Source organism: Podarcis gaigeae (genome assembly GCF_964106915.1).
Source record: "Podarcis gaigeae genome assembly, chromosome: 1".
Taxonomy (NCBI): Eukaryota; Metazoa; Chordata; class Lepidosauria; order Squamata; family Lacertidae; genus Podarcis; species Podarcis gaigeae.
In genome coordinates this window covers 73111964-73646630 of record NC_139678.1, presented here as the reverse complement: position 1 = coordinate 73646630, position 534667 = coordinate 73111964, and the positions used below count along the sequence as shown (strand labels likewise).

At 42.8% G+C, this 534667-nt stretch overlaps 8 protein-coding genes and 3 long non-coding RNA genes across 29 annotated transcripts; 4 read left to right on the top strand and 7 right to left on the bottom strand.

The window, feature by feature from the left end:
• Positions 1-4517: 4517 nt before the first annotated feature.
• CARS1 (cysteinyl-tRNA synthetase 1) lies at positions 4518-37070 on the bottom strand. 2 transcript variants are annotated; one of them, XM_083720034.1, is made up of 23 exons: positions 36871-37017; positions 30260-30505; positions 26274-26365; positions 26037-26125; positions 25113-25209; positions 24552-24650; positions 23001-23150; positions 22098-22238; positions 21008-21096; positions 20224-20345; positions 20010-20122; positions 18441-18569; positions 16320-16449; positions 16003-16106; positions 15181-15278; positions 13177-13366; positions 12565-12633; positions 11836-11917; positions 8832-8912; positions 8287-8354; positions 7242-7301; positions 5838-5921; positions 4518-4957 (listed from the first exon to the last, which is right to left on the bottom strand). In XM_083720034.1, the coding sequence occupies exons 1-23, from the start codon at positions 36887-36889 to the stop codon at positions 4823-4825; spliced, it is 2487 nt and encodes an 828-aa protein (XP_083576160.1). In that variant the 5' UTR covers positions 36890-37017; the 3' UTR covers positions 4518-4822. The 2 variants fall into 2 exon arrangements, with proteins under 2 accessions (XP_083576160.1, XP_083576161.1); XM_083720035.1 differs by lacking the exon at positions 30260-30505 and having other exon boundaries at positions 36871-37070.
• Positions 37071-37698: 628 nt separating this feature from the next.
• On the bottom strand, positions 37699-56280 carry LOC310836977 (tumor necrosis factor receptor superfamily member 6-like). 2 transcript variants are annotated; one of them, XM_083723050.1, is made up of 11 exons: positions 56174-56280; positions 50407-50491; positions 48580-48711; positions 47517-47625; positions 46720-46790; positions 43975-44112; positions 42580-42602; positions 41391-41441; positions 40937-41086; positions 39312-39381; positions 37699-38768 (listed from the first exon to the last, which is right to left on the bottom strand). In XM_083723050.1, exons 1-11 carry the CDS (start codon positions 56225-56227, stop codon positions 38470-38472), a joined length of 1182 nt encoding a protein of 393 aa, XP_083579176.1. In that variant the 5' UTR covers positions 56228-56280; the 3' UTR covers positions 37699-38469. The 2 variants fall into 2 exon arrangements, with proteins under 2 accessions (XP_083579176.1, XP_083579177.1); XM_083723051.1 differs by lacking the exon at positions 41391-41441.
• A 2604-nt stretch (positions 56281-58884) lies between these two features.
• PSMG1 (proteasome assembly chaperone 1) lies at positions 58885-74345 on the bottom strand. The gene is made up of 7 exons (XM_083723516.1): positions 74019-74345; positions 72188-72285; positions 71324-71475; positions 70404-70466; positions 63589-63787; positions 62031-62167; positions 58885-60070 (listed from the first exon to the last, which is right to left on the bottom strand). The coding sequence occupies exons 1-7, from the start codon at positions 74159-74161 to the stop codon at positions 59999-60001; spliced, it is 864 nt and encodes a 287-aa protein (XP_083579642.1). The 5' UTR covers positions 74162-74345; the 3' UTR covers positions 58885-59998.
• Positions 74346-81258: 6913 nt separating this feature from the next.
• On the bottom strand, positions 81259-210373 carry OSBPL5 (oxysterol binding protein like 5). 2 transcript variants are annotated; one of them, XM_083718226.1, is made up of 22 exons: positions 209745-210373; positions 134402-134558; positions 129284-129357; positions 122267-122347; positions 120644-120745; positions 118214-118417; positions 113318-113402; positions 106301-106472; positions 101744-101960; positions 99061-99245; positions 97602-97683; positions 94895-94993; positions 94656-94752; positions 94015-94113; positions 92105-92202; positions 91103-91192; positions 88659-88795; positions 88146-88331; positions 87030-87168; positions 85576-85693; positions 84167-84269; positions 81259-82897 (listed from the first exon to the last, which is right to left on the bottom strand). In XM_083718226.1, exons 2-22 carry the CDS (start codon positions 134535-134537, stop codon positions 82762-82764), a joined length of 2640 nt encoding a protein of 879 aa, XP_083574352.1. In that variant the 5' UTR covers positions 134538-134558; positions 209745-210373; the 3' UTR covers positions 81259-82761. The 2 variants fall into 2 exon arrangements, with proteins under 2 accessions (XP_083574352.1, XP_083574351.1); XM_083718225.1 differs by having other exon boundaries at positions 209858-210373.
• Positions 195333-206906, bottom strand: LOC310837429. The gene is made up of 2 exons (XR_014560536.1): positions 199777-206906; positions 195333-199648 (listed from the first exon to the last, which is right to left on the bottom strand). It is a non-coding gene; the product is annotated as an uncharacterized lncRNA (long non-coding RNA).
• A 41720-nt stretch (positions 210374-252093) lies between the features above and the next one.
• On the bottom strand, positions 252094-334037 carry LOC310837366 (receptor-type tyrosine-protein phosphatase eta-like). The gene is made up of 24 exons (XM_083723877.1): positions 333761-334037; positions 287198-287216; positions 286311-286532; positions 281448-281714; positions 280164-280424; positions 278857-279123; positions 276782-277048; positions 275867-276133; positions 274576-274842; positions 274114-274377; positions 272458-272721; positions 271180-271308; positions 270375-270576; positions 270122-270237; positions 267063-267153; positions 265789-265830; positions 264130-264217; positions 263425-263515; positions 263066-263139; positions 262836-262970; positions 260976-261095; positions 259319-259479; positions 257911-258046; positions 252094-257418 (listed from the first exon to the last, which is right to left on the bottom strand). Exons 1-24 carry the CDS (start codon positions 333878-333880, stop codon positions 257260-257262), a joined length of 4029 nt encoding a protein of 1342 aa, XP_083580003.1. The 5' UTR covers positions 333881-334037; the 3' UTR covers positions 252094-257259.
• Positions 306467-523530, bottom strand: TMEM86A (transmembrane protein 86A). 4 transcript variants are annotated; one of them, XM_083723672.1, is made up of 6 exons: positions 523379-523530; positions 497104-497368; positions 493829-494739; positions 490160-493457; positions 486939-490049; positions 306467-306483 (listed from the first exon to the last, which is right to left on the bottom strand). In XM_083723672.1, the coding sequence occupies exons 1-3, from the start codon at positions 523397-523399 to the stop codon at positions 494312-494314; spliced, it is 714 nt and encodes a 237-aa protein (XP_083579798.1). In that variant the 5' UTR covers positions 523400-523530; the 3' UTR covers positions 306467-306483; positions 486939-490049; positions 490160-493457; positions 493829-494311. The 4 variants fall into 4 exon arrangements, with proteins under 4 accessions (XP_083579798.1, XP_083579797.1, XP_083579799.1 ...); XM_083723671.1 differs by lacking the exon at positions 306467-306483 and having other exon boundaries at positions 485179-490049; XM_083723673.1 differs by lacking the exon at positions 306467-306483 and having other exon boundaries at positions 485179-489965; positions 490531-490707; positions 493943-494739.
• On the top strand, positions 356404-363082 carry LOC310837403. Its single transcript, XR_014560528.1, has 2 exons — positions 356404-362065; positions 362446-363082. It is a non-coding gene; the product is annotated as an uncharacterized lncRNA (long non-coding RNA).
• On the top strand, positions 377162-440697 carry PTPN5 (protein tyrosine phosphatase non-receptor type 5). 13 transcript variants are annotated; one of them, XM_083720965.1, is made up of 15 exons: positions 377895-377986; positions 395798-395871; positions 398325-398449; positions 410491-410663; positions 411040-411159; positions 413571-413654; positions 418547-418785; positions 419913-420102; positions 421210-421294; positions 423847-423926; positions 424840-424977; positions 430299-430409; positions 433909-434069; positions 437621-437734; positions 440059-440697. In XM_083720965.1, exons 4-15 carry the CDS (start codon positions 410511-410513, stop codon positions 440153-440155), a joined length of 1572 nt encoding a protein of 523 aa, XP_083577091.1. In that variant the 5' UTR covers positions 377895-377986; positions 395798-395871; positions 398325-398449; positions 410491-410510; the 3' UTR covers positions 440156-440697. The 13 variants fall into 13 exon arrangements, 12 of the variants coding, with proteins under 12 accessions (XP_083577097.1, XP_083577095.1, XP_083577091.1 ...); XR_014559848.1 differs by lacking the exon at positions 377895-377986 and adding an exon at positions 378098-378233 and having other exon boundaries at positions 437626-437734; positions 440059-440078; XM_083720960.1 differs by lacking the exon at positions 377895-377986 and adding an exon at positions 378098-378233.
• On the top strand, positions 445442-479678 carry IGSF22 (immunoglobulin superfamily member 22). The gene is made up of 23 exons (XM_083718106.1): positions 445442-445760; positions 448655-448788; positions 451337-451477; positions 451721-451857; positions 452907-453006; positions 454712-454751; positions 455841-456018; positions 458347-458460; positions 459692-459854; positions 460046-460318; positions 461544-461828; positions 463865-463989; positions 465207-465348; positions 465896-466192; positions 466901-467203; positions 467848-468021; positions 469220-469348; positions 471073-471369; positions 471760-471848; positions 474497-474689; positions 475012-475311; positions 477043-477369; positions 479393-479678. The coding sequence occupies exons 2-23, from the start codon at positions 448689-448691 to the stop codon at positions 479458-479460; spliced, it is 3975 nt and encodes a 1324-aa protein (XP_083574232.1). The 5' UTR covers positions 445442-445760; positions 448655-448688; the 3' UTR covers positions 479461-479678.
• Positions 523531-523946: 416 nt separating the features above from the next.
• LOC310837385 lies at positions 523947-531007 on the top strand. The gene is made up of 2 exons (XR_014560515.1): positions 523947-524027; positions 530093-531007. It is a non-coding gene; the product is annotated as an uncharacterized lncRNA (long non-coding RNA).
• Positions 531008-534667: the final 3660 nt, after the last annotated feature.

The following is a 534667-nucleotide window of genomic DNA, read 5'->3' as shown; positions in this document are numbered from 1 at the left end:
CTCACTTACTTGCTGGGAGCCAGAATGGAAGTATCAAGGAGCAAGCTGTGTGGCAGCTGCTGCTCCGCCTTGCTCATTCACTAAGATGGGTGAGTGACAGCAGCAATGAGGAGGAAGGACAGTGTTTGCTACTCACCCCCCTTGTCACGGTCTCCCTCCAGAACACTCCTGCTGTTCCACCTTGTTGCCCTTGACACTGTTCTCTCAGATTTCCTCTCCCACTCTGAGTGAGCAGCAACAGCAAAGAATGAACAGCAGCAGGGATTATCCTCTTCCTGGGATGTGGACCTTGGTGGATACCTGCTGATGCCAATCCCTGCCCTGCTCCCCACCCCTCCAGTGCTGATTCCATGTCCTTGAAAGCAAAAAGCCAAATCCCTAAAATATGCAGAGGAGTGCCCTTGTCAAGTTGTTTTGACCAAGTAATTCAAGTGCTGAAGTGGGGTGTGGGGTGGGGCTGTTTATTTCTTTAGATATTAATCATTGCTGCAAAGACAAAAATCAGAGCATGCCAATCTGCCTACCTTCTCAACGGAGTCATTTCTGTAGAAGCAAGTTTCCAGCACACACACTAACAGCACTCACAATTAGCCTGTGCACTTTCATTGCTAAACCTGAATAGTCAGGTAGTCTTTGACATTTTACACACCACCAATTAGGGGAAAATTTGAGAATACCGCCTCAAGATAGTTCTGAAATCGTTTTAAACTTTGAAACAGAAGCCATGTTTGGTGCCAGATACCCTTCATTCAATAAGATCACTTTTTTCTCCTCCGGTCCAGTCACAAAAAGTTAGAGCCCCTGCAGCATCGGATCAAAGTCCTGTCTGGTCCAGTCAGTGGTATCAAGCCAGGACTTTCAGGCAGAAGTTCAGGGTTCCAATCAGAATGAATATGAAGGCCTTCAAACACAGCAGGGCTGGCTTATCACATTTTGAAGTAAACGAAGAAATAAAACATTATTGTCTAAGAGTAACATACACAAGTAAGACCTTTGGAACTTCCCAATGTTTGGTAGAGCAGTCTGTAGTATATCTGATGCTATAGGACAGGTGTAGGGGACCTTTGGCTTTCCATATGTTGCTGAACTACAACTCCCAACAGCTCCAGCAAGCATATGGCCAATAGCCAGGGCTGATGGGGGTTGTAGTTCAGCAACATCTCGACTCCAAAAGGCTCCCCCATACACAGTGCTATTTTTTCTAGAAAAATAGGTTCTGTGCCCACATCTGCTGTAGGATGATTATGGAAGCAGGATCCCATTGCTGTTTTTGAGATTTATGTGGGGGGGGGGGGGTACTGAGAGAGTTTTAATGTATCTGATAGTATTATTTATTATTGATGTGTTTTGTTTTATGCTCTGAGCCCCTCTTGTGATTTTTAATGGAGGGTAATATTGTTAACAATACTAGATTTTAAATGCACAATTGCTGATCCTGTTTGGTGTTTTGTAGCACTGCCAGAATCATAATTCCCTAATGATATGTGCTACTCCAATACTGTGCATCTTTCCACAGAAGTGCCACCCACTGAAATGCACCCTCTTCCAAAATATTCCATTTCCAAGGGTATAAAATTTTAATTGTATTATGTTGCTGAACAGTTTTCTTTTGGGGGCAGCTTCAAGAGAACAAACAGTGCAGCAAACAAGCAAATGAGACCTATGCCAGGGTAAAGCTTTTCAGTAATTTGTGGTTTGAAGTTTAGTCCCTAAACCTTGGCAGGGTGTGTACAGACATAACACTTATCTCTCAGCCAAACTTATTTCACCCAACTGTTGTGAAGCTAAATGGCTACTCTGAATTCCTTGAAGAAAGGTTTGGATAGAACTAATGAGAAACATCCCTGCTTCCAAGGAAGTGAACAAGATGGTGTCATTGGTTGCTGGATTCTAAAAAATGGGCTGTACATCTTTCTCTTCTTTATCAAATAGCCTTGACTACAAAAGCTATTTTACCTCATCATCCGTTTGCATGCCCAGTTCTCCCTTAGGGAGAGCTCTAGTTTCCTTAGGCAGGATGGGAGTAGATATCAGGGTGCTATCTGACTTAGTTGATGAGGCACCCCTCCTTTAGGGGCCCTGCACAAAAAGATTCACATTCTTAAAAAATATTTGTTGCATTCCTTTTTGACAGGAACCTGCTTGCCTATGCTATCAAAGTCATTCAGGAGGAGAAGGTAGACAAAATTCACAGATATGTGGAGCATTGGAATGTAACAGATCCATGGATTTATTTGTAGGTTTTGTCATGCACTTTCCTTCAAAGAGGTCTCAAGCAGCCGTCACGAGGAGAAACAATATTGTAGAATGGTGTGCTATCAAGTATCTGATAAGAACAAAGAATTCCACTGAAGTATTTAAACAGGAATCACACTGTTAGGCAGTACAAATGAAGTCAAAATATGCTTGCCTATGAGGCAGCCCCGTTTCTACACAGATTTTATTTCATGAGCAGATGATACACAGAATGGAGCCTCTCTAGTTGATATCTTAATGGGTGCGTGTATGACAGGATGAGTGGCGGGGTTTTTTACCTTTCTTCCATAAGAAACACAGTGTTTTCTCTTTGGATAATTCAGCATCCCTGCCACAACATCCCTGAGAATTTGTGGGCATGTTCTAGATACTGACATGGGGCTCTGACCAAGTTTCAGCATTGCTGTGTGTGAACTGAGTGTACACCCTACAATACACATCCTGCTGGTTGCACATTGCAGGCAAAGACCAATTGCAGGGAGCAAACTCTCAACATATCATAATGGATCTTTCTCATTAAGGAATCCATGAGGTTTCTGAAAATAGTTTGAAAACCAGTGCCCTGAGATGTGCAGTGTAGGGCTTTAGGCTTTGCGATCCCCAGTGACATTCTGTGCCAGTTGTTATCAAGAGCAGCCACAGTTACAACCAATCTCTTGACGCAACAAGCAATTTATGCTAGGAGTTCCTGATCCAACAAATGCCAAGCAAGTCGAAGCCTGCACACCTGCACGTGAATGATGAACTCAGCTTGATGCATATCAGACTATAGAAGCCATTTAGTCAAAGGTTGCTTGATGATTTCATGCAACCTATACAGTATAGCTCCTTGGGTTTCAGCCAATTTAAACAATGGCCAAGATTTAGTAGTACAGTACACGAGAGAGAAAGCTTGTAGAACCTCTCATGACATGATCCAGTTTATACTGGAAGGAGTATTCTAGCATCATATCCTTAAATCAGGCATGTCCAACTCCCAAGAGACTGCGATCTACTCCCACTGTATAAAATCTGGCAGTGATCTACCCATTGAGTTGACCAAAGTTGTTGAGCTTTTTGGGGGGGCATCGTTCAGGATCACATGATCGACCAGGGATGCCCCACGATTGACCAGTTGAACATGCCTGCCTTAAATGATGGCATCTGCTGATTGTATAAACCAACCATGAGTATGCAACTCTTGTACAGCCTTGTACTCTCTCTATTAAAAAAGCTGGAAATACCTGAGGTGGACAAGTATAAAAAAAGGTCTCGTTCACAGCTTAAGATAACTGCCAGTGTCTTCATGTTAACCAGGGAGCCAAGGCAGTGCTTTTTGTTCCTGGCCAAGAATCATCAAGCACTGCTGTGCAAAGATGATCGGGACATTGCAGTACCCTGTTTTCCCGGGTTGCCATTTATCTGGCATTGCAGATTTTCTTGCCAATTTTATTTCAAAACCAACAGCCAAAATATAACATTTATTAAGTCTGTTTTAAATGTCCAGGCACTTTAATTTCAGGGCTTCTCCTTAGAGTACAGGCAGCCTCAGTGGTGGTCTCTGAATGTTGTTGAACTCCCACTTGCCCCCACAATCATGGCCAATGGTCAGGGATAATAGGAGCTATAGTCCAACAACATTTGGAAAGCATCACCTTAGCTACAGCACTGCCTTAGGGGATCCCACTCCTCCGTATGTTTTTAAGGGTAGAGGCAGTGACCAATAGTCGCTGTCCACACTAACTGATACTGTACTCCATTTACACATTGCTTAAGAAGCTCAGTCCAACAGAATGCTCCTGCTGGAGAAAAATACTGGTGCCCTTTTCCACTTCCTCAAGGTTATCCTTTTAAGCTCCTCAAAAGGAGCAACAAAACTAAGGGGGGAAAGACATGGCATTTCCATAGAGGAAATGAATTGAAGCAGGTGTGTTCTTAGGCTTACAGTTCAGAAAGTAAATGTCAGAAACAGCACTCGGTTACCGAAGTTAAGCACATGTAAAAACTGCTTCTGTTGAACAAAGCTAAGTGCATGTACTATCCATATTACAAACAGAATTCTCCCCATAGTTTTAACAGATGAATTGAGACATTGTGAGTTTGGCTTGAATGGCTTCTCACAAAAGATACAAGTCCAGCTAAAATTAAGGGGTTGAATCCAGAGTTCCATGGAGCCAAAGTCCAACCTGATGATGCTACAGATGGTAGAGATGGAAAGGACACTGTCTCTGATCCCCCCTCCCCCTACGCACCTCTATTTCCCCCCAAAAAATCTTCTTAGGGACAGTTAGCAAATTGTTTATTGACTTGTATCACATAAAAATATTACAGAACCTTATTTAACTAACAAAACTTTTATTGACGTTTTAAACAAGGTGATATTAACCATGCAATCCTATGCATGTTTACTCAGAAGTAAGTCTCATTGTGTTCAATGGGACTTAATCCCGTGTGTGTATAGGATTGCAGCATTACTTTTTGTTCAGCACAACGTGGAAAGTTAAAGCCCAGTGAAAACGCATTTCCCCTCACAAAGGTTATCCAGCTGTATATTTTATTGAAGATGCAGATTGTCCAAGTTTTGTTCTTAGTTTGCAACTCCATTCTGAACCATTTGAAGATATTCTTTGTACAGTTTTTCTTGTGCTTCATAGAGTTTCTTTAGTTTCTTCGTTTGACCTTTGCTGAGTTCTTTGCCTTCTGTGTCATGAGTTGGAAACCCCTGGAAAACATTAATTCATTATCTTAGGACCATGTTATCTCAACGTTTTTGTTTCTTTCTGCTGCGGTAATGCAATAGCATTATCCCTTTTCACCAGTAATTAGGCATTATAAACAAGAAAAATAAAAACCTGGGTTCTTTGCCTATTTATTCAAGCCCAATAAACCACATATGTAACTCCAAAAGTTTCTGGGAAAAAGCAGTAACACATCAAGTTAGGAAATGATTTGGAAGAGTTTAAGGCTGAACCTCCTTATTAAGTATCAGGTAGTAGTCCTTCTGGATGTCAACATGTCTGTCTCCTCTAGGGGCAGGAGGTAGGGTTGTTAGGACTCACCTGCCTTATCACTATTTCCCTTTGCATGCACAGAAAACCATAATAGACATGCATCCTCATTGAAGAGGGGTGAAAAAGGTGTCAAAGTTACACATATGAAAAGGATCTAGAATTTGTGGCTGTAACAAAAGACTCACATGCTTTAATACGATGCAGAGTTATTTGGGAGCAAGTCCCATTGAATTCAGTAGAGTTTACTTCTGCATAAACGTGCATAGGTTGTACAGCTGGTGTAGTGTGGTGGTTGAGCTCTAATTATGAACTCTCAGCCACTGTCTCCCTTCCCCTCCTCCCCAATATACAATATAGGGGATAATAATACTGCCTTGCCTTACAGAGTGTTCTAAGGATTGCAGTTAGATAATGAACGTAAAGCACTTGGATCACTTAAAAGTGCTACACAAATGTTAATAAAATAATGCTTGTCTGTCTGTCTGTCTGTCTGTCTGTCTGTCTGTCTATATTGTCCAGGATTGAACTAGCAGCTTTCCCCAGGATCCCTAAATACAATATTCAAGGAAGAAAAATCCCAGTAATGCTTACATTTTCATCAAATTTGGAATACTTGTCATGCTCCGATTTAAACATTTCTCCTGGTGGGATTTTCATTTTTGCCAATTTTACTGCCTGCAATACATTTAAAAAGTGTTACAACTCTGGAATACATGAATATCACAGCCAGTATTAACCTGCCTACATCAAAACAATTCCTGAAAACAAATTTAAGCTGATACTCTGATGCTTATCCTTCCTAAGACACAACCCGCCCCCGCAAAAGGGTGTCAGAAAAGCATATAAGTCTTTGGATTTAAAACTGGTTTGGGTCCTGAATACAAAAGTATCTTCAAAATCTGCTGAAACCTGTGGTTTTATTTAATTTCCCCATTTTCTCATACCATGTGTCGCAAGATGTGAGAACAACTTGCAAAACAAATGTCCAGTCAAGTTTTAAGAGACACTTGCTATTTTAGCTTTCTATTGGTAAGACATTCCCCTTTTAAAGCGATGCTGCTCTGTGCACTTGTGGTGTTGATGACAGAGCTTTTAAATATATTGAATTGGATCCGGATCCAAGCAGGTGTGCTTACAAGACACTCCCATTGGTGGAAAGGGGTAGGGAGGAGCAATTCTAGTTGATCCCTCCTCCTGCTTGCAGCTCCCTATGCCCCTTGAAAAGCTGAGTTGGAGGGATCCTCCATAACACTACAGAAGGTCACAGAAGAGCCATTCTAAATGCAACCCAGCAATATGTTGACTATAGAAGACAGAGGCCTAGCAAAACACGAACAATTTGCAGATTATCAAAGCATACGCCAGGAGTAAAAATAGGCTTTGTACACATGGAAGGGGTGGAGAGATTGGTGTGGTGGTAGTAGAGAATATACAGCATGTTTGGGCTACCAGGCTGTGACTGAAGCGGATTCAGTTTTGCCTGTAGATAGAGCCACCCCACACAACTGAGAAGCCATTTCCTTGTGTTTGGCAGCAAAAACCAATGTTCTCTCCTGAAAGATTCCAACATAAAATGTCTGGAATAAATGACTATAAGCAGAGAGTTGGCTGGGCAGGTCTCTCCACATCTCACTCTCTGCAAATGTTATACTGTTGGTTCTGGAAAGAGGGTGTCTTTGGCATCTGTTGGATGCTGGAGCAGTTGAGTTCAGCAGGAAGTCCTCGAGTGTCATTCATGCTGTAGGTCTACCAAAGTACTCAATGGTTTGAGAACGGCTGCTGGGGCAAAAGGTGGTTCAGGGGTTTATATATGTTGAGGGGCTGTGTGGATTAAGGTCTCTCTACCAATTTGGCTCTGCTTTGCAGCTCACATAACAGAGGAGTAGGTGACATAAACAGAAGATAAAGCCTGAAACATGCCTTTTCTCACCTGACATCAGTGCCATTAAAACCAGCCTTTAAAATGTATATTTAAAAAGTATTTGGTTACTTTACCTCCTGTTCCTGTTTCTTTCTAGCTGCCTCTTCTTTCTTCCTTTTTTTCTCTTCTTCAATCTATGGAAAAAGAATTTAAAAAGCAACATTAGGATTTTAAAAATACAGACGTTAACCACTGAGCATTTTATTAGCAAATCTTCCACAGCTATGTTTTATACAATAGGATCCTAATCAAGTTGTTAGCTCTACAAAGTTCTGTCCAGAAAAAACAGTCTTTGACTTTTGAGGGAATTAAAATCACCAGCTCTGCATGTTCCTTGTACATATGCACAAGGCTCACCATAATGCAATAAAAATTGTATGTGTGCTAATGTAGTAATCTCAAGATTTATGTTGGAAGGCACTTGTTGGGTGGGGAGAATGGTGTCATTATTTTTATAGGAGTGCATCACCACTGAGGGCTACATCTATAAATGGGAAGTAACTTTTATTTTACTTGCTTATAAATGACAGGATTTTTGTTCATTTTTCTCTCTGACGATGGCACTTGTCAGCTACAATGAGTGAAGATACCAAGATAATCCTAGAGTTCTCTTATTCAGAAACTCTGATATGCAAAAGCCAGGAAAAATTGCAGAGCTTTTTAAAAGGAAAGAAAGGAGCTTGGAACACTGGCCATGTTAAAGTCCTTTGGTCAGGTGATTGTGTCTTAATTACAGGAGTTTACCCAGTTTATAAATGCCAGGATTGCCACAGATTACAGGAGGGTCGGGGGTCGAGGCGACTGGCAAAGCGCCAGTAGGGCAGTGGAGCCAATATAGCTCTACAATCACTGCACCCACACCACCCGCCCACCACCTTGCCCCTCCCCCTAACCAGCTGTATCCCTATTGGGAAGCCAAATGAGCGGTGCTGCCTCGCCCCATCAACTGCTACAGGAGGTCTTTGCATGGTTGGTGGGGTCTAGAAAGTCCAAGATCCCCAGCAGAAGCTGTGCTTGTGGAAGGAGACTGATGCAGGCTATATTCCTCTGAGCGTCCCAAATGACGTTAGACAAAAATTAGGAACATCTAGACAGAAAATAGTTCAAATAATGTATAACCTTTTTCTTCTCTTCTCTTTCTTTTAGTAAGGTGTCTCTGTCCACTAGCTTGACCACAGTTGGGAGTCCTACAATAAAAGCATTACAAGGAATAAATGATCATGTATATTACTACTTTTAAGTATTTATCCCAATGATACACACCGGGGATGGAAACATGTGGCCCTCTAGATGCTGCTGAAGTCCTCTGCAGCTATTTAAAATATACATCACACTGTTGAACACAAAAGGCAGAACTCACTTAACCTTAATTGATGGACAACTCTTGGAAAGTTTGAGAAACTATAATTTCTTGCTGCTATCATTTGATGTTGTGTCTATTTCACATCCTAATCACCACCATATTTACTTGGAAGAAAATCCTACTGAAATGCCACTTCTACGTAAATGTGTTTAGCACTGCATCTTTTAAGAGTCCAGGGTGCTTGACAAACCTCATTCATTTTGTTACTGCGCCTCATTACTGTTAGTTGGAAACAGACACCAGGATGTAATAACTTGTCAAAAGCAAGACTGGAGCTCAGTTTGATTTCCAACTTAATTACCTTCATGATCTTCAAACCGAACTCCATGCTCGGGAAGGACATCATCTCGAAGAGAATCACATAGTTGCAGAACTTCAAACACTACAATTACAAAGAATAAAATGAAACCGTTAATATCAACGTCTGCAAAAGTTCTTATCTTTTATTCAGGTGGATGTTTTATGAGAAGGGAACACCACCTTTTATTATGTCATGGAGCAATGGGTTTGCTCTCCCCCTTTTGGATGAATGACATTTCCAATTCCACTATGCTATGGGGTGGGGGAGAACTCCACAGTTGCTATTCTCCTTCTTCAGTCCTAAACACATGTGCTAGAAGGTAGGTCCTTGGAACACAGTGGGATTTAATTGCTAGCAGAAATACATATGATTTTCTCCCCACCCTCAACTCTGTAGTCCTTGTCTCTGCTTTCCTCCCCTTCCTTCCGTTTCACTGAACCTCCATCTTGGAAAGCAGAAGTCAAAAGTCTCCTGGAGTGACGTAGGATTATATTATAAGTACTACAGCATAAGCTATCAACTCATGAAAAAAGGTTGAGGTGAACTGGGGCATTAGCCAGTTCTTCCCCACTCTACATAACAGGTAGAGATATCCATTTTGTTAGAACTATTAGCCTCTTATAGTGATTTAAAGTCTGCTTGCCTGCCTCCAAGCCTGCATATCTTAATAATAATAGGTCTTTTAGAAGTGTGCAGGATGTTTTTAATTGATTATGTTTTACTCTCTGTTTTAATGTATCTGTGTGAGGGGTTTTTCTGTCTGCCTGGTTTTAAGTTGTTTGGGTTGCCCTGGACAAGATAAATTGACTAACAAATTTAATAAATATCAAAATAATATCTTCATCCCCAGTAGCTCAATAAAAACTAGACAGTTTTAAAAAAATCCTCTTTAAATACACGCTGAAAAGTATTGTCATGAACAGGTGAAGAAAAAGCTATAAGTGCTCTGGAAGGAAGGTATTCTCTGCAGTTGCTCTGCATTGATGTCTCCCTGAGTTATAAATATTCACCAGCCTAAAACTATGAATAATTAAACTTTAGCGGCAAAGAGGAGAAAATTCCTTCTTGGCAGAGGAGAATGAGAGATGTGTGTATAAAAAACCCCCATTATGCGGAGGGTGAGAATATTATCCAAGGTATTATATTTTCTGAAGAATTAATATTCAGGCATCAGGAATTACTTCAGGACTAATGTGCGCCAACAGTGTGTTTTCAGAGGGACATCAAAGACAGAAGGTTTTAGTGATAATCCATAGAAGAGCATGTGCCAAATCCTGATGAAAGGCATGCTCAACTACAATCTGCTTCACTACAGCAGTCTCCTTCCTCCAATTGCACAGCCACATACTTCTGAACCACAAGGGCTTTTTCACCCTCAAATGCTGCTGGTGGTGCAATGCAGAGGAGAGAGATATATCAAAACAAGTGCCACCCCGTCTGCATGCACACTGTTCCTGCATGTACATAAATGCATTTGATTACTTATAACCAACACTACTATGAAGAAGATTATTAGATTTCTATAGTTGCACCAGTATGGAGGTCACCACTTTTGCTCCAGTGAGCCAACACAATTGTTTGGCGACTGAACTCATGATTTGAAGTTCCTTATTTTCAAAGGAAGGAACTGAAAAGAAAACTCGACTGACATTCCTTGGCAAGGCTTCATTAGAGGGAAAAATTCTTTTCAATGTACAGCTATCAAATTATTTGAGGGGGGTAGTTTTCTTTCATTCACTGTGCGTTATCACTAGAACATCAAAAAAGCAAATCAGCTCCCTGCTAAGAATGACCAGTGTTGCTCTCAGGGTTTCTGGTGTCTACTCTTCTTGTACCAGGGATAAAGGAAATTTTATTTGCTTGGCATTTTAATATCCCACAATTAAGATCCTCCACTTCATGATCAATGTTTGAGTGAGTACTTTGCTGAAACTCCAATTCTCTCTCTCTCTCTCTAGCTTTCCACATATAAATGATGAGGCTCTGCAATGTCTGAAAATAAGAGGTTAAGAGGGCGCATTGCCTCAGCTCAGAGCTTTATAGGAAGTTGTAATGAACGCTGTTTAGGGCCCTTTGCCTTTTGATGAGGTTCACCTGCCCCTCAGTCTTATCCATGCATTGCTGCAGGAAGTGATGGACTCACACACCCCAAGTTTAAGTGCTAGCTCCTAAGGCACTATCAAATATAACCACGGAATACACAGGTTTTCTTTTCCAGCTTCAAAAATATGCCTCCAGAGGAATATAACTGAGGGAAAACAACCCCTGACATACCACAGTAAGATTACTACTATGCAGTCAGGAGAAATTCTATGTATTTTTCAAACGCAAAGCACATACATTATGGGGATTTTTCTGTCAAAACACACAAGTTTTAATTGGTATATCCTATGGAACAATGTTAAGCGGCATTCTGAAAACTCACAATACAAATAAGGGCCATCATTTACTTTCATCTGTTAATAACAGGGCAAACACATATATGTAAACACATTTGCATACACAGACATTCACACCAGGGTTGGTCCAATAAACGTTGCTATCTGAGGTGAAAACAACAAATGGCATATCCTCCACCCTGACCCAAAGTCAAGGTACAGAGGAAAGCTGTCTTTTCTTTTCTTTTTTTGGCACCTAAGGCAGAAAATCCAACAAACGCCTGCTCCATCCCGGCAGTAAAATACGGTAATAATAAATAAATGATTTGCTGCCCTTTCATGACTTGCATAATCAGCTGCCTCAATCTGGTTAATGGCAGAGCTGGCCCAGACTCATACGCAAGTAAAACGCAAGGCAAATGCAGGAAGACACCTCCCTAGTTTTTGGCTTTAAGAGTTTTGAAGAGTACATGCGTCTGTGTGCCCACACCCATATCGAGCAAGCAGATGAACAAGTGTGAGGAAGAAAACAAAGCACTACGGTACAAATAAAAATGACATTTTGTAAGACAATTGCACATTTGTGGAGATTTTTATTTGTAAAAAAAGCACTGAATTAACATTACCTTTCTTTTCTCGGGCAATTTGCCGCACACCTTCTCTGAACTCGGACAAAACCTGTAGGTATGGCATCACCGTAGATTCAAGCTGCAGAATGAAACATTTTGTCCATTAGTTGAGAGTCAACCCATTTCTTTCTGGTTTCCTCTGAAAATACTGCTAGGAAGCATAGGAACATTGGGAGCAATTCAGTATAGAGCTAAGCAGATTGCTCCATCAGCACAACCATTTCTGCTTGCCTGATGGAGCTATCTGCCCTCCACCCCCCTGTGTGCTGTTCTGGGGGTTCTCCTGACCACCCCCAAGAATCAATTTGGCTGGGGTGCCCTTCTGCTGGCAGGGCTCGTTGGTTGAATGGCGCCTATAAGACACTATCTTCTACCACGTCAGATCACTGGCCAATCCCAGCTCAGTACTGACTACTCTGACCGGCAGCGGCTGTCTAGGGTTTCTGGCAGTAGTCCCTCCCAGTCCTATATCTAGATATGACCTTCGCAAGCAAAGCTTTGGCGCGACAACTGAACTCTGGCCCTTCCTTGTTATGCTCTCACATACAAATATAATTCTTCTCTCTTACCTAAATGCAATTGGAGTAATTCTGTGTTTCAGTTTTACTGCAGAATTTTATATTCGTACGAGCAGAAAAAGTGGCTTTGCTTCAGCATGTAATCCAATCTTTCTGAAAGCCATGAGCAGAGTTGAGATTGCCACCGTAAAATTTCCCTACAACTTACATTTAAGTTTGGGGCACTTCCTCCAACTGGGAATCCGATAGCCTCATCGCTTTCTATAGCACCGAACACCTATGCGAGTGAAACACAAAACAAACTGAAAAAACACGCAGCAGATACTTTAACACTGACAGAAAATCCAGCCCCAAAAGCTGTGAACCAAACTTTGCTGGGCAAATGAGTTTCCTGGACACTATCTGCACTGGGTTGGAGCTGCAATTAAGACATTATTTCCAAGAGTAAACATTGCTCATAGCATGGCCTCCTGGAAGTACAGGGGACTGCAATATTTCTACGATCTTTGCATAGCAGTGCTTGATGACCATTTATCTATGTCCAGGAAACAGCAAAACTTTGCAAACAATTCAAGTACTACCACCGTTTTATACTGATAGCTAATCCTTCTTTCAAAAGTGCTACATTTTTGTCACAATTATTTCCTTGTGGTAGGGGAATCCCTCCAGAAGTTGCTGGGCTGCAACCACAAACATCTCCAGGCTTGGCTCATGGTCAGGAATGACTGGAGTCTTATCTAAACAGTGAAAAGGCTGTCACATTCCCACACAGTTACAACACACATGCAGCAGTTTCAAAGGTTTTGTGAAAATCCCATACCTTGAACATCTGTGTAAGATAGAGACTTATATTTTCCAGCAGCATTCTATTTGGCATTTGCCTCGCAGTTTTCTTTGCAGCAATGTAGGAATTACTCTGACTGACCAGCGATCGCACTTCTTCCAAAACTGTGCGTGTATCAATGTTGTCACACAAGGCTTCATGGACTGCTAGCTTCTTGTCATAAAAACTAGCCAAGAGGGCAGGGAAACAAAGTAGGACCAACATGTCATTTGTGTCATCCTTAATGGTTTTCAGCCAAAGATTCCAGTATTCCATAGATAAAAGAAAGCCAAAAGCATTTCAGAACTTTACTTGCTAGGGTAAAACCTGAACGGGCAGATAGTGGGAGAGAAAAGCCCTACCACATACTTGGTGGCAACATTCAGATGTCATGATAAACAATGGTTTACCATGATGAAAACAAGCCAACCCTACCTCCAGACTTGTACACTCCTCCTGCCATATCTAAACTCAGGTTCAAGTGGCACAAGTCAGGAAATTGCATATTTACATGAAAGACTCTTTTAGCAGCAGTTAGAAATTGAGCAAGAAATACAAGAATTAGTCAGTATCTGGCTAGACTCCCACATACACCATTTCTCTCTTGCATTTCAGAGTACATACTGAAAAAAGACACAGATCTTGAAACCAGCTTTGGAAGGAGAGAAAAGAATCAAACAACTTGCCAGGCAAATGAAGGATAAGAAATATGAAGAACGTTATGGACTGAAGCATGGAAAATTACAGAGAGAGAGAGAGAGAGTTATCAGAGAAGAAAAACACAAGAAAAGCAAATCCATGAAGAGAATATGATATAATGGTGCTAAAAAACAGAAAACATTTACATTACAGAAACAGCATTTTATTTTAACAATCCTGTCAATCAAATCTGTAAATGTAGCACTCTTCTGACTCCTCTGATGAATTGCAATAAGTACTATGATATTTATTAGTGGCATTCAGAAATCATGACAGGTACAAGCCTGGGGCTTGTGTACCTCCTCCCGCTGGTGTGGCAAACAGAAGTTCAGAAGCTTTTGCTTCTGTTTCTGATTAACTGCAGTGTGTCATGTTGTCAAAACCAGACAAACTGTGGTCAACTATGGATTGCGTCAAACAAACCAACTTTACATCATGAGTTAAGAAAGCTGGATTGTTTCAATCAATCATAATTAGTTGAACCACAGTTTAAGGTTTGGATGCAGGGCTAAGGTGTGGTTAATCAAAACCAGATGCAGAAGAAAGTCTGCATAAAGTCTGAAGTTCCCTGTGGGTTGTTTTCACAATTAACCATAGTTTACCTTGACATCCTAATACAGCCATTTAAAGCATCAGGATTAACAAAACAGTTAGGTGTTTGAATAGAAAACCTAAGTATCTAGCTGCAATCCACAAGCCAGTTAAGTCAAGTCTAATGAGACTGAGTACATTCTGAGAAGTTTGGTTTTCAGGTATTATTTTAAAACAACCATTTCTAATCCCTGAGGTGATGAAAACAAAAATAAGAAATGTGTGGTCAGTGCATAATAAATTGCAGAAGCCAAGAAAGGGTAGAGGAAATTCCCAGTGTCAGGGGTCTGCCTTTAATAGCCCCCAGTGCTCTATTTACTCATGCATGACAGAATAAAGTATGTAAAACAAATACACTGATATAAAGTTGTTTCATGTTCCTAATTTATGCAGGTTTCAGAATTTAGCTTTTGGGATGCAGTGTGTGTGTGTGTATAGTAAAAATAAGTAAGGAAACACATCTATGTGAAGAACTAAGAAAAATAGTCAGAAAGCACGTGAAAGGATCTAGGATCTGCACCACAAGCAGTCTGATTGCTAGGTGAATTAACAAGTAACTGAGATCCAGGGGAAAGTGTTGTAGAAAGCAAGATTATCAGGACCTTGCTTGCACCAAAAGGAAATGCCAGTTTGAAAAATGGGATCCATTACCATGAATATACAAATGTCTATTCATGAAGAAAGAAGGGGGAAAACAGGTTTCTCACTCACCTTTTATTCAGCTCTATTTCCTGGTTTTCCCATTTTTCAAACTGGCCTGTCACATCAGCGGGGGCCCGAAGGATGTCCTTCACATTTAAAAAGAACTCCTAAAAGGGGGAGGGAAAGAGCCCACAATCTGAAGTTTTCCTGTTGCAAAGTATATTGTCCAGTTAGCTATTTCAATACTCATATCAGACTCACTTTCAGCCAAGAACAAGATATACCCTGCATCTGCCAAGAAAAGCAACTTTTCTATTACCTGCTGTCAAGCTGATTTTTGTCTATGCTGTGACTTAGCATAATGTGATATGACACATTAACAAAAAAGCCAATGGTGTTTGCAATTAACGAAATTCAAGACCCTTCATCAGGTCTCAGGCAAAAACAGGATAATGATGGCCCACATCCTACTCCCCCCCCCCCCATGCCACTGCCCATTACAGTCTGAAGGATACCTTTCCAAGAGAGATCTTTTATTTAACTTCCTACTACTACTAAGTTTCCTGTTGGTTACTATTATTTTACCACAATATATATGCAAATATAGGATGTATCAAGCACATAGAACAGATTAGGTTGACCAAGTTGTTTTGAGCAGATTTGGGGATGAGAGAATTGGTGAATGGATACAGGAGCTTTTAAAAATGGTTTGCAAAACCTGGATTTGGAGTGCAGATCTGGTAAGAGAATAATAAAACGACAGGCCAACCTGCTAAACCTGAGCACATATATTATACATATATAGTCAGCAGAAGAAAACACCTGGTACATCACATTATTACAACTCAAAATTTGTACAGCAGAAAACATGAAGAGGGGAAGTAAACTTACATTCATGAATTTCTCATACTGAATAGCGGACTCCATGGTGTTGTTGGAATAGTCTAGCGTATCCTTCCAGGAATGCATAAGAAAAGCCAGCCGTAATTGCCGAGCTGTTGAGAGTTTTAAAAAGAAAATGGAAAAGTGTAGGAGGATGTGGGACTACAGTAGAAACCATGGTGCCAAAGACAATAGAAAAGAAATTTTCATAAATGGAAAAAAAAAATCAGTCAGATTAATCATTAACTGGTCTCAAAAATGATTTTAAAAAATAAAATAATGGAAAGTGTTCGTTCCTTAAATATATGTATATATTTATATCTTACCTGTGTGCTTTTTAAGTGCATCTTTTATTGTAATAAAGTTTTTCAAAGATTTGGACATTTTACAACCAGCAATTGTCAGATGCCCGGTGTGGAGGAAATAGCGAACCCAGTGATCGTTTTCAAAGTATGCCTAAAAACACATGGGGGAGGATCATATAATACAGATATCTATTAGATTACATCTGTTTGGGGAGAGAGAGAAAAAAAAATGCTTCAATCTCCCATTTACACAGCCCCACTCCAACACACTTCTCTCTTCAGTTTGAAACATGATACAATTGTAGGGTGAATTATCTACCATTACACATATTATTGATTGCATTATGGACTCCTAACATCAGTATTTTCCAAATTCTGGATACCTTGGCCCCCTTTTTTTGTGTCTGGATAAAAACTGAAGGCAAAGTGGAGGCACATTTCACTTGGCAGTCAAAAATCTATAAATATTCTTTCTCAAACAGCAGAGGCTTGGAAGTATTTAAGAGGCTACGGAGTGAATTTCCCCCTTGAACCTATGAGACAGATAGGCACTAAATGTATGTGTTTTGCAGTAGTTGTGCTTCCATATTTATAATTATTATTTTCCTCAAGCAGCTCTCAGAGAAATAGGCTGGGACCTTCCCTGTGACTGCAAAATAGCCCAGTTAATAGGCCTCTCATTGCCCCCCTTTCCCAGAGTCAAAACTGTGCTGGAGCGTGGAGAAGGGGCCAATGCATCACCACTGTGTCTGGTGGACACAGAGCGACGGATGCATCAAACAGACGGGCTTCATTTCTCATGAAGCTCGCCTCAGAGCAGGCAAGTGCTCCTGACTCTAGTAATCGCTGCTTCAAACTGCAACAACACTTTTTCTTAACCTTGGGGGTTAAAAGAAGGCAGCCTGTACCAAGCAACTGCAACTTCAGCCGAGCCACAAGGTTGCACCACTGGAGTGAGGAAACTAGTTTCAACACCACCGCCCCAATCTGAAGATCACATAAAGGTATGTAAGTTCCTAAGTACACACAAAGCACTCCTTTCCCTGCCCCTGATACCACAACAAAAGACCTTCCCATTCTCTTCAGAGAAGGTCGCAGCAAATCTATGTGGATGAAGAAAGGAGATGCAGTTTGGAAGCGATAAGCACTTCAGACAACAGGATAAACCTCATAAAGAGAAAGCTCATTTAGGTAAGTAGGCAGTTGGGGAAGGTGCCGTTCTGTCACTACTGAGGGAGGAAGCCTCTAGAATCCAAAACCTTTGACAGAGCAACACCTTCAGATCCTGTATTATGTTTCCGCCATTGTGACCCAGAGACAAAGCCCCTGGGTCTCTTTTCCTAGTGACAGTTGCCTTACAAATGGGGCTCTCTTTGTGGCAGTTGCTACTCACTGCTACTGCTTCCCAAGTTAAGACACCATAATGTCAATTATAATTCTGTTTTTTGAAACTAAAAGGAATGATGGAAGCTGTTATCCCAAACATATGGAGGGCACCATGCTGCCTATTCCTGCGATATACCAGGATTTGCACTTGCCTCCTAGCCCAGAATTAGAAACCTACTCCCAAGTTTGGTTTCAACTGCAAACACAAACCATCGTTTCTAAGTCTTGTTGCAATGGCAAACTATTCTTTGACTGACTGGGAAGGGAATCACTGCTTGAGATGAATGTATAAAAGATCTGGACCTGACAAGCTAGGGAAAGAAGTAGTTTGTGCATGACCCCTAGGCTCAGACCCAATGATTATAACCTACTTGGCTGCTACACCCAACCCATAGTGCAGGAAGCTTCGCTATGGTTTTCCATTATGTCTGAACTGCAAAATAAAACAGCAGGAACACCTGAATTTAAAAAGCACTACTGTCTGATATTTACAAGTAGAACTTAAGATAATTTTAAAGTATAGTATCACTTAAAGCCAAGTGTAGCAACAGTAGCATTGTTTTTATTTTCAGTCTGCTTATGTGAACATCTGATAATATTTTCTCCTTTGACAGACAACAGAGCCTACTTACTGAATTATTACTTCTGTGCTGTCTGAACTATTAGTTGGGAAACATCCAACTCACAGCCAAGTGAACCTGAGAGCTCTCTAGCAGGTATCAGAGCATGGTAAGAATTAGAACATAGGTCACTTGCCTCAGATTGTGCCAACTCATTGTCATGATGAGGGAACCGAAGATCAAAGCCTCCTCCATGTATGTCCATAGAATCTCCTAGAATGGACCCGGCCATTGCAGAACATTCAATATGCCATCCCGGACGGCCCTGTTTTGAAATAAAGTAGGTTATTAATGATGTTCAGGAAAGTTCTCCCCAGTTAATGAGCCCACTGATGTTCATTAACTGGATTTAATAGTAGATATTTTAATGCGGAACTTTTATCTTGCAGCTTGAACTTAGTTCTGCATGCTCTGCTGTTGGAGCACTTCAGTTAAGGCAATCTTTGCACTGAATCAATAATCTGGCTTTACAAGGTCAGAGTGCACAAGAAATAGTCAATCAAAAGCTACACCCTAAAAACAACTGACAGAATATCAGTGCATGGCAAAATTCAAGACAAATCATCTTAAAATCACCACTGAGGGAAATTAAATAGTTTTAAAAGAAATTTTTCAGTATTACTTTGTAGGCAACACATCACATTCTCACCTATGTTTTCCTTTCACAATTTTTATCCCCCAGGAGAGGTTCCTAAACTGACTAAATTTAACTGAAAGTAGAGTCTCTTGATAAAACCATGAGATTTAGTTTTTAGGGTGTGTGCATGCAAGTGTGTATGTATTAGCCCCAATTGTGGTATCCCATCAGATATACAGTCATGGGTGGGAATGCACCCTCTTTAAATTCTGTGGTTTTACATATGAAGATATAATAAACAATCACCTGTTCCTTAGCAGGTCTTAAAATTAGGTAAATTCAACTTCAGATAAACAACAACACATGTATATTACCTAGCACTGGGTAAAACATCAGCTGGAATATGTTTGGTTTTGGGCACCATATTTCAACAAAAAATAAGTCAGTAGAAGGACAGCACAGCTATGAAAAAGGGGCAAGGGCAATAAGCCATGGGTTCAGGCTCTAACAAAGCAGGATAGAGGGTAGTTGTCAGGGGGAGGGGGAGCTTTCACTACAAAAATTATTGGATTACAGGAGTAAAATAATACAATATGTTGAAAAGCACATTTCAGTGGAAATTTCTACAAGGGAATAATAGATACCCCTGCCAACTATTATTTAAATTTTACAATCCTAATCAATGACTTGATTAGATGCAGAACATTATTAAGAATCAAGAGGCCCCAGGCCATAATGCTTTGGCAGGACATTTAAGTTATATGTCCTTTATGATGTCAGCCTGCATCTTAAGATATGACCTGTATCCCCATGATTTAAAAAAAGTAACGGCAGGAGATGTTTTAAGCCTGGGCTACATGTTATGGAATATACTTACTTTTAGTTTCCACATAAAATTGTGCATAGGGAGCACAGTAATAGTGGATTGGATGCAAAGATCCTGCTGCATAATCCCCCCATCCTGGTCTACAGCCAAACCTTATCCCATAAAAACTGGTTCCAGACAACTGGGGACATAGGGCACTAAAGACAAATGGGGGGGGGGGGGAAACACCCCTTCCTTCCATGGGAGCACAAGCATTTTCCAACCATGCAGCTGGATTGTTTGATCCAAGTCACAGTCCTTACTTTTCCCCAAGGAGAGTCCCATGAAGGCTCGCCTGGTTTGGAGGATTTCCACAAAGCAAAGTCGTTTGGAGAATGCTTCTCACTTAAACGATCCACTGAGATACTCAGGTCACCTGTGGAGAACAAGAGGACGAACATTTGTAACCTTCAGAAAGGAATCTTGAAATTGTATTTGTGTATGCACTGGAAAGCCCCTGACTGACAGTAATATTACCTTCACCCTCTTGAAGTGCTTTTTGATCACCTACAGCTTCAGGAACCAACTTGGCATAGGAGTGTTTCTCAGATGCATCAAATTTCATGGTATCAAAATAGACAGAGCCATTGGACACATAACTAGAAGACAAAAAGCAAAATTGTACCAAGGGTTCTAGAGTTTCAGATACTTTCCTACTATTGGGTGGAATGCAACTTGTCCTCCTTTCACTGTTGCTCCAGCATGAGGTATGTGGTGATCAAGGAGAACTGGGTGCGATTTTTGCTAAAGCCTCTCAATGAAGCCCTCGTCGTCCCTGAAAATCTGTTTTGAAATGCTCCCCAACCCTCTAGAACAGATTTTCATGAGGAGGTGGGGCCTGCAAAGGAGGGTGAAATTGGCACACACACAAAAAAGTGCCCCACCTTATCCATTAGTGGATGCATTTCACCAGTTGGCTAGGAACTACTGTATTTAAAGGTGAATTTATTTCGCTGCTTTCCATGATGGGTAAGTTCAATGGGATTTACTCCAAGTTTGCTGGATGGAAGACTACTAATGATTTTGGAAGCTCTGGCAACACAAAACATGTAGAAACAGCATCTTTGAGACTGCCAATAAATAAAATGGCTTTCCATTAGGCCACCCATCATATGGCCTTGTTGTGCCTTAAGGTCTGATGGCAAAGGTTTAATTAGAACAGAATTTGGGCTGCTTACATGTGAAGCACACATAGAGCTGCATGCGATGATTTTCTCTTGATTTACATAACACGTAAAATGTGAGACAAATCTATACGCACCCATATCCATTATCTACAATCCTTTGGACAAAGTCCACAATTTCTGGTACATATTCACTAACACGTGTTAAGACATCTGGAGGTAATACCTAGAAGCAAGCAAACAAAATAATATATATTCTCCGTTTCACAACCCTTCTTGTACCAGACTCTCTCAACAGCTTTGCTTTGCAATTAGTTCTATATTTGAATACAGAAAACTAGGCAAGTGGCAAAATTAACAGGGACTTGTTGAAGAGAGTATTGCTGTATGCTCTTGAGATTTATCTTATGCCCAGTAAGATTATGCCCAGGGCTTTAAGTGTAGTGGCACCTTCCCTTTGGGTTGCACTTCCAATGAACATTACAATATAGGCGTTCAGGAGCCTGCTTAAACTCATGGGCAGATTTCAACTGAGTCCTACCAGTGGAAGCCATGAGCAATAATGTCTGCTTACACAATGGGGCTTTCCCTCATTCTCCTGCCCTTGTGCGCCCCCTTTATGGTACAGTGTACTTATGCCCATATTTTGAAATATAACTCACTCGGAAACCTTTCTAGGTAACAAGCAACTAATAAGTCCTATTACTATTATAAGCAAATTAAATAAACAGGCACACATATTGATGGGCAGAAACTGAACACAGCCCAGCATGTCTAGGCATCTGCTCTAATTAACCATGCTGAAAGCATATCTGCAGTTTCCAAGAGCTCAAGATGAAACATAATACATAATCTATAAGGTTAGAAAGGCATGATCATTGCTCTAACTGCTAATGAAAGGAACATCAGTCTTGATTTGTGTCTTGGCATGATTCCAGCTTCCTAGGTATGAAGAACAATTTTATGTACCTTGAAACACAGTGCTAGGGAGAGCCCTAACCAGACGGCCAGCAAAAAGTGTTAGTGTGTCATCTTGATAAATCAATATATATCAAAATGTGTCCATGGAGCAGTACTGTGAAGCCATTAATTATAAACAAGCTTTATAAGTTTGCTTTCTAGGCCTTCCAAGAGAGAGAAACTATAATAAATAAATAATAAATAAGTTCCACCAACACTAGGTTTCCATGTGCTTTTACATTTTGCTGAATCAATGTGCATACTTACATTGAGAGCTGCCATATCTTTATGATATTCCTCTTCCCAGAATTTAGGGAGCTTTGAAAATATAGAATTGTCAGTCACCTGACTGCCCAACCTAGTGTCCAGCCACTCAGAGAGTATATCTTTTGCTTCTTGCAATAACACCTAGAAATAAATTATAGATCTATATATAAAACACATAATTATCAGCAATGCACACTTTTTCAAGATAAAGCCTAGAGTGTTCTTTATTGTGATTAAATAATGTTAATTTATTTGGGCCAGGGTCCAAAGCTTGAGTTCATGTTGCCAGTTTTTCCACCTGGAGACAACCTATCATACTTCTTGGAAAGCCACTCCCAAAGATTCCAGACCTTAGAGGATACTTTGTAGGAAAACAAAGCAGCATTTACACACACACACTCTCTCTAGCACTGGGGTGGAAGTGCTACCTTTTACTCTTAAGATAATAGGTGGAGTGTTTTCTCTCGAATCTTAGTGCTGTGGTGTTTAGCAGAAATATACTGGGAAATGAATTTCCCCTGTCTGTTCTTGAATGATCCACTCAAAAGCAGGAATATGGCTCTTTAAAGCCACTCCTACCCCAGCACAAGACTGGGAAGCACTGGAAATGCTAAGACAGAGTGTGTGTTTGTACACATGCACAAGTATGATGCATGTGTGTGTGTGTGTATGTGTGAACGAGTGCATATATACATGCCTCTGCTGCCATGTGACCCTCAGAGATGCGCCTAACCATCAATAAGATACTTGGGCAAAAAAAGTTAAGTCACTCCAATGTAACTAAATAATTATGTAACCTCACAGATATAAATGGTTTCAATGAAGCAAAGTCCCACCCTAAAATAGTAAATCAAGGATACTGTTTCATTTGCTTAAGGGCACAACAGCCCGTTCAGTACAGACCTCAGCATGTTTGCTGACTTGACCTTCAGAGTGTTTATTTTTCAGTGCACTTTCTAGAGGTTCCAAAGCAGCCTTCACTGCGCTCTGAATCCTTTCCAGCATCTGTTTCTTATCAGGGTCATTGGTCTCTTGTAGCTTAGCTGCAAAAGGCTGATTTAATAAACATGAATGAAATATACATAAAACCACACTGAAGGCAACAAATAAGCACCACTTAATAAAATCACAGCCATCTTATAAAATATTCCTTGGGAATTTTCTTGTGTTTAATTTTCAGCAAAATCTCCAGAGTAAAGCAGTAACAAATGTCTGCATGGTAGAGTTTCAAAATTAAAATGGAATGTAGACATGCTATAGTGAGGAGGGTCATTACCAGGCATTTTCATGGGTAGCAACCCTATTAAAGATGAGGACAGTCCCCTTCCAAACTTAAAGACAACAAATCCCACAGCAGGAAAAACCTAGTGTTCTGGTCCCCAATATTACACAATTTTTTTTAAATAAGCACATCTTTATTTAAACATAACATTCTGCTTTCATAATACATTTTTTCAGATGAATTTGGAATCTTATAGGCAATTATAAAAAGTCACAGGAGGATATGAAAGAATGGAAAGATTTGCTCAAATTTCATAGATATAGGACAGCACTCTCAATGGCCAGGTTAAACACTTTGCCATCAGCAGTTATGGAAGACAAGTTTACTGGGTTGCCTTGTCACCTGAGTGTTTGCCCTTGTGACAGCAGCTCAGTTGAAACATTAGCCCACATTCTCCTATGTTGCATTTGTTATAGCAATATAAAAATTACATACTGGGGAGATAAAAATGGGACTCTACGGATGGGAAAATATGAACCAGATCTTATACCTGGTAAGTTTCCATTTTATCTACGCACTACATTCTCTACACTTGGGGAACACAGATGAATTTTATAATCTTCATTTTAATAGCAGAAATATGGGCAAGTTGCTTGCTGCAGCCCACTATGATGAAAGGGAGGATGAGTTCTGAGTCAAAATTGTGTCTCTTTGATTATTACTTTGTTACACTATTTTTAAAGACACCATTTGTGTGCATGCATCTTGTGCTCCCCCCTTCCAATTTTCTCTTTTTTGTTATGGTTGTATTGATGACCCTCCACTGTATTTGATGCTTATGGTTTGCAGATCAAATAAAGTAAATGTGTTTGATTGCCTGTAGGAGGAAAAGTAGCAGCAAAAAGTATTCTCAGGAAAGGTGATAAGGCTAGGACACTAAAGCCTGGTGTCTCGTTCCTAGCAGAAGCAACACTGCTTCCAAGTGTGGACAGGTCTTTGGAGTCTTGCAGGACTCTTGAGGATTATAGCCTTGCTAGGAACAGAGAGTGGTGGCTTCATAGAAAGAGCTTGCGTGTGGCCAATGATGGAACAGAGTCTGAAGAGAGGGACAAAAAGAAGAAAAAAGAAGGAACAAGAGCTGGCTGATTCCTCCTCTGATCCAAGGTGTTGGAAGACAACTAAGCAGTCTCCTGCCTACATGAAGTATGGAAGAGAACAGTCAAGGAGCTGACCTCAGAGGCAATCTGGACATCTTCAAGTAGCTGTGCTGCTGATGGCTGCTTCTCTGTGTATTTTTCAAAGAGATAGTTTTGCCTTGCTCTTTTTATGATCTGTAACACAAAAGTTAAAAGATGTTTAAGAAGCACACACAGTGTATACAATTTGAAGATTAAAATTAGAACTGGTGTTCATCTTACAAAACATCCCCAAAGTTCCAAAAAAAAGGGGGGGAGGCAAGAACTGACACAAAGCCTCAGCCCATTCATCCATATTTGCCCAATTATCTTGCCTCTGTCTTTTTCTCCTCTCCTCACTGTCTCTCCAACCATCTTCTTCTGAAAATTAGATGGTAAGCTTCTTGGGGTGGGGAATCTGTCTTTTTGCTATGTTACTCTATAAAGGCATTTTGCACATTGATGGCGCTGTATGAATTAAGAAGTAATAACCTCAAAGAGAAAGTCTTTGACTTATTGGTGGGATAGACAATTAAATTAGAATAAAAACTAAGTTAAATAATCTCATCTGTTAGTCTCATTCCTGCAGCTAATCAAATGACAGTACTTTAGAATTACCTTGTCATCTATATCTGTGATATTCATACAGTAGAAGACATCGTATTTGAAATAGTCTTTCAAAACTCTTCTCAGGATATCAAATGAGATGTATGATCTACAATAATTCAAAAGACAAATTGATTTTGCAACCTCAGGAGCATTTACATGCACCCACTATATTCATGAAGATTCACATTATATTTTTGCTTTTGAAAAGTAATGAACTGCTTTCCTAAAATAAATTACACACTGCATACAAAATTAATACGTGGTGAAGAAAGGCGACACATAGCAGTCCTGGCTTCCAGCTTGCAGTGTCCTGCTACCCACAATTCATTTAGATATTTGAACAAATCATTTAAAGCTTTCCTTTAAAAACCCAAATCATTTGGCATTCATTTTTATGTTATTTCAAAGCAATGGGCATCTGCATTTGTATCATAAAGTGATATATGAAGTTCTTGTGAGAAACTAGAAAGGACCAAACTAGATGTGATGAAGAAAATTGTGATCAGGATCTCTGAAATTGTGGGGCCTGGAGTGGGGGAGAATTTGATCAGGACTTCTGCACTGAGGTTGGCGATGAGGAGGTTAAAACATACGTCCATGTCTTTGCTCTCTGCCATAAGTCAAACAGTAGCTTTAGGGCAATTTCAGTTGGGGGAAAAGCACAGGATGAAAGGTTTAGACACTTCCTCCTCCAGAACCATGGTCCTGATCATCACCATAGACAGCTATTCACTTTAAACAAACAAGAGACATCCTTGTTATGGATGTCCAACAGCATTAATTGGTGCCAATATGTCAAAAAGAAGATTAGTCATAAACTTTGGATTTTTTAGAGATTTTATAAAGATGGCAGTATTATTTTGATGTAACAAATTCATTTACAGCTTTGCTCTTAAACTGCCCAAGGGACTTGCTACTCAGACATGGCCATACCTTGCATGCCCCATGTGGGAGGCATCATACACTGTCGGACCACAGCAATACCATTTCACCCTGTTGCCATCTTGGGGCTGAAACACATCCTTAGGAGGAAAAGGAGACATAGTAGTTAGAAGCACCCAAATTTGTACAGGCAGTCTTACAGGAAAAGCAGTTCAGAAACCATGAGCAATGCTACTAACTCCACTATGCAAAAGACACCACATGGAAAAGCCAAATTCAAAAATGTACCTTATTGCGAGTAAGACTGTTGTATAGGCAGAGTTTGGGTAATGTTGTTCCTTGGGGTGGAGACCAGGGAGGCTGAGTACGCTTGTTTTTACCTAGAAAGGATTTTAAAAATTCAGTATTAATTTTCCAAGAAAAACAAATCTAGAAAGGGTATTATGAGCTTCTTTGCTATAAAAGTCTATGTCATTAGCTCAGAAGGAACACTTGAATAATAGCCAATTTGAAAAACAACACCACGTTTTTGATGCAGAGTACATCATGACATTGTTGATGCCACTTTTCTTTCTTTCATAAAGTGACAGCAACTCTCAGGGCTCTGATTTAGTGCACTTACTCCCACAGGAACTCCTGTATCAGCAAAATGTAAAAACATCCTCCTCACCTCCCAAAAATCACATGCACATGCTGTTCTTCCAACTTTTAGGGAGTCTAAAAAAGAGTGATAAGCTCCTGAGAAGAAATTGAATTGCTTTAGGACAGAGCAAAAAAACTTATTGAATATAGTCACCAAGCTATGAAGTTGACATAAAACTCCCAGATATCTAAAAAAAAGTGGGCAGGATTCAGCTAATGAGACCCCTCAGTGGAAGCCTGTGCAAGGACGTCCACTTAAATGGGTCTCATTCCACAACACACCATGAAATTGGGTCAGCTGTAGCACGCAGCAAATGGGGTGGGAATAATTCCATTTGGCAATCTGAAATGCTTGCAAGACCTTGAATTCCTCCCTGAATAGCACGAACAATGCATATATATCCCAACCACCTCTGCTGCATGATTTTATATTTGTGATCCTATGCATGTTTTCTCAGGAATATGTCCCAGTTAGAATCCACAGAATTGTAGCCTTAATTAAGTTCTTTCCTAGAGTGTTCCAAAATCAACACTTTGACTATGTGAATGTCTCTTTGCATTGCATCTGCAAAAAGTATATGTGCTATACTTAAAACAGGAAAACTTCAACAAGGCAGTTTCATGAAGAAAACAGATGATTCAGAATGCATTAATAAGTTTGATGTAAGGACACAGAATAATACCTTAATCAGCATGGGGGGGGGGGTGAATGGCACATGTATGTATGGCATGCAAGTAGTAAATAATTTCCCCACTTGGTTTCATTTTATCTGAAATTCCCTCTGCCCTGCCTCAATCACGTATGAAGTGGGTAATAGGGGAGTCCCATTTCAAAAAGAAAAGGGGTGTGCAAGTGAAAAGAGCTGAACCCTCTCCCTCCTATAGCTTATGTCAGGAATGGGCAGATGGTAGTAATTTACTGGCAGAACACTGGGCAATTTGCAATAGGATGACAATAATTTTTGATTCCCAGTTATTTCCATTTGGCAACCAGAAAAACATGTCTTTCTCGCTTAAATAAGTCTTCACTATGACATAAGCAGTGGAAATAATTGATTTAAGGTTGAGTTTAAAGAACATACACAAAGCAATTTAATTCTGTCCTTTTGGTTGCTTTTTAAACAAACACACACACATAATTAATTATGGCCACCAAGGAGGTTAATTTCTAAAAGATTAAACCAGCACACAGATTCAAAACTTGCTCCAGAAGACTCCAGATAAGAAGGCTGAAAGAAGAATGCATAAACCACAATATGATAACCTTAACCACAAAAGAAAAACATACAACAATCTACCCAAACTATTCATTCAGGCAAATCAAATATTCAAATATTCCTGCCAGAAACAACAGCTATCATTCTAATCACTTCCACTGTGTTCACCATTATGTGACACACCTTGAAAATGAAACCAAATAAAACCAATAGTAGTTCTTATCTTCTGCTTAAAGGTTTAAAGCATTTATTTTATCTTGGTTTGTTGCATTTTTATTTTTAGTTTCAAGTACAATTCTTATCTGCACTTCTAAACACCACACCAATCTCTTCTGTTTTCAGACTCTACCTACGGAGCTTCAAATGCTAATAAAATGCACTACCACCTCAACAAAGGTCAGTGAGGTTTTCATAGTTCTCCCAGTTCACCCTCTGGTGTCCCTGGAGAAAAATGCCAACATTCCACTAAACAAATTAAAAGGCACAGTCTTGACAATGACCATCCGAGTATATTCTGAGGGAAACAATGTGTTTGAAATACACCTGGATGAGTCTTCCATAGCACAGAGCTCAACTGAACACCTGAGGGAATATAAGAAAGATATAATTGACAGGGTTTTCTGGGAGGTATGAAAGCAGCCACTAACAATACTCATTATAGGTACTTGCATATATTCGTGTTTGTCATTGCAGAGAAAACTCACACATAATGTAACAAAGTCTCTTTTCCTTTCCTGTTCTCTGACACTATCAGAGCACTGCAAGGATTCAACCAATGGCTTCAAGTTACAAGAAACAAGATTCTGACTAAACACCAGGAAGAGCTTTCTGGCAGTTAAGAGCTGTTCCGACAGTGGAATGGGCTCTCTCCTTCATTTGAGATTTTTAAGCAGAGGTTGGATGGTCATCTATCATGGATGCTTTAGTTGAGGTTCCTGCATAGCAGGGTGTTGGACTAGATAACTCTTGGAGTCCCTTCCAACTCTAAAATTCAATGATAAGAATGGTGAAAACTGTGGCCTGCCAGGATGTTGTTGGACTATAACTCTCATCAACCCTGGCCACCATGGCCAATAGTGAGGGATAACGGGAGTTGATGTTCAATAATAAGGTCGCAGGTTTCTGATCTAGGGTCCTTGGAAGGCAATCTGTAGCCAAATGAGGCACACACCAGCACTAAAAACAAGACTGCAGATGCCATTTTGAACATGGGTTTGCAATAAGGAGAAAATCTTAACTTTAGCCTCTGACAATTCATGTCCATAGATGAACTTAAGTGACTGCCCCTATTTGTGTCAAATAAGCAGTCTTACCAGTTGCATTTGATGTACACTTTGGTAAAAGCTGCCTGTTCAGTCAAAGCTGATTAACAAAATCCATCTTTTAGTATGGCAGCACCTAGACCAGGGGTCTGCAACCTTTAAGACAAAAAGAGCCACTTGGACCAAAGAAAAAAACAACTGGGAGCCGCAAAACCATTGCGACATTTAAAACAGTGGGGAGTGTCGGGGCACACAATGCGCCTCCTCCCCTCACTAGTATCCACCCCGGAGCCGCGGCAAAGGTGTAAAAGAGCCACATGCGGCTCCGGAGCCGCGGGTTGCTGACCCCTGACCTAGACCAGGGGTCAGCAACCTTTTTCAACCGTGGGCCAATCCACCATTCCTCAGACCATGTGGTGGGCCGGACTATATTTTGAAAAAATTAATAAATGAATTCCTATGCCTCACAAATAACCCAGAGATGCATTTTAAATAAAAGCACACATTCTACTCATGTAAAAACACCAGGCAGGCCCCACAAATAACCCAGAGGTGCATCTTAAATAAAAGGACACATTCTACTCATGTAGAAAACACACAGGTTCCCGGACCATCTGCGGGCCGGACTGAGAAGGCGACTGGGCCGCATCTGGCCCCTGGGCCTTAGGTTGCCTACCCATGACCTAGACTTTGGAACTTCCTGCCTATTGACATCAGGCAGGTAGGTACCTTGGGCTGTACTCTTTTCAGCATCTACCAAAAGCATATTTGTTCTGGCAAGACTGAGACTGGGAGGGTGCAGTGTGAGCCATGAAATTCACAAGGTAACTTTGGGATGGTCACACCTTCTTAGTCTAACCTATGTCACAAGGCTGTTGTAAGGATTAAACAGAGGGGAGGAGAGAACCTTGTATACCACCCTGAACTCATTGGCAGAAAAAAGGATATAAATGTAATAAATAATATTTTAAATAAGAAAGAAACAGAACCTGATTATTTGCTGTAATGACCCAGAAGTCTATGGCTATCAAATGTAGGAGCTTTTAAAAAATAAATAAAATCACAGAATAATCTTGGATAGGAAGTTTTTTTCCATATATATATATTAAGACAGCCATTAGCTCGCTGCCCACTAGCCCCTGCCATTACTCACTTGTTTGGAGTTTACAGGAGTCATGCTTTCCTCTGCTGCCATCATAAATTGCTTCTATGTGCCTGTACCAACGAACCACATGGAAATGCTGGTCCACAGGCGGGCCCGAAAGCTGCCTGAAAGCTTCCACATCTGCATGTGAAAATGTGAACCCCTGGATATAGCTACGAGTGCTGAGGTACTCATTCAGAGCCTTCAACCTGGCTTCCTCTTCACTAATGCTCAGAATACAATTGTAGTCAGAAGCTGTAAAGACAGAGGCAGATGACAAGCAGTCAGATCCCATGCTTTAAAAGCACCCAGTAATAAAGCATCCCTCACAGCCCAGATGGGGAGGGTAGCTAGGCACATTAAGGGGTTAATGGTGCAGTAGCAGCCAGGCCATAGTGCACCAAATACTCAAGTAGCCCAAATAGGGGAAATAAGACTAGTAAAAAAAAAAAGCATTCTATGCAGAGAAAGAAAAAGCAGTAAACATGATAAAGGAAGGAGGATTTTAGTCTTGTAAACAGATGCTAACAGAGTACCCTGTGGGTTCTACATTGCCTGCAGGCAACCAAGCAGGGAAATATATATGGATCACAAGTATGCATGGGCTGGTGGGCTCAAAACTTTGTATACAGCAAGGCTAGAATATCTGTTGTAAAAAGTAATATAGGTTGGTTCATAAAGGCTTGTTTCAATATACACTATAAAGCCATGTTTTCTCAATTGTCAGATTACAGGAAATCCTAATTTAACTCTCAAATATACAGATATCACTACTCCAGAGTTGGAACAGGAGAACTGAGCATTGTAGGCAAAGAAAAATCCAGGCTGAGGCTCAGAAGAGGCTGCATCACCATCTGGCTGAAGATCCCACTCAGGAACTAATTTTCATACTGTTGAGCAACTTAAGGGAGAACTGCTCCACCTTTTGGTGAAATATACAATTGGAAAGTACATGCAGTTGTTGGGAATTGTAATGCACTTATGCCATTAATGTCTTTAACCACTTGCTTTGTTACCACTGGTAATCAGGCATTCCACATAAAGAAAAGCATGGAATTCCTGCCAGCCAAGTGACTGGGCTGTCCAAGCAGGGACAGAAGGTGTACATTGACAGCCCAAATAGCTTCCATACTTGTTGCAGAAGAAGCCACTTTCACAATATGAAAACTGATTGGGTGCGGAAACCAGAAAGCTTTGCCTTCCCAATCAGCTTTGGTACTGGCCACGTAAGAAGTGAAGCCACATTCTTTCTTGCTTTTATGGAACCCAACTGGGTTGGCAAAGCAGGGACAGAGCACTTTGTTTCACCAGCTTAAGAGCAAACTGGGCTAACAAAGCGGAATATTCTAGTCCTCCCCTTCTTTGACAGTGTGGTCAAACACCTCCTGCATTGACTCCAGCAGTGCCTGCTGTTTTCATTTGCCCACACTGCCCCCCTGGGGAGATAAAGATGGGGGTTGCGGCTAAAGCCCAGATCAGGAGGTGCATCCCTGCAACAAAGCACACCAATACATGTTAAAATGGGGAAAGGCGAACCAGAATCCTCTTCCTATCGAGGAGGGAAGAAAAACAGAGCAGCCAGTGGGGCAGGGGAGGAGGAGAAAGTGGGGAGTTAAATGCTTCTGGGCTGCTAACTTCTTTATTAGCCAGTTTTTTCACTCATAGGTGGCTCCTCTGATGAGTAAAAAGCAGGTAGGTAAATTTTTTGGCTGTGTAGTTAACTAACACCCCAGGAGTTGACTTACAAGGCTGACTTACAAGAAGGTGTTCCCATGTTAAAATCTGATTGTATATCAGATTACATTCCACTCCTGCCACTTAATAAACAATAGAGATGAAGGAAGCAGCTACGCAAACCCTTAGGAATTCAATTTCACCATTATTTCTGGCTAGGTGGAAAGAAAAGAGCAGTGTTTCTTGCTACAATTTCTATTGTCAGCCTGGGCCCCAAGGCAAACTTCTAGGCACAGAATGAAGCCCAGTGCTTTTAATACACTGGCTCAGCTGTTTATACTTTAAAACAAACTATGTGGCTAGTGAAAGCAACCAGGATATATGTCCTGGTAAAACAATGTAGGCAATATTGGACAATCACAAATTATTTCTCATGTTAATGTGTGCCAACCAACTGAGCTGGTGGTGAGGGGATAAGAAACTGAAGAGAGAACTTAAAAGGTTAACAAAAAGTCAATGCCTGTGGTACAGTAGCAAGACAGACGATGCAGAAAATAATGCAAGTTTTACTGCAACTTCAACACACATATTTGACTAACATTACAGACCCAGTAATGAAAACATCCTTTGTCAAATAAATACACCCAGTATGTACAATTAAAATGTATCATATCTTAACAGTGTGTTTCAGACACTCCAAATGAACAGTAAGCCAAGCAGCAATTCCAGAAACAGGCCCTGGAAGTAACAAAAATTCAGGATAATGATGAAGTCCGAGTCCCACAAAATCATGTACAAGAGGACATAAGATTGATACAACCTTTGCTTGCTATATGTTTGCTTGTCCTCTAGGTTAGCTTTCCCTGATTTGGTGCCTGTAAGATGTTTTGGGCTACAACTCACAATGTCCCAGACCAATCATTTGCTGTGATAGCTTGAGTTGATGGGATGTGCAGTCCAAAACACATCCAACTGGACATTAGGGTTCCAGGATAAGATGCAAAATCACCAGAATTAGAATTTCAGCCTCACAGAAAAGGAAGCAGCTAATGTCCCAATGAAATAACACAGACCATATCAAATGGAGGTTTGGGTGGGGCAAACACCGGCATCTAATTAACATTATACCCATTATAATCTCTCTGTGGCATAGAGTCATTGTTTTATATCTTCACTCTGAAGCTTGGATTGCTATTAGACAGAGAGGCAGGCCACAAGGAGGGATATAGGTGACCCACAGGCGATAGGTCAGCTAATGTTAGCTTCTTAAATCACCCCCAAACCATTCCTGTTTAATCATACACTCAGCAAACAGTTTAAATAACTTTAAATTGTATGCTTAAGGCTTGTAAACATTATACACACAGATACATATTTGAGGTCAGCCATATGAGCTATTAATTTATTCTGGCTATTCTGGCTAAGTATTAATTTATTCTGGCTAGCTATTTAGTTACTGTCATTACTTGCATTCTTCCTCAAACATACATTTGGAAACAAAGCAATGATGACAAACAGAAACAGACTTTCTTTCCATTCACTGTGATCCTGATCCGGGTCACAAAAAGCTACTGTTTGTTTCGGGGTGGGGGTGCATGGAGGAAGTGGCCGGAAAAAGCATGCTTAAAATAATGTGTAGCTTGACCCTTGGACTCCTGGGCTGCAGTCTCATTTGCCCCTGCTCAAAAGTCAAACTGTGCATCTCTGAACAACAATATACAAATTTCCTCTTTGGATATTTTCCACACAACTGAATAATCCAAGCATGCCTCAACTTCATGTTAGCATCTGCACAATGATTTGGCAAGCTCTTTTATGCTGTCAGTAGCAGAATAGCATTGGGTGGGATTCAACTAAGTGTTTCTCAAACTTGGCTCCCTAGCTGTTGTTGGCCTACAATTCCCACCATCCCTGACCACTGGTCTTGCTAGTTACGGACGATAGGAGTTTAGTCCTACAACAGCTGGGTTCCCAAGTTTGAGAAATGCTCAACTAAGTTGTTGCATGTGCGGAACAAGGCCCTCTTGTGCAACAGGACTTCCCCTGCTCCTCCTGTGCCCCCCACAATTTGCTCTGGGATTTGAGGGAACATGCTCTGAGGTTTGAGGGGGAGCTCAGTGGAAAGGAAAGTGCATACCCCACTTAGCACCATGTTGAATTCAGTGTTAGAAATGCCAGGCGCAATTTGTGTGGGTCCAATTGTGACTACGTGGATATTTCTGGGCACCAGGTTGTCAACCACAGTTTAAAAACCTCTGCCTCAGTCCATCATTAATATTATTTTCCTTTCTACTGTGTGTTTTTCTCCTTCTTGCACTGGGACAAGTGAATTGTTTTAAGAGCAAGCTACAGTCAAGCAATGTAACATAGAATCACAGAACTGTAGGACTGCAGAGGACCCCGAAGGTAATCTAGTCCAGCCTCCTGGTGAATAGACATTTCGTTGTGGTGACGGTAACCTAGATTTATGGTGCCATTTGGCACCTAGCTTATATATTTGAGTTTCTAATACTGGTTGGGGCTGATGGGAGTTGTAATCCAAAACATATGGCGGGTACCAGCTGGAGAAGGCTGTTGTAAGCCATCTTGAGATCCTTGGAGGAAGTGGGAAGGTATAAATATGCGCATAATAAATATGTAGTTAAAAACAGTAACTCCCTCATGACAACTGCCTGAAATATAAGTGATCTAGGATACAAAGCTTGCAGGTTTTTACATACATGCTCTGGAATGCAAACTGATGACCCTTTTCTTTTTAAATTAATGGTTCTGCACATTTACCTCAAAGACTTAATTATGTGTTTAAATGGAAATGCTAAGTACACTGCATGCTACTCAATTGAGTCATAAGAGTATACTCTATCGTAGCATGTGGAGTCTGGCAGGGCATAGATATGGCATGGTATCTAGATTTCAGGGCCTAGACAGAACCAATGTCAGAGACTAGTCTGAAAGCAATTCCTATTTTTAAAATATGATCAATTGTTTTCTTTAAACAAATGTCTAACCAACCCTAGTTTAAAGGGAAGCAAACAGGGATGATTCCATCAAGGTAAGCAAAGCAGTCTTCATTAGATAAAGAGGGTCGAGACAGACTGAATTCCTATACACATACCTAGAAATAAGTCCCATTAGGACATATGTCTGAGTAGCCTTACAAGGGATTGCACTGTCAATTAGAAAATTATAATGACCTTATTTTTGGAAACTGATATGTATCCAAAGGCCTGAGGGCTAATAAGCTTTTATATAACACTATTAGTGGAGTTGCTTGATGTTTTCATGGTATTTGGCTTACCTTCACATGAACTAAACAAAGTACTAGTATTACCAAAATAGAAATAGTACTGAAGACTTTTCCTGGCACCCTATGTGGAAGCAAACATTTGTATTCAGAAACAGCCCAGGTTAATAACAGGGCATCTGGTGACCTAAGCAAGACCAGATGACCACATGATAACACCAGGAATGCTTTGGAATAATCAATAGTGTGTGCTCTGTTCAAGCCATGGTCCTCAATGCAGTCAAATACTAATAGCTGCCAAAACACGATCACTTAGGGCTAATTCACAATACCCTTTTGGTAAAGCTTTAATGTGGATGGAGACTATCCATGCAACAGCTGGCATGCATGAAGCAGTCGTGTGATGGAGTCAGCTCAATCCACATTGCCATGGTGTCCCTCAGTCTGCTTTCAGCAGCATTGCATCTGAGTAGCATGCACTACAGCAGCTGCACAATCAAATGGGCAAGATCCAAGACAAATTCACAACATGTCAAACGGATCATCTACACTAGCCCTAAATATTATTTACCTTACACCTTCTCATGCAAAGAAAAGGGTATGGTAAATGTTCTCCTTATGTTCTCACAGCATTTCCTAACTAATTGACACAGTGTTTTGCAATCACTACATTAATCAACATACAAAGCCATGTTTGGAGTACCATGTACAGTTTCGGTCATCCCATCTCTAAAAAAGGAGCACAGCACTAGAAAATGTACTTCCAAGAAATCTAAATTAAAATATCAGAGTGCAGGAACATCATTCCCTTTAATGAAAATCTGGCGCGGGGAGGCAGGGAGATGAATAAGGAAGGCATGACAGAGTTCAGAAAGATATGAAGCAAATGAATAGAGTAGAACTCAGGGTAACAGCCAATGAAAACGACTGGCAGTAGATTCAGAACTGACAAAAGGAAATACTGTAAACCACCCTGCAATCCTTGGATGAAGAGCAGTACATAAATTTAATAAATAATAATAATGTTTCTCATGACACCTGTCACTCTGTGTTTGCAATTCACTGCCCCAGCATTCAGTGATGCTCGTTGGCTTGGGCAGAACTGTCCCTCAGACCTTTTAATGTCAGGCACAGCAGCTACACGGAACCTCTTGGTGCAGGAGCAGTACTCATCCGAATCCCACCCACCGCGCACCCAGCGCTCCCCAGTGACTCTCTGGCGGGCCCCTTGAGGGACCAGGACGCTGGGTCTGCCGTTGGAACCAGAGGGGCTCCTACAAATGCCCCCGGGACGTAGGTTGCGAAGACGACCAACTCCATTGCACGAAAGGGAAACCTCACCTGGCTGAAAGTCGCCTGCTTAGGGAAGCCGGTGGCTCCCGGGAATCGAAACTGGCTCGTCGGTGAGTCACATCGGAGAGGATTCCACGACAACCAAAAGCGGCGTGGGCCGCTCATTGGCAATCGCAGGAGACCCAGCGGGGCAGCGCCACGACAGCCCTGGGCAGGTGGTCACTGGACCCCATAAGGGAAAGCCCCGCAGGTGCCCCATATGGCGCCTCAGCAGATACCGCACAGCTAAAACCACCCCCCCACTGTGGTGCCACACCCCCTCCCCTCTGCTCCAGGGGACGCGGCCCTCGCCCCGGCGCGCCTCCTTGTTCCCAGCCCTCGCTCAGCACCCAAGAAACGCAAAGCTCACCGGCTGCCGACGCCGCCATCCCGCTCCTTCCGCTCGCGCTCGCCTGACGCCGACGCCGCTCTGCCAACACAGGCTGATGCAACCCACGGCGCGTCCGGAAGCGCAGCTCCGCCTCCAGGCGCCGCTTCCGGTGCGCGCGGGTGCTGCGTGACCAGGCAACGCAGAGACGCCTCTCCGGCCCAGATGTGGATCATGTGACCGCCGCCCTTGATTGATTTATTGTCGCGCATGCGCTCTAGTTGTTCCTTGTTTACCGCTGGACAGACCTCACCTGGATCAGGCCGGTGGCCCACCTAGGCTAGTTTCCTAGCAGCACGGCTTCCTCTCAACTGTGGAGGCGGAGCGTAGGCATCGTGGCCAGTAGCCACCGATAGCCCTCTCCTCCATCATGTCCTCAATCCTCTTTTAATTCCCCCCCCGTGGAAAAGTGGTCTCCTTCTAAAAACTTGACAGCAGCTGAGTCGTTTAAGGGGGGAACTATTTGGGGGGGACAAATATAGGAGTGCTTTTTTAAATATACTTCGTCCAATGTCTTTCATTTCATTTCTCATGCCTTTTATGCTGCTCGATGTTTTTTAGGTGCCGGTATTCCCATAATATAAATTTAACTGGATCCACTCCATGGTGAGGTTAAACATTCTAAATCTGTTCAAACCCCCACCCCTGCAAGCCGATTTTCTAGCATCCCATCTTCAGAACTAAGGATGAAGCACTGTTAAGGCTCTTTGGACATTTTAAGTGCTATGTAAATTGGAGCCATTTTGTTTCATTCCCTTTCATCTCACTTTTTTCCTTGTAAATTTCCCCACATATGACATAAGCAATGAATTTTAATAGTAGAAAGTGTTTTATTGACAAGTGTTTAAATATAAAAGATTTGCAAAAGGTATATTTTTTAAATACAAAAAATAAAATCTCACATTTCTAAGATTTCACTGTAAATATAAAGTCCCCCCCCCCTGCCCCCACTCTTCACTGGAGTAACACCTCTACATGATTTTATAACCCTGCAGTTCTGGCTTCAAGCAAATTATGTCTCGTTTCAGCCTGCTGAACGTTAATAAAAACGCTTTGCAATTTATGTAAAACCTTTGGTATTACACTGAAGTTTGGTCACAACAGGAAGCACATTTTATAAAGAACATTTTTTCCCTGATAATGCAAGTGTTAAAGATCCAATATACTCCAGTCCTTTCTGTTGAGTATCTTACAGTAACAATTTCATTGGATATTTGGAAATGGTGTAAAACTGCATCATTTTGAACTGTGTACATTCATTTTCTACCTTCTTTGAACCTGAATGACAAACTGTTTGCAGCTGCTCAGATTTCATTGCAAAAATGTTCAAGTACAGCAATTCACAGGAGCTCAGGTTACAATCTCACATTTTGATGTTACAAAATACATAGATGTAGCTTTGCATCATGCACTGTTGTCCTCTAGACAAATGTACTAGTCTCCATGCTTACCATATTAGCAGCGTGTTCTGCTTATACATCCTCAGCAAAGTTACACGCAGTAAAATAAGGTCAGCAGACCCATACAGTTTGTAGTTTGCAGATTCTGCTCTTGTTCAGTTTTATTTAAAAAACCAAAATATTAGTCTTTAGTCTCCAGTGTTATTATACCTTTGCTTTTTAATTCATTTGTTAGATTGTCATAAATATGTGTAAGCTTCATAGCCCATATGCCATTTAATAATTTAAGCAAAGCATCTTTAATGCCATATCTGTTTTGTAAAGTTTTTAGCATCTGATAACGTTGTTCACCGGTTTGTGAAGGGTGATCATGCTCTATTTCAGCAATGTCATTGTCTTCTAAGCCACTCTTTCTCATAAGAGTCTTCCAGTCATACAGTGGTACCTGCTTCCTTGAGTCGAAATAGATTTCATTCAGCACTACAATACAAGATAATGTTTAGTTTAGAAGGTGTACTTTTAGTACACTCGCATGCTAGTGAACTGCAGTTCAAAAAAACTTTATAGATTTTTCTTTCAATGTGATACTACCTCTTTTCTTCTGCAACATCTAGTTTAAAAGACATAAATACCAGCTATATAGTGCTCAACATACTGCTATTTCAGTTCATGCAAGACAGAATTTGTCTCTGCAAAACATGGGTCAATGACCACTGGCCTCTTGTTCTTCATGCTTGCCTTCCATAGCTTTCTCATATTGGAACTTCTTGAATTCAGCACATTTGGTGTAATAAAACATTTTAATCGGAACAATCAAAGTTGAAAAGAATCAACTTATTCACATACATAAAATTTTAAGTATTTCCTAAAGTTTAAGAACATAGCCAATAAAAAATTGGGACAGACATGAATACTGGATTACCATCATTTTACATCAGGTTAAAATCAGGAAAAATACTTTCTCAATACTTCTGCTGGTTTACAGATCGTGGGGTGGGGAAAACAACACTTGGAAAGACTTACCTTTAACAGAATCAGAATTTTCAGCCGACGCCACCACAACTACTACAGGTTGTTGCCTTGACCCCTGCAACTGGGGGGGGGGGGGGAATAACCGCCATAAATCTCAGTAGTAATTCAGAGATAAAGAATTCATATGATTTGCTTTAGGGTAGTTGGCATGTTATATTTATAAACAGTTCTACAAAAATTCATTAGCAGCAGCAATTTAGCTTTGTGGAATAGCTTTTTGAAGAAACCCACACATCACTGACAAACTTTAAGCAACCTTTCCTATTGCATGCTACAAAAGTGATGATTGTCACAGAATTTATTGAAGCATTTCTTCAAAGTATTATAATTAAGCAAAGGGCCATATTTTAAAATACGATGTTCAAGGGGTTTATTTTACAACAATACAGGCAGCGGCCATTTTAGATATGCCCAATATGTGTGCGATTGTGCACATGGACATTCTGCTGAACCCAGAAGTGACCCAAAAATGTCACCAAAAGGGGAATAATGGGATGCTTGCAGGCTTTTTCAATGGTTTTTCAAATATACGTGGTTTCACTTATATGTGTGAACATAACACCCACATAAATTGTACTCAAAAAGGCAACTCTGTCTTGCTATTTCTTATCTTTTAGTGCTTAAACTTTTCCTAACATTCTTTAACTCTCCATTCAACGGTATTTGTGAGCCAATGAATCACCACAAATATCCAACCAGGATATAAATATTAAATTTCTACAAAGAATGATTCTCATTGAACAACACTAATTAACTCAAAGTACCCCATCTTGGTCCATCCCAAGATGGAGTACTGTAGTACCCACATGGAAAGTAAGGTGAGTCTAGAGCATAGCTGTCAACTTACAGATTTGAAAATAAGGGACCAGCAGCCTCGAAAATAAGGGATCAGCAGCCAAAATAAGGGATTTTCCTAGCACAGGTATGTTCAACCTCTGAGCCCCTCCAAGCCAAAGGCAGAAAGCCCAGCCAGCAGCCAAACAAAGCCTCAAGGAAAACCACCGTCACCTCTCCGCTGGGAAACGCTGAGCAAAGGTGAGTCTCCAGGCAATGCAGCTGATTTGATCAGCACAAGGCATGCAAGCTCCACCCCCCAGTCGTTCTTAGACTTCTTATTGGGTGTGCAACGCAGCCAAGCAACACAGTTGGAGCCTCCCTCCTCCCTGGCCGGCAAGGAGGGAGGGAGAGGAGCTGCTTCCTTTGAAACCCGGGAAATTTAAGGGACATCATCAATAAGGGACAGCAGTGGGACATGGCGCTGGGATAAGGGACTGTCCTGCCAAATAAGGGACGCTTGACAGCTATGGTCTAGAGATACATTTCAGATACTTTTATCAATATTTGCTTTTTTTCCATCTACCTTAAGTATGTTCTTTGCTTGAGCTCCCAACTGCTGTTTTTGGATTGCTGGTACCCAAGAAATAGCCAGCTAACCTAATCAGTTTCTTGCACACCACCATAAAGCAGAGGTGGGGAAACCTCTGGCCCTTCACATGTTGTTGAGCTCCCAACTCTGATAAGATTTAGCTAGCAAGGCCAGTGGTCAGAGATGCTCCCACCCCATAGTCATCAGGTATAGAGAAAATTCCAGTTGAACAGCTTCTACACTTTCTTACATTGGGCTGCAGGCTTGCAGTGGTGGATTCAGTGCTTCCCAGGAGAGGTTCTTCATTTGTGCTGCCCGCTGCCAGGTCGCTTCTGTCAGTATTCCCAGGCAACTTGTTTTCTGACAGAGGACCTGGCTTTTCCATCTGATTTATAAGCAGCTGCAAATAAAAGGAAAAAGCCCTTTTGGTACTAGATGGTTGTCAGCTTTAGGAATGCTTGTTTGTGTCAAAAGCACAATCCTGGACATGTTTACTCAGCAGTACACACTCAGCTGGGGACATTTATTTCCATGCACCTGTTTACAGCAGGGCTAGGTACCTCCAACTGTCATCAGCCCCAGCCATGATGGCTAATGGTAAGGGGTGATTGGAGTTGTAGTAGAGCAACACCAGGAAGCCACAGCTTAGCCACCCCTGGGGTATAGGATCACAGCCTAAGCATAAGAACATCAGAATGTTTTACCGATTCAGATGAAGTTCCATTTGGTCCAGGATTCTTTTTCTTACAGCGTTCCTGGAAGCAGAGACCCAGTTAAAAGCAAGATCCGGTGTGCTTTGTTTTTGTTTTTAAAAAACCCTTCCCTATAAAGGGTTGCATGCACTCAGTGTAACAAACTGGATTGCTGATGCATGCGTGGGCAATATTGGCATGCCAGCATGGCATATTGCTGAGACACAAATCCATAGACTGCTAAAGTACACATGGGCATCAATGATCCACTTTATATACAACCAATAGTTATCTCTCATTATTATTATTATTATTTGGTAACATAGGTTTTATTCATTTTCATATTTAATTTTTTTAACATGGTTATACCGAGATATATCTGTTTACGTTCTACCACATGACATGCAACAAATACATAAATGTAAAACAATAAACATTTCTGAATATACTAACAAAGTTGTGTCAAAATTATTATGTATATTAACAAGTATTGCTTAGATTGATGAATATAAGTAAAAGGTATTTTGTTTCCATAACAATTAGAATTTATATAAAGATGGTGGTTGGGGAATTAAAATGTGTACTTCACGCACGCCAGACTGTGCTGTAAACTATGGCACTGTTCTACCATATGCCTCATTTTTTTGTGCAGCCAATAAAGTCACACCAAACTGCATAAAAACTGACATGTTTCTTTTGACCTCTTGTTAATTTAATTTTTTCTGTCAGTTTTTCCAATAATGCTGCTTGCTAAATTGCATTATACCATTGGCCCACAGTTAATAAACTGAGCCACTATCACTTGTGTACTAGATATCTGCACTATATCATGACACGTTTTCATGACTGCAACAGCACACAGCACTGAGCACATGGAACCCAGTATAGCAAAGGATTTCAAAAAGTAGTTCCTTTATTTCCATGATTAGCTAACACTCTTTCTTGAATGAGACTTCATATCCCCCCTGCCAGGTGTTTAAAAATATGTCATCAAGCTGCAAATTTAACAGGGTTATAACTCATCAATGAGATTATGAGATGCAAGAGACAGACTAACGGAAAGGAACTGACCACAATGTCCTGCTTGACACATCCCACAATGACAACTTCCGGCCCTGTCCAACCAAAATATGGGGAAGGCAGGGAGCTAAGTATACCAGACATGTTTCTATAATAAGGAGTGACATTTATGGACACTTACCCACCAAGGTTGGGCAGAAGTTTCTTGACAGGAATGGTGAGAGAGAGAGAAATGTTTATATATCAGTGTATTGGGTCATAATACAGCAACTTTGAAAGTATTTCAAGACATAACTAAGATTGTTGGAATCAAAATGGAGATGACATGACTGTCATGTTCTCTTCATTCTTAGTTTTATGATTAACACAGTGGATTGAACAGGAGAACCCCCAGAGCAGGGTGAGGGTGGGGACACTGTTCCATTGGGCAAGCAGAAGCACCTGCACCAACGGGATGCCCTCCTTAACACTACATTGCACTCTCTGACGTCAGCCGCTGATTAGGGAGGCAGGTGGCGCTGTGGTTTAAACCACCGTGCCGCTTGGACTTGCGGTGGTTCATATCCCCGCAATGGGCTGAGCTCCCGTTCCTCGATCCCAGCTCCTGCCAACCTAGCAGTTCAAAAGCACACAGTGCAAGCAGATAAATAGGTACTGCTCCGACAGGAAGGTAAATGGCATTTCCATGAGCTGCTCTGGCTTGGCCAGAAGTGGCTTAGTCATGCTGGCCACATGACCCGGAAAAACTGTCTGCGGAGTGGACAAATGCCAGCTCCCTTGGCCTGTAAAGCGAGATGAGCGCCGCAACCCCAGTGTCGTTCACGACTGGACTTAACTGTCAGGGGTCCCTTTACCTAACTTTCAAATAAAATGTTGTTAGTAAGTAAAGTAAAGGGACCCCTGACCATTAGGTCCAGTCGTGACCGACTCTGGGGTTGCGGCGCTCATCTCGCTTTATTGGCCGAGGGAGTCGGCGTACAGCTTCCAGGTCATGTGGCCAGCATGACAAAGCCACTTCTGGCGAACACACGAAAACGCCGTTTACCTTCCCGCTGGAGCGGCACCTATTTATCTACTTGCACCTTGACGTGCTTTCGAACTGCTAGGTTGGCAGGAGCAGGGACCGAGCAACGGGAGCTCACCCCATTGCGGGCATTTGAACCGCCGACCTTCTGATCAGCAAGCCCTAGGCTCTGTGGTTTAAACCACAGCGCCACCCGTGTCCCTAATGTTCTTAGTACTGAAGACTTATTTTAATTTCCAGTTTATGGTTAAATTATAGTTTGCAGGTGGAAAATTCTTTTCCTTCAATTACCCACAGCAGTTTTGTCTATTTGTCCTAAGGTGGCTACCCCACCCCAGTTCTGTGTCACCTATGATAAGGCTATTTGTCCATCTTGTCCAGTATTAACTATTTAACAAAAGCAGAGGTCTTGTACATGACCTACTGCCTGACCCTGGAGAGATCAGGGATTGGTTCTGGGACCTTCTGCAAGCTACACATGTCCTCGGCCACTGAGTGCTGCTCCTTCCCACTGGCTCCTTCCCAAATCCCAGCTGTTTTCTAGGAAATTACCTTCATCGCTTTGACAGAAACCATTTCTTGTAGACTTCCGGCAAAATAATGCAATAGCACCAACGGCAATGATAGCAACAACAACAACAACAACAACAAATGCAATGGCTATATAATTTGAAGTGGCATTCTTGGTTTCTGAAAGGAAAGGAAAAAATAAGCACATTAGAAACAGGTCCCAATCACCAGAACCTTTCACTTGGGCTGAAATATTGGTGAAAGATACACCCAGCTTGCTCTGGGGAACATAATTAACTCATGCTTTACAAAAACTTACCGGGTGCCTCTGATAGTAAACGTAGGAAGGGGGCCACGAAGGAAGACACAGGCCACTATCTCCCAAGAACGCAGCAATGTGGGGTGAAAAATGTTCAGTTTCAGAAGCTCATTAATAACAATGATTGGGTGCCACTTAAAAAAAATACTAGGCAAGAAGAAGCTTGGCAGTTCCGAAATATTCAGCGTTAACTCTCCAAAAACAAATTAAATGTGCAAAATCAGAATACTTGTTAGGGCACCTGAAAATGTGCTGATTTCCTAATTACTGATTTTCTGGAAAACCTACACTACGGCAAGTTTATTTCCTATCCTGAGTTTTTGCTTCAGGCCAGAGCAAGATAGAACAAGAGTACATCCACAGGTCTGCTCAGAGGCAAAACAGGTTATTGCAAAAACCTCTTATTGTAAAACCAGTGGTAATAATAAATAATAATAATAATAATAATAATAATAATTTATACCCCACCCTCTCTGACCAAGACCGAGCTCAGGGCGGCTAACACCAAATATATAATACATTAAAAACACAAAATCAAACGATTGGTCAAAATACAGTTCAAAATCACATTTAAAATCAGAATAAAATTAAGTGGGAACCCACGAATCACAGCCGTAGGGGTGAGGAATATGAAATGTTCACCATGCCCAGCCACCTGTGCTGGTCCCATATGGGCCAATAGAAAGAGCCAAGGGGGCCACTTACATACAGGATCCAATAGAAAAAAGGGGGTCAGACTGGGCTCAGACCAAAGGCCTGGCGGAACAACTCCATCTTGCAGGAAATATGTCAAGTCCCGCAGGGCCCTAGTCTCTTGCGACAGAGCGTTCCACCAGGCTGGGGCCAGGGCTGAAAAGGCTCTGGCCCTGGTCAAGGCCAGTCTAACCTCCTTGAGTAGCCCAACAACTCCAATCAGCTGCAGCCGGCACGACTGAGGTGATGGGAGCTGTATTGCAGAAAAATCTGGAAAGCCACAGATCCTCTACCCCCATGCCATAGGCAACCCCCAAATAGCAGGGACTTGGTCAAATGTAACAATAAATTATGATTTCACATTATGTCCAAATGAGGTCTATGCCTTGTAGCCTCAATCTTGCTGTTAAGTGCACACAGATGTCACCAATTTCAAGTTGTGTTAATTGTACAGAAAGGTAACCAGTTGCAGATTCAGGCTGTCATGTAGCTATTTGCACCCTGGTATATTACACTGTTTCTGCTAATGTGAGTATTTTATTGGAAAAAGAAGAGGTGGATCCTTGAAGTCTTGAGAGAATAGAGGATTTGATTCCTGAACCATCTACAGTGGGGCCTCGCAAGACAAAATTAATTTGTTCCGCAAGTTTTTTCTTCTTGCGAGTTTTTCGTCTTGCGAAGCACGGTTTCCCATAGGAATGCATTGAAAATCAATCAATGCGTTCCTATGGAGACCGTCCGGGGACAGAGGGGAAGCGCCGCGCGCCTTCCCCTCTGTCCCCGGACCTGTTTTAAAGCAAGGGGCAGCGGGGAGAAGATTGCTTCTCCCCGTTGCCTGTCCTCGGACCTGTTTAAAGCAAGGGGCGGCGGGGAGAAGATTGCTTCTCCCCGTTGCCTGCCCCGCAATCTCCGGGGACAAAGGGGAAGGCGCGCACGCCTTCCCCTCTGTCCCCAGACCTGTTTTAAAGCAAGGGAAGGGGCAGCGGGGAGAATCGCTTCTCCCTGTTGCCGCCCCTTGGTTCAAAAGGGGTCCGGGGAGAGAGGGCAAGGCGTGCGCCCCTTCCCCCTTGTCCCCGGAGATTGCGGGGCTGGCAATGGGGAGAAACGATCTTCTCCCCGCCGCCCCTTGCTTCAAAAGAGGTCCGGGGACAGCGGGGAAGATGCGCTGCGCTTCCTCGCTATCCCCGGAGCTTGCGGGGCAAGCTTCGTTTTGTGAAGCAAGCCCATAGGGAAATGCGTCTTGCGAAGCAGCTAAGAAAACAAAAAACTCCTTCGTCTAGCGAGTTTTTCATCTTCCGAGGCGTTCGTCTTGCGGGGTACCACTGTACCATAGGAGATAGCAGGCAAAGCTGCCAAAAGTGTAACACGAGTTTTCCAGTTCCGCTCTAAACAGGCTTTAAAATGGTAACACTATGGGCAGGGCCAGTTAGTTCTTATCTTTTTACCATACTTAAATATTTTTAGGTGCTTTATAAATAAAAAGTGGAACCTGCAACAAAATGTTGTAGTGTTGACTATTCCTGTTCACTATTCCAGTCAGATAGCTATGCTATCTTCAAGAGTACTCAATTCCACTAGGGCAGGCATAGGTAAACTCGGCCCTCCAGATATTTTTGGGACTACAACTCCCATGATCCCTAGCTAACAGGACCAGTGGTCAGGGATGATGGGAACTGTAGTCCCAAAACATCTGGAGGGCAGAGTTTGCTTGAGGCGGCCCACTACAAAAAGCAAGAGAGGCGGTCATTCTGGAAAACAAAGTGTTCATACTGTACCTGTAAGAGAGCCACACTTCATATCTGTAGTGGCATTGCAGTTTTCCACAGGAATCTGCCCTTCAGGACACCTAGATGTTAGGTTTAAAAACAAGATGACAGACTTTCTAATCAGCTAGGGCATCTGTGCCTTCTAAAGACGTGCAGCTTAAACTTGTCTCTTCAGATAGATGTGCAAACTTCATAGAAAATGAATTTGCTATTAAAAGTTATGAGAATTTCTCACATTACGGATGACCAATAACAAATATTTTATTTTTAAAAGTTAATCTTCATAAATTTTAAAATTAGCATTCTTATTTTAAATACAAAATTGTTAAAATTTAAACGGACCATAAGCACCTAAAGAATTCAGCTATTATCTTTCAAATTCCATTAGATATTCCATCAACTCTGCTGGATCACCCCCCCACCCCCAACTTTCACCTAGTAGAAACTATTCCATCAGACTACCTGTATTGTTTCTAACTCACCTGGTCATTATGAAAACTGTAACTCTTAAGAACCTGCATTTAAGTTTGCTTTTTCCTCCACCCAATGCAGCCCTCAACTTGCCCAGCACAAAGGGGCTTTGGACTTTTCTGCCAATCATTATATTAACCAATCAGTATGCCTCATTTCTTAGGAAATACAAGTACCAAAAAGAGACCCGATTTAAAAACAAATTATTTAAAATTTGCCTTTCTTCTTGGGTTTTTTTTTATTATAAGAGATCACTTTTATTTAAAGTCAATCTGCGCCAACAGTACCCAAGCCTCTCTCTAAAGACAGCCACACTAACCCATTAATGTACGTACTTTGTCGTGCACGGGGCACATTCCTCACAACTTGGGGGGCAGAAATACCCGGCTTTACACCGACATTCAGTGTTACTCTTCACAGTGCAGCTCCTCACCATTTCAAAACCTAAAAAAAAGGATAGAAATAAATCTGCAATGCTTCCTAAAATTGTCAATGGTCATCCTCTCTTTTCATAGAAGCATTAAAGTGTAGGAAGGGCCACATGTTCAAAACATTTAGAGAACCAATAGATTAACCTTGCCAACAAAGGTCCGTCTAGTTGAAGCTATGGTTTTCCCAGTAGTGATGTATGGAAGTGAGAGCTGGACCATAAAGAAGGCTGATCGCCGAAGAATTGATACTTTTGAATTATGGTGCTGGAGGAGACTCTTGAGAGTCCCATAGACTGCAAGAAGATCAAGCCTCTCCATTCTTAAGGAAATCAGCCCTGAGTGCTCACTGGAAGGACAGATCCTGAAGCTGAGGCTCCAATACTTTGGCCACCTCATGAGAAGAGAAGACTCCCTGGAAAAGTCCCTGATGTTGGGAAAGATGGAGGGCACAAGGAGAAGGGGACGACAGAGGATGAGATGGTTGAATAGTGTTCTCAAAGCTACAAACATGAGTCTGACCAAACTGCGGGAGGCAGCGGAAGACAGGAGTGCCTGGCGTGCTCTGGTCCATGGGGTGACAAAGAGTTGGACATGACTAAACGACTAAACAACAACAAAGGATACAAAGCAACTCAAAGATCCCTAAGTGAACACTGCCTTGGAAAGAACTAGCATTCAAGGTGGTCCCACTTCTAGGTCATGAAGTGGGTGGGAAATCAGGGACAGGGAACCTCTTGCCCTCCAGATGTTACTTAACTCCATCAGCCCCAGCCAGCATGGCCAATAGCCAGAGATGATGAGAGATGTAGTTCAGCACCATTCTGGAGGACCATAGTTTAAATAGATTGTGGTGGATCCCTTCAGCAGACTATTAAAGCAAAACAAAATACAACTGACTGGGAGAAGACAGCTGACCTTTTAAAACCCTAGCGTCAGAAAGCAACCAGTTCACAAAACCATACTGTACCAGATTTGCAAACATCACAAGGCAAGCATTTCTGAAGTCCATTTGCATGAGCAGTGTAGTCTATTCCTTCCTGGCAGGGTGCACAGATTCCAGAAGTATGTGGCGTAATGCAGCTTTCAGCAACATAGGTACCTATTATATGGGGACATCAAAAAAATTCAAGGTTAAAAGCATGTTAATTAAGGTATTTGCAGAATGCATACCTCTGACTTTATCTGCAATGTGAACCTTTTTGCTTAAATTAAGGTTACAAAGGTGTCAATCTATAAAGAATGTAAGCAGCCCAATCTTATGTGTGTTTACACAGGTCAGCGTGTACAAGTTGGCTGCACATTTACTGGAAAGTGAATTCCACAGAACTGCATGGGACTAATCCCCAGAGCTATTGTCTGGAGTGAGAGAGATTGGGGCAGAAGTATCAGTCTGCTGCAGAAGAGCTCTGATGGTGGAGCCATACCTGCCAGAGGCCCCTACTATGCCCCCTCAAAAAACACAGGAAGAGATTGAACACCTGTAGCAGCAGGTCCCTAAATGGGGTGCTCCACTGGTGGGGCACAGGCGCCTTTTTCCAATATTTAAACCAGAAATTTATTTTAAATGCAGAACATTTCAAAAGGGTGTTACATTTAGGCTTTAATAATTAAAGATAGCTCCTTATCATTCTTTCAGATCTAACACAAGCATATTTTTGGAGAAGTGTACCATAGTGGGTAGATTAGATAACTGAGACTGGGAAGGCTCATGCCTGAATCTCAATTCCACCCCTAGCAACCTTGGGGTAGCCATCATCTCTCAGCCTAACCCTACCTCAAGCGATATGTGTGAGCAGAAAAAGGGAGAGGAGGAGAGTCTCCGTTTTGGAGGAAGGCTTTGGACAAATGAAATTGATTAAAGGCAGAATTCAACTACCCCGTCACGCTGGCAAAAGCCAATGGGGCTATCGATACCCCTCCTCCCCCAAATCTACTTCGGAGGGTTGGGAGATCCCTCAGAACAGCATGCCTGGGGAGGAGAGGGGAGACTGTTCTACAAGCCCAAGTATTTCTGCTTGCCCAACAGTACGATCTCCTTAGCACTGGGTTGGAAGAGTTCCAGAGGGTCATCTAGTCCAACCCCTTGCCATGCATGAATCTTTTGCCCAACATGGGGCTCGAGCTCACAAGCCTGAGATTAAGAGTCTTGTGCTCTACTGACTTGAGCTATGGTACCAGAAAGCTTACACTGGTTTAAATGGTTCCTAACCTTTCTGAAATTTATTCACTTTTGCAACAGAAAATCATTTTCTTGACAAGCTCCCAGGTCAGAGGCATTTTACAGAGAAAGTGTATTATTTTTTTCCATAAAGGATGCAAATTCCCAAAGGCAGGAGCAGGGGAGAAAAGAAGAGGAGGAAGATATACTATAAATAACTGCTTCCACCTCCCCCACAATCTATTTCACCTTTAAAGTGAATCTGCACTACTGCTAGCAAACCAGCATACATGTTTCAATAAACACATAAATGTGTGCTTTGGTCCTAATATTTGCCTATTTGACAGAATAGCTGAGATAGTCTTTGATGAAATATATAGGAAAGAGTACCATATAAATGCTAAACATGATGAACAAATCCTTTTCAATAAGCTTTGGGGCACGCATAGGCAAACTCAGCCCTCCAGACGTTTTGAGACTACAATTCCCATCATCCTTGATCACTGGACCTGTTAGCTAGGGATGATGGGAGCTGTAGTCCCCAAACATCTGGAGGGCCGAGTTTGCCTATGCCTCTCCAACAAAGAGAGACTCCGTTATTTTGCTAAATATTTAAGCCACTGAATGACCACTTACCTGCAGGGCATAGTTTGCAACAATGTCCCCCAGAATCAAGATATTTTCCATGATCACATTGACGTATCAACCGTGGAGATTTAACCTAAAGAGATTCAGAGAGACAGGCTTCATAGGAATGGACTTCCCAGGTGCATCATCCCATCTTAATATGAGATTTATTGGCTATTTAAAAACTCACTTTCCAGGACTTCAGCATATTCACAGGGAGAACACCTAAACATTCCTTTGCTAAGCTTTCAAGTAGAGCTCAATTCAAAATTTTGCTTTTTAAACACTCATATCAAACTTTTATTCTCCTCATAGCAACCAGAAAAAGAGGTGTGAAACAATCTTTCCCACATAAAAAATGCACCAAGCAAAACTCCTTTTGACATTTTGGGTAAAAGAGTTTCCTGCAATAAGAAATACCCTCTGACATGAGGAAAGGCAAGCAGTAAAGCTTTAAGGCAAGGATGGGGAGGCAGTGGCCTTCTGGTCAGCATGGCCAATGGGATGATGGGAGTTGTAGTCTAGGAGCAACAGCTGCGTTCCCCATCCCAGATATGAGACATACATTATTTTAAAGGGTTTACCCTTGTCCTGCATGCAAATTGTGGGCTTCCTGCTTTTAGAACTGAAGAAGGAATTGGACAGTAGCATGGACAGAGGGAAAGTTCATGATGTGCTGAAAAGTTAATGCCAACTCACTCATTTCCATGAGAAGAAAGGCGGCCTAACTCCAGCTCCTTATTGCAATTTATACAATCCGGATCAGTGTGCTACAACTGGAGCGGAAGTGCAAGTTAGGAAGTTCTGCTGAATGGAAAATGCAAGCAAGCCAAGAAACACACGAAGTTGTTTTGACATGAATAAGTGGATTACATTCAAGCACACCTCTGAGGACTAGAATGTTATATTATAAAATAAAATCCGGGGTGTTAAAATGGGACAGTTCTGGAGCAGCACTTTCACCAAAAATCTTGGCTGTATTAGCAAGCACAAAATTTTAAATTTCTAAGCAGCTTCACCAATGCCAGTGGGATTTTCACAATGTGGTTGTTCAATCTATTAGTCAACAGGAGTTTTCTGAGTGATCCATGAACTTCTCAAACCCTAATAATAATAAATTTTATTTATACCCCGCCCTCCCCAGCCAAGGCCGGGCTCAGGGTGGCTAACAAGCAATAATAAGAACAAGTTGAATGAATACAACTTAAAAAACAAGATTAAAACATTAAAATGCAGCCTCATCACAGGAGGAGAAAGGAAAAACAGGCTGGCTTCAGGCTATTGGAAACAGGGAGAATTCAGAGTGCAATTTCACAACTTGGAACTCTACTTTTAAGCTGCACATATAAATATAGTGGTCAGCTCTGACATTGAAAGATGATTAGTGGTAAAAAGGTGTGGTTCTCAAACTGATCAGAGACAAGATAAAAATGTGAACAAGCCTACATGTTCAACAATTAATTCTGAGTCTAAATGCATGACAAAGAAAGAGATCAGAACCACCCTTGTTAGCGCAAAACATAAACTTCTGCAATGGGAAACGGTGAACCTGTTGTGCAATGGGAATAGGCCCTACCACTAGGTGTGGTAGAGATAAGGCCAAAGTCAACTTTGGGATGGACTACATAGCTCAGTGGTAGATCACTTGCCTTGTACAAAAATGGCCTCACAACCAATTCCAAATGGTGGCTGGTATCCCTGGGACTAGTAGGACACCAGGCAAGGAACCCAACAGTAGGTGGAGTCAGAGCCAATGAAAGGAGCTACTGCAGCCAATGACAGGCAGAATTGACAGGTTCTAGTTTTGTCCCCCAGCCTCCTCCCTGCTGAACTGTACAAGGGTGAGGAGGCTGAGGAGGAGGAAGTTAACAGCCAGTGTCACTTCCTAGACTGGCTGTAAGTAAAAAGGTAGGCAGGCAGGGGCCAGCTGAGAGCGGTGTCCTGTTGAAAGGGATCAGATGCAGGGTTCTGCAAGAGATCCCAGAGAGTCACTGCCAGTAAATCACCCTGGGCTAAGTGGACTAATGGTCTGAAATTGCACGTGGCAACTTCCACTATTCCTATCCCGCTGATTTAAACAGAATGAATTTCCAAGTTGTGCCTTGAACACTAGGCTGTAAACCAAAAGTAGGGAGATAGCTGGAGAGATTTCAATAACAAAAAACTAGAAAGCAGAAGAGACTCTTTTCTTCATTGCACTCAGTTTGAGAACCAGGGTGAAAAAGCAATACAGTGGTACCTCGGGTTAAGTACTTAATTCGTTCTGGAGGTTCGTTCTTAACCTGAAACTGTTCTTAACCTAAAGCACCACTTTAGCTAATGGGGCCTCCTGCTGCCGGAGCCCGATTTCTGATCTCATCCTGAAGCAAAGTTCTTAACCCGAGGTAATATTTCTGGGTTAGCAGAGTTTGTAACCTGAAGCGTATGTAACCTGAAGCGTATGTAACTCGAGGTACCACTGTACACAGAGTGAATTAAAGCACAATGATCTCAAGGTGATTTAGTAGTGAAAGCAAAAACTAATTAGGATGTGCACATTAGTTTTTCTCTGTGGCATCTACTGACTACCAAAAGAATGCACTTTGTGAAAATGCTGTTATGTGGCTTGTTACCTAGATGCAAAGTCTGTTATTTTCCCCTTGGGTTGGCAGAGGCTGATGGAGAAATTGCATTTCAGACATTCAGTATTTATTTTTAATGCTAACATTTTATCAAATTGCTAATGTTACTGAGACATTTAACAATCAAGAACATTCCACCTTACATTCCAACTGAAAAAAATCGCATTTACTTGAAAATTGTCTGTGTTTAGAATCACAGAGACTTAGTTGGAAATTATTTCAATCTAAATCTGTAAGATACATTTCCAAGCTGCTGTGGTAATATCAGCTGCACTTATACTGCCACAGTCCAAGGAAAATTTACAATAAAATTAAATTATTCAGTGAATTTACAGTGCAATATTAATCATGCCTATTTGGAAGCAAACCCCATCATGTTCAAATGGGGGAACTGTGTATGTATGGGATTGCAGCCTTTGGAATATAGCACCTTGCCTATGGTACCTACGTGTGCTCTCATTTAGGAACCTTACAAGGCCAGATCTGCTAAGCAGCACTTGTTGAACTTAATAACTTAATTTTACAGTGTACTGGTCCTGACTGCTATAGAGGGGATGCATAAAAATTCACTGCAAAATAAATAAATATTATGTCAGGGAGAAGTCTTTGCTAGTTTTCCTAGGGGAAAACAATCAAAATTACAACCACCCCTGTCCACCTGCAGTTCGAAATTAGCACACGAATATCCAGTGGCCTGGTCACTTTTCTTTATGCTTTTGTTTAAATCTGTCCATCAAAACAAGCTATACAGTAGCTGCAAATTGCAAAGCAATAGCAGCAAATCAGCCAGCAACAAAGACATGCTATATATGCTGTAAACAAGGTACAAAAACTAATAAAATCCACAACCACTCATAAACATATATGTTTACATAGAGAGAGCAAAACAAAAAAAAAACAAAAAAGTAACGTAAAATGTGCATACAACAGTCACATTTGTTATGGTTTGAATGCTTGGTACCCTGATACATAATTTTTAAATTAAATAATTGAGATTACAAAGTAGAAAATTTAAAGTAGAAAAAGTAGAAAATTTCTTGCTTCCAGGGTATTCTGTGGAGTAGGTAGTACCATAAGCAGGTATTTTAAAATTTGTTTTAAAGACCTATACCCCTATCTTTTAAAGAAGGTAAGCTCTAAGATGGCTTGTATAATAAAACATTACTAAATAGAACTTTTAAAGCCACATTTGCCCTGTTACACTTAACCATGTGGTTGGATATATAGAGCGATGAGGAAAATGATACTTTTAAAGGGAACCGAAAAGTTTTATCCATTCAAAACTTGAATACATTCAATACTGCAATCCTAAACTGCTTCGTTCCAGAGCAAGTCCCACACATGCTCAATAGCACTTACTCCTAGAGAGGAATAGAACTGCAGGCCTAACAGCAGTAGCCTATGGACACTCATTCAAAAGTAAACCCTCTTGTGCCCTTGGAGGGGTTACTCCTCTGGAAGTACAGATGTGCAGCTTGCATTTTGCTGGCCAATAGCAGGTCTAGTACAACTGATTTCCCAACTACTCTACCAGTCTTGGACATCTGAAGAGCTACTAAAGCTGGATCTAAACACATCAAAGAAGCGTTTCAGTTAAGCACGTTGTACAGTGGTGCCTCGCAAGACGAAATTAATTCGTTCCGCGAGTTGCTTCGTCTTGTGATTTTTTCGTCTTGCGGAGCGCGGATTCCCTGGGTATTAACGGCTTTAAGAAAAAGGAAGCAAACCCGCAAGACGTTTTCGTCTTGCGAAGCAAGCCCATAGGGAAAATCGTCTTGAAAAGCAACTCAAGAAACGAAAAACCCTTTCGTCTTGCGCGTTTTTCGTCTAGCGAGGCATTCGTCTTGCGAGGTACCACTGTAAATGTAAACAGGGAATTCCGGTAGGGGAAAATGGGAGGGCACAGCGCCGTCTGCATATACCATGCATATAAATCCCTCTTTCTTTACCAATCTAGCTTCTCCAAACATAGGTCTCTGCCCCGTTGTTTTCCCATTTCAATCTTCCTAAAAGCATTTCTGTCTCAAGCAATCATCCTGTTTAAATCAACTATTTAAACTGATTCCCCCACCTTTCAGGCCATAAAGGTGGAAAAAGTGTTTGCATATCAGGAGCTAGGCTAGTAAAAATATTTCGGGCCGATCATCTTTATTAAACTATTTGCAGTAGAACATAGGAATAGACGTAATGAAAATCTGATATTGGAGAGGAAAGGGGGGGAGCCGCCAAGTGTGTCTGAATGTGTCGAAGAACGCGAAAAGCAAAGTCTTCTCGAATCCCGGAAGCCCTCTGCCTGACGTCACAGGGTATTAACATGCCGTTACCCTCAATGAATGACGTCACCATTAATGGTTATTGCAACATCAAGAATTGACTTCAGGCGGAGAAGGGAATCGCTTTGCCTTGCGGATTTGAAGGCGGGTCGCAAGAGGACCCCCTGGGGAACGCCTACGCCCATCCCACTTTCGTTTCCTCGGACTTCCCATCGTTTCTGGGAAGTGCAAAGCCTCGTTTGAGAAACGGCGGAGCCGATCTCCCTCTCGAAGCGCCTCCAACTTCCAAGAACCCCCCCCCCCCTAAAAAAAAAAAGCCAACCGCCGCCTTTGTTAACTTTCCGCTCTTCGGAAAGTTCGCTTGTCCGATTGCCTGTGCGGGCAGGAGCCATTTTGAGCAGAATCGGGGAGAAAGCCGAAGCGAGCCAAAACTTGGGAACCGGCCGGCTTCCTTATCGGCCGCGAACACAAGCGGCGCGCGGCGCAAGGTCCGCGGCGGCAGGTCACGAGGAAGGCGCTTCCCCGCGAGAACCCAGAAGACCCGGGTGCCGCGGGAAGGGGGACCCCGCTCCCCACCAGTCCCAGCCAGCGGCGCCGGGGGGAGCTGCTGCTGCTGGGAGCCCCAACAAGGAGGACTCGCTCCGGAGATCCCGGCGCCTCCCAGCCCGGGGCCGCTTCGCCGCGCGGAGCAACTTTCCTGCGGGGAGTGAAAGGCGGCGCAGTAAAAACAATGGCTCGCGGGCAAGGCAGGCGCGCGCCGCTCGGCCCTTGGGGCCCTCCTGCTGCCGCTGCCCGGCGCCCAACTCGCGAGGAGAGCGGCGCTGCCTTCTGCTCTCCTCTGCTGCCCCGGGGTTCCCGCTCTCGCTGCCCGTCCTCACTCACCACCTGAAGCGCCAAGGCCGTCAACAGCACCGCCGCCCTCAACGCCACCGCCATAGCTCCAAATGGGGCGAAAAAGCACTGCACCTTCGCGCTGAGGAAGCGGGCCCCCGCCCGCTCTCAATTGGGGAGGAGCAACTTCGGCCCTGCCCCTTGAGAACTGATATTGGGCGGTTCCTTCTCTCTCCAACCCCGCCCGCCCGCGCGGAAGAAAGTTATTGGGAAGTTGCAAGAAAGAGAATCGGTGCCATGTTCGGGGTCCCCCCCCCCCCAGGAGAGGGAATGTGTAGCCTTAGCCCTATCTGGTAAAAAAGAAATAAATAAAAGGAATCGGGGATCGTTTATCCGTGAGAGATGGCGTGAGATTTCTGGCCGCAGCCCTCATACCTGAGTTCTCAATGGCCCGCGCTCTTTTTCTTTATGCTGTCCTTTTCATTTAACATGATTAGCAGACCGCTTGGTTGTGAGAAACTCTATGAGCAGCTTACGGAAATAACAGAATAAAGCATTGCAATTTGGGATTCATAAACAGTTGAAACAGGAGATGGGAGAAGGCTCTTCTTTACACACATCCCACCCAGAACGTGAAGAGCAAGAGGCGAACCTGGCAGGCTAGCTATGGGGCGGGGAGGGGGAGCATGAACAAGGGGGCTGTCCATTCCTTTGCCAGTGTTGATGCCTGTAATGTGTAGGGTAGCTGCAGGGACGGGGAGGTGGGAGCAGCCTGCGAAGTGATGGTGCCCCTCCTCTTCCAGGGGAATATTTTACCCAGGGCTTCCTCAAACCTAACAGCACCCAGGTTGGGCAGGTGGAGAGAGGGAGGAAGCAGGGCTCGTGATACTGTCAGGGTGTGGTCCTGATTGAATCAGGCAACAGGATTGACTCAGGAGTTCTATAGCCCAGGGCACGTTGGAAGTAAGACACCCTCTTCCCCGTACCAATGGAGGGAGGTGGCCAGACGAAATGTGAGAACAACATTAAAGTGCTCTGGCAGTACCCAGTGGGCCATTTGTGCGAACTGCTCTCCAGTTCCTGCCCACCACTCCATGCACAAATATCAACACATGATGGTCCCCCACCTAACCCCCAGACTATTTCAAGAGAGATGGGGCAAGCAGTCCAGATTTTGTCTATTGTGGTTCAGCTCACTTAGTTGTAAATTTCTAAGCCAAATTAGCAGTAGTGGCACGGGGGGGGGGGGGGATCGGGTATGGGGGAGAGTGGAGGACAGAAGACACAGAGTATATTTCTAGGTGGGTGACTTGTGTTCCAATTGTTAAGATCTCCGAAAGGAAAATGTGAGTTTTGTTTGCTTGCTTAGAGCCCCCAGAGTAGCTTAAAGGTAAGGGGACCCCTGACCATTAGGTCCAGTCGCAGACGACTCTAGGGTTGTGGCGCTCATCTCGCTTTACTGGCTGAGGGAGCCGGTGTACAGCTTCCGGGTCATGTGGCCAGCATGACTAAGCCGCTTCTGGCGAACCAAAACAGCGCACGGAAACGCCATTTACCTTCCCACTGGAGCGGTACCCATTTATCTATTTGCACTTTGACGTGCCTTTGAACTGCTAGGTTGGCAGAAGCAGGGACCGAGCAACAGGAGCTCACCCCATCGCAGGGATTCGAACTGCAGACCTTCTGATAGGCAAGTCCTAGGCTCTGTTTAACCCACAGTGCCACCTGCGTCCCCCAGAGTAGCTTACGTACAATCAAAACAAGCCAGTCCCTACCCACAGGCTTACAATCTAAAAAAACCCTGTTTTGATTTTTACACCATACCTATATTTATTGACCTTTGTATTCTAGGTTGTAAATTGCCTCATGGTCTTGTGGTGAGCAGTATATTAACTTAATAAATAAGATTAAGAATAGAATAGCAGCATGACCGGGCTTTTCCATCTCTCCTCCCCCTGCACATGCCCCCGCCCCAACTGATGTATGTGTGTGTGTGTTGAGAGAAACCCCAGACCAGTGTGCAGGGAGGAGAGGGGAGGTGGTTCCATAAATGAGCACCAATGGAACAATGGTCTTAGAACAACATTGAATTCCATCCATAATTACTAACGTAGAACATTCATTGGCCCCCTTCCATAAGGTTCAAGACAAGGTACAGAAAAATCTTCCCAGTCTAACAGGTTCATGGCAGGCTCACCATCTTTATTTGAAAAGCAAGTCACATCTTTTTGGGATTCTGCCCACTGCAGACCTTGGAGAGGCCTCCTCTGAAGAGGCAGGATGGGACCCTAGGGAGAACCCCAGCAGTCCTGGCAGTCTCAAGGTGGTCCTAAAGCCCCTCAACATGGTTGTCTCACTTGGATCCCTTCATAGCCCATCTGACCACACCCAAGCCACACCCAGATTCTCCACCTTTGCTTCCTGAGCCTCAGGGCGGAGAGAGGCAGTAAACCCAGGGGGAATCCCTGAGTGAGCAAGACCAACCTGTTTGATTGTCCAGAATGTTTTATCCTTAGCAGCTTCCTTGAAAGGAAGGAGATGATGCAACAGTAAGTGACCAAGAACAAGAGTAAAGAGAGACTGGCAGTGAGAACACTGCTTTCTCAGTCTTCTCTGCAGCCTTGTTGAGTCGACAGCTCCCTAACTCAGCTCCAGATCCCACACTTCGTGCTGCTTATGGACACCTATGTTCTCTTTGCAGCTACCATCTAAGGCAGGAAAGTGCAGAATTTCAAAAGGGCAAAACAAGCTTCATAGGACAATTTCTTAGTATAAGAAGGTTTTATTATTTGAAAGCAATGTAACTGAAAAACGTAACTAGCTATTAAGTAACAAGGTAAAGTTCTGTACAGTTAGAGAAGCCTGCAGACAGAGGTTTAATGGGCTATTTCAAGCAACATTAGCTATTCCACACTTTGCAATTCCTGTCCCTGAGCTGGTGTCCTATCTATAGTGTTGACATAGGTACTTCTTTACAAAGGAAAAGCTTCAATCGGAAGGAGTTCTCTATTTTGGATGGCCATCTGATCGAAGTCTAGTTTATAAAGATATATAACACAAAAAAGGAAGAATAGGGGCCTTGAAGTTGTCCGTCTATAGTTTACATCTAGAAGACAGACCGAACAAATGCACAGGTCAATCTTCCTTGCTATTGCGGGACGGATCCTTTTTCTCTATTGAAATGGTAGCAACTGTTTCTGAATCTACACATGTAAATTAGCTTATGCAAATCTGTGTCTTCTTATGTGGTGATAAACACTGCCAAAAAAGAGGAAATGTAAGCGGCCACTCTACCTACCTGTCCATTCTCACCATTTTACTTCTCTTCCTCCCCCACAAAGAAATTCCTCTGGGCCACTTTCTCTTAAAAGTCCCACCCTCTTCTCCTAAGCCTTCCTTAGCCTCCTGCCTTCTCAGTCATCAGGCGCTTGCTTCCTATGTCCTTGCATCTTATTATACTATTTTGCCTGCCTTGCCTATCTCTAGTACCTAAGCACTTCAAATAACAGCATCCACAGGCTTTGCTGCCTGCCCTGCTTCTGTGGTAGGAGGCCAACTCAGTCAATTACAGACAGAGGCTTTGCCACATCCACTACAATTATTTTGCTGCATTAAAGTATAGATTTGATTACTGGTGGAAGAATGTAAGGAGTTGCCTTATGGCAAAAATAAAAAGTGGCTTGAGTTTGTGAAAAATAAAAATGTCATCTTTTAATTCATTTTAGCTGGTAACACCCCACAACAGTCAGCATATGGTACAAAAGATAACACGTTCCACTTCTAAAGGAACAACTACAAGTCCCAAATGCTTCCAGGCAAAGTAGCTGCAGTTGACAAAATACTGGAGTTTGAAAGTATCCAAGATAATTCTCCATTTTAAGTGTAGATGTTATCAATTTCATTTGTTGTCACCACTTTTCTCAATATTTCTGTGCTTCTTGAAATGTCCTGGGTAAAAGAAAATAGGAAAAGAATCCAGTAAAAATAAGAATGCATTAATAACTGCCTATCGTATTTCCTTATTCTTGGCCACCCAACTTTTCAAAACGAACACACACAACCCTCTGTATACTACATATGAAATGTAGCATCCATATTCTGTTCCAGGACAACCATATCCAGTTCTTGCTATGGACTGCAACCTGCGAACCAGCTGGTCCTGCTTCACATTTTTGTAACTAATTAATTGATCAAAGCCAGGTAAGAATGAACAAAAATATTCAACGGAGCACACAGTGGATCATTAAAGAATGTAAGAAAAAGTTCTGCAGGATCAGACCAAAGACCTACCTAATCCAGTATTCTGTGCTCACAGTGGCCAACCAGATGCCTGTAGAAATCTTACAAGCACTACATAAGCTCAATAGCACTCTCCCTTCTTATATCTCCTTTAACCAGCAGGAGTTTAAGTGTGCTTAATTGTGCACTGGATTGTAGCAGTATTCCTCCAGTTAATTTTCCTTCCACTTTAGCGTTGTGGGAGGAACCCTTGTTCTGCTGTGTGTTCATCAGCACAAGCTCAGGGTGTGGACCGCTTGGTACCATATGGACGTCTTTCATTTCAGATTGACGGTTGCTAGCATCATCCACTTATTGAGCCTAGTTTGAGGAACCAATAACTCAATATCAACTCAACTAAGCAAAGGAAGCACAGGGCAGAATCATTAACTTTTGTGTTGTTTTTTTTAAAAGCTGCAGTTTCTGCAAGAGCTTCAGGATTCAAAAAACCCAGCAATGTTTTGAGTTAAAGTTTACATTTAAGACTGGATTATAATAGATTTTCTCTACAGCTTGAGGACAACTCTAGAAGTCATCCTGTGGGTACAAAGGATGAGAAAAAGCAACACAAAACAGCACAGTCTACCTGTGACCTTAATTTCATTTCTTGCTCACACTGAATGGTGAGTGTACTGACTGTTTTATGTTGCAAGGCATTTTGTGCAAGCCAAGCTGAGTGCCATTGTTAGAGCTTTGTTCCAAGGGCATTTCTACACAAGAGACACTAACTGGTTAACAGTCATTCCCTCTGTCCTGGGGAAGCCTGAAAACCGTAGTTCTGCAAGTGGGATAGAAAACTCAAACAGAGAATTTGTAGTCTGTTTACCAAACTACAGTTCCCAGGATTCTTCAGAAGCAACAGCAGTTGAAACTGGTGTAAAATTAGACATTTGTTGGCAGGGGTGTTTAACTCTAAATTATTATGTTATGTGGCCTACGGAAGAAAGTCCAGTGACAAGCTTTTATCCTTTGAATTATGAAGTGCATGGATAATGATGTAGGTAGTTTTGAAACATGACCTAAATATGAATTTCGAACATAAACCCTTGATTGTTGCCTAGGTTCAATCATGAGAGGAGAAAAACCAATTAAAGTAAAAAAAATAATCTCAATGTAAACCAATTTATATCCCAACCAGGTGTGAATCAAAGCCAAAGACAGCATCTCACAAAGTCAAACAAGCAGCTAAGCAAATGTTTTAAGCACTCAACAAGGGAAACCCCTGACACACAGTAATCCCTAATCTGCATTCACAGCTCCTTTTCTAACGCCCAGAGGCAGAAAATTTCAGTACCATGGAAGTGACTCAAAAGCAATACAATGTTGCTGGGAGGCTTCAGGGCTTCAGTACCCACAAATACAACAAAGTGGCCCTTCTGGGAATTGAATTCCAAGTGTCCTTATGCCTCTGAATACTAGTTTCTGGAGAGTGCTGATGAAGTTTGGTCCTGCTTGCTGGCTTCCTGTAGGCATCTGATTGGCTACTGTGAGAACAGCTGGATTAGATGGGCTTTTGGTCTGATCCAGCTAGCCTCCTCTTAGGTCCCTTCACAGCAGCTGTTATAGTGACCAGTCTGCAGACAAGCAAGCTGAAATAAGGCCACATACAGGCTTAATAATTGAACCTTACCTTCACCAAACCCTTCAGAATTCTGGAAGATAGCAAGGGTTCAAAAGCTTCAATTGTTACCAAATCCAGTTTGATGATATCAGTGTAACACTGATAAAGCACTGCAGGGATCTGCCACACTTGACAGTAACTGAGAACTAGGCACAATTCAGGAGACATGAGGAGGAAGGGAGAGGGAGAGGGAGAGGGAGAGGGAGAGGGAGAGGGAGAGGGAGAGGGAGAGAGAGAGAGAGAGAGAGAGAGAGAGAGAGAGAGAGACTAGTAACCTGCTTTTGCAGTGGTAATAAATCAGCAACATGCTCAGTTGATCAAAATGAATCATACATTAAAAAACAACAACACCTTACTGTTTTCTGCTAGCATATTGTAAGAAATCCACAACAAAAAACACATGTTAACAACTTTTTTTTTCTTTCTGGAAGCATGTCATGAGAAAAAGAAAGGCCAACCAACACTCTAGATCAGAGTTCCATAGCCTTAACGCAATGTTCAAGGCACTGTCACAGAACCAGTGTTGTAAGGGACCACAGAGGTTATCAAGCCCAGCTTTCTGCTCCGTGCAGGATTTGCAATGCACAGTGCAATTGCAGCATCCCTGTAGTCTATTAAGCAAATCATTTGTTCTGGCATACTTGCCTGGGTAGATGATGTAAAGCTGTTGCTTTGCCAATAAATGCATTTTATGAAGCCAGGCTGGTGCTGCTACTGCCACTTGCTGTAGCAGCAGAATACCTTACGATATTGAGGAGAACAATTCTATTGGTGCCCATCATCAGTCTGAATGGAATTCCAGCCAACTTCTTGTTACATCCTCCGCACTTCCCCCAACAGTGAAAAATTACAAGGGCAACACTAGCTGTAGTAAGCTCCATTTGGAGGAGAAAATTCCAAATATTTCTGGCATTTTTGTAATATTTGTTCATTTTCTTTTTTAAAAAACCATAAAAAGTGGAGGCAAACAGCACACATTCCTGCCAGGCAGCAGATTAATTGCTCCACATTAGTGCCTTCAACCTTCCAGCAAAAGTGCAATTCACTCTGACCTGTTGCTCTCCCCCACCGCAAATAAATTGCTTTTGTTGATTCACAGCACACCCCTCTCCTCTGCTAGGGCTTGTGCTTGCACATCCATGGGTCACCTTCCATTTCTGGCTTTCCCATGCAAAAGACTGAAGGGAAATTATCCAGCTCTTTCCTAACTATTAGCTCCCACTGAGAGAACATCCACCAGTCATTCAAGACCAGATAAAAAGCAGCCTCAACATTATACTTATTTATTCCAGGACTATATACAAACCACCTTTAATCAATGGTTTGATAAAAACAACCAGTGCACCATTATAAAGTGCACCATTAATAGTATGAAAGGCTATATATATATATATGAAAATGGTAAAAATGTTTTTTAAATGCCTGGAAGCATCAAAAGGGGTTTTTGCTTGGTGCCTAAAAGACAGCAAAGTTGGTGCCAGGTGAATCCCTCCTTGAGCAGGACACTTCATAGCTGAGGTACCGTTATAGACATTTATTCAACTTAAAGTTTTACATTGTTAAATACCTGCAGCAGGGAGGTCCCGTGCAATATTTGGCTGTTCTAGTAGTGAACAACAGACTTTATCTTTGAACGTGCTTGTCTTTAATGCTCTCAGAAAAGGAGAAGGAAGTGTTAGAGTTGATTCTGTTGTTTTATATTCCGTAACAGAGCACGTTGAAAGAACAAGCACTTGCAAATCCGTCTTCTGCATGCACCCAAAAACCTAGGATGAAAATGTAAATCCCGATTTAAGTGTGACAAATTCCAGATGAATAGCGGGGCTGGAGCCAATTCACACATACCAGCAATGTTACAGGAGCCTCCAGCACTATTGTGGTTCTTCCCCATGATGTCAACCCTTAAGGCAAATGTGGGAAGCAGCAACGGCAACATGACTCTCATATCACTGCTGGTCAATCAACCTTTGGGCCACAGTCTTTTACTCCCTCCTCCCGAGTAAGCCTCATTGAAATCAAGGGGGCTTATTTCTGAGTAGATTTGTAAAGGTTTGTTCTACTAGTGTCAGTAGCAGCATGAGTGCTGTAGCACCTGAGAGACACAATGAATGTGCAGAAGCTTTCTCTGCAATTTAATTGACTTTGTCGGTACATTCAGTCCCTGTAATTCACACATCCATAGGCCTTTAGCCCATAACTGAATCCTAGATTGGAGAAATGCCACAGCACCATGATCTACACTATCTTGTACAGTCTAAGGGGCAATGCCAGTTTGGAGATGTCCTATGCAACATCATATATTCTTTTTTGAGGAACAGATGCCAATGCACCAAAGTCAAAGTGCCAAAAGGCCTCTGAGCAAGTGTGCTGAAAAGGAGGTTATCAGCATTTTTAGGCAATATCCTCCTCCGTTCAGAAGACGGCGCAGAGGATTTCTGTTTGCAACAGGCTGGATTCAACACAGTTGCAGGTAACAAATCAAGCCAGTGTGGTGTAGCTAGGACTTGGGAGACCAGGATTCAAATTCCCACTCAGCCACAAAGTTCACTGAGTGGCCTTGGGCCTGTCATTATCACAAGGTTGTTGAGGGGTTAAAATGAGGAAGGAAAGAACTATATATGTCACTGTGAGAGCCTTGAAGAAAGGGTGCAATATCACTAACAACAACAACAACAACGATTGGCAAAGCTGAATAACAATTCCAACCAATTTTCCTTTTAGGATGCTGCCTGGTAAACAATTATTCTTACTGTTTGGCCCTTGATACATTATGTCAATGTTTTACCCAGTAAAACAGACATACAATGACCAGTGAACAAATCAGCAGTACATTTATTTACAGTGCAATCCTATATAAGTTTACTCTGAAGTACGTCCTATGGAATTCAGTGAGACTTATTCCTAGATAAGTATGTATAAGACTGCAGCCCAGAATCTCAGAACCATTACTTCTCTTATCCACAGTACGGACTCACAAAACAAGGGGACTCTTTCACCCTTGCACTTTGTATCAGGGTTTGAAACTCCCATTGTTCTAGGTGCATTTTGCGACAGAGAATTTCATTAGTGCACGTGGTTTCTGAGTTCTGGGCGCAGTACTGCGCCTAAGATTTCAGATTAAAACTGTAGAGTGGAAGGAAAGGAGGACCTTTTTCTGCCTCTCCATTTCCAGCTACTCTCTGAAGACTGCAGAAGAGACCTCCTAAGAATATTAGGGGGACGGACAGGGGAAGGACTAGACCATGTGAGAAATGAACATAATATTTTTTATATATATATATATTTTTATTAAGGATTTTCTTGTTTTACAGAAGTGTAGTGCCTCGTATTTTTTTCTTCTTCTTCTTCCATGTAACGTTTTTACAAATCCGTTTCATTTGTTGAGGCATTAGGGGGAGAAGAAAACAGAAAGAAAAAAGAAAGGGGGGGTGGGGAGAGGGAGGATGGATGGGGGTGGGGTCAGGTGGCGGTGTTTCTATTATGTTTAATGTATGTAGAGTTTGGTGTCAGCGTTGCTTGTGTTGTTCACTTGTGTTCCTTTGGTGGTGAGAGAGGTTGGGGTTGGCTTAGGGTGTGATTGTTTGCTTGTGATTGGCTGTGGTGATCTTTGTTTTCGTGTGTGAGTGAGGTGGGTGGGTGTTTTGGATCAGGTTAGCCATATTGATTTGTATGCTGTTGGTGGATTATTGTCATTGTCCTGTTGGGCTGTGTATGTGATAAAGGGGAGCTATACCGGGGTGAAGGCGTCTTCTTCTGTTTGTCCCCGTGTCAGTTTCAGTTTATGAGTTAATTTTTCTAGTAGGGCTGTTTCCCATACTATTTGGTACCATTGGTCCATGCTTACTCCTGACAGGTCTCTCCAGTGTCTGGTTATGATGTTTCTGGTTGCTGAGAGCAGGTGAGTTATAAGTTCTTTGTGGTGTAAATGGGCATTGTTGTCTTGGAAGATGTTTAGTAGGGCCAATTCTGGGGTGATGTCTATTACTTGCTTAGTTATTTTACATATTTCTTGTATGGCTGTTGTCCAGAATAGTTGAATTTTGGGACACTCCCACCACATGTGGAGGTATGTGCCTGAGGAGGTGACCCTCTCCAGCATTTTGGTGAGGTTCCTGGGTGTATTAGCGCTAGTTTCCTTGGTGTTAGGTACCACCTGTAGGTGAGTTTCAGTGTGAGTTCTTTTCTTTTTGTTGATATGGATTTAAAGGGGGGTTTAGACCACATTCTGGTCCATTGAGTGGGGTTAATCTCATAGCCTATGTCATTCTCCCATTGTTTTTTGATTGTGTCTAGGGGATTTGCGGGATTTTGGAGTAGTATTTTGTATATTGCGGATACCGTCCCTTTACCATTTCCCTTTGTTGTTAGGAGGAGGTTTTCGAAGGTTGTCAGGGGCCTAGTTGCTGCTGATTTTACTGTTGGGTTGTTTAAGAAGGCATGTAGTTGGTGTTGTGTTAACCAGGTCATTTGGGTGTCTTCTAGTTTGTCTTGTATTTCTTGTGTTGACAAGGGTTTGTTATTTTTATAAAAGTCTATTAGGCGATATAAGCCTTTGGTTCGCCAGGTTTTTGTCTGGAGGTTTTGTGCTGCATGGTAGAATAATGGGTGGTACGCCAGGGGGATTAGTGGGGTTGGGGTTGGGGATAGCTTGCCTATTTGTGTTTTCCATGCTTTGAGCATGGTCTGTGTGTACCTGTTAAGTGTTGTGGGAATTTTCTTTAGTTTGTTTGGGAGGAGTGGGTATGTTGTGGTGCAGGTGTTTTCAATTGTGTCCCTCTCTAGGTGTACCCATTGTTTTGTCTCATCTTCTAGTATATATGGGATTATATGGCGTATTTGGTTGGCATTGTAATATGCTTCTATGTTGGGGATTCCCCATCCTCCTTCTGAGGTGGGGAGGTGCAGGTATTTGGGGCTTATTCTTGGTTTTTTATATGAGAAGATGAAAGAGTGTAGTTTTCTCTGCCAACTGCGAAGTTGGGTTGAGGGGATCCAGATTGGGAGGGTTTGGAATAGGTAGGTTAGTTTTGGGAGTGTGATCATTTTGATCATGGCTATTTTGTCTGAGAGAGTGAAATTTGTGTTATTCCATCTCTTTAGGTCTTTGTTAATTTGTCACCACAGGGGCTTGTAGTTGTGGAGGTACAGTTTATTGAGGTTTCTGGTTATTTGTACCCCTAGGTATCTGAACTTGGTGTGGCAAAGTTTTATTTTGGTGACCTTTGTGAGTTCTTTTTGGGTGTGAGGAGGGGTGTTGAAGCACATAGCTTCTGACTTTGTAAAATTTACCTGTAGGCCCGACACCATTGCAAATGTGTTGAGTTCTCTGATTAGGGAGGTTGCTGTGCTTATGGGGTCTGGTGTTGTGACCATTAGGTCATCTGCAAAGAGCCCTAATTTATAGGTTCTGCCTTTTATTTCCACTCCCTTGATGTCTGTGGCTGCTCGGATGCGGATTGCTAAGGGTTCCAGAGCCAGGATAAATAAGAAGGGAGACAGTGGGCATCCTTGTTTCGTGCCTCTTTGGATAGCTATAGTATTAGAATCCATATTGTTAGTTCTGCATTTTGCTGAGGCTTGGGAGTATATTTGTTTGAGGATTTGTAGGAAGTTGGGGCCAAATTTCATGTTAGTTAGTACTGCTAATATGTATTTCCACTCCAAGCAATCAAAGGCTTTGAGGATGTCTAGGGACATAATTGTCAATGGGAGTTTGGTTGCCTTGCTGTGTTCGATCAGGTTCAGTAGTTTCCTGATGGGGTCTGTTATATTGCGGCCAGGGACAAAACCAGTCTGGTCTGGGGCTATTAACTTGTGTAGGAAGATTTTTAGGCGGTTGGCCAAGATTGATGTGAATATCTTGTAGTCTTGGTTTATTAATGAGATTGGGCGGTATGATTCTACTTTGAGGCTGTCTTTTAGTGGTTTTGGGATGGAGACTATTTTGGAGTGGGTCCAGGTTTTGGGGATGGGGGCCCCTTTTATGATGTCGTTGAATAGGCGGGTCATGTAGGGCATCAAGGGTTCTTTGAATTTCCTATAGAATTCTCCTGTGAAGCCATCTGGGCCTGGGGCTTTGTGTGGTTTCAGGTTTTTGAGGACCGCATCTATTTCCTCTGGGGTGATAGGGCTGTCCATGAATTCCTGTTCCTCATCAGTTAGGGTAGGCATGGTCAGTCCTGCTAGAAATGTTCTGATTTCCTTCTCTGGTGGGTTATGGGAGGTGTATAGGTTGGAGTAGAATTCTGCAAATTCTGAGGTTATTTCTTCGGGGGAGAATGTTATGTTGCTGTCTTTTTTGGTGATGCAGTGTATTCTTGTTTTGAGTGCTTTTTTCCTACATCTATTTGCTAGTAATCTGGAGTTTTTCCCTCCATATTCGTAGAAACGTTGTTTAGAGTATAGAATGTTGATCATTGTTTTGTTAATTTCTTGGGAGTCTAGTTCTCTCCTTTTTTGTTCTATAAGTTTGAGGAGTTTTTTAGATCCTGTTTGTTTGTAGCGTGATGAGAGGGCTGTGATGTCTTGTTCTATTTTGCTAATTTTTGAGGAGGTTTGTTTTTTAAGGAATGTTTTCTCTTTTATGCAAGCTCCTCTGGTGACCGCTTTCATTGCGTCCCATAGGAGGGGGGTTGTTATATTATTTACATCGTTTTCCTTGAAGTAGTTTTGGAGGGTTTTTGTGAGGCTCTCTCTAATTTGTTTGTTTGTAGTTAGGATGGGACTGAAGGACCATGATGGGGTGGTTTGTGTTCCTTCTCCTATTTTAACGATGACTTCTACTGGGGCGTGATCTGTGATTTTAATGTTACCTATGTTTGATGATTCCACTGAGGGGATCAGACCCTGTGTGAGTAGAATGCTGTCCAGTCTGGACACTGTATCATGGCGTCCTGATTGGAATGTATGGCTGATGTCTCCCGGGTTTTGCTCACCCCAAATGTCGTAGAGACCCCTGTTTTTTAGCATTTTTAGTAACTTGTAAGAGTTCCTAGTTGTTGGGGGTTTCCTTCGGAGGAAGGTTGCCCATGGGGTTGTGGGGTGGATATCTTTCAGGGATAAACCTTTCATATTTAGATTGAGGTCCCCTCCTAGGATTGCTTCCCCTTCAGAGAAGGAGAGGAATTTGTTTAGTGTCTTCTGGAAGAATTCTAATTGTTTCGTGTTTGGGGCATATATGGAGCCGATTGTCAGTTTGATTTTGCCATCTAGTGTCCCTTTAGCGAAAATGAATCTGCCTTTTTTGTCCTTGAGGACTGTTGTGGCAGTGAAGTTCAGGTCTCTACTGAGTATTATGGCTACACCACGAGCTTTCCCTGAGCCTTGTGCGACCCACTGTTGACTGAAGCGGGGGTCGCTCAGGAGTTTGCTGCCTTTGGGTGGGTTGTGTATTTCTTGTAGGAAGGTGATGTGTGGTTTCATGGTGTTTATGTATGAGGTGATGCATTTTCTTTTGATGGGGTTTCCCAGCCCCCTCACATTTAATGTAATTGCTTTTAGGTTAGCCATCTTGCTTATCTATTATGTGGGGCGATTCCCTGCCAACCCGTTCGGGTTGTCTTGTGTCTCTCTCTTCGTGTTGTTTAAAGAACCAGTGGGGTTGCGCTGACCTAGGGTGTGGTGGGTGGGGGGCTAGTGGGAGTAGAGTGAGATTTGGGTTAAAGAGTAGGGGGTAAGTTGTAGGGAGTTTCCTATATGTAGTCATATAGGTGTTTGTTTGGGGTATTTTGGGCCATCTGGCATTTAGCCGGTTGGTCCTAGGTCTCAGCTGGTGTGGAAGGCCATGTTCAAGGACAGGCCATCCCCCCTGTTGTCTGCGATAGGGGGTGATCAGTGAGACAGTGTGAAGTGACTTTGTAACGTCGCTGTCAGGTATAAGGTTCGTAAGCAATGTTGCCAATGTTATAAGCAACATTGTTGGTGTGTTGGGGTAGGGATGTGGGTGCTGGTACGCTCTGGTGCCACCATATTGCTGGTTGGGTATCAGATTTTAGCCTGATTGTGGGTTGTGTTATTAAGGTTGGAGTTGTTTTTCCTTAGTATGGAGTATGAGGATGTTGAAGGTGTGGGTGATGGGGAATGTGGTTGAGGTCGTCTGGACTGGTGTTGGGGTGGGGGTTTCTGTTGGGGTGCGGGGCTGGGGGGGATGTTGATGGTGTTAACTAAATCTATGTTTTGGGGGGGGAGAGAGGGGGAAAGGGGGATGAACATAATATTTTAACTGCAGTTCGTTCATTTTCAGCTTTGTATTCTTGTTATAAAAAAGTGCACCTAGACATTGCGTTGTTGTGCCCATAACCTAGGATTACAGTGCCACTTAGCTCCTAGCTTTCATATCTCAGTTTCTAATTTCTTTGTGTCCCCATTTCTTCCACTTCTTACCTTTTCAAGCCACTGAAACTGTTGGTCCTCTGCCACATAACAACTGCACTGGCACAATAAAACCTGAAATGACAGAACAGTCATACATGTTTCATGAATTTTAAACAGAACTATATAGCATGAAAAGTAATTATGATAACTGAAAGTTATTATCTCACAGGCACTTTCCAGGGGGCTCCACTGAAGACAGTGGAACTTGGGGAATAAACATGCATAGGATTGTGCTACACATCACACTTGATCTTGGCTAATCCTGCAATGGACACACTCACAAACAACAATTGTTACTGTAAGTCTCTTTCTTCAGTGACCAATAAGACAAAAGGAAGAGGCTGTAACTGAATGGTGGTGGAGCACATGGTTTGCATGCAAATCTAGGCTGAGTCAGTTTAAAGGAGTTGCTTATGTTTGTAACAAGGAATACCATATTACAATCTCTCATTACTCACACAACACTAAAGGCCACATCTAAAGTTATGCATACTATGTAGCTAATATGAAAGCACGTGACTGTTCAAAAGCACTTGCATGAAAGCAGACTGCCGGTGTTCTAATTCTTAAACACAAGGATAGGCAAGAAGATTCAATGCAAATACTAGTGCAGGGTTGGACAGGCTAACTTTGCCGTCTCTAGCACCAAACCACATCAGTTAAATACCAAGATATCATCAGGTAACAAACTCAAGTCTGATTCCATAAGCTCTGGGAGGTATCCAATGAATGCATTATGTCAGTGCAAGGATTTCCACTTATGCAATGGGACTCCCTAAATCTGCTCTGGAGGGTTGGGAGAATCCCTGAAACAGATTTAGAGGGCATGTGGGAGCAGAGAAGGTGGAAAGTACAGCTGCCGAAGACAAAATCCCTGAACTGACAGGGTGCTTAATGCTATGTTGGGGACAACTCTCTATCTTACTTACTGTGGGATCTGAAATCAACCGATAGAACAAACAGAAGGAATCTGTTGGAAGGACTTTGGTCGTATTTGATGTTCTGCACCACTCATTCCACAATTTGACAGATCCAACGACTTCCCAGCCTCCAGAATTCAAAACAAAGGAAGACAAGAATGCTGCAAGCAGAAATGAGATTTATTTCCTATAGCACTGTTATGTTCTGCACATTGTTCGTAACCACCATTGCAATATGGAAGTGGAGTGATGCTACTCAGTTTATGTAGGCAGCTTCCCTGTAGATTATTTAGTGCATATACACAGAAATATAAAGAAAGTAAGATAAACAACAATTTTTGGTTTCCATAGAATTCAACTGGAGGGGAGGGGGTTAAGGTAAACATGTGTACTAAACTCAGTTACAAAATAACTAACAAATTATAAGGTTCAGGTAGGTGTTAGTCTGACACAGTCAAAATAAAAAAATAAGAACTTGACTAGTAGCACCTTATAGACCAATTAAGTTTGTTCTGGTATAAGCTTTCATGTGCGTGCACACTTCTTCAGATACAGTGTATCTGAAGAAGTGTGCATGCACACAAAAAATTATAAGGTTGCACACTATTTTGTACACATCAAAAGTGATAACTTATCTAATCCCCCTTTAAACCCATCCTGTGGGACTACATCCTGTGGGAGCAAATTCAATAGTGTAAGTATGTGCTGAGGGAAGTTCTTAATTTTGTCTATCCTGAATCATCCTATATTCAACTACATGGAAGTTCTACTATTACAAAAGATAATAGCAGATGCATAATCTTATACATCTCTATCATGCCCTGCTTACAGGTAGTTAAACACTGAAATGAAGAACACATACAGATTGCCTACCTACTGCATTATGCCCTACAGCCAATATGAACTTTGAGCAAGGAAACTGCTTGTTGTTAGATGCAGTAGATGTTGAATTCCAGAGGATGTGAACTTCCCTGAGTACAGAAACAAAATGAAAACAGAACAAGGTTAAACATACCCTGAGCGAGAAGATGGATAAGAAACGGCACCATTCCAGTGAAGTGTTACTTGTACAATCGAGACAGGTTAAATATAGATGTATCCGCTGGGTGTTCTCAGTACTATCACTGATCAAGGGGCATAGGCTGCCATCCTAACCATGTCTATTCAGAAGTCCCACAGAATTCAGTGGGTTTCAAGTCTTAGGTAACTGGGGTTAGGAGCTTAGTTCTCCACTCACCCCTAGAGAGCAATTAGTAGGCCAATAGCCTATAAAAGGATTCCCAACCCATTTGTGCAAGGAAATCAAAAAGAGAGAAGATTAAAAACATTACAGGAAGTTCTGTGGTTTTTTGGGGGTGGTGGGGGTTGCTACACAATGCAGCCAAAGAGGATAGAAAGCAAGAAGTGCCTCTATAAATATTTCTCCACATACTGTCCTATTCTACTGAAACTAACCCATTCCCCAGACTCTCTTTACTCCTGCCAGGTGAAAAGTAAAATGAAGGAGCATCTTTATGGGAGCCTCTTTGTAAGGAGTAACCAAGCACAAATCTCCCCCCAAAACCCAAGCCAGGAACTGTCATTTCTCCCACACTTCTGCTGGACATCACTGTCTTTAGAGTAAGGTTACCAGTCATCCCCGTTTCCTGGGGACAGTCACCAGGTTTACAAATCAGTCCCCTGACAAAATCCATCTATTTAGTAGGAAGTTGAAAAGTGTCCCTGGATTCATTGAAAAAAATCTGGTAACCAGAGGGCAGGTGGGGGGGAACCTTTTTGTCAATCCAGATGTTGCTCAACTACAACTCCCTGGCTGTGTCTGATGAGAGCTACAGTGCAACCACATCTGGAGGGCCAAAGGTTACCCACATTTGTCACAGAGCAACGGGCCCCCAAAACTAAAGGTTGGCACAAGAAGATTTGCATTACAGTGGTACCTCTGGTTACGTACTTAATTCGTTCCAGGGGTCTGTTCTTAACCCGAAATTGTTCTTAATCTGAGGTAGCACTTTAGCTAATGGGGCCTCCTGCTGCTGCCGTGCCACTGTTGCGTGACTTATGTTCTCATCTTGAAGCAAAATTCTTAACCCGAGGTACTACTTCTGGGTTAGCGGAGTCTGTAACCTGAAGCGTATGTAACCTGAAGCGTCTGTAACCCGAGGTACCACAGTACTCCCCCAAAAGGGAAGGCGATGGCAACAGGTGTTCACACCTATTGCACTGGGAACCACACAACACGTTCAGAAGATATATGGCAGAGTCCCCACCCCCTGTAGAAGCTATACACATCTGGGTCTGGCCAGTGCCTAGATGGCAGTCGATTCCCGGTGCGCTACTAGTCTAGAACTAAAGGAGGGATATAAACAAATGCACATATCAAGTAAAATTAACTCTAACGTCACTGACACCCATTTTAGGCTAGGTTACCACACGACCCCTTCAGCTGAGGTTTGGTTCCCGCCTCCGGCTGAAGCGTCGCGCCCACCTGCCTAAGGGAAAGCTGCAATGACTTCGCTGCGGCGGGAAGGCACTCTTCACATGCCCAGAAGTGCCCCCGTTGTTACGTCACGGGTTGCAAGGGACCAGAATGTTTTGGGTTTTCTTTTTGCGTGTGTGTGTGTATCCCCCCCCCCCGCAGGGGCTGAGAGTCTTCCCCATTCCTCCTCGCGCCTGGTTTCCAAGCGCCTCCTCTGCCTCCCGCCACCTTTTCTTCTCCAGCTGCTGGCGAATCTCGCGATCCTCCGGCGTCTCCTCGCGCTCCAGGGCGGCTGCCTCGTCGTCGTCGTCGTCGTCGTCGCCAGCGCGGGACGGAGGCGCCACCACCTCGCCGAAGAACGTGGCCATCATCTCCCCCCGGGCAGCTCAAGTAAGAGCGGCCGCCTCGCTCAGCCCGCCTGCCTGCCGAGACACGCGCCGGGAGCCCTTCCGGGTCACAGCGACCGGCAAGGAAGGAAGGGCGGGCGGCCCGGGCCGTGTGCTCGCTCGGCTCGCCTCAGTGGAGGAGCGCGCTTCTTTGGGGCGGAGGCACGTCGGGTTCGGCAGGGTCCCGCGAAGCCTGCGAGCTAAGCCCCGCCTTACCCGGCAGCAGCAGCAGTGTAGGGTTTTTTAAAAAATTAGGTTTTACAGTTTTCTATTCAACATAAACATCATAAGCAATAAAGAAAAAATAAATGATTCCAAATCTCCACCTCCCCCACCCCGTGACTGCCCTCAACCTTCCCTTCTGTTTCTTTAAATATTTGCTGCTACTGCTTACTTTGTTTTAAGGTAAAGGTAAAGGGACCCCTGACCATTAGGTCCAGTGTGACTGACTCTGGGGTTGTGGCGCTCATCTTGCTTTATATGGCCGAGGGAGCCAGTGTACAGCTTCCGGGTCATGTGGCCAGCATGACTAAGCCGCTTGTGGTGAACCAGAGCAGCACACAGAAACACCGTTTACCTACCCGCTGGAGTGGTACCTATTTATCTACTTGCTAGGTGGGCAGGAGCAGGGACCGAGCAACAGAGCTCACCCCGTCGCGGGGATTTGAACCACTGACCTTCTGATTGGCAAGTCCTAGGCTCTGTGGTTTAACTCACAGCGCCACCCGCGTCCCTTTTAAAATCTTTTAACTAAATGCTCTTATATTCTTATCATCTTTATACTATATTTTTTCAAATTACATCCTACGCTTGGTTATTTTCCGAATTATTGCTCCTTAACCTTTACACTTGTTTTCTTAGTTGTGTTTACTCAAACCCTGCCAGTGAATCCATTTCTTTACAACATTTCTGTAGATACAGCATAAACGGTTCCTAATCTGTTTTGAAGTCTCTATTGTCTTTATCTCTTAGTCCTCCCTTGTGTATTCCATAGTTTTAGCTTGCCAGTCTTCTTTCGTTGGTATCTTGTCATCTTTCCATTTTCGGCTAGTAAAATCCTAGCTGGACTCAGGTGGCGCTGTGGGTTAAACCACAGAGCCAACTTGCCGATCAGAAGGTCAGTGGTTTGAATCCCTGTGACGGGGTGAGCTCCCGTTGCTCAGTCCCTGCTCCTGCCCACCTAGCAGTTCAAAAGCATGTCAAAGTGCAAGTAGATAAATAGGTACCGCTCTGGTGGGAAGGTCAATGGCATTTCGTTGCGCTGCTCTGGTTCACCAGAAGCGGCTTAGTCATGCTGGCCACATGACCCAGAAGCTGTATGCTGGCTCCCTCAGCCAATAAAGCGAGATGAGCGCCGCAACCCCAGAGTCGTGCATGACTGGACCTAATGATCAGGGGTCCCTTTACCTTTACCTTTTGAAAATCCTAGCTGCCATTATAGCATACATAAATATAAGTTCTTCTGTTCTTTTGGCAATTCTTGTCCTGTAATGCCTAACAAAAAGGTTTTTGGTTTTTTTAACAAAAGTTATTTTAAACATCTTTTTCATTTCATTATAAATCATTTCCCAGTAATTTTTAATTACTTTGCAGTTCCACCACATATGATAAAATGTACCCTCTTTCTTTTTCCATTTCCAGCACTTATTAGAACTTGTTCTATACATTTTAGCAAGTTTAACAGGGGTCATGTACCATCTATACATCATGTTCTTTCGAAGTTACACAGTCAGTAAATTTTAAGTTCACCTTCCATAATTTTCCCCAGTCTTCCGTTTGTGTATTATGTATATTTAGACATTTCATGAGCATAAACATGTGGCTCGGTTGCAGGATGAAACGCCTCTGCGCAGTTTGCAGGGAAAGGTAAAAGAATAAAATCTCCGCAGCCAAAGTGTAACACTCACGGAAAGTTAGAACCACTGGCAGAATAGGCGAAAACAGATTAAAACGCAGCTGCCCTCCCCGAACCAATAAAAATATATAGCAAACGGAGGTCCTGCCCCCCAAACAAAAATCCTGGCTATGCCCATGGTGCCCAGGAAAACAAAACTGTCCTTGTCCGGTGCTGAAATGATGACAAAGTTGGCACCAGGTTAGCCTTCCAGGGACAGCATCCAAGAGGGGAGGGGTGCTACTGCTCTGAGGTTTGTTGGAAAAGACTGTCCTTGGATATAGGGATCCTAAGCCATAGAATAATAGAATTTGTTTTGAATTCCACTGTCATTCCAATCATAGTACAGTACCTGGTTTTAGATTATATCTTTTGTATTTTTGCGTCTATAAGATGCCCCCTATTTTGGGGGACTCAGATTTAAGAAAATGGGGGGAGATGGCCCAGAGTATAAGATGCCCCCTAATTTTTGACATTATTTTTTTGGGGGAAACCTAGTCTAATACATGGGAAAATATGGTATATTTATCTCCTTAATAAATACACCCAACCTTTCCAACAGAATAGCGCTCAAGGCAGCAAATACATATATTCATCATTTAAAAGTGGCACCCCAGTAAGACAACACAGCAGTTGGCAGTGTGAATCCAAGCAATCGCTTTAGGCCTTGACTCTTTGGATTAAAGAACTAGCTCAGTATCATCCTCTTACTCACCCCCCGCCTTTCCTACCCCATGGAAAACTGTGTGGGAGCTCGTCTTGAATCTGCACAGCCATGCTTGTGCAACAGCTACACATGAACTGAAGACCCAAGAGAGCAATCCTGCAACACACAAGCATCACCATGACGCAAAGCACTGTGTTTTGGGAATCAGGATGCCAGTTTGTCATGCATGTGTAAGATTTGTAGAACTACACCCAAATAATAAGAGTATGGCCTGATTGCACATGAAGGCATCACCTTGTAAGTCTGGATCCAGTCACTTGCTTGGCAGATAAAAAAAAGGAAAGAGCAAAATACTATTCATAGAATAATTGTGGAAGATAATAAGATTGAAGATCCGAAAGGGATAAGAAAAGGATTTGTGGACTTTTACAGACAACTATACAAGAGAAAAGAAAAAGTCAATATAAAAAAAATAGAGGAATACTTAATAGAAAAAGGGGTGCAGAAAATTCCGACAAAAGAAAGAGGAAAATTAAATGAGAAGATAGAAATAGAGGAGATTAGAAATGCAATAAAAGAATTAAAAAGTGGGAAGACACCGGGACCCGATGGACTAAGTGCAAGATATTATAAAGAATTGAAGGACATCCTATTTGTCCCATTAAAAGAAGTTATGAACAACATTCTATTAAACAGATAAATACCAGAAACTTGGAAAGAAGCATACATCACTTTGATACCCAAGCAAGACTCTGATCTAAATCAGGTTAAAAATTTTAGGCCAATCTCGCTTTTGAACAATGATTATAAATTATTTGCAAACATACTAGCAAACAGGTTAAAAAAAGTATTGAAGGAATTAATACATAAAGATCAGGCGGGTTTCCTGCCAGGTAGACAAATGAAAGACAATATTAGAAATATAATTAATATTTTGGAATACCTGAATGCTAAGAATGATAAACAAGTGATGTTAATATTTGTGGATGCAGAGAAGGCCTTTGATAATATTTATTGGGAATTTATGTTAAAGAATTTTGAAATGATGGAGGTGGGACAATCATTTTTAAATGGTATTAAGGCTATATATATGGATCAAAGAGCTAAATTAATAGTTAATAATCTGACAACAAAAAATATAAAGATAACTAAGGGAACAAGACAAGGATGTCCTCTATCACCTCTGTTATTTATCACGGTCCTGGAAGTGTTTTTAAGGGCAATTAGAAGTAATGATTAGATAAAAGGGGTAACGGTGGGTAGAAAATAATTTAAGTTTAAAGCCTTTGCGGATGACTTAGTATTAACTTTGGAAGACCCCATGAATACGGTAACAGAAGTGTTGAAAGAAATGGACCAGTTTGGTCAGTTCGCAGGATTCATTCTGAATAAGAAAAAAACTAAAGCAATTACTAAAAATATAGATTCGGAGAATGTAAACAGATTACAGCAGCAAACTGAAATAGAAGTGGTAAAGAAAGTTAAATATTTAGGAGTTTGGTTAACCCCCAGGAGTATTGACTTGTTTCAGAATAATTATATTCCAACATGGAATAAGATCAAAAGGGACTTAGAGGTGTGGGGAAGAATGAAATTGTCATTTTGGGGAATAATTGCAACAATACCGAAGATGTTATTCTTGTTTCAAACAGTTCCAGTAATCAAAGGGGCAGCGATTTTTAAAAATTGGCAACGAGAAATTTCAAGGTATATCTGGCAGGGTAAGAAGCCGAGGATAAAATTTAAGATATTAACGGACGCAAAAGAAAGAGGAGGCTTCGCCCTGCCAGACTTGAAATTGTATTACGAAGCATCTTGCCTCTGTTGGTTGAAGGAATGGATGAAATTAGAAGACACGGATGTGTTAGATCTTGAAGGTTTTGATAATAGATTTGGGTGGCACGCGTATTTGTGGTATGACAAGAGACGAGTACATAAAGGCTTTGAAAATCACATTATAAGAAGGTCTTTGATGGAAGTGTGGGAAAGATATAAAAACTTGTTGGAACAAAAAACTCCATATTGGTTGTCGCAGTTGGAGGTGATAAGTGTGAAGAAAGTCAATATGATGGGGTTGGGTGACATATGAGAAGTTAATGTGTAAAAGTGTAGGAAAATGGAAAATGAGACCATTTGAAGAAGTTAAGCACTATGTGAATGACTGGCTGCATTATTTTCAAATTAATGAGATGTTTAGAAAAGATTTAAATCAGAGGGATTTTGCTGACAGAAATATTGAATAATGATTATAAGAATTTAGCAAAAATGTATATTACTGGAATGGTGTACGAAGGATGAGGAGGTAAAATCAGTTATGATCGACTGGGCCAAAGATATAGGGCATAATATACAAATGGAGGATTGGAAAAGACTTTGGAAAGAAGGTTTAAGATTCACTGCATGCACAGTTATAAAAGAAAATGTTATGAAAATGATGTACCGATGGTATGTAACACCTGTGAAGTTAGCAAAAATGTATAAGATAAGTAACAAATGTTGGAAATGTAAAGAAAAAGAAGGTACCTTTTTCATATGTGGTGGGAATGTAAGAAGGTAAAATGCTTTTGGGAAATGATTTATAATGAATTGAAGAAAATGTTGAAATATACATTTGTTAAGAAACCAGAAGCATTTTTACTAGGCATTACAGTTAATGAGATAAATAAGAAAGAAAAGAAGTTATTTTTATATGCGGTGACAGCAGCAAGAATATTGATGGCCCGGAAATGGAAACAGGAGGAATTACCTACGATAGAAGAATGGAGAACTAAAATGATGGATTATGCAGAACTGGACAGAATGACAGGAAGGATCCGGAATCGACGAGATCAAAGATTTACAGAAGATTGGGAAAAGTTTATCCAATATATGCAAAAACTGAGTGATAATAAAATTACGTTTGTAAGCTTTAAGGATGCTCTGTGAGGGGAAACGGTTAAAAGGGCAGAAATGTGTAAAAAGTAACAATAGGAAGGAATGGCAGACAAATTGAGGGAAGTCAAAAAAGAGAAGTAAGATGTAATTAAGATATATGGAATGTATAAATTTGCTTTTGTATTTGAAAACTAATAAAAATATAATATAAAAAAACAAATCTGTAAACTACCACTAGATGTCCTAGCAGGGATTCAAAGTACTCCAGTGAAACAACGGAAAGAATTACTGTGTTCTGATACTTGCCACAACAACTGGAGTGCAGTCATTTTAGACAATTTCTAGGAGCTCACATTTGCTCACATATTCTTTGACCCTTGCATTTTTATTTTGAGTTGATATACTTCAAAAACTTTCCAAAGGCTTATTTTTATTTTTAAGAAAACAAGTTGAGGTCATCATGAAGAAGTAGGTCAAGGAAATGTTTCATCCCGAGTGTCGTGTATTACTGCCCTATCCTCCCATAGGTTCAAGGCATGCTGCTGTTCTTAAAGCCAATTGTTCAATGATGCCCTGTAGTTCTAAGTTAAGATCTAGTAGATGTTCTGATCTATAGTTCTGTTACATTTCAGTCTTTCAGCAACTTTCAGCTATCCTAACAGTCGTTTGTGAACACGCTGCTTCCCCAGATTTCTGAATTGCTATGGATCAATAATAATTGCTCAGCTCCTCACTCAACTGGAGATTAAGGCAACATGTTCTCCATAATCATAAGGAACCTTGAGTGCCATCTAGTCCAACTCCCTGCAATGTAATCATCTGTAGCCCAAAGTGGGGCTCAAACCCAAGACCCTCATTTTAAGAGTCTCATGCTCTACTAACAGAGATATAATGAGAGTTACGACACAGTAAAACAGCTGGGGAACCTGTGGCCCTCCAGATGTCGCTGAACTACAACTCCCATCATCCCTGACCACTGGCCATGCTGGCTGGGATTCATGGAAGTTTTGTGTCTAACAGCATCATCAGATTCCATACACTTGCAGTAGGTTTTCAGAAAATATATTCACAAGGGACATGACTCACATAGTCATCCAGCTATTCCCACTGATTCCCCAACACTATGAAGACGTATTGGGGAGTCCAATTGAATTTAATTGGACTTTTAAACAGACATGGTTAGTATTGTGCCTCAGTATGCCAATAGTGTGTAAGAATAGCAGTACTTCATTGGAAGGCCAGATAATGACCAAACTTCCTGATACATGCCTCACTAAGCTAGAAAAGAAAAGAAAAATGCATTATCTGACACCTCCTTAGTTAAACCGTCTCTCTGCCAGAAACATTAACATGAAACAACCAGATTGTCACTCAAAGCCAATTGCTTTTCAAATGTATATGGAACAGAGAAACAGCCACTTACAAAAATTGCTGGTAAATTTCCCAAATAAAAATAAGCTGTAATTACAACTTAAATTTTAGTGCATAATGTGACGCCACCATCTCTTAACGGAGATCATATGCATTATATCCTACAGTATACACCTACTTGTTGTGAAAACTCCCACCTTAATACACAAGTGATGTGAGCAGCAGAACATGTACAGAAGTCCCCAGAACAATAATGATCCAGCCACAAAGAGGTGATAAGTGAAAGTTGTGTAATTTATTTCAATGTATCAAGCACAAACAAGTTTTCCCCTAACGGGGAACATCACAAGGAATGTAGTTAAAAATCTGGAAACATTTACATTGAAAGTTAGCCCAGACTGGCACCACCACTAAATATTTTAAGGCTGTATATATATATTTATATATATAATATCTTTATATATATATAGCAGTACTTACCACTTGGAACTATTTCAGGCCAGAAAAAAAGGCTTAGTACTGGCTGCAAGTCTACATAAAATATTGCAAATCTTTTAAAAATGGTGTAAAAATAGGAAGACTATCAACAGATTTGGAGGATGCAGTGGCAAACCCTTACTATTCCTGACCTTTAACCTTTAAATGTACCTAAGAGCAAACAATATCCGCAGGGTGCCTTCTCACAATCACAGGATCAGTCCTATACAGGAAAGGAGGTCTCTCTATGATACTCAGAAACAGTTGTCCCTTGATGTAAAGCACAAGGAAGATGAGCCAACTGTTGCAAGTGATCACTTCAGAAAACTGCAGGAGCAATCGCTTGCACCTGCTCACATAACTACCCTGTATTCATCAACGGACAAAATGTCTCCCGCATCACAAAATAAGCCCAGTGAACCCCAGAACTGTAGTGAATTTGTGACATATGAAATTACCTATATACAGAAGTGCTTCTACACCCATCTTCTTCCACCCATCATGGAATAATGGTACATTTCGGAGGCATTCCTTTATACAATGCTTGTGTGTGTATGTGTGTATGTTTTAATCAATGTAAAAACATACATATATATATATATATTAAATCAAATCATAAACAGGCATGTCTGACTCTCTGGGGCCTCATTGGTTGTGGCCTCATATTTCTTAGAAGGGCAGGATTTAAGAAATTGTGTATATTTACAATCTTGGTGGGATGGAGTGGGATGTGCTGTTTGTAGGGATTTGGCATGTGAGAGCACTGATTAGAAGACCCAAGGAGAAGCTGTGCTATCGATAACCCAAGTTGGTTCAATTTTCACATGGGTGCCTAACATTCCCTTCCATAGGGGAAATTTATCAAAAGGCATCTTGATGGATGGCAAAGCGCCCTTCCCCCACCCACAGAAGAGCTATAAAACAAGACACTAGGAATCGTTTTATAAAACCAAGTAGATGTGTAGAAGTGTTAAAGGGGGCACCAAATACTGGTTGGTAAATCTTAGTTGTCTCAGAAAATGACAGAACATAGAAAACAAAATTGCACAATTAAAGCTACATTTGGCTTTAGCATTAAGGCCCATACAGGTAAAGAGGTCCTTGTAGATGTACATGTAAAAAGGCAATGACATTAATCTGAAGAACAAAACTCTGCAGGCTCCCTGGTTAACCTTGTTCTCGCTTCCTCTTGCCCCGACTGCGTAGGTATTAAAGTGCTTGGTGCCTCAGTGGGCTCCTTGCAATTAAGTCTCCCCATTCCTGCAGCTGGTCACTTGTTATTGCTGCCAAATGCAGTGCTTTCTATTTGAACACATAATTAATGAAGAGCTGACATGTTAGAAAGATGCACAGAAGAAACCAACAGCGAGAGTCCAGGAAGAGGTTTTCCGATGAGGCCCTCCTGTAGAGCGACTTTTTGTTCAGAGCAGTGAGGTTTCTGAAAGAAAGAACAACAGCCGCCAATCCATCGTTACTCAAAACCAGACACAGCATTTGCGCTCACAGATCAGACAGTGCCAAAACTCAGGATCAAGTTAAAATTCAGTGCCTGACATGCCTGGTAAATATTCTGGCCCCACATATTTCTTCTTGATAAACCTATGAAGGGAAACAGAGGATTTGCCTTAGGCTTCAAAAACCTTAGGCTTCAAAAAGCAAGAAAGTACTGCAGGCCTGAAATTTAGGGCTAGCATAAACATCTTGCCTAATTTAGAAAGAGAAATCATGGGAAGTTTTATTGTTGATTTAGATGTCAAATATTAATTGTCTATTTGAGGTATTAAAGAGCACTGGCATCTATTTACTGTACTGACCAAAGTTTGTTGACTTAACCTTGTCAGCTTGACGTGTACTCATACATATTCCATGGTTGTGTCTTTAACTCTCCTAACCTAGGTACGAAGTGGGGAGTGTTCTGACAAAACTCCCTTGACAAAATTGTATGTAAAGAAAACACTGCAGCTGTTCTTTCCTACTGGCAGCCGACTGTTAGGAAATGCTGCAGCTACAGGTCTCCTTACGCTTGCACCAGAAAACTGATTGCAATGAAATACAACAAGGTTTATTTACTCATTTCCTTTTTTTAAAAAAAAAAATTGTGATTACGCTGGAGCGGGGAGAGCTTTGCAAGAACTGAACTGCTAAATCATGCTTGAGCTTCACGCAGGAGTGGAAACCCTTTGGAAGTCAAGAGATGAAGAAATGCCTTCTGTCAGTGGGCAGTTGCAATTTAAGCCAAGATTTGAATTTGCAAAGTTCTTTTATGCAACATCGTTGGCACCGTTCCCTTTTATCTTTTTAAAAGCAGACAGAAGAGACTTAAGATTAGTTTTCAGCTTACTCTCCCCCCCCCCCAACCTCAGAAGAGAAGGATCAGTCCTGAGCATCTGCCTCACCAAAAGATAGAAATAAGACACTTTTAAAAATGTGGATACATGCAATGTCTTCAGGTTTGTGATAGAAAACAGCAGGATTTGAAGGAAGCCAATCCTTGTCTAGTTTATTGGCTGTACCTTCCACATGGGTCAAAGGTCATTATTGTCATGCTTGTGTTCATGCTTGGTAGTATTCACATTTGACCCAGGCACCTGGCCCAAGGTAACCTTCCTCCTCTCTATCCCAAATTCTGTGTAATAACAAGACCTTAACACTGTGGTGGTTATTTGAAGATCAATGTATTTTTTAAAAAAGAAAAGAAATTCCATACCTGTGTATCTCCTGTTGGGCTCTCTGGAGGGATAAGACAGCAGTGTGAATTTCTTTCAAAGGGTCGGTTTCTTTCCCACACTGAGCACCCGGACTTTCAAAGCCTGTGGTGAAAAGATGACAGCTGGATTTCACATGTGTTTGAAAAATGGGGGCATTTCCTCCCCCACACATGTTCTGAAGTTTTCTTTCCTCCTCCCTGGGAGAATCATACCTAACATACATGGGGGAAAGGTAATTTGGAAGCTGTAGTTCATCAGTTTGACTTGCTTCTGGATTCATTAAGCTAATATGCTTAATATGCTAATATTGCAGATTTTACAGATCTGTAAAAAAAAAAAATCCTCTTACACATTCATGGTAGAATCCAGTGATTTCCGCTCAGGCAACAGGATTTTCCTTCACCCTGCTCCCACACTGCACCCCTTAAATCTGCTCTAGAGGGTTAGCAAGTGAAAGAGAAGTTCTGTTGCACAAATGGAAGCCATTCCACTTATATAATGGCTTTGTTGGACCCAACCATGTGCCTTTCCCATGAAGGCAATGCCTGTATCTGCAAAAACCTAGCAAAACTAGTACGTGAATCAGCTCTGAAAAAGAGATTCAGGAAGAATGCACATTTTGAATATTGCTGGGTAGAAATTGGTTTTTACATGTGCAATTGTTTTTAATTGCTTGTATATATGGAATTGTTTTTACACATGGAACAGTTTTAATTGTTTATTTATTTGGTGTAAAATCACTTTAACATATTTAATGGAAGGGAATTCATAAATGGAATAAAACAAAATGGAAGTCCTGTGTGAATGAAGAGAACTAAAATGAACCCAAACTTTGGCAACACAAAGCGCAAGCAGAAAGTAAGGGATGCTAAAAAAAAGTTTTAGGACCATATTGCTAAAAGCATGAAGACCAACAACAAGAAGTTCTTTAAATATATTAGTAGCAGGAAACCATCTAAGGAATTGGTGGATCCTTGTATTAGAAGGGAGTCCAAGGCATGAAAAAGGAGGATAAGGAGATTGTGGAGAATTGTGAATCAATTATTTCTATCTGACTTCACTGCGGAAGACATATGGCAGATCACAGTGCCTGAACTAACTGTTGCAAGAAGGGAGTTTGAGGAAGATAGTGGTGATGAGACATGAAGTTCTAGGCCTGGTAGAAAAACTAAAAACTGGTAAATTGTCGGGTCCAGATGGCACCCACCTGAGAGTTCTCAAATAACTCAAATGTTAAATTGCTGATCTTCTAATAAAAATATGTAACTTGTCCCTAAGATCAGTCTCTATATCTGAGCATTTTCCATCACTCTGCAAAAGGATTATGTTATCAAGGGATGACAATAGGACTTAACACTGGATATGCATGGAGTGAGCGCACAGTATCAGAAGCCTGCAAGATACTTACTGTCATCATCTGAAAGTTCTTGTACAGACTCTGGTGTTGAACAGCTACTTTCAGTGTTCTGACTGTTGCTGGACGGTTGATCGCTGGCTTTACGCCGTCTACAATCATTTGCAGACCTCTGAATGAAGAGGAGTACAAACAAAAAATCCCATTATTCTTATTCCTGTTCTGACTATCATTATTTATGAGATATACCAATTTATCTGCCTAGCAAACAAAGACTTCTGAAGTGAAAGGATGCAATTTATAGAATCCATCATCTCAAGGGTTTAATCTTAGGCTGAAATCCTCAGCCCTCTTATCCCTAAGTAATCATACTGGTTTCTGTGGAATAAAAGGAGGGTGGTCTGAAATAAATTTTCTCAGGTTCAAGGCTCCTAAAGCTCCCCTCCCCATAACACTACAGTTCAGGGGGTGAGGGTTTTAAAACCCAAACTAGAGCATTGCAAATGGTAGCTACAACAAAATGTTACAATATAACCTCATCTTCTAATAAGGGTAATCCTCTTCAAAGCACCAGGCAGCCAGTTGTGCCTCCCCCATAATACTCCATTCCCAACCTTCCCCTCTTTCCCAACAGACAATAAACATTTCATGGCTACTGAGCATGTTCACTCCACAATGAGTTCTTAATTTTTTTTAGCCACTTAAAATTTTTTGTGTGTGTTTCTTGGTGTATTGGGTGTCGATACTGCGGTCTTGTTTCTACATTTGTTGTTTCTTTTTGTTGGCAATCACCACCTGCATTTGCTATTAAAAGGAACTGGGAATAAAAGTGAAAGGGCATTGCTTCCCTCATTGTTTTTTCCCCCTCTCCACAAGTCCTTGAAACTTATAATCATAAGCTTCAATCTACAACCTAAGATATTCATATGGGTCAGAGCAGAAAGCACAGTCCTCATCTTTTTCTGCCTCACAAGGTAGAGGTGTGTGTCTATCATTTCCAGTTTCACCCCATCACACAGATAAAGAACTGAGGGCTATAATTTGCCTAAGGCCAGTCAAGTAGTTTATTTGGAATTTGAATCCAGGTCTCTAAAGCCCAGTCCCCTATTCAGTGACCTGCTGGATGGCTAAGGCATCTCGCATCCCATTTATACATTGAGTTCAACGCCCACCAGCTCTCATGATCATTCTAAACACACCAGTGAAATTGCAAAGTGTTTCTTTTTTAATTTGTGCCAAAAATTCCACTAGGACAAGCCACACAAAATGTCTGCTGATCAAAATCCAGCAAATCAGATAGTGGTTTAAGCAAATCACTGGACCCGTGTATTTCTAAGTGGGATCGTGTTGTCCCAAATCTGGCTCAGGGTGTGCTCAGGGTAAAGTGACAGTGGGATAGCAAGATGTTATTCAGTTCACCAGGATTCTGCAGATACAGTGCAGAAGGAGAGGACATCTGCCCAAGCATCACTGATAATGTGGACGTTCTTGGGGAGATGGCCAGTTACCTTGTGCTGTGCAACTTGGTTGTTGTTGCACATGTTTTTGTGAGTTGACATTCGATTGGATAAGTGCCTCTGCATGGTTTGAAGTATGCCATCCTTCTCGTACTGGGCAATGTCATTCAAAGGGTCCCAGGGCCGCAAACTTTGAAAATGAAGAAGAAATTTATAAGAAAGAAAAGCCACTGTTTACTATACTAGTAGCAATATACACCAAATGTACAAGAACACTTTCAACATTGCGTAGAGCAGATATGAATATGCACATTCAATTTCTTCCTATTTTGCCCCACCAAAATCCTTCAGCTGTAACACAGAAGGACTGTGTGGCCAAAAACAACAACAAAAGTAGTCATTGTAAACCTGATGGGGCGGAGCAGCCTGTGACCAACCAACATTGTAAAGTCTTTATTTTTACCTTCCCAACAACCCTGGAAGGCAGGCCACATGGCCATATTTTCCATACGGCTAAAAGACAATTGCTTTAGTGACTGCATGGAAAAAAATAGAAATTGGTGCTCAGTTTCTCAGAGTCACTGGAACATGCTGGAGCTTCTATGAGGCCTGGGGCATGAGTCTTGTTAGAATAAAGTTATAAACTCAAACAAAAAAAACACCAGCCAGTCCTTAGCAGAGGCCCTCAGCCAACTTAGCCCTCCAAGGCCTGGGACAAATGAACCCAACTGCCTTCCCCCCTCTGCACAGCCCTGGGTGCAGATATAAGATTTATCATACCACAGAATCATAGAATTCTAGAGTTTGAAGAGTCCTATAGTCCAACCCCTTGCAATGTAGGAGTTGCAGCTAAAGCATCCCTGGCAGATGGCCACCCAACCTCCGCTTAACCTCCAATGAAGGAGAGTTCACCAGCTTCCAAGGGAGTCTGTTCCACTGTCAAACAGCTCTTACCATCAGTAAATTCTTCCTAACATTTAGCCAGAATCTCCTTTCTTGTAAATTGAATCCACTGGTTTGGGTCCTACCCTCTAGAGCAGCAGAAAACAAGCTTGCTCCACCAGTTTTAAGAGTGTGGCACAGATGTGCTCTAAGTCCACCTGTTACAATGTGTGCACCTGGACACAGACCCCTTTTAGCCACCACACTCCACTCAAGAGCACTCACTCTTCATATTTGTAGTGCCATTCGTTCGTGGCAGGATCATGCCAGAAGAGCAGAGGCTTCCACTCTGTCCCATTGTCCTTCCGCTCCCGCGCTGCATTCCGCTGCTCCTCTTCCAACACAAACTTTTCTTGTGTTGCCTTGTTCTGGTCTCCTTTGCTGATTGCACTGGTTACGTGCTGCCAGAGCCTGAGAAAGAAACAAGGAATCAAGTATAAATGTCTGTAGTAAGTATAAATGTCTGTAGTAAGTATAAATGTCTGTAGTAAGGCCAGGGCAGTCATGGAGTTCAGGGGCTCCAGGCATGTTTTTAACATTGCAGAGGTGGGTACTCATAGCAGTCCATTGTTAAAATTAAATAAGATCCCAGCTGTGCTGTGGGGGGAGGGGATACACTGTGTGTGTGTGTGTGTGTGTGAGAGAGAGAGAGAGAGAGAGAGAGAGAGAGAGAGAGAGAGAGAGAGAGAGAGTGCATGTTGCCTATATTTCTCTCTTGGAGCAATCTGCCTGCATTACCTCTCAGATTCAAACTCTGTTTGCTCTTCAAATAGCACAATGTGACGCTTCAGTCTCTGCTTTCGGACCTCACTGGTTGGATTCCAGAAAATATCTGTGCTGCCATTTTTCAGGTCATTTATATAAACCTCTCCATCCTGAAAAAAGAAGAAGAATTTAGTGCTGGCATAAAGCAGAGGTGTTCAACACAGGCTTAGCAAGATCTAAGTGAAAGGAACGGAAGCCATCAATACTCTTCTGATACACCATTCTATCCTTCATCCTTTCCTTCTCCTCACTTTGCTATCTTCTCCATGCAGGAACGCTAGATTGTAACCTCTTTGGGGCAATAATCTAGCTTTTGTGCTTGTTCTGCAAAGACTCATACACCTCAGGAATCATGCAATCAGTTTGTTTTGTTTACAGGTAATTCACATCTTACATAAGGCATAGTGTCTGGGGTTTACACAAAAACACTTAAAGCTAGGACATCTGGAACCAGGTCCCCTGCAAGGTGGAGGGCTGCTTGTCTGGCTTTGGGAAGGAGGTGGGAGGGCTCCAGCAGGGTCCTAGAGTCCTCCCTCCTGCGTCCCAAAGCCTAGTAAGCATTTGCCAGAGCCCTTGCCCGAAATTGCAGCTTTGCACAGGTGGGGAAATAAATAAATGGAAAGTGGGTTTCTTCTGCTCTCCATTTATTTATTTATTCACATCCTCCGCATGCAAAGCTGTGATCACGTACCGGTAAGTGGAATAAGCGTGAGATGTGAGTTACCTCTACTAATGGCATTTCTATCATTTATATAGCAAATGGTACAATTAATAAAATCATAGCAGGCTTCCCTGTAAAGCTAGGACTGGGGGCACCCAGGTTTTTTCACCCTGGGACTTGTCTAGATTCTCCGTGGCCTGTGAGCTGCTTCTTCTTTTTCTTCCTCTGCTTGTGCCTTGAGTTGTTTAAAACTGAGCCCTCACCTCTTCATTACCTGACCTCCCCCCTGTCCTTGTCATGGGAGAAAACCTCAGCAGAACCAGCCGCAAACCACCCAGAGAAGCAGGAAACACACCAGTGCAGAAAGGGCAGGCTGCAGTTGTTAGCATGACATTCCTGGTCCCCTGTCTGTTAATGATCCAAACGCCACCAGCATTTCATCTTTGTCCTCTGTTAGTTTATTCTGAAAATTAACCACTAATTCAACTCCGCTGCTTTGAGGCTGAATATGTGATGGGCTTTGGTTTCTGCAACTGCCCCCAGAGGATGAACCAGAAAGATATTTTACACAGCTTGGTACAGGGAATTTATTTATGACATGTCTAGCAAGATATACAGTATGACATGTTTCGAAGCTAATGATTCCTGATGCTAGTCTGCTATCAAAGCCAGGTCCTGGATGTGAATCTTTTCAAAGTTATACCCCAAGTCATGGAGATTTGCTTCAAATGTTATTCTCCAACATCATCCGTAGTTAAATATCACCACAGCAATTAAAAAGATAAAGGTAAGGGTGTCTGAGCAAACTGGTGTGTCTTCAGTTGTCAGTTGAAGCCCCTCATGGTTGTTGTTGTTGTTTAGTCGTTTAGTCGTGTCTGACTCTTTGTGACCCCATGGACCAGAGCACGCCAGGCACTCCTGTCTTCCACTGCCTCCCACTGTTTGGTCAGACTCATGTTTGTAGCTTCGAGGACACTGTCCAACCATCTTGTCCTCTGTCGTCCCCTTCTCCTTGTGCCCTCCATCTTTCCCAACATCAGGGTCTTTTCCAGGGAGTCTTCTCTTCTCATGAGGTGGCCAAAGTACTGGAGCCTCAGCTTCACGATCTGTCCTTCCAGTGAGCCCCCTCATGGTTAGTCCCATCTGATCCCAATGGGGAGAACATTATTACTGGCATCACAAAAGAGAAGGCTCTCCTACAGATACACAGGACTTCTGTAGGTCACAGAACTGCCAGCAAGGCTTCATTGGCAGGCCGCAGCAACCTGGGTAGCTAACAGAGTGCCCTCTGGAGGCTGTTTGGACTACAGCTCCCATAATCCCTAACCTCTGTCCTTGCTGGCATCTAGAAAGCAACACATTGCCTCCCCCAATTAAGAGGAAATGTGGGCAGCTGTCTTCTGAATCCACCCTTACAGCCAAGTGTCCAGTGTCGCTCCAGATGCCTTCCACTTTCGTAGAAAGTTTTATTTACTAGCCTCGCCGGCTTTGACTCATGCTCTGTTTGCTAGATTGAAATCAAGGTAAGGTATCAGAATTGGAGCCTTTCGAGGCAACCTGTACAGCAAGATTTATGTCTGAGCAAATAAAACTGACTGTTGCATCTGTTTCACCCGAGAGCTGCTTGCTTCAAAATCAAGCTCTGTTTCAAAGTAGTTTAGAAATGCAACCCTATTCCCAGCTGGCCCTCGTCCTCTCCTGCACTCCGCACAGACATTTTTAAAAACTGTCAGCAAAGAAGATTACGATTTCTTACCCAGTGTCCATCGAGACTCGCCAGCACTTCTTCTCCTGATTTAATCTTCCCCGAGATTTGATTAATGCTTGTGCTGCCACCAAAGAATGGCTTTGGGAAGAGAGAGGAAGAAAAATACAATTCAGCCCACGGGGTGGGGGGGGGGGGGAAAGCTGGAGGCCAGCCAAGAACACAGAGATCTGCCAGGATACAAGGCTCAAGCTGAACTTGTCTGGATTTCTGGAACTGTCCGTGAAAGAGCAGTTCATAAAATTATTGTTATGTGCTCAGATGTGGGTCAAATGGGCACGTATGTCACCTGTCTGCATGGTGGAAGTGCTCAACTAGCCTCATGGCCAAGCCATCAGATAACATTATTTAGTGCACAGTCAGAAAAGTTCAGTTTACACACTATTCTTGCATGCACCAATGTGGGGCAACTGCAACTTAGAGATGGATACTTGACAATGTCAACAACAATTGAACTATTGAGCCTTAAAGAAACTTGGAGCACTATTAGGATGCTGTTGCCCCTTAGGACTGTCTCAGATTTTATTCACAGCTTCCCCATCTCCCCTTTATACGTTCTGCATGATCTTTTATTTCTTTAGCCAATTGTTTTTACAACAATTTTCTGCTTCCCACACTCCTTATAAGATATGTCCAAGATGAACTTCTGTTGCTGCTTATGTTCTCGATTAGTTAACATTCCCCAGTATTTACCAACACTATAATAAATCGGCTGCCCCTTTACATCCCTGCATACAGCAAAAAAAATCAAGTGAACCTTAATATATATTTATGTCCAATAACAGCAAGTGTGGTTATTACTCCATCCTCACTTTAAATATTAACTTAGTTATTAATAAGTGCATGATCATTGTACAGAATCTGGGATGACTTGCAAGCCTAGCCCTGTCACTTGAAATTGCAGAATGGGGAAGGAAACCTGCAAAAGCGGGGAGGGAAATGTGGAACTGGCGGGCTGGAGTCAAGTTCAAAATGCAAGACAAAGATGGTCACCTTTAATTTGAATTCCAGTTCTGCCCGATGATTGCTTTTCTCACAGTCAATGGTAACTTTCCCCCCAAGCTCCATTGTCATGGTACCATACAGAATCCCTAGAAACAGAGAAGAAACAAAACTGTTAACAGGATATCAGGGGCACAGAGACCATATAAGTTGCTGAAACCTGTCGTTCACATTGACTGAGGTCTGTATAAAATAATCCTCTTTTTTCCTTTTCTTATTTACAAAAAATGGTTATATAACATTAACCTGAAACAGCCTCACCTTGTTGTGTTAATCAGCACACTCCATAAAAAACAGAAAAAGTGTGAAATCTGAGGTGCAGAGAACAACATGGAATACCACCCATAACAATCACAGCTGACTACTGGATAGGTGGGTGGATACAGGTCAGCTGAACTGCCCTGCCCAACCCTGGCTCTGACCAGGGATCTCCTTGCACCCAAACCAGGGTCCCATTTTAGCCCCTGTTGCCTCCATACCATTGGACAACATTGATGAGGGAGGAGCACAGCATGGCTCTCATTTGAGTTGGACGAAGAGGCAAGGGATCTCCATGATAATTATTTTTTTCAGATTTATTTTGCATCTCAAGCAAGTGGAAGTAAGAGCTTGGATCCTGAGCCCCTGCGACATATTCATTTAATACGATTCTTGAGTGGAAGTCAAGGACTTTAAGGTGGAATCCACCAACACTAATAAGAAGAGCCCTCCTGAATCAGGCTGAAAGCCCTTCTGGTTCAGAAGCCCGTTCTCACAGGGGCCAACTAGATGCCTGTGGGAAACCCACAAGCAGGATCTGAGCACCACAGCACTCTCCCCTCCCTGGACTCTACATTTGGTCTCCTGCTACTCTCAGACTGACTCTGGCACCAACTGGGGAGCAGGAGGGGGAATAATGGTGATGTTCAGCAACTTGGATGGATTTAAAAACATAACTAGGCAAATTCATGGAGGATGCTATCAAAAGCTACTAGCCATGAGAGCTGTGTTCTACCTCCACTGCTAGAGGCAGTCTGCTTGTGAATACCAGTTTCTGGAAGCAGTAGGAGGGAAGAGTGCTGATGCTTGTGGCTATACAACTGGGTGGCAGCAGCAACAACACCTGACTCAGCAGGAGCAAGGAGGGCGCAAGTAAATCTCCCCCCCCCCAAAAAAAAAATCTGCGTAAACAAGCATTGGATTGGGCTCTGCAGCTTAAGTTAAACTTTGCAAGCCTTGGCTTCATCTGAAATGAATTGAAGATTAGCATTTGCAAGCAGAGCAAGTCTGAAGTTCACACAATGCCAGAGAAAAATAGCTCTGCTGGTTTTCCTTCGGTGTAAAAATGCATCAGAATGGGCTGTGCAGCTTAAGATAAACGGTGCTTATCTTCATCTGATCACTGTAACCAGATCTTTGCGTAGCAGATTTATGACCTGCCATTAAAATCCCTCATCTGTATTCACTTTCATCACCTATGAGATGCAGCAGGTGATTACAGCTAGCTCAGTCTCTGTTTCCAGTTGGTGGGCTCCTCTTGAGTTGCTGAGGACTTCTTCTTCCTCTCTCCCTGTGTCCCCACCACTCCAACGTGCTCCAGAGTGTCCTCCCTTCAAACCCTCTGGAGCAGATTCTGATGATGCACAGAGGGCTGCAGGAGGAAGGAGAGGGAAGTTCCACAGTGCAAAAAGAAGTCTGTTGTGCAAGTGGTATGGCAGCCTTGGATACATCCTGTTCATCTTTCTTTAAAAAAGTTGATCCATGATCTTGCAGTGCCCGACCTGATGTTAAGGTGTTATGGTTATAAATCCCTATGTTTGGTGATATATGTCTCTTTTTTAAAAGGGGAGAAAAATAACCCCGCCTGGAAAGGGAAGGAGGCCCACAATTCCCCCTACTCCAGAGCCCCAGCAATATCCCACCTTTGCAGTGTGCGTATGGCATAGTAATGATGTACTCCTCCCCGCTGCTTAGAAAGGTAAGTTTTGCTTGTCCATCCAGCAATGCCGAAAGTGAATTACCTGCAGGTAAAAGAGTGCAGATGTATATGTCATGACTGCTCCTCTTACAAATACACAGCAGGACAAAGAGAAGCCAATATGATTCAGTGGACCATCTCTTAAGAACTTCCTTGATCGTAAGTATTTACAGAAAACAGAAATGCTTGCACTGGCAAAACCTTCTCCTTAGTGCAATATTGAATACCACCTTCTAGTTCACATAACTAAAAACCCCAGACCCAGACTATCTGCAGTTAGGAAAGTGATGGGGAAATGTTTTGAAAAGTGTGGGGTGAACAAATGCTTAAGGGAAAGACGTGTAAATAGCCCACAAGCAAATCAGGATGAATGCTCATTGTTTATAACCATCCTGTAAAGAAATTACAATTAATGCTCAATATAGACAAGACATACTTCAACCTCTGTGTAAACTTTGTGCAAGCAAAGCAGGATGAATGCTGAATAAACTGGTTGTCTAGAGGAGTCCAAAGTTGGTATGAGAAAAGTGACTGTGGGGTAAACTCTTTCCTACTATAAATAGCTGTTTGACTCTGATGTCTTACCATAAAACTTAGATTTGGCTAGAATGCTGCCATTTATACAGAAACCATCCTTCCTGTTACTGACATGAAAGGCTGATACAGGAGGATGATGAGAAACCTGTAATGGAAGGGAAGACAAAATTACATCTGTATTGTAATTACAATACACACAATATGTACATATTGGCTTCAGTTTAGATGGTGCTACATAGACCAAAATGTTCAGTTTTAATCTGCTGCATGTAATTGCTCAGATTTACCTGTTCGGCTATGTAAAATGTGTGACTGTTTGTCTGTGGATGAAACCAACAGCAACGAAAGGTCTCTCCCAAAATGGGATTGTATGGCTTTTTTATTCCCTGGAAGAGAGGCATTAAACAGAATACATTATTAGAGAACACTGTCCCAATCTGTGGGTTAGAATTTAATGTTCATATACATATACATATTTGTTTTCAAACATAAACAATACAACAACAATAGTTTTTATATTAGTTGAAATGAACTCCCTCTAAGATCAGTGGGATATGACTTCATCATGACAAACTTTTCATGCTGATATCAGTGAGACCCAAGTTCAACTAACTTCGTCTGGATCCAATCCTGTGTAATAGGTTTCTGAGTGAACAGTTGATGCAGATGGAGATATGAATCCACATCACAACATCTACTCAAGCTCCACTTGAACTGGCTGCTTTTTCTTGCAAATCTCCACCTAGGGCTAGTGCACATTTGGGCTTTTTCACTGCACTGTGCCAAAGAGGAAGAATTATAGGCAGGAGGATAGAAAGCTTTCGAGGCTGCATGCCAAACCGTTGCCATTTCTGCCCAAATAATCAATAGAGTAATTCCTGCATTGTATAGACTAGATGGGGGACGCAGGTGGCACTGTGGGTTAAAGCCTCAGCGCCTAGGACTTGCCGATCAAAAGGTCGGCGGTTTGAATCCCTGCGGCGGAGTGCGCTCCCGCTACTCGGTCCCAGCACCTGCCAACCTAGCAGTTCGAAAGCACCTCCGGGTGCAAGTAGATAAATAGGGACCGCTTACCAGCGGGAAGGTAAACGGCGTTTCCGTGTGCGGCTCTGGCTCGCCAGAGCAGCGATGTCATGCTGGCCACGTGACCCGGAAGTGTCTCCGGACAGCGCTGGCCCTTGGCCTCTTAAGTGAGATGGGCGCACAACCCCAGAGTCTGTCAAGACTGGCCCGTACGGGCAGGGGTACCTTTACCTTTTACTATAGACTAGATGACTCTTTTGAGTCCCTTCCAACTCCACAATTCTATGATTCTATGAAATAGTTGAGTACCCACTCCCTGTGTCGATATTGGGAAATGTTTGCAATAATTAAGTCTTGTGCTATCAACTCCCTGCATTTCCAGGGAAATTTCCTTCCCTTGGGGAAACACTTCATGCTGCTAAAGTACCTTGCTTTGCTCAATTAAGATAACATGTCACTTGGCAGGCAAGTCCTCTATCTTCTTTTGTTTCCCCTGCAATTACACTGAGGGCGGCTCAAATATATTTCATTACTGGTAAATTATACCATCGCTGGACAATGACCAAGTCTGAGAACTATGTGCCAATTTTTGAGACTTCAGTGAAGTCAAATTAAGCTCAGCTCTTAATCAGTTTTGAAATTTTCTTAATTCCTATTTTGTCTTTTGTTTTGGATTTTTTTAAAAAAGAAAAAAAGAAGAAAAAAAAGAAAAGGAGAAAGTCATAATTTCTAAAGCTCATCTAATTACAAAACCAACCACAACCATGGAACTATCAGCTGGGCTACCAAACTGTTTAGAGATGGAAACATTCAGCTGGCGACAAGAAAAGCAGGGATATTTCCCAAAAGAAAAACACTAGAAACAAAATGAAGTGTCTTAGAATGAGAACTGAGGAGCAATAGCTGCTGGATTTGAAATTGGTTCTCAAACTTCATGGACAATTGCTATTTACTTCCAGGAGAAATTACTAAGAAATAAAGAATTGAGAACTGGAATTCCTATTTGAGCAACACAGAAAAAGTAGTTTTAAGTTGAGACAAAATCTGCAGATGGAACAGGAAGCAGAAATACCTTATGCTTCCTGCCTCCCCCCCCTCACCAACCTCACAAAGCACCATTATGCAATACAGTACCTCAAGAACCACCTCTCTCCATATGAACCTACCGGACCCTGAGATCATCTTCTGAAGCCTCCTCCACAAGAGGTCTGGAGAGTAGCAACACAAGAACAGGCCTTTTCTACAGTGGCTCCCCATTTGTGGAATGCTCCCCATTTGTGGAATGCTCCCCAGGGAGGTTTGTCTGGCACCTCCTTCATACACCTTTAGGCACCAGATGAAAATGTTCTTCTTCAACCAGGCCTTGGGCTGATTAACATCTTATACCCCTTTTAAATGTGTTTGTGGGAAGGAGTGGGGTATCGGTTTGTGTGTGTGTGTTTTTTGTTCTTGTTTTTATCATGTATTTTGTGCTTTCAGTTGAATTTTTATGTTGTGAACCGCCAAGATCTGTGGATGAAGGGTGGTATACAAATTTAATTAACTAATTAATAAAATGTCCCGATGCTCAAAGCCTGAGCCTGTGAGTTCTCTTAAGTAAGCTGGGAGGGTTTTTGGTGGGAGAAGCTTACTTTTTCTTTTTCATTTTTTTAAAATCTGCTCTATCTCCAGAAGGATTGTAAGAGTAATCCCCTATATTTAAAGAGTGATATCCAACAATAGTTATACTCAGGGTAACTTAAGTTCATTCAATATTTGTACCCTGACTATTACTAATGTTGGATATCACCCAATAACTATTTAACCAACATTAGTCATTCTGTTTATCCTTGACCACAAAATATTCTGGAAAAATTGTGGGCTTGCAATGCTAGCTTTTAGCTGGGAGAATTATGTATCTAGTTTATCCTGAACCCAATATAAATAGGGGTTCTATAGCACACTTGGAGTATGAGTTAAGCATAATCTTACCTTTGGCTTCTTATAAAAGCCCGATAGGTACCATCTCAATACTTGCTTGATTCGACAATATGGGTCTTCTTCAAGAGCAGCTCTATAGGAGAAGAGTAATTAGCTGATCTGTTTGCCCTAGGTGGTTTTACAGACACATGAAATCACATCAGATACAAATAGAACCAACAGCAGCACAATGTGGAAACCCTTCACTATCCCTTTCAAGCCTCCCTTGCTAACTTAACTTGTACTTATACTACCAAAGCTTAAATTGAATGGAACTGTCCGAATACTTCATCTAAGAGTCTTTACCTGATCTTAATCTTACCCTGGCTGGGTAGCTTAGCTCATGGCTACTGTATAATTTTACATTGTTATGGGTATTTAGTTATTGCATTTATATGCCAACCTTTTCCCCAAGGCACCCAAAGAGGTTTAAATTTTTGAAATACTAGAACAAATCAATGACATAAAATGTAAAATAAAATGTAAGAGTGGTGCTTTACATGAGCTACTCCATTAAAAATGCAGGGCTATGGAGAAATCTACAGTCATAAAAGGCACTTGAGAGAACCAGACAGCCTATAGCACCACAGTCCTAACACTGTAGCTACTTATGGAGAAAATTAAGTGTCAGATCTCCTCCATTCATCTGAATAAAAATTGTGGAGACAGTGAGACTTACACAAAGGTCAGTGATATTTAATTGTAGATTCCATAGCAAGTGTTCTGAAATGTTTTACCCATCTGACTCTTAAAATCAACACCAAAAGCTAGCTGGAAATCTGAAAAGAGCATTTAAGTTTATCCCACCCCTTGCAAACCAGCTCATGAAGACTGCACATTAAAATATCCTAATTTTAGATCCTGCCTCACTTTATAGGAGGGGGAAAAGGTTTCCTACTGCACAAGATCCTATGTATGTTTACTGAAAAGTAAGATCCACTGTATTTAGTGGAAAGTATTCCCAGAAAAGTGCACAGAGGAGAGCAGTCCTAGTCTGCCAAACCTAAAGGCCTGCATAATATAACCCCTAATTATACCTTCAAAAGCATCTAGGTTTTGTTTTTTACTGTACATGTTATTGCTGCTTAAAAAATGCTCCAGGATTCATCTTCCCTATATGCTTGCTCTCCTTGTTCCACAAACCTTAACCTATCAAATAGGTTGGGTATGCAGTTATTGCCAATTACACACTGGCAAGGCTGAGTGCAGCAGAAAGCATATCAGTACACCTCTCATTTTTCTTCTTCTTTGCTTTCCTCACAGCTCCCATAAACTGTTGATGTCTAAAGGTCACCGAAATGGATTCCTGTCCTGATTTACGGCACCAGCCGATTAACTCCAAGAGCCTCACGTATTATCAGGGAGCCCTTTCAAGCACACAAACATCCCAGCTGCAGCCGGACTAATACTCCTGGCACATGGGTGCACATCTGCGCACTGCATCATCAAAAAGCCGGCAGGCGCTGCTTACTGGGAAAGTAGGTCGGCGTGGTAGTAATAATCGGAAAGCTTGTTGAGAAAGGAGCGCGGCTCCAAGATGAAGGTGGGCAGAACGACGCGGGACAAGTCCATGCCAGGCCTCAGCTGCTTCAGGATGATCCACATCAAGCTCTTGTTTTCATCGGACACAGTTTCTGTTTGAGAGCATTCGCCCGTCTAAAGAGAAGAGGGTGGGGAAAAACCCTTCAGCTTGCTGGTGCTCCATTTTGTTGTTTCAATATTTGTAATCTCCACTTTCATAAAGTATATATCAAGGCAGCTTACAGCATATAAAATATAATTTAAAAAATTATCTATAAATGTCCATAAAACAATTAAAAACATCAGTAGATACTGGTTGGTTAGAAAGAGAAATTCATATTGTGAAGGCATGTTTAAACAGTAGATCAAGTCAGGAAGTTCCTATTTGTGCCATGTGTCTACTTCCTGTTTGGTTGCACTCTGTGATCTTGTTCACAAATGAAACACTAAGCCAGACCATAGCTCAGGATGAATGAGCAAACATGCTGGCTGCCAGAGAGGACATGCTCCTCCTCCTCTGCTCCTTCTGTTGCTACGCTGAGCTAAGCAGGTTTGGCTTAGCATGTCATCTCAACCAGGGCTTGTGGTTTATCTCTCCTAGCCAGACTAGGAGCTGTGAAGCATAGGATGAACTTTGGTTACAGCTCATGGTTTGTTTGAAGAGAGCTAAACCACAAGCCTAGGTCTGGAGTACAGGTTAAGCCTGACTCAGCACAGCTGTGGAAGAACAACTGGAGGAGAAGCCAAGAAGCCATGACTTCATCTCTGAGAGCTTGCATGTTCATGCTAAGCCATGGTTTGGCATAGTGCCAAGTGTGAACCAGGTCATCGTTGTGTGCAATTCAACAAGGCTAAGCACATCCAGAGAGAATTAATGCAGATACAAACCCCTTTAACAGGCTGATTTATGCACCTCCTGAAGCAACCTCAGTGTTTTCCTCTCAACAACGTGGGAGAAAGAATGTTTTATTGATGTTGGGGCCCAACATCTAAACTTTTAATGGCAAAGAAAACTGTAAGAAGCTAATCTAGCACTTGGATGTTGCTTTTAAGCTGCTTTTAACTAATACTGTAAGCTGGTAGTGGGAAAGGCACTTGCTAACCACGCTCTGCCTCAACATTCCCCATAATTCTCCCTGTAAAAAAAATGGAATAGTTTGGGGTCTGTGAGAGAAGCAGGCTGTGCAAACGAAGAACCCACCAATCAAGCTTCTGGGGAATTGGATCACTTCACAAGGAGTTGGCTTGTACCATTAACAAGGTGACTTGAGGTGAATCAGGGAATCCCTAAGCTCTGAAGTCATTACATGGCCTTGGATATTCCAAAAACTTAACTGTACAACCTCCCCACCCTGCTTTATTTTCTGAGAAAGAAAACCCAAGGTGACTGAGACTACAGATACAAGGCGAAACTTGTGGCTGCTGCATTTCCCTACCTTGGGCATCATTTATGCTCCAGTATTGACCTGCAGAGCACGGCTCCCTAGAGCAAACCCACAATGGGAACTTAGCACCATGCCACTTGCCGCAGAGTGGAGTTTGATATAAAGAAAGCCTGTGAGCGGAGCAACAAACTTTTTCCCTCTCTATCGATTTCTATTAGTTACAATCTGTCTTGCGCCCCAGACAAACAACATCCCTAAGCTTGATCCACCTTAGATAATGGAAACTGTTAGACGAAAAGCTATTGCAGTGGTGCTATAAGCTATGATGTGTATTGATCTGTCAGTGCTTTCATCAGATGTATTTGCCAACTTTGCAGGGGCATATATCTTGGCCTCACACATATATATCACAAAGGATTGAAAAGCAAGTCCTCCCAACAACAGGAATAAAGAACAAAATTACATTTTTAACTGTTTACAGAGGGATACCCTATGTTACTGTGCCTCCAGACTTTTAGAATTTTGCAGGGGGAGTTCAATTGCATACCAGAACTTTAGGTTTGTGCCTTTGATGTGGTTTCAAGAGCTCTGCTGCCCTAGCACAATAAATATACTTAAAAAAATAAATCAGATTTTTTGTGGCTTGGAAAGTGGCAGGGAAAGGCATTGAAAAGAGTGGGATGAACAAAGGTCTTACAAGGGAGTAAGCATCACTGAATACAATGGCACAATGGCAAACTCTGTAATGATACAATCCAAGTTCTCTTTTTTTCATGTTCCATTTAAGTTCCACGACTGACTCTGGATTTCCCACAACAAAAAAAGTAACAAATTGTATAAGGTTAACAAAGTTTCCTCTAATTGGGCATGAGCATGTGCCCTGAGGTTATTAAATTGGGTGAGAAATAATGTTGTAGTTCTACTAGTAAGCCATTTAATGTAAGTCCATTGGCCTATTACAGCTTACAAGCAGCTCATTTTATTCATGATATGAAGGAAAAACCAACACATTTTACACTTCTCATTGGAATAAGGCAAGTTAAATTGTCCTGGAAAACAGATTATTGGAAGGGCAATTGCTCTCCTGCTGTCTCTGGCAAACGACTTTGTCAGTGCGACTCAGCTCTTCACAACAGAAGAAAAGAAACGGGACGAAGGAAAGAATCTTCTATCATAAGGCGAAAAATGTAGTGGACAGATGGATAACAAACTGTGGGGGGGTAGATAGATAGACGTTAAAATGGTTACCTCTCCAAATTCTTCATAGTTCTGCTCCAAGTAGGTGGTCCCTTTCTTTTCCTGGGACGACTCCCCTTGGAGTTCGGACTGATCGCTCTCACTTTCGTTTGTCTTCCGGCTGTTCTCATGCATCTCGTTCTCCGACTCTTCTATATTGTCCCTTTCAGATTTGTCTGAGAAAGCATCGTTCTCTAGGTGGTGGTTCTCCAGAGCTGATTCATTAAAGCTGAAAGACACAGATGGTTACAATGTCTTAGGATGCATACATGCTAATCTGTCTGTAGCATGAAAATGGTAGTTTTTTCTCAACCCAGAAACGTTCTTGCTCCTCCTTAACAAGCAACTCTCAATCTTGATTGATTCTAGATCCTGCTGTCAGCAAGGGTAGGTATGCTTACTTAACATGCATTTGCAAATCCTTGACTTAAGTCATCCACACCTTTTCCTCCATGCACATGCCCCCAGGTGATTACAATTTTGGTATACACCCACCAGAATGCGGTTAGGCAGGTGTGGCTACACTCCCCATTGCCAGGACCCCCTTCATCTGTTTTCAAATGGAAAACTTGCAGGGTAACACAAAGCCAATCTGCTAGCAGCTTTTATTTTGGGAATGAAATCAGTTTCTCTAAAAGCACTTTCCAGAGGCAAACACTACACAATGGATCTAGATCGTATTGGAACTACATCAAAAAACCAAGTCCTCTGTCTCCACTGATTCTAGAATAAGATGTTGTGTGTACGTAGCCTGAGTTTCAAGGTGCTGGAAGCCTTGTAAGATATGGTTGCTCACCGGATACAAGGATCATAAGCAAGGTAGTGTGGCTCTGCAGTGCCATTTGGAGTCTCTCAAGACAGGTTTCACATAATTGGAAGCCCCAGAGCCCAACAACAGTTCAGAGCAGGAAAGGAATGCAGGAAGCTGGTAGGGCATCCCTCACAGATCCCCACCCAGCCTCTGCTTAAACACCCCAAGGAAAGAAGAATTGGCTGAGGGTACTTTAGATTTTGGTTATTATTAGGACTGTCACCTGATAAAAGAAAATTTAGTCAATTTATCCTACAATTGTGAATTAGTCAATCCAAGGGCGCCGACTCCCCCCCCCCCACATCGCAGGGGCGCATCATGTGATGTGTCACGTTACACATCACATGGCGCGTCCCGCCCCCACCTAGCGCCCAACCCCCCCCCACTGGGCTAGGACACACAGGCATCCTGCCGCTGTGATGCCAGCGCTCGTGCACTGGGTGGAAAATGGGAAGCATGGAGCTGGGCTCCATGCTTGGCCTCCTCCTCCTTGCATGACATCAGTGAGGAGGAGGTGGTGGGGCAGGGCCACAGATTTGGGGGGAGCACAGCCCCCTCCTTGAAAAATGGGGGGGGGGCTGAAGACCCCTCACCACTTGGCATGCAAAAAGACTTTTGCCAGTTCTCACAATTATTTTCAAGGCATTGTTCCACTGTATTCATTGTTAAAGCCAGTCCTACAAATGAAAAACAACCAGAGATTAATTATGATTGAAAATGTGTGTCTGGCATGAAAGACTCTCCAAAAACCATGAGAAGCTTTACTGAGAGGCTTTACAGTTGCATGTTAATCAACAGAGTGATTTCAGGCTTTGCGCCAAGCCACATCTCTACCATCTTTCAATAATATGCCCACTTGCATTAGCAAAATTAGCCTTCCATTCAGTTTTATCTCAGAAGAGGACTGTCATGAATAAGGCTTAGAATCAACCAAATCTGAAATAAAGGCATACAGCAACATATTGCAACTCCACTTTGAAAGTCAAGTGAAGAGACCTCTATGTCAATATCTCATACTTTGGAGCACGGTAGTTCATTTATGTGTTTTGCTCAAGGATCATATATTTGATTTACTGCTTTGAGCTCATGCAACTAAGGTTTTTTTAAAAATGCCTACAGTCCAACTTTTTCATAGATAATTATTATGGTCTCTTTCTATTATGAAAAATGCCCCCTATCCCCAATCTGAAGGGCATGATAGAGAAGGAATATTTATTCCACAAGGCAGGATAGGATAGATCTGGTTTCCCAAATCGCTCATGCTCTTTGGCCCAGTTCATACTGGCAAACAACTGGGGACTGACCATGTTGAAATTCAAACTGCAGGGGGAGCTGGTCCACATGGGAATCATTTGCAAAGCACATGCCACTAAGTTTTGAAAGTTTACAGTAGTAAATCTGTGTGACGTGTGTTATAAGTCTAAATGGAAAACAGCACATACATATGGACAGCCACATGAAATAATTTAAACAAAGTTTGGATCAAGCCCTGGAGTCTAGTTGTTTGCACCAACTGGGACTTCTTGAACAACAGCTACTATGCTCCAAAGGGCAACCTAAGCTGGTCCTTTATCTGGATTTTGGAGACAAAAAGGATCCCCACCACCGGCATATGGGAACTTTAGGGTTGCATATGTAAGGTGGATTAAAGTGCTCTGTCACCTGTGTGCAACTAACCTGCTTTCTTTTTAAAACGCAGACGTTTTGCCATTTGGAAAGTGATGTATTGAATGTATTGAAAGTGAATGTATTGAAAAGTGTTGGATGAACAAATGACTAACGGGAACACATGTAAACACCTTGCAAGCAATTAGGGTGAATGCAGAATGTGTCCTCGTTGTCGGATAATTAATCCACAAGCTGCTTAGAATGACAGTGGAATGGACTCCCTCAGGAGGCTGTGGACTCTCCTTCACTGGGGGATTTTAAGCAGAGGTTGGATGACCATCTGTAATGGATGCTTAGCTGAGATTCCTGCATTGCAGAGGGTTGGACTAGATGACCATCCTAGGGTTGCCATATTTTGAAGAGCAAAAAAGAGGACACATTTGCTGACTTCTAATTTTAACCATGGATTGCTCTGACGCATGAAAAAGAGGACATGTCCTGGAAAAAGAGGACATATGGCAACCCTTCCAACTCTACAATTCTAGGATTCTATGAATGCTTAGCAAAGACTGGATGCAGTCTAACCACCATGTAAGTGTTGTGCAAGCAAAACAGGACAAATGCTCAGTAATAGGTTGTCTGCAGGGGCCCTTGTTTGCAACAGATGGGGCGAAGTACTAGTTTCACTTGATTCTCTAGATGCAGACAATTTTTTCCTGCCTCTCTCAATAAAGAGACACTGCTGTATTTGGAACAGATTGACTGAAAGCAGATAAAACCTTTATCTGTAATCCCTGGAAATATTAATACTGCATGATGGGTTACTAGATTTTAAATGGAGCATCCCTTAGGCTGTGAGAGCAGCACAGACCAGGAAGCAGGCACACCCCAGATTTCAGAACTCTCAATCTCCATGGCATCTGCTGAACAGGCACCCCAGCTTTTGAAATTTTGATCTGACAACTCTGCTTAATGGCCAGACAGACATCAAAGGTAAATAGTCACAGTAGAGGCAGATGCTAAATCCTAAGTGTGTTTGTGTGTGTGTGTGTGTGTGTGTGTGAGAGAGAGAGAGAGAGAGAGAGAGAGAGAGAGCGCTTATGGGAGTAGAATAGCCTGGTTCTATTCCATATACAATTTAGAATTATAAAATGAATGCAATGCATAAAGGGAAAATTCCCATTAGCAATCAGCAGCAGCAAGTCTTTGTAACTGACAGAAAAGACTTAATAGTAGTGCTACTTGGAACAGAGGTGTAAGTTTGGAGCAATCCCTGTATGGGCATTCCAATAACTGAAAGTAATCACAATTACTTTCTCTTGTGTAGTCACCCAGCACAGGAAGACAGCACTAGCTGGGGAGCGAATTCTTCCATGGAGGATGACCAACTTGTTGAAGACACAATGTCTGCTTCTTTAATTTCCAAGCATAATTTATATAAGCTGAAGAAAGCATTACATGTAATTAAATGACTTACTAATAATAACATGTCAGCTTAATTGGCTTAATTCCCCAAGGGGAAGATGTTTAACTGAAGGATTTGATCCCATCATGGAACACTGTGCCAGTGATAAATCTTCTGCTAGCACTACCTGGATATGTGGGAGAGAAATGCTACTCCTTGGAAGTGATCTACACTTAGTTTCTGCAATAAAATCTGTATCCCTTCCTGATGTCTAGGTGACAGATTTTTACTCACAGGCTCACTATTTAGAAAGCAATGGATGTTGTTATGAATGTTTACCTTGAATGTTAGGAACACACAGCTGAACAGAGAATAGTGTGTGTGTGTGTGTGTGTGTGTGATGCCTGAGAACATAAAAAAGAGCCCTGTTGGATCAGACTAGCAGCCTATCTTGCCCAGCATCCTGTTTTCCCAGAAAAATTGCTTTCAGAATATGCCCAAGGAGGGCATTAAGGCAAGAGCCCTCTCTCACTGTTGCTCCTTGGCAAGGCATGTTCAGAGGCAGACACCTTTGCCATCCTGACGTTGTCCTAGTTCAAGTGAAAGGATGCTCTCATTACAAAATGGGTTTTTTACTCACTGCTACCACTTAGAAGGGATTAAAGCAGATGCATGAAACGTACTCTCAACTGCAGGAACCACTACAGAACTTCAGAATATATGCAGTAAGTGTGTACATCCTTACTGAAAAAGTTCCTGATCCGAGATGGTAGCCGTGTGCAGTAGGTTGTACAGGCCAGCATGCGAAGAATCAGCCGAGCAATTCAACTCTCCATCTTTCCCTTGCTTGGATGCACTGAGCCTGAAGAGGCTTGAGCAGCGCAAGGCCAGTTCCAGAGCATCCAACCAACACCGGCCTATAAAAACACAAACACAGAGGTCAAATAGGAAAATGCAGAATGCTCCCTTGACTGCTTCCCATTTTGTGTATCCAGACATTTAATCCATATCGAGAGAGACAACGGATACAGTACACAGCAAAGATTTCAAATGTCCTGAAAGCAATGAGACTTGATGGCTGCAGAATAAGTGTTACCATTTGATACTCAGTTCCTCTCTTCAATATTAATAGCTTTTTACATCCTCCAGGTGATGGCCCAAATATGAAATATTTCAGGATACAATTTGTCCCTAAAAGTTTACCCTCATCGAAAACAACAATAGGCAGATCACGTATAGAGTGCATTTTAAATCTATACATCATTTCCGGTCTTGGTATTTGTGGTTTACATGCCACTCAAATTACTGAGATTCTCACAGTTTTACACTGTAATGGATACTAAATATTAAAATACTCAAGCTGTGCAAAGTAACATGATCCAAGTAGCTGCCAGAGGAGTTGCCACATCAGTTTCATTCAGCAAATCACTGTCCAGTACCTCAAAATACTGACACATTTATTATGGCACTGCTTTTACAAGGACAATAAAATCTGTGTTTCCCCATTTATGGTTTTCTTCCATTTCCACTTAGTTTTCTACCCCCATCTTCCCCACTTAGGAAAGCCTGCTCCTCACTTCATAGTACCCTCTGTGAGAACGTGTGGCAATTTCTGAGCAAAGTCCTCATATACATTTTGCTAAATCAAATGGATTTAAGCGGCCCAGGAACCCTGAAACGTAAGACAAATTGTGAGGCTTCTCACCTATTCTATTCCTTATGTACTCTCAAGAGTGGTACATTTAAAGTGTACCATGTAGCATTTCCCCCCCTAAGCTAGTGTCGAAAAAACCTTTATGAAAAAGCATTGCTAATAGTGACTGATACCCTGGCATTTGCTTTGGGGGAATCTTCCTATGCAGGCAAACAAAGATTAGTGCTTGAGCCTATCCTACTTCCTCACTGGTGCAAGAGCTACAAGGCAAGTACGTGCAATTGGTTTCCAGTTTCACTAGTGATAAAGTGACGTTCATTCTGAAAAGCTCCTTAAACCTGGTGGCATATAATTGGATACATAATGCTTCAGTTGTAGAAATAGTCTCCCAGGAATTATTTCAGGTTGTTTTTTTTTAATAAAAGAAATCTATAAAACCTTCAGCCTGCTCAATCAAGCAAATGCTAGGGTTAAAAATAAAATGTCATCAAGTAAAGAAAATAACACCAAAGGGCATCATTATTAACAGGAAACAAATGGTTCTGCATATAGGACCAAACAGCTCAAAAAGCGTAAGACAGACGGTGGTGAAATACTGATTTTCATATTGTACTGCAAAACTCCCCTATGTCCTCCCTTCGAAAGGCAACTCCAGAATGGAAGAGGGCCTCTCTCGGTTCCAAATGAGTGCCTTCCCTCAATAGCAAGCATAATTTTCTCTCCCAGAAACTTGTACTGTACTCTCAGACTTGCAGCAACCAGTTCCTGTCCATGAGGCTATATTTGGAGGATAACATCTGGGACACCTGCCAATGTGGAGACACTTTCTGGATCTAAACCAGACAGCACAGACAGACTCACCCCATCTCTCTTCCTCTCCCCCAGTAGGTGGCATAGAGTGGGTTGTAACTTTGATTAGGCTTTCCTCACTTTTATAAACTGTCACCCATCAAAATGGCTTCCAAACCTGCTGTTTGTGAGGCATGATTCAACCATATATAGGCAAATATAGTCTGTGTGGTTCAGTGGATTGTCACTCCCGTGCAACTAAACAGCTTACATATAAAGCTTGTCATTTTTGTGGTAAGAAAAGCGATGGGCAATGTACTGGAAAGCAGGGATAATGACAACGCTGGGCATATAATCTTGGTGCAGACAAAATGGAATGAATGCCATATAGTCTCCCTGTAAATTTTGTGCAAACAAATCAGGATACTCAACCGACAGACCATCTGCAAGGACACTTAAACAGGTAAAGAGGTCCACTATAAGCGGAAGCTTTTGGGTCCTTGCCCTTCCAAAGAAGAAAGAATAAACCTGGGGTTTTCAGCCTAAGGAGGGGCTTCTGTTAACTGCTACACTTGGAAGGAGGCAGTGAAGAGAGCAAGGGATGTTTCCAATAGAGTAAGCCCACAACTTACACACATTTAATTTGTGCACATTCAGCTTTATGCACATGATAAGTAAGTAAGTAGTAGAAAGGGGGCAGGGTTCTGGGAAAAATGACTTTGGCAACCCCACCCACCACTGAACCCAATGTGCTTTGACTATATGCAATTTTGGTCTCAAGTGCAATCCCTGGAACATAACCCCCACATAAATTGTGGGTTTATATCAAAGCTAGTAGGCATTAATATATGAGTCAGTATGGGCGAGTGCATTTAGGAGAGTAAAAGGGGGAATGGATGGATAAAGAGACAATATTTAAAGACTGCAGAAGTATGTGAATTTTTATTTGTCCATATCCTATTTTTAAACTTGCCAGGTTTTACAGGTATGCAGTATCAAGACAAGTGGTTCAGCTACTGGACTTAAGGCCCTGCATTTAGACCATGGACTGCGTTGTCTTATGCACCTTCTTGCATTGGCTTTCTGGTTGGAAGTGTTCCTCCAACCATCATATTGTGAAACACTTGCTCTAAAAAACTGACTTCAACAGATAAAGGGTAAATCAATGTAGGGCAATACTCCCTTGTGTCCTACAGGTGGTGCTGTGCTTTTAGAATCAACTACATCTGCTGAACTGAAGGATTAAAACTAAAAACTGGAGGCCGCCAACTACAACACCACCTCCTCCACTGGAACCCACACTGAGCCATATCCTTCAGATTTGCCAGCAAAATAAACCAAAGCAATGATGCTGGAACCCGATGAAAGAAGTCACAGAAGAGTGATTTTGATACCTTTCAAGTTGGATAATCACATAACACTAACGTAATGAAAGAGAGCTGCACAGGAGCAGGCAGCACAAGACTTTATTACGTGTCCTCTTCCCCTCACTACTGCTCTGTCAAGATATCTGAAATATTCACTGAAGAGATCCATGTGAGCAACGTACTGATGGCACCTAGACCCATATCTCTTAATGATGGCTCACAACAGCTTCATAAAGGAAAAGGTAAAGGTACCCCTGCCCGTACAGGCCAGTCGTGTCCGACTCTAGGGTTGTGCGCCCATCTCACTTAAGAGGCCGGGGGCCAGCGCTGTCCGGAGACACTTCCGGGTCACATGGCCAGTGTGATGAAGCAGCTCTGGCGAGCCGGCACCAGCTTCATACAGGTATTTAAAAAGCATTGGGGATAAAACAGTAGTCGCGGGCAGCAATCTTGGACGGCTTTGGTGCGTAGTGGTTGTGGAGCTTCTCTTGGATCGTGTCCCACGGTGTTGCCTGGACTGCTACAGGCGCAACCAATGCTCTGGCCATCTCGAACACCTCAGGCCCACAGAGGCTGAGGAATAGGTCCCGCTTATGCTCCTGTGATACTTGCGTCAGCTCGTTGGCTTGGAGGTAGCAGTCGAACCGAGCAAGGTAGGAGTCCCATGATTCAGAGCCTGGCACAAATGGTGGTAGAGGCACAAGTGAAGCCATGATTCTGATGCCAGTGTAGAGGGCGATGGATGGAACACTGTGCTCTAGCCAGAACAGTCAGCTCTGAATTGGTTCTGTTCAGTGATTTCACTCAGTGATTCAGCTCAGTTCAGAGGGTGGCTGCATCTGGCTGTGCTCAGATGTCCATCTATCCCATCCTCATCGCCAGTGTTAAGTTGTGGGTGAACATATCAGACGACACAGCGATTCTTCAAACAGCTCTTGTTTATTCACAGGCCAGGGCAGAACTCAACTGAAGGGCTCAGTCAGCCTGCTTATATAGAGCTCCAGTACCACGTTGCTGTAACAACTTTCTAAAACTATCCAATCACTGAACGTCACTTTCGATCCTTCATTTGCATAACTATCTACAGTATCCATCCAATCAATGAACGTCACTTTCAATCCTTCATTTGCATAACTATCTGCAGTATCCCCTGCTGGCCCAGGGTGAGAACTTCAGTACATAACACCATACATAACCACCAAGGTTATTTCTGGACAGAAACTCTATAGGAAGGGCAGAAAAGGACATACTGGAGGTGGTGTCACTCTGTACAATAAAGAGCATTGAGTCCAGCAATTCCAAAAGGGACAGATTCCTCCACAGAAGCATCATTGGTTGCAATAACAGGCCCCAGCATTAATTTAGGAGACGTGTTATACCACCCCCCTGATCAAAATCTTCAGGGAGATCTTGAGATGAAGAATGAAATCAAGGAACAATCCGAAAAAAGAGACATTGTAGTAATGAGTGATTTCAACTACCTTCACACAGACTGGCTACATATGCCTTCCAGTCATGAGAAAGAGGCAAAATTGTGTGCCCTGGAACAGCTGATACTGGAACCAACCAGAGAGGTGGCAACCCTGCACTTAATCTTGCGGGGCACCCAGGATATGGGTGCGAGATGTGTTGTTCAGCCAATTGGGAACAGCGCCCGCGTGCTATTAAATTAAATATACAGGTAAACGGCCAGCTGCCAACAAAATCAAACATGGCCACATTTGATTTCAAAAGAGGAAACTTCCCCAAGTTCTTGCCCTGCTTTCCCCTTTGCACATTCAAATGGCTGTCCTGAAGAGGGTGTATATATCTTGATTTTTCTCTATATACTGCATTTTCCCTTGTCCATCTTCATGCTGACAAACAAGCACTCCTGTGAAGCAGAGTGAGCGAGTGGAAAGGTGGGCAGACAGGGGTGGAGGAAAGAAGGCAGGCCAGTGGCGCAAGCAACAGACCAGTGAAGCAGCCAGGTGGGTAGCCCAGGTAGATCTTCCCACACTCTCTGGGGTTGGTGCTGCTGCCATTGGTGTAGAGAGGGGAAATGAAGGGGAGGAAGTATTTCTTCCCTTTGTCCTCCTCTCCCCGCTAGACCAATTCCTTAAGACTGCTGCTTAAGCACTCCACCAGAGAATTTAGATCATACCACCAGCAGATCCAGCACAAGAATTAGAATAAATGGCACCTGCTAGAGGAAAATTTACGTCTGCCCAGGGAGCTGACTAATTACTATGGGCTCTTATTTGGCTAGTGCCTACACTATAACATACATAATGGTTGGTTCAGCCCGTTTGTTTGAGGCATTTCGATAAAACAGTCATTGAAAAGCACAGCTGTAGGCCACACCATATTCACCCAGGGCAACTCAATTCCCACCAAAATGCCAAAGGAACAACAAATAGTAAGTGTTAGTAATCAGTGAATGTTATATGCAAAATATTGGCTGAAGACCAATATGGTTTTAGATTAACAAAGTTTGGCCTCTCACGATTCCCTCCTCAGTGAACCTGGGTTAGCATTTTCTTTATGTGGTATGGCTCTAGAATAAGGCAACCTGAGTTCAAACTCTTGAAAGCAAACTGGAGTTGCCCTCGTATGCACACTCATCTGGGAGTGCAACCCATAGAACAAATGGGACTCACTTCTGATAAAGCATGCACAGTATTGCACTGTTATAATGGGCAATAAGTCACCCACCCACCCTTCTCCTCTGAAGCTGCTATTTGCATTGAGAGGAAATCCTTTGACTGGCCCCAATGGGGGATTTCTTCCCTATGTAAATAAGGGCATCAGAGGAAAAAATTGGGTCAGGACTGCAGCAGGGGAAGGAAAGGGTTAATTTACCCAGATGCTGGGATTCCAGTGGTTATCATCCCCCCCCCTTCAGCTGCTAATTACATGTGAAAACATGCACACTAAATGCAAAGACACATTTGACTTCAAGCCTGGCTTGGCCCTAGCTTTCCTGAGCACTTTGGAGGAAGGACAAGGTACAAACGTGGTAAATGGATAAATCAGAGCATCCCATAACCCCCCCCCCAAAAAAAAGATATATAATTTTAAAATTGAGACTATATAGGATAAACCAACAATACTCAGCACAGTTAGTATTTTACCAGTAATTTCAATCATCATCAAGATGCAGTTTTCAAGGATAGAGGTCTAAATGAGGACCCAAAGGAGCAGGTTGCAGTTTGAGTACATAAGGCTGATTGCATGAAACTCATTGCAAGTAAAGGTTAGAGAAGCCCAAAGGCTATTGTAAACAAGATAGGTCAATCCAGTCCACAGAAGCCAAAAGGAAACTGTTCTTATGCACACCTCTTTTTCCCCAGCTGGGATGACGGTTCTTAGACAAGAACTCTATGCTATCCCTCCCCAGCAACAGAATGACTGTATTACTTTACCCTGCACATTTTGTAACTACGTTAATGAAATGTCAAGTTAAATTGATCTTTAAGAAGATAATCGCTTTTATGGCATGGATTGATAGACAGTCATTGAAACTATTAAACTGCCGCAAAAGCCTGAGGGACCGGTTGGGTTTCATCTCTCTTCCATGAGCTGCCTGCATCTGACCAGAAACTGAAATATGGGCTCCCCCCCCCACAAAAAAACCTAATTATATATTGTAGCTGTCTGGGGGAGGGGAACAAAGTGGGATGTGGAACATCAATACTAAGTGTTCTGCAATTCCTCCCATTGCAAAGGTTTAGCGTGGTAATGACAAAGAAAAACAACAACACCTTAAAGTCTTTTTTACCCTTGAAAATTTTGCACTCATTTCCACTGGATTAAAGGTGGTTTCCCCAGAGAGCGCATGACATGAATTACATGAAGCCCAATGCATGAATCATAAGGGGTCGAGCATATCTGCTTGCCCAGAAAGATCTGTATTGGTTAATTGGAAGAGAATGAATAGCACGTAGACATAGAGAAAAGGTCAAAAACTTACCATCTGATTCGGAAGCTGCCCTGAAGATCAAGTAGCTGCTTGGAAGAGGCTGTGTGATTGAGCCTACATTCTCTCCCTTTGGACCCTAGAGCGATGCATGAAAAGAGGAGAAACGTATTTTATCATTTTCCCATATCATTTCAGTTTATATTCTCTGCTTTTAATTAAATGAAACAAATGAAAAGTATGCAACCACCCTCCATTTCTGGGATAGAGCAAACTCCAAAATGCATTTAAAGGTAAAGGGACCCCTGACCATTAAGTCCAGTCACGTACGACTCTGGGGTTGCGGCTCTCATCTCGATTTACTGGCTAAGGGAGCCGGCGTTTTTCCGCAAACAGCTTCTGGGTCATGTGACCAGCATGACTAAGCCTCTTCTGGCAAACCAGAGCAGTGCATTTAGCTATGTCTAAAATAGATGCCTCGAAGAATAGAGTTCTGAATCCCAGTGGGAAACTCCATGAATATAGAAAGGCTCTCCACTTCTGAAAAATGCCCTTCAATTCATGGAAGGTCTGTGATAAAGGTAACTGGGAAGATTTGGGTGTCTACGAAGGTGGCCTCTGACACATTGCCCAAAGTCACAGATTTGCATAAAGTAACTTATACATACAGATGCAAATTTAGAAGCAATCACTATAACTTAAATAAAAACACAATACATCTCAGCATAGTGGTGACCAGGTGGCTTGTGTGCCTACTCAAACAGCTATTCTGGTGGTAACTGTTGATAGGCACCTTAAAGGTCCCCCTGCTCTCCCTTGCTAGGAGTTTTGGTCTTCACAACAGAGACTCTCCAAACAGAGGAATGCCCTCTGTCAACTAGGACACACCCTTGGTGTGACTCAGGGTAACTCACCTCCTAAGATTGTTTTTTTATTTCTATATATTTGCTTGTTTTTTAATTTTCTGTTTTTAGGTCACTCTCCCCCCAAGTCTTTTCAAGTGACAAAAGGGGAATAACCTAATGTACACCACTCTGAGATCTTTAGAATAAGTATAGGGTGCAAGTGAATGTAAGTGTGTGTGAGAGACAGAGAGAAAGAGGGAGAGGGAGAAGGGGGAAGCCAGATCTCTCAGTAGCTTTGGAAACTGCCCTTCTGTCATGGGGGGAATCTCAATCTTCCACCCTGACAATATCAAAAGACAGGTCAGCATGCAAACAGAGTTGTCTGAATGAAAGTGACTATTTCATAGCTTTGCCGTGACTGGGACGTCTCTCACATAAGCTCCTGGCTCATCAGATGCTACTCAATTGTTCTTTTAGTTGACAGATAATTTAAAACACTTTGGTGTTATAAAGAAGTGACTCTAACCCTTACTCCAACTAAAAACATTAGCACGATTCCTCCCCCACATATCTCTTATATAAAAAAGCCCAAAACCATTCATATCCAGAATGCATCAAGTGTTTCCCCAAAGCCCAGCTTTCAGATTAAAACTAGCAAAAGGGAAAAGGGCACTAGAAGTACTGCCAGTTCATATTAATGTCAGCCGCAGCATTGAGATCTGCTAAGCTGAATGATGAGATTCCCAGCTCTGCTCATTTTGTCTATTATGTCTCCATAGCAATAGCTTCAGTTTCATTCACAAGCCCATCTTGCAAAAGAGAAAAGATGTCTTAGCCTGGCCTCTTCCAGGGAGGGCAAGTAAATAAATGTACTCATTCCCTGACAGATTTTTAGGTATTAAAAACTAGGTCAGAAAATGTGTTGCTTCAGCAGTTCAAATTGTCAGATCATCTCTAGATCAACATGATCAGTGGTAGCCTCTTATTTTATTTCCCACTTTTCTGGTTCTCAGGAGCAAAATCTAAAAAACTGCAATACATATTCTCTTCTTATGCAAAACTGCAATGAATAAATAAATCCTACAGTCCATGTTTGGCCACCTGTGATGCTAACTGTTGATACACATTCCATATGAACCTTTAAAAGCTTCTCAATATTCAACATATCTGGAATTTGAAGTATTCCATTAGGCAGCTTGGCTTCTGTAAGAAAGCTGAAGAAACTCCCTGATTTTCACTGGTCAAGCAATTCTTGCACACTTGACTGAGTTAACTAACTCATTTTCTTCCTGAGTAAACAAGTTTAGGATTAAATGATCAACACCCTTTAAAAGAGCATTTTAAAAGGATGTCCCAAACTGCTCTCACTTTAAAGTGTTCATGTCAGAGCCAAGCTATGACATGTAGCTCAAAAGACCATCCCTGATGAGAAAAATTGAGTCTCAGTACTGAACCTCAAAGCTGGTGAAGTTCTCTCGCGATACAGCCCCATCAAAGGTTTCACATAAGGAGTCATTAGACTGGAAGCTTGCTAATCATACACACTGCATTACCTCCTATGGTCAAGCTAATGCCAAACATATTGCTCTGATTTCCTTTGGACCACATAAGTAAGGCTGAGAGGTGGGTCTTGTCCAGCAGCCCAGGACCTACAAACACACTGCCCAGGCTTGCGCCCCGGGGAGGTCACTTTGGTGCTGCTAACGCAGCAGTTTGACTTCACCCCTGAAGGGGCATTCCATTGTCTCTTGAGACAGACAGACATGTCACAAAAAAGGAAAGTTGTCAGGTCTTCTCTCTGAGGTGACAAATTTTCAGGAAGTATGCAATTTTCAGAGCGGGAACACTTTCAGCTTGCCATGTGAAAACTAGAGGTGGAATAGTGACACATCGGATTTGGTTATGTTATGACAGGGGTCAGCAACCTTTTTCAGCCGTGGGGTGGTCCAGCGTCCCTCAGACCATGTGGTGGGGTGGGCTGGACTATATTTTTTTTGGGGGGGGGGCGAATGAATGAATTCCTATGCCCCACAAATAACCCAGAGATGCATTTTAAATAAAAGGACACATTCTACTCATGTAAAAACACGCTGATTCCCAGACCGTCCGCGGACCGGATTGAGAAGGCGATTGGGCCGGATCCGGCCCCTGGGCCTTAGGTTGCCTACCCCTGTGTTATGACATCACTGATGGTTCACCTGGAAGGAGGCAGGCTTAAGGTACCCAGGTCTAATGCTTTATTAAGGAGGTCAAAAGCAGACCGATTTGTTCATGGGTACAATTTAAAAGGCGATAATGCAAACATCAGAGCAAGACCCTTTGTGACAAAAAAAAAGAGAGAGGTTTCTAACGACTGCCAACATTTTCCCATGAGATAAATATTTGCAAGTGAACAACTTGGTGTTTCAAGTTCATTATTAGGATTAATTACAACACACATTGTGTTTCAATATTTTAAAGGCCCCAATTGAATTGAAGCGACTATCAGCTAATTTGACCAATATTTTTTGCATTGTAGGCAGAATTCACAGATAACCATTACAAAATGCATGTTGGGGGGTTTCCATTGTGGAAGGCATCTTTCTCTGCACCTCCCTCCTTTTTATGTAGTGGTTGTTGTTTTTTTGACATAACAAGCAGGATCAAGAAGAGGGGCAAAGCTCGGTGTTGCAGCATCTGCTTTGCACACAGAAGGCCCCAGGTTAAATCTCTGGCATCTCTAGGTAGGGATGGGAAATCTCCCCCTCTGAAATCCCAGAGAGCTGCTGCCAGTCAGAGTTGACTACACTGAGTTAGACAGAAAATTTGTCCGACTTGCTAAAAGGCAGATTCCTATGTTTCTAACTTGAATACAACCCTTCATGATTTTTGGCTGATCCTATGAAAAGCTATTACCTTGCATGGAATTTTTGTTTTGCCTTCCAAAACACAATCTTTTTACTTCAGAGCACTTTGGCATGTTAGAATGTAATGGAAAGAAAGAAAGAAAGAAAGAAAGAAAGAAAGAAAGAAAGAAAGAAAGGAAGGAAGGAAGGAAGGAAGGAAGGAAGGAAGGAAGGAAGGAACAGAATGTTTCATTTCCAAACAAGAATGGGTCTGTTCTGAGTGGCCAGCTATGAGACATTTACCTGGATGTCTGTGGTTCCATTTTTGACATATATTTCTAATGCCAGCATGAAAAATGATATCAGCTCTCCAAGCATAAATATGGCCCCATTTATAGTCTCTTGCGATGGAGCAATCAGCACTGCATTAATTTAGACTGAAAATGTTCCTCACAGTATCTTAGCTGTCAGTCTGCAGACTTGCTACTTTTAGGAATGGACCAGATTCAAGTGTGGTTAAGCACTGTTCCCTCAAAGCAGATGTTAATAATCTCTGAACGTGTCAGAAGGTGGTGAGGAGCCAGTCTCATTCATCACAGCTGGCGGCAAATGCTATTTATTTATGTCTCAGGGAAAGAGCGTCATTTCTTGACAACGTTGCTTGGATTATTTATAAATAGAAGTTGTAAGATCTTCAGGCAGTAATATCTTCACTGGGCCCAGAGGCCCACAAAAAGTTCAAGGCTCTATTGTACTAGAGGCATATAAATACAATGCTCAATATTGTGTCCCCTTAGAGGTTCCAACCTAGTTAGCCCAGGACAGATGCAGCATGGAAGGAAATATCACTTTGCATGTGGAGAATTGACCCCCTACCTACCTACCTCCTCCCACCTCCTTGAAGGCAACAAGCACAGGTTAAGGACACATTTCAGCCTACCAAAAGCACTCAAAGAAAGTGCAGAGCAGCGGCATAGAGGGCATAGCTTAGAAAGGATCCCGAGGGCCTTAAACAGAAGCCTGGAGAGTTATATTTGTCCTCTGGCCCTGAAGTTTCCCTCATGATCTATCATGAGGAATGCTCCCAAAAAGAGAATTCTGCTGAAATCTCTCTTGATTTTACTGAGGTTTCCCTTCCCCACAATAAATTCCCAGCAACAAATTCTTCAATATTCAGATCCCCGATAGCTGCCAGAGCTACTCCCGAGCCTGCTTGGGGCCTGCTGTTTTCTCCTCAAGGAAGCTCAACATTTGTTGCCAAGTTCAGGCCTTGCACTTACCTTCACAGCCCAAATGGACTGATCCAGCGGGTGAAAAAGTTTGAAACAGAAGCCGTCCTTTTTGGAGGGTCTCTCAATCAGCTCACAGGAATGAAGCAAGATGGTCCCCACCCACTGCCCGACCTTTGGTGTTTTGTAGATCAGCAGGACTCCGGGTTTCAGCACACACCACAACTTGGTCCAGCTTTTCAGAGTCCCACGAATCTGAGGGGGGGAGAGGGAGGAGGAGTTAGGAGGAATTATTCACCTCTCTACTCAAGCCAAGTCACTATCCAGCAAAGCAGTTTTAGATAGCCCCTATCCAGTGAAATATTCTTGTTTAATAGAGTCAGAAACAAAGCAGCCATACTGAAAGGGGGCTCTAGTCTCCCCAGTGGCTTCTCATGCTGTATGACTTCTCATGAAGTAACTTGGGGCTGAAGCAAAACTCCCAGGGGAAGCTGCCTGCAAAGAAAAGCACTGGTTTTCACTAAGCAGCCGTTACTGGTGAAACCAGAGCAGTGCACAGAAACGCCGTTTACCTTCCCGCCGGAGCGGTACCTATTTATCTACTTGCACTTTGACGTGCTTTCAAACTGCTAGGTTGGCAGGAGCAGGGACCAAGCAAAGGGAGCTCACCCTGTTGCGGGGATTCAAACTGCCGACCTTCTGATCAGCAAGCCCTAAGCCCGTTTCCCATAAGCAGCTCATTAAGAGGGTGCAATTTTGCTTTTACCCCAAGACCCCAAGACATTTATGCAGCATTTCCCTGGAGAGACTATAGCCTCTTACATCCAAAAGGGCAATGCATGCTGAAGTCACTTAATTTTTTACATTTCCAGGGTTTCAAGGGGGGGGGGGAATCTTCTCCTCCTACTTCCCACCACCACCACCACTGCAGCCTAGCTAGTGTTTTAGTGGCTCCCTAGAAAGGTTGCAGAAAACCTCAAACAACCAGAGGAGCCCATTTCTCTTTCACGTATCTTATGGATACGTTGTTTGGTTCTGAGATCAAAGTATATTTCCTCCACGTGCTAGCAGGGAGGGGACAAACAGATCAGAAAGGCACATTTAAAGTGTACCATTAACTATGGCTAATGGAAGCCAGTGTCAGTAAGAACTTCAGAAAATGGCTGCCAGTAATAGATCTGATCACCAGAGATCAGAAGGTGACTTCATGACTGCGTTGTTATATAAGGGTTTGGTCCTGCAAGAATGCAGAGTGATGGCGTAATTAGTGGGAAGCTGTAATTTAAAGGAAATGATTAGAAGTTTCAACAAGAAGAACGTGTGGCTTATATCAAAGGTCACCAACCTTTCTGAGCCTATGGGCATATCTGCAAACAGGAGAAACTGTGGTGAGCGTCTCACACACGCATGACAACCTGCCCTATGCTTCTTTTGAGGCTAATTTCAGACTCATTTAGCACCAGAGAAGACCTCTGTGGGAACATATACACATGCCCCATTGGCAATCCCAGCTTTATATAAATACACAAGGCCACCAGTTCAGCCTTTGGCATCTCCAAATAAAGGGAGGTTGGTTAGCAAGGCTGAAGAGATACTTCTGCCTGTAGTGTTTAGACTTGTTGGGCTGGATGGACTGTTGACCTGAGAGCATGAAGAGAGAGCTCTTTCATTTTCCGCTTTAAAATATCTATCATTCCTCAATTTTCTGCCTAAAGAATGCATTTCCATAAATGTCAGAATTAACATTGTAATGATTTTCAGAAAATTAGTCTCCCCCCTTTTGAATTATGGTGCTGGAGGAGACTCTTGAGAGTCCCATGGACTGCAAGAAGATCAAACCTCTCCATACTGAAGGAAATCAACCCTGAGTGCTCACTGGAAGGACAGATTGTGAAGCTGAGGCTCCAGTACTTTGGCCACCTCATGAGAAGAGAAGACTCCCTGGAGAAGACCCTGATGCTGGGAAAGATGGAGGGCACAAGGAGAAGGGGACGGCAGAGGACGAGATGGTTGGATAGTGTTTTCGAGGTTACCAGCATGAGTTTGACCAAACTGCGGGAGGCAGTGGAGGACAGAGGTGCCTGGCGTTCTCTGGTCCATGGGGTCACGAAGAGTCGGACACGACTAAACGACTAAACAACAACAACAAAAGTCTCCCCCCCCATACCACCACCAGAAAAGGGCACTTAACTAATATGGAAGGCATTCTGAATGAAAGGAAGTCCTTGGTGAGCCAACAGTCAGGCTATCTGTCTTCCTAACCATTTCCCTTGCTTCCCTAGTCTAAATTTTATTGCTCATTTTGACATATATAAGTTTTGGATCAAAAAATATAGTATTTGAGTCATCAGGTTTTATTCTCCAAACAGGAATATTTGTAAGCAGCAAGCAACCTTGAGAGAGAAGGCAGCTGATGGATTATGATTGAACAGCCCTAAGAGTAGCTGGATCTTCTTAAAATGATGCTTTATACTAAATTACCTTCAGCCAATCTGCCATAATGACCACACTGGGATCTTTCAAAGCACTGAAGAGTTGCTTGGTCGCCCTTTTCTTTTCCTGCCTGTAATTCTTCTTCTGTACCTGTTACAGAGATGGGGGAAAGAGGGGTGAAAACACTCATGAACACAGTTTTCTTCTTTCTCCTATGCTAGCAAAAAAGAAAGTGGGTGAAAAACTGAGGAGAGAAGATGAGACCATGGCATTCATTTAGAGAAACAACTCGCATTGTAGGGAGTGAAACAGTGGCTGGGACAGCAAGTGCTTTATTATCTGGTAAAATTGCTATTGATTTTGGCCTCTTACTTAATGCGGTTCCACAGCTGCTTGGAACAATCCTTTTTACTCAAGGAGGCAGCGCAACATAGTGCTTACAGAGGGTCAGATGAGGACCTGGGAGACAAAGACTCAAAACCCTACTTGGCCATGGAGCTGAATGAGTAACCATGAGCCAGTTATATTCTGGCAACAGGGCAGAATGTGAATCCTTCACAGCCACTTCCATTGATTTTAATTAAGGAGTCCAGGTATTGGGCATATCAAGCCTTACTGAGGACCATAGGAAAGCAATTCACTTTCACACCCAGCTTCAGAATTCTCCAGGTTTTGTTTATTTTTCTGTAAGTATTAATTTATGGATCACTTTTGCTTACACGTGTCTCATATATGTGTGTATGATTTACACACATATAAAAACCAGATAAAATAGTTTTGAAAGCAGCAGAAGAACAACAACTGAAAACAAGTTTAAAATCAATACAAAATGAATACTGAAAGGCAGAGGATTTTCATTCAGCTGGAAAAGCTCGTCAAAGCAAGCATGATTTCCATTGTTTCTGTGGGTGCTTGTTGTATCTCAACAGGAATGCTGTTCCAGGGAACAAGGGCAGCCACAATGAAAGCCCTGCTCCAAGTGCCTGTAGAGCGGGGCTTCTAATGTTTCTGGGACTTTAAGGAGAAATGCTCCTGCAGAACACAGTGACCTACAAGGGCAGGTTGAGCATATAAGGAAGGGATGGAGGTTATAAGTAAACTGGTTTTGCATTGTTGTTTCACTGGGAACTTGTACCTCCACAGTTGTCGCCAGTTGTAGTGTTAATAAAGCCCATGTGTGACATTGACTGGAGACCACTGACAGCTCAAAGAAAGGATTAAAATTATCCTATTATTGGTAAGATTCTTCTGGAAAATATAGCTGAAGAAAAGAGCTACCTCATGCACGGCAAAGTTGTAATTTGAATTAATTACATTCTATCCCCTTTTAAAATGTGTTTTTTTTGGGGAGCCTATTGGGTTGTTGTTTTTATTATGTATTTTGTGGCTTTATATCTTGATTTTATTCTGTGAACCAACCTGAGAACCCCAGGTATAGGACGGCATATAAATTCAATAAATAAAAAATGTAAAAAAATAAAATAAAAGCAAACTAATCCACAGGGAAGAAAGAGCAGTGTTAAAAAGAAGAAGAAAAGAATTCTGGCCTTGCTGTGATACTCCAGAGACGTGGCCTATGGGCTAAAGAGAAAGAGGTTCAAGTCTCTCGAGCAACAGCTTCCCACACAAATAGAATAAATATTCTTTTCCACACATCTAAACTATACGTACCTTCAAAGTCTCCTTCTTGTTGCTTTTTCCAGTGGGAGATACACACTCTTTATCAGACCCATTGCAAAATTTGTATTCAATCTAGAATGGAAGGAATTGCAAGATTTTAGGCTCCTTAAAATAAAATACAAAAAGGAACCAGTCAGCAATGGTTATCAACATTCATCTAACCACAAACTAAAGAAAAGGCAGTACTGAGTAGTTACCAACATGTACCAGAACTAGGTCCCTGCCTTGAGCCCAGGGGCCAAAATAATCCTGGGCACCTCAGTCTGAAACCCCCATGCCAAGACCACTAGGGACAGAGCCAGATCCCAAAAACTTTGCTCTTTCCCCTTCTATCTGCCTTCGGGATCAGTCAGGATTTCATATAACACGGGCACTGACACAAATCATGAAGAATGCAGATCATGACCTCATGTGTGTGGCTCAGTGGCAGAGTATTTCATTTGCATGCAGAATGTCCCAAGTTCAATCCCAAGGATCTCCAGGTAAGACTGGAAGAGATCCAAGTGCGAAACCCCAGAGACCCATGGCCAGTCAGAGAAGACAATAGGTTGACCAGTGCTCTGAATCAGTATGATGCAGTTTCCTATGTTCCTAAGAAATTAAACCATGGTTTATAAGTATGTTCACAAGTTAGGCAATTTCGGGGGAATCAGATTTGCTCCAATCATGGCTTGTCTCAGTGCAGATGGAACATATAACCACAGCTAATGATGGCAAGTTGGTCCACAGATGGAGGAGAGAGCGCACATGTTCACAGGTTGGCTCAAGCTGTTCCCTAAGGTTAAGGGATCAGTGGTATTACATCCGTACAGAGCCTTATAAAGACACCTGTCACCTAGTTAGGTCACCATCACCCACCATTGACTTCAGTGGCTTCAGATGCAATGGGATGCCACAGTTTCTCACTAGGTGAAAGAACCATGGTGAGTTTGGGCTTGCATAGTCTCATTTTCTGCCCTGCCCTTGCACAGCTGCAAGGAGGCTAGAAGCACTCACTTTCACTTTTCAACAAATCACAGCTCCTTGCTGCATGCAAATGCTGGAGTTTGTTTAAACCAACTGTGATTTCACATCCTGGTTCATTCTATCAAACCACAGTTCCACTGTAACAGGAAGCGGTGGTTTGTTTAAGACTGCAAACAAAGAGCAGGAAGAGAGGAAAAGGGGGGGGGGGTCTGCAAACCCAAAGCTCACACAGGTTCTGTTCACAGAGGGGGAAAGCATGGGCTCCCATTATGTACAAACCAGGCCCTATATGCAAAAGGAGATGAAGGCAAGATAGCCAAATCCATTTACTCTTGGATAAAGGCAGAAAAAACACAACCCAAATAGCTCTACATACACATACAGTATTTATGCTTTGGGAAGTGATGCTTTGGCAATAGTAAATGTCCCTAGAATGTTTGGACTCTTAGCACAGTATTCAACTCAGGGAATACAAGGAACATTTTGTTCCTGAAACTACACCCGCCTGGACTCTCTCTGTTTCGGAGTTTCCTGCCAACTGTGACTGGTCCTGGTTTCTTTGACTGCTGGATATATAGAAAGCAGTTACATGTAACAGGACCGACACATTTCACTGGTGAAGATAGCTATCGTCATCTTCCGAAGGTTAAAAGGCAAACAGTGAGACTACATTGTAGTGTTTATCGTCATTTGCATCTTGTTCCTAGAATGCTGGCAAAATAGGAAATTGGAAGGATATCCAACTATGCTCCTACTCTTGCCTATTATGCCTGCAGGAGTTGGTTTCTGAGCTCCTCAAGACTTGGGTTTTGGGGTGTGTGTATGTGTATTCTGCAACATGTTCTTGACACAAAATTAACACACCAATGGGGGATTTATACTGGATCACCCACACATCATTCCACTTTACTAGTTGTTCTGTGATGCTTCCCCAATCATAACACATTACTGGTGTCTGGAAAGGCTACAGTGCAACAAACGTGGAGACACCCTCCCCCCACAAAAAACCCTGAACATTTGTGGTATGAAAAGCTACGGGATTTCAACAAGAAGTTACAGGGCATGCACTAATTGGAAATGAAGCACTATGATCACCCCAAAACTTGAAAGCAGGAGCACATACGACCACCCTAATAGCATCATGAGCACAAATCATCAGTAAAAAGCACCTCTAGAGCCTCTGAGCAAATGGTATACTAATTTACTATAACATTGGTGGTTTCTATTTTCAGCTTTAAAATTTCCCTGCTTCTCAGATGGCAAAAACTAAAATACACGTGCTTAGGTAGCATAGGGTACAGCGGTCTGCAGTTCCCACTCTCTCTAGGGGCTCATCCACATTTTGCTCATTCTGTGCCTAGAATGCACAAGAGGTTTTCCATTTGCCCTGCTGCTTTCCCTGGGAAAACCTGCTCTCTGCACTGAATCAGAGCAATCTATCAATACAATACATGGAAAACCTAATTGACATTTGCTCCGATTCAGCAGGAGAGAGTGGGTGTCTCCAGGGGGAAGTGGTAGGACTAGACGAAGTCTGGATGAGCCCTAGTATTCAACAGCTTCTGAGTTTTCCTTTTACAAATAAATGAAGCAGCAATCCTATGTCCACTTTCTTCCAAGAAAGCTCACCTATAGAGTGAGCCTTATTGCTGAGCAATTTAGGTCACTTCCTGTACTTTGTTTCGGAGACCCTTAAGGATCTGCAGTTCGCAGGATTAATTGGGGAGGGGCATGAATGTGGTATAAGAGCACTTTAAATGGATAGTGTGGATGAGCTCTTATTTCTAGAGGACGGGAAACAGAAAACTGACTTACTACAGATTTTATAGTGCCTCAGAGGCTGCTTCTCTTCCTCTTAAGCAAACTGACCTTAAGACATTATAAATGTACTAAAAAGGATATGAAAGACCAGCAACAGGTGACCTATGTCACTGATCAACTGCTCGGACTCTGGGTGCTGCAAAAGGGAGAGAAGCTAATTAAATGCATTAGCACGAGGCCAGAGGGATGAACTTGCTTGCAACACCAAAGCACTACTGGTTGCATAAGGAACTGGTGAATTTGTGGCTTATTCCAAAATGGACAGGTGCTCAACTGATACTTGACATTAACCAGCTGGTTTTGCAAAGGGGAGAAACAAACAAACAAAACCCAAACCCACTGCTAGAAAAAGGATAGTACCCCTCAAGTCTGTTACTGTGTTGTAACTGCGACTCTGCAGCGCAGTTCTTCATTTCTCATTCACAGTGGCTGCTGTGGTGAGGAAAAACAAGACTGCACACTTCTTGTCCTTATCTTTGTGGCACACCTTGCTACACATTTTCCCTGTACTTATTTATCATGTGCCTGGCCACGGCAGCCTGAATTCTTCCCTCCCTCAGTCACCCCAAAGCCTCCTGATGTCTTAAGCAATTCCATGTACTCCTCCTGCTGCCTGTTGTGCCTGTGAACTCACCCACAGAACACTTAAATGGGGGACCAGCACCCCTCCAGATGTTCCTAGAACTCTCATCATCCTTGGTGATGCTGGATGAGTGCCCACCGACATCTCCCTCTCTTCCCGCAGACCTCACCTCAACACTCACCTTTACCTGAAAGCAAATGGGTTAACCCAAAGGTTGCAATACCTTGCTGAAATGAAACACAAGCACTGAGCTTGCGGCAAGGGAGAGGCCATATATAGGGCACCCTGCTTTACATGCAGAAGGTCCATAGTGCAATCCTTGGCCGTTCCAGTCTCAAGGATCAGCCAGCAAGTGATGGGAAATATTCTGGACAGATGGTGACTACCGAGTTGGATGGGAAAAGAGCTTGATTTGGCCTAAGGCAGCTTGCTGTGTTCTTATAAATCAAAGGTAGCCAACCTGTTGCTCTCCAGGTAATTGTGGACTACAACTCCCATCAGCCCCTGCCAGCACAGCCAATGGTGAAGGTGACTGGAGTTGTAGTCCACAGCATCTGGAGGACCAGCTGGGTATCCCTGTGGTCAATCACATTCCACATGAAACTTCTCATTTGTTGAGGTTATTAGGGCTGAGGTAGGGCAAGTTAGGTAGGGGCTGAGGTTATTATTATTATACAGTGGTACCTCGGGTTACATACGCTTCAGGTTACAGACGCTTTAGGTTACAGACTCCGCTAACCCAGAAATAGTGCTTCAGGATGAGAACAGAAATTGTGCTCCAGCGACGTGGCAGCAGCAGGAGGCCCCATTAGCTAAAGTGGTGCTTCAGGTTAAGAACAGTTTCAGGTTAAGAACAGACCTCCGGAACGAATTAAGTACTTAACCTGAGGTACCACTGTAATAATTTTCCAAGGCTGCCTACCTAGTGCCTAGTTTAAGAAGTTTAGGCTGTGAAATGCTAAACACTCTTGCCTGGGAATAAGCCTCATTGATCTCAATGGGATTTGCTTCCCATGTGCTGGTTTGCTCTGTTAGGCTCCAGAGACTTTGCCCCATCTTAAAATGATTAAGAAATCTCGTGCTCCTGCAGTTAATGTTTCATTACTCTAACTGCTGCTTGTTTTTAAAGAACATAGTTTATGTTGTTTTTTGCAGACTGAGACTTATTGAAGCATTGCAAGTCACCTTGAAAATACTTGTTTACGAAAGTGATACAATAACTGCATATAATTGCACTTGCTTGCTTTCACACAGAGTGGCCACTTACGTAGGAATATAGTTTGCTGTGACATGTGAAATGGTCAAAGTGAATCGGCTGGAAACAGATAAGCACCTTTGCCGCACAATGGCAGGCTTCCTCTACCCTGTGACTGTTTGGTCACCTGTTTTACCAAACATTTCCTTAAATGCTTTCTGCCACACATGTTCCAAAAGTCACCCTGCATGAGAATTTTGACAAGTGGTACTAAGGCTCCCCCATATTTTCCCATGCGAATTGATAGCTTGTATGTCAATAGTCTCTGTTCGGTGACACTGTGCAATGAAAGAATTCTTTTAAGCACAGCAAGATCAGAATCAATCATCTGGTTCCCTAAACAAAGAACCAGGAAATAGTGGCAAAATGCACAAAGGAATGCACAAAGGAATAGAAAGAACTAAAATATCCACTTAGTAGCAACAGCAACAAACTGTGTACATACAGTTGGAGCAACAACAAGCACTGAATAACAAATAACAAAACCAGCCATAGGGTTCATCCAAACTTACTGGTACCTTTTGCCCTGCTGTTTCTAGGCACAGGCAGTGGTGGAGAGCAGGCGGAGCGGGGCTGATGTGCATCCCAGGGGTATGGCGCGCCGCCCGCAGAGGCATGACACGCGTCCTGGGGGCATGGCGCGCCGCCTCTGGAGGAGTGGTGCCCAGTGCGGGCGGGGGGGGGGGCAGCCGCGATGGCACCCCACCGGGATCACATTGCTGGGAGTGGTGCACTCCCCTCGCACTCCTCTTCCTCCCCCACTGGGGACAGGTTTGTGCTTTAAAGATCGGAGCACTCTTTTTTTTTTTTTTTTGCCCCTCTGGCTTTCCACAGGAAAACTCACTCTTTAACAGAACAAATGGCAATTTGTGTTTTCTGTGGATTGGCATTTGCTCTGATTCAGTGATAAAGAACAGGCTTTCGTGAGGAAAGTATCGGGCCAAAAGAGAAAAAGAAACACTTAAGACACAGAATTTTAGTTTAAAGCATGGACCTGTGCCTAGAGTCGCGGCATAAAATGAAGTCTGGATGAGCCCAAAGTCACCTGCATTGCAGCACTTAAACTTAAATAAAGAAACGGACAAACTTTTCTACATTACAAGCTTGTTGTTTGTACTTGTGCTATAGCTACTGTTAACTGTGGCCGACCTTCAAACTAGAAGAAGATATGACTTAAAGAAGATGACGTGCATGGGCATGCAGAGAGGCGTTCTTGCAACTGTGGAACTCCCCTCCACTTCAAAACTGTAGAGGTTCAGAAGAGTGGAACAAGAAATTTCTCTGTTTGGGCTAGTCAACAGTCAGTTTAAAGAGGTGAGGGCTCATTTTCATTTCCTTGGGTATTTTTGTTTTTGTTGGCTTGGGTCCAAGGCACCGTGGAGTAAGTCCCATAAGCCCCAAGAAGACCTGCTTTGATGCTGCATGGGAAATTAATGTTAAAACTAAGGGGCATTCCAAAAATAATTTTCAATACAGTGTGTTAAAAGAAGGTGGGGGCAGCAAAAGGTCTAATGGAATAGAAGAATGTGGAGTCCTCAGATCGCCTCCTGTCTTTTGCCTCTCCTTTTAAAAACACACACACACACACACACGAGGGGGGGGGGGATTGTGTTGTGTTTGCGGTTTAGGGGATGGTCTGTTTGGGAGCTGGTTTTCTTTTTTGGTGGCTCTGAGCATCAACCATTTTTCTTCTGTGAAACAGGTATTACGGGGTGCCCATGAAGGAGTCTTAAAATTTCAAATGTACCCTCAAACATCTGGATTAGGGACCCCTGAAATTAGAATAAACTCTTTGGGAGAACCTAAGCAGTTTTGTTTTGTGTGCTCTGTTTTACATTTGACTGTTCTCGCTCACTCCAAGGCCTTGCTAAGAAACAGAATACGGTACAATTGAACAGAAATGAACTGCGAGCGGAGCAGCTTCCCAAAGTAGAGATGTATAAATGCTCTCCTACTTGTCAAGCATCCCTCTAGCAAGTGTTAACAAACACCAGCCCTCCACCTGAACGTGGAGCTGGGGTAGGGGATTATCTCTACAGTTGATCTGTGCTTTGGAGGCATTCCAAGCCCCTCCAAAGTTCAGTGTGACATCAGAACCAAGAAATGGCATTAAAAAGGCCAGCCAACATTTACGGACCTCTAATAAAAGTTCAAGAGACGTTTACTCACAGGTTTATAGAAACAGAAAACTAATCACTGGTTATCTGAGAGGCTTTCTTCACAACAAAAATGTTTACATTTTAAAATTTTTTACCTTCACAACAAAAAAGTACTACATATGCACTGAAAATACAAATATCAGATTACAGGAGGGGGGGCATTTTGTCTCCCTGCTCTTCATCTGGACTCCAGTAAAAATAAGCATTCCTATAAGCCCCATTACCTTATTAATAGAGTTTGGTGTCGGAGGAATCTCATCCTTCATCATGGGCAAACTGTTTCCTTCCATATCCTTCCCTGAAACAAAATGACAGAAGTAAAACACTGAGGAGCTCTGTGGCAAACCACGACTGCTGAAACAATGATCCTGAGAAAGGACTTCATTTCTAAAGGAAACAAAAATGGCCACACACGCCCTGCCCCCAAAAGGAGCTGCTGTAGGATTAATTGCAGGAATATGTATAGTATTTTAATATGACCAAGATCCAGCCCAATAGCAGGATATGGAAAAGCTACCCCACAGCGAAGAATGAAATCCAAACTCCACCTACCTGTGAGTAAGCCCCGCTGAATTCAGTAGGGCTTACTTCTGAGTAGGCATAGTTAGGAGACTGTGCTGTAAGCTGCCAATATCTGTTCAAAATAGCAACAAAGGTCAAATGCAATTTCTATACATGATTTGGAACATGATTTTTGGCCAAGGCCTAGTTCACACAAGCCTTTCTGTCCACTGTCTACATTAGCTGACTATGAGAGCAGGCACCAATGAAAAGTGCGACATTTGAGACAACTGGAACAGACAGGGAAGTTCTACCTGTGAAATTAATGTCCATTCACACATGCATTTTATCACTTAATTTGCAGTCAGGGGATGAACAGGTGTGTGTGTGTGTAAAACTGCTCCAATCCTATGAAGACTTACTTCTGCAGCAGGAGTCACATTTTATTTACCCTTCCTTGGCATTCCTCGAAGGACATAATGCTCTCTGTCTCTCTCACTGATCTGCCTAGCTTCATGCCTAGAATAAAAATCAGCTCTGACTTCCAGGCTACCTTTATTAAAGAGGAAAGTCTAATCTGCCTTGTTTCGTTATTTGAAAGTCCTGTTATGAGAAAGACTTTACATTCTCTGCCTTAGGCTGAGATCCTGGGCAAAAACGGTTAAGTTCCACTGAGGTCAATGGAGCTACTGGCAAGCAAATATTAGGATTAGGGCTACCCTTGCACTGCCACACTCATACATGTCTTGATTCTAGGTATTTGTACAATGGTGTTTACATGGGTGAACTATTATTGAATGAATTTCTCATCCTTGCCTTGCATATTCATTTTGCTGAAAGAGAACATATGGCCCAGGCTGCCAATTAATTTTAATGGGAATCACAAGACTGATTCATGGCTCACAGATATGCAGATTTACTCCTTTGACAGTTTAAAATAAGTCACACCGTGCCCTGATTATTGATTCACACCTTAAGAAGAGAAAGTACTGACATCTCACACATATACACAAATTCTCCCCCCAGCTTTGTGAATCAGTTCTCCCACAACACTTGGCAGTTCAACAATATTTTCCCTGTGCCTTTTCATTTTCCCTACAGACACTCTAATGCAAAACACATTTACCTGGGGAGTAAGTCCAAAATTTTTCATATAGGATTTACAGTCAAGGGTGTATGCACTGGACTGCAGCCTAAACATCACTTAGCAGCACATGTCTTAATACCTTTGTGGATCTGCATTTAACCTAAAGGTTATACAATTGCCATGTGCTCTGTATTGATTGCACTGGCTTTGGTTATGCTTCCAGTTTAAATGCTTCTGTAGCTCCCTCAAAACTCACCCTTTGTTATCTCAGAAGAAAAGGAATGCCTGCTTAAACAAATGCAAAAGAAAATGGTTTCCATTTTCCTTAACGCTGCTGTGGCTTAGAAAAACCAACGGCGAATTAAGCCCAAGAATCCACCACAAAATCACACCTGTACCACATGTGCTGATATGCAACACAGAAAAGGGAAAACCCAAGCTACCTTGAACAAGGCAAAACAGAAGCTCTCAATAGTTGCCTTCAGAGCCTCAGTTCATCCCGACTGGAATTTAAAGGGGCAGATACAAAGGGTTTGTGTGAATATGCTAGACAGACTTTCCAGAGAACCGCAGCTCTCAAACCACTTGGTTTTCATATAGAGGAGACATTTTGGGACTTCATTAAAATCACAGATGTGTTCCAGTGTTCTTCTGTGTGATAATACATTACCAGTGCTACGTCAATAGCAGCTACGTCTTTTACTTGCTGTCGGTCACTGAATTTTCTCCTTCCTTTTGCTTCTTGCTTAATGCTTGATCTTTTTATTATGTTTTTAGACATGCTGTTAGCAGTCCAGAGTAGCTGGGGAAACTCAGCCAGATGGGTGGGGTATAAATAAAAAAAACATTACTATTAAATACAGTCATACCTTGGGAGTCAAATGGAATCCGTTCCAAAAGTCTGTTCGACTTCCAAAACGTTTGGAAACCAAAGTGCGGCATCTGATTGGCTGCAGGAAGCTCATGCAGCCAATCGGAAGCTGCAGAACCCGTGTTGGATGTTCAGGTTCCAAAATAACGTTCGAAAACCGGAACACTCACTTCTGGGTTTCAATCGTTCAGGAGCCAATTTGTTTGGGAGTCAATTTATTCGGAAGCCAAGGTGTTTGAGATCCAAAATACAACTGTAATATTATTGTTATTTATTTATTGGGTCAGTTTAATTCTTCGCTGCTAAGCAATAATCTTGGCTGATCACTGGTGAATCATTATTTTCCTTAGATTGTTGGTTTACATTTGCTTTATTTTCACAAAATGAATTGGTTGTCTCCCCGCTCCCAATATTCTATTAGCTATAATACCAAGAACAACTAAGGGAGGGGGATCAGAAAGAGGATACCGAGCCCACGATTATCAATGAATCTAGTATTCAATTTTAAAGTGCAAGCCTAATCATGTCTACTCAGAAGTAAGTCCCACTGAAGCCAATGTGGCTTACTACCAAGTAAGTGGAGTGAGGATTGGAGCCTCACTGCCTTTTACTCCCTCAATATAGACTTATGGCTACAGACTTATTCTGGAAGGAAGGCTGACCCAGTAGGTTAAGTGAGAGAATGGCCAATAAAACTGCTGCAAGAAATGAAGATGGAATGGAATAAAAGAGCATAATTTTCAGCACCACATCTCTGTGCCAGGCAAACCAATGCCTGTTGACTTTCTGTGTATCATATAACTAAGAAGCAAAGAGAACTTATGTCAGAGGAAAAAAGAAAGGCACCTATAGTTGCTTGCTATGGTGTGGATGAGCTTGCATCAAAGAAAGTATTGCCCACACTTTCCAGTGTATTTCTTTGTTGCTTTCCTTACTGCAAAAAGTCCAGTTTGGGGGTGGGGGTGGGGGAGTGAGTTTGTTGGACAAAACTTCCAATCAGTTTTTATTGTGCAACTTGAATTTGCGGGCATGTGACTGAATTCCACCCCAAAATAATGACAGTCTGGAAAGGCCCTGAGTGAGATACGTGATACTGCTCCTTCAATGAAATGTCTTGCCTTCTAAGGATTTCTACGTTTTGCTTTGACACTATCCTGCTGCCGCTTGCTATTTTTGAGACTGCTGTCACTTTATTGTTTATTTTTTAATGCTTTTAAGTTCATACAGTGCAACACTTTGCACGGTCTTCTCTCAGAAAAGAAGTAGATCAATCATCGCTTTAATAGCAAATGCAGCTGGGTTGAGCCCTTTCGGTTTGGAAATGAAACAGGATCACTGAGAAAAGAAGACAACAGCTTCAAAAGGCCCTGAAGGCTCCCTAAGTACATAGCAGTATGTAAGTTTGTAAATTAAAATAAAAGTATTTTTTTTAATGGGCTGCCAATGAAGGGCTTGTGAGTTTCTAAAATGTGTGGAATGTTTAGGCAATCAGTTGGCAGGTGAGGAAACTGAAGTTGTAGAGAGGAGAAAGAAATTGTTCTGCTCATGCCTCTTAACAATATAAAGTATAGTTAATACCCTGGAATGAGAGGTGGGGAGGGGGATATGTGTGGTGATTTTTATTTTTTTTTAAAAAAACCCTTTCACTATTAAATAATGTTTTAGGAAGGAAAGAAAGATGCACCCGTATTCTACAGAACTCTCCTGCACATACTGCTTGCATTCTAATGCTACCTAGCTATAAAATGCTCAGCAGGAGTAGAGGCCAGGATGAAAACTGAGTGATATAGCACAGTGGGGGAAGACTTTGGTTGGGAATAGAAGATAAAAAGTGTCAATTGCCTTCTCCACTACCCCTTCCCCAAGCTAAACAGCATTGTAAGGTTTCTGTTCCGGATTGGCTGAAAGTCTTGGACAACAGGAGGGGTGGATGTGGGTGTAGATGCAGCAAAACTCTGTGTATCTGGCATGCTTTTTAAAAACTGAATTTTACAATGATAACAAAACACGTATCCCAAATATAAAATAGCTAAACACACACACACACACACACACACACACACTATTCTGAGCTAATATGATACAATATTCTGAACTAAACCCAGAAAATATATGAAATCAGTTACAGTGAGCCTATTGTGGACTGTCAATAACATCATTATTAGGGACATGGTACTAAACCTTGATGCTTTTCTTTCCCTTCTCATAGAACTCAAATACCTTGAAAAGGAATAAAATTGTGCCACGCTGCCAGAAGTGAATTATTTCTACCCTAGCTCCACATCACCTTGAGAAATTGCTTGCCAGTTTCTCAACTAATGTTATCTCCCACATCTTTGGGTACCAGGAGTCAATAGCTACTCCTTACGAAGCCACTAACACTCTGGCTGCTGATTCACCAAGAGCTTATCAGATCCCTACTTTCAGATCTCCTGCCCTAGAAATACTGTAAATTCAAAAGAGCAAAGTGCAGAGAGGGTTGCACAGTATATTTTCAAATTATCATTATTATTTATACCCTACCCATCTGGCTAGGCTCATTAAGTTAAAAACCCAATTCCAAAATTCCTGAACTCTGTGGTACCCCACCAAATAGGAAGATAACTTTTGAAGAACCCAACACCCCCTCCAACACATTGGAGAGGATCTAAGGCTGTTATAAGATAGCTGCCATGGAGTAAGATATGGTTTGTGAAAGGGCTTTAATGAAATTGATTTTAAAGGAGTTTTCTCCCAAAGTTAAGTTCCACTGTCCATCATCAAGCCAAAGAGGATCTCTGGGTGGGTCCTCTGAGGGGTGTGTATTCTGGCACCATTTTGTCGGGGGGGGGGGGGGGAGAACTGCATACAGCATGTTATAAATCCCACTGAGCAAACACTGACCTGGGCTGATTGGGTAGATCTCATTATCGGTCCCAAAAAACAGGTTCCGGGTCAGCTTGTGAGGATCTATTTTCTGAGGAGTGGATGAGGCAGGACACAGCGAGAACCTGCGCCGAAGAAAATTCTCTTCCTTCATGGCATGAGCAGTAGGGGTTTTCTGAAAGGAACACCAAAATAACAACAGCGTCAAGTCACAGAATATTTAAACAGTACACTCAGATTAAAAAATTAAAAGGCCCTTGTTTGCTATTTTGAATCTGCCTAATCTTAAACTGTATACTGGTTATCTGCCCCCCCACCACACCCCCCCCCCCCAATTTTACATGTTATTGCTGGAAGCTTGCTAGCTCTGGCAAGTGGGGAAAAAACTTAAAATGTTATTTTTCTAAATTGTGCTGGTGTAATATTTATTCTTCAATATATTCGTACCTTGGTTTTTGAATTTAATCCATTCTGGGAGTTGGTTCGACTCCCGGAACAGTTCAAAAACCAATCGGAAGCTGTGCCGGATGTTCAACTTCCAAAAATCATTTGAAAACTGGAATAATCACTTCTGGCATTCGGCTTCCGAGGTTCCACTGTAATGCATTCTGAAATTACTTTTGGTCAGGCTTTGCTAAATGAAAATATATTATCTGAACAATATCTGATATCCACATCAGGGGGTAGCAAAGGATACCTGGTGTCCACCCCTCTCCCCACCTTTCAGTTAAAAAAAATATCTTGCTGAAATTTTAATGTTTTTGTTCAGTGATTGCAGCTCAGCCTCAGGGCTGATGGTCAGGGCTCTGCAGGCCAGGCTCCCCAAAATGAACACGCAAACAGCACTAGAGGGTGGCCCAGCATCAAGCAGGCCCAGTGTGATATCCTCGGTTCACATAGGAGTTTCAGAACATAGGAAGCTTTAAAGCTAGCAATTCTGACACACCTCTAAAACAGATGGGATTTGCCATCATTCCAGGATCCCCATCACCTGCCATATTCAGTCTTCAAACCAATGCCACAATCAAGAGAGAGTTAGTTGCCCCAGAGAAATTCCACCCACACAAGTAACTCATTGCCTAACCATAGTTATTATCCATAGAACACAGCAGATAATGACATAGCCAACATGTTTATGCTTACAAAAAAGTAGTACCAGGGATGTTTCGGTCACATGTAAGACCTCGGTTAGTGTAGCTAACTAGAGAAACCACAACATAAGCCCAAGCGTAATATGGTAAGGACATAGCACACCTTATGAAAGGAAAAATGTGTTTTTCATCAGAAGGCAGCCCTTTCCTTTTTTAAAAAAGGTGCATTTTATTTTGGGGGGGGGGGTTATTACAAACAAACATTACATAAAGCAACTGAAAGAAATTTGATGCAAACAAAGCAAAACCAACCCAAAGCAGGCCAAGAATTATAACCTCTGCAGGCCGACTTGTAACACTTGACTCTCCCACTCATATCATGCCAAGTGTCAGCTGGGGAATGTGGCATCGCTTTAGCCACAATGTTTGCAACCAGGCTCAAATTCTTAAAAGCCCCTTTTTGGCAGCCGTTGTTCACAAACAACTTATTGGTCCAACTAGCATGCGCCTGAATTAGCAGAGAGAGGCCTGGCAGAGCTATTCTTTCCTCTTCTGTACTGCCAAAAGCAATACCTATTGAAACAGAGCTATTACCACAGTGTTTAGCATCTCATAGTCGGCCAGGATAAGTGCACTTCACATATGCATGAGATAAGCAAACAAGCATGGCATCAGCTCTGCAGCATTAATCTCAATCAGGGCACTATTCTTTGAAAATAGCAAGCTGCCGGTCCTTCGAGGAACTGCTTGAAAAATCTGCAGAGTGGTGGAATGGATGCAACTTCCAGTGGAAACGCCATGGGGCTTCCTAGCGATGGGTGAACTGCTCATCTCACTGCTTCTATAGGGCATGCAGTCAAAGTCACAGCAAATAACTATTTGGGACAACACACAGGTCTTGCATGGTGCTCCTTGCCGTTCAGGTGTTGGCTGCCTCCCACATGCCACTTCCAAACCCTGGAACCAGCACTGGGAAAAGAAAAGCTACACCTCAGAGAAACCCTTTAAAAGCAATAGGCAATAATGACTAATTATTCCAGGCTGCAGAGAGGTTGGAGGACAAGGTCTGCCTGTGCTCTTGTTTCCCAGTCTATTCGGCACCATTTCCAGCTGCATTGATGGCATGTTCTACTCTTATAGATTAAAAAGTAACAAAAAGGGACGATGCTGAACATGAGGTTGGTTTTCCCAAAGAAGAGGGAAGGGGTGATGTTTCAGCATGGATCATGTGTGCTCCAAGAGTAAATTCACACACATGAGGATGGAGCAAGTTACAGAGCTGAGTTGCCTGCTGGGTTGTATTAGAGTGAACAAGAAGAATCAACCACTCTGATCTCAAAGGCACATGCTGCTGCGACAAGGTTAGTATGTGACAAATGAGGGGCACTGTTTGCAGAAAATTATCCATTTGAGGGGAGAGACTACTGATACACAGCTCTGTCTTCTAAGTAATCTGTCTTCATTCAGATGGACAACTTCAGATGTCTAACAGCCACCTCTCTCATATGTTCCACGTTTGTGGAGATCACACACTGAGGTACAAAGTGACTGTCTGCTCTTTAAGACCATCAGTACAGACCTGCCTTTCCCAAATCTTGGGTCCCTAGCTGTTGTTGGACTACAACTCCCATCTTCCCTGACCACTGACCTGCTAGCTGTGGATGATGGGAGTTGTAGTCCAACAACATCTGGGGGCCTAAGTCTGAGGAAGGCTGGTACAGACAGAGACTCCGTGGGTGTTCTTTCCCCAACTCTAACCCGACAACAGTCTCCTCCCCTACTGCAAGGAAGACCACAACCGTGAAAAATGTATGCGCCCAATCTCAAGCTTATTAAGATCACTTAAGAAGGCTTGCATCAGAATCCATCCATTTGTATGGCAAACTTAAACCAGGAGGTTTTTTTTTCTGAGGTGACCCTATCATTATGCAATTCCTTCCCCAAAGAGGCCCATCTGATCTTCCCCATGTAAACCACCGGGAAAGCTTCTGCTTTTTTAAAAATGATGTTTTTAAATGTTCAGAAGTTGCTGGTAGTTTATCATTCTTAGAAACTGCGATCCTCGCGAACTTGAAAAAAACCAACAACAAAGTTTCCACATGCGGAAAGGCAGGACACATCTTAAATTATAAACATAGGGTTTATAATCCGCTAGAACGACTTGCTCTGAGTTGGCAACACAAAGAACTGCTGTATGTACTGTATGTAAGTGGGTTACATTATTTCTGATGGTTGAAGTATTTATCTTTCCCCCTGCTTTAAGTGCTTTATTGTATTTACTGCTGGTGTTATATTGTGTTTAAAAGGGTTAAAGCTACTGCCTTTTAAACATTTGTTGTTAACTGTCTAGGGCTTGTCATAAAAAAACCCAACAGGGTACAAATGGTATAAATGAACAAATAACACTCAACAGAAACAGGCTTGTGTGTTTGTTTTGGTCCAGATGTGCTAATGCAATGAGACAAAGAAATATCAAAATGTATTTTCTCCAGGCAGTTAATGGTACTGAATAAGAGCAGTAAGGCCGATAGCTGACAGAATAAAATGTGTTGATTTATCTGGGGAAGGGTTGTCGCTCCATGGCAAAGCATCTGCTTTGTGTGTAGAAGGTCCCAATCCCTGATACAGTATCTCCCAACTGGAGAACCACTACCAGTCTGTGTAGGCCATAATGAGTTAGATGGACCAATGGTCAGTACAAGGTAGCTTCCTATGTTCGCATTTCCCGGGCAGCTTACAACAAAACAGAGAGAACTGGATGTGCTCAGATGTAAGAAAATGATGGGGAAGACAGCAAAGTTCTTTAAACAAGTGCAATGTTTTTGACAAGGGAAGATGCATTGCTAAGCTACACTTGTTTCCTAAAATATAGATTCCATCTTCCAGACACAAAATACGAGAAACGCACCTTTAAATCACAACCAAAGAACAATGAAATAGAGGGTGTTTAGAAAAGTTTCAGCATCTAGAGGGGGAAAAACCTTTAATAAATCTTTCACGGTGGTGGTCTGGCAAAATAAGCTTTCACAATGTTATACTAACAGAATCACAAAAGACAGAACAATCAAGCAACACACAACTTCTTTGTTTTATCTGCTTGCAAATACAGACCCTTATAGCATCCAAGACAAGAAATGGCAGATAAATCAAACCAGACTTGCGGAACTATTCCAAAAAGCTGGCATTAAATTCAAAATGCTCTAGACGTGGCAGATCTGCTGGAGCGATCACTGGATTTGCAAACTGATGCTGCTGAGCTAAATAGACACTGCATTTTAAAAGGAAAAGAGTGCCCTACCATGATGTAACCCTACTTTGGCATGCCTCACAGGGCTATCTATGCCATCTTCAGGTGTTAACAGTATAAGTGAGAGATGGGAGGGAGGGGCATGCGGGGATGAGCCCCCCAATTCCATCCCATCACCACCATTCCAAAGGGAGACCTTGTGAAGCCGAGAGCCTTCTGTGATCTGCAGCTTCCACACTGAAGCAAATTTTCAGAGGGGAAAGGGGACCTGGGAGCACCTCAATCTATGAATGGACCTTTGCCCATTTATCTGATGTTACAGCTTCTTATTGAGTTCACAGCCAGAATCACTGCTAGTCTGGCAAGCTGCTACTTTTTAATTTTAAAAAAAAAATAATGACAAAAGAATTTACTAGGGTGGTTTACATGGAACCAAATAGAATAAAAATAAAATAAAATGCAAAACAAATATGAGATGAATGCAATCAAAACTAGAATTAAAAAGTGCTGCCACAACTGTTCATGCTATCTATCATCTATCTATCATCTATTTATCTATCATCTATCTATCTATCATCTATATCTATCTATCTATCTATATCTATCTATCTATCTATCTATCATCTATCTATCTATCATCTATCTATCTATCTTTCTATCTATCTAATCTATCTATATTGCAAAACTGTTCTGGGAATTGCATTAGGTTCCTTGATGACATTACTGAAGACATAGTCAATGAGCAGAGTACAGAGCTCAATTCTATAAGGTAAAAGAATAATGGTCAAATGAACACAATGAAGTGGCTTTTATTGAAAACTACTCATGTGCGGCAGTACTCTAGAAGAGAACTGTAAGGATCAACAATACAGGAAAGAAATATGTATCAGGAGTGGGGAACTTGTGGTCCTCCAAATGCTTTTGGACTCCAGCCCCCCTCATCCCTAGCTGGTATGGCCAATACTTAGGGATGACAGAACCTAGAGTCCAAAAACATCTGAAGGGCCACAGGTTCCCCATCCCTGTTATAGAGCATTTACTACCAACACTATCAAAAGAATTGATCCTCCTCAAATGGCGGGACCTGGGTTTGTCTCTTTCCAGCATTTCTCAAGAAATATTGTTTCCTTTTGAGCTAATACATTTCTTTTACCAGTGCTTTGCTTTGAAATTTCTGCAGTTTCACATTAGAAGATTAGATCACGTCTACCTTGAGAGAAAATATTGGGCGGATATTCATAGAAATTAACTTGCCTTTACATTTATTTCTTTCATTTCCTCTGACCTTTTAGCATTTAAACTGATTGCTGCGCAGAAGGCAATTAGTATGACAAAGAACAGTCAATTTGCCGTTGCACAGGGGAACTCTTGTCTTGATAAAGGTAATTTATTAGCCTTTCTCTTGATACGGAATGATATTGTGCTTCAGTTTCTTCTTTGATTAGATCAGGGGGAACCAATGTGGCGTCCCCCACGTGCTGCAAGGCTGTGGACATTAACTCATGAATGTTAATGTGCACATGGGGCACACAGACTTGTTTTCCTCCTCAGGTGTGCTTCTGAGCACCTTTGTCCACACCTGACCATTTTCAATGGAACTCTGCCTCACTGCATTCTGTCCACATGTGGGCAGTGCTTGATACATTGTGCATTGTTGTCGCCTTCCCACAATTAGTACTTCCCCTGAGTTTTGGAAACCTGAGATTCCAAAATCTCATTGTGCACCGCCCCACAATGTGCACATCCACCACTTTGCAATGGCAGTTTCTGATAATGCCCTGTCACAAAGCACTCCCATGCAAAGCCTGGCCTGCACCTGACTCCCCTGTAAACAACAATATTTTTTAAGGAAAGACCATCACAATCTAGCAGTACAGTGGTACCCCTGGTTACGAACTTAATTCGTTCTGGAGGTGCGTTCTTAACCTGAAACTGTTCTTAACCTGAAGTACCACTTTAGCTAATGGGGCCTCCCGCTGCCGCCGCACCACTGCTGCATGATTTCTGTTCTTATCCTGAGGTAAAGTTCTTAACCTGAGGTACTACTTCTGGGTTAGTGGAGTCTGTAACCCAAGGTGTTTGTAACCCAAGGTGTTTGTAACCCAAGGTACCACTGTATTGGGTTAGTGCTTCCATTAAAATCAATAGCTACAGGCCATAAGATGCTTGTGTCACTTATGCATTGATAGCAGTCAAGGACATTGTTGGCTACAAGGTGACATAAATGATACAGAGGTACTGAGGAAATAGACCTGCAAGTACACAAGATTTCATAAACAATTATAATGTTCCATTATAACTCTGGGCGACTTTTTTAAAAAAGTTAATCGCATTTTGACCTTGGCCATGTCATGAACGGGTGTGATCATTGTACTTGGCAATTACTATTAGTTTAAAGTGTCCAGAGCAGCTAATGACACCCAATATTTATCAGCAATCTCTTGGCCTTCTCTTGGGATGGAATAATTTAGTGCCTTTCCAGTGCTGATTAACAATATTAATTAGTTCTGGGGTTGCTAGCAAGCTACATAAACTCCTGGCTTGTTGACCCGCCAAACAATTTTCTGGCAACTAATATGCAGAGTGATTATAAGTGGCCTCTTGAAGAGAGTCCCCTGACAGACAGAAAACAACCTCCTTAACAAGGAGAAGCAGGAATAAACAGTATCTGTTGTTCTAAAGGCAGTCGTTCCTAGGGCATTTAACCGAGAAGAAAAATGTGTCTCAGGCAAGGGACAGTGCAAACAGACCCACACACAAAACAGATCCACACTTCAATTTCTCTTGTGATTTCTTCCATTTGTCCCCTGATTTGTAAGCATGGGTCTAAGAGTGGTTTTTTTTGTCCCACTACTTACCCCAGGAGAACCCTCTGTTTACTGCTGAACATAAATCTGCAGAAAAGACAATTGGCATTTGTTCCAATTCAGCAGTAAACAGCGGGTTTTCTAGGGGACAGCAGCAGAAAAACCTATCAGACCTGTGCCTAGAAATCATGGGGCAAAAGTACAGAGGAGCCCTGAAAGACTGGCCTTGCCCAATGTTTGAAAAACCCTCAATCTTCATATTGTTCTGATATATATACAGCTGCACGTAATGTTCAATAGTGACTGCATTCACATGGCAGTATATTCCATTTTCATTATGTTTCCTTAACTGTTAATTTCCACATAATATCTGAGCTTTCATACCATGTAAAAGCCACTTCTGGAACTATAGTGGAATATAGCACATGTTTAGCACTCATTTCTGTATTATTTGCAAGCGTGTCCCCCCCCCCCCCCCCCGGCAGCAAATAGCACAGAAATGAGCACTAAATGTGCCCTATATTCCACCATAGTTCCAGTAGTGGCTTTTGCGTGGTATGAAAGCTCAAATATAACGTGGACCTTAACAGTTAGGACAAAAATAAGGAAAGAATAATCTGCCATGTGAATGCAGCCACTGTCATTGACTGGTGGGTTTTCGGCTTCAAGTCTTCATAACTCATAAATCCACACACTGGGCCTCACAAGTTCTAGGACCACGCCTAACTTCAAATTAAGTGCTGTCTACTAAGCTTTAGAATGGTTGAGAAGAGACAGGAAGCTCACCAGTCTCATAAGAGTGAAAGTCATTGTAGAAACCAAGCTTCAATTGCTCTTAGCAACAATCCTGGACCTGAAATCTTATAAACGGGGTCACATTCCAGAGAACACACGGCAGGAAAAACAATGTGGTGTAGTGGAAAGTCCTGTGCTCAATTGAGCAATGAAGCTCACTGGGTGAACTTGGCACAGAAGAAGAAGAAGAAGAGTTTGGATTTGATATCCCGCCTTTCACTCTCCTTCAGGAGTCTCAAAGCGGCTAACAATCTCCTTTCCCTTCCTCCCCCACAACAAACACTCTGCGAGGTGAGTGGGGCTGAGAGACATCAAAGAAGTGTGACTGGCCCAAGGTCACCCAGCAGCTGCATGTGGAGGAGCGGAGACTCGAACCCGGTTCCCCAGATTACATGACTACCGCTCTTAACCACTATACCACACTGGCTCTCCAGTGGGTGAACTTGGCCCCTCACAGGGGTGCTGTGAAGTTAAAGTATTTCTTAGGCAGGAATGGTTTGTTCCTGGCCAGGAGTCCTGATGCAGCCCCCCATCAATTTTTTCTGGCCTCCACAAGACTCCATTGATTTTGGAGGAAGTCTTGTGCATCTGGCTCTAGTTGGTGCACCTTGTAGTTAAAAATGAAACAAAAACCTTGAGCAAATCCTGAAGTTTGGTCACACCTACCTAGTTTAGTGTTATATCTGAATGCAGGCACCTTGTTACTGCCACATCAAGCCTAGCCCACCAAATTTTTACCATCTACCTAAAGGAGATAAAACAGCATTGTATTAAAACCAACATCATCTTAATCCTTCTGCCCTTATTTGGGATATAGCTGAATGGCGTTTTGCAGATAACACTTGGTTTAATGCTAGGAGGCAATGTAAGCATGTAACTCAGAGGTCAATTATAGCATGGAGGCCTGGACCTGCTGTTCAGTCTCATCCAAATTTAATTACATAAAACCAGAGGTAGATTTCGGCCAAAACAATAGCTAATTCTTGGGATAATCCGATTTTAAAATAAATAATTAAAGCATGGCAGAGAGTCCTTACAGTAAGAGGAGTTTAATTATATATTTGAAAACAATGATCTAATGAGCCTTTTTTTCAAAGCTTTTTTTTGTGTGTGGGGGGGGAAGGGAATACCTCTTTAAAGGTTTGCCTTTTTTCAATTTAAGGAGTCTGGAGTCTGTCTATAGAAGCAATTTTTGTTGTTGGATAAACGTTCTAGAAACATATGCCACATTAATATTGGTAATTAACTCTTGGGGTTTTCAAAATAAGGTCTCCGTGCCAGTATTTGGCCTACTATATGTGTAAGTTGTCCAATTCACTGAATTCAAACAGAATGGGGGTTTGGGAAAGACTAGGCAGGCAGACAATGCACAGGTATATGACAACCCTGGCTTGTCATACAGAAGTTCTGTCTTTAGCATCTGTAAGAACAAAGGTGGCCCAAAGTCCAGGTGGGATCACCTGTGGCCCTCCAGGTGTTGCTGGACTCCAGCCCCAGGCATCATGGTCAATGGTCAGAAATGATGGAAGTTGTAGTCCATCAACACCTGGAGTTGAAGTCCAGCAACAAATTTCTCACCTCTGCTGTAAACTAAGAGTCAGACGTGGTTGTTGCTGGTTTTTTTTAAAAAAATACAAATGATGCTTAGTTATGTGTTCACATTTCCATCAGCTGCAATTACAATATAAAGACCTCTATTATAATATATATTTTAAATGGCTCCATTGTAATTTTATTCTGCTTTTATGTTCTTAAGCAACGCATCCCCAGCTAAACGTCACACTTTAAGCATCAATCCTTAAAAATGCCCAGAGACTCATTTCTTCCCTTGGGGGGGGACGACGACTAAATGCTTCTTTGAATCCAGCCCCAAACTGGAATTTGGGGTTACAGTTAAGACAGTTTAAAATTATTTCCCTCTCCAAAATAGACAGCAGAAATGTTCACTTCCACTGCATGTGTCTGACTGCACGCTGCTCGCAAGACTGTAATCACTATATGGGATTTCTAATTAGTATCAGCTGAAATCAACAGTAAAAATAGAACTGTGCTGTCTGCACACAGCTGGAATTGAAAATGCAAATGGGAAAGTGTAAAAGCAGTGGAAGTAAGCAAAAAAAAAAAAAAAGAGTGGGCAAAGAATGGTTCTTAAAATGTGGGTAATTGAAAGGAAAAATGCTGGCTAAGGCCATGGAAAAGCGTCTTTTTCTAACTGGAGGAAGTGCAATGAAAGGACTGCAAATTGAAAATGCACCATTTAGCCATGACCTTGCAACGCACGCAGCGTACTTGATCTTGGCCTCTTAGAAAAATGCAGTCAGGCAAATCCAGAAACACTGATACCCATGTTAAATAAATGCACTAATTAAATTAAATAGAGGTGTCACTCATGGGTGGAACCCATTAGGCTCTGTAAACATTGTTTTTGCAAGCCTTTGAATGCACATGTGTTAAAAGCTGGCCTCCTAATGCCAACTTGGTAGCTAATGAAAGCAATAAAGCACCACTTGCAGTGTTTTTGCCTCCATGATGCGTATTGCTAAGGTAGAATACGACTGCACTCTTTAGAGGAGAAGTGAACTACAGTACATGATCCCCAATCTCCTTTGGCACCCTTAGATGGGACCCAAGCTTTTATTAACAGCCAGAGGGCTTGGGTTTTCTTTTGAGCATGTTTACATCTCTCCTCATTGCCATCGACATGTTGAAAAGCAGGAAGGTACTATTTCAAAAGCCACCTGCACCAAACCAAACAAAATCAAACAAATCCAAAACAGAAGTATTGGCAGAGGTGGCACAGATTGCATCAGTGAACTGACCAAACAGAAGAGTGCTAGAATCATCTTTGAAAACTTAGAAACTGTTGCTCTGCCTCTCAGTAGTGCAATTAGCCAAAAGGTTTCAGGATCTGTTTGTAGCAACCGATATATAAAGCAACCCATCTTGTTCCTCCACTTGTTTTGCACAGAGTTTGTTTATTTTTCCATCACATCAGACTTCCATTGAAAGACTATTATGTAATCAGACATAAATATTGAAACTCCTCTCTAGCCTGTGTCAGGAATGCTTTATGACTGCCTGTGCTAAGATGTGCTAAGAGATGGGGTGTCCTGGAATAGACTACATATTGTCTTTCAGTATTTCATTTCAAGATCCTGGTTTTGACCAGTGAATGCCTAAATGGAGTTGTCAAAATGACTAAAGATTTCCTCCTTCCATATGTCTTACTAAGATCTCTAAGTCTGGCTAAGTGAGCCCTGAGTAACACCATCCATACACCACTAGTTCGAGTTCTAAAAACACAGAGCCCTATTCTTGGGTGGGTGGCCTGACAGTGACACCAGCTGTGCAACTCTCTCCCTCAGTGACTCAAGCAGCATTTGAAAGTGCTTTCTATCTCAGGAGGATTTTTTGTTTTGTTTTGTTTTTGGAGAGCCAAAGCTAAGCCAGGTAAAGATAGGTGGGTAATATCTGTATTGCTTTCATCTGCTGTATTGGACCTTAACCTGATAGTGTAATGAGATTTTACATTTGCTTGTTGGACACACGAAGGAAGTTTCTTTGTGTAGTAGTCATTGCCTATCAGGATTGTTGCCTGTTCTGATTAGGGATGTGAAAGCCCGGGGGGGGGGGGGAACCCTGAAAAAAATGGGAGAAAACACAACCCCCATAATACCCTTCTCCCTATTTTTCTTCTTTTTTTCTGGGCCCTCATATCTCTAACTCTGATAATCCTGAAAGACATAAGAGGCCTTTTCCAGTTCTGTTGCTGGAGATCTTTTTCACTGGAGATTCCAGGGTAGACTTCTGCAATCTGGTGTCCTCTAGATGTTTTGAACTATAATTCCCAACAGCCCCAGCAATGCCATAACAGTCCAACACCTCTCAGGGGCACCAGCTTGGGGAAGGCTGTCCTTGGGATCAAAGATGCATATTATGGATGCACTCTCCTGCTGACTTATATGGGTGCTCTATGACACCCACTTTTACTGCTCTCAGTTCAGAAACAGTCAGGCTGCAAACTCAAGATTAATAAATACAACTTTTTGTTTTCAAGACACAGTCAGTTAGGAACAGAAAAATGAGTTCAGGCAGACATCACCACATTCACTTGACAACATCAGTCTGATGAAACCTTAAACACCTGTTGGGACACGAACTGTTTTCATGAGAGCCAATGATTTCAACAGTCATAGAGACTCTTGCCTGAAGGACACTCTTGAAATTCATGTGGGAGGATTTAAGCACATGGCAAGTGACTCTCTCTAGCCACACAGAATATCGGAGGCTATTCTGTAGGCCATACAAGAGGGAGAAACCCTAAGGAGCTTGCCTGCATGATCCAAAGGTATTTAGGTTATTGAGCTGGAGCATAAAGTATGCTGTTATATGCAACTCTTTTGCTACACCGAAGGCACGTTCCTACAAGGCTGCATCTGTTGGCAGCTAAAGTTGCAATCCAAACCCCACTTATTTGGCTGTAAGCCCTACTGAACTCATGGCAAACACCATTGCCAATCAGGGTGATACCTTATGAGGAATCAGGTATCAACTTGTCTTTCTATCAGTTCCAAGTTTCTCTTCCTTGATCAATGCATAATAAGCCACTGCCAGACCTCTATTTTCCTTGAGAAAATAATAACCAAGGATAATTTTCCCCACATGCTTACAGTGACTTTTGTTTATTTTGCTGGGATCTAGAAAAGCCAGAGGACCTAGGGGGGAAAGCAGCTGCCAAAACAGGTAGTTCTTTAAAACCCATGACCTTTCTATGAGAGGTGACCATGACATAACTAACTGCTTGTAGCATCTGACTGCACCCTGCTTCCTTCCAACCCACCTGCCACTAGCTCTGGTGATGTTGAATTGGGAGCAGTGCTCAATGAGATGTCCTACTTCTTCATGTAACACAAAGGTGGATTACTTCTTCAAGTGACCTCACAATGGAGACCTTCACCAAATTCACGGGTGGGATTCTACTATCTTTCTCTCAAGGAAGTCAAAACAACATCTCCTCAATTCATTAAACAAAACTAAAATCCTACCCTATATCCCCAATCAATATACATATAGGAATATATTTGTTGTTAACATCTATGGGAACCACTAGATGAAGGAAGGCTTAGAAGCTTAATGAAATAAACAAACTAGCAAATAGCTCCTTTGTCGTTTGAAAGCTGCTAATGTGATTTCATCTAAACCAACTGGCTGTCTAATGCAAGGGTGGGGCTCACTGTTGGATTCTGGGGACATGAGGGCACACCAAGAAATACAAGCAATCTTAGACAAGTTGGTATATTGCAAGGGTGGGCGCAGTTTAAGTCTGCAGGATCTACTTTTTTTTTTAAAGGAAAGAACCCAGAGATTTACCAAAGTCAAGTGCAAAAAAGACATGCCTAGGATTAAATTTTGTGTGTGAAAAATGTGTGTGGAGGGGAGCTGCAAAGCAGGTAGGAATGGAGCTTACAGTCATTCCACACACAAAAATCCGCTCTTGGTTATCCCAAGTTTTCTTCATTTCAGCTGTATAATTTTAGGCAGTGAGGCATCCCTTTGTCATTGCTATTGATAAACAACTAGGAATCAGAAATCCCCGCAGTCCTGCTGCAGATCACTCAGAGATAGGAACACAGGAAGCTGCTTTATATCGAATCTGACCTTCAGCCTGCCCTATACTGATTGGCAGCAGCTTTCTAGAGTTTCAGGCAGCAAATCTTTCCCAGCCCTACCTGGAGATGCCAGGGATTGAACCTGGAGCCCTCTGCCACTGGGCTACGCCCTTGCCCGACAGATCCCTCTGCCCACCTCTGCTGCAAGGGCTATGTCTTGACCATAAGTCTCCCAGTTATCGAGAAAACTTCGAATGGGCTGGTTGCCAAATTTGTTGGGATCTCTCGTACTACTTTTGTTCCCTCACCGTGGCACAAACCCTTGTCGCTCAGCAAAGACAGCTACTAGGATTGGATTGGAACCACAGGAACCATCAGTAGCTTCAGATCCATAGCTTCAGCTTAATATATTCTAAACAAGCAGGGGAGAAGTAAGGTTGGTTACAACAAGAGAGAAAAGGCCAGAACTGTAGGTGTGTCAGGTGGGGAAGATCAGAAGCAGTGAATGCAGCCAAAGAAACAGGACTAGCCTTAATGCAGACATATTTTTTAAAAACAAGAACAGCAAATATGGTTTCTTTTCCTGACTTATTCACATTTTTCTTGGAGGGCACACAGGAGGTGAGTGTAAACGTTCTGCTTTAAAGCACTCTATCTCTATTAAAATTCAGTTGTTCAGAATCTCTCTCAGTGCAGATTTAGAGGCAATTCATAATAATTCTGTTGCAAAAACATCTCGAAGGCAACAACTACAGTGCTGCCACAACATGAGAGAAAGCCAGAACTCTGTTGGCACGGAAGGCAAGATTTTCTGGTATAGTACAAAAGAACTAATTACTGTAATATTTCTTCCCACAGCCTTGTCTTTCCCCTGCAGACATATTGCCTTTACAGTGTGAGAACTGATCTACCTGTTTTCAAAGCCTCACAGACTCCGCTTAACAAAATGAAGGCTTTTCGTGCTTGACATTTGTGAAAGCCAGTCTATCGTTTGTATAGCTTAGGAAAGATTTGTTGTTCTTTCAGTCAAAGGCAATATGATAAAAATACAGAATGTGTGCAATTACTTACATCATGTGAAAGAATAATGGTCTTTTGTGGGGGGTTTGGTCTTGGTAAAATTTTAGTGGCATCTCTAGTCTCACAACTAAAAGCCATCAATCAAACTCAATCCATTCAAACTGGGATAATATTTTGTTGCTCTCGTAAAGGACGGCCACTAGTTGGATCTCCACTTTTCTACATTGTCAAGTTTGATGGGACTTTCAGGACAGGACCCCCCCCCCCACTCCTTCTAATAACAAACTCAGATAATGAGTGCTGCTACTGAGGTTGAAGCCAAAATGGGTCCGCTAAGAAACAAGAGGAAAGCATCAATATGCTTTGAAGAACTCTGAGGTTTGCAAAAGCAGATTTTTAAAAATTGCTCAAGGGGGGGAAATGCCAACCAATGAGGAGAGAGGATGCTTAGCTGCCATGGAATATAATATGTCAGGTTGGAAAAGAAAAACAGAACACATTTGGGTAGGGGGTAGTGGACTGCCCTACTTAGAGCAAATGGCTGACTAGAAACATGAAGGGGAGCAGTCCTTTTGGGAGGGTGGATACGTGACAACATTTGCAACAGACCCAACTTGTTTATCTCTTATTTGAAAACCCAGAGCACAAAGATTCTAATGCAGAGCAATGGATTCCCCATGCCTACCATTTCAAAGTATAAATAATATAAAGGCAACCTAATCTGCTTTTGGTTGCCTTTGATGTTTAGATATTGAAATACTGGGCCCATTAACTCTTGCTACCCATTACTAGCAGCCTCATACCTGTCATTGCTTGGGAATTCCAAAAAACCCAAGGTCAGCGTAGTTTTGAAATCAGAGCAATTTTGAAAAGTTCAGTCCACCATCTTGATTCAAAATGGCATCCAATTGTATCCAAACATAGTTGGAAACCTGCTCCGTGATCTCAGGACCTGCCATGCCAAAATGTGATGTCCAAATGCATAGTTAACAAACAACTTCTCCCCACCCCCGCAAAAGTGTAGATGTGAATAGTACACATTCAGGAGATAATTGCACCAAAAAGATATGCCACCAACTTTGTCCCTAATGCTAAAAAGTAGCATTATGTTCAAAGTCCACACTCTGATGTTCTGTTTCTAATGAGAGACAGTTGTCATTCTATGAAGTATTTATAAGAACCTATGGAGAGCTAACATTCTATTACAATCTTCTATCATCTTATGTTTTTTACTTACGCCCTGGGAGTGTTTCCACAAATAATTCCCATGTCTAAACAAGACTTTACAAGGGAAATACCTCTGTGAAAGGCACAAGACTTACCAAGAATTCCTGTATTCTTACATAATTCTTTCTCAAAAGTAAAAAAAGAAAGCAAAAGAAAGCAAAGCACTCATCTAAAAAAAATTCTAGGCATTTGGAAGCCTAGGAATTTCAAATCTATTTCCAGGTCTTCATGTATACACAATACTATTTCAACCCTTTCATTTTAGTAGGAGTGGCTTATGTGAGGCACTGCTTTGACAAACCATCTTTAATAAATAAGAAAGGAAACTATCTTTCCTCTGAATTCAGACTTGCGTAATTCCCTCTATAAAACGATTTAATTGTGTTTTTAAAAGCAACCATTTATTTAAGAGTGTTTCCTACCCAAAAGTCAAAGAAATGTATATTATAGGTCTATAAAAACACTTATAAGCGTAAAATGATGGGTTTAAAAAGAAAGAAAAAACTCAGCAAGTCTGGCTGTCAAAAGTCAACCTGTACTGGGGAAGAAAAAAACAGTTCAGTTTTGATAAGATGAGACTGCTGGCTCAGGCCAATGGCTCATCTAGTCCAGCATCCTCTTTTCACAGTGTCACCCAGATGCCAGTGTGGTGCCTGCAAACTGGGCATGGGCACAACAGCCGTCTCCCCACCTGTAATTCCAAGCAACTGGCATTCAGAGGCCTTATAGTGGAGGCAGTGGCTAGCAGCTGCTGATAGCATTGCCCTCTGTGAATTGGCTCCCAGTACGTTTACGAGCACAATTCAAAGTGTTGGTGCTGAGCTTTAAAGCCCCAAACAACCTCGGTCCTGTATACCTGAAGGAGCGTCTCCACCTCCATCGTTCAGCCTGGACACTGAGGTCCAGCTCCGAGGGCCTTCTTGCAGTTCCCTCACTGCGAGAAGCCACGTTACAGGGAACCAGGCAGAGGGCCTTCTCGGTAGTGGCACTCACCCTGTGGAACGCCCTCCCTCCAGATGTCAAAGAGAAAAACAACTACCAGACTTTTAGAAGATATCTGAAGGCAGCCCTGTTTAGGGAAGGTTTTAGCGTTTAACAGACTATTGTATTTTAATATTTTGTTGGAAGCCGCCCAGAGTGGCTGGGGAAACCCAGCCAGATGGGTGGGGTATAAATGTATGTATGTATGTATGAATGAATGAATGAATGAATGAATGAATAAATAAAGATGCCATCCAACTTGGCAGCCATTACTGCCTCCTGTGGGAATGAGTTCCTTCATTTAACTATTATACTGCATGGGGCACACGGTAAGAGACTATTCTGCTGCTGTTTTGCTCAGCTTTAATTCACACCAGCATAACATCTTCTGTCATATCTACCTCAACATTACCCACCCAATAAACCCTTTCTCTGCCCCTTATCCTCTACTTTATCAATCCCAGTTTTTGCATATGATCACCAAAAAAAGTCTCATGGTGCTGTTTCCACAAGTCCACCTGAATCAAAAAGTTATGCCAATGGCATGGAAAGATGCACAGACTCAGAACGTGAGGGCTGGGGTTCCACTGGCGTTGAGGACTCCTTTTATCCTCCAGGGATGCCTAACTGGTGCCCCTGCAGATGTTGCTGATCTATGCCGCCCATCATCCCTGGCCATGATGGCTGGGGCTTGTGGGAGCTGTAGTCAACGCACACGGGCAGAACTGGCTGTGGACCTCTTCCTATGTTCCTTTCATAGAGTGGGGTACTGCTACACTGTGGTTCACTTCTGCATCATTCAGGTAAAAATCAGAATGGTATGCCACATAAGAGAAGGCCTCTTGGAAACATCATCCCAAGTGGAACGGGTCTTCTGGTGCTACCTAAATAATACCAGTAGCAAAACAGGTAACTCTGAGTAAGGTGTCTTGACCAAATTAGTGTATGAGGAGTAGGCAGCTTCTTAGCTGGATCGCACACTTTTGTGTCCTGCAGTCACAAACTTTCCTCCAGGATTTAGCCAGCTGTGGTTTCAGAGAGAAACAATTTTAAAATAGCACTTTCATTTGCAATTATCATGTCACTTTGCCACTTAACAGCAAGAGCTGTGCCGCAGGTCTCCGAGAAAGCCTGTTTAAGCACAATTGCAAGTTCAGCACGGCTCTCTCTAACTGACACACAACACTTCAAGTTAGCTGCTAATGTGTTATTGTCTATTATATAACACTGTCATTTCCCCCCACGATCTATTAATGCACAGAGCTAATTTCCATTTCATTACAGCACTTGCACATCAGATGTGTCCTCTCTTTTCAGCCTCGTGTGCTACAATCTACTGTATTTAACATGGAGGGGAGGGAAGACTGTTGCAACAGGCAAGAAAAGCAAGCTGGCCGTTAAAAATGGACGGGGTTCCATATAATGATTTGGCAAGTTGTGCAGTAAAAGGGCACATAGGGCATTATTAAGGGATTACATCCAACAAGAGACACAGTTTCCTGGAATGAGGAAACAGGAAGCCTAAAGCCATGAAAATGTAGGTATCAGTATGAAGGAAGAAACTTGGTTAAATTTCCATTTTAATGCAAACCTACCCAGCTTAAAACTCACACTTCTCTGATTTTTGTGATGCAATTCTCCAAACAAACAATGTGCTCAACTAATCATATATTAGGAGAAAGTGTGCAAAAATGTATATGTAAGTGGAAACAACATACAAAAACACATTATATCTGGGGAAACTGCTAACTGTCCGTTCACAACTCAGGCTAAGACGTGCAAATTGGGTCAATTTCCACTGGAATTCATAGAAATCAAGCACACCTAACCAGTGTTCCGAAAGATGAATTTGGGGAACTCTGGTTTCTTTAAATTATGGTTAGTAAACAAGCCAGGAACAGACCATGGTTTCAGATGCTGGTGTGTTCTCAAATGGTAGTTTAAACAAACAACAGTTCCCCATGTTGACACACCACAAAACACTATGGTTTGTTTAAAAAATGGGAATGTAAACTTTTTATCTCTTCCTCTGGTGCAAGAAGGAGGAGAAGGAGAAGGAGAAGGAGAAGGAGAAGGAGAAGAAGGGAATGGCCCCAAGCTTTGCACAGCTCATTCACGTAACAGGAAACCATGGTTTGCATTATGTCTGACTGGGCAATAGTGAACTAAGATGCTGACAAATTAAACGTTGACAAATTAAATGCTGACAAATTAAAAACAAAAAATAATTTAGAAGACTAGCACCAGATATTTGTGATAAGAGATGGATGAGTGCTGGTTGAGGGGGGGGACGTCGCTAGAAATCACAAGCTAGGCAGTGCTTTTGGTATTGCACTAATGTTTATGATATTTTACTGAGTTAGAACAAGAAGATGGATCCCTGCCCCAAGGAGATTGCAACCTATTGTACACTTTGAGACAGTACAGGAAGGGGAGGGTAAGAAAAGGCAGGCAAAGGTTAACAAGGGATGAATATGCTTGCGGACTTGGGATTAAGCAGAGTATCAGTAGAGGATGGGGGATTGGGCCAAAGGCTGCATAGGAAGGAGTGGGTTTTATACCATTCTTTCCCACCGTAACACTCTAGCGACAGGCAAGATAAGTGATGTGGGCACTTATATCTTGTGCTGTTGTCCAGAGCCTGCCACAGTCTTTATAAACACAGGAGAAAGCATAGCCAGTGTAGCTTCATATTCTGCTTTCCCAAACAGAGCAGGACAATTCATCCAGGCAAATTTCTGTCATGCTCAGGGTCTCTGATCTAGGAGAAAAGCCTCGGCAAGGAGCTCATCAGGAGAACAGGATCCAAGGCTTCACACACCCCACATACACAAGGGTTTGTCATGACAAAATTTAACTACTGGATTTTTGGCTGGCCAGGAGTCCAATGAGGTTTGGCAGTTCTGCTTCTGTTTCCTTTGCTGTGCTATGGCTCCTTTCCCCCTTTCCCCTCCCCATCTTCCCCAACCAGATGTCCTCCAGGTAATTTGGTCTACAGCTCTCATCCACCCTAGCCAGTGCAGACAAGGACCAGGGATGATGGGACCTGCAGTCCAGAACACCTGGGAGTGCAGAGAGGGGAAAGGATGCCCTATCCAGTTTTGTCCTCGTCCATTAACTCCTAAGAGTTTTCACCTTATGTAGCTCAGCTGGACACTCCTGTCCACAAGGGAAGGCAAAGGCAGGTGGTAGTGAGAAGAAGGGAGGACAGAAAGGAAGGAACTCTGCCCAAGCTTCTATTGCTGCTCATACAGTGGATTGCTGAAGAGCTGGTGAGAATCAGTACTGTGCTCGATGGACCAATGGTGTGAGGCAGCTTCCCATGTTCCAAAACTCTTTGCTTGTAGCTCTTTCTAAGAAGGTAGCCACTAGCACAAAAACCAAATGCCAGCTCTCTAATATAAAAACCCCCTCCAGTTTCAAGCCACAGTGAGTAAATTAAGTTGGCCACTCCTCTGTTTACTCTAAGTCAGTAACATCCACCCACGTATTTCCGTAATGAAACACACACACAGCTACAGAACTAAAGCCAAACACGAAGAAAAAAGAGGTCCCAGTCCCTAAGACATTTATTATCAAAATCACTGATAAAACCATGCAGGCATGCTTTTTGTCAGGATCACAGTCTCTCTCGACACACACACACACACACACACACACACACACACATATCAAATCCTCAAAATATATCAAAGCAAATTTCTTGCCTGTTCCTGCCTTGGTTCTTCTGCCCGCTGCAACCATGTACATGTGTAAAGCCTAAGGTGTGGCTGGTGACAAGACTACTATCACCCTTTCCCTTCCTATTGCAATGTTGTTTCAAAACCCCTCTGCCCAAGGTCACAAGTTATACACAATTGTCCTCCTCCTCCTTAAACATACTATTACAAATCAGATGGGTGTGGGAAGAACAAGGAGAACACCACTTTGCAGAACGTCTGCCTACCAGGGGAACTGAAGGAGGCAGTGGTGTGTCCACTCTTAAAAAAAACTTCATTAGATCCCTTAGACCTATCCAATTACCGCCCAGTTTCAAATCTCCCATACCTGGGTAAGGTAATTGAGAGAGCGGTTGCTGAGCAGCTTGGTAGGTTTCTGGAGGAAAGATCGGCATTAGATCCATTTCAGTCCGGTTTCAGTCCTGGTTTTGGGACGGAGACGGCTCTGGTTGCCTTAACAGACGATCTCCGTAGACAACTGGATCGAGGCGGATCAGGACTGCTGATCCTTTTAGATTTGTCAGCAGCCTTTGACATGGTCGATCATGATCTTCTGGACCACCGCCTCGCAGACGTGGGGATACAGGGCATAGCCCGTAACTGGTTGTGCTCTTTTATATCTGGTCGGGGACAGAGGGTGGCACTAGGGAGGGAAATGTCGTCGCGCCACTCCTTGGTGTGTGGAGTGCCGCAGGGCGCAATTCTCTCCCCGATGCTTTTTAACATCTTTATGCGCCCCCTTGCCCAGATTATCCGGAGCTTTGGGCTGGGCTGTCACCAATATGCTGATGACACTCAGCTCTATCTGCTGATGGATGGCCACACCGACTCGGCCCCAAACACATTGACCAGATGCTTGGAAGCTGTGGCTGGATGGTTTTGTGGGAGCCGATTGAAACTAAATCCTTCGAAGACAGAGGTCCTATGGCTAGGTCGGGATGGCATGGGGATGAGGGACCAACTCCCTTCTCTTGCGGGGGCCCAATTAGTGCCATTGCCTTCCGTTAAGAGTTTGGGTGTAATCCTTGACGCCTCCCTTTCCATGGAGGCGCAGGTTACAGCAACAGCCAAGGCGACATTTTTCCACCTTCGCCGCATCAAGCAGTTGGTCCCTTACCTTTCCCGCCCTGACTTGGCCACAGTGATCCATGCAGGCTTGACTACTGTAATTCGCTCTACGCGGGGCTGCCCTTGAAGCTGTCCCAGAAACTCCAGCGGGTACAGAATGCTGCAGCGAGGCTCCTCACGGGGTCTCTGCCATGGGAGCATATTCACCCAGTGCTTTTCAAGCTGCACTGGCTCCCGGTGGAGTACAGGGTCAGATTTAAGGTGCTGCTTTTGACCTTTAAAGCCCTTCACGGCCTAGGACCCTCGTACCTCCGGGACCGCCTCTCCTGGTATGCCCCACGGAGAGCCTCAAGGTCCATAAATAACAACACCCTAGTGGTCCCGGGCCCTAAGGAAGTTAGATTGGCTTCGACCAGAGCCAGGGCCTTTTCAACTCTGGCTCCGGCCTGGTGGAACGCTCTGCCTCATGAGACCAGGGCCCTGCAGGATCTGATTTCTTTCCGCAGGGCCTGTAAGACAGAGTTGTTCCGCCTGGCCTTTGGCTTGGAGCCAGTTTGATTCCCTCCCTCCCCCCCTCTCTCTTTTTTCCCCTTTTCCTTCTCCTCCTGCGATGAGGCTACATTTTAATATTTTAATGTTCCATTATTTTAATTGTTGTGTTTTATTTTTGTTTTTAAGTTTGTAATCATTCATCTTGTTTTTATTACTGCTTGTAAGCCGCTCTGAGCCCGGCCTTGGCTGGGGAGGGCGGGGTATAAATAAAATATTATTATTATTATTATTATTATTATTATTATTATTATTATTATTATTATTATTATCATCATCATTATTACCATATTATTATTATTATTATTATTATTATTATTATTATTATTATACATCTGTATTCTTAAAGAGGGACGTGAGACAGAAAGAACAACACTCCAGCTGTCAACAAAAGGGTTTCCATTCTTATACTAAAGAGTAACATGTTGGGTGTGATTGTTAGTAATCTCATCATTTTTAACATTCATTACAAATGCCTTTTTTCTGCCACTCTCAATTTTCGTCATAGTTGCCAAAGTGGAAACTATTTCAACTTGCTCTTTAAAGGGGGAAACACAACTCTATGCCTAACGACAGCTTTACTCTCATGTAGCACTAATACTGAGTCTGACTCCAAGCTAATAATAAAAATTTGTTTGGGATTCTGGCTTAATATGCTGCCTCTGTTTGTTTACCAGTTTGGCAGTGGACTGCACATCAGCCTCCTTCACCTTCACATATGAATGGCCCCATTCTTGGTTCTATCACTAGAGCACTGATAGCCAACATGGGATATTTCAGATGTTGTTGGGGTTCCCAATTCTCACCACCCCAACCAGTATGCCTACTGGTTAAGCATGATTGGAGCTGGAGTCCAGCAATGCCTAGAATGCAGCACATTGGCTACCCTTGCAGTAGGGTATGCAGGAGTTTTAAGTAGTGACCTTTCCCAGTATGGACTCTGGCTTGGAACAAATATGCTTGGATCTTGTCAACCAAGTAAACTTCCCTCTGAGCCTGTGAAGAAAAGCAGGCATTCCCACCCACCCAAAATTTGACAGCTTCAAAAAGAAGAAAAGGACAGTGGAATTATCTGGAAGGTACAGGGACTGCAGTTGCGTTCTTTAATTACTGCATCTATTATTAGCACGCAAAGGCAATATATCAGGCATTTTAAGGTAGGGATTATGTAAGAGAATAGAAGACTTTTAAAAGAACATCACTTTTATGTTTTCAGTGACGTCGGTAAGAAATGAGGACCTGCAGTTCTAACAGCGTCAAACTGACAAGAAAGAAAACAGGACATTTCCCTGGGAAATAGATCCACTCTGGGCAAGAGTGGGCAGATTTTATACTGGCAGTTGGCTAAGTTCTCCTCTGGCTCATCATCTTGGCAGACCATGCAGGGGAAAGGAAGTGGTTGTTTCTCTCCTAAGGGAAAGATTCCAAATTTCAACCTTTGGTCCTATGTTGGAGGAACACACACAGTATGAGCCAATGAGGAAGTCTACTTGACTGCAGGGTAAAATGTTATGAGAGCCCATCCAATGCCAACAGTTTCTGGAATTAAATAAGGCATTCCCATACTTTTTTCACATCAGTTTCTCTACAAGAAATCTCCCATCACGTGCTGTACTTCATAATGACATTCAAAGCCATATTTTTACCATCTAACAGTGCAATTCTATGCATCCCTGCTCAGAAGTATGACCCGTTGAAGTTAATGGGCATAGGGTTGCAGTATTAAAACAGCATGTATGAAAAGGATTTGAGTTTTACAGCCTGATTTACTTTCTAGTAAACATGGTGAGGATTATAAAAGAAACCTTTAATGCTAGACATATATTTATTTGAAAGTAAGTTCCATAGAAACCGGTGGGTTCTATTTCTGCATAAACATGGAAAGGGTTAGGCTGTCAAGTGTTCTTTTTCATAGGAAAAAAAGCAATTGAAATGAAACAAGTAGATTATAGAAAAAACATTTAAAATCAATTGAAAATTCTTTAACAGTGAATCTGACTGCAATTATTTTCCTTACTGCATACAATTTTCCTTCTTACATACAAGATACACAAATACACGAACCAGAGTTTTCACACTAAATAGATTTATAGATCAGACTTTGCACATGCTGCTAGAAAGACTGCCATACAGATTAATTTTATTGATGTATTTACTCTATTTCTGCATCTCCCAATCACTGAAGTGACTCCAGTCATGACTTCCACAGTGAGTATACTGGTTGAGTCAGTATATGAAATACATTCCAGAGCTGGAAAAGAGGTGGGTTCAAGGGATGGATGTCTGAGGTTTTGCAAAAAGAAGAAGTCTTGAAACCTTGGTGGTGATGAATGATGAATAAATTGACCTACCTATCTACTGACTGATCTTATAAAGAATGTGTCAGAAAGTTAGTAAACCACATAAGATTACTAAGGGCAAGTAAGCTTCCCCGAAAGACAACTAGTCCACCATTATAACTCTTCTTCTGAAATGCAGAGGTGTAAGAGGGAGGGTTGGGAAGGTTCTAAGGTGCAGACTCATTTTGCAATGGGGAGTGACAAGCCCCAACTGTCCCAGGTGTTATCCTTTGTGATCTGACTGACCTAGAATGCCAACTCAAGGCTTATGTAACATGCCGAATTCCCATCAGATACAGAAGGGTGTGGAAAGAGCTCCCAAAGAATGTATATTTGAAAGCCACTGCTTTAGAACCTGACAGCTATAGTGTGATAAGTAGTGTGCAGGATAGTTATTACAGTATATTCTAAACTTCTCAGCTTATAGGCCTCAAATATTAACTGAGCTAGACATCAATTCCCTTCTCCTGCCTTATTCTTGGCATTTGGGAAAGTGGGGTTGTGCCTTATACAAAATCAGAGCATCAATTTGTCCAGTTTAGTATTGTCCACAGTGACAGGATGCGGCTCTCAGATGGGAATATTCTGCAGCCCTTTTTGGAGATGCCCAGGATTGAACATAGGACTTTCTACACACAAATCATGTGCCCTATCACTGAGCTACGGCCCATCTTCTTTGCAATAGACCTGACCCTTTGAATTCAGAATAACCGGCCTCTGATCCTGAGATAGGATATGCTGAGCTTAAGACATGGCAGGGTCAACATAGGAACCAATACTCCAAGATGCAGTAATGTTCCAAGATTTCCCACACTAGTTTCCCCAAACTAGATCTCCCCACTAGTGTCTCGCTTAGCGAAGGGCCAAACAAGGACCAAGAGACGCATCTAAACTGAGATACCCTGGCTCTGCAGGGGCTATCCATGCTAAGAAAAACAGTACAGTTCAGGAGCAAACAGAAAGGAAACCTTCCCTTACGTTTCAGAGGTTGAGCTCTTTTTGACATATAATATCCAAAAAGGAATTAGAAATTGCTTCTTTGGACTCCAAGGGTGGGGCACTGATTAGATGGAGCTGGCTGCTTCCCGTCAATGATGAACTTTTGAATGTGAGAGGAAAGGCAGACAAAGGAGGCGGACTTTCCACGAAGTGCTTATTAAATCATGTTTTCGGCTCGGCTCAGAAAAGTTATACAGCATACAATATTTACAGTTTATACAGAGCATGTTTCATTCCACAACCTTTCAAAATATCCCAAACTGCAAGCTCCCAAGCACCACCCAGCATTAGTAAGATAATAGCTTGGTGAAAAGATAGAGGTTTTCTTGTTTGCTTAAAGGACTGTGCCCATTTCAAATTCTGACAAGCATGACTCCAAATATGAAAGGTGACTAAAGGAAGCTACAGTGTCTGACTCAACGGGGATTAAACACTGATTTGTGCTAGTCCTAGTTACCAAATTATTTCCTGCAGGAATTCAGTAGTAAGAGAGAGTGTTGCTATTGTTCTGTTGAGTTTCCAGTTAGGGAAGTATTTTGTTTACTGTTTCTTTCCTGTTATTATATTATGGATCTGTCTAAGAACAGGAGAAGAGAAAGCACAGCGGAGAACAGCCACAGTAGATATTCTTCTTTAAAGGAAGCTCCCCCCCCCCCTTTTTGGCAACAACAACTGAGACTTGTGACATCTTAAACACTAACAAATTGACTGTGGCATAAACTTTCACAGACTACTAGAAACCACATCACTACAGGCACCTGACAATTGCCCATCCAAAGTGGCTTACAATAATAAGAACAACAGCAACAAAATGCAAACAGTGCTTCAAACAGCCCAGCCCATCTCAAAAACAAGAGCCAGTAAAGGATAATTAAAAATAGCCACAGTCCATCCAATAAGCATTATTGCCAGAAGGCCAGTTGAAAAAGAAAGTCTTCAAGGGCTTCTAAAAACCACACAATGGAAGTATGCATTCCAAAACTGAGGGAGGCATGGGGTCACCAAATGAAAGGTCCTCTCCTTTTAGTGATAGATTCTAGTGGTGGACAAAAATGCCCCCCCCCCCCCAATCTCTCTATTTGCCCTAGGAAAGAAGCTGGTAGTGGTGCAAATAGCAGCTTCTGGACAAAAAGCAGCTGGGGGAAGCTATTTCCATCCACTCTCCCTACCTCTGTTGCCACATTGCCCATCTGGATTGCACCTCTCACAGCTACTTGTTTTTAAAATAATGACAGCAAAAACACCCAACAGGCAAATGTGAAGACATGTTTAATGCCAATGAACATTGGTGTGATATGCCTCTGACTCCCAGTTGTTGAGGAGCACAGGCAGGGAGAGGGTCATGGCGCCAATATCCTGCTTGTGGGCTACCCCGAAGCATTATTTTATTGTCCATGCAGTTTGACCCTCAGGTTCATGCCATGAAGCCCTGACAGTAAGTTCAGAGCAGAAAAAGGAAATGCTTCTTCACACAACACCAAATTAACTGATGGAATTTACTCTCCTCGGCATCCTAGGCTTGAACACAAGCTGAAATGGCCTTTAAAAAAAAAGAACAAGCAAAGTCAGACACAGTAACTTGTGGGCTCTTCATTCAGTTATGTAGTTTGGGCAGCCTGGGTGGTGACTTGAGGATTTCACAGTAATACACAAACCATTACACACTGTGAGCTGTCACTAGCCATAACACATAATGCTAAGCATCTCAGTGAAGTTTGGCAGCATAATTGTTTGCAGAAGAACCTAAGAATGGACCAGATAACTCTGATCAAATTGTAATGCGGCATAGATGTCTGCTATGTCTCCCTTCCTCCCTATTTCTTATGTAGATTAATATGACCAAGTCTCTCTTTAAAATCACAGCTTCACCAACCAAAAGGTTCACCTGCCTTCAAGCCAAAGGACGCACAATAATGGGAAGCTTACCCATCACAATGGCTGCTTTTTAACAGAATGCTCCTCTCAGAACAAACCAGGACAGACCAAAGAGTAGAAAGGCTGTGAATGTACCATTCCTCACGTCCAGCCTCTTGGAGAAAAAGGCAAAGCAATATTGTCAAGCATCAAGCATCTTATTTATCTTTTTTCTTTTTTCTAATTGGGATTGTGGAAGCCTAGACTGCTTTAGAAATTGCTATATCATGCTGGGGATGATAATCTTATGTAGGTGTATATTGTTTTGCCACCTTTTCAGATAAGTGACTGACAGAAAAATCAGGCCCAATTATAATTCATCCTATTATATTGAAACTCTCTCATGGGCATTCGGGGTTTTTGGCCACAATCCAGAGACTCACCCACACCTTTTTTGTGGATATATCCTGATTTCTTTCAGTTTCCTTTTAGAATATCTCCTCAATGAACCCCTAAACCCTTTCTTAAACCTCCCTGAGTTTCTTTTTAAAAGGGGTTGGGGTGCAAACATTAAAATGGGGCAACCAAGGAGGTGTGCTCAGGTAAATCAGGGGTCAGCAAGGTTTAGTGCAGCATGCAAGTGGGCAGCTCGATTCGGGGGAGGCTCAAATGACCTCTGTGGGCTGCTTCCGGCCCATGGGCCTTAGGTTGCTGACCCCTGAGGTAAATGGAAAATTTCCCATTTTAAAAGCTTCTGCACCAAATTCTTTGGACTATGACCTTTGGGGTTCATGAGAAAGGCATCACTAATTATAAGAATAACTCCAGTAAGCTCTGTCAAAATTGGTGAGTGTACTTTGGGTGTACATTTTCTCAATAGTAGCATTTCAGAGTCACAGTTCTAGTTTCTCCCAACGTCAGAAGTCTGGAATTCTGAAGCCTGGCTCTTGAGCTGTAACACTCTTTTATTTTGCTTGCTGTGTTTCCTTGTCCAAAGGCATTTACTGCAAGGAAGCTTTTCTGGAAGGAAAAGGGGTTTCCACCTCCTCTCCTTCCCTTATCTCTGCCCTTATATGACATCTGCACAGATCTGTTTTCTGCCTTCAAAGCCATTTTTCCTCCGTGGCATTTGGCTGAGACAAAGCATGGTGGAGTAAGATTTCACAGCAATGGGGTCCATTTTTACGTGGACATTCAAGATCAAAATATGCAGCTTAGTTGAGACTGGTGGCAGCTGTCTAACTGGGATCTTTTATTAAAAGCAAGCTTTCTGCAATAGTCCTTCTGAACTTCAAACAAGCCAAAGGTCATGATGACATGCTTCCTTGGGAGCTCAGCTAAAACCATCCTACAAAACTTTCAGCCTGGTCATGTGAATGTTTACTCAGAAGTGTGGGTGGACAGATCAGTCTATTTCCAGTCTTTGTCCATTTTGCATGTGTTCATTCATAAGTGCATTCTGTCCTCTTACCACACCAGTCTGCATTTCATAGAATCATAGAATTGTAGAATTGGAAGGGACCCTGAGGATCATCTAGTCCAACCCCCCTGTAATTTATTAAACTTTCGAATACATTTTCTCCTAAAATGCACATTTTAAATATATTTTGGTATTTTTTAGAAGAGAAGTACACAGTGGGTGGCACTGTGATCTAAATCACTGAGTCTCTTGGACCTGCCAATCAGATGGTCGGCAGTTCGAATCCCCGCAACGGGGTGAGCTCCCGTTGCTCTGTCCCAGCTCCCGCCAACCTAGCAGTTCGAAAGCATACCAGAGCAAGTAAATAAATAGGTACCGCTGCTGCAGGAAGGTAAATGGCTTTTCTGTGCACTCTGGCTTCCGTCACAGTGTCCCATAGCACCACAAGTGGTTCAGTTATGCTGGCCACATGACCTGGAAAAACTGTCTGTGGAAAAACGCCAGCTCCCTCAGCCTGAAAGTGTAGATGAGCACTGCAACACCATAGTCAAATTTGACTGGACTTAACCACCCAGCGGTCCTTCATCTTTTTACCTTTATTAGTTCAGGAGGTCCAAAAAATGCACACCAAACAAAATCCTCACACATTCCTACTTAGAAGAAAACCCCACTGATTTTGGTGAAACGTAATGATAGGGAAGTACATAGACGGTTGCAAACAATGTTTATCATCAAATGTTAAAGGAACCTTGTGATTATCAAGAAATCTATAAATGGCTTGCATATTACTCTTTCAGTTTCCATCATGAAGACAAAGAGGAGCAAATAATGTAGTCATGAATGAGGAATTTCCATGAAAGGTGCTGTCATGTGTCTCCAAAGGACATTGTTAAGCTTTCTGAGCCCAGGATGATTTTATGTATAAAAATATGGATTTTGTTTATGTTATATACTGGAATGCTAGGTTTTAAGCCAGGCTAATGTAAATCCATTCATTCCATTTCCATGTTGTGATATATTTCATATTTATTTATTACATGTGCCCTGTTCTTCCTCTAAGGATGTCAAGCAGTTTATCAAAGACGTTCCAGAAAGCCTGGCGGCTTACAGAGCCAGATCTGTTCAACTTCAGCAGCACACCTGGATCCTGTCTTTGCAAACGATTCTCCAGATCCAAGTAATAAATAGTAATGCTTATATACTGATTTCAACATTGCAGAATGTTTTGACACCCTCTCACTCTCAAAAGAGTAACGTTTTCAGAACCTGAAAATTTCAACTGCGAAATCCTATTCTGAGGCAAAATGGACAGTACTATACTTGTCAAAGAGCTATAGTGGAATAGATAGGTGGCAAGAGTGCATGGTGACATGTGCAGCTCTTAGGTTTCAGATTCTCTTCCACCAGGCTGAAATCCTACACACAGTTTCCTGGGAGCAAGTATCATTGAATTCAGTGGGGTTGGCTTCCAAGTAAAGATGCACAGGGGTGCACTGTAGAATCATAGAATCATAGAGTTGGAAGAGACCACAAGGGCCATCGAGTCCAACCCCCTGCCAAACAGGAAACACCATCAGAGTACTCCTGACATATGGCTGTCAAGCCTCTGCTTAAAGACCTCCAAAGAAGGAGACTCCACCACACTCCTTGGCAGCAAATTCCACTGTCGAACAGCTCTTACTGTCAGGAAGTTCTTCCTAATATTTAGGTGGAATCTTCTTTCTTGTAGTTTGGATCCATTGCTCCGTGTCCGCTTCTCTGGAGCAGCAGAAAACAACCTTTTCCCCTCCTCTATGTGACATCCTTTTATATGTTTGAACATGGCTATCATATCACCCCTTAACCTCCTCTTCTCCAGGCTAAACATGCCCAGCTCCCTTAGCCGTTCTTCATAAGGCATCGTTTCCAGGCCTTTGACCATTTTGGTTGCCCTCCTCTGGACACGTTCCAGTTTGTCAGTGTCCTTCTTGAACTGTGGTGCCCAGAACTGGACACAGTACTCCAGGTGAGGTCTGACCAGAGCAGAATACAGTGGCACTATTACTTCCCTTGATCTAGATGCTACACTCCTATTGATGCAGCCCAGAATTGCATTGGCTTTTTTAGCTGCCGCGTCACACTGTTGGCTCATGTCAAGTTTGTGGTCAACCAAGACTCCTAGATCCTTTTCACATGTACTGCTCTCAAGCCAGGTGTCACCCATCTTGTATTTGTGCCTCTCATTTTTTTTGCCCAAGTGCAATACTTTACAATTCTCCCTGTTAAAATTCATCTTGTTTGTTTTGGCCCAGTTCTCTAATCTGTCAAGGTCGTTTTGAAGTGTGATCCTGTCCTCTGGGGTGTTAGCCACCTCTCCCAGTTTGGTGTCATCTGCAAATTTGATCAGGATGCCCTTGAGTCCATCATCCAAGTCGTTGATAAAGATGTTGAATAAGACCGGGCCCAAGACAGAACCCTGTGGCACCCCACTAGTCACTCTTCTCCAGGATGAAGAGCAACCATTGATGAGCACCCTTTGGGTTCGGTCAGTCAGCCAGTTACAAATCCACTGAGTGGTAGCATAGTCAAGACCGCATTTTATCAGCTTCTTTACAAGAATATCATGGGGCACCTTGTCAAATGCCTTGCTGAAATCAAGGTAGGCTATATCCACTGCGTTCCCTTCATCTACCAGGCTTGTAATTCTGTCAAAAAACGAGATCAGGTTTGTCTGACATGACTTATTTTTCAGAAATCCATGCTGACTATTGGTGATCACAGCATTCCTTTCTAGGTGCTCACAGACTGTTTGCTTAATGATCTGCTCCAGAATCTTCCCTGGTATTGTTGTCAGACTGACTGGGCGGTAATTATTTGGGTCCTCTCTTTTCCCCTTTTTGAAAATAGGGACAACATTTGCCTTCCTCCAGTCTGCTAGGACTTTGCCTGTTCTCCAGGAATTCTCAAAGATCACTGCCAGTGGTTCTGAGATCACATCTGCCAGTTCTTTTACTACTCTAGGGTACTCTCATCTGGCCCTGGAGACTTGAATACATCTAAACTAGTCAAGTATTCTTGTACTATCTCCTTAGTTATTCTGGGCTGTGTTTCCTCTGCTGAATCATTTGCTTCAAATTCTTCAGGTCGGGCATTGTTTTCTTTATCGGAGAAGACTGAGGCAAAGAAGGCATTGAGGAGTTCAGCCCTTTCTGTGTCCCCTGTTTGCATTTCACCATCTTCTCCTCTGAGTGACCCCACTGTTTCTTTGTTCTTCCTTTTGCTACGAACATACCCATAAAAGCCTTTTTTGTTGCTTTTAACCTCTCTAGCAAGCCTGAGTTCATTCTGTGCTTTAGCTTTTCTGACTTTGTGTCTACACGTGCTGGCTATTTGTTTGAATTCCTCTTTGGTGGTTTCCCCCCTTTTCCATTTTTTGTACACATCCTTTTTTAATCTTAACTCAAAGTTCTTTAGATAGCCACCCTGGCTTCTTTAGGCACCTTCCATGTTTCCGTCTCATTGGTATTGCCTGAAGTTGTGCTTTTACTATCTCCCTCTTAAAAAACTCCCAGCCATCATGAACTCCCTTTCCTTTTAGTATTACTGTCCATGAGATCTCACCCAGCACTTCCCTAAGTTTTATGAAGTCGGCTTTCTTAAAGTCAAGAAATTGAGTCCTAGTATGCTTGGCTGCTCCTTTCCGCTGTATAGTAAACTTCAGAAGAGCATGATCACTCGCACCTAATGATCCTTCCACTTCTACCCCACTAACCAGGTCATCAACATTGGTTAGGACAAGATCTAAAATGGCTGTTCCTCTTGTTGCTTCTCCCACTTTCTGGACAATGAAGTTGTCTGCAAGGCCAGTGAGGAATCTGTTTGACCTTATGCTCTTGGCTGAGTTTGACATCCAACAAATATCCAGGTAACTGAAGTCCCCCATTACTACTATCTCCCTTCCTTTTGCATGCTTGGTCATCTGTTCCAGGAAGGCATCATCTATGTCCTCCGTTTGGCTTGGGGATTTATAGTAATCTCCCACAATGAGGTCACTGTTATTCTTCTCTCCCTTAATTTTCACCCAAATGCTCTCACTTTGGCTTTGAGGTTCTAAATTTTGGATCTCTTCACAGGTATACACATCCCTGACATATAACGCCACTCCTCCTCCTTCTTGTCTGGTCTGTTTCTCTGAAATAGATTGTATCCCTCCATTATTACATTCCAATCGTGGGACTTATCCCACCAGGTTTCAGTGATGCCTATTATGTCATATTTAGTTTGCTGTACCAAGAGCTCAAGCTCATCTTGTTTATTTCCCATGCTTTGTGCATTAGTGTACAGACACTGAAGTCCATTAATCATTCCCCCGTGTCTCTTATTTAAGGATTTTTTCCTCCCACCACTAGGTCTGCGTGCTGTTTGCTCCATTTGGTCTATGACATTTGGATGATCATCTTCATCAATTGATAGACTCCTACCTTCAGGAGCACTGTCTCCCTCCCCCACATTAGCCAGTTTAAAGCGGGGGAGGGAGACAGTGCTCCTGAAGGTAGGTGCAAAATAAATCAGGTGCAAAATATCAAGAAGTTTCACCAAACATTGGGTGATAAAGGTATAGCAAATCAGATGCTCTGGCTTACAATTGGCCCACGAGCTGGGGATAAGAGATGGTACGGGCAAATTTTCAGTAACCATGAAAAAAACGTTGTTGCTCTTGTTCATTACGATGCACAGAGCACCACCAATCTGCTTGGAGTTTTTCAAAAACAAAAGGACAGGTCCATGGCAGAGGAGCTTACAAACTAAAATTTGAGACTGGGGAGTCAACAGAGGAAAAGAAAGGAAAGATTTGCCAGAGGCTGATGAACACTGTATGAGGCTTTGTTGGTTACAGCAGATCCCCAGTGAAAACAGTGAGATGTCTTTGAATAAACACACATAGACTTCCTCTCCCTTACAGAGTTGTCCATACATCTGAGGAAGCTTGGGCTGTGTGTGCACTATACCTTTAAAGCACATTCGAAGCACTTCCCCCCTCAAAGAATTCTGGATACCGTAGTTGACTCCTCACTGAGATGCAACTCCCAGAATCCCTTAACAAACTACAGTGACCATAATTCTTTGAGGAGGGGAGAAAAATGTGCTTCAAATGTGCTTTAAAGGTATAGTGCGCAGCATTGGAGAGGAAGGGAGTGGGAGAGGAGAAAACCAGTGAAGATGAGCCGAGTACCGCAGACGGCCTTTCCTTTTTTTTACTGCATGCCACGGTGTTTTTCTCAAACGAAGCACAACTAGCAGCCAATTATTCTGCAGACTTAATGCTCACGGCACCAAGGCCCAGCTGATAGTAGCATGGCAAGCCTGTCTCCACCGCCGAGCAATATGTTTGTGCACTCAAGAAGTCCCTTGAAACCGTGCAATCAGGGCTCCGTTACGCAGCTGCCGCTATCAGACAAACAGATGCCGAGTAGTGAGCTTCACATATAACCAAGTCTATTTTGTTCTTCCCTATAATTGTACCCGTTCTACTCCTCCTCGCAATAATTAATGCCTCTCCCCCTCCCTACACCATCACGCCTGCTACTATACTTAACTGGCTCTGCCAGCCTATGGTATCTGAAAGAATGGCACATTTTCCTCTAAAAATAATCAGCTCCTTTCAGCTGTAGCACAAAACAAATTAGAATTTAAGCAGCACAGACTGTTGCCAACCACAATGGGCTGCACAAAGAAAGGCATACATAATCTGCTTGGTGCCTTTCCTGCAATAGTACTACTTCGCCGTGTACTGTAATGAAAGATAAACGCCTTTTATCTTCATGAATGAATGAATGAATGCATGCACACTCAAGGTCAGAAAGGACAAGATGACTCTCTCCAGCACAACCCACGGAACTCAAATGCATATGTTGGAAGTCTTCGCCTCTCACTCTGTTGCTTGATCTGTAATGGGTCTGCAGTGCCTTAATAACAGTTGCCATGCCTCTCTTACATCTAAAGGGATATGGCGGGAAACTCCACCCGTACTGGAACACTGCTAACAGGTTACAGCAGGCTTCCTCAACCTGGTGCCCTCTAGAGGCTTAAGGACTACAACTCCCATCATTCCTAATCAGGCTGGCTGGGAGTTGTAGGCCAAAACATTTGGAAGGTCCCAAGGTTGGGGAAGGATGAACTAGCTCAGTGATCGTCAAACTTCCCTCTCCAGCTGTTTTGGGACTACAATTCTCATCACCCTGACCACTGGTCCTGTCAGTTAAGGATGATGGGAGTTGTAGTCCCAAAACAGCTGGAGGGCTAAGTTTGGCCATCACTGAACTAGCTCAACCCCTTTCTGTAACACCTGAGGGGATACTACCAACACCTTTTGAGTCTGCAGTAGTGGGAGGTTGGCTCACTCGCTGGATCATCACCTTGCCGTGATGAGTGGGCTTGCATGTTCCTATGATCCTTTTGAGCAAAGCCATTGGGAGTCTCGTACTCCCAGTAGGGTCACCCAAGGTGGCAAGGTCAAGGGGGAAAAGCTAGACAAAGAATGATCCAAGAAGTCCTCAATGGCAGAACAGGTGGAAGATAACAAAAAGAAAAGAAAAAAGAAAAGTGCTGCACCAACAAGCACAAAACAACCCCTCTGCAGTGCCACAAATCCATCTTAATGGTGTAATGTTGGAAAGTGTTGATCACTTCTCCTACCTGGGCAGTTATCTTTCCACATGGGCCGACATTAATGCCAAAATGCAGCGTCACCTGAGCTATGCAAATACAGCTTTCTTAAAGTGCAGAGTGTTCGAGGACTGGGACATTTGTGGGAAAACCAAAGTGCTTGTTTACAAAGCTATTGCACTACCAACCTTACTGTACGCTTGTGAAACACAGACCACTTATAAACGCCATCTCCAACTCCATGAAAGATTCCATCAACGGTGTCTTCAAAAATGTTTACATATCACTTAGGAAGACAGGCAAACTAATGCCAGTGTACTGGAAGAAGCAAAAATCAACAGTGTTGAAGCAATGATTCTTCAACAACAGCTTCGTTGGTCATGTTGTTCGGGTGCCTGATTATCGTCTTCCAAAACAACAACGCTATTTCAAACTTAAAAAGGGCAAGTGTAATGCTGGTGGTCAACAAAAGAGGTTCAAAGACTCTCTCAAGGCAAATCTTTAAAAATGTAGTATAAACACTGACAATTGGGAAACATTGGCCTGCGAGCACTCCAATGGGAGAACAGCCTTTACCAAAGGTGTCATGGACTTTGAAGAGCACAAACTCAGGGCAAAAAGGAGAAATAAGCTAAGAGGAAGGCACACTTGGCAAAACCTCACCATGAACAACTCCCACCTGGAAACCAATGTCCCCACTGTGGAAGGATGTATGGATCCAGAATTGGTCTCCACAGTCACTTCCATGTTCATGGAAGACCATCTTACTTGGCTACGAGTGATCACCAAAGAAGAAAGAAGCGGGAAGCTGGGCTAGATGACTCTTGATGTCCCTTCCAACCTACAATTATATGCTTCTATGAGTTCCATGATGGAAGAAAGGTGGGAAATAAAGAAGCATGCAGCAGCTAATCAAGGGGTGTAGTTGGACTCTATCAGCACCAACCAGCAGAGATTATGGGTGTTGCAGTCCAGTAACTGCCAGCAGGCTTCAGGTCCCTAATTCTTGGCCTAGTCTGATGCCCTGAAGCTATTATTGTCTTGGGCACCAGCCAGCTTTAGCTTGGCCCCGTGGCTGGCTTGCAAAGATAGTCACTCATCTGTGGTGAGTATGGATTGCTTCCAAGTGAATGAGCAGGAAACTGTGTATGGTTTTGTGTATGTTTTTGTAAACTGGGAGAAGGTTGATCTTCCTCCCATTGCCTCCTTCCCCTACCTCTCAAGTTATTGATGACTTATACTGGTTTGTGTTGTGTTGGCAGGCTGAATAGTTAAGATGTATGAGCATTAGTTAAGATGTATGAGCACTTTTTGTAGGCTTATTTAGAGGCTGATTTTAAAAGAAAAGTCTCTCTCTCTCTATTGTTTTGACCTTTAGAAAATGAAAAATAGAATGACAGATTTCAGATGAATAAGCCCTCCAGTCGAGAAACCCAGTGGATGCTCCCACTGCCTTGCTTGTACCGAATCTCCAATATAAACAAACAGTTTCTGAGTGCTGCTCCAAAGTGGAAAATCACTGAGAATGTTATAGCCACTTTGCACATAAGGGATATCCTGGAATCGTAACGGGCTCCCTATTGAAAGAGGTTAAGCTGCTGTTTTTATAGATTTGGACCTGGCCCTGACAGATGAAAAGGACAATGAGAGGTTAGAGGGAGCAGCTATGCATTTATTATCTCTATTATATTAGTGCTGACCTACTCCGTGCCCTTGAATCTGTGGATCACTGTCCGCAGATCACCTTCCTAACTGGTGCTGACACAACAGCTTAGTGCTAATTTATTATGGGGGGAAATTGCCTAGTTGTTCCTCACGCTAGATTTAAAAAACAAAACTTGTGCAATCTTGGAAAAGTATAACTGAAATGGATGAAGTACACATGACACTGGGTGACTGGAGTCCAAATCCCAGCCCAGTCCAACTCATTTGTTGTGTATCCTATTATTGTGCTCATATCCAAGCCTCATTCACCCATCTCTAAAATGGAAAGAACAGTGCTCAACTTCCATAGGGCTGTAAGACAGGAAATCACCCTGTGCACTAACGGTAACATCATGGTATCTCATTATTTTTACTATTTATGCAACATCCTGGGCGCTTTTGAAAATCTGACTGTTGATTTTCTGTGTGTCAACAGCTCAAAGCTTTTCAATTAGGTCAACGGCAGGGGGGAGGGGCATAATAATAATAATAATAATAATAATAATAATAATAATAATGCCCTACCCATCTGGCTAAGGTTGCTCCAGCCACCATGGGTGGCTTCCAACACGTATAAAAATAGAATAAAACATCAAACATTTGAAACTTCCTGAAATAAATACTAATGTTATTATTTATGATACAGTGGCAGCTGGGCAGCATGCTGCCAAACAATAATATATATTTTGAGATCCCAAAAATATTTCAGATTGGCCACCATGTGTTGTTAAGCCATCATTCAGCCCAGACACTGAGATCCAGCGCCGAGGGCCTTCTGGCGGTTCCCTCACTGTGAGAAGTGAGGTTACAGGGAACCAAACATAGGGCCTTCTTGGTAGTGGCGCCCGCCCCGTGGAACGCCCTCCCGTCAGATGTCAAGGAAATAAGCAGCTATCCTATTTGTAAAAGACATCTGAAGGCAGCCCTGTTTAGGGAAGCTTTTAATATTTAATGCTGTATTGTTTTGAACACTTGATTGGGAGCCGCCCAGAGTGACTGGGGAAACTCAGCCAGATGGGCAGGGTATTAATAATAATAATAATAATAATAATAATAATAATAATAATACATTATTATTATTATTATTATTATTATTATTATTATTATTATCATCATCATCATCATCATCAATCTGTGATTTATTAAAGAAAAAGCTGGATGTGTCTCTTCATCTCAAGCCCTGTAGTGGTATCTGTAATGTCTGCACTAAACATGGCCCTGCTGAAATAAGTGGAAAAACCAAACCAACAAACCAAAGTCCCTGTGTAAATCATATTGCAGGCTGAAATTAAATATTCTGAAAATGAAACGTCAGTATATCACTAGAATGGGGTTTCTTTGCTCAGAGAGTCTTTTCCAGCATTTACATTCTCCTTGCTTGAATGAGCCAGTTACATTTACAGCTATCTGGATTGCGAAACCTCCCTATGAGCTGACAGCTTAGATTTTGTGAACATTCATTATTTATGACCAAAGTGCGTAGAGATGATGTTTTTATGTTGATCTCATATTTTAAAACAATAGCATTCCATTGAATGGTTGAATTTTGCGATTATGTTGTAGACGGGGGGGGGGGGTAGGGGAAAGGAATTATAGAATTGGGTGGGGGGTTATTAAGTCTCTGTGTTAGGATTTCAATCCAAATTATAATGTGGCATCTCACCAAACTGCCACCTTTTTTTGTTTTTTGTTCTCTCCATGATAATCTACTATTTGGCTACTGTCAGGGAACTGCCATCGGAAGGACAGGTGGTGGACAGGCTCCAGGAGAATAGGAGAGACTCTGCAGCAGAAGAAGGAACCAGCAGGGGGAGTGCAGGAGTTACAGCGGAGGGGAGGCTCTGGGATACTTCTAGTGAGAATAGTGAAGAGGGAACAAGACCCCCCTTAGGAACTCCCACCCTTCGCCGGAAACTGTCACGCAGAGAGTCACGAAGGCGCATGTCCGTCAAACAGCTTTTATGTTGGCGTAAGTTCCGTAGACGCCCACTGTCAGATTCTACCAGCGACTGACGGAGCCATGCTTTGGGGGCTCCGTTAGTGCCTCGGTTTGGATGACCAGCCAAACCCCAGAGGGATCAAGCTTTTACGCACAAGCAGCTCATTATCCCATCACAGCTACTCTCAAAGATAATTATTACTATGGAGAGAACAAAAAGAGAACGGGGGTTGGCGAGATACTAATGACATTATAACTTATTAGAACTTTTCTTTTGTTTTATTTTTTAAAAAATCCAGAAAAATAGGCAAAGAACATACAAAGAACTCTGCTGCATCAGAATGCAGAATGCCCACCTTGTCCAGCATTGTCCAGTTCTCACAGAGGCCAATCAGATGCCTGTGGGAAGCCCACAAGTAGGATCTGAGCACAAGAGCCCTCTCCCCACTAGTGCTCCCCATCAGCTGGTACCCAGAGGCATGTTGACTCTGACTGTGGAGGTACAGCATAGCCATCATGGCTAATAGCAACTGACAGCTTCATCCTCCAAGTTGGTGGCCATTGCTACCTCTTGTGGAAGCAAATTCCATATGGGCTGGGTGAAGAAGCACTTTCCTCTTTCTATTCTCAATCTTCCAACATTCAGGTTCTTCGGGTGGCCCTGGGTATTATGTTCAAAGGGGGAAAGTGTCAGGAGCTCAGCTTGAGTAGGACCCTGGCAGAGACACATGTCCGACTGGCATGTTCTCTCCCTCCTGGTCAATTGTTCAGGAGCTTCAAAAGCTTTCTTCAGCCCGAACATCACAGTGTCCGATGCCAACAGACATCGGCACACTTAGGGATGCGCAGTTGACGTGACAGACCTCAGCAACTCAGCATTTTGGCTAATCTACTTTATTTACATATAAACACACACGGAGCACTGCAACACGGCTCCCTCTCTCTCTAGAATCAGACAGCAAAGAGAAAGAACAAAGGACAATAGTCCCACTTCACGGAACAAAGTAACATAAACATCCTGTCTCTGTCACTTCCCACTTTGTGGAGTCAAAACATACACCGTCATGTGATAAACAAAAATCCCATGACTGCAATCATGGAGCAGGAATTCTAACAGAAAGTTCCCTCCACCTCCTCTCTGTGCATCATACATAATCTTGTACATCTCTATCATGTCCTCTCTTACTCATTCCCTACCCCCAAAAAAACTGTAAAGGTATAAGCCCTTGACCATTTGAGTTGCCGCTTTCTGAACCTTTTCCAGCTCTACAACATCCTGTTTGAGGCAAGGTGACCCTCGCGGAACACAGCACTCCAAGTGGGGCTGCATCATACATTTGCATAATGACATTATAACATTGGCCTTTTTAAATTCTCAATCCCTTTCCTAGCATGGAAGTCATTTTTTCCCACAGCTGCAGCACACTTGAATGGCATCTTCATCCCATTTTAAATCCATGTGATCAATCAAATCCTTTCCACATTTCTTCTCCCCCAAATAAGAATGCCATCTTGTTACAAATTTATTTCTCTGCATTCTTCCTTATTAAAATTTCCATAACAGGAAGCTCCTGGCCATGATGTGATTATATCAGCAGGCACATTCTGAACTTTCTGTTCTCGCCGCAACCCAAAGATGTAAAATCAAATTACAGGTGGTTGTAGCATTCCCTACCCAGATCATTTTTGCTTTCAGAGACCACCTGCACCCTATGAAAACCTGAACTGCATACAAATTTTGCAGCCAAATTCGGACTTTCCCATAAAACTTCGCCCAAGGGTGTCTTATTCTCAACATATTAACATGCCACAGATAATGTAAGAATTGCAATTATGCATGTAAGTGTGGGCATCTAGCCTAAGTCAAAGGGAAGCTACTAACACATACATTGTTTCAAATTACTCATTTTGGGCAGAGCAGGTATTACATATGGGCAGAGAAGGCACTAAGCTGTGGACAAGCTGCTCTAATCCAACAATTCTGTTACAATATTTTGAAATGCTTATTCTTAGCTGCAGAAGATCGGAACTGAGAAAAAACATTGGGTTAAAGCACCTGTAAAAGCTGTGGAGAGCAGGTGGGGTTTTGTTTTCTTGGAGATATCCAGGTCGTGCAAAGATTCTGATAAGAGCTGCAACGTGGCCCAAGAGCCATATTGCCTTTCTTTCTACAGCACATACATTCCTCATGTGTTCAGTGGGGGGTTCTGCACTTGTGTCAGCCTCCTGGCAGCAGCATAGCTACTGCTCAGCAGGAGAGGGGAAAGCTGGTGAGGCTTTCCCACCTGTGATTCCACACTGTCGCCCCACCCCTGTATCATCCAGGTAAATGGCAGCCAGGTAGCAGGCGGGAGGCCCACTCCACAGCTCACCCCACCAGCTGCTCCTGTGGGCACTGAAAAGTTCTACGCAGGTGTGAGATTTGGGGACACATGCATCATCCCCACCCACTCCATCTCAACTTTGTCACACTGAGCATCAAGAGCTGAAGGGGGAGCTCCAAGAAGATGAGAAAGAAGCCTTGAAAAACAGTTTGTTCCCAGCAAAGGAAACGTCTTTAGAGTGCAAGTGGAAGAGGGATTCGTGTGTGAGGGGGCCAACAGCTACTGGGGGGGGGGGAGAGAGCAAAACAGGTTGACTTGTCTGGTGACATAAGTTGAAAGTGAAACTTGCAACGATCCACGTTGCACCCTGCAGGCAAAATGGGCAGGACCCGAGGAAGGCTGTGTGGGTGATGAGCAGCCAAACTTAACAAATGCCTATTGTTGGTAGATAGCAAGAGAAGGGATAAAGTCCACAGAGCTGTACTGCTGATGAGCAAATACTCAGACCACAGAAATACAACTGGTAGAGAGGGCTCTGTGTGATGTCATTTCCCCTCCTCTCCTGGAAAGGGAGGAGCATACAATACTTCCTGTTTCCCCCACCCCTCTCTCTCTCTTTGAGCAATCATGGAGGTAGACATTTCCTCCACTTGCTCCAGTTTTGGGTACATGCCTGAAGCTGGTTATATTTACAGTACAGTCATACCTCATGTTACAACAGCTTCATGTTACGTTCTTTCAGGTTACGTCCCATGATGACCCGGAAGTACCAGAAAGGGTTACTTCCGGGTTTTGCTGCTCGCGCATGCACAGACGTACAAAATGACATCATGTGCATGCGCAGAAGCGGCGAATCACAACCCGCACATGGGCAGACGCGCCGCTGCGGGTTGCCTTCTTTTCATGTTGCGAACGGGCCTCCGGAATGGATCCCGTTTGCAACCAATGGTACCACTGTATATAAAGTATTTTGTCTGCATAGTTTTTATGGCTAAAATTGCTGTGAACCAATACATGATTATATGCACTTAAATCATACTTTATGCTTACTTTCCAGTTTGTTGCTTGATTAAGAGGGGTAAGAAAATGGAGCCAGCTTACTTCACAGCTGAACTTGCTCAAAACAAGGTTTTACAGCCTGATTGCTATGTTTTTGAAACTCAGTTCAACCCACACATGTGGGCACCTGGAGGGATAAATTGCCATGAATATATCCTCTCCTGTCTGTTAAAACCTATCCCACAGGTTGCACACAGCATAAGGAAGGGACACAGTAAATATTCGGTGAAATAAGGCATGCTCAGTGTTCTGTTTTGGATACAGTATGCGCTCACTCTTCAAGTGGGGCACAAACAGCCGAAGAAATATAGCTGATACAAACACTACCAAGATTTCCCAAGGGCAAGAAGCACAGGATATTTGGCCTTGAATGTGCTACAGCAACTCCTTGTGATCTGTGTAAAGCCTTTCATTCCACTGGTATGAATCTGGGTATCATAAGAAAGGCTTCAGCTGACTTTGAACAACTCTTGATCTTTATGCACATGTTTGATTATTGTCAGCACAGAGCATAAACTAGAGGATAGGTATCTGCAGAGAAAAGTGGCTATCCTGGCTAGGGCTGGGTTCACATTTGCATTCCTAACTGACTGAAACATGACTCGCCTTTAAGCTTCATGCATGAAAACATCCAGTACAGTTGACAGAGCAAGGGCAGAAACAGGGGTGCTTCATATTTTACAAAGCAAACACTTAAAAATGTGAGCAATGAGCACTAGTTCTTTCAAACTGACGTGCACAGGGTGGAGGCCATGCTCCAATCAATGCTGCCCGCCATGCACACATAGGTGTTTTAAGGCTGTGCATCCATCGTTCACATCATTGCTGTATGATAAGGTTACCAGATTTTTTTCAGTGAATCCGGGGACACTTCATTGAAATGAGTCGGAATGATTGGATTTTGTCAGGGGACTGATTTGTAAATCTGGGGACTGTCGCTGGCAAATGGGGATATCTGGTAACCTTACTGAATGAAGCACAGGGGAATCCACAGAAAGTACAATGACTGTGTGAAGTGGACCTCAGGCTTGCCATCTCCTAACTGGCATATGCATTGAACCAAAAGACTCTGCAGAGAATGTCAGCCACAAAACCGCACATGTGGTCCACAGGCATCCCGGAATAACTGACTGGTTGGGGCTTTCCTTCCACCCCCAGCTTCCTTCCTCCTCCTATCATGCCCAAGGGCCCTGGGGGAAAAAAATACGAAGTTAATTTACTCCAATCCTCGTGGTCCACCCCAGAGTACACCAAATACTCTTGGTAAAGAAGTTTTCAGTTTACTCAACTTGTAATGAACCACTCTGTGTCAAGGGAATTGCTGAAGCTTTCCTTTGATGCACAGTCATGTGGGGCAGTACATTTTTCTGTATTTTTCACTCTGTGTGTGTATTAAATGAGATACTTAGCTTCAAATCAGATCCTGCTTGGGCATTAACAGCTCTGATAATTTCCCCTTATTCTAAATTAAGCTGTCAAATTATTTTCCTTTCCTTCGTTTAGATTTGGGTGGAATTCAGCCTGTAGGGCAAGCAGTAAGTTCAGAATGCCACATGCGAGCAAGTGAGCCGCACCAACAACGCAGAGGAAGACGACACTGATTCTGAATGAAACAACTGATGGAACCAAGGAGTTACGTTGACTCAGAAAGCCATGCTTTACCTTACAAAAATGTGGCAAACATATACTAATATATTTATAATAAGCTATCATTACCCTGCACGGGAAAAGGAAATGGAGATTAATGCTCAGAAAATTCTCCCTATCATGGTAAGGTGAAAAATAGACCCGCTTATATGCACAGCATGATTCCAAACGTACTTACTCAGAAGCAAGCCCTGCTGAGTTCAGTAGAAGTTACTCTCCAGTAAGTGCTTTTAGGACTCCACTCATAGGCATGACTAATGGGCTTCCCTAGAACCAGTCATCTTTGTCAGTTTTGAAATATGAAGTATGCTTTATGCTCCCGGAACAACATAACCCACGGAACTGCTATACATAGAACATATGATCAAAAACAGCATGCACCAAACCCCACACATATTTTCTGGCATTTAGCTCTAATAGCAGTTCCCTATCCCCTTCTTTTCATTCTCCCCCACCTATAATGTGAAAGATTTTTGCCCCAGTGACATTCATACTAGCTTAAGTTTTTAAACACGCAGCTGAGCAGCAAGAAAACCAAGTGTGGTTTTTCTACTGTTTACTGCAATAAAAATAGACAGTACAGACATGGTTAAAATTAGCTGAAGATATTCTGGACCTATTCAGGGCTATAAAAGGTTTAATTTAAATGTCACTATTTCCTAATATAAAAATCATGGTTTGAAGATAGAGAATTTGTTGCTGGCTCCTTACACATGGATCTTCCCTTTCATTTTATGATTGGCTATAATAACCAGAGTTCACAATAATCAGAGTTAGCACCAGTCAATTTAAAAAACAACATGTTTCACAAGCCAACTTCAAACCATGGTTCAGAGACAATCCTAGCTGGTGCCACCCATATATCAGATTCAGGAAAACTAGGATCACATGGAACAGGGGTGGGAAATGGTTGAGATGAGAAGAGGGACGGGGTGATGAGAACAGTACAACCTGAACCACATTTCTAATCTTCAAAACTATGACCGGGGAGATCAGGAAGCATGATGTCTGAAATAGCCTTTCTGGAAGAGGGATTGACTGTTAAACCACTCTGAGAATTGTAGTTCTCTTTTTAAGTGGATACTTTTATCCTGATCCGTATTGGAGTTGAAATTGTTTTTATATATGAAATTGTTTTACTAGTGTTTTTACTGTTACTTCATTTCTCAGTGTTATTGTTATTTTATTTCACAGTGAGTGTTTGGTAAGTGGGATGGAAACAAACAAAACAAAAAAACACACAATGTTTTTCAGGATAGTTTCTAGAGAAACCTTTTTCCTAACCACATTTAATGGCTAAACTCTTGATAATGTTTTGCCACCTAGTATCCTTCCAGCAAGCAACTCCACCCACACCAATGCCTTTATATTCTCAACCCTTCCTCGGCTCCCATTCATGCTTTACAAAATCTCAGCTGCTGAAACGTGTTAGTCCCCTATGATGTTAATGGAGGACATGGAAATTTTGTTGATCTATACTGTCAAGAATTCAATATACGACGACGGCTGGTGGCTCGCTGAGTGCTCGCATCCTGAATTTCAGTTTTCCACTGCAGCTTATAATTACACTCCATAAACGTTCTGCGCACACTTTGACAAATATAAGCTCACCTCAGGAGGCTGCTTTCATCCAAGAAGTAATAGACATAACTCAGCAGCTCAAACCACATTTCTGACCCCCAGAGTGAAATGAATTAGCATTACACATAAATTACTTTAAAAAGCCATCAGGTTTTTGGAAATGTATATGTAATTTGTTAATACGCTACTTACTTAAGCAACTGAAGGGAAATTGCATCAGGGTCACTTCCCAAGCCCACTCTGAAATCAATGGGCCTACCTGAGCAATATTCAACAGTCTCAGAGAAGGCATTTGCAGAGAGTGATTTCTTTAAATTGCATGTCTTAAGGTAACATTTCTGAAAGCCTGTCTTGGTTGCATTTTTCGGAACTCGGTGAATTACCATTTAATTGTTGAGAGCAAACCAGATGCTCTTTCCGTTTTCATCTTGTCAGTTGCCTTCTTCCATAGGTGCATGGCTGCTTACACAACGAGGCTTCCTGAGAGGGAAACCAAATGCTCTCAGTAGAGCCAGTCTGGTGTAGTGGTTAGAGGTGTGGACTACGGGTCTAGTAGACCAGGGTTCAAATCCCCACTTGGCCATGAAGCTCACAGGGTGACCTTAGGTCAATCACTGCCTCTCAGGCTATCCTACCCCATAGGGCTGTTGTGGGGATTAATTGCCAGCCGGGGGGGGGGGCAGGAAGCACCATGTATGAGCTCTTTGGAGAAAAAGGTGGGATATAAATGCAATAAATAAATAAAAAATAAAAGCAGGTGGCACATACCCTTAGCCACTGCAGCAAGTCTTTGCAGCAGAAACTGTAGCTCAGGAACCTGCCAGTGCTTATCAGAGATCAGGGACTACAATTGTGTAAATGTGTACCACAACCCATTGCTACCATACTCCTTTCCTTATATTGGAGGAAAGATCCATTACGGTACCATGTGCCTTCCAAAAGTTCCTTTTGAGCCGCTGAGGTTACAAGCAAAGGGTGCCGCAAACTTCCTTTGTAGCAGGATTAGAGAGGAGGATCTGCTATAGAACGACAATGCTTGCGTTATTGGTAACTAACAGGATACGGGACGAAAAGAAAATAACCCAATACACCTCAGCCTATCCGTGCACGTAGATCAATCTGTTCAATCCAAACTAGAGGCAGAAGGCAGGTGCTTACAGACACAGCATGTGCACCGAACCCAGAAAGTTTATTTGCATCCACAAGAATTCAAAGGTTTTCTCCTGAACCTAACTTTGCCAATAACCTGCTTGCAGCCATTGGCATTTTACAGATTGCCTTTTTTAATCTAAATAGTAAGGTCCTTGTTCTGTATTTCCGACTCTATGTCAACAGAACGTGAGCATATCCCCTCCCTGTCTCTTGTTCTTTAAGCTAAGCAGGTGCAGCTATTTAGATCTCTGCTTGTACAATAAATTCTCAAGGGATTTTTGAGAAACTCCATGTCTGTGCAAAGAGACCCAATCCAAACCTCCCAGATTAACACATGAATTCCATTATCCTTTGGATTTTGCATGCTACTGAATTTTGCAACACAGTTCTCAACTATAAATATTATAAATATTAAGAAAGAAACTATAAATATTAAGAAGAAATCAAAATGTGTTAAAATATGCATTTTAGGATAAATGGGTGCAGTGAGATACAACGGTATTTAAAGACGTATCTTAATAGGATTTTACTTGTGGATTAAAAAAATTCAATTTGCAGATTGAGGTGGAAGTGGGACAAAATGGACATATACAAAACAGGAACTAGAAATAGACTCAACCATCTATCCCTAATTCATACCTCCTAGAACTGAATATCTCCCCCTTAAGCCCATGTCACAAGGCATTCATAGCAACCTTGAAATCAGCCAGCCCCTCATATCCCCATGCCTCTTGGATCTATGTCTTTTAATGCAGCAGGGAATCTGATCAGGAATTAGTTTAACTCAGGGGTAGCCAGTGTGGTGCCCTCCAGATGTTGTGCCCTCCACAATGTTAAAATTTTGATGCTGAATGTCTTCTAAACCCTTCACCCACAGGCTCAGATAGCACACATAATGGGAATAAGCTGCAATGTTTGCTTGTTATTTGACCCACTGGTCAAATAACAATTGCCATTTCCCCATTTAGTGGTTGGAACTGCACCAGAGAATGTCAGGAAGCACAAATTTGCAGGTCAAACACCTGGCTAATGAGGACACCACCGTGTTGCCCTTAACTGTGCTGATCTCATGGAGGTCTCAGTGATACAGATCGCATTTCTCTTGCTGAATACAGACAGAGAAGGAGCAAAGAACAGCATGAACTCATGCAAGTTTCAGCAATTATTTTGAGGTGTGTGCTTGAATGTAGCCAATGAAACATACCAAAGAAAATACAATGGAAGTGGGAAATTAGTGAGAATCTGCATAAGCTGTAACTCAGCAACAGAATGAGCAGTTGCATTTGCTGTCAAAATGCAAATTATCATATACCAGGCTTTCTGAGGCAAAGGGCAAGATGGCACGTCCATTTCCCACACAAAAGCTGACTGGCGTGGCAGCTGAGTCTTATTTTGACACTAGTAATGGGGCCTCCTCCACCTGAGAGCAAAAGGATAGCTTAGGGGGCCACAGACAAACCACCTTCCAGCACCTTACCAACACTTGCTGTTGTCCCCAAATCTGCCACCTTAGGGTTTCCGTCTCACTCTGCCCAACGATAGGGCCGTCCCTGCTAGTCCTCTCCAACCTGGAGATCTCTGTTTTGTACTGCAATTTCCATCATCCTTGACCATTGGCCATGGTTATCACATTCGCTAAGCTGTTTATTATTGTTAGCAATCGTAAGATCATACCGCCAAGCACACATGGTGCTTTACTGAAGTAACATAAAAGAAGGAAAGAAAGATAGCTCCCGAAAGGAGCTTGCAACCTAAATTTTGAGGTAGAGGAGCTAATAAAGAGAGAGAGAGAAGGGCCGGTGTAATAACAGACAAATATGACCACAGGCAGTAACACGCACTCAGACTTCATTCCAGCCTACTCAGAGTGATCGCTACAGAGATTAAATGCAATAACAAAATCCGCTGAGGAAAATCTTTAATCATTGCTCAGTGTTATGGATATTATATTGCTTGCTGTGTTAATATTGTAACCTAGCAGGCAATATAATACCCGCTAATCTCAGTGGAAATATTAAGGAGTGCAGGAGAAGCATCAGCAACAGAGACTGCACCAACCCACAACTCTGGCAGACAATTGAGCTGCTTTGTTGATGAAGGTGGGGCCGAGAAGCAAGGATGATCCCGTGGTTTCCACCCAGACAAAGCTGCAGAACTTCTGCTGTCCACAGCTCCATGACTAGCCATGTCAGTAGATGCAGCATCCATGATCAGGCCGAATGTTTGCTACTTTCTTATCCCCATTAATCCCTGTCACCCAGTAAGAACTGCAGACACATTTTTTGATGGTGCCTGAGTCTAGGGTTGTACAAGCCTCTATTGTTACTTTATACGTAGGAAGCTGCATTCTACTGACCGCTGGCACATCTAAGCTCAGTATTGTCCACATCAGGGCTACTCTAAGTGGTGGTCCACAGACTGCTACCAGTCTGTTAGCCATCACACCACCACAGCCAAGGTTGGGTGGGATGCTTCAAGGTCCAAATACGGTACCAGTCCCTGGCGCATTGAGGGGGCAGAGAATTGTGGGTTCCCCACATCATCAGATCACTTGAGAAGTGCCAGTCCACACTATCAGATTGTTGATCCATCTAATACAAAGAACTGGGGGGAAATCAGAAACCGAAATTGACAGATTTGCCTATCCCTAGTCCTAGGGATGCAATGGCAATTTTGATCTATTTATTTACTTGAAGCATTTACATCCAGCCCTTCAAAACTTGTTTTTTCTTAGTTACATATTGGTAATACAGCGCCTTGACTTTCTGCTGTGGCTATCATTGTTCTGCTAGTTCAGTTGTCCAATCTGTTCCCTTCTGCTAATATAAAAGCATTCCAGGATTAATAGAAACTTGGATGCCTTTGAAAATGCTTTGATGATATTTAAATCCACCCAGAGGATTACTAGAAAAAGTGTATGCTTTGCTGCTGGAGGAGGAAGGAAAAATTCAGAAACAAAGGAATAAACGAAACGCTGACAGTAGTGAGATATTATCAGAACAAGCTTCTGATCTTTGCTTAAGAACATAGAAAGCTTCCTTAAAAAGAGTCACGACCATTGGTCCAACTCTTACAGTACTGTCTACAGTGACTGGCAATGGCTCCCATGGGCTTTCAGGAAGTGGGGGGGGGGGGCAGGAGGTGCTCCAAGCCCTGCCTGGAGATGCTGGAGACTGAAGCTGGGGCCTTCTGTAGGCAAAGCAGATTCTCTTTGGGGCAACTATGCTGGAGATGAGAGGAGAGGGGAGCACACGAGCCTGCACCTTATTCATGTAACACTAAACCATGGCTTAGCATTACATCTGAACACTCTCTTTGTTGCAGATCTACATTTTGCTTGCCCACCTGTGCTGCACAGATTCCAGCAAGCATACTGTATGTGGCATGTATGTGTTGGAGGAACTGGACATGGAGGAATGGGTTCATTTCTCCTTGGGCACAAATCATCCCATGTACGAGATAAGCCAACAGGTGCAAATTCAGCCAAGCCAGTTGCTGTGGCAATGACCCCTTCGTCAATGAGTCTGTCCGTGAATCAGAGGCCGGGTTACATCTTGAATCGCTGGAGCAACAGAAATACTTTCTACCTGTATATATCTGTATCTGCAAAGCCAACAAGCTGTATGCCTGTGTCAGCATCCAGAACTGTATTACTGAAGCCTGATCTTGTGTGGCAGTAAACCATTTTGGACCTTAAGCTGTCTCTCTGTGTGATGACTGGAACTGGAGACAACTTCTGCTACGTGGGTATCTCACCTCAGATTCCCCACAGTATGTATGCATTAATTAAATGTACATCATACCCTTCCTCACAAAAGAGTAAACTTGGCTAGGCAAAAAGAAAGGTGTGCATTAGATCCAGCCAGATGCTGGCTGAGTTTAATCACTGCATTTGTGAATAGTCTGGTCCTGCAAGAAAAAATGACTACAAATCACAGATCGTGATGATCAGTTTGCTTGCGAGATGTGCAAAGTATCAGCAGCAGCTTTGGCTCAAATTGCTTCCATTTGTGTTTCCCAAGGCACTTCTGGTCTCGTCCTCTTCCTTGCCGCACTGCAGCCACAGAAAACAGTTTATCATATTGAGAGGCTCGACGGTGTTAAGGATCCCCCCTTCCCCATCACAGAACTGGAGTGACGGATATTAGGGGACACAACAGGCACAGTAGCTCAAACACGACACCGTTTCTAAAGCTACTTGCATTTGCAACCAAGATCGAAGGGAGGGGGGGAAATAATTTGGAACACGAATCAAAATGAGTCAGGAAAATACTAAGAGTGTTTACAAAGGAGAGTACTCTGTGTTCCCTACTGAACTGAGCAACGTCTCTATCCTCTGATTTAGAATTCAAAGATGTTTGCCAGCCTCCAGCCCCTATGCTGGAAAGTCCCGATCCTGGAAGTTTTTTGTTTTCTTTTTTAATGCCAGTTTAATTTGTATACCCAAATTTATGTTTCCATGACACACTGTGCCTGGTAGGAACAATGGGACTACATTAGAGCCAAGGAACTGTGTAAATACTAGTAGACCCAGGGCTTCCCCAGGGGTACTCAAGGGTACACAGTACCGGTACCTCTTTTTTGTTGTTGTTAAAAAGTGTGGCACTTTACTGTACCAACTTCATGATGAATACTGGGACCTACTTTTCTAGAAAAAAAGCACTGAGTTGACCTGTGGTTGTTCATAAATCTATTGAGAGCAGGGGAGTGGTGCAAAACTGATGCAATAAATTGCTCTCTCTCTCTCTTGGGCTCCTAGAAGAAAAAGGTTGATGTGCCTCCTACCTCTTTTAAGTGCAAAGTATCAGCCTCTTTTTACACTTCACTGGCTATAAGAAATGCCTTGTAATATTAATCCTAACAATCATTAATATCATAAGGCACTCTGGGCGGCTTTCAACCAATATAAAAACATAGTAAAACATCAAGCATTAAAACTCCTCCATACAGGACTGCCTTCAGGTGTTTTCTAAAAGTTGTACAGTGGTACCTCAGGTTGCATACGCTTCAGGTTACAGACTCTGCTAACCCAGAAATAGTACCTTTGCTTCAGGATGAGAACAGAAATTGTGCTCCGGCAGCAGCAGGAGGCCCCATTAGCTAAAGTGGTGCTTCAGGTTAAGAACAGTTTCAAGTTAAGAACAGACCTCCGGAACGAATTAAGTACTTAACCCGAGGTACCATTGTATAGTTTTTTATCTCCTTGACATCTAATGGGAGGGCAACCCATTGGACACCCTTGATTTCTTTCCTTTAAATATGATTCTTCCCTAAAGATGTTTAAGACAGATGCCCCTGAGCAGGAGCAGGAAAACAGAAACATTTAAACAAGCACAAAAGGTAGCCTTAATGAATTCCAGCAGCACTATTATCCTGCATTGCAGGGGGTGAGACTACATGACACTTTGAGTCTCTATGATTCTATGGTCTTCTAATAATCCTAACACAAAGTGGAAGCATTTGAATCTTTTATTTCCCTTTTTCTTGTGGCTATGAAGTTTTGCAAACTGCTCAAGCAACTGATACCGCTGTCTAGTTCTTGACACCTGATAAGAGGCAGCTGGTGCTGTCAACAGTGGGATGAGGAGGAGGGGCCCTGCTAAGCCACACCCACAACAACTCCACCTGCACAAAGCTCCCTCTACCTGCCCATTCCACCCAAGGAAAGCCCCCCTCCTATCAACTGGAACTGCAGAACGAAACCTCCAAGTCCCAACCAGTGTGGTGTAGTGGTTAAGAGCAGTAGATTCATAATCTGGGGAACCGGGTTCGCGTCTCCGCTCCTCCACATGCAGCTGCTGGGTGACCTTGGGCCAGTCACACTTCTTTGAAGTCTCTCAGCCCCACTCACCTCACAGAGTGTTTGTTGTGGGGGAGGAAGGGAAAGGAGAATGTTAGCCGCTTTGAGACTCCTTAAAGGGAGTGAAAGGCGGGATATCAAATCCAAACTCTTCTTCTTCTTCAACCTACCAGCTGAAGACAAGTGATTTAAACAGATCAGGTTTCAAGAGACGATAGGAGAAAGCTGGGCGTAGATCAATTTTCTCAGCTTGTCTGCCCAGTTATAGATCCCTGGGCACCTGCAACAAGAGTTTATGTAACTAATGCAGGTGCTCAGAATTGGACTCCTTCAACAAATGGGAGGAATTGCTTTCAGCCAAGAACCAGGAAACATTTCAAATAAGCCAATTGAGAAGAAAGAGAAGATAAAAGCAGTACTTAGGTCTCCTAGAAAAGCAGAAGGTTATGTGTTTACCTACTCAATGTACATAACTGTCATTGTAATATCTGGCAGAGCTGGTCATTAACTGTGATGAGTCATGGATCTGACCCATCTGCTACCTATGGCTGTTGGCTACATCCAGAAAGGTTTCTGGTGGGAAAATATTTATCGGGTACATTTTTAAAAAATGCAGAGAATGGGGAGAAAAAAAAATACAACACTCTTTAAAAAAATGGAGTTTCATTGCCAGTTTTCTACAGGCAACTTCTTTTATTTATTTATTTATTTATTTAAAAATAATAATTTATTATCTGTACCCCACCCATCTGACTGGGTTAATAATAATAATGAATTATTTATATACTGCAATAACATTAAAAATATCATTGAAGTTTACAACAATATATATATACATTTTTTTAAAAAAAAAAAAACACCACATAGAAATCTGAGAGAAAACTGACTTTCAAAGGATAACTGTGTTTTGGTTCATATAATGGTTCTGAGAGTGCAAATTAGGTAGTTTCTCATTAAAATGCAAACCAAATTTCTCCCTTATCCCCTACCTGCACATAGGTTTCTAGGCCTAGGCAAGTCGTTTGCGATATGGCTGGATTTCCTGTTCAAGGGTCACACAGAAGGGAGCAAACCAAATCAGACCCTCTGCTCCCATCTCCATTCTTCAAGCTTTGGAAACATCTTCAGCAGGAAATGAAGTATCACAATTGTAGGGAGCGTATTTGTCCCATTGCACTTTCAATATGACAAAAGACGACAGCACACAGTTTTTAAAAAAGAAAGCCAAATAAGACGAGTGTCTCAGAATCAGTCCCAAGGCCTCTCTGGAAAAATCTGCCTGATGGACTCAGAACATTGGTCCATCTAGCTCAGTGCTGTCTACACAGACTGGCAGCTGCTCTCTCCGGATTCAGAGAGAGGACGTTTCTAGTCCTACCTGGAAATGCCTGATCTTGAGCCCAAGCTCTTCTGCACACCGAGCAGAAGCCCTTGAGCGTATTAATACTGGCCTGACTTACAGGGAACTTGAGATGATTATTGAGACAACGTATTTGACGGGCTTTGAACAGTCAAGAAAAAATGTTGTTATTAAAAATTCAAGGAAGTGGCAAGTTTACCCAGGGCCTAAAAGAGCATTTGGATTTTGGTGTTACAGCCACTGACTCCATTTCTAGGTGGGCATGATTTTTTTCCTCTTTAAAAACAACAACATTTTTAGAGCAGAGCCTAAGGCTTGAGGGCTGAGGCTATATTGATGACACTAAAAATAAAAGCGCTCCTTTCCGCGGAACCAAGTGCAACGCATTTGCTAGTCAATAAGGCTTGGCATTTAGAAAATGTTACACAGTGGGTCTCCAAAAAGGCTACAGTTTCCGAGAACTTGGGGACTCGCTTCAAGAGCAGAGGCTGATATTTCTCTTTGTCTACTCCTAAGCCTTGTGCATTCTCGAAATAAATGCTCAACAACGTCAGGAACAATAACAGCTACTCATGGGTGCCAGATGAATAAGTAAATACCAGACAGGGAGTCCCACGCTGGCCCAGAGTTCGCTCTTGGGGCAATTGGGAGGACACGATGTTACAGCAAAGCTGTGTAGTCTTTACACACCTCCCATCAGATCACACTTGAACGTCTGTGCCAGAACTGAGCGTTTCAGAAGAGCTTAAGGGAATTACTCAAAGCTTGCATAATTTCTTGCACTTAAGTCCTTTATCTTTTCTCCCTTTTCCCTCTTACACTCCCCAAAACACTCTTCCTTGGTTTCGGTTTTGCAAGGGACCTCCTTTTGGTTTATTAGAGAAAATGTGTTCTCTTCCCAACAAGTGAGGTCCAGCTTCGAGGGCCTTCTGGCGGTTCCCTGCTGTGAGAAGTGAGGTTACAGGGAACCAGGCAGAGGGCCTTCTTGGTAGTGGCGCCCACCCTGTGGAACACCCTCCCAGCAGATGTCAAGGAAATAAACAACTATCTGACTCTTAGAAGACATCTGAAGGCAGCCCTGTTTAGGGAAGTTTTTAATGTTTGATATTTTGTCACTTTATTATTATTATTAATAATAATAATAATTAATAATAATAATATTCTGTTAGGAGCTGCCCAGTGTGGCTGGGGAATCCCAGCCAGATGGGTGGGGTATAAATAAATAAATTTAATAATAATAATAATTCCTCCAAAATGATGGCATGAAAGGCAATAATGAGCTTGTAATATTATTGTTTATGTCGCCTTCTTTGTAATGAGTTTTACAATTGCTGTCTCATTCCATTCCTGTGTCCTGTATAGTCCTCTTTTGCATCCAGGTCACAGGAAAACACTGACAACATTGACACCACGGAACTTACCACTGGTTACATATCTGACCACTGACCGCTGCTTTCTTTCAAGGAATGAGAAAGAAAACTGATCTAAGTTGGAAGCTTTGGGGCTAGGTTCCGCTTCTCTCTCTAAAGTATGCATTCTAAAGAAAGAACTTGAGACTAGATTACCTAAGAGAGCACCTCACCCCAGATATTCCTGTCCAAAGGTGTGCTTAGTTTGTACTAAAAACTGGGCTTTTAGTGTTGCAGCCCAAGTACCCTAGAATCAATTACCAGCCAAAGTCAGACTGGTACTCAATCATGATGTTTAGGTGACAATAGATGTTTTTTGTTTTGCTTTCCCTGAGGTGTAACCCAATTGTGTATGAATTACTTATCTGTTGAAATGCTTTTATTTTTTTAGAGCTTGTAGAAATGGTTTTGATTGTGGAATTTGTACTTTTTGTATTTTATCTTATTTTTAGATTGTTGTACACTGCTTTAATGGCCTCTGACTATAAAGCGCTTTATAAATTTATAGAATAATATATTGTATTACTATATGTATTCTCCTTTCTCAATACAGATTGAACATTTGAATAAATGTTTCTAGGTACCCATTCACAAGATAAACAGTCTCAATCACTGCTCTGAGAAGGCAGACAAATGCAACATTTGTTTTCATATACTGAGCCTTACTGTCAGAATGTTTAATTCTGGAGCCCCACTAAATGTCTATGCACAGCCTATGTAGGAGGAGTGAAGGAGTCAATTATCACGTTGGTGGTATTTGAGATACAATTTATATTTATTTATTTATTTTCTTTCAAATGCCAAGCTTAGATTAGAGCCAAGCAATAACTTGAATTGTATACTCATAAACACAATCTATGCAACTGAAATAATCTGTTCGTTGTTTACATGTTTATATCTGGACAATATTTTTTAAAGTGTTTTTAAAAGAACTGCATTGCTGCTATTTAACTAGCCTTGAGTTTTAAAAGGAAGGTCATTCTGACCTTGAGATGGGCTTGTCAGGAAACGCACTTCTTTTTGTCCCACTTTCTGCCTTTGATTTAATCTTTTCCAAGATGGCTAAATGGCTGACCTCTAGATTTCCATTTAAAATGCTGATTTCTCCTGAGCTGATCTATACTAGTTATGCAACTGTCTCCAACAATCAGATGTGAGAGCGTGTGGTTTTGTGTCTATCTTATACTTTTGATATTTTCCTGAAGACAGTGTACACTATACAGAAAACAATCCGGCATGTGTTGGAACAGGATACAACTGTCAAAACATCAGAATTCTTTCCAGGCTCCTTTTATGTGGAAAGGAAGGTGCAGTGGGAGTGGCTTAGCAGAGTGTGCGGGATTTTTAACTTTCCACTTATTGGATACATCAGCTGCCCCAGATGATTCTCTATCCTTATGTAACAGGTGGACAAGGAGAATATCCTTGCCAGAATGGACCACCTGTACTCCTGACCCCACTTTTGAGTCCAGCTATTATTAATCATTCATTTTCAAGGAATGCACTCCAAACACCATTTCTTTAATTCTAAAAGGGCAAAAACGGGCAGAGTGTTGTTTTTTGAGGTCATTATTAATAGCGAGAAAATATTTTCAGAACCAGAAAGTTTGTTTTAAAATGCGAAAAACCCTTAAACGAAGATGCAGGGGAGAGCATGAAACAAATTGCTGAGCACCCAATGACTTGTCAGCTTTCCTAGAATGTCCTTGATTTTTTTCACAACTGCATTTTAATGAGAAGTACCTTTGTTTACAGAATATGGCAGAAGCAATGACAGCAACTTGGTCCTTTAAAGCTTATTGGAAGGGCCTCATTGACAGCAGGCATTTAATGTCACATCATCCTCTGGCTTCACATGCCCCATAATTTTAGACACTCCAGGTTCATATTCATCATTTCCCCATATGTGTCCCATCGTACAGATGATTTTATGACCATGCAGCCATGTAGAAATAGATCTCCATGCAGAAGCTGCACTCCCTGAGACAAACATTGTGCCAGCTGCTAATTAACTTGAGTGTTACTTGCGCCAAAGTCATGGTTTAGAACGGCTTTGAAGATCAGGACAAAGGTTGTGTCTGTATTAAAGCAACATGGCCCCATTTCCAGAACAAAGGTTGGAATCCGGAGAGCAACAAGCCATACAAGAGGTGCCTCAGCAGCAAGAACTTCTCCTTTATTCCTATTACTGAATAACTGACAAGGGCAGATCACACAAACAACCGTCCCCTTGCCACATGGCACGGCTGTCCAAGTGTTTCACCATGCCATCAATCTTTATTTATGTAATCCCCCGCCCCGCAAAATTAAGTCTTTTCGGTAGTGGATTATATTGAACACAGTGATCTGTGCAGAGTGGACACAAGTTAAGTGTTACACTGCAGGCATTTGACTAAATAGAGGAAGCCACCAATAATCAAAGAGAGGAAGGATGGAATATAACCTCTCCAAATTATGAGAATCAACCATTTTCAGATGTTGTTGTTACCTTTAAGCCTTGTTAGCAGTGCAGCCTTATCTACAGTGCAGGATTAAAAATTAGGAAGACCATGCATGATACATTTGGGCCAAACTCTCAAGCATATTAACAGGTCCTTGAGAATCTGTCATCAGCTCTCAGACTTCAGGCTTACTTTTAGAGTGTGTGAGAATAACAGAAAAGCCCACTCTGCTGTGTTTCTGCAGGTCACTGAGCTGGCAAGTCTCCTGATTGAAAAGAGACAAGCCCAGAGCGGTGACTCACACAGAGATGCAACAGGCAGCTCCTTTGAGAAGAAGAAATTCTGTTCTCTGCATTGGCAGTGACTGAGTGACTCAAACACATCTGATGTACATAACACATCCCCAGTGAATACTGACTGGAAGGAGGAAAAATTAGAGCAGGGAATCATATGGTGGCACAGTGGGCAGCCTCCTCAGCTGGTTTCCTATAGAATCATAAGAAACTTTATCTATTTAGCTCAAGCTGTGTACCTGGGAACATTAGTATTTTGGAATTTACAGGTGCATCAAGATCCTTTAAGGAAGTGCCTCTGTGGCCTGATTGCACTATACTTTTTCTTCTGCATTTAAAGCCTTCTTTGTCCACATCAGTGGAAAGGTGATCTTGGCCTTCATCTAGCCCTTCAATATGAAGGGCTAGATGAAAGAACTATTTCCTTGTCCATCTTGTCCATTTTCTGCAGCACTATGAATGTCCTAAATAATAATAAAAATGTCTGCAGTATGTATGGAAAAGAAGACAAAAAGCCTATTCTAAGCATTGCAGGCTTGACATTTCAAAGTGATAGATCTGTGGTCCTTTGTACAGGCAATTTTCAGCCCACAACATACAAAAATATGTGGTTATTCATCCAAATTCTCTGCAGTATTTTATTTCAGTGCCTGACAGCTATGGAATGTTCCAGAATTTCTGTAGAGCTCAGCAAACACATTCTCAACCAGGAGATGGTATTTGGAGGAGGAGGAGGAAGAAGAAGAAAAGAAAGAAAAGAAAAAGGTATTCCTTAGTGGCAAGGAGGCTATCTCCTTCATGCTTTTGAGGGCCACAAGTGATTGTTTCTAAAAACAGGAAGTTAACCAATATTGTAGAAACATTTGTTTAGGAATTTTGAAAGTCTATTCTCTTCCTTGAGCCACACCCGTGATGAAAGTGAAAAAGCCACGGCCTGGTATTTATAAAGAATTTGACATTTCCACAATGCTTTTGCCTGCGAAAACATAAAAGCCAACTTGTCTGAAGACAGGCTCACTCAATTTGCTTTGCCCTTTCCAAAATACTAATCAATTGGTTTCCTCAGACAGTACCGTATATATTCCTGGACTCATACAACTTAAAAAGATTTCATACTATTGCAAAGTCATGTCTTGGAATGGTTCTGCTTCAGGTTCACCTCTGTGGGCTGCCCTCTTCCTACGTTTACCATCACATAAGTGAAACAGCAAGACAGGCTTCCTCAACTCCCTTATCCCAGAAGAGTTCCATAGTGTCCAAGGTGACTTCAATGTAACTCTAGCAACTCTCACCCACTGTACATAGAACCTCAAAGTATTAATTTAGGAAATAAAACGGCAAGATATAAACATTTAATTTATTTTACAGTGAGATACCTCAGCTTCCAATGGATAGAGCTCATATTTCTTTAAAATGATTATGAATTCTTTAGGACTATAATCATATATACCTAAGTGCTTTTCAACAGAATAAAATGGATCATTACTATCATTTTAACTATCATTTAAAAAACAAAAAACCAGCCAAAAAAGACAACTAAAAGCAACTAAATAAAGACCAAAACGGTCATTCATTAAAAACGTTAAAAGCCTGAGTAAACAGATACATGTTCACTGAAATGGCAACAATGGCAGCGCATGACATTCCTGTAATGGGAGACATTTCGGCAAAGGAAGGGGCCACCACAAAGAAGGCTTTTTTAAAAAAAAAAACAGATGTAGCTTTCAAAAGCAGTTTTTAATATGGCTTTGAGCAGTGCTGTTTTGCTAGAAAAAGAGGGGCCAAACTCACCATGAACAAGTCCCTCATTCTCTTAGAATCGCAATGGCGCTACCTGAGAGGTGCCAGAACTGAGTTTCCCCTGAAAAAAAGCCCTGGCTTTGAGAGAGGGTCTTTTGTTGAAAGAAACAGATATTTGGGTCAAAAACCATGTGCCACAGAGAGGATCCTTCCTTCCCTGGTTCACATACAGTTGCCAAAAGTATCACAAATCGAAGGATGAAAATAACCATTATTCTTTAAATAAAAATGTAAAGTTTCCTTTGTCAAAACCTTTTTTAAAAAATAAATCAATCAATCAAAGATTAGTGTGACTATTAATATCTGTCCAGAAGATGCAATCTTTTATTCACAGTGCAGGCCCCACAGACAAAAAGGCATTTGGATATCCCACCCCACCCCGTCACAAAACATCTGCTTTTAATTAAATGGAGCCAAAAGAATCTTTTTTAAAAAAAGAAAGAAAAAAACCCTGTGCCTAGAAATAATTCTTAGCTTTACAGTGACAAAGGAAAGTATATGTGGGTTTTAAGGAATCAAACCGAATAGATGGAGCATGGTGCTGTCTTTAATTTACAGAAGAAGAAACTGCATATTAAGTGACACACCCAAAACTGTACATAAACTTCTGCGGCTCGGTTAAGACTGCTAAAGATGGAGGATTCACATGAGCTACTGTCCTCCTGAAGATGACATGTGAGTCATCCTATGTATGGCTCTAATTATTGAAATATATTCCCCCCCCCAAAAAAAGAGAGAGACCCTCCAAAACATCATCATACTTAACAAAATGGAAGTGATCCAGCACCATCTCCTACAATCACCATTGAATTCAATGGGATTTAAGTGGCTAAAATGCAGCTGTGATGATGGATAACAGAGGCCATTTCTCCAGGACTGATTTTAGTCTCTTTTTTTCCTTTACTGTTTAAATGTAATGAGATTTTATCACTGTATTAACTGTTCTGACGTACTTTATTGATTGTTCCCTGATTTGTGAGACGACTGTCCTAAAAAGCAGTATAAAGTCTCTTAAAACAAACAAGAATGTTTCCAAGAAGGAAGACTAACCAGCAGAAAAAAATAACCAGTTTTATTTTATTTTTTGAAGGGTTTAATTCATAAGGGGGTAAAATGGTCACCCTTGCATGGTCAATGATATTTAGAAGCATGATCATGCACGTGCAAAAGGCATTTCCCCCTGCAGAATCTGAAATCAATAACGATGCCTCAACCGGCCACAACCCAACCCTGACAATTTTAGGAGTATAAAACCAGGAAATTGATTTTCAATATGCCCAACAGCCCAACAACACCAGAAATGAATAACCTAAATATGAAGTGAACTGAGAATGATTTCAGGAATTGAATGAAATGCCAGGGGGGAAATGATGTCTGGGTAGATATAGAGAAGGCCGGAGCCACAAAGCAAGACGACCTTGTTCTACGCACAACAGAGTAATTCGCATGGATAAATCAGATTTTCCCAAATTACTGTCTAGCTGGAAAAAAGAATTATTGGGGAGGCAGCTGCACTTTCCACTATCACAGGTGCTGAGTCAATGCTATCTGTAATAAGGGCAGGAATGAACCATATGAGCCGCCTTTTAAAACCGATTTCCCCCGTGCGGAAAATAATTCCAACAGCAAGTACTTCAAGTGAATCCTAATTTAATTGATTTGACACAAAGAACATTTTGTAGTAGCTTTCGTAAGCTTCGGCTTTCCTCTTCCCCTTGCTAGTTTTTTTCATTCTACGAAATGAACCCATTTGGCGTTATTAGTATGTAGTCGCAGGTGGTATTCCTCTACTGTAGAAAACTGCTAGCAATGTTTCCTTCCCTCCCAAGGAAAAACGGTTGCAGTCTAGCATAGGAGAAAGGGCTTCAACTGCAGGTGCCTTTCAGCACCACAGTAAACTCATGCCACGCACACACGAAAACCAGGCATGTGAAGCTATAGCTCCTTTCAAAGTTACTTATTCCATCCTGATCTAGGATTCTTCCCCCTGTATAGAAATCCAGAATTTGGCAATCGCTTTTCCCGGCTGAGATTATGAACACTCATTTAGCCCAAGTGCTCTAACAAGGCATACATCTACTAGGCAGTTAGTCTCATTCAGTTCAGTGGGACTTACTCTCAAGGAAGCAAGTTGTGAGATGTACCAATACAGTTCACCTTTTTATCAGTGGCATACTGTACCACTGTCTTATGGCAGCCGTTTGCTGCACACCATTCTCTAACACAGACGTCATCAACAGTGATGGCATGGAACCATTTCCTCCTTCTCAGAAGCTTATTGTGCCAAAACTAACAACACTGGCTCATAAGAGCCTTTTAAAACCACGCTGAGATACAAGATCAATTACCAACCGTCTTCCAAGACTTACTTTGTAGTGGAAAATAGCAAGACCTTAGAACACCTGGCTTCTCTTAACAGCAGGGCAAAGCAAAGCAAACAGAGCAGGGGTAGAGGCCAGCAGAGGCTCCATACATTTTAAGGACAATTCTCCACTCCCTCCCCACACCAAAGACTCATGGGGACTGTGGTTTGTTAAGGGTGGTGGGAATGGAGCTCCATCAGGGCAAACAAAAGTTCCCAGGATTTTTTGGCTGGGAGGGGAATGTGGTTTAAATGGTGTCTATGCAACAAGACTCTCCATTTTTTTCAGACTAAAGGTGTGTGCCAGTCCAACCCAGAAGCATTTGCAGGTGGCCAGAGCATATTACTTGACCCACTCAGGAATATTCAGTGTCACAAGGTTTCCTGCTAACTGGCAGGCTCAGCTAACTGACAATGCAAGTGTGTACACTTAGAGCCAAAGGAGAGAGCCCTGAATCATGAATAATAGCCTACGGCAAGGATGTCCAACAGGTAAGATCGTGATCTACTAGTAGATTGTGGGGTGTCTATGGTAGATCGTGGGGCCCCCCAACCTAAAAGAAGTTCAACAACTTTGGTCACTGCTAGTTTGTTTATAGTGGGAGTAGATCTCAGTCTCTTGAAAGTTGGACATGCCTGGCCTATGGATACAGCTGGAGTCATCCACACAAGGCAGATGGGAAATGCTGGTATTGTAATGATTGTGTGAACTAAAACACAAAAGCAGCAGAGGTGAAATCCACAGGCAATTTCTGACCCCAAATCCCTTCCCTCTGAATGTCAGATGTGTGTGGGGTATGTGTGCTGTGGTTGCACAGTAATAAGGGGGAAACTCTCTTCACGTGAATAGAGGCAAACTCTTATTTGTGTAACCCCAAACTGGTTCTGGAGCTAAAGGCAAGACAACCATTATTGTTCTTATTTGGTGGTCCAAAGAGAATTCATTAACTTCCATTTGTCCAGTCTGACTATTATTTAGGCACATGAAATGGGTGGCAGTTGCATATGTTATGATAGTCGTTTTGTACAAAACATTGGATAAAGAGTGCAGAACAGAGTTGGGACAAACAAGGAATAAAGTCTCTTAAAATGTAGCTGTGACAGTTACTGGTAAAGTGTAGTTATAATTATTGGTAGCAGCATACCACTGAAGCCTTCGTGTTATATTATGCACCAGATGATCAGTGTCCCCTGTTATTAAAACTTGGCTGAGGGCTTGAAGAAAAGGTCTCTTTGTTTGTAAATTAGCTAAGTATGTATTAGAGAGTTATTCAAAAGCCCCATTGTAAGCCAACAGCTCCTGTACACAATTAGCATTTTAATGAAGCTGCTTCACCTGTACTCTGTTGGTAGATTTTATGCTCTTTGAACAACCCTTTAAGGTTGCTCTTAGTACATTTACGATGCCATGTTAATTTTAACTCTACATCTGCATCAGATTCCCCCATCCCAAAACACCAAGACAAACCGGAACAACCTGTATAAGCTCCCCAGTAAGTGTGTTTAGGACTGGAATAATTAATCAAGCTCCACAATTTTAAGCACAAATGAATTGCACAATACAGAAGATCCTGGTAAAACTTTTGTCCGCCTCTGGAAATCAAAGTAGAAGAGCCATGGTTGCAAATGGCAGATAACAAGCAGCTTAGGCTTAGGCACCTCTACCCTTTGGGACAGTTATTCTTCAGCAATGCATGTGAAACAATGAGGTCTGGGCTGAGCAACTCCAGGTTGATTTATTATTTTACTCCGATTTAAAAATAGCACCAGGGCCAAGCCAAACAAGAGGATAGCACACAAGGCTAATTTTAGAACCAGCCAGGTAGCAACCATGTGAAGTATTCTCCCATTCAAGCCACAACAAAAACTCAGCATATGTATAGTATTCCACTTATTTTAACAGGCTGTAAGCTTGTTTCGTGGGAATACTCAATCGTACCCAGCATCTTTGGCAAAAGGGCCTGGTCTCAAACTATCACTTCTGCTGCTGTTAGCTTCAGGCAGACCTGCTGCATGCTGTAGAATACAGATGCATTTGTTAGACTTTCAAGACTTTTCCCACCAAGGAAGTATAGAAGACAAGTTTTACCAGCTGAGCTAGTTCCAGGCTGCACTCAAAAAGATGAACAGCCTGGAACTGGAGATAATAATACTGGTCCTTACGCCTCATTTGGCCATTTTAAAGACTAATTGTTTCAATAAGTAGTCTGTACAGTGCTTTGAGAATGTATGTATAATTAGCTAACAGCTGTGTTATTTCACTGAAGTCCATAGTTTGCTAGACAGTTAAAATGAATTAGTAGCATCCCATTCCAGAGAACATTTTAACCACAACTGAAGTCATCGGGATGATTTCCAGTAAGGGCAATGAAAACTAGACAGCAGTTCAAATGAGGCTGAAATTACGCTGGACTTCAATTTTCTTCACTGTAAATTGGTGGCTTGATGATTAAAACAATGAAGGTGTACCTAGGGTTTATTTTAAAGCAGAAGTTAAAAGGCTTAGGTGGGTAAAAAGATCTTCACCTGGTGCTGAAAAGAGCATAAAGAAGGCACCAGTCAAGTCTTTTTTTGGGAGGCGGTTCCATAATTGGGGTACTACCACTGAGAAGGCCCTGTCCTTTGTAGCCAACTGCCTCCCCTCCCTTGGTGGTGGCATATGAAGCAGGGCATCCTAAGATGATCCTACCCGTGTGACCCCAAACCATAACTGCCCTGGAGCCAAACAGTCTCCTCCCAGAACCACCTTCTGGGAACGGCCACCCAAGTAGCCCTGAAATTTTAATCAGTGTGTAATACAATCTTGCACGGTATTAACAAGGAATGTTGTTTTTCAAATACTGCTTGAGAAATTAAAGTGGGAAGCCTTGCATCGGACTGAACATCCATCCAGCATGCTGTTACAACAGTGTCGAGTCAAATGCCTTTGGAAAGTCAACAGGTGGGGCATGAGCTGTCTCCCACTGTTGTTCCACAGAACCTGCCAGTGGTGCCAATGGGACTTGCAACAAAAAGTGTGGACTCCTGTTCAGGGTTCCAGCCAGCCAGCCATGATGATATTCCATTCCATTTTCTCTTCCATCTGGCTATCTGTTTTCTGCCCACAACCACTGAATTCGCTTAGCGCTCACTGGGTTATCTCCCCCAACCACCCAATTTTGTTCTCTCTCTCTCTTTATACAAACTTCATAAACCTGGGAGTTTTTCTGAGCCTGCTGATGCCTCCCTCCTTTGGATGGATGATGCCACTGTAGCTATGTAAGCAACAACACTCACCTCTGAACACTGGAAATAGGGTAAATGATTTGTCTGTGCCACTGTCACATCCCTCCATCCCTTTATATTTCAACTTTGATTTATCTACTTCACAATTAGAACTGAAACTGCCTAGCAAGCACTGTTATCTTATACCTGGAGATCACAGAGGTTACAAGAGCAGTCATTAAATTCAGATCTTCAGTTTTATTAGTTTTTATCCTCCCCAGGCCACCAGGATAGGAAGGGGAATGAATCTCAAGATAAATCAAAAGAACTTGGATATGATCTCCAAAAGCAAAACATTTACATCAACTTCCGAATCAGCAGAAGTGCCCTATATTCTAAAAACAAACACTTTTAGCATAGTGCTTGTAAATGCATGCACATTTCCCACATATCTAAGAGTCTAACAGCTTTCAACTCTTCTGTTTAGGAATGATGAGTTCCAGATATACACAGATCATAATGCAGCAGGGACAAGACGGATTTGAAAGCTTTTTATTTATGTCACCAGGAGAGGCTGGGAAAAGCAGCCGAGAATTTGACTTCCAATCCCCTTGGGGTGGCGAGAGGTTTGGGGCTGCTTTTGCAAACCTGCTGCAGTTGGCAAACTGCCTCGGCAACAGTATATTTCAGAAAACTAGTACCGGTAACTCATAAATGAATGCCAGAAGTGGCAGGTGCAGAATCCCAACACTCCAGATGCAAAACGGGGGAACGGGGAATGGGGTAATTTAAAATAAAACAGTATGGAAAAACTACACAGATCTGTCAAGGAATGATGTAAGTAATGAAAGGAAGAAGCATAAGTGGAACAACATACTGATACATTTCATCAAGCAATCTGCTTTCAGTATATCTGGCTAGATTTCAGAACCAATTAACACCAATATGGAATCCTCAGTTGGTTAACACAGAGCTTCTCCTTGTTGCATTTCCCCCTTAAAGGCGCCTTAACAGCAATCTCTAAAGCACTGTGGGGAATGTTTCATTCCCCCTGTGGAGATACACATCTACACAACAACGTCTTGTGGGATATTTCCCCCCACCCATTCCAATATCAATCTTGGTGGAAATTCAATTACCCCCAAAGCATATCCAGAATAGAAGACATTCCACTGGCCCTTCAATCACACTGGACCAATGGGGTGTTCCTGCTTGCATTGAATGCATCATGTAGCCAAATGGCAATGAAGGGCTGTAGCCAATGTCAGTCCTACTCAGAGTAGGCCCACTGAAATTAATGGACCTTAGTTACTCATGTTCATTAATTTCAGTGATTCTTCTCTAAGCAAGACTAGCACTGGATACAAAGAGCTCTACAAGAGGTGATGCCATTTTGGCTTTGAAAGGTTCACAGTGAAATGGGAGACGTTTTCATTCATATTGCCAATCCTACTGAAGACTCAAATGAGAAATGTTTAAGGAAAATGTTTTATGATGAAGCTGAAGACAATGAAACTGCATTCTTAAAAGGATACTGATGGGGTGGAGAAAGACAACAGCATCCAAAAATCACTGGATATGTACTCAGAAGACATTGCTTCTATTGTCTTTGTAGCTGAACTGCAACACTTCCTGTATTTTGTCAGGTACCATGTCTCCAAATATAGAAACAATTCTTAAAATGTTGTTAGCATTACTCACATCAAACGCAGCTGGTGAAAAATCATTAAAAGAGTCAAAAATGACATGTGTTCTACTAGATATCAAGCATATTTAACAAGTTCAGCAACTTTAGCAACCAGAAGTTCCTCACTGTGAGATGTAAATTGTTGATGTCTTTGTGTGAAAGAAATGTTGATTTTTTAAAATAAATAAATAAATAAATATTTGAATGTTTATTCATTTTGTTCCTTTAAATAAAGGTCATTTTTCGGATGACGCGAAGTGCTTTCTGTTTAACTCTCTATATAAGCATATCATTAACTGGGGAAAAAGAAGTACTGTTTAATAGTAAGGAAAGATAGCCCTTGTTATCAACAAACTCATTCTTAAGTAGTTAGCTCTGTCATAACTTTGGGCATAGTCATGTTTATTTATTTAGGTAAATAAACAGGGTCCCCGCAAAGGGTTGTGTACAGAGCCCTAAAAACAGAAATTCCCCCTGGTAACCACCATTCCCCTTTCACTGGTGGCAGTGTTTTTAAATCCAGGTCCTGTTCATGGGCTTTTCATGGGTATCCAGCTGTCCCCCGTGAGAATAGGATGCTGGGCTCTTCCGTGAAGATCCTCCACAGTGTAAGCTTTTTTAAAAAAACGAATACTGCAATTTATTTTTATTATTTGGTTAGGCATCTGAGTTCAAGGAGAAATCCGAGCAGGTCTCTCTTAAGTATATGCTTGTAATTATTCTATTATCATATGCTCTGCTTTGTGGTCTACTAGCCATTCTAAGATGGAAGATCAGAAGCAAAGGAAGAAAGGGTTAGAATCAGGCAACTCAGTGTCTTGAGCCTTGAGCTGCCTCAGCCTTCTCTCATATTTGGCCAGAGAAGCTGCTGATTCTAAGAAGCTGCAGGCTCTACTAACAAAAGACAAGAGTTCCACAGATCTGCACAAGAATACTCTTAAAAATGCATTCCCCCACCGAACACTTTAACCCAAATGAACATTTTAAGAAATGACCCAGGGCTGGGGCTGGTGCAAATAGGCATATACCGGTAAATCCATATTAACATGGAATCAAATGATGGGATTTTGAAGGGGGGGGGAGGATTTCTCAATCCTTGGTTGACAAACCTATTGTACAAGGAGTGTTTGAGCCATGAATTTGGTACTTTTCAGCTGACACAATGGGACGCTGCTCATTCATACTCTTATCACGAGAGCCTGGGAGCTGTCTGCTCAGTCAAATGTCCTTTTCTGACTCCCAGACAGAAATGGCTCATCAACTTCCATTTCTGACCACTTGTAGCTGGGTCAATACTGCTGGAGATGTAACTGTAGCACTATATGATCTCCAATGACAAATTAATGATAATAATGATAATAATGTCTGCATCACTAAAGCTTGCATGGCCCACCAAGGAAAACATTGATTTATGTTTTAGATTTAGATTCTACTGTCTGCCAACATTTCAGTGTTTTTACATAAGGAAGAGTTGTGCGACACATGGAAATACTTACGCATGGAGGCAGTAAATCAGAGGTCACCAACATGGTGCCTGTGAAAGGTCTCAAGAAATATCCTCTCAAAACTCCACAGTGCCTCAGAGACTGTTTGGTCTTCCAGCTCAGTACCTGTTTGAATTGGCTCAACCTCGCCTGCAATGAATACCCCCTTCCAAACATTCTTAGATGTCACTGAGTGCCAGAACTAAATACCCTTCCACCCTTCCGTTCTGAACACAAGAGAGGTGCAAAGAGTTTCTCTCTCTCAGCAAGCACGGAGGTGGCCGGTGGAGGTTTCTTTTCCTTTTCTTCATTGGGCACCTCAAAGGCTTAAAAGCTGCAGAAAGCAATGCACAAAAGATGAAACGCCTGAAAAGATGCAATGGCAACACCTAGTCTCCCCCAAGCCTCATTGTTCCATATTCTCTTCCTTGGAAGATTAACACCTACCTCCAAAAATTAAAAATAATACTGACAGCTCCCATGAAGTTAGCCATCATTTTGTGTCACAGTGTAAATGTGGAGTGGGAATCACACCACGTGGGTTCCCTTTAAGAGCAGCTTAGCAGAGAGCACGGAAATTCCTCTCATGAAAGGAAAATCTATTCTCTGCACAGCTGTGCCAGCTGCTTATCAAAATCAACCTGCTGGCCCACTATTAATCCCAGCAGCCCTTTCCAATGGCCCTTCCAGGGAAGTGGTGCGACATCACCCAGCACCCTCAGTGAGTCATACATCTGATAAGGGTCACATCACACTTCCTCCCTTGTGATTAAATTTACAACAACACCACAAAGTAACCAGACAGGATATGGAGCTCAGGGGTAGCTGAGCAGGCAGTTTTCAAGATGCAGAGAAAGGGCTGGTTTTCTCCTGCCACGTTGTCCGGGGTGATGAATAGCCTCCAGCTCCATGCGGCTTCTAATCTCTAGTGAAGGAAATGTGCAACTGTTTACCACACCTCCGCAGAGTCCAGGAGTCTGCAGCATCATATTCAGAGATAACGGCAAATGAACTGCACTGACATGATATTAAATCCATGAATCAACCGCCCCTTTCCTTGTGACCTCAAAGCAACAAGAGAGAAAGGAGCCCTGGCGTAAATGAATGCAATATGCAGATAGGCATTTGTTATTAGCATTGGGATGGCATCGGTGCTGAGGGCAGATAAGCAAATGGCAACTTTCATGCACTACGGAGGCCATCTATCAGGAGGCAGAGTGAGGCGATAAGACAGATGCTTCGTGGCTGTGTGGGGAACACACAATGGCGGTGAGGTATTGGAGAACAGAGCTGGGTGAGCTATGTGGTCTGCCATACATTACTTAAGTCAGGTGTGGGGGGAACCTTTGGCCCTCCAGATGTTGCCAAACAACAAGTCCCATCATCCCTTGCCACTGTCCATGCTTGCAGTGGCATTGTAGTGGCACGATGGACATTGTAGTTCAACAACGGGGTGGGGACAAAGGTTCCCTTCTCCTGTCATAAGCTAGTTTGCTGCGCTCAGGTTGGATGGAGGATGCTATGCTATCACCAGTGTTGAAGCAAATTAAACTCTCAGTCTAGTTGGCGTCTGTTTGTGGAAGAGGGGAGAGTACCACCTTGTCCTTTGCCTCAGGTAGCAAAATACCTTGGACCGGCCTTGTCATCTGTCCACAGGGAGTGAGAGCCAAACAGTGTAGAGAGTAAGATGCCTGCTGCTCATATGGTCTCTCAGAGTTAATATACAAATGCAGGAAACGGATTTATTAATCCATCCCAAGCTTTTTCACCCCTCTGCACTAACTGCTATAATAAAGCCAACAAAACAAATAAGTCAATGATACATAAATATTCACACACATATTCATGTTGCAATAAATTACAAATGGGGGAACATAAAAGCAGAAGGGTATAATAATCCCATTGAGATTAATGCTATCGTTTTTTCCTAGCAGCATAGCCATGTAAAACCAGAGAGGCTTTGCCATTCTTAAAGGAATAGGCTTTTTTGGGGTGAGGAATCACACCCCAGCACTGCTGAGGATCAAGCACAGAGCCCCACCTAACAATCTCTCCTGCTGACAATTTGGGTTTCCTCTCTGACAGCAAGGCAGTAGACAGCTCATTTGATTCCTAGTGCAAAAAACAAACAAACCCATATTTCACCTGTGCTAACATGCCTTTTGTTAGTTCATGTTGGATAAGTACATTAATCTTGGTTCTTTGAATGATTCGACACATGGTCATCTTTTTAAAAATGACTGCAATCTGACACATGGATGCATGAATGTATCCAACAAAAGCGGGCTAGAAGAGTAAGGTTATACTGCAGGAAATAGCTGGGTAGGTCTACTCCAGCAATCCCCCCTCACCAGTCTAAAAAGCAAATATGTGGTCTTCAGGGATATGAATGGAAAACAATCATTTTCAAGGGCACATATTGCAGCCATGACACCAGGTCATATACACACCTAAGAAACCTGCAGAACCTTCATCCAGGTGAAGGCAAGTCAGAACTTGGCTTATTATATGAACACAAAGCAGTTAATAAGCAAGGAAAAGCCACCTAGATAACATTATTGATCTTGGCCTCCATACAGGTCCCTGTTGTAAGAGATTTGGTAATCTTAGATAAGACAAAGTGCCTCTGAACACCCACAACTTTGAAGATGTTGCACCACCCACTGAACCCTTCACTTCCTTTAGCAATTCTGATAAGAAAGGAAAACCTTGTCCATTGAACAGGTTAGCGGCTTTCAGTCAAGAGCAAACCAAAGAAGTGTGAAATGTTGACACAAGATCATGTCTAGCTAGTCTAATGCAACACAAGTAATCTGAGGTCTCAGAGTACTCCACAGGAAAACTCTCTTTCTGACAACCAGCAGTTTCAGCACTCACTTTCCTCCAAGCTGTTAATTAAATAAGTGACTTAGTAATTCACCGGTGGGAAAATCCTCTTATTTCAGCCTTTCACTTGAACAGTTGAGTATCAGTGCAATATCAAACAGGTTGGTCAGCTTTTTACAAATATGCACAGAGCATGAAGAATTTAATCTGCTACAATGAAAGACAGAAATGGTTTAAGGCCATAATCTCAGAGAGATTATTTGCTCCTGCCCCCATCAATGATGCTCTGGAACTGAAAATATTATTGTGCCAATTTTGTATGCCTGGGTCCTGGAAGAAAGGAAGCAGGCAGCGTCACTGCAAAGGAAAAATGTGGGATTCAGTGCTGCCAAACATCTGCAATCTTATTTTGAGTCCCATGATTATAAGAGTCTTGGAGGCTGTTACCCTCCAATAAAATCAGAGATGTGTAGTTAGCAACTTATATTTTATTGGGTCAACTTCCAAGAAGTTGTGCATTCCCATCAACTGAATACACTGGACAAGCAAGAGAGAGAGAGAAAGATCCCCTTGCTTTATCTCCCCATCTTTCTTAACTTTAAAAAAATTGCAATTTTTTTGGAGGCCTCATGTATATTGTTGCAAACTGCTCTTTAGAAGCCAAAAAAAGGCAAGACAGAAATGTTTCTATACCTAAATAACTTCTCTGTGTTTGTAGTATTGTGGATCTATCACCCTCCTCTTCCATCTCTAAGCCTTAAAAAATAATAATCACAGGTGGTAAAAGTATTTGAAACTGTATTGTTAGGGCCTGTTACACGGCAAGTAATGAGGCAGTTCATGTACCAAGAACGACACCTTAGATATGCTGCTGTAGGGTTGTCATCCCTTTGCTTGCTCATTTTCTTGGTTAATTTCAGATCACAGCAAAGCTGACTGTTAATTACAAATGTCGCTTATCTTCCTGAGGTGCCAATCACAGTCTGGTTCATACCCAAGGTGAAAGAGAAAGCACAACAAATGGCCAGCTATCCAGGAGCCTTTCCTTGACTCACTTTAATCCTGTAAATAAATCCAAGTCTGAGGTGGCTTGTTCTCTCTGAGAAGGGTGTGTGCGTGTCATGTTTTAATAATAATAATAATAATAATTTATTATTTATACCCCGTCCATCTGGCTGGACTTCCCCAGCTTCCAACAAAATATTAAAATACAGTAATCCATCGAACATTAAAAGCTTCCCTAAACAGGGCTGCCTTCAGATGTCTTCTAAAAGTCTGGTAGTTGTGCTTTTTTAGGACATGATTTAAGCAGTCTGGCAGGTGAACCAAGGGCGGGTGCCACTACCAAGGGCGGGTGCCACTACCAAGAAGGCCCTCTGCCTGGTTCCCTGTAACTTGGCTTCCCACAGCGAGGGAACTGCCAAAAGGCCCTCAGCGCTAGACCTCAATGTCCGGGTAGAACGATGGGGGTGGAGACGCTCCTTCAGTTATGGATGTTATGGATGGCAGACGACCAGCTCAAAAGTATCAGGGTGCCCAAGGCAGATGATGAAAGCGGATTCCAAATGCAGGGCTTCATCTTCCTCGTTCTTTACTGCTGTCAACCAGCAGTCCAGACAAAGACTCAACAAGGCATCTTACCTTTCAAATGAATTCTGCTGAATTCAGGGAGTGATGCATGGTGGGCCACAAACAATCTTTGCCCAAGGTTATGCACACTGGTAATATATATATGAACCCTGACCTAGACACCCATAATCCATGTGGTTGTCAGGCTCTCATCACAGATCTGGTCCAAAACTTTTCTTTCCATGCACCACCCTCAGAACACCGTTGCTCCTCTACTGCATTGCTATAGTTGACAGACATGCCACTAGAGCAGTTGTTTCCAGAGCCTCATTTTTGGGGTACCCAATTCAGAACCCCTTCTGTACAGAAGATGACAGAACATGGAGAGCAGAAGGCCTTGCTTCAGCACTCCTCTCTTTCACAGGCAATTACTGATTTCGGCAAGGTGCTTTAAGATAAGATCAGCCAAGAGCATTTGAGAAAGTGTAACTGCATTGCCACCTTTGCTATACAAGAGAGGCAAAGAACCCTTTTTTCTATCACAGATCGTGTTCCCTTGAGGAATCTGTCAGTGGTCACATGCTGGCAAGGGGCCAAGCCAAGTCAGAGCTGGGCAGGGACCCACCCCTTCTCTCTCTCTCTCTCTCTCTCTCTCTCTCTCTCTCTCTAATTTCATAACCTTTTTATTGGGAGGTATCCAAGTACCAAGGATGAGCAGTCTGTGAAGCATACAGTTGGATCCCCTCCCCCGGTAAATGCCACACTGAAACTTGGTTCACCTGCCAGACTGCTTAAATCATGTCCTAAAAAAGCACAACTGCCAACAACCATTAGGTCTGGCTAAGTCTACCACTGGCTCGGTTATGAATCTTAATTGCTCAGTTGTTAGGCAAAGACCTGACTTCTTCTGACATTCCATCACTCCCCCGGTAAATCCCAAACTGTAACAAAATGAGCTTAAAAATAGCAACATGCTCTGCCTATGTTGGCCCCAAACAGCCCACGTATAAAGCATTAGTAACATTTGGCCTCAGATCTGAAAGATGTTTTCATTATTTTCCTCGGGTTGCATTCCAAGATCTCCCAATTTATATTCACTCTGTATTTCAAGGCACTGAGGAGGTTTATTTTTACTGCACCATGACATGAAATAACTGGAGGGGAGGAAGGGGGAGAAACTTGTATTTTAAAAATAACCAAAAGGGTCACCACTTTCCAAAGACAGAGCCCAACAATACATGTAACAAATTCACTTTAAATACAAAGGTATTAGAACAACAAACAGGCCTCTCCGGCTGCTTTCTCAATATAAGCCACCACTGGACAATAACTTCAAGAAAATCAAATTTGCTGTGACCGCACAGAAAACAAAAGAAGGATGCAAAGCATAGCAAAGAAAATTAAAACTAAATCCCTTGTTGCTGTGTAATTATGTTTTTTTAAATATATATATATGCTAGCATTTAGTTTATTTTTAACCCACTGAATAAACTAATAGGCCTTATGTAGTTGAATTGCCTTCAGCATTTTACAAACTGTAATTCTGCAAGACCTCGGATACAATAAGTACCTGACAGATTTGCAAACATGCTGCTGAAGAATCTTTCAAACACAAACAAACAAACAAACAAACAAACAAACCTGTTATTGCCATTACCTTTAGCTACACAGGCAGCTGACAAGGCTACTTGATGCAGGAATGGGCGTCGGGGATGCAGCATTTTAAGCATCTGAAAACCATGAGATTCCATGCACTTTAAGAATGGGACTCTTCTTGTTCCATTCACTGAGGACAGAACACATGGTGGCTGCTACACAGTGAGTGTCTCCGGGTTCTTGCTTACATGGCCACCGTTGTCTTCTTAGGGATTTTTGTGAACGGAAACATTTTTGGTGCACTTTGTCTCCCCCACTTTATTTTTTAATCAAATTTCCTAAAATGATCTGAACATCCGTGTCCGTTTTCTAATTTGAGAGGACCTTTTAGTAAATCGCACTAATAAGGGGGGGGGGGGGTTGGTTCGGGTCTCACCTCTTTAAAACGGGGAATCCCCGTATGTAACGCCTAAATACGGGCTGAAACCTTCGCTCTATTAAGGGCGATGTTGTTGTTTTTAGGAGGAAAATAAATCCATCCCTCATCTGTCGTCCCACGAGCGATGCAAAACGCCGTGTTGCGCCCGTCTCCCCACCACCCAGCCCAGCCATTGTGCGTCAGGAGAGGGCTCGATTCCTCCGCCAGGAGAGGCTGAAGACGCGCCACCTTCCCCCCCGCACACATCCACACACTCGGGCGCGCACGTTGCTGGGCAAACCGAAAACATGTCGTTGTGCTGCTTCTTCGCCTTACCTCCTGCTCAGCGCGCAGACAGCAGCAGCCCGAGAGCCCCCTCGCCCCAATTCCTGCCGGCGAGCCGAACAGCAGCGCGCGCCCCGCGTCGCCAAGAAGCGGCTCCTCCTCACCATAGTCAAAAGTTCCCCGGGAAGCATCGCCCGGGCGCGTCGCTCATGGTCGCCTTCTGCCACAACGCGACCGCGTCCCCGAAGCTGCCGTGGGCTCGAGGCCGCCTCCTCCTCCTCCCGCGCCGCCAAGTGTCACTTTCCCCAAACCGCTGCCATGCGCCGCGCTGCCCGGGGAGGAGGTGGTGCCCCTGGCGCGCACCCGCCGCGCCCGCCTCTCTCTTGCTCCGCTGCTTTCTGGCGCCCTCGCAGCCAAGAGCCCTCGAGGGCCCGGAGCGCGGCAGCCAGCCTCGCCAAGCGTCCCTCCTGGGTCCCGGTTTCCAGGGCCGGCGGCGGCGGCAGGCGGGCAACAAAGCAACAAATCCGGGGAGGGCGGGGGAAGAAAGAAAAGCTTTGCCACTCCAAAGCAGGACAGCTGTTTCACCGAGTCTCTGCAGCAGGAAATGCCACAAGACTTATATCCAACCACATCAGGAAGAGAGAGCGAGAGAGACAGAGAGACACAGAGAGAAAGAGGGGTGGGGTGGCGTATAAAATCCGGGAAGGATTAATTCAGTTCGGGATCGGATTTGGTTTGTAGTTTGTGTGTGCGAGCGCCCGCGCGTGTTCGACGTCTTCCTGGTTTTGCTGGCTAATACAAGAGGCAACAGGGGAGAACACAGTGCCAGAGTGAAGCAACGTTTAGCCGGGAGTAGCACGGAACGTCTCCATATACTGAAGGATTGTGATTATGATTGTTGTTATTATTATTATTATTACTACTACTACCACCAGGGATTGCCCCTCCCCCTGAATTTGTGGCTCTCTTTCTGTTTCTCTTTCAGATGCTTTCAACAGAGCAGAAAATAGGAGAGCAGGCCAAAGAGCCTGCTACCCCCTGCTGGACGGCCAGCGTCCAAATACTGGCCTTCAATTAAAATGATGAAACCACGGAGGGGAAATGAAGGCGGCATAAACAGAAAGCTCAATCACAAGGGGAAGCAGCAGGGGAGAGAATAATCCTGTTGATGGTGATATATCACCGTCTTCTTCTTTTTAAGTGTTTTCAAAGGTGGCACAAGATGAAGCTGTTCTCAGATCTAGTCCTGGACAGTGCTTGGATGGAAAGTTAATTGAAGACCATATTTAATCCACTCTGAGCAATGTGCAAGAAGAGTGGGACAGAAATGCAACATATTGCATACGTGTGCAAATCCCTTTGCTAGATTTGTGTAGTTGTCACTTTTTGTGTGTGTCACCTCATGGTTTTTCTGGATGCCTTAACAGCAGTTTAAATGGAACAAACTAACCAACAGAGCTTCACAGTACAGTGGTACCTCAGGTTAAGTACTTAATTCATTCCGGAGGCCCGTACTTAACCTGAAACTGTTCTTAACCTGAAGCACCACTTTAGCTAATGGGGCCTCCTGCTGCTGCCGCTCCGCCAGAACACGATTTCTGTTCTGATCCTGAAGCAAAGTTCTTAACCTGAAGCACTATTTCTGGGTTAGCGGAGTCTGTAGCCTGAAGCGTATGTAACCTGAAGCGTATGTAACCTGAAGCGTATGGAACCTGAGATACCACTGTATTGATTGGAGCATTATGCCCGGCCAACACTCAGGTATAATTTCTCTGGGAAAAGGACATTTGTAATGAGCTTCTCCCAATGAAAAGGTCAGTCTGCTTTGAGACCCTGGAGGACGAGTTGGTGTCCAGATTAATTTTCTTTAGGCCCCTTTGTTTAAGCTTCATTATAGCTAGACATGGCTATATATACCTGACAAATGTATATTAGTTATTTAAAAAGTGACAAATGCCTGCTTCCAGTTCTTGGGATCTGATGTCAGAACTTTAATGCACTCTTGCAGACCAAAGGCATTGCACCTGTATTCACGTATTTTCTGCCACCTGTAAATCATAACAGGAGTGCTGGCATCCACTACGTGGACGGGGTGTGTGCATTGGCTTTGTGGCAGTCCACTAATCTGTAGGCTAAGATGCAAATCAATTAGTCACAGTCGTTTCTACTCTATCTCTGGAATTGGCGCTGATTTAGCAACATCCTGTCTAGTGAAGGAACCAGGAGCAGGGTGGGCAGATAGATGGAATGGACTTTCCCCCTGCCCCAGGATCCATCACCAGTAGCAATAGTCAAGCAAGATCAAATAGTAAAGTTCTCTGCACAAAACCCGCTGGATGGATCTGCCTGAAATTTGGCAGACTTAATCTACTGTGGCAAACCTAGACAGCACCTTAAAAAGCAGAGACATCACCTTGCCGACAAAGGTCTGTATAGTAAAAGCTATGGTTTTCCCAGTAGTGATGTATGGAAGTGAGAGCTGGACCATAAAGAAGGCTGATCGCCGAAGAATTGATGCTTTTGAATTATGGTGCTGGAGGAGACTCTTGAGAGTCCCATGGACTGCAAGAAGATCAAACGCATCCATTCTTAAGGAAATCAGCCCTGAGTGCTCACTGGAAGGACAGATCCTGAAGCTGAGGCTCCAATACTTTGGCCACCTCATGAGAAGAGAAGACTCCCTGGAAAAGACCCTGATGTTGGGAAAGATGGAGGGCACATGGAGAAGGGGACGACAGAGGATGAGATGGTTGGACAGTGTTCTCGAAGCTACCAGCATGAGTTTGACCAAGCTGCGGGAGGCAGTGGAAGACAGAAGTGCCTGGCGTGCTCTGGTCCATGGGGTCACGAAGACTAGGACACGACTAAACAACAATCTACTGTGGAGGGACTCATTTGCCTACAAATTTCATACACTTGTGCTAAAAGGAGAAAGAAGTTATACCTGTTTTAAGATCTCCCACTATAGGGAATGGGGATAAAACAGAGCTTCAAATTTAACATATCAGATTTGGACCTCAATAAAAAGTTACAATGAAATGACAAAGAACAGATCTGAAACAGATTGGGCTGCTTCCAGACGCCAGAAATAAAAATACAAGGTGAGTCTTGTGGCTGCTACAGACCCATAGCACTCTCTCTCTCGCTGGGATTTTGTTCTCTTGGTGCTTGTCCCTCTCTCCTACACCCTGTCAGATAATATACTCTGTTGGCTGCACACCCTGCCCCCCCCTCTTCCCCCTGGTTTGTTGTTTTTTTCTGTTGTCCCTCCCCCCCTTCTCACTGCCTCCATTCAACCCTGCAAGATCAGGAAATGAGGTAGCCCAGAAATTCTCAGACTCAATCTATTTATTTACATATGTATTTTCCCCATCCTTCAACTATAAAAGATTTCCCCACAGCAGCTAACAATTAAAGCCATAAATGTAAAACCACATTCACCTCCCTAAAACAATTCACCAACAGAACATTATATAAAAAGGTAAAGGGACCCCTGACCATTAGGTCCAGTCGTGAACGACTCTGGGGTTGCGCGCTCATCTTGCTCTATAGGCTGAGGGAGCCGGCGTTTGTCCACAGACAGCTTCCGGGTCATGTGGCCAGCATGACTAAGCCGCTTCTGGCGAAACCAGAGCAGTGCACGGAAACGCCGTTTACCTTCCAGCCGGAGCGGTACCTATTTATCTACTTGCACTTTGACATGCTTTCGAACTGCTAGGTTGGCAGGAGCAGGGACTGAGCAATGGGAGCTCACCCCGTCGCGGGGATTCGAACGGCCAACCTTCTGATCAGCAAGTCCTAGGCTCCGTGGTTTAACCCACAGCGCCACCTGCGTCCCTAGAACATTATATACCTGGTACCAAAAAGATAACAGAGTGGGTAGCTGATGAGCCTCTCTGGGGAAGGAATTCCAACAAAGGGCCACTGCTTCCAAAATAATCCCAAACTAGAGTCACCACTTACCTAGAGATGGGCCTCAAAAGATGGTCCAGGCAGGTTCATGTGCAAAGAAGTCAAACAGGAGGTTCCCTGGTCCTAAGCCTTGATTCCCCCACCTGCTACATGATAATGGGCTTGCAGACGAGGCAGGGGTCTCCCAGAACTCCAGACAAATTGTCCCTTTACATCCACACATGCTTGGGCCCTATCCTATGCTAAAGTAAATATAATTTTCTGGGAGGCAGTTATAGAAATAAGTTGCATCAAACCATTGTTTTACTTTGTGATCATTTATGGACAGAAGAGCCAACGTTCTTAAGCAATCGCCACTCAGAAATAAATATCTTCTTTCTATGACTTTTTAAATCCCATTATATATGTGGATCATATTGGTCACACTATTCCCAAATGGTCAGGAGTAAATGCATGCTTTAAAAATGCAGTTTGTTTTCAAACTGTGTCCTACATATTAACACTATCAAAAAATACTAACAGGATTCCCATAAGTTACCGTATAACCTGACACTAACAGGCCAATCTTATACATGCTTACTCAGGAGTACAAAAGAGGAAAAACTTGGTAGGTTCAGATTGTGAACAATCCACAATCCGAAGCACAGCTATCCTTCTAAATTTGCACTCATCTGAATTTTGTGTGGAAGTTTTCCAACCAAACAATGAGCGCAAAAATACATAAATTGCGGGAAAGCATGCACATAATGCATGTATTAGTGCGGGGGGGGGTCGGCATGTAAAAGTGTGCATATCAGGCAAAATTGCATGCACAATGTGTATATTAGGAGAAATGCACACTTAAGTGCTAATGAACTTTCATGAGGATTTTAAAAACAAATTGCAAACTGATGAAGAAATGTGCAGAAGTCAATTTAAGACTGGGGAAAAAATAGAAATTGAGAGACACTAAAATTGACAGATGTGTTGATCTGCTTCCAGACTGTTGCTATTTTTAGTTGGAATTTAATCACAAACCTGCTTCTTCAAAATATGAGGTTTTTTATGATTAGGAAAGTAACAAGAAAAGTGTGGTATAACACTTGGTGTGATGCAGTGCCTCTTAACCTCCCCACAAACAAACTGGAAAGAATGCTCAGAAATAAACATGTCATCTGCAAGTACCCTAAGTTTAATTGAGCTCAATGGTGCTTACTCCCAACTAGGTTACTGGGTGTAGGATTGCAACATAAGGCAGCCCCATAAGGTAGTCTAACTTGACTAAGTTGTTTTGCCTTCTGCAAATTTTAAATTTTAGCTCTGCAATTTAAGTCTAAGCACTGGGCAAACTTATTTGAAGGAAATCACTGTTGTAAATTAGTTTTGACTTTCCCCTCTCTTGGAATAAGCAGCAATCATATATGTCATATTAAAGGATGAAGAGAAAAGCCAGGTATGACTGCAGAAAAGAATGAAACTATAAAAGTAATCAAATGATGAATCACGTGAAAAAGGGATCAAAGGACTTCAATACCACACTTGTATCAGTATAACTGACATGAAGAGATCTCTGCAACCACAACTCTATTGATTAAACAATCTATTGGTAGTCAGTTAATTAAAATACTTTGCAATAGGTTTTGCGGCTGTTCATGCAGTGAAAAGTATAATAGTTCAATAAATCAAGTGGATTGCAAATACAGCAGCCTCCCAGCTCCCCACATGCAATACAGTTCTTAATGGAACAAAACCTTGTATTTCTACCTTTAAATGTTTTCGGATGAACTTATTGGCTAAAACGCTTAAAGGCATCATTCAAGGTATGGATACGTGCCTCTTGTGAGCTCACAAGCCAAGTGAAATCTGACCTTCCTTGTTGGTTTATTTTAGCGTTCAGAAAACATATAGTGGTATCTTGGTCTCTTAATTGCGAACTTGCTGCAGCTCTCAGGTGTCAAGGGAAGGAGGAAAAAAGCCACAAACAACCTTCCAGTGTCCCCAGAGAGAGCAGTTGACATAAGCCAGCTCCCTAAGGAGATGTAGCAGTTTTTGTCTGCTTAAGACAAAGGCAGCAGTTAAAAAGTATGGCTTAAAATAGGTCATACAAGCCACACAGAATTGAACAAACAAGTAGAAGCCAAGGCTTCAAACACACCCACATACACACCCACCCACCATATATTTAAAGCACAGGGCTTCCCCCACAGATTCCTGAGGACTGTAGTATACCCCTCACAGTGTTATGGTTCCTAGCACACTTGACAATGGTTCCCGGGATTTTTTGGGGGAAGTGTATGGTCTGCACACAGCCTTACAGGGGATACAATATCAAAGAACAGCACAGCTGCCCATCTCCAATCTTGAAAATAAACACAATGCTTATCTACCCAACTTCAGGTGTTATGTGCAAGTTTTTATTCAACATGTGGGAGTCAGTGATGACAAGTGTGCCGGCACTGCCGCCATCACCATTTCTGCGATCTTCCAACTTATAGAAGAGGAGGGTCTTTAGTGGAGAACCTTTTATATCCATGATGGTTCACCACAGCTTTTAGAACCTTCTAGAACACACAGGGAGCTGCCACGGATACAAAAGACTCATTTGCTGCAGAACTTTGCCTTCCTGCGTTGAACCAAAGGCGAACTGTTGCAGGAGCTTTGCTAATGCCATCTTGATAGTCAAGATAACCTCAGAAGTAATTACAGATAGGTAGCCGTGTTGGTCTGCCATAGTCAAAACAAAAAAAAATTCTTTCCAGTAGCACCTTAAAAACCAACTAAGTTAGTTCTTGGTATGAGCTTTCGTGTGCATGCACACTTCTTCAGATACACTGTGTATCTGAAGAAGTGTGCATGCACACGAAAGCTCATACCAAGAACTAACTTAGTTGGTCTTTAAGGTGCTACTGGAAAGAATTTTTTTTGTTTTTGACTCAGAAGTAATTGTAGTAATGAGCTCATATATGTTTACATCCATTTGCTTTGATAAAAGCTAATTGGCCTGCTTTGATGCTATCCTTATCTGTGGGCTTGGGGGGTTGGAGGGTTGGGCTCTGAGCCCAGAAAAGGGAGCTAACTATCTAAGATTTGGGTATTTGCCACCAATGATGCCCTCATCTCGTCAGGTGGAGTGATGGGAAGTCCTGGCCAAACTGACATATGCTGCTTTGTGTATAAAGAATGTATGAATGTTTGCTTGCAGGTGGAAAAGCCATCTCCTTGCTGCGGTGTCCGCAGTGGTGTAGCGTGGGGGGCCGGCCACACCGGGCGCAACATCTGGGGGTTAGGGTTAGGGGGCGCAAATCCACGGGTTAGGGGGCGCAAATTACTTGCCTTGCCCCGGGTGCTGACAACCCACGCTACGCACTGGGTGTCCGTCCCATGTCTGCAAAAGCTAGGAGACCTGGCAGGTTGCTTTGCTGTAAGTTCACACCCATCTTTAATACAACACAAGAACTGATCACTCTGGTGTGATGGAACAGACACAGGAAGAACCACCTCTGAAACAGGCCAGAAACAGACTGAGCCATCCATCCCTACTCGAGGGTGTCTTTCCCTAGCAGGAACCAAAGTAGATGATAAAGGTTCAACATGGTACACTTACCCCTAGTATTTGGTATCTTATTGAAATGAAACTAAGGTCTAATTACATTTGGCAGTAGCTTTATACTGAATTACTAATCAAATTATGCCTTGTGTTCCTTCCTTTCCTAAATCTCCTAAATAGCCACACCCTTTATGCAGGTAAGCATATTAATTCTGATTTTCTATGCACATCATAACTTTTTGATTTATGAACTTGGAACTGTCACCCAGGAGATGTGTGGCATGCGCGCGCACACACACACACACACACACACACACAACCCTGGCGAAAGAATGAGATAGGAGATGGCATGCCAATAGCACTATAATAACAATGAATCATACAATACAGGGTGGAAGTGCTTCCAAATCATTATTAGATATATTTGTTCATATATATATTACAACTTACTTTATTATTATTTAGGCACAAAGCCAAATCATCCATGGTAGAGTATGACACCTTTCGCATCTTTTATGCTCAGCCCATAAATCTTCTGCCTTCTTTTGGGATCAAGTTAAGTATCTGCTTGACTATTATAATTAATCTTCAGCCTGCCAGAATACTGCTGTCCTGGCTCATGAGCAGAACAGTTGCCAATGGGAATTGGAAGCACTCAAGAAGACAAAACTTTAAATATTAGTCATTCCTGCCTAGGCTGAAGGGCAATGGTGGCCCATCTGTGCAGGAGAAGGGGGATTTCTGTGTTATTATTCATTTTGACTCCCCCCCCCCGACAAACAGCTGTGCAAATGACTGAGCAAAGCCTCTGCCACAATTTATATAAATAAACTTTTATATATATATATATATATATGCAGGTTTTGGTGTCCTCGGGTGTCTTCCCGTGTAAAAGTTGGGGTGTCTAGGCGACGTTTCGACGAGGTCTCACTCGTCATCTTCAGGCTGGTGCTTTCGGCTTCTTGTTACTGGAACAGAGCGGGATCTCAATGTTTGAGTTCCTATAAATACTGTAGAGGGGGTGTGGTGTCTAGCCTCCAATGTTCTGGGCAGAGAGGAAGTTCCCAGGCTAGTGTGCCTTTTCTTCTTTTGTTCCTTAATTACTTGAGAGATACCTTGAGTGATTTCTTGAGTGATATCCTGAGTACCACTTAGGTGGGTCATTAGGTGTGGATTAGTTGCTAAAGTCTTTGTGTCTTGACCTCTTGAACTTTGTGAAGAGTTTTCCTGAGAAGATGGCTGTATTGCACTTAGTTGTGCTTTGGCTTGGCTTCGTGTATAGGGGCGAGCTGTGGTTTTGTGGCTTGTGTCAGCCAGATCTGTGTAGGGATTGCAGGGGGGTGCAGCATCCGGAGGTGCCACCATGGATTGGCTACTGGATGGTGTCAGTAATTCATCTGTGGAGAGGGTCTGGGTTTGGGTCTGGTGTGGTTGATTGGTGTTGGCGTTCTGTGTGCCTCTGGATCTGGTGTCAGTTTTTGTGGGGAGGGCTAATTTCCAGATGTCTGGCAAGCGGGATGTGTCGTCACGCTTGTTCATGTTGTGAGGGTGTTTCTCTATCTCGATGGCTTCCATGATTATTCTCTTGTGGTGATGTTCCGTGTTAAAGAGCAATTTGGAATCTGCAAAATTAATTTCGTGTCCTGTTTCTTTCATGTGTTGGAAAAGAGAGGAAGTTTTTTCTTCTTTTTTGACGGCATTCTTGTGTTCTGCGATACGTGCATTTATTCGTCTGTTTGTTTGTCCAATGTACGTGGCTGGGCAGACTTTGCAAGGTATTTCATAGATCCCTTGGTTTTCCAACTGGATTTTATCCTTGGGGTTTCTGAGGATATTGGCTATTTTTTGGTTGGTGCAAAAGGCTGTTTTGATATTGTGTTTATGGAGGATTTTGCTAATTTTATCTGTAGTGCCCTTGATATAAGGAAGGAGGGCCATGCCATTGTTTTCTTCTGTGTCTTGGTTTTTGGGGGGTGTTTCCTTTTGGATTAGCTTCGTAATCCTGTTTTGCTGGTATCCATTGGCAATTAACACATTTGAGAGATTCTGTAACTCAGTTGTCAAGTGGTCTTTGTCAGCCAGGCGTTTGGTTCTGGAGATGAGAGTCTTGGCTACGGAGTTTATTTGTGCAGGGTGGTGGTGTGATTGTGCATGTAAGTAGCGGTTGGTGTGTGTTTTTTTCTGGTAGATAGTGTGTCCTAGGGAGCCATCAGGTTTTTTGTAGATTAGGACGTCAAGGAAGGGAAGTTGGTTGTTGGCTTCTATTTCCATAGTGAATTGTATTTTGGGGTGTAAGTTGTTGAGATGTGTGAGGAAGCTATCCAGTTTTTCCTTCCCGTGTGGCCAAATTACAAAGGTGTCGTCAACATATCTGAGCCAAAGTTTGGGTTTGTGTTCTGACTTGTCTAAAGCATTGGTTTCAAAGTGTTCCATGTACAGGTTTGCGATGACCGGTGAGAGGGGTGATCCCATGAAAGAAACAGGACACGAAATTAATTTTGCAGATTCCAAATTGCTCTTTAACACGGAACATCACCACAAGAGAATAATCATGGAAGCCATCGAGATAGAGAAACACCCTCACAACATGAACAAGCGTGACGACACATCCCGCTTGCCAGACATCTGGAAATTAGCCCTCCCCACAAAAACTGACACCAGATCCAGAGGCACACAGAACGCCAACACCAATCAACCACACCAGACCCAAACCCAGACCCTCTCCACAGATGAATTACTGACACCATCCAGTAGCCAATCCATGGTGGCACCTCCGGATGCTGCACCCCCCTGCAATCCCTACACAGATCTGGCTGACACAAGCCACAAAACCACAGCTCGCCCCTATACACGAAGCCAAGCCAAAGCACAACTAAGTGCAATACAGCCATCTTCTCAGGAAAACTCTTCACAAAGTTCAAGAGGTCAAGACACAAAGACTTTAGCAACTAATCCACACCTAATGACCCACCTAAGTGGTACTCAGGATATCACTCAAGAAATCACTCAAGGTATCTCTCAAGTAATTAAGGAACAAAAGAAGAAAAGGCACACTAGCCTGGGAACTTCCTCTCTGCCCAGAACATTGGAGGCTAGACACCACACCCCCTCTACAGTATTTATAGGAACTCAAACATTGAGATCCCGCTCTGTTCCAGTAACAAGAAGCCGAAAGCACCAGCCTGAAGATGACGAGTGAGACCTCGTCGAAACGTCGCCTAGACACCCCAACTTTTACACGGGAAGACACCCGAGGACACCAAAACCTGCATATATATATATATATATATATTCATGTGCATTGTCACCAGCATAGCAAGAATTAATATATTCCAATCCACTTCTTTACTTATTTTGGAGGAAGATCCCATTCTCCCATTTTCTAAGACCTGGTGTGGTGAAGTGGCTGCGAACAGAGAAATCCTCAAGCCAAATCTCACATCTGCCATGAACTCAGTTTCATCTGAGGTGCTCTTTCATAATATGGGAATAATACTACTGACTGAAGTATTAGGCCAAGGATTAATACAAAAATGATGTTGCAAGGATTATTGAGGCAACGCACATGAAGTGCCAAGCACACACTCCAATGTGTTATAATCAAATCCAGCATTTTGTGTGGCATATGCCATGAACCTCCCCCTTGATACTCAAATGTACAGCATTAACTTCAGTAGAATTGCATTATATTTCTTATTAGTGCATTTGTTTTGGAAACATGCTTTTTTAAAGAAACAAGTTGGCTTGTGGGCTGCGAGTACTTGGGAACAAAAAAATACTTTGTATGAAGCAAAGTAAATATATAATAAATACAGGGGCAACAGGGTTTCTTTAAGCAGGATTGACTTAGCAACACATCTTTTCTTAGGGTTGCCATATTTCATAAAGTGAAAATCCAGGAAGAAAAGTTATTGAGCTTCTTCGGGCAAAGTTGCTTTAGCTTTTAAAACAACTTAAAACAAGACATAACAAAATTACATTTGCAAACTGGGATTTTCATCAGGAGCTATATTTTTCACCCCACAAGGCAAAATTTGTGCATACTTTGGAAAATTGCTTCTTTGAAGTGCAAGCCGCTTTATTTATGAAGTGTAGGCTGCTTTATTCTATTTCAGCTCAGTATTTGGTTTTTTCCTTTGTAAGATTGCATGTTTCCTTTAGTAGAACTTGACCACAGAGAAGATGTATCAATAATGCTTGAAGAATAGGGCCTGAGAGCAGCTATTTTCTTTTATGATTATGTGTATTAGTAGGGTTCTGCACCAAATGGCCATCTTATTTGTGAGTGATTTAAAAAAACTTTTTAAAAAGGTTTTGAAGGTTCAGCCACAAGAACCACAGGAGCAAAAAATAGAAAAAAATGGAGGAACTTTTGAATCTGGTGCACATAACCTAAGAATAGTGACTGGTGTCTTTTGAACTACAGTGTTACACAATGGAAAATCATCATCATCACCATCTTTATGGTGGAGTGGGGATTTGAACATGGTTCACTCCAGCCTTAGCGCAGCACTAAATACTATCCCACCCTGGCTATCTCCAGGCACTTGATTCAGTGTCTTTAATATGAGACAATTTAAACTCTAAATGAGACAAAAGAGATACTCAAGCAATCAAAGTTCTCTGACTCAAGAGACTTTTGATTTGGATCCAGAACTCTATACCCAAACCCGTATTTCCTTACATTATTCAGAGTTCATTATTTGTTGCTGCTGCTGTTGTTAGAACCAGTTTGGTCTAAGAATCATTGCAGAGCATACAGCAATTCTCTGAGGATGGTTAGCTCTGGTTATTTTTGGCATGCATGAATACATAGGAGCAGAATAATAAGTGCTGCTCTTCTCTTGGGGACTAGGGTGGCCAGTGTAAACACTTTTGTCCATTCCTTAGTAAACAGGCATTAATAAAGTCCCAGCTGCTGGACCCCTGCTGACCTTCACTGAATTTTAAGATGGCCATGGATCCTACTTTACAAAGGACGTTCCTCTGTTTGAACAGCTGTCAGGAGGCAGACCTTCCTTTGAAGGCACCCTCTGTTTGATCGGCAGTCCAGTCTAAGCCTGGTTAAAAGGTAAAGAACTGAAATAAGTTTTAAGCTTCTTGGCTTGGAACTGAGAAGAGATGTTTTATAAGCTTTGAAACATAGGAGTTGTGTGTGTGTGTTTTGAAGAATAATCCAACAGTTGAATAGTAGAGTGGAAGCAACCGCAAGAAGGGTCCCAGGATGGAATCTTCAACTCCAGCCCAATATAGTACAGTGCTACCTCGGGTTACATACGCTTCAGGTTACATACGCTTCAGGTTACAGACTCTGCTAACCCAGAAATATTACCTTGGGTTAAGAACTTTGCTTCAGGATGAGAACAGAAATCGTGCTCCGTCAGCGTGGCAGCAGCAGGAGGCCCCATTAGCTAAAGTGGTGCTTCAGGTTAAGAACAGTTTCAGGTTAAGAATGGACCTCTGGAACGAATTAATCTGAGGTACCATTGTAAAGCCTTAGGCTGTACTATACTTACCCATTTGTAACAAAAGGAGTAGGTTTTTTCCTCAATACAGAACTGTGCATGCTGATCCTCAACATACTGCTTTAAGTCTGGATTCATTCTAGATACTTCCCGTTGTATTCAGAAGTTGTATTAGAAACAAGTTGTATTAGAAACAAGAAACAAGGCTCTACTTGTTAGATCATGGATAGGCAAACTAAGGCCCATGGGCCGGATCCGGCCCAATCACCTTCTAAATCCGGCTCATGGGTGGTCTGGGAATCAGCGTGTTTTTACATGAGTAGAATGTGTCCTTTTATTTAAAATGCATCTCTGGGTTATTTGTGGGGCATAGGAATTTGTTAATTTCCTCCCCAAAATATAGTCCGGCCCCCCACAAGGTCTGAGGGACAGTGGACTGGTTCCCTGCTGCAAAAGTTTGCTGACCCCTGTGTTAGATGAAACAGTTTATTTTAGAGTGCTTTCCTTGCTCAAAGTTACATGTGGTGTTCTTCTTTCCATAATTGTCTCTAAACCTTGGGATGGACTAATCTACGCTTAGGCCAGTGCATTCTGGAATCCTGGTCTGAATCAATGAATGCATGTGCCATAGACACTACTCTACCACTCACAAAGGAGGGTGTGGTTACATGATATGCATTTGAAAATCCTTCCCTTGATGAGGAGGCGGCAGAAATTTTTGCTTGAGGTGCTCAGTCAAGCCCCCTCCCCCGGGGGGATTAGCCACTCCTGGTTCAGTTTAACATAAATGTTTTAAATAAGCAGACAAATGATATAAAGGTTGTGGCTAAATCCACCTCAATGCAGGTTGAAGTGTAACTTTGAACTTACAACACTTTGAATTGTACATTTGAAGAAAAAAATGAATAAACACATGGTGTCCATTTTTTTGCTTCTTCTGGGAGGAATGGCAGACCTGTTTGGAATTCACAGTCCTATACATGTCTGCTCAAAAGTAGTAAGTCCCATGGGCTTTGAGAGAATCTTTTCCCTCAAAGGTTGCAGCCTTTACCAACTCCATTTGAAAACAGTTGCACAGCTTTTAAGGTGAGCACATTGTAAAAATAGGACCAAGGGGCATCTGTCAAAAAGTGACAACTTTGTACATACAGGAAGTGCAAAGGTGTTCCAAGGAAGTTTGTGTTTCCTTGTCAACAGTAACAGCTTCTGCTCTGTGGAGCTTAAAATGAAGCTGCAGACAAAGCAGTTTTCTAGGGTATGTTCTGAATTAAACAGCCACAAAGTTTATATTCACCTGAGATAAATTGTACAGGAGACATTTTTAGGGCAGGCAAATGTTTACTTCACACAGCATGACTTCCTTGTCTTTCAAACCAAAAATAGAGAAAGGGGAAAGGAGAGAGAAATGAGAGTGACTGAACTGTTTAAATTACATGTGTTCTTTCTGGGAAGCGTAAGACAGTTTGAAAACTTAATATAAAAATTGTCTCCTTACCTTTAGAAGATAGATATTTTCCCCTTTCTGATGGGTCCTAGCCCTGTGCCCTGAGAAACAGTTCTTGCTGCCCTCATCATGACAGAGTAGCCAAAGATGGTCCTAAGGAAGGATCAACTAGCAGCACCCAGGAACATAAACATTGTCCCATAGTTACTGGGGAGGGGAAAATGTGACTCAGTCAATGCTAATTTGGGGACAGTATTGCACCTCACACTGCAGAATGCCAAGAGTTGAGATCATATACTGTTCTTCCGTTTCTCTGAATTGCTTTTCACAGAATTCCCTTCAGATCTCTTGATATGCACAAAAGCTGCGCCATGCTAAATTTGTTAGTCTTTAAGGTGCCACAAGACTCTTTGTCATTTCTGCAGCAGCAGACGAGCACGACTCCCCCTCTGGACACAGTTATGTAAGTGAGCAGAACAAAAGCCTTCCTATAGCTTTAGCAGCTGGCACAATGTACTTGAAGGGCATTCTGAAGAAACTTTTTTTTTCTCTACAAAAAAAAAGAGACCTACAAAACTGTTTTTTGTGGGGTTTTTTGTTTTTAAAGGTAGAAACTCAGTAAAGGGCTGCTTATGTAATCCTGATTTGAAGTGGTTATTTCTTTCCCACCAGGAGGTTTCTTAAGGTTCTTTGGAACATTAGTTTAAGGGCACATTCCAGCTAGGCTAAAAACACTCAAGGAGGATGCAGAAAAAGGAGGCGATGAAAGTGGATGGTGAGAGTCTTTGGCCTGGAGGGAAGCCTGAGGACCAGGAAGTGATGCCTGGGGGTGGGGCGCTGCTTTTGCTTCCATCTTGTCGCAGGACCCCCCCCCCCCCAATAATTCAGTTTGTACAAACTTCACACACACACACACACACACTCACACATGACATACGCTACGCTTCTGTTATAAATTCATAGAAAATCAACCATACATCAGATCTGCACCGTTCCACTTTTATTTTAATCCATGAAGGAAGGACTACAAAATGGGGAAGGTTTAATATGGGGCAGCCATAATCCCTTGAGCATACCAGCACATACACAGGAGCCCTGCCCAGTTGCTATGCCAACCCTGATGGTCCTAGACCTAGATGGTCACAAAGAACTTGCATATAGGAGTGGATTCAGCATGGACTGGAACAAAGGACAAGGGTCAGCTCTTCCCTCTGGGGGCAGGAAACTGCAAACTCCCCTCTGTCACCTGGAAAGTACTCATGGGGAGGGGGAAAGGGGGAAACAGCCAGGTGACAGGACCCTCAGATTACCACCACAACTCCTCCCTCAACCCTTCCTCTTTGTGATGTATCAATGATGTAGTTGTGATGTAGTTTTAGGGGTGTGGTTTGGGGGATTAGTAACTAATAAAAGTTGGGGTCTTCTTTTGTTCTGGACTTCCATCTTGTTTCATCTTGTTGTGGGTGGGAGTCCTGTCGCGACAGTTTCCACTATAAGGCCAAACCTACAGGCTGCTGCTTTGCTCCAAATTGTCCTGGTTGGTGTCTTTGTTTTTTGTCCAAGGGAGCCCTCGGATTCCTCCATTAACAATCCCACACTGAGGTTCCCTATGCCTGATATAAGCTTGTGTGTCAGAAATATGGAAGCGTTTACATTATCTTTCTCTGCAGTGAAACTCTCTGAATGAAACTGACCAAACTTCAGGTGAAATCTCTTTCATTTGTCTGCCTTACATAAGAAGAGAACCCTTTGCTGCAAGAATGTACACCATCCTTTTTCAGGGCAGGAGCTTTAACTTTAAAGATTAAAAATTGGAAGGGCAACTCTCTGCTTACGATTAAAAAGCAAAGCCACTCTGATGAAGCATATTATTTCGTGTCACCATTTAGAGGGGACAGTGTGCCACTCATGATTTGGAGCACATGGGATGGCAACTTTCTCTTGCTGTGCTTGTTGTAGCACAGGACTAACTCACAAGGCATGCGGTAATTCTGCAAACTGCTGAAAGTTGGGTGATGGTGGTGAGTGTCAGGAACGTAGCTGCTACCACAATTCTCCTTCACCTGACCTCCACACATTGGTGATGTTGTCTGTGCAGGGACCATTTGATGTAGGCTTTGTACACAGACCACGTCCTTGGAAAAAACTGAATGGTAGGGATTGCCTATTGGGAATGAGCGTCTTTTGTGCATTAGCAGGTGTGTGCAGATGCAGTTCTCCAATGAAGATGTCATCCTCCAACACTTGGAGATTAAGCACGGCAAGCGGCCAGCACCATTCGGCATGATCCTGAATCTCCAGCCATCTGACCTTCAAGTTTTATGAAGGATGAAATGCTGCACAGGGCTAATGTGATGTCTGAAAAGATTACCATGAAGATCCCCATCTATTTCAAATTATTTGTGATCCCCCCCCAGCAGGAACTCACCTGAACTCAGTTCCAGCACATCTCAGGTGGGCGCCATTGCTGAGGTGTTCATGGCGAGTTCTGGCACCTCTTCTTCTAGAAAAATAGCACTGATCTATCCTTTGTCAAATAAATCCCATAGGAAAGTGGTGGGAATCCTTCAAGTGAAACAGGAGAGCAACAGCGCTCTTTCCATTCACAGGAAGCTACTATATATAGAAATCAGCATCGTCCACACGGACTGACAGTAGTTCTTCAGGAGTTGAGGCAGGTAGTCTTTCCTAGCCCTAACTGGAGATGCTGAGGATTGAACTGAGCTATGTCCCTTCCCAGTCATGGTCCCCTCAAACTGGTATTCAAAGGCATACTGGTTCCAACAGGGAAGGTAGAACATAGCCATCATGGCTAGTAGCCTGCCCTCCATGAATTTGTCTCTTATTTATTTTAAAGCCATCCAAGTTGGTGGATATCACCACCTCTTGTGGGACCAAATTCTGTGACGTGCAAAACGGACTAACAAATTCTATGCAGTGGCATTCTTCAGCTCTCAGAAGGCAAGTGTCCAAGAAGAACTGTATGTGAATGCTGGACCATGTAATTCAGTGGGTTTTTCGGTTGTTGTTTTTTTTGCTCTTTGGCCATTTTCTTCTCTTCTACAGCTGCTGCTACCACAAGCAATCACCATCTCCAATGAATATTTATAAAGGAATTTTGCTTGGCTGGAGAGTCTGCTTCCCATAAACAGGCACAAAGGAAGAAGCATCAAGAATGCAGCAAGACATATTCACCTCACAAATGCAAATGGCATGGGCTAAGGAAAAAACCAAGAAGAGCAAAAGATACCTCAGACCCTTAACATGTTCTGTTTATTGGTTATGTCAAATTTATAACCTGCTCTTCCTCCCAAGGAAGGGCATCCAGGGTGACTCACCACAATAATATTACACAAAACATTTCAAAACAACATTTGAATATATCACAGAGGGACGTTAGAAGTAAAAACTTCATCAGCCCAAAGCCTGGATTAAAAAAAAAAAAGGCCCTTCTTGGTGTGCCACCTCCATGAAAGTTCTGGAGGGTAGCAACACGAGAACCGGCCTTTTCTGCAGTGGCTCCCCATTTGTGAAATGCTCTGCCCATTTTATTATGTGTTCTTATTTTGTATTTTTATATTGTGAACTGCCCTGTGATCTTTGGATGAAGGGCAGTATACAAATAATAATAATAATAATAATAATAATAATAATAATAATAATAATAATAATAATTGTAGTAGTTTCACAGTTGGTCATAGCAAAGAGAATATCTCAAAAGAACAAAATCAAGGGGAAGTGAGAGGATGATGTGTCCACAGCCTATTGATACTTTTCTGTTGATCTCTAAAGCTGATTTTACCAGCTCAAAAGCTGATTGTATAAGCTCCTTAAGAAAAGGAATGAGCATAGGCTGTTGATTCCAATGTATCTAACACTAGAATTGCAGGGAAATTAACTGTTGCCTAGTGATGTAAAAGCAGTTACTATTAAAGAATTCTGGCAACATATAAATAGAGTCAACAAAACAAATATAAAAGGTCCCATCTGGTTTCCTAACCCTATAGAATTATGGTCAGCTCATTACTCATAACCCTATTATTAGAGCTATGTAGAAAATGTCCCCATTTTTTGTTTGTTTGTTTCTTTACCATTCTTCATCAATTAATCAGGAAAAAATGCATTTGAAAATTATCAAGGGGGTAAGAGTTTGGTTCAAAATTCTCAAGGGTGGGATTTTTGTGTGTTTCCTTTACTTTCAAAGTAAGCCAAAGAATATATGAGTGCCTTTCCCCCCAGTCTGGAAACCATTTACCTGACGGTCTGCACTTTGCAGCCTTCCTAGGTGCTCACCTTTCCTGAAAACCCCATGACATCTCTGCTGGGCTTTTCTTGGAAGCATAGGAAGGTAGGGAAACTGCCTACTTTATTATTTGTTTTTAAGTGAAGTCTTTTAAAATGTGGGAAAGTTGCTTTGAAAAAAGGTAAAAAGAACTTTGCTTAAATACAGAACTGTAAGTTGCTTTGGGTCACTTTCTGTGAATAATAATAAATTTATTATTATTATTATTATTATTAAGTACCTTTCATCTTTCCTGGCTTCCCACACATCAATTAAAGCTCAGGGGAAGGCATTGTGCCCAACTCCTCCCAAGGGGCTTTTTCAGATTAAGAAGTGTGGACAGCCAGGGACACTGCAGAGTGCTGGGGGAATTACTGGAAAGAAAGCACATGAAAATTACCCACCGTCACTTCTTAACATTAAAGGAGTGTCAACCCATACTCTACTTTGGAAGAAAGTATAAAGAAATTGTAAAGCACCCCGAGAATGAGGCAGAAAAATTAAAGCCTCTCTTGCTGGGAAAGGGAGTCAAGGACAGGTTTTGGTGCAGCATTCCTCATTTTTGCCCTGGCTTATGACTGAAGATGGTCAGGGCAGGTTTCCCAGCAGTTAGTAATTTAGCCCTTTGCGGAGTTAAACCATAAGGCCCTGAGACATGCTTGGCAATGGATCCATAAAGTATCAAAGCAACAAGGATCCAGAGTTCCAGCACTGGGTGATGGACAGTAATTGTTGGACCACCCACTTTCCAGCCTCTTTAAGCATCTCCACCCTGTTCCATTATTTTGATCATCCCCCCATTCTTCTGTAGTTCACTCTCAAATCCAAGTCTCCCCCTCATTTTGTAAGGCTGCCAGCTGGCTGGTGCCTGCCCTCCCAAGCCTTTGCTGACTGCAGAAGCTGATATAGATTAGCATTTGAAAATGGGAGCAAGATGGGAAGAGGAGCAGTGGCAGGTCAGGGAGAAGTTAGATGAGGTCATGCATGTCATTATTTGCATGAAGCCTTTACAACATGCCAATGGGCTGCAATTTGAGTATTTTATTTTAACTAATCTAGAAAAGCTGTTCAGAACAGGAGCACATTATGTGCTAATGGGCATGAAAAACGCAGAATGATGAAAATATTATTTTGAAGTGCCTTTTTTCAGCCTGAGGGCCACATTGTGTTGCAGAGAACCTTCCAGGGGCCACGTTCCCTTGTGAGGAATAGATATGCTTATTACCTTTGTACAATATAAACCAGAGGTTTATATACACATCTCTCTTCATCTAAGCAAGCCAGAGGCACAATTACAGTTCAAGTGGCCTAAAGGGAGTCCCAGGGACTGCATAAAGAGCTGGGGAGGAGGGCACATTTGGTACCCAAGCTTGAAGTTATTCTAAGAAACTTGTATGTGTTTGTTCATTTGCCCTGAAAAGGTCTGCTCAAATGTGGTGAGCAACGCTGCATATCGACATCATAAAGTGCAGGGAAGTATCTTGCTTGGATGGAAAACATCGCAGCCTTTAAGCCAAGGGATTGTTGACAAAATCCACTGTGTTATACTTCCAGCTTCCATTTGGCCAGAGCCCTGAAAGATGTTGATCTCACAATGCTCAGAATAAAATGTGCATTCAAACCCTTCTACCGCCCCCCTCCTTCTCCATTTCACACTCCATTTGTAATGATTAATGCTTGCATTCTTGGAGAATGAAAGCTGAAACAGATGTTAGCCAGCTACAATGCCATCTTGCTAACCCCCAGCCAAAGGCTGAAGTCTGCAGCAGATTAGTGGCTGAAGTCAAAATGTGGATAAATACAAAGTGAGTGGACAAGCTCTGAGGGGGGTTATTTCCATAGATCACAATGGGGGGGGGGAGATTAAATGGCAGCTTTCCAACCTTCAAACCTTGGCGGGGGGATGGGACTTCTCTTACTGCAAAAGCTGCTGTGACAGATTACTTAATACATCTCACAACATGTTTCAAACAAGACCCCCCCCCCAAAAAAAATAGTATTTCAGGCATCCCAATGGAATGGTTATCTCTCTCCAGCACCCCTCTGCCATTATTCTCTGTAGGCGTCAATGAAATATTGCAAACCACAGTTATCCACAATTTGAAGTGCTTTAAAGCCCTAAAGAGTTTAAGGTTATGCTGTTTGAAAGACCACCTGCCTATGAGCCTGACAGGCCCCAAAATCAGCCTCTGAGGCCCTTCTTATGGGGATACCACTAAGAAGTATTAGATTGGTAGGCACGAGAGAGAGGGTCTTTTCAGTGGTGGCCCAATGCCTATGGAAATGCTGCCCTTGACAGGTACATGTGGCCCCTGCATTGACAATTTTTTAGAACAGGCTTTGAGGGTTTCAGAAAACAAAAACACAATTCCAAACTGCTTTTTCTGCTGTTGCATTTCTTTCAAAACTGTTATTTTTGCTGTCTGCTTTTATATTTGTTCTATTTTAGTCTGCTTATATTGTTTTTAACAGCTGCTACAACAGTCTTTTTTGACATTACTCAGTGCAGATCATGTTATGGTTTGCAGTGTTGTTATAGATTGTGTCTTTACATGTTGTGAGTAGGGAAATCCTGGAAGATTTCTCAGTTTTGGTTTTCTCGGTTTCTCTCCAGTTCATTTTTTCATTTTTTCCATATTTCTGCAGAAATCTGTGGTTTTTATTTTTTATTTTTTTAAAAAAATCCCGATGAAAATCCTCAACAGTTTAGTAAAAATTTCTGCCAATAAGCAATTTCTCCTAATATAATGCATCTTGTATGTTGTTTTCAATATTTCATAAGTTTTCATAAAGCTGTATGTAATACCAATTAACTAAGAGAAAACAATACATATGGTTGTATGTTCTATTGTCCTATTGTTCCTTAAAGTGGCAGATGACCTCCAAATCTACCCACTTCCCTTACACCCATTCCCCACAGTTCTCCCCACATACAAACCCCTCTCTCTCCTTTGTAACACCAGAACTACCGGTATTTATCAAACAAGCACACAGGGGCTGGGAATGTCCCTTGTCTGAAACCCTGGAAAAGCGGCCGCTATTCCATCTAGCTAGGTGAACCAATGATAATGATTTGTCTTGCTATAAGCAGCTTTCTGTATCCCTCTCTTCCTAATCTGCATCTTGAAAGATGCTTGTGCAATAGTGAAAATGCATTTAGGAGCATGCCTGAATCCTCTTGGGAAAGTTCACAAGGATACTCTGTGCCAACAAAAGATTTTGACCTGCAGTGACATCTGCTGGAAGACAATGATGCAAACACTCCGCTCTGTCCCTACAAATGGTGCCCTGGAGTTTGGAGAGTTCAACAGGAAGCCTGCTTCTGAATGCATGAAAATATGCATGAAATAGGCGGCTGTGCCGACAAGTAGCAGCTAGCCATTGATACATGCGGTAATGCATGAAACAGTCTCAATAACAGCACAAGAATAAATGCAACATGCAGGCGTCCTGATCCTCAGGCCCAAAGGAAGGCCTGTGTGAGTGGTTTGATGCAGGGATACCAAAGGAGGATGACAAAAATGCCAGAATGGCCAGTTCTGGTGCTTTATTAAAGAAACGCATAAACTTACAACACACCTGCAGGGCCCTGCCGTCTTTACAGACTCGGGGCAAATGCCAAAGCAGCCAGCAGCCACCATATCCAGGAGGTGCTAATATGTTAAGTGTCACTTATACAAAAAGCAAGATGGTTGTATTGCTTATTTCTACCATTTAAAATAAATTTAGCAGTTTCAAATGTTAAGCTTTTCATTTTTTTTCTAAAAGGGGTGCAAGTAGTTAGTCTTGCCTAGGGTGCAAAATAGCCTGGCACCGACAACGAACAAAGGGAGGTCTTCGTGTACTGATCAAGATTAAGAAGACATTCCAAGAACTGTGCTTCCTTTTACTTTTTGTGGGCGTTTTTTTCGGCACTTGATGACTGTGACATTGAGTGGTGACTAGAATGTGTGAATCAACCACCAGAAATAGAGCTTCTGCGCCCCCCAATATTAACAGTACTTTTCAATGAGCAATAAGTCATGAATTGTTGCCTTGTTTAGTGATTTGTACATCACCTCTTAAACTGGCTTGGGTTGGGAGAGATGCCTTTCATTTATCTCTGCTTTCTTTGAGGGGGCTGTCCTTTTCACAAACCTGACTTGCAACTTCTAAAATTAGACTTTGTGTTGCTAAGTGCAGTGCAAGAAGCAAAATAAACTCCTGGCAAGATCACTCAGATTATACACTCCAAAGAGGATGCTTCCTATTTGGCACAGTGCACAAAGCCATTTTCACAGTTCAGAGGACACCCCTACATAAATTGGGATGGACATAGTTATCAACTTTGGTTTCTCTCAGTTTCTCATACTTTCCCATTTTAAATTCTCCATATTTCTGCATTAATCTGCATTTTAAAAAATAAATGCCGTTTTAGTGTGCAATTTGAGCAAGCAAATTGTCTTAATAGGACACATATTTATAGGTTATCTTCACTAATATGTGATTTTTAACGGCATGCTTCCCCCTAATATACACTGTTTGGTACACAATTGTCTGGATGGTGAATTCCATTATAAAATGTTAAAGACTGTGGATTTTGCAGGATAGCTGTGTTTCACTTCACATATTCTTGTTCTGGGAACCATACACAGTTTGGGAGCAGGATATTCGAAACATAGCCTCACTCTTTATATACCCCATCAATCACTGCACTCTGCTGGTGAGGGCCTCATGCAGATACCAGCTTATCAGGAATTCTGTTATGCACAATGCAGCAATTGAGTCTTCCAGGTTGTGGCACCTGCCCTTTGGACTGCCCTCTCCTTGAATATTTGATGCCGTCTCTGTTGACTTTTTGACGTCTTCTGAAAACCTTTTAAGCTGAGATCTTTCCATTCTGCAGCTGCACTGGAACCATTTTTTAAAAAATACTTGTTCTTTCTGGCCTAGGCTGACTTGGGAGGAAGGGTGAGATCTAAATTTAATAAATACATAACTGAATAAGGCAAGTAAATTTCTCTCTTGGACTTAGTCCAGCATATGCACACATATCTATAGCATAATGCTGATTCGTCTTACAGAGTTGATTGGCATGACACATACAATATTAAGGACATTTAATAGTCTCTAAACAGTAAGAACAGCTGAAGACTCACCTCTTTAAGGAAGTCTCACTGTTTAAGGAAGATGCTACCAATCTGTTGCAGAGAAATACGCAAGTGAAACAAATTAAGGACATTTCTTAAATGATTCAAGAGCTTAGGATTTGCTGTTTTCACAGCAAAAGGCCAGCACACAAATCTGTCACTGTTGCAACCAGCAACACTCTCTTCACATCTTTGTACTCTTTGGAGAAATATTCTGGTTATAAAATATTTAGATGCCTTGTTGGCAGTTTTAGAGGCTAAGTGACCTCTTATGGACCACTCTGGTGGTGAAACTCAAACAGCCGTATAAAATGATTAACAAGAAAGCCTAGCAATCCCCATAAGACCACTCTCTACCACCTACACTAAGAATGACGCTTAATCCGTGTGTGCGTCTGTGTGTGTGCTGCTCCTTAATCAGTTGACTCAGCAATCATTGTCCAAATAGCCACCAATCATTCAAATCATTCATTTATAAATCTGCAAATTACAAAACAAAACAAAAAAAAACCATTCACAATACTTGGTAGTACTGTGACATCATTAGATTTTGGGAAGACTCCAGTACTGATTCGAAGAAGCTTTACAGACTTCTGCTCCTTGCACTATGTACTCATGGACAGCATGAGAGACCTGACTTCAGCACACCTGCAGTCTGTGTTACGGTCATTGTTATGTACTGAAGTTCTCACCCTGGGCCAGCAGGGGGATACTGTAGATAGTTATGCAAATGAAGGATCGAAAGTGACGTTCAGTGATTGGATAGTTTGTATGCAAATGAAGGATCGAAAGTGACGTTCAGTGATTGGATAGTTTTAGAAAGTTGCTACAGTTACGTTGTTCTGGAACTCTATATAAGCAGGCTGACTGAGCTCTTCAGTTCAGTTCTGTTCTGGCCTCGGAATAAACAAGAGCTGTTTGAAGAATCACTGTGTCGTCTGATATGTTTGCCCACAACTTAACAGTCATGATGACATGTGTGTGTCTGCTTCATGCCTTCTCCAGAGTCCTGTTGCTCCTCTTCTGATGAACCAGCAGTTACTGCACATAGCCTGTAGACAGGAGATGCTAGCAAGGCACCCCCAGGTGCCAGCATGCCGGCTAGGACCTCCAATGGCACATGCAAAAGTTATCAGTAAATGTCACTCCAACAATCCTCAAGGCACAAGAGGTTGTTTGAGCTTCCTGTTTGCACTCGCTCAGACTCTTCTACGCTAAGCATGTCCGTTTAAATATGCTAACATTCCACTGGATGCCTGGATTGGACAACCATCCTGCCATCTGTTCTGAACAAAGGAGAGATGCAAAGTGCTTCTCTCTGAGTGAGCAAGGTGGTAGCTGATATAGCTGCCTTTCCACCCATTGATGTGGCAGCTGATGGGAGAGCATACCCACATATTTTGGTGGTTCTGTCTCTTCCTCCTATTCCTTCAGTGTGCTTTCCACTCCCTTTGTCTTATGCCACACCCCCATGGCAGCCATTTTATCGCTGGCGCTCACAGCACTTTCTCAGAATTCTAAGTGTACCCACTGATCTAAAATGGTTGGTGACCCCCTCCAAGATTCTGGGCCCTGTGGCTTAATTTGGGAGAGTAGCTCTTCAGGGAGTGCCTCTTTGTCAATGTGGTACATGCACATCCTTGACCCTAGCAGCTCTAGGAAACAAATGAGCCTCATTCCTCCCAATGATAACAGTGGGCCCCCGAGAAGGTGTAGCTGAAAAAGTAATCTGACATTTACACAAGAGCATTCCTAACTTCATGAACTGTGTAACTCTAAAAACAAATGAACAAAGAAGCACTTTTTACAGCAGAAAAGTGGCCAATCCTGTCTTGCCACAGAGCAAAATTAGCAAAGGCACTGTTATGTACTGAAGTTCTCACCCTGGGCCAGCAGGGGGATACTGTAGTTAGTTTTCACTCAGGTCCACATATGCAAATAAGGAATTGAAAGTGACTTTCAGTGATTGGAGAGTTACAGAAACTTGTTACTGTTGTGTTGTAGTGGAGCTCTATATAAGCAGGTTGTCTGAACCCTTCAGCCCAGTTCTGTTCTGGGCCTGTGAATAAACAAGAGCTGTTTGAAGAATAGCTGTGTCGTCTGATATGTTCACCCACAACTTAAGAGGCACCGTCGTCCGTATGTTACTTAGATACAGGAAATGGCAGTGCTGGTACCAGACTGGGGCATTAAAGAGTGTTGAACTAATGATAAACGCAAGGCAGACCTGTTGGTCATTTAGGAAGCCACAGAGCCATTGGCATACGCGCATCATGTTCGTGATACTAATTCCTGTAGATCAGTTTGGGGAAACCATACAATTCACTGAAACCACTATGAACTGCACACTTCCCCAGCCAAAGAATAACATAACAATAGATCAGCTGAACTGGGCTTCAACACTCCATTTAGGTTGCAATTCTTTTAATCAGGCAACCAAAGATGGAGATTTTCTGTCCATTAATATATAATGCTTAGCTTGCTAATGGAACAAAATCGATAGTGTGGACACCAAGTGAATATATTACTCTTGATAGCTTCAATCTAGCTATCAATTAATTTGAAGAAATCTCTTTAAACAATCTCTGATTGAAAAGAGTTCAAAGCCAAATGTCTGCATGCCAGAAGTAGTTAAAATCGCTCCATGCCTCAATAGCTCTCATTTCTATGGATTAGTCTGTTGCTACAGGAGCTGTACATGGATACTGAAATTTATATTTTATGCTCCATACGTACCACTGCAAGGCAACACTCTCTATGGAAGATCACCAATGCAATTTTGACTGCTTTATCTATTATCTATTTATAACCTGCTTTTCAATGAATATTTTCAACTCCAGAGTGGGGAACAATAGAACATGGCAATAAAGATTAAATAGAGTGGGGAGTGGGGGAGAATGCAACAATATACAAAAATTACAAAATCTTAAAAACAGAAAAGAAGGGTAGGGGATAAAAACAGGTTCAACAAGCAACAATTCTGTCATAAGGCAAACAAGGCAAAACTACAATGAGGACAAGAATCTAAAATTTCCATTACTACCAAATACACGGTGTTAAGTTGTGGGTGAACATATCAGACGACACAGCGATTCTTCAAACAGCTCTTGTTTATTCACAGGCCAGAACAGAACTGAACTGAAGGGTTCAGCCAGCCTGCTTATATAGAGCTCCACTAGAACGCAACAGTAACCATTTTCTGTAACTGTCCAATCACTGAACGTCACTTTCGATCCCTTATTTGCATATGTGGACCTGAACTGTCTACAGTATCCCCCTGCTGGCCCAGGGTGAGAACTTCAGTACATAACACACGGGACATTCAACAAACTGCACAGCCCATGGTATTAGCAATATATCCCACCCCCCTCTGTCTTTTATACAAAGAGGGCCCCCACCTCTGCCAATGGACCCTCCCTCTGCAGCTCCAGTGCAACTATACACCATCCAGCCTCTCACCCTGAGTGGTATGAATTGCTGCCCAGAAGCATCCATGGAACAAACCTCTCGCCCCCACAGTAACAACAGAGCAAAAAACAAACACAAAAGAAAAAGAGCCATTATTTTCAACTGCGTCAAATTTATTCTATAAAACAAGGGTGGGGAACCTTTTCAGCTAGATCTTGGCATGGGCCAGCATTGATAGGGGAGTGGGGCCCACTCTCATGTCAGTCTGGCAAGTGGCCAATCTCACCCACCTGTTAAAGTTTGCCCCACAGAGGAGTTATTTTTATTTTTATTTACAGTGGTGCATCAGGTTACAGACACTTCAGGTTACAGACTCCGCTAACCCAGAAATAGTACCTCAGGTTAAGAACTTTGCTTCAGGATGAGAACAGAAATTGTGTGGCAGCAGTGGGAGGCCCCATTACCTAAAGTGGTACCTCAGGTTAAGAACAGTTTCAGGTTAAGAACGGACCTCCAGAACGAATTAAGTTCTTAACCTGAGGTACCACTGTATTACATTTGTATAGCAACCTTATTCCAAAGATCACAGGGCAGTTCACAACACAAAAATACAGAATGAGAACATAATGGAACAAAAACAAAAACAAACCAATAACTGCCCTCCCCCAAACACATTTAAAAAGGCCTGGTTGAAAAGAAATGTTTTTGCCTAAAAATACATAATGAAGGCACCGAGAGGTGAGCCTCTTTGCTGAGAGCATTCCACAAACAGGGAGCCACTGCAGAAAAGGCCCTTTCTCTGCTGTTCTCTGGAGGAATTTATTTGTTTAAAAGTATTTATATAATGCTTAATATATACAAAAGTCTCTATGCAGTGTTCAAAAATCTATAAGTGGTATTGAGAAATCTTTGAATTTTTCTGTACAGGGCTCAGGCTTTACCAAAATGAACGAGGGGCAGAGTTTCTAGTAAGATAAAGTAAACATTCAGAACCTACCTATAGTTTGTAGCTAAACTCTGAGCTAAGTATTTTTGGCTACAGACTATTCCGATATAGAGGGCATCCAGAGTGCAACCCTCAGAAGTACTGCTATGTATCATTTCCTCATCCTTTTAGAAAAAGAAGAAAACCCCAGAAGGTTAGATCGTGAGTTGTTTCAAGACTTGTGTTCCTGCCGGTGGAAAAGATACTATCTAAATCTTGGAGGATGAAGTGTCAAGCATGTTGACATTCAGATACATTCCGTGACATTGATGGCTTGGGTCCCTGAGCAACATAATTAAATTCACAGCGCTATCACAATGCTGGCTTCTGAAAGGCATCCCTAGCCACTTCTACCCCAGACTGTTTACCTGGAAGGAAAGATGAAATGCTTGCATGAATACCCACCTCCCTGATGCAAACCTAAAGTGTGGCTTCTGCACATACATTATGCATCCAGGAGCAGATTTAGATCCCACACATCCTCCACCCCACAATTTTAATGAAACTGAGTGTTAACTATTGCATCTTCCCTCAGGATAAGCGTACCCAGACTTTGTCTAGGGACAAAAAGGGTAATGCTCAGTTCCAATATGCCAGGAGGAGAGATGAACCATCACTACCCCAGTGCAAAATTTGTCATGTTCTAGACTTGCCCAGCTTAGAAAAGGAGAGGAAGAACACACAGTTCAAAAAAGCAAGGGACAATGACACACACACCCTAGCCTCTGGGACAATATCACCATTACACCATCCCATCCCAAATACACCACACAACTTGCCATATATAATGAGGCCACAGAAACATCTACTGTGTGAGCCACTGCAGCACAAACCACAAGACACTAGCAGCAAAGAGCCACGGACATCCCTGCACACAAAAGTTCAGTTCCTGGAATATCACACACTTGTTGCTTTTAGGCTGCTGTTTTCATCCAGCCTAATTTTATTCCTCTATGGCAGAGGGGGCGAACTTCAAGGTCTCTATTGAATCCTCAGGATTTTTCCAAGGTCGTGCCCCACCCTAGTCACACATCTGTTAGAGAGAAAGGTTTGGGAGAGAGATCCTTACTCTCTCGTAGCAGACTTAAGCACAACAGTGATTGCTTCAAGCACATTAAAATGTGGTTAGATTTCCATCTGCCTTCTTCCACCTTTAAACAAACGTTCACCACAAAAATAGGGTAGAATTAATCAGACACTTAGCTTTGCAAATAAATGAATATTTTACTCACAGTTTCCTGAAGTTGCAGCAAGCAAGTCTCCAACCATTGGCAGTAAAGTGAAGAAGTTTAAATCACTTGGAAAAGCGTTCCAAATGACTTTAAAAAGGAAAGAACTTTGTTTCCTTACAAAAAGGACCTTGCAATCTTTGGGTTGTTAGCAATGATGCAGACTATAAAATCTCCTTTTGCAGATATTCAGTTCACTTGGTTTTATTTTCAGCTGGGAGCCATTATCTGCATGGCTCCTTGTTTGTTCCAGGAAGCACAAAAAGCAAAATAATAATAATAATAATAATAATAATAATAATAATAATAATAATAAAAGAGGTGGGGATAAAAGGCTGCTAAGGAGCAACATGAGCTCAGGACTTAGGTTAAACCTTTCATGCACACAAGTAGGAGTCAGTAACTATATATTGTCTTCCCAAGCCACTCCATAGCTGTTTTGCACTAACCTTTAGAGTTTTAGTATGGATGGAATGTGTCCTTGCTTTGTGTTAATGCCTCTTGCTTGCCTGGCTGGAGAACAAAGCCACATGTGTGTGAGGTATGTGTGTAGAAACTAGCCTACTGTACAAAAGTAAAATTTACATCCATTGCTCTGCTCACTTTTTGTCTCCGGCCTTCCTTCCTTCCCACACAGATATTGAAAACAGCAGCTGCCCAATCTGAACGTGTAGAAAAATTCTGTAGGAAAATCGACAGTGGCCATGGAAGGAAGCGTCACTGCAGGAGCAGTCTCAAAGCATATTGAAATAAGGGTGTTCATCATTTATTTTGGCCTGATATAGCGACACAGATACAAACCTCCAATAAATAGCACTAGACTCTTCAGTCATAGTTGTGCTGCAATGGTGCACCAGACTGCAGCAGAATGAACAGGTGCAGCAGCATTAAGACAGCTACACACAGGTGTCAAACTCCCACCAGGCCCGAGATCTCAATGGGCAGGCCTTTAATAGCTACAGGTTTGCTAATATCAATGGTGATGTGTACCACCTGAGGAACTCTGTCACTGCGGTCAAGCCACTTGTAAATATGGAGATTCCCAAGGCCTTTAATCTGTCAGCTCTGAATACATTGATGAACAGATGATGAAAGTTATGTGCTTAGCAACATCATGGCTTTAGATAAATTAAATATCAGGGGTGGGGTGGGTGTCCTCAGCATGTGGCGAGGGAAGGTTTAAACCATCACTTCTCTGTTATAATACCCTACCTTTCCTGGTAACAGGTGATGTTAGGGGAAAGTTTCAATTTGTGCCAATGGGAGCTCTGCTCCTAATGTAAATTGTCAAGCGATTTGGGGATTTTAACAACAACAACAACAACAACATATTTATACCCTGCCCATCTGGTTGGGTTTCCCCAGCTACTCTGGGTGGCTCCCAAAAAAATATTTAAAACATGACAAAACATCTAACATTAAAAACTTCCCTAAACAGGGCTGCCTTCAGAAGTCTTCTAAAAGTCAGGTAGTTGTTTATTTCCTTGACATCTGATGGGAGGGCGTTCCACGGGGTGGGCGCCACTACCAAGAAGGCCCTCTGCCTGGTTCCCTTTAGCCTCACTTCTCGCAGCGAGGGAACCACCAGAAGGCCCTCTATGCTGGACGTCAGTGTCCGGGCTGAACAATGGGGGTGGAGACGCTCCTTCACCAGTATTGTAGCTGGGGAGGAAGGCATAAAGTTTCCCTCAGGTCTACGCTTCCCCAAAATGATTGCTATATAGCATCATTCATGTTATCTGACTTTTGTGGAATTGACTTAATGGAAACTGCTCTCACTTCATGCCATAATAATAAAGATTGGCGGTGGCAGTCTGAGGCCATATCACCTCAGTGAAAAGCCTTTGGGGGTGGGATGGTGGTGCATTCTGGGAGTGGGTGGAGGCAGTTATTAATATAATCACCTTTCCCACATAATCACCCTCTCACACAGGCACAAACCACACAATCGTCCACAAATACAGATGCACACCTAATACATACACCCTTAACACACAAAGACAGAGCTTACTTATTGTTTTCTTCTAACCATGTACTTCAAAGCCAGGCTGTTTCCACAGCCTTAGGAAACATTTGATTTAAACCATCTAAACGAGAGTTGAATTACATGGGAATGGCAGACTGTCATTGTTGAAGTGGAGTCACTGCTGCGTGTTTTGCAAATTTATGGGTTGGGACCTTGGTAAAGAAATAGCTTTGCTTTGTATTATAAACGATGAGAAATCACCCAAACATACAGAAATGTATGTAAAATGCAGTGTGTTTAACAGAGAACAATACTGCAATTTTTAAAAGAGTAAAATAACATGGAAAAGTAGTGGGGTGGGTGGGTGTTTTACACAGTCACAATTCTGCTCCAAGCAAACAGGAAATGAAATAAAAATGAAAGTAGTAGTTCCTCTTATTCTGATCCTATGTGCTCCTAAGGCTAAGAGAGAGCCTAAGAGAGAGTGGCTGGCCCAGTACACCCAGTGAGCTTCATTGGGTTGAGTACGGATTGAATCCCACTCTCCCAGTTCCAAGACCAACACTCTAGCCTCTGGAGGACACTGACTCTCACACAGGATAGCTTAATGTTGTGGTGAGTGTCACCCCCCCCCTTCATGCCAGTACTATTTTGTAACAACTTTAAAATGCTTTTAATTAGATAAAGAAGATCCCCTTTTAGGTGGGAGTTTCCATCCCTGATAACAATAGCACACATTTTGCGATTGTTAACTCATTTTATCTACTGGATAAAATTTGTCAGAAGCTTAAGCTTTTTCTCAGTAATCATCCAGAGCATTTGATTAACCATTTATGAAAGCACTGCTTAATAATATATTGCTACCTAGGTAAATTATCATTAGTAGAATTTTAATGCACATTATGATTCAAAATCCCCACAAAAGCACCACTTTGTGTCTTTCCTTAATTCCCAGGATTCATCATTTATATTTTCGGCAGAGCAACTTTTTCACCCTGAGTCATCCAGGCAGTATATTTAGCCTAGATTTCAGTTGGACTCAATAGCACATTTGCTGCTTATTATTTTCCCTCCTCTTGCCCAATTTGATCATGAGCAGTGTTACACGTAACACAGAATTAGACTTTCTGCAGCCATCATTAACAGACAAATGCAGCAGTAAGTTATATATAAGCTCTCTCCTACTTCCAGAAACCTTCAATCACACAGTTCACAATGAGGCAGCAGCCCTACTAATTTTGGCACCCAGTGAGAACAAAAACCACACTGGAAATATAAAGAGGTGGAGCATTATTGTGCATTGTTGTGACTAATTTATGTTAGCGTTGACAGTAACACAGGAAGTGCCACCCTTTCTGTGTTTATATTTGCGGTGCAATAGAGGCTAGCATGCCAGCAGTGGCATTGTGAGAACCACACCAAAGCCTTGCAGTCAGTTGCCCCATCACTCTCATAGGGCCAATACCCAAGGTATGCCATCTGTTTTTCTTATATTAGCAGAGCTGTGGGCACCTTGAATGACAGTTCCAGCTCAGGCTCTCACCTGGGTGACATTCTGAGATGGGAAAGGGCCACAGTGGCACAGCTTTTGATCTGTAATGTAGAAGACCCCTAGCTCAATCTAGGCATCAACAAAACTGTACACGTTGGATTCTCAAATTTCTAATCTTAAATCCATTCTGCCCCATTTGTACATTGGTTTGTACTTAAAAAAAATAATCCACACCAAAAATTGTACTCATTTGTGTGTGCATTTCTCCTAATATATACTTTTTACCAATATACACGTTTTTGCAAGCAATTTCTCTTAATTTTAATGCATTTTTAATTCCCCTCCCCAGTAATATATATAATGTTTGTGCACACTTTCCTCCTAGCATGTGCTTTTGGGGTTCATTTTTAGTGGTTGGTTGGAGAACTGTACCTCAACATTAAAGGAACTGCAAATTTCAAAGGGACTGCATCTTTCTATTCACAGATTGGTTTGGGAAGTGAAAACTGGCTAAGCTTGCATAATTGAGGGATATATTCTCAGGACCCACTCCAGCTGCAATTGTGATTCATTTTAAACTGTTTTTAGTGCCTAGTTTCAAGTTGCTGTAGCCAGCCCTGGGACCTTCTGGGGAAGGGTGGGTTATTAATCTAATCTAATCTAATCTAATCTAATCTAATCTAATCTAAAACAAACAACAACACAATTTTCTCTTTCCCTTATGTTTTTATATGTGTTGGAATCTACTCAGAATAGCTGATATGGGTGGGGTATAAATAATAAAGTTATTATTATGATTCTTTCATTGCTTAGTTCCTGGCATTTCCGGGTAGGACAGGAACAGACACCTGTCTGAAGCCCTGGAGGGTTCCAGTCACAGACAGTGTAAATGATAATGAGCTAGATGGACCAATCCTGTCCAAAGACAAGAAAGCAGTGGTTTTATTGTTATTCCAAATTGATGGAGTAGCCTCTTGTGTGTCTGTCTGTCACTCAGAGTATACAAACACTTCCTTTCCTTGATCTTAACATTGCCTAATGTATTCCCATCACACCTCTGGAAGAGAGTATTGACAGTCCATGCCCTGCATTACTGTCCCACAATGTGCTCATACATATTCACAGCACACTGCCTCACAGTGTTATCCTTGCATGCATATGCATGGGCTGATATTTTTCCTTCAGATCTGATCAATGAAACTAATTGCAGAGTCCAAATTGCTATAAAACAAGGTTAACTCCTAATTGTCAGTTATGCGGTTACATGTCTTCCTTCCTGTTTTGTGTCTCTCGCTTCTTTTTGAATGATGAAATAATGTAACACTCAGTATTCTGAACAGCCGTGTTACAAAAAACTAATTTGCCTAAAGAGACAAAGCTTTTTCACAGTGATATACACCGGCCACTCCAACCGCTCTCCATAATCACAAGAGTCCGCTGAGTTTTGAAAGCCAGAAACAGAGAAGTACACCAAACCCTGTCTTCCCTAAAAAGGGAAGTCCAGTGACAGAAATGAGCAATACACAAAGATGATGCAGGTGAAAATGTAGATTCCTGTCCCATTTCTGCAACACTTATCAGACCCCATTGGAGAAGCAGCCACCATCCTGGAGATGGGACCTCCCAACAGAAACGCCAGTGCGGCTCATCTGGATGGGGCAGGGAAGTGGCAAGTTTTAGGGCTGTAAAGGTGAAGCAGAGAGAGTGCCAGATTGGCTCTATCAGTGCACCTGCACAGCACCAACCTTGCTACTGCCCTACCCACCCACCCTCACACCTTTGCTCCTGGCCTATTGCATGGGCCAGATGTATCTTTTAAGATAAGAGAGGCTAGATAAGGAAGGTTAGGTGAGCAGGCACCAGGGACACAGTGGATCCAGTGGTGGACCCATATTTGTGATATTGATTTGAGATTCCTGCACTGCACAGGGTTGGACTAGAGGACCCTCAGGAACCCTACCAATTCTATCATTCTATGATCAGCTGACTCTCAATTTTGTTGTTGTTTATTCGTTTAGTCGTGTCCGACTCTTCGTGACCCCATGGACCAGAGCACACCAGGCACTTCTGTCTTCCACTGCCTCCCACAGTTTGGTCAAACTCATGTTGGTAGCTTCGAGAACACCATCCAACCATCTCATCCTCTGTTGTCTCCTTCTCCTCGTACCCTCAATTGTTCCCAACATCAGGGTCTTTTCCAAATCCACCTGCATTCTGTTTTTTTAGCGACCGCTGTATCTTATTGACACCTTTACTGCTCGTTTTACTAAGGTGGAACTAGATTTTTCAAATAGTTAATTTGTTGCATTTTATATGGCGGCCATGTGAGGATGCTGGTCCTGAAAGGTGGGGTGGAAATATTTTGTATAAACAAATGCATTTTGCTGTGAGTGGGCATCTCTTCTTTGCAGTGCTATTTTTCTAGAAAAAGAGGTGCCGGAACTCAGCCTCCCTTGTCCTCTTGGAATAGCAATGGCATCTACCTGAGAGAGTTCGGGCAAGTTCAGGCTGAAAAAAGCCCGGCTTCTTAGAACCATTGATTGCACAAAACTGGAGCCAAAAATATCAGGCTCTTATCGGGGGGATGGGCACACAATCTTGCGCCAGTCTTGTGCAATCAATGTTTCTAATCCTGGAGCAAGATCACTGCACTATTGTTCGCCATATTAAACAACATTTGGCTAGCAGTGCGTGCTCTTGCTTTGCAATGCATTTCAATTTGGGAAAGAATAGCCACTACAAGAATTGGGGGCAGGGGGAACTGAAGCAAAAAGTTAACGCATTGATTGATTCAAGCATGAAGTGGTAATCATGGATTGTGTGTCATTCATCACTAATTTGATGCTACAGCTTGTCTCTCTGGCGGAAACTATGCCTCCTAACCCGTTGGACAGCTCCTGAGACTCATTGAGCTTCTAGTGATAAAGGTGACACATACAGTGGGTTATGGAAAAGGTGGATTTAGGGTATCACGGTCAGTTTGGTCATCCTGGGCGCTGAGCCTTTGAGGCACTGAAGCGGGTGCTGCAGCTATGACACCCAATGGAACACGAGAGGCGGGGGGTGCCTGGAGGATTTTGGCATTTCACAGGGCACCACTGAAATTTGAAAGCGCCAAGGTCCATCACTGGTTATGGGGGCCTGGAAACTCTTGCTTGCTGGGCCTACAGCATCTTCCTCCCAGGAGATTGTCACTACAAGTAGGAAGGTTGGGGAAGCCTGGGAGCAGGACGTTTTCCGCAGAGGTGTCATCCCCAACTCAGCTGGGACAGACCTACACATGGCTCAGAAAGAACTGGAGTGGCACCACATGAAGGTGTGAGGGGAAATATGTAGACTGTGTGCTCCACGGAGCAGCCAAGATGAATGTAGAAGAAGAAGAAGAAGAGTTTGGATTTGATATCCCGCCTTTCACTCCCTTTAAGGAGTCTCAAAGCGGCTAACATTCTCCTTTCCCTTCCTCCCCCACAACAAACACTCTGTGAGGTGAGTGGGGCTGAGAGACTTCAAGGAAGTGTGACTGGCCCAAGGTCACCCAGCAGCTGCATGTGGAGGAGCGGAGACGCGAACCCGGTTCCCCAGATTATGTGACTACCGCTCTTAACCACTACACCACACTGGCTCTCGTTTGTAGAGCCACTTTGAGGTATTTTGGGATAGGGAGAGCATGATATAAATGATATAAATAAAATGGCAGTATTAAAGAACGTGGCAACTGAGATGGAGGCTTTTATTCTAAAAAAATAAAATACCCAAGCTTCACTGGAATGGGATATCAACAATCTGATGACTCTTGATGGCTCCTTTATCATGGCTGTTTTTGCCACTGCTATTCAAAAATATACAGTGCTCATTTTTGCAGTACAGTGGTTCCTCGGGTTACATATGCTTCAGGTTACATACGCTTCAGGTTACAGACTCTACTAACCCAGAAATAGTACTTCAAGCCTGCATACACAAGGACCCTCTTCCAGATGGGCAATTTTTTAGATGTAGAATCCTTCCCCACTACATGGTTCTGCTGGCACATCTCAAACACAATTTCACATAAATGCAATACAGTGGTACCTCGGGTTAAGAACTTAATTCGTTCTGGAGGTCCGTTTTTAACCTGAAACTGTTCTTAACCTGAGGTACCACTTTAGCTAATGGGGCCTCCCACTGCCGCCGCACGATTTTTGTTCTCATCCTGAAGCAAAGTTCTTCACCCGAGGTACTATTTCTGGGTTAGCGGAGTCTGTAACCTGAAGCGCCTGTAACCCAAGGTACCACTGTATCATTGAAAGAGGCATTCCTCAGACAACAGTGGTGGAGATAATCAAAGACATAAACTATGACCCAGAATTCCCAAATGCATATAATGATTAAAACAGAGGCAGGCTAAGAGCAATGGAATGGCCAGAAGCAGAAGGCTGTGGATAGGGTGGTTGGCTGCTGAAGAGGACAGGGCTTCTGCAGTGTTTGTAGCTGTGTGCTATTAAAGGTGCTGAAGAGCTCTCTTCTTTTGGACCTAGCCACCCTTTATGGAGATGAGATTAGAGCCCAAAGGCCATGAGTCCCTCCTTAGGGACATCTAGACAGAGAGACCTAGAGCCTACTCAGCTCCGGACAATGAGAGTCACAGAATGGAAGAAAACCAACTCATTCTATTGGGCAACGGACAACCAAAATGAGCCAACCAGTGTCTTCACAAGTATAATACACAAAGAAACTCCCAGTCGTCTGGAATACACAAAATAGTAATGTGCACCTCAGAAGTCCGAGTGCCCTGGTGAGCAAAAAAAACACATCCAGAACAGTCCACAGTGATTCGCCACATAGGTGTCCATTGCTAAACGAAGGATGCTTCTCTCTCAGATACATACTCCCCCATTTCCAAAGACTATAGTCACTTGGAAAAGTCTCCCCCTCCACCACATCAGGAGATAAAATATTAATGTTTCAAAAAAACTACTCCAAAGTCACAGCTTCTCACATGGATAGTTTTAGCAGTGGAAGGAGCGCTTGCTCCAAACGTAAAATATTCAACAGCACTTCCGAGAAGCAGGCAGGTCCACAGGTTCAACTGCAGGTTTTGTTAGACAGCTACTGCAGTCTGAAAAAGCTGCATTCCTTCAAGCTTCTCCAGAGTTCCTTTTGGGGGGGCATATATACGGGGTAACCCATTAAACCCCTAGGTAGCAATACTTTTTGATGTCACTTCCATAAGACTTCAGGAGGAGAACTGTTTGCAAGTAATTTAGGTGCAATGCAGTATCCTGTCCCTTTAAGCACAGCACACTCCCCAGGCTGGTAAAAGTAAAAGCTCTGTCTCTCCTCCTCCCTTTCTTATACTGCCCTATTTCTACTCCTCTGGAAATCTAATCCTTGCTATACCACTGATAGCAAAAGCACCCCCAGCCAAAAGCCCCCTCCAACTTCAAAAGAAGTTATCCCCCAAATGAATTCAAATTAAGCATCAGGGTTCCCTCCCTGCCTCCCTATAATGTAGGAGTTCCAGGGGAGGGATGGAGGAAAAGGCTACAAAATTATTCAAAACTGGCATCTTGCAGATAAGCCTTCAGATCAAGAAGGATCTTGCAGCAAAGGAATTCGCCAGAGGAAGAGCCAAATGCCACGTTCAAACTCATCCAATTGCAATAGCAATCCGATCTCAGCGACGACCAGGAACATCTTTGCAGTTAAGCAGCGATTGCTGAAGCTGCATGTTTAATTGAGGGTTTCGGCAAATCATCCTCAGATAGCATGGCAAGCAGAGAGAGATATTCTCTTAATATACTCACTGTGCAGCAAGGCATGAGTGCCGCGTTGGTCTCCAAGCAATCCTTTCACAGCCTTAGGCAGAGTAACCTGCTTTTCCTTCCCATCTCAGGCAATCCAGCATTACTGGAAAGCTGCCAGAAAAGAACTGATTCATCAGCCAATAAAATTGTCCAAAGCTGCCATTCCACAGGAGACCGTGCCTCTCTCCTGCTCTGGCTGCGGACGAAGGCATTAGCCAATAAGGAAAATCAGCACCACAAAGTGCAAGGAGGAGCATTGCATGCTGCCTGGGTACCCTGCAAAGGTGAGAATTTGCACCTCCGCTCCATCCACCTGTGGTCTTGCACACAGCAGACCTGGGTAGAGAAATGTGAGCTCTATGTGACTTTCCAGCACAGGGCAAAGTCTTAGCTTCTGGGGATGTGGAAAGTGAAAACAGGAAGTATAGGTTCATCATGAAACAGTGTGAAGATCCACAACAAAGATTTCACTCCAGGGGATGCTGGCGTTGAGTTGAAAATGGAGGGCCTCCCAAATTGACGTGTGTTGCTAAAAGGGGCCACAGATGTGTGGAAACTGCTTTGAGGGTCTTTCTTACATTCAAGTGGTATACAAATCTGATGAAATCTGATGACAGTTTTCCCTGTTCAGGCAAACAAAATGCACCCCAGAAACCCCAATGAGCAAGGGAAAAGGGCAAGGTTGCCCCAAGTCATTTTGGCACCTGGGGTGACCCACAAAATGACATCCGCCTCCCACTATAGCTCAGTCAGTAGAGCAGGCATAGGCAAACTCCGACCCTCCAGATGTTTGGGACTACAATTCCCATCATCTCTAGCTAACAGGACTAGTGGTCAGGGATGATGGGAGTTGTAGTCCCAAAACATCTGGAGGGCCGGAGTTTGCCTATGACTGCAGTAGCGCATGAGACTTTTCATCTCAGGGTCATGAGTTTGAGCCCTTGTTGAGTTGAGTGAAGATCTCCAGAAACAAGTGAGGAATCCAATTCAGTTCAACCCTACTCCTTAAAGTGGGAATCAAAGGCTGTGGTGGTGGGGCAAGGAAGCAGCCCAGTCTGAATCATGATGGAAGGGTGCAGATCCCAGAAGACTCCAGAAGGCGCAGTCCCTGCCATTTCTTCCCTAGAAGTGGCGATGAGCCATGCCTCCTGTTTGCTGAGAGGAGGCAGGTCCAGCCTCTGAGTGTGCCACAGCTGTTGCTGACTCCGCGGCAGCTGCACTGGTTGATGCATTCCTTGGTGGCTGGATCTGCTGCCCCGTAGATCCTGCCACCTAAGGCAGTCACCTCACTTTGTCTTATGGGTGCGCTGGCCCTGGCAAATGGTTATGAGGGTACAGCATCAGTTTGCATGAGGAAATAGCTATATTGGACTGGTTTCAACTCATTAGTCCTGCCAGCAGAAGCCCACAGAAGAACTTCCAGTAATGCAATAGTGCTTTCCTCTCTTTTCTCTCCCTGGGCACCCCCATACCCCCCAAGTTGGCTCCGGGGGTCAGGAGAACTCCCAGAAGAGTGCACTGGGGGAAGGAGAGAGGTGATCATTCCACCAGGCAAGCAAAGATGCTTGTGCAATCTGTCTAGCGTTATGTTGAATTCCTCCCAGTGGCAGCTACATGCAAAACGTAATCTCGCACTGCTGCTAGACAGGCATTCATACGATTCCTTATACTCCCCATGGCTCTAGTTAACTACCAGCAACCAGGCTCATCCATTTGGAACTAGGGGTAAAGGCTTCCAAGGCAAACAATGCGATTCTCCAAGACAGGCTCAAGTCACAAAGGTGTTGATTACAAAACGGAAATGCTGTTGCAATCTGTGGCATCTCTTCCCCATTTTGAATGAAGCTGTGATACCTTTCTCATCTTTATTCTCAATTACAAGCCCTGCACTCCGACTGGGCAATGAGATTCAGAGCTGTTAGCTCATCGCTTGACTGCTAGAATCTAGACTTTATCATTTGCACACTGAAACGGCTACTTAGGATGGATGTTACACATGCCACTTGAATGCTTCTGAGCTTCTCTCCTGCTGATGATGTGAATGGCAGAAAGGAAGTTTTAAATGTGCCTGTGTACAATTTTTTAAATGTGTCAATGATATTGCAGAAGCATGTTTTTTAGAATGGCACTTCAACTTTCCTGCGGTTTTCGTGTCACCTGTGAACAGATGCCTGCCACCTGAGGTGCATATCTAGCCTTGTACTCATTTCTTCCATATGCAGATTCAGGAATGGATCCGTGCACTGCTTATCCTCTCTGTATATGTGCGTGTGCTTGCATGCACAGGTGAGGCAGCAAGGTGGTAAACACAGGAAATATTAGTCGGCTTCCTAAAGAAAAGGATTCCTTTCACCTTGCCTGCATCTGGTGAGGTGGATAAAACGAGAGGAAACTCTAATCAGTTCCACCTGTGACAAGAATATTCCTTTATCAGTTTCTTCTCTTTGCCTCCACAGGGGCTTCGCAGAAGATACCAGACAGCATGGACAGAGTATCTTCCAAAGAAAAGGAGGGGGCAGCCCCAAGGTGGAAAAGGAAGCTCCCTCAGTAGCTGACAAGTCTCCACGCTTGCAAAGATGGTTACCTGCTGAAGACCCAATGGTTAGTCTGCCAATCTGTTGTTTTACTGGGTCATGATGATTATAGTTTACAGAAACTGAGTAAAACAACACATAAATAAGAGGTGGATCAAAAAGATCTTTGGCTGTTGGAACAATCCATTAACTGTGGCCAACAGTACCTAATAACATTTCAGTACAGGAGATGGGGGAAGAGGAAGAGGAGGAAGCTGTAGGCAGACAGGTGAGCTGACAGCAGAGGTGTCTGTTGGCTGTAGCAATGCTGATGATCCTACATCCATGTATTACAGTGGGAGCTAACCAGATTTCTGCTGGTTGAAGGTGGCCTGGCTTTACTTGTTAGCATGGGTTAGGGTTATGAAGATCCGGGTCCAGAAGAGCACCTAACTATTCTAATTATACACAGACCACTTCAGTGCTGTGTATCTAGACAGCAGATGGGGGGAGGGGATGGCAGCAGGGTAGACTGCTGCAGAAGTGGGACAGGAGTCCCTTGGGATGAAGAAGACCCAGCTAGGAATACAGAGTTAGCACTGAGCAGGTGACCTGATCACTGCACCATCAGGGAAAGCTAGTGCTATAGCTACTTCTCTTGGAATATCTACAGCTGGTACTTTTCATTAATTTCATGCCTGGTGGCATTCTGACTCCTTTGATTTAGCTATGCATATTGGACATTTGAACTTGGTTTCAAATGGACCGTGCAGTTCTAGTGGGGCTAAAGCAAAGGTGGGGAACCTGTGGCCCTCCAGATGATGTTGCCTCCAACTCCCATCAGCAACCAGCCAAGGTGGCCAATGGTCAGGAATGATGAGAGCTGTAGTCTAAAACCATCTGAAGGTCCACCACTTCCTATGACAGGGTGCAAATAAGCAGCAGCAAATGAAACAACTAAAGACATCTTTTCAGCAACCAAAATACATGCAAATAAACCACATAGCTGCTTGAACATGCATCACTCCATATAATAACATGTGGGTGTTTGTATACTCTCTCTCTCTCTCTCTCTCTCTCTCTCTCTCTCTCTCTCTCACACACACACACACACACACACACACAAACACCTGAGGCCACAGATTTTTTAAAGACTGTGTAAGGATTGAGATTTAAGTCTTTGAAACTGCCCTAGAATGAGATAAATGGAAGGGGAGTTGATTAAATTACCACGGACCACAGAGGAAGCACATACACTGAAACATATTGTGTCAATGTTTTATTTAGTTACTTTTATGTCATTGAGAAGACAATCAGACAATTAAAATTAAGGACAGTATATGCAGCAAACATCTGTACAATGAATGAAACACCGAACATTGTACATCATTTGAACACACAATTATAACAGCAACAGCCGATGCACAAAGAATACTCTCTTTTCAAAATCATGCCTTGCCTGGAAATTAAAAATAGAATAAGAAAACAAGGAGACTGGCACGCATCCAAAGAAGGGGGATGCATGGGGGGTTTTGCTTGATGTGGGCATTACAGCAGGTTCCACTGTCCAAGAGACTAGTTGCTTTTCAAACTTAATGGCAACTTCTCTCTTTTTGACAGTGGTGAAAACAGCAAACAAGCCAGCTTCTTGCCTGCATGAACTGTTCTCTCCTTCCTTTGAATCCTGACCCATAGGTTATTACTCCCAAGTTTTAAGGCTAAAAAAAAGGATGATTTGAACACTCCAAGCAACATAATTTTGCACTCTGAGGTGTTTTTATAACTTCAAAGCGTAGATCAAAAGGAAATTATATAACAAGCAGACCAGTGAGAAACTATTCCGATTCAAGCCAGTTTTGATATGTACCCTGCTGGACTCTCTCTGCAGTCCGCAAAGGAGGCAGACCAAGGCATTTTGGTGTCTGAACCCCCACCTGCAAAAAAATAACAACCCAACAGTGGTAAAAATAATAAGCCAAATAATTGACAAGTTAGCTGCCCTTTGCTGCTGCCCCAGATGAGCTTCTACACTCTGACTAAGAGGAAGATTAGGCCTGTCAGCAAAACAAATGCTTAGGATGGGCTAGCATAATACATCCGCAGACCATTGTGTTATGTTCCCGTTACAGGCAGGTAATCAAGTGCAAATGTTTAGGGCTAAGTTTTTACAGCATGAACTAAAACAGCACCCCCCCCCCTCTCTCTCACACACACAGATGGCTTATGAAAATGATGTGCACTCAGTTAGAGTTAGGCAATTTTAGGCTCTGGACTTAATAGTCCTCTTTAGATAGTAATAGGCTGAAAATGCGGCAATCCAACGCTGCTACTTTTGGGGGCCTCCCTGCTCATTCTGCTGAGTCCTGAGCTCTAAAGTCCTGCCCTGACAGCCCCATTGATTGCAGCTAGTAATGAAGGCCAGACTGCCTCTGGCCAAACCCTATGAAGCAGGCATAGGCCAACTCGGCCCTCCAGATGTTTTGGGACTACAACTTCCATCATCTCTAGCTAACAGGACCAGTGGTCAGGGATGATGGGAGCTGTAGTCCCGAAACATCTGGAGGGCTGAGTTTGCCTATGCCTGCTATAAACTTATCACTGGGCACAGTTGTCCCCTGACGAAGATGCCTATCAGGAGCTACGTTATTTTAGTAGCATCCATCAACATCTTCATGAGGTAGGGTGAATGAGCTGCAAGGGATTAACTGAAAGGAAGTAAGGGTAAGAATCTAAGTCAGGGGTGAGGAAACCTGTTGCCTTTCAGACATTGCTGAACTGCAGCTTATGATCCCTGGCAGGGGCTGATGGGAGCTGTAATTCAGCCATATCTGAAGGGTAACACCACCTTTGATCAAGGCAAAGAGCATGCAGCTCCTATGCTTCCCCCTATTTTCTTTGCCCAAGTCCTACACCCCCATAATGAGTGGAGCCTATGTGAAATTTAATTACCTCTGAACCCTGGGCCTGTGAACCTGCAACTTTTAATTTTAACTTTTAAACTTCTAATGTTTTCAACCAGCACAAATTTTAGGCATGTAGCGCTGGATCCTGATTAGCAGAACTCTACCTGTAGGATATTCTGCTGAAGAAAGCGGAAAGATGACTTTTGATTGTTCTCGTGCTTCTATAGCTCCTCTGTGTCCCCATCCCCAACTACACTGCAGGATTGGGAGACATTTCAGATCAGTGTGGAAGGTGCCACTGAAAAGTACAGGGAAAGATATTTGTAGAAAAACACTCCTCACTTCCTTCAGCGGGAGTCTGCACTGGATCTCAGTCCATTCTGTCCACAGGAAAGGACAAGTCCAGATTCCCCTCATCATTCTTAAGAATATTTGCATTGCCTTGAAAGGATGCCATTTATTTTAACAGGAAACAACGACATACATTCTGGTAACTTTTCAGACACAGCAGTCATCTATGGTAGACAGGCACTTTGTAAAAAGAGAAAAGAAAAAACCCCAATAGGCCCGTTTTGGTCTGAGACCCCATTTTGTAAGGAGAGTTCACAAGTGCAATTATTTGCATGCTAACTGTATTTATGTCGAGATGCACAAAGACTGCTAGCATCAATTATGGCATGATTAGGATCGTTGCTTATTACATTAGACAAATCTTGTGCAAAACCTCTTCCTGGATAATGATCTACAGAGACAACAACAAGGGTTTATTGGCTCTCCCCCCAAATCAAGCAGGATTTCATTTCTACTATGTAGAAGACCCCTGCATTGGAATGTGGCACATATGAAACAGATTAATCTATATTTTAGTGGGGGCCCTCTTTCAACCTTTTAAAAATATGTATATATTTGGTCCAACCACCAACATCCAAATGTCATTCTACCTAAGGCATAGATATAAAAAGCCACCAATCATAGACTTTGGTAGGAGAAAAACTGTATTAGCAACCATTTTTGAGCAATTGGTTTCCAAAAGATTTTACCCCACTGGCAGAATTTTAAATACTCCAGAGCCATGGAATGCGGCTTACTGTATACCCTTCAGCACCCTAATTCCCTCAAGCATATTGCCGGCTCTGCACAAGCTCAATGCAATTCAAAGGGTTTTTGCACCAAAGAAAGTTGAGGAGTGGAGCCCACAATGCTCCAGTACTTTACAGATAGCTCTATAACACACTCAAGAGAGTTCCTAATGCTGCCAGCGCATTGACTAAAAGAATGAACCACAACCCCTCCCACTTCCCACGCCACAAGTCCTTCATTAAGAATACCTTCATAATTTCACCATCAGTGTACCAACACAATTAATTTAATGGAGAACCCTTCAATTTCATTAATCATATCCGTTACAACTACAGCAGCATAATACAAACAAAGAAATAAACCAAAAGGTAGAGCAATTATTATATCTTTGATACAACAACATTAAAAATATATACTTCAGTTTTAACTGGCTAAAACATATTCTGCAGCTGAAAGAATCAGTAGATCTTTAGAACATTTACTTTTTATAGAAACAGAGCAAACTCAATGGACCTTCCTGGGATCACTCTGCCATAGGAGTTCTTCAGTCTTCCACAAACGACACATTTAAGAACATTAAACCACAGAACAACTAAGAAGAGATACTGAACCTGAGTAAAACTCTATGGAAATAGAGACAAGCGTTCATTCAGTAAATCAAATATTGCACTTTTAAATAAATCCTTATCACATACGAGAACATAAAAATTTCAACCTGGATAGGGTGGGTCCTTCATTCCCCCCCCCCCCACCGACAAAGAAACATACTACAACACCAACACACAAAGAAAACAAGTTAAAGCTCAGATTGAAACATAGCCCTCCTCTTCTGTGAATGACACCACTAAAGGCCATCCCTCAAGACCAACTGAGGAGATAAGCTATCAAGTGATAACCGCAACATTTGGATTAACTGCTAACTAGATAGCGGGCACTCAATGAGTTCCCAGTGAGATGGGTTGTAACTACCCGGAGAAGCAGCTGCCTCCTTCCTATCTACACACGTTGAAGCCAGCACCACTACTCTCCTGAAACTGCTGTGAAACCTGAGGGCCTGTGTGGTAATGCTGGATTTAGTGGACCTGACACACAACTGCCTCTTCACGCAGCTCAGTCCCCCCTGTCAAGTCTTTATGTAGCCAGTGTGTACTTTAACAATCCTGCTGGGCTTGTATTTACATGATTAAAAGCTAGGCAAAACATCTCCTATGTTCAATATTTGCTTTGAAATTAGCATATTCCACAAAACCAATTGGGGGGAATACTCATATTGAAGATTTGCTATTTATTATTTTTAACGTGCTTGATGTCCTTTTGTTCCACTGGCAGTTGCCACTTCATTTCTTCCCCATTTTCCTTCACTTTGCCCTCACTGACCTCAGCCACCTTTCTTCTCACTCATGCTTAGATCGGTTTAGGGAGTCACATGTTTACAGGCATGTCAGAAGTAGAATCGTGACATCACACAATGACATCTTCAGCTCACCAGATTCATTGGCAGTGAGTGAAAATGGGACTATGGACAGTGAGGTGAAGGAAAAGGAAGTTTCAGGCACAGACAAAGGCACAAATGGGTTCTGAAGAGCACTGAAAGTGCGTGAATATGCTTACAACTGGTATTAAAAGATTTTAGAAGTGGGAAGTACTAATCTCGACGCATGAATACAAAGCTAAACAAGTTTCAGCTAAACCATACAAGAAGGCTCCATTCCACAATTTAATACAATTTTATACAGCCAAGGTGTCACACGATTGCTCCAGTCCTCACACAATCAAGTGAATTTCCTCTAGGGAAAAGTCTCTGCAGACTGCAGTAAAATACAAAGAAAGAGTTGCCACCTCCATGAAGGAAGAATCAACAAAGCTATTCCAAATGAGAATTGATATTGATATTATTTAAATGTTATTTTTCAACCGAGAATTTCAATACAAAAATATAGGACTCTGATCATTTTTTCTATAGCAAAACAGCTAGAAAAAGGCACAAGTACATAATAAAATATCCTATTTGCTAATTTTTGTGTTCCCGTTTTAAATAAAACAAAAAGAACTTGAGCAGTCACTGATAACGTAGGTTTCTGTTGGCGAAAAGCCAATATACATACAAACATCTCTGGAACAGTGACCCTCAAACCTGATTTTAAGTATCTGTGTCATTTATTATTTCTGAAGTTCAAAAAGGGATCCCGTCATTTATTCAGTGATAATACACCAATCATGTGATGCTTCTTCACCTTCTTCAAATTCATCTGTAAAATACAGTGTATTTTCCCTTTAACACTATTGTAGAAACTACAGTTCCCATTGGCATTTTTAAAAATGTGTACATCTTCAGTTATTCTTTTTTTAAAAGTGGAAAAAGTCTCTGTATAGAAAGACATATAAAAACAGTGCATATTTCCTCACTTATGTAAAAGGCAGGAGTGGGAGGCTTGTCATTCCCTTGTAGTTATGCATGGTAGCCATTTGCCTTCCCAATATGTGGCAACGGTGTGAAGTTCTCATAGATTGCCATGGCATTTGTGTTTTGATAGATAAGGTCCGTTTTCTTATCTTTCTGGGATTTGATAATGTCCAAGACACACTGGTTTAGGAAGACATACTGGTCCTAAAGGAGAGAAAGAATAACAATAACATTAATAATGAATATGTAGCATACATTTCATATGATGAATCATTTTATAGAGAGATTATGCCCATTACTGCAGTCAACAACTGCAATGCATCCATACATCTTGGGCTTCTCCACTGCCATTTCATTATATGAAAGAAAAGGGGGGAAATCTTGCAGTTTTAAAACATCTGCCTCTTCCTGCCGCCCATATAGAAAGTGACTGCAAGAAAGGCATTTCTTTTTCTCCAGCATTCAAAAGAAATCAACAACAGTGGCCCTCAAGGTGAGCAATAGGAACAGAAACTGAAATAACGGTGCAGAGTTGATTGTTTAGAAATTTAGGTCTGGTGTCTGCAGTTGCATCTCCAGGTTGTCAAAAGAAATATTAAATCAACTGGAACAATGCTGAAAGCTGGTGACAATATTACTTGCTATGCCATGTGTAGGTCATTGATTTACGTGCTTAGAATAGCATCCTGCCCATACCTCTGTTTGCACCATTAAAGACCGGTGCATTCGAAGCTCATATACAGCACCGTACACATCAACAGTGTTCTCCATCTCCATTTGATGGATCAAATGGTCAATTGCAATGAATGTCCCCGTCCTTCCGACACCAGCGCTGTAAGAAAAAACAATTGCGTGTGTATTTAATGGCTTTGTGCTTGCCTTCAGTTAAGCCCTAAATCCTTGTTTATATCTCGGTTTAAGGATCACTTAACACAGCATAATTATCTTCCTTCTGTGAAAGAAACACACACACAATCTATTCTGCTGCTCTTAATACTCTCGGTGGATGCCTTTTCCTCCACAGAAGTGATGCACAGGTAGAGAGAAATAACCTGTCAAGTGGCCCTAGGGGCTATTGGCACCACGGTCCCAGGAGATGGAGCCACTGCAAAAGCTGCCTGCTTGTCTAAGGCAGGGATGGGGAAACCTATGTCTTTCCAGATGTTGTTGGGCTTCTACTCCCAAGAGACCCAGCCAGCAAGGCCAACAGCCAGGGGAAAGGAGAGCTGTAGTTCTGCAACATCTGAAGGACCACAGGTCTACAGCGTACATCTATTTAAAAAGAGACTGAGGAGACCTTGCCTTTTGCTTTTCTGACAACTGGGCAGAAAGCAAAATAATGGTCTGGTCCCTGCCCTCACTCCATTTAGTTGGACACCTCTACATGAAATAACTCTAAATATGCAAAGAGTGAGGTAAATTCATCTTGCTAGTGCTAAGATTGTGCACAGGAAATGGCCTGGAAGAATCAGGAGCTGTATCATTGTTCACCAATGGGACACGGGTGGTGCTGTGGTCTAAACCACTGAGCCTCTTGGGCTTGTCGATCAGAAGGTCAGTGGTTCGAATCCCCGCAACACCCCATTGCTCTGTCCCAGCTCCTGCCAACCTAGCAATTTGAAAGCACGCCAGTGCAAGTAGATAAATAGGTACCACTGTGGCGGAAAAGTAAACAGTGTTTCTGTGAGGTCTAGTTTCTGTCACGGTGTTCTGTTGCACCAGAAGCGGTTTAGTCATGCTGGCCACATGACCCGGAAAGCTGTCTGTGGACAAACACTGGCTCCCTCGGCCTGAAAGCAAGATGAGTGCCACAACCCCATAGTTGCTTTTGACTGGACTTAACCGTCCAGGAGTCCTTTACCTTTACCACTGTTCACCTGAAAATCAGTGACTGTATGGAAAACTAGAATGGCAATAGAAACAAGAATACCCAACTTTGCATGTGTTAAGGCCCTGTGAGTTCACATCCCTTTATAGTTACATAAGCAGTGGCACTGAAAGATTCCCACCCCAGCCCCCGCACTTCCACACAAACATAACTGTATATAGGATACCACTTAAGACTTGGAGTCTCCCCTCCCCTTCCAGAAAGTAATATTTGTACCTGCAGTGCACTAAGGTAGGAGAACTTGGAGGGTTCTGCTTCATGTATTCCTGTACTAAGTGCCTGAAGTTAATGAGGAGGTTGGTTGTTTCCGGGACACCGTGATCTGGCCAGGCTGTGAAGTGGAACTGTCGCACGGGGTGACTTTCAGATGAATCACTCTTAGAAATGAAAATAGAGGAACAGGAGTAGTCGTTAGGGTTCGGAAGAATGGTGTCACAAAGTATTTTATAATAGTAAAAAAATTAAGCCTGTAAGCCGCTTCCTGGCAATTCTGTAGCGCCTGGCACAGGAAAATGTGAGGCATGAGAATGGCTTGGTGGAATGGGGGGGGGGGGAGAGCAGGCAGGTTAAAGCTAAGTGGAAGGGTTGGGCCCCAAGGACAGCTGTGGAAGAAGAGACAGTGACAAGTTGCTCAGGGCGAACAGTGTCAGGGGAGGAAGAAACAAATGTTTAAAAGTGTATGAGACTCACACCAAGTGCCAAATACATTTCACTGAGCAAACTCCTATTTCTATCCTCTGAGTGCTTGACCTAAGACTTTGGGTTCAGTACACCTTCTGGAATTGCTGCAAGCTGAGTGTATTTTTGATGGTTTCAAATAGCTTGGATAAATCAGGGAAGTGATTTTTTTATACAGTGGTACCTCGGGTTACAGACGCTTCAGGTTACAGACTCCACTAACCCAGAAATAGTACCTCGGGTTAAGAACTTTGCTTCAGGATGAGAACAGAAATCATGCTCCGACGGCGCAGCAGCAGCAGGAGGCCCCATTAGCTAAAGTGGTGCTTCAGGTTAAGAACAGTTTCAGGTTAAGAACAGACCTCCAGAATGAATTAAGTTCTTAACCTGAGGTACCACTGTATCTTGCTTGACTATTGACTTGATGACTATGGGGGAATAGCATGATTTCAGAGAACTTATTCACATGGGAGAGGTTTGTCAAATATAGAGACTCCTAGGCTCTACTTTGCTCCTAGTGATGAATGAGGAGATTTAGGAGCCTCGTCAATCTGAAAATTATCAATTTTCCCAATTATGATGTTTCCCAATTACCCAGTGTTTAATTTCAGGGTCTCAGCAGACGTCTTCTTGCTTAATCCATTCAAATTCCTACTCTACAATTCTATGATTCTATGAAAAGTTTCAAACTTGAGTGGAGTGGATTCTGCCCATCTCTAAAATTCAGAGTTAGAAACGCTCGTTTTGTTGCCTGTTCCAAATCTGAAACAAGGTATAGATTAACCTAAAATAAATAGGTTTAACAGCAGGCAACAAATCACATTGAAAAGGTAGGTCACATATCTAATCCAGAGTCCTTGTTTCTCCTGTGAAATATCTCTGCTGCCCATATCTAGTTGTTGTTTTTCCAAAATGAGAATAATTATAATAAGGCAAACAGAAATGTCTAAAACCAGACATACCCATGCCCCAGTCATATCAGTGCCCAAAGGTTTCTGTAGTGACAAGGAGATCAGATAAGACAGCAGAACTCCTTCTCCGAACCCTCTCTCTCTGGTGTCTCTGACAAGGGAATGTGATGTACCCTATGGTTGCTGGGACCCCATAGGATTGCAGCCTAAGTGATACGTCATCAATCCAGAGTATAAGCAAAACACAGACACACACACAGAAAGAGTGAGAGCAAACAACTCACCTTTTCCATGGAGAAATCTCTTATTGTCCACTCTGGAAGGGGAATTTCTGAAGTCATGGCTACTGTTATGTCTCCATAGCTTTTGGATTGTTTATTTGGCCAATATTCCTCACATTTTGTCTAGAAATATAAATTATTAAGTCAACTTATGTGATAGGTCCACAAAAGTAAAAGGAATGTAAGAAAAGTAAGGGATGGCTTTCGGACCAGATGGGGGTGGGGTGGGGGTGGGATAGAGTACCTGGGACCAGTAAAGATGCCCCCCCATTGGTCTCCTCTCCTGTTGAGTTACGTAATTATTTAGATGTCAATGCATTTGCAGGCCAGTGCCCTTTTCCTGTCTAAAAGGTTCTTGTAGGGACTTGCATAAGAGTATCAAACACAGTTCCTAACTCACAAGTCTTTTCTGTTGCAAAGTGGTTTGGGGCAGGTATTACTATTATGATTAATACCCCACCCATGTGGCTGGGTTTCCCCAGCCACTCTGGGCAGCTCCCAACAGAATATTAAAAACACCAAACACCAAACAAATCAGGAGCAAAATAAGAGCTGGGCTGGAAGAGGGTGCTGAATCCTTCCACTTATCCCTTATTATCCACTGCAGCACCATATTGCCTAGGTAGCCTGTTTCCCACTATCACCGCCAGCAAGCATCTCAGGCTTCAAAGCAACCCCAGAGGTCTTGCAGCATGCCTGCTGAGTGGAAGCCTAAGCACGGCAGTAGCCGAGAAATGTTCTTCCGTCGCTCACAATGTTGCAGTCCCAAATCCAGAATAAGAAGCTGTTATCGTTCTGCTTTACTGTAGTGCTACACAAAAAACTTGGGACTCGGGTGGTGCTGTGGGTTAAACCACAGAGCCTAGGACTTGCCGATCAGAAGGTTGGCAGTTCAAATACACACGACAGGGTGAGCTCCCGTTGCTCGGTCCCTGCTCCTGCCAACCTAGCCGTTCGAAAGCACAAAAAGCGCAAGTAGATAAATAGGTACCGCTCCGGCAGGAAGGTAAACGGCGTTTCCGTGCACTGCTCTGGTTCGCCAGAAGCAGTTTAGTCATGCTGGCCACATGACCCGGAAGCTGTACGCTGGCTCCCTCAGCCAATAAAGCAAGATGAGCGCCGCAACCCCAGAGTCGGCCACGACTGGACCTAATGGTCAGGGGTCCCTTTACCTTTACCTTACACAAAAAACTTAAAGTAAACGTAAAGGTACCCCTGCCCGTACGGGCCAGTCTTGACAGACTCTGGGGTTGTGCGCCCATCTCACTCAAGAGGCCAGGGGCCAGCGCTGTCCGGAGACACTTCCGGGTCACGTGGCCAGCGTGACATCGCTGCTCTGGCGAGCCAGAGCCGCACACGGAAACGCCGTTTACCTTCCCGCTGGTAAGCGGTCCCTATTTATCTACTTGCACCCGGAGGTGCTTTCGAACTGCTAGGTTGGCAGGCGCTGGGACCGAGCAGCGGGAGCGCACCCCGCCGCAGGGATTCGAACCGCCGACCTTTCGATTGGCAAGTCCTAGGCGCTGAGGCTTTAACCCACAGCGCCACCTGCGTCCCACAAAAAACTTAGGGCAATACAAAACCAGGGCAATGTGGGGCATCTTTATCCTCTGCATCTGGATTCAACAACTTTATTACTGATCATGGGGTACATCTGTTAAGGCATCAATCTTAGCTTCCAATTTCCCAGGTTGTGGTCTTAAACTGGTAGGGTTTTTTTTTTAAACCATTGAATTATTATTTTTAGAATCGTTGAGCTGCAAAATTTGTGGCGGTTGTGGTGCACAGCAACATTTTGTAGCATGTTTAGGAACTTTAATGAAAACTCACCCTGCCTTGTTCAATACTTTAATGAAAACTCACCCTGCCTTGTTCAATACATTTAGTCAGCATAACAACGGTATAAATTTTCTTCTCCCAGATCATGCGCCAGAAGTCTTGCACCGTATTGGGCAAAGGGCCTTGTGCAGCGATGAACTCTTTCTTGGAGTTGTAACCCTGCAATCAAAGTATGGTCTGAATACCACTTTTCTTATTTATAAATCTGTCATTAAAACACCATGTGTGTTTTTTAATAGGCTGGGAACACTTACCGGCATATAGTTTGCATTAATGTAATCATTGGTTGGATGGTCATGGATCTGAAGTCTGACACGAGAAATATCATCTGCAAAAAAAAATTATTATTATTATTATTATTAAAAGGATGTGTCAATATATTTTCCTTTTTCCACAGCACACACCACATAAAATGAATTAAGCCACTAAATAAAGAAAACACTATGAACCAGATGAAAGAATATAGGTGGTGTAGTAATTAGGATTAAAAGTAGCGTTAGAGTCTGATCCTAGCCCACTTATCTTTGCTGATAGGGGTAGAGGGGGAGAAGGGATTCTGGCACAGTGATGGTGCCAGGTCAGTTTTTAGTAGCAGTAGGGTTGAGGAACTTACATGGCAAGACATTGTTATATCTATTTTTTGCTTTGTTCTCTTGTAGTTCAGCTGCAAATCTGGGCTGATTTGTACCAACAGGCCTGAGCTCCTGTAGCAAATAGAGAAGGAATTTAGGATTATTTTACCTCATGGCATGCAAATGGTTCTTCAACACTTGGCCATATGACATCCAACAGCACTGAACTTTGTGGGAAGGTAATTCCTAATTGTTAGGTTTGCTTATTGTTTCCCATTGCATATGGCTTTTTCACAGTTGAATTTTGGCTCTTTAAATAATGAAATCCACCTCAAAACATGAATTTCAGATTTCACAGGGACTCAAGTCCTATTTGCACCTTCCTTTTCCAACCGTTCAGCGAAGACAGGACGGTCTTAATCGTTCAGCTGTGCAGGAGGAAGCATGTGGAGTCTCCTTCTTTGGAGGTCTTTAAGCAGAGGCTTGACAACCATATGTCAGGAGTGCTCTGATGGTGTTTCCTGCTTGGCAGGGGGGTTGGACTCGATGGCCCTTGTGGTCTCTTCCAACTATGATTTTATGATTCTATTCTATGTGTTGTTGTCATCATTTAATTTATTACCTGCCCTTCACCCTAAGGGCCCGGGGTGGGTTACAACACGAGAGCTACGTAGCTGAGCTCTTATGTGGAAGAATGTAAACATTACGACGACAGAGAAAAAGCTAAGAACATTTCAGATGCATACCTCATACTCTTCTGCAAATCCACAGTTTGAGTCAGCTTTCTGTTTCTTAAAATGAGACTCAAAGTCTTCCACTTTAAATAACTTGGATCTGAAAGAAACAAAAAACAACCACCTTGTAGTAGTCGACATTATCTAGGACACACTTATTTTGCTAAAAACTCAATTTCAGGAGCAGCTGCCAGGGAGAGGTGGTGGTGCACACATGGTCTCCTGAAGACGGTGGCAGCAGTGCTGGAATGTCCCCAGAGCCACCCAGGCACATTTAGTTCCCTTTCATAGGGACAGTACCTGAGATATGCCATCTATTGTTTTGGGCCTAGCACAGACTCTTGACATAGAAAAGGGTCATAGCCCAGTAGGGACTAGAGGTTTTATTTCAGGAATAGCTGGTGTGGAGGGGTGGCAGGGTGTACGCCTGGCCTCCTGACATCAGCATTGGTGCCACCTACTAAGAAATAGAGGGAGGGCGGAAGGTGTGGCAGTGGGGAGGTCAGCATTGTGCAGGTACCTCAGCAGAGTCAGTTCAGCACAACTGTAAACCTTGCAGCTGCCTCTACCCTCTTTTCCCTGGTAAGTGGCAGTGATGCTGCCACCAGGAGGCCAAGGTACAAGCTGCCACCTTTCCCCGCTGGCTGCTCTTGACTTATTTGTGCCATGAATTTTCACAGGCAGCAATCTGGCCCCTACACCAAGGGCATGCTGGAGTCCAACAAGGTGAGAATTAGGGACAACAGAAACTGAGAAATTCCAAATCCATATTTTGACAGCTGAAGTGCTGAGTGTACACAACATAACACGTTTGCATTAGGAAATAAAGCACTAAGCATTCTCTGAGAAGCTAAACAGAAATAAAACATAATCAAATGAGAGGCATGAATTCAAGCACTATTTCTATTATTCATCTAGAGTATAGTAAATTATTTGCTTACTTTCTCGGTCTGCAGAGGAAGACGGAAAGGAAGAGAGAAAAATCACACACATTAGTTACAGTCTTTATTAACTTAGCAGAACAATTTTATACATAATACTTGGATCTAGTACTACTACAAATTCCCTGCTGTGATACAAGAATGCCTAATTAAATTCTGGAGCAAAAGCATAGCTTTAAAAATTGATCTTCTTTATTATCTAAGCTATGTTCCTGCCATTCCCAATTATTTAGTTGCATCTATTTTTCCTGACTCCTCACATAAATTGCTTCATCCGGAAGGATAAGAAAAAGCAACCCAGTAGTTACTACACATAGCTTGGGGGTACTCCTGGGTCCTTTGCTCTTGCTTGAGGCTCGGGTGGCCCAGCTGTGCCCCTACCTGGACAGGTATAACCCTACTCCCCTGCGCACACACAATGCACAATCTATCTTAGAGCCATAGAAACTAGGTGGTGAAACAGGGCACCCCACACCTAACCACCAAGGAAGAAAGGTAGCGTTGTAGTAGAGACCTTTGCATGTTGTTTAGCATCTTTACACAGGCATTCTGACACATTATTACACCAATTAATCATAACAGAGTTTTATAACATAGGTTATTAGGACCTCAATGACCCAAAATACTTTTAAAGCACTCTAAGTATTATCTCTCCCACCACTTTAAAACAAAGCCAATTCTGATTGATCCTCAGTATATTCTAAAGAGAAGATAGTAATAGTCCACTCACTCTAATTGGGTAAATGGCACCTGGTTGTTTTTTCCACCTTTCCTGTAGAATTGTAGATTTTGAAAAAGGGTTAGTTAGTTGCATTTTTCACTCTTGGAAAAACTGAAATAAAAAATACAAAGCTTTCCTCAACTACTGGTTTGGCTAAAATGCCAACATCAGGCCACAAACTATGCCTTCCATTAAGCAACAAATATAGGATTGGAAAGCACTGGTGTCCATGTGGCCCAACCCATTTGCCACAAGGCACGGCTCTCCCCAAAGATGAACTGACACACTGCAGACGGGGGGGCGGAGAAAGGGGGTGCGGTGGGTGTGGGTCACCCCGGGTGTCACCACTGAGGGGGGTGACAAAATGCCAGGCGGCACTCACCGCGGGGCCTGCAGCACGCCTGAGCCATGTGTCTCTCCTGGGAGAGACACAGTAGCTTGGGTGCCCGCAGGCTCCACGCTGCCCAAGCGTTCCACCCGCTGCCTCCTCCCCAGCTGTAGCGTAGTTGAGTGGGAAGAGGCAAGCAAACTCCAGAGGCCCCATGGTGTGCCCCGCCCCTATGGGCAGCTCGCCCTGCCCCATCCCAGGCACCCGAGCTGCTTCCTCCGCTGCTGATTGCAGATTACACAGCATTCTATGAGGAACAGTCTGCAGAGCAACAGATCCAGAGCCTTCGAGGAAGTACACCATCCAAGCCATGAAGGCCAAAAACAGAAACCACTACCCAGGGTCACAAGCCCAATCTCATCAGGGAGGAATTTCTTCTAGACCAACTTTATGGCAATCAGGTACTGAGAGTGAACAAAATCCACCCACAGAGCCTTCCCAAGAGAAAAAAAATAGTATCAGCAGGGCATGATTTCTGATAAAATGTCATGTCAACTCCCTTCAAGAGCACTGTATCAAGTGGGTATCCCTGGAATAGTCAGCTGTGGTCATGGGGAACTCAGAGAATAAAGACTAAGAAAAGAAGTAAAGCAACTTTAATTGTTTTTAAAAACCAACCTTTGCTGACCTATCAAGTCACAGTTTGGCAGGACTTTCTGTATTTGGACTAAGCTGGTTCATTAAAGAGAACCTATTTCTTACCTGCAGAGTTATTACACCCTGATAAAAAATAATTAAGGCCCCCTGACCTTCCTAAGACAGACAGCCTGAAGATGCATGGTAGAAACAGAGCCCAAGAATTCCAAATACGTGAAAGAGAAGCAGCGGAGACCTGCATCATGAAGTGTTAGGCACAACTACATCCTTGTAAAGAATTATGCAGTAGCTAATATACCTTCTCTTTTTCCAGAAGATGAAAAAACCAATCCCTGCAGCAATAACAGCAGCAGCCAGAATGCATCCAACAACAGCTCCTGTGATGACATCTGGAAAAGAAACAAACGATTTTAACTCCTTTACAAGTCATAACGGCAAGGCGGAAAAAACAACAACCACAAGGTTTTAACAAGGGCCCTTCAAGTAGACTCTCAGCAATCACTAGCTTTTGTTGCCCTAGCAAGGCAGAAGCTCAGTTTCTATTCAGCACTGAGATTTTATTGGGTAAAGTTATTGGGAAGGGTAACGATTCCGTGAGATATTTGAATCTCCCATTATCCAAACAAGCTAAAATGAGCAGACACTGCTAGCAGAACTCTCAGGAAGCAAAGGGTCTTTCGGTGCAATTCAGTGGTGCCTCAACAAATCAGAGTTTAGGTCTCACCCCGTTACACGTATCAGACCTGGTTCACCTGACATAGTCAGCCAACTGTGTGGGCTCCCAGAGAGGACCTTGCAGCTGCTTTGCTCCTTCCTCAGTCCTTTTAACTGTGGTGCTGCACTGAGCTCAGCCAAGGCAGGATAGCTCAGCCTGTAAAAGCATGAGACTCTTACCCTCAGGGTCGTAGCCCATGTTGGGCAAAATATTCCTGCATTGCAGGGGGTTGGACTAGAAGTCTCTTCCAACTCTACAATTCTATTATTCTAAGGTTCTTCTTACAGTGTCCTCTGAACCAGGATTTATGGTTAAGGCTTTGCCCCTACTGACCATGAGCTGGCAACTGGAAAATTTCCATAGGGTGAACTGGAGCCTGCTCCAGGGCACATCTGACTCAACTACAAGCCACAAAGCGGATGAAAGTCTCAAGAGCAAAGAAAATCCAATAGCTAGTACTAGGACCTTATGCCCAATCCAGTGTGTAGTTCACACAAGACATCAGATGGTAAGGGAGGTCAGGCTGTTAGATATATGCAGGATTCCATGTTTAAGTGGGATTCACAAGAAAAAATGGTGCACTGTGGGATTTTTCTGTTCAGTATTCTGCGACACTCCATTCTCTCCCCCTTTTTCCTTCCAGCGCTCCACTGCAATCCCAATTGTACATTTGCAGTCTACAGTTGCCAAGTATACTTGGTCCTCACTGTGGGGTTTGCATTTCTAAATTTTATTTTATTTTACAGACCTTGGAGTTCTGCTACTACAGTGGTACCTTCAGGTTACACACGCTTCAGGTTACAGACTCCGCTAACCCAGAAATAGTGCTTCAGGTTAAGAAGCTTGCTTCAGGATAAGAACAGAAATCGTGCTCTGGAGGCGCGGTGGCAGCAGGAGGCCCCATTAGCTAAAGTGGTGCTTCAGGTTAAGAATGGACCTCCGGAACAAATTAAGTACTTAACTCGAGGTACCACTGTACTAATTTTAATAAACCTACCATATAAGATTGATGCCTGTCTTCTTGGGTATTGAATCTAGTTCCCAATCTCTTGGTCACTTGCTACTGAGTAAGTGTTTAACCTGAGACTCTGGAAACAGAGGGTCTGGCCTTTAGCTTTTGCTTCCCTAGAATTTTAGGGGTGCCCGGTAATGTCTAGGAATTCCAGGTTGTTTGGACTTAAGAAGTGGTGGCAACGTATTACCTCACAGGGTTGGTTTTATATGCCCTGCTCACAAAGGTACTCTGAAACACAAAGGTCTAAGGCTACGCTTTGGCAAGGAGGGGAACAGAACTGGGTTCTCCTTTGGGGAAGGTTCTCAGGCAGGGTGGAAGGAGAAAGAACTTGCCCATGTGAAGACCACCTGGCGGAAACCCTTACACACATGGTTCTTAATTGTAAACTATATGCTGAGCTCAGTCAGCAATTTCTAGATCAACTCTGTATCCCCAAATGGAAACTAGAGTTGGAGATCATACATTTTCTATTACTGGGGAATGATTAGGAGCTCACCAAGTTAGTGGCTGCCGTATTTTTCACCCTATAGGACGCACTTTTCCCCCTCCAAAAATGAAGGGGAAATCTGGGTGCGTCCTATGGGGCGAATGCAGACATTCGCTGAAGCCTGGAGAGCGAGAGGGGTCGGTGCGCATAGCAGCCTGTCGCCCGGCACGCCCTGAAGCAGAGCGCCCTGTGCGCCGGACAGACATCCGCAGCGTGGGGAGCCCTGCAGGAGTTCCCCGCAGGCTCCCCACGCTGTGGATAGCAGCCTGCCGCCCGGCGCCCAAGGCACCCTGAAGCAGAGCGCCCCGCACGCCGGGCAGACATCGGCCAGCCCCGAAGCTCGGGGGACAGCAGAGAGGCGCAGCGCCGCCATCCCGCTGTTCCCCGACCTGGTTCGGTTTCCCCGACCTGGTTTTTTTTTGGGGGGGAAATAAAGGATTTCCCCTCTTATTCCCCCCCCCCCAAAAAGCTAGGTGCGTCCTATGGGACGGAGCGTCCTATTGGACGAAAAATACGGTAAATATCTCTATTTTTTTTTTTGTCGTCAAAATACACTGCAGACGTCTGATCTCCCTGGAGACCTAGAGATGTGACGATAGACTGCTCTGCCTCCTTTCTTTTAGCAAATGTTTTTTGCCACTGGGGAAGTGGTAACTGTGTATTGATTTGTTTTGTATGTGTCAGGGAACTGCCATCGGAGGGACAGGTGGTGGAGAGGCTCCAGGAGAATAGGAGAGACTCTACAGCAGAAGAAGGAACCAGTAGGGGGAGAGCAGGAGTTCCAGCGGAAAGGGAATCGGGGGAGAGGCTCTAGGATACTTCTAGTGAGAACAGTGAGGAGGTAACAAGAGCCCCTTTAGCAACCCCCACCCCTCGCCGGAAGCTGTCACGCAGAGAGTCCAGGAGGCGCATGTCCGTCAAACAACTTTTATGTTGGAGTAAGTTCCGTAGACGCCCACTGTCGGATTCTACCAGCGACTGACGGAGTCATGCTTTGGGGGCTCCGTTAGTGCCTAGGTTTGGGTGACCAGCCAAACCCCAGAGGGATCAAGCTTTTACGCACAAGCAGCTCATTATCCCATCATAGTATGTTTGGATGTGATGCCAATAAAAGGTTTGATGATGATGAAATAAATGTACCTGGATCTTGAGGTAAGACAACAGCCTTTGAAATTTTTGAAAATGAGACATAACTCTCCTTTTCGTCGATGGTGTCATTCAAATAGTCAATGTGAGTAAAACCAGCAACATATACCCTAATGCAAGGCAGAGGAGGAAAAAAAATGGGATTTGAAATCAGAGTTTGATTTTTAAAGAAAAAGTGTGTGTTACTCATTTATTATGTTTTAGTCATCAACACGACTCAGGGAAATGGAGTTAGAAATGGAGTTACCTGTATGAATTAAGTGGGATTAACTTCCCACTGACATAACCATGTGTTACGGATCCGTCTCCTATTTCAATAGTATGCTGTTCACTGTTGGAGGAGGAAGGGGAACGCATTTGCACATCTTTGACATATGCAACGTAAGCATCTGCTCCTCCATTCATGAAATCACCATAGGTATATTTCAAGGCCTCTGCAGAGACTACATCTGTATGGGGGGGGGGGGAATGAGAATACATCATCATGTACCGTAATTATCAAGAAAATATAAAGTGATAGATTTTTAGATACTCATAAATTTCAATAGCAGTAAAATATTCAACAGCTACTTCAATATTGTCCAAAATCAAAATATTAAGTTAAAAAAAGAAGTAAACCCATAAGTTACATGGGGGTTACATTCTGGGGATTGAGCCTAAAGCCAAAATCGTGTATAGTCAAAACACAATGCGTTCAAGTTCCTATCTTGGTTGATATAATAGCTTTGATCAATACCATGCTGACAGGTGCTCTATAGCAATATAAACATGAAACAAAGTGGGATACAAAACTTGGTTTTGCTGAGGAATCAATACAATCTTGATTGCACCCAAAAAATGTTGACATTTCCTTCACCGTTGCCAGAAACAATCAGATCTGATCATTGTAATAGTGCAGGTATCAACCCTAAATGCAGTCTCAGAATTTTACTTCTACTACTTTTTTTAAAACAAAAGAGAAAGTACGGAACAGAGCTTCTTACATAAAGACAGGTTTTTTAAAATAAATGATAAAATGGCTGTACTGGCCATGCATTTTGTTTTTGTTTTACCTTTTGATGTGACGATTACTGCATATGCTACTAAAGGTCCATGGCTTGCATTAAAGCTACTGAACCGAACTGTCAAGGAGTTGTGAGTGGTTCCCACAATGGTAGGGGCTGTAAGTGGAGATGGAGGGTCTGGAAAACAAATATTTGTTAACTGAAAACATTTATAAACTGTTTAATATTTTAAAAGTCTCAAAGCAGTGTACAACATAAAACCAGTAAACATAAAAGCAAAAATACAATGTAAAACCTGTAAACCACTAGTATAAAGCATATAAAAACAAATAAAACAAACATGGAAGGAATGTGGGGAAAACAATTTTTGTATATCAAATCTCTTTCTGCAGCACTACAAAGGTACACAACGGCCTGTTTGAAAAGAATAGTCTAGTTCTTGATTATCTGTATAGCACATTAGCTATGTTGAGATTTGCTGAAATGATTTTTGTATGGTGGCTTCTGTACTCTACAACTCTTAAAAGTGCAAGTTACCACCTGGAGTCACCCACTTCATTCAGAAGCTCCAAATGCCACTACACATTGCAACTGCATCATGCATGAAGCCACCACATGGATGTTCCTTGCAGTGGTTTACATACATGGCAAACAACAAAGGATCAAGCAGCAAACATTGTTGTTGTGAAACCTTTAAGACCCTCTATTCCAAGTCAAACTGTAAGAGACTTTTCTTGGTGGCTGCCCCACAACTGTGCAACTTCATGGAGCTTCACAAAAGCTTAATATTTTCTGAAAGCACTGTAAGATGTTCCTATTTGGACTGGCATCTTCTTGCTTAGAAATACTTTAGTTTTCACGCAATACCTACAGTCCAATATATTCTATTGAAGTGGTCCAGAGAAGCTTGTGTCATAATAAATTTGCTCATCTTGAAAGTACTACAAGGTTCTATGCTGTATATACTAATGGTATTCTGTTTTATTTTTGTTCTAGTTTTGGTATCCCACCCACCCCAACAGACAATAAAAACAAGGGACAAAGGGGTTAAGCATAATAAGATATGAACTCTCCAGCTGTGAGGTTTTCCTTTAGCAAAAAAATGGAAAGACTCTTTTTCTCAAATAAGTCGTCATAAAACTATTTGTAAATTTTTAAACAACCACACACCCATGTCTATCTCTGTTGACAAACACACACCTTTCCACTGGGCCTAAAATTTGTGATGTGATATAATTATTTTATGTAATGCCAATCGCTATCTAGGTCAGAAACCCATTTCCATTATGCATTCCTTGCCAACAGACAAAGCAACTATATGCTTACCGCCAATACTTGTGGAACATATTTTTTCCTGAGGGTGGCTATCTTTCCCACAAGAATGTGTGACAATTTTAACAGTGTAATTGGTATAGTAGTTCAAATCTGTTACTGTGGTATGGTTTTCCAATATTTTTTTACTGCCCCAAGTACTATTTAAGACGTCAACTCCAAAGTCAGCAAACCTCCCCTTTGGATTAGACCAGTTTAGAATCAATTTTGGCTGCTTGGCGACTTGCATGCAGTTCAACACCTCCACTCTTGCAGCATCTACAACAAAGAAGGCAGGCTAGTCACACAGGGTATTTAATAAACACACACAACACTTGAATGTAAAAGGCAGCAGGGCAGAACAGAACCAAATCTCTTAATTCCCCCTACTAGGTTTGTTCCCTACTTTGTCTCTTTACAATACAGTGGTCCCATTGTTCTCAAACGGAATCCGTTCCGGAAGTCCGTTCAACTTCCGAAGCGTCCGAAAACCAAGGTGTGGCTTGCGATTGGCTGTAGGAGCTTCCTGCACTCAAGCGGAAGCTGCATCGGATGTTCAGCTTCCGAAAAACATTCAAAAACCAGAACTCTTACTTTCAGGTTTTTGGTGTTTGGAAGCCGATTTGTTTGTCAACTGAGCTGTTCGAGAACCAAGGTTCCACTGTATGCATTTCAGTTTGTTCATAATAGGAGACAAGACACACTACAACAAGGAGGGCACAAGGAGAAATGGCATATCAAATTTGGATCATGTCCAACTCCCAAAAGACTGCAATCTACTCCCACTATAAAAATAGTGCCAGTGATCTACAAGTGACCAAAGTTGTTGAGCTTTTGTTTTGGGGAGGAGGGGCGATTGACCAGGGACACCCCACAATCGACTGGTAGGTCACAATTGACCTGCTGGACATGCCTAATATATAACATTCATCTGGCCAGGAGAAAATGTGTTAGACAAAAAAAGAGGGCTGGTCTTGCAATTAACTGCTGCATAAGGGCTAACAGAAGGCATTGTGTGGGGCTTCTGTGCAAGACCACACGGCAAGAGACTGCACACACCTCGCGCAAACGGAAGCACAAGGATTGCAGTTCTTGTATCTTATGCAAGAGATAAAACACTCAATTAGAAAAGGACTTTTCGCACACCAAAGAGGTTTTTCTGTTTGCATCTCTACATCAAATCCTTTATTTATCACCAGGAACTGAAAAGAAGATTAATTGTTTCAAACACTGCATCTAACAGCGCAGTCCTAACTATGTCTTTTCAGACACAAGTCTTGTTGAATTCAACGGGTCTTGCTGCTACGTAAGCAGGGTTAGGGTTGGAATCTAAGAATGGTTATTCTTAGTTTACACATACAGGTGGACGTATTTTCTTCAGGCATTCTTCACTCCATAGTCGGGCTGGATGTCACCAAGTGCTATAGACATGAAGGTGAGGATAATTTTTCCTTTGTTCATTTGCCTTGTACACATACCCAGGGCACAGAGAAGCAAAATAAGTAAGATTTAAAATATGGTAGCCTAATAAAACACTTTTACTCAAAAAAGACATGAAGTCTGCTCTACTTTTGTTTGCTTCAGCCCCTGTCCCTTTTCTGCAGACATCACCTTATCTGCTTAAGCATATAAAGGAGAAGATTCTGCCCTTCTGCCATTTAACAGACTTACCTGTACAGTTATTTATGCTGCCTGGTCTCCCTTCAGTTTGATTATACCCTGCTACTGAATAAATGCTGAATGTATAATTGGTCCCAGGAGTTAGCTCTGAAATTTCAGCACTCGTAGTTGGGAATATCTTGTCCTCAATAGCTTCACCACCAATCTGTATCCTGTAGGTGTACTCTGAAGAAGCTGCATCAAGATTTTCCCATGTTAAGTTGACTGTTGTTATACTGACATCTGTAACTCTGATGTTGGTGACTGAGCTAGGAGCTGTTAAGGGAAAAAAAGGCTTTTAAATATATATATATAAGCTGAACTGTGTTCCAAATTGGCATCATAACCTCCAAAATATTTTCCTTTGTTATTATAAGGCACACGCGCGCGCACACTAAATTATTCAACTCTCTCATGGAAACGTATTTTTAATACTTATTGTTAGCACTTTAAGGAACACTTTTCATTGCTTACCTGTGTACCTGTGTGTGGTTTGTGGGTCCCCTTTGGTGAGGTTGTCTGCTGCTTGTGGAAATACACTAAAGCGATAGAGGGTGCCTGGTAAAAGTCCTAGAATGGTAACGTTCTTTTTTCGTGATGTCACATTCATTTCCACTTGGTTTTGTTGATACAATACTATGTAAGTGTACCCTGAAGAAGCAGCATCGTTGTCTTCCCATCTTAAGGTTATGTTCATTGTGTCAATATCAACAACATGGAAGCCAGAGACAGGACTGGGCTCTATATGGGGGGAAAGCAAAAGGAAAGTGAGATCTGAACCATGGGAGGGACAAATAAGGGTAAGTACGCTGCCTGAAATCCAGCTGTGCTGTCCTGCTTGCGCAACAGGCCACCCTCTCCTCCCTCCTAAAGCTTCCTATACACTCTCAATCACTTCTGAAGGTTTGGGGGAATCTTTGCAGCAGATCGGAGGCATCAGGGGGCATCAGGAAGAAGGGGAAGGGGAAGATCCGTTGTGCCTCCTGTACAACCTCACCCAGAATATATACGTTTTTCCAGAGGGGGTGGGAAATGCCTTAAGTGTCCAAGAACACCTTTGTACAGATTCTTCTTAAATTGGGCCAACCTCAAGCTTGTTCTGCTCAAAGACAAAATCGAATGTACGTAAAGTACCTAAATGGTATAGCAATGAATATCATTTTGGAAATCGGCCCGTTTTAATTTGCTTACTTATATAAACAGATATATTAGCTTGGTCTTTTTCGGTTGTTGGTTTTTTAAATCAGCTGCTATTGGATATATTTGAATTTGCACCATGTTCCAGGTTCCAAACTACTAATTGCTGCACTGGGGACATCAGAAGCGTCATTCCTGGGAGAACCACTTCCCTTTTATTTGTAATAGGCCTCTAAGGCAAAGTCCAGCCAAAGAGGTGCCCTCCAGAGAATGATGCACTTCAATACCCATTATCCCCACCCCCTATAGCTGGGGGTCATGGGAGTTGGGAGTCCAGCAACCTCAGGAAGACCTGGGCATCTGCAGGAATTTTTTGGGGTGGGGAGAGAGTAAATCATTGAAATGGGAAAGCAAGCTAGCTTCTCACAAAAAAAGAACACCGCACCTGTAAACAGTATCTAACTGTGGAAAATAAATGGTATTTAACATGAAAACTGAATTTAATTGTTTAGACACGTGCATGTCCACCACCATTTTGTCAGCTTCTGATCAAGCACATTTTGTGAATATACCTTTATGGTACAGAAATGCAGAGACTGGGAATCTCCACCTGTTGTAATTTACTTACTGGTATAAACACTTGTAGCATTTGGTTCTCCTTCAATTGTACCATTATCAACTCGAGGGAATATTGTGAATGTATACAATGTTCCAGGTTCCAGGTCCCTAATTTCTGCACTGTTGGTGTCAGAAGTTTCACTCCTTGGAGGATCAGTTCCTTCTATTAGTATCCGATAAGTGTAGTTAGATGCATTTGGATCGCTATTGTTCCACTTCAAAGTTACTGTTGAATTACTGCGGTTTTCAAGGCTGATGTCAAAAACCGGACTTGGTTCTGTTCAAAAAGAAGAAAAGAGATCCAGCTGTGCCAATAACATAAAGTTGCATCACAATATTAAAATAGTGATATCAGAAGTTCCTTGAGAAATGTAAAAGGTTACTACAATATGATTGGTTACCATTTTGTTAGAGTACGGTATAAAACAAAAACTGAAGGATAGGCATAATGTAGAGGTCACACATTCTTTAGTAGATCATCACTTGTCAGAGGAACGTATTTCAGAATCAACTTAAAAATAGTAATTCTGCTTTCCTGGTATAAACTGGAGACTTAAGGCATGCAATTTTTTATTTTTTATTTTAACCACGATGACAACAACCAGTATCTTTAGCGTGTGTAACTATGCAGATGTATTAGCATAACCACCAATAGCCAGGAAACTACAAGGGCAATCATATAATACTTACTCTGCTCGAGTACGTATCATGAATATATAGAATGACCCTTAAGAGAAATCTTAAAACATACTTCTATCTACAGTTATATTATTTGAGTCTCCTTCAGTTTTACCATTATCTACTTGTCTACCTCAATCTTGTCATCTCCTGCTTGAGTAAATATTTTGAATGTACAGAATGCATCTTTATGGTAAAGAAACAGGCAGTCTGAAATGTTTACTAAGTTGTATGAACTTGGACGTACTTGTATAAACACTTGTAGAATTTGGTTCTCCTTCAACTGCACCATTATCGACTTGTGGGAATATTGTGAATGTGTACAATGTTCCAGGTTTCAAGTCCCCAATTTCTGCAATGTTGGTGTCAGAAGTTTCTTTCCTGGGAGGATCAGTTCCTTCTATTAGTATCCGATAAGTGTAGTTGGAAGCATTTGGGTCGCTATTTTTCCACTTCAAAGTTATCGTTGAACTACTGCGGTTTTCAAGACTGATATCAAAAACTGGGTTGGGCTCTGTTTAAAAAAGAGGAAAAGGATTTTAGCTATGCAAGCGAGGGGAAATATTATGACACTGTTAGATGTGAAAGAGATCTCTTGAACAGGTATAGAGTTTAACTATAATGTAGTAAGTTATTGTTTGTTGGAATATTAACATTTACATTATAAAAAACAAATACAGAAGGACAGTTTTACTTTTAAGGTACAAAATTTTTAGACGTTCATTTATACAGACTTTTGCTATATCACCACCTCTGCTTTACTTGCTAAATAGAGAACTGTACTACAATCAACTATGATTCTAAAATTCAGTTTAAAATATTAAAATAACATGATAATCACGTTCTTAATACTTGCAATCAATCTTCTAGCAATTGCTGCGAGCACATATTGAATAACAAAAAAGGGGCCCTTCCTTCTGCATTGCAGCTTGTCAGGTGTAGGCTACTGTGGTGGTGATTAGAGGCGGGGACCTCTAGGCCCATCGAGTACAGTTGGTAATATTGTGATGGTTCATAATATTGTGAGAGGTTCCATAAAACCTTACGAAAGTCCATTTCCTGAGCATTTCCACCCAGACTGAGCCAGACAGGGAACCCTTTTGAGTTAGGTGATGCAGCAGGGAAAAGTGAACTCTTGGGTCTTCACGTTTTGTCACTGGGTGCCTCCTTTGACTTGGGGCAGGCACAGGCAATTGGACACTGAAGCACAGGAAAGAGGGTCCCTCTTCCCATACCATCACAACAACATACAAAGAGCCTGCTGGATCGGGCCAGTGACCCATCTAGTCCAGCATCCTGTTCTCATGGTGGCCAATCAGATGCCCGTGGGGAACCCCAAAAGTAGGACCTCAGCGCAAGAGCACTCTCTCCCAGAAACTGGTATTCAGAAGTATTACTGCGTCCAACTATGGAGGCAGAGAGCATAGCCATCTTGGTTAGTAGCCTTATGCTCCATGAATCTGTCCACTTCGTTATGGAGAGTTCTGGTTGATACGCCAGTCCAGTTGTTGGTGTGAGCTAATGGCCTTTGACATCTTCCTGTCCCCCCTTTCACTTCTTGCATTGTCTTTGCTTCTGCATTTGGGCAGCAGTTCCTTTTGTGGTTGGGTAGACATTGGGCCCTTCCCTCCTGTGGGAAAGGATGTGACGCAGCAGCTAAAAAAGCCAATGAAATTCTGGGCTGCATCAATAGGAGTATAGCATCTAGATCAAGGGAAGTAATAGTGCCACTGTATTCTGCTCTGGTCAGACCTCACCTGGAGTACTGTGTCCAGTTCTGGGTACCACAGTTCAAGAAGGACACTGACAAACTGGAATGTGTCCAGAGGAGGGCAACCAAAATGGTCAAAGGCCTGGAAACGATGCCTTAAGAGGAACGGCTAAGGGAGCTGGGCATGTTTAGCCTGGAGAAGAGGAGGTTAAGGGGTGATATGATAGCCATGTTCAAATATATAAAAGGATGTCACATAGAGGAGGGAGAAAGGTTGTTTTCTGCTGCTCCAGAGAAGCGGACACAGAGCAATGGATCCAAACTACAAGAAAGAAGATTCCACCTAAACATTAGGAAGAACTTCCTGACAGTAAGAGCTGTTCGACAGTGGAAATTGCTGCCAAGGAGTGTCTATGAATCCTCAATTATATACTGGGGCATGTCTCTGGAGGGGGCTCTGGCCAGGAAGGGGACTGACCAAGGAAAAAATACATTTAGTCTAGCAAAATGATACGGAACGACTATATTTCGGCTGGTGTTCCTCTTTAACTCTTTATGGTACAAAACAGGCAGTCTGAAATGTTTACTTACTTGTATGAATTTGGACTTACTTGTATAAACACTTGTAGCATTTGGTTCTCCTTCAATTGTACTATTATCAACTTGTGGGAATATTGTGAATGTGTACAATGTTCCAGGTTTCAAGTCCCCAATTTCTGCACTGGTGGTGTCTGTAGTTTTATTCCTGGGAGGATCAGTTCCTTCTATTAGTATCCGATAAGTGTAGTTGGAAGCATTTGGATCGCTATTTTTCCACTTCAAAGTTATTGTTGAACTACTGCGGTTTTCAAGACTGATATCAAAAACTGGGCTGGGCTCTGTTAAAAAGAGGAAAAGGGTTTTAGCCGCACTGATGAAGGGAATTTTTTTTATCACACTGCTAGATGTTACTGCTAGAATTTTTTGACCCTGATATAGGTTTATTATAGTTTAACTATACGACCTTTTTGTGGGGATTTCAATATTTTCACCACAAAAAAATAAAAATGGGAGGGCAGATGCCTAGGTTTTGCTTTCGAACCCGCAAAACTTAAAGAAGTCCACTTGCATGTACAGTCATACCTCGGGTTGAAGTAGCTTCGGGTTAAGCATTTTCGGGTTGCGCTTTGCGGCAACCCGGAAGTAACGGAGCGTGTTACTTCCAGGTTTCGCCGCTCGCGCATGCGCAGATGCTCAAAATGACGTCACGCGCATGCGCAGAAGTGGCAAATCGCAACACGCGCAGATGTGGGTTGAGTTCGTTTCAGGATGTGAACGGGGCTCCGGAACGGATCCCGTTCACATCCAGAGGTACCACAGTACTAATTTAAAACATTTCTATGTTACCTTCTGCATCAAGTTGCAAGACAGCATACTAAAATATGAAAATTGAGGGAAGTTATTTGGCAGAGTCAGTGCTACCTATAGGCCTTGCATTATCTTCTCCCAGTTAGCTCTCTCACAATATCAAATTTTATTTCACTCCTTCCCACCTCCCCCCCAAAACCCCTTGCAGACACTTCCATTCTGTGTCACTACTACATATTGCTTATGAACTTGGCAAAAGGGCTCTCTCTCCCCCACCCAATAAATTGGAATCAGAATTATTCCCCCATTCTCAACCCCTGTCAATTCTACAACTGAGCATAAATTTCAGAATAAGAATAAAAGAACGCCCCACAATTGCAATTTGGCATCCATTCCATTAAAATGACAAGCATATCGTATTAAACAGCTGCAACTAAGTGTGCAGAAAACAAGTTCCCCAGCACATTACAGGCCTTCTGGCTATAGTTCTGTTTGACTCCATATTGAAGCTGCAGGGAATGTAGCTTTATGGAACCCATGGCAGTTAGAAATCATCATAGATTTTTCTTACTTGTATAAACAGTTGTAGTATCTGGTTCGCCTTCAACTGTACCATTATCAACTTGTGAGTATATTCTGAATGTATACAATGTTCCAGGTTCCAATCCCTCAATTACTGCACTGTTGGTGTCAGAAGATTTATTCCTGGGAGGATCAGTTCCTTCTATTAGTATCCTATAAGTATAGTTGGAATCATCTGGGTTGTTCCACTTTAAAGTTACTCCTGTGTCACTGCGGTTTTCAACCTGGATGCCAAAAACTGGATTGGGCCCTGTTTAAGGAAGTGTTATCAGATTTAGTATTGCACAAATTCCTACAGCTAATATTTCGCCAAGATTAAACATTCACTTAGGAGGCATCAGCTACTTGTCATATCTGTTTCCACCTTTACTTGCCAAGAACAAACTTGCTGTAGAATCAATTTTTTTAAAAAATCAATCTTATTCAGTGCATGAAAATAAAGGTAAAGGACCCTTGACAGTTAAGTCCAGTTGCAAACAACTCTGGGGTTACGGCGCTCATCTCGCTTTACTGGCCGAGGGAGCTGACGTTTGTCCGCAGACAGTTTTTCCGGATGATGTGGCCAGCATGACTAAGCCGCTTCTGGCGAACCAGAGCAGCGCACGGAAACGCCGTTTACGTCCCTGCCGGAGTGGTACCTAATTATCTACTTGCACTTTGACATGCTTTCGAACTGCTAGGTTGGCAGGAGCAGGGACCGAGCAACGGGAGCTCACCCCGTCGCGGGGATTCGAACCGCCGACCTTCAGATCGGCAAGCCCTAGGCTCAGTGGTTTAGACCACAGCGCCACCTGCGTCCTTTCAGTGCATACCCTGGTATAAATTCAGAAAACATTTTTAATAACTGCAGTCAATTTCCCACCTACTTCCTAAAGCATCTTTCATACTTGGAAAGGCATAGCCTTAATGCACATAAGCTGCACAAGGAAGCAAGGTGCAGTGGACTAGCCACTTATGTGACAGTTTGTTTCTGGGGGTCCAAGCGCAAAAAAACCAAAAGCAGGCAAAGCCAGGAACCCCAAGAACTGCCCCCACCCCTGTGAGGGGTGCTTAGTGGGCTCTGCGAAGGTCACACAAGGGTCCTGAGGTGCTCCCAGAGCACTCCTGCAACCTTCCTAGAGCCAGGTAAGAGAGGTGGAGGACTTAAAAAACTATTTTCACCATTGGTGGGTAGCAAACCTGCTCTCCATTTATTTTCCCCCACCCACCCACATAAGACTGCAAATGCATAAATAAAATGTGAATGTGCATGACATTTCAAATGTTTACTTACTGGTATAAACAGTTGTATGATTTGGTTCTCCTTCAATTTTACCATTATCGGCTTGTGGGAATATCGTGAATGTATACAATGTTGCAGGTTCCAGGCCCCTAATTACTGCATTGGTGGTGTTAGAAGTTTCTTTCCTGGGAGGATCAGTTCCTTCTATTAGTATCCGATAAGTGTAGTTAGATGCATTTGGATCGCGATTGTTCCACTTTAAACTTACTGTTGAATTACTGCGGTTTTCAAGGCTGATGTCAAAAACTGGGCTGGGTTCTGTTCAAGAAAAAGAAAAAGGGCTTTATCTGCACCACTGAAAGACAATATCTCCATTTGAGAATGTGCTACCCAAAATCTGTTAAGAGATACAAGGCTTTACAATTTGGTTTGCAAAAACTGTGCTCCTTTTGCTCCAGTTATAGATGTTTTGATAAATAACATAAAAATGGAAAGGTACCTGAATTGCACTAAACTTTTACTTTTATTTTTAATATGTTCTGGTGAAGAAACCAGAGTGAGCATAGGTGCAATTTAAATTTTGACATTTGTTTTCTATGTGCAATTGCATCAATCATTTGAAGGCACACTTGAATAAATGTTTGCAGCACTTGGCTCTCCTTCAGTCTTGTTACCATCTGCTTGAGGATATATGTTACAACACCGGTTGAATAATTGGGAATTTACAAGCAGGCGCTTCCTATTCATTAACAATTTACCTATGAACAGAAGGCAACAAAACTGATGGAGATGCAACACCACAAGCTCATGCACTGGTGCCACTTGAGATTTCACTCCTGGGAGGTATATCAGTTGATATGTCCTGCAAACATACCTGGAAGCCACAGGACATTTTTGTTTAAGGTTAAATATTCCCTTCTATCGATGTGTATGAAAACTGCATTCTATTGCACAAAGGTACAAGAGTCAGATGAACAATGCTCAGGTAGCTTACCATTACCTGTGGGATTATGTCAAACTACTGTTTTATTTGCAAGAAAGGCAACAAATTCTGAAAATCAAAACCCCCAAATCCAAGCTCTTTCCCAGCTAAGTAATCAGACAGGTAATCAGAAGCAGTTCTTAATACTTGGCATATACTATATAGTGGCTAAACCAGGTATAGGAAATTCGGGACCCTCCAGATGCTGTTGGATTCCAATTCCAACAAGCTCTAGCCAGCACTGCCAATGGCTAGAGATGGTGGAGTTGGGGTCCAACAACATTTGGAAGGCAACAGGTTCCCAATCCCTGGCTTAATAAAAAAACTCTTTAAAGTTAAAAAGAAACAGGAAGTGCAGAAAAAGTCTAACAAGAGTGTGAAGGAAGAGCTGAGCTGCACAAAATTTGACTTAGCATATCCAACGGCTGCTGGACAGATGCTGTGGTTGTGTGTCTAGTGCAGTCTTTGTGGGAACAAGTGCACAGCCTGAAGACTAAAGTAGCTGGCCTGATGGAGTACAGCAAGCTTGACAGGTGGGTGGAGTTGTCCAACTGCCAATCAGCTGGTGTCACAGCAGCATCAGGTGAGCCATTTCTGCCCACACAGTTCAAAATCGACCCATGCGAGGAAAGGCACAAGCTACAAAATGACCAACGATCAGGTGAATGCCACATCTTGGAGGTACCTCAAGATGGATTAATACAGGTCCTCCTAATGGGAGAGTCACTCTTCAGAAACAGGCATTTGAGACTAATTCCACGACGGCCTTCATTCTAGACAATTGTAGCAAGGACACCAGAGGAGTTCCTTAAAGGTGAGCAAGTGTATTGAGGCATGAGTCCTCATAAGGGAAAGTCTATAATGTTTGGAAGTTCTTGTCTACAAAGGCTTGGACACAACTGCTTTCAAAGACACTGGCATGTGCTTTAATGGTTGCATTGAAGACATGGCAACCAACTTGTCTGTCCAGAAGAAAAACTGCACATAACATGAAGCAGTCTAGCTGTGTATACTGAGAAGGGGCTGGTGGTCATTATACATTTGGGTGCCAACACTACATTGTGAAATGTGGCAGCAAGGTCCAGAAAGACAAATGTTGGCTATTCAACCCAAGGGTGAATCCACAGTTTCCAAGCAGTGATTTTAGAAATGCTTCATGTACACAGCAGCTGACCAGGCAAAGCTGTGTAGTCTCAACACACATCTAAGACAATTGTGTCAGGAGGAAAAGGTTCGGATTCATACAGTACTGGCAAACATTCTGTGGCAAAGGAAATCCCGATCCCATATGTCGGATTTGAAGGACAGCAAAGCTATTCATACATTTTTAATTCTTAACATTGCTCCTGAGTGTCTTTAAACCAAACCTCTTTTCTGTAGAACTCAATTACTATATTCATCAGTTAATTATTTAAGGCTCTTACTTGGCAGCTCTGGACTTTGTATAGTTCCATTACCTCAAAAAGCCTTCAGCGACATTTTTTTTTTTAAAAAAAAAAAAAATAGCCACATGAAACAGGGAAACAAAATGAGTGCTCTCTTTGAATTTAAAACCAACTATTTTTATTTAAAGAATATTACTGTTTCAAAGCACTACACAGAACTTCCGGGTTAGCGCCATCGCCGAATGGTGGATTCCCTCCGAGCTCCGGAGGGAATCGGCTCAGCAGGGATCGGGTTCTGCTGTGCTGGCGACGCGGGGACCCTTAAAAACCACGGGCGCAAAAGCCCGTGGACTTGGTGACTCGGTGGGCACCGTTAGCGCCCTTCCCGACCCGTGAAGGAGCCTTTTTAAAGGCTACGGAACGGGGGACAGGGAGCGGCGCGGTGCTGAGAGTCCTCTGCTTCCCCTGCTGAGCGAAGCCGCATGTCATTTGATGGAGAGCGCTGACTTCTTCTTCTGAACATTTGGATTAAAACAACAACCCGTGAGTAATACGGAAATTGGACTTAAAAGGGAAATTCTTTGTCTTTTTTGAAATTCGGTACGAGCGGGGGAGGTGCAAAGAGGAAGTCTGCCTCCCCCCCACTGTAGACAATTTAAAGCAAGGATTTAACAATTAAGGTCGAGAGAAGAGCCTCTTCCTCTTTGGGAAAAAGTTATTAATTCCACAAGTTAAAATTACAAGTAATTGTGCTGGAGGATAAAAGCGGATCGAGATTTAAAGTACAATCCCCCCCCCCCCCGGAACCGGGAGTAACCCGCGAGAGAGCCTGGGGAAGAAACATAGAGATTTTGACAGCTGTCAAAGTAGCTGTCAAAGTGAAGTACAAAAAGAGAACTTTGTTCTGGAGACTTTGCTGGCTAGATTTGTTACAATTTGGATATAATGTGTCGAAAACAAGGAATAACAAGTTAATTTGACTTTTGGCTTGGATTTGGAAGGAAACTAAGTAACTATAACCCCTCTAGAGGGGGTTCTGGGACATTACAAGAATGGCTGTAAGTGGAAAAATACTGATGGAGTTGAACAGGACTTTTTATCTCCTGGGAAAACTTCAAGAACAGAGCACTGTTTTGTCTACAGAAGTATCTACACTGAAGGAAACAATAGAAGTATCTATTGAAAATGGAAGGGACCTGACGCAAGTTTTGGTTCCTGAACAAAAAGCTTCTGTAGCGAAATTGGAAATACTTACAACTGAACAGGGAAAGAAACCATCGCAGAAGACCAAGGAAGGCCTGTCGGGAAGGACATAAAGGAAAACAGGAATTGGATCATGGAAATTTGGTTTGAATTGGACATGGAAGATTGGAGAGATCTCCCGATGGGGGGATTAGAAAACCTATGGAGTACAAATTTGAGCAAGATGGAAGTGGGAGCACTTGGGGCACTCAGGCTCAAAAGGATAGGCCTGGATGCAAGAAAAACGGATACTTTTGAGACAGAGCTTTTACGAGACTTGATGCCTGACATAAAAGACTATCAAAAAAACCAGCAAAGAGGAGCAGAGAGAGAATTAAGAGCCTCGGATGTGAGATCGCCAGGCTGACACTAGATAGACTGATGGATTTTGGGGATTGAAACCGGAAAAGAGGGGAGGGAGAATGGGAATCCAAAGGGGGTACAATCATATTTTGAATTTTTCTTTCTTTTTCATGTGTGGTTTTGAAATGAATATAAAAAAGGGAAATTTGTGGAAGGGAACTGGGGTCGACCTTAGAAAAAAGATGTTTATGTTTAAAGACTGTGGAATATGAAAGAGGGTACCTAAAATGAGCTAAATTGAATAAGGGGTTAAATACGATAAGGTTAAAAATTTGGGATAGGAACTTGTTGAATTAAATAAACAGAAATGGAATACAAGAAGGGGAGGGGTGGGGAAGTCCTGGAAAGACATTATTGAAATTAAGGTTTAAAATGTAAATGTTTCTTTTTTTTATTGTTCTTTTTTGTTGTTGGATTTTTTACTTTTGGAAACCTCAATAAATATGATTTTTTTAAAAAAAGCACTACACAGAACCCCCCCCCCAAATTTCTAAATGTGGACTAAATGAAGGAGGCTTACATTTGGACTTATTTGCTTGCAGGAACAAACATGACTCGAAAGGAAAACCTGTACAGCTCAGCAGGAAAACTTCCTGAGTGAGGCAAAGTGCACACAATGGAGCCTGAAGTGCTAATAATTGTAGGAGGAGCCATTTGCTCTCCAAGGCTAAGCATGGGAAGAAGAACCCTGGCTGTCATTTGCACTATTGATCAGATAGCTGGCTGCTGGTAGAGGCTATAGACTTCAGTTGTGCTTTGCATTAGAATGAACAGTTCAGTTCCATTAGTCAGTAGCAGCGCCTGGTCTTACTGGAATCAGCTACTAGTAGCAGAATCACACACGTGTGAGAAATCCAAGCAATCTTCTCTCTATTTAAAATGTAAGAACTGCCTCCAATGCCATTTCAGATCCGTAAACATCTCTTCCAGCCCATTACTTACTTGTTGTAATGATTTTGCAGCATGACTTATTGGTAGAAATCTCAAAAGTCACTTCATACTGCGTGCCAGGTTGAAGTCCAGATACCGTCGTATTCGATAGTTGCACTCCAGCACGTGTTCCATTTGCAAAAGTTACATTACTTATTGTTTGGTTGTCAGGTGGCTGGATATGTATTTCTGTTTCTGATACGGTTACATTTACAGATCCACATTCATTAATACCTATGCAGAAGGAAAAAAGAACCAACAGCTAAATGCCTTTGCTTAGCTAGAGTTTTTTTCCACTGCTAAATGAAATATTTGTTACGAAGTATGGGGAAACACTCTCTGTCTGTTATATGAGCTCTGGACAGTATGAAACTGGTGAGCAGTGTGGGGTGGGAAGAGGTGCTTCTGCAGATCAAGAGTCAACAAGAGACCAGATCGTATGCAGAACTGATCTAATGCCAGGATACTTGTATGGCAATGGCACAAAAAAGGGGGTAGGGCCTTGGATGAACCCAATATGCAGCATTCTCAGTGACTTTTTTGTTCATAGCAACAGAAAAGAGTTAGGTTTTCTGCAAGAGAGAAACTACGAAGTGTAGAAGCTGTTGCATTGGTACAAACCAAGCAGATCTGCAGAAGTGGAATAATCAATCTGAAGGGAAGCAAGCCTATCAACATACCATTTAATATTCATAAAACAGATAATGTGAAAAGCTATAAAATTCAAGTAACAAGTGAACAGCACCAGGGGTGCTTCATGGCCTGGGAACAGACGTACAGAGGTGAAAGGTTTCGAACAGCATTTACAGAGCTGCATTGGCTAACCATAAATCAACACCAGCGACCCCTATATCAGGGATAGAATTGAAATCTGAACAGATAATAAGGGTGGTACTTACATTCAGCAGCAACTGCTACCTGTTAAAAGGAAAGAAAAGGCATTAGAAGATCCTGAAAACGTCATTACCCCTGTGGCATACATTTGTGCTTTTGATGCAGCAATGGTGTTTGCTAATGCGAGGGAAGTGATTTTCTCCGATTCACCCTTTCCCTGATGGTTCCTTCCATCACCATCTAATCCTCTGGAACAGGTTTTTCGGGATGGGGGAATTTGTGAACAAACATCCACTGGATGAAAAGCCATTCTGCAAGAAGAATGTCAGCTTTGGCTTTCACCCATAGAGATGCATAAGCAAAAAAGAAAAAGCAGAGAGCTATACATGCAGAAGAATGGGGAGAAAGGATAGCAGTTGACACATATTCTATCACTTCCCCTAAATATGGCAGCTAGAAATATTTATAAAACATGAAAAGCTGAAAAGATCAATATGTTTAACAAGACCCCTGAGGGTTTGTTATGCTATGTAGTGACTCCATTTGTGGGCATCACCTACAGTAGCTTTTTATACTGGATACAGGTAGACATCGTGTCATTATTTGCTGCTCACACCTACAGAAGCTCATCTAGGCCACTGTGAAGTCCCAAATCACTGGACCCTTCCATTATTCCCATTGCCTACCTCTAAAAAAAAAAAATTATAGTCTACTAACATTATATCTTTAAATTTTTTTTTAAAAAAAACCTGACTTCATATACAAAAGCCAAATGATCATTTTTATTTTAAATGAGTTTTTTTATTTAAAAAAAGATTTACAAAATCTGTTTTTCTACGCTTAAGGAAAAACTCTACTGGCTTGATTGAGCTGATTAGCGATATTGTCTACTGAATATCCCCAGGAGCTATAGTCTCCCCATAGTATTAATGTAATCATTCAAGCAACTTTTGTTTATAGAAGATATAATAATATACATACATTCAAATATTTTTTGTAGTGTATTGTTTGCCTTTCACAAACCACACATATGAAATCAATACGCTTCAAGTAAAATGCTGTTATCTAAACTACCATGTTAACTGCTTGTAATACTGAGGGCAAACCACTAGAGGCCACAACAAAACCACAAAAGTTATGTGCTCATAATAACCTTAAATATGAAACATTACATTAGATTTTGTCAGCCAAATGACCCAACATTCTGTTGGGTTGCTCTCAAGGTTTGGCAGGGACAACGAGGCCAAGCACTGTACTAACTGCCCCCCCTTCCTTTCCAGGCATTCCCAGTGGGCAGTTTTACTTGGGGCCATTTTACTTCTGCCGCTGAGATTTATGGTGAGTGCCACAGGGATCTGTCTTATTCCCCTACACCTATACGAACTTCCTGGAGCAGATAACCTTGGGTCTGATATGACTAGTTATGTTTATTATGAAATTTCCACTTCAACCTGTCACTCCCAAGTGCTCAGGGCAGCAGATGATTAACAGAAATCCAAAATAAAACAATTTAAGACGTCACAGCAGCAATAAAAACCGGCAGGACAAAACCCTACATCATCCAGACAGAGAGAAAGAATCAAACGAAGCACAGGCCAAAGTCCTGCCAGATCAAAAACTCTTTCAGCTAATGGTGAAAGATCAACGAAAAGGTGGCTAGGTGGGTATTCTAGGGGAGGGATTTCTACATCCTGGGCATCACAACTGAGAAGGCCCTTTTCTTTGTTCCTGCAAACTATACAGGCAGTGACCATTTTGTGTGGGGGGTTCTGTTCCCGGCCTCCATGTTTCACTGAAGCGTGCCTCAGCCCGCCCCCATTCCATCCTCTTCCAGGTCCCAAATGACCCGTGCATGGACGTGTCTAAGATGTTAGCCACCTGTACTGATCCAGCATCTTAGGCAAGTATTAGTGACCGGTTGAGGAGCTAAGCTGGTTGTTGTCTGCCCACTATTTCCCTTAAACCACCTCCACCAGGCTCACCTTATTCAGTTGCTGTGGATAATTGGAATTTGCCTTTCCTGGGAAGCCTGTGGAACAACCTCCAAATCACTATTTAAAACTTCTTAATTAGCTAGTATCACTCCCTACTTTGTAAATGTACTTTAATGAGAACTGTTAATTTTGCTTTTCACTTGTTTTATAAAGTACGGAAATATACTATGTTTTACAGCACAAAGTTTTGCTTTAATTAATTGTGCATCAGAACAACTTTTGATTTAAAGTATTATAAACAAAGAGAGACATGTGATTTATTTTTTTTAAATGCTATCACGGAAAACATGGGACAAAGTGTTTATCTGAAATACTACTCCACCCTGAAAAGGGTTCACGGTGCCCTAGGACAAAACAGAATAATGAAGCAAAGCCAGAAAGACCTGAAATAAAAGCAGTAATTATATGTGAGCGAAATCCCATCCTTGCACAATTATCTTAGATTTCCAGCAACTTATTTCTACAATGGTTAGGAATTTTTCTATTGTGTTCTAGAACTCAAAAGCTGAGGAGTCATATGCCAATTATTTAGGCTTGTATCCAAAGTAGCGCTAAGTCACTCATTCTTCTAGCCTAAGGATCTATGCTTGTGCAACAGAACTTCCCCGCCCCTTGCATGCACCCCCTAAATCTGTTCTGGGAATTTCTCCCAACCTTTCAGAGGAAATTATGGGAGAGTGTAGGGTGCACAAGGGTGTGGGGACAGGGAGAGTAAAAGGGGGGAGTTCTATTGCACAAGTGTAAGAGCACTGGATACCCCCCTTGATTCTTATGTACTTATTTCATTTATATCCCCACTTTCCTCCAGGCTCCAGACAGCGTACCATGGCTTTCCTCATGTCCCATTTATCTTCCTAACAACCCTTTGATGTTGGGTAGGTTGAGAGACAGTGACTGGCCCAAGGTCACCCAGTGGACTTTGTGGCTAAGTGGAGACATCCACTGCTCCAGAGTGTGATCTGAAGGCACAGAAAGTGGCCACCTTGTTGAAGTTAAGCAGGTATGAATTTGGTCATACCTGGTTGGGTGGCTATCTGAGAGCCACATGTATGCAAACCTTGGGTTCCATGATGAAAAGATGGTTCATAAGTACAAATAAAACCTGCTGCATTGTACTGGTTTGCTACTAGATTTCCTAAAAGAGTACGTTACTGGCAATATTTAATATATGCTTGCTGGAAACTTGCTAAGGTCCCCAAAGTACTGAATTCAACATGACTTCCTTCTGTCACCAGCCAAGTCCCAGGAGTTATCAAGGTCTTAAAGAAAGAGGAAAACAACCTCCTTTATAAATATTTATGAACCTATCTTTATAAATGTGAAGAAAAACATGATAAATTAATGTCTTTGCCCAGAAAGGAAGCAGGGCCTTCATGGTGCTGATAAGATGGCTGTGTTCACAGAAAATCTGGCAAGCTTTTAGAAAACACTGGCATACTTAAAGAAACACATGTTCAATGGCAAAGGCAGGCCCTAGAGGGGCTTTTCCCTTCTGCGGGTGCTGATCAGTACGGACCCTCTGTGGATAACTGGCAGCCTAATTTATATATATTTAAAATATGAGCAGCCCAGGGAGTGGGATTGGCTGGGCAGTAAATAAATGCCCCAAGTAAGAAATCAATAAATAATTTTTATGTCAGATATATGTATGTATGCACACACTCTCTCTCTCTTTTTCCACATTGTTGTGGATATGAGACCTTGTAGTCAAATGAAAAATGAGAGGTTTAGAGGGACAAGTGAGAAGAAAATGCACTATGATAGAAGGGTAAAGAAAGTTGTTACAAGCACTGCTCAGGGGTCTGAGTGCCACAGACTTCTGCCTGCGCAACATGACTTCACCTTCCCCAACCCTCCAGAGTTGATTCTGAGGGCTCACAGTGGGCTGCAGGCGGGCAGAGAAGGTGTGGCGGTTCTGTTCCACTAGCAGACATCCTTTGCACTAGAAGAACAGGTGTGTTGGTTACTAGCCAGTTTAACTTTTAGAAGAGAAATTTACTGAGTTTACTGAGGCAGTTTAAACAAAACCCTGCAGTGCATTAAATCTGCTTCCTGTAGAGAGCTTTGCATAAAAGGACTCATTTTATGAAATCGGCTTCCATCACAAAGCTTCAGATAATTATGCTGGAGTAAGCAGACATAAGAAGCGGTCAATTTCCTTCATTGGCGTGAGTCACCCTATGGATGAGCTAATCACAGGTGCAAGGTCAGCCAAGCCAGTTGCTACAGTAACTGCCCAGTGCCACGACTATATCTATGATACCTGCTCATATACTAACTGACAGACTACTGGGCTGGCATGCATTAGCTCAGTAGTCTGTCAGTTAGTATGTAAGTTGTGAGTCTGTTGGTGTTACTTGTTCAGGGTTACATCTTGAATTGCTGGAGATTATTTGGAGCAACAGAGATACTTTGTACTTCTATTTTCTGTATACAGTCATACCTCGGGTTGAATATGCTTCAGGCTGAGCGTTTTCGGGTTGCGCTCCGCAGTGACCGGGAAGTAACGGAGCGCGTTATTTCCGGGTTTCGCTGCTCGCACATGCGCAGACGCTCAAAATGACGTCACATGCATGCACGGAAGCGGCAAATCGCGACCCGTGTTGGGTTCGTTTCAGGATGAGAACAGGGCTCCGGAACGGATCCCGTTCGCATCCAGAGGTACCACTGTATATCTGTATCTGCAAAAGCCTACAAGCTGTACATGCAATAACTGTTTTAGTTATCTTCTTCAAGAGTAAACTATTTTGGCCTTAAGCTGCTTCCATGTGGTGACTACTACTGGGAGAGACTTCCACTGCGTGTGTATCTCATATGAGATTCCCAACAAATTGGTTTCCTCAATTATGTAAATATAGATTTGGCTTGTTCTTTTAAGGTGACGCTTGTTCAAACCTAACCCTCTCTATACAGATTTCTACTTTAAATACAAACATGCGATGAAACAGAAAACCTAGAATTACTCTGCAAAGATAATTTCATAACACTTTATCCTAACTTTATCTTGATCAGAAACAAACTGAGGACGACCTTTCCACTTACTTTGCTAAGTTTCAGATAATTGCCTGATTATTAAATGATATTTGGGCTCAACATGATGAGCCAATTTAGACAGGTCACAAACAAGTTCTACAGAATGAAAATCTTATGCTAAGGATGCACGGTGATATTAAAATAGCACTGCACTTGAATTGTGGTAGTGGGAAATAAAAGCCAACATGAAATTTACAGTTCCTTAGTTTCACTGTGGGTTGTTCTTAACACCAAGCACATCCTACATAATGAATAGAGACTCACCTGTCTCCCTCATGATGAGACGCATGAAATAAGAAGGAGACACTTCAATTCTGCTTCCTTGACCACTGCTTGTTTTGTGGCGTCCAATGCCACCTTCCAGAATAACTTTTTGTATGTACACAGAAAAAAGAAGTGAAATCTAACAAGCCAGTTTCACTAGGCTGTTTTTGGAAAATGAAACTAATTGCATAGGCATAGGCTTTTTTTCCTCTATATTTTGCTACAAACAGCAAATATTCTAGCTGAAATATCTGTGGAATAAAGGGTGTAATCCTATGTCACCTTACTTGGGAATAAATGTCATTCATCAGAGCGGAACCTACTTCTCATCAAACATCCATACCTTGGACCAGACTATAAATTGGGGCTGGGAAACTGGAGCCTTCCAAATGTTGCTGGACAAAACTTCCATCAACCCTTATTTACTAAAGACTGGAAACTCCTTATAGACTTTTAGTGTGAAAAAGAAAATGGACATGATATCTGGGTTTGAGGATTGAAGAAAATAGATCTTTTTTAGAAAGTGGGATTGTTGGGTGTTATCTCAAAGTGGATGTTTCAAACATTTTTCGATATATAGATGACAGTCAAAGCACCAGAAGTTATTCCCCCTTTGTTCATCCCCCTCCTTTTCTTCTTTCCTTCCCCCCTCTATTTTTAATTCTCTTTCTTTTGGTTTGTGCTTTTATTTAGATTAGGATTTTTTAAACCTTTGATAAAAGTAGATTGGATATTTGATACTAACCATTGTATGTTTTTTCAAACTTTAATAAAATCTATTACAAACAACACACACACACACACACACACTTCATCAGCCCCAGCCAGCATAGCCAATTGTCAGGAATGATGAGAGTTACAGCCCAACATCTGAAAGGTTACAGGTTCCCTATTCCTGCTGTAAATGGATTACTGTATCAGAAATGGATGGAAACTTTTAAAGACTGCATTTCTCACAGTCTTGCATCTTAATGCCTTAAAGGGGGCTTCCGTTGGAGCAAACTGAATGAATGGGTGCAATTCATAACTGTCAACCAGTACAGGTATTTCTTGCTACAGGTGCACCTTTAATAATATGCTGCCAAAGCAAGTGATTACAGGCTTTGAATCAGACCCGTTCGTTCCCTTTTCCCTGAGGGAAACACTTCAGAGTTATGATGAAATGGGATTGTAGTTGAAGAAAGCTTACAGCAAAACGAATGGCAGACTTTAGGCTGCCACAAGATTCTTTGTCACTTTTAAGTAAGGTGTTGGAACGTAACAGAAACAAAAGAGTGCACTTAAAAGTATCCTCCCATTCCAATGCCTGCAATCTCTTCCTTCGGCAGAGTATTGTTCTAAGAAATACTTATCAACAGTTATGATCAGTGGCAATTGTGCATATTAAGGGGTTGTATTCAGCATAGGACAAAGGCAAATAGGAATGATATTTCCCCACGCCCTGTAGATCTGTTCTAGGGTTCCCCCAACACTCCGGAGCAGATTTGGAGATGGCATGGGACACGTGCAGCAGGAGGAGATGGGGGAAAGTCCCATTGAGTTACTGGTAATCCTTGCACCAGCACAATTATTTAGTTGAATGCCACCATATACAATTGTTGCTATGTTAGTTGTTTCCAGAATGTGTCATTCTGTCCACATTCTCTATCTATTGCAAGCGAAGCCCATCACCAAACACAGGCATAAGATAAAACAAGAATGGCGAAAGGTTGCCATGTATTTAGTTTACAGCAAAGAAGGAGGTTTCCCCACCTACAAGCCTTTTATTGTCCATTTAGACAACTCAGAAGGAGGTAGCTGATCCAATTGGTACCCTTCTAGGAGCGCAAGGAACTTTGATTCAGTAGAGAAATCCACTTTCAGAAGAGGAAAGGAGGCAATATTTTGCTGATTCCCCGCTGCACTCCCCAGCAAACACCCCCCAATCTGTTCCAGGAGACAATCCCTTCCTTTTATTTCCATTAGCTAACTCTTAATTCAGGGGCTGGGACGCGGGTGCCGATCTGAAGGTCAAAAGTTCAAATCCCTGCGACGGGGTGAGCTCCCGTTGCCCGGTCCCTACTCCTGCCAACCTAGCAGTTCGAAAGCACGTCAAAGTGCAAGTGGATAAATAGATACCGCTCCGGCGGGAAGGTAAACGGTGTTTCTGTGCGCTGCTCTGGTTCACCAGAAGCGGATCAGTCCTGCCTGGCCACATGACCCGGAAGCTGTACGCCGGCTCCCTCGGCCAATAAAGCGAGATGAGCGCTGCAACCCCAGAGTCGGTCACGAATGGACCTAATGGTCAGGGGTCACTATACCTTTACCTTAATTCAGGGGCCTGATGCAGGCTCCGAAGCACGTTTTTCTGCTCCCTCCCCCCCAAACACCCGACTGATTTTCATGGAGGCAAAAACAAAAAAAGGTACACAGTGGGACAGCAGAGAACCTTGATAGGCACGCAAATCAGGAAGGGATGTCCGAGAATTTCAATGGAAACTAGAGCAGAAATTGCTGATATTTACTTATTTGTCCCATGGCTGAAACAGCGGTTCTTGGTGTTTTCAGTCCACAGATGAAGTATAATGATACACAATTATCAACAGTAATCCCTCCAGGATTTGCAATGTGTTTCCTTTGCAGTGAAATAAATGGTGTGGAACAATACAACAATGACGCAAAGGACTATGTAATGGATTGTGAAATATTTTGCCATAGCAGGCAGCATGGATGTAGGGGGGGGCCAGGGAGGGGCAGTTTCCCCCCATCAAGTAAATCAATAGAAATACTTAACTGACCAATCACACCGGTTCTGACAAAAGTCCTGCCCCCCCCAAAAGAAACCTGGCTACGCCCATGGTAGGCAGTGACTTAATTTTTGTCAGAAACAAAACTCAGGCCATTAGATCAATTAGATGAGCAGAGAGGGAGCAGCAAGTTCAACTGATCTACACCAATCAGATGAGAAGGTCCTGTGTGTGTGTGTGTGTGTGTGTATACGTACAAGAGTGTGAGGCCTCACCCACCACTGAAAGAAGGCCCATGGAGGGTTGGCCAAGAGTGAATACAGCCCCTGAGAAAGAAAGAAAAGTTAATCGCCACTACATTTGCAGGTGCCCCCACTGGAGCCACAGTGCAAGAAGCACCAACAACATTTGATGCAAAAAAATTTAATCTGTAGCTATAATAATTCTTGCCTCGATGAAGCAATTCTAAGATATGTTCGATGCACATCACAACAACCTGAAATTTTCATATGAGTGGCCTTTCTGCTTTCTACACATATACCTCAGGCACAACAAAAGCATCAATTGAGCTAAATTTCCTCACTGATATGAGTAGCTGGCATCTGGAACATGACCTGTACACCTATGTACACTGAATGTGACTGAAGGAAATGCATTTTTTAAAAAATACCACCTATGAAGATGCTGTAATACTCAATGTAGAACTGTGGAGGAGGCACTCCTAATTACTTGCGAGTAGTGAAGCCATCTATTTTTTTTTAAAAAAAATAGTGATGTAAATCTCTTCATTACCACGCTGCCATCACTGCACATAGAATTCCTGGAATGTATTAGGGAGTTGTTTAATCTCATTTTATGCTACATTCCTGAAAACAAAAGTCAGCAATACATATAACCACACTATACAATTAGAGGCCTACTTTAAAGTGAAAATGTCTCGCCTGCTTCTACAGCATAAGGCTGAAATGCTATCAATTTACATGAAGAAATGTAAGAAAAATAGTAACCTCCTACTCCCCCCCCTCCATTAGTACTTCAAACTCTGCAACCTGTTTGATTTTACAGAAATTAAAAAGGAAAGACTAACAACATCAGCAAAACAAATGACATCATGCAATGCTGTCTAAGTCGGCTTCTACCATAAATCATTGCCTGGCTGTGCCAAACAGTTAACCCCATTAGTTTATGGCTGGGATTTCCCCTCCCACACATCCAACTGTTTTAAAGCACATCTATACTTGTGAGTGTGTCACATCTGGCAAACAAAGAAAATCCATTACATCAGCAATTTGGGTTAAAGGACTAAGGCAATTGAAAAAGAAACCTCAAAACAAGTTGTAGAGGAATGTAGAAATTTTACTTTGCGGTAGGACTAACAGAAATGCGATTTCTATTTAGGTTTGTTTTCCTACAAGAGCCTGTCACTTCATTCTGGTTGCTGCCACACAGAAGCATCGTAATCACAATCACTACATGCAGCAAGCAGCAAATAAATTGGATGGATGAATAGAAGCGTAAAACGGGGTGGATGGGTGGGGGAGAACAATCCATTACAACCATAAAAATCATACAAAAATCCATAGAAGACAAAGGTAAAACAGCAGCAAAATAACAGCACCAGCAAAATCATCATAAACCATCAAATGCCTGGGAGAGTTAAGTTTTATTATGAGATAAGCCTTATGAGGCTAAAGTGATCTCTAAGATAGCCATGGGAAGCAGGCAATGGTCTGGATCCAGATTCCTAAAGGGTAGACTTTTAGTCTTTCATAATGCTCACCTAAGTCTTAAAATAAAAATCGACCGGAGCTCCTTGTTTCTTCTGTCCCTCTCCCTACAACCAGGCAAAGCAGTCGGGTGTCACATGGCGCTACCCAACTCTGTCCCACCAACACCACCTGGCCAACAAATGGAACGCCCTCAAGCGAACTGTGCACATCTCAGGCAAACTACCCAAATCTGGTTCATCCACAATATCTGGTTGCTGGTCCCCATCACCTCTATTATACTATTAAAGCCTTTATGAAATGTTATCCCCCCCGCCCCCCCGTTGTTCTAAGGCAAGGGATGTAGAACCTATGGCCCCCTCAGATGTTGCTGGAGTCAGAGGTGATTGGAGTTGTGGTCCAGAAACACCTGGAGGGGCACAGCTAAGCCTTATAACCACTGCTTCAACCCTTCCAGTAGCAGAAGCCCAGCTATTACAAGAAAGCAGCTACTCTCTTGTGTTACAGTGGATTATTTGGCTTCACATGACACAAGGTTACATGTCAAGGGTGAAACTTTGCTAGGTCTGTGGCCAAATTCTCACTGCTTTCAGCCAGCCAGGCCTTGATCCAACACATTCAATGAACCTAAGTCTACAAGTGGTACTCAATGTGGCCAACACTTAGCACAGCAGTAGGGGATTTATTGCTTCTATATTCAACCTTGTCCTCTTCAATGTGGGGTGGGAGGGTTCACTTCAGGGAGGACCACCAATCCTGAACTGGAAACATTACTAAGCGGGAAAAGGGACAAACATAAGTGGGACCACATGTTTTAAATTTATTTCAGGGGGCGAAAATTGATGCAGCTGGCAGGCACTATTGTGGGAAAAGGGTTTTATTACAGGCAGAATATGAGTCGTGGTATGCGCTGGATCTTTGGAATAAGTGTTCGAGAAACTTGACTCTTGTTTCCTTTCTTAACTCCTGTTGGGTGTGTGTGTGTGTGTGTGTGTGTGTGTGTGTGTTTTGCTTAACAGAGGTTGGAGCACAGTGAGAAGACCATAACTCAATGCTTCCTGTGCAAAAGGTCTTAGGCTCAGCCTCTAGCATATCCAGGAACAGCTGGGAAAGACCAAATTCTGAAACCCTGAAGAGTCGCTACCAGTCAGTGTAGACAATGCCAAGCTAGGTGAATCAATATCCTGACTCAGTAGAAGGCAGTGTGAAGAGCAGGGGTACTATTGATGGATGCCAAAGAGGAGTTGGTTCTGTCCTGGGCCCTGGACCTCCTGCTTCTCCCCATTTATATAACACTTGTTTTTAAAACACCAAAACAACCAACCACCCTGTTTACAAAGTGGCTGGGAATGCTGCAAAGCGTAGTGCTGGTGAGACCCAGTCGGCCAACATCTTAACTTGCCTAGAGGCACACACAAAAGCAGGGATGGTGTGGAGATGTGTGAGAAAGAGGCACAAGCCATGTTTGATCTTGGAGAAGACTTGTTTTAGTTTTAATATGTACATAAGCAGCAGTTTCCCCACAACAGACTGCAGGTGCCTCACCCATCACCTTTCTAAAACTAAGCACATCTACCTGGAGGGGTGGCCACTGCTTTGAGTTACATGAAAGAAGGAAGGTGAGCTATGGCTATACAGTGGTACCTCGGGTTACAGACACTTCAGGTTACAGACTCCGCTAACCCAGAAATAGTACCTCGGGTTAAGAACTTTGCTTGAGGATGAGAACAGAAATGGCGCAGTAGCGGCGCAGCGGCAGCAGGAGGCCCCATTAGCTAAAGTGGTGCTTCAGGTTAAGAACAGTTTCAGGTTAAGAACGGACCTCCAAAACGAATTAAGTTCTTAACCTGAGGTACCACTGTAAAAGCTCCTCCCTTCTACCCTCCCCACACTGCATCTCCCAGATCACTAGGCGTGCCTCTAGATTTACCTGGCAAAACAGCCACGGAAGTGTTTTGATCACCCTGCAGAATGGCAAGATGGAAAGTAACTGCCAAGTTCCTCTAGGCAGGCTATTCTGTTCTGCTGATTAGTCAGTCAAAAACACTCCTGGCACAATGGTAAACAGCACTACTCATTATTTCCCTTCAGTCAAGACTGGGGAGCCACTCCCAAACAAGTCAGAATGGCAGGAGTATCTTTCGATTCTTTGAATGGTTCAATTGAATTGAAATATTGCTGTGTTTAACTTCTCACAGCACTTGTGAATGCGCAATATTTAACAACAACAAGGAAACACAATGCCAGCCAACCAGAAAGGGAGTCAAGGCTTTGGCATTCAACTGCAACAGAAAAATTAATCTCTTGAGTGGTGCTCTATGCTTTCAGTTAACAGCAACAAAGCAGAAAGCATTAGGACAAAACAGAAGTTATTTCAGGATCTGTGAGATGCATGTGCAAAAGGACACACATATGCACACAATCTCTCTCATGCAGACACTAAAAAAATTACTGGCTTGCCTTTAGGAAAGTTTTCACCTACAAGACGGAGAAGAATGTGAGCATAGGAACATAGGACACTGCCATTGGCCCATCAAGCTGAGTACTGCCTACACTGATTGGCAGTGGATCTCCAGGGTTTCCATCAGGGATCTTTTCCAGCCCTACCTGGAAATGCCAGAGATTGAACTTGGGGCTCTTTACATGCAAAACAGATGTCCCTCCACTGAGCTATGGTCCTTCATGATGAACATATGCTTCAATTTCCCTCTCCTAGCATTCAAAGGTCCTCAAAGGGGAAATACATATATACAGACAACCTGCATAGACACTGCCTTCACTTCCATGACAGAAGAAAGTCAGGATATGAATGTAAAGCAAATAAATAAATGGGCAAAGGTCTCAGTGATTCAATACAGGCCATTGGTGTGGCCTAAAGTGAAGGGGGTACTTCTGGAGGTACGATCAGCTTTGAGAAACTTGTGTCACAGACCATAGACTAAGTAACTCCACAGCTCAAACTCACATATTCAAGCTTTTAAAGTCAGGGAAATGAAGTGTCTGTGTGATCAGCAATATTGTACATAATTTCAATTTATCACTACAACTTCCTCAAGCCAACTTTTTTTAAAGAAGGAAGCAGTGTTCCTCAGAACCTATTTGTGCATTCAGAAGTTGTGGGTCATTAAAAAGTGCAAATAATCCACAGTTCTGCATCTTCACTCTACAGATTTTTCTAAAGCTAGATGCATGTGCTTCAGAGAGCATATGGATCTCTGTCTGGGCAAATTCAGTGAGTATTGAAATTGCTTTCCCGGCACGTAAAAAAAGCTCACACATGTTTACATGGAATTAATTAGTTGAGAATAATTCCTCACCCCTGTACTAATGCATATAAAAACCACACACATAAAGAGTATTTCACATGCATGCATGCACATGGTATATGTGAGTGAGAAATCCTTTTACCATTATATTTAACTCACTGGATTGCCCATATTAAAGAGCTGTCAACAAATATCTTAACTGTCCTATTAACCAGTTAGCCCTTTTCACTCAGAGGAGTAGATGCTGGAGACTGAACCTAGTATCTTCTGGATGGAAAGTAGATGCTCTACTACGAAACTGGAAAATGAATGATATAAAGTGCAATGAGGAACAATGTTTCAGTCAAGTATCCTATATTGGGAGTTTTCAAACCCAGCACATGGCATTTCTCATTTAACAGTTTTTAAGAAGGCCCAACCTCACACAGTCTTCTTACTGGCCTGGTGCTCCCAGATTTGAGATTCTAACTCACATATTACTACCTTCCTTTCCTTCCACACTTTGTTAGTAAGCGAGTTCATTGTCTTTCTGCAGAAAGTTTACTTAAGGGCAGATTTATATCAGAGATGGCACAAAAGCGTGGTTCCGTCAGCTAAGAAGTGCTTTCCAAGTCAGGACTTACCGTACTTAGAATTTGACAACAAATAACTTAAGCTACCATTTACTCCAATAAACCACCAATGACTCTCTAAGATTCAGATCAAGGACGAAGGCAAGCAGGTATTCTCAAGTACAGTAGAAGTGTTTTGACAAACATTTGTTTTGACAAACATTCTGTGGCATTTGTGTTCAAAACCACTTGCACCAAACTTAAGAATGTATGAAAGAGAAAATCCACATAAGTCTGAAAACCCCTGGCAAAGTTTCCTCAACTTCTTTGGGGACTGGGAAGATGTGATTATCTGGGTCAGCTGCTGGGAGAAGCTCAGAAAATATTTCCCCTTTTTCTACCTTCTTTTATTTCAGACATTTATACCCCACTCTTTAGCCAAAAAGGTTCTCAGAGCAGCATACAGTAAGACAACTCTGCCCTCAGGGTCACAATCTAAAAAAGACACGACACGCAAGGAAAAAGAAATGGGACAGAGGAGGGAAAAGCAAGCTCAAGTTCTTAAAGTCACACAATTCTTGTATCACATAACTACATTCCTAGTAGCATTAGTCTTATAGTAACCCCCACTGAATATCTCTTAGAATCAAGGCCAAGATTGCTAGTTGAAGGGCCTTTGACAGTTTTGCATCAAACAGAACTAGGTCCCACACAATACCTGTGCAGCGTCTTCCCACTAGCTCTGATCCCATTCCACTCAAACTTGCACCTCCAGAAACCTGTGTTCTTGGGCTGCCCATGCCAAAGGGCCAACACACCAAGGGATTTTATAGTTCGGGGGGGTTAACAGGGGTCTGTTGAAATTGCCCGTTTTCATTGTGACTGGCATTCAGAAAAGTCAGCAAACACACATAGAGAGGGGATCCTGATTCCACTTGCCTGTGCAGTCCCTAAACACCTGGAAAGGGCCACTTAGCAATCAACTTGATCAGTTCCCCCACAAGCAGCCAAAATGCAATGGTTAAAAAGCATCCCCAATGATTCCCATGTCATAAATATGATGGAGATGCTACACTTTGACTCTCTCTTTAAGAAAGGTTCGGCATTGTAAGAGCGTTTGGAAAGCATAAGCAACATGGGGAAATAAAAAGAAAATCCCAAATGTAAACCGAGGGTGGGGTGGGGTGGAGATCTCTCTTCCGGCAGAATTCTATGTTCTGACCTTTCCACGAACTCTAAATAACCAGCTCATAATTTCACAAACCATTTGGAATGGAAAGCATGTTGCAGGATGCTGAGGAATCCAAGCCTCTTCAGCTTATTTTGTTCGGCAGCCAAATATCCGTTAAAGCAGACGAGTGTTTTTTTAAAAAGTGGTTTTTGTTGGTAGTGCAGTGTTTGTTCAAGGAATGAATTCTGTCCCATGTTTAGGGGGGAGGGGAATGCATATACAAACTGACCCCCCCCCAAGTTAATTTGGTGCATGAAGAGATCTCAAATGAAATTATGTAAGCATTTAAATATTAAAAGGTAACTCCTGAATATTCATCGCTAATCTTATCACTGGAGCTTAGAGAGCAGATACTGAGCTGTCAGTGCCAGAATACATTCAACATAGCAGACCTTTCACCTGCCCACCCACTTCACTGCAGAACCATCGTGGCTGGATGGCTATTCCAGCCATCTCCAACCCCCAACCCCCCAATGTGAAGAGTAGCCCATGAGAATGGGGGAAATGAATGGCATCAAGGCCCTGGCAAAAAGCCGAAACAAGGCAAAGCAGGAGGTCCCATCCACAAGGCAACACTCTGGAGAGATTTTCAATGGAAAATCTCTTGAGGGTCATTGGGAATCCAGAATCCAGAATCACAGCCTAGCGCTAGTTCCAATCCTGAGGATGGCAAACACTGTCTGTTTCTTCATTATAAATAGGAGATTCATGTCAGCAACCACCCCAACAGAGCAAACAAACTGGTTGAAAACCTGGAGAAGTTTAGTACTATCTAGAAGCCTGCCATTGTGATAGTTGGTCACTCGCAGATTTCTGTTGTGAAACAGGCTGAGCAACGCCAGCATGTGCCCAAGTACAAGTCAGGTATGGTCAACCTATGGCCCAGCTGCTGCGCTCCAAGAGATTTTTAGCAGGCCTCTTAAGACCCCCGACAATGTGGCGGCTGCATTTCCTTTTAAACCAAACTTCTCTTTTCTGGTGGCCTGCAATGTGCCATTTCCCCACTAGTTGTTTTTTTTTGGGGGGGGGGGAGGCAGGAATTCAAGTGTCCTTGTAGCTGATTTCTAATGTTTCCATACCCTCCAGCATTTCCTCATAATCTCCATGTTAGCACTTCTGGAAGGGCTCGATTATTCCCATGAGTGACTGGCAGAGATTGGAGCTCAGAGGTGCTCACACATCAAGGCCACGTGGCTGCTGAGATGTCTCACCCGAAGCTTGTAAAGCTTCTCAGCATCCAGTGCTAAGTAATCCATAAAATCTCATGTGGAAGACTTATTTAATAAAGTCCATCAATTAACTAATAATTTATCATTTACTTTACGTCACCACTTACTTTTGCAATAGACACTTGTAAATTATGAATGAGCATCCTCTGTGTGCATCCCTCAAACTGAAAAAAGTTGCCACACATTCCTATAAGTAATCATATTTAAAATGTGTTCTCTGATTTCCCAAAAGTTCCTCATAATTTTCACTTGTCGTTTCCGTACCCAGGTCTGTTTTATTTGTGAGCTTTAGTTTTGTTTTTACTTCTCCAGTTTTTAGGAACCGTTATTGAATGTTGCTATATTTTTAACTGCTTTTATGTAAACGGATTAGAGGTTTTTCTTTATATTAAACAGTACAAACATTTCATTAACAACAAACAATTCATATTTGTGAGACAGCATTCTTTTTTTAAAGCATGCAACATGTGCATGTTGCTATTGTTGAACAATACTACACTAATAGCCCCCTTTCATGGGACTGGATCTAGATTTACCCTTGCACAAAGGGTCCCACCTGATTTCTCATGATACACACTCCCAACTGCAGCCTCTGGTACTGTATCCGAACCATTCCAAGGGGGTTTCCAACTCTCTGGGGCTGCTTTGTGTAAATTATTTTTTTTTAATTAAAAAAACAAAAAAAACTGAATAGGAACATAACAGTGAGGTAAGAGAAAGCAAGATTTCTAAGAGCATTTAAAACTGAGTAACAAATTTAATATTGCAGACAACCTTATGGATATAGATACTGGGAACTGTTAACATAAATGAATATCCCAGAATATAATTTAGATTTGAAGTGCAGCTTGGCTTAGCTACTCTCTTTGCCCCATCACAATCTCTGCTTAGCTGTCCCAAACAGAGGTCCTTCTCAATACAAAATAATAAACTGTACAGTGCGCTCTCGCTCTCTCTCTCTCTCTCTGGGCGGCTTAAAGTGAAGAAAGCCATTGTGAACATTTTGGAGAAGAAAACCTGACTATTTATAGTAACTCAGAATATTTAATCCAAAGCAGTAGATGCGAATATATTTTGCAGGCACAGATGAGACTCCACTGCCCTCAGCCTTGTTTTTACACTAGGGCTCAGCTCCTAATTTGAGTTAGGAAAAGTGTGATGCCAAAACAGAGGTCGTGACACTGTAAGATGCTAAAAATGCAATTTCCTCATTGATGGGAATTCATGGTCGATGGGTGGGAGCACCCACAAATGGCAGATGTGAAAAGCTGCAGGAGCAGCAGAAAACCGAAGGGAAGGGGGAAGTTTGGAAGTTTGGGTACAGAGTGCAGCTGCTTCAGATTGTCATTTCTTTCATCAGAAGCCCTTTCTGCACCAGAGACAGAAGTCCCAGGAGCCTAGAAAAAAAGAGAAACCCCACCTATTTAAGCTATATGTGGACTGAGATGTAGCCAAGGTTAATCTAGGTTTCTTCCACTAGGTTTGATATCTATCTCATAGTCACTATTCCCCATACTGAATGTATTAGCAGGAGAAAGCAATTACTTCTTAGTGATAAGGTTTATGGGACATTTTATTGCCCTCCGTTTATGCCAGGAGCTTTTTCTCTCTGCCCATGTGACAGGGTTCCATTCAAAGTTAATAATTACTTCTGTTACCACCAGACTTCAGCTATCTCTAAAGCAGGGGAGAAAGAAATCTTTCCAGCTAGTTTTTTGTTTGCATATTACAATGGTCAAGTTTAAAGACCTAGAACCAGTCATCGTTGGTGCGCTATCTTTGTCTTTTTAAAAATGGATTTCAAAACAACTAAAGTGAAAGCAAGTAAAACAGCAACCAAGATCAGGACTTAGTTATTTATTAACATTTCCGTTTTTGTGAATATTTAGTAAACAGAGAAGAGAGAGGGCACAGACTAGCCATCTCCCAGTAAGAACCTCTTCAGAGGAGTCAGAAACTCACCAGATATTCAAGGAATCTTCCCTCATTAAAATTAAAGTACTCGCCATACCTACAGTATAACCTTCAAAAAACATTGTGTGTCTCGAGAGACGGCTTTGCACACTCTGCTAAGCTGTCCTTGTTGTGTGATTTTCATTCATGTTGCATTTCACAGAATTTACTGTGAGTAGCCCTTGCATCCTTCCTTTGACATGAATGGGAATCTACTTGCTTGCCTGCAGCCACTAAGATAAATCCTTATTAGTGGATTTTAACTGTCATTCATAGTTGCACTGTTGTGTCTGCACACGATACTAGAAATCTCAAAAAGAGCAAGGAGAGGGGAACTGGGCAAGGAATAATTCAAGGACACAAATCAGTCTCCCTGCTTGCACAGGACTACGTCACTCACACATTGCCATGCAACCTTAAGTGTGGAAATCCCCTTTTCTGACTGGCAAAAACACTACAGGCTTTTCTGATGCAAAAAAATGGTGATCCTTTCCAAGGAAGAGGTGTCATTCTGATACATGGCAGAACACGCTAACCTCTCTCTGTGTGTGTGTGTGTGTGTGTGATGCTTAGCTCAGGGTTGTTCTCCCATTAATTTTTGCTTAAAGAGAGACTGGGAATTATTATTATTATTTTATACCCTCTCTCTGGTTTCCACTTGTTCATCTAAACCCTAAATAAAAAAAGAGATGCTTCCTCTGCTCTTTTTAAGAGGCCAAATGAATAACGATCAGCAACTAACCAAGAAATCCTGGCTTGTAATTTGGGAATGAGCAAAACAGAAAAACAGAGCAGAATTTATGTTAGCCCATTCTGGCACATGCATCGAACATGGCAGATGCCATTCAAAGTTTATACTGTCAACTTACATAAATCAGAAGTGCACTAAGAATGTCCAGCAACATCTTGGAGGACCACATCTCTGCTGTTCTCTTGGCAGGGTCTCAGATCATGTGCAAAGCTTTGTATGTAAGGCATCTATGGTCTATTCACAGATTAAGCTGAATGAGAATAGACTGAGAGCAATGAATGCAATCCTGGCTCCCTCCCTTCAATTCACTCTACAAGTCAAACTGCCTAAAACGAAAAAGAAATCTGTGGAGCCCAGCAGTCACTGCTGACTAGAAGAGTCAAAACAAGAGGAGAGGCCTTAATCAGCCATCTTGACTTCTGTTTTGTTCAAATGCTGTTAGCAGCATTTTCTGGTGACCCAGTAAATTTAACCCACAATGGTACTTTATTGAAACCAGCAATAAAAGATTAACTGAACTAGACAACAGGGTCACTGTTACAAACCCTAAAGTGATCCACTGTCTCCGAGACAGACACAATGGGTAGAACAGCAGATCTTTAACTCCCCTTAACTAAATTCCATATCTGAATTCAAAGCAGTGTCATTATCCCAGCAAAGAGAGAGAGAAAGAAAGAGTGTGTCCCAACACAGACGTTTTTCAGCCTGGTGGTTAAAATCATTTAGTATCCAGCCATCTCCAATAATAGCCATATAAAAAACAATGGGCTCTATTGAGGATTTTCATCAGGGCAGATAGTCATTTATACGGTTTCCCCCCCTGCAGCTCACTAGATGAAACCTCACAAAGACTCAATTCAGACACCATTCTTGTTTCTAACAGGCAAATAAAATAAAATTAAAAAATCTCAACAGCTGAAGTAATGATCATCCCTCATCAAGGAAGACTGTGAACTGGAATACTTGCAAACTTTTTACACGGGGACTTTCTTGATGACTAAGAATATTGTAAGTGTCCTGTTATTCTTGTGCGTGTCCTGTGAATCAGGAAGCAATGATAAAAATAGGAATAAAAATCAAGATTTTGCTCCCACCCCCAAAAAAAGATAGAGGTGATTCCAAATACCTAATTGCCACAGACTGAATCCCCGCTCCTCTCAATGAACCTGACAAGACACAGGTCAGGGTTTCGGTTACAGCAAAATGACCAGCACTACTATGACACTACGGCCACGGGTGAATGGATTCTGCATGAACAGAAAGGCAGACAGACAGACCTGGCCTTTGCTGCTGAAAGCCAATCCACATTCCCCACTTTGAAAAAAGGCCAGAATATATATTGTCATGGCTCCCACTTGCTGACTTGGGACTCCTGGCTCTGGTGCTGCAACGAAGGGGGAAACCTCTCTTTAGTGTTCCACTGACGCAAACGGCAATTCGGGTTTTCTCCAGATGGACACCTATCGCTAAAGAGTGGGTTTTCTCTCAGAAAGGAGTGGGGTAAGGGGAAAACCGCTCAGACCTGTGCTTTCTAAGCACAAGAAGTGTGGATGAGCTGTAAAAGCTTTAGTTGAAAATTCAGTACAGCATCTCAACATAGGTCAGGTGACAGGTTCATAAAGCACAGCAGAACTCTACAACGCATGGCTAGAGGCAAGCTGAGGCGTGGTTCCATCACTTGGCTCACCCCCTAGGCTTCCCTTTTGAAAAGTGGGACAGGCACGTCATTTGTGCAATCGTTTCCCCAGGTCTCAGGGCTGGCCAAGCAAGTGCTATGAGTGAGCAGAGGATGGTCCTGCCAGCGCTGTCACCTCTGCATTCTTGGGAGATGGAAACAGAGATAATGGGGCCAGCTTGCTCTCACATCTATCCTTTGGTGCCTCCTCTGAGAGTGATGCCTCCTCGCTGCTAAGGAGAGGCACTGGGGGCCCCTTGGATGGTGATGATGTTGCACCTGGATTACATTATGACGCTGAAGTGTGCCGCTCTTCTGACAACCCACTTGGTCCTTCCCCCGGATCCAGGTCTTTACTTCCCAAGTCACTCAGGCCGTCCTTGGAAGGACCTTCCTCACTCTCCTTCCACTCCTCCTCATCTGATCACTCTTTCCACCATGTCTCCATGGGGCTCATGCATGTGAAAAAGTAAAAACCCATTTGTGTTATCATGTGTAGACTTGTGTAGATAAAGTGGAAGTTCAGGAGGGGTTTGCACAAAGCAAGCTTCCAATCTTTAATCAGCTAAATGTTCCTAAATGAACAGAACTTGGTCTTTATTAGTTCTTGCTTCATTTTGTTTGAAGATTTAAAATCACAACTGTTGTCATACGATTGTCTTGGGTAGTACTCATCTAATTAGCAAGAGTAGCTACGTCACACTGTCGTTCTCTCCCCAATCATGTGATTTCCACATCTATCACAACAGCAATACTGTCTTTGGCACAATGTAGCAGATGTAGATTAGAAGGTTCAAGTACTGTGTTTAAAAGAAAAAGCTAGAAAACGCTCCTGGTCCTTAACCTTTTGAAAATGGGCTTATACCGCAGCATCAACCAATACTGATCATTGCTGCGGTCCATTCTGAACCTTCCAGAGTTCGATTATTCATACATGTTGACTTCTTCTGTCTCTATCCCAATGGATGTGGTATCACTTATAGAAGCAGAATCTCGCCCTGGTAAAACCAAAGACTTCTGCCCAAAGGTAGGCAACATCTTCGAAACAGAGGGTAAGCAGGCAACTCCTCATCAAATATTCAACCGGGGAAGTTTAAATCAACATTTAACATTACATTAACCACCATTTGCAAATGCTGCAGAGAAGCTCCAGCTTTTCCCAGATATCCCCCCCCCCCCGTCACATAATTAACCTTGTTTACTCTTCCAATTTTATGCTAAAGTGGCGTCAAGGCTCATCTGCACTCCTCTTTTCCCCTTTGTTTATAAATAGAGTAGTATTCTGTTTGTGCACCAAGGCTTGTAGGAATCAAATAACCGTGCATTAAACTGATGAAGTTTGGGGTTTTTTTTAAGAAAAGGAAACAAAAAGGAAAATGGAAAAACCTTTTTTTTTTTTTTTTGTAAGAGAAAGAGTGGATTCTTCTTTTTAATAAGGTCTTCAAGTTGCAAACCCTCTTGTGCATTCCAATCCGGCAGCAATTTTGTCAACCTCCAGGTAACAATTTGGGTTCTCAAACAGCTATGGTTTCAATATGCATTCTTGCATGCTTGGGGTGGGGGAGAAGAGAGATTGTAATGATAACCCAAACATTCCCACTCACCCCCCACATTGTTTTCTGGCATCTGTTCTTCATCAAGTTATACAGAAACTTTAATTCCATCTGCAATTTTTAACCCTAGATGACTCTAGGACTTCCACAGGCGTATGCCAACCAGTTGTAAATTAAAAGTTATTCTTCCATTTCCTCCCTTGAGGAAACCTAACAGAATGTACTTATGCAGAGTTTCTCAGGTTTTGTCAAAGTGATGCTTCTTAAGCATGTAAAAACTGCCCAAGTTATCTCAGAACAAACCTATCAGCCCTTGTGCTCTTACGTATTCGCTTCCCAAAGTCTTACTTTTATGTACAGTGCCTAATAAATATTTTATTCTGTTGTAAATCAATTTAGAATGCCTCATGTAAAAAGAGTCACAAATAAATAAAGCAATTAATTAATTAATTAATTAAGGCAAGAAAGTCCCTTACTGAAACCAAAATATACACAATATAGTCTTTGGCACTCTGGCACAAGTTACAGTGTACATCCCAGAATCCTTTAAATTTGCCACTGGAGTTATGGCTCACTCAGTTTGTATCTCAGCTGCCATCTTCCTTACTCCTGACTTGCAAAAAAATTGTCTTCCAACAAATACTGGGTGCTTTCACTCAGCATCCTAAAAACATTACAGATCCATTCCTCTAAAAATACGAATTCTGCATTCACACAAAATTTCAATTTGGTTCAACCTGTTATCATACCTGCATTTTTTCATATGGCAAGGAACAGTAACAGTTCGTAGAGACTCTAATGTATGGAGCCTTTGGCCCTCCAGATGTTAGTGATCTACAACCCCTGGCCATTGGCCATGCTTCCTGGGGTTGATGAGAGAACCTGTTGTTCAGTAACATTTGAAGGGCTAAAGATTCCCCACGCCTGCCATTGTGTGGCATGACACAACCAAGTACAATGTGTACACACACTCTTATCCATCATGAAAAGAGGAAAAAATGGACATGTTCTACCCTATAAACTGGGCGCCATTTTAGAAATGTTTAGAGTTTTGGTATTTCAGCATAGGCAAAATATTTGCACAGCTTGCTCCTCTCAAAACAAGCCACAAGCTGGTAACTTTTAAGTATTCAAAGATGGGAGAGCTCAACTGGGCCTTTGGAACTGCAGGCTGCGGAGAAAAAGAGAAGCAGTAAAGAGTAAAGGCGGTCACTTTTGCTGTTACAGAACCCACCCTTCATTTCAAGTTCATTTCTGTGGCCTGGGAGACTTACATCAGTTTGCCAGTTGCCCACTAACAACTGCTTCTGAGTGAGAAGGTTGCCGTACCATCACTGCCCCAGAAACCATCCCATGTAACATATGCACAAGCAAACAGCCTGTGCTGTGCTGTCTTTTTTTTTTTTTTATCATCATGAATCAACCTGACATAAGTGTACAAGTACATAGGGAGAGATGTCAACCTTATCAGCCTATATACTGCTCAGTGGGGGGAAACCACTTGTTTACAAAAGTACCGTATTTTTCGCTCTGTAAGACCCACCAGACCACAAGACGCACCTAGTTATTAGAGGAGGAAAACAAGGAAAAAAACATTCTGAATCTCAGGAGCCAGAACAGCAAGAGGGATCGCTGCGCAGTGAAAGCAGCAATCCCTCTTGCTGTTCTAGCTTCTGTGATAGCTGTGCAGCCTGCATTCGCTCCATAAGACGCACACACATTTCCCCTTACTTTTTAGGAGGGAAAAAGTGAGTCTTATAGAGCAAAAAATACGGTAATTTTATTGGTGCAATCCAATTCAACTGTGAACTTTTTCGCCACCAATATATTTTGGTTTTGCAAACCGGGCTTTTCACTGATGGCACATGCAGTTATGCCTATTAAAATACTGACAGCAATTTAATTGGAACAATTATTGCATTTAACCCAGGCCTCAGGGGCAATTGCATGCTGTGGAGGGGTGAGAATATACACTGTCTACTCTAGCAAAACCTCAGGCAGCTGTTCCTTGCCATGCTAGACTAGCATATTCAAATAATTTCCCGTTCCACCTTTCCATGTGTCAGAGTATTCATGATTATCAAAATGATGAAGTATGCAAATGCCAGCACACGCTACACACACACACACACACACACACACACACACACACAATGAATGTGCATCGAAGATTTTACAGTACCTTTGCTCTTTAATTAAGGTGTTATAAAATAGTGGTGCTATTTAATTAAGGTGTTATAAAATAGGGACAGGGGTGGCGCTGTGGGTTAAACCACAGAGCCTAGGACTTGGCCGATCAGAAGGTCAGCAGTTCAAATCCCCGCGAGGGGCTGAGCTCCCGTTGCTCGGTCCCTGCTCCTGCCAACCTAGCAGTTCGAAAACATGTCAAAGTGCAAGTAGATAAATAGGTACCGCTCCAGCAGGAAGGTAAACGGCGTTTCCGTGCGCTGCTCTGGTTTGCCAGAAGCGGCTCAGTCATGCCTGGCCACATGACCCGGAAGCTGCAGGTCGGCTCCCTCGTCCAATAAAGCGAGATGAGCGCCGCAACCCGAGTCGGTCACGACTGGACCTAATGGTCAGGGGTCCCTTTTTAAAATAGCGGTAGGTAGAGAGACATGAATTGGAATTCAAATACAGTAGAACGGGGTGAACCTGTAGCTCATTAGACACTCAAAACACTATCCTGTGTTCTTAACTTCTTGCAGATATCCCAAATACCTTAGCTTTCTTTTCAAATGTTTCCATAAAGGGAGGTGGTAACAAGTCTGAAACATGATGGCTCTGACTGAGCAAGTTCTCTTTCCTACCGGACTGAAACACAAATGAAAGACACACACACACTGCTATAACAGATGCCAGGATGATTAAGAGGCAACTTTTATGCATTTTATCACTTCAACCCATCCAGTGTTTCTGGCCTCAGCTACAGGGGTGGGGGGAGGGCTCTATTATGTTTCCAAGTGTGCCCATAAATGATTTCCTCCACATTAACTTATACACAGGACACACGAGGGGTGGGGGGAGGGCTTTATTATATTTCCAAGTGTGCCCATAAATGATTTCCTCCACATTAACTTATACACAGGACACACAATATAAAAAAGGGAGGAGGAGAATAATGCTAACCTATGTGACAGAATTCCAGTTCCAGCCTGGCATCGAGTGGAGGTTCGTCCATGTGGGAAAATGTGGAACTGCCCCACCAACCTCAGCCTGCCCTTCACCAGCCCCTGCCTGTCCAGCCTTCTTCCTATATGTCCAACTCAAGGGATAGCACTGCCTGCCAGTTTCCTCCTCCTGAGTCTCCATGTTGCCTTTGCAGGATTCAACAGGGAGGAGGACAGGAGCAAAACTAAAATCAGATCACACCCACAGCATGCATCTAAAGCCCTCTTATACCACTTTAACAGTCATGGCTCTGCCCAAAGTATCCTGGGAAATACAGTTTGCTAGGAAATTTAGCTATATTGCACACAAGCTACAGTCCCCAAGATTCTTTGGGGGAGGAGTCATGACTGTTAAAGTGGCCTAAGATGTATTTAAATGTATAGTGTGGATGTGACCTTAGTTGGCTCGTGCTCTGCCTACAGTTGGTCTCCCAGCCTTTTCCCCTACCAGTCCCAATGGGCACCAGCGACCACTGCTAGTGAAAAATGAAGCAGGAGGCTCTTTATTCCAAAACATTTTTATCTCTGGCCCCACTCAATGTCAACATGCATCCCAACAGATTACCCCAAAGGAATTTAAACCCTGACAAAAGGTTGTCCCCACCTGGTTTACATCACAACCCTCCTTCTACTTCAAAAAAGCAAGCTTTCAAAGGTTGCTACAATGCTTTTGTAGCAACCTCTCCATTCTTAAGGAAATCAGCCCTGAGTGTTCACTGGAAGGACAGATCGTGAAGCTGAGGCTCCAGTACTTTGGCCACCTCATGAGATGAAAAGACTCCCTGGAAAAGACCCTGATGCTGGGAAAGATGGAGGGCACATGGAGAAGGGGACGACAGAGGACGAGATGGTTGGATAGTGTTCGTGAAGCTACCAGCATGAGTTTGACCAAACTGCGGGAGGCAGTGGAAGACAGAAGTGCTTGGTGTGCTCTGGTCCATGGGGTCACAAAGAGTCGGACACGACTAAACGACTAAACAACAACAACAACGCTTTTGAGTTGTTCTTTCCTCACCGTCCTATCATGTTCACTTAGAAGTAAGACTCATTGTGTTCAATACTTCTTACTTGCTAGTGAGTGTGTTTAGGGACTGCAGCCTTAGACTACCCTTCTCCTGGGAAGATGCCTTAGATCCTTCCACCATCTCTGCAATATCGTAGTGAGTCAAGTGAGGAAATTTTCCGCCTCTGACCAATCTGTCAGCAGCTTGAAGCTTCACCACAATGTCACCGCAAGCTTGTTCTGCTTTTCGGGGGCTTCCGTTCTTGGGAGAGCAGTGCCAGTAGCCTGTTGTCAAAACAGAGTTAACCCCCTCTTGTGCCAAGCCTTAACAAACAGAGGCACCCTGGGCCTGTAGAGGAACAGGATACATTGTCTGAAAATAGGTCATTAGCCATGACAGCTAGTTTTCCCCATACTCTCAAGTAGTTTGGTCAATTTAACAGTTATCCAATGATCAAAAAACTTGTTGGCTTAAGATCATAGTTAAGGCCCAAATCCATATGGGGACCAGTAAAGAAGACTTGCCTTGTGCTGGTCCTGTCTTACCTTACAAAACATCTGAGCCTTACTACATTGTTAAAGATTTCCTCCTGTGAGTTCACCCACGCCTATCATGAGAAGACCACACTGTCGTAAGAGATGAAGGGGTTGCAATGGTTGGGGGGCATAGTCTCCCATAACAGTTTCTCAGGTTTCTAAATGAAGCCCTTCTCCAAGTCAGCTACTTTCTCAGTTGCAAATAACTATAAGGGAATCTCTGTAAAGATGTTACCTCGGTGGCACTGGGCTCCCTGGAAGTCAAAGTTGAGGAGAAAGGGGAATGGTTAAGTGCTGGCCCTGCGACACAGATAAGGGAGACTTTTTGTGGTTATGATAAGGATGTAGCAAAGCTAAGAGGTTTGGGGATACGGTAATTGCTGTACAAAGTTTCACTGGATCCTCTTTTATGTCTGCTGAACTATGTAAAAAACTCATGTACTGTAGCACCAGAACATCAAAACCAGCACTATATATAATCACGGCAGCCAGGATTTTGTATGCTAAGTCACGGAAAAGCAACTGGAAACTCAACAAATCAGATCTTGGAAGAAAGCTATGGGAACAACTGTACATTATAAAATTAATAGTCACCTAAAGGAAAAGGAAAGATTTCGAGACATTAAGTGGAGCCTGTTAAAGAGGCAACAAAGCATTTTAGGCCAAGGAGTACGTTTCAATGAAAAATTTACTGCATTTATAAATTGAATGTTTATTTATTTATTACTGGTAAGCCATTTGAGGAATGAGGACTGTTGCCCTTACTCACTTCACGACATGTGATTTATTTATTTATATTTTTTAATTATTGCGTATTATGAATAAATAGACTTAATTATTAATTTTTAGATGTACAATACAACAAATACTAACACTCTTAGAGCAGATTATATATTGTACATCTAAAAATTAATTATTAATTATGTCTATTAATAATATGCAATAAATAAAAAGTATAAATAAATAAATGGGTCAGTACTAATAAATGGGCATTTCAAATGGTGTATTTCAACCTGCTTCAAGATATGTGAGAAATGTGACCTGGTATGATGGCATATGTTTTAATGATTTATTTTGCATTTTGTTGTATATTTTGTTATTAGCTACTTTGGGGATTCCACAAGGATATATACTTAAATAATAAATAGATCTGTCACAGGAAGAAGGATGTGGGGATAAAATGCAATGAGAAGCCCCAAGCAATCATCTTGCATTCAAAGAAGCACCAAGTCTCTCATTCCATTAGTGCAAGAATTTACCCTTGCACAACAGAGCTTTCGACCCTCTCCTTCCCCTGCGCATCCCCTAAATCTGTTCTGGTGTTTCCCTCAATTCTCTGGAGTTTAGGGAAGGGTACAGGGAGAGGAGAGGGGAGGAGTTCCATTGTGCAAGCGTAATTTTTTGTGTTAACAGAACAAAGCCCCTGGGTACTGCCCATAAATAAATAAAATATTCATGTTGATATTGTTTGCTAAATTTGCAAGGGGCAACTACCAGTAGTTGGGAAGGCAAGCATCTGCCACTTATTACTACAGTGGTACCTCGGGTTATGAACTTAATTCTTTCCGGAGGTCCGTTCTTAACCCAAAACCGTTCTTAACCTGAGGTACCACTTTAACTAATGTGGCCTCCCACTGCTGCTGTGCCGCCGGCGCACAATTTCCATTCTCATCCTGGGGGAAAGTTCTCAACCTGAGGTACTACTTCCAGGTTAGCGGAGTTTGCAACCCAAAGTGTTTGTAACCCGAAGTACCACTGCAGTTGGCTTGTTAAAACATGTGACTTTTTAGCTGGGGACAAACTGTAGCTCAAATTAATGGGCCATGTAACCCTTTCTGCTTGGATGACTTTCTGGAAAAATGTTTCCCATCTATTACGTATGCAGAATGAACGAAATCAATGCACAGAAAGCAGGGGCATCAGTGTTCAAGATTTATTCTGTAAAGCTGCAGTAAGGAACTGAGAGGGAGGAAACACAGAAACTGTTCTGAAATTGTAATATTTTGCTGATCTTGGATTTTCTGATACTGCTTGTAAGCTGAAATGTACAAGCAACATGGGTTATTGCCATTTTCCCCCCATTTCTTTTCTTTCTTAAAAAATAAAGAACCCAAAAAGGGAGTTGGGGTAGACATGAGATTTTGACTAATGTCCTTAGCTGCACAAGCCACAGATGCCATTACTTATATTATTTACTGCTATTACTCATTGTAATAGGCCCTGGTGGGAGAGAAAGCTAGGAACCCAACTGTAGGTGGAGGCTGAGCCAATGACTAACAGAGCCAACTAATGCTAGTTTTGTCCCCATTTTCCTCCTGAGTTGCAAAGGGGAACACTAAAGCCTAGGAGGAAACAGAGAGCCAGGCCGACCCTCTGAACTGGTTGTAAGTAAAGAAGCAAGTGAAGTTGGAGGAATCAAGATGGAGGTTGTTAGGGCAGGTCCACACTACTACTGTTAATACAGTCGTACCTTGGAAGTTGAACAGGATCCGTTCTGGTTGTTGATTAGGAGCCGAAACATTCGGCAACTAAGTCGTTCGAGATCCAACGTACAACCATAATACTATGCCACCACAACTAACAATTCGGGGCAGAGGAGGGTACCTAAAGGCTCACAGTTGCAAAACTGCCTCATGCCCATTTTAAAACCCACCAACTTATATCTGAACTTGTGATCTTCTGCAGGGGTGATCTCCATCTTCTCATTGTGAACTGGGCTACATTCCTGCTAATTTACACTGGATTCTAAATCCAGCGGCAACCTAGGAAATCCAGTATTCTCACAACTTAATTATGCCGAATGACCTGCTTTTCTTTTTCAGGAACACAAAATCAATAGCATTTTTTACTTCATACGTGTATAAAACGTTACTCTTGCAGCAGATGAGGCTTAGCTCTCCCCTCCAGAAACTTCTGTGTGATGCAATGTTTACTAAGCCTGGAGGCATCTTGTTCCTTCCAGTATTTGCATGCTCTGTTAGTTTCCAGTATACTTCGTTCTCAGTTGTAGGAAGTTCTAGTCACAGCATGGTTCCTTAAGCATTAATCACTCAAACTTAGCAACACTATACCCCAAGGACTGAAAATTCAACTTCTAATCCTGGTTACCCTTTCAAGTGATTCATGTACATGATCTCAGCAATTTACACAGTTACCCTGTAATGTAGGCCAGTTTTGTTAACCCCTTGTAACAAATGGCAGACTGAGGCTAAGTGGTGGTAGCCTGCCTTAGGTGAGTTGAATAACCTATGGCTGAGGTGAAATTTGAACTCGGGACCTCACAGCTCATTCTCTCATCTTTTTCTCTCTTTCTTTACACCTGAGATACAAAAGCAGAAATTTGCGTACGCTTGTGGGTTCTAGTTTGAGCATCTGTTGACCATCCATACATCTACACAAACACATTTCTGAAGAACTCACCACAATTTCTAAGCAAACTTGCACTCGAAATCCTAAACTCAAAGGTCATTTGTGGCATCCAGTTCAGGAGCTCTTTCGATTCATCACAGGAAGCTATTTAGCATGTTTTAATAACAAAAAAAATACAAAATTGGCTGTGGCACTATGAGTCACCTGCTTAGATACAAAGCCTGCCAGATTAAACCCATGTGCATTTTTCATAATGACCTCATAGCAAGCGATGGGTGTGGAAGGCACACTTGATCATCTGTGGATTATCAGTGAATGGAACAATGCAAACGTGTTATGCACTGTAGTTGGATAGGAAGTCTACAAAAGGGTATTCTGTACTCATCTGGATTTCATCATTACAGAGTTGGGCAATGAGTATTATCTAGCAAGCCCCCCCCCCCTTTATAATTTGAGGCCAGTGTTGCAGTAGTCATTTTGGCCTAATATTAGTATTTTGCAAACTAAATTTAGAGCACAAAGCTTTTAAGCTAACATCACATCAAACCCCCCCCCCTCTCTCTCTCTCTGTGTGTGTGTGTGTGTTGCCCAAAAGTGTGATACCTCCTCTACTTTCTCAGTGGTGGTGGTGAGTTTCTTACAACCCCTAAGGAAACTTACGGAGTTCAATCCTTATAGGATAGCAGTAAGTCATCACAGTAAAACGGAATAACCAAGACATAGATAATCCATGCAAATAGTTATACAAGGGTTTTGCCTTTTTAAAAGGTAATTTTGGGGGGTGTACAAAAAGAACCCCTAGTGAAGCAAGCCCTCTTTCCCTATCTCTGCTGCACATCCTAGTAGCACTGGCCCTCACTGCATAAGAAACTAGCAGAGAGAACACATTCTTCCAGGTGTACTTCTCTGCTCTGTAAGTTCAATCATTGAGAACCTTTTGGCTAGGGGTAGGCAACCTAGGGATGCAGGTGGCACTGTGGTCTAAACCACTGAGCCTAGGGCTTGCCGGTCAGAAGGTTGGTCGTTCGAATCCCCGCGACGGGGTGAGCTCCCGTTGCTCGGTCCCTGCTCCTGCCAACCTAGCAGTTCGAAAGCACGTCAAAGTGCAAGTAGATAAATAGGTACCGCTCCGGTGGTAAGGTAAATGACATTTCTGTGTGCTGCTCTGGTTTCGCCAGAAGCGGCTTAGTCATGCTGGCCACGTGACCCGGAAAAACTGTCTGTGGACAAACGTCAGCTCCCTCGGCCAGTAAAGCGAGATGAGCACCGCAACCCCAAAGTCATTCGCGACTAGACTTAACTGTCAGGGGTCCTTTACCTTTACCTTTTTTTAGGCAACCTAATGCCTGTGGGCCGGATGTGGCCCAATCACCTCTTCAATCCGGCCCGTGGACAGTTCGGGAATCAGCGTGCTTTTACATGAGTAGAATGTGTCCTTTTATTTAAAATACATCTCTGGGTTATTTGTGAGGCATAGGAATTCAATCATTTTTTTCCCCCTTCAAAATATAGTCCGGCCCACCACAATGGTCTGAGGGACGGTGGACCGGCCCATGGCTGAAAAAGGTTGCTGACCCCTGCTTTTGGCAGTCCAACCATTACGCTGGTAGCCACTACTGAACAAGTAGCAACTCCTAAGCTTTAGAAGCAGCTTTCTGTTTGATTGCAACAGGAATTTTAAGTGGGCTGCTTTATTCATTCAAGGGTTTGGGGGGTTTTCTTTGGTGTTTGGTCCCTGCTCCTTCATCTATTTTGTTTCTATTTTATTGATCTGATAGTCTTATTTTTTTAATATCCCTCACATTGAGATCCTTACATTATTACAGGTATAAATTATCTAATTTTATATTAAAATATATCTAATTCTATATATGAAGTTATATATGATAAATATAAAACATATAGGAACAAAACAGGGTCTCTAGCTCAGCGGCAGAATGCCTGCTTTGCATGCCAAACATCCTAGGTTTGATTCCTGGCAACTCCATAGCTTCCTTGGCAGAGCATCTGCTTTCCATGCAGAAGGTCACAAGTTCGACCCCATGGCATCCATGGGTGGGCCTGAAACCCACTGCCAGTCAGTGTAGACAGTACTGAGTTAGATGGACCGTACAAGGCAGTTCCTATGCTGCTGTGGGATTGTTTTAATGAGCCTTTTGTTCCAGAATCGACATAGAAGATGGTCTGTGGATAGCGGGGGGGGGGGGGGGTAGGCACTCACACACAAAGAGCTGCATTTGCATGTAACACTAAACCACAGCTTAATACTACATGGGTGGAATGCAACAAGCTCAAGCAAACAGTTGTGTTGAGAACTCCCCGCTCCTTTCCCTCCTATGTGGCCTGGAGATAGTTTTGTTTTTTAAGAATGCTGACTTGTTTCATAAGAATTAAGTAACCTGGGTTACAACAAACTGTGGTTTCAAAGCAAGCCGGCGTCAGACAACAGGTTATGAAGCTGACCAGTTTAATTTCCCAGAATTTGTTGTAATCCAGGCTTCCTGATTTGTATTGCACAAAGTGACATCATTATTTGAACTGAAGTCATCTCCCACCCATGTGAGAGGAAGAAAGGGAAGTGAAGAAAACCAGTACTTGATGGGCTCACTTTAGTTTGCCCACATAGTGCTAACCCATGGTTGAGTTTCTCTTTCTCTGCCCCCCCTTTCTCCTGCCCCCCCCCTATATGGTGTCAAGGAGCCCCAACAAAGATGGCGTATGGTTCTTGCCTTCACCACTTACAGAGAAACCCAGAAATGGGAGTTAGAAACACACTCTGCAAAGATAAATCCATCATCTTATCTTACTGGCGACACTCAAAGAGAATTGCCTGTATATGCAATTCACCAAAAGGGGAAGTACCTGAGGAGAAATAGCATGTTTCTGTCATTCTTTAGTGCCATTTCAAGGCTCACAAGCAACATTTATGGAGATAGGGCCTATAATCAATGCTATTTCCTGAACCAACAAGTGAAATAATTATTATACTGCTGCATGATCTCCATAAAGTCTCATTGTGTTTCCAAAGAACTTTCTATCGAAGGATCTTTGCAGGTGATGGAACACCTGGATTTCCCCCTCTGATCTGTAGCCATGCAGTAACAGCACTGCAATGGCCTTTATGTCTAACCCTTGCCACTCCAGACAGTAAGATTTAAAGAGAATACTGTAACTCTATTCAATGCCTCTTAAAGAGCCAGTAGGCTAGGACCCAAGATAGAAACTGCTAGTGTGACCCAAGAGGATGATAGGCATCTAAAGATGGGGAGGAAGATTGTGGCCCTACTGGTTCTTCAGGACCTCCCAGCATCTTTTACTATCAGCCATCAGTTTTTACTTTGCTGCTGGGGATTTGAGAGTCCAAGGTGCTGGTACTGAAGTGGTTCACCTTGTACCACATAGGGCAGTTCCAGTAGGTGGTTGAGCATCCAAACCAGCACAGTGACTTTATGAGACAGGCAGGTGTGCTTGCCTTCCATGTAGAAAGAGAGTGGGGGTTGTGTTTTATATTTTTAACATACGAGAGCATTCAAATCTGTAATCCTCACGTCTTCATTCTGAAGTCGCACAGAACCAGTAGTGGTGCACTGCATCTGTTTTCTGGATTTTTTAATCGGGTCATATTGGCGTGATGCCAATGGCAGAGATCACTACTTGCTTGCAATGGAAAAAGCTGTGGCCCTTGCTTTGAGCTACACTGTACTGAGGTGAGATTTTAGGACTGGAATCCTAAATATACTTTCCTAGAAGGAAGTTTCATTGAGATCAATAGGACTTATTTCTATGTAGCTTTGGTTTCACTGGGGCTACATTTTCCCAGCAGTAACTGCATAGCTTATGAGTGTCATAGTTGCCTTGGAAGAAAAGGGACTTTGACTATTTAAAACAATGTTTACTAGTTAAGGAATTTTTTCTTGCCACCAGTTAGCCAAGGGTCACAAAGAACTGAAAAAAAACCCAGAACATGCTTCACACTGCTGATATAGCCAAGATGATTAATGTTTATCAGCAAAGACTCAAAGGCTTCACTCTTTACGCTGTGCCAGCAAACCAATCCTCAAATGGATGTAAAGAATGTGAATTAATTTGAGTGTTGAAAGTAAGCACCAACCAGTTAAACCACATACTGCAGCGCATTAGAAATGATGGGGAAATAGTACTGCTTAGGGTTCTCCCAGAAAGTATATTAATCTGTTAATATCTGGGGTGGTAGATCATGTCAGTATTTACACTCATATTATGTACTGTCATCTATATAATATTAACCGTCATTTTGCACAGATGAATATTCAGGTTTTTTGTGGGGGTAGCTCTTATATAATATCCTCTCATACGAACAATTTATGGCTAACATTTTTGAGCGCCTCTTCGCGATGGTTTTCAGTTGTTGTAAACTACTTTGTGAGTCAATTCTGGATGGAAAGCAGGGCCTAAGTACGCAATTAAATATATAAAGTGCTTTCTGAGCATTCAAAGCACCTCATATGCATTCTATCCACCACCTCTAATATTAGTATGTTAATTTGCAGATTAACTTTTAGGCCTTGGAGCAAGAGGGGATACGTGCCCCGGGCAACAGAACAGCATCCTGCATGGGACAGAGGCACACTGCAGCCACATCACAGTCCTTATGTTCTGGCCAGATTCCACATATTCAGAGGTGGGTGGACACTAGGAGCGTAACCAGCAGGAATGTAAAGGTGAAGTCAGGCCCTGACAATGGATGAGGTGTGGTTGGCTATGGCCCATCTACAGTGGCCGAGAAAAGCCCTCCTCCTTATCCACCCCAAGGAGAGGAAAGTGTGAAGCTGTAGTGGCTGGCCCAGTGGCAGGACAATGACAACAATCAATGGTGAAAAAGTTTCTCCTTTGTCCTCCATTGACACTCCTCCTCACATTCCTTTTCCTGGAGCGGGCAAAAAGGTGGGACATTCTATGGAAGCCTGAATGGGGCACAGAAGGGATAAAGACTTGCTCCTCTTTGTTCCCTTAACCCAGCACTGCTGCTCTCAGAGAGACAGGGGGCAGGGGGAGGCTGCAGGGCAGAACCTTTACCCCCCAGAGCAAAATCTGTAGATCTGGCAATGACAGCTTTGCAAGGTAGTTCAGTATTATTGCTCCTGTACCGCAAACGTTGACTGAGGATTGAAGGAATAGGAGTGGCTTGAGTTCATGGCTAAAGTGAAATTTTGGATCACAGCCTTATGGGTTCAGACCTTGCCTTGGGTTAAGAACTTAATTTGTTCCAGAGGTCCGTTCTTAACCTGAAACTGTTCTTAACCTGAGGTACCACTTTAGCTAATGGGGACTCCCACTGCTGCCGCGCCACCACTGCACGATTTCTGTTCTCATCCTGAAGCAAAGTTCTTAACCCGAGGTACTGTTTCTGGGTTAGCGGAGTCTGTAACCTGAAGCATCTGTAACCAGAGGTCAGTTCATTAGTACTTCACAATTTCCTTGTGTCAATTTCCTTGTTTAAAGCTAGACTGCAGGAGAGTAAATATAAGCGAATTTTCTGGGTGGTACGGTTTTCTACTTGGTTGACTGATTTACAACAAGTATGGCATACATACTTAGCATACGTACATTTTTATCTGCCAGGCATTCTTATATGTGGTAGAATACACACAAGCTTATGACCTGGAACATATGAGTAAGGTAGCCTGTTTCTTAAATATGCAATAAACTGTGGTGATGCAGACACTTCTCCCTCACTCATAATACTATAAGAGAGGGCCTTCTAATGAAGATGAATGGAGGGATATTCGGGACAAATAAATATTTATTCACAAGGTGCATAGTTAAGATATGAAATTTGCATCCACAGGATATGGAGATGACCAGAAACTTGGACAGCTTCAATAGAGGGTTAGGCAAATTAATGGAGGAAAAGACTACCAGTGGCTACTGGTTATTGATAGCTATGTGCTATCTTCATGAGCAGAGGCATAAGGCCCCTGAATATCAGTGGCTGGGGAGCACAAGTGGGGAGAAAGCTGTAGCATTCATGTCTTGCTTGCAGGCTTTTCACCTGATTGACCACTGTGGGAAAAGAAAGCTGGACTAGAAAGGGTGATCTAGCTGGACTCATCTTAAGTCAGCAACAGGGAACAAGATCAAGCTTCCTACTCCACGTAGACCGATTACCTGACATCACTGTATCATCAGGTAACCCAACCTCAAAAGGAAAGAATTGGGAGCACATATTAACTATGTTCACCATTCTTTCCTTTCCTTTTTGCAGCCCAGCTTGTCCTCCCTGTGGGACTTCTTGATAGCGTCAATCAGCTGACTACATCAAGCCTAATGGCAGCTACATCAAGCCCAACTTTAGGCAGGAATCACCTGCACTAGAGGAACTCCACAGTCCAGCTAATCCCTGGAGCTTGCTGTGAGCACCAGCCAGCACTGACAGCAATCTTAACAGTTTAAGATTAGAACTGTACCTTTGTATTCACATCGTTATCTGCTATACATCTGACATCACATATGACATCAGGTGTGGGGCAGGTGGGCGTGGTTTGCAGAAAAAGGTAATTTTCTCTTCCTGGCAAGACATGTACATGCATATCTCTGGGTCTCCCCTGCCTTAATACACATGCATATCTGTGTGTTTTTTTTAATTGGAACTTTTAGGAAACACTAAAAGCAAGATTAGAAAGGAGGCTTAATTTAATCTTAACAATGAATTATTTCATTTAAGTTACAACAATAGCTGTTAGTAAATAAATTAAGTTTGTGGTTTGAGGACCCGATCCCTGCATAGTGGAATGAAAACACAAGGACACGTGATATAAGGTTAATGGGCAAGAAAAGGCCACAACTTTATTGATTACAGCAAGTGAAAAGGTATTGGCTTAGGCATTGGATTACGTCAGCTGGCTCCACCCACTCGGAGAGGGGTGAGTCTAAAACAGGGGGCTTTATTCACCAGTAGGTGGAGCCTGTTGATGCTAATCCAACTATAAGCTCTCCCCTGATGTCACCGAGGGTCGTGCCATGGCCTCCCGCCACGCAGGCATCAGACAGAATACACGACCGCCGGATTCCTTTAACGGAATACCCAAAAATTGAAGGCGTAGGCGATGGCCACACCTAGCCCTTCCACAAACTACAACACATTATTCCAATGCCTAACCTACCCACCAATACCACGAAAGTTGTGACGATTGCTACGAGGTAGGCAAAAAACCCAAAAAGCCTAACGCCAAATGGAAAAACTCCTACCAGGCCCCCCCGGACAACCAGGGCGACCAACCTAAGGTCCATAGCAAGGCCAAAAGAAAACTGAAACCCTGCTCTAAGGGAGTGGAGGGTGGGTGACTCGCAACGGACGACGAAAAGTGAGGCCGGGAGGCTGGCGCTGTAGCAATTTAGGCTGCTGTACACGGCCCCTTGAAGGCACCTGGTTGGGCGCCTGGCCGTGGGCGCCAGCCAGGTGAGTGGGAGGCAGGGGGCAAACGCCCCTTGCTTGGGGCGGAGTCCGGCTCCCGCCCACAACCACTCCCCTCTCTTGCAGGAGGAGAGTCTTTGTGTTTAAGAAGATAAACTTTCTGGAACAATTATTTGCAAAGTCATGGTTTTGGTACCTCAATCTGCTGCAAAGCTCCATTCCTATGACTTTACCACATTTCAGACAGCCTCTTCAGTCTAACCCTCCCTAGTCTTTTCTTTCCATGCATCTAAAGGTTACAGGCATCCATTCTCAAATTTATGCCTACTTTATGCCCATAGGTCTCAATCCAAACATCTCACCTGTTCCATAATGACTGTGCTATCCTTGTGCATGATCTAGCCATGATCATGATCTAGTGCATGATCTAGCCTAAGTACCATGCCCAATCCCCTATCTGATATGGCCTATCACACAGAAAATGAGCATATGCAAATCTCAACCCCATAAAAGGACAAAACCAAGCAACCTAGCTGAAGCCAGCTACATGAACAGTTAAGCAACGGCACATACTCTTGGCATCATCCTTCAACATATGCCAAGTAACTGCTGCCAGCTGAGCAATTGCTGCTTTTCATGTTTATGGAGAGACAGTTTGTGTTTGTGTGTGGAATTGTTCAGGTGAAAAATATGCCCTTCCTGGCTACATATAGCAAACATTTTCTGCAGGGAGCCGGCCCACTGTCCCTCAGACCTTGTGGGGGACCGGACTATATTTTTTTTGGGGGGGTGAACAAATTCCTATGCCCCACAAATAACCCAGAGATGCATTTTAAATAAAAGGACACATTCTACTCATGTAAAAACACGCTGATTCCCGGACCATCTGTGGGCTGGATTGAGAAGACGAATGGGCCGGATCCGGCCCCCGGGCCTACCCATGACATATAGGGTCAAAAATGAGGCTCCAATTAATTTCCATCAATTCATTCCCATAATGAATTCCTAAAAGATGTAAAATAGCAAAAGGTTGCTATTTTAACAAAGTGTTTGCATACATTCACCATCACTGTGGCGAAACAAAGAGACTGTTTGAAAGATTGACTATACACAGCAGTTGTCTGGCAAAGAGCTTTGGTTATGGCATTTTGGAACCAGGTTCAAATCCCCACCACTTTGTTTACGCCGAGGGAGGACAGGAGCGCTTGAGCAAATTGCTATCTTTCAACCTTGACCAACTGACCAAGTCCCTATGAAGCAAAAAGTGGTGATCTGAGCAAATGTGAGAAAAAGCAAGACAGAACAAAAAATTGTCTTACGATTTAATTTGCTATAAAGAGGCTAATTCACATTGATAGCTAGAGCTAGGCGCAAGAAACAGGACTTGCCATGTGCAGAAGCCACATGAAGAAATGGAACAGAACAGAAAAAAAATCTCTGCTGGATCCGGCCAAAGCCTGTCAGGGCTATACATATTGTCACCTGAAGCAAGGCATATTCTTGCTGCTTTCTTTTTACAGTACTGCATCTCTCTTTGTAGTCTTATTTTATATTATAGGTGCGGATTGCCACTTGAGCTAGTTTTAAAGCTAGCCAAACGAGTCTTCTGACACTTAGCAACCTCCGGTTTTTGTCTTTTGTTTCAAAGTTTTGCAGGAACAGGCAGCTAATAGTGTTCTCTTACTTTTAAGTGAATAGAAGCCAATTAGCAGATCTCAACTGAGTAGCGGAAAAAGAATGTAGAGCAGAGATGAGTCTTAAGCTTGCCATATGCAAGAGGCTCTATTTTTGGAAAAAGGAAGCGCTTGGTTGCTATATCGCGAAGCTAGCCAACTTTCATATTCTCCAGCAGCGAGCCTGTAATTAGTAGCAGTAATTAGTAATATCCATCCTCATTGTGTAATCAGAAAATTATATTATGTACCAACACACCCACATGCTTTCAAATCTCACGTTTCTCTAACAAAAGATAATTTACATGGCATGGAAATTCTCAACAGTAAGCTCCAGGTATGAAGGTTCACTGAGGGATGAGCTCTTAACTGTACACAGAATTTCCATCTCTCTCTCTCTCTCTCTCTCTCTCTCTCTCTCTCTCTCTCTCTCTCATTTTAAAAGTTGTGGCTAATCCTGAGAGATTAAATTTCAGCGGGACATTGTTGATATGCCTTCTCTCACTGCAGGTAATGTAGTTATTTGTCATTTCCCCCATTGCCTGAGAAGGACCGGGAGCAGCTGTCCCAAACGAATACTTTCAGGCCAAGAGAATAGCCCTATTCAGTTGTTCTCTGCACACACAAACACAAGTTTCCATTGCATGAGAGGGAGAGTGACCCTGCCCCTCCCATGCATAACCCATCACCATTCCTTCGTCTCTCGTGGTGCTGGGAGCCAGGGAACCTTCCCAGCTGAAGGAAGTGCCTTGTTTTATTTAAGACCCAGGAAGACCAGACTGTTAAATCATGTAAGGAGCTTGTTTGAGTTGAACCGCCTTTCTGCTGCAAAAGTTCAGCCCCCAATACACTGGGTAGGGAGGGAGGTTGCAGCAACAGGGTCATATGGGAGGGGCAGGACAATTTGCATCATAGAATCATCTCACCATTCACACAACATTAATTGCAGAAGGGAAGGGAATGATTGATATGGGATAGCAACTTCATTTATTCGTTTAAAGTGCACGAGAGAGAGATGGAGATAGAGAATGAATTATTGTAGTGGTGTCTGTTGATTACATATCTGCCGTCCACTAAAAATAAACGCTGTATTGACTTTATTTTGTATTTGATTTAGAGTTTGTCTGCTTCATTGATATCACCTTGATTTATTCTCAGATTGCTAGCCCTTAAATCCACCCCCTTTGTAAAACTACATGTGATATAGCTGAGCACTGGCTATACATTATATTTCGCTGATACTTTCATACTCCAAGCTTGATTTATGTATGCATTCTCTGATCATTACTTGCAATTCTACACTTTTACGACTCATGCACCTTTGTCTACCAGAGATTTGGAAGCAGATATTTAGAGGGTACTTTCCTAGGCTGAATACTTACGCATGTTGGGAAATGTCTAAGTTCTGAATTGGTCTGGCTTCAGAGAACAAATTTGGCTGCAACTGACTCTATGATTTATTAACTCTGCAATGAACAAAAGAGAGAATGCTCATCACAGATTCAGTGTAGCAGCAACCAGAGGAGCAGGAGCATTTGCAAGCAAACGAATCCTCTGCCAGAGCTTTATAGGATGATAACAGACACTATGCTGCATTGAAAGGATAGCACTATTCTCTGGACATGTGTGATATTTTACATCCACACGACAGATCTTGGATGGATTCCTCTACAGGTGGAAGAACTGCTCCAATGAAGATTACTGCATCCCAATCCGGCTTTGCTTTTGCAGGGGGCTGGGGGGGGGGGGCTCAGCAAGATACCCTCCAGTAGACCCCACTACTGCACTCCAGTTCTTCCTCCCAGAGAGGACAAGTGATGGTGGCTACTCACTTGCACTGATGTTAGCAGTTGTTCCACTGGTGTTTCACTAGCCCCTCGGCCTGCATAACTCTGGTGTAATATTGCATCCTTGACCACTATGCTACAGCAGCACTTAGACTCACATGATGACATAACAAAGGTAAGCCAATAAATGCCATAGGTAAACAGAAATCACAAGGGCTGATCAAATCGGTTGCTTGGATACTAACAAGCCCATGGTGGCATTTAGGAATTTGAAGTATTTCTCAGCCCTACACTGAACTGATGCCTAAAAAATTGATGTTGATGCCTCGGAATCTTGAGTATTTTCCCTGCCCTGCTGACCTCTTTTAAAACAAAGGTTTCCAAGCCCGTATTCTAAAGCACCCTTTTCATGCAAAATGGAGGCAGAGAGGGAGAGAGATAGAAATTAACTAGATGTATAAAGTGTAAAAAATGTAAACGCATAAACTAAAGACAGATGCTCAGTCAGGGGGTTGGGGACAAAGAGAGAAGCAGCAGCAAACTGGACTCACAATAACAAAATATTTGCTTTGAACAGAGATGCTTTGTAATGAAATAATTCACCCTGAAGCTTTTTAGCAAACTGCCTTGGGGCAAATAAAGGGAGAAGCAATTGGAAAGATGCTGCCGGAATAGAGAGAATTGCCCTCCCTCTTTTGCACTTGCCACTCCCCTTCCCTCTCCATTATTCAGTGTAAAGTAGACACAAGAACTCCAGATATGCTTCTCCCAGCATTAGGGAAGTAAGAGAGATTAAATGCTGACTGTGATAAGAGCATTTGTAACTAATTAACTAGCAGCAACACAATTTAAGCTTATTATAGCGGAACTGTGACCATCTTCCTCAAACTTTGGTCACAATACGAGTGTAAACAGCTTCTGGGAAAGGAATGCAAGTTCACCAAGGAACGAAGAGCTTATGTGCATTATCATTAAGCAGACGTCAGAAAGAATAAGTGGTGGGAAGGAGCTTTGGGATATATCAATAGTTTGAAGAGGTGGGAACCAGCCCATAAAAGCATATGCCAGAACAAATCTGCGACTCTTTAAACATGCTGCAAGGGTGAATAATCTGCAAGTAAAGCCACTGTAGTCAATGGAGGCACAGGGCTTCAACTAAAAAGTCAGGGCGATCAATCCCATGGTCTGAGTCACTGCCACAGGGCCACTCCCACATTCGTCTTGCTGTTGACAACAAAAATGCCCTAATCTGAAAAGTAAACCTTGGTAAGTGGAACTAAACCACTTGCGACCACCAGGGACAGCCCCAAAGGCTGTAGAAGCAGAGAGAACATAGGAAACTCAATCTGACCATTGGCTCATCTAGCGCAGTATTGTATCCATTCACTAGGGGCAGCTGTCCAGGGTTTTCACTCTCCCAAACCTACCTGGAGATGTCAGGGATTCAACAGGGACCTGGTGCTCAGCCGCTGAGGCTCGGTAGGCTGGCAGGTTACATGTCGAGAAACATTTATCCATTATTTTAAAGCTGTGTTAATTCAGATTCTCAAATTTAGCCATCTTATTCCTAAAAATTACATTCTGTTTCCCCCCTCATATGGGTCTTAAAGCAGTTTACAGAGAATTAAAATATACAACATAAAGAAGTAAATCATCAGAATAGCATTCATGGTGCAAAGACCTCCTGAAATAAAAAGTTTGAACCAGACAGCTGAAACTTAGCAGCGATGCTGTGTGCCTGTTTTCTAACGGGAGGGAGGTCATAGAGCAGGGCCCACTACACTGAAGGTACAACTACTTGTTGACTGGAGCCATCCTTCTGGTCCATAAAGGTAAAGGTAAAGGTACCCCTGCCCATACGGGCCAGTCTTGACAGACTCTGGGGTTGTGCGCCCATCTCACTCAAGAGGCCAGGGGCCAGCGCTGTCCGGAGACACTTCCGGGTCACGTGGCCAGCGTGACAAAGCTGCATCTGGTGAGCCAGCGCAGCACACGGAACGCCGTTTACCTTCCCGCCAGTAAGCGGTCCCTATTTATCTACTTGCACCCGGAGGTGCTTTCGAACTGCTAGGTTGGCAGGCGCTGGGACCGAGCAGTGGGAGCGCACCCCACCGCAGGGATTCGAACCGCCGACCTTTCGATCGGCAAGTCCTAGGCTCTGAGGCTTTAACCCACAGCGCCACCTGCGTCCATAGGGTACCACTAATAGTGCTCACCCATTTGATCTCAGTATTCAGCTGGGGGAAGGCAGTCCTTAAGATATCCTGGTCCTTAGTTGTTCAGGTCTTTGTACACTAGTTCAAAAACTATTACTCTGGCCCTGCAGCAGATGGGAAACCAGTGCAGGTCTTTTAACACCAGTGTTATTGTTGGCCATAGCCTGTTCCCATCACCACTCTAGCTACAGCATTCTGCAGTAGCTGGAAATGTTGGACGTCACAACAGCCTAGCATTGCAGTAAACCAGTCCTGAAATTACAAATGTACAGACTGCCTTAGTAAAGTTACCCTTACGCAGGAACGGCTGTAGCTGATGCTGATAAAAGGCACTCCTAGCCATCAAGGCCACCTGGACCCCAAGTGGCAAAGATGCTCATTATGGTGTTCTGGTTCTGGGAGGGCAATTCAGATGGGTGCCCCGCTCCTCTCCTGTCATTCTCTAAGTCTAAGAGTTGGTCAGTGAATGTCTGAAGCAGGCAGCCTCCTCTACTTGTGAAGGTTCCCCAACAATTTTGTCCTCATCGCCATTATCCGTCCTCATGTGTTCACTTTACTTAGAATCACACCATCGAAAGAGGACTACTAAAGTTTTCACTTTTGTGGCTTGACATATTTGAAAGATTATTATATACCGTATGTGCGACATACCTGGGCTGGGGAACTGGAGGCCCTGGGGTGTTTTTCTGGTAAGGGGGCAAATATGGCCCTCCGGACCTCTCTTACCTGGCCCTTGGAATTCTTCCCACCCCGTCTCTCCAGTCCACATCCCTTACTAGTCCTGCCAGTGTTTTTGCCTGGCTGGAATGTATACTTGAACTCTGATAATGCCTCTTGCTTGTTTAGGTGGAGGATAGAGAGGGGCACAAGTGTGTGGAAACTAGCTGCATGAAGTCAAAATTTACATGTGCTGGTCTGTAGATTTTGCCTTTGGACCCACCCATTACTGGCATGTGGTCCTTGGAAGGTTACTCAAGAGGAAATGTCAACTGGTTTCTGAAGACGCCCAAAACCACATAAATAAATTACTGGGGAAATGTTAATATGCAAGAAGCGAGCCCTTCCAACATTATACCTATATGCATTAAAGTGCATTCACCCATAATCTTAGAAAGTGACATTAGAGGAGGCCCCAAGACACTATTGACATCAGCCTGCAGTTCAATGGTCCAACTGCAATTATTTTCTTCAAATACCTTCTACAACTTTAATTACCTTATCCCAAATTAGGCAATAAAGTTGTTCAGGTCTCATAATTCTAGGGAACATCTGAGAACTTCACTAAAGGACTGCCACAACTATACCATTACGCAGCAGATCAGAAGCCTTTTTGTTCCAAACATGGGGTGATCTTGTCCAATCTTTGCAGTAGTTTTCACCCACAAAACCATTCCTAATGTATTTTGGGATTCTTCCATCTTTGGGGTGTCTGTTCTCCCATATCTTAACCAGGACCACCATGCGTGTGCATACACTACACACCTGTTCTCTGAAAGTTGATTCTTCTCTCATATTAAGACTCCCAGAAATACCAACATTCAGACCAAGTTAGATAAGATGATATAGCTTTTCACCCAAACTTTTAATGCAATCAGTAAAATCTGACCCAACCATCTCTTTTGCTTCAAAGGGTATATCATCTAACAATAGCAATGATGAGGGGAAAGTTGTGTACAAGAGAGAGAGAGAGCATGCAAGAAATAAAATGACTTCTTTTTCCACTGCTGTAAGGAAAGTGATTGGTGGTTTTTTTGTTGTTGTTTTTGGCTTGCAGCATATTCAGAGTTCTTTGGGAATAATGGACGATGACGACAGCAGTGGCAATAGACCAGGCTAGCCAATACAATTAAACTACATAACCAATCTATGTTACACCAAAGAATGCAATTGCCTATTAAAATCATCGCTACACACTGCACTTTGATCTTCTTTATGATAGCACTCCTTATCTGCATTCCATCATATCCACAGTAGGGCAGAACTACATGTCACAATGGCTGTAGGAAACCCTGGGGTCATACCTGCGTCTTCGTCAGCAAATGACTCAAGCACAGTAGCAACACAGGTGCTCATACACATCTTGCAACCTGCCAGTACTCTCATCTAGGGGCCCTTGGCCCAACTGGGTTTTCCGCCGCTTAGATGGATTTAGTATAGAACATGTAGTTTGGAAACCATTAATAGGTGCATTTGCAAGATTAGTTAATGGGCAATAGGCAATAATCTCATTCCAGATCAATTATCCTGACCAAACACAACTTTCCATTTCTGTAGCCATAGCAACTAGCATGAATTAAGATCACCATTCCATGCTATCACCCAATATTACACAATTATACTCTGTGTTGGCATCCAGAATAGCTACCACCCCCTCATTTCCTAATTATAGATTAACATAATGGTTTCTTCCAAAAACTTAGATTTAAAGGGTATGTAGGGGGTGGGGAAAGTTTTTTGCTTTTATCGTTCTTTAACCATGCTAATTTGAGAGCACAACAAGACGATTTAAAGGGAAATGAGTGCAAGTTATGTGATTTTGAGCAGGTGCTCCAACATGCATTATTAAGGTTGGCTACTGTTTTAAATCTGAGTCTAAATACAAGCAGCTGAGGTGTATCAAAGGTTAGATTATCTGGATTAGTGATTTTACAGGCATGATCAGAGATCACTTCAAAACACACAACATGCATGTTCAAAGTCCTCCTAAGTTCATTGCTGCTTCCTCCTTAGTAAGCATACATAGGATTGCTATGCTATGTAATCACTAGTCAACAGTTCCCTATATCTGTAATTCAATAGAAAAACTGCATTGGGTAGACAGAATGTACATCAAAAGCTTTCTTTCATGATTCCCTCGCAAATACATCTACAGGCACATTCAGAGTCATGTGTGGACACTTCCTCCGCAGCCAGTTTGTAACAGCGCAGAGTTGGCTAAACCCATTGACTTCTAATGAGTCTAGTGATGCACAGTGGCTTGCAGGAATTCAGGGTTCAAAACAAACACACACCAGAAGTGACTAGGAACCAGAGAGGGTCATGCCCTGTTGCCGTTTGTTTTAAGGACCAGAGCAGTTTCTTATAGACTTCCGCCCCAATCTTATATGACTTTCCTCAGACGACCCGTTATCCTCAACGGGGGTGGGGGACAGTCCCCTAAAACAAAACCAAGAACGTATAGCAGCGATGCTGGAGAAGCTGGTGGCCCCTCCAGCTGTTGCTGGACTCCAAGTCCCAACAGCTCCGAGCAGCAAAACCCACGATCGGGGATGCTGGGAGTTGGAGTCCAGCAGCGTCTGGAGAGCTACAGGCTCCCCTACCCACGACGTATAAGGCTGCCCTAGCTTAAGCCAGGGAGGGACTTGTAAGGGAAAGGGGAGAGAGAGAGAGAGAGAGGTAGGAAGATGGATGGGTTTACTCAGGGGAAGCAGGTTCGCCGACCGAGACATGTAGATCCCTGACGCGAGGGAAAGCCTGGGTTGGGTGGGGTGGGGTGGGGATGGCAGTCCTCCAAACCGTCCGCGCCTTACCTCGCCCAGGCACAGCAAGAGAGGCAACGCGAGCAGCGCCAGCCCCCTCATGGTTGCGGCGGCGGCGGCGGGGGGAGAAAGGCGGCAGTTCAGGAATTCGCTCTCGCCGCGACGGCTCATGTTCGCTCAAGCTCCCTCGGCGCAGTCATGGCAGAGAGACTCCCGCCCGCCCGCCCGCCAAAACAGAAAGGAGAAGGAGAAAGGCGGGGGACGGAGAGAGGGAGGAGGAGGAGGAGCGCCGTCCAGGTTCCTTGCGCAGCCGTCTCGGCCCCGCGCCTTGCCTCGGGCGGCGGCGGTGTCCCGGTGCCTCTTTCCTCTGTGGCGGCGGCGGCAGCGCGGGCTCCGGGGGAAAGTGCGCGGCCGTAGCGGCGGCGGCGGCGGCGGCGACGGGGTGGAGCGAGATGCACAGGCAGGACAGGCGGCGGCGGCCCGGGGAGTGCAGCGCGTCAGCCACCTCCCCTTTCTGGCCATTCATCGCTTCCTCCACGCTGCCAGGGGGCAGGAATCGGCCGGCGACGTTGGCAGCAGTTGAAAAGGTCGCTTTTGCTTTTTTTTTTTTTTACTGCCTGCCGCCGGGAGCCCAGTAGGAAGTTGTTCGAGCTGACATTCTTCTCCGCCCGCCCCCGTCCGGGCTGGGTGAGGCGGGCAAGCGGCGCGTCTCTCCCACCCCCTTTTCTGGAGCGCGCGGCCAATTTGGGAGGGAAGGGACGCTCTTCCGGGGTGGGGGATCCGCTCCTGGTTGCACCGCCGTTGCATTGGGGGAGCCTGAACGAGGAAGCGGATCCTGTGCGGGGCTGCACCGAGGAAAGGCGCGCTGCGTCGAAGGTTCCTGTTGAACTCGATGGGGCTGGCGCTTAGTTCGCGGGGCCAGAGGGCAAGCCTCTCTGGTCTACTCAGAAGCAAGTCTCAGCGATGCTGAGGGAATCTCACGCCCAAGATAAGTGTGCCGGCTGTTGCAGCCTCAGGCGCAGCAATCCAACTGTAGCACATAACTGCACTTGATGGCACGCTTAGCTTAACGTGGGAACGAGACCCAAATCAGGGACGGGGAAGCTGTGACATTTCGGGTTTTGCGGGGCTACAAATCCCATCACTGCTGGCTGATGGGAGCTGGAGCCCAGCAATATATGGAGGGCTGCATCCTTCCCATAACCTATATGTGGAATAGAGCTACGAAAGAGGGGGAGAGAGACTAGGCTATCAGAGATCGCGAAGCTCTTGCAAACTATTTTTAGCTGAGCTGATAACTGGTGGTATCAGGAAATCCTTAAACGTGCTCATAAACCATGCAAGCAGCTTTAAATTTCACTTCTGCTTTTTTGTGAAATAAAGGGAAGCAGGACAAATTAAAAGGGAACTCTGCAGTGGTGGGACATTTAAATGTCTTGCTTTAGCCCTGTTGCAAAGAGGAATTTAAAATACAGCATAGGTTTTTCCTGGCCTTTTCTTTTTTTACCACCCTGGCACATTTCATGTTTAATAAAAGTGTTCTTGGTGAAATGTGAGCAGCTTTGCAGCCTATTTAATTTGTTTAAGATGAATGGACTATTTGCATTCAGCCCATACGCTGAGCACAGAATACAGATGAAGCAAGCAGGCTATTTTTAATTTATTTCTGCCTGGTTTCCAGTTTCCACTGCCAGGCCCAAATCACCCATGCATTCTCAAGCACTTTAATAATAAGGAAAGTATTCCCTTTTGTTAGCACACATGTCCATTGTTCTCCAGCTTTGAAAGTCATCGCACATACTTCTAGCAGTATAGAAGACATTCCCCATCCTGTCTATCCAGGATGCTGGCCCTCATTGTTCAGCACCTAGACTCAGATGCATTTCTAGATATCCTTCTGGCCTGCCCATTATCATTCTGCACTTACACCACCTGTTGCTCCTGTCTCCAGTGAAACTGAGAGGCAGTCTTGACAGTTTCATCAATGCCATATTAGTTTTTACATTCAAGTATTGCTATGTACAGAAGTGATGCTATGCAAAAATGTACTTCTGAAGGAAGAAGCAAACAACCCCCCACCCCATAGCAGCAGGGAAAGTGGCCCTTCTCAAATGTGTATTGGGGGAGGAATGAAGGGGAAGGACTTCTATAGAAAAGGAGCTGCCCATATTCTGCTAGGACAAGGTAGTGCTCTGACCATACCCCAGGTCAACACAGCTGATTCTAAAGCTGTGAAGGTGATTCTACTTTTGTCCTGTCCATGATGGTCAGTGCCCCTACAGATGGAGTAGCATTCCCTCAATTTATGCAGAGCCATATTCTATATTGATCAGACTAACCCCATAGACAACATATGGTAGCTTAATTTCCTTTAAGCATTCCTTCTGTGACCTGTTGGTTATAATAGTGTATTGCCCTGGCATGCACTTTCCCAGCATAAGGGAATAGTAGCTCACTTAGTCTGGCCCACTCAACCCTGTATGCTCTGATTTTCATCATCTCCAATCCGGATGAGCTTCATGCCAGCTCTCCATGGGGGTGCAAAATATGCTCAGTGACTTGTGTGTGTTGTTTATTTTGTTGACATTTTCTTCCATCTAGCCATAGCATTCACCCTAGCAGGTAGGTTTTCAGCAAATAAGGGGACAGTAGGCTGCTTTGGTTGGTTGCTGGGCTCTGTATCTTAGAAGGAAGTGTGTGGGAGGTTAAAAGGGAGCTCCTGGCTCCTCTTGAGGTATCTAAGACATAGCCTCCCTTACTCAGAGGATGGAACCTCCCCCCATGTAGCTGCTGACCTTCGCTTGAGAAGGATATGCCCATACCTGTTCCCACTTCCCCCAAAATATGTCCTGGCACTTCAAACAGCATGAAAGAGCTGCCTTATTTGATTCTACAAGTGCTTTTAATTTGTGGTTCAGGTGGCCAGCCATTTAACACAAGATTTACATGCTAACAGCTTCTGTAACAATTCTAGTGCCTCCTTATCTGCATTGTAAATGGACTTTACCCACACAGGTCTAAGTACACATAATCATAAATGTGTGTGCTGTAAACGATGTAATTTACATGGATTCATAAAAGTGTTTCCTGTAGCTGCCTGGTTTTCAGGAGGAGGCTTTAACCATGTTTTATCGATGTTGCATTTGTAATAAAACTATGCCAAGTTGATTGAAAGGTAGTGTTTTTCTTGTTTGTTTGACTCTCTCAGACATGGGTAGTCAGTTTGTCCATTGAAATTAAGTTCCAGAGTTATAAGATCCAGCTCTCAAACAAGTCTCCATTTAGAGTCTTCCAATATCTTGTAATAGTCAGCCATGCATCAGTCATCAGGTGAGTAATATCCCTGTGGGAAAGATTTTGCCAAAGAGGGTAGCTTGTTTTGTAGTAAGTCCTGCTTCATGAAAAACCATTTTTCCAAAACCAAAAAGCTTTGGGTCATTACTACCACATGTGGATAAATGACCCAGTGACATTATAATTTCTTCAACACATAGCTGATTGGCAAAGTGTATTTGCTTCTTAACACCTGCATGACAAGCAGAAAATTAACAGGTGCATTCCTGTGTACACAAACTTATGTTTTCAACATGTGTCTTTTTCCAGTATTGAGCTCAGACTTGCAGCAAACTATACTTAAACCAGAGGGGATTATTAACTAGACAATAGACCAAGGCCTAGTATCAAATAATTTGCAAGTTATTATTAAAAAACCAAGAGGTTTGACTCTTCAGGTAGCATTTGAGACGACTTGCAAGTTTGGGGTTAAAACCATGAGGCAGTAAAAGAGGGATCCTAATATCAATTATTAGGTGTTACGGTGGTTCACAGGACGCTGGTGGCACTGTGGGTTAAACCACAGAGCCTAGGACTTGCTGATTAGGAGGTTGGCGGTTCGAATCCCCGCAACGGGGTGAGCTCCCGTTGCTTGGTCCCTGCTTCTGCCAACCTAGCAGTTCAAAAGCACGTCAAAGTGCAAGTAGATAAATAGGTACCACTCCGGAGGGAAGGTAAATGGCGTTTCCATGCACTCCTCTGGTTTGCCAGAAGCGGCTTAGTCATGTGAGATGAGCGCCGCAACCCCAGAGTCGGTCGCGACTGGACCTAATGGTCAGGGGTCCCTTTACCTTTAGGGTGGTTCACATCAAATGGATGTGTGTGGAGCTAAGTTATGTTAGAGAAGGTAGAATGGAAATAGTGCTGGGGCAGAGTGGCTGGTTTGTTTGGGGAATGATAGAGATGGGAAGACAGAAGCAGAGAAGAGAGAGAGAAATTAGGAGAGCAGATATTACCTCACTTGGAGCGAAGGAGGAATGAAGTGGCTTCTTCGTGGCAGAGATGTTTCTGAATTGTCTTAGGCTGCTTGCCTGCTACTGGTGGAGAGCAGAAGCTAAAAAAGTTCCAGTCAGTTACAAGTATGGCTGGGAGAGAACCCTGAAATCCTTTCCAAAGTCTGTGTCACAACACGTTAGTGTGTCGGCTGCAGTGTGTAGGTGTGTTACACAAACACTCCCCACACTCCTCTTGGGGCTGGAAAGGGTTTCGTTTAACCTCCAGTTTGCTAGTAAAACTGAATTACTGTGTCGCAAAATCATGCATGTCCAAAAAGTGTGTCACCAACATGAAAGGTTTGGAAAGCTCTGCTGTAGACAGTACAGTGGTACCTCTGGTTAAGTACTTAATTCGTTCAGGAGGTCCGTTCTTAAACTGAAACCGTTCTTAACCTGAAGCACCACTTTAGCTAATGGGGACTCCTGCTGCTGCCACGTCGCTGCCACGCGATTTCTGTTCTCATCCTGAAGCAAAGTTCTTAACCCGAGGTACTATTTCTGGGTTAGCGGAGTCTGTAACCTGAAGCATATGAAACCCGAGGTACCACTGTACTGAGCTAAACAGACAGATGGCTTGACCCGCCATGAGGCTGCTTGTTCCTGTGAGGATTGGGGCCCAGCAATCTATTGACTGCTTATGGGCACGTATTAATTTAGCACAATCTACCTCAAAGGGTTATTTCAAAGATGGAAATGGGGGAGGGGTGCCTAAGTCTTGGACTCCTAGGAGAAAAAGCAAGATACAAATGCAATTTAATATTTTTGCACCATATAGAGAAAAACATGCAGAGAGCCAGGAAAACACCCCCCACCCACCTACCCAGTGGCTTTAACAGTGACATTACACAGCCCTGATATTTTACAGCTCCCCACAAAAAGAAAGTTTGCTAAGCCTGACAAAAGAAATCCCCTGAGCATACACTGTTTCACAACTCATAAAACAGCAAAGAGAAGAAGCAAAAGGAAAATTTGGTAAAGTGGCACCCACCTGTCCTTAGAACTCTCTGTTCGTCTAGTGATTCAATAATGTTGCAACGGAAACAAAATGCAAATGGAGGCAGCGAGGGAGACCTCATCAATTACCTATAATTACCGTATTTTTCGCTCTATAAGACGCACCAGACCACAAGACGCACCTAGTTTTTGGAGGAGGAAAACAAGAAAAAAAAATATTCTGAATCTCAGAAGCCAGAACAGCACAGTGAAAGCAGCAATCCCTCTTGCTGTTCTGGCTTCTGTGATAGCTGTGCAGCCTGCATTCGCTCCATAAGACGCACACACATTTCCCCTTACTTTTTAGGAGGGAAAAAGTGAGTCTTATAGAGCAAAAAATACGGTATTTTCAGGGTTGCCCGCCGACCAACGAGAACAAGCCTCTTCTGCTCTTGTGCCTTTAGCTGACATTTAATATGCACAAATCAGCAGATGAAGTTTTATGTGACTTGGAGATAAACTGTTAATACCCCTTACTCTGTGCAGATCAAGCTCCTGTTTAATGCATAGCTACAAGACCCAGCTGAACAGTTGGCAAACCTAGGGAATTAACCGAAATAATGTAAAATGCAGAATCATTAGATTAGCAGAAATACATTTTTTACACTTGGGAAGGGGAGATGGCCATCATATCAAGGTAAAATCTGGGGAGTAGCATGTAATGGGGTGGGGTGGGTGGGTGAAGGATTATTGAAAAGTATTCCAGTGGCAAGATTCTCTAAGACTGGAATAAGGAACTTGTGGCACTCCAAATGTCCCAGCATCCCTGACCATTGGCCAGGGTTGATGAGAATTAGATTCAAAGAGTGTCCAAAGAGCACCACAGTATGAAATTATTTTACCCCAAAATCTGAGGAGAGGTACACAGAAATGAAAAGCACCAAACTATTTACGCACCCTTTGCTTTGAGTGAAACCCACTCATTCTAAACCACAAGACTTTTTAGAGAAGCTCAATATTGGGGGAAAATAGAAATTTTCCTATCCTGCGCAAGTGCTGCTGCTTTGTTCTGATCTTTGCATATTTTGTATGAGGGGAAAGAAATTCAGGAAGTTAAAGAAATGCATTATCGGAGGCGTCCGCACTATTTGTAAACACCCATGATGGGGTGCAAGGGGGGCTGCTGAGGGAGGGGGCAATTCATCTAAACTCTGGACGGAGGCAGCTTCTGGTTTGGGGAGAATCCCTCTACTCCCAGAAGCCCCTCCTGTGCCATGCACCATCTCACAAAGTTCAGGAAGCGACCCCCCCTCCCCCGCCACAACTCTCCAGCAAGGCTTTGTAAGAGTGCAAAGAGTTGCAGAAGAGGGAAGAGAAATTTCTTCCTTCCATTGAAAGTAAAAGCAGCTGCCTTGGCCAAACAAAAAAACAAATCAATACTAGATATCTTTGTTAGGTCACCCAAAATTTCACAAAATCATGTTCAATTGTTTGAGTTCCCCAGAACTTGGTGGTAAATGAAAGGAGGGTTTGCCTTTTGCCAGACTGAAGCCAAAGCATTGAGTTTATTGAGCATTGTGCATTATTTTGTTAGTGTGTTGCTTGAAGCCTCAAAGGAAAGCAGATGTTTATATCAGTATCCAGAGCACCAAAAACTGTAAAGAAGAGTGCATCAAACACAGTTTCCTTTGAAACACCATATTTCCTCTTTTGGAGAATGTTATCCTGTGCATTCATCCTCCAACAATTTAATTAAAAGAACAAGTCAGGGCTCCAATAAAATTTGGTTTTATGATGGTCCATCAGTTCTTAGTCCTCCAGAAATGCTTTCATTATCTATATTTGTTTTCTATCTATCTATCTATCTATCTATCTATCTATCTATCTATCTATTTATTTTAGAGCATTGATATTCCTGCTCTTCAGCCCCAAAGGCTTCCAGAGTGGACAAACATGACACCCAAGAGAAAAGGGACAAGGAGAAAAGAGGAAAAATGCAAACTCAGGCACCAATTCTTACATAGTAGTTTTTATAATGCCCAGCTGGCAATAAAACAGTTCAGAGGTAGTAAGTACACGGTGGAGCTTGTCTTTTGGCGAAGTTGATGGATTTCTATTTGTATGACAGGCTGGATGGGGATGGAGGGAGTTGATTGATAATATATAAGAGTCTTCAGATTATGACTGTTTCACTACTATAGAAGTCATGAGAAGCAGAGCCAATGAATTCTCATTTTGTCTCCATCCACCTCCATTTTTAGTGGTACAGTGGTACCTCAGGTTACATGCGCTTCAGGTTACAGACTCCGCTAACCCAGAAATAGTGCTTCAGGTTAAGAATTTTGCTTCAGGATGAGAACAGAAACCGTGCTCCAGTGGCGCGGCGGCAGCAGAAGGCCCCATTAGCTAAAGTGGTGCTTCAGGTTAAGAACAGTTTCAGGTTAAGTACGGACCTCCAGAACAAATTAAGTACTTAACCCGAGGTACCACTGTACAAGGACAACAAGCAGCCAAAAGAGGAGGAAGGTGAGAGCAGTGCCAGCCCCCGAACTGGTTGTCAGTAAGAAAGCAGGCAGGTGGAGGGAGGCTGAGGGAGGCCTGAGGTTGGTGGGGCAGCGCCCCATGTACCCCAACACTCCAGCCTCTGCTGATCCACCCTCATAGTGAATCCATGGCTGAATACCAGTCCATTTTGTAAAAGCAGCAGAGGATCTCCATGAAGACCAAGATGCTTATTGTTGGCTAGCCCTTGATGAACTAGAGTCCAGTTCACGAGCTGCATGAAGCATTGTCCTGCTGCATCTGATGGAACGGACTCTAGTCCATGGATGCTGGTGTTTTAGCCTTCCAAGGTACCAAAGGCTTCTCCTTTTGCAGCAACAAGCTAACCCAGGCAGCTACTCCTCTGAAATTAGATCAGTTTTGTAGCTAACGACACAGTCCACTTGACTCAGTAGTTCCGAGAGGGGAGTTACTCATCAGTTCCACCTCCGAAGCCACAAACAATAATCTTGTATCGTTTGCTCCGCACGTTCATCAACAGTTCACATTGGCTGCTTGCTATCATAACCACAAAACTCTTCTGGAAGGTTAAATTGACCACCACTTCCTTTTCTTCTGGTAAACACAAGGCATGCGTGTGGCAACCTATGTATTAACCCTACTGATTTCCACAGGCTAGGCATTCTTAACAGAAACTGTATTGTGACCACCACGGATTGCAATATATAGGACAGTGGAAGATTTTGAAATCTATATGTAGTTTAGCCTGGTCTATAGTTAGAAGTTGAGAAACTCGAAAGCCACAGAAAGTGGTAGGTGTCAGTTAACACAGTGTGTTCAAAGTTAATATTCAGTCAACACACCATTGGTGACAGTGCAATCCTGGCCATGCCTACTCAGAAGTAAGTCCTACTGAATTCAATGAGGCTTGCTTTCAGGTAAATTAGGGTTGCCATGTGTCCTCTCTTTCCAGGACATGACCTTTTTCCAGGATTAAAATTTCTGCAGATTTTAAAAATTTGGCAAAATGTCTAGGTTTTTTGTTTGTTTTTGTTTACAGTGACCCGATAAATTTCTTCTAGTGCATTAGATTCAGATCTAAGGCACCTGGCTAAGCTGGTCTGCAGCAGAGAATCACAACAGAGCAGCAACTAGCTCCATACTGTCTAAATCCCTGCTCTTGTGGCTGAACTCAAAGGCCGATGGCTCAGCTACAAGATCTTGGAGGAGGAGTCTGGGAGGGCAAGAGTTAACATCCTCCTGCCCTTCAGGAGAGTCCATATGCACATGTTAAACAGTGTAATAAATTGTTCTGTGCACAGTTGTGTTCACAAAGATGTGAGCATGAGCCCAAATACTTTCATATGGCAAGTGAGGGAGCAATATGTATTATTATTATTTTGTTGGTGAAAGTTAAGAACACTGCTACTAGCAATATATCGCAGCTTCTATAGCCTACAAATAGTAGGGGTATTTAAAATGAGAATCGTCATAGCAATCTGTAGTTAAAAGTAAAAGTCGGCAAATATGTCTTCTTTTTTGCTCTTCAAAATATGGCAACCCTAGTAAACTGGGTTAGGCTAAGGTGCAATACTATACTTGCGGGAACGTTCAACTAAGTTTTCTTCAGAACAGACCCTCTGAAATTAATGAACTTAATTAGTTTCACTAGATCTACTCTGAGTAAAACTTAGCTGAATACTAGTCACTAATTTTAGAACTAACAAAAATGTGCTGGAATTGTACAGCTGTAAATGCATGTAAATTCTGACACCAATACCCCCAGGGTGCCTAGGGCTACTTAAGAGGTCGTCCATCACCATTTTGGTAACAGTAGCAGAGATGACAAGTAACACTGCTCATTTTCTTCTCTTCTCCTATAACATTTAAATTTTTCAAAAGTAAAAAAATGTAAAAGAAAAGCAGAGCAATTGATACAAGTGATTTAGGCAGATGAAATTAATTTAATACTTTAATTTAATACTTTTCCATTCCAGCTGGAAAAATGAGAAACCCAGAGAAGCAAAGTTGACAAATCCTACCATCCCATTCCCTACCCATCATGCACTTGATGTGCATGTAGAATGAAAGCACTTCCAATGTTCTCCACACAGACACAGCTATTTTCTCTTCTCCTCCGCCACCCTAGACACTTTTATGTCTCTCACTCCTTCCTGAAAGTTGTTGAGGACTTCTACTGCACGGAAGACTCTGAAAGAACTTTTTTTATTATTAACAAGAGACGAGGCTAGTAGGTCAAAGCAGCACATAAACAAGAGGTTTTTTCTTTTAAAATCAGCATACCCAAACAAAGAGGCCCATTGAGTGTCTAAATTATAATATGGGAGACTCAGTGTTCTATATTTTGTCTACAAAAGCAGCTGTAACTTTCCAGTCTAAAAAAATAAGTGGGGGGAAAGTGGAGGGGAGGAAGCCTGGCTCCCTTTATAAACAGTTCTGCAGAATTCAGATGCATTTTGCGATAAAAATAGAAAATAATGCTATTCATGCAATGCTATGAATTTTATGGATCATTTAATGGCTTATCAGTACAGAATATTTAGGGAAAGAGCTCTGGTGAATATGTAATAGATTACAGGGGTGTGGAAGTGTCCCTCTTGTACAGGCATCCCCAAACTCGGCCCTCCAGCTGTTTTGGGACTACAACTCCCATCATTCCTAGCTAACAGGACCAGTGGTCAGGGATGATTGGAACTGTAGTCCAACAACAGCTGCAGGGCCAGGTTTGGGGATGCCTGCGTCAAAACAACGACCCAATGTTATAAGTGTTCTGCAGCATATTAAAACAGTGCATGTTGACCTAATAACTTGAAATGCCTTCACTGTAGGAGTTCCCCATGGTTTGGATGCTTAGTCTTGTTTTCTTATCCAGTGATTTAAAAACCTTCCTGCTTCAGATCAAAGTCAATTGCATGTTGACACAAGCTCCACAAAACCTAGAAACTGCAGAACCTGCAACCAGCAACAAACTGGCATGCGTCAACTTGCAAGAGGATCTTTCTAGTAATACAGGAAGACTTAAGGTAATACAGGTCCAGGACAACATGGGGCATCTTTGATGATCCTCGGTGCTCCATCCTCTCCATGTGGATTTTGGAAGACCAAGGGAAAATGTGAATAAATTGCAAGTAAGTACAATTTGTGGCACTGCATAACCTCCTTACCGATCATGGGACATGTCTTTCAAGGCATTTGCCTTGGCTTTCAGCTTCCTGGCATTGTTACGGATTGCCGTGAAGTCTGAGGAACCACATCTACTGTCCTTGATTCTCCAGAAGCACTTTTTAAGGTGAGGATGCTGTAGGTGAAAAATTATTTTCAAAAGGGAGCTCATCTGTATTGAGCAGGGACAATCATGAGTATTACAGAATGGCAGAAGAAGTAGGAGATCATTGCCCAGGGCTCGGCCTTTTCACTGTCAACCACAGCTCTGTCTCCCTCTCCCACCTCCTTCCTCTGTGGTTAAGCTCTGCTCACAAAGAACAGCAAACAAGACACTGCAGTCAGTTGCTGGGCTGCAGAGTTGCACCTCTCCCTCCCTTTTATCAATGAGCCTTGAGTACATCAAATTTCTTGGTTTCTTGCCGGATTCTCCCTGGTGCGGAAGGCACTTGGTACTCAGTCCATTCTGGCCAGTCCAAGTGGGAATCTAAATCGCTCTTCCCATTCGCCCCTTCCTGTGTTGCTGTCATGGCAGGAGTCACCAGAAGGAATGCAGTAGCCGGGCTAATGTTAAACCGCTGAAGAAAATGCACAGTGTCGCTTATTATTTAATAACATTGTTGTCTTACTGTAAATGGTTAATTGTGTTATCTGGGAAGCAATCCATGCCAGCTTGACTATGTGGGTTGCTGTTTAACATTTTGTTGTTATTTTTACCTCGTTCCACAGCACCCTTCATTCCTTTACCATTTTTTCCTCACTAAGCCCAAAGCATTTAATGCCTTTTATTTTTTTAAAAACATTTTTATTGCATTTTCAGTTTACAGAAGAAAAAAGAAGAAAAAAGAATAATACTCCAACTTTTAAAATACATTTTTAAGTTGTTAACTGGACTTCCCCACACCTCCCTCCCCCTGCGTTCTTTACAATAAAACATATCAGCAAATTATTACCTTGTTTCGTATCTTATTTATATCTTTCAAAATATTTTACTTCTAAATTTAAAGTACCTTTTATCCAGTGTTTATACCTTAAAATAAAGAATATAATAACCTTAAATTTCAACTTTTTCTTAATTATAACTTATCTTCCTATTTTCCCGATCTAGTTGCAGGAGCTAATTTCCAAGACATGCAGATTCTTAACCTTCATACAACTTATATTGTTTTTGCAAATAGTCCTTAAATTTTTTCCAATCTTCTTCCATTGTCTCTTCACCCAAGCATTTAATGCTTTTTAAAAAAATATTCACAGACACAACAAAGGGAAAATCAAACGTCAACAGGTATTGCAGAATGTATACAACATTTCAAGTTCCTTTTTGAATCACTTTCCCCCAATATACATTTTTGTACACTATTGGGGGTTGTTAGAATAGCATTACAAAATTTAGAAAAGTGAGTTCTGAAGGCTAGCTGCGTCTTGGTTCACCTCATTTTGGAAAGTGCAAAACAGGTAGATTTGCACTGAAATGTGAGCAGAATGGAATTTATCTCCCATCCATATCTGCAAATTGAGCATCAACCTGTTTTAATAATCCCCATTTCTGCCATTAACTGATGGCTTCTCTTAATGAACGCTTCCAGCCTCTCGCAAGCTATTTTTAATCGTATGTCTATGCAAGCCAAAAGTAAGTCGCAGTGTATCTGTTTTTTGGTTCACTGAGCATTCCTCACGTGCAACACTCATAAAAGGATATCAAACACACAGAGGGATGGATCCAAAATGCAAAATGACCTGTGGAGATTAGAGCAGGGAAGGCTGCAGGAAACGGAGAGATTTGGCTTTAATGAATGTTAAGCCCTACGCCCACTGAAAGGAAATGAGCAGGACTGACTTGTATAAAAGCAGAGCAAATGTAGCTAAGCAGCCTCCTCAATCCCATTAAAACAGGCCTTTACATTTCAGCCATCCCGGGGGTCAGACCCTCATCACTTCGCATACTTTGTGCAGAGAGCAATGGAAAGTCAGTCCCTTCGTAGAAGAAGAGCATTCCTTTTTAAATAATGCAGCATATCAGTGGGCTCATGCAGTTAGCAAGATGTGAATAGCATCAGAGGGTATGTTTGGACTGGAGAAATACTTCATACTATTTTCTGTCTAGCACATTAAAAAGGATTGTGATCAGGGCTAACAAACCCAAACATTTCGTGGGCTTTTTCAACCCACGTGTCTGTGCATCTTTTCTGCATAAATGGAATGTGGGCAGGGCAATTCAGTGCAGTAATCATTTTAAAATTTAATGTGGCTATTATTATTACAGATATACTAATAATGAATAGGAGGTATTCAATAAATACCTTGTATTTAGATCTTGTGATTTATACAGTGGTACCTCGGGTACAGGTACGACAGAGGACGAGATGGTTGGACTGTGTTCTTGAAGCTACAAACATGAGTCTGACCAAACTGCGGGAGGCAGTGGAAGACAGGAGTGCCTGGCGTGCTCTGGTCCATGGGATCACGAAGAGTCGAACACAACTAAACGACTAAACAACAACAACCTCGGGTTACAAACACTTTGGGTTACAGACTCCTCTAACCTGGAAGTGGTACCTCGGGTTAAGAACTTTACCTCAGGATGAGAACAGAAATCGCGTGCCAGCAGCATGGGGGCAGCGGGAGGCCCCATTAGCTAAAGTGGTACCTCAGGTTAAGAACGGTTTCAGGTTAAGAACAGTCCTCCGGAACAAATTAAGTTCGTAACCAGAGGTACCACCGTATGGAAATGGTTTAGTTTGGTTTCATATTTTTAAAAATGTTTTATTCATTGTTTATTACTACTTTTGTTACACTGTAGTTATGTATTTTTTATGTTGTAAGCCGCCTATGGCATGGTTGGAACTGTGGAAGGGCAACACACAAATAAAATTATGTCTGTATATAAATGATCACATGACTGGAACAACTTCCACTTACACAATGGGACTTTCCCTCCCTTTCCTTCCCCACATGTGCTTTGTGCTGTCCCCAGATCTGCTCTAGAGGGTAGAGGGGAACCCGTAGAACCCCTAGAGGAGGAGAGGGGGATAATGTTCTGTTGTGCAAGGAGAAATTATTGTGCCGATTTTAAAGTTTGCCTTAGTGCTTAGTTAGATTCTAGCCAATGTTCTTTTTCTTGTTTGGCTGTGTTGTTGTTGTTTTAATGTAAACTGCTGTGAGTTGCCGGGAAAGCAATGTGTAAATGTCACAATATTTTTTAAAAAATCTGTGCCTGCTTTAGTGCACCAAACACTGTATATAGCTCATGGTGATTTGTGCTTGAGGCAACCAGTGTGTATGGCAAATATACCACTCACCCTTAAAGGGGGAAAAAGTCACAGGATTTAGGTCACTGGTGTTCTCTTGATTCATATTAAACTGACAAATCTTTGGATGGCACTAAATGATGGCTTCCTAGTCTTCTGGAGAGTCCGTCATGGACAGTATAAAGTAAGGGTGGAAAAGAAGGGGCATAAATATTTCCTACCCAAGCCCATCAATGGGACCACAGAGCAGCAGTTTTCATTGAACGTGTCCTTCAGTACTTTGAAACACATTGGCATGGCTTAGCATACTTGCCGCAGTGGCCTTGAGTGGTCCTCAACAGTAGAGCTCATGCTTTGTATGGAAAAGGTCCCAGGTCCAGTCCCTGCCATCTCAAAGTAGGTTTCAGACTCCTGCCAGAAACCCCTGGAGAGCTATTGCTAATCTGTGCAGAAGATGTACTAGATGGACTAATGATCTGACTTGGTATAAGCCCATGTTTGTTGGCATTCCCATGTTTGTTGATTTTGTTTTGGCACAGGTAAGCTAGTAAAAACCTGTGTGTCTCTCCATCCCAGCATCCCCAGGTATAACCTGAAACCTGTATAGCACCTAGGAGAACCTAGTCTTTGAATTCTGCTGCCTCTTCCCACTCTGTGTCTCAAGACTGAAGGTGCTTGCAGAGGACCTTCTCATTCTGATTTGTTTGTGTCAGGAGTCAGCTTCACCTGCTGAACAGCAGCCTGAAGGGGGAGAAGGAAGAGTGATTCCACCTGCAGCTGATCAGCCTTCAAGGACACAGAGGAGAAGGCGATGATGAGAGCCAGCTGGCTTCAGCCTTCTTAAGCAGAACTTCCAGCAACAGGCAGGTGCTGGAATCAATGCTTGTAGTTCCTAGTCCTACCTTGCTGCTTCCTGCTCATCTTGACCTTTGACCCATAGAACCACACAGACTGCTGTTCTCCTGACCCTAGGACTGGACCTGACTTTGTACACTGACTTTGCCTCCAGGCAAGTACACCTCAGAGACTCTTCCAGTTGGCTGGCCTCCAATTCCACTGTGCTCTGCACATTGTTGCTCAATAACAAGACCATGACAGTTCGCAGGGAGTTTAGATGACAGCAGCTCTTTAATGAGTATTCACTCTGATTTGTTCACAGAGAGGCTAGATGATGTTGTGTCAAAGCAAGTGTTATCCCACACTTCCCACTGCATTTTCTCATCACTTTCCTAATCACAAAATGTCCAGTCCTTTGGAGAAGCATGTTTGTTGTGCAAGACGTCCCAATCAGCTACAACTGTGTGGTCTGAATTTTCCAGTTTGAAATTATTAAATGCTTACAGTGAAGCCAAAAACCACAATGCAATATATTCAGATTGATTGGGGAAAGGTCAGTACCTCTTCAGTGAGTGGTACTGTACCTTTCTCCTTCCAACTCTTTTTCCTAATCTTAGAATTGTAGAGATGGAAGGGGCCCGGGGGATAATCCAGTGCAACCCCCTGCAATGCTGGAATATGCAGCTATCACATATGGGGGGGGGGGGTCAAACCTACAACCAGGGCATTATCAGTGTTCTACTTTAGGGAAAAGTGCCCTTCATTCCATTTGTTCCTCCTGGCTTCTTCCATGATCACCCACATACCTTGGGGAAAACATACATACAGCCAGATTAGCAGAAGGATGCAAGCTTGCTGTTTTGAGAGCTTGGACCAAAAATGTGGTGGATATATATATCCAGTCAAACATTAAGATGATGGCTTAGTCATACCACCATTTAGATAGGCAGCAGCCACTGAAAAAGCCTGCGCATCCTGAGATGGCTGTATGCATCTGCAGCCACAAGCAGGATGTGGCACAGCACCAGAGTCATTGTATTATTAGAGTACTTCCAGTGGAGGCCCAAAACCTGAATGCCGCACACTGCAAAGGAAACATAATTGGCCTGCTACAGGTCAGGGGCTGAGAAGCCAAGACATTTCTGTAGCTACCATGGCCCATCCGCTTTGGGATCATGACTTTTGCACTGGGCTTTTATACTGATATGCTTGACAAATCTTATGTGGAGGTTGTGTCTGGTCTTTATTGAGTCCCCCCCCCCCCATTTGCTTGCAGGGAAGTTACATGTCAATGAGCGTTCTGCTTCCATTTATCCTGATTTGCTTGCACAGCGGTTATATTAATTCACCTGCACTTTCAGCAGGTTTCCCTGTCATTTTCCTATCTGCAACATGTCCATTTTTAAAAGCAAACAAACAAAAGGGATTTGTTGCACCAGGGCAACAGGTTACTTTAATCCACCTTAATTGTGCAAATCCGAATTTTTGCTATATGCTCAAACCATTCTTGCAAAATACTGACAGTCTGTAGGCAACCCTGGATGACTCGCTTGAATAGAGACACAAGTTGAAATCCCATCCAGGTATTTTGCAGGGCATGTGAGGATGAGGGACAGGCACTGTGTGAGCAAGTTGAAGTGCCGTGTCAATCTTGGGGTGAGGGGGTGGATGAACAAGTAGCAGGCAGTTAATGTCAGGAAATAATAACGCCAATACTGCACTAATTATTCTTTTCCTCTGGGCTCCTTGTAAACTTCAGGAGCGTGGGGTGGGGGTGGGGTAGGGGAAGCCAGTAATTTATGTTAGAAATAAGAGGATGCATCTGTTTCCGGAATGAGGTTGATCAACTCAAGTCACAGGTTTTCTGTTCTGAAACATTACTTTCTTCAATTAGGAGTTCCCTTCTGTGTGTAACAACTGAGCTGTATATGCAAGTAAGGACATTATTACATCATTTGATGACAAGGAAGGGAGATTTCTGAATATGCAAACTCTTCTTGGTGCAATTTTTAGAGTGAAAGTAGCTGATCTGGTATGGAGATTGGGGACTGAGTGCCCCTAATTTAAACACATTTCAAAACATTAAAAAGCTTTTGTGGCTTGTGCTTGATTCTATAAAGTCTATCTAATATTACCAAGAGGTAGAAAAAGAGAAAACACAACTCCACCCACCCCCTTTTAATGCCTCTTGGTGCTAACTATGAATGTTTTCATATAAAAGCCCCTTGGAGCCATATGTGAGTGTTCTTAATGCAGAAGAGGGGACATCTAGTCTTCTCTGCTGTGGCACCTATTGGTGCAGTGCTCTCCCTGTTGAGATCGCCAACTATGGGGCATTTCTGCCATCAACTGAAGACCCATTGTTTAATCCATACTGTCCTTGACCACTACTACCATCCCTAGATGGCTTGGTTACTGAGCAGATATTTTGCTGATGAATTGAAATGTTATTGTTTCATTTTTATGGTAATCTACGTTGGTATTTTCTCTATAAATGGGAAATGGAAATGACCACCATCTTTATCATCACCATTAATTTAAAATGGATGTGAACCAGAGGCTACCTGCCTATGAGGCAGGGTGAGGTGGCTGCCTCCGGTGTTGCCCCCTGCCTCAACTGCCACCCAGCTTTGCTCCTGGTGTCCCTAGCCTCTAGGGGCAGAGTGGGACCAGTGGCAAGGTTCTGAGGAACACCTCCCCTCCTGCCAATTTGTCGAGAGGGGAGGAGTTCTGCCACTCAGCTTTGCCCCTGGGCAGGGACACCTCCCCACCTAGTTGTGTGGCACGGCTTGGCACCAGCTTCTCCTGAAGGTTCCTTGAGCTCAAATTATCCCAGTTCTTCCCATTCTTTATTGGGTTCTGCCCATCCCCTGCATGATACTTCCATGGGACTCATGGGACCATTAACTCTATATGTTTACAGAAATCCAGCACAAGCCAGAAGTAAGCCCCACTCTGTCCAATGGGGCTTACTCCCATGCAAATGTGCAGAAGATTGCAGCCTTATGCGTCCCAGTTCACTCATGGGTTCAGTACAGTTGTAAAAGGAGGTCTGCTGGTAGAAGGAGATTTTGCAGAGCTTTGGGTTTATCCTTCAAATGAATACGGTCTGTAGCAGAACTATCTAGGCTTCCCTAAATCTTGGCAAGGCTTTGGTGCAACTTGTTGGCAGCTCTCCATCGGTGCATTCTTAGAAAGCCCTGGACATGTCTGCTCAGCCACCTTTCTGTCCTTCTCCTCCCAGATCAGTCTGGTTAATTTATAGCAAGAGGTAGCGGAAGTCCCAGACCTGCAGTGCAAGTTCCTGCTGGTTTCGCTTGCTGCCTCCTCCTGCCTCTGAGGTCCTTCTTTTTTTGCCCAATTATTCTGAAGAGGCTTGTTTTGCAGTGCTCATTTAGTTCACTTACTTTGAAACACTCAAGATGGCTAATAATATACTGAATGATTAAAGTCAGTGCACAAAAGGTTCCACTGGTAGAATTCCAGCTTCTGTGATGATGTTCTCTGTTGAGAGGAACAAGACAAATCTTAAATATTTATCTTGTACATCAGATCTAGGCTTTCATTACTATGTTGTTTTAATTTTTGCTAATCATTGATATCATTCTGATTATGTGATTGTTAGCTGCCAGAACAGTGGGATCTACATTTTAACATAAATATTAGATTTTGCAGCGCTATTGTGAAACTCTTTTCTTCTACCCTGGTGTTCAGTGTGTCTTGATGAAGCTGCAGCTGTTGAACATCCCACTGGTTCCTCTTAAGATCTTGTCCTGGAAGGGATAGTGTCAGTGCAATTAAACATGACAACATGAAAAAACTATTTATCTTATACGAATGATTACTCAGCTGAGTCAGCCATGATGCCTGATGGGCCCTGTATTCCTTCATACTGGGATGACAGGTGTGGCTGTCTCTTGATTTTGAAATATTACTACAGTGGTACCTCTAGTTACGAACTTAATTCATTCCAGAGGTCTGTTCTTAACCTGGAACTGTTCTTAACTAGAGGTGTGCTTTCGCTAATGGGGCCTCTTGCTGCCGCTGCGCCGCCAGCACACGATTTCCGTTCTCATCCTGGGGCAAAGTTCTCAACACTCTTCCAGGTTAGTGGAGTTTGTAACCTGAGGCATTTGTAACCTGAGGTGTTTGTAACTCGAGGTACCACTATACTTCTGTTGCTGTAAACCAGGGGTCAGAAACTTTTTCAGCTGTGGGCCGGTCCACCGTTCCTCAGACCATGTGGTGGGCCGGACTATATTTTGAAAAAATATATATGAATGAATTCCTATGCCCCACAAAAACCCAGAGATGCATTTTAAATAAAACAACACATTCTACTCATGTAAAAACACGCTGATTCCTGGACTGTCTACGGGCCGGATTGAGAAGGTGATTGGGCTGCATCTGGCCCCCAGGCCTTAGGTTGCCTACCACTGCTGTAAACCTTACTTTTGAGGACTTTTACACAGTCAAGGGTATGGTGAATGTGGGTGTTCCTGTCTACTTATAGGTGCCATATACGGGCCTATAAGAAGCTTTTACCAAGTCAGATCATTGGACCATCTAGCTCAGTATTGTCTACACTGACAACACTGGCAGCAGCTCTCCAGGGTGTCAGGCAAGGATCCCTCCCAGTCCTGGCCAAAGATTCCTGGGATTGCAAGCAGAAGGTCCCAGGTTCAAAACAGATCCTCTGCCACTGAGCTGCAGCCCTTCTGCTTGTTCACCTGAGCTTAACACGAGTGGAAATGTACTTTCCAGGTGGAAAAGCTGCAGATTTCATATAGGATAACTGAGTGGTTTGTTTTGCTTGTCGAAAACTTTGCGATTGGGCAGCACTCCATTCATTTCCCTAAGTCAGGCTAAACAGGGAGAGGCTAAGCTGTCAGAACTTAAACTTGGGGTGCAAAGATTTTCACCATGAAACGACTCTGATCAGCGCTTTCAGGGTTTTGTGGTTTCCGGCTTTTAAAAAATGAGACATTTTTGGCTTGTTTATGAGATTGCAGAATTCTAGCGATTACATTAGGTGTTAATAGTACCGTTGATAGTGCTACTGTTTGGCCTCCAATGAACTCTAGATTATGGCATTGTTAAAATTAAAGGAATTCCTGTTCCAGGCTGTTATTCTTGGCTGTCTGAGTACTGTGGGTTTTCACGGCAAGCAATGTATTTTCTTTAGTACAAATTTCCTTCAATTCATCAGCAGAGATTTGGGCTGTTCCGTTTAGACTTTGTGACTGTTTTTTTGGATGGGCTTGTGAACATGCCAGTGATGAATTAGAGGGCTGTTCGGGACATTATCTTAGACATCTTGTTCTATTTTCACTGTGTACCTTTCCTTTCCCAAGGCTTTCCTCCTCTTCAGAATTGTTTTCTTCACTTCAGCCCAATGAAGTGAAGACACATCGTTGTAGGAAAGGGTAGAGCTGGGCTATTCAGTTATATAAAAGAAAGCAAAGGTGTATGATCCAGGGAAGGCAGGGGGAGGCACTTGTAATTCTGTGTTTAATCACACTGTGCAGTGCAGTGATTAATGAAAAAAGTCCTTTCCTGCTTTCTGTAGCCCTGGGAGAGTCACGAATCTTTTGCCTATCAGGATTCACATCTGTAAAAATGTTTGCAGCAGGCTTAGTGTGAACCCAATATCTCCTGCCATGTTTTTGCAAAGCTTTTTGCAGATATAGTCGCTCAGATTCGAGAAGAGGTAGACTCCACCGTGGGAGCAGGGCTGGGGCGGGAGAGTGCTAGAGTCCTGTCTAGTCAAGTTGCATGGGATCAATTCCAATCTGTTACCTCCGAGGATGTGGACAGGCTGCTTGGACGAGTGAAACCAACCACCTGTCTCCTTGATCTTGCCCATCCTGGCTCATAAAAGCGAGCTGGGAAGGGTTTGGCGATGGGCTCTGTGGGGTGGTGAATGCTTCCTTCTGTGAGGGAGCCTTCCTAGACCCACTGAAAGAGGCAGTTGTTAAACCGCTTCTTAAAAAAATATTTGGACCCGGCCAATATGGCCAACTATTGCCCACTCACAAATCTTCCATTCTTGGGCAAGGTGGTTGAGCCGGTGGTTTTTTATTTTACACTTCTGCTTGTACCCAATCATGAGGTCGGGTGGGGAGCACTCCTGACTGCACTGGGACCAGGATGGGGCAGGCCAGGTCTGTGGTGAGGACAAGAGAAACATCAGGTTAGCAGCAGCTGACAGAGCTCTAACCCTGCTCTGTTGCAGGGAGCGGCAGCACCCCAGATGTTATTCTTTTCATAGGAGGATAGACAAGAGCATTTATTAGCTTGCAAAAACATAACAGTACAGTGGTACCTCGGGTTAAGTACTTAATTCGTTCCGGAGGTCCGTATTTAACCTGAAACTGTTCTTAACCTGAAGCACCACTTTAGCTAATGGGGCCTCCTCCTGCTGCCACGCCGCCGGAGCCCAATTTCTGTTCTTATCCTGAAGCAAGGTTCTTAACCTGAAGCACTATTTCTGGGTTAGCGGAGTCTGTAACCTGAAGCATATGTAACCTGAAGCATATGTAACCCGAGGTACCACTGTAACTTGAAATTCATGACTTCACCAAGATACAGCTAAGTTCTGTGCCAATTGGTGACTAGACTATCAAATGACACTGTCCACGCATATCACTTGGTCAGGAGTGGGAAACGTTTGACCTTTCAGATGTTGTTGAACTACAGCTCCCATCAACCCCAGCAAGGGTCAGGAATGATGGGAGTTGTAATTCAGCAAGATATAGAGGGCCACAGATTCCCCACGCTTGCACTGGGTGCATCAACACATCTTTTTCTTATGTATACCTACATTACTGAATATCCTGCCAATTTGAATTGCATTTCTGCCTTTTTCTAGGAGCTGTACTGTCACCCTTACTATGTTGTTCTGTCTATAACTCTTCCCAAGTACTGTATATTCCATTACATGGGGAAAGGGGCATAGCACTATGAAAGATAGAACAAGTACTTTTTTCCACAAAGGCTCTTTTATCAAGACAGATTCTTCCCTTTGAGCTCCTTCCTCTCATTTTCACACCCAACAGTAACAGTCCATAGCCAATGCAGGAACAAAAAATAGCCCAGCAGTCCGGTATTTTTATATATCACAGCACTGCCTCAGTTTAAGGGCCAATCTGGGGGAAGGGGAGTGATGCCTCCTAAGGTCAATCATGTGCTGTGCAGCGGTGGTAAACATGTGGAATGATAGTCGCTGGGTGAAGAATGGATGACTGAGCCCATTCATGCCACAGTTTCATTCAGAGTAGATTACAGTCTGTGTGATTTGCCTTGAGGACAGTTTGGAAACATCCATTCATTCAAAATGCATCTGGCAGAGTTTCCACTGAGGTCTGTAGACCAGATCACATTACTCCAAGGCTGTGTCACTTGCATTGGCTACCATTTTGTTTCAGGGCTCAATTCACCCATAAAGCCATAAATTAGCTTGATAATGGTCTGCTTGCATATGAACCTGGGAAGATTTTAATGTTTGACGGAATATTGAATTTTAATATTTTGCTGGAAGCCACCCAGAGTGGCTGGGGAAACCCAGCCATATGGGTGGGGTATAAATAATAAATTATTATTATTATTATTATTATTATTATTATTATTATTAAGTAGTAGTAGTACAGAAATAACTAAACAAGGCTGCAATGCTATAAAGCAGTCATGTCCAACTGGTCAATCGCTGGGCATCACCGGTCGTGTGATCCTGATTGATCTTCCAGGAACAACTTTGGTGAATCCAATGGGTAGATCACTGCCAGTTTTTTTATAGTGGGAGTAGATTGCAGTCTCTTGGGAGTTGGACATGCCTGCTATATACATATTACCTGGGAGTTAATCCCCGTTGGGGTTTGCTACCCAGTGGACATGTATAGGATTGCAGCATAAGTTTGCTCCAAGCTTTAGTGAACCAACCACCCACCAAACAAGATCTGAAACCAGTATTGGCACTATGTGAATTTGGACATGGCACAATAACAAAGAAGTCCAATTCTAGTTCCCCCCTAAAGCAGCCTTTGTCTGAGGCTGATGTGAATTGTGGTGCCAGGCATCAGAAGGGCACCAGGTTCACAAAAACTGCCCTAAAAGGAAATTAGGCTCACTGAAAAAATAATGAAAACTAATAGCACCACACACGCAAGGTCACTTCCTTGTCCTTTGTGTGAAGTAAATTCAGAATAACTCCCTTTTCCTGGTTTCATACTCACAATCACTAGTACAGATTAAAAGCCACACTTTGGCTGATAACATTGATCTGGGGGGCGGAGGGGGGAGAGAGAGAGATAAAATCCCACCCATAGCTCACCCTTGATTGTGACGATGGCAACCGTGGTTTTATATGGCATTCAGCTAGATTTTAGGAACTTGAAAATCTGCCAAGTCAAAAATGAACCATAAAGAATTTTACTTTTAAAAAGTAAAATTTTGGAAGTCAGTCAGTATGCTGCCTATTTTGCCCTGATGTGCCCTTCGCAGCCGGAAAGAAGAAACCAGCTCTGTGATTCTGTGTCTCTATACTCTCTGCAATCTCTCCAAGTCCCTCAATAGCTCCAACACCTCCACCTTAGCCCACCCATAGGTGCTTTTGTCATCTGCTGTGGGATACTTAGTCTGATTGGCTATTTCATCAGGTTAGGTGGATGAAGCACCAGGGCTGGGTGACCCTTGGATTGCCCAGCAATAGCAAATCCTCTTTCCCATCAGCCTTCTCTATAGCCAGCTCATGGCCAGTAAGGAAAGAGTTTCTAGGCAATGGCCTACTTAAAAACCAGCACCAGGAACAAAGTTTAACCTGCCAGTAAATGGACTTTCTCTGAACAAAGTCCAGAGATTGACAGCAAAAAGGTGGGGGCAGAGCAACTCCAACTATTACCAAGGTTCAACAAATGCAGCCTTTTAGCTGATGCTTTCAAGCATTTACAGGAAGCAGATGAGAAAAATAACTTTCATAGCAGAAGTAAAACAAACACATACTAAAGTGGTGTCTAACGTAACAACAACAGGATAGCAATCCTCATAATGCTCTCTTTATATGTTTAACCTCTGACAGAAAATAGCAACAGTTTCCCCAGCTCACATCAGGAAGTGCAGGAACTTTAATAAACCTGGAATAACCTCTTAAAGTGCCATTGTTCAGACTGTAAAATGCACTGTACATTCAATGAAAGGCATTGTATTTTTCTGTGGATTCCTATTAATTCCTGGGCATTTCAGGGTGGGGGCAGCAATGTAAGCATTGAGTGCAGGGACACCATTTCCCCTCTACCCCTGAATGCTCCAGAACTGTGTGGTGTCTGGGGCAATTAAATGGTGGTTTCCAGAAGTGGCGGCTCAAACTCTGCTGCTAGCGCAGCAACAACAAAAGTTCATGGGGGAAGGGCTGCACAAATGAATGTAAATAGCAAGACAAAGTGAATTTAAATAAATGATTAACACAAGGGAAATTTAAACAAACACACAATGAAAAGCAATAGAGTAATAAGGTTTTAATAATGAAGTACAATCATGAGAAACACTTCTTTGTCCATACCATTCCTTAGGTGAAATATTTTCTAGGGGAGGAACTCATAATTGTTTTACAACCTGTTATCAGCTAGTCAAAAAAAGCTCCTTTGTGCCCATGTGCATAAGTCTACATGCTCATGTTCTTGTGACAAGTCCTGATATTATACATGCCTTTAGCCCTGGTGTGGACGATTCCTCAAAATAAATACTGTATTTTTCCATGTATTTTGGGGGGGGGTCCAAATTAAGAAAACACCCTTCAGCATTACCCGTGTATAAGACGACCCCCAATTTTAAACCTAATTTTTTGGTAAAAACAAAAACAAAACCCTAGTCTTATACACGAAAAAATACAGTAGTTGGAAGTGGGAGCCAGATTAGGCCCATGGCATGAGAGAGAGGGCTTTAACCCATTGACCCCACTTTTGCCCTCATCCAATTTTGGGGTCCTTCACCAACTGTTAGCTAACAGGTGTGAGGAAGCTGCCATAAAGGCATGAATAAGATTGTGCTTATTTAACTTCCATGGTACATGGGGGAAGGCTGGAATCCTTAAGAATGACAGCCCTCTAGCAACTTGCAACATTTTAACAAGGCATTTTCATAATGCAAAATTGAGGGGCAGGTGCCAGAAAATGGGGAGTGTCTCTGTTAAGTGGGGAGAGTTGGGGTGCACACTGACTGAGGGTGGTCCAGTCTGTACCTGAACAACAAACAGTTCTGACTGACGAGTCAGGCTAGAGATGGACATTTTGAAGCTCGGTGGTACTATATAAACACCTGGTGGAACTCTAAAAAGAGCAAACCACCAATGGGGGGGGAGGTCAACCACAAGGCAGAGAGACGGTGACCTCATGCAGCTGATTTTGGGTGTCATGAAAGGGCAGCAAACAGTTAGTTGTTTCATTTATTATTATTGCATATGTACTCCCAGGAAGAGACACTTGTGGAGCTTTCTGCCTTGGGTGCCAAAATACTATATGCCTTGCCCCGTTTTGGGTTGGAGGCAGGAGGGAATTTATACCACAAGCAGCAAAATGCTTTGGCCAGCCCCACCAGCAACCTTCTCCTCTGGCAGCCTGCCATGGTGGTGCTTGGAAAGTGTGTAGGCCCTAGCCCAAGAGTCTCTGGTTTGACACCCCCGGTGCTTCCTCATAGTCAGTGCCCTAACCTACAGTGTGTCTGCCATCATACATTGAGCTAGCTATGTATTGACCATCTTCCAAAGAGCTAAAGAACAGCGGCTTTTTATGTCACACCTGGAACTTCATGGAACACAACTCTGCTCAATGAAGTTTCAGGGGTGCTTCTGGTGGGGGGTAGGGTTTAATGCCAATTATGCTACCTTTGTACATACATATAACTGGGCGGAGGGCTGGTAAACAGCTGCCATATTCAATAGTATAAAGCCATGCTGAAGAATCTCTTCTTCAGGAACTCCTGAATCAAATTAGAAAATCAATTAGAAGTTATTTGTGAGATCTCAACAAGACATCATTCATTGTGCTATCGATTCAGCTTGTGTTTCAAGTTGTGCTTGGCACAGTTGGGCTGTGTTTTAGGAGAAGACTGGAATGGTGCTTTTGTAAGCAATCTTCTTGGTCTTTGGTACCAGGATGACCCAGGCAGGATTTAGGCTTCCTTTATAAACAGGGCGAAGCAAGATATTTGAACAGGGCTTCTTGTACTGACAACTATACGCTGCTTCTTATACACTATTCCTCTTGATGCATTAAAAAGAATTCATGTGAGCAAGAAGTGTGTAGGAGAAGCAGGCAGACATCATGCTGCCCACAAAGTTTCTCTCCTGCCCACTCTTAACCAAACATTCCTACATTGGGTGGTAAGTTGAGCTGGGCTCACTTAGGCCTTCCTGCTTCATGCGGCCAAGTTGGGAGTGGAGCAGTCATGTCCAGCATGCCCAGAACAGTGGAGGTAGGGCTTGCTTCAGCACATTTTATGCTCCCTATGTTTCTGTATATATGAGGAGTGCTTATCTCTAAAGCTAACATCCCATGCAACAAATACAGCCAGACAAGAACAAGCTAAGATATAGGTTATTCCTCACCATGCACTTGGCAGAACAGTTTGGCCTCCATTGGATTGCAAAAACTTTGCTAAGAAGGACCTCTTAAAGGAGGGAGGTTCTACTACACCAGGGATGGGAAACCTGTGGTCCTCCAGATGTTGCTGGACTTCAGTGGTGAGGAATTAACATCTGGAAGGTCACAGGTTTCTCCCCCCCCCTCTGTATCATGTGTCACAACAGACAAATACTCTTTTGTGCTCCCTCACTGATGCCACGTCACAATACAACAAGGCCTTGGCACCAGGTTTCAAAGGTATTCCACAAAGTTATTTGAGGTCCAAGGTATCTCACAGGGTGTTTGCTTTGTAATGTAATGTCATTTTCATATCTAAAAATATGACAAGTTCATAAAATGCTTCAGTTTTCTAACAACCTTCGGCAGGAGCGTGTTTATTATTGAAAAGCCTGCAAAACAAAGCTTTGACAGATAATTCCTCTAAACTTCTCAAATTAGTTGTAACCACTGCTCTTGTTAAAGAGCATTAAAAAAACGACAGTGTAGACACTTAGCTCTTTGGGGGTGGGATACCCAAAAATGCAAATATTGGAGTTTTTGTGATGTTTTGTTTGTGATTTCTGTGAAGCTTAGCCTGTGTTTACTATACCAAAAGGGAATTATATAATAATCTCTCTCCCACCAGCTACACAAATTTGTCTGTGGACAGGCTGTATTAACCAGTAAGATATTGAGAATATGCTTGAAATGACACTACATACTCAACACCATGGTGTGTGTTTTTGTGGAGATTGCATTACATAACTAGGCTTGTAGCCAGTTATTGTTCTTAACAGTTTTATTATTTAGGAAAATATTTTTTTACTGGAAAAAATATTCTAACTGCATCCAGGCACCGAATCCAATATGGCTGTTTGGCCTCACCGTTTCGTTTAGATGCCCGCAGTTGAGTACAGAGCCTAAATCTTCCATGTTACATATTACCTGGAGTTATATTTTTCATACTCACTGATGCACCACAGGTAGCCTTCATACATACAAGGAAGGGAAGCAGGTTTCCAGATGAACAGGAGTCCTCTGTCTATCCTGCCCCTTTTTGAACCTGTTGTCCTCAGACTTGGCCCTCCAGATGTTTTTGGCCTACAACTCCCATGATCCCTATCTAGCAGGACCAGTGGTCAGGGATGATGGGGACTGCAGTCTCAAAACATCTGGACGGCAGAGTTTGAGGAAGCCTGTTCTAGACAGCATGCTGATTTACAGGCAAGGGCGCCACCTGTTGACTCAAGGACATCATTGTTAGGTGCTTTTTCCTTGAGATTTCCCCACCTGCATCCTCTTGCTCTTGAAAGCTAACAAAGAGACAGCAAAGGTGTCATCATGACTGCAGGCCTCTGCACGTTTACCATGGTGATGATACTGTAGCAAAAGTGACTAGATCTATCAGGGCAAAAGCAGTGAAGAAATCAATGTGCCATAATGAAAATTGATAAGGTATCTGGATGAAGTTGTATATAGTATGCTACTACCCCTTCAAATGCGCGCATGCACCAAGCTGCTTGTAACCATGTATTTGGGATGCTAACCTGCCACAATTGCAATGTGTGCAGGAATATTGTGGCCATGCTGCGGGGGCCAAGGGCATGTTTTCCCCCTACCAAGCCCAGCCAGTATTCACACGCATGTTGCAGCTGCATGGATTGGGCTAGTACTACAAGGAATCTTTGTGCTTGCGTGAAGCAGGCAACAGAGGTAAAGGTAAAGGTAAAGGTACCCCTGCCCGTACCGGCCAGTCTTGACAGACTCTGGGGTTGTGTGCCCATCTCACTTAAGAGGCCAGGGGCCAACGCTGTCCGGAGACACTTCCGGGTCACGTGGCCAGCGTGACAAAGCTGCATCTGGTGAGCCAGCGCAGCACACGGAAACGCCGTTTACCTTCCCGCCAGTAAGCGGTCCCTATTTATCTACTTGCACCTGGGGGTGCTTTCGAACTGCTAGGTTGGCAGGCGCTGGGACCGAGCAATGGGAGCGCACCCCACCGCGGGGATTCGAACCACTGACCTTTCGATCGGCAAGCCCTAGGCGCTGAGGCTTTAACCCACAGCGCCACCCGCGTCCCTCAGGCAACAGAGAGCTCTCTGCAAAGGGCACTTCCACAGTCCCTATGTTACAAGGACCTAATTCTACCTGAAACTAGTTCATTCTGTCTGAAATGCAAGGACTATTACTATGGCTAGGCTTTTCAAAACAGACACACAGACATTTGTGGAAATTTCACCAAGTGCATTCAGACATAGGTATTATTGCGTTAGTTTTCCTGGCTATAATACCAGCACTTCTGTCCTGGTTGCTAATGTTCCTTTGAACCTTTGAACTTCATTACCTCTTGCATTACAGAAATGTGGCTTTTTGATCAATCTACCAGCATGTTGTACTAAATTTCATTCCCAGCAGTGGGCAGTGAGTGACACAACAGCAGACATGTTGCCACCATCTCACCCTTTATGCACATGTGCTCCTCTGTTCCCCCATGATTCCCCCATGAAAATGGTAGGAAAGTACTGTATGCATTGATACTGCACCAACTTTTGTCCTATGGTTAATGGTTATCCAAGTCAACAAGATTGCAAACAGATTTTTTTTTCCTGGAAACAATTGGCACGGAAATGTGCTAAATAACTACTTGTGGCTTTTACATCATGTGAAAGATCACATAAAGTGTGACCATTATCTGGTGAGAAAACCGAAATAAAGTGCATTCTGAATGCAGCCTATGATTCTCCTTTGACCATGTTTGCAGCAGAAATTTACATGGGAGCAAACATCTTACCACTATTGTGTGGCAGCTTAAAGACAAACTCATTACTATGGACTTCTTTTTCATCGGATGAACCAAAAGAGAAAGAGAGAGATTCCTCCACCCCTCCAGCCTCTAAGTTTTGATAAAGGGAAAGGACGGGAGGGAATGTAGAGGAGAAGAATGAATGAGGCAAGACTAACAAGGTATGTAGAAGAAAATTGCTTTATCAGTAATCGCAAATTTTTGATAATCTGAAAGCACTTTAAAGAAAATTGAAATCTGAAGAAGGATGTCCTGCTAATAGCCACTAGATGGCAGCATCAATATAATAACAATACTAGTAAATTTATCAACCGCACCATATCAAAAAGCAACAAGTTACTTTCCTTTGTCTGTAATACACATTTTCATGTGTAACAATGTATGCTTCCCATGGCAAATCCTAAAGTTTTCTTTTATTTTCGTGTGGTACAGTTGAAGTTAACACACACATATGCAGCTACCTTGCACAGAGTCTGATTTGGGGGTCCACCTAGCAGTGTCTACTTGAACTCGCAGTGGCTCTTGAACACTGGAGGCACCACGGAGTGAAGCTGCGCATGGATGCCCTCTACCACTGGGCCACAGGCCCTTCCCTGAAGCATGTTGTCATGGGGGACTAGTTCTGCATGGGGGGGGGGAGAATAGCCTTGGGGCTGATTCACAACTCCTTGAAGATGCACTGAAACGTGTGCTGAGCAAAAACGTGACTTGTACAACTCTTGATTTCCCAATCAAGGCTGATGGTCTTCTCTGATAAGGCGCAACGGTGCTCAGCGTGGCATGGTTTTTTTCCCTTATGCGTTACGTCATTCTCCAACTGTTGTTATCTCTCACTGCTAAAACTATAATCTGCACCACTTTTTTTCTGTTCAGTGTTTGTATATGGGAAATTTGTTGTTGTTGGTTGTTGTTTTTTAAGAAGTAAATGGCAAATATCTTACCTAGAGAAGAAAAGAGAGGCCACAGAATGATGCTGAAGAATGTGAGGAGCTTGAGGAACTGTAATAAATAAGAAAATTGCCCAACCAGCTTCAGTGGGAACCTTTCTCAGGAGCATTTCTGAGACTACCAGGGCAATCCAAATTACCTGCTTCGTGCTGCCAAGGTTCTGTGAACTGGGGAGAGCCACCACCACATTCACAGCCCAGTTGATCACAGTGGTAGGATCAGAAGGTAGGGTGTAGACCAGGCTTCCTCAGCCTCAGCCCTCCAGATGTTTTGAGACTACAATTCCCATCATCCCTGACCACTGGTCCTGCTAGCTAGGGATCATGGGAGTTGTAGGCCAAAAATATCTGGAGGGCCGAGGTTGAGGAAGCCTGGTGTAGACAGATTGATCCAATCTCAGTGCCAGGCTGCTGCTGGGATTGGGCTCAGAACAGGCCTGATGCTGGCTGGCACTGGCTGTGGAAATGACTCAGGATCCACTGGATCCTGGGCTGGCTCAGCCCCACCCCCACCCTCTGAATGCCCCATTTCCAGGCTTTCTGCTTGGCTCTACTAGTGGGGAGACCGTCGGCAGTTAAACTCCTATGAACTTCCTTCATCCATGTTTCCCAGCGTCTTTAACCATTAGTCATGCTGGCTGGGGCTGATGGGAGCCAGACAACATCCAGGTCTACAGGCTCACCAGACTCATATTAGCTGTTCCTGATAAAGTAATTCTGATCCTTGGATGGGAAGACCGAAACTGTGACCAGAAATATGGCAATTTCTTTGTCATGTTTCATCATGTTTCATTGAGTATTCATTATACTGAAATGTATCCCCATGAACCCATTTAATATTCATGCGGAGTTTCTCTCTCTGCACTTAATTAAAACAGGGTATAATTCAGAATTGGTTGTGACTAATTGTAACAATGATGCCTTGTTCAATCATGTACCGTGAATATTAGAGAGAATCTAATGGCCTTTTTGTTTGCTTCTTAATAAACCTCAGAAAACGGGGAAATAGAAGGACTTCTGACTTTCTCTTGAAATAAAAATAGTTGGAAAACTTCTCTTTCCCCCCGCTAGCATGAACCTGAAGGGCAGTTTGGATATTGCTCTTGTGTTCATGAGGCCTCATATCCAGATATCATAGTGTCTAAAAAATGGAATTTCATTAACAAAAGGTCATGCTATGTAAAGTTAAGACGGTCAGAGCATCTGTATCTTGTAAGGTCACTCAAGATTCATGGGCCAAATGTAACTGGACAAAGTACAGGCCCATCTATTTACTGTCATTGCTACATGCCTGCAAAGATGCCTGGCAAGACTCAACAGGCCATTCTCAGGTTGGTGAAGGTCCAGGAGCCAGCTGAGAACCTGAAGCAACTCAGACATTGCTCCAGCAAATACTAAAAGAAGGTCACAGGTGGGCTAGGTGGTTTGTGAATATTAATTACACCAGTCCTGGCCCGATTCAAAATGCTGCCTTTGGCCTTTGTATAACTTGAAATGACTCAGTACTGCAATACCTCAATGAGGCTGGAAACATGAGCACAGACCTTTTCTGAGGTGGCTCCCAGCTTGTGGAACGCTCTCCCCAGGGATGCTCATACATACCTGTAGCCACCACGCAATTTCCCCCCTCTTCTCCCAGGCCTGTCTGCAATGATGGAGGTAGAGAACTGACCAGAAGGGGTGGCACCCACAGCACTTTCAAAATTTCAGATGTTCCCATGGACCTAAAAAGGTTAGTGATCTCTGCTGTAAAGGAATTACTTTCACTTCCTTTCCAGAACAGTAGCAGCACTTAAACAAAATCCTCTGTGTACTTTCTGTTATTTGAGAGTAGCCCTTTGAAATTCAGTGGGGCTTACTTCTGAGTAGACCGCTGAGGTTCTAAACCTGCTCCAAGCTCCACCTCTTGCCCTTTACAAAAATAAAAAAGGCACCCAAAAAGTAATCTTTAACACAAGCACACCTGTGTGATTAAGGAAGTCCAGTTCCCTGACAGCTACATGCCATGACTGCCCATTATAGGAATCACACCAAAGAAGATAGTGGGTGTTGCAAATCGAGATGACTGATCTTAGAGTTATGCAGCCTGTGTAATCAGAATATTTTTAATGCTTTCTTCAGCCCACACAGGACAACTACTAGATTGCTCCGCACTCCCACAGTGCATTGCACTACTGTATTCTGTATTGTTAAATCTGTGTCAACAGTTTGTATAACAGCCTTACTAACATAACCAAAGTTAAAAGTAGGAAATGAGTAATCATGCAATCAAGCGCAATTTCACTGTGTTATGCTTGCGTGTCCATTGTCTTGGTGATGTGTGTGACTATTCGGAACCAAAGAGGAATATATTATTTTAACAGTTAAATACATTGGGGAAGGCCTGTACAGGACTGCTCCTCTGCACCGTGTGTTTCCTAGCTACTTAGACACAGAACCAGGGCCCAAGTCATCAGAGTTGGCCTGGAGGCTTCAGAACTCCTGGGGAGAGGCAACAATGTGTAGTCACAGCTGAACCACAAGCAAGAGGATTATGCAAATCCATGAAGGAGAGAGCTAATGTGCGCTGGTAGCCATGATTATGCTGTACCTCTGCAGATGAAGGCTGTCAGGGATGTAGGAAGTGGGGTGTGGTGGGTGCAGGCCGCCCTGGGTGTCATCCCTGAAGGGGGTGACAAAATGGCTATGGGCTATGTGACGCAGTGGCTTGCGCACCGGCAGGCTCCATGCTGCCCAAAACGGTAGCGTGGGGCTTGCATCCACCCGCCACCTCTTCCTCAGTCACCCTATAGCTGGGGGGGGGGGCGAGGCTCGATGCAGCACACCCTGCCCCAGCTCACCCCTCCCAATGGGTGGCTTGCCCCACCCCAGGGCAGAAGACGCATGCAACGCATGAGCTACGCCGCTGCATGTAGGGGGGGTGGCAAACCAGCTACAGATTGCAAACAACAGGAGCAAAGCATAGCAAACAGGTCTGCAACCAACTACCCCTCTAAGATGGAGCGACACAGGTGGCACTGTGGGTTAAACCACAGAGCCTAGGACTTGCCAATCAGAAGGTCAGCGGTTCGAATCCCCGCAACGGGGTGAGCTCCTGTTGCTCGATCCCTGCTCCTGCCAACCTAGCAGTTTGAAAGTACGTCAAAGTGCAAGTAGATAAATAGGTACCACTCCGGCGGGAAGGTAAACGGTGTTTCCGTGCGCTGCTCTGGTTCACCAGAAGCGGCTTCGTCATGCTGGCCACATGACCCAAAAGCTGTACGCCGGCTCCCTCGGCCAATAAAGCGAGATGAGCGCCGCAACCCCAGAGTCGGTCCCGACTGGACCTAATGGTCAGGGGTCCCTTTACCTTTACCTTACCCCTCTAAGAAGGCTTCAGCTGGGCAATTTGGAATTGGCAGCAAGCAGAGGGGTGCTGTGGGTGCCGTGGTCCCAGCCCCAGCTCCTTCATTGGAGCCTGACTCCGCGGTAGAAGGAGCTGCGCTTCGACTGCGGCACTTGTGCCTGGTGCAGCTCTGCGGGGCCCAGGTCAGGCCTCACCCAGGGAAGGAGAACAGGTGAGTGGGTGGCAGTGCTGCTGCCCACCCTCCTTGGCTGTGAGGCACCTCCTGCCTGGCTGCAGCAGCTCCACTGCCAGGTCAGACCGGAGCAGGAGGAGAGTGGGCAGCAGCTTCCACACCCCTCTCCTAAGCCTGAACTGTGACGCGCAGAGGGCACCCTCTGTGCCCCACCCCCTTGGAGGCATGCCCCACATGCCCACCCTGGTCAGTGTGGGCATACGCTCCACTGCTGGAGGCAGTAATGCTTCTAAGCACCAGTTACAGCAAATCAATTAAAATTCAATAGTCCGTCAAACATTAAAAGCTTCCCTAAAGAGGGCTGCCTACAGATGTATTCTAAAAGTCTGGTAGTTGTTTTTCTCTTTGACATCTGGTGGGAGGGCGTTCCACAGGGCAGGTGCCACTACCGAGAAGGCCCTCTGCCTGGTTCCCTGTAACTTGGCTTCTCGCGGTGAGGGAACCCCCAGAAGGCCCTCGGAGCTGGACCTCAGTGTCTGGGCAGATGGATGGGGGTGGAGACGCTCCTTCAGGTATACAGGACCGAGGCTGTTTAGGGCTTTAAAGGTCAGTACCAACACTTTGAATTGTGCTCAGAAACGTACTGGGAGCCAATGTAGGTCCTTCAAGACCGGTGTTATGTGGTCTTGGCAGTACAGTGGTACCTCAAGTTAAGTACTTAATTCGTTCTGGAGGTCTGTTCTTAACCTGAAACTGTTCTTAACCTGAAGCACCACTTTAGCTAATGGGGCCTCCTGCTGCCGCTGTGCCGTCGGAGCACAATTTCTGTTCTCATCCTGAAGCAAAGTTCTTAACCCGAGGTACTATTTCTGAGTTAGCGGAGTCTGTAACCTGAAGCATATGTAACCTGAAGTGTACGTAACCCGAGGTACCACTGTAGTTGAATACTACCCTATAGGACCAGCTCACCCCTGAAGCAAGATGACTGCCTCTGGTGGCAAGCTTCATAGGGACAGCAGGCCCCGATGTAGATACTTATCCCCCCCCTCCCGTTCCTGATATAGATCTTCACTCACCCCTTCTTCCCTGGCAACAGGGGTGCCAACTTGAATAAAATGTTGAGGGGAGCAGGTAAGCCCCACTTCGCAAAATCACGACATGGTGCACACACCATTTGAATGGCAATTCCCATCAACTGTGGGGGTGGGCCCCTCAGGTATAATTTTTGGGGGGGCCAAAGACCCATAGGAGTTGGCTCCTGTGTTTGGCAGGGAGCAGGACCCTAGTTTGTGGTTTGCCTCAAGTGCCAAAATGTATTGGTCTGGTCCTACTGCCCTGTGTAAACTCCTTTTTTCCTCTTTACCTTCTGGTCATTTCACTGCCCATTCTTCCTCTCTCTTTTCTTTCACCCCTCAGACATTCCCTCCATCCTTCCCTCATTTCTCTGAGCCAGACTTCGTTTTCTGGAGTCATCTGAAGTTTTGCTACTCTCAGTCTTCTGACTTCTCTTGCCTCGCTTCGGCCACCTTCTCTTCTCTCATAGGCTTGCTCTGCTCATTTGTAGGATCTAACTCATACACCCAATAACAACAAGTGAGGACAGCAGCAGTTTACTGTGGAATTGGACAATAGGATTGCACTGTTTAGTTTTGCCACTGTCATTGAGAAAGTAACAACCACCCACTGCTACCACAAATGCTGGCTTGCTATGTATACAGTTCAACGGAGAGCAAGATCCAGAAAGCTTTTGAGTATGCAAGCCATAAACCCCGTGAGATACTGTGGTGGTACGATGTCAGTATGAGGGACCTGATGCAGATCCAGAGAATTTATCAGCTGTAGAAATTTTTAACTTCACTTAAACCCGGCTTTTACTGACCTCGCATTAAACACAGGGCAATTAAGACCTGTTGATTGTGACAGTATTTATTTCAGACATTGTTTCCTTATGACTTCAGAAATGTATTTCGTTCATTTCCACATAGTCACATGTAGTTGCAGCTGTTGCCACTGAGACAGGTGTACTATACTCCTGACAGGAATTAATAACTGTTGGTATGCAGTATTACTGCTACTCGTTTTTGTTTTTTTGTTTTTAAAAAGGGTATGGCCACTTATAGAAAAGCTAATGCACTAACAGGAACAAGCGAGGGGGCTATTGTTTGACTTGGCATTTTCCACCTCTGCAGCCTTTGAAATTCCTTTGACTCTCCTTTGTCGCTCTGTTTTGTGTACAGTGGATTACAATAATGCTTTTGCCTTTTTGACTGCTGTAGGACAAAAGATCTCATGGCTGATAATGAAGTCACAACAAAGGTCTGAAAATGCAGACACAATGATTAAAGGTGATCTTCAAAGGGTGTGTGTGTGTGTGTGTGTGTGTGTGTAGACTTTTCTTCACAATAGTCTGTGTGGCAAGTATTGCCATTAGCACTTCTGTGTGATCCATTTCCAGCACACCAACAAATGCATATTTGTTTCTCATTTGCTGTGTATGCCCTCCCTGAATGAATACACAAAGCATAACATGATGTACATAGGTGTAGTGTAAAGAGATATATGCTTACTGATACTGTATCTCTGTTTAGCCTTAGCAAGGTCGTTTTTACTGTCTCCCATTCCACTGCTTTGCTGTTTCAGCCAAGAGATAAATTGTCAGGCAGACAGTCTCAGTAATCTATTGATTTATCTTTGATCAGGCTTCTTCAGTCAATGGATCATTATATACACTGAAGCCACTACACCTCCCTTCTTGGGTATTTTCACATTTTGTTTAGTTCCTTAAGTAAAACAAATCCTAATGCAGTCCAGTTCTACAAATGTCAACTCAGAAGCACATCCTATTCCATTCCAGAGGGCTTACTCCCAGGTAGGTGACTATATGAGTGTACTGTTACTAGTGCTGTGGCATACCCTGATTAAGAATCAAGAGCATTAAGGTCATACAAAAGCATAAGAGGAATTTATTTTTTTACACCCAACATTCCATAATGTATGACTTTCAAAGAATAACAGAATTTTTAAAAGCCTATTTCAAAGAGCAATGCAAGGCAACTCACACATTTAATTCAGTCAGCCATGAGTAATTTCTTTTGTACGAATGAACTATAACCACTGGGATTCTCTTTCTTTTAAAGCATATTTTTTGTACTTCTAAAACAATGCTTCCCTAAACTTTGGGGATAAAACCCTCTCTATTTTCTCTAATATTTGATACAAATGAAGATTCTGGTAACCATGGCATTTTAATGACATCACAGTAACCATGACAACAAAAGTGGAAAAGTGTCATCGGAGCCCCTCTCTCCAGCTCTGTCGTATAATATTTAATAGACCATTTCCAACATGTAGAATTGCATCGTCTTTCACTTTATGAATAACATCAAAAATGTCATTTGTGCCTTTAAAAGTCAAGTTGTTTTGTGGCCCCATTGCAGGAACATCACAGTGGAAGAGTCAGGACAGTATTGTCACATGGAAGGAATTGCCCTTGCATTCAGAAGTTTATACATGTTGCAAGAACAGAACTGCAAGTGCAATCCAAATGAGGAAATGCCAAAAGAATCACATTAAAATACAGTGAAGTAGATTATAGACATGGGAAGCCAAGAACCAAGCTGGGGAGCAATTAGGTTTGTTTGTTTTTAAGTTACTAATAAGAATTTCTTAATACTTTAGAAGGTGGCTACAAACACAAGAACCCCTAATGATATATGTGCATATATGACACTATTTTTGGGATAGGAAAAGATATCACAGCAAAGAGATTAACTGTAAGAAAAATAACTAGCACAGAAAATGTTATTCACACAAAACTAGTGATTAGACTTGCATAGAAACCTGCTGGATGTGGTGCTTGGATATGTGAAACTATCATGAGCAAACTATTTGTCCCATTCTTTGCATCTGTGCAAAGCTGCCATATGTAGTGAGTCACTGAACTGCAGATTGCAGCATCTAGTAACCAAGTGGAATACCCTCAGACGCTCGACCGACTCCACCTACTCAGGCTAGCTATTCCACTTGAGCCTTGCTCAGACAACAGTCTTCCTGGGCTGTGGTGTTTCCCTGTATCCTTTAGTTCATTCTTCAGTCCAAACGTCTGGCTTGCTTTTTGGTCCTGCCTCCTAGTTTGCTTCTTGGTATTGACTTGCTCTCCACTTTTTACTTTTGACCTTGTCCCACAACTCCAGGCTCCTGATAGGTATAAGATCACAGTTTCATTCACACCAAAAGTCATGTCTACGACATAACAAAACTGAGACCCTTGCTGGTTTTTCACACCTGGATCATCTTGCTGGGATGATATGGCATTGGTTTCCATTTCTTTGTTGAGTAGTGTTACCTGTGAATAGGCTTGTGGAGCTGTTTTGCTTATGGAGTGTTCCTTTGAGAAAACATCAGCAGATAGGTTGTTACAAATCACCTATGCTGATTGATTGAAAAATGCATTGTGCAATTAATGCTGCATCCCATTCAGGTAGAAGAGTGAAAATTCAGAAATAATTAACTGAGAGTAATGAAACCCACTTCCTTTTTCATGTGCAAGTCAGCTTTCATCTGCCATGTTGAGCTATGACTCAGAGTGTGCCAATACCTAATAACAATGTGTGTCCCACTGGGAAAATCACTAGGACTGGGCTCACTAGAATTCTCTGTCACAAAGTCACTTTCTGACTCAGAACAAGGGCTACAACAGCACTGGCAGTATTATGTTCTGTAGATGAGTCATGCTGACACATTAATATGAACATAAAAACTTTGAAACATGAAGACAGGTAGCTGAAGAACTAGCCAAGTGACTCTCAAATGTCCCCCTCTCATTTGCTAAAAGCCACCCACACATAAACTGTATATATTAAGCTTTTACTATCACCTCAAGCCTTATGCAGTAGCCATGCAGCACTATTTGTTGTAAATGCCATCCCCGTACCCTAAACAATCATAGAAGGGCTGGAAGGGATCTCAGGGGTCATCTAGTCCAACCCCCTGCAATGCAGGAATCTCAACTAAAGCATCCATGACAGATGGCCATCCAACCTCTTTGTAAAAACCTCCAAGGAAGGAGAATCCACCAACTCCCAAGGGAGTCCATTCCAATGTCAAATAGCTCTTACTGACAGAATTAATAAGAAGGAAACACTGCAACGTATTGTTGCAAGTCCTACTAGTAGTCTGCAAGAGTAGGACAACTTTATCAGGACCAACAAAAATGCCACAGGTTTAATGTTAAGCAAATTACACAAACAAAAATGGAGCGGGGGGGGGGGGGTGGAATCTGAGCAGAACAGAAAACTTTGGAAACCTAGTTTCCAACAATCTCAAGATGGTGCACAGGAGGGCAATGCGGAGTTGATTAACTTAGATCACACCAGATGCAAAACATATTTCAAGTTATAGCAAAGGCTACTGGGACAAACAATGGCTTTTCCCTTATGTAGCAGCTCAAGTCCTTAAAGGACCTGAAATCATATATTACTTTGGTTTCATAATACCTTTAATAGCTCAGGAATAATAAAACAAACTTTCTTCACTAAAACAGAAATAAATCTGTCATTGGGTTTAACAAGGTACTTCTTGATGAAAGGTAACAATATAGCTTTGAAAAGATCCCAGAGTGATTATAAACCTCTGGTCAGAACATCAAGTTGATGAAAACCAAGGCGTAGAAACTGACTTCAATAAAAACTGTAGTCAGTTTATGCGTATGGATTCATTATAACTACAGTGATCCAGCATACTATAGAAATGAATGAAAAGGCTGTGTGGCATATTGCATTATCCTTTTTGGAGGTGAATCCATGTGCTACATGCTAAATCTGTAATGTTAGCATTTGGAAAAATATGTGCTTGATATTTTAATCCCCCAGTTTCTCCACGTAGATGAGGGCAGCATTTATGCCTCCTCCACCCACACTAACAACCCTGTGATAGTGAGGCTGAGAGAATGGCTGGTTTAAGGACACTGAATAAGTTTCACAGACGAACAGAAATTTGAACCCCAGTCTAACTGCAACAGCTTAAAATAATAATAAAAAATTCCTTCCAGTAGCACCTTAGAGACCAACCAAGTTTCTTATTGGTATGAGCTTTCGTGTGCATGCACACTTCTTCAGATACACTGAAACAGAAGTCACCAGACCCTTATATATAGTGAGAGGGTGGGGAGGGGTATTACTCAGAAGAGTGGTGAGCCTCTACCTCACACTGGCTCTTAATGTATACAGTTCCCTTCAATTGGCTGAGGCCCTTTGCTGCAAGGATGGAAACCTATGGAGCCCAGATATTGTTGACCTCCATCACTCAGCTACCATGGATAATAGTCAGGGATAATGATACTCCTACAGGGCACAGGTTTCCCTTCATTACTCTACCTCGTGCTCCTCTCCTGGAATCTATAGGGGCATTTAGTCAAAGTGCAGCAAAGTGCAGGTTAGATAGCCAAGGGCCAGGACCATGGAGAGCTCCATACCAGATACAGAGACTCACTACCAGGTATTAAGGAGTTTGTTGCATTAGCACTGCTTGGGGTAGTGTGGTGGTGACTGAAGCTTCAGATAGTTCTGCAGGGAGACATGTGTGTGAAACCCTGCTTTCATGGAGGGAGCCTGCATGGCAGCTATAGGGGCTGTATTTGAATAAGATGCAGATAGTTCAGGGGAAGAGCCTGAATCCAAGGTAGGAAGTAAAGTGACCTTTTCTCTGTCTGCTAGGGTGGCTCCTCCAATGAGGCCTCTAGTGGCATGACTGCTTAGGGGACTGCCTCCTGGCAAACTTCAGGAACCCAGTTGCCTTTATCCTTGGAGTCATGATACCATTTGGGGAAAGTGTTTTCCAGCTGTAATGTGAAAAGTACAGCTGTGATATCAGTTGATTATTCTCAGATGTGAACAGCAAAGGACCGGGGAAATCTTCCAAAGACACCTAGGTGCAGAACATGAGCCCTTACCTGCCAACTTTGAAGAAGCCCCCAATCCTGGTGGTCTCTCGTGCCAGGCTGATCATGGACAGACTCCTGCATACCCATTTACCCTTCAGACAGAGAACCAGCAAAGCCAAAGTGCTTGAGCTGAGCCAACCTCCAGGAAAAGCCTCAAGGGGGAGACAACCCCAAAACAGCCCCATCAGAACTTAATGATATGAAATATTGAGATATTTAACCAGGTGGTAGGTATGGATGGCACGGAGTGGCTTGAAAGGGAGCACTAAGAGGAACAAAGACAAAGACCTATATGCCATGTTCAGACTAAGAAACTGTGTCAAAATGTTCCCATGATCAGAAGATAGAACTGCCCATTGACACCAGCAGACACTTCCAAGGCTCTAATGGGGAAATTGGGTGGGGCCCAAAATGAAAAACAACACCCCCCCAGCAGCCTGATGAGGACATAGCATGTACCGTGGACATGGAATGCTGACTGACTGGAGGAGGAAAGGGGAAGGAATGGAGTAGCTGGATGCCAAATTATAAAAGCTCATTGTAATGCCACCAAGGCATGGGAAATGACATACATAAAAGCAGCTCTACAAGATTGGTACCAAGGTCCTCTAGCTCAGCATCCTGTTTTAAACAGGGGAAGCTAGATTCCTTCCAAGAAGGCCGCAAGTAGAGCATGAAAGTAACAGCCTTCCCCCATTGTTCATTTTCTAAATCTGGCATTTGGAGGTACACTGCATCTGAATATGGAGCTTCTGTTCAGCTATCACGGGTGACAGCTGGCATGTTGAACTGGAAGCTAAGGAGAACAGAGCGGGGGACTCTGCATGGGCTACAGTTCTCAGCGGTAGTCCGATGTTATTTGTAAATAGTGCTAGTCAGAAGGAGTTTTCTCTAAATCATGGAGAAATGGCCTCCAAAAATGCATCTTTCTTCTTCTGTTCTAGTAAGTAGGGAAAAACACATATTTTGTGGCTTTTGTGACAGGATCCTCAACGTTATTGAAACTTATTAGTTATATATTGCTGCGGGGTGGGGGAGGTGTGACATCTTATGAAATCATATCTTGGCTTAACACATCTGGAAGGAACCTCGTGCTCCTCTGTTTACCTTAAAATTTACATGTGATAAAAGAGGACAGCAAAGATTTACAAGGAAGGAGACAGCAATCAATTATCAGAATGTCTCTGGCCCGAGTTACTATAATGGAGGCTCTCTTCTTGCCCCGGCAAGCCAAAACAGAACTTCCCTTCTGAGGGACAGGCTACCATAGCAGAAGCTGGGGTACTTTGTAAGAAATATCTCATAGATTTGACATTTTCTAAGGGCCTCTCCCCCCACCCCCCAAATCTTCTTTTGCAGGTTTCAACCAATCCTGGGGAAAAGATAAAATCAGTGTGCTACTGCAGATCATAGAATCAAAGAATCTTGGAGCTGGAAGGAACCCAAGAGTCTTCTAGTCTACCGTCCACCCCAATGCAGGAATCTCAGCTAAGCACCCATGACAGGATGTAAGGATGTTTTGGTGCTGACTAAATGGTACCTACGTTCTTCTCCACAGTACTGTACGCAGAAACTTGTCTTACTGAAAGGCTACAGTGCAATCCTATTCAGAAACAACCCCAGTTCAAAGGGACGTATTCCCAAGTGTGAATGCCTCCCTGAGTCAGTACTGGGTACTCTACACTGACTGGTGGTGTCTCTCCAGGGCCTCATGGAGAGGTACTTTTATGCACATGAGCCCATCTGCATGTAAAACATATACTCTACCTCTGGTGATGCTTGCAGAATCCTTAGAATCATTTCAAATGCTTTTGTAAAACAAAACAAAACAAAACCCAGCAACCTTAAGCATATGAAAATGTGGCCACTTGTCCACATATCTGCACACATAAAGACACCGCACCTCCCTAGCAATGCCTTCTGCACATTTCCCAGCTAGCCATTCATGTGCACCATTGCTCACCAAGTCATACTTATGGCATGCTGCTGGAAGTGTCCCTCTTTTGGGCGACATGGCAAAAGTGGGACACTGCATATGGTGATGCCTCTACAGGTCTGGCTGGCAGTGGGCTGCCAGGGAACTGCAATGTGCAGATGTGTCAAGCCCAGCATACGTAACTGTGTGAATAGGACCTGCAGCTGACCTCTTATGTGGGTTGGGTCTACACTATATTTGTCTTTAATGAAAAATATGATATACTGCTGTCGCTGCCTGAAAGAGGAAAAGGTCCACATGTGGTTGTCCTCTGATGATCTGGTCGGTCTCTTCGCTCTGTGTCCATCTCTCCTCCCCCTGCTCCCTGGCCCTCACTTGCTTCTGGGCATTTCTGCCACTTGAGCATTTCATTCATGTTTTCCCTCTCCCCCCCCCTTCCCCATCTCTCTCTCTTTCAGAGAAATATGTATGTCTGTGTGTGAGTGTGTGCGTGGGCGGCCTTTGAAAGGCTTTCTGTCAGTCAAGCCACTGAGCTGAAAAGAGACGAGAGGTATGGGGGAGAGCGGTTTTAATGGGGGATGTGGGTGGCTGTTGTTGCTACCGCAGCCAGCCAGCCATGCAGCCCTTCCCTGTGAGGGGAGCATCTGCATAAAGCATGGGGATGGAGGCTTTCCACCACTCAAAATGACCCTCCCCAAACACACGAAGTCTCTTCACCTGCCACAGTGCCTGAAGCAACACAAAGGAGGAGGCGAGGGCCATGACTGCAGACTGCCTTTGACATCTGCTGGGCTGAGTTTCCCTGTAAGCCACGCATTTCTGTTACACCTTGAGGAAGGCAGGTTGTATCCTGAAAAACAGGGGAATGGTTTAGAGAGCTTTATTAGCCAGGGGTTTTGTCTTACAGCTGGAAGGACCCGGCATTGTGGAAAGAAGATGGGGACCCTTCACAGCTGTAAGGTTTTCGCTTCCTAAAATATAGGGGCAAGCAATAGCAGAATTTGGGAACATATTGTGGGGAGGTGGAGCAGGTATACTATGTAGAGAATCGAGCTGTGCATCATTATTGGGCTGGCGCTCTGCAGTGTGTGGCGGCAGCCTGTGTAGCAAGAAATAGGTGGGGGTTTAATAAAAGGGGAGGGGGCTTTTCCACAAATGAACTGAGGGTTGGAGCAGGCCAGCCCAGGGCTTAGCCCCCAAACCTATCTCCAAGTGTCACAACTCAAGCCTGGTCTGCACGAAGAAGAGAGCGCTCCAGTGCATGTGCAGAGAGCCCCTCCCCGCACCGCCGAAAAAACCACAGCGAACACCTCCATCCGGGAGACGGAGGCCGGCTTCCTCTGTTGAGGTGAGTCAGGTTTGAAGCTCTGCAGAGAGTGTAGGGGCGTCGGGACGGCGCGCGAAGCGTTTCTGGGAGGCTTTTACCTCACCGGCGGGGAAGAGGGAGAGAGAGAGTTGCATTGGCGTGGCCTTCCGCTTGGCGCCGTGAGGTACCGTTTTTTTTGGTTTTTGGTTTTAGTGGGGGGCGGGAGACGGCTTTGAATTGTGCCGTGGGGTGGAGCTCTGCAGCGTGAGTTGGGGTGGGTGGGTTTGCAGACCAGACTGCCTGAGCGACGAAGAGGAGGGGGCCTTTGCAGTGGGTCGAAGGAGAGGGAGAGAGCGTGCACCCACCACACGCACGCACGCGCGCGCAAACACCTCTCTCCCGGCCTTGCCTCTGGTGGTCTCTTCCGCAGCGTGAGTCTCCCGCCTCTCTTCGCTTCCTTTCCATATACCTGAGGCGCGGCGAGATTGAGCAGGTGGGGGCGTGAGGGGGGGGCAGGGAGAACGCGGGTGTGGGTGCTGCTGTTGCCGTGGGGGGGGGGAGGAAAGGCGGCTGGGAGAGCGCGCGCAGCCCCGCCAGAGCGGTGGGCGGCAAGCCCCTGGAAGGGAAGCGGGCGCGGGGGGGGGAGGGGAAGGCGCCAAGGCAGAGAGTCCAAGGCGCCTGCTTCGCGCGCGCCGGCTGCTGCTCCTGAGGCGAGGTGAGGGCTCTTTCACGCGCGGGGTTCTTGCGGGTGTTTTTCGCGTGCAGCTGTTGCTCCAGCTCTGCTTTTCGCTTCCGGAGGGGTCCCCCGCCGCCTCCTACCCGCTGGTCAGCGTCGGCGTCCAGGAGAGGAGGTGGCGAGCGGGCGCCAAGCTGCGCGGATGCCGAAGTGGGTGCGCGGTGGCGCGCTCGGCGTGGGCTGAGGAGGGCGATGGATGAACAGTCGCCCCTCCAGGCACCAAGCGGTCGATATTAGCGGGGTTTTTAAAAATATATATATATTATTTTGGGTCTGTTTACGTCGCTCCTTAGCGCGCGCGCTCTCTCTCACACACACACGAGCAAAGCCCACAGTGGCGTCCTGTTGTCCTTCGTGCGTGTGGTTAATACTAAAAACGAGTAATGCGTGTGTGTGTGTGTGTGTGTGTGTGTGTAAGATTCCTCCTGTGTTGGTTGGGCAATGTAGGGAGCGCGCTCCAGCTGGGGAAGCGAGGTGCTGTTTGTGTGTTTCAGTTCTAGTCACTGCACTGAGTAGCTAAAACCTGATCTCCCAATTCCGGACTGCAGTAGAATATTAACAATGGCCAACCAGGCTTCTCCCCCTTTCCCCTTCAATGTTCTCCTGGGATAACACTTGACTAAAGCCGACCTGATGAGACAACCCGGAGTCGCAGTGGTAGCCCATCACTTTCTGACCAGGCTAGATGCTGAGAAAGCCCTACTGGTTCGGTAGCGCGCAGGTAGTGGAAAGCCTACTGCTTCTGAGTGCTGTTTGCTTGCGACCTTTGTGCGGCAGCCCAGCCACATCGCGGGAAAGGCTGGATGGTTGGAGGGGGGCGGGAGGAGGCTGCTGCTGCTGCTGCTGCAAAGTGAATAGTCTTATAAGAAGGGGCTTTTTTTTTGTTAGCCAACAGGCCAAACTATTATTTTGTTTCTGATTAAATCGCCTAAGTTTTATATTAGAGGAAAACCAGCAACGTGATCCTATTTTCCCAACTTTTCCTTTTATGATAATCTGTCTAATTAAAACGTTCCAAAGTTAGGCACACGTTTATTTATGGCTGAAGAAGTCCTGGGTTTTTGAAATAGGTATTAGATATTAAAAGCCTGCCAGATGTTTTTTTTCTTGAGGGGTTGATAACTTGCTGCTTTGGATTTTTAATTTTTAAATCTGTTATGTTTCTGCTATTCCCGTAAAGCTTTTTTTTATTGTATAAGAAGAGGTGTGTGTGTGTGTGTGTGTGCACGCGCATGTATTAGAGTCAAATCCAGATATAGGCGTCTCATAGGTCTCTGAGGGATGCATGCAGAACTCCAGTAGAATTTCACCTTGTTAATTAAAAGTCAGCACTTAAAAAAAAAATGCTGCTTGTTGCTTGTCTTTGGCATCTCATGATCTAGAGAAGCGCAACTCCAGTAGAAGCAATGGGGACAAAAAGCAACCTTTTGTAATGTCCTTTGTACCTGTTATATGAAAGGTGTCAAAAAAAAGAGAGCTTCTCCCTTGTCTGGTACCTGTTGTGAGAGATCAAGGCTTGCAGCTGGTCTAAGAGGTTTTCTATTAGACCACTAAAACAAATAACTTGCAAGTGAGAGCCTGTTTGAACCCAGATGCTTTGGAAAGGGTTACTTGCCTGCATGTCTGAAGACAGGGGTTCTATCCAAGTGAGCAGTGTATGTTATATATATGGCGAAGGGCTGCAATTCTGGGCCCACCTCAAATTGGTTGCAAGAAATATGCATCTGTGAATATGGTGGAAATGGAAGGCGAGTGAGACCTTAATTAACCTTAATTAGTTTGACTATGCTTTTCCATTATTGTCTACTTTTGTATATTATCTGCCTGTCTGTTATGTGGTTCCAGTATTCCAGACAATCCTTGAAGGCAGTCCCCACATCTTGAGAGATCCTGTTCGATGGGGGTGGGGAGAAGGCAGGGGAAAAGGAAAGCATCTGCTGAAATATGTGCTGTGCTAGGTTTATTGGTTGATTATGGGTCTTTTTTAAAATGTGGAATTGTTTTTGGTAATTAAGATGTTTAAGCCTCATCCATTATGTTTTTGTAATAGGAGCTGCAATATGGACATAGTTCTTGATGGAACAGGGAAGTCTGGTAGCCTTTTGTTTTATACAGCAATCACATATGTTCTTGTGACAGACTAAAAATTTGGTCATTAAAAAACCCCTACTTTAATCAGAACCATATTTACTCTGATGGCAATCCTATATTCATCTGTTATGGTTATGTTTTCAGAGCCATGTAGGCTTTTATGACATAATTGTATACTGTATAATGAGCAAATATTCTTAAAAAAACAAAAATCCTTGAAGTGAGAGCATTTCCTGGCTTTACGTTTTGCCATACCATAGTATACTTCTCAAGCTCAGTCTAAGCATTAATGTTAATCTGTGGAAGTTGCTTGGAATATAGTCGTACCTTGGAGCTTGAACACCTTGCAAGTCAAATGTTTTGGCTCCGAACGCCGCTAACCCGGAAGTGAGTGTTCCAGTTTGCGAACGTTCTTTGGAACCTGAACGTCTGATGTGGCTTCCGCAGCTTCCGATTGGCTGCAGGAGCTTCCTACAGCCAATCAGAAGCCATGCCTTGGTTTCTGAACATTTTGGAAGTCGAATAGCCATGCCTTGGTTTCTGAACATTTTGGAAGTCAAATTCCGTTTGACTTCCGAGGTACCACTGCACTTCCTTTGTGGTGACATATTCCCGCCTCCACCATACTGTGTTGCACTCCCACATTCCATGTGATTTTTCTACCTAGTCCAGGTAACTTCTGTGGCAGTAGGAACAAAAGAAGAGCAGGTCAGCATCACTTCTTGTCCAGCATCCCACTCTGAGTGGCTGCTTATGGGGAGCCCCCAAGTAAGGATCTAAGCACAACACCACTCTCCCCACTTGTGATTCCCAGCAATGGTCATTCAGAGGCATATACTGCCTCCAACAATAGTGGTAGAACGTAGCCATCATGTCAGCTGGGATAGGTCAGTCGGTAGAGGTTGAGACTCTTAATCTCAGGCTTGTGGGTTCAAGCCCCACATTGGGCAAATGTTTCCTGCATTGCAGGGGTTTGGACTAGATGACCCTTGAGGTCACTTCCAGTTCTACAGTTCTATGATTCTATATGGCTAGTAGTCACTGTTAGCATTTTTTTTTTTTTGCCATAAATTTGTCTAATTTTCTTTTAAGGCCACCCCGTGTGGCTTGTTCTGGCAGTGGCTACAAAAAATAATGTGGGTGGCAGCACTACATGTTTGTGTAACAACAGGTGTAAAGCGCCACTTGAAGACATAGCCTTATGCTGAGTTCTGATTAGATCAGTATTGATACTCTTGTTGATAGTAATAGTTGAAAATCTCAAGCACAGAAGCATTTCCCAGCCTTGCTACTTAAAAATCCTTTTGAAGATTCCAGGGATTATATGGCCCTTTGGTCATATCCAACAGGACTTTTCTGAGCATGATAATTGTATCCCAGCAACGATATTGGCCACCCCCAGTTTGGGTGAAACTACACTGTATCTACTCCTGAGGAACATGGAACTGCAGGGACTCCACTACAGCAATAGTCTCCCAGATTTGGAACGGCTGAGCCAAGTACAATTATCATTGCATAGTACACCATGTCATTTCTTTACTTTCTCACTGCTTAGACTGCCAGTGGCAGAAACTTGCTGCCTTGGACTAGTCAGCCTGATTGCTTGCCTTTCAACCCTTCCGCTGCAATTTATTTTCCTCTTTCATCTTGCCCTTACCAGTGGCTGTACCCAGTTCTGACACAATGCTGGCCTTGAATGCCCAAGTGTTCTAAACTGCAAATAAGTACAGATTCTCTGGTGAGTCTGGCTTAGATGGCAGATTCATGTTTCTGGTGTCCACTTCTAAAAAACAATCAGATATGCACCTAAAACCATTAGAAAAATCCTTATGTCCATAAAGCTGCTGAGACCAGAAGCTCCAGGATTCCATGTAGAGGAAGGAGGAGACACCAAATCTAGATTATTTCACTAAGAAGCTCAAAGGTCTGATAATAGGTTTGCATAAAATTCCATAAAAGCACCTTATGTGAAGAACTCATAGTCTACTCTACTAAAGACACTTGGAGAATTTGGACTAACATTTTAGTAAGTAATTTTGTGCCTTACTGTTGTTTGTAATTAATGGTCATTCTTCATTCCATGATGGGGTCCCATGATGAAGTATAAATGACAAAAAATAAAGAACACTATAAATGTTAAATAAGATTAAAAACACAGCTTCCAGCCATTAAAACAGTTCGGCAGCGAGCCATAAAAATAACCATGCCTTTGCTTACACTCCTTCCAGTGTCCGTGAAAAGATACTGTAAACAGTGACGCAGAGATCAAAGCATTGTACTGCATTAGCAAATGCACCCCCACACCTGGCCACTACCACATAAACACATAATGCCGAAGCAGGATGTGTATTTTTAAGAAACTGGTATGCTGGTTATCTTCACTTTTCCAAGCTGGGGTCAAGTAGTAGTAGTTCCATGTGCTGCCTTGTGGTATTTTCACTATTACTTCCCAAATCTGAATCCCGCCTGTGTGCAATTCCAGAAGAGTATTTCACCTTCTGCATGTTAGTGGTTGATAATTTGGCAGCCACAGTAAGATGTAGCACAATTTCCCCCCTACCATTTAGTAAGTGGGCGCTCTCTGTCACTGAGTAAAGTATATTGGCACACCATAACACTTGCCAATAAGTGCTCTAGTATTGTGCTTTCTCCTCCATATGTTTTCAGGTGGAAAGCAGGGGTGGGGGGAGGAGGGAGCAGAGAAACAATTGGTGCCAAATCTGCATCTGTGTTAGACTCAAAATTCTGCTTGCCCAAATTGCAGCAGAGTTCCTTAAATAACAAAATTAGCTTTTCTAATTCCCGTTGACTTTTTCTAACCTCCACAGACTTTTGCATAAAAGGCACAAGCGTGAGCATTTATTCTTTTTAACACAAGGGGAATCCCAGGCAATAGGAAGTCTTGATTCATATATTTAAGCAATTTTACTCCACACACTTGCAGTTCAGAACTACAGTACAGAGAAAATGCATTAAATGCTATCAGCGCAGTTGATACAATACAAGCAGAGACTTATTATGTAGCAGCTACCTACTGCTTAGTATATTGGGAAATGTGTTATATAGTTGTGCTATTAAATTCTCATCTCAAGAGCTGTATGCTATACATTACTATGAAGAATGAAATTAAGGGACTAACTGCCCTCACATAGACTGACTGCATATGTCTTCCAGCCTCAACAAAGGAGTAAAATTTCTTGATACCCTAAATGACTGTGCCCTAGAGCAGTTGGTCATGTAACAAGACTAGAGAGATCGCAACTCTGGGCCCTAAACTTTAGGTAGCACCCAATACCTGGTGCAATATGCAAGTGTTGCTGAAACAATTGGGAGCAATGACCATAATGCTATTAAATTAAATATACAGTGGTACCTCTGGTTGGACGCGGCTGGCTCGCCAGCTGCAGCTTCGTCATGCTGGCCACGCGACCCGGAAGTGTCTTCAGACGGCGCCGGCTCAGGGCCTCTAGAGCGAGATGAGCACGCAACCCTAGAGTCAGGCACGACTGGCCCGTACGGGCAGGGGTACCTTTACCTTTACCTTTTTACCTCTGGTTACGAACCTAATTCGTTCCGGAGGTCTGTTCTTAACCTGAAACTGTGCTTAACCTGAGATACTACTTTAGCTAATGGGGCCCTCCCACTGCCGCTGCACGATTTCTGTTCTCATCCTGGGGCAAAGTTCTTAACCTGAGGTACTACCTCCGGGTTAGTGGAGTCTGTAACCCAAGGTGTTTGTAACCCAAGGTGTTTGTAACCCAAGGTGTTTGTAACCAGAGTTACCACTGTACATTTAAATGTACATTTTAATCACCAATCGCCAAGTAAATCCAACATGGTAACATGTGATATCAAAAGAGGAAACTGCCCAGAAATGAAGGGATGGGGGGGTATTTAAAAAGATGAAAGGCAAAGCCAAGAGGGTCAAATCAATCCAAAACATCTTCACTGAGCTATGACTCCAAGGTCTCATTCCTTGCCAGACTTTGCCAGTTCAGACCCCATGAGTGTATATGCAACATAATTTTTTAAAAAATTTTTGCCCCAGTGTGCATCACTTTACCCTTGTTTATATTGAATTGCATTTGCCATTTTACCACCCATTCACTCAGTTTGGAGAGGTTGTTTTGGAGCTCTTCACAACCTTTTTATTTTAACAACCTTGAACACTTTAGTATCAGCAAACATGGCCATTTCACTGCTCAGTCCTAACTCTAGATCATTTATGAACAAGTTACAAAGCACATCCAGCAGGGACTTCACTTTCTCCATTCCTCCATTGGGAGAACTGTCCATTTATTCCAGTTCTTGTTGTTAACCAGTTCCTGACCCACAAGAGGAACTATCCTCTTATTACCTGACTGCCAAGCTTTACTCAGAAATCCCTGTTCACCGTAGGTATGGAAGCCAGACAGCTGTGGCCATTCATGCTACTAGTTTCTAAACCTAAACACACCAGTGAATAAGCCCCATTGATCATAGTAGAATTTACTTCCAAGTGAACATGTCTAGGATTAGTTATGGCTATTAATCTTTAATGTGGGATGCATTCCTAAATCTTATGAATAAATATGAGAAATGCAGAGTTTTAAAACATTTTCAACATGTTGTAGATGATTTGACGTACAATTACTTTGGGGGATTTTCCCCCTCACCATTTTTTATTAACCCTGCTCCCATTCCAGAGGAGAGGGAGGGAAGTTCTACCTTACAATGCATAGCTATGTAAGTCTACTCAGAAATAAAACCCATTTAGTTCAATCAAACATACACGTATCTAGGAGTATAGGATTGCAGTCTGAATCCATGTCTGATAAGTGGCACTTCTTTTAAAATATCACATGTTTCTCTACTTCTACACTGAGATAAATATGAAGCATCTAAGGACTGACTTGTTTTTCTGTTACCTTTGCTAGCTGTTAATGGCTTCACTAACACAAGTGATAAAGTGCTTCTCTATTGGCCAGGATTCAACTAGCCTTGTACTGCGCTAGTGGAAGCTTATGCAAGGACTACCATTGGGGGGTTTCCCCTTCCCACCCCATGGTCTCTGTACACTTCCCCCAAATCCACGTGGGGTGTGGGTGTGGGTATGTCAGAAAAACCTCCAGAGCAGCACAGATAGGAAGGAGAATGGGAATCACTTTGTGTGGCAAGCTGAAATCTTGTCCTGATGGACCAGTGATGTTGAACTTGAATTCCTCCATAAGGTCTCAATGGATGGCTTCTGTTCTGAAGAATAAAAATGATGAGGCAGAGTTTATGTTAATATTTGAATTTTGATAAGTCGTTAAAAATAAAAGCCTACTTTTTATAGTTTGTACAACCTGCACAACTTCTGTAAAACTAAAGGTGACCCATTCTTTCCACTGTATAATAGAAATCTACTTTTCCCAGCAAATTAACACTTTGAAAGCTTTTTAGTGGTAAAGCACCCCAGGCAAGTGCATTGCTAGGCAATTATAATATGCTACCACTGATATATAAAAGGTGCAAGGCTGCAGACCAAAATGGCTTTTAGCACCAGAGGGGGAAAAACACTGTAATTGCCTTAAAATGCAGTGCCTGGAGTGTCTAGCTTCCATTATGAACTGGAATTCATGCATTTTACATGTGTGCACATGCACACCACAGAGAGAGCTCCCTGAGAAAAAGCAATTTGTGAGTGTGTGTCATCACATAAATAAATGGCACCAATAAACCAACAGAACGTTTAAAAGTAATAGATATAATTTGCATGTATATGCTTGCAAAGCTGTGCATCTGAAATTTAGGGTGGTTCCCACCCCCACCCCCTTCCCTTTAGCATGTGAAAGTTTTTGAGAAATGCTGTGGAGTCCCTAAGACAGTTGGATGGTGCCTTACATGCCTCCTTCTGGCAGCACCTGCAGCCAAGCTGGTGCCAAACGTATTGCTCTGCTTTCATTTGGCCCATACCAGCGAGGCTGAGAGTGGGGGTCTTGTCATCTGGGCAGCCCAGGACCTTCATGCACACTGCCTAGGTTTGTGCCCTGAGGAGGTCACTTCAGTGCTGTTAACGCATCAGTTAGACTTCACCCCCAGAGGCGAATTCCATTGTCTCTCAAAGCAGATAGATGCCAGCTATCAGTGCAAGCTTTTCTACTTGCCAAGTGGAACAAACCCCCTTTCCTCCCTCTGAATGCTGTCCTGGGGGTTCTCTTGTGCCCCTCAGAGCTGACTGAGGGGTACAGGGGAAGGAGGGGAAGAAATCTGGCTCTATGTGTGGGGTAGCGTTTCCTTGCCACTAGTCTCCTACATCACTGGGCTTGGGGTAACATTTCAAGACCAGATACCATTTTGTTGAGACTGCGTCATGAAACACAGGCAAGCTTATGTACTGTTTGTCACCTGGAATACATTAAACATTCCCAACCATTTGTGTGATCAGATGCAGCATGCAGGTTTCAAAGATTTCTCTTGCAATCACACCTAGACCCTTGGCACTGAAAAAAGCTGCAGTTCTCAAGAGTGTTGCATTTTAGTAGGCCTGGAGGCGTGTAGAATGCTCAGTGACTTAGAAAGAGAACAAAAACAGTGGCCTAGCAGAATTAGGTAAATTTTTGAAAATATATTCTGTTCATATATTGGTTGCCTCTGCAGAGTTTACTGCAAACACAAGCAACTTCTTCTTCTTTATTGAATTTATATACCGCCCTATACCCAGAGGTCTCAGGGCAGTTCACAGAAGAAAATCAAAATATATAACTACAGAATACACAGTCAAAACAAAAACCCACCACATTTTGAAAGGGCATAGGATATCAGTTAAATCAACCAAAGGTCTGGTTAAAAAGGAACTTTTTTGCCTGGCACCTAAAGGTGTATCATAAAGGCGCCAGGCGAACTTCCCTGGGGAGAGCATTCCACAGATGGGGAGCCACTTCAGAGAAGGCCCGTTCCCGTGTTGCTACCTTCTGGACCTTTCGAGGAGGAGGCACACGAAGAAGGGCCTCAGAAGATGATCTCAGGGACCGGGCAGGTTCATATGGAAAGAGGTGGTCCTTGAGGTACAGTGGTGCCTCGCAAGATGAAATTAATCCGTTTCGTGAGGCTCTTCGTATAGCGGTTTTTTCGTCTTGCGAAGCAAGCCCATTGACAGCTTAGCGGATTAGCGCTATTAGCAGTTTAGCGGCTTTTAGTGGATCAGCTGATAAGCGGCTTAGCGGCTTAGGAAAAGGGGGGGAAAGGGGGAAAAACCCTCAGGAACTTTCGTCTTGCGAAGCAAGCCCATAGGGAAATTCGTTTTGCAAAGCGCCTCCAAAACGGAAAACCCTTTCGTCTAGCGGGTTTTCCGTCTTGCGAGGCGTTCGTCTTGCGGGGCACCACTGTATTGCGGTCCTGAGTCATTTAAGGCTTTTAGGTCAAAACCAGCACTTAGAATTAACAGTGAGCTAGTAGTTCTGGCTGAATGCACTGGACATTTTTGCCTACCTAGGTAGCAGTTGCGGAAGAATAACCCTGAGTCAGTAACCATAGGCACACTTGGCTATGGAAACAAGCTGTTTAATATATTTTTGGGGTTCCATTTGTAGATTCTCTTTAAATATTTTATGATGTGGCAGGGATCTGGTGCATAGTGTAAAATTCACTATGTTGTGCAAAAAGATGTGGGACTCTGGCTTGGGTGCTGTGCCTTTAAAAGCTGTGCAACAGGTGAGCATTCAGCACAGATGCTACATTTCCCTAGTGTGAACATGTAGTGAAGAGGAAATATTTACATGTTGAATTTCTGCCTATTAAGAAGCTTCAAGTACAGGCAGATGCTCTGGATGCAAATAACCACCATTCCTAAGAAATGTAAAATTCTCATCTCCAGCTATGAAGTGTGTGTCTGGCCTAATTTGGACACAGGAGAACACATTGAGAGAATTCTAATTTCCTAGAGAGAGAACTTGGTGCTTTTCAAACAATAGATCATCTGATATTTTACATAGCAGCCAGACACATTCTAGGACAAGGCTGGCACACCCAGGGAACATCTAGAGTTTCTGGAAATTAGTACCCTTACTTTTTGCCTGCTGCATCTGAAAATGTTAACTGTAATTTGGAGGAGCCAAAACCAATCCATCTTTCTCTGTTGCATACTGCCAGCCAGAGTGAGCTTTAAAACAGGAACATTTAGGATTAAATCGTACTGAGGGCCAGACTAGAAAGAACTGTTAATTGCACACGGAATGGGGAGAGGAAGCTTAACTCTTTCTCTTCCTGCTATGGTCCCAACAAGAATCCCTTCATAGAAGCTGCTATTTGCATCTCGAGGGAAGCTCCCATTGGTGCCAGTAGAGGCCTCCCTGGAAATGCAAATAGCAGCTGCAAATAGAATGAAACTTCAAATCCCCCCTGCCCTAGTCCTGAGGCTGCTGCTCTGCCTTCTCTGTGGCTGCTATCAAAAAGTACTGAATCTGCTCATCGACTGAATTCGTTTGCCAGGCCCAGAGCTGCATGGGCTGCTGCAGCCTTAAGGGGAAATTCTGCAAGACTGAGAGTAGCCCCCCTCCCCAACAAGAGCTTAAGGTGGTTTGGAAGAGGGATTGCTGCTCATGGTGTGCACACTTCTCCCGCTAGTGACCCTCGTAAACACTGTAAGGTACCCTGATGTATTACAGCATCTTTAGAAGGATCAGACCACTGAGAGGTTAATTACATGAGAGCAGGAATGAAAGACCATGCGGTTTATCCACTGAAAGCTAACCGGGACCTTAAATTACAGTGACATTGCAAAATTCCAGTAAGGAAATCATTTTGAGAAAACATGTTGACATTTATTTTTCACCCCTGTTAGAGGCATATGTTGTTGATTTGCAAGTATGGGAAGCCTGCAAACAGGACCTAAGTACAGCAGCATCACCCTCACTCTTCATGATTCTCAGCCGCTATACACAGGTGTACAGCCTTGAATAGTAGTAGAACATGTTGCTGTATGATATTCTGTGTGGAGTCTTCGTTTTGAGTACCAAGGCTGAGGTGTGCTCAGATCCATTCCTGGTTATCCCCCAGTTTTCTTTATTTCAGCAGTCTAATTTATATTAGGGGAGTTGCTATTGTTCAACTACTTAGACGTTTGTTTTTATAATCAAACAATATATAAATATTGTTAAATAAATAAAAATAAACAATTGACTCTTTTGTTGTAACTAGATCCCATTCCATAATTTCCATCAGTACTTGCTCATGACTGAATTTTGCCCTTTGTGCAGAACTGTTCCCTCACTAATATATTTTTATTATATTCCAAGTGGTCAGTCTTACTTTTGAAAACAGCTGAGTACAAGTTATTTTTAAAAGGTATGGAAGCTCTAATGTACATACTAGGTTCCCTCCACCAAAGAGGTTTCGCTTTTCAATGAACAGAGCCCACTTGCTTGTGTATTCCTTTGTACAGCTCCTTTCACTGAAATAATAAATCAAGATGCCCATGTATTCTGCAATTGCGTACTGTATCAACAATGCAAACTATGGGCAGTCTGGATTGGGATAGTATGGTGGCAGAAACGATTGCAGAAAAGATCATAAAGATGCCAACGGATATTTGCATTTACTGTCTTGAGTATCTGTGAGTCTAGTGTAATATGGTGCGTGTTAATGAATTTTTAAAAATAGAAGCTGACTTTAAACTGGGAAACATTAGCCCCCACCCAAAAAAAGAAACCACAGTCACGACTTTCCAGGTAAAAAAACCCACCCTCTATTAAATAGTAAGGGACTTCTGGTGTGAATCATATCCTTTTGAAGTATGTTTTCTAGGTGATTGAAGTCATATGGGTTGATTGATAGTTGAGTTATATAAATGTAGGTTCCTGCCCCACACCCTAATTTAAGTACACAATGGATATCAATATTTTTTTTAGCCTATTAAGCTCTCTTCCATACAGTAACTAACACAAGACATCAAACATCTTAAAAATAGATAGTGTTGTTATCCTGATTTTGGTGGACCACAGAGGCTGCTGATTTTAGTCGACCATCTGCCAGGTTTGTAAGACAAGCCCTCTTGAATTCTTGGTTGGAATCCAACATAGTGCTAAGTAAGCATTCCTCAGTGCAAGAATTTCTGCTCATTCAACAAAACATTCTCCCCCTGTGTACCCCCTAAATATGTTCTAGGGGTTACTCTGACCCCCCAGAGACAGATTTGGGGCAGGAGGAGAAGGGAGGAAAGACCTGTTGCGCAGGTAGAAATCCTTGTCCTGACATGATAGGTTAGTTGAATCCTGCCCCTTCTGTTAGAATTCAGTATCTTTTCATCATTGAAAAAACAAACAAACCTTGACCAGACAGGCAAACTCTTTGGCTAATGATTGACACTAAGGGATGCATGTGGCCACCGTAATTAGTGGCCATTAGTTACATATGCACCCTCCAGGTTTAGATGCAGTATGCCTCTTGAAGGCAACTGTTGTGGAGCAACACCATATCCCATTATGTGCTGAAGTACATTTGGAATCTTTTATGTCCTCAGAGTTATGCTCAGGGTTAAGAGAGAGAATGAATGGAAATCTTTTTCCACAATTTTTATCAATGCCGATTTTCATGTTGCCTTTTATGAAACCATCACTGCCTCCCAGTGGTACAAGCTAGCATCAGATATGAAATAAAAGAGAGTTTGTGAGTGCAGGAGCTGATGAAGTATGTGTAGCCAATTTTATCTGTTATTGTGTCTGATATTGGTATGCTGAGTTTTGTTAGACTGTTAGACTGTGATTCAGCCAATCAGAAGCCACGGAAGCAGCATCAGACCTTCGGGTTCCAAAGAAGGTTTGCAAACCGGAACACTCACTTCCGGGTTTGCAGCATTCAGGAGCCAAAATGTTCAAGTCCCAAGGCGTTTGACAACCAAGGTACAACTGTATTCAAGCTATTTTTAAAAAAATACTATGTGGAAGAGAGACTTTATAATGGAGACATCTCCCCCCCACCCCACCCTGTTTGTGCCCATGATGGCGCATTGGGCTACCACCTGGCTGAAACTAAGCAGACTTGGGTCTCTATGTCACCTTGGGTTCCATGATGGAAGAATGTTGGAATACAAATGTAGGGTGGGATGGTCATCATCATCATCATGAAGCTGGAACTTCTGTGTTAAAATCAGCTAGCTTAATAAATAAGTACTTGAGAAAGTTTACGCATCTGACTTTGTCTGCATTAATGTGTCAAAGCAATTCTACTCGTAGGCAAGTATGGAAGTGTTCAGATTTGTGACTCCTTTTTGTCTCTGCTGCCACAGGAAACCTTTACAGGAAGAGTAGCAGGATCCCATATTAGCAGGATCCCATGATCCAAGGTAGCTACAAACTGTAATAATAATAATAATAATAATAATAATAATAATAATAATAATAATGTGATTTCAAAATTATTAGACCTGTCAGTAGCTCTTTGTGTTTGTTGAGTGTATTGTTTGTATGTTGTGTTTGTAGGTGAAATATTCATAAGGAATCACTGAGAGTTAATATCTGGTTCTTTTATTTGTGGTCTTCATGATTTTGCAGGTAATTGGTAGGCAGCTACATGGTATATGCCAACTATGGACTGAGTAGCATAATAGATGAATGAAACTATCAATCCTTCTACAACATATAGCCAGACGTTTAAATGACAGAGAAGTCTTTCAGCAGTTCCCTCTTGGAAGAAGATATGAAACTATATTTCTGTGATGTGGAATTGCTCCATTGCTAGCTCAGCTAGACAGCTAGGTGCTTGAGGAGAATGGGACATTTCTTCTCAGGGTCTAATAATGCATGGATGACCAGCACATACACCCAAAGAGGCTTTCCCTGATGTCCTGCCCCCTGCTGAAATCAGGTTTGCACTAAACCTATTGTAGACAATAGAATGCATTTTTCAACTCTAATTATGTCATGGGAATGATTTGGGAACCCCCAGGGGATGTACTCTGTCGCTTGAAATATCCCCAGATTCAACCTCCCGACTTCTTTCCCTGATCACAGCATTCAGCACTCTGTTGCATGGCCACATTCTAACCTTTCCCTGGGTAGCATTTGCATGGTGAATATGATATGTGATACTAATGATGTAGCTGCAGCATTCTCTATTTCCTGTTATTGTGATGTTTTTTTAAAATGTGCAGCCGGAGTCTCAGAAATCTCCTCAAGTCCATTTCTGTATCTGTGGAGGAGCTGGGTCACACATTAGGTTGTATGAGCAAATACGTTCTCAGGGATGGTAATGCGAAGAAAATTCTATAACATCTGATTCAGCCCACGCTTTCCTGTCTCACACCTTAATGTGTGCCAGTTGGAAATTGCTGTTAGATTGGTTCTGAGCCTTCTTTGTGAAAGAATCTATATTAATGGACTTCTTAGAAATTGGTCTACATTTTGTATTAGAAAATGATTGCAAGTGCATCCTTAAATTGTGTTTTGAAGGTATAATTGATACATAATTGCATTTGATGATGAGTCTCCTTTTTATTTATTTATTTTTTGCCAGGATGATAGGCTGTTTAAGAATATAACAGCCCTGCAGGATCAAGTGAAGAGTTCATCTAGCCTAGCAGTCTCTTCCTAACATTGGCCAGCTGCATGCTTCTGGAAGGCCCACCAGGAGGCTAAATTTTACAAGAAAACAATGTGGTGGCGTGACCACTTTTCTGAAAGATGCTGTCTTGAATATTGCCTCTGGTCATAGTGAACTGCTGTCCCATAGAGATCCAGTTCTTGCACTTGGATAAAGTCTACACTTATATGATTTGAGGGTAGCTACATTATTGGGTTTAATTCTGTAGATTAGTTTTGTTATTCATGCAGATTATGCACATGTGTGACTCCTGGGATGAATCAGAGCACATAGTAATAAATATCTCTGCTTAAGATTGTTTCTTGAAATCTTAACAGTTCTCACTTCATGATACTGGATTCTTAAATGCAATTGGCACTATCTACCCACCTTCATTTCTGTGAAAGGTTCCCCTACCCCGCAAAATTGTTTCCTCTTCTGTTAAGAAGTGTGGAGAAAGGATTCCTGGTAGCGTTGCTCTGATGTATAAAATGGCTTTTCTTTGTCCATATGTAGTATTAGTAAACATCCTCTAGTGTGAAACTTACTCTGAATGCAGTTGAAGTCCTTACATGTACGAGATATTTCAAAAGTGCAACTGGTTTCCTCATATATTCAGTCACACTTGGACTTCGGAAATATTTGATCTTTCTGTAAAGGATACATAAAAGCATGCCTTGCCCTATTTTTCATGGAGCAGCATATTTGCAGTGGATAGTTTTGTATAGTTGGAGTGGCCATGTGTTTTAGGCAATGGTTTGCAGTTGTGCCAGGGGAGCCACTGCAGCAAAAGTGAGGGACAAGTCTCTGAAGTGTGCTATGTTGATCCCTGGGCAAGTAAGATGAGCCTTCTCTAGATTTTTGCTTCTGTCTTCAGAATCAACTCCCTGTACACTGCAGAACCGTTTTCAGGAAACCTAATTGTTTGACCAAAGCATAATTAGAAGTTCATGGTGGAAATATTGACTCAGACATAAAAATATTGATTGCATATGTTATGTGATTAATTAAGAGATTTGTGGGGAACAGACTTCACATTCATGGATTATTGTTCTAGAAGTGCACCAGCAATTTTGCAAATGGGCCATTTCTTTTCATTTTTGTCCCTTCTGTTGTCTCTATACCCACCCCACCCAACCCATTACTGTACAGAAGCATTTTGATTCAGCTAAATGTGAGGTTCAGTTTTAACACTTACTTGCTTACTTAGTCAAACCCTTATTAGACATAAAAATATGGACCATCCATTTATAAACAACTCTCCCAGTTTGCAACTAATAATTATATCTCTAATTTCCTCCTCTTTTACCCTTGGCCACTCCTTTAGTTTATCTAGTTTGTTATTGTTGGACTCCTCTCCATTCAATTTACTATGTAGATAATTAAATATGGACATGAAATACTGAGACAATTTAGATTCTGCAGTTGATGGGACAGCTGCTTGTTTGCCAGTTTTCAGACCTCCATATACTCTCAACCAAAAAACTTTGTTATTTTTGTTTTGAATTGAGTCAGTTGGGACCATTTTTGGGTGGCATCTTTTTGTTACTTTTTGGCTAGAACTAGGTGATATTTTCTTTTTTCGTCAAAGTAGGAAGGTTCTAGTTTGGTACGGTTATCTTTGGAAATTTGGCACAATTTTTTTTTTAAGTTGAAGACATTCATCGTCAAACCAGGGACTAGTTCTGTTTTTAAGTATCCTGACTTTTGGTGGAGTGTTAAGCTCTTCAAACATTTTGAAGATTTCACTATATACTTGCAGAATGTCAGTACAAGAATTGATGTTCTTTAGATTAAAGAGTAAAGGTAAAGTAAAGAGTAAAGGAACCTGACCGCAGGTTCCTAAAAGCAACTAAGTTTTTGCCCCACTACTAGATTCATTTCCCAGGACGATTTTAGTTGGGCCATTTGCTAATGTTGACAAAAAATTGTGTTGTTACTATTAGTTATTTCTAAATCAAAGCTTAAATTTATAGACATCAGCAATGGTTGGTGATTGTTTTTGGTGCGCATCCCAATTCTAAAGTTCACTATCAGATTTACAATGTCACAAAGGACCAGCATATAGTTGTTGACACTACACCCTGGCGGGGGGGGGGGTATGTATATTCCCTGTTTCTATCACCATCTATTGAACCATTCACAATTTGTAAGTTAAAATTATTACACAGCTCAAGCAAGCATATACCTTCCCTATTTATAACCTTGCCTCTAGAGAGTCTTCCTATTTTCATTTAATGTGCGATGCCATTGGTGGTATTCCAGTTTAATACTCACCCTAGCATTAAATGAGGTGTTTGGTTATCTATCAATCAAACTTTCAATGTAAAAGTTTAGTTGTGACCAATTCTCAAAAGAGATATTACTTGATGTAGCAAGGAGGGATATTGACATTTATAAGCAGCAAAATATCATTTTTGGAAGTAGAGCTTGTGCAAATGAAGAGAATTTTTTCTAACTGTTTGACTTCAAACCCTAGGGTGTCTTTAAACAGACCACAAAGCATTGCTTTAGGCCAGCCCTTGGAGTTAGGTTTCGATGCAGGGATCGTATCAGATCGTATAACTCCCCAAATGCATTTCTCATTCATACTCCATGAAGAGCACACTTTTTCTTTCTTTCATGCTTTAGGAGAAGGTGGTAGTAACTGATGATTCAGCTGGGAAAATCCTGGAATTGTAGTACATATAGTGACTGAATACTTGGTAAGTTTATAGTATCTGCCATTTGCATGAAACTGTTCTCCAAAAATGTAACAGGAAGGTCAGCTTTGATCTTGTGTGATTTAGCAGAAAATCTAAGGGGTTTACTACAGGTTTCTATTTGTTGGTTCAGGGAAAATCCCACATATATATTGTAACATGATGATGTTGATCCTGTGTAAGCGATGTCAGGTATATAAACTAATATCACACATAATCTTTACAGAGGATTTGTGTAGTTCCTTACAGAAGTAACTTTTATATGAGAATTTTATAAGTTGTGAAACAAGCTTTAGTAAGTCCTGCAGGCCGATTACTCATATTCCTGAATTGGGCCTTTGCTTTTTAACATCCCGGCTGCCATGTTGTTTGGATTGCCTTATGACAGCCACCTCTGTAATGACAGATGATGAAAAGAATGCTGTCTGACTTCTACGTAAAGGAAAAGTAAAAATAAAACAGATGATTGTCTTCCTTAGCAAAGAATACAGCAAGGGCAGTACGCCAATAAACTACGCACACTGGATGACTAACAGGGCTCCTACAATATCAGTGTAGGCAGGGAATGTGCTATGTTGCCAAAAAAGCACACCATAGGTGCTTCTGAATGCTTTTAGCCCCTTAATGCCTTTCGCAAAAATCAGATTTTGAGGAGAATGGTGCTCATTCATGCTTAAAAAACAATTTCGATAATAAATCATTTTTAAACTGGTGGCCTTAGATTTAGTCCAGATGAATCTATCTGAAGTCTCAGGGCTAATTTGGCTTATATCTACACACAAGGCTGAAGACTGGACTGTACATTGTTGCTTCTTATTAGTTGAACAATTGCTTCTAAAGATAAATAGTTGGGCTTCTGAGCATGTGTTCAATTTTCTTTCACTGATAAAGTATATGTAGTGTATATGTTATTGACTTCAGCAGTTGCTTCTAACAAATGCATAATAATGAAACCATTAAAAATAGCTAGGCACAAGAGGAGCATCCATAGAAAGTTACTTGTTTGATCTCAGAGTATAACTTCTTTCCCCGATGCAAGGGAGATAATTTGTTGTTCTATTATGTGCTTTGTTATACAAATGCATGTTTAGTGGTCTACACAGGTTGTGCTGTAAGTACCTCCATACTATGTAAATATGAAGTAGAGCCCATGGGTGGGAGGCAGGACACAGTACCTATCCACCACTACATATATTCCAAGTAACTCCCCTGTGTACAGAAATCATGTGATAGAGGTGCCTGTGTGTTGAAGGTCAAAGTGTGCTAATGGAATGGGAAGTGACCATAAGGCCAGGAAAAGCCTGGGACCAACCACAGCCGGAAGGGAGTAGAAAAAGATGGTGTTTTAATTTAAATATCAAATTCTGAATTTTGCACATCCACAGATTTCCAAAACAAAATTTGGCTAGATTTCATATATGGGCAAAATTATTCCAATGCACTGGACTAATGGCTGAAATCACCAATAGTTTTTGTGTTGTCTGCTACTGCTGCAGTTAATTAGGGCTTGTTTTCTATCCTCATTAATTCAGTTTAGAACTTGAAATCCCAACCTCTTTCCCCACAAATGTTTAAAAGCAGAGCAGTCTCCCTTTGCTTAATTGAACATTATGATGCTCTGTCTCTGGCTCCAAGTTCGCGTGTGCGGAAAGCTAAATGAAAGTGTAGCATGAGATAATCTTCCCTGATAAAAATCAAAAGCAGGAAAAACTAAATCTCTAACAACCCATTGTCAGGAAATAGATTGTAAGAGAAACCTGAATGGGTTGTCTTGTATTTATTCCAGAGATTTGGGGGTTCTTACTGGATATGTACAAGGTTTGAGCATAGGAAGTGGCCCTGCTTCCTGCTCAGCAATGCACAAACAGATGTGGCTTCCTAGTCCTGTCTAGAGATTCTGACTATTAAAACTGGAATCTTCTTCGTGCAAAGAATGTTCTCTTCCACAGACCCTCGCTACCATTTTCTACCAAGGGAATGACTTATCTTTTCAAGAAATCTTACAGAGGAAAATATATGATAGAAATTATGGAAGACACATGGAAATAAAAGACTACACTTAGGAAAAGAGCATAAATTTTAGATGCCACCCACTGACCACTCTCCCCTTTCAGGTCCTTTGAAATAAAATAGTGGTTGCAACACAAGCAGTCGTTGCAGGATACAGTCCACCAATAATGTGGTCCAAAGGCCAATATTTTCCAGTTTGAGTTATCAACATTTGTCTCACTCATATCCACTGCAGTAGCTTTATGCTTTGTACAGTTTTACATTATTATGATAATTCTCCTTAACCTTCGTAAAAACACTTGGTATTAGAACACACGTTTACACCATGAACTGAAATACAATCAGCATTAATTAAGCCCCCCCCCCCAAAAAAACCCACCCATGGTGCTACTGATGATATTAAATGTTGTCTCCTTTTTCCCCTTTTCATTTCTTTCTTTCTAAAGGGTTTTTAAAGCATAAAACATTTGCAGATTCAAGATCAATTGTCCGAGAAAGTATCAGAAGTGTACCAGAGGAACCATTGGGAGAAGTAACCATGTGACTGAGAATTTTTGCTGCTTGTCAAATGGTGAGTGCACTACTGTGGATCTTGACTTTAAAAAAAAATTCACTTCACCATAGTGAAAATGTTCTAGAAATATTCTCAGAACATTGCAGTGCATAGGTTAGAAGCATCCTTTACAGCCTGGACATTCTGCAAATAACCACTCCTAGTAACATGCCTCTTTTTAAAGTTAAAATATTGTTGATGAAAGTTTACTGGAAGGAGCTCTAAAACAACAGTATACTATATAATGAGTTCAGTATCTATATTCACACCTAGAAGGTTATCTCGGTGGATCAAAGTTTCAGCACCATGGACAGCATATTTTCGGCAACTGGGGAATTTTTGACTTCCATCCATTTTAAAAGCAGATGATTATGGAAGACTGGGTGGTCTGCAGGTATGAGAGATCTATGCATACCTGAGTAAAGACTATAGTATTACACCATAAGAGCAGAAGAGTAGTTGGGAGAGAATCTGCCCAGCTACTTGGAGATTCCAAGACAAGAGTGATACTTAATTTTCTAAAATGTGGGAGAAGAGACCCATGTGAACTTGTGTTTCTTGCCTGGGCTCATCCTGAGGGAAACAGGAGTGGGAGTAATAAGAGATAGGATGCTGGGGTAGCCAGGAGAAGGTTTGGTTGGGTGATTCGTGGAAATGATCCACCAAACAGCAGATTTGGCTTATGCATCACAGTAGTATCTAGGAGACCTACCGCCTTACCTTTTCTGAAGATGTGATCTTTCTGTAAAGTATTTATGGCCTTTGATATCCACGAATCAGCAAGAACTATAATGCACAACACACAGCTGTCTTTGCTTACAGTCAACTCATTGGAGGCAGAATTTAATCTTCCCTCTAACCAGTGCCAAGCTGTAAATAGAAGTTAGGAGTACTTCCTCTCTGATGCTATGTGCCAAGTAAATACATGGAAGTATTGCAGCCCTTGAGTGCAGTGGTATACTCTCAGCTACTGTTTTCAGATCAGATTCTGAGAAAACAGCTAATGCTTTTACCTAAATGCAATGCTGGATCGGCTCTTCAGCAAAAAGAATAGATTCTCATAAAATCTGCTGACAGTTCTCAGCTTCTGCTTGGGTTAGGAGTCAACTGGGAGTAAATCTATCCCTAGTTTAATCAGCTGTTTTGCAGCAGCTCTCCACATTATGGTTACATGCTTATACTAATGCCTTCAGGGATACAATGATTGCATTGTAAAAGAGATAGTGTGATGTAGGTTTGGAATTGCCCAAGAAGGATGGTAAATTATATTATATTATATTTGTATGCCACAACTGCCGCTCGAATTTTACTAGCCAAGAAGTGGAAAATGCGACCAGAAAGAAGAGGAATACCAAGAAGACTGAAGGAAATTAAAGGACGATTTGAATAATTATTGTAATATAAAAAATTAGAAATTACTTGAAAGTATCAAATAGGCCTAGGATTAAATTAGAATTTATTTAAATAAATGGGATTTCAAATACTAAGAAAAGTGAATAAATTTGATTATAACTGGAACATTGTTATTAATGATGATATTGGAAAGCTGTGACATTCAGACACAAGGAAACTCAGAGGGGAGGGACTAGAGGAAGTCAAGTAATATGTTTATAGGGTTGGACTTTAAAATAATTAAGTTTGTTTTTGTTGTCTATTTGTTGTTGTTTTTATAGATGTATTTTTTATTTTTGTTTCGGTTTGTTTTTTGGTTGTGCAACGTTGCAGTATTTGTTATAATTGTAGAAAATTTAATAAAAAATATTGGGAAAGGAAAATTCTTAGCGTTTAGCTTAGCACTTATATTTCTTTAAAGTTGCTGGGAGTACATTTAACACCCATCTCTTTGTGTGGAAACATTTTTTTATTTTGCTTTGCAGTATACTGGTTTCTGTTGAGCTTGGAATCTGCTCTTATTTCCCTTCCTGTCTCAGAAGAACATTTTCCTCCCATAAATCAGCCTTCTGCAGTACCAGTTGGTCGACCCTAGTGTAGAAATCTGTAAATGTGTTTATTGTATGATACTAAACCATTTTTAGACCTGTAGCCTAAATGTGTGTCTATATTCGAATGTACGGTGAGTTTATGGGAGAAATCAGTAAGGGAAATACTGTTATTGGAAAATGTCATGAGGGCAAAATATATTTCTGTTGAGGGAATTGGTTGGTCAATGGAGTAACTTCACCTGCTTTCATAAGAATGATTTGTGTGTTGTGATGGTCCTTCTCTATTACTGCATAAATACTGAGTAGGTGGAGAGAATCTTTTATCTAAACATTTTGCACCCTGTGCTAAAAACTGGCATGAGATGGAAGATGTGTTACACACATCAGAGCTTAGTGAAAGTACAGGAAAGAAAGCTAAAAGCAGTTACCGGTACCCATTTGAATTTGGATATAGGCAAGAGAATTGAGAAGTTTTAGTTGAAGTTGCTAAATCTAGCATCCTTGGGGTGTCGTTTCTCTCTCTTTGGAGACCTGATGCAGGTTCAGCGGTTTTCCTTCCTTCCAATAGGCTGTATTTTTATATTCATAAATAAGCAAAATGTTATGAAGACACCATAAATCTCCAGTGTATTCTCTTCTAATGAAAACTAAATCCTGTAACACTGCCCCTGGGGAACACTTGCTATGGAATGTGATGCAGGATGCTGAAGGCAATTACAAAACCCAATGATACGTTACAGGAAAATTGGCATGGAGAATAATATCAGTGGTTCCTAGCCATAGTGGCTATGTTCTACCTCCCCTGTCAGAGCGATTATGGCTCTAAATCCCATTGCTGAGAATCACAAGTGGTGGAGAGTGCTGCTGCACTCAGATCCTGCTTTCCTTGGGCATCTGATTGGCTATTATGAGAACAGAATGCTGCACTAGATGAGTTTGTGGCCTGATCTAACAATGTTCTACTTACATTTGTGGGGGCACCTTTTGTCTAATTGAAATCACTTGGCATTTTAATTTTGCAAGGGATATCACAGTTGCAGTCATCATTTGCGTTGTCCTTAAAAAAACGGAATATATAGCCAGGTATGTAGAAATACAATTAAAATGTGGTTCATTTTGCTGAGGCAATGGAAAAATTCTTATTATGGAGGCCTCCAGTGAAGTTTTAAAAAGGGGAGGGAAGAAAAAGAATATAATACATTAACATATAGAATAAAATCAAATAACATACCCCTAGGTAATGAAATCACTGATAGTAATACACATGTATCTTTTAAAATCCCGCCCTGCAATGTAAAATGTGCTCAGCTTCGAAGAAATGTAAGCACAACCTGGCTCAAGACACTTGTAAAGCAAGGTATGGACAGTAGCTTTGGGAGGGGGAATGGAAGGAGACATAATTTAGACTTCACACTGGAATGTACATCCCATTCAAAACAACATGATGCAGATGAACTGCATCCTTACTTGGATATAGCTCATCATTAAGAAAGTTATATACAATGCTGTTTGTGTATGTTAATCCCTTTCCTTGGATTGTGGTGGTGATCCATTCACATTGGAAAGATGCTTAGAAAAGAGGTTGACAAACAACCTATACAGCAGCGGAGAAGCAAAGCTTGTTTAGGATTAGGAATAACAGAATACGAGAATTACTGCTATAGATTTGTGCCTATTAACATCAACTACATTTTCAAAGGCCAAAGCTATTTACATTTTAAAATTAAATTGCTCTCTTCTTTTATTTTGAAACACAAAGAAATGCTGCAGTACTGCAGAGGAGGGAAACAATTAATTAAGTTAAATGCATTATCCACACTCTGTTGTTGTTTGTTTCAGCAACATAAACACAGCATTACCTTCAAGCTTTAGTCCAGTGTTCTACCTACAATTAATCAATGGCTTTCTTTGAATGCTATTGTCCTGTTTGCAACAATAAGATCTCCTACCTGCATGAACTGGAGAGCTTGTTAAGAGAACATTCAATCATTATTTTTTTAAAAAGAGTCAGTAGGCAGTCGTGTTGGCATAAGTGTTGCACCTGTTTTCTTCCATCAGTCACAGAAGCCATACACCCTGCAGATTTTGAAATCAAATGACTGCTATGGCACAGTCCACAAGGTTCTACAGAGAACAAGAATTCAGGCATGCCAACATAAAGCTCACTGTCCCTTATTTATTTCATGCTTCTGGTGAGAGCTTTGGGCATGATCCACTGTAGAAAAGCTGCATCTTGACTCCGACTGGGCATTCCACAGAAGAGTTGTGAGTTGGATCAGCCTTGATGTGAGCGTTGCTTCAGATGACTGGATGCTGCAGTTTCTGTAAGGCACCAGGGCCTACCATTGCTATGCTATGGAAAGCCTATGTAACGTTGGAAAGGGTCGATCACTTGTCCTACCTGGGCAGTTACCTTTCCACAAGGGCCGACACTGATGCCGAAATCCAGCATCGCATGAGCTCTGTGAATGCAGCTTTCTCCCAATTGAAGCGCAGAGTGTTTGAGGACCGGGGCGTTAGCAGGGAAACTAAAATGCTTGTTCACAAAGCTATTGTACTAACAACTTACTGTATGCTTGTGAAACATGGACCACTTATAAACAACATCTCCAACTCCTCGAAAGACTCCATCAATGGTGTCTCTAAAAATTTCACATGTCACTTGGGAAGACAAGCAAACTAATGGAAGAAGCAATGATCACCAGTGTCAGAGCAATAATTCTTCAACATCAGCTTCATTGGACTGGTCATGTTGTTCGGATGCCTGATTATCATCTTCCAAAACAACTACTCTATTCCAAACTTAAAAATGGAAAGTGTAATGCTGGTGAACAACAAAAGAGGTTCAAGGCAAGTATTTAAAAATGTAGTATAAAAACTGACAACTGGGAACCACTGGCCTGTGAGTGCTCCAATTGGAGAACAGCCTTTACTAAAGGTGTCATGGACTTTGGAGATGCTTGAACTCAGGACTAAAGGGAGAAATGTGTTAGAGGACAAACCCTCACCATGATCAACTCCTGCCCAGAAACCTATGTCCCCACTGTGGAAGGACGTGTGGATCCAGAATTGGCCTCCACAGTCACGGACTCACTGTTAAGACCATGTTCATGGAAGACAATCTTACTCAGCTACAAGTGATCGCCAATGAGGAAGCAGCTATGGGCTGCTGCATAGATACAAACCTAGCATGGCAATCTAATCTAATTAGCTAATCTAATAATCTAATTTAGAACATCTTAGCAAGGGAATTTACTCCATGAGCAAGAGGGGAGTCTCAGCTGACAAAACATTTTAAGTGCAAAATATTCAACTTCCTTGAAAACATTTCTCTTGGAGAAACCTGCTCTAAATTAACTACCTTCCAGTTCTAGACTATTTAAAATTGAAGCTACTTGTACTTTTGCATGTTTAGATATCAAAGTTAGTTTAAAAACCAATGTCTATTTTATGGCATGATCCTAGTGATCTTAATATGGAAGCAGAGAGCCGAAGCAACCATGTACCCATTAAATATATATGAGGCTGCATTTGAAGTGAACTACATGGCAGGAATGGTATAATTGGAGGTACCTAGAAATAAGAATAATTAACCAAGCCTTTGAAAACCAAAGGCATATACCTATAGCTGTCAAGCATATTGCATGCTACCGTCTTCTGTAAATGGTTTAAAAGAAATCTAATGGTTTGATCCTATGTGCTATCGAGCAGTGGCGTAGCGTGGGGGGTGCAGGGGGGCCGGCTGCACCGGGCGCAACATCTGGGGGGGGCGCTTGCATTCGCAGCTCTCTGCCCCTACCTGGCTCACTCACTCTCTCAGTTAGGGGGTGCAAATTACTTGCCTTGCCCCGGGTGCTGACAACCCACGCTACGCCACTGCTATTGAGGGAGTAGATGTTTTCATAGACTAGGGAAAGAATGAAGGCATGTGAACAATCTTGGTTTAGCTACATTTCCAAAGAATGCAAGGTTTTTCACTTCTACAGATGTCATCTAAAAAATTCATGTATCTTGCTAGTCGTATAGGAAGGCCATAATATTATGTAAAGTATTAGATTGCACAAGAAAATGGAGCAAGGAGAAAATATAATCAGGAGCTCTTCCAAAGTTGTGATGTTTTAAGCAAGGTACAAGTATAGACTATGGAGTCAGCAGGAGTTGTTGCAGTGACTCATGAGAAGGCATTTTTTTGAATCAGAATTTGAAAGCTGGATTGGGTTGGATGATATCAGACAAGACCTCCAGGTGAGCAGTGGCAGTGATGGATAAATTGTCCCAGAAAGGATTAGTGAAAGAAGGGTATGAGCAAGGGTGGAGGGTGGGATAATAGATTAATTATCCATTAAAATGCCATAAGACCCCAAGAACCAGAAACCTCTATGAGGACCTTTTGATTATGATAATCATAATCCCGCCTCCCAGGGGGAAAGAGTAGCAAATCAATGTATAATCCTGTTAGGATCATAAATATACTTTACTGAAAAGCCATGATGTGCTGATGATACATAAATTTGTAGTGAAAGCTTCATTGTAATGGGTATTTAAGAAGTTCACGAACTGCTTTATAAACTTCTGTTTTCAGAATAGGAATGGCTTCATGATTTTAACTGCACTCTGCAGTACTGCAAACCAACCACATGGTTTCAGTAATGATGAATAAATAATCACGCCTCTTTTCACACAGTTGCACATACACAGAGAAGTTGCATACGGGACACTTTTTTCTTCTAAAAATGTTCAAATCCCAACCTGTGCAGTCCTTCATACTTAAGTTGGCAAGCTCCAGAAAAATATTACAATCTTCCCATTGTTCTTTGTGGTCTGGTTGCTATGACTCTGCTCTAGCGTGCATCTGGTAACTATACCAACGAGTGAGCTTTTGAAGCTACATTCTGCTGTCAGTGGATGACCCTAAATTAAGTTCTATAACCCAAACTGTAACCACAGGCCCAATCTGTCAACAGCTAAACAAATCACATTTTTTCTAGAAGGCCCTTGCATTTTAGTTTTGCCATTCTGTTTTGGCATCAGAATTCGGCTCTTGTGTTAAGGTTTTTATCTTTAATCTACCTCCTACTTTATCCTTGTTTCAGCTTTACTCAATCTGCATGAAGTGGGTACTTGAATGCTTACAGATGTAGTTTTTACTTTAGATGGAGGATTACAGAGCTTTTGTGTGGCTTTGCATTTTCAGGGTTGAGAGGCTAGGCAACTGATGTGGTAAGAGCAGCTGAACTGACAACCTTTCATTGCTGGGTTTTTCTTTTGTTTTTAAAAACAAAGCTCAGAAGTCCATGACCAAATTGCCTCTAAGTACTGAAAATCACTGAATGCTGCATAACAACCACACACATTTGTTTTAGCTATTGCAGAAAAACAAAAACAAAAAATCTTCATTGTTTGGCAATAATTGGCCATTGTTAGCTGTCCAAAAAACCTAAGGAAATCAGCCCTGAGTGCTCATTGGAAGGACAGATCCTGAAGCTGAGGCTCCAATACTTTGGCCACCTCATGAGAAGAGAAGATTCCCTGGAAAAGACCCTGATGTTGGGAAAGATTGAGGGCACAAGGAGAAGGGGACGACAGAGGACGAGATGGTTGGACAGTGTTCTTGAAGCTACCAGCATGAGTTTGACCAAACTGCGGGAGGCAGTGGAAGACAGGAGTGCCTGGCATGCTCTGGTCCATGGGGTCACGAAGAGTCGGACACGACTAAACAACTAAACAACAACAACAGCAGCTGTCCAAAAGAGAAATGGGGGCTGCTAGGAAAGACAAAAAGGCATCCTAGAAGGAAGTCCCAACTGAAAGATAGCAAATGCTAACCATTTGTACTATAATGAAACCTAATAGTCTTCTGTGTTCTCACAAGAAGCTCATATTTCTGACATCATATTCCATACTTCTTTTTTTTTTAAGGAAAGTCAGTTTTTCAAAAGGTCTCGTTGGGGTTTGAAATGATGTATCTATTGCCAAAGATGCCCATAAGAGAAAAAAGACCAAAACAAAACAAACCTGTGTCCATAGTCTAAACATGTGTGGAGTACTTTGCAGGGTTGTTCAGTCAGTTTAAACATTTGTTTCTTTGAATAATGCTTGAACTAAAATTCCCCTTTGAGAACTTTAATGAGGACTCCTTGGCTTTATTTATTTCTTCTTCTTTTAAATGGTAAGTGCAAGCAGCCCAACCATAAGCTACACTTTGTACAGGTTGCATAACACTGATTTGTAAGCTCACACATAGTGCATTATGAATTCATTAATGGCAGGTTGCAAATTGACAAATCAAGTAACACCACCTCGTTCAAGCTTTTAACAGCTGAATTCACAACCACAATGAGAAACTTGGGTCCGTGCATTGTGAATGGATGAGATTCAAATTCCATATTCATGTGTTCTACTTTCAACAATAATGGAGAAAACAGTGGTTCATGTGGAAGGAGCAACAAGATTGTAGGCCCCAAGCTAACCTCTTTGCTTGTTCATTAGGGAACCAGCTACAGCCATTTTCCTGGCATCCAAGCTATACAATTCAGTTTCTTTTTCTTAGTTACATTTTTTTTTTGCATGCTTGTCCACTTCTCTCATCAAAGAACTACAATTCTTTTTTTCATCAATTCCATGGAGGCCCAAGACTCTACCAATTAGGTCATGCTTAGATCATTGGTATTTCTTATTTTTTTCCTGATAGTTTTGCACCACCCAAAATGATTATCTTTTTTCTTTTCTTCAAAACATCCAAAACCTCTTAGATTTTGTTATCTTTTCCCCCTTCATTTTTTTTTTTGGTTATAAATAATGAAACATCTTGAATGAACTGATAATATGTACCATAAAAGGACTACAAAATGACGACAGGTTCATTGGAATAAGCTACATTTTCTCACTGTTAATGCTGGTTTTGTGATCTGTCGGCCTCAGCTGGATGTGGAGAGGTTCTGTGCTGCAAAAGATGGGATCTTGCTCTAGGAAGGGGCAGCCAACTCACTTTTCAAACTGTGACCCCTTCCTCCCATTAGCCTTGGAACAAAATCATACAGTGGTTTGAATTGTGGTGCTCCTGGTGTCCTTGTCTTTTCCTTCCTCATCGGTGACCTTTGTTTATGGCAAACAACTCAGATAAGCATATCACCTCTAGTACAATTTAGCACAATTTGTTTGTGGCAAGATTATTGTGTGCATTCAGCCTTTTTTAGAAAGCTAGGTCATTTCTCTAATATTATATTTCTCTTATATTGCAAACTTAGGACTCCCACTCAGAATTTTCAGGGATCCAAAGAGCACACACCTAAAAACTTCCATGCTTCTTGCTAATTTTCTCTTCCCTCTCTAGCTGCTCACAACAGGTTCCACATCGTGCTTTTCTGTTTTGTGTGTTGGGAGGGGGTTAAGGACTCTCACTGGTGGCAGCCAGCATGGCAAATGGTCAGGAATGATGGGAGTTTTAGGTCAGCCACATTTGGAGGGTCGTTTCCCTATACCTGCTGTAAAAGATTCTGGGATGTTCCAAAATTTATCTTTAGGAGATTAATAAAGATGATATGGTTACACAATGGTAGTGATTGTTATATTGCTAATGGAAGAATGGAAATGTCATTTCAGTATGCTATACAGAGAGCTCTGTGCCCTCTTCTCTTACTTCTTCTGTTTTACCTTGAGAATGAGCTCCAGAACAGGGAGCCAAAATTGAAGCCACTTGAAAGAGATGAAACTATGGGTCTGATGGGCTTGTGCAGGTTTTCCCCCTGAAGGAGAAGCTTATTCTATTGCTGTTTCCCTTTTTAGAGAAAACATGTTGAATTTCTGCATGCCATTCCGCAGCTGAAGGAATAGAAACCCTTCCTTCATTTGTCTTGTATTACCTTTACAGGAAACATTTACTGCCTTCATTTTAAAGGGACTTTGCCTCAGTAGATGATTTTATAATCTCCCCCACCTCAACCTTTCAAACAAATTCTTCTCTCAGGGTTTCTTAATTCCCCATTTCCTTAGAGGGGATTTTATATCAGAAGAAATTTTCTAATTTCCTTTTTCATGGATTCTTTTTTATGTTCAGAAGAGTTGTTCCTTCTTAGAGGGTTGCCCCTCGAGAGAGTTTCTTTTTAAAAGAAATTATATGTGTCCAAATAATTTTGGTGGTTGCCATTCTTCAAGAATTTTATAAAAGGGATGTCTTCAAAGAAACTCTGGCCTATGTTTGGTTGGACTCATTCCAAGCTTTTCCACCAAACATTCCAAGCTTCCCAGCAACATAGTTTATCAAGTCCTATCTTAAGTCTGCCTCATCTAGGCTTTCTCTGCTGCTTTTGAAGTTGTGGTGGTGCTCACCTCAAAACTCCAGTAAGGAGCTGAGTCAGCATCTTTGGGCTACTCTAGCAACCATGCCTCATCTTCTCTGGCACAGCTGTGTCAGATCTAGCAAAAGTGTGGGAGTTGAAGCTGTTTCCAGCTGCCTCTCCATATATATATTACAAGGCTTGAATATAACAAGGCTTGATCTTCAAGGGAAGCAATGGGAGTTGAAGATACTTTACTTTTTACTAACACATTACTCAAGAAAGCAGCTGCCACAATTTTGTTGTGCATGCACACACATGTGTGTGTGTGAAAAGACACACAGAGACATGTTGTTAAGTGCATGATCACCAGTCAGTTTTTAGGTGCCTTCGTCCCAAGGATGGAGACAGAACCCGCTGGAGAAAACAGAACACTGCATGGAAAAAGAGAACATTGCTTCGTTCCTTCCATCTCTCATTCCATATGAAATGACAGGTGGACTGAGTGGGAGCAATGTGAAAATTAATGTGGAGAGGATTGGTGACTCAGCAGTGACTGTAAAGTCAAGCAATCTCCTCAGACGTTTTGGCACACAGCTACTCTTCAGCTTGTCCATAGATTACAATAGGCCACTTTGTGGGTGGGACCAGGTAGGAGATGGGTCAGGAGGAAGTGGTTGTTGCTCACCATCACAGAGGAGGATTCTTAAGCAGTTTATCTGCGGTTTTGTTCGGAGGCCAACAGAGGAGAGAAGGAAAGCTATGTTTCTGTTTCAAGCACTGTGTTTGAAGAGTACTTTCATAATAAATCAGATTCCTATTTTAACAGTTACAGCCCAATTCTACAACCAACTCTCACATGCTTCAGCTATGGGAGCTTGTTTTGAGTAGAACAGAGTAGTAAGAGTCAGTGTGGTGTTGTGGTTCGAGTCCTGCTCTAGAGCCAGGGAGGCCAGGGTTCATATCCCTACTTGGCCGTGAAGCTTGCTGGGTGACCTTGGACCAGCCCCTACCTCACAGGGTGGTTGTGAAGATAAAAATAGAGATGGGAGAACCTTGCACACAACCTTCGGCTCATTGAATGAACAGTGGGATGTGAATGAAAAATAATAATAATGCAGGTAATAAACAGCTTTTTTGAAACAGCTGCCACTGAGAATTATAGATCTTTGATCATTCAGGGGAAAATAAAAGAATGAACAGTGTCTGGACTTGCAGGATTAACTGCCAAATCCTATGTATATTTACCCTGCATTCAGCTGAATTAAATGGAACTTACACCCCATATAGGATGCCTGGGAACCTGTGGTACGAAGGTGCTAAATCCTTTGTGGACATTTCATTTAGGAGGTAGTATAAAATTCCATGGTGCCCTTTAGGCACATACCTTGCGATTTATTAGTGTAGTATTGCACAATCAGATTTGGGCCAGAAGCTCTTTTATTGGTTCTGAGTGAGTGCTTCAAAATGGCTAGTTGAGTTTATTATTGTAACAAGTATATGTAAAGATGTAAAGCAAGGCATATGATATCACACAGCCCCAAAGGAAAGAACTGAAAACTGAAGTACATACAAACAACAAAATGCTGATTCTGTTGCTGGTGGGGAGCAGAGGGGGAATGGGTCATTATATATCCACCCACACTACATTTTTCCTATGAAGGTAGCATGGATTAGTATGGTGTTCATGACTCCAGCTGCAGTTACTAACTCTGGTTGCTGGCAGGTATCCGACAGCTTTTTCTGTCCATCTGCATATGTAACTCCTGCAGCCCAAGCAAGAGCGAAAAGCTTATATTGCTGTTTTATTTCCTGACTGGTTTCATTTGCGCACTTGAAGGTCTTTTGAAGCCAGCTGTGATGGAACCACCAAATGGAGCTGATGAGCAGCAGGAACTGCAGAGCAAGGCAGAACAATCTCAGAAAGGTTCTGCGAGGAGGACTCCAGAGCATAGCTGGGTGGCTTGGTGGACCGGAGGAATTGCGTATCTGTTCGCCCTGTCACAGATATTGGTAAGGATTCGGACTTAACTCAGATGGAGATCGCTTTTTGAAAAAAAGAGAAAAGGACAACATTGCTTTTGTTTTTTTTAGATTCATACATTTTAGGGGCCAGATTTCCCACATCATATATGCTGATATAGCTGAAATTATGTCAAAAGCTGTGCCATGTTACAACCAGGTAATAATCTGTTTGTCATTTTATTCCAGTTAATGTATGCAGCCTGCAAAAATGCCTGGCTGATACAAAAACATTTTTTTGTATTTTATCTTTATTTGCACTTTAAACAAATGAAAACCAATTGGTTATGCAGGCTTGAGATTAAAATGAAAATTTCACTTTCCTGATTATGAAAGCTCATGATGAATTATTTGATTGACTGCACAGGTTATCTCCCTTATGTTTTGGTATGGTGGCTGTGAAACAATCCCAGAGTTTCTGGAGGTTTTTGAGATATTGTCTGATCTCCTTACTTCACCTGGACAATTGTTTACAGATTCTGAAAAGGTATGTTCAGTGATATCTCTATCCTTTTAATGCAGGACATAGTGGCTCCCAAACTGTGGAATGATCTTTCATCAGATGTCAAAGAGATAAATGATTATACGACCTTCCGTAGACATCTGAAGGCATCCCTGTATCAGGAATCTTTTAATGTGTGATGTTCTGTTGTGTTTTTGTATACGTATTCTGTTGGAAGCCACCCATAATGGCCAGGGCAACTATTATTATTATTATTATTAATTCACTCTAGACTTGCCCATTATTATCCTCCCTTTCCCATCTTTCTCTCTGCCATCTCTTGTTTTAGCTTTCCCTTGGGAGGTTGGGGGAGGAGCGTTGCCCTCTGACATGTTTCCTCTGACCTAAGTCTCATTCTCACAAGTGAGGGCGAACTGCCCCTTTGAGGAAGTTGGATTGACTGTAGAGGGCACCAAGATTCAATTCCCTTCCTCCTTCAGGGCATCCCCCACTTTCAGTGTAACACAGACCTCCATGGATGATGGGGGGGGGGGGAATGAAGGGGAGGAGAATTAAGCTTTCCCACTTCCTTGGCTCAGTGCCACTGTTGAACTCAGGAAACTAACGTGTCTTGCTGTATTCACCACCTGAGTCCAAAAAAACACCCCTCACAATGCCTTCAGGGGAAAAGCGAAAACTCTTATATATAACATTTCAGCCCCCAAAGCCATTGTGAGGGATGGGTGGCAGCCACTGCAGTCCCTCTTAAGCCAGGAAACAGCTCCATGGAGCCAGCTCTGAGGAAAGTCTGCAGCCAGTATGGACAGGTGCTTCCCAGCTAGGTGCTGAGGTGGCAACAGCTCCCTGTGCAGCTGCGGAGCTAGCTCACGGCAGCTGAGTTGGTGAATAGATTTCACAGCCCCTCTGTTTGAACTGGGCACTTCCTGGCTTAACTTTCATCTGTAAGCTGCCTTTGGGAGGTAGGGTTTTTAAATGCATTTATAAACCTGCAGTGTAGAGACCAGGCACACCTCTATGGGGACAGTGTTTCACAGTCTAGAGTCCACCACAAAAAGCCTTGTCTTCACATGTGAGGAGACATAAATGCCTGGCAGCCTTGTATGGCTGAAAGTGGACTTCCAAATAACTTGGTTCCAAAGCACTTAGAACTGAGCTGAGAAATGCAGTGATAACCAGCTCAGCAGGCACAGAACTGGTGTTGCATTCTCTTATCACCTTGCCCCCACCAGCAACAGAGCAGCAGCATTCTACCTCAGTTGGAGTTTCCAGACCATCTTCAAGGGCAGCCTCTCATAGAGTGCATCACAGTAGTCTAACCTGAATATGACTAAAGCATTGATTTACTTAGTCCAGTCTTGTAGTTGGTGTACCAGCTTGAGCTGGTAAAATGCACTCCTAGCTACAGACACTACCAGTGTTGACAAAAACAGCATGGTGTCTAGGAGGACACCTGAGCTACAGCACTGGTCCTATCTAGCACTGGTCATACCAGTCCACCCAGATCAGCCAGCCATCCCACCCATAGCACTATCTGCATTAGACTTCAGCTTAATTCTAAAGTCATCCCCAGACACCTGTTCAGGAGTTCTACAGCCTCCCTGAGATTTGCAAATGGAAATGAGAAATAAAGCTGTGTGTCATCACCCACATATTGTTGACACCAAAGCCTAACCTTGGAATTGCTTCCACAGACAAAGCAGTGCCTTTTAAGTTCATGTTTTCTTAATGTGGGACCTTGCAGATATGGGATCAGATCTCCTGTCTCCTTAAAATAATTTAAGAACAGAAATGGGGACCCTCAGATTTGGTTGGAACTCTCACAGTAAGAGAGGGGGCAATCCATTCTTCCCGGATCCCTTTCCTGTTGTAAATTGCCCCCTTAATACTGTCAATGGGACAAATGGTTTCAGAGGAAACCCCACCTTTCCTTTTCAGAACAGTCCCATTCCAGTCTGCTCCTCCAAGCTGTTTTATTTTTCTTTAAAGGCAGATGGTCTGATCAGTGACCTTCAGTGTCTTCCCTAGTTTTGTGCTTGAGTTATGATGTCATGTGCTAGGAAGTAGTTTCAAGTCTGATTGATCCTCACACTACACCACAAAAGAAGCACCAAGCAGAAGGAAACAATTCAGAGGCATTTGGATCAGTGGATCAATCACTCCATTTCTAGGGATCAATTTTATGTAAGAGATAGTAGAGTCGGCATTTCTGTCCTGTTTGATGATAGCAATTGGAAAATTTGGAATAGGGGTGGGTTGCATTTGAGTTAAAACATTTGATTTGAATTTGAGATGTTTGCATATAATGAAGGCTCTTGATTTCTGGCCATGGATTTTTAAAAGGGATTAACTGGATAGATAATTGAACAGCAGCACTAGGAACATTTGGACCTTTAAATACCCCTAATTAACCTATATGGGTTTGTGTTGTTTTGTAGGATCCGAAAAGAGATGGGGGTATCATAGTGCCTTGCTTCCTGCTGTTTTTGGTTTCCTTTGGCTTGCTACTCCTAGGAATATTGGTAAGCTAACGTCTTGAATTTATTCAATTCCGATTAAAGAATTTGCCAAACAAATTGATACCTTCCAAGTTCCCTCAGAGTGTCATGCTGATGCATTTCATGAGAAACAGTTTCTAATGCCCCAATAATCGTTAGCAATTCACATGCACATGGTTTGAGCACGTAAACATTGTTACATATATATTGTTGTTAGGCTCATTCTGGGACATGGGACAATTGAAGGATTTTCTCTGGTAACTTGGCAGGAAGTGTATTTAAAAACCACTCACTAAGGATGGTAATTAATGTTAATACCTCTGTGAATAAGAATACTGATGTGGGTAGTGAGATTAGCTTTGCTGTTCAATTGCATTAGCTTTTTGCTTAGGCTTTTATTTGCAAGATGTATTGTGAGATCAAATAAAAAGCTTTCAGAGAATGGTGTAATAGTGCACATTAAAGTGCAAAAGACAGACTTCTAAATCGACACTGAACTGTATAAAATCACCAGAACTTGTACAATGAGCCACTCTAAGCCTGAAACAAGCCAAATCAGAATAAGCACAGTGTGATGTTTTTGTTATGATCGGTCCTACTGAATTTTCTGCAGTTTCCCCAAACTGTTTCTTGCCGTCAGAGTCAATTAAGCACAGCAACAAAGAAACAAAGTAGTAGAGATCATTATAGGTGTAGAGCAATGTTAATACGTTGCTGTAAATTAATTTATGCTACATCAATTCCCGTGGTTAGCTTAGTTGGCAAAAGCCACAGAGTGGGGATTACTGAAGTGATCCCATGGTGGGACATATCTGAGATCACCATCAATGGATGAATAAGAATCCGGGTTTGACATACTGGGGAATCTGTATAATAGTTCATAATTTGAAACAAACAACATTTTAATCAAGAAAGAAGGGGGGGGAGTAGGGCAACAAGGACCTATGTTTAATTTATGGGATGTTGAGAGCAGCTGTGTGTAAGAGAGAGGGAATTTGCCTTCTTAAGTGTCAAAAATTATAGTACAGTCAAACTTTGGTTCCTGAACGACTCCTTTTTGGAACATTTCAGCTCCTGAATGCTGAAAACCCAGAAGTAAATGCTCTAGTTTTCAAACGTCTTTTGGAAGCCTAACATCCAACACGGCTTCCGCTTGAGTGCCAGAAGCTCTTGCAGTCAACTGGAAGCCGCGCCTCAGTTGTCGAACATTTCGTAAGCTGAATGGGCTTCCAGAACGGATTACGTTCAACAACCGAGGTTTGACTATATCCTGGAAAGGGATAGGGACAGTCAAATAAATGTTACATGTTTATTATAGCAAAATGCTGGTTAAATACCATTGTCATACAGATCCACAAGACTTAAGTACTTCTCAGACTTCTTGTTGACAATAAACCTGAGTACTGATGTGACGATACAACAGTATTTTTTTGCATTAGTTATCACATCATTTAGCATAAACCTACAAAGTACATATTTCCCCTTTTCACAGAGTTAGGATATATTTACACTGCAGACTTAAGCCAGTTTAACAGTAATATATTTATCCTAGAGAACTCTTGGGTTTATAATTGCTGAGAATGGAAAGATCACAAAGTTTACCTCACCAAACTACACTTCCCATGGTTATTTGGGAATGCCACTGCTAGAAAACTGATACACATTTGTAGAATAGATCACACCTTTGGGTACTGCCAGAGTAACACTCCTATCACATTTTATTTCTCTTCACTTTTCTGTTGTGGCTCAGCAATATCAATTACAGTTTTTGACACATTGTGTGAAACAGCCCAGTTTTAACCTCTGCTAAATGAAATCAGGTCAAAATTAACAAGGTGTCTTGGTAAATGGACGCAGAAGTACATTGGCACAAATTCACACAAATAATGAAAAAGAATAAAAGTTCTAAAAATGAAGGCAGAAAATGAGAGAGAGTGACCAGGAAAAGGGACAGTTGAAACTTCGCTGAGATGAAGTATTTGTTGTTGTTTTTTGAATGATATTTATTAAGTTTTACAAAAGGTAAAAAGACAACAAACAACAAACATCAAAAATACAAACAACATCAAAAATCATAAAGAAAAAAAAAGAAAACATAAAAAAGATTCAACCTAGTAATAAAAAATTAAAAAGAAAACTCTGGTTCATTTTAATAATCTTCAAAACCTTATTTTCCTTACTTCCTCCCACCTTCCCTTCTTGTATTCCACTTTAGAAGTTTTTTCAGCAAGCTCATTCATATTCATTTTATCCTTTATCTTTCCCTTTGTACTCTTACTTATCTTAATCGCTAGAACCCCATCATTTCTTTTACACTGCCCTTAGCACTCATAGATTTTACAATAATTTTGTAGATAGACTTTAAACTTCTTCCAATCTTCTTCCACCAACTCTTCTCCTTGATCTTGGATTCTGCCGGTCATTTCTGCCAGTTCCATATAGTCTATTACTTGTATCTGCCACTCTTCCAAGGTGGGTAGATCTTGTGTCTTCCAGTGTTTTGCGATGAGTATTCTTGCTGCTGCTGTAGCACACATAAAAAAAGTTCTATCCTTCTTTGACACCAATTGGCCAACCATACCCAGAAGAAAGGCCTCTGGTTTCTTTAGAAAAGTATATTTAAATACTTTTTTCAGTTCATTATATATCATTTCCCAGAACGCCTTAATCTGAGATGAAGTATTTGAAAAAAATATACATATATGTTATGAAAAATTAATTTTACATAAATAGAAGGGAGTAGAATGCCAATGGTGGCAGAACATGGAATGATGTATGAACTGAAAAGCACTTGTGCCATTCTCTTTAGCAGATCACATAAGAAAAAATCCCTGTTGGTTTGGATCAGGGGTCAGCAAACTTTTTCAGCAGGGGGCCGGTCCACTGTCCTTCAGACCTTGTGGGGGGCCAGACTATATTTTGAAGGGGGGAAAAATGAATGAATTCCTATGCCCCACAAATAACCCAGAGATGCATTTTAAATAAAAGGACACATTCTACTCATGTAAAAACACGCTGATTCCTGCACTGTTTGCGGGCCAGATTTAGAAGGCACTTGGGCCAGATCCGGCCCCCGGGCCTTAGGTTGGCCTACCCATGGTTTGGATACTTCCTTAGAGGACAGGGAGAGGTTGAAGTCCTGGCACTTTGCCAGAGATTATAGGCAGCACACTGTTTTAAACAGTGGAGCCCTTTGAGCAAGCTGTTAAATTGTGGATATTCTGCATTGAATAAAAGCAGACTTGAACTTATCCTCACAGGTTATTAAATTAAGTTGGTTTGTGTATTTAACAGCTTAATATCTGAATTAGATTTAATGCAGTTTTCTGGAAACGCTATGTTTGCACAGTCATAAAGAACAAGCAGACTGACACTGCCAACGCCCTGCCCTCCACCACATCCTATCTCTAGGTGAGGCCCCTATAAATGGAGGCTTCTCTTAACCTTTCCTTGACAGCCCCCAAAGGGGTAGATTGGATTTGCATCCTTAAGCTGCTTATTTCATTGCCGACTTGCTCTAGTAGCTCGGAAATTTCTTTTCAACCTGAACCTGCCTCATTGATCCTTGTTCTGTTCTCTGTGGACAGTTGTTGTCCTTCTCTTCTCTGAGAGATGCTGAAATATTTGAAAACTGCCAGTGTGTGTGTGTGTCTCTGTGTGTGTCCATTTCAAACTTAGTGACTTAATTTGAGAATGGGGTAGCCAGTTCTGGTAATAATATATCTACTAAATAAAGTATAATGCTATGAATTGGGTAGAACCCTTCCTTACATGTCAGATTTTCTGAATTTTCAAGAAATGTGATTTTCCAAACATTTGTTGTCGTTCAATACTCTTTTTAGTTCTGGACTTCTTTCACACTCGGCTTTTCTGTATACCTGGTTCCCTGCTCCAAATTTAGCTTCACATCGAGATAATTATGTTCATCTATGAGCTTTATTCCAGCTCCTGAGCTGTATTGACTGGTTCTTCTCTTTTTAAGATTATTTGAATGAACAAGGAACAATGAACTTATAAAATCACTCTCTCCGTATTTGCAGGAGACCTAGTGTCTTTTTAAAATGAATTGAGTTCCTGGTGTAGGGTGTCTCTGACCAAAGACAGCAATACTTCATTGGAGAGTTGAAAGTGATTTGATTGTAGCATTGCTTTGCAAGATGTGCGAGCACAGCTTTTTTCTCTTTCGCTCACCTGTGGTGAAACAGTGCAAAGGTCCGCCACACCACCGGGCGGAGGGAGATCTCCCCCTTCCCAGCAGCAAAGTTGGGTGGCAAAGTGCCACCCCATTTCTCTGGCTTGCCAGGAGGGGAGGTGCTCTGCAAAGCTTTGCCGCTGGACCTGCTCTGCTCCTGGAAGCTGGGGAGACTAGCAGCAAAGCTGGGTGGTGAAACAGGATGCCACCCCTTGGGGATGCCACTTGAATCAGCCACCACATGGGCAAGCCAGCTCCGAGTATGCAGACTGTGAGCAGGCAGTGATTGCTCTTTCAAACAGCCTTCCCCTTTCTGGGACGGGGGTGGGTGGGAATTATCCTATTTCTCCATGATTCTAGAGTAGTCACAGCCTGTGACCTAGGCTTACATGTGATTTTTGTGCACTCATTCACAGTTGATCACTACACAAAGGAGCAAGTGATTTCACATTTGGCATTGACACAGACTTTCCATGCATGGAATGGCTCTGCTGTAGTCAGTGGCAATGCCTAGCAGGTTCCATAAAGCCCTCTGCCTCACTGCAAACATAGAATGGACAGTCCTCTTGTGACACTTGCAAGAAAGAGTTGATTGTGTAGCATTTTCCAGCTTGCTTTAGTGCAGTTTTATTATGCAGAGGTATAATGGACCCATTGATCACTAAAAAGGCAAGTCCTTTTTCAAACATGCAGAAAGGTCCAGATACTGTATATTTCCCCATAGATTTGGTATCTGCTGAAGACACCTCCAGATCCCCCATTTCCCCTCCAAGAGGACAGGCGACAGTCTGTAAGCCGCCAGCCTTCATTCACCTATTCCGAGTGGACAGAGGACAAAACTGAAGATGAATTCCTCGATCTGGACCCCGTGCCAGAGACACCAGTATTTGACTGTGTGATGGATATGAAAGTAGAGACAGATCCAGCAACCCTAACGGTTAAATCTGTGGGACTGCAAGAAAGGTAAAGAAATGCAAAGAGCTTGGGTCCAGGAAGGTGGAAGTGTAGGCATTCTGAGTGGATTAGCCCAATAAGAATCTGATTAGTGGGCAGAGTTTATTTTCATTCAGAGCAAGAGAACTGGACTCCATAGTTGCATCATATGTGCTCTTATAGGCATCTGTGGCTCACCTAGGGCAGGAGTAGCCAGCATCTGCCCTCCAGATGTTTTCGGTGCCCTCCCTGTTAGGAAAAAGGTTATATGAGAGAATCTTTTGAAAATGTTGAATTTTAGGGGGGAAATGTAGCTCTTGAATGACAGTGATCAGTTAGTCATACATTGAGTTTATTCACCATTGTGGCTAAGGACCTAACCAGATATATCAGTCATTAGGATTTGCTTTGATTATTAGTCCCAAATGTTTAAAGAATGGAGATGATCTGGGCAATGTTTAACTCTTCCTCACCAACATTAATCCCCACCCTCTGCCTTCTGGCAAGCTACTATTAGCTCCGTGGGTGTGGGGAAAGACCAGTGCAGATGTTGTTTCTGTCTCCTCCTCCTGACCACCACCACCCCTGGAAGTAGATGGGTTTATATCTGAGAAAGGACATGGATAGTGAGGGTTTGACCCCTTTCTCCAAGTGCCAAGTCTCTGTCTTCAAAGCAGAAGTCATAGTGCTATTCTATAAGAAAGCAAAAACCGAAAGGAAATCCTAAGTGTGGATCTGGTTAGGCCCTTGGACAAAATGTTGATGTAAATTATGTTGGTGATTACATTGATGACTGATATAGCTAATCAAGGGAAAATCATCAATATTGTTATGATAAGGCTGACACCAGTAAATCAAGTTATTCTTTTTAAGCTAATAATTTTTGTTTGTATTCTTATTTTTTTCTATTCTGTATTTTTTAAATATATTTTTTGAATTGCTCGTGCAATTCCCTGAACTATATATTATTTCAGCATTCTCCATCTTGGAGAATATTATAATGCATGGTTTACACTCATAGTTTCAGGTACCTTTAGATTAATTGGGCTTGGAGAACAACACATTTGTGTGTGTTGCCCAAAGTAAACAAGAAAAGTAGGCAGTCTGTGCTGACTTATTTCACAATCATCAACAAATGTGTGTTATGTCTTGCGCAGGAGGGGTTCAAATGTTTCACTCACATTGGACATGTGCACTCCAGGCTGTTCTGAGCAAGGGTTTGGCTATATTATGTCCCCAAAGGAAGAGTCAGCTCGAGAATACCTCCAGACGGCATCAAATGTTCTCACTGAGGAGGAGCTACACCAGAAAGCATTAGATTCTTTTGTAATCCAGACAGAGTTTTTTGTGAGTATCTTGATAATCTGGGTTTGTAAGAATCAAGCCAATGGCTCATCTCATCCAGCATCCTGTTCTCACAGACAGCTGGGAGAAGCCCACAATCAGGATTCAATCACAAGAGCACTCTCCCTTCCAGCAACTGGTATTCAGAAGCATTGCTGCCTCCAACCATGGAGGTAGCTCATAGCCATCATGGCTAGTTGGCCACTGATAGCCCTGTCCTCCATGAATTTGTCTAATCCTCTTTTAAAGCCATCCAAGTGGGGGACCATCGCTACCTCCTGTGGGATCAGGTTCCATAGTTTAACCATGTGCTGCATGAATGCCTACCAACGTTCAGCTTCATTGATATCCCCAAGGTCTAGTCTTATGAGAGAGGGAGAAAAGGTTTTCTCTGTCCACTTTCTCCAGGCTTGTGGTTTGTTTCACTCCAAACAAGCAACAAGCTATATTCAAGGTATGTTCTTGGCTTACCATTTGTGGTTTGTTTGGGGGTGGCTTGCCCATTCATGCTTAGCCGTCGATTGACTTAGCCTTATATGTGAACCAGGCCAATGTCAGTAATGGGTTCTGCAAAAAAGGGACAAGAATTGCAGTCCAGCAAGTGCAAAGTACTGACCTATAATAAAATAAATTACATGAGAAGTCACGCTACCTCCCCAAGAAGAGCCTTTTCTGTGCTTCAGCTCATCTACTGCTTCCATATCTAAGGGAATGCTATGGCTTCAATCCTGTACATAGTTGAGCTGTTTATAACCCATTGGCTTCAGTGTATTTAAGCACCTTCACCCTCTGGAAGATTGGTGCATAAGCCTTCGGTCACAACAGAGCCCATAACATTCTCCTAAGTGTTAAAAGTAGCTCTTAACTGTGTGTTCCTTAGTGAGTGTTTTCAGAAGCATTTTAATATTATTATTTTTTTAAAAGAGACTCGCTCCCAGGAATCTAGGAATCTGATTTTGGAGTGTAAAAAATAACTAGAAATGTCACATCACATCTTTGAGCTAATTTCATTGCTGCCACTATTTCACATTCAAAGGAAAGCAACAGGATTCTGCTTCTTCTTGTCCCTTCAGAATCTGTTAATGGCTCATATTGTGTATCTTTCAACAGGAAATTCCGATGAACTTTGTTGATCCAAAGGAGTATGATATTCCAGGTTTGGTCCGAAAGAATCGCTACAAAACAATTCTCCCAAGTAAGCACCATAGCCACGTTACAGCTGTTTGTCAAGCTGAAGTTTCTTGTACTGTGTGATATTGAAGTGTGTGAAATTGCACATGATTGTGAGCTTTTAAAAAACACTTGAAAGATGATGGAATAAGCTTTGCTATCCTTGTGCTTGATATTTTTTATGCTGCTTTCATTCATGGATTCTCTTGATGTGCAGCAGGGGGTAAGTGAGACCTCTGACAAAAGCCAGCTGTATCTCTGAAGTGGCCACATCAACCAGTAAATGTAGTTTCCGATTGGCCAGGCAGAACCACTGAATAACAAGGATCTTCCACAAAGTACTTTCTTATACCATTAGTCTATTTACTTGGGAAGCTGCCTTATACCACCTCAGGCCTATGGGTCCAGCTAGCTCAGTATTTTCCACACTGACTGACAGGGGCTCCACAGGGTTTCAAACAGGAGTCTTTTCCTAGGGACACCAGGGATTGAACCAGTGGCATTCTGCGTTCAAAGCATTTGCGCTGCCACTGAGCTTTAGTCTAACCTTGCGTTGCCTCCTCTTGCTAGTAGCTGCTTTTCAAGGTCTTACACAAAGGTTTCTGCTGCCAGAAACCCTTTAACTAGAGACAATTGAATTGAACTGTGTGTGTCTTCTACATGCAAACAACTGGGCTGTATGCTGTTTGCTTTTACCCCTTTTTCATACAACAGAGTCGGTCCTATAGCCTACTTAGTTATTTGCAACTTCTAAAGACCTTTTGAATAATACAGAAACTGAAAGCCGAAAGCCTCGCTGATGTTTGGTATGACCCCCCCTCCCCATAACTGACACAATATAATCAGTTCATTTTTATTATTTTGTGGTTTTGTTTTTCTCGTTTCTCCCTCAGTATATACAGATGATTGAGGGATCGTGAGGAGGATGCCTGATTTTCATTTTGTTTAGTTAGGCACATGCAAGGGTAGGTCTGAGTGGTTTGTAATGATTTCATTGGAACTTGGGCAGCATTGCAGCAAATCCTTGTGCCAGCGTACTGGTAAGATTGCTGGTAATGGAGAGGTCTTGGCAAGCTTTCGGATTTCTTTGGGAGAGAAGGAGATTTTGCAGAGGAAGGTCAACATTGCTAGCATCTGTAACTTTGCATGGTACTTTAACAAAAGCAAGGGCGGGAAAGAGGTTTTGCCCCAAGGAACGTGCAGTCTGAGATAGGATACAGAAGAGAAAGGGGAAGTATGTGTAGCAAGGGATAATGGTTACCAAAGCATGTGCCTTCCTCTTTCCATGCTCCCAGTGTTTCTTCTGCTGCAAAGCCAGCCTGCACAGTCCCACACAACCACCTGCCAATCAATCTGTTACTATATCTGTGTGATCTGCATGTCTTGAGGAGGACAGGGAGAGGCCATGAAGGACAGCTCTAAGCCGTATGTGTGCATGTGGCTCTGAGGACTTGGTCTATGTCAGTTAAACTCGACATCCTTTTCTTATTGCAGCTTCATATTCAAGGACGGCAATCACTTGATTAGTAAAGTTGCCTGCAAAGTGGAATGTGTTGCTTTTGAGGAAGGAGAAATATTCAAGGTTGTCTAAAACAGATGTTCACTCTAGTTAAAATGAAAGGTAAACAGGCACTTAACTTAATGATCAGTTGCCTACAATTCTACACTTAATTGCAGTTACTGAGAGAAATGATAATAGTCTTTAATTCAGCTAATTTATATTTCTTTTGTAGGAAATATCTTTTGCAGATTTACAAATTTGTTGTGGAATTCTGAAAACCCCCCAGAAAGAATCAGCGTCTTTTGAGGGAGCTGGTTGCTTGCTTTATGTTCTTGTCTCAAAAGTGCCAGCCTAAATGGATGAAAATGGCCAATTTCAAAGAGGCCCAAATCCAAGCTCCATCCTCTAAAAGGTTCCAGAATTCTAGTGCAAAGGAACACCTCTGCCTTTGCACTGGTACTGGGACCAAGCCTGCTCACTGTAGTAGCAAGCCATCATGGCTGACACCAGTAAAAAGCCTCTGTGCAGAGCAGCAAGGAAATAAATAGCATTTTTAAAAAAAAAAATGGAGAAAGAGGCAGTGTCACAAAGGCATTGTAATGGGTGCAGAAGTAGCCTGCTTCCCCAGCATTGGTGCAACATTGCTGTCCATATGGTCTGCTTACTGCCATAAGATGTAGTGATGCATTTTTGCCTTAGATGGCTTTATAAATCCATGGTGGATAGATCTGTCAATAGCTACTAGCCATGATATCTCAATGGAACACCTGCATTCTTCTGAGGTAGTATGCCACTGGATACCAGTTCCTCTGTGTGCATTCAAGTCATACCTGGGCTTCCCACCTGGGGGAAGCAGAGTAGACTTACCAAGGCTTTTGATCTGATCCACCAGGGCTACTGCTACATTTTTAGGATCAAATCTTTGGATGATTTGACATTGCCACAGTGTTTCTCACCAAGGGTTCGTTGCCGATTACTTTTCTGCGGTCATGGACAGCTGTGCAGTTCATAGAGTACAGAAGGGTATCATGCTTCCTTGTAGCACATAACTCTAGACTCTTGCTTTGGTTTTCCAGATCCTCACAGCAGAGTGTGCCTTACCTCAGACGATCAAGATGATCCCCTGAGCTCTTACATCAATGCCAACTACATCAGGGTAAGAGCTAAGCAATCCTGAAGGGTTTTCCGCATAAGTGGGTTTCAATTATTCATGAACAGCTGCAAAATTCCATAGATCACCATTCCCACCCCAAAACACACCTTGTTGTCTTTAAAAACATTTGCAATTGTTTTGGATGCCAGCTGTTGTTACTTCAGTATCAGAGAATGACACCAGTCCTCTTTTCTGTCCCTATGGCCATTTCCCTGGTTCATATAGGCCCTGCACTTGAACTTGGAGCTTATTTGGTAGCAATTGACACAACTCAGACGGAGAACTTATATATGAGCTGTAGGCTCCATCTACTCCTGGCTCTGAGCCAGACCCTGATCTGGGCAGATGCTTACATATCCTTCCTTCTTCCCACAAGTAGCTTCATGCAGCTATCTAGCTACTTCAACAGCAGCTCTGAAGCTTCTGCCTGGCCGTGTTCTTCTGCTTTGTCCCTGTGGGTCAAGGGTGGTTCTGGGAGCCAGCCAGGAACCTATGGAAACCTCTGGTGAGGATGTCTGGCTCCAGCAGTTCAGAAGGGCTGTTGGTGGTGTGGAAATCCTGCTCCCCTTGCACCTTCTCCAAGGAGACCTCAGATTTCAAGGCCTGGGCAGTGCTGAACCCTGAGGGTCTAACACAACTCTTGGGCTCCAGCAAAACCAAAAAGAGCATAATCGAGCTTGGTTTAACCATTCTTCTAGCATAGCATAAATGCTTCCATTGCCATAGCAACCATTGCTGCTTGTATAAATTGAAGTTGTGCCTTCTGTCCTTGGCTTGTGTGTGGTGGGGGGAGGTGGGAGAAAGTGTGCACTAGCACATTTATTTTTGATTTGCTAAGTGTCCTTGGGTAAAAGACTGGAGAACTGAGGTCTGTGCACAGCTCAACACTAATGAACCCTTGTTGCTTTGTTGGCAGGGCTATAGAGGAGAAGAAAAGGTGTACATTGCTACTCAGGGACCCATAGTTAATACTGTCAGTGATTTCTGGAGAATGGTGTGGCAGGAGCGTTCTCCAATTATTGTCATGATTACCAATATAGAAGAGATGAATGAGGTAATGCTGAGTCTCTGCTCTTTATCCCATGTTGTAATTGATGTTTCCACAGTGGATGCCTGAGCCATGGGAAATGATTGAATAAAATATGGTTCCATTCATGAAGCTAGTTTGCTTTGTAAATTACCTCAGTAGTCATGGTTTGGAGTGCTTTAAAAAGGCGTGATGAGCAAAACATCAGCACACATGTAAGCCCCATCCCAACATTGAAGAAGGTGAATAATACATTTGTTACTTGTTTGTTGTGAGATTGAAATGACTTTCCCAAAGGCAATGGATGCTGTGTTTTCCCAGCACTTAATTATGTTATTAGGGAAGTATGATTTCTACCCTTATAGCTTTCCAGTTTCTAATGCTGATTAGAAATGGTCGCTTATCCCCACTTCTCGAGTGGGCAGTGCTTGCAGTCCAGCCCAGCTCAGCAGGACATGGAAGGAAGAGGGTGATCCCTCCCTCCTTTGCAGCAATCCTGGCCACGGAGGATGCTGGGCTTGCCCACCAAAACCTATAATTTGAATAGGCTAGTCACAGCCTTCAGGGTGGGAAGAGCATCAGCAGTGGACCAGAGGGAGCAAAGCGTCTCTCTGGCCCACCACTGCAGCTTAAAAGGCCAGCTGCACTTTCTACAAGCAGTGCAATCAGTGACAGATCAACCCGCTCACCCACCGAGTAATTGGGTCTGCTGATCCTGTGTTCATAAACTTGCTTTGGATACATTATTGTCACTATATTCAGGGCCAGGAAGGAATTTGCCTGGAAACAAATTTAGACCATCTGGGGGTTTTGCCTTCCTCCTAGGAATCACCACAACTGTTGGTAGATAAGGCGTCGGGTTGAATCCTGTAGTCTTATTTCTGGAAGGGGATGAAGTGGTTCATCACCCCCTTCCCCTCCAGCAGGTGCAATATCTCAATAAAGGAATCTAGGTGGAAGTTCTGTCCTGAAGCCTATAGGAGAGCAGATAGGCCTTAGAACTTCCAGAGGGCAGCTTAGAGGACCAGCTTAATTGACTCACATCTTGAGGTAGCCTTTAACTGAGGCACGATCCTGAAAATCTCCAGCCAACAGGCAGGAGTATCAACCAGAAAGAACACCCAATGCCTAAGCCAAACCTACCTGCATCTGTAATCAATAATGTTGTAGCCATTTTCAATCCAAGAACATTGTTGTGCCCGTTTGTCCACCAGTTCTCGCCTCGTCCCTTCCCGTGCCCTAGTTTCATCTATGACTGGGTTAGGTATTCCTCCTGCCCAGGAGAGGCAGGGAACCTTGTGATCAACATTTATGTAACATCCTGGTTGTGTTTATGTCTCTCCATTTTAACTCTTTGCCTCATCCAGGACAGAGCTCTGACTCTGCTCTTTTTTGGTTAATCTCCTCCTACATTTCTTTAGCACATTTTTCTTTTTCATACCCAATTCTCTTTTCCTTAATTTTTTTTAAGCTATTTCTCTCTCTTTTCTGCCATTTCCTCTTCTTCTCCTTCCTTTCCTACTCAGCTCCCTAGTGGTAATTCCACTACACACCATTGTTCCTGTCACATGGGATAACAGTGTGACTGTTCCAGATCCTAGCCAAGCCACCTTGATAGAGTTGATACTTATCAGCAGATATGATATACTCTGTAGGATCCTTCAATCTCTCTGTCGCATGGAGCTTCTGGAAGGTTCCCCTCTAGTTGGAATCCCAACCTACTTTGGAGGTTGAGATCAAATCTCTTGCTATGTGGGATTCTGTGCTAGCAAGGGTAGGGTATCAAAGCTGTTCACATGCTTATTTACCCTCTCCTCGGGTAACGAGGACTTGCTCTATTCATGGGTGGGTGCCTCACTTACCCATCTGGACAAAATACTTTCACACAGTGAGTACCCAAACTTACATTTCCCTCCCCTTAACGTGAGCTGCCTCCAAGTTCTACTGTCACCAATGTCATTTTCTCAACATCTGTTTTGCTTCCAGGTTAGCAACTGGGCAGTTGATACCCCTTAGGAGTCTGGATTTAACCCTGTTGTTTCTAGCTGCTGCTATTTCTACTTGAGGCATTGGCATATTGCAGTATGGATTGCTATGCAAAACATAGCTGAGCAACTGTTTGACTTAATCGGTTTGATAAATTCTGTGAATCTGTGAATCAATTTTGTGGTCAAAAGAGCTTAATAGATCATGGTCAGCTACCATTTTTCTTCCAATCTATCCATCGCAACTTGTATCTGCAGTGCTACTTGGATGTTACCAAGGAGATAGGAAAGCTGTGCAACCTAACGGCAGATGCACACTCACTTTTTCCAAAAGAAGTCATTCATTAATCACAAAAGTCTAGTAGATGCCATCAGTCTCTGTACTAACAAAAGATATGATTGAGCGCAATGTTTCATTGATACCTCTTGTTTAAAGAGTAAAATCATGCCATGAGACTCTGATATAAATATAGGCTACAGTCCCCTTCTTGTTAGCATCCCTGTTCTGATGTTTCTCTCCCCCTACCCCCACCCTTGCCAGCTTCAAATTATTATATGAACACTATGTCTTAAAAATGTGTCGACGCAGAGCTGAAACCTTTGTTATGCCATGATGCTTGAGAAAGAGTCTTTGTGTTCCTGCTATATACGTTCAATAATGCAAGGATTAGTGGCTCACTATTCCAGCACTTTTGTCAGGTCTAATCTGAACTGACAGACAGCCCACGGAAATGTGTGGGTGTTCTTCATTTCAGCTGCTTAGAGTCTGAGCTATAGATAGTTACTAGCACATTTGTCAGTTTTTACAATGGATGAGCGCTATTGTAGCATTGAGGGACTGCGTCGAGGCGGGGGAACAGAATTGTGAAAATTTGACTCATAAAATGGTAGTGACAAATTTTCCCACTGGTGTAAACCAGTGGTGCGGCTTACATGCAAAGGTGCAGCAGCAGAAAAATGTGGATATTCTGTATTATCTCCCTTATTTAACTTTTATTTGGCCTCCGTTCATTACATTTATCCTGGAGGTCTAGACAGTTCCTTTGCAAGAAACCATGTGGGGGGTCCATCACATTATGAGTTCTCCCTTGCAAATGGCACTGACTCATGAATCATGGGTAGAAATGCTCATAAGGTTATGGGCATGGCTCATATGGCACCTTTACCGAGCAGTGTGGCTGAAACATGTAAGATTTGCCATAAGAGTACAAATATACCTTAAAAACAGAGATGAACAAACCATACAACGCTGAGATAGAAGGTAGTTGTTGTTGTTTAGGCGTTTAGTCGTGTCTGACTCTTCGTGACCCCATGGACCAGAGCACGCCAGACACTCCTGTTTTCCTCTTTGGTCAAATACATGTTGGTAGTTTCGAGAACATTGTCCAACCATCTCATCCTATGTCGTCCCCTTCTCCTTGTGCCCTCCATCTTTCCCAACATCAGGGTCTTTTCCAGGGAGTCTTCTCATGAGGTGGCCAAAGTATTGGAGCCTCAGCTTCAGGATCTGTCCTTCCAGTGAGCACTCAGGGCTGATTTCCTTAAGAATGGATAGGTTTGATCTTCTTGCAGTCCATGTGACTTTCAAGAGTCTCCTCCAGCACCATCATTCAAAAGCATCAATTCTTCGGCGATCAGCCTTCTTTATGGTCCAGCTCTCACTTCCATACATCACTACTGCGAAAACCATAGCTTTAACTATACAGACCTTTGTTGGCAAGGTGATGTCTCTGCCTTTTAAGATGCTGTCTAGGTTTGTCATCGCTTTTCTCCCAAGAAGGAGGCGTCTTTTAATTTTGTGGCTGCTGTCACCATCTGCAATGATCATGGAGCCCAAGAAGGTAAAATCTGTCACTGCCTCCATTTCTTCCCCTTCATGGAAGCAGTGACAGATTTTACCTTCTTGGGCTCCATGATCACTGCAGATGGTGAAGGTAAAGGAACCTTTATGTCTCTTGATAACTGAGTGAGATACTGAGGGAAAGGTGGGGAATCCCCTTCTGCATAAATTCTTCCATTACTAATGAGAAAAGTGTTATTATATATAATTTATTAATAATCAAGGTGGAACTTTCTTTCATGCAGTTCTTTTAAATGCAGGAGCCTATTCTGGATCCGCCAACCAGAGGATTTTAAACATCCAGAGGCTGCTGTTCAAAGGGAAAGCCAACAATTCTACTTGGCATATGCAAGCTGTGGGCGCAACACACCTAAAGTAGCTCTTTGCATTTGTTAGCTGTAGAATTCATTCAAAAAGTTTGCAAACAGCTTAATTTTTCTAAAATCTCTGCAGTGTGCTACATGAAACCAAGAAACAACATAATTAAAACAAAAATATCGCCCTGAGACCCCCCGGGTAGAGGGCAGTATACAAAATCAATAATAATAATAATACAAAATAAATCCAGTAAGACAGTAGTATAAAAGCATGTGAAAACAGGCATTCATACACATAAAACCTGGGCTGGGTCAGATCTTATGGCTTTACAAGACACGTGAAGGAACTGGTGGTTGCTGCTTCACATATGGCAGTACATAATATCACAACTGGTCTTTGGAAACAATTTGCACAACTTGCTTAAATATGTCTGGAGACAGGACTGGGTGCCAGCTGAAGTTTATGTTTTTTAAAATGGGGGGCCAACCACAGCTGTTTTATCTCAGAGTCCTCAGCATAACATGATGCCTGCAGCTCTAGGTAAAGGTCAAGGGACCCCTGACCATTAGGTCCAGTCGTGGCCAACTCTGGGGTTGCGGCGCTCATCTCACTTTATTGGCCGAGGGAGCCGGCGTACAGCTTCCGGGTCATGTGGCCAGCATGACTAAGCCCCTTCCCGCCAGAGCAGTACCTATTTATCTCCTTGCACTTTGACGTGCTTTCAAACTGCTAGGTTGGCAGGAGCAGGGACCGAGCAATGGGAGCTCACCCTGTCGTGGGGATTCGAACCACTGACCTTCTGATCGGCAAGTCCTAGTCTCTGTGGTTTAACCCACAGCACCACCTGCGTCCCTCAGTCTGCTCTAGCAGACACTAATTCAATCTGAATGAGATCAAGTTTTGGCTACAAATTCTGGCCATTTTTGGTTTGTATGCTTCTGCACACACACACACACACACACACACACACACCCCATCCCACACTGCTTTACGCAATATCTGGCCTGAAGAAGAGTCCTGCAAAACCCAAAACCTTGCCCCCTATTTTGTGACAAGATTGATTGGTCCTAAAAAAAGTTGTTATTGTAGATTTTGGAGTTATGTCGCTTATTTTGCTTTTTAAGTGTACTTTTTTTTAGTGCAGCAAAGTCACTCCTGTGCCAGCCGATAACTTATTTTATATGTATGGTTTATATTTTGTTCAGAAATGTACAGAATACTGGCCAGAGGAACAGGTTACCTATGAAGGAATTGAAATCACGGTTAAAAGAGTTATACAAGCAGACGATTACCGGTTAAGGCTTATTACCCTAAAGGTAAGATCACTCAGGTATATGTGGAGCTGCATGAAAAAGGCATCATAAAGTTGCTGTTTTATATCCAGCCTATAAAACACAGCTGAAACACCACTTTTCATTACTGCACTGATTATGTGTCTGTCTGGTTTCCAACCATGTACGCAATATAGTAATGAAAGCAGTCAGGTATTTTAGATTGAATGTGTGCAGCTCAAAGACTTTCCAGCCACTTGTGCTCATCCAGTGGAAGAATTCTGTGAGTCACTCCACACAGTTCTAGCACCGGTCATTTATTACGGCATGCTTGCTCAGTAAATGTTCCCTATGTACATTGACTAGCCTCTAAATGCAGGAATCACCAGCCCACAGGCATCGCATTGGTGGGCCTTACAACTGGAGGGTTTTTTCCCCGGAAACAGCAGGCCCTTCAGCCGTAGGGGGGATTTTCTGAATTATGTGGGTAATTCAGAAATTACTTGGACAGAGAGGGAGAGATGTATGTGTGGTCTATTTGCATGTGTGGTCTGTGTGTGAGAGGCAGCAAGGTGTGTATTGCTATGTCAATGTGAAGTTATAGGGTGTGTGTGTGTGTGTGTGAGAGAGAGAGAGAGCGAGAGAGAGAGAGCGCGCCCAACAGTCCATATGGGTGTAGTGAGTGTACTCCTGTGCTCTGTGTGCAAGAGTGGGTGTCGTATGCCTACCTTGTGTATTTTTCCTGGTCCTGGGGAATGCTCTCTGTTGGTAAACAACAGCAGCAGCGGCGGCAGTATTGTGTGTCATGGAGATGTGTCAATATTGTGTGATCTCCACAATCAGGACCATCAGGACACAGGTGACTTCCCACAGCAAGCATGAGGTTGTCAGGAGGGGGTAGATATGACAGCTACCACCAACACTTTCTCAAAATTGGGAGTGTGTTTGCTGGTCCAATAAGGTTTGCAACTCCTGACCTAAATGTATGGCTTTAGAATAACAGCGGTGCTTGCACTATCCCATTCCAATAGCTATAGATTCCCCTTTGTCCCTTGTATTCAGTGTGCTTCGCTAGCTGCAAAAAACGGGCAGAGGATTTTTTTCTTAGCAACAAAAACCGGGAGTGGTTTATCAAAATGTTTTGAGGATGGAAGTGAAGACAGAGTTTCAAGAGAGAGCTCTAGAACAACAACCACCTGTTTAATTTTATCTTTTTACCTCTCAAAGATCTCAGTAAGGATTTTGTTTTCAGTTGTACAGTGGTACCTCGAATTACATATGCTTCAGGTTACAGACTCCGCTAACCCAGAAACAGTACCTCGGGTTAAGAACTTTGCTTCAGGATGAGAACAGAAATGGCGCAGCAGCAGTGCAGCAGAAGTGGAAGGCCCCATTAGCTAAAGTGGTGCTTCAGGTTAAGAACAGTTTCAGGTTAAGAACGGACCCCCAGAACGAATTAAGTTCTTAACCTGAGGTACCACTGTATTTCAAAAAGCCATTATTATTATTATTATTATTATTATTATTATTATTATTATTACTACTACTTTATTTTATTATTAATTATTATAGCTCATTAAGCTTGGTTTCCTTCTACTGTAACCTAAAGTCTACTGAGCCTTTTGTCTGTAAAGATTTGGGGGTCTTTTAAAGGATTGATAAAAGAGAAGTTGGATACAGTGTTGTTTTAAGTGGTTGGAAGGTTTTAAGTGGTGTTAAAGACTACATTTTCAGCTGCCAACTAGAATGCTTAATTTATCTTTATGTGTTCTCTGACTGAGTAACAGACATCACAGCCTGATCTCCTGTGACCTGTTGCACTGGAAGCCAGTGGCGTAGCGTGGGGGGGTGCAGGGGGGGCCGGCCGCACCGGGCGCAACATCTGGGGGTTAGGGTTAGGGGGCGCAAATCCACGGGTTAGGGGGCGCAAATTACTTGCCTTGCCCCGGGTGCTGACAACCCACGCTACGCCACTGCTGGAAGCAAAGTGTTCAAGGCCACTTCTATTCGTGCTTCTGTTCATAAATGTTTGTAATGTTGTTGGGCCAGTGGCATGAGCAGGTATCCAGCTGTATGACGTCTGCAGTTGGGTGTCTTCAGTGCTGTTGTGCCACAAAGGCTCCTTCCAGCACCATTTTTGGCACAAATGGAGCTACACAGGACTCTTGCCCAAGGCCATACAGAGCAACCAGGTGCAATCAATATACTTTCTCCCTCTTCTGCCAGCAACCATCATAAGCGTAATTTAATGACATACGGAGATTCATAAAACAGTAAATCTTCCACACCTCCCATAAGCAACATCTTCTGTCATAGTTATATGATTTATAGGGTTGGAGTATTAAGTGTTGGTGGTTTCAGTTTCTCTCTGGGTTTTGTTTATTTACTAAATCCAAACTTCACTGGTCAAATTGCTTAGTGCTATGTATTTCCTTCATGCCATTCTCACACATCAGAACGCCTAAAAATCAACTGCACTCCAATAGTTATTAATGATTTCAACTGATTTAAAGTTTAAGATCATAAGAAGATCATTTAAGCTGGTCTTGTTGATTTAAGTTTTAGTACTAAATGTTGCTTTTCTTGGGCCCTTCCATAGATGCATATATTTGAAAGTAACTGTTTAGCACAGTGTAAAATTTCCCCATCAATGCCTAAAGGTTGAAGCAAACATTCCAATGACCTCTAGTTCCAATCGGGCACAAAATTAAGCAGCCATAAAGTGAAGCAGGCTGAATTAATTAGCATGCCTGAAAACTGAGCAGCATATCTGTTGATTCAACAGGGGTATTATTATTTTTTTGGAAAAGAAAGCTTTATGTCTTACGCTTTCACAGAGAGTGACATGTGGTATATGCAGTTAGAAATAGCTGTCTGTCTATTAGGTTATAAATATGATTTCTTTCCATTTATGTTCCCAATATTATTAAGAACATAATTATATTTTGAAAACAGCTCTTCAGTTTGCTGAATAGCAGCAAGAAAGTATGACCTCTGAAAAGTGTAAATTGCCTACATTGCCAACATAGTATTGCAAGCCTTAATTTTACTCTGATGTCATAAGTTAGTCCAGGAGGCCATCTCAGGATAGCAGCAGAGTCAGTGTGGCTTTGCCAGCAATTGGCGTTAATTATATATTTAAAGTTATTTATATACCATTCATGAAAGATAGCTGCAAAGATATTGTTGCAGTTTGCAGTTTTAAATAAAGCAACACATCATTAAATCTGGGCAAAAAGACATGAAAATATATAATTTTCAAAATAAAAATAATAATAATTTTGGAAGAAGAAGACTACATAGCACAACAGATCCTTATGCATCCTTGGGGAGAATAATGTAGCTTTAAGACAGGTTAAATATTTCATCTTTATGTTTAATTTTCTATCTTGTTATCAGCCCTTATTACACAAATCCCCTTTGAGAAGGGTTAGTAAACTGCATACCCCAAGAAAATGTTTTTTAAAACTCATTAAGGAGTCTCACCTTTTGGAAAATACCTTTTCTGGTTGCCTGTATAACTCTCTTTATAACTCTCTTATAGAAGGGTGAAGAAATAAGAAATCTGAAGCACTACTGGTATACTTCCTGGCCAGATCAGAAGACTCCTGATCAAGCACCAGCCCTGCTGCAGCTGGTTCAGGAAGTGGAAGAGGCCACACAGTGTGCAGAAGAACAGAATGCTCCAATCATAGTTCACTGCAGGTAGCTTAATTATGCATTGTTAAACCACCATGAAGAGAGAGGAAAGAACATGGGAAGTTTTAAGGAAGTTGTGTTGTGTTAAAGTAACCTTCTCTTGCAATGCTGATCTAGAGAGTTCAGGTATCTGACAAAGTGTGTCATGCACACGAAAACTCATACCAATAACAAATTTAGTTGGTCTCTAAGGTGCTACTGGAAGGATTTTTTTTATTTTGTTTCGACTACGGCAGACCAACACGGCTACCTACCTGTAACTAGAGAGTACAATTTCTGCATGATCCACCTGCTGTGAAAAACTGCTTTTAACTACTGTTCTGTTAGCCTATGTCAGGTAAGGTAGTGAGGAAGCATCTCTTGCTTCTAATTTGGCACTGGAACTTCAAAGAGAAGTCGTCCCCCCCCCCAAAAAAACCCCCAGAAGTATGGCCCCAGAAGCCTTTATGATGTGAAAACCTTATACCGACATTTTCAATTGAGTTTGTGCTGGAAGTGACCTGACTCTTTTATTGTCCCCATCTGCTGTGCAGATGGAATGGAAAACAGCGTGGGTTGCTTAATTAACCATGCAATGTGGGGAAACAGTCAGTTTAAAGGGGGGGTAGAGATAGGCTCATTTAATTCTTTTTCCTAGGCTGGCAGTGACCCGGTTTCTGAGGTGAAGCTGCAGCCATTTCCCCCCCCCCCCCAAATTCTGCAACTCATTTTTTGTAATGACATCCAGGTGACAGTGAAGGAGTTTGCAGGTGAATCAACATTATACACATGCGTGTGCGCACACAGATATATATATATATATATATATATATATATATATATATATATGGGAAATTATGCAAATTTGGCCTTCTCATATATCATTCTCTAGGTGGAGTCCTGGGGTCACATGATACATTCAATTCATAGTGGGCAGGAGTTCTCCTCCACTGTGAGAATTGCCCAGTTAGCATATGAACTGGATTCATAAGAAGTGACTCATAGTCTCTGGGAAAGTCGCTGTTAATATTGAATGATCTATGTGCGTGAGGGAGAGGGAAGGAGAGAGAGATGAAGATCATCCTTATCCTAGTAAAAATTCATAGCTTTGTTCTTGGGCTTTCCTGGGCTTGTTCACAGTAGAAAATGGCAGACTTGCTTTTTAAATAAAAATAAATACTAAAATAGATTTTGATTTTTTTATGAACATCATAAGAGCAGCCAAGCATGCATGGAAAATGAGCAAGATCAGCTATCATAAATTATACATTGAAATGAAAGACTAGTTAGTGTTCTCATACAAAATAAATTCAGGTTCTGATAACATAAGTTCCTTTTTTTTATACCACTGGACTTTCAGGCAGCAGGGAACATTCCTATTTTAAAGCAGATATCCTTTTCGATACGGTTACAGAAAGAGGCCATAATTGACCATATATAATGACAATCATTTAATCTCATGACAGTAGATGGAGAAATTTTAAAACCAAATATGAGCATTCCTTGTACAAACTGGCCTGGGGGGGGGGAACCAATGAGATCCTGGTGGCCTTAAATGTACTGTGATGTATGAATGCACAAATATCAGTATGCCAAACCTCTTAAAGTAATCTTAAAAGTATATCTGCATAATATAGCAAAATCAGTTTTCTAAAACAGCTTTTTGCCAGAATTCTCAGTTTATCCTGCGTTCACAAGTGCTGTGTCAATGTATCTTAATAGAATGCAATTTTATCCAGACTCCTAGCTGTCCAATTTTGATGGTCCTCTTGTCCAATGCCCTTATCCCAGCCATTCAGATACATTTTGTAACTTGTTTAAATGAGGAAAGTACTGCTGCAAAATGCATGTAGCAACTGTCCTTAAAGAATGCTCCATTATACAACATGCTTTAACGTTTTTGCTTCTCATTTTTCATTAAAATAATTTTAATAAATAGAATTTATCACTTGCTACCACCCATAAATGGAATACAAGAATAACTCTGGTCAATAACCAAAGATTAACCTGAAGAACAATACTGTTGCAGTGTTAGAGACCAGGGGATCTTTTATTTTATTTTGGTGCTGGTTGGTGGAAATCAAATCAAATCTTGTGTCCTGTACACATCTCCAAAGAGCTGGATGAAAAGACTGCCCACAAGTAGCATTTCTTTATTTCCCCCGAGGGCACAGCTGGTGGCCAAAATTATCTAAGTGACAATGAATGAAAATCCATTTGAGATGCTACCAGCACTTCTTGAGACCTGCAAAATGGGAAAAGCTCTTGGACTGAGGAGTAATTGTTATTTGCTGCTTCCATTATTTAAAGTGACATGTTGACATATCAGGCCTGACAGAAGCCAGATGGCTCACCTAACATCTGTCTGGCATTGCACCCTGTAACATTTTCCTCCAATCTATGTGGTAATCTTTCACTGAATATATATATGTATGGCTGATGGTTAGAACATTAGTTTATGTCTTTTTCATTTCCTCAAATAAATGAGAACTGCTTATTCTGGACAAGGAAAACATCTTATTAAACTGTCTCTCTGCATACCAGATTCTCACAAACTCTCCTTATGGGGTACACAGAGGTTATGCCAACTGAGTTTCAATGGTGGGGGCAAAAACAAACAAACACAGACATACCCCTTGCTTAATGGTTTAGGGCCAAATTAAATACATGTAAGACGCAAGTACACTCTGATTAACTGAGTCTTCTTATCTGTTACTGCTTTCTTCAAACCACACTTACCAAAGTAAAAAAATCAGCTACTTAAAATTTAAAAACCTATTGCAGACCTAGGTATAGTTTCTAACCACATTCTGGGCTGGCTGGCTTGCAGCGTTAAACCACAATTTACAATAAACTATGAACGCTTTAGGGACACGGGTGGCACTGTGGGTTAAACCACAGAACCTAAGGCTTGCCGATCAGAAGGTCGGCGGTTCGAATCCCCGCAGTGGAGTGAGCTCCCGTTGTTCGGTCCCTGCTCCTGCCAACCTAGCAGTTCAAAAGCACACAGTGCAAGTAGATAAATAGGCGGGAAGGTAAACGGCGTTTCCGTGCGCTGCTCTGGTTTGCCAGAAGCAGCTTAGTCATGCTGGCCACACGACCTGGAAGCTGTACGTCGGCTCCCTCAGCCAATAAAGCGAGATGAGCGCCGCAACCCCAGAGTCGGTCACAACTTGACCTAACTGTCAGGTCTTTACCTTTATGAACACTTTGTTCTTCCCTTGCTGCTGATTGTGCCATGTGGGGGATGAAACATGATAGAAGGCTTGTCCACATGTTCACCCAAACACAGACAGGTTCAAGCTATCCCAACACACGTACAAGTGCAGGTGCGAAAGTGTACACTTGTTCAACTGTTTTGTACAAAGGTACACACACCACACTCGCTGATTGAATGTTACTGGTGAACATTCATAGAGTCTGACTTGCCGTGAGGAGCGATCCTGAGCATGCAGCTTGTTTCTCTCCAAGGCTTTGTACATTTGGCAAGGCTACATCTGAAATACTAAGAGAATAATTGATGCTCTTTCTGAAGATTCCCACCTTCATTTTCTGTTCCTCTCTCTCTCTCTGGCCAGTGCAGGGATTGGTAGGACTGGCTGCTTTATCGCCACCAGCATTTGCTGCAAACAGTGGAAGAACGAGGGTGCAGTTGACATACTCAGAACAACCTGCCAGCTACGGCTAGACAGGTGAGAGAATCTTGTATTATTGTCTTTTTCACTTTTCCTCCAAAAACAAACACTGTAGACCCAATGCTTTCTTCTTTTTTAGCATTTGAACAGAGTTTGTCTCTTTGGGAAAGTATTGCTGCTGTACAAATCATTTATAACGGGGGGGGGGGGGAGACCTGTGGTCTTCCAGGTGCTGTTGGGCTATAAACCCCATCATCCCTGACCACTGTCCCATGTGGACTGGGGCTGATAGGAACTCGACTACTGCAATATCTGTAGAGCTACAGGTTGCCCATCATTGTTGTTTAAAGAAAGTATTGGGGAATAGATACAAGGGCTGGGTTCATGGCTAGTGTAAACCAAGGTTTATGAGTCAACAATAAGCCATGGCTTACTAATGTGGTTTGTTTATGGTTGATAAAGCATGACTGAGCCACTGGCTGGGTTTGGACAATCAAATTAAATTGTAGTTTAGAAACCATGGTTTAGCATTTCATGTGAAGCAGGTCTTGTACAACGGGAAGTCTTCCCCCCCCCTTTTTTTTAATATTCACTTTTAAGTCTTGCCTTTTGAAACATTGAAACATTTTTACCATTTGATTTTATCTTTTTTTAAAAAAATCTCTTTCTTGTTTTTATTCCATTGTAGTTAGTTAAAAAAGAGGGTACATTACAATGACAAATTTGGATATTTCTGAGAAAAAATATTGGAAGCAGCCACACAAAATAAAAATGAAATTACAGACTTTTAAGAATGTAATGAATGGTTTAATGAGAATTAATTACATTTGTATTATTTACAAGTGACAGGTGTATTCAGAATGTCAGAAATACTGATTTGATGACTTAAATATGTGATCAATTTCACTGAAATCACTGAAACATAACTTCAGAGTAAACTTGAACTGTTAAATAGATGAAATTAGTTGGATTCACTGTTACCATGCAACGTGTGAGCAGGGTGATGTTAGCGAAGTGGAATGTCAACTCAGACTTAGAATAAGCTTAACTGAATATGCAGGGAGAAATTTATAGCTTTTTGGGGGGATATATATTTTATACAGATGTATAGATATGAATACAGATCCCATAAGGGCACTCCTATCTTCCAGTTGTAACATGGAAAGTTAATGGGGGGGGACGGACGGACGGCATTAGTGCACAACAGTACTTCAGACATCACTCCTGTAGCTAGATTGCCATCTTGTGGTCATATGTAACCATTTCACCTGTACCAGGAAGGCTATAGAGCAGGCATAAGCAAACTCAGCCCTCCAGATGTTTTGGGACTACAGCTCTCATCATCCCTAGCTAACAGGACCAGTGGTCAGGGATGATGGGAACTGTAGTCCAACAACAGCTGGGGGGCCGAGTTTGCCTATGCCTGCTATAGAGATTGCATGAAAGGAAAGTTGAAACATGCCTTCAACTTCAGTAACAGCTGAGAAGTACTATAAGGACTGGGAACACAGTTGATCCAACACCAGTAGGTGGTGTATAAATAAATACTCATCTAAATAAAAAAGCAGGCTTGGAATCTACACCATATTTATCTCTTACTTTCCATGAACATTAAAAAGCATATCTTGCTGCTACACCCAAAAGCCAGGGTGAACCTCACCTGGCTTATCTGACTTCCAAAGAATGTAAAATTGTGGGCCAGATACCATATTCTGAATTTAAATGTTGTATCACAGAGAATGCATATAGCACTGACAGCAACAGCTCTTGTGCATCATGAGGGCAAGTAGTCAGAGAGGAGCACTGATTTTCGTTGATTAGGTTTTAGTTAGCTTCCCAAACATGGCATCAGGCAGGCTGCTGGAACCTTCCATCTTACTGTGGCTATACCATGGCTGTCATTATTCTGACTCTATTGGCCAGGTGTAAATAGATTTGGGGAACCCGATTCAAAACCTTTTTGTTGTGCTTTGTATCAACAACTGCAGAATTAAACTCACTTTATCCAAACAAAGTCTATGACCTAAAAGCAATTGCATGTGATCTTTGGCATCTCTGTGATCCATTACCAGTGTGATTATGCCGAGCAGATACAGTGAGATTAATGTTATATTTTGATAATGTTTTTGAGAAGCATTTAGCACAGATCCTAGACCTTAAAACTCTGGTATGTTACCCCAGTGATCTTATATGCAACCCTAGGAACTCAATACCATTACCAGTAGGAAGACTATTCAAAACCAATAGACTTAGGATCAGTTTTTTTGTGTGTTTAGCTCCCCCCACCCCAATTTGTGCTGTATTATTTTTGTTAATAGTTTTGAGATACACAATGGATATCTGCTTCCAAATCTCCCCCCCTCCCCCGTTTCTCTTCCCAGGGGAGGAATGATCCAGACCTGTGAACAGTATCAGTTTGTCCACCATGTCATGAGCTTATATGAAAAGCAGTTTTCTAGAGCAGCAGCAGAGGAATAAAGATTCGTGAAAAATTGTTATGAAACAAACCAACAGAACTCTGGCCACAAATTGTATGTATTCTAGAGCTGAGAAGACACACATGGGAATTTCAGAATAGAAGATATTTATTTATAAATATATATATAAATATATATAATATATATAGTTTTACTTTCAAAATGCTTTATTTTGCATTTAAGAGCTAAGATACCGCTTTTCTTCAACATGTGACAGGACATCATCTTCACCCCCCAAAAAGGCCTATTTATACTGTAAATAAGATCAGTAGCTTCATTTATTACAAAATTTTAAAATATCATTGTCAGATTTGCTATTTTAAAAAACGAATTACAAAATTGCTACTAGATCCAAATACAGTGCAAAAGTCTTTGATAAATGTATTGCTTAAGTCTGTAATGTATGTTTACTAAGCTTGAAAAGTAACTTTTTTGCCTTTTTTCTGATGGATTGTTTTTACATTTTAAACTACCGGATACTGTGTATATCATAAGACCTTCTGAGTCTGTGCATTAAAGGATTCAAATGGATTCATACTGAAATTATTTATGGTTCATGCCTGGTATGTTTTGAACAGTCCCTTCAAGGTAGCTGTGGTATCAAAATGATGCAGAAAGAAGCTATTTAGAATTGATTGCTTTTTCTGTCTGTATAGCATTCCTTCGTAATGGTGGGGGTGAGAGATTTGAAAGTTTCTCTTGGGGTAACTCAATGGGTAGAATTTGCTTTACGGTTCCAGTACTACACCCTCATGGTTTTGCTCTGTGAGACAAAAATAACATTAGGATAAAAGCTTCCATTGGTGCCAACTGAAGCTTTTTCTCCTATCCTAATTGCTGAATGTGAGGTCCAGTATATCTGAAGGAGCGTCTCCACCCCCATCGTTCTATCCGGACACTGAGGTCCAGCACTGAGGGACTTCTGGTAGTTCCCTCACTGCGAGAAGCCAAGTTAAAGGGAACCAGGCAGGGCCTTCTCGGTAGTGGCACCCTCCCTGTGGAACAGCCCCTCACCAGATGTCAAAGAGAACAACAACTACCAGACGTTTAGAAGACATCTGAAGGCAGCCTTGTTTAGGGAAGTTTTTAATGTTTGATGCATTATTGTATTTTAATATTTTGTTGGAAGATGCCCAGGGTGGCTGGGGAAGCCCAGCCAGATGGGTGGGATATAAATAATAAATTATTATTATTAGGGATTTTTTTTAAAAAGCACACAACATTACTGTTAATCATGTTTTCAGCATTGTGTGTAGTTAGGTTCTAAAGTGTGGGGGAGTTGTGAATGAAGACACACATGGCCACTTTGAATGACCTCAGCCTGGATCCACAAACCATATCACAAGGAGTTAGATTTGTGGATCAGTCCTCTTAACTGATCCATATATTTGTGGTACTTGGGCGTTCAAAAAGCTTTTGACAAAGTCTCTTAGCAAAGATTCCTGGGTAAACTTAGCTGTGACAGGATGTCTCTTAATATACGTAGTTCAAGAACAGGAAGCAGGATTAATGGAAGTTCTCACAACGGAGGTAAGTAAGAACTAGGGTCCTCCAAGGGTCTGATGTGGGAGCATCACTATTTAGCTTTCTCATCAATGATCTGGTATTAGGGGTTGACAGTGAAGTCTCGCAAGTTTGGTGTCTTTAGCAAATTATTTTAAAAAATCAAAAAGATTGTGAAAAGCTTCAAGCTGTTCTCTCCAAACTGGGTGAATGAGCAATTCAACTGCATTTGCCATTTTAGATAAGTAAGTGTAAGTAATGCACATCTGAGCTAGGGGTTGGAATCTTAACATATACTCTGATGGGGTCTCAGCTTGGAAGTGAAGGGCTAGGAAATGGATGCTCAGGTTGTGGTGGATAGTGGAGGACTGGAGGAAAGTTGCAATGTTTAGTTTAGGGAAAAGGCAAGTAGGGGGATAAGCTGAATAGCAAGAGATTCAAATAGACAAAAGGAAGAACTGTGGAATTTGCTTCCATAAAATGTAGGGATATGCATTAACTTAGACTGCTTTGCATTCTGTAGGGAGTGATTGCGTTAAAATGGCTTAAGCAGGCTTAAAGGTTGGTGGCTGTAGCTGAAACCACAAGAAATCTAGCAAGGGAACATTCCACTAAACACTGGATAATTTCCATTCCTTTCCATGGGACCTGTGCAAGAACTGCTCTGAGCCTCACTTTCAGATGTAGCCTTTTGTTGTTCATCTGCAGGCCTTGGGCATTGTTCCTTTGGTGCCAGCTTATATAGTCAGAAAAAAATTAGCAGATGGCATTTAGACTAAAATATTTAGAGTTGCAAATTGGGCTGTTTTTGTGTGTGTTAAACTGCTCCCCTTTTTTTGAAAAAACCAAAACCCTCCATATGCAATAAAAACCTAGTGTGGCAGAGAGAAGGATTTTGCTTTTCACATGACATGTTTCCCCCCCCCCCCTGCTGTTTCTTATAGATCCTTCCAATTCCAGAGTTCCATTCAAGGGCATCCTACAAATTTTGACTGTGTGTGTGTGTGTTGAATACAATTTGCTTCCAGGTCCTATCTTTTAAAATGAACACAGCTAAGAACATGAGGGAGAGGCAATTTCTGTAGCTGCATGTATGCCTTATATATATGAGAAGTTTCAGCGCTTGCTTGAGTCAAGGTTTTATTATTATGTCTGACCCCAGTTGAAGTCCCAGTGGCAGCTTCAAGACTTCTTCTCTACTCTTATAAGGTAACGTCTTTCTGCGGCAATCTCTCCCCCAGGGATCTGATGGAGAGCCTTTGGAACAGCAGCTCTTCCTGCTTTGCATAGTCATCTGCTCTTCCCACGAAAACAAGCATGAGGGAAATGTGCTGCAGGAGCTAAAAAAAGGCTCCAATATAAAAGCGAGAAGCGATGAAAGTTTCTAGTGGGGGGGAAAAGGGTGGTCATATAGTTTCTTATTTGGTTATATTAGGGAAGTCTTGATGGTGTGGGAGGGCAATTCTTTTTTTAAAGAAAATGTAGCATCTCTAGAACTTGGGTCAGAATTACAGAGTATGAATGGCACAGAGCCGCCGCCAGAAATGGTGTCTCTGTGCCAAGTACGGTATCACTCCCTCCATAATGTGAAGCAACGTACCCCATGTTGTGATGTCATCCTGTGCATTTCTGTGCCCCCCCCCCCGCAACCCAGGCAGCCAATGAAGTACAGTGAGGCTAAGGAACTGTATAATGTCATAATGATATGGAGCTATACAATATGGAAATACAATAAGTTTTAAGTTATGGGTGGAGCTCTACATTGCAAGAGAAACTTATTGTTCTGCCCCTAGAGGCCCTACATAACTGCTTAGAAGTAGGCAAACTACTTACATTATTTCCTTTTATTAGCTGACCTTCTGGTCAGCCACCTACTGGAGTTTGGCTTTGGAAAGGGCAGACATTTTGTGATTAAGCATGACATTTTTCAGTAAGAAAATTAATTTTTCTGCCTTAGCATGGAGCAGTGGCGTAGCGTGGGTTATCAGCACCCGGGGCAAGGCAAGTAATTTGCGCCCCCTAACCCATGGATTTGCGCCCCCTAACCCGTGGATTTGCGCCCCCTAACCCATGGATTTCCCTAACCCCCAGATGTTGCGCCCAGTGCGGCCCCCCCTGCACCCCCCATGCTACGCCACTGGCATGGATCCATGCTAGAGCTCTTCACAGTTTGCAATGCTTTCAGTTGCTTCCGTAATGAAAACTGAGAGGGCAGAAACAATGGCCATGATAAATGACATCTTGCGACATTTGTGAGAATATAAAACCCCTCAAGAAGCTGAGAAATATGTTTAAGTGAGGTATATTGAAGCAGCTCCAAATGAGGTTACAAGTGCCTTTCATTTCTGGGTATTGTCCTGGGAACTTGAGCATAAAAGATCCGGCTACATATCCAGCCTGCTAATTTTTCCAATGCATTTTTCCCTTTGGGCATTACACTCACATTGTGATGACCAGAAGAACATGGAACATCTTTAACATCCACTGGAGCATGTTCCCTGCAGTTAGTTCCCTACTTTGGGATTTCACATGATGAAATCCCAAAGTAGGGAACAAACTGGAACACATTATACAAAAAAGTTTGGGTCACGTGGTATTTCCTGGTACTAAATGCATGGTTCTAAATGACGCCTGGACATACCGTAATTTACTAGTGTCCCATTTTATACAATACCTCACATTTAATAGCTGAGCCACCCAGCATGGCAGCAGAGAGCAATAGGCATGAATCACTCTGTCACTCTTGTTTTTCCATACTTCAGTTTTCCATATTTCAGCATCAATTTGTAGGTTGGGAGGAAATCTAAGTCCCCATGAAAATTCACCAGCATTTTCAAGTTACAAGAAAGGAGATTCTGACAAAACATCAGAAAGAACTTTCTGGCAGTAAGAGCTGATTGATAGTGGAGAAGGTGGTGGACTTTCATTCCTTGAAGGTTTTTAAGCAGAGGTTGGATGGCCATCTGCTATGAATGCTTCAGCTTAGATTTCTGCATTGCATAGGGTTGGACTAGATGACCCTTATGGTCCTTTCCAATTCTATTATTCTATTATTTTAGTGTGCATTTTTCATAACTGATACATTTTTATATGCCATTTTGCTGAATAAACACAGTTTTGCAAGTAGTTTCCTTTAATAAAATTCATTTCTTATGTTACTTCCACTAAAACATGCATTTTTTTGAACATTTCCCCTAATATACTATTTTTGTGCATGGAAATTTGGTTGGTGAACTTTGGTTTGCATACAGTTTTTGGATAACATGAATTGGGTTCAGAATACAAACTCCATCCCTAAGGACCAGGAAAGCATCATAGAGTGTCTCCTTCTAGCCTTCATGTGAACAGTATGACTGTACTGAGCAACTTGGGATGGTATTCAATGAAGAGTTCCTCAGAGTAGACCTGCTGAAATGAATGAACATGGCTAAGTGAGGTCCGTTAACTTGCCATGAGTAAAACTTAATAGGCTACCATCCCTGAAACCATGCACAAAAGAGCCTCTGATACAGATCACTAGCATTTCACGTGATGCTTTTCAAAACTAGATGAAGCACATTTTGATAATGCCCTGCCACCATATTACACAAAAGGAGAGGCAAAATAATCATCATGAGCCACTTTCTACAATATTTTTCTGTGTGTACAAATGTTAATATGGGACAGAACATAGGCGAAAGCCATTTTTAAATGTAAGTCCTAGTAAGGACCCCTTTTCAGTTATATGTAAAGTATTGTTTTTTAAACCACTTAAAATAATTTGCTAGGCTTCTTTCTTTGATAACATGCTATATTTAATGGTTTTGCTGTACATCCTCACTCTTTAACCTTAAGGGTCTGTCTTATTCTAACTATGTGAAACTGTTGAAGCTGCAGAAATGGATGTAACCACATAGCCCACAGGGGGCCAGTGTTTATTTAAAGTTTGAAGTACACAGAGCCATATTTGAAATATGCTGTGGGACCCAGCTGTCTTCCAGAGTCTGCCAAGACTCTTTAGCCATTTCACATCTGCTGCAGGACTCGGAAGAACTAACTGATGCTCCCTTAAAGTTCTGTTTCATAATAGAGACCACCAAGAATCTTGGTCGCCAGAAGAAAAGGTATGGTTTATAAATAATTTAGTTTGCCTCTTTTATTTGTTTGGATTCTAATATGTTGTTGCTGTTGTTGTTGCAGCTGTTGCTCTTTTGCTTGTGTTTTATTGCTAAAAAATTTGAGGAGGGAATTAAAAAAAATTATATTTATTTTACTAGATGGGTCAAATTAATAATATTCTCAGGTTACTGGCATTTTGAAATTTTTATTTATTAATTTATTTCATAAGATTTATATGTCTCTTGATTGTAAAACAAACAAACCCTCAAAGAAGTTTGCAAAATGAATAAAATAATAAAATTATTGATAAAAATGAATAGTTTAAAACATTAAAAAATCTGGGTAGGATTGTATTTAAAAAATAGGTCTTTAGCAGGGCACTGAAAAGTATACAATGAAAGTACCTGCCTGATATCAACAGCCAAGGAGTCCCACAGTGTAAGTGCAGCCACACCAAAAGACTGATTTATATGGAATAAGGCAACCTCAATGGTAAGCTGGTCCCAAGTTGTTAGGGGGCTTTAAATACTAATAGTAATGCCTTGAACTCAGCTTGGTAGCAAACCAGCAACCTGGTAGCAAACCAGCAACGTGTGCAGATCTCTGAGCACAGCTGTTATATGTTAATAAGATCTCACTCCTTTCAGTATTCTGCACTAACTGCAGCGTCTGGATCAAGTATAAGGGAAGCCCCACGTAGAGAACATTGCAATAATCCATTCTTGAAGTAGCCAATCCATGAACTACTGTGGCAAGGTCTTCCCAGTCCAGGAATTGTCCCAGTCCAGAGGCTAACTGGTCTTCCAGTGACAAAAGCTAGATCCAGAAGCAGCCCCAGACTGTGAACCTGCTCCCCATCCAAGGTAGACAATGGCCCGATTTCTCAGGCACGGGAACTACTCACCCACAGTGCATCCATCTGGCCAGGATTCAAGCTCAGCTTGTTTTTCCTCACCCGCCTCAACGCTGCATCCAGTCACTAGCTCAGGGACTGTAAGGCCTCTCCTGATTCAGATGTTACGGAGAAATAAAGCCGAGTGTCATCAACGTACTGATGGCACCTTGCCCCCAAACGCCTAATGACTTCTCCCAGCATTTTCAGATAGACATTAAATAGCATTGGAGATAAAAGAGTACCTGAGGCTCCTCATAACCTAGCCATCAGGGGGCAAAGAGCACTCTCCCAGCATTACTCTCTGGGCTTGGTCCCAAAGGCAGGACAGCCTGATCTAAGGAGAGTCACAGCAGCAGCAAGTAGCACAATACAAATATATGGCAAACCACATGAGGAAATGTTTAGGTTGAAGATGAGTCCTGGATCTGAAAAGATGCGGACTATCTTCACACTAATGGCAGGCTCTATCAATAATGTGCAGTGTTGTCATGGAAGCTCTCTCCATGATCTGAGTGACAGATATGTTTGGTGGGTGGCTCTCAGTAGAAATGTGATTTAGAGGTTTGATATAAAACAAGCCAGCCAGCCTGTTGTCTGAAAACCATATGACACCAAAGCTCATTGCTGTTGTCAGTTCCACCCGATGAACCCCCATCCCCATGTACCAACCTATTATCCAAGCAACGAGGGCCAGGCTGTCCTGCATCAAGACGCCATGCCAAACAAGGCGGTTCAGGTGGTGAGGCATATCTGAACAGTCTCTAAAAAGCTTCAATGGTTTTCCTGAACTCCTAAACTCCTAGTCCTAAGGATTAGGATGCAGTTGCTTACTGGACCATCTCGTCTTTCCCCACAGTCCACACGATCACTGTGATTATCTGAAGCTTCCCTCATGGTTGACCCCCACCTTTGTGGGTACTGATGGTGACCAGAAACAGGCTGCCGGGGTTGTGGTTCCTAGCTTTGGAATGCCCTCCATGGGGAGGCTGACTAGGTCCTTATTGCTATTATCATTTGGGCCCCACCTGGACCGTTCTCCTAAGCTTATCAATCTTTTCGATCCTTTAAGAAGCAGTACCAAAATATGGCTCTTCCATCTTTATTATATATTGTTAGATAGAGTTGGCTTTGGGTTAAAGGTTGTGGAAGGTGCATCTAGTTATTAATAAATAAGTAAAATGCCAGGGTGTGGCATTTCGCTCTGCTTGTGGGAAAGGCTTTTTTTAATCCCATGGATTCCTCAGCTAATAAAAGAGAACTGAAAGAGGTTTTCACTTATTCTTCCTCCATCCAGCAGCCCCACCCCTGCCCCCAAAATAATTGCTTCTCACAGTTGCAAGACCCTCCAGCACAGCATGGCTTGTGATGCAGGGAGTCACAAGAGGAAAGAAGGAGCTGGTGCAAAATTGCCTCCATTTGTGGAAGCATATACAGTGGTACCTCAGTTTGCATGCGCTTCAGGTTACAGACTCCGCTAACCCAGAAATAGTACCTCAGGTTAAAAACTTTGCTTTAGGATGAGAACAGAAATCGTGTTCCGGTGGCGCGGCGGCAGCGGGAGGCCCCATTAGCTAAAGTGGTTAAGGTTAAGAACAGTTTCAGGTTGAGAACGGACCTCTGGAACGAATTAAGTACTTAACTTGAGGTACCACTGTACGGGATCACAAGCCCTTTCCACAAGCAGAAACACACACTCTTTCCACAAGCAGAAACACACTCTTGTCAAGGTTTCCCCAGATGTGGAACATTACTAATCTTGACAAGAGCGGATGACAATAATTTAATGGGAGAAAATCAATAGGAGTTCTTGGGGGCTGAGGGCCAACCCTTCTCCCTGTTCCTGCTCACTCCAGCCATTGAGACCAGACTGGCTCCTCTCTGCTTTTCCCAACTGCTATATCACCTTACCCCAATCCTGCATGCTGTTTCATGGTCATGAGATGTGGGAGTGAACACTAGACTTGCTTTGACTGAGTAAAATGATCAAGCTTTTTATTCTTACAGCCCCTGAAAATACTGTAATCTGCAGAACGCCATTATGGCAACTGCCGTCATGCATATGGAATCTCACTCCATGGTCTCCAGCTCTAGCTCCAGCTCAGTGCAGCACATGTCTCAGACTACCACAATTGTGGGAGGCAAGTATTGTGACAATCTCCAGAAGCTCAGAGCATCAAATAATGCTGTTGGTCAATAAGGAACTAAATCTGTTGGACTCAATCCAGCTAAAGTCAGCTGTGAGAAAGGCTACTATCTCTAACCCTATTAGTTATAATTTTTTATTGAGTTTATGTTGGCTGTGATTTTTACCCTGTAGTTTTTACCCCGAGAATTTTTTACAAGAAGGGATGATTTCAGAAATAATGACTGAATTAATGAATAATTTTGTCCACACTTATCTAGCTGTTAAGTCCCAATGAACTAAATGGGACATAACGTCTGAATAGACATGCTTAGGCTAGCATTATGTGTCCCACAGAAGGAAATAGAATTTGTTCTTCGTCACCATCGCCATTACCATCAACAGTTATTTAATGTTTTAAGTAAAGGAACCTCAGTTAGTTATGACTAACTCTAGCTGGTTGGAGGGACGCAGGTGGCGCTGTGGGTTAAAGCCTCAGTGCCTAGGACTTGCCGATCGAAAGGTCGGCGGTTCGAATCCCTGCGGCGGGGTGCGCTCCCGCTGCTTGGTCCCAGCGCCTGCCAACCTAGCAGTTCGAAAGCACCTCCAGGTGCAAGTAGATAAATAGGGACCGCTTACCAGCGGGAAGGTAAACGGCGTTTCCGTGTGCGGCTCTGGCTCGCCAGAGCAGCGATGTCACGCTGGCCACGTGACCCGGAAGTGTCTCCGGACAGCGCTGGCCCCTGGCCTCTTGAGTGAGATGGGCGCACAACCCCAGAGTCTGTCAAGACTGGCCCGTACGGGCAGGGGTACCTTTACCTTTACCTTTTTAGCTGGTTGGAGCAATCTTGTGCTGATGTTAATATTTTGTTACATGTTTTCTACTTTTGTGTTTGCATTTCAATTTCTTTACATTTCTGAAATTGGTTAACCCTTTCTCAGTGTGTGGTATGGGAATGGGGAACCTCCGACCCACAGGCCAAATTTAACCCACCAGGCCTCCCCATGAGGCATTGTTGTTTCCCTGCCCTTCTACCCAAAATGGGCCACACTTAAAACACAACATTAAAAACTGTTTCAAACAGCATATAAGCACAAAAAATAATGTGGGTCCTAAAAATATACATCATAGGTGTCAACCCTGCCCGCCTGTCAAAATTTGTCCCAGCAGGGATGGGCAGATAGGGAAGTAGCAACATGTAGTGCAACTCACCTTGTGTCTGACTCCCATCATGCTGAGCTCTTCCCATCTTGCAGACAACTTATACCAGAAATATGCAGCTGGTAGATTGCAGAGCATTATTTTAAGTCTTAGCTGGAACTAACCTCCTGTGTTATTACCAAGAATTAGAGAATGGCTGAGACATTGGTGGGTGTGAAGGGTGTGATGCTCCTCTCAAATCCCTGACATAGTTTCCCATTCTCTTCTGCACCCAGCTTTAATTCCTTGCCCTTCTATTTAGAGTTCTCTGCAACCTTGTCCATCCATTATCTCTCTTTATATCTCAATATATCATTGCCTGCAACTGCCACTTCTTATTTTACCACCCTCAACTTCCTTGAGCTCTCTTGCTCCATTTTTTATTATATTTATTGTTTATCTATTAAATTTATATACCACCCTTCATCCAGGACAGTTCATAACATAAAAATACCAGATAAAAACACAAAATACAGAATAAACATTTAGTTTGTCCATCCTTCCTGGTTATTCTTATCCATAGCACTTCCTCCTTTATGAATACCTAGATAGCCCCTCCCCTTTCTATCTTCTTCCACACTGCAGCCCCAAATCAACCTCTTCCATAAAGCTTTTGTATTAACCCCTCTATTGCCACTCAACGCTTATTACCCTTCCTTTCCACTCCCACCCATCACTGACTAAATTTATCTTGTAACCTCCTTGGTGTAGAGAACTACCTTTGTTTTCGTTACTCTCCACAGCACTGGGTGCACTGATAAAGACAGATTAATCAATTAACCTGAAGAGTCTGTCACATTTGATATTACTTAGCTGCTTATATTCATTACAGTTCACACGTTACATCAGATCTTTTCAAATGTCTGTATAAACTAGGAGCATCCTCAAAGTGAACACAGGAGAGAAGCAGATCAATGAAACACATTCCATCCATTGCTCATCCCTCTGCTGCCATTGCTTATGTCAGAGGAGGGCAACCTGTGATCTGGGGACCAAATCTGTTTTCCTGAAACCATATCTGACATCAGGTGTAAGGCAGGTAGAGATGTGGCTACTTTCACAACAAAAAGCATGATTGAGCTCCCATGCATCAGCTGATTCTGCTTAGTTTGGGTGTGTAACTCTCATGCGCACCCAACACCCCCACCCCCAGAAAGCAGCATTTCTCTTTAGGAAGACACTAAAATGGCACAAGTCATTATTTTACTTGACTTGCTATGTGGACCCTCAGAGACAAAAATGGGGATTTAATTCTCAAAATAAGTTAATGAAATAACTGTCCACATGCTACGTTCTTTTGGGAGGGGGAGTTGAAAACGGGGGAACCATTTTATATGAATAATTGTAAGTTTCTGCCTGGCAGAGGAGACCATTTCAACTAGCAAGAGCTCTTCTTCTTCTGCTGTGGAGTCGTTCAGCATGATCACTCGCTCCATCGAGATACCTGCAGGGGAAAGCATCCCAGAATTTGTGGAGAAACCTCATCCGCTAACAGCCCCTGAAGGTGAGCAGAAGTAGCATTCATCTAGTCTATAAGCCACTTCACCTTCAAGGCATCACGGGCACTATCCGAAGACACAGAAACCAGAGCTAGCCACACAGAAACTCTGCATGCAGCTGCTCTTCCTCTAGCATTAGTTTGAGGAGGAGCAGATGGAATGGTTAATTTTGGCACAGAAAAGGTAGGTTGTTGCAAAATAGAATATCACTCGAATTTCACTTGATGCTGCTTCGCATTTACCTGCAGGAGACAAAGCTGTATTTCGAGCCAAAGTGAAAGGGAACCCAAAACCCAGTGTAGTCTGGAAAAGAGAAAGTGGGATACCAATCAAAGAAGGATCAAAGATGTTTTACGACAGCATCAATAAGGAATATGTCCTTAAGGTAATGAGTTGCTTTGAAAACCCATTTTCTTACTATAACCTACTTCTCTGAAGTGTAGAGAGGGAAGAAACTTTTGGATTTCAATTTCTCGTATTTTGCTTTTCCAGTCTTCAGTTCCAATCTTTCCATTTCTGCATCAGCTTGCAATTTTTTAAAAGAATGAAAATTTGTATGCATTGTTCATGCATGTTTCCCCAAATATTTCCATTTTGTACACAAAGCTGCATTTTTGCAAACCATTTCCTCCTTATATAATGCATTTTTGCACCGTATGTTTATCTGCACACTTTCCCCAATATATGCATTTTTGTACTTAGTTTTTTGCTGGTGAGCTACATCACAAAATTTAGAGAGGTGCAACTTTTGAAGGTTAGCTGTGTTTTGTTTCACATATTGGCTCAGGAAGTGTGAATTAGGCGGGTTTGCATTAAAAAGTGAACTGAAATGAATTTCTGCTCTACATCAGGCTGAATGCAGTATTTTTCAACAGCGATATTCAGTGTTGCAATTTCAAATACTCACACTCTTGTTGGGCCATCAGCTGTGGTAACAGAGAGTTGCATTTATCAAGCTGTTCTTCTATGAAGGAAAACATGCACAGAGCCTTTGAAATGACTTATTGGCTCATGTGATGTCATTATAGGGAGAGGAAGTCAAAGAGAAGAGATAAAATCCTTCCAAAGAGCTCTCTTCAGTCTTCTTGCTAGTTCAACCCTGAGAAGTGGCTCCAGACAAGTATGGAGCCAAGGCCAGGAATGAGAAATCTGTGGTTCTCTATATATTGTTGGATTGCAACTTCCATCTGCCTCAGCCAGCATGGCCAATCACCAGAGATGATGGGAGTTACAGTTCAACAACATCTGGAGAGCCATGTGTGAGAATAGCCCTATCTGGAGAAGCCCTATCTTTAGCAAGAGGCAATTGATTCAAATAAGCATGAAATTGACTCCAGATGCCTCAGTGTTTAAGGGGAGGGTTCTGCTAGTTGTGTAAAGTCTGCAAGTGCCCCTCACTGCCTGTTTTGTCTGGGTGCCGTGTCTTCTTTGCAGATGGAAAACCTCCATGCAGATGATGCAGACAATTACAAGTGTGTTGTTTCCAATGACCATGCTGACCTCATCTGTACTGTGTCCTTGACTATCAGTGAAAGTAAGTAGCAAACACATACCTAATCTGAGTTCATGGGGGAAAGACACCGGATTATAGGGGGGAAAGAAAGGCCTTTGGAACTTTTACCAAAGTGGAATATGGAATAAGGATATGGAAGCCCTTTGATAAATGTGTAATAAGATATACAGGTAGGTCTCCTAAGCTACGCTGTAAACTGGTTCCTTGTTCCTAATTTATTTATTTATATTTATTAAATTTATATACCACCCTGTACCTGCAGGTCTGAGAGCGATACATAGGGAAAAAAATCAGAATATAAAACCACAAAATATATGATCAAAATAAAAGCAAAAGCAACCCAATAACCCCCCCACACATTTTAATAGGGTATAGGATGTCAGTCAACCAAAGGCCTGGTTAAAGAGGAATGTTTTTGCCTGGCGCCTAAAGGTGTATAATGAAGGTGCCAGGTGAACCTCCCAGGGAAGAGCATCCCACAGATGGGGAGCCACTGCAGAAAAGGCCCGTTCTCGTGTTGCCACCCTCCAGACCTCTCAAGGAGGAGGCACACAAAGAAGAGCCTCGGAAGATGATCTCAGGGTCTGGGTAGGTTCCTATGGAAAGAGGCGGTCCTTAAGGTATTGTGGTCCTGAGTCATTTAAAGCTTTATAGGTCAAAACCAGCACTTTGAATTAGGCCCAGAAACTAATTGGTAGCCAGTGCATTCGAACCAGGATGTGTGTAATATGCTCAAACTGTATTGACCTGGTGAGCAACCAGGCTGAATTCTGCACCAGCTGAAATTTCTGAACCATCTTCAGAGGCAGCTCTATGTATAACTCATTGCAGTAACCTAACCTTGAGGTTACCAGAGCATCGACAACAGTAGTTAGGCTATCCCTGTCCAGATAGGGGCGTAGCTGGGCCACCAGTCAAAGGTGGTGGAAGGCACTCCACGCCACTGAAACCACCTGAGCCTCAAGTGACAACAAAGGATCCAGGAGTACCCTGAAGCTATGAACCTACTCCTTCAGAGGATGTGTAACTCTATCAAGAACAGGCAATCTCCTACCTGTCTGGTCTAGGAAACCACCCGCTAACATTGCCTCAGTCTTATCTGGATTGAGCTTCAGTTTGTTGGCCCTCATCTAGTCCGTTATTGAGGCAAGAAACCAGTCCAGCATTTCCACTGCCTCACCTGCAGATGTAAAGGAGAAATAAAGCTGAGTGTCATTGGCATACTACTGACAACATACTCCTAACCTCCAGATAACCCCACCCAGCGGTTTCATATGGATCTTAAACAGCATAGGGGTTAGGATCGAGCTCTGCAGAACCCCACATTGAAGGCTCCATGGGGCTGAAAAACATACCCCAAGCAACACCCTCTGTGAACAACTATCCAAGTACAACTGGAACCACCACAAAGCGGTCTCCCCCCCCCCCCCCAATTTGGACAGCCGCTCCAGAAGGATACCATGGTCGATGGTATCAAAAACTGCTAGGAGGTTGAGGAAAATTAACAGGGACATGTTTCCCATGTCTCTCGACAGAGGTCATCATACAGGGTGACCAAAGCAGTTTCTGCGCCAAAACCAGGCCTAAACCCCAATTGAAATAGATCTAGAAAATCAGTTTATTCCAAAAGCACTTGGACCTGGTCCATGACCACTCACTCCAGAACCTTAGCTGTCTGCACTAACTCTCTTCTTTTAATTTTCTTTCACTTTTTTTAAATCAAAAGGTGAAGAAAAGCTGGATTTCAAAAAAATGTTGAAGAAAAGGTGAGATGCTCTCCCCCCGCCCCGCCCCCCAATACACCTGTGGTCAGTTTCTAGATCTTTCCCCTGCATGGGTTACAAAGAGGACCAGCCCAAGGAGTTTTGCTGCCTGAAGCAAAGGGCAAGAAGTTTCCTCCTCCCACTCCTGTTCCATGTACAAAAGCCCAGCAGACTGCTAAATCTTATCTCAACATCCTCCATTGCATCCCAAGGGCAGTGGCCTAGATTAGTGGATGCAGGATAGGCTGCATAGCACATGCACATCCACTCTCTGCCTCAATATTTGCCTCCTGAGGCAGCTGCCTCACTTTGCCTCATGGTAGGGCTGGCCCAGGTTACAACATCATTGTGGGTTGGTTGGTTGGTTAGTTGGTTGCTGGGCTGGTGGCCAAGCAAGAAGCAGTATGAGCACTGCTCTTGCGTGAGTGAAAGGCCATGGCAATGAGAGAGGCCAGAGCATGGCTGTCCCTGTGGATTGCAAACCATGTAGGGGTCATTTTTTTCTGTTAGCTTGTTCGCTTTAAACTTTTTATGCCACTTCTCTAACATACTCCTGTCTTCCACTGCCTCCCACAGTTTTTTGACCAAACTGTGGGAGGCAGTGGAAGACAGGAGTGCCTGGCGTGCTCTGGTCCATGGGGTCACGAAGAGTCGGGCACGACTAAACGACTAAACAACAACAACAATTATGAGTGGTGCAGGGAGGGAGAAGGAGTCCCAAAGTAGCTGTTCCATTGTCTCTGTCTCAGACCATGGGTGGGGAGTGGCCTGTCAGCCAGAAAACACAGTGAGCAGCCAAATCTGAGCCAAGAAACAATCTGTTACATTTCCTCAGGGAGATCAGTGAGGAAGTAGCCCAACCACATAGATCAGAATGTTCTCTGGCAAGAAGAAAAATATACCCATAGATAAAGGAAAATAGTTTGGGAAGGATTTGTCTTAAGACCTCCCAGCTGGTTTAATTATCCTGGTTTCCCTCTCAAGAGCCCTGGAAATTATAGTTTTGCAAAGACCCTGACAATTTTCTGTTAGAAGTAGATGAATAAATGCCACATGACTGCCACATGACCTGTTTTGTGTGTGTATACACAGGGGGCCTCCGGCACAAAAGAAAAAAGAGAAGAGGGTGGTTAATGAGAAAGAAATGCTGGAGATTCTCTCCAAGGTGCCCAAGAAGGACTTTGAGAAGGTCTGCATGGAATATGGCTTCACAGATTTCCGAGGACTTCTTAAAAAACTGAAGGAGATGAAGAAAAAAGTTGAAGTTGAGGTTAGTGATGCTTTTGGACACTGAAATGACATTCTATCTCTGCTCCCATGTATACCATAAAGAAGTCTTCTGTTTCAATTCGGCTGCAGTTATTTTATTCAGGTTCATGTTGTCTTATCTATATGTCATGGGGGGAAATATTGGATCCAAGAAAAGTGGAATTCAGACTCTTGGCATTAAAAAAAAAAAGAAAAATAGTAACAACAACAACAACAACAACAACAACAACAACAACAACAACAACAACAACAGTGTGTGTGTGTGTTTTAATCCTGCCTCTTGAAAAATATTACCATGATACACTTGTATGCAAAGTTTGTTGATGCAAAAACAAAAGATTGGATCCAATGGTGCCCTTCCATGATCAGAAAAATATTTGAGTCACTGAAGCCTTCTGCAACAGAAGTTGGGATGAGGGTGTCAATCTTGACTTATTTCCACTTCCACCCCACACTGTTCCAGAGGGTGGACCAAACCTCCAGAGCAGATTTCAGAGGGCGGAGTGGGGGGAAAGAGCCAAAAGTACCCTCACAGAACTATGTATCCAGAGTCCTATTCCATTTAATGACTAACCACTTTTGGGTGGCATAAGCCTTGGTATATTTGTGATACTTTATGATGCCACAGAACTCTTAGCTCTACTTCCTAAACATGCAAACACAAACCTCCACACTGTTGGTATATGTGAAACTGAAACTAGTAGTCATTCCTTATCTATGCAGTGTAACGTAAACAGTCTAGAACAAGGGTCAGCAAACTTTTTCAGCAGGGGCCAGTCCACTGTCCCTCAGACCTTGTGCAGGGCCGGACTATATGGGAGGGGGGATGAATGAATTCCTATGCCCCACAAATAACCTAGAGATGCATTTTAAATAAAACACACATTCTACTCATGTAAAAACACCAGGCAGGCCCCACAAATAACCCAGAGGTGCATTTTAAATAAAAGGACACATTCTACTCATGTAAAAACACACTGACTCCCGGACCATCCGTGGGCCGGATTTAGAAGGCGATTGGGCAGGATCTGGCCCCCGGGCCTTAGTTTGCCTACCCATGGTCTAGAAGAAAGTGGCTTCAAAGTCAGGAGCATGAGGTAATGTTCATGCGCAGAGACTGGGAGAAAGATATGTGTTTGTTCATTTTCTGTAGGAATATTCAGGGAGGCAGGAGAGGATATATTGTTTATTAATATCCTTCCTAACTTGTGTTAACAAGTTCCTTTACTTAGCAGAGTTTACATTCCCCTTTTACAGGCACAGCAGGCCTGGTTGCAGGCTTGTGTAAGCCTCTCACTATCATACAATTCAGTATTGAATTGTATGTTCCTGGTAAGTTCCCTTTTATCCCTCTTAAAAGAATGAAGATACGCAATCTAATTTAAAGTCAATAAAAGACGTTTACTCACATCAGTTCACAGTTGGATCCCTGAAGGCAGACTTAGTTACAAATATGTACATGTGGATCTACCCCATATGGGGGAATAATCCCAGTGACTGCAAGCCAGCAGTCACTGCAGTTCACACAACGGAAGAAAGATGGAAAAGAGAGAGTGTGGCAGCATGTCTTGTCCTTTTGTTACCTGGACAGGTAAGGTCACGCCCACCTCTAGTCACTTGCAAAAAGAAGTATGCTCCAGCCCAGGAGGAACAAAGACGTTTCAACTGGCTGGGCCAAACATCCCCTTGCATGTCCACTCTAGGAAAACAAGGAATGTTGTACTTGACTGCTCTCAGTCGATTGCATCCCACATTTTCTCTCTCTGCTCTTCTCCCTGCTGGGAGGGGGAGAACCATATCCAGATGCGAACTGTCCTAGCAGCATGCTAGTGATTGATTTATGGGCTACTGATGTATAGAACCATTAAGCTGTAAACCAGCAATAAACCTTACTGCCTGAACTGTGGGTGTGAAGTGAGTTTATTGCATCAGTGATTGTCTCCACATAAGGCTTGACAACTTTGCGCAGAGTGGAGTACGCAGAGGAACATGCTGGACACATGAGTTGGAAAAGATACAAATATTCAACACACACAAACAAAATGAATAATAGGCCACAACAAGAGAGCATTGTAATGAACAGAATTCAAAGTTGAGTTAAACAGCGGCTAAAGGATAGAAGGAGAAGGTATCAGCAATCCTATTTACTAATGAAAATTGGACTTTTAAGGAGAATGCCTGAAGGTTAGGGCAGTTACAGCATAAAAACATAGAATCTTTAATGATAAAAAAATAAGGTTAAGGCATAGGAAATCATTTGGAATTGTGATTCATTCTCCTTTTTTAAAAAGAAATTATTAAAGATTTTCTTTGGTTAATTTCTATTCAGGCCGTAAAAATTCTGAAGCCTCTGGAGGATGTTTCTGCTAAGGTGGACTCTACAGCAGTATTTGATTGTATTTTAGAACTGAGGGATGCCAATACAAAGAGGACGTGGATCAAGGTAGGTAAACATCTTTCTTTATATTGGCTGAAACAAAGAAAGGCGGAGTGTGAGATTTTCAGACTAATAAATGGAAGGGTATCAGTCATAGGTTTTCCTCTAAAGCTGCCTTTTTGGCTAGCTACTTCTATAAGCCCATTTAATTCAATGCAATACATTTTATATTCCAAGAGAGAAAAGAAGGATTGTTAATTTAGCCACACTGTAATGTGTGCCAAAAGGAAATTGCATACATTTCTTTTCCTAATCCTCATTTACCTACCAATATGCCAGCTATGGCATACTTCCAATAATTTTATAACATCACTATGATGTTCAGTTGAATCCATGCATTCATGAATACCATGCTGACTGCTTTGTAACATTGTTTTCCCATTGTTACAGTTGCAGCCAGTTCATGAATGTGTAGTTATCACTTAATGACTGGCATGTGTATATAAATGTCACAAATAGTAGGCCCCTTCATATATCTTTTGAATTGTGCATTCATGATGATGTGTTCCTATGATACTATTGACACTGTCACATATGATTCCATTAGTAGTAGTAGTAGTAGTTTCATTTATATACCGCTTTATATTTTTAAGGGAAAAAATCTCAAAGCGATTTACAACCAACATTAAAACATCAAATAAAACAATCCAGAATAAAACATAGAATAATATCAAATATAAAGTACTAAAAAATAGCCCAGTAGCACCTTAAAGGTAAAGGTAAAGGGACCCCTGACAGTTTGGTCCAGTAGCGGACGACTCTGGGGTTGTGGTGCTCAACTCGCTTTACTGGCTGAGAGAGCCAACGTACAGCTTCTGGGTCATGTGGCCAGCATGACTAAGTTGCTTTCTGGCGAACCAGAGCAGCGCATGGAAATGCTGTTTACCTTCCTGCCGGAGCAGTACCTGTTTATCTACTTGCATTTTGACGTGCTTTCAAACTGCTAGGTTGACCCACAGCGCCACCACCTTAGAGACCAACTACGTTTGTTCTGCGTATAAGCTTTCGTGTGCATGCACATTTCTTCAGATATTCCTCAAATATAAAGTATACATTCAAAGTAACATAATTGATAGGAAACTAATATACTATCTTTAAAAAATTTAAATAAAATATTACCAAAGGAGGCCAAGTACAGAATGCACATTTAATACAGTGCCCAACCCATATTTGCATTATGGGTGCATGTAGCTTTTCACTTCATCATTCAAAACTTTCCATATTTTCTTTTTTCCAGGGTGATGAACCTTTGCGTCTTCAGTATTCCCTAGGAAAATATGAAGCAAAGCAGATGGGCACTAAGTATATGCTGTGCATCAGTAATGTGACTGAAGCCGACATGGGCACATACAGTTTTCAGGTGGGAGATAAGCATCTCTCTGCACGATTGAAAGTAATAGGTAAATCTTATCTTTAATTGCATAAGTCAAATCATATGCTTATGGTGTGTACAAGTCACAGTAGTCTTTGTTATTTGTGTAGAGTTGCACTGATGAACTCAGGCTGAGAATCTGGCCTGTACTGTGGAGACATCTCTGTGGTTGAGCACACAGATAAGCAAACAGTGAAGCCTCGTCATGTTTTTTAACAGATGAACCCCTGAAGTTTTTGGCAGACCTGAAACCTTTGACAGTAACTGAGCGGCAGACTGCTGTGTTTGAGATCCGCCTTTCCAAAAAGGTGCCCAACTTTGCTTGGAAGTTCAATGGGAGAGAGCTGAAGCGCGATGACAAGTATGAGATCATCTCGTCAGAGGATGGCTTAACTCACACACTGAAAATTAAGGATGTCCGTCCAAGTGATGTGGGTGCTGTAACTTTTGAAGCTGGAGATCTCGCTACTAAGGCTGATCTTTCCATTCAGAGTAAGTGATGCTGAAACTGTATGTTAACAATTGCCCAAGGTATCCATTATTTTTTTAAAAAACAAAGAGTCAGTGCCTAAGTGCATCACATTTTTTTATTGCTGCAAAAAATTATTGTGCTTTCCTCTGCTGCCATCGTCTTGGATTCCTATTCTAGTATTATGTCTAAAATACTAAATAGCCTATTGGCTTTACTGATTCATCTTAATTAAATTCAATCTAAAATGTGAAAGCAAGGACTTGAAGGGATTTTTGCTATGGAAAAGAAGAATGTTCTGTTAACAGTGCTGTTTGGTGGTTTGAAGAAAAATGGCCGGGGGGGCGGGGCGGGGAGGCAAAATCATTTGTACAACCCAGATTTGATTTGTTCTAACATATGATGGAATTGTCACTGTGTTGGCTGGGCTGGTTCCCACATCACTTTAATCCACACTTTAGCTTAACTGTAGTTTAAAGGTCAATGTGTAACATGTTGGTGCATGGAACTAAAACCATGGCTGCTTCATTCCCTCACCCCATCCTCCTCCTGTTGCTGCCATGCTGCTGGGGACAAAGCCATGGTCTGGCTTAGTGCTGCATCCAAGTCTGGGCTCATGGTTTGAGTCCCCCAAGCGAAGAAGAAGAAGAAGAAGAAGAAGAAGAAGAAGAAGAAGAAGAAGAAGAAGAAGAAGAAGAAGAAGAGTTTGGATTTGATATCCTGCCTTTCACTCCCCTTCAGGAGTCTCAAAGTGGCTAACATTCTCCTTTCCCTTCCTCCCCCACAACAAACACTCTGTGAGGTGAGTGGGGCTGAGAGACTTCAGAGAAGTGCGACTGGCCCAAGGTCACCCAGCAGCTGCATGTGGAGGAGTGGAGACGTGAAGCCGGTTCCCCAGATTACGAGACTACCGCTCTTAACCACTACACCACACTGGCAAATGACAAGCCAAGAACAAAGCTCGGTTACAGCTCCTGGTTTGTTTGGAGCCCAGGCTTTGTAAATATCCTACAGTTAGAAATATGGGTATTTTTAGACTACAAATCAATTTGAGTTTTCATCCTCTTTTTTTGGTGAGAATGGTACCTCCACAGAGTACATTCTCAAAATTCCAGGCTTTGGTTATCTCTCCTTTAGCTTACTTAGCCCCCTATCAACACACTGTTGTTGGCCTTGACATCCCGAAATCTGGATTGCTTCCTGTCGAACTCCATACAGTCCCATTTCTATCTCCTCTTTCCTCTCAAGGAACACCAATTAAGTTCGTCAGAAACTTGAAGAATGTTCGAGTCAAGGAGAAGGGCAAAGCTTGCTTGGAATGTGAGCTGACCACGAAAGATGTTACCTTGAAGTGGCTGAAGAATGGACAGGTGATTGCGAGGACTAACAAGCATACCATGACCCATGAAGGGAAGACGGCAGAGCTGATCATTGATGATTGTCAGTTTGGTGACTCAGGAGACTACATGGTGGTTGCCACGCAAGAAAATGACCCCACAGAGTACTACAGCACTTGTGTTGTTACTGTAGAAGGTAAGGGTGGCCAGGTTTCAGCGGCATTGTCAGATGGCATCACATGGTTTTTGAACTCAAGCCACACATGACTTCCATGTGATCAGGGGTGCAAATCTGCACCTTGTATTTTTCAGTTTGTAGACTTGAATTTAAAATGCTGCTGCACATGAGGAGCCCAAGTTGTCACCCCCTGGATGTTAATAAGGACATGCTGTGCTTTTATCTGCCTTTATAACCTGTTCTGAATCGGCCTTATTGTAATGTTGCTTTACTCTTTTATTGCAAGTTTGCAGCCTGCCCTGAGATCATATGGTGAAGGGAAGGACATAAATTCTCTTGTAGTTAAAATAAAATGAACGGGGAAGTGAGCAACTGTTGAAGAAAACCTGGAGGAGCAGCTGCTGCAGGGGCTGCCCCTTCAGGCTTTAAAGACCCATGAGAATGGAACTTTGCATCTCTGGGTGAGGAAGCACAGAAGCACACACACTTGGCAGCTCACAGATTCTAGACAAAAGTTTCCAGGCTGATCTGATGTGGTGGGGGGTGCAAGTGCCCCTACTACAAGAAGGGGAGAGTGCTTTATATCAGCAGTAAAGCAAAGCATCTGCTTTGCATGCAGGAGGTCTCATGCTCAACCCCCAGCATCTCCAGGTAGGGCTGGGAATACCGTATTTTTCTCTCTATAGCACGCAGATTTTTTCTCCTAAAAAGGAAGGGGAAATGTCTGTGCGTGTTATTGAGTGAATGGGGGGGGGGGGGTCCTTGGAGCCGACTAGCGCGGAGAAGGGAAACCTGAAAAGAGGAAGTTGCTGCTTTCCTGCATTCTGCCTCAGGGTCTTACTGCCCACCCTCTTGTGTTTCATTTGCCTGCTCTTTAGAACAAAGAGCAGGCAAATCCCCTCCCCTCCAGGCAAGCAGAGGGGAAAGCAGAGCGTCCTTCTCTCTAATTCCTCTCCGTGCTCCGGCTCTGCTCGCAGGCAGCCAGAAAACATGCAGGAGAGAGAGAGAGAGAGAGAGAGAGGGGGGGGGGGGGCTGGCTGGCTGGCTTCGGTTTGGGGAAACCTTTGCCTTTCTTTCCTCCCTCCCGTTAAATCCCTCTCCTGCATTCTTAGCCAGCTGCTTCTCTGCACACCCCTCTCGTGCTCCTTGTCCCTTCTGTGTTTTTCCTTCCCTCCCCACTTAAAATGTAGTTACAAAGCATGGATCCACATGGATCCTCAGGATCTTTGGATTGGGCCACCCCAAATTCACCATCAGATCACATAGCAGCCTGCCCCCCAAAAATCACACACCCACTGTTGCCTGGGGCTGCAATGGTGCAAAAATGTGGTTAAAAAGCATAGATCCACATGGATCCTCAGGATCTTTGCATTGGGTCACCCCAAATTCACCATCAGATCACATAGCATGTCCACGGCTACAGCCTGCCCCCCCCAAAATCACGCACCCACTGTTGCCTGGGGCTGCAATGGTGCAAAAACGTGGTTACAAAGCATGGATCCACATGGCTCCTCAGGATCTTTGCATTGGATCACCCCAAATTCACCATCAGATCACATAGCATGTCCATGGCTACAGCCTGCCCCCCAAAAATCATGCACCCACTGTTGCCTGGGGCTGCAATGGTGCAAAAATGTGGTTAAAAAGCATGGATCCACATGGGTCCTCAGGATCTTTGCATTGGGCTACCCCAAATTCACCATCAGATCACATGTCTGTGGCCACAGCATGAAGCACAAAAATGATACATCCACTGTTTCATTCAGATTTTTTCCCCTTGTTTTCCTCCTCTAAAAATGAGGTGCGTGTTATAGAGCAAAAAATACGGTACCCCCTGCCTGAAAATTTGGAGGGCTGCTGCCAGCCAGTGTAGAGAATACTGGGTTAGATGGACCAAGGGTCCAACTTCATATTAAGCAGCTTCCTATATTTGTTCCTATGGAATAGTTAGCTAACAAAATCTGCAACAAGTGTTCTTGCTTATCTTGTTTGGCATTATCTGCTCAGCATTGTTCCCTGCTTGCTGTAACTGAGGGCGTTTCCTCTCCCCTCAGAGAGATTTGCCACAGTAAAGAGTGGCTTATCGGATGTCCAGGCTCCAACAGGGGATCCAGTAGAGCTTTCTGTTGTCCTGAATGATGAGAAGGTGGAAGGCGTTTGGCTGAAGGATGGTAAAGAGGTATGTTTCTATGGTGTAAGCAGAGGGACTTGCACATCTACGCCAGTTAATTGATGTGACCGTTTGTAGAGCCACAGAAGAATTAGCAGCCATTTTCTCATTAACATATCAGTCATAGGAAGATGGGAATATGGAAGAGACCAAGGAAGCTAATCACAGTGTAGTCACTTCATCATTTTGTCCTTGGACAGTGAACAAACTAAGGCTGGCCTTGGCAGTTGTAGACAATTGTGTTTTGTAGTCCCAACTGTCTTTCCTTCTGATATTTCTCATGCAGGGATATTGCATTTTGTCAATAGTAGATGTGGTATGTTTTGTAAATAAAGTGACTACAGGCGGGATTCAACTACTGAGTCTTGCCAGTGGAAGTCCTGCAGAAAGCGCATTGGGGAGGAGAGAGGGGACGCCCCATTGTGAAAGCAACTTGCTTATGCAATGGGGCGTCCCCCCTCTCCTCCCCAATGCGCCCCTCTTGAAACTGACTCCGAGTGGTTGGGAGAAAACTTGGGGAGGGAGTATTCTGTCTGGCAAGCCGAAATGCTTGTACTGATGGAATGATCAGAAGAATGCAATGCTGGATCCCTCCCTGTGACTACCTAGGAAAATGTGATTCTCCACCCTTGATGTCATTGCTTTATAGAATGTGATTGTGCAGGGGTCAATGCACCGACTGCCTATTCCCTCCCCTCCCGATGCCACAGCATATTGTGGCTCAAGGGAATTTTGAAAAATACGCTCTGGAGTCCCCTTCTGCTATGTCACACCCATGCTTATTTTACTTTCTTTAAAAGTGGCAGACACTTGCAATGCTTTCCTCTATAGCTGTGATAAACGTTTGAATCTTCCGTTGTTGTTAGGTTTTATTTGGTTATTTGAAGGCTGTGCACTCTCCTCCTACCATGCTGGAGTACAGGTGTGTCCCTTTTTAAAAAAAGAAATTAAATGAAGACAACAATGGTAGAACAGCTATTGCAGCACAGCAAATCCATGTGCATGCATACAGACACAAAAGCACATCCCTTATATGTGGAGTCATAGCATAATAGAAGTGTAAAGGTCAAGCATCCATGACAGATGGCCATCCAATCTCTGCTTAAAAGGGAAAAGGCTTCCTTTAGAAGCTTTAGAACTTGACTCTTACCTATTAAACTAGCATGTGAGTTCCTGTTTGCCGTTTGAACTTTTAACAGGACCTTTCTTTTTAACCTTTCCTTTAGATTACAGATATGAGAGGAATCCAAATTGTCAAGCAAGGGGCTGTCCACAAGCTGATCATTGACAAGTTGGGAGAGGACACTGAAGGAAAGTACACTTTCAGAGCAAAAGGGGCAGAGAGTGAGGCCACTGTCAGTATTGCAGGTACAGTACTCCTGTCTCCCCACCTATGTAATTTCAGCTTGTCCGTTTCCTTCGACCACTCCCTCTTCCTGCCCTAGGCCTTAATTTCAGTAACACACAGGGCATCCTAGACATCAACCTGATGTCATGACCAGGGCTGTGAGTGTATTGCAGTTCTGCAAGTATGTAGAAAGACACCAAATGTAGTGGTTGGCACAGAATTCAGCTTCCTGAGAATCTAGACTTGCATTTCTGAATCCAAGGGTTCAGGCACAGTTAACTCCCCAAACCTTGATTAATTCTAACTTTTATTGGACCCAGGAATTTAGGGTGTTTCACACCCAAATCATATGTCTGTGTGTCTGTGTATGTATGTGTACATGTATCAAATCTCTGCTGAGGCCACCTTAAACTTGGAATTCTATGGCTAATGGAATGTATGGCTGCAGGGACTTAAACTGTCATTGGTGAAGACCATACAAGGAGGCATAAAAGTGTATGAATGTTGCTAACGTGTCTTTTTGACTGCAGTTTTCAGACCTATTTTTCCATTCTCTTCCCACTCCAGACCCCCCTTTTATTGATCCATCTGTGCTGGAAGCTTTAGCTGCTCACCCAGTGACAGTGAAAGCAGGGCAGACAGCCAACATCAAAGTACCATTCAGGGCCAAGCCCCTGCCCAAAGTCACCTGGTTCAAGGATGGCATTGAGGTGACCGAAGAAGACAGAATAGAATTCGAAAGGACCAATGACCAAGCATTGCTCACAATCAAGAACTGTGTGAGGGAAGACAGCGGTGCAATCTTGCTGAGGCTGAAAAGCGATTGTGGAACAGCCACTGCTCAACTGCACCTCAATGTTATTGGTAGGTCCTGGGATAATCCTCTAGGGCAGTTCACAGTACAATCTGAAGCATATTTAGGCTATAATCCTAAACATATTTTCTCAGGAGGAAGTCCCATTGAGCTCAATGGGAGGTGCTTCCTAGTAAGTGTACTTAGGATTGTAGCGCTGACCATGGGGCTTAGTCCAAAGTAAGTATGTGTGTGATCACACTTCGGTATCTTAAAGGGTAGACAAAAAGTAAGGAACTGAATCTTCCTGCACTAAAAGGACAGTTGCCTATCACATCCTGATCTTGTGTTCTTCTGCCTGGAAATAAAATCCTACTGTGTTCAGAGGGGCTTAGTCTCAAGTGTGTGTAGGACTGCAGCCTTAACTCTGCTTTTGCTGAGTTTCATTTTTGACCATTATTTTAGAGTTAACCACACTCACTGTACCCATGCTTACTCTTCAGGAATTGGAGGCCCAGTTTCAGAAATTTGCTACAGTGTCATAGAACAGGTGACGGGACCTTGAGATGCGTTCTGGATTCCTAGTTTCTCAAGGATCATCAGGTGGCCGTTTTTGAGGACCATAGTTCTTTAGTTTCTGCTGGTAGATGAAATTAGTAAAGTGACTTAGACTGCTTTGAATATGAGGCCAGGCTTGTCAAACACCTCTCAAGAAAGTCTTGATGAGTTCCAAACTCATCACTTTGCCACTCTCTTTGCAATTTCTCTGTGTGCTTCAGACAAACCAAAACCACCACAAGGGAAAGTTGAATTCCTGGAGAAGACTGGGAAGTGTGTCAAAATGAAGTGGAAAGCACCCAAGGACAATGGGGGCAAGCAGGTGACCCACTTCATTATTGAGCGGAAGATGGTTGGGAAGAAATCCTGGACCAAGATTGGAGAGATTGACAGCAAACACACCACTTTTGCCACAGATAAGGTAGAAGAGGGGAAACCCTATCAGTTTCGGATCCTGGCTGTCAACTCTGAGGGTGTGAGTGAGCCACTAGAGTCGGAAGAAATCTTCGCTGGGGATCCTATTGGTAAGTAAGCCTGATTCTGTTTGCCACCTGGTTGCATTCTTAGAGCATTGAATGATGACCTTTGCCATTGTCCAGTGGGTTTTTTTTTTTTAGGCTGCTTCTGGCCTTATCTTAAGATAAGGTAGCACATGAAGAGAATTAGTAAAACATTCTCTTATGAAGGCTCAATTCGCAGGTTTCAGTTTTGGTCAAAATCCAAGTCATTGCATTTGTCAGGAAGGAATATTTACCTGGGGCAGAAATCATGTTGAGTTTTAGCATCTTAGCCAATTCATGGAGTTGATTTAACTTCAGTCACGTGCCCCTTTATCTACTTAATGCTACATCTGGTCTGTATATCATGGGATAGTATGTTCAGACTTACTGGGTAGAGATGGTCTTGCCTGAGTCACTTCGATTTCTAGAACTCCCCTTGGTGGGGGTAAGAACCCTTTTTTCAGCCTGAAAGCCTTATTGACAACTTTCTGGGGACTGTGTACCAGTGGTCGCCATGGCCAGAAGTAATGGGCGGGTATAGGCACAGAGGCAAAATTGGCGGGAACAGAAGTGACTCTTGCCTTGATTATAATTTCATAGAAAAGCAGCTAAGAAAGAAAAGGCTTCCACTGTAGTTCTGATTTCCTCTGTCCTCAAATTCTTTTCAGATCCCCCCGGTCAGGCATCTCAACCTCAAGTTACTGATGTTACCAAAGACGCGATTACTATTACCTGGAGTCCTCCAGCTAAAGATGGTGGCTCTCCAGTAATGGGGTATGTTGTGGAAAGGAGGAAGAAAGGCAGCAACCTTTGGGTTCCAGTGTCCAAAGAACTCATTCAAGGTCAGAAATGTATCCCAACTGACACACACACACTGCTAAATATAATTACACACACAAAAAAATTTTTTTGCAACTTTCAAGAATGTAAAGCAAGATGTGGTGTATTAGTCTCTAGAGAACAAAGTGGTTAAAAAAAAATGGCCTTGCTCAGTCAGACCAAGATTCATGTAGTTCAGTATAAACACAACCTGGAGCACAATCTAGGGACTCAGAATACCTGTCTATTGTGTTTTTACTAAGTGCAAAGCACCTGCCAATAGATACCACCTTCACCAAATACAGGCAGCGGCCATTATAGGCATGTCCAAATGATGTGTCATTGTCAACATGCAGGTCTTTTTGGACCAGGAAGAGGGGTAAATGGGGGCATAATGGGGGGCACACTTATGCATGCCCCACTGAAGCACATGGGGGTCAGGAACATAACCCCTCATTCAAAATGGTCATCTCCTGCATATACATTTACTCTGTCCAATCACACTTCCATTTTTACAGATGGCTCACAGTTAACCATTTCATCTTAACTTTCGAATGGTAACTGAGCCACACAATTGGTCTTGGAAACCACCTGTCTGTTGATCTCACTACCTGATTTGTCCTCTGTTCCCAAAAGAGGGCATGGCCTTGGTTAGCTGAAGTTCTTTTCCTCTTCTGTTACCCATTTGGAAATCCAGAATGCGTCTAAGCTAAATACAGATATGCAAACTAACTTAATGGCATTGGGATGTTACTGAAGTGAAGAGGGCATTGTTCATTTGCCAATGATGTTGTTCTGCTTAATAATCTGTCTTGGAGGTCCCTTGAAGCCAAACGGCAGCATTAAAATAGTTGGGCGAATAAATACAGTGTACAATTACTGTGTTCCTGAATTTGCTCCTGTTTTGTTTATAATATGACTCTTATGTGCACAACTGCTCTGTATTTGCTGCTTTTGTTACCATTGCATTTGCTTGGAAGTCTGTGGTGCAGAAGTGCTCCAAGTGTGAAACTACTGCAGACTTCTCTTTGTCGGCTGGAAGCTGTGTTCATGGCCAGAAGGTGGCAGCAAAAAGCTACAAGATGCCCCAGTTATATAAAATGAGAAACATCGTGTCCCCCTTGAGTCCTAAAGGGCGATGATCACTTGAACATTCTTCTGTCTGGAAAACACCTCCTCTCTAGTAATTATGATACCTGTGTTCTTCTGCATTCTCTTTAGATACGAAATGCAAAGTGGATGGCTTATTGGAAGATACAGAATATGAATTCCGTGTCATAGCTGTGAACCGAGCGGGCCCTGGGCAACCTAGCAGTGCTTCAAACTCAGTTGTGGCAAGAGATCCCATCAGTATGTCCCTAACATTGATCTGTTTCTAGTGTTCCATAAATATGTTTAAAAAACAAGAGGTTTGCTGTGTATGCAGTGAAACAGGGTAGACTCCTGCAACAACCATTCCCTATCTGGCTATTTGTTTCCATAAGCAGTTTCAATAACAATTTCAGCAGGTAGCAAGGTGGCCCTTTTTCAAATAATACTGAGCAGGCACAGCTGCTGCTATTTGTTTATGTATTATTAGACCAACATATATCATGGATTAGGACCATGATCTTCCATGTACCATCTATTACAAAGGTTCTCAGACCTAATTTCTGCCCGCTTGAAATGGCTGGTCATTACTGAAGCCTATGCATTTCAAAATGGTGGTTCAAGGGCAGTCAGTCACAAAATGGTGGCAGACAGAGGAAGAGTTTGGTATATAATCAGCTGGCAATTACTGATAACACTTTCTGCTGATATCTGATCCATCTTTGAAAATTGCTAAATTCTTCGCCATGGCGTTTAATTGTGACAAGGAGTGTCACAGCCCAGGTTTCCGCAAGCTAAGTACAAACATTTGCTCTGGTGGTATTGTGACTCAGTCTCATTATTTTGGGCAGAATTTGCTGATTCAGAGGCTGTAAGTGAAGACTTCTTGTTTTATGGTTTCCCTTCCCAATCTTGCATGTCTCAAAGTAATTTTTACCCATCTCCTGCAATTTCGTCTTCCATGTTCCTTTCACCCACCACAACCTACTGCCAGTTTCTTTCATCCCTCCTCCCTGGTCCTTTTACATTCAGTTCTGTCTTCTAAACAGGACTTCTTTTTCCTCCCTTTCCTTTCTTTCCCCTGATTATTATTATCAACCTTCTATGTCACTTTCCCATTTCCTTTAACACCTCCTCTGGCACTTTTGTATCAGAGTAAGGAGGTTGACCTTCCTTATCCCCACCCCCCAAACTTTTCTGTCTCCTGGCCACCTTTATTTAGCATCGAAGGCCTAACCAGAGCTTGCCCTGGTCCAACCCAAAGGCTATGGAACAGCTATGGGATGGGATAGGCAAGTGAGAAGGCATGGGGCAAGCCGGTTGTGGCACTGAGGCCCACTCAAAAGTGGCCCAAGGCCCACTGGTGGATCCCAACCCACTGTTTAAAAAACACCGATCTGTTCCATAAAATTGTGCACACGTGCTCAGACATGTTCTCTCTTTTCCACAGTCACACATTCAGTCTAATCTAAGCTGCCCCACCAGTGCAATTTGGCTTGGGGAAAGAAACTTCTTCTCTTGGAGCCAATAGCCCATGCGCATGCACGCACCCACATGGATAACCTTCATGAGATGGCCTATAACTAAAGAAGATGATCCAATTGAGCTATATCTGAATTTTAGAAAAGAAGAATCCAGAATTGTAAGGATGCACAAAGTCTCAGGAATCACCAGCATCGAAAAACATTGTGGGAAGGGGGGGTATTGTTTTTTCGTTTTTGTCTTAACTTCTTTCTTGTGTTTTAGCTTGTATTATATCCTGTGAACCACCCTGAGATCTTGTGATGAAAGGTGGTATATAAATCTAATAAATAATTGTTAAATAGATGCAGGCAGCAACACATGATTAGTCTTTAAGGTGCCAAAGCATCCATTGCTCACAGTTGGAAGGCTGGGACTGAATGTTGCACCAGGGCAGAGCAAATGTGTTTAAAACGGTATATGCAGCTGTGCCTTTAAAGTGGATGTTTTGCTATTTGTCCCAGAGCCTCCTGGACTGGTGAGAGGTTTGCATGTAGCCGATTCTTCCAACTCCAGCATTTCCTTGGCCTGGCAGCAGCCAGAGGAAGGTGATCCGCCATCAGGATACATCCTGGAGATGCGAGCTGAAGACACCAAGGAATGGTCCAAGTGCACCAAGATCCCAATTTCTGGCACCAACTATACAGTGGGAGGACTGCAGGAGAGGCAGAAATACTTCTTCCGGATTCGAGCCGTGAATGAAGCTGGAGTGGGAGAGCCAATTGAGTTAAAGGATGGAGTTCTGGCCATGCCCCCTCCAGGTAAGTCAGTGTGCATAGACTCCAACTTCATGGGGACTGCGTTTGCCTTGTGCTCCCTTTCCCCCAAAGTGGAAGGAATGCTAGCAAGATCTTCTGGTGTATGTTTTGTGGGTTGAGAACTTTGCCCCCCCCCCCCAGGATGAGAACGGAAATCGCGCACTGGCGGCACGGCGGCAGCGGGAGGCCCCATTAGTGGTTAAAAACAGTTTCGGGTTAAGAACGGACCTCTGGAACAAATTAAGTTCGTAACCCGAGGTCCCAAAGTAAATTTAACTGTACAGAGCCAAAGTGACAATATAGGTAACAGGGAAATGTGTGTTTTCTGATTAATAGTTTTAACTACTCGCCCCCACCCATATTTCTCTGTTGTTGTCCTGGTGTGTCTTTTAGCTGCTCCGAAGTTTGATCTGAGTGCCAGGCTGAAGAGTCACATGGTTGTTCGCGCTGGGACTGCCCTCTGCATTCATGCCTCTTTCACTGTAAGCTGCTCTTGCTATTCCATCAGGGAACTTGTGCCTTAAAATTGCAGTGAATGCTTTTTATATCCCACTTGCAATGGCCTTTTCACTGGTAGAGCTTTCCAGCACCCATATCAAACTGCAGATCCCAGGATGCTCTGGGGGAAGGCCATGTTCTTTAAATGTATGGTGTGGGTGTGACTCGCTCTGTCTGTGTCTGTAATATAAGATTTCAAGAGCAAGGACCTGTGTTTTGATTAGATTGCTTAGTAAAGTACTGCTACAAAAGTGGGATGCCACCTCCAATCTCTGCCGACCTGTGGCAAGATTTGGTGGTGGTTTCTCAGCGCTCACCCAGGGTCTTGTGTTCCTTTGAGAATCAAGATCATCAATATATGATTTATTCACATATGTATTCCATCCTGAATTTGGATGGAGGGAGTCCAGCTCTTACAGTGTGGCCATCTCAAGAGGGGCTTATTCCCCATAGCAGTGCAACATTGGAGTCGAAGGCACCTCTCCCAGCCTGCCTTTAGCCAGCCTAGATCCTTCTACCCATTTCTCAGGTATTCCAAGTGTAGTGCCAAAGGCCCCAAACTCTTCCTGTGACATCATGGCCAGTTACCCTGGCAGCCTTCCAAATCTCCTGTCTCTGCCCCACACCTCAAGGCAGGGGATGAAGGACAGTTTTATTGCATTGCCGATGGCCCTGTATTGTTTCTTAATTTGTTTCTTTTGCATAGGCTAGCCCAGGAATTCCTCTGCAGCTTGTATTTTTCAATCATATCCCAAATAATTAAAATTATACCATTTATTAATTTCTGCTATTCCCTAATAGATCTGCTACTTCATATCTGTAACAGTACATTAACCGCTTAAGGATCTTGTAAACTATTGGTTTATAAATGGATTTCAATAAATAAATAAAGTTTAGTTTATTGATTCTATTTAACAAACTCATATGCCGTAGTACTCAGGGCACCTTGACCTAAGTAAACAGCAACATTAGGCAACTATACCCAGTGCCAAGTTTGCTGAAGCAATAATCATAATGACATTGATGTTCCTTCCTTGTTATCTCTTAGGTGCTAGGTAAAGTATGCCACACTTTTGGCATTTAATCTGATTGCTTAATTTTATTTTCATTACAGGTAGATAGCCGTGTTGGTCTGCTGTAGTCGAAACAAAATAAACAAATTCCTTCCAGTAGCACCTTAGAGACCAACTAAGTTTGTTGTTGGTATGAGCTTTCGTGTGCATGCACACTTCTTCAGATACACTGTTTCACTGTCTTTGTTTCAGTGTATCTGAAGAAGTGTGCATGCACACGAAAGCTCATACCAATAACAAACTTAGTTGGTCTCTAAGGTGCTACTGGAAGGAATTTGTTTATTTTCATTGTTTGGCTTAAGTTTCTGATATGCTTGTGTTTTTGTTTGGGTACTCTGTTTATGTGCTGTGGTTTCTGTATGTAATCTGTAATCACACATAATCAGTAGTAATAATCTATTTCCTTGCCAGATCAGTTATGGTTGCTCTAGTAATGGGAAGTTATGGCCCCAAGAATTTCCTTATTTCTTCAATTGCACTTCCTCTTTGCTCACCAACCTTATTCATCCCATTGATGTCTGGACAGTGTCTAAAACATTATTATAATTCTTATTAAATCTTTTATAACCTTCTAAAAGGGCCTCCAGTTTTTCATGGAGGAAAAGGTTTTAAAACAAATCAAATATCAGACACATAAAACACGATCAAGCATTGAAGATAAAGTATACTTTGCCCCTAAGAGATCACATAGGCAACCTTCCCAGACTAGGAATAATTAGGTAGGACTAGGAGAGAGGTAGCATTTGAAACATGTATGCTTCTCTGTTAAAGTACTCACAGTAATGCAGAATAATACTGATTGGGATGCCAGACTAATCAGGGCTTTGCAAACCCTATAATCTCCTCCTCTCTGCTCAAATCTGTGCCATGAAGCTTTATCAAGGGGGATCAGGCAGTGCTGCTAAGAAGAGTGGCTTATTGAATGCGGGTTCATTAAGATTCTCAGGTTTAATTCTGGGTGATTTTATGTCTAAGAAGTTGTCTGGGTTTGTGTGCATGCATGCACATCTTTCAGCTGTTGCCAGTGCTTACAGAATCACGGGACTGGAATAAATAACTTAGCAAAAAAAGCTATCTCCTTCCATTGCTTCCCATGCCCATTTTTTTGCCACTGTCTCAAAAGTTCCCACCTTCCTACAGCTTTCAGGGTTGACTGCTTGCAACCGAGAGAGTTGCCTTGTTCCCTTGAAGTCTGGGGTAACCCTTCATGGTGCCCTCCAGGTGTTGTCAGACTCCATCTTCCATCATCCCTGCCTACAGGTCATGCTGGTTGGGGCTGATGGGAGTTGGAGTCCTACAACATCTGGAGGACCTAAAGCTAACCATTACTTGAGAGACGAAGCATCAGCCATGGTTTCTCCTGCCCATTTCTTCCCCATTCCTTTAATCTGCTCCTTGCCTTAGCAGCTATGGTAGTAATTAAGTAAGTAGTAAAAAACAAATGCACCACCCATGGCAGATGAAACAGAGCCAGATTAAAGGCCAGGGTGAAGAGCAAATGGCAAAAGCTATGTCTCCTGCTTAGGTTTGACATATTCAGCAAGTTTTGCTTCTGGCAGGGTTCCCCTCCGCCAAATGTGGTGTGGCAAAAGGATGGTAATACCACAAGGGGAAGAGAGAGCATCACGAAAGGCAAGAACCACTCCCAGTTCCTCATCAGCAGCACCAAACGCATGGATACTGGACTCTACCGTATTGTACTCCGCAATGACTATGGAGAAGCCCACTACGACATTCATGTGCGAGTGACAGGTACAAGAGTGTGCGGTAAGGGCTTGGGGTGGGGCGAGCCTGTGAAACTAGATGAGGAATGAATGCCAGCCTCTTGACAATTGCTGAGCCGATCAACAATTTGAGAAGAGGTTCTAATGCAGGCAGTTGATTGCCAGATCACAGAGTACAGGCAATATTTGCCATTCTTAGTTTAGCTTTTCAAGCTTAAGACCATCATGGGTATGCTGAAATAGCATGACACTATCATTCCAGAGGGAGATGCTGCCCTCCAAATAAATGATAGAAGACCGCAAATGGAGAAAGATGAAACACTGGTTCATACTCAGTATTTCTGCCTTAGATTTTCCAAGGCCTCCTACTAACCTGAACCTGTATGAAGAGGTGCCAAACACTGTGTCACTGAAATGGGATCACTCTCCAGACATAAAAGAGGATGGAGGTGCCCATTACGTCATCTTGAAACGAGACACTAGCACAGCCACCTGGTTCACAGCCGCAGAGAAAGTTTACAGCAACAAGTACACTGTCACGGGCCTGCTTCCTGGCAGGAAATATTTCTTCCGGGTTATTGCCCGCAATGAAGTTGGTGACAGTGATCCTCTAGATTCAAAGGATTCCTGGCATATCAACAAAGACAAAGGTAAGCATCTATGTCTGCATAAGTAGCCAAATAGTGTTTTTGTTGTGACTGAGCAGATTGAGGCTCAGTTTGCAATTTTGCCCTGCTTTCTGAAGCTGGAAATGGACAGAGAGTTGAAAGTAGAAGTGTTGCCAAAGTTCATCATTACGTGGTTTGGAATAAGAATCTGTCCAGCTCAAAATACCTAGATGTCTTATGAAACGAGGGTTAGTTTTCCCCAGGAAGTTCTCCTCTATTTCAGTATGTAGAATAAGATTCTACATAGGTGCTGTCATGCATTCCAGGTGGCCACAGCACCTTATAGGTGCAAGCACAAAAGTTTTTCCATAGAAACCCTCCCTGGGCATTGAAAATAAGTGAACTGCAGAGCTAGCTGCTTTATAGGCACATGAGCAAAAGTCCTTAAAGTTGCCCCATTCCTCTTAAGTCATAGACAGCTGTCTATGACCCAGCCAAGCAGCCTTTTGTCTGGAGAGCAACTTCCCTATTTTAAATAGCACTTCCAGCTGTTTCTTTCATATGTCTCATGCAGAGCTACAGCATCTCTGTAGACCCATCTAGTCCAGCATTCTTTCCCCCGCAAGGGCTGGACAGATGTTTCCAAGAAGCCCATTTGTAGTACATGAACATGACACCTCTTACCCACTGTTACTCCCTATCAACTGAGGTTCACAGACACTGTCCCTAAACCTGAAAGCTCCACACAGCTATTATAGCTAACAACATTCATAGGCCTACCCTCCATTTGTTTGCCTAATCTTTTAAAACCATCTAAGCCAGCAGCTTAGCAAATTCCATTAATATATTAATTATATCTTGTGTGCCTCCCATGTCACTGAACCACACTAGTTAATCTATCTTAATGATAGCTGTTAGCTGTGTTCAGGAAAACCTCGTTCCGAAAGAGCTATATATAATGTATATGCTGACAATTCAAGCACATTGCAGGTCAGCAAATACCCAAGCAAACGACATCATGCCTCCCGTTTCTGTTGTATAAATGCTGCAAGAATGAGGCCTAGGACCACTTAAAAATCCTGTGACATAGTCACATCAATGTACAAATGAAGAAAAACTTCTTCCACTTAATCCCATGCAAAATTAAGTTTACCAGAACTACCTTGGAGAAAGTTAGCCATCGAATTCAATGGCCTTCCAAAAAAATAGGGGAGTGCATTCAGGGATAAATAGGCATTGGAGAATAAGGTTAGAACAACAGAAGACAGTTTGATTCATATCCAAATGTCCACATGTCTATGGAGTTTTGGAACTATTGTTTTCTGGCCCAAATAGCTCAGTTGCTAAAAGTGAGGCTGAGTTGAGTTATCTTCAGTTGTTCCAACCCCTCTTTCCAATGTCATTTATTATTTCAGCAAGCCTTTTAGGTAGAGATCTTTTTCCACTCTGCATCTGTATTGGAATTGATTTCAGATCCATACATTGCTTAATTGTTTGTATGTTTGCTGCCCTGAGTTCCTTTGGCAGCAAGGACAGTATAGAAATTTATTAAATGAGTAAATAAAAGAGATCAGTAAGAAATGAATAGTTGTGACAAATAAATGCCCTGCAGCTTTTGAGGAAGTCCATGGCCTGAAAGCGAAGTCATAAGGCCATGTCAAGTATTTGAGGTTTGTATCATCATACCATGGAGGCACAGACAGCCAAACATGGATATCTGAATAGGAGGAAACCCCTTTGGAACCAGTATTGATTATGCCATTCCTTCAACAGAACTTTTCCATGCCAAGATAAAAGAATATCATGAGCGAGACTGGCGCCATGCCCCCCGTTTCATTACTCCACTGAAGAATCATGCCGTGCGCCGGGGCCATGATTGCACCATGAGCTGCGCTTTCCTGGGAAACCCCCGCCCTGTGGTTACGTTGTACAAGGGTCAAATCAACATCACGGCCAATTCCAAGTTCTGGTACAACTCAACTAGTGGCGTCTGCACCCTGATGATCCCCACTTGCACTGCCAAGGACACGGGAGAGTACACCATAGAGATTGAGAATGAGCTTGGGCGGGAAAAATGCAGTTGCACACTGACGGTGTATGGTAAGTTGAATTCCTTCCTTGGTGAAGGTTGGCGTAGTTAACAGAACCAGCTTATTAGTGTAAAGATTGATGAGCGTGAGAAAGCCAAACAGGACAGGCCCCCTCCAGAATGATGTTCTATTGCAGGTGTGCTCTGCAACATGTTATTCATACAATAATAGTGAATAGTGATTTTTCCATTGTTCAGCAATGTTTCTATAATGCTGTGGCATTCTGGCTGTCCAGAAAGGCTATGATGCAACAGAAGGAGGGCAAAAAAAGAGAACATTTGTGGTACGAAAAGTTATGGGATTTCACCCAGGATGTGATTGGACATGAAGCAGAATGGCCACCCCAAAACATTGGCTGGAGCAATTAGCATTCAAAGGAGAATTGCATGTGACGGTTCTGATAGCATCATTAGCACGAATCATCATGAATGTGCAATAAAAAGGACACTTGGAGTAGCCCAACATGTGTCTAAAAGAATTAATTCTGCCCAGGTTAGTATTTTCTCGTACTAGCCCTGATCTAGCCTGGGCCACATCATTCTTGCTGGGAATAAAAATTTGAATAACATCACTCTCCAGTTTTCCTTCTGGGGATTATTAAGTCAAAATTTCACAGAGCAGGTTGAAGGGAGAGAGGGGGAGATAAGTGGCACACAGGACGGGTGATCTATGTTGGGAGTCCTTGCTACCTATCTCCTGCCCTTGCCTATTCTGCCTTCTGCCCCTTTGCTCCTCTCCTCCCCATGTGTCAGGATCCCTGGCTTGTTCTTTTTAAGTGAAAGCTGAGAGTGATGTTCAGAAAGAAACTGATACAGCACCAATAGAAGGGATCTATATTTGGCTGATACTGCTCAGCTTTATTTTTGTATCTGTGGTTACTACTTCAGCAAAACAGGCTGATGAGAGTCAGTAGCAGCCTGCAGTTTCAGTTCAGTATCATCTGGAGAATGGAGAAGTCATCCAGCTTCAGCCTGCAGTCTGCAGCATTACTTCAGCAAAAACAATGGTTCATTGGAAGTCACCCTGTGAAACTGCCTCCCACCAACCTTTTAAACCTCTGGAACTAGGGGTGAACAGATTTCTTATTTGTCCTATCTTCAGTTTTCCACATTTCCACATCAGTTTCAATTCATCTGCATTTCCGTGTGCATTTCTCCTAACACATACCGGTACATTGTGTGTACAATTTTGACTGAATCACACATTTTTTGCAAGGAATTTCCTCTAACATAATGACCCTTTGTATGATTTTTTTTCCCTATAAGTTTTCCTAATATGCATTTTTGGCACACATTTTTTGGTTAGATAACCGCACTGCAAAATTTGGGGAAGTGCCGATTTTGAAGGATAGCTGTATTTTTTGGCTCATGTATCATGTTGGGAAGTGTGAATTTCTCACCATCTGGAAGAAACAGGAATATATTTTCAGACTAAACAGTAAAATTATCTATCTGCATGATGATAAACTTACCATGCTACTTGAAACTTACTGTAGAAGTAGGCATGAATGGAATTCGGAAAGTTTAATAGACAGCCTGCCTGCTGGTGAGTCACTAGGTAATAAGTTTCAGACAGATAAGATTGTGTGATAGCATCAGTCACAAGCACATGCTGAAATATGGGAGTAATTGATTTTGATTTGCTTCAGCTCACAAATGTGCATGACTTCACCTTCCAAAATCTGTGCATACTGACACCAGTTGATATGTGTCAATTTAAATGGTGTTAAAATTATAAGAGGCCGAGTTCCCCTTAACTTTTGTCAAAAGTCTCTTTAGCTATTGATTTTAGAAGGTTATTTGGCGGGGGGGGGGGATTTTTTGCCTAAAACAGAAGAAAGCCATGTTGAGGGGCTTGTGGCTCTCACTAAGCCCCCCCACCCTCCAGTACAAGCACTGTTCTTAAATAAACATTCAGGAGGGAGTACACACCTGCCACAAGCTCGTGACCTCACAACCCTGAACAGAATTTTCCATGAGCTCAGTAACAAAAAATCCACTAGTTGTTAATATCTGACGGCCTTTCTCTTTTAGATAAAGATGATAGAAGCCTCCTGGAATCAGTGACTGAGAGCCTGCAGAAGTCAAAACACCTCATGTGAGCAACACACAAAAACCATTTTAAAGTCGGCTGAATGTTCAGAATAATTATAGTTGCTGTGCATGGCTTTAAGTACCACAACTGTGTTACCACTTGTAGTAATTAGCCTGAAGATGATGCTGCAGGATTCATTAAAGGCTGCCTTCAAAGCTTCATGATGGCAGATATGGTTGCCAGTACCTTTCAGAGAACTTGGAAATAAAGAAGATCCCAATAGAACTGCTTGTTTTTCTTTATTCCCACCCCACCCATCTCACGAACAAATCAGGTTGAACACTCATTAAAGACCAGGTGTAATCTAACCTCTGTGTAAGCTTTGTGCAAGCAAATTTGAATAATTAGAGTGTCTGTATCATTTATTTATTTTTTTAAAATTAAGCTTAAGCAATTGGAGCCACTTTAGTACCAAATACTTCTTCCTGATACCAAACCAATTTATCTGGTTTGTGGACCAAGCGAAATGAAATTCTTGACATCATTAACTTACAGTATGGGGGTCTGGGCATATTGATTTAAATTATGTTTGAAGCAGATTCTTTAAGAACTTGAATGGCCTTGCCTTTTAAGCACATCAAGCTGCAGTTATAACCTTTTCTCACATAGCAATACTACTCATAGCCCACTAGTGATGACTAGGCACTTACCAGCCAGTGAATTGATTGAGAAAGGTTTAATAGTGGTCCAAAGGAAGATCAGGGACTGAATGTTAATCTCCTGAGTCCTATTCACTTCATTGTGCATTATACCACATACACAAATTGCAGAGCATTGAGTGTTGCCATGGAGACATAGGAGCTGGTAAATCAGAGCAAATGTGCACATTTTGTTAGCATACACTTCACATGTTTTCCATAAATCAGAATGGACATCAGACCATGCCTGTGAACTGGTAGAGTACTGCTGAGAGGAGCATTTGTATGCTTTAAAGTCTTGAGGTTGGCTCACACACCCCAAATGGGCTGGGCATATATGTGCGACAGAGTGCAGAGTACAGATCTCCCCTCAATGACTGTATATGAAACTCTCCTTGGAGGAGCAACTATGAGGCAGCTTTGGGAGCAGCAGAAGCCAAATGGCAGTAAATCCCAGCTGAGCTGATGGACTGGGACTTGCAGCTTTGCCTCTTTCGCTCTGAGGTGAAGATAGTTCTGGGAGGGCAAGAGCCCAGTCAGATGGGCAACAGATCAATAATAAAATTGTTGTTGTTGGTTTTTAAGCTGCAGTGGATAAGGTCACCGAGGAGAATAATTCCACTTGAGGAGCAAATTTTGTAGCTTCCTGATATTGGGAAAATGTGACTCCTGCAGGCGCACAGAACAGAGAAGTCAGGCACGAAGCTTTTACTTGCCAGTGTAGGCTGCTTGTGTCCCCAGCAATCACTATCTCCATCTCTTGGTGACCAGAGAGATTAGCTTTTAATCAGGCGCCATGTAAACAAATATCCCGATGGGCAGTGACTTTGTGCAGTTCTCTCAGTTTTCCTTCCAACCCTATACTTGCTCTTGGGAATCGCAGATAAAAGCAGGTGAAACCTTTATACCAGGGATGAGAAAAAACTTTCAGAGAGTTATATTTCCCTTCTGGAATACCCTGGGGTGGGGAAACATGACAGTGGTTGATGGGGCAAGAGAGGAAAATGCGTGGAGTAATGAATTTACATTTCACCTTTGCATAGAAGGCTAGTTTTACACACACACACAGGCAAAACCTGCTCTGATAATACAAGAGGCATTATCAGAGTTCAGCGACAAATGCCAGCCTGGCAAAGCACTCAAGGGGGGTCCAAAATTGGGCTGGTGAGGGTTATGGCCTGGGAAGGAATCCTGAGGGCCACATAGAGAAGACTGGAGGGCCAGAATTGGCTTCCAGGCTTGAGGTTCTCCAGCCCCACTTTACAGTTTTACAGCACCACATTTTTGAGCAGCGCTTATGCATAGCATTTTGCTGCCTGAGGCAGAAGAGCAAATTACACCTCCTCAAGTCAAGGTAGATAAAGCCCTTCTTGTTATCTTGGCACCTGAGGAAGGAAAGCCACTCCCCAAAAGGAAATATACAATAGGAATGCAATAAACAAAGTAACAATTTGCTGCTCTTTCATGACACTCAAAATAGACAGAGGTGGCTGCATCACCCTGCCAACCATAACTATGAGCTGTTTTTCATTAAAGTTGGGCTTCCTCTGCCTCTATGGTTTTAGCAGGAGCATGGCAATTAAAAAAAAACAACAAAAACACACACACAAATATATTAGCCTTTCGGGCCAGTGAGGTTTTTAATTTTACTTTTAGTACATCTATATGCGCAGAGCGTTTTACATTAAAGGGGGGGGGGATGCACACAATAGAACACAATGGAACAAACTGAAAATAAAATAAATTTGAACATGAAAAGAAAAACACCAGTGTTTGCATTGTATCAGCTTCTGAGTTCAGATCAATTTAGGTTTCATTGCAGCCATTTGGAACCTATGCTCTATTTTTATGTTGTTTTTTGCATAAACAGTTGAAGCTAGTATAAAATGATTTGCGTTGTGTTTGCATAATGGTGAAAACATTGTTAGCATGTGGGGAAAACAATAATTTGCAACTCACCAGATGAGGTTGGATGTATATCAAGCCCAACTTGATCAATACTGGGAAGTAGTAACCCTCTGAAGCCAAAATTCTATTGGGGAGGGTTTCTGTGAGTAAAATAGTACAAATGCACCTCATGCAACCTCTGTTACATTACCACACATAAATGCTAAAGAATGTACAATTTCTGTTATCTAAAACCTCTAATTATTCACTATGCATTCACCCTCAGTCACATGCCACTCCATAACATTCTGTGGAGGCTTTTCATTCAAACCTGGGCCTACTTTACAATGCCCTTGAGAGTACACAGGTGTAAAGCCATTACCAAAGGCCCTGCACGATGTCACAAGGCAATGCTGCTCCGTCTGTTGGACTCTGGCCCTTTCCTAAACCTACTCTGCACTTCCAGTCCAGCAACAGCCATCTCTTTCACAGCCAGGTGCACACACACACACAGTCCGCTGCCACGTGCATGGGAGTGTTGCTAATCAAACACTGTCATTAAAAATAGACCAGAATTAGAGTGTCTCCCGCCTGCAACCAGATGGGAAATCAGGAAAGGGAGACGCTACTATATGGAGAAGCTCCCTTATGTCCCTGCTTCTCTGCAGCTTTGATAGTCGACATGGCCGTTTTGGTCTGCTGCTGTAAGGAAAGAGCCCCTGGTTCTTCTGGCTTTTGTGCACTACCTTTGAGAGGATTGTCTCAAAGTTGGAGAAATGCTGTCATAAGAATATTTCATCTTAATTATACAGTGGACCTCGGGTTAAGTACTTAATTCGTTCCGGAGGTCCATTCTTAACCTGAAACTGTTCTTAACCTGAAGCACCACTTTAGCTAATGGGGCCTCCTGCTGCTGCCGCGCCGCCAGAGCACAATTTCTGTTCTCATCCTGAAGCAAAGTTCTTAACCTGAGGTACTATTTCTGAGTTAGCGGTAACCTGAAGTGTATGTAACCCATGGTATCACTGTATAGCCCAGTGGAGCGTTATCCATTGCAACTTCCTTTTCTAGATAACACGTTTGTGTAACAGATAAATTCAATGCAACCCTACCTCTTTCCCCAAAGTTTTCAACAGCATAGTTCTGAACACGCTGTTCAGGGTTTGCTGCTGTAGGTCAATGCTGGTTTGAAATTCAATTTGATGGGTGTCTAATTTGCAGGGTCTACGCAGCCAAATCTGGGCGGGGGTGGAAGTGTTGCTATTACTCACCTGCTTGAGATGATTGTAATTGTAAATATTGTATTACAAATATTACAATTACTGCAGTGTAATTGTAAATATTGTAATTGTAAATATTCCTACTAAAATGCACCGAAAAATTAAAATGGCATGAGATAGAACTCCTATGGTATTTGGCCATTGTGGTATAGTGTTCTGGGTGTAGTAGTGTTGCTGCTCTGACCAAAATCCAGAGGTACTGAATTATATATTCAAGGGCCTATTCACACATTATATTTTTATATACTGATCATTACATTCATTTAGAACAAAAGCAAAACAAAAAACACCAGTCTAAAACAAAGTGGTATTCACTGATGCTGGTTTTAAAAACAATTGTGCAAGCTCCTAAAAGTGGCTTTTAAGTAACACTGTGGTTTAATATATAATAATAATAGTGCTTATGAAAATGTGTCCCATTTGAGAGGGATTCAAAAACATTAAATTTTCCTCACACCACCCTGGTGAGGTAGGTAGAGAAGCATTGCAATTAATTCAGTGTTTGCTAACCGAGGAAAGGGCGCAGAACCCAGGTCTTCCACTGATGCTAGGCACTACAGCTCCTTTAACTTTAAAGGCATGAATGAAGCTTTCCTGAAGTGGCACTCCAGTCACAGTAATCAATAAGCAGAAGCAGCCTTCCCCACGCCTAACAAGTGCAAATGTTGGTACAAATCTGCACATTCCCATTCCCATTGCAATATTCAAGCCCCATCAAACCAGCTAAATGTGTCTTCTCATGCTCCAGGGAACACAGAAGTCATTGTGTACAACTACAGTAGGGCTGGGCGATGTCACAATGTCTGCAGTAAGGCTGGAACTAGATAGAGGCAAACTAGAGCCCAAGCCAACAACAGCAATAAAAGCCAGCTTTGGAGATTTCAGGCAATGAAGATTAGATCTGATCATTCTAGAGATTAGATCACCCTAGATCTGAGCACACTTTTCACATTGTGCCTTTCCACAATGGAGATAATTCTCTTTCTCCTTAGATGCCAGCGGTCACTTTACAAATGGCCATGATGCCCAGGACACATAACCACTTAAGAGCTTAATAGTGCTCATATAAATGGCAGGAGGAGTAATGAAAGAGAGAGCCTGCTACTTTCCTGAGGGTTTAAAAATATCTACATTTTTAGGCATGATTTCTTTAGCTGTCATGCACCTACCACCCCACATTCACTTCCTAACCTACCAATAACAGTAAAAACAGATCTTAAGCTGAGAGATTTGTGTCTCCAGGATGAGGTTATATACATTCAGATGGGGGAAAGCATCTATGATGCTGAAGAGTCTCAGCTCTGCCTGTTCTAATCGTTTTGTTGATGAGGAAGGGGAACGGGAAGCATGCCTGGAAGTAGTTTCATGCACAGCCTAAACACAGGACAAGCAATGTCTGGTGCACAGTGCACAAACACACACATTCCTTTCCTCAGCTACCCAGCCCACCCTTTTGAACATATAGGATTCAATCCAAAAGGGTGCTTTGCAAGCAGAAACAAGTTTGTAGAATGTTAATTTCTGACATTTGAATCGTAAGACAAAACAGGTGCTAGTGAGCGACTGTTTTTACACCAGATTTCTCCTTGAATCCCAAATCCAAGACCGTCATTAAAGAGTAATCTTGGGGGAAGGGCTTCAAATTCCATCAACTAAATAGAGCTTGAGGGAGAAATGGCTGAATGGCCAGAAATGATTGCCTACCTCATCTTAAACTCCTAACAGTCTGATTGAGATATATATATATATATATATATATATATATATACACACACACACACACACACACACACACACACACACACACACACACATGCTAAAACAGGCAAGCTATGCATAATAATATCTATAAAGAGGCAAGAAACTAATCTGCCTCAAAGGAGGTTGGGAACCATAGAGAGGGTTCTGGACATAGAGTAATGCACAAAAACAAATCTTTTATTGAGGATTGCTTTCTTCTAAAAAAATACTTTAAAAATAAAAAGGTAACTAACTCTTTTACCCAAGAGCAACTGACAAGCACATTTATCAAGACTGCCTGTACTTTTAAGAGAGCCATGATAACACTACTGCCAAATTAAATTGCCACAATCTAAAAATGGATGGTGGTAATGCTTCTCATTAAATTGGTTCTTCCCTAATGACCAGGGTGCAAACAAAGCACTATCTTGCTCACTTTCTCCACAGTATCCCTCCATGATACAAACAAAATGAAAACACAAACAAGAAACAATCAAGAAAACATATATCTGTGCACAAAAGGGAAAGTGTAATTGTACAGTACTCAGAGCCAACCCATTTGAACTCACCATCTGCTAGCAGCAAATTGCTTTTCTGAACTCTGTTCAGGGAAGAAGAAATAATACTATTCGGTGAAGAAGAAATAATACTATATTCCAAAGAATTTTAAAATAATGTGATTTTGGTTCCACTCTGCCTTAATATAGGCAGCCCCTACGACAGCGGGAGATCGTTGGCAAAGGAAATACAAGGATGACAGAGGATAAATCATCCTTGCAAATTCCCCCCAAGGACGGGAGGAATGGGTTTCACTCGCAGTTTGTCTCAGTACCTGGCTCTCGCTCCAGCATGGAATGTGGGAGACAGGGAGGCGTTGAGTGCAAAAACACTTCACCTGGTGAAAACCCTCCTACGCGGCCATTAAGAAGCAGAGGTTCTCCTGTTAATTAGAGCTTAATTGAACTAAAGTACAGACACATCCTAGAAGAGATGAGATTGTAAACTGCGGAACAAACCAACTGCAAGGACTTTGAGGTTTGAACTTGAGATAAGATTTCATTTGGTGCAAAAGACGGGGGAGGGGAGCCTACGGCTTCGTTATTTAAAGTTTTCTTCTTTACATTTATGATTTGGCAACCCTCCTCTGAATGTTAGTTCAAATTATATTTTGTACAAGCAAGTATAAATGAAATAGGATTATAAATATGGAATATAACATCAAACGGAACTTTGTGTGTAAAAAAAGGGAAAAGGGAGGGAAGCTCTATTTTGCAAAAGGTTTATGATGGATGGTTAGATCTGACTCTTCCCCATCCTTTATTATTTACGAAGTAAGCTGAATAACACTAAGAGGACTTGGAATTTAATTTAATTAGAAGTATATCTTCAGCTGGAAGGAAGCATGAAAGGAGTCTGTGAACTGCCAAGGAACTGATAAGGTTGTTTACTGGGTCATCTGCAGTTTGACAGACCACTCTTCTTCCCAGGTTGAGAAGAAAAATGGTGACAACAGTTTATTTACTGAGACAAAGCGACTTCTGCAGCTGATGTTAAAGTTCTGGATGCAAAACAACAAAGCGCGAGACAAAGCGATGCAGAAATTTCTGGAACAACAATGGGATATCAGCTCTGCCCAAGGCATGACAGATAACAGCAACAATTGGGGGAAAGAAAGACATCTTACAAGGACAAGAAGAAACACCATAGACAGAATGATTGCCACAGAAGAAGGAGGATATAGTTTGAGTTCCTCACCTGCAGTTTTATAAATCATTTAATGTGTCGACACAAATAGGTCACTAATATTGCAGTTGTTGTATAAGGGATTATTATTATGACAGGAATGCAATTGAAACTAAGATGATTTTGGAACGCAGAAATAAAAAAAACCCATCAAACCATCAAATCTAGCATGCAGGGGGCCACATTAACAAAATTACATAATTCAGTATTTGAATGATTGGTATTAATAATTGTATTATAAATCAGTATTGTTATAATGAGGCTGTTATTGGACTGTGATTGAAAACTAATAAAAACTTATTACCATTACATTTTTTTAAAAAATAATGTTTTAGTGATCTTCCTACATCCCTCCCTACCCTGCAAAACAGCACATGTTAATATATCTTCCAAACTAGATTTTGCAAAGTAGGGGAAAGTTTGCAAAAAGTGCAGGCACAGAATTGCAGGTCACACCCTGCAATTCTCTAGGGCAGCAGGTTCATGGTGGGAATAGCAGTTAAGCAGGCTGAATGAATGAAGATGCCAACTGATTAAATCCCCTTACTGCTCTTTCACCCTAACCAAACACAATTTCCCTCATGAATGAAATGCTGATAATATTATGCAACAGCATTAAAGGCAAGAGATTATACCTCCTGTGTTATTTTAAACCAGATCTTTCTTTCAAGACCACCAGAGCTTCCCAATACCACTGCCCAAGTTTCCCAAGTGTTTTGATGTTGGTTTTTTGAATCACTCCCTTTTTTCTGCCCTCTCAGGGCTCCTGGTGCCTTTTGACAGCAACACAACAGGCAAAAATTCAACAGATAGTAAAGTCACAGGAGTTATAACATCACAAAAAATATAATTCTGCTCCTAGACATATCCTTTCTCTAATTAAAAGTTCGGTACATTTTTTAATATTCTGCATATATTTTTTAATGTTTAATTTAATGAAATATAATGCATTGCAAATGCCTGTCTAGACTTTTAGCAGATTGTAGGAAATATTAGGAGAAGCTTAATGGTTTGAGCTGTTTAAGAATGGAACAATCTAGCTTGGGAGGAGTATTTAAGTATCCAGAATCTGGATAGCCATCTGTCAGTGACACTGTAGTTGTGCCCTGCCCTGCAGATCTTGCAATCAGTGGTGTCCAAACTTTTTTCAAAGAGGGCCAGATTTGATGAAGTGAAGGGCCGACCAAAGGGCAAACCAAATTTGCTGAGCTTTTTTTAGGATTGAAGTTGTTGAGGGTTTTTTTTTTAGGATTTTACCCCAGGAAATAAACTGCCACAGGGGATTAAACCGGCCAGCGGGCCGAATTAGGGCCCCGAAGCGGACTTTGGACATGTGATCTCCAATGCCTCCTCTAGCTCTAGGACTCAAGAGCAGCTGTTTCCAATAAGGATACATTTAAGTTTTCTGCACATATCATTCTGTGTCCCATTTTAATGTAGCATACCTAAAAATGCTATCCATGTTTTCCTGTTTTACCATTATTTCTTCCCAGGCTTGCTTTCTTTTCTTTCTTTCTTTTTAACCAATGCTTCAAGGAATGTAAACAATCATAAATGCAAACAGAATTTTGATTGTGGTCTTAACAGCAGCAGGACATTCCTAAAGACTGGAGGCAGTATACACAGTGACTATTTAAAGCCAACATGTGTGTACAATGGTATCTCTGGTTACAAACTTAATTCGTTCCGGAGGCCTGTTCTTAACCTGAAACTGTTTTTAACCTGAGGTACCACTTTAGCTAATGGGGCCTTCTGCTGCCACCACACCTTTACCTCGTCCTGAGGTAAAATTCTTAACCCGAGGTACTACTTGTGGGATAGCGGAGTCTAACCTGAAGCATCTGTAACCCGAGGTCTTTGTAACCTGAAGTACCACTGTATATATATGGCATACACACACATCTATATTTTAGATAGCTATCTATCACAAGGATCCTTTCTGGCTGCCATTTCAGATTGTGAAGAGGAGGTGGTGGAGGCACTTTTCAAGGCCTGTGAAATTGTGGTGTCCTGAAATGAAGAGGGAAAAAAGAGGCCATCTGTTCTATTCTGGTTCTTCTCTAAACAAAAGACACCCATCAAAGTGAAGTTAAGGGTGTCTGGCTGCTCTAAGGGGAGGAAAAGCCTCTTCACCAGTGAATGCAAGGAAAGCGACGGGTATGAAATCTCCTTAGCGTCTGGATAAAGCAGCGGATGGCGCTAGCCAGCAAACCGCCAAGGGGCTTTTAACAATGACTTTAAGGCTCATTGGTTGCCCATTTACAATTTACAATGGGCACCCTGAAAAGTCCTCAGCCTGAATAGAATGGAATGGAATGAGGCTGAGACCTTTCCAGCCATCCCTTGTCTCAAGAGCCTTCCTCACAGGGCCGCTCCACCAGTTAGCCACTCTGAGACTTCTGCCTCAGGTGGCAAAATGCGAAGGGTGAGGGAATTGTGCACTCTTGCCCACCTGCCCACCCTCCTCCTTTGTCCGCTTGAAGTGCCCCTGCCACTCAGTTGCTTCAGCAAAATGGTCAGTGCTGCTCCTCCAGTGTTGCCCATGCTAGAATGCCTCACTCTGCGGAAGCCGCCTTCCTTAGATCAAGGCATTCAAGGTGAGGTGGTTTGGAGGATTGTCAGCCCAAGACATTTTCTCACTTGAAGCAAAACAGAAAATGGCGCCTCCCGTCTCCTCTGCCACCCACAACCCCCACCGCCTCAGGTGACTGGAGGTGGCCCAGGGAAACCTTGGTGCACTGAAGGCAGCAGGAAAGACTAACGGAGGCTGGAGAGGAGCAGGTGGCAGCAGCAGTGGCCCCCCCCCTCTTCCCAGGCGGCAGCCACAGACAAGAAGTGCAGGAGGCAGCAAGTGGCATTCTCCTTGGGGGCCTCCCAGCTGTTCCCAGCTTGCCACCTGAGGTGACTGCCTCGCTGAGGCTGATGGGCAGGCTAGCCCTGCTGCAGCTCCTTTGCCACAGCAGATATTGTCTAAAGCTTAAAAGGAGTATACTGCTCAAGTCTGAAACTGGATGCTGCAACAAAGCAGTAGTGGTGTGGGCCCTTTTCAAAGGCACCTTTCCCACAATGCCTCACTCTGGAAAGACCCTGTGTTCCTTGGGGTCCTTCATCAGAATGTAGCAGCACATGGGGCAGGAGCAAAGCAGAGTGTTTACACTCAGAATCTTCTTTCTTGCCTCTGTGGTTTCAGAGCCAGTCTGAAACAAGCCGCTGTCTCTCGAGTCCTGTCGATTAAGGCTAGAGAGGATAGCTGTTATTCATACTGTTTAGAAGAATTCTTTTAACTTTATGTCTTCCATTTGTTACTTCTGGAAGTCTCCACATACCATGCCATGCCCACTTGAATAGCACAACCGGTAGAACATGAGTCTCTTAACATCTGGGTTGTGGGTTTGGGCCTCACGTTGGGGGGTTGGACTAGATGACCCTTGTGGTCCCTTCCAACTCTATGACTCTAAGTTACATAAAATAAGCATGGTGCTGAATTGAAGAGAGGCATAGTGGATTCCAGACAACCAACATTGTGGAGAATGCATCTTGTTGTGGAGAATGCATCAGACTCAAATTGCCTACCCAGATGTTTTATTCACGCATGTGGCGTAATGTTCTCCTTGTTTCATTCATAAAAGCAATTCCTGCATTTGGTCAGAATGCACATTCACATTTCAAATGCTCTCCTCCTCTTTCATATCTGCCTTAACAATAAGTAGCTGTTCACATAAATAGCACAAGGGAAGTCAAAATTCATAGGCCATGTATGAAAAAGTTAATTCAAACTATGTGCCTTACCAGGCTCAGACAGCAGAACCCCAATCCAAATGGAATTGGTCAGCCAAGTAATCCTCCTTGGGTCTGGTACGTCGTCATCATCCTCCTCCTCCTCCTCCCATAAACAGAGTTACGGTTTTATAATATGTACAACATTGCAAAGTAGCCTCCCGATGAAACTTGCCCCAACATGCTGCCCTAAAACAAAATATTCCACGTGTTAGCCTGCATCCACACATAAAACTTAATCAACTAAATCATAGATGTAATCAGTGCAGGGTGCAATCCAACAGCTGGCATACAGCCAGCATTCGGTTGGCTGAGGCGCCATAAGTAGCAGCCCAGCTGCCATTCTGCTCCCTGGGAGGGTTGTCCAGAGGGCAGGACTCTCTTCACTGGGGCTCTGCAGGTGTAACTGCCCTGCCAGCATTGTTTTGCTGCTTCTGCTTCCGCTTCTGGGCTGAAAGTGGGGATTCTGTGGGTATGTTGATTCATGGGACCCCAAACCCCCTGTGTACATTTCTGGTCACCTCACCTCACCTGAGTGCTGAAGGAGGTTCAGAAAGGGGCAACCAAAAGGATCAGAGTCGGAGCAAGGAAAGGTTCCAACATTTGGGGCTTTTTAGGCGAGTAAGAGAGTGGTGGGGGGAGACACATGATAAAGGTGTATAAGATTATGCAACATATGGTGAACGTGGCATTTGTTGGGAGAAGCCACAATGGTTCAAGTGCTATAAGACCAACAATACTTTTGTAACACAGAGTTTCCTCCACTGATTGGATGTTGCCAGAACTATTACAGAAAGTCACATGAGCAGCTTCTAGCTTAATGACTGAGCCAGTAGCAAACAATTCAACGTGTTGGAAGGATCCCTGGGGAAAGGTAGGTACTTTATAATAATTATCACTTTTTAATAATAATGCTTGTAATAAGGAAATGCCCATTACAAGATGTCAGCCACAGGAGCAGAGGAAGAGGCCTCATCCTGAGTCAGACCAGTTTGCCCATCCAGCTCAGTATTGTCTGCATTGACAAGGAGCAGCAGCTCTCTCCAGGGTTTCAAACAGGAGTTCTTCCCAGCCCCACCTGAAGATGTGTCAGGGATTAAGCCTGATACCACAGAGCTATGGCCCTTTCTCCAGCAATTGTAGGAATCATCAGAGGCCGAAGTGCCCAGCACAGTGGGATTATGGGAATTGAGAGAGCACCCCAGAGCTAGACTCTGAGGAACAGCGTACGCTGTAGTTCATTTCTGAATGACAGAATGTGTGTGTGGAAGTTTTATCTTGGGATATTAACTGTGTGCGGTCTATCTGGAATATGTGGTGCACCTCTGGCAAGATGCCACTGTTTAAGAATTACTAAGGATGCTCTTTTCATAGTTTTTTTTAAAAAACAACAACAACACATAAGCAAAGTAAGGGAGAAGGTACTTATCAGAACAGGTAATTTTGCAAGCAAGGGCAGAATTCTACTGAAAGAACACAGTAGAGGGAACCTAAAGGAATGCTGTATGTTCTAACTGTAAAGACTCAAAGTAAATCAACACTTAAGCTCCTGGGAAAGGCAGCTGAGAAGCTGCAAACCTCCCTCTTCACAGGAGAAAAGGAAATGGGCCAGGAAAAAGAATATAGGTAAGAACCCAGCAGGGTTTTGAAAGTGGTGGCTCCTTTGACACAGATTCTCCGTCCTCCAACCTCTGCAGGATTGCTCTACCCATGACCTCCACTTACTAGCTTGTACGAAGAAAAATACATTGTGGTCAGTAAGTACGATGTATCCCTCAAAGTCCCCACAAACAATTAGGTGGGCACACACAACCAGGGGTCTTCACACCAATCGCTGCAGTGCGGGCCAAGCTAACCCATTTTGCAACTTGACACCGAAACAAAACAGCAAGGAAGCTGCTGACACATAACTTTTCCCCACTGCACTTCCCTGCCAATTGGATCTACTCAGTTCTGTCCAGTGAAGATGGATGAGAGGAGAGTGGCGCATTGATTGGTCTCTCAGCACTTTGGTGATAGGCTGTACCTCTCGGCAAGACCCGCAACTGCAGCTGTTGGTCTGAAGGCACCTGCAGATTCTACAGTCCTGGTGACAGTTGGTGGGAAAGTAACACAATTCTTATTGTGCAACATGTACACGGAAACAGGCACATTACACATGCGCAAATACACGGAAGCCCATTGGCTTAGTTTCAAATAAATATTGTTCCCTGATCGTCCACTGTATAGAAACAATGACTTGCTAATGTTTGTCAGGGATCCACCACACAGCGCTTGTTCACAGTGACCAGACCACCTGCATGTGCAGGATATAACCCTGCTGATTCTTCCTCTTTCAATACATGGGATTTTGTCTGGACTTTGGAGTGGAGGCTGGGAGGAGAAGCTGGCTCCACGCATCGTCACTAATCCAAGTCTTTCCAAGACCCGTCGTGTAGCTATGACAGCAGGTCTGACGAGCCGGTGGTTTCCTTGGCCAAAATATTCAGCCAACGAAGCAGCTGGTGAGTTAGATTTTGAGAGCGCTCACAATGTTCTCCTGTTTGGTGCTCTAATCTGAGATTATGCAAGCTAGAAATTGCTAGAAAAACTGACGAACCATATACCGTTAACTGCGTTTCACACGCACACATACAGCAATCTTTTCATTTCCCATGTTCCCACCCACCCACCCAAGCCTGAGAAAATTGTTGCATTTTGTTGTTGCTTTTAAGCCTGCAGAACAACATGGGCTCTGCAGGATTCACATTCAGAAGAAAGGCTTTGAATGGCCCATAAATAAAATGGTTGCAGTGAATCTGGACTTCAGACTGGTTTCTCCCAGGGGCAGCCCAAGCTTTACGACCGACATAAACTCCCACAAAGTGCTCCCATGTCCTGTTGTAGCGTTTGGGCCCTGGGGGTTCCTTGTGTAGACACACAATTGTTTCACAGTTGTACTGCAATGTACGCAGGTGGCGCTGTGGGTTAAAGCCTCAGCGCCTAGGACTTGCCGATCGAAAGGTCGGTGGTTCGAATCCCTGCGGCGGGGTGCGCTCCCGCTGCTCGGTCCCAGCGCCTGCCAACCTAGCAGTTCGAAAGCACCTCCGGGTGCAAGTAGATAAATAGGGACCGCTTACCAGCGGGAAGGTAAACAATGTTTCCGTGTGCGGCTCTGGCTCGCCAGAGCAGCGATGTCACGCTGGCCACGTGACCCGGAAGTGTCTCCGGACAGCGCTGGCCCCTGGCCTCTTAAGTGAGATGGGCGCACAACCCCAGAGTCTGTCAAGACTGGCCCGTATGGGCAGGGGTACCTTTACCTTTACCTTACTGCAATGTACGCAAAACGGGGCTTGGTCAGGCAGCACCAAGGGTCATTTTCACATGACTTTTGCACATTCAGAGTGTTGAAGGCAAGGCTCTTAAACGCCAGTGCACTGCCTGCCCTTTCCTTCTTTTGAAACGTCGTCCTGAAACGAATCTTCTCCTTCTGGAATGTTCAGCCTCAGCTCCAGTATTATACAAACACAATGAAGTAGTTAGAGAGGCTCTCCCTCTCATGAAACTTCCAAGATGCAAAGAGAGAGAGAGAGAGGAAAAGGTCAGATAGTTGGTTCTGTGTGAACTAAACTTCCAGTGTGGCTTCTAGGCTCCGGCAAACTGGACTGGAGAAGAGCCAGCTAAACACTAAAGATAATGCTTCGATGAAGCAAGATCTGCAATCACCGGTTCACCTAGAGTCAAAACTCTCCTCCGGGATGAATTGCAGTTACAGCACTCCCAGCAGAGTTTGAGCGCCTGCAGGCACCCCCGTCTACTTCCTCTTCCTGAAGATGTCTTCCTCCCTGCTTTCCACCGCAGAAAGTGCAATGAGCATCTGAGCTGCATAGTACGTGGCCATGATGATGACCCGCGAGTAGGGCACAGGGAAGCAGAACTTGTTGACGGCGATGGTCAAGTCGGACACCATGAAGAGCACCGAGCCAATGCAAGCCGAGAGCTTGGTCCAAGTCCACAGGTCGTTGCACAGCTGCACGCCGGCCATGGCCCGCCAGCCCATGAAGCCAATCAAGGCAGTGTAGACGGCTACTAGGTAGGTGAAGGGGCCCGAGAGGTAGGAGTACAGGAAAGTGTAGGAGAAACTGGACACCAAAGTCATCACCAGGCCAGCTTTCAGATCTAGAGGCTTCATCCCAAATGCGGAGGAATACAAGATGTGCGTGATGGCAAACATCAGCAAACCTACAGAAAGGGGGAGAGAGACAAAATGTGAAGGAATGTCAACACTGGCATATACGGAGACAAGCAACGGATAGACTTTCTGGGAGACTACATGCAGGGTGAAAAAGCTTTCACTTCTGACAGGAAAAGGCCATCTGCTCTCCCTACATTTTCTGGTGTGAGCTGCTTCTGCAGCAGCAGCTATCTGCAAATCATTTTAAGATCATCAGATCAGAGAGAACTGGTTACAGAAAACTCAGGGCAGGTGAAATAAATGCCCAAAGCATGGACACAAGGCCCTGAAGCTGATGGGAGCCATATACCTTTAAAAAAAAAAAAAGCAGAAAGGCTTAATTGGCAGGAGGATTTCTTCCCTCTGCAAATTAAGCCACAGATGATGGCTCCCCTTAGACAGCAGCATGTGACTTCTTAGGACTTGTGCTCCATTCCCAGCCTCGGCACAACTTGCCAAACCACTCTCTCTTCCCATGACAGTCAACCCTGTGCTCTGTGTCAGCACATCTACGGCAGCCAAAGCCCCAGAGACCACCTGCTTATCTCATCTCGCTCCTCTGCCTACAAGGTGAAGAAGTGTGCCTCTGTCAAGAGTGCAGAAAGGATCTCCTTCCCTTGTTCTCTGAATCATGCTGTGCCTCAGGCTACATGTCACAATCCATCTCCTTTCAAAGGAAGATTGCAGGAGGAAACATCAGGGCTCCAACGAGAGTCAGACAGAAGGTAGCTCCTGCTTCTTCAGGGGCACAAAGGAACCTATGTGGCTTTTTGATTTTTCTGGCAATAAATTTCTCCCCGTCCAATACATCCACACTGTCAAAGTTTCACTAATGCTGCTTTTAAAGGTGTGGTTCCTCCATTTGCAAAAAGCTAAATGTGCTAATCTAGATTTAGAGGCATGGGTTTATACACTAGGCTGGAGGCAGGCAATGGTTTTGATTTTAAAAAATATAGTATGATTGGACCATCATCACCGCTGTTGTCTCTGGACAGAATGAGATAACCTACTTCTTTGTAGCTCTTCTTCTCTCCCCCATAATCTCTAGTGAAACTCACCAGAGATTATCACCAGACTAAGAATTTCCTGGTTTAGTGATTAGAATGTTGGACTAGAACCGAGAAGAACCAGGTTCACATCCTCACTAAGTCACGAAACTCACAGGGTGACCCCGTCACCATCTCTCAGCTTCAACTACCTCACAGAGATGAGAACAGAATGGGAGGGGAAATCAAGCAAAGCACCTTGAGCTTCCTGGAGAAAATGTGGTATTAAATTGTAATAAACACACAAATAAATAAATTCCCCTCCAGCATCAGAGCATGTGGCAAAACTCACTGTGATTATGTTGCATCGGCAATGACTTATATTAGACAGTATAAGGAGAGGGGGAGAACGAGACCTGAGGAATGTCATTTTTAGGGGCTGCCCTGGAACTTCAGCAATGTCTAGACTGGCCCTCTGTGCACACCGTTTGTAGATTTGTAAATCTGTTGTATGACCTTCTCTAAACTGTTGCTCAGCCTAAGGCATGTTGCCATTATTCAGAGTAATGGGTTGCATGAGAGAATAAAATAAAACAGGCTAAAAGTGATATCTAAGAAGTGTGGAACATATTGACCCATGACAGAGCCTTCTTGGTGGTGGCTTGCCATTTGTGCAATGCGCTTCCTGATGAGGTGCATCTGTCACCTCATTAACAACATTCAGGGGGAAATTAAAACATTCCAGGCATTAGATAGCTAAAAGACGCTGATCCTAGCAACCTTGAAATAATTAGCTGTGAGGGTGTGCGATTACTTTTAGATGTTCTTAATGTTTTTAGATAGTTTTAAATATTCTACATGTGCTTTTATTTTATTTTTAATTGTTTTGTGTTTATATTTTGGTGTTTGCCATCCTGGGCTCCTTTGAGAGGAAGGGCCGGAGAGAAATTTAAATCAGCATATTAATTATATTCATGAAAAGAAATAATTATTGTACACTAAGGTATTTAAATATAGTCAGATAGCCAGCCAGCCCTATATGTGTGTTAAAATATCTATTAAAATATATTATTATTATTATTATTATTATTATTATTATTATTATTATTATTATTATTCCCCGCCCATCTGACTGGGTTGCGCCAGCAAAGATGTGTAAATTTGCCTCATAGTGTATGAAGATCATGGCTATATTACTTCAGCCACCTAACCCCAACAAGAGAAATGACAGACTTTTCTGGCGCTGATTCCTGATTTCCAGTTATGTGCTAAAGCTCCAGTGCAGGAGCACACATGGGCAGACATCTGTCTTACTTCCACGCTTCATCATTGACACGTGCTCCAGAAGCTTAGTTGCCCAGGCCCACACACTGGTGCCCCACTGACCGTGAACGAAGTAGCCTTGCTCTTGCCAGATGAGGAAAGCATCTCCTATAGATGAGAATATCAAACCAGCAAGGATTCTGCAGGCGCTGCGATGGGCCGTCAGGAAATTGATCCCGTGCGCCAGCAGGAAAACCCACAAGCAGAAGATGGGCAGACACTTGATGAGGGCACTGAACCAGGAGGGGCTGGAGGTGGGCAGCCAGAGGACGAAATAGACGCAAGTGGCTTTGAAGAAGGGGACAAGTTTCGGGCCTTCACTCTTCACCTGGGGTGGGGAAAGACATACACACATACAAGATGATGAGCTGTGAGTTTGTTTGCTGAAAAAAAACCCAACCACCTGAAATCCATCAAATCATTCCGCAGAGACTACACAGAGCCTGTAAACATTACCAAATTGCTCCCTCGTTGCTTCCCTTTCATTCAAGATTCCTGCTGACCAGCAGCAATTCCAAGAACAAAGGCTTCTTGAACTTTACCATAGTTCTTTTTTCCCCATTGTCATCAGCTGCACAGACTCGAAACCGCTCCATGCCAAAAATAAGGGCTTAAGAGATTTCGTTCATTCCCCGTAAAGTACAAAAGCCCTGGAAATCAATCTTATTCATTAAAGTGACCTTAAAGAATAATGCTGCTTTGGGCCGTTTCTAATGTTGCCCCAGCCCTGCCCTTATGGCAGACGCAGTGCACTTTTTGAAGATTTCACACACCCATGCTGCTGCGTGCATATGTTGGGAGCTGCTGCCATTTGCGCTTTCCCAGTGGTGGTGCATGCTGTCGAAGGGCCACAGGTGATTCTCAGAGCATGCAATGCACATTCAAAGAATCATAGCGTTGGAAGGGACCATGACAGCCATTCTAGTCCAACCCCTTACAATGCAGGAATCTTTTCCCCAGCATGGTGCTCAAAACTATGACCCTGAGATTTAAAATCTCATGCCCTATTGACGGAGCTATGCTCATTCAAAAGATTCCAGGCCAAGTTCAAGGTTGAGTGCTAGTTTTTAGCTTGGCCTCAATCTTAGTCAATAAACATAAGTCTGCATACATTTAAATGACTCAAAACACTCAAATAAGGTTTTGGCTTTCAGGTGGCAACTATATCACTGTAACATGCTGTGGCAATCACACAGGGTCCTCGGACATTTGACGGTCTATTGATCCCTGTGCCACCACTGTGATTGCTTCTCCACTGCCACCAACCTGTTTCTCTTGGGTACACACAGAGTCCAGACAGTTGTCAACATTAAATCAAATAAGCAAGTTTATTTTATAAGCATTAACAAGGTTATGGTTTCAGATAATTTTTCTTGTCACTTTCTTAATCTTAGTTTCTTTACCGGCCTACACCTTCCTAATAACTTCTGACTGATAATCCCAACTGTCTATCTGACTCCTCTTAACAGTTTCTCTCACTCTCTCACATCAAAACTAGACCAACCCACAGACTTATCCTCTCTCTTCCTTCTCCAACTCCCAACTGACTCCCAACAACTCCTCCCCTTGGGTTCCCACTGGCCAATCACTTCACACTCATTTAACCCTTTCCTTATGACCCACCTAGGTGGGCAAGCGCCACACATGCCATTCAAATCCTGGGATCATTCTGTCCAGTGGCGTAGCGTGGGGGGTGCAGGGGGGCCCGGCCGCACCGGGCGCAACATCTGGGGGTTAGGGTTAGGGGGCGCAAATCCACGGGTTAGGGGGTGCAAATTACTTGCCGTGCCCCGGGTGCAGACAACCCACGCTACGCCACTGATTCTGTCCAAGTCCCAACATAACAAATGAAGGCTGCAGACCACAGGAGCTTGGCAGATGCCATCCCAAAGCTTTCAGAAATAACATTAAACATGCTGCCCAGGACCATATTTAATCTCATATTGTATTAGCCCATTATATTTTGCTTCTTAGCTGTCAGCCTCACTACCAACTTCAACTCCAACCTTCTGTACCTAGTGAGTGGGATTAATTTCTGAGAAAGCACACAGAGAATCAGACTTAATTTGCTTACATGGGGCACACCCACAAAATGGTTTTTCTATCAGCCCCACACTGGGCAGGAGCCAATTCAATGTTGAGAGAAAGCATGTGGCCCAGGCTTTATGGACTGAAAACAATTGCTTTCCAGGAAAAGCTGCCATAAATATCGCATGGAGGAAAAAGTTTGAACTGGACAAAGCTCCCTGTGAAAAACAACAGAGCTCTGGGAATTTCTCACCTTTCCCATGCATCTGCTTAAATAAGCACAATCTTGACATGACAAAAGCAATATATTTCATTTCATTTATTTATTATATTTATATATCCTCCCCCCTTCATCCAAGGATCATATGTCCTGGTGAGCAACCTGGCTGCCAAATTCTTTACCAGCCGAAGTTTCCGAAACATCTTCAGAGGCAGCCCCACATATTTACAGCAATCTAACCTATATTTTGGGACGCAGGTGGCGCTGTGGGTTAAAGCCTCAGCGCCTAGGACTTGCCGATCGAAAGGTCGGCGGTTCGAATCCCTGCGGCGGGGTGCGCTCCCACTGCTCGGTCCCAGCGCCTGCCAACCTAGCAGTTCAAAAGCACCTCCGGGTGCAAGTAGATAAATAGGGACCGCTTACCAGCGGGAAGGTAAACGGCGTTTCCGTGTGCGGCTCTGGCTCGCCAGAGCAGCGATGTCACGCTGGCCACGTGACCCGGAAGTGTCTCCGGACAGCGCTGGCCCCTGGCCTCTTGAGTGAGATGGGCGCACAACCCCAGAGTCTGTCAAGACTGGCCCGTACGGGCAGGGGTACCTTTACCTTTACCTTTAACCTATATTTTAAATGGCACTTAAATACCCGCTAAAATTCAGTGCTGGACACAAACACACACCCCAGCAGTGGTAACTATTGTCATTCAAGGGTGGGTTATTGGCAAAGGTTTAACTGACCAGCTCTTTTCAGTGTAGTGGGAGATCCTTGGGTTCAATGAAACAACACAGCTATTGAGATGAGAGACAATGCAGTTTTTTGTCTCATGTTTGAGCTGCAGGTGCAAATTGGCAATGTCTCATTGGCACAAGATCCAGTTCAGAGACAATGGCCTCAGTTCCCGTGTCACTCTATGGTCTTTTAAATGTGTTAGTAGGAGGGAGTTAACGGTTTGTCCACAGACAGCTTTCTGGGTCATGTGGCCAGCATGACTAAACCGCTTCTGGCGCAACGGAACACCATGACAGAAACCAGAGCGCATGGAAATGGCGTTTACCTGCCTGCTGCAGCGGTACCTATCTACTTTATCTACTGGCATTGGCATGCTTTCGAACTGCTAGGTTGGCAGGAGCTGGGACAGAGCAACGGGAGCTCACCCCGTCGCGGGGATTCGAACCACCAACCTTCTGATCGGTAAGCCCAAGAGGCTCAGTGGTTTAGACCATGGTGCCACCTGCACCCCACTATTCAGAAGAATACTACCTCTGACAATGGAGGCAGAGCACTGGCCAGCAGCCACGTATAGCCTTATTCTCCATAATTTTGTCTAATCCTCTTCTAAACCATCTAAGTTGTTGCCATTACTGCCTCCTGTGAGTACAAATTCCACAGTTTAACTAGGCCCTGTGTGAAGAAATATTCCTTTTGTCTGTTCTGACTCTTCAGACATTCAGCTTCATCAGATATCCCTGAGCTAAAACTACTCTCTGCCCACTTTCTCAGTAATATGCATGCATAACTTTACACACTTCACTGCTCTTCTGTAAACCTTGAATCCCCCCCCCCCCCCCGCAAGCATGCCTTGGCCTCTCTCTTGTTTCTTAATGGCCCCATTTTGGCTGCAAACCCCCAGCGGCATGCACCACCAAAGTTTGCTGTTAGAAGGAGGAATACAGTGGTACCTCTGGTTGCAAACGGGATCCGTTCCAGAGGCCTGTTCGCAACATGAATAGAACACAACCTGCCTCAGTGCATCTGTGGACGCGTGGGCCGCGATTTGCTGCTTCTGCGCATGCGCATGACATCATTTTGCACTTCTGCTCATGTGCGAGTGGCAAAACCCAGAAGTAACCCTTTCCGGTACTTCTGGGCCACTGCGGGATGCAACCTGAAAACAAGTATCATGAAGCAAACGTAACATGAGGTATGACTGTACAGTGGTACCTCAGGTTACATACACTTCCGGTTACATTCTCCACTAACCCAGAAATAGTGCTCCAGGTTAAGTACTTTGCTTCAGGATGAGAACAGAAATCGTGCTCCGGCAGCGTGGCGGCAGCAGCAGGAGGCCCCATTAGCTAAAGTGGTGCTTCAGGTTAAGAACAGTTTCAGGTTAAGAACAGACCTCCAGAACGAATTAAGTACTTAACCCGAGGTACCACTGTACTCCTCTCCAAAGAGCAATCTGTAACATCCTCCCTTTAACTTCTCTGTCACTGAGAACAAGGACAGACATCAAAACTTGCAGAGGATTTGATAATCTGAGGTAACTTTCCCCAGAACAACATTGCCAAAAGACGGGTGGGTTTTTTGGTTGTTGTTTTTTTAATGTCCTGTTGGACTGTGTACAAATTTCATTTGAAGTCTTCCAGTCAGTTAGATGAGGTCACAAGTCATCCCTCCCTTACCTCCGAGATCTGTTCGTGCTCACAGCCTACAACTAGCTCTACGATTACCTCCTGGTTCTGCAAAAATAAAAGACTTTTGCAACACTTCAAAGCCTCCCTCCTCAGCTGACTGGAGCGGCAGCGTTGGCAGCCAGTAAGGCTTGACTTTTTAAAGAGCAAACAATGGTCATTTGCCAGAAGAATATAATTAAACCCTTGGCAATTGGCCTTGAGATTCTGGACTTGAATGTATTAGTGCTTTAGTTTATTTGGCACTGGCCGGGGAGGGGGGGGCTGGTACTGCAGTGGAGGTGCAGAGAAAGGGGAAGGGAATTAATCAAAGTGGCATTAAAAAGGGGTGGCTGCCTATCAAAGGGAGAGAGAAATTCCTTTGTAGCTGTGCACTGCAATAAGTCTTTGCACCCAGATGCTTTAATGAAAAGACTATTGAAAAAATATTATGAAGCAGGGTATTATTTAAATAGCTGGATATCATTATTAGAGGATTCTGCGGTTTAAAGAGGCACTTGTTTAGAAAAGGTGGGGGCTTTTATTGCTCTTGGAACTTAGTCCCTATGGAGGACTAGGAGATAAGTGAACGATCAGTAGTGATGCAATGGGTGGGATGCAGCCACCCCACCCCTAGTGCCAGGATTGCTGCTGCTTATCTGAGTGGGGCTGTGGCAGAGCAGCAGTGAGTCCTATATTGGCTCCCAGTATGTTTCCGAGCAGAATTCAAAGTGTTGGTGCTGACCTTTAAAGCCCTAAATGGCCTCGGTCCTGTATACCTGAAGGAGCATCTCCACCCCCATCGTTCTGCCCGGACACTGAGATCCAGCACCGAGGGCCTTCTGGCGGTTCCCTCACTGCAAGAAGTGAAGCTACAGGGAACCAGGCCAAAGGCCTTCTTGGTGGTGGCACCTGCCCTGTGGAACGCCCTTCCAGCAGATGCCAAGGAAATAAACTATCTGACTTTTAGAAGATATCTGACATCCTGTTTAGGGATGTTTTTAATGACTGATGTTTTATTGTGTTTTTAATATTTTGTTGGGAGCCGCCCAGAGCAGCTGGGGAAACCTGGCCAGATGGGCGGGGTATATATAATATATTGTTATTATAATTATGGTAAAACTAGCGATCTGGATACTGCCTTAACTGCATGGTGCTATCTACTCAGAAATAAGTTCAATGAGATTTATTTCCAGGTAAGTCGCTGTAAAGCAAATATGAACTGTGCAAAATCATGCACACAATTCAATTAACTGTCAACGCTATTATCCAAAATCTCCAGCTTTTTCCTACTAAGAATGGTCATTGTCTGTCATAAGAAGGTAGAGAAAATTCTAATGCTCTAACACGGAACCTGTTATAACCTACTCCTTAGCAAGTTGTGCAGGTTAAGGATATCCCTGCAACGAGCCTTATTTTTTTATATATTGCTGTATAGCAGCAGCAACCAAATGCTGTCTCTGTCTAGCTGTCCATCTGGATTCTAAAAAAAGATTTGCATTGATTGAGGAAACTGCTTAAAATGCAGGAAAGATCATGACCACAATTGCAGAGGACCTTTATGCAACAATAAAGGCAGATTTCAACTCATCATACAACTTAAGATATAATTAGGAACAAGGGAGAAATTTGATGTTGTTTGCATTTTAATGAGAAACTACCCAATTTACACTTTGCGAACCAAGAGACAAATCTAAACACAACCATCCTTCAAAGTTTGCAGCCTCCAAATTTCACAATGAAGTTTCCCAACCAGAAAATGTGTTCAAAACTGTATATATTAGGGGATTTGTGCATAAAGAAGTGAAAATAACACAAAATTTGAGGAGAAATTGCTTGCAAAAATGTATATATAAGAAGAAATTGGAATAAATACTGATGGATTTTTATGAGTTTTTAGTGTTGTTGTTTTTATTTTTTAAAAAGCAAATTGCTGCAGAACTGCATTAAGACTTGAAAAAAATAGAAACTGGGGGGGAACCCAAATTGACTGATTCATCTATCCCTACTCCCTACATATCATCTCAAAATATTTAACAACCCAGAAAACAAAATTATGCCCTGACACTTGTTTAGTCACTGTGTCACAGATGCAACTATGGATGGATGGGCTTCAGGTGTTGCTTAGCTTGAATTAACATTAAAACCCTGATTTCATGGCTGGTGATGATGTAGGAAGCAACATGAAAAGAGACAAAAACCTAACTCATTCTCTTCCTGAGATCCAATTTCCCTGCACTAAATGTGGGCATGTTCTAGTTATTAATCTGATCATGTACTGTTATGCAAGCAAAAGTGTTTCTCACAGGAAGTTAATCACACCAGTGAGATATGAACAGGATGAGGGATAAATGCCTTTGCTGCCTAGCATTCCTTAGGGCATCATCAGGATGGAAGATAATATGGTATCAACATAACTATATCTGCGCTTAGCAATACCTTTTGAAATTATTACGAGGCAAGGAGAGTACCATAACAAGTTAGCATACTATCATTTCCGATTTGTGCACAGTCTGTTCTGCTCAGACCCAGCCCTACCAATTAAGCAAGCCAAGTAGGGTAGACTGTTTTGCATTGCCAAAAAAAGAGGGTTTGCATCACCCAAAAACAAGACAAAAGAGGGTCTAATTTGTATGAAGTTTGCAGATGGGCAGGCTACAAATAATAAATTGTTGTTGTTGTTGTTGTTGTAATTTTGGACATGCTTTTAGACATGTAGGGAAAATAGCATAATTAAATTAAATGTAGAAATAATTAGCATAATTAAACACACCTCACCATGGCGTGGAAGGCACCACCAGGATATTTGTGTGGATGCCCAGTCTGCTGACTGAGTGCTGCCAGATGTTGATGGGCAACAAACACCACTGTTGCCTCATTACATGAAGCATCTTTTGAACACCACCACACACACGTAACTAGCTGTAAAGTAACATAACATGGAATGTAATAAAACTGTAATTTTAATCGTCATATCAAAAAGCACAGTTCCTGATGGCAGCATAGCATATATTCTATATGTATTGGTATCGTAACGTTCAAGGATTGTCAAGTCCAAAGATTACAGTGCACAGTTCCTGTTGGCAATGCCATTTCAGGCTGATATCTTCCTTCTGCATCGTCCTACATCTTAAATGTGCAACAAGCGAAACTACCTTCTGCATCGTCCTATGTCTGAAAGTGTGACAAACAAACTAATTAGTAACAAAAGGCAGCCAATGGTAGAATAGTTCTCAGGATACACCCTTGTGTACAAGTGTGCATTGTAATCTTTGGACTTGACAATCCTTGGACTTTACAATACCAATACATATAGAAGATATGATATGTTGCCATCAGGAACTGTGCTTTTTGATATGACGATTAAAATTACAGTTTTATTACATATCATGTTATGTTACTTTGCAGCTAGTTACGTGTGTGTTGTGGTGTTCAAAAGCTGTTGATGGGCAGCTTCAAGGCCCTCCATCTTGGTTTTTTTTATGGTTCCTTATCTTTGAAACTTTTATATGCCTGTTGTTTTAGTCCATGGAGTTTTCTTGGCAGGGATACTGGAGTGGCTTGCCAGTTCCTGCTCCAGGTGGATCACATTTAGTCAAAGCGTGCTGGAGGAGACTCTTGAGAGTCCCATGGACTGCAAGAAGATCAAACCTCTCCATTCTTAAGGAAATCAGCCCTGAGTGCTCACTGGAATGACAGATCATGAAGCTGAGGCTCCAATACTTTGGCCACCTCATGAAAAGAGAAGACTCCCTGGAAAAGACCCTCATGTTGGGAAAGATGGAGGGCACAAGCAGAAGGGGACGACAGAGGACGAGATGGTTGGACAGTGTTCTCGAAGCTACCTACATGAGTCTGACCAAACTGCGGGAGGCAGTGGAAGACAGGAGTGCCTGGCGTGCTCTGGTCCATGGGGTCAAGAAGTGTTGGACACAACTAAAAGACTAAACAACAACAACAAATCTTTGAAACAGATTGAGCAGTTAGCCCTTCAAATAGAGGACTGTCCTCTGTAAAGTAGGCCACACACCATCACCTCAAAGCTGAGGCAGCCCATCAACAGCAGCTTGTTCATTATTTACCACAACATTATTATATCTTTGCCACATTTTGATTTTCTGCCCCAGGCACCAAAACTTATTGAGCCACCTCCGGTATCCTTTTTCCCGGAAAACCAAGCTAGCACAGAAAAGTTCTAATGCGAAAGGAAGGCTCTGGGACTGAGACCTAATGAAGACTTTCAAGCTTCACAGCACATATTCTCCAGAGACGGTTCATTATTTATATCACAATCTCCTGTGAAAAGAACACAGTTTGTACATTACCAAAGGAAAAAAAGGAAAAGGCACTGTTTTATCAGGTTTCATGACATTCTAAATTTTGCCTTGCTGAGACTAGCAGGCTGAAGGAATGGGTAATGAGATACAGAGATTCAAGGCCGCAGCTTCAATTAGTCTGATACTGAACTTTTGTGGTGGGGAGCAACCGGAGGGGTAATGAGGTGGAGGACCAATATGATCTCTACGCCCTTGAAGAGCACAGGCCATGTCAAAACCGCAATATATATCAGGTTGACTGTTTCTTGCACCAGTGCATAATATGACACATGATCAAATTTGGCATCCAAAGAATCTCAGAGTTGCCATTAAGTTATGCCTAAAGCCAAATTAAAGCAGAGTGGTGCTGCGGGGGCAGCTCAGGAGTAACAGCAGGCAGTGGTGTGATAAGGCCTCTGCAGAAAGCTCTGACTCAGCCTTTGAACAACCTCCAACACCAAGAGGTGTCGGTCTTAAAATATATATAACAAATAGATATATTTAACAGTGCATCGGCAATCCTCGCGTGAAAGGTTCATTGGCAGACTTTATGCCAAACTGAATAATGCAGAAGACGGGCTGAATAGAAGCACAACTTTTTTGGCACAGTATATTATATAAATATAGTCAGCTGGATACAAAAACACCCTGAGTATGGCATCTCTCGGAACTACAGCTAAAAATTCAAGAACATTTTGCACTGGATGAGAAGGAAAACGAGTTGTGGAAAAGTGACCATGATTGTGTACAGACCATTATTATAGAGAAGGGACAATCAATGCACAGAGGCAGTGTGTCCCGTTTCACCGCCTAAGGCAAAATGGAAAATGCCTGCCCTGCCACTCCTGCTGCTGGTGCCATACCTGCTACTGCCAACACTGCTTTCCACTCCCCCAGCTGCCTCTGCCATGGGCAGAGAAGCAGCGGCAGTATCAGCGACAATTTCAGGCAAGAACTCACCCAGTTTGTTTGAGATCTCACCCAAATCGCATGAGATCTCTCGTGCTTGAGCAATTTCGGGCAAGGTTTAAACCAATACCGGCACCCCTTCTGCAGAGGTGTCAGGGTGCCCATGAAGCTGCCATATTGGGGGTTGCCACCGCTGAGGCAGCCACCTCAAATTTGCCTACTGGATGAGCTGACTCTGCCAATGTGATGTCCTTCAGATGTTGCTGAACGACATATCCCATCGGTTCCAGCCAGCTAATGCCCTTCATGAAACAGCAGCAGCTCTATGAGAAAACCGGCTCTGCAGGAAAACCAGAAAGGTGAAGCGGCAAATTCAATATTAAAGGGAACATGTCGGTTGTTCCTTCTCCAACTATTTTCATTAGGCCGAAACACAGGTTGCTTATATCTGTGGGTCAGTTTCCTCACAACAGAATGGTTGACCCAGTAAATATGACTTTAAATAATTTCATTAAGCAAAATGACCCACAGCCTTCGTTCTACTGGGTGTAGAAACATGTCAAAATGTACCAATTATCTTATTAACCTGCCTACACACTGCGAACATAAAAACAACCACCTCCTTAATCTCCTTGTGTCCCTGGGTTTCGTATCACACTCTGGAGCATCAACAACTGGGCTGAGAAATGTTTCGGGGAAGAGCTACTTATGCAACAAGGGTACCAGCTTTGCCTTTGCGTAATTTTCTTCTACCTGCCTGTGAAGTAGAGAGGCAAGTGAGGGCTTGATAATTGGGTGGGTTCAACTGCTGGGTCAAGACCCACTAGTAGGATGTGGCCTGATCCAAGCTAAGTTGCAAAAGGAGCGCCACCACCACACAAATGTGTGTTAAACAATTAAGAAATGGGTCCCTAGGTGCACATTTAGGTTAAATGTGGATCCTGGGTCTGAAGAGGTTGAAGGTACCTACCCTGTATAATGGTGTCCACACCATATAAAGTGTTCGTGAGACAAATGATTCCTTGAGATGTTAAAAAGAAGAGGTTGTCCTCAAACTTCCTTATTCTCTCTCACATCTCTCTTGATTAACTCTTACATCATGAAACTCCAAGACGCCTGGAATTAATTAGTGGTAGATAAATCAGACACCTATTTCCTTGAACATGCTACAGCTAACCCAAGAAAAATGTCTTGTGAGCTGATCACTCCATCCTGATGCACTCTTCTTAATAGGTCAGCTGCCAGATCTGTCACAGCAGGTGATCAAGATGAGAAATTAGTCCATCAACAAATTATCCAATTCACTAGCCACAGCCCAGTCTGTCCCAGATTCATTCCCAAACATCACATCCCCTCTCAAATTTCAGTAAAAGTGAACCCTTAGTCATGGGTTGTGTTGGATGGCTTTTGAAAGCTCATTCTCACAGAGTATGTACCTGGGTCCTTTGCAAATATTATGTCCTCCAAGAAGTCTCAAATACACATGAGAAGTGCTTCTATTTGCACACTGCTGATCAGGAGGTTCTCCTATCACACATCACAAGCTACTCTAGAAGATCTCCTGAAATTAAAAAGCACCTTTGTCCAGAAATATGGAGGTCTAGAGAAGACCCTGATTCTGGCTTATTATTATTAACAACATAGTGTTCTATAGGCTATCGGTAACAAAACCCAGCACCTTGCCCCCAAAGCTCTTGCCCTCTAAATTTTGATGAGGGAGAAGGGCAACAAGGTGGGAGGAGAGAGGACAATAACAGACAGATGTGAAGCAAAAGCAATCCCATGTGTTATTTCAGCTGGAGATCAGGAGTGACTCCAGACAGACAGCTTTCTATATGGTAAAGATGCCAAAATTCACCAGGCGTGAGAATGATCAGTAAAGAACATTTACACCATATGGGTAGTAATACAGATAAGTGAGCAACCATACCTTACCACACAATAAAACTGCTTGTGTGCATTCACCGAAGGAGTGAAGGTTAACATCAGGATCAATGGGGGTTTCCAAGGTGATCTAGGATAGCCATTATTAACAGACTGCAAATTGATTTTTGCTTCCGATAGCTCCAGCATGCATGAAAACTGCATAAGACCATAAAAACTAAAAATAGCAACCCTATTCTGTTGCAAACAGGAAATGATGGTTCTGTTTAAGATTCTAGCCAGGCTCCTTTCCCTTGGAGAAGACACGAGTCTATTATCTCTGTGAATTGCCTGGAGGGGCTTCTGCAAACCTGCTCAAATAGCTCTTTCAGACTACTGCTACAGGCAAAATGAAAAGTGGTATAGAAATTTATCTAATAAATAAACTCTCAAGCCATGTGTACACTTGTCAACAAGCAAAAATTAGTAATGACCAAGGCTTCAGTCCTTGGAGAAGACATGAGTCTATTATCTCTGCCAATTGCCTGGAGGGGCTTCTATGGAATTCAACAGAAGTCAGTTCTAAGTAAACATTAACATTCCACTGAAAACAGAGAGGATTCAGTTCGGTGCAACTATCTTTTGGCAATGGGTTCAATGGGACTTGGCTAAGGTGACTTCCTCCGTGGATTGAAGCATTTCCATATAAACAAACAAATGAACCATTTTATTATTTGTACCCCGCCCATTTGACTGTGTTGCGCCAACCACTCTAGGATGCTTCCTACAAATATAAAAGAATGATAAAACATAAAGAAATACTAATAAGTAATAAATGCATTAATTATTGCCCTTGACATCATTTTGCATGTTATGCTACTAGAACACATAAAGTAGCATAAGTTCTTATGCCAGCCTGCATGCATTCTCAGTTTCCTTTCCACTATGCTCAGTGCCAGCAGCTGGGCACTAGTAGAAGTCCACAAGGGCTCAAAATGGCCCTCACCAGAATGACCCGGCCAAACCCCAAATCATTACCCTTCCCACTGTCATAGCAGAGGGCGGGTGCAGGTTCTGTTTTTGAATGAGAGCAAAACTCAACTCTCATCCATGGTGGCTCCCCAGTATTGTAATTTGCCCCAAATGCAATGTGCCTACTTATACATCAGTAACACCTAGCCTACAGATCCATGCCCATGACTAAACAGCTGTCTGGAGACTCACCAGGTAGGGTGGTGAGTAGTGTTATGGTGACTGCAGTTGAATAAAAAAAATTTAAATATGATATCATTGTGGCTATTGGGGACACGGGTGCTGGGCCCACTGACAGCCCCATGCTGAGGGCTGCTGGAAGGTTGGCGATATCCTTGCTTTTCTCCACAGTTTGACCCACAATGCTATTTGTTTCCTAAATATAGATTTGTACTGAGGATTTAATCCACAAAGCAGAAATAGTTAACTACTCGCTAGCAGCAGCGTTGTGAGAATGAATTAGCAAGCACATTTGAGATTCAAATCCTCCTATTCAGTTCTAATATGCTCAGTCATAACTTCACACTAGAAGAGTATGACAGACATTTTTGGCATGGATGATATTCTCACAACACTCCCATGAAATATTGGGGTCACGGTGAATAGTTCAACATGGTGGATAGCTCAGTGAAAACCTCAGTGGTGTGTGTGAAAATGGTTGACTTTGAGGAACGCAGGATGGGGTGGAATTTGTTGCCTCCCTATATCCCTACTTCAGAATAAACTTATGCATGACTGCACTGTAGCTAACCCAATGTTCCTCCTTCAGCTACTTTGATGTCGTGAAACGTCTCACATTCTCCTCAAAATAGTACTGCAGACCCCAGCCAAGGAGGTGGGCTCCTAGACATTACAAAGGAACATTTCAGTGATGGCCCTGCATTTTCCAGTGATGTTTAGTTGTATCTTCAGTGGTGAGAAAAAGCATGACTCACAGACACTCTCTATGCACCTTAGCTGGGTCCTGGCATCAGACTATGCCCTTGCCAGTATCTGCTTATTCTCCATGTTCAGAGCAAGCAGCACCTAAAATAAACACATGACCCTCACATGCTCCATGTTCCAGATATGGAACTGAGACCACAGGGACTCAGTAAAGATTAGACCCAGAAAGATGGAGAAGGGAAACTATAGCAGAGAAGAAAACGGAACGCTGAAAAGATAACCAGGTAAAACATTCCTTCTGCCTTCCACATTCATAAGGAAAACACAAGGTAATGAATTCATTTAGGCTCTGATACATTCTTCCAAGAAAATGTCAGAGTTTAATGATACAGGAAGCTGAAAGAAAGGACTATGGAGTACTTCATCTGATTGTGTTTTTCAGTTTAGGAAGATCCCAGTCACTCTCCCTCCTGCCCTGTGCTATGCTATTTATTCTCTCCCCTTCCCTTCTGTCCTGCATGCTCACAAAAGCACAGCAAAAGCAAACAGAATGTTTCAGCTGCAAGGCTACATCGCTCCCAACCATATAGCAATGACGTTCCCATAAAAGATTTACAAGGCACTTCCAAGGATACTTCCTTGATTGCTTAACTCCTATGAGGAAGGGAAACTCGGGACTCAGCCATCTGCTTAATAAACTTAGTTATTGTTTATGGAGAAAATGTTTGTTTGGGGAGGCGGAATTCTCCCCCCCCCCGCCCAATACTGTATCTTTCAAAACATAAGCAATGAAGAAAAGAAAAGGAATATCGTGCCTCTTGTATTTTCATCTCAGTGCTGGATAAATTTGCATCATCTGACAGGTGTTTCTTCTTCAAAAGAACCATCAGTTATGGACCACCACCAATCTCCAAGGCGACTCGTAGCAAGCAAGGTAGACAAAAACGCAATCATCATGCCTACTTCCCCCAGGCCATTTACAATCTTCTTTTATGTCATTTATTACTTCGATTCATATTCTGCCCTTCTTCATTTCCCCTATCCCAGAGTGAGGCACAGATTAAAAAACCGAAGCAACCTCATAAAATGATCTGCAGCAATTAAAGCCATCATGAAAACATCATGCAACAGGATAGTGCTACTATTTCAACCCATTGCATTCCAGTGTTTTCCATGTTTCCCTCCCATTACTGCTATATTCATCCCTGATTTTACTTAAAAATAAAGTTGTAGTGCCAGCCTTCCCAGGATGGACTGAAGGTTATCCTTGCAACTGCCCTTTTAATTAGACGTTTCCCCTCTGTCCAGTTCTTTTGAAGTGGGTTCTGCTTCTTAGATTTTTCCCTCCTAAATTGATTTCTTCCTCTTCACCCTCCTGACCAAGGCATTCAGTCAGTTCTTGTCCTCTGCTTTGGGTGACTTTAATTACTGGTTTCTTCTTTGGAGTCAATGCAGTGGTTAATTTGTTTTATTTCTAATTTATATTTAATTGTTTCAAACATGTAAGGTGTTAAACAGTTTCCTTAGGGAATTTATTTTATTTTATTGGGGGGAAATCTTATCCAGTTGAAACTTTTTATTAGAATTGGAAACCTAAAACAGAGCCATGGGTTTGGTTTGCGTTTTATAAAAGCAGCTTCAGGCAGGAAAAATCTGAAGCAGAAAGGCAGCAGGATTAGGTAGCTTAACCGCCATGGGGTTCAGTATTAGCAAAGTCACTTAAATAATACAGAAGAAGTCCAAAGAAAAAAGAAATCCTTATAATACTTTACTGAAGAAACAGAACAAAATGGTATATAGTGGTACCTCCGGTTACAAACTTAATTCATTCTGGAGGTCCGTTCTCAACCCGAAACTGCTCGTAAAATGAGATGCACTTTTGCTAATGGCACCTCCTGCTGCTGCCGGCACGTGACTTCCACTCACATCCTGAGGCAAAGGTCGCAATAGGTAGCATCTACTTCTGGGTTAGCGGAGCTCGTAACCCGCAGCATCCACAAGGGGACGGTATGTAACATGAGCTTCCACTGTATCATTGGGCAAGGGGGGCAGATAAACAAAGAGATTTTGTTTTTCTTACTTTAGGCCTTGTACATAGTAGGGAGACATACAACCAAGCATACAGAGGAAAAACTTCCTCAGAACTACACAGCCAACCAGAGCATGTGCTAGCTCAATGAACATCGTGTCACTCTGCCTGGTTACTAAGCAAGTCCTCCTCCACCACCCTCTTGGTTAGTTGGCTTACTGATCATTACTTATTCCGTTAGACAGGTTTGTTAAAGTGAGGTTTTCAAGTAGAGTTCATATACTGTTAGTGAGATATAAGAATTATATATCAGAATTAACCCTGAAGTCACACACTGAATGATATTCCAATATCCTAAACATGTGTTTGAGCTCACTTAGAACCCAACTGTTTCACTACTCCAAATTCCCTCCTCTCAAAGTTGTTTTTCTTTAAAATTAAAAGAAAACAAAAAGTGCTGAGGCTCTAATACACAGTTGCACCGGATATGCAGTTGGCATGCAAAACCTGAACGACTCCAAGAACCCTTAAGATGTTATAGGGTTCCAAGACTATGGTTGACCTGTATCACAAATATCTCTTGTGTCAATTAACTTATAACATACTTTCTACTTTGGTCAATTCCAGGAAGAAAAACAAAGTTCTGTGATTCTGACAAGGGCAATGATGGCTCATCTGCGCTTAAGCAGTTTTGCAGGGCCAAATTAGGTGTGACACAGAAGAGCCATGATTAAGATTTCCTGTGAGCTTGCTTTGTTTGTTTTCTTATTAAATTGCAAACCCATGTGGCTGCTTTGAGGATCAGCAAAGTAGCACTCTCTGGGAGAGGAAGTTTAACTTTTATTTCCCTTGTCCCCTTCCTCAGCCAAAGGCTATGTGCACACTATAACACACATTTGAAGTGCATTCTCTCCCCAAGAATTCAGGGAACTGCTGTTTGTTAACCAGCGCTGGCCCAAAACATTTTGGCACCTGAGGCGAACCACAAAATGGCACTCCCCTTCCTCCCAGGGAAGGAGGAAGGAGTGAAGATCACCAGGAACAAGAGGTGGGGGATAAATATCTACATCAGGATCTGCCCTGTGGATCCTGCCATCCAAACCTCAGCTTGCCTCATGGGTGGGCCGGCCCAATTGTTAAGGATCGCTGGGAGTTGTAACTCTGTGAGGGGTAAACTACATTACCCAGAATTCTCTGAGGGGAAGAATGTGCACTTGAATGTGCTTTAATGATTTAGTGTGTAAACAGCCTTAGCAACAGCATGAAGCCGCCATTAGTTCTGCTGAGGCGGGGAAGGTACAAATGTCATAGCTGTCTCCCCCTACATCAGCCCATGTTTTATATGTGCAAGATCCCAGGCTCCACAACCTTGGGTGCTCCAGGTGAAGAGGCTCAGATAGCAGGAGCCAATGTGGTGTAGTTGTTAGTGTGTCAGACTAGGACCCGGGAGACCAGGGTTCAAATCCCCCCTCAGTCATGAAACTCACTGGATGACCTTAAGCCAGCCACTGCCTAACCTACCTCTCAGGTTTGTTGTGAGGATGAAATGGGGGAGGAAGAGAACCACGTATGCCATCACCTTGAGCTCCTTGGAGAAGGTGGGATGTAAAGGAAATAGAATAAATTAAATTAAATAAGGCTGGGGAAGATCTCTGCCTGAAACCACCGAGAGCTGCTGTGGGTTGGAGTAGCTGAGAGTAAAAAACCAACATTTTTGGCCTTGATGAATGGCCTATGTTCTCACTCAACTCCCTTTACTTAGGGACATCACGTACATGTTCCCATATTCTTCAGAGTATTTTTCCCCTCTTAAGTTAAACTAAGAACCATGGGAGAAGCAGTGTGCTTAGTAACAGGTAGATAAACATCACAAGATGACCTAAACAAGATCACACCTCCTTTCTCAGGCCAACAAACTAGCCATTCCTGTGTGCCAACTATTCCACCACCTTTAGCCATGGAATAACGGGTAGGAATGCCAGCTCTTTGGTGTCAACACACTGTTGTCCTACTGCAGCAGCAGCGGTGCAGCACTGATACTCTCGTTGCTCTCATGTATTTTTGCAAACAAAAAATAAATCTGCCCTAGTTACAATCAGCTAAAGCCATGTCCCCTGAATTAGCAGCAGGACAATATGAAGGGACAGTTGTTTTCAGCAAAAGTTCCTTTCACAAAGCGGTTACGCCGGCAGGGTAATCCCTTTTCAGTGCCACTCAGCTGGTGATGAAACCTTAAGGCAGTGCCTACTGAGAAAGGATAGAATTAAGCATCAAATATTCACTAAAAAGATGTTCTCCAGTGTCCTTTGAGTGGTGATGCCTTGCTTTCTGCTTTCTAGCAGAGGGGCCTTTGGGCAGCTTTGTTCCCAATCTGTGTCCCAAGGAATTTCTGAAACCCTCTCTCAAAGGAAATCTACTTTCCTTCCATTTTTTTCACTGAAAGGAAATCATCTAAAAAGCAAGCAGCATAATGCACCAAAAACAGATATGGATTTAGTGTCAACACCAATAAAGGCTAGTTGATGGTTTTGAAATCTCTGGGTAGTAATCGATGCCTGATACTTGCAGGGTGCTATGACACCAAAACTCCTCTCACATTTCATCTTCTGTTTGTCACTCAGTGGTCTCATTTGCACATCACATTAAACCTTCGGTCAAATTAACTGTGGTTAAATGTGAATTTGCAGTATTCTGGTGCATTCTGAAACTGAGGGTGCTCTGCTCCTGCCTTGATGCTGAAGCACTGCTGGGAAACACAGAATCATAGAATTGTGGAGATGGAGGGTCCCCAAAGGGGCATCTAGTCCAACCCAATGCAGTGGTCTGGCACCGTGTGATATCTGATACCGGCTCATTATTTCTTTCCCCCAACAAATCATGAGACCAAGTCAAGAACAAGGCTTGGTTACTCTTCAGGGTTTGCTTGCAGAGAAACAAGCCCAAATCCCCCCACTCCCGTGGAAGGAAAGTTATGGAGACAAATTACAGTATCTGTTTGTGCTTTAACTTGCACACCTGCCAGAAATAGCCTGCAGATTTTTGTAGCATAAATGAGAGCTCATGAGAGCAGGGATGGGGAACCTGTGGTCTTCCAGATGTTGTCCGACTCCCAACTTCTATCCATCCCAGCTGACATAGTCACTGGTGAGGGGTGATGGGGGCTGCAGGTCAACAACATTCAGAGTGCCTTGGGTTCTCCATCCCAGCTATAAACAGTTAGAAAGAATATATAGGTTACACTGCAGGATATATCTTTAGTTATTAATGCCAGGGAGCAATGATCCACATATCCTTCAATTTTGACTGAGTATAGCACAGAAGTAATTAGACTTCATGCTAATCTAATCCTATTTGTAACTGCTATTGCAACAAACCACATGCTTAACAGTGCAATCCAACGCATGCTGACTCAGAAGTATTGAGTCCAGTGGGACTTATTCCCAAATAGGTATGTAGGATGAGTGGGATGAGTCTCATGACTGGAATGTAGAAATTGAGGAGTATACAACCTGCTCAAAAGGAATAGACCAAACAGAAAGAGAAGAGGAGTAGCATTATATGTAAAGAATGTATACACTTGTGAAGAGATCTATGACCCAGAGCATGGAAGGCAGATTTGAGAGTATATAGGCAAAAATTGTAAGAGAGGGAACAGATTCCGTTCTGCTTCCAAAGTACGACTGTACATGCAAATAGGACCTAGGGGTCTTAGTAGACCACAAGCTTAAAATGAGTCAACAGTGTGATGAAGCAACACAAAAAATCTAATGCTACTCTAGGCTGCATCAACAGAGATCTATTGTCCAGATCAAGTGAAGAAATAGTACCGCTCTATTCTGCCTGGACTCCTGTGTTCTGGGTGCCACAATTTAAGATGGATATTGACAAGCTAGAACATGTGCAAAGGAGAGTTATCAATATGTTAATGCGTCTGGAAATTGTGCCTTATGAGAAACAGTTCAGGGACTTGGATATATATAGCCTGGGAAAGAGAAGACTGAGAGGAGATATTACAGCCATCTTCAAACAGCTAAAGGTTTGTCACATGGAAGAGGGAGCAAGCTTGTTTTCTCTTGCTCCAGAGGGGAGAACCAGAACCAGTGGATTCTAGTTAAACGAGGTTCCAACTAAACATGAGGAAGAACTTTCTGGTAGTAAGAGCTGTTTGTCAGTAGAACAGACTCCCTTGGAAGGTGGTAGACTGATTCCTTGTGGGGGGGGGGGGTAAGCAGAGGTTGGATGGCCATCTGTCATGGATGCTTTAGCTGAGATTCATGCGTTGCAGGGGGCTGACCCTTGGGATCCCTTCCAATTCTACAACTCTATGATTCTATGAATAGAATTGCTTCTGGAAAAATCTCTCCCATTGAAATTAGTGGGAACTTAAAGTGTTTAGCTTTTCTGCAATATTAGAAGAATTAAAGCATATGTTATTAAAGGATAAATGACATAAATATGCATAAACATCTTATTTTTACAAAATGCAATTCTTCTAATAGCAGAATTGGGCATTTCAAATGCACTGCTAGTCATAAACTGCACAGCCTACAATAATAATAGCCTTTCATGTTATTGTTGTTTTTAAAAATACTATAAAGGTACATTCACATCAATTGTATAAGTAACAAGCATGGTGATTTAGGCTCCAAACCCTGCAGTGCTGCTGAATGCTCTGACTGGCTCCTCTAGCCTCTCATGAAAGGAGATACTCTGAGCCAGAAGAATCAGTCTAAGATCTGACTGCAGCATTTAGTGTACAGGGAACCCTCACTAGCGTCGGCTGGGGAAGGAAGGGAACTGTCAGCTTACTGAGAATTAGAGAACATGGAGAACTGAAACTACAGACTCCAAATGTGCAAAAACACACACACACACACACACACACACACACTTCATTTTAAATAAAATAAAGCTAACTCTTCTCAAAGGATCTTGAAGCTTACTACTTCCTCAGGCATTTTCTGAAACTCCTGCAGTAGAGCAAAGGTTTCCATTAAGTGTGCAGCAGAATAGGTGGGAAGGCATGGACATCTCTGAAATTTCTCTTACAATGTAGGAAGCCATCAGACAAAGGTTTCTATGATCCTCAGAATGAAGAAAATCTGTTTACTTTCATTTGTATGGAGAATCCTGATGACAAACTCTTGCATTCCAGTACTTTCCAATGTGTCTATGTGCATTTTTCCTGACTCAACTTGTGAATATTTTGTTGTCTTAAAATATAGTTGTATTGTCCAGTGTGGATTAGCAAAGAAGCATTATGGCTTTTGGGGGCCACTGCCCCTTTAGTTGAAAGCTCCCTCTTTGCCCATTTCTTATATAGCTACATCTGCCCCTGAAATTAGTTGTTCCTGTTCACCAGTATGATGTTGGCATTCCTGCTCTGTAGAGGACACACTTTGTAGCCAGTGCTGGATCTTCCATTACATTCTGTTCTGCAGCCGGGAGTTACGATTGATCTGTAATTTTTGTGGGGGGTATTATGAGTGCAGTTGTGAAATTGTGAACAGCCAGAAACTTATTGCAGCAGAAGAAATTGCTTTGAAAGAAAGGGGGTGAGGACAACCATGGAGAGCAGCAGAAATAAGCAGGAACTTTGCTGTAACAGAACTTACTTCTGAGTAAACCTATAGTAAGAGGGGGAACGTATTGCCAGGGTTTTATTTATTTAGCTGGTTTCAAACATTTCTATACACCTAATCATGAACAGCATCATCAACATTTATTACTTATACCCCACCCGTCTGGCCAGGCCTCCCCAGCTGCTCTGGGCGGCTCCCAACAGAATATTGAAAACACAGTAAAACATCAAACATTAAAAGCTTCCCTAAACAGGGCTGCCTTCAGATGTCTTCTAAAAGTCAGATAGTTGTTTATTTCCTTGACATCTGGTGGGAGGGCGTTCCACAGGGCAGGTGCCACTACCAAGAAGACCCTCTGCCTGGTTCCCTGTAGCCTAACTTCCCGCAGTGAGGGAACCGCCAGAAGGCCCTCAGTGCTGGACCTCAGTGTTTGGGCTGAACGATGGGGGTGGAGACGCTCCTTCAGGTATACTGGACTGAGGCCATTTAGGGCTTTAAAGGTCAGCACCAACTGTGCTCGGAAACATATTGGGAGCCAATGTAGGTCTTTCAGGATCAGTTTTATATGATCTCAGCAGCCACTCCCAGTCACCAGTCTAGCTACCACATTCTGGATTAATTGTAGTTTCCGGGCCACCTTCAAAGGTAGCCCCAATGCAGAGTGCATTGCAGTAGTCCATGTGGGAGATAACCAGAGCATGCACCACTCTGGTGAGACAGACTGGTAGGTAGGGTCTCAGCCTGCGTACTAGATGGAGCTGGTAGACAGCTGCCCTGGACACAGAATTGACCTCCAGAATGACTCCCAGGCTGTGCACCTGGTCCTTCAGGGGCACAGTTCCCCAATTCAGGACCAGGGAGTCCTCCACACCTGCCCGCCCCCTGTCCCCCAAAAACAGTACTTCTGTCTTGCCAGGATTCAACCTCAATCTGTTACCTGCATCCATCCTCCAACCGCCTCCAGATACTCACACATAAACTCAGCAAGAAAATTACATCCATAAAAAAACACAATGTATATCACAAATCAGCATGGCTGGATCATCTCTCAGGGAAAGCCAGGCTTAACAGGTGAGTTTTAAGCAGGTATCTAAATGTCAGTGGTGTAGGTACCTGCCTGGTGTGCATTGGAAGGGCAGGTGCCAGCACACTAAAGCCCAAGGTCTGAGATATAAAGAACTATGGCAGGATACAGCACTATCAAGAGTATTTTTATACTATAAAAATAGTATCTCTCCCAAGACTCAAAGTGTGGAAGCAGCCCTGGTCTTCATAAAATGGTACAAGGTCTATCTATCCTTTTTCAAAGTGCCAGAGGTAAGTCCAATTACATTTCAAAGTATCTTAGTTTGGCTAGATTGTTCCAGCAGGGCTTTTCTAAAAAGCTATTTTAACTATCTACTGTCCCTATAGATATTTGGGGTACTGAGCACAGTTTTCAGACACCTAATAAAAATGAACGATTAAATAAGCCTTCAAGGACTTTGGGACATTACAGTTGCCAAATCTGTTTTACCAGAAAATATGCAGTACGGTCCTCTGTATGCTTTATTTGAAAATAAGGCATACTTTTATGCTCAGTGATGCCAGCTCTGTAGCTAGTAAATGTCTTTGTGGTCTAAAAGTTGGTCAGTAAAAGGAGCAAGAGATCTAACAGAAGAAAAAATTAGGGACAAGAATAGATTCCTAAGATGGCCACAAAAATCTACCTGCAAAAAAACTCCAGTTCCAGCCTACATAAATCATGTTCAGAGAATAGAATGTTTTATAACCAGGTGTTTCATGTCCAGAGGAAAAGAGAAAAAAGAATTCAAGCTGCTTCAGGCAGATGAAAGGTCAAATAGAGATAATCTGTACCTTTCCTTTATCAGACAGTATTTTTTGGCACAATCTTCTATTGGTTCTAAAAGAAGATTGGCAAAAGGCTTTTCAGGCTCACAAGGGCCAAATCTTGGCCTGAAGCTTCACCAGTAAAATAGGCTACATTTCACTTCATTCCCACATTAAAAACCATCACCGTGTATTCAGTTAAAGAAAAAGTATTATCTCCTTCTAATACACAGACAGAATAGAGGGCATTAAAGTAACTTGTAACTGACAGGCTAAGAAGAATCTGGTTAGGGTTCCCAATTTTCATAATACAGGACGGGTGCTGTCTATTTATCTTTCCCTTTAAAACAAACCCAATTAAAGGGGCCAGTCAGCAGTCTGGCCCATGATTTTCATAATACAGCACTGGTTTTGGCAGTGCGGAACAGGGGGGAAACGTTAAAGTATGAGCTACGTATGTGCTTCAGTTTGTACAACAACAAAAGTTCATTTAAGGACCGCAATACCACTAAGACTACCTCTCCACATATGAACAGACCCAGACCCTGTGATCATCATCTGAGGCCTTTCCTCGTGTTCCTCCTTCACAAGGCATCTGGAGGGTGGCAACATGAGAACAGGCCTTTTCTGCAGCGGCTCCTCATTTGTGAAATGCTCTCCCCAGAGAGTCTCGCCTGGTGCCTTCATTACATCTCTTTAGGCAACAGGCAAAAATGTTTCTCTATAACCAGGCCTTTGGCTGATTAATATTTGTGGCCTATTAAATGTGTTTTGGGGGAGGGGGGTCATTGGTTAGTTTTTGTTTTATTATGTATTTTGTGTTCTCATTTTGTATTTTCATATTGTGAACTGCCCTGAGATATTTGGACAAAGGATGGTAAAATAAATAAATAAATAAATAAATAAATAAATAAATAAATAGCCAGCCTTATCTTCTCTGTATCATTCCAATTTTAATGTATTTGCTGCCGAAGTGAGCAAAACAAGCCTTATAATTAAGGCAAACACCTGTTCAGCTTTTCCATGAAATACTCCAGTGGAGGAAACACCAAACTGTGCTTAACTTATTTGTTACACTATCCCAACAGTAAAGAGACTTTCCTAATTTTCAAAATCTTCCTAAATTTTAAATTTGTCACTTTTGTCCTCCTTGTATAAAAGTAATGCAGATGATAATCACTGAGTCTTATAATTAAATTAATCAAGGTAACATGAAAACGACATTATCTTTCAGTCTTCTTACCAGTACCCAAGGACAAAGAGGTAACACTTTGTTTCTTTGCAGAGATAAATATTATCCCTGTGGAACCCCCTGCAGTAACTTCACCAGATCTCAGCCCCACAACCTGCTTTTGTGGCAAAGATCAGCCCTTGAATACATAAAGTAATAGAAATAAAGTCTCTTTTCACACGCGGAGAACATTTCCCTGCTGACCTCCAAACCACTCATCTGGAATTAAAGAGCATCAAGATCAGAAAGTGAGGCACGTAACTTTGATAAAGGTCAAAACAAAAAAAATTCCTTCCAGTAGCACCTTAAAGACCAACTAAGTCAGTTCTTGGTATGAGCTTTTGTGTGCATGCATGATCGGCAAGTCCTAGGCTCTGTGGTTTAACCCACAGCGCCACCCGCGTCCCGTATTGCGGTTAGGACAGACAAACTAGATACATGCATGCAGAAGGTCCCAGGTAAGGCTGGGAGAGGCTCTTGCCTGACACCTTGGAGAGATGCTGGTGGTCAGTGTAAGCAATACTGCTCTTGATGCTTCCTATGTTCCTACATAGGATCAGGAGTTTTTCAGATGGAACTCAGAACTCTGCTCCAGGTGGGTACCATGGGTGTAGCCAGGATTTGGGGGGGGGGCAGAATCTCAATTTGCTATGTATTTTTTTCCCTATTGATTTGAGGGGAGCAGCTGCCTTCCCCCCCTTGGCTATACCCATGCTGGGCACTATTGCCATTATAAGAGAACAAGGGAGGCGTTCATGGTGAGCTCCGGCACCGCTTTTCCTAAAATAATAGCGCTGCAAAGGATTATCCTATTTTATCCTCACAACAGCTCTGTGTACTAGAAATCCAGTAAGTATCATGGGTAGCAATGGATTTGAACCCAGGTCTCCTGTGTCCTTCTAGCATGCTTTTGACTACATCACTCTGCTTCAGCAACCTATCTATCAATCGGTCCTAGCTGCGTTCATTCCAGATTAATGTGTGTGTGTGTGTGTGTGTGTGTGTGTGTGTGTGTGTGTGTTGAGAGTGAAAGAGAGAGATTTAGATATACCTTTAGATTTGCCTATTTTTATTTTCAAAACATCTTCACCAGTCTGAATGGCATTCGGACAAAGATGTTTATTAGCTGCGGAGTGGGGAGTGGGGCGGGGGCGGGGAGAAGCAAAAATAAAGCTTGCTGATTTCTCTGCACTGTTGTTCCTCGATCCCAGAGGGCACCCACCCGGGGATCAGAAATCCGTAATGGGAATGGCACATGCCTTACACACGCGCATATATATGGGCCATGCAAGCACACACAGGCAGGCAAGATTGGCAGCATGGTGCCATCCTCCAGCAGTTCCGGAGCAAAGCGAGTCGGAGGGGGTATAGCGAGGGGGGAAAGCGCCAGAGAAAGGGGGAGGTGAACTGGAATCCCTCCCACCCGCAATCTTCTCCATCAATCAGACGGTGCCTTGCCGGCAAGCCCCAAGGAGCGAAATCAACAAAGTCACGCTTCCTAGTCACATGCCCAATGTTTTCATCCTATTGACTTTTGGCAGGGTTTCCTCCTCTTCCCCACGCCCCCACACCGCTTGCTATGTAAAGCAACGACCGATCCGGTCGTGATGTCTCTCTTCCCCCTTTCCAATCTCTACCCCCCCCCTCTTCCACCGCCATCACAGCCACATTTTGCTACCAGCAACGGAGGGAGGCGGGAGGAGAGAGTAAAAAAGGAAAAGGGCAAGGAGATGGAAGTACTACGGGGTGGCGGGGGACTACTCTAGTAGCCGGCACAGATGTGGGGACAGGATTCCCAGCGTAGGTCAGATGCTCTCTGGCAGCGGCTACCTGTCCAAATAAAAACCCTCAAGCGATTGTGAAGTCGTCAGCCGCGAATCTGCAGGGCTCGCTTCCCGAGGCAGCAATTATTGCAATCTTGACACTTGATTTTATACTTGCTGGTGTGTGTATGTATGTGTCGTCCCCCTTTGCTCTCCCCACCCGCCTTGCAGTTACTAAAAAGCTGGCTGTTGGAACTCACCACTGTCACCGGCGACACCATATTTGCTGAGGAGGCTTCTCCCGCAATCCTTCCTTCGCCTTTGTTTATAAAGCTGGATCTGACTCCGGGGTGCCCAGAGCTTCCCCTTTAAATAGGACCCGGACTGTATCTATTTCTCTCAATGCAGATTGTTTTCTCGGTTCTTTTTTAGAACGCAGTGACGTCACAATAGCTGGAGCGAATGCGCGGAGAGAAGGGAGCTGGGGGCGGCACCTCAGCGTGCGCGTTCCCTCCCCTCCTCCGGAGAGATAACTTGCTGGGGAGCAGACCCCGGGCAGGGGGCTGTCCCTATGTGAAACCCGCCTCTCTCTCTCTCTCTCTCTCTCTCTCTCTCTCTCTCTCTCTCTCACACACACACACACACACACACACACACACACACACACAGCAAAATCGACTTTCTTTTTCACTGGCTCCAAATTTCTCCCATCGTCCCTTCAGCGGCAGTGTATGTCCTAAATTTATCCAAAGTTGGCGAGTACCATGACAAAATCAGCAACAGATCAAGCAGGTGACAGGCTGTGGGAAAGAAAAGTCAATCTACTAGTTTGGAAAATGCAACAGTCACTGAGCACTGATCCACGAGTGAGGGTCACGACGCCACGGCGCCTGTCTGTATGCTGATTTAGTACGTATCCGTTTCCGAAGAATCCTAGCTTGGGGGCAGAGAGAGAATAATATTTTGTCTCCCCATCTTTATTTCCCAGCTCAGCATGTTTACTCACGCTCCTCTGAGATCGAGGAGCTCGCTCCCAAATTAAATTTCAGAAAGTTGGCGTTACAATTGCACATTTCCCCTGACAATTTCCATAATCTACTAATTGTTTGCTTCTTATGCTTTCATCTGACCCAGTACTGGAAATACATTTAGGAATGGTGCAAGATGTCACATAGCAAGTCCTGTATTAAAGTTGTAACCCTATGTATGCGTTCTGAAGAGTTTGTCCTATTGAACTCAGAATTGCTTCCAATAAATCATAATCATACATGTGCTATGGTCCTGTACTGAGTTGTAGTATCTAGATTGTTATAGGTGTGTATTGCTGTGCTTTGTTTGCATTATGTCCTGATATGAATTCATACCTTGCATCTTCAAGACTCACAGATTCATTGTGGCATTAGATTTCAGCAACTCTGTTGTGATTGATATCTCTAAGTTTCTGGCATTGGTTACAACAGAGGGTGCTTCCAGGTGGAGGTTTATTGTGAAATCAGTGCACACAAGTTTTTTGCACTGTCAGCATCAGAAGGCCATCTTTTACTTTTTCTTCTTCTTTTTTTTACATTTCATACAGATTTACTTTGGAAAATTAGCTAAGTAATAACCCTTTATACATCCACAATAATTAGTTTGTTGAAGCTCATTATCACATTTTTGCAGGGTGGTGGTGATGTTTTGATGGGCAGTACCTAGCGACATAGAGGGACGCAGGTGGCGCTGTGGGTTAAAGCCTCAGTGCCTAGGACTTGCCGATCGAAAGGTCGGCGGTTGGAATCCCTGCGGCGGGGTGCGCTCCCGCTGCTCGGTCCCAGCGCCTGCCAACCTAGCAGTTCGAAAGCACCTCCGGGTGCAAGTAGATAAATAGGGACCGTTTACCAGCGGGAAGGTAAACGGCGTTTCCGTGTGCGGCTCTGGTTCGCCAGAGCAGCGATGTCACGCTGGCCACGTGACCCGGAAGTGTCTCCGGACAGTGCTGGCCCCTGGCCTCTTAAGTGAGATGGGTGCACAACCCCAGAGTCTGTCAAGACTGGCCCGTACGGGCAGGGGTACCTTTACCTTTACCTTACCTAGCGACATTATCCCTACTTCCATTCATGGGCGTAGCCAGGATTTTTTTTGGGGGGGCAGGCCTTTTGTTGGGAGGGCAGGTCTTTTGTTGGCTGGTGGCAGAACCTCAGTTAGCTATGTATTTTTATTTATTTTTATTGATGGGGGGGCCGCTGCCCCTCCCTGCCCCCCCCTTTGGCTATGCCCATGCATCCATTTACTCCTCACGTGAACACACAACTTAGCCATTGTGCTTCTGGCAACCTAAACAACATGAGTCTGCCTAGTCCCACCAAATGCCATATGCTGAAGGCACACCAATATTATTATTATTATTATTATTATTATTATTATTAAAATTTGTATACCACCCTTCACCTCTAGATCTCAGGGTAGTTCACAACATAAAAATACAACATAAAAAACACAAAATTAAGAAGAAGAAGAAGAAGAAGAAGAAGAACCAGTAATTCACACACACACACACACACACACACTTAAAAGGGTGTCAGCTGCTAATCAGCCAAAGGCCTGGTTGAATAGGAACATTTTCACCTGGTACCTAAAGGTGCATCTGCACTATACAGTTAACCCATGTTTATACAATTTTAATAGTCATAGTTTCACCTACCAAGTAATCATGTGAACTGTAGTTTACTCAATGAGCTACAGTTTCCAGGACCCTAAGCAAGTTACAGGTCCTGGGGTTCTTTGCAGGAAGGCGTTTGCTTTAAACATGCTTTTAATGCATGTTGTGGATGCTGCCCAAGTTCAGAGGACCTACTCTTGCAATATCTCAGCACACAGGGAGGATTAGCTTAGAGGCTGTAAAAGCAGCACATAGAGACTTAGAAAAAAAATAATATAGGGGTCTTGTGCAAGGCACTTTGATCAGGATTTCAGTATAGGTCAACATCAGTCTTGTGTAAGACTTCTGTATTATTACAATGGAAATGGGTGTTGCCTCCATCCCACAAAAGTACAATATTCCATTTTGCCCATTGTGAAGCATGATAGATAAGGGGCTTGAAATATTTGCTCTCGCCAACTTTTTGTGAGAAATAAATGTCTATGTGCACAGATACAGAATTACCTGCATGCATGCCTGCCCAGACCAGGAACAGGTAGTGGAGGGTGGGAGAGTAATGACTGGGGGGAAGGGCCAGAAAATTAAGCACAGAAAGAAAAGGACCTCCCACTAGTATGGGAGGGAAACAGTGGAATACCTATGGAGAAAAATAATAATTTAAGGCTGAAAAAACAAAGTGGAAGGATGATTGTGTGCCAGTCATGCTCACAGAAGAACTGGACCTGAATTTTCCATTTGTGGCAAAAAAGTCCTGTCTGGAAGCACCCACTAAACCTTATGAAATAATATGTGATAGTCCTTAATGTACCACAAGACTCTGTCTTGCTTTTGTTGCAACTAACTAACAGGGCTACCTCTCTAGAACTTATCTGGGTGTTTGACATTTACATCATATTTAATGTATTTGGTGCAAGATACAAAATGTATTAACCATGAACGTTGTGAAGTTAGTAGAAAATACAAGTGACAAATGTAAAATCAGCCCTTGAATGTTAAATCACATATTTCCTCTTTTGGACATATATTCCTTCTTCTGAAGCTCTTGAGTGAGGAGAACTTAATTGGCCAATTGAGAGACAGCCTTTTAACTTCCTCCATGACTGACAGATCTAGGAGTTACCCAAGCAAATATGTTCACCTGTCCTCCAATCTAAAAACATGGGACCCTGTGGATCAGGCCAGTGAATCCTGTTCTCATAGTGTCCCAACAGATGTCTGTGGGAAACACAGATGAAGGATCCAAGCACAAGAACACGCCCCCCTTCTGGAAGTTTCCAGCAACTGGCATTCAGAAGCATTGCTGCTTCCAGCTGTGGAGGCAGCGCTTGGCCATAATGGCCAACAGTCAACGACAGCCTGATCCTTCATGAATTTGTCTAATCATCCTCCTACGTCATGTAAATGATTAATTGTGGATGTAATTATTCCCTTTTCTAGAGCCAAAGGTGGCAGCCCTTTGTGATGCAATTAGATTTCATCATCACAAAAGTATGCTGTGTTCAAAATGATCACCCTTCCAAAACTAACCTATTTATTCCAAACTCCCAACCCCAATCTGGATTCCCCCAACCTAACTCCAGAAGTGGCAGAAAAAAACTATACTTGTTTATTTGCTCACACAAAAAGCCAAGAATAAGCCCCAAATACCTGCTCCTCCCCTCCTCAGAAGGAGGATGGGGAATCCTCAACACAGAATCATATGACATCACCAACCAAGTACGCCACATAATTCCGTATGCACGAGAGGATGAGATGAAACAATGGGTCCACTGGGAGAGAGAAACCATCAAAAACATCCCCTCAACAGCACACCCATTTCTCCAAAACAAGCTAAAGTAAATCCCCATAACAATGAACAGGTTCACACAGAAGGGAAAAGTAGGCAAACTATCCCCCTCCCTGCTAACCCTCCTGGCCTATCACCCACTATTCCAACATGCAGCACAAAATCTCCAGATAAAAACCTGGCAAGCCAAAGGCCTACACTGTCTAAAAGACTTCTACAAAAACAACAAACCCATACTATACCAAAACAAGAAATACAAGAGAAACTAGGGGACACCCAAATACCTTGGCTAACACACCATTCAACTACATGCCTTCTTAAACAACCCAGCAGTAAAATCAGCAGCCACTAGGCCCTTGTCCACCTTGAAAACATTTTCCTGACAGCAAAGGGACACAGTAAAGGGATGGTATCCACAATATACAAAATACTGTTCCAAAATCCCACAAACCCCTTTGACCCAATCAAAGAACAATGGGAGCACGACATAGGCTTTGCAATTAACCCCACTCAGTGGACTAGAATGTGTTCTAAACCTCCTTTTAAGTCCGTATTAGCCAAAAGAAGAGAACTCACTCTGAAACTCACCTACAGGTGGTACTTAACACCATGGAAACTGGCGCTGATGCACCCAGGAACCTCACCAAGATGTTAGAGAGTCTGCACCTCCACAGGCACATACCTCCCCATGTGGTGAGAATGCCCTAAAATTCAACCCTTCTGGGCAACAGTCCTATAAGAGATATGCAAAATAACTAAATAAGTACTAGGACTCACCCCAGAACTGGCCCTCATGAACATCTTCCAAGATCATAATGCCCACTCCCATTATACAGTGGTACCTCAGGTTAAGAACTGAATTCATTCCGGAGGTTTGTTCTTAACCTGAAACTGTTCTTAACCTGAGGTACCACTTCAGCTAACGGGGCCTCCCGCTGCCGCCGCACCAGCTCAGCCCTCACTTTCAGTGTAATGTTAAAATGCCATACACTTTGTGGGATGGGAGGAGGGAGAGAACAGGGTACCAACTGGCTCCTTCTGTGAAGAAGAAAAAGAAGAAGAGTTTGGATTTGATATCCCGCTTTATCACTACCCGAAGGAGTCTCAAAGCGGCTAACATTCTCCTTTCCCTTCCTCCCCCATAACAAACACTCTGTGAGGTGAGTGGGGCTGAGAGACTTCAAAGAAGTGTGACTAGCCCAAGGTCATCCAGCAGCTGCATGTGGAGGAGCGGAGACGCGAACCCGGTTCCCCAGATTACGCTCTTAACCACTACACCACACTGGCCCTCTGTGAATGTCAGAAGAGCCCAGTTGCATCAAGCCAAAGGCCCATCTAGTCCGGAATCCTGTTCTCAGTGTGCCCAACCAGATGCACATGGGAAATCCACAAGCAAAGACCTGAGTGCCAGCAGTGCTCTCCCCTTCCTACAGTTTCCACCAACCGACATTCAGAAGCATATATTACCTCCGACAGGAGCCTTGGCCTCCATGAATTTGTCTGATCTTCTTTTGAAACTGCCCGAGTTGACATCTTTATGTGGCCTTCCAGAGCCACGGGGACTGGTATATAACTCTGCCTCAGTCACTGGGCTGCAGGGTGCAGCGAGCAAGCCCTACTTTTTGAGGGGAAAGGAAATATCGGGGAGGAGCACTTTTTAGAAAAGAGTGGCAATAGAAGATGAGCTTCAGGCTCTTTGTCAGAGTCTGTGCTCAGCATCAAAATCCTTTCAGCTGTGAAGGGATAGGGGTGTTTTTGAGACAGAGAGAAACAGAGCCGTTTTGAAGAGGGCCTTTTACTGCCATGCAGTCAGGAGGAAAAGACTCTTTTGATTTCTTTAGCTTTGGCTGGATTTGAAATGACCTTTCAAGGTCTGCTCAAAGCACATGTACATGGATATAGGTCTCCAGGAGCAGCTCACCTAGGCTTTCTAAAAGAGTGATCATTAATTATTATCATTATTATTTACTATTTCCATTTCTTTGACTTGAAATCTAATCTGCCCTTCCTTTGTGTCTGTCCCTTGGCACTCCACGATGGCACAATACAAAACAAGCCTAACAGAGCTACCAACTTCCTTTGCATTTCTTCTAACTTAATGCTGCTCCAGCAACATCCCAGGAACTAGCCATAAATCTGCTAAGATCAGGACTTCTTGCCAGATATGATAATTGATGCGGGAACAAACTGCACCAAGCTCCTTTAGTGCTATGGTGAAGCTAGTCTTATTAGAAGCCATTCTGTCGTTATTAGTATCATTTCGGCACACAGAGTCTGTCCCGCCTGACTTAATGGCTTTTGTGTGACACTTCTCTCCCCCCCCCTCACTGTCATCAAAGAATACTGCTGATTGTTCAGCTGTGGGTGACTGACAAAGAGATCCGAGACTTGCTCTTTTCCGTGGAGCCTTGCTAGACTTTTCTCATGGTTATACATCCATGAGGCTTTCAGCAGTCCCCATGGGAACATCACATGAAAAAGAGAAAGAAGAAGAAGAGAGCTGATGCTTTGGGTCTCCATTTATTATTTTATTTTTTTGTCTTCCCACAGCTTGGTTTCCATAGCAACAGAGAACTGTGGCACCATTGTGGAGCTGTAATAAAGTCTGTCTCCAACCACTTCACATTAATTTAGCAGACTTCGCCAGCTGAGATACCTAGGGTGGATCAATACCTGAGATACCTTGGGTGGAAGCGCTTAACTGAGGCTCTTGCAACACCAGAACAAGTCGGATTATGGAATCTGCTATCTGTAAGAGAACATTCCATGCTCTTTAATATCTATATGAAGCCGCTGAAAGTAGTCATTAGGAGCTTTAGGGCAAGGTGCCAATAGTCTGCTGAGAACATTCACCTGTGTTTCTTCACAACATCTGAATCAGGAGAGGACACAGTGGTGAAATGGATGAGGAAAGACAAGCTGAGCTTGAATCCTGGCAAGTCAGAGGCTCTGTGGGCGAGTGGTTCCCGTGTCTGAAAAAAGGTCAAGTGCTTGGAGGTGCCCCCAAAAGTTTGGGGGTGCTTCTGAATCCAGTTTTGTCTCTGGAGGCCCAGGTCACTTCAGTGCCTTTTACCAGCTGCAACTTGTACAACAGCTATGATGGTTCCTGGACTGAGAAAACTTGGCTACAGTAGTTGATGTGTTGTTTACTTCAAGATTGTATTACTGCAATGTGCTCCATGTGGGGATTCCTTTGCGCTTGATCCAGAATGGAAGGCCCAGTCAAGTTAAAGCTTTGTGGCAGAGCCACCTAAAATGTGATCATGCTACAAAGGCATAATAAATTAATTTGGCAAAAAAAGTAACAAACTAGAGCCCTTGACTTAAAGGTTCAGATGTGAAACTGTTGCAGTTGCTCCCTATAGAAAATGTCTCACATACCAATAATTAAGCTAATCCTAAATCACCTGTGTTAACCATGATATGTGAGAATTACCTACAATAAAAGACTCATTTTCTGTGCAATTACACTACCATTAAATCAAGCATAGCGCTAAGGTGAACATTGCATCAGCACATGGGTTTCTGCTTTCACAGTGGAACATTCTTCTCCTCTGCTGTCCCACCTAGAGATCCCTATATTTGTAATGCTTAACATCTTTGGGGTAATATTGATCATTTTTGATAGAGTTTTAGAGTCCGCTTTTTTTCTGTTCATAAGCATAGGGAAAAGAGCGGATTACATCAGCATAGAACAGGGGTCTGCAACCCGCGGCTCCGGAGCCGCATGTGCCTCTTTTACACCTTTGCCGCGGCTCCGGGGCGGATACTAGCGAGGGGAGGAGGCGCATTGTGCGCCCCGACACTCTCCACTGTGGCGGGCGCTGTACTGGCTGTGCCGTCCCATGGGGGCGGTGCGTGTGTTAGTCGCGCACCATCCCGACGTCACCTTCCCGCCCGCCCGCCCGCCCGCCCGGTACATTGTAAGGGGCATGTACGCTGGTCACTGCATTGAAAGGGGGCATGTACGCTGGTCACTGTTTTGAAGGGGAGTGAAGAACACACACACACACACAAAGGTAACTTGTTAATTTAAAGTTTATTTCTATGAGGAGGAGTAATTCTGAGGGGTCAAACAAAGAAATAATAAAAAAGTGACAAAAAATGTTATTTTTATAATGACAAGTTTTACGGCTCCCAGTTTTTTTCCCTTCGGAAACGGGTCCAAGTGGCTCTTTTTGTCTTAAAGGTTGCAGACCCCTGGCATAGAAGATGTTTTATCACAAACACAGAACACAACATCTATGCTAACAGCATTGCTGAAAATATACAAGACAAAACAACAATTACAGAAAGTGAATCAATAATCAATCTGCTTTCATCCTCTTTTGGTTATGAAATTATTGCTGTGGATGCAATTAATTACGCCAAAGGGGATTGCCTCCTATTTATATTCAGCTGTCCAGTCTGATCAGGGCCAAAGGGCTGATCATGAAGAGGTATAAATATCAGCCTGCTACTCACAATTTCAGGTGTTTTAACTCCTTGGTGATGTGAGAATGTCCACATATCAGGGCTTTCAACTGATCCAGAGAGTGGGAGGACACTACAGGGTTCCTCAAAGAGGAGGAAGGGCAAGTTGGCCCTTCAGATATTCCATAACTACAACTCCCATCATCCCTGACCATTGGCCATGGTTGCTGGGGCTGATGGGAGTTGTACAACACCTAGCATCATCTAGAGGGCCAAAGATTCCTCCATCCGTAATGTAGGAGAACCATGCAGTGCTCTAACACTAGCATTGGCAGTGAGGATGTGGCTGTACTAAATGCCATGACAGTTTACCATCTGGATCACATGAACTCAGGCCATGAAATAATACTGGAAGGACACTGACACAGTGTCAAACAGGAAGGGGGATGTTGTGGCTCTGCAACTCTCAGCATCCCGGACCATTGGCCATGCTGGGGTGGGTGGGAATTGGAAGTCAAACTCCTGGAGGGCCAGAGGTTTCCCTTCATTGGTGCGGAATATTTTCTGTCCTATAAAGTTGCCTGACTTATCTATGGAGTGCATGTTCCTTGATGCGGTAAAAGGGGGGGGGGGGATCCTACATTGAAGCTTTCAAGAGCTGAACTTAAGCCAAAAGTACCAGTTAAATGGACCTGTACCTGAAGGAGGAGCACTTCATTTTTAAAAATAATAATAAATGGTTTTTTAATTATATTCATATATGTAATCATTGTAGAAGGGCCACTGTGATAATGGCATGATGGGGTGGTTTGCAGTAGTTTTGAAAACCTCCATTTACCATTCCATAAGAAATGCACACTCATTTATAGAATACTAACAATGATAAAAGCTATTAATAGAATTGTGCTACATATGTTAATCATGTAATGCATAGTGGCCTGGTTCACATGTCATGGGGAGGAGACAGCAGCCACTTCACTCCTTCCTGCCCATAACGCTGCCACGCTATTAGCATTACTGGGGAAATGTGGTGGGTTAAATGAAGAAGGCTTGGATAACAAATTGATTCTGTATTTATTGTAAGCTGCCAGGATGGCTACCGTAAAAAAAAAAAAATGGAAATACTTAGAGGAATTAAATAAGGATTTGTGGTATAGTCAAACCTGGTCCATAGCTACTGTTGAAAAAATAACTCAAAAATTAAGCATAGGTAAAGGGACCCCTGACCATTAGGTCCAGTCGTGGCCGACTCTGGGGTTGTAGCACTCATCTCGCTTTATTGGCCAAGGGAGCCGGGGTACAGCTTCCAGGTCATATGGCCAGCATGACTAAGCTGCTTCTGGCGAACCAGAGCAGTGCACGGAAATGCCGTTTACCTTCCCACCGGAGCGGTACCTATTTATCTACTTGCACTTTGACGTGCTTTCGAACTGCTAGGTTGGCAGGAGCAGGGACTGAGCAACGGGAGCTCGCGGGGATTCAAACCTCCGACCTTCTGATTGGCAAGTCCTAGGCTCTGTGGTTTAGACCACAATGCCACCTGCATCCCTAAAATTAAGCATACAGTACTAGAGGACAAATTTTAAAAAGATTTATTTAAAACTATGTTGCAAAAGTTTATTTTGCAGATACATAGGATGAAAACAATGTTTAAATGCCTCCTGTGAAATACGCTACTATTTGGAATTCTTAGTAAATTTTCAGCTTCAAGTGAGAATATCAACTCAAGGACAAGATCCTGATATTTTTGAATAAAGCATATATATATATATATATATATATATATATATATATATATACACATATATAATATATATGTCTGTTTATCTGTATCTATCTATCTATCTATCTATCTATCTATCTATCTATCTATCTATCTATCTAATATGTTACTACCTTAATAATTATTGTTCTTTATCTCAGAGATTGTGAATGAAATAACCCAAATTTGTATTTGTTCCTCTCTGTGTGTGCGCGCACTTACTTTTCATTTTTATTCTATTCATTTTTCTTCTTTATTTTCATATTAAATTATGTTCTTAATTAAATAAAAAAAAATTAAAAAAAGAAGAAGAAGAAGACTGGGAATCGTAGAATTGTAGAGTTGGAAGGGACCCCAAGGGTCATCTAGTCCAACCTCCTGCAGCACAGGAATCTCAACTAAAGCATCCATGACAGGTAGCTATCCAACCTCTGCTTAAAAACTTCCAAGGAAGGAGAGTCCACCACCTCTCATAGGAATCTGTTCCACTGTTGAAATACCTCTTGCTGTCAGAAAGTTCTTCCTGATGTTTAATCGCAATCTTCTTTCTTGTAACCTGAAGCCACTGGTTTAGGTCCTAGCCTCCTCTCTTACCACAGCTAATTTCAGATGCAGGTGGGGGAATTGAGAGGACTGTCTATGATGACAAACAAAGTGGTCAGCCAGGCTGATGTGACCAAAGGTGGTCCTTAGGTACCCAGATCCCAAGCAGCTTAGGCTTTTCTGTTCCATGGAAAGCACCATCACTCTGGATTGTTCCCAGAAACAGATGAGTGGCCAGTAGTGTTTATTTGTTTCATACAGCTGGCCCAGTTAATAACCTACCTGCTGAATTTTGAACTAACTGAAGTTCCCAATAAGTCTTCCAAAGGCACTGTAGTACTCTTAATGTAGAGGTTACGAGAGCGAAGAGCACAGACAAGAGCGGCCCATGAACTCTGTCCAGGAAG

Bases quoted from the DNA above. Each gene is read 5' to 3' on its own strand.
- CARS1 (XM_083720034.1), bottom strand. The intron at 18,570-20,009 runs GTAAGGACTGTG...ATTTCAAAACAG, and splicing joins GGGACTCTCCTTGGGGAAAA to GGCCGTCCGGGATGGCATAT. The intron at 16,450-18,440 runs GCAAGTGACCTA...ATGTGTTTTTAG, and splicing joins ATGAGTTGGCACAATCTGAG to GCATACTTTGAAAACGATCA.
- LOC310836977 (XM_083723050.1), bottom strand. From the start codon at position 56,227: ATGGCGGTGGCGTTGAGGGCGGCGGTGCTGTTGACGGCCTTGGCGCTT. The intron at 47,626-48,579 runs GTACAGTATGGT...CCTTTTTTTTAG, and splicing joins TTGTGATGTTTGCAAATCTG to GTTTTGAAATGGTGAGGAGC. The intron at 38,769-39,311 runs GTAAGTCTTTCC...CTTGTATTGTAG, and splicing joins AAATTCTGATTCTGTTAAAG to TGCTGAATGAAATCTATTTC.
- PSMG1 (XM_083723516.1), bottom strand. From the start codon at position 74,161: ATGATGGCCACGTTCTTCGGCGAGGTGGTGGCGCCTCCGTCCCGCGCT. The intron at 71,476-72,187 runs GTAGGCAATCTG...TTCTGCTTGCAG, and splicing joins TGTAGGGCATAATGCAGTAG to CATTCTTGTCTTCCTTTGTT. The intron at 62,168-63,588 runs GTATTTAACAAT...AATTGTGCCTAG, and splicing joins ACGGGACCTCCCTGCTGCAG to TTCTCAGTTACTGTCAAGTG.
- OSBPL5 (XM_083718225.1), bottom strand. From the start codon at position 209,884: ATGCTTCCCGGGGAACTTTTGACTATG. The intron at 101,961-106,300 runs GTAAGGATGTAC...TGTGTCTTTCAG, and splicing joins TCGGATCAGGAACTTTTTCA to CTTTAATGAATCAGCTCTGG. The intron at 88,332-88,658 runs GTAATGCAGGCA...TTTCTTTCTCAG, and splicing joins ACAGAGTTTGAATCTGAGAG to GCTCTGGCAGCACGTAACCA.
- LOC310837366 (XM_083723877.1), bottom strand. From the start codon at position 333,880: ATGAGCCGTCGCGGCGAGAGCGAATTCCTGAACTGCCGCCTTTCTCCC. The intron at 271,309-272,457 runs GTAAGCATATAG...TTTGTTTTCCAG, and splicing joins ATGTTCCACAAGTATTGGCG to ACCCTCCATCTCCACTTACA. The intron at 263,140-263,424 runs GTAAGTTCCTCA...TTTTTTTTGCAG, and splicing joins ATATAACAATGTCTTGCCAT to ATGATATTTCTCGTGTCAGA.
- PTPN5 (XM_083720971.1), top strand. From the start codon at position 410,511: ATGGAACCACCAAATGGAGCTGATGAGCAGCAGGAACTGCAGAGCAAG. The intron at 424,978-430,298 runs GTAATGCTGAGT...TATTTTGTTCAG, and splicing joins ATATAGAAGAGATGAATGAG to AAATGTACAGAATACTGGCC. The intron at 437,735-440,058 runs GTGAGAGAATCT...TTCTCTTCCCAG, and splicing joins TGCCAGCTACGGCTAGACAG to GGGAGGAATGATCCAGACCT.
- IGSF22 (XM_083718106.1), top strand. From the start codon at position 448,689: ATGGCAACTGCCGTCATGCATATGGAATCTCACTCCATGGTCTCCAGC. The intron at 459,855-460,045 runs GTAAATCTTATC...GTTTTTTAACAG, and splicing joins TGCACGATTGAAAGTAATAG to ATGAACCCCTGAAGTTTTTG. The intron at 466,193-466,900 runs GTAGGTCCTGGG...TGTGTGCTTCAG, and splicing joins ACTGCACCTCAATGTTATTG to ACAAACCAAAACCACCACAA.
- TMEM86A (XM_083723672.1), bottom strand. From the start codon at position 523,399: ATGGTGTCGCCGGTGACAGTG. The intron at 497,369-523,378 runs GTGAGTTCCAAC...TCCCCACCCCAG, and splicing joins TGGTGTCGCCGGTGACAGTG to GTGAAGAGTGAAGGCCCGAA. The intron at 494,740-497,103 runs GTCAGTGGGGCA...CCCTTTCTGTAG, and splicing joins GCAAGGCTACTTCGTTCACG to GTTTGCTGATGTTTGCCATC.